We start from the raw sequence: 576,716 nt of genomic DNA, 5'->3' as shown, positions 1-576,716 counted from the left end.
AGCAGCAGCGAGTAACATCATGTAGCCGCCTCGAAAATGCTACCAACCTGCCCCATTTTTCCTGTGCCGCCCCTGCAACGGTCCGTCGCCACCCCCATCCGCCCTGTGATGCTATCGCATTGGGTGGGCTGTGCACACGCTGGACGGGACATGCGTGTGCGCACAGGCATGGACCAGGGCAAACTGCGGTAGTATTGAATTAATGGCAATACAAATTTTTACATTATTATTATTATTATTATATTTAAATAAATAAAATTAGTATTTTCTCTTTTTTATACCTTTAATAATGCTGTGTTGCTACTTCAATTCAGTCATTAATTTCAATTACTGACACAGTCACATATAGCCGAGAGCAACCCCTTCACACACACACACACACACACACACACACACACACACACACACACACACACACACACACACACACACACACACACACCCCCCCCCCCCCCCCCCCCACATACACACCTTCACACATGTCAGCAGCAGCCTCTCTTCCCAGCACCTGCATGATGTAAGGCGGGAACGATTGCACTAATTACTTTCCCCCCAGGATTTGGTCCTGGCTGTCACGCTACTGTGCTGTGTGCAGAGGCTTAGTGTGGAGCTTGGCACCCTGGAGCAAGCTGACATCACGGTGCCCCCCTATAAACACACAAACACATAGTTCCGGACAACGAAAAAAGCATTGAACACCACGGGGGAAAACAACACAATAGCCTCCACAGGGGGAAAAACACACACAATGTCCCCTACAGGGGAAAAAAATCACACACACATTGGAACCCACAGGGAAGAAAAACACACACATTGGCCTACACAAAAAATGAGACACCTATATTCGATGATTGCGCCAACAGGAAAAAAGAATAAAACACATTGTTTCCCCCAGCACCCTACAGAAGACTGACCTCACCTGCTGTGATGTCACAGATATCAGCAGAGCTAATCGCAGGAGACCAGCCTCCAGTCGCTCCAGAAGGATTAAGGCCTGTGGGTTGAAACTTGGTCCCACACCCTTCCCCGGGCCCTCAGTACCTCATAACTGTCCTCAACCTTTATCACCTTAGCATCTCATCATCTTCCTAAGCCCCTCATAACCATCCCCAGTCCCTCAACACCACCCTCATCCACAGCCCCATCACCATTCTCAGCCACAGCCACAACACCTTCCTCAGCCTCAGCCACAGTTCCCATCATCCTCAGCCCCTTGACCCATCACCATCCTCAGCTCCGTCACCATTATCAGCCTGCTCACCATCCTCTGTCCCTTGCCCCATCCTCTGTCCCTTGCCCCATCCTCATACTCAGGCCCCAGTCACATCACCATCCTCAGTTCCAGTTTAATTATGTTCTCATACACTAGTGCTAAGTTGCAAATATGCATATACTGCAACCTTATGTTCCTCTACATATAAATGTTCCTGTATCTCCTGTATACTAGCCTATACCTGCAGTGCAATACATATGAAGTTAGTAAGCTGGGTGTCTGGTGGGGTGCAGTATGATATATCGTCAGACGGGATGCCGGCTGTCAGTATACTGACAGCAGCATCCCACCTGCTGGTATACCGGCAGCAAGGCAGCAAGTCCCCTCATGAGCTCGCTGTGCTCGCCATACTTGGGCACGGTGGTGAGCTTGTTCCCCACAGGTTCTGTTCCCACTTGGTTGGTGGTGTAGAACTGTCATACTCATTGCCTGCATCTCCTATTGAGCCAAAGCCTCCTTCTACCGCCCGGGTGACTGGAGCTAAGCAGGTACAAGCCGCCAGTCAGAACCCTGCTGTGCATGTTGTTCTTTCTCACTGTTGCTGCTATCCCGGGCTACATCTGGGAAACACCAGAGCTGATTGGGCCGGTCAAGGCTACAAAGGACGTGCGGTGTGGGTAATGGTCCCTACAGTGCTGCCCGGCACCCTCTGAAGTTTCCAGCGCCTAGCGCTTGCGCTCCACTGGAACTGCCCTCCTACACCCCTAGCTGTGTATAGCATCACTCTTTTTCAGATTAGTTTTCAAACAGCGCCATGATTAGACCATGGTCCCTACAAGTAAATGGGCCAGGCTTGACTCTCTGAGGCCATGCTAGTTACTTACCTTGCCTCTCTGGTCCTCTTCTCTGGCCATACCCCGTCACATTAATTTATTGGGCCTAATTCAAGGTTGATTGCAAAACAAAATGTTCCTGTAATGGGCCAAGTGCATGTGCACTGCAGGTGGGGCAGTTGTAACATGTGCAGAGAGAGTTAGATTATTTTGTTTCTGTGCAGGGTAAATACTAGCTGCTTTATTTCTACACTGCCATTTAGATTTCAGTTTGAATACACCCCACCCAAATCTAAATCTCTCTGCACATGCTATATCTGCCCCAACTGCAGTGCACATGGTTTTGCCCATTAGAGGAAAATGTGGTTTTGCAATCAACCTTGAATTAGGCCCATTATTCCTAAGCATTACTTTCTTTTGGGGCCAGCTTCTTCATGCCCCAGTCAACACTGATATTATGCAACTGGTTCTGTGGATCAGGCACAATATAACAGAAGAATTATAAAGTGAAATCTGCAAAGTGTATGTGAGTAACTCAGCAGTGTATTTGAAGAAGGAAATATAAAAAAAAAATGGCTGGATGCTCAGTGCTTAACCTGAGCAAGGACAATTATCAGCTGTGGAAATTTATGATTAATGTGCTATTATCAAGCAATGACTTGTGGAAGTTTATTACTGAAGACAAACCATAGGTTAATAACTAAGAATCAAATAAGTAAGATAGACAGTCACAAACAACCATAGGCTTATTAGTTGCAGATGCTCAGCTAATTCCCATAAGACTTGAGACTACTGCCGAAGTCACGTGTGATGCATTACAGATGTTGGATGCTGCTTGAAAGATCCAATTTAAACAATAAGGTATTTGTACTGAGAGCTTGACAAAGGGAAGGACATGTAGGAATATATAAATGGAATACTAGACTTGTGTACTGTAACTAGTGGTAGCCATATATCTGTGCAATCTCACTTATACAGTGCAGTGTAGGCAAGTACTGAAGCAGAATTAACACCAGACTTATAAATGAGCACCAGCGTTAATGGAAATTCATACAGTACATGGCAACATGGAAAAAGACACTGGAATTCCCCATAAAGCCTCCAAAATAGTCACATAGTAAGGAAACGAGATCATGTTTCAGATGTTATAAAAAGGGACACCTGAAGTGAGATTGCTCCAAATAGAAAGCTGAGCACCTGAGAAAAATTCTGCTAAAATGCCAAATTTGCTATTTACCATTTCCTTATAGGCTGCAGTACATACTGCAAAAGTTTCTGGTAGAGGGATCCACTGTTTGTTAAATACTGAAATAGGACATTCGCTAAAGGGCTCTCATTGTTAAATGGCCCCCTTAATCTCTTATTGTCGCGATAAGATGTGATAAGAAATTATAATTATCAAGACAATTCCAATAGTAAATAAATATTATTAGGCTGACCATATTATCCCTTTAACCTGGTATGCTCATGAATTACACAGGTTCTGTGGCTGGCTGACTACAAGCCTACATTTCACCTGGTTTTAAGCAGCCACAGAACCTGTGTAATTCATGAGTGTCCCAGATATATAACAAAGACAAGTAGCAAGGTTTAGCGAAATCCACTAACATTTTTAAATCACAATGATACTGGATTTAAATAACTCAGCAAAGAGCATCAAAAGACAGTTCTGTACATATAAGAGAAAAATTAAATAGTTGAAAACAAGAAAAAAAATTAAGAGGATTAGATGCATGATATCAGACTCCAAATTATGTCAAAAAATTTGGGATGAAGCAGAAATGTCAGTTTCATACTGTTCTGGCAAGATAAATTATTCCCAAGAACAGTAAAAAAAAGCCATCCAACTGTACGAGGGGCCATTACAATGACATAATTACATAGAAACATTGTGTTGTCACCCTATTCACACAGAATCAGCCTACAGATGGAGCTGCCAGGGAGTGCACAGAGATGCTCCTATTCACTTTAAATGGGGCGCACGTCAGTTACAACGCAGGCGCATCCCATTTTTGCCCAGCAATCCGCCTTGCCAGGCGCACTCAGTCGCAGATGGAGCCACGATTAGCGTGGCTCAATCTGTAAATTTTCACTGGCCCCATTGTCAGCTACACTATACTGACTCTATTGCCATCCACATTGTTTCGACTCTTACTGAGTAATTTGCACAGATTATTTTACTTTATATGAAGCAGTATAGTGGTGCACGTTAGCAGTACTAGGTAATGCTCAGGAGTGGACAGGCTGCTGGGTTCATGGGCGGCTGTTTGTATTTACTGCTTGCTGAGTGCTGTTAAGTGTAGTTCTACACATAACTACAGTTCCTTTTTCTTGTGCACATAAAACTACAATACCCGCATACCTCCAACTAGATATGTGCACCGGAAATTTTTCGTGTTTTATGTTTTGGTTTTGGATTCGGTTCCGCGGCCATGTTTTGAATTCGGACGCATTTTGGCAAAACCTCCCTTAAAAATATTGGTCGGATTCGGGTGTGTTTTGGATTCGGGTGTTTTTTAAAAAAAAACCTCAAAAACAGCTGTATCAGGAGTAAGAAACACCATTATTAATGTCATGCTCTCATGTGTTTTTAGCACCAAATACAAAGAACAGAATGAGTAAACATTCTGAAGATAGTACTTGTTACCCATTACATGCCAGGTTGCATACTGACTATATACAATTAATGTTTTTAACTTCATTGGATTATTATAGGAGTGCTTTATGTTATATCTTTAGAATGGTGCTTGGTGTTTGTTATGAATATAATACTGTGTTTTTAATAGTACAAGAAGGGGGAAATATATATATATATTTAATACAAGGGAAATATAGATATATATATATATTTATTACAAACTATGTTCTGTGTGTGTCAGTATTCCTGACACAGGTATATTTTACAAGCAAGGGCAATGTCCATTGTCTGGTTATATGAGACAGACAAAAACAAGACAAGTGTTTGGAGTTGGACATATGTCAACATTGTAATGTTTGCATCTTCATATTAAGACAATGGTGTTTTCACCTTGTGTGTTAATCTATATAATCCATGTTACACATTGATATTTTTATGTTATTTCTAACACTCATAATTGAGGCAACAGTGCCCCCTACTGTTTCTTAGCATTTATGTATATGTCATCATATGAACTTTGGACACATGAAATACCCTTACTCAGGAGTTCTTCAGCCTATATAAGATAGAAATTTGCAATGTTAAAGTAGCCTAGATAGCCTGGATGAACCAGGATGATCTGAAAATAACTCAGCCTCTAGACGAAGAGGGCGAGGCTCCTGAGTATGATGATGTGATTGCTGTATCGAACTGGATCTACTGAATTCATCAATAACCTTAGCTAAGTATACAATAAATTCATATTTATATATTCAAGTTATTTTGTTGAAGTACTTTTCTGGGAATCCACCCATCTGGGTCTCCTCGAACTTAACCCACCTGTAACATTTGGCGAGCCAGCCAGGAGACCCCGTTCGGACCCCCAGAAAGTGCTATATATTTTGTGCAAGAAAAATGTTTAAAAGGTTATTCAGTAAGAAGCGGGCAAGTGTTCCATCATATCTAAATAGATCCGGACACTGTTATGATATTTTGGAGACTGACGCTAAATACATGCAACCAATCAGGACTGTAACTCCTTTAGAAGATTTACAGAATGTTGATTTAAGTATTTTTTGGGAAAATGAGTATCGAGCCGTGACTGCAATTCAGAAGCTCAATGCACAGGCTGTCTGTAAACTCGTTTCACAGGTACAGGAAGTGCTGATAGAGCGAGATGCACTAAGGGAACAAAATACTGTCCTGCGAACTTGTGTGTTGTCCCAGGAACAGTGTACCAGTGAATTGCAGACACAGTTTGAAACTTATGTTGTAAAAAGAGTGAACTGTAAGAAACAGCTGGGTAAAAAGCCCAAATATGATTCTGTGCAGATACGCACATTGATTACCTCACAAAAGTGGGAACAGTTAGATAGTGATTCTGAGGTAGAATATGAGGAAGATGTAACAGGGCAGCTGCACTCTGTCAGACATACTACTTGCACTTCCTCACAAGAGAATAGACAAATTGAAGATGGGACGCCTAATCATTTTGTTTGCACTAACTGTATACAAACCACAGTAGATAATAAGAATGTAGTTAAAACTGCAGATGTAACAAAGGATGTTGACATTCTCAGACAACAGTGTGAAGTTTTAGCCCTCTCACATAGTTTCAGCCCAGATAGTGATGAAATCAAGGGGGGCTGTTCAGAGTTAGGAGGGACTGATGTTGATACCCACAAGATTTCACAAACTGCATGTGTGAAAGGGAGGTTTGATTTACACAACACAGAGAGGGGAGAGCATTGCTGCTCCATGCAGAATATCACAGACACAGCCCAAACTGTGATAACAAATTGCCAGACAGAAATGACCATGCACATTGACACTACAGATAAGGGCAACAATGATTCTGAGCAGAAATGTGAATGTGGGGTGGTAGAAGATTCTTTTAAGAAAGTTACATGGGAAAACATACTGAATGATTTCAAGCTTCTTGCTGAAAAAAGTGAACAAGATGTGTTTCATGAGCAAACATGCAAAGTAAACTGGATACCTGATAATTGTATACCAGCTGATGACACACAGGCTGGGAGATACTCATTCAACAAGGGGGTTGGTAACACACTGATAAAGATTTACGATGTGCAACCCACTACAGACAAACTGTCTGATAACAGAGAGCAACAGAGAGTTAGAAACACACTGATTTGGGGATTTAGTTCAGATTTTGTGTTTGGTACTGAAATTCGAACCCCAATGTATTCAATGGTATTGAAACTGTTGCAAGATGCGCAGTTACCAACGACAACCGCAAATCTACTTGCTGGACTTGTCAAATTTAAACCAGTGTTGACAGAGATAACAGAACTGTCTAATTTGGATTTTTCCATAAGCACAGCTCCACAGTGGGAGGAACCATTGGAAGATGGAGGGAAATACTGTTTTATGTATAATTTTGTCACATTTACAGATGAAGACCAAGAGTGGACAGCTGATGCAGTGTTGCAGCAACCTTTACAGACTGTCAGACTTCAGACAGAAGCCGTTGCAGAGACAATAACTCCAGTACATCTTTGCTTTGAAAACTGGACAATTGTCAAGCCTATTTGGATGGTTGATGACATGGAATATATACGGACGGTTGCTGACATGGAACATGCTGACAAATACGCTTATGTCTTGAAGGGCGTGCAGACACAAGAACTGAGTGCAAAGCGTGGTGTGCAAGTTGTCACAGATACAGCACTGATGGTGCTAAGATGCTGGGTTCAAATACTGATGCTGTTGTCAAGCCATGGAAGAGTGGAAGCTTCATTCCAGCAAGCTCAAGTCAGAGGTATTGCCTGTATCCAGACCATGGTTGATATTACAGAGAACTGTCAAGTTTGCCAGCAGTTGAAAATGTGGAGTATTTTCCCTGACACTGAAAAAGGGCACATGAACTTTGAAATATAAACTGCACAAGTATGGCAATTTGAATATATAATTTCCTGCCAAGAAGAAGAATGCTGTATTTAACAGCTACAGAACATCGTCATCCAGGAGTGAAGTTGTCTCAAGCAGAGAGAAGCAAGATAAGAGACTATCCCGATGTTGACAAATACTTAAATACTTTTTTGTTGTTATTATGGGATGTCCAAGAAGATTTGAGCAGACAGACACCCATTTTACAGACACAAACAAGAGTATACACAAAAAAATTTGAGAGATCACGTCTGCGCTCGTCAGGAAAAACTACTAAGGGGGAAAAAGATGGGTATGCACAGTATCTGAAAAATGATTTATAAAATAATAAAGATAATGTGGGTTACGTGGTGTCGTTACAACATGTAGAACCGGTTCTTTCTATTTGTGTCTTATTACTAGTTCTCCGAGTTGATACTGGAATAAATGTTCTCGATCACGTCCACTGTGGAGTAAAATTCTCCTTAGGGCTATCCCAAACGATTGTTCTCCGAGTTTTCTCCTGTACTCGCGTCCAGGGTATCGGGATAATTCTTATCCTCAATGATTGGAGACACAAAGACAGGGAAAAAACCGCTGATAGTGTAGTAAACGTGTAGGAAATGATGGGAATGTCTTTGGATTAGATCTTAATGAGAAGGTAGCTGCTGAGTGCGTACCAGTACTCACGTGAAACCGTGATATCTCCCTCGCGTAAAGGTATCTTTAGTGTTCTGGTGGTTTTTCTTCTCCTTCTCCAGACAGGATCCCTTATGGTTCTTGTCCTCGGGAGTGAGAGAGAGGAACAGTTGATGGTGTAGTATGTTAATTTAGAGTGGAGTGTATAAGAGCTGAAAGGCAATTCACTCCTCTAGATTCACAAATTACAATGGGGAGTGCGTACCGTACTCACATCCATAACGGGGTTTGGAAAACATATAAAGGTATCTTTCGTTTGATATGTCGTCGTACACGGTCACACTCATGCAAATTAGGTGTGGAGGAGGGAAAGAGGTGAAGAATGGGCGTACCCAACTCACACTGCACAATGGAAGAACTTGTATGTAAAGGTATCTTTAAGATGGTCCCACAGATTCTAGGTGCTCCTTATTCTAAGGTCCGTTCCTCTCGTATGGTACATGAAGAGAAGCGAAGCATGGTGTCATAAAGTGACACATAAAATATTTATTATACAAAAAAATTCTTTAAAATAACATAAGAATAGGAGCACCTAGAATCTGTGGGACCATCTTAAAGATACCTTTACATACAAGTTCTTCCATTGTGCAGTGTGAGTTGGGTACGCCCATTCTTCACCTCTTTCCCTCCTCCACACCTAATTTGCATGAGTGTGACCGTGTACGACGACATATCAAACGAAAGATACCTTTATATGTTTTCCAAACCCCGTTATGGATGTGAGTACGGTACGCACTCCCCATTGTAATTTGTGAATCTAGAGGAGTGAATTGCCTTTCAGCTCTTATACACTCCACTCTAAATTAACATACTACACCATCAACTGTTCCTCTCTCTCACTCCCGAGGACAAGAACCATAAGGGATCCTGTCTGGAGAAGGAGAAGAAAAACCACCAGAACACTAAAGATACCTTTACGCGAGGGAGATATCACGGTTTCACGTGAGTACTGGTACGCACTCAGCAGCTACCTTCTCATTAAGATCTAATCCAAAGACATTCCCATCATTTCCTACACGTTTACTACACTATCAGCGGTTTTTTCCCTGTCTTTGTGTCTCCAATCATTGAGGATAAGAATTATCCCGATACCCTGGACGCGAGTACAGGAGAAAACTCGGAGAACAATCGTTTGGGATAGCCCTAAGGAGAATTTTACTCCACAGTGGACGTGATCGAGAACATTTATTCCAGTATCAACTCGGAGAACTAGTAATAAGACACAAATAGAAAGAACCGGTTCTACATGTTGTAACGACACCACGTAACCCACATTATCTTTATTATTTTATAAATCATTTTTCAGATACTGTGCATACCCATCTTTTTCCCCCTTAGTAGTTTTTCCTGACGAGCGCAGACGTGATCTCTCAAATTTTTTTGTGTGTATTCATGTCCTAGGGAGTTGAGTGACTCCCTGTAGATATCACCACTGCGGCTCTCGAGGGCGCGGCAATCCTTCAAATAACCTTCTCGACAAACAAGAGTATATTGGTTCTTTAATTATTCATACCATTCACAAAACTGACATCAGTATGATTGAAGGAATGGATGTGTTGTTTAGGAAACAGGAATGTTCATGCATATGCAAACTGGTGTTTAGAGCAGACTGTATGTATATATGCTTTATTAACCAGAGGGTGGTAAAAGCTTGAATTTTTGGGGAATATTTTCAGTTTTTTTTTTCACAAAAACACACAGTGATGATAAGATTGTTCTGTAGAAATGTTTAGAAATAAAAACAGGAAGAAGAGATATTAGTAGTAGGATAAAGAAATGTTTATTTTGTTTTAATGTAATGGTTTATCTCACACTGTCTATTGTTCTTAAGCCAACAGGCTGATTACTTCTACACTCGTTGAAAGAGGAGATGAGAGGACTTCACTTGAGAGGTGCCTGTGATGACTATGGCTAGAGAGAAGTTTCTTATACAAGAAAGAGACCATGAAGATAAGACATTTGCACAAGATGGATGACACAGCATTTCCATCTACATAATTATGGAAAATTTAACTTGAACCATATATTGCTTGGATTCATACATTCAGCAATATCCCAAGACTTTATTGAACTAGACTTTACAGACATTATTTACCCTTTGACAGCCCATATCAAGCGAGTACCAAAGTTAAAGGAGGAGTAAATAAATACTGACAATGATCCAGAATATGATATCCTGGTTTAATACAACAAATTGATTATCTGTATTAAAAATGTTGCTCATAGGAATCCTACATCTAAAAGGATGCTTTGCTTATGTTTTTTAAAATAATATTTGGTGATTTAAATGTGGTATATAGTCAATAGGTAAATGTTGTTCTTGTTTAGAAAATGTTAAGATGATAACTGATACAGGAGAAACTTGGAAGTGGAGTGTATCAGGAGTAAGAAACACCATTATTAATGTCATGCTCTCATGTGTTTTTAGCACCAAATACAAAGAACAGAATGAGTAAACATTCTGAAGATAGTACTTGTTACCCATTACATGCCAGGTTGCATACTGACTATATACAATTAATGTTTTTAACTTCATTGGATTATTATAGGAGTGCTTTATGTTATATCTTTAGAATGGTGGTTGGTGTTTGTTATGAATATAATACTGTGTTTTTAATAGTACAAGAAGGGGGAAATATATATATATATATTTAATACAAGGGAAATATAGATATATATATTTATTACAAACTATGTTCTGTGTGTGTCAGTATTCCTGACACAGGTATATTTTACAAGCAAGGGCAATGTCCATTGTCTGGTTATATGAGACAGACAAAAACAAGACAAGTGTTTGGAGTTGGACATATGTCAACATTGTAATGTTTGCATCTTCATATTAAGACAATGGTGTTTTCACCTTGTGTGTTAATCTATATAATCCATGTTACACATTGATATTTTTATGTTATTTCTAACACTCATAATTGAGGCAACAGTGCCCCCTACTGTTTCTTAGCATTTATGTATATGTCATCATATGAACTTTGGACACATGAAATACCCTTACTCAGGAGTTCTTCAGCCTATATAAGATAGAAATTTGCAATGTTAAAGTAGCCTAGATAGCCTGGATGAACCAGGATGATCTGAAAATAACTCAGCCTCTAGACGAAGAGGGCGAGGCTCCTGAGTATGATGATGTGATTGCTGTATCGAACTGGATCTACTGAATTCATCAATAACCTTAGCTAAGTATACAATAAATTCATATTTATATATTCAAGTTATTTTGTTGAAGTACTTTTCTGGGAATCCACCCATCTGGGTCTCCTCGAACTTAACCCACCTGTAACAACAGCTTAAATCATAGAATTTGGGTGTAATTTTGATCCTATAGTATTATTAACCTCAATAACCATAATTTCCACTCATTTCCAGTCTATTCTGAACTCTTCACACCTCACAATACTATTTTTAGTCCTAAAATTTGCACCAAGGTCGCTGGATGACTAAGCTAAGCGACCCAAGAGGGTGGCACAAACACCTGGCCCATCTAGGAGTGGCACTGCAGTGTCAGACAGGATGGCACTTAGAAAAATTGCCCCCAAACAGCACATGATGCAAAGAAAAGAGAAATAGAGGTGCACTGTGGTCGCTGGATGGCTAAGCTAAGCGACACAAATACCTCAATATCACAGGAATTATTAATTCTAATCAAAGGTATTATTGGTCCAAATCACTGGAAGAAAATGACAAAATCACAGGAATTATTCGTTCTAATCAATGGTATTATTGGTCCAAATCACTGGAAGAAAATGACAAAATCACAAGAATTATTCGTTCTAATCAATGGTATTATTGGTCCAAATCACTGGAAGATAATGACAAAATCACAGGAATTATTCGTACTAATCAATGGTATTATTGGTCCAAATCACTGAAGGAAAAATGACAAAATCACTGGAATAATTTGGCAAGAACACTGTAATTAATAATTAATTATAAATAACTGATATTAATTGGTAAATTCTCGCTATCGCCTGCCTTGTGAAGTGGAATCTAGATGGGATTTTGTACCGGGGACACAATAACTTCATCAATTGTCTAAATCCCAATGCACTAATGGCGGAAAACGGGCGTACGTCTAACAGCGCACTGATTATACTGATCAATCACTAATTATACTGAGCACTGATTTTACTGAGCACTGATGATACTACGGAGAACTGACACTGAGCAGCGAGAACAGCACTGAACTATTGTACTGTAGTATACTGGTCACCACAATGCTGCACTGTACTACTATATACTGCTCACAACTATGCAGCACAGATATGGATACTTGAAGTGACACGGAGCTGCAAGATACAGCAATGGCCTATTGTACTGTACATCTATATACTGTTGGTCACCAAAATGCTGCACTGTACTACTATATATATATATATATATGTACTGTTCACAATAATGCAGCACAGATATGGATACTTGAAGTGACACGGAGCTGCAAGATACAGCAATGGCCTACTGTACTGAACTACTATATATATTGGTGGTCACCAAAATGCTGCACTGTACTACTATATACTGCTCACAACAATGCAGCACAGATATGGATACTTGAAGTGACACAGAGCTGCAAGATACAGCAATGGCCTACTGCAATGTACAACTATATACTGGCGGTCACCAAAATGCTGCACTGTACAACTATATATATATATATATATATATATATATATAATATATAATATATATATATATATATATATGTCCAAATAGGCAGCACACTCGGTCAAGTATCACAATGGTCCGGTGCCTTCCATAGGGGTCCCGCATGCTGGGTACTCCAACCATATATTTGCAATCGGCGGCACTCTTAAATAATCAAACAAATGCAGGGATGTGCTTCATAGTTTCGAGGACTTTATTTCCTCGTCATCAGGATAAATAAACAGATAAAAACTTACGTTTAAATCCCCTCACCGTACCACGTGGATTCGGCTGGATCCGGAAGACCGAAGACGGCGCCCACGTATGACGTCATCATCCGCTCCCCGTCACCATAACAACCGACTGATAAACACTGTGACAGATAAAAACGGCGTCATGAGGGAACAAGTACACATATGGAATACTTATGTACATATAAAGAACAATTCTACTAAATAAGCAAAAAATGGATATTACTATTGTAATCAAATATCAATCTATATAAGATCCTACAAGGACCGCACATGTGTTGTTCGCTAGATTAACATATACCTGTCAGCAGACCCCGGATCAATAAGTCTAATCCTATAGCAACACTCATCAAGTTAATAGAAATATATTTTATTAATGCAGATAAATCCCATATACTACAATATATTATAAAAACCAAAGGTGATTAGATCACCTAGAAAGCCCTGCTCTCATAGAAAACAATGAAGCCCAAGGGTTTCATTAAGACCCCTAGTAGACATGGTATTTAATCTGTGGATCCATCTAGATTCACAGCGTAAAAGTGCAAGGGATCTGTCACCCCCTCTACGTCTGGGGGGCACATGATCAATAATCATATACCTAAGGGCTAATAAATTATGACCTGCTCTAACAAAATGTCATGCAATGGGTTGGTCACTGTGACCTTTCTCCAGAGCAGTTCTAATCGATAATCTGTGTGTGGCCATGCGTTCACGTAAGGTTCTATCTGTTTTGCCCACATAACTAAGGCCACATGGGCAAGTGATCATATAGACAATAAATTTCGTGGTACATGTCACCCGATGTCTAATGAGGAACTTCTTACCGCTATAGCAGCCATTCTTTCTGGACAGAAAATGAGGTTCAGAAGTTTCTATCTTGGAAATGTCAGTCTTGACTACGTGATGCCATGTTATACCAGGGGGAGAAACATTCATGACTGGGTAGTCAAGACTGACATTTCCAAGATAGAAACTTCTGAACCTCATTTTCTGTCCATAAAGAATGGCTGCTATAGGTGCTTAAATTGCACCACCTGCAGCTATATGGTGGCTGGCAACAGCTTTAGACACCCATATAGCGGTAAGAAGTTCCTCATTAGACATCGGGTGACATGTACCACGAAATTTATTGTCTATATGATCACTTGCCCATGTGGCCTTAGTTATGTGGGCAAAACAGATAGAACCTTACGTGAACGCATGGCCACACACAGATTATAGATTAGAACTGCTCTGAAGAAAGGTCACAGTGACCAACCCATTGCACGACATTTTGTGAGAGCAGGTCATAATTTATTAGCCCTTAGGTATATGATTATTGATCATGTGCCCCCCAGACGTAGAGGGGGTGACAGATCCCTTGCACTTTTACGCTGTGAATCTAGATGGATCCACAGATTAAATACCATGTCTCCTAGGGGTCTTAATGAAACCCTTAGGCTTCATTGTTTTCTATGAGAGCAGGGCTTTCTAGATGATCTAATCACCTTTGGTTTTTATAATATATTGTAGTATATGGGATTTATCTGCATTAAAAAAATATATTTATATTAACTTGATGAGTGTTGCTATAGGATTAGACTTATTGATCCGGGGTCTGCTGACAGGTATATGTTAATCTAGCGAACAACACATGTGCGGTCCTTGTAGGATCTTATATAGATTGATATTTGATTACAATAGTAATATCCATTTTTTGCTTATTTAGTAGAATTGTTCTTTATATGTACATAAGTATTCCATATGTGTACTTGTTCCCTCATGACGCCGTTTTTATCTGTCACAGTGTTTATCAGTCGGTTGTTATGGTGACGGGGAGCGGATGATGACGTCATACGTGGGCGCCGTCTTCGGTCTTCCGGATCCAGCCGAATCCACGTGGTGCGGTGAGGGGATTTAAACGTAAGTTTTTATCTTTTTATTTATCCTGATGACGAGGAAATAAAGTCCTCGAAACTATGAAGCACATCCCTGCATTTGTTTGATTATTTACAAGTGCCGCCGATTGCAAAAATATATATATATATACTGCTCACAACAATGCAGCACAGATATGGATACTTGAAGTGACACAGCGGAGCTGCAAGATACAGCAATGGCCTACTGTACTGTACAACTATATACTGTTGGTCACCAAAATGCTGCCCTGTACTACTATATATATATATATATATATAAAGACTCGGCGGCGCGGCACTCGGCTTCACAACAGGTAAAAGAACACGGACACCTTTCCTTTTGGTCAACGTTTCAATGTATTGGACACATTTTCGTCAGGACATAATACAAACACAAAACACATACCTTTTTATACACAAAACATCACCATGTGTGCTGCGGACGTGGGGACGGGACCGAACACCCGCCCACAAGTCGCTGATTGCTGACGTCATACGCACATGACAAGTCAGACGTGAGATTCCCGTTACCATGACAACTAAAAAGAAAGCATAGGGCACTTCAACATACCACAGTGACGGCAAACTTAAACCAAATGTTGTTAAATAACTGTATATATACAAGTATTGTTATATTACCATATACCATATACATAATGTCCAAATGGACAGCATATTAACTGATGGGATAATGCCACACTTAATATTTGAACCTGAAGGGGAATAATACGATCTTAAAGTGAACGCTACATAATACTTATCTTAAAGCTGCATAAGAAATATTTTCATTGAGGCCCCTAGGATTAATTACATCTAACCGATGAATCCACTCCGCCTCTCGTCTTAACAATTTTAAACCTCTATTGCCCCCTCTAATATCCTCAGGTATCGTGTCAATCATTCTGTATCGCAGAGTATTGAGTTGATGTTTATATTCAACAAAATGTCGGGCGACGGGTTGGTCGCTCTTACCTGAAAGCAGGGCTGCTCTAATGGTTGCTCTGTGTTGGCCCATCCGGACCTTAAATTTACAGGTTGTCTTGCCAATATAACAGAGGCTGCAAGGGCATATAATTTGGTAGACCACAAATGTAGAGTTACAATTAAAGTAGTGTCTAATTTTGTAAATCCTGCCTGAATGTGGATGAGAAAAAGTGTCACCCGCCAGCATAAATTGGCAGGTGACACAAGTGCATCGAAAACACCCTACTCGGGTATTATCCAAAAATTTTAAAGAAGATGAACTTCTTGGTAAATTGGAATTAGTTTTAACAAGAATATCTTTAAGGTTGCGTCCTCTTTTATAAAATGGCATAAGACTACGCTGGCCAATATTGAGTGCTTCATGACTCTGGACCAAAGGCCAGAGTTTTTTGGTCGTCTTATGAACCAGGGGTGAGAGGGTGTGGTATTTATTAACCCAGGGAAATCTACTAGTCATATTGTCATTGTTAATTTGAGATCTAGATAATAATAGAGTCCTATCTAAAGACATTACCACTTTTTTGGTTTCCTGTAATCTATCTTGGTTATAGCCTCTTGTCATAAATTTATTAATCAGTGTCAATTTCTCTTTCTGCCACAGTTCTGTCGCTATTGATACGATAGACACGTATCATCTGCGAATATGGGAGGCCATTAATGAGAGGGCGGGGATGACAACTCTGAGCTTGCAATAATGTATTCCTTTCTGTGGTTTTGATAAACAAATTGGTCTTTAATGTACCTTCTACAATGGTAACGTTCACGTCTAAAAAATTAATAGACTGTTGGCTTGACACATGTGTAAGTTTAATTGGACCCTCCTTGGTGTTGTGTGCAAGTAGAATATTATTCAGATGTTCTATTTCGTCCTGCCACAGGACAAACACATCGTCAATGAATCTGGTGTATAATAAAATGCTGGAGGATATAACTGTATCCGAAAAAAATAAAGCATGCTCAATGGAAAACATAAAAATATTGGCGTATGCCGGGGCCATAGAACTGCCCATGGCACACCCTTTAACCTGTAAATAAAAATCGTTATTATAAAGGAAAAAATTATTATATAATAATCATTCAAACAGGGATACAATCACCTCAATGACATTACTATCAAAAGTGCTTTTTCTAGTCAGAAAGGATCTAATTGCTGCTAGACCCATATCATGGGGGATTGAGGTATAGAGATTAACCACATCAATGCACACCAACCAACTACCAGGAGGGATGGATGGCAGGGATGGATGGCAGCTCTGCCAATTTACTCAAAAAGGTGGTAGTGTCAAGCAAAAAAGTGGGTTCCTGTTTAATTAGAGGTTGTAGAAGGGAATCCAAAAACGTGGCTACCGGCTGAAAAAGAGAACCTCGGGCAGAGACTATAGGTCTACCTGGAGGAGGGTAAAGGCCTTTATGTATTTTTGGTATCGTATAAAATACCGGGGCTAGTGGAAATGGTGGATATAATATCCCTTTTACCTCTTCCTTAATAAAACCCAGATCAACTGCATGCTGTAAGATGGTATATAATTTTTCACGACACTGCTTAGTAGGGTCCCCCTGTAACCTTTGATATATTTGTATATCAGTTAACTGCCTCATGATTTCCATATGGTAATCTGAGGCATCTTGGAGAACAATCGCCCCTCCCTTATCCGCTGGTCTTATTATTAGGGATTTATTACGGGCGAGGGTTTTCAAAGCTTGACGTTCCCTACTAGTAAGGTTGGGGTGACTACTAGGTGCAGATGTCACGTGTTGATGAACTTCAAAGTCCAAGGTACGTATAAAGGTCTTGATAGATGCATTGTTGGACATTGGGTCAAACGTAGATGGTGATTGGAACTGTTTCAATGGCTGAGGGATGACAGGTGAAGTAGTTCCAGGTTGTTCCTTGAAAAATTCACTCAGCCTGAGTTTCCTAGAAAGTTCATATTTTTCTATGTTCCACTCTAACTGAATAAAAGTTGAGGTAGGGACAAAAGAAAGACCTTTGCCAAGAAGACTGTATTCGCCATCCGACAAATCATATGAAGATAAATTAAAAATCAGCTCCTTTTGTAAAGGGGAGGTCGTCCTACTCTTCCTCTGCCTTTCGGTTTGGCGCCCCCGTCTCGTGTATCTGCGTTTGCGGTGGAAGGATTCTTCCTGGGTCTTAAACCGCCGCGAACACCTAAAGGGTCCGAATTCCTCTGGGTTTGTTCAGTATCGCTGGTTGAACTTCCCATCTCCTGAGATGAATCGGTATCAAACCTCGAGGTGTGAGATTTCGGGTATTGGCGTCTATTACGGTTAAAGAATGGTCGTCTATTGTCCCGTGTAGAGTTGCCGCTTAGCCAGCGGTATACTGCATGTCTCTCGTAGTCGTTCTCCACCTTTGTTAATTTATCTTTTTTATAGGCCAGAAGGTCTTTTTTATATATAGCCACCTGTTGCTGGAGTCGCTCCATCCAACCCACAGAGGTGTCTGCTGTTAGAGTCGGTAAATGAATGGTCTCAAATGAGGCTATTCTTTCTTTAATTAGGTTGAGTTCTTTAGTGGATTGCTCGCTCACTAGGATCATGAGATCAAACGAGCAATGATTCAGTATAGCCACCCAGCGTTTACAGAATGCAGGGTCCTGTCGACCTATGGTCGGGCAGTTGTGCACACGGAACCCCCGTGGAATTTTTTTGATTTTGTAATAATCACTAAGTGATAGACAATGAAGATGGTAATCTACTTCCTTCTTCTTTAGACGTAGAAGGTCTCGGTAGATAATGCCAGGTGTAATGGCTTCTGTCTCATCATTAATTCCTGTGGTGGATAAGATGTTATCAATTTCAGAATCAGTATAGGTGAACCTGTCACCAATCGGGTACTGAAACTGACCGCAGAGATCCTCAGTACTTGCTGCATTCTGAGTCATTGTGGGTGCACACTACCTCACACTAGTGGGCAAAATTCGTGTGCAGCCTATGGGAAATATTAATATGTAGCAGCGTCCACTTGCTAGCACCTCAGTGCTGTAAAGAAGTCACAGTAATAATTAAAGTGTCCAGTGCTTAATGGGTTAAAAACAAATCAACTGCTGGCAGCAGTGAGAAGTAAACGTCCTATGGTGACTTGGTGCTGTCTTGAAATTTGTTTTCAAGACAGCACCAAGTAACCATAGGACGTTTACTTCTCACTGCTGCCAGCAGTTGATTTGTTTTTAACCCATTAAGCACTGGACACTTTAATTATTACTGTGACTTCTTTACAGCACTGAGGTGCTAGCAAGTGGACGCTGCTACATATTAATATTTCACATAGGCTGCACACGAATTTTGCCCACTAGTGTGAGGTAGTGTGCACCCACAATGACTCAGAATGCAGCAAGTACTGAGGACCTCTGCGGTCAGTTTCAGTACCCGATTGGTGACAGGTTCACCTATACTGATTCTGAAATTGATAACATCTTATCCACCACAGGAATTAATGATGAGACAGAAGCCATTACACCTGGCATTATCTACCGAGACCTTCTACGTCTAAAGAAGAAGGAAGTAGATTACCATCTTCATTGTCTATCACTTAGTGATTATTACAAAATCAAAAAAATTCCACGGGGGTTCCGTGTGCACAACTGCCCGACCATAGGTCGACAGGACCCTGCATTCTGTAAATGCTGGGTGGCTATACTGAATCATTGCTCATTTGATCTCATGATCCTAGTGATCGAGCAATCCACTAAAGAATTCAACCTAATTAAAGAAAGAATAGCCTCATTTGAGACCATTCATTTACCGACTCTAACAGCAGACACCTCTGTGGGTTGGATGGAGCGACTCCAGCAACAGGTGGCTATATATAAAAAAGACCTTCTGGCCTTCAAAAAAGATAAATTAACAAAGGTGGAGAACGACTACGAGAGACATGCAGTATACCGCTGGCTAAGCGGCAACTCTACACGGGACAATAGACGACCATTCTTTAACCGTAATAGACGCCAATACCCGAAATCTCACACCTCGAGGTTTGATACCGATTCATCTCAGGAGATGGGAAGTTCAACCAGCGATACTGAACAAACCCAGAGGAATTCGGACCCTTTAGGTGTTCGCGGCGGTTTAAGACCCAGGAAGAATCCTTCCACCGCAAACGCAGATACACGAGACGGCGGCGCCAAACCGAAAGGCAGAGGAAGAGTAGGACGACCTCCCCTTTACAAAAGGAGCTGATTTTTAATTTATCTTCATATGATTTGTCGGATGGCGAATACAGTCTTCTTGGCAAAGGTCTTTCTTTTGTCCCTACCTCAACTTTTAATCAGTTAGAGTGGAACATAGAAAAATATGAACTTTCTAGGAAACTCAGGCTGAGTGAATTTTTCAAGGAACAACCTGGAACTACTTCACCTGTCATCCCTCAGCCATTGAAACAGTTCCAATCACCATCTACGTTTGACCCAATGTCCAACAATGCATCTATCAAGACCTTTATACGTACCTTGGACTTTGAAGTTCATCAACACGTGACATCTGCACCTAGTAGTCACCCCAACCTTACTAGTAGGGAACGTCAAGCTTTGAAAACCCTCGCCCGTAATAAATCCCTAATAATAAGACCAGCGGATAAGGGAGGGGCGATTGTTCTCCAAGATGCCTCAGATTACCATATGGAAATCATGAGGCAGTTAACTGATATACAAATATATCAAAGGTTACAGGGGGACCCTACTAAGCAGTGTCGTGAAAAATTATATACCATCTTACAGCATGCAGTTGATCTGGGTTTTATTAAGGAAGAGGTAAAAGGGATATTATATCCACCATTTCCACTAGCCCCGGTATTTTATACGATACCAAAAATACATAAAGGCCTTTCCCCTCCTCCAGGTAGACCTATAGTCTCTGCCCGAGGTTCTCTTTTTCAGCCGGTAGCCACGTTTTTGGATTCCCTTCTACAACCTCTAATTAAACAGGAACCCACTTTTTTGCTTGACACTACCACCTTTTTGAGTAAATTGGCAGAGCTGCCATCCATCCCTCCTGGTAGTTGGTTGGTGTGCATTGATGTGGTTAATCTCTATACCTCAATCCCCCATGATATGGGTCTAGCAGCAATTAGATCCTTTCTGACTAGAAAAAGCACTTTTGATAGTAATGTCATTGAGGTGATTGTATCCCTGTTTGAATGATTATTATATAATAATTTTTTCCTTGATAATAACGATTTTTATTTACAGGTTAAAGGGTGTGCCATGGGCAGTTCTATGGCCCCGGCATACGCCAATATTTTTATGTTTTCCATTGAGCATGCTTTATTTTTTTCGGATACAGTTATATCCTCCAGCATTTTATTATACACCAGATTCATTGACGATGTGTTTGTCCTGTGGCAGGACGAAATAGAACATCTGAATAATATTCTACTTGCACACAACACCAAGGAGGGTCCAATTAAACTTACACATGTGTCAAGCCAACAGTCTATTAAATTTTTAGACGTGAACGTTACCATTGTAGAAGGTACATTAAAGACCAATTTGTTTATCAAAACCACAGACAGGAATACATTATTGTAAGCTCAGAGTTGCCATCCCCGCCCTCTCATTAATGGCCTCCCATATTCGCAGATGATACGTGTCTATCGTATCAATAGCGACAGAACTGAGGCAGAAAGAGAAATTGACACTTATTAATAAATTTATGACAAGAGGCTATAACCAAGATAGATTACAGGAAACCAAAAAAGTGGTAATGTCTTTAGATAGGACTCTATTATTATCTAGATCTCAAATTAACAATGACAATATGACTAGTAGATTTCCCTGGGTTAATAAATACCACACCCTCTCACCCCTGGTTCATAAGACGACCAAAAAACTCTGGCCTTTGGTCCAGAGTCATGAAGCACTCAATATTGGCCAGCGTAGTCTTATGCCATGTTATAAAAGAGGACGCAACCTTAAAGATAATCTTGTTAAAACTAATTCCAATTTACCAAGAAGTTCATCTTCTTTAACTTTTTTGGATAATACCCGAGTAGGGTGTTTTCGATGCACTTGTGTCACCTGCCAATTTATGCTGGCGGGTGACACTTTTTCTCATCCACATTCAGGCAGGACTTACAAAATTAGACACTACTTTAATTGTAACTCTACATTTGTGGTCTACCAAATTATATGCCCTTGCGGCCTCTGTTATATTGGCAAGACAACCTGTAAATTTAAGGTCCGGATGGGCCAACACAGAGCAGCCATTAGAGCAGCCCTGCTTTCAGGTAAGAGCGACCAACCCGTCGCCCGACATTTTGTCGAATATAAACATCAACTCAATACTCTGCGATACAGAATGATTGACACGATACCTGAGGATATTAGAGGGGGCAATAGAGGTTTAAAATTGTTAAGACGAGAGGCGGAGTGGATTCATCGGTTAGATGTAATTAATCCTAGGGGCCTCAATGAAAATATTTCTTATGCATCTTTAAGATAAGTATTATGTAGCGTTCACTTTAAGATCGTATTATTCCCCTTCAGGTTCAAATATTAAGTGTGGCATTATCCCATCAGTTAATATGCTGTCCATTTGGACATTATGTATATGATATATTGTAATATAACAATACTTGTATATATACAGTTATTTAACAACATTTGGTTTAAGTTTGCCATCACTGTGGTATGTTGAAGTGCCCTATGCTTTCTTTTTAGTTGTCATGGTAACGGGAATCTCACGTCTGACTTGTCATGTGCGTATGACATCAGCAATCAGCGACTTGTGGGCGGGTGTTCGGTCCCGTCCCCACGTCCGCAGCACACATGGTGATGTTTTGTGTATAAAAAGGTATGTGTTTTGTGTTTGTATTATGTCCTGACGAAAATGTGTCCAATACATTGAAACGTTGACCAAAAGGAAAGGTGTCCGTGTTCTTTTACCTGTTGTGAAGCCGAGTGCCGCGCCGCCGAGTCTTTGTATCTTCCCCTCTTGCGAGGGCACCGGCGCAGCTGTATGTCTCTAACTACAGAGTGCCGGACCCCCGAGCTGATATATACATCTATATACTGTTGGTCACCAAAATGCTGCACTGTACTACTATATATATATATATATATATGTACTGTTCACAATAATGCAGCACAGATATGGATACTTGAAGTGACACAGAGCTGCAAGATACAGCAATGGCCTACTGTACTGTACAGCTATATACTGTTGGTCACCAAAATGCTGCACTGTACTACTATATTTATTTACTGCTCACAACAATGCAGCACAGATATGGATACTTAAAGTGACATGGAGCTGCAAGATACAGCAATGGTCTACTGTATTGTACAACTATATACTGGTGGTCATCAAAATACTGCACTGTACTACTATATATAGTATACTATATACTGGTCACACAGCAATGCAGCAGATATTGAGCACTGATCAGGATACTGTCTAGAATTGAGTCTGACACGGAGATGCAAGATACAACAATGGCCTACTGTACTGTACTACTAATATAATATACTGGTGGTCCCCACAATGCAGCACACTGAGCACAGATATTTGCAGCACACTGAGCACAGATATGGAGCTTTTCAGGCAGAGAATGTAGCCACGTCCTCTCCGTTCAATCTACAATGCACAAGTGAAAATGGCGGCGACGCGCAGCATTTTATATGGAATACGAATCACTCGAGAATCCGACAGCGGGATGATAACGTTTGGCCTCGTTCGGGTTAACCGAGCAAGGTGGGAAGATCCGAGGCTGCCTCGGACCTGTGTAAAATATGTAAAGTTCGGGGGGGTTCGGTTCTCTACGAACCGAACCCACTCATCTCTACTCCCAACATTTGAAACCCAGGAAGAGGGACACCTGCGCATGCCCATACGAAAATAGGGAGCAGCCCATGGGAAAGGGGGTGTGGCTTCATGTGAGGGCCTGCAATCATGAGCCCCACCCCTGTTTTTATCACTGAGGTGGCAAGCAGAGCAGCAGTGACAGGAACCTTCCAACTGCCAACCCCACCCACCGCGGACACTGCGGCCCCCGGGTGGGACAGCGGGACAGTCCAAAAAAATGGGACTGTCCTGTGAAAATCGGGACACTTGGGAGGTATGTACCCAGATTCCCAAGCCCCTACTACTCAGAGAAGAAAGAGGAAGTGCCGGAGAGAAATTAGTGCAGGGGTGGAGAGAGAAGTAGAGGGGGCTAATACTTTCCTACAGCCAGAACGCATCCCATACTAATGATATGGGCAGTGGGCCCTGGTTCGTTGCTCCAGCTGCACCACATGTAGTTCCACCGCTGATGTGATGGCTTCCCTGGACTAAGGTGCTGTGGAAAATCCAACACCAAACAGACCACCAATACATCTGCTGAACAAATGATTGAGGGTCTTATTCAGGTTGGTTAGCAAACCATTAAAAGCACACTAATGTGCAAAACCATGTTGCACTGCAAGTGAGGCAGAAATAACTTGAGCAGAAAGATATAGATTTGGGTGGGGTGTGTTCAAACGGAAATCTAAATTGCAGTGTAAAAATTCAGTAGCCCGTATTTACCCTGTACAGGAACAATATAACCCACTCAAATCTAAATCTCTCCGCACATGTTACATCTGCCCCACCTGCAGTGCAACATGCTTTTACCCGGTTGCTTGCTTTTTTGGCTTGCTAACAAACCTAAATAACTCTCAGAGTTCGGTGTAAGGCCAGATACTACCGATAAGAGCACAGTTAAGAATAATAAGAAAACATGTCGTCATTCTGAGAGCATCAACATTGTATACACTGTCAACATCTGTTGACATGAAATCACAACATTCTCAGAATGCCTACATTAATGGCTGTGGTACAGGAGGGTTAAAATCACGCACTAGTGGAGATTAGGGATAGGCTACAGGGGGTAGTTTAAGAATAGGCACTAGAGAGAGGATTAGGGTTAGGGGAAGGGATTATAGCTACGGACATGGCCAATAAACTCACTGGAATGCCGCTCCCTCAGATGATCTGGAAGACACCTAGGGACCCACTGCAGCCATCAGGAGTAGGTAATTCAAAGCTGGGCAACCAGGGCCAATACAGTATGTCAACATTCTATTATGTCCAAATTTGGGGACAATATGACTATATCTCATATCACACCCAGAGTAAGAGCAGAAGTGTTTAGAAAGGGGAAAAAGGGTAAACCAAATGTTACGCCTGAGGGTTGGGTTTGGCTTGGGCAGGCATTTGTGTGCAGAGCTGGCACAGAGGGAGTGTGAATGAAGCGAGGAGGCTTTAACCAGGTGTTGTGCATGGAACTTGGAACATAAGTTTAGAAGATTTGTTGGTGTTCAAGCATTGATTGTCTGTGGATCACTGCAGATTAGTATGAAGAAGAGATGATACCAAATTAGCAACTCGAATGGTGACTGGAATAGAACCGGAATGGTGACCAGAATGGAAGAAAAATGCTGGCCGGACTGGACCTGGAGTAGTAACCGTAAAGAACCGGAATGTTGGCTGCGCAGACTTCTGCATTAGCCAGGACAGACATCACAATGGTAAGAGACTAATTTTAAAACTCTGGAGTGTTACACCACATGTATGTCTCTCATACGAAACAAGTGCAACTAGTATACTTAAACCTATATGCTGGTAAGATATATCTTATTTTCAGAAAATGAGCAAATACTTGAAGAGAAAATGATGTCCATGCACAACAATAAGATCTGGAGAAAGACATCACAAGTTATTCAGAAAATGGGTTTGATAGACTGAACCTCAGTTGTTGTTAAGAGGGCTGTAATGTAATACATTTTGCATTTCTGGTGCCTTATAAGTCATAATAAATTGTGGCTAGCTTCTGGCTATTTTGGCTTCCAAATGAATTGTTTTTTTCAGGTGAATTACAGCCTCCTCTGTCAATCAAAGTGTGATTGCATCTGTCCAGGAAAAACAGCCTGTGGTTCTCCAGCTGAACTTTAACTCCCAGAATCCATGCTATTTGCCGGACCTGCTGGAAGTTGTTTGTCAACAATGGGTGGAGCGCCTCGGTTTGCCCCAGCCAGCTTTACACACAGTATGTACCATGTTGTAAATATGTCTGTTTTTGACCAATATACACAACTCATTTTTGTGTTAATTAATTAACTAGATCAGGGTCCCAAGTGATGTAGAGTATGTATGAAGTGGAAGGAAGGAATGATTAGTAAATTAATTTAATTTGTTTGATTTAAAAAAATGTAATTAATGATTGAGGCATTGGTGATGGTTTTTATTGCATAGACAACATTTTTTTCTTGGTTATAGTACTAATCTGACTTTTACTAATGCGACTTTGACTTCTTCTTTGATTTTACATTCCCTGACTTAAGCTGTCTATGCCCTTGGGCATCAGCCTTGTAGATAATGTTGACAAACTTGTATCATCATGAATGGTGGCAGCACCTGCATATCCTCTCAACTGTTTGTCCTCCATATCTATCAACAAACATGAACCAAGTGGGGTACAGCACACACCACAATTTGTTCAAAAAGTGTACCTCCTACAGTGTCACAATATGTGTATGAGTCAGAGATAATAATCTAATGCTATGGTTTACTTTCATCTACAGTGTCACACAATACGTGTATAGGTCAGAGATAATAATCTAATGCTATGGTTTACTTTCATCTACAGTGTCACAGAATACATGTATGAGCCAAATATAGTAATTGAACATTGTGGTTTAATTTCACCAACAGTGTCACACACTACTTGTATGAGTTTGAAATAAAATATTTTATTGTGGTACAACCTTCACCCACAGTGTCGCACAATATGTGTATTAGTATGAAAATAAAGTAAACATTTTGTAGTACACTGTGGTACTACAGCACAAACCAAAATATATATATATTTTTTTATATTTATATTTTAGGCTTTTTAGCTTTTATTATTTCAATCTTTCACTGGATCGGAGCCCCTGAATGGATGAACAGATCACCCCTTTCAGATACAGCAGACAGAGCACCCCTGGACTGAAACTGATAATAGGACACACCAGACCCTGTATGTTATACTGGGTTTATTTAATTAACACTGGGGCAGACCCCCCTGGATGTATGAAAAGAGCTCTCCTTTCAGATATAGCAAGCAGAGTACCCCTGGACTGATATTAAAAGGACACACCAGCCCCTGGATGTTACTGGGTTAATTTAAGTAACACTGGGGCAGAGCCCCCTGGATGCATGGACAGAGCACCACTGGACTGATACAGCAGACAGAGCACCCCTGGACTGATACAGCAGACAGAGCACCCCTGGACTGATACAGCAGACAGAGGATCCCTTTCAGATACAGCAGACAGAGCACCCCTTTAAAATACCCCAGCCCCATGCCAGTCAGACAACACAGTCCTAAAATGGACACGCCCATTCAGTACACTCTCAACAGCTTGAGTGAAAATGGCTCAGATCACTGGGGACCTTTATAGAATCCAAAACCTGCATGAATCCGACAGCGGGGTGATGACGTTTTGCCTTGATTTGAAATCTGAATAAGGCGGGAATCCCGAGCCGGTCTCGGATCCCAAGGTTCGGATGGGTCCGGTTCTCAGAGAACTGGACCCGCTCATCTCTAAAATGAAGCATGGCCCACATTTAAATTATTGAAAATAACTTAAATATTTTCACATTGCCTAAAATTGAGCCATTAAAGAAATAATATCCTTATGGAACCTGTGAGTGGAATCTAAAAGATCCCCAGTCTGGAAAGTGTCAGGTTTCTGGCAATTTCCATTGATTTGTGAATCAGCAATGTATCTGAATGGGAATAACAGTGAAATCATCAGTAACCTGACAGTTTAAAAAAAAAGTGCATGTCAAAAAATGGTGATTTGACTGAGACACAGAGCACACATCGGAGAAAGCTATGGTATTTGGACTGAGAAGCAGAACACACACAGGAGAAAGTTGTATTATTTGGATAGAGCAATTTTAATAAGTAACTATTCAGTTAAGGTATACACATTGAACACCCCTGAGTAAGTCAATAACTTGATGAAACGAATTGGGTGATTAATGCCATAGTAAAAGTGGGCACCCTTGGTGTATATATACGCTCACACATAAAGTTGAACAAAATCTGTCCCTCCTAAATCATTCTGCATTTGCTATGTAAGATTATTTTTATAAAAAAATATGAATTAAATAATGTTGAAAGATGTAGAAAGGAATTGATTCTGTCTTTTGGGTGATTTCTGGTGTGAGGGTCTCATTATAGAAATATAAAGAAAAAATCCTTTCAAATCCTCCATCTTCAGAAAACATCTCCAAGGAATACAGTATATCCAAACAAGGTATTGAACTGTTATTTCAAAGTGCATAAAGACATTGTGGTGGTGCATTGTAAAGACCCCCAAATCCTAATAAAACTATATTTTGTCCTTGGGCAGGCAAAATGACAAACCTTAGGATTGCAGCCTATATTGATAAAGTATAATTTTGTCTGGTGCTCCTTAGGACCACCACTAGTTCTGCATCTGACCCAACAACACTCAGGCAGTGGGGCCCACAGGGGGTTTACCCTGTGCCCCTGTGGGCCAGTTCAACCCTGCATAATGCCACACAGTAATGCACCATACACATATGCCCCACATTAGTAATGCCCATAATACACATAATTCCACACAGTAATGCACCTTACACATATGCCCCACATTAGTAATGCTAGTAGCTTTTTTTATAAAACTTACTTGTGCTTGCTGGCGTGCTTGCAGTCTGTGTGTGTGCCCATGCAGCTCCTTGGATCCATGACTACATTTTGTGAGATGGAGGTGGCAGGATGGGTGGGTGTGTGCTTGTGCTTGCACCCATTAAAGGGGCACCAATACAATGGATGTGAACTCACAGGGTATGCCATCCTTTGCAAGCATCATCCTTTATTTTTGCTTGTGGTTTGACACAGATAGCACCAATGTCCAGATACTGCCATACTTGCTGATTATACAAAAGAATTGTATCAAACATGTAGCAACTCTCCATTCTCTTCCCTGTTTAGTGTGTTTGCGAAGGGGATAAGGAGAGGAAGGGGCTATTTAGCGCCAATGATATATGTTCCCAGTGTGTGGAATATGTGCACTCCACCAGCATCTGGTCTACTTCCGGTGAGTGCGTTCCACTACCCGGAAGTGACACAGTGTGTGCTCCACCAATGTCTGGTCTATTTCTGGTGATTGCATTCCACTCCCCGGAAGTGACACAGTGGGGCAGAGCGGGTCTCTTACAGAGGAATTCTAAACAAAGGGGATCTATCTGAACAGCGCTCTCCTGCCCAAGGCCACCAACAGGAGAGGAAATCACCAAACAGTGCCATCAATAGAGCGGAATCCAATCTGAACCTAGAAAAATAAATAATACTTCCTATGAAATACATACTAAACCTTTACCCAGAATTAATAATGTGGATAATTTTAGATATAAATATATTCAGTTCTACATTCTAAATCTATAAACATTCCATCAGTAGAAAGTGATAATGCTGATATATATATTAGAGATGAGCGGGTTTAGTTCTCAGAGAACCGAACCCCCCTGAACTTCACGCTTCAAGCCCAGATCTGAGTCTGGCTCGGGACTTCCCACTAGACTTGGAAACCAGAACGAGGCAAAATATCATCATCCCGCTGTTGGATTCTCATGGGTTTTGGATTTCATATAAGGAGCCATGCATCACTGCTGCCATTTTCACTCTGGACTTGGAGAGTGAGAGAGACAGGCCTCTGTCTCTCTCTGCAGGTGGTGGCATTGGGTGGGGTCAGTGTGTGCTCTATAGGGGTGCTGTTCTTGTCACTGTGGTGTCCCTGTTCTGTTAGGGGTGTTGTCCTGGCTGTCACTGGTGTTTTATGTGCTGTTAGGGGTGCTGCAGTTGTACGTGGGTTTTGCTGTCCTGGTTGTCACCTGTTTGTACAGGGGACAAGGGCACTGTCCTCTTGCATTCTGTGAAAATACAGGGGTTCTACAGCTATAAAAATTCAGGGGTACAGTGAAAAAAAAATGTAAAAGACAGTCTTTTATGCTGTAAAAATTCTGCTGTGCGCCTGTGAAAATAAATGTACAGTGGTCCTGCATGCTGTAAAAATACAGGGGGGCTGCTGTTAAAATAAATGTACAATAGCCCTGTCTTGTATGGTGTAAAAATACAGGGGTGCTTATGTGAAAATAGATTTACACTGGTCCTGTATTCTCTAAAAATACAGGGGTGCTGCTGTTAAAATAAAAGTACACTGGTCCTTTATGCTGTAAAAATATATGTGTGCTGCTGTTAAAATAAATGAACACTGGTCCTGTATGCTTTAAAAATACAGTGGTGCTGCTGTGAAAATAAATGTACACTGGTCCTGTATGCTGTAAAAATACAGGGATGCTGCTGTTAAAATAAAAGTACACTGGTGCTGTATGCTGTAAAAATACAGGGGTGCTGCTGTTAAAATAAATGTACAATAGCCCTGTCTTGTATGGTGTAAAAATACAGGGGTGCTGCTGTGAAAATAGATTTACACTGGTCCTGTATTCTCTAAAAATACCAGGGTGCTGCAGTTAAAATAAAAGTACACTGGTCCTTTATGCTGTAAAAATATATGTGTGCTGCTGTTAAAATAAATGAACACTGGTCCTGTATGCTGTAAAAATACAGTGGTGCTGCTGTGAAAATAAATGTACACTGGTCCTGTATGCTGTAAAAATACAGGGGTGCTGCTGTTAAAATAAAAGTACACTGGTGCTGTATGCTGTAAAAATACAGGGGTGCTGCTGTGAAAATAAATGTACAATAGCCCTGTCTTGTATGGTGTAAAAATACATGGGTGCTGCTGTTAAAATAGATGTACACTGGTCCTGTATGCTCTACTAATACAGGGGTGCTGCTGTTAAAATAAAAGTACACTGGTCCTGTATGCTCTAAAAATACAGGGGTGCTGTTGTTAAAACAAAAGAACACTGGTCCTGTATGCTGTAAAAATACAGGGGTGCTGCTGTTAAAATAAAAGTACACTTGCTCTGTATGCTGTAAAATACATGGGTGCAGTGAAAATAAATGTACACAAGCCTTGCCTTGTATGCTGTAAAATTACATGGGTGTTGTGAAAATACAGAGGTGCTGGCACTGTGCGCAGTTGCAATGTCTAGGCCTGACTTTCACAACACTGTATGAGAAGAGGAGGCTCCTACCACCATTTGCATGCCCTCTGCAAGTGCTGAGAGGAGCACCGCTAGCCCAGTTGCTGTTATTGAGATTGAGGATGTCACTGTAGAAGTACACCAGGATGAGGAGGGTATGAGTGTAGCTGGCATTGAGGAGGAAGTTGACAATGAGGATTCTGATGGTGATGTGGGTTGTTTGAATAAGGTACCAGTGGAGACAGTTGTTGGCCATGGGATGAAAAAGCCCATTGTCATGCCTGGGCAAAATACCAAAAAAGCCACCTCTTCGGTGTTGAATTATTTCTCCACAAACACAGACAACAGGTGTCAAGCCATCTGTTGCATTTGTCAATCCATAATAAGTAGGGGTAAGGACATTAACCAGCTAGGAACATCCTCCCTTATACGTCACCTGCAGCACATTCATCATAAGTTCTTGTCAAGTTCAGAAACTTTGGGCAATATTGTAAGCAGTCCACTGACACGTAAATTATGTGGTTTGTTTGAATATTATATTTCTGTGAGGATGAGGATGTAAACACTATAGGGGGGAGGGAATCTGAGGATGAGAATGACATCTTGCCACTGTAGAGACAGTTTGTGCAAGGTGAGATTAATTGTTTCTTTTTCAGTGGGGGCCCAAACAAAGCAATAATTTCAGCAACAGTCATGTGGCAGACCCTGTCACTGAAATGATTGGTTTGTTACAGTGTGTATGTCCTGTTTATACAATATAAGGGTGGGTGGGGGGGGCCCAAGGACAATTCCATCTTGCACTTCTTTTCTTTGAATCATTCCATGGATGCTGCCCATTAAGAGGTGCTGCCCATCTACCCTATCAGTCCAGGGGTGCTGCCCTACTGCCGTTTAAGTCCAGGGGTGCTGTTGCCTTTCTACTATGCTGTGTTATTCTCCAGGGGTGCTGCTTATGCTGTATAAGTCCAGGGGTGCTGTCATATATTTCTAGGGGTGCTGCTGTACTTGATCCTAGGTTTAAATTAAAGCCTAGAGCAGATATGAAACAAGCTTTAACATCACAAACAGATTTTTGAAAACATAGCCACAAAGGTAGAAATGGAAATTGCAATTTTGACAAAGTGTTTTCCAGTGAGACCACATTTGTGGTCAATTCAGTGTGACTCAGAAGAGACGGAATCATAATCCAGCGCAAGCGCCGGAGAGGTAAAAGTGAGATTTTCTGCCGGAGCATTAGAGAGAGGTTCTTCTCAATTATTTCATGTTAGGGACTCACTAAATGAATGGCTGCAATTAGTCAATCCTAATTTTGATTTATTATTGATGTTCCACATTTTGGGATTATTTATTTATTTAAAAGATGCACATTTGTTGTACAGGGTTCTTATAGTGTCAGTTCCTATGGCTGAGAATAAATTGCACTAATTTTTAAAAGTTTGATCAACAAGCTATTATATATTTAGAGAGGTTTCCTGAAAGGGTTTACCCCACTAATACTATATTTTGAGTATTATGAGTTCTCAAGGAAAAGCTCATTGGACATAGAAAGAGAAAGCCTACTTCAATATAATACTCATCAGAGTAAGAAAGATAGATCTAATTCTATTGTTTTTCAGTACAATGATGCAGAAAGTAGGCATGAGCAATATGGATTCTCTGGAATCCGAACTGCTCCGAACACTGGGATCCAAGCACATCCGAGCTTCAGGCTCGGGAGTTCCTGCAAGACTCAAATCTTAGCTCAAGGCCAAATGACATGGTCCCGGCGTCGGATTCTTGAGGAACTTGGATTCTATAAAAGGCCGGGACTCTGCACAATTTCCCAGAGCTTGTGCGCTGGATTGTGCTGCGCTATCTCTGCTTTAAAAAAAAGCCATATAAAGCGGACGATTAATAAAAAAATACTAGGGTAACGTTAATTAAAAAAATACTATATAGAGGAACATTACTTAAAAAATAGTATAGGGGAATAATGTCACTAGACAAACAAATGTACTGTATAGGGGATACACTGCTGCAACTGTTGTGTCCAGAGTCTCACAAGGGTCTGTATTGGCAGTGTGAAGGCACTATTAAATTATTAATAGTGTGTGTAATTGTAAGGGGTACACTGCATGCTGCTGTATGCTGTGTTGACTCTGCTATATTATTATATTATAACTGTGCTATGTCCAGAGTCTCACAAGGGGCTGTGCTGAACAACCAGTGTGTATATGGGGCACAGTACTATTTGCAGCATTATACGCTGCTTTATATAATTGTGCTGTGTCCAGACTCACACAGCTGTTCTCTATAGTCACAGTGTATAGGGATGCGCTGCTATATGCAGTGCTATAATCTGCTGCAGATTGTACTGTTTGGTGCACTGTGTTCATGCGCATTTATAAGCCCTGTGATTCTATACAGAGATCTGCGAACTGCAAGTTAAAAATACAAAATATAAATAAATAAATAATGTATATTTCTATTGTTTATTTGTTTATATTGTTTTCACTGCAGCGCTTTATCCTACTGTGCTGTGTTCACATGTATCTTTAAGCCCTTTGATTCCACGCAGTGATCTTCAAACTGCAAGTTAAACAAAAAAAAATATATATAGTAAAGTTCTATGTTTGTACTATTTGGTGCGTTGTAGCCTAGTCACTTTCATCACATGCATCTGAACCCTGTGATTCCTGCTGTTTGAAAGGACCTGCAAGGTATAAAAACATAAAATATATTTTAAAGTTCTATAGTTTGTACTATTTGGTGCACTGTACCCTGGTGCGCTTTCTTCACGTGCATCTGAACCCTGTGATTCACACAGTTTGAAAGGAGCTGCAAGGTATGAAAAATAGAGAAAAAAATATATTGTAAATTTCTATTGTTTGTACTATTTGGTATGCGGTACCCTAGTGCATTTTCTTCATGTGCATCTAACCCTACGATCCACGCAGTTTGAAATGAGCTGCAAGTTGTAAAAAAAATAAAAGATATCATAAAGTTCTATTGTTTGTACTATTTGGTACGCTGTACCATAGTGCACTTTCTTCACCTGCATCTGAACCCTGTGGTTTATGCTGTTTGAAAGGAGCTGCAAATTATTTAAAAAAAATCTATTGTAAAGTTCTATTGTTTGTACTATTTGGTGCGCTGTACCCTAGTGTCCTTTCTTCATGTGCATCTAACCCTGTGATTCACGTAGTTTCCCTGTCTCTGGAGGGCTTGGTTTGTTAAACTGTGCATTTCCTTTTTAATATCCAACATAAGGGTGGGTTGGAAGGGCCCAAGGACAAATTCATCTTGCACCTTCGTTCATTTCTCCCACTGGTGTGTGGCAATGTTTCTAAAATCTACTGTAAACTGCTGTGTGTTTGTGCCGCTGCACTGTTGCTTAGTAAACCAGCCAGATCGCTGCAGACTTTGGCCTTAGTGGATGAAAACAACATTGTTAGCTGTAAGGTGGTTAAAATTGTCTGCAAATGACTTGAAATTAATGTTATTGAGGTTAATAATACTCTAGGGACAAAAAAAAGGCCCAAATTAAGTGATTTTTGCTTTTTATAGTTTTTTTTTGTATTCAAATCCAAGGCCAGTCACGGCGGTATGGCAAAACGAAATCCAAATCTAAAGCCTGCCGACAAATCAGAACCAAATCCAAATCCAGCAAAATTAGCATAGAACCCATCTCTAGCAGAAACGGAGATTTCTGGTACTGAGCACAGAATACAGTGTTTCTTCAAGGAGATACTTTTTGCACTTTAAAGGGTGTTTCCCTTGTGGTAGTTATAAGGTGTGTCCGTATATTGAGAATGGATCAAATAGATGATAATCATTTAAGAATACAATGTGTGGGTAAAAAACATTTTATTTATTGCAATTTGGCATGTGTTATATACAGTATATGATCACTTGCTCCTGTGGATTAAGATATACAGTATAGGGTAAACAAAATGGGATGTAGTTATGTGGCCGGCGGTCTCACAATGCCATCCCCTACATCACGACCACTTACAATCCCGATAGTCGGCATGGTGACTAGCAGGGACTATTCTTACTCGTGAGTGTCCACGACAACATGCCCACAGCGTGGCGAGTGCAGCGAGGGGCTTGTTGCACTCTCCCCTGCCGGTGTACTGCTGCCAGGATCCCGCCATCAGTATGGTGACCGCCAGTCTCCTGACCGCCGGACATGCATACCCAAGCCAACAAAATATGCTTTGAAAATTAGAGCACTAGAACATTTGTGTAACATAAAAAAACTGTGTAACCAATCATTAATCTCCAAAACACTTTAAACAATGCCATAAAGGTAATGCTGAGGGATTCAAAATAAACAAAATTGAAATTGTGTTACCCAATAAAAGGGGTGATGACAAAGAGAGGTCACTGTTCAAAAGAGAAACCTACTGGATTCTGACACTTAATACTCTGGTGTTTTAATTAGCACAGGTTTTTACATTTCAGATCACACATTAATAAGGGCTCTATTTGAAGGTAAGACCTAGATAAATGTATATAATGTGATAGTATTAGAGATGTTAGGGACCCATGTAATGAAGTCACCTGGTCTTGGTGGATGGGCCTACATATTTGCGCAAGTGTGTGCTAAGAACTTCACTTATACTCCATGTTAATTGTGAGTTTATCTAAATAATTTTTACTATCAGTGTTCTTAGTGCTAGTAGTGTGCGTCAACATGTTTCTTACTCGAACTTAATGCTCTGACTCAGATGGGTTTGAATGAGGGTTATGAGATTACCCAGTTTATTAAAAAATAGTTTTGATTAATGAATTACATTAGTTTAATTCCCCTTGTACAGTATGTAAAATAGAGATCTAGTATGTATAGTTTGCTAAGTGTTAGGACAACAATGTATATTATTGATAAATATTATCATTGATGAGGAATTGCTATTGCCCATTATGCAAATACTGGTATTTTTTATATTTAATAATTGTCATGTCATTGATTTTTATTCAATGAAAATTGTAATCGTTTTTCATTATTTATATACATTATTGCCAACTATAGCTGCTAATATTATTCAAATTTTGTTTCGTTATGTAACTGACTGGCAGTAAGCCTTGAAGTTTTCATCTGGCAATGAGCATTGGGGCGGTGTTTATTTACATGTTAATTTCCCATCTACTTTGTATCTGATTGGCTGCCGGCTGTGTTGTAGTTCTTTAATGCTTGTGGTGTTTGCTCTCAAAATTATCTCCTGTGTACAGCAGCTCCGTGCAGTAGTGGCATGGGTTGTGATTCCCGTGGGTGTTCCAGACTGTGGAAGGTGATTGTACAGTACTTGTTGTTTAGTCATGTGGTAATCAGCCCACAGTGTTTACACATTTGGTACAAGCATATCCACATCTGTGAGCATGTTTTTATTTGCCTGTCTATTAATTATTACTCTCCACTTCAAACAACTCCAGTCTGAGTATCCTAGACACATCACTTCAATCTGTGTTTGGAATGTTGCAAGATGTTTCCAATTCATCAGCAACTAATCATACCGTATTTATGCTTTCAGTTTACCACAAACATCTGAATTCTCAGCTGTCCCAGTGTTATTTTGCCTTTATGTATTTTTGAAAGTCCTGTCTGAATTACCATTGCTTTCTCTACTCTGACAACCTCTCAATTCTATCAGTCTACAATACTTAAAATCTCAATTTATGCAACCTTTTAATCATCACTTTAATTTAGCTTGAAACTAATTATTGTTGCCAAACATACACATTTACCAACACCGTACTTTTACCTGCACTCCTGCAATTCTACTGTTCTGTGTCTATCATACAGTCTCCGCTCCTATTTAATCAACCCTCCCTATCACTACTTGTCTACTTTATCCTTTATTTTCCCCCTCCTTCCACCTCTATGATTACCCCCTAGTCTCCTACATCTTCTACTCTCTCCACACCTCTGTTTCCCATCCACCCCTCTGCATCCCTTCCCCTCTTCTCATGTTAACCTACTTTCAGACACCTCTGCACTACCATGGGCCTGCCACCCTACCATCCAGCCCAGCTCCCTCCATCCTTTCCCTGTCATCTCTCGTCACCTCCATCCACATCACACTGTACTTCCGTCCTGCAGTTTCCACTCCTAGCTTAGGAGCCCACACTAACACTAATCACGCTTTTTGCCTGCCATCTATATTAAACTCACCTCAATGAAACAGCAACCCTGATAATCTCATTCACTCCTCTCCCACAAACCCACACCACCTTATCCTGTGCCTTTGGAATGCTAGATCTATTTGTAACAAACAGGTCCTCATCCATGACCTTTTCATCTCCAACTCCCTGCATGACACCACTTGCTGCTGCTCTCTCAGCTGCGGACGCCCCCCCAATCAAGGTGATGATGTTGTGGTCCTTTAACCCTCTAGCTAATCCTACCAACTCATACACCCAGAACCATCTGTTACATTCTCTACATTTGAAGTGCTAACATTGAGGCTATTGACACCACTTCCCTATCCTTCCTGTTTGACTCACTTCTCTCTCCTATTCTCTCTTTCTAATACCCTGAACAAGCCATTTCCCCGGGATCAGTACTAAATGCCGCCGGCCGGAATCCCGGCGGTCGAAATCCCGACGCCGGAATCCCGACCACACAATCCCGACAGGGGTGGTGAGCGGAACGCAGCCCCTTGCGGGCTCGCTTCGCTCGCCACGCTGTGGGCACGGTGCCTCGCTACGCTCAGCACACTATTATATTCTCCCTCTATGGGTGTCATGGACGCCCACGGAGGGAGAATATGTCGGGATTGTGGCGGTCGGGATTCCGGCCTCAGTATTTCGACCGCTGGGATTCCGGCCGGCGGCATCTTGACCGCATCCCATTTTCCCATATAATGAATTGCTTACTGCTGCCCTTGAATCTGTCACTCCACTGACCACTATTCACCCTCGCAGATAAACACCTCAACCCTAGCACACCAAGTGCACCAGATAACTGCAAAAATGATCACATACTGTGATACTGGAAGAACTCTTGCTCTGAGGCAGACTTCCTCCATTTCAAATGTATGTTCTCATCCTTCAGTGCTGCTATTTCCCTCGCCAGTCATACTTCAAGTACCTTATCACTTCCCAGTCTTTGAACCCCTGATGCCTTTTACCATTGTACCATTGTTTTTACCATTGTCAACTCCCACCCCTGCCCACTGACCCCTTACTCTCTGCTCTTGATTTTGCCACATCCAGAATTGACTCCATAAATCAGTATATCACACACCACCAGACCATCAGCAACCAGCCACCTCTTATCTCTAACTACCCATCCCCATCCCTCTTACCAACTCTGACATTTTTTTCCCATTTTTCTGGTGAGGAAGTCATGACGTTCATCTGTTCTTCCCCCTCCCACCTCCCCACCATCCCCTCCTGCCTCCTCTGCTACCTCTATCTGCCTGTTCCCATCTTGCCCATTTCCTCAATCTCTCCCTCTCATCAGGCACTGTCCCCTTTGCCTTCAAGCATGCGCTCTTATCCTCTATTCATAAAAACCTACCATTGAAACTAGAGATGCGCGGGTTGGTTCCCAGAGAACTGAAACCCCCCCCCCCCCCCGAACTTCACATTCCGAGCCGGAATCCAAGCCCGGCTCAAGGCTTCCCGCCAGACTCAGAAACCAGAATGAGGCAAAATGTCATAATCCAACTGTCAGATTCTCATGGGTTTTGGATTCCATATAAACAGCTGAGCATTGCTGCCATTTTCACTCCGGACCTGGAGAGTGAGGGATACAGACCTCTGTCTCTCTGTGGGTGGTGGCATTGGGTGGGGTCAGTGTGTGCTCTGTAGGGGTGCTGCTCCTGTCACTGTGGTGTACCTGTGCTGTTAGGGGTGCTGTCCTGGCTGTCACTAGTGTTTCATGTGCTGTTAGGAGTGCTGCAGCTGTACATGTGTGTTGTTGCTATCCTGGCTGTTACTGTGTTGTACAGGGGGCAGGGGCACTGTCTTCCCGTATGCTGTAAAAATTCAGGATTGCTGTTGTTAAAATGAAGGCACATTGGTCCTGTATGCTGTCAGAATACAGGGGTGCTGGCTCAATCTTGTATGCTGTAAAAAATCAGGGGTGCTTATGTTGTTAAAATAAAAGCACACTGGTCCTGTATGCTGTAAAAATTCAGAGGTGCAGTTGTTAAAATAAAAGCACACTGGTCTGTATGCTGTGAAAATACAGGGGTGCAGTTGTTAAAATAAAAGCACACTGGTCTGTATGCTGTGAAAATACAGGGGTGCAGTTGTTAAAATAAAAGCACACTGGTCCTGTATGCTGTAAAAATACAGGGGTGTTTGCCCAGTCTTGTATGTTGTAAAAATTCATGGGTGCTTCTGTTGTTAAAATAATAGCACACTGGTCCTGTATGCTGTAAAAATTCAGGGGTTCAGCGAGTGCCCACGTGTCCTATACAGATTTCTTTAATAAACTAATCCCCTGCTAACTCCTTGTAATGACCCTTTACATATTTGAAGATATTAATAATGTCTCCTTTTAGACGTCTCTTTTCACAAATATCACAAAATCCCCAAGGAGAGTCCAAGTGTGTCTGCGGTTACGATGTCTAGGCCTGACCTTCCCAAGACTGTATGGAAAGAGGAGGCTCCTACCACCATTTTCACGGTCCCTGCAAGTGATGGGAGGAGCACCACCAGTTCAGTTGCTGATATTGAGATTGGTGATGTCACTGTACACCAGGATGAGGAGGATATTGGTGTAGCTGGCACTGCGGAGGAAGTTGACAATGAGGATTCTGATGGTAATGTGGTTTATTTGAATAAGGCACCAGTGGAGACAGTTGTGGTCCATGGGATGAGAAAGGCCATTGTCTTGCCTGGGCAAAATACCAAAAAAGCCACCTCGTTGGTGTGGAATTATTTCACCACAAATCCGGATGACAGTTGTCAAGCCATGTGTTGCCTTTGTCAATCCATAATCAATAGGGATAAGGACGTTAACCACCTAGGAACATCCACCCTTATATGTCACCTGCAGCGCATTGATCAGAAGTCATTGTCAAGTTCGGAAACTCTGGGTAAGAGCGTAAGCAGTCCACTGACACCTACATCCCTTCTTCCTGTTGTACCCAAGCTCCTGCAAGCCATACCACCAACTCCCTCAACGCCAATTTCCTCCTCGGTGCAGGAAATGTCACTGGCATGACTGACGAGTCCTCTCCTAACCAGGACTCCTCAGGAGTATCCTTAAGTGGTATGCCTACTGCTGCTGATGCCACTGCTTTTGTTGTTGCTACTGGGAGTCGATCGTCATCCCAGAGGGGAAGTTGGAAGACCAGTTGTATGTACTACTTCAACTAAGCAATTGACTGTCCAACAGTTCTTTGCGAGGAAGATGAAGTATGACAGCAGTCACCCTGTTGCAAAGCGGATTACTGAGGCCATAACAAGTATGTTGGTGTTAGACGTGCATCCAGTATCCGCCATTAGTGCAGTGGGATTTAGACAGTTAGTTGATGGACGTACTGTGTCCCCGGTACCAAATCCCATCTAGATTCCACTTCACTAGGCAAGCGATTCCTGGACTGTACAGGGACATTAAGAAAAGTGTCCTCAGTGTCCTGAAAAATGCAGTTGTACCCAGTGTCCACTTAACTATGGACAAGTGGAGCAGGGAAAACTAAGGACTACACAACTGTGACAGCCCACTGGGTAGATGTATTGCGTCCCGCAGTAACAACAGCAGTGGTACCAGTAGCAGCATCTCACAAACGCCAACTTTTTCCTAGGCAGGCTACGCTGTGAATCACTGGTTTCTGTAAGAGGCACACCACTGTCAACTTCTTACGGAAACTGAGAGACATCATTGCACAATGGCTTACCCCACTTAGGGATTTGTGATATCTGACATCGCCACCAATATTGTGCATGCATTACATCTGGGCAAATTCCAGCACATCCCATGTTTTGCACATATAATTAATTTGGTGGTGCAGAATTTCTTGAAAAATGACAGGGGCATGCAGGAGATGTTGTAAGTGGCCCAAAAATTGCGGGTCACTTCCACCATTCAGCAACTGCGTGCCAAAGACTGGAGCGCCAGCCAACAATCCTGAACCTGCCCTGCCATCACCTGAAGCAAGAGGTGGTAACAAGGTGGAATTCAACACTCTATATGCTTCAGAGAATGGAGGAGCAGCAAAAGGACATTCAAGCCTAAACATACACCTATGATACAGGCAAAGGAGGGGAATGCACCTGACTCAAGCGCAGTGGAGAATTATTTCAATGTTGTGCAAGGTTCTCCAACCCTTCGAACTTGCCACAAGTTAGTTCAGACACTGCCAGCTTGAGTCAGGTCATTCCCCTCATCAGGCTTTTGCAGTAGGAGCTGGATAAACTGAAAGAAGAGCTAATACAGAGCAATTCCGCAAAGTACTTGGGACTTGTGGATGGAGCCCTTCATTCACTTTGCCAGGATTCAAGGGTGGTCAATCTGTCGAAATCAGAGCACTACATTTTGACTAACGTGTTCAATCCTAGGTTTAAAGCCTACATTGTATCTCTCTTTCCAGCAGACACAAGTCTACCGAGGTTCAAAGACCTGCTGGTGAGAAAATTGTCAACTCATGCAGAATGTGACCCATCAACAGCTCCTCCTTCATTTTCTCTTGCAACTGGGGCTGCAAGGAAAAGGATAAAATTTCCGAGCCCACCCGCTGGCGGTGATGCAGGGCATTCAGGAGTAAGTTTTTATATCTGGTCCAGACTGAAGGTGCTCCCAACAATTACTGACATGCCTACTGTCACTGCATATGATGCTGTCACCATTGAAAGAATGGTGGAAGATGATATGGGTGACAGCCTCCAAGTAGGCATGTCAGAACGTCCGAATGCATACTGGCAGGAAAAAGAGGCAATTTGGAGGCCCTTGCACAAACCAGCTTTATTTTACCTAAGTTGCCCCCCCCCCCCTCCGGTGTGTACTCTGAGATAGTGTTTAGTTCAGTCAGTAACTTTGTCAGCGATCGGCAAAGGAGATTACTTCCATAAAATGTGGAGAAGATGATGTTTATCAAAATAAATGATAAATTCCTCCAGGAAGACATTTACCAGCAATTGCCTTCAGAAAGTACACAGGGACCTGTGATAGTGGATTCTAGTGGGGACGAATTAATACTCTGTGAGGAGGAGGATTTACACACTGAAAGGGGTGAGGAATCGGAGGATGAGGATGAGGATGACATCTTGCCTTTGTAGAGCCACTTTGTGCAATTGCTTCTTTTTTGGTGGGGGATTAATTGCTTTTTTCTTGTGGGGCCCAAACAAATGAATAATTTCAGCCACAGTCGTGTGGCAGAACCAGTCACTGAAATGATTGGTTTGTTAAAGTGTGCATGTCCTGGTTATACAACATAAGGGTGGGTGTGAGGGCGTTTCCATCTTGCACCACTTTTTTTTCTTTGCATTATGTGCCTAGTTTTTAAAACTGCCATCCTTCCTGCCACTGCAGTGCCACTACTTGATGGGCCAGGTGTTTGTGCCGCCCAATTGTGTCGCTTAGCTTAGTCATCCAGCGACCTTTGTGCACCTCTTTTTTCTTTGCATTATGTGCTCTTTGGGGCCTATTTTTTAAACCTGCCATCCTGTCTGCCACTGCAGTGCCACTCCTAGATGGTCCAGGTGTTTGTGCCATCCAGCGACCTCGGTGCAACCTTTTGGCCTAAATATTGCGAGGTGTGAGGTGTTCAGAATAGAATGGAAATGAGTTGAAATGTTATTGAGGTTAATAGTACTGTAGGATCAAAATTTTCCCCAAATTCTGTGATTTTAGCTGTTTTTATGTTTTTTTTCAAAAATCATCCAGATCCAAAACCAAAACCCAAAAGGGTGGTTTTGGCAAAACCAATCCAGATCCAAAACACAAGCTGGGATCCAGATCCAAAATCAAAACACAAAACCCCCAAAAAGTGTCTGCCGCACATCTCTCCTTGAAACACACTCTCTCCAACTACCGGCATATCTTTCTCCTCCCTTTTGCCTCCAAACTCCTTGAGCATATTTTCTACAACCACCTTACTGCTTTTCTTTCCTCTGACTCTCTGCTTGACCCATTCCAGTCTGGCTTCCATCCACTCTACTTCACTGAAACTGCCCTCACAGAAGTCTGCACTGACCTCCATTCTGCTAAATCCAAGGACCACCACTCTCTGCTTTTTCTCCTTGACATACTGTATCTGATGCTTTTGACACTAGGATCTTCCTTTCCTTCTGCAAATCCTTCACTCCCTTGGTCTGTGTGATACTGACCCCTCCTGGCTAATTTCTGTTTCTTCTCTTGACTCCACAAACCTCCCTCTTCCGCTAACTGTAGGCAGGGCCAAACTTGTGGGGGCCCCTATCAATTACAAATATATATATATATATATATATATACAAATGAATGTGCGGCACTCCAGGCGACTTGAAGTAACGAGACTCAGGCAGTAAATTAAAGCAACGTTTCAATGTTTAACACATCGTCTTCTGGTTTAAGCCTGAAGACGATGTGTTAAACATTGAAACGTTGCTTTCATTTACTGCCTGAGTCTCGTTACTTCAAGTCGCCTGGAGTGCCGCACATTCATTTGTATCTATTGAACTTTATCTTGCGGGCACCCGGCGCGGGTGTACAGCTGATGGGAGAGCCGGTACTTTCTGTTTTTATATATATATATATATATATATATATATATATATATATAAAAGTCCATAAATGACTGGAGCAGTAGTTGCAGCCACCCCACAATTGGCATGGCCTATGAAAAGGGTTGTGGCCTTGCAGGGGTCTCCATTCTTCACTCCAGGGGCACGTGCAGCATCCCCGGAGATGCTGGCTACCCCCGGAGACTGGGCTGAGTGCAGTGCCGGCTCTTCATTTGTGATAGGAGCCGAGTGCTGCTAGTGAATATCACACTGCAGGACTCAGCTCCTGTCACTGCAGAAGAGCCGGCACTTTGTGTGTCACCCCTTCCAAGAGTGACACCTGGGTGCCGGCCACATCCCCCTCACTCAGCTTGTGATGCCACTGTTCATTCTTTATTTTGATTAAATATCATCTCTATGCTGATGATACTCAAATCTACAGATGGAGCCACGCTCATTGAGCATGGCTACATCACAGACGGGGGCACTCGGTATGCCTGGGTGCGCCTGGGCGCGCCTGCACCAAGGCACGCCGACGAGTGCACAGAGACGCTCCATTTTACTTTGAATGGGGTGCATGCGTGTCTACGATACACGCACGTCCAATTAGTGCCCAGAAGTCCGCCTCATCGGGCGCACTCTGTTGCAGATGGAGCCACGATTAGCGTGGCTCCATCTGTACCTTTCCTCCCCTGACCTCTCCATTGCTCTCCTCACTCATATCCAACTGTCTCTCTGCTATCTCTGGATGTCCCAGCGCTTTCTTAAATTTAACATGTCTAAGACTGAGCTGATCATATTCCCATTCTCCCACACAACCTTACCTCCTACAATTTCATTATCTATTGATGTCACTACTAACTAGTCTAGCCCCAACAATCCTTGTCTCCTCTTCACTCTCCTTTAAATGACATATTCAGTGCATCTCACAAACCTGCCATTTTCATTTCAATATTTCCAGGATCAGACCCTTTTTAAACCAGGATTCCACTAAACCCCTTATCCACTCACTTGTCACCTCTAGACTAGACTACTATAATCTTCTATCTGGTTAGAGCAAGTCCCGATGATTTTTCCCAGAAATAATAATTTTAGGAAATCAGACTTTATCTGGGGATGCAAGAAAAAAAAAGACATAGTGATTTCTTTAGAAATCACAGTGGCTCATTTTCTATCCTTCAATTGAATTGGATAAACCCAGCGGCTGCCGGAAAAAACTCCCGCCATGGGGTTGTAAAAAATGAGCACTGAATTCAATATACCCCTTAGTGTCAAGATGCTGATTTACATGCAAATCTAGGAACACACACCACCAATTTTCATGCACAATTCATTAGCTACATACAGTAGTAGCCATACAACTGAAAAGATTTGAAAGAGTAAATACTCATGAGAATGGCGCATTTTAAATATGTTTTCATTATTTGAAGAGGCTATAAAATAATTGAGACCTCTTGATACAAATGCTATTGTTGGGGTGTGTGGCCTGGCTATCATACTGAGAGGACGTGCTCTCTGGCTGCTCCTGAGGGCACCTTATTTTAAAACTCCTCACACCTGCCTGCTCCCGCCCTGGGAGCCTTGGAGTGCCTCTTGTAGCCCCTCTTACCCTGCTGTAGTCGCTGTGGGGGTCCCGCGGAGTCGGGGAGCACTTTTCAGCCCTCCTGCGGATTGCGGCCTTCCCCCCAGAGTGAAGCCGGGGCCTGGAGTTGGGATCATAACCGGGCCGTGTGTCCGGAACTGCACTGCCGGCTCTGCGGTGCCTTCTGTGTCCCCAGTATTCTTTTTGCGGGCATCCGGGTAGCTTCTTCAATCTCCCACCTGCCGCTCTACGACCGCGGCGCACGGGACACGAGCGTGGAGACGCGGCCCGCCGGGACGAGGATCGAGCGGCGGCCATCTTGCCTTCGACTGTGGAGCTCGTTGGGCGTCGGGACATCGGCCGGGTGAGCTGCTGCCCTCCCTCCGACATCACATCAGCTGGGCTCCGGTGCCGCGTTGAGCAGGATCACTGGGCTCCCGCGGTCACTCCTGCCGCGAGCCGGTCTCCTCCTTCTGCCCCCAGGTAACTGTCTCCGGAGCTCCCTGAGTGGGGGCGGCTCGCCACGGCCCTCGCTGCCCACTGCCTGGTGCGCAGATAGCGGCTCTCCCTGGGGATCCACGGCCGCGCTCGCCGGAGTGCTCGCTCCGGCTGCACCGGACAGTGGCCCTGCTCCTTCCCACCCCTGGGCTCGGCTGCCTATGATTAGCTCCCTACCATCGCTGGGTTACCGTGGTGCACAGAAGCAGATAAAGCGTATATATCCTTACTCAGCCCTGTTGCACTGCCACCGGTCGCTGGCTGGTACGTGGCCGTGTTGGCGTGCTCTCCCCCACCGCTTGGCTACCGAAATCGGCTTTTGTGCAGGATACTTACCTTACTCTACATCACTGGTTCAAACCACACCTGATTACTACTTACCTCGTCCTCTACGATGTGAGGAATACATGATGCCTGCTTTATGCTAAATCATTCTGCGGCCATATAGTGCTAAGGGGCTCATCTTGATACTACTTATAGGGTCTATAGGAGCTATCATTAACCCATTTCACACTTGTACCAACTGTTCCACTGAACCGATAGTTTCAGCTGCTACCCATCTACCTTTCTCATTCCACTATGTCACAGAGGAACCGCAAAGCACCTGCTCTTGCTAAACCTAGTATCCTCCGGGCTTGGGAGAAAGCTGGCGCTACTCCTCGTAACTCCCCCACCGTGGACCCCATGTCGGATACCAATGATGCTCCTTCTCCGAAGACTGGTCTCACAACCCAAGATGTAATTGCTATCGTCACTAAGACCATTCAGATGGAAATGAGGTCGGTCCTAGCTGAATTCAGAACTGAACTCGCTGATCTTGGCACCCGCACTGACTCCTTGGAACGTAAAGTGGATGAAGTTTGCCAATATCAGGTAGTGGTCAAACAGGAGCTATCAGAGATTCGCGCGGATATGGCCCAACAGGAAGACCACTTAGAGGACATGGACAACCGGAATCGCCGGAACAATATCCGGATCTGCAACATACCGGAGAGCGTCTCTATGGAGGGCCTCCCGAGTTTTCTGGAAGGCTTGCTGCTGACTATGATTCCTGAGGTCTCTAAAGATTTCCTCCTTCTCGATAGAGCGCATAGGGCACTGCGCCCACGTCTTCCCCCTACCCAACCCCCCCGAGATGTCATCCTACGGTTCCACTATAACAAAACAAAAGAGAAATTTATGATGGCGGCTCGGAAACATCAATCAGTTATTTACTACGGTACCCAACTGCAAATTTTCCAGGACTTGGCCCCCTCCACACTTCGAAAACTCAGAGACCTTACCGCTATCACCAAGGTCCTTCGAGACAACTCCATCAAGTATAAGTGGGGTTTCCCGTTCCAACTTCATGTTTCCAAAGATGGCTCTCACCATTCGATTAAAACGCCCGCCCAAGGCTACGACCTCCTCAGGTCCCTTGGCATCTTTGACTCTCTTCCTGATGAGATCCGGAATCATCTCACTATCACCTCCCCTAGTAGACCCGTGGCGCCTACCCCTGAATGGTCTACTAAATGAGCGGTTGAGATGCCTTCTCCAGATCAGCTACTATATTTGACATTGTACATTAGTTCTCCCCTTTATCATATTATTCTCATGGTACATTGTTTAGCGTATTTGACTTTTATGATTTAGTGGACTGTGTGTTATTTCAGACTACTGCATGATGCCCAATGGTGACCCCATTCTTATGATGGCTGCGTGCTCTGGGGTGGGTCGGCTATTGTGCCACTTCACACCAGGGGACGACATAGTCTTCTAAAAACAATTTGTCCGTTCCAAATGTTAGGTTCTTTACACATTGCCAATAGTTCCCATAGACTTCAATGTATACCTGCCTACTGTTGCCTTTTCTATAGAGGGGTTAGCTAAATTTGCATTTAAATGTCCTCTTGCTATGTTTATTATACCATGCTAGTTCCTCCCCCTCCCTATTACATTGTCTTACACATTTGATTTTGGTTGCTTGATGGTCTACATGTTGTCTGGACCTCCTGCACATCAGTCCTTGGTGGTCCCTTTTCTTTGTGTTGCTCTCGTGCCTTGACTTGTTAGGCTAATCTGCCGCTCAATCCTAAGGGACCACCCTGGCCTATAATTTAGACGTGTTTGTTTTGGTTGCTATTGTTTTCGCAAATCACCACTGATTCATCTAGGCATCGTTGTAGGACTATTTGATGTTTTTTAAATGCCTTGGTTGAATCCACATCTTAATGTACTGTTATTATATACATAGATATTGTCTGCAATGTCTTCTCTTCTCTCCCTGCTCCTCTTTACTCACTGACCCAATTTTCCCACACCCCTTGCCCTGGCTCGCAGAATGTATCTTCCCTTTTTCCGTATGTTCCTCTTTCTCCTTGTTATTTGTTATTATTGGCGCTACCCCCCACTCCGAAGGGGCTGCCCATCTGGCATCCGCCCCTTCACTCCTGGACCCAACCCGTTTTTAGGAAAGGGTCTATCCCTTAAATTCATACTTACGTTCCCCCTCACCCTTTTCTTTTGTCTTTTTCTTCCCTCTCTAATGTCCCCTGGTCGGCCATGTCAAGGGTTATTCATTCTACTGAGCTATGCTGTTTTTCATCCTCCATGACTCTAAAAGTTTTGTCCATTAATGTCAATGGCCTCAATTCCCCGACCAAGCGCTCCATGGCGTTTCAGTTTTTTGCCCGACAAAAAGCGGATATCATATTCTTGCAGGAGACCCATTTTAGGGCCCCTCACACCTCTTTAAGCTCCAAACGTTATCCTCATGCCTTTTATTCCACAATGCCAGCTAAGCGCAGAGGCACTGCCATTCTGGTCCATCGTGACCTTCCCTTGGTCGTCCGGGACACGGTTCTCGATAACCAAGGCAGATTTGTAATTCTTTCCGGCTCCCTTAATCAAACCCCATCACCTTGGCATCGGTCTACGCGCCAAACATGCAGCAGGGTTCCTTCTTTAAGACGTTCTCTGACCATCTTTCTAAATTTTCGAATCCCTGGGTTATTGTGGCCGGTGATTGTAATGCTACATTAAACCCCCATATTGACAGATCCGGTCCATGCTTGGGGCCTTCTCCCCATACAAAACTATCTAAACTCCTTCAGTCATGCATCACAGCACACAATTTATATGATAGCTGGAAAATACTTTACCCGTCCGCTAAGGGCTACACGCACTATTCCCCACAACATGATATATATACTCGTATCGATTACGTTTTTGTAGATAGGGATTCCACTCAAACCCTCTCGGGCACTCAAGTAGTCCCGATCACCTGGTCTGACCACTATGCGATATTAGTTGATTTCGCTACTCCTTATAAACCCTCGACTTCCCGTAAGTGGCGCCTTAATGAGTCATTGCTTCTTAAGTCTTCCAACGTGTCTCAAATTGATGCCGCGATTCATCACTATTTTGTTGAGAATGTCTCCCCCGACATCTCACCAGCAATACTATGGGAAGCACATAAGGTAACACTGTGAGGTCTCCTCATTAGCCTTACGTCTATCCAGAGGAAGGTTGAATCTAAACGGATCGCGGACTTAGAGGCTGACTTGGCTGCATTGACTCTTCGCCATCAACGCTTCCCTAAACGCAAACTATACCTAAAGATAGTTGCCTTGAAAGGGCAATTGTCACAAATCCTTACTAAAAAAACGATAAATCACTCTTGTGAAACCGTCAGAAATTTTACGAAAAGTCAAATAAGGCAGATACCCTGTTAGCCCGACGACTACGTGAGAAACGCACGCTTAATCGAATACTGGCTTTGAGATGCCCTGATGGATCCACGACATGTGACCCTAAACTGATGGCCTCCCACTTCCAAGATTATTATACTTCCCTCTATAACCTCCCCTCCGAGGTCTCTACCGCTCCACACCATGGCCCTCATTCCGAGTTGTTCGCTCGTTATTTTCCTTCGCATCGGTGCGATTTTCCGCTAACTGCGCATGCGCAATGTTTGCACTGCGGCTGCGTCAAGTAAATTTGCTAAGAAGTTTGGTATTTTACTCACGGCATTATGAGGTTTTTTCTTCGTTCTGGTGATCGGAGTGTGATTGACAGGAAGTGGGTGTTTCTGGGCGGAAACTGGCCGTTTTATGGGTGTGGGTGAAAAAACGCTGCCGTTTCTGGGAAAAACGCGGGAGTGGCTGGTGAAACGGGGGAGTGCCTGGGCAAACACTGGGTGTGTTTGTGACGTCAAACCAGGAACGAAACTGACTGAACTGATCGCAGTGGCAGAGTAAGTCTCGAGCTACTCGGAAACTGCTAAGAAATGTTTATTCGCAATTTTGCGAATCTTTCGTTCGCAATTATGCTAAGCTAAGATTCACTCCCAGAGGGCGGCGGCTTAGCGTGTGCACTGCTGCGAAAAGCGGCTAGCGAGCGAACAACTCGGAATGAGGGCCCATGTTTCAGCTATCCAACAGTATCTTTCCTCTTGTCATTTACCGACACTCTCCGCAGTAGATCTTAAGACACTAAACGCTCCTATCACTGACGAGGAAATCCTTACCACAGTTAAGCAACTTCACCGCTCTTCCGCCCCGGGTCCTGATGGGTACACTGCCATATATTATAAAAACTTTTCCCAAGCCCTTCTTCCTATGTTGCACTCACTCTTTAATTCATTGATGGAAGGGAGCTCCCTCGATGCAGCCACCACCAGAGCCAATATTATAGTTATCGCCAAACCTGATCGTGATCCACTAGAAATGAAAAACTATAGGCCCATTTCATTGTTGAACACAGATCTAAAGTTATTCGCTAAAATCCTTGCAAACTGGCTCGCCCCTTATCTCCCCACATTAATTCACCCGGACCAAGTGGGTTTCATCCCCAACCGTCAAGCTGCAGACAATACACGACGTCTTATTGATCTCATACACCTCTCCCATCGGGACTCCCTTCCGGCTCTGGTGGTGGCTCTTGATGCGGAAAAGGCCTTTCATACAGCAAGCCCTACAGGCTATAGGAATACATGGTCCATGTTATAATGCCATCACTTCGCTCTATTTTAACCCTTCGGCGTCTATCCTGGTTAACGGTCTTTCCTCCCCGCCCCTACCTATTAGAAATGGCACCCGGCAAGGATGTCCACTTTCCCCCCTACTTTTTGCCCTGGTAATGGATCCGTTGGCGGCAAAAATCCGGCTGAACTCCAACATCTCGGGTATCTCAGTTGGCAACCATGAATATAAAATTGCGCTATATGCAGATGATGTCATATTGACTCTGACCGACCCATACACTTCCCTACAACATTTCTTTGAGGAGATTCAAACATATAGCTCCCTTTCGAACTATAAACTCAATGCCAACAAAACTGAGGTTCTAGACCTACACATTACTCCACAGGATCTTAGTCTTTTACGTTCCACTCATTCCTTTAAATGGCAAAGCACTAAACTCAAATATTTAGGCATTTACCTAACCAAATCCTATTCATCATTATATGCTGCCAACTTTCCACGTTTAATATCTTCACTGAAATCCGATCTCACCGCGTGGAATAAATTGTTTATTTCTTGGTTTGGTCGCATCGCGGCAGTCAAGATGAACCTATTGCCGCGCTTATTATACTTATGGCAAACCCTTCCAATTCACATCCCCGTTAAGATATTGAAGAATCTTCAGCAAGACATATCTAACTTCATCTGGGCTGGGAAAAAACCCAGAGTCAAAATGCGGCTGCTCCAACAACACCGCTCAGAGGGCGGTCTTGGCGTACCAGACCTTATTCGCTACTACCGTGCTACGCATTTAGCCTCTTGTGTTCTTTGGCACTCACCCCCAGCACAGAGAACGTGGACTTTTTTTGAGGCGCATTCTCTTCATATGTTCTCACCCTCAACCCTGCTATGGTGTCCGGCCCGCTCCCGCCCGAACTCTACTCTTCTCTTACCAATGGTGCGCTTTTCTTTGTCGATATGGGATTTTTGTACTCGCTTCTATCAACTCCGTTCTCACAACCCTTACTTAACTCCTTTATGGAATAACACACAATTCCCTCCGGGCAATAATCACTCTGCATTTCACCATTGGACCACGCACAACATTCTTTTTCTGCAGGACATAGCCCCTCTCTCCTCATTTCCATCTTTTGCGGATCTACAATCCCGTTTTTCGCTCCCCCATTCAGTTTTTTATCAGTTTTTACAAATTAGACACTTCTATGGAACTCTCACTAAACCCACCCACCCTATCATAGCTACCCCCCTAGAGATATGGTGTCGCGGATCTCATTTGACGAAGGGACTACTCTCTCGCATTTACCGGGTGTTACTGTCACACAATGTCCCCCCCAAGGAGAGTCAAGAACTGGCCTGGGAGAAAGAGGTGGGAGAGACCTTAACCGTTGAGGACTGGGAGGATATTAGACAAGAAATTACCAAAAGTTCTATCTCTGTTCGAATTGCTGAAAATTCATATAAACTGTACTACCGCTGGTAACTGGTTCCTACTAGACTACAAACTATCTATCCCACGTGCTCGACTGAGTGCTGGAGATTATGTGGGCACCGGGGGACCCTGCTGCATGTTTGGTGGTCTTGTCCATCAATCCGCCAGTATTGGAGACAAATCCATAAATTGGTTTTAGATGTTACACACATAACCATCCCTGACTCGCCTCTTTATTCGCTACTCTCCCGTCCCATCCCTGACACCTCACGCCACCAACGCGCCTTAATTAAACACATTTTGAATACGGCTAAATGTCAAAGTTCGTCTAATTGGAAATCAACGATCGCTACCACTCTGACCGCTACTATTAATGCAGTTTGGTTCACATATAAGCTAGAGCAAATTACAGCTGCACTCCGAGACTCCCCAGTATCCTTTACTGAGACATGGACACCTTGGACCCTACACTTTAATGCTGAACCGCCATTGACAACTATTTAATATTTAATATCTAATCTGTACCTTATTTATGCCCCAGTTTATTATTATACATGGCTCTGACTGGCCGAACTCTCTCTCTTCCCCTCCCCCGTTCTTTATTATCCCCTCCCGCCCTTGCTCCCTTTTCTTTATCCTGTATCCCTCTCCATTTTGTTCTTTGTTTCTTTTTCTTCCTTTTTAATTCTAATTGATATTTGTAACGGCTCATGTAGCCTGTTAGAATGGAGGATTGTTTGATATCCGCCAATTGATACACCTGTTTAGCGCCCCCCCTCCCTATTATATTATTATATTATTTCATTATTCTCTTATATGCCTCTTACTGTTTATAATGGTTTATTTGTTTGTTTATATGCTTATAAAATCAATAAAACGTAAAAAAAAATTCTATTGTTATATGCCAGATAGTGACGCATTGTATCTCTTTTTTTTCCATTGCCCATCAGCAGCAGTAGAGACTCATTACTTCTCTCATTGGCTGTGTCTTGTATATGGGCAATACAGACAAAATCAGAAACAAACAGCTGTCTGTACACTGTTATTGGCTGTTGTTTCTAAGGATATACTGCAAGTAAGGATCTCTCTCATTCACCATCCAATACTTTACCAGCAAATGGAAAGAAGCAAAATGTAGAAAACAGATTGGTTTATCTATACTTTTCTCCATTTCTCTTACAAAACAATACTTCATTTCATGTTTTACTTATATAATAAATGCATTAGAAAAATTCTAAAATTGCAAGCTGTTAGGCAAAATTGTTGTTACCGAGGAAGTTAAAAATGAACCTAGTGCTTGTTAATATTTTGAGCATTTACATGTTTATACTTTAGTTTTTTATTTTGTGTTGCTATTTTGCAGTCTATAGGATTACAGGAATATACAATTTTCATTGCCTATTACACTTTTGCACTGTTTTTGCACATACAGTATGTATTTTGTAAGTCTTTTTAAGACCCACAACTTAATGAAAGTTAGGTTTTATCGATTATTTAATTTTATTGTGAAGAGTGTCCAACCTATAGAGTTCTTTTTGCTCCTCTTTATGATACCTATTACTTAACAAGATGGATTACTCCATACTAATTGCCAGACTTTTACTGGTAAACAGAAATCCCAGTGTAAGTGTGTGGAAAAATAATTGACATCAATATTACTGTAGAACTCTAGTAAACATCATTTGCATCCACAAGATGAGTCGTACTGTATACTACAGTATATTCATGTATATGAATGGTATATAGTGCAGCCTATTGATTCTTGTGTTTTATGATACAGTATGGATACAAAGATTGTGATATCTTTTGCATAATATATGTGCATATACAGATGTAGCCTGGTCGTGCTATGGAAATGGCACATTAAGGTGCACTAAGGCGTACTATGGCGCAAGAGGATACATAGCATGTAATTACACTGCTTCACCACTGAGTGCCGATTGCTCCCCTAATAAAAACAGTGCTGAATAACCGTGGATGGATATGGCACTGCAGAATACAGGTACAACTGTAGGAATTCCTGACAAGTGGCCCAGTGTGCAGTAGAGTACAGTAAATAAAGTTCCCTTTTAAATACATTAATATTGCAGGAACTACATTGTTGCATGAAATTCTACAAGCGCCGAGTGTCATTTTCCGCCAACCTTACAAATGAGTGCTATATAAAGTCATTCCGATCCTATCTATAAATGGCAACATTAAAAAAATATATGTTCCCAGTCAGCTGCCTGAGTGTCACAGGTACCCACAGCCAATGACAGTAAAAAGCATAGGGTACAGTTGCATACAGCGTCACTGCAGTAAATCAATGCAGAAGATCATCACCTTCTTCCGTGGCTGTCTTGGTCAAGGGGGATCGCCAATGGTTACCATGCGCTTACCTTAGGGTTCGATTCCCACATAGGACACAAGGTGTATACTTTTGACAAATAATGTACAATTCTCCTCTGTAATCAATTTTATGCAGGATACGTACAGTGGGGGTCATTCCGAGTTGTTCGCTTGTTGCATATTTTCGCTATGCTGCGATTTGCTGCTAAATGCGCATGCGCAAGGCACACAGCGCGCGTGAGCTAAGTTATTTAGCTAAAAACTTAGCAGTTTTGCTGGTGCTCGTACGACGCTTTTCAGTCGCACTGCTGATCGGTAAATGATTGACAGGAAAGGGGCATTTCTGGGAGGTAACTGAGCGTTTTCCGGGAGTGTGCTAAAAAACGCAGGCGTGTCAGGGAAAAACGCGGGAGTGTCTGGAGAAACAAGGGAGTGGCTGGCCCAACGCAGGGCATGTTTGTGACATCAAACCAGGAACTAAACGGAATGAGCTGATCGCAATCTGTGAGTAAGTCTGGAGCTACTCAGAAACTGCAAAGAATTATTTAGTAGAAATTCTGCTAATCTCGTTCGCTATTCTGCTAAAATAAGATACACTCCCAGAGGGCGGCGGCCTAGCATTTGCAATGCTGCTAAAAGCAGCTAGCGAGCGAACAACTCGGAATGAGGGCCAATATATTATGTTTTACATTTTAAGGCTCATGTCAACACATACTGCAACTTGTGTCAATACTTTAGTCCTATATGGTCATTTTCCATAAGATTTGTATACCTTCTATAACTTGTTTGTTATTAACCCTTTTGAATTTTGTCTTGGGGCATTAAATCAGCTCACAATCACTTTCTTCCCTTCCTAACCACTGTGGTCACAATAGAGCTAAAAGTTATTCTTTCCAAGTGGATTGCCCACTCCGCCCCACTCTGCCCATCTTCTACGACAGGTCAAATTGGCCCTTTTATAGACCTTGTATTTAGAAAGACAATCTACATTGCCTTCTACATTTTTATAAGAAATGGGGGGCATATATATTAGAGATGTGCGGCAGGCACTTTTAGTGTTTTGAGTTTTGGTTTTGTATCTGGATCCCCGCTCGTGTTTTGGATCTGGATTGGTTTGGCCAAAACCACTCTTTCGGGTTTTGGTTTTGGATTTGGATGATTTAAAAAAAAACAGCTAAAAACACAGAATTTGGGTTTAATTTTGATCCTACGGTATTGTTATCCTCAATAACATTCATTTCCACTCACTCCAAGTCTGTTCTGAACACCTCACACCTAACAATATTGTTTTAAGGCAAAAAAGTTGCACCAAGTTAGCTGGATGACTAAGCTAAGTGACCCAAGTGGGTGGCACAAACACTTGACCCATTTAGGAGTGGTACTGCAGTGTCAGACAGGATGGCAGTTTTAAAAACTAGGACCCAAAGAGCACATAATGCAAAGAAAAAAAAGAGGAGCACAGATGTCACTGTGTGACTAAGCTAAGCAACACAAGTGTGCGGCACAAACACCTGGCCCATCTAGGAGTGGCACTGCAGTGGCAGACAGGATGGCAGTTTTAAAAACTAGGCCCCAAACAGCACATACTTGACAATGTACTTCACTTTAATTGAATTTAATTGTCACTTGACAATGACTTCTGATGAATGCACTGCAGGTGACGTATAAGGGAGGCTGTTCCTAGGTCGTTAACTTCCTTACCCCTACTTATTACGAATTGACAAAAGCAACACACGGCTTGACACCTGTTGTCCAGATTTGTGGAGAAATAATTCTACACCGAAGAGGTAGCTTTTTTGGTATTTTGCCCAGGCATGACAATGGGCTTTCTCATTCCACAGACCACAACTGTCTCCACTGGTGCCTTATTCAAACAAACCACATCACCATCAGAATCCTCATCGTCAACTTCCTCCGCAGTGCCAGATACACTCATATCCTCCTCATCCTGGTGTATTTCTACAGTGACATCCTCAATCTCAATATCAGCAACTGGACTGGTGGTGTTCCTCCCATCACTTGCAGGGACCATACAAATTTTGGTAGGAGCCTCCTCTTTCCATACAGTTTTGGGAAGGTCAGGCCTAGACATCGCAACCACGGACACACTTGGACTCTCCTTGGGGATTTTGTGATATTTGTGAAAAGAGGCGTCTAAGAGGAGACAATATTAATATCTTCAAATATGTAAAGGGTCATTACAAGGAGTTAGCAGGGGATTCGTTTATTAAAAGAAATCTGTATAGGACACGTAGGCACTCGCTGAGGCTAGAAGAGAAAAAATTATGTACACAACGTAGGAAAGGGTTCTTCAGCAACTGGACTTGTGATAATCCTCCCAGCACTTGCAGGGCACTTGCAAATGGTGGTAGGAGCTTCCTCTTCCCATACAGTGTTGCGAAGGTCAGGCCCAGATATCGCAACTACAGACAGTGTCAGCACCCCTATACTGTATTTTCACAACATCCCCGTAATTTTACAGCAACCAAGGCAGAGCCAGTGTACATTTATTTTCACTGCACCGTAGAATTATTACAGCATAAAAGACAGGGCCAGTGTACATTGATTTTCACTGCACCCTAGAATTATTACAGCATACAAGACAGGGACAGTGTACATTGGTTTTTACTGCACCCTATCATTTTTGTAGCATACAAGATAGAGCTAATGTACATTGATTTTCACTGCACCCCAGAATTTTTATAGCATACAGGGCCAGTGTAATGTTATTTGAACAGCAGCACCCCTATATTTTACAGCACACAGCAGTGTACTTTTAATTTTTAACAACTGCACCCCTGAATTTTTACAACATACAGGGCCAGCAGCACCCCTATATTTGACAGCATACAGGAGCAGTGTGCTTTTTGTAAGAATTGCACCCCTGAATTTTTATAACAGACAAGGCCAGGGTAATGTTATCAAGACATCAGCAACCCTATATTTGAAAGCATGCAGGAGCAGTATGCTTTTAATTTTTAAGAACTGCACCCAAATTTTTATAGCAGACAGGGCAAGTGTAATGTTATTAAGACATCAACACCCCTATATTTAACAGCATACAGGAGCAGTGTGCTTTTAATTTGTAAGAATTGCACCCCTGCATTTTTATAGCAGACAGGGCCAGTATAATGTTATCAAGACATCAGCACCCCTATATTTGAAAACATACAGGAGCAGTGTGCTTTTCATTTTTAACAACTGCACCCAAACTTTTATAGCAGACAGGGCCAGTGTAATGTTTTTAAGACATCAGCACCCCTATATTTGACAGCATAGAGGAGCAGTGTGCTTTTAATTTTTAACAACTGCACCCAAATATTTGTAGCAGACAGGGCCAGTGTAATGTTATTAAGACATCAGCACCCCTATATTGTACAGTGCCCATGCCCCCTAGACAACACAGTGACAGCCAGGAAAGCAACACCCATGTACAGCTGCAGAACATGAAACACCAGTGACAGCCAGGACAGCCAGGACAGCACTCCTAACACAGCCCAGGTACACCACAGTGACTACAGCAGCACCCCCACAGAGCACACACTAACCCCATCCAACGCCACCACCCACAAAGAGAAAGAGGTCTGTCTCCCACAATCTCCAAGTCCAGAGTGAAAATGGTGGCAACGCGCTGCTGTTTATATGGGATCCAAATCCCGCAAGATTCCGACAGCGGGATGATGACATTTTGCCTCATTCTGGTTTCCGAGTCTGGCGGGATGTCCCGAGCTGGTTTCGGAGTGTGAAGTTCGGGAAGGGGGGGGGGGGGGGTTCGGTTCTCAGGTAACCGAACCCTCTCATCTCTAATATATATATTTATGTATATATATATATATATATATATATTTGCTGTGTCCGGCACTCAAAATATTAAAGTCTCTTACCCCGGTGTCCAAGTCCAAAGTGGAGCATCCACTACTATACCAAACGAAAGGGCCGTACTCAGAGGATTTAAGTGAAAATGCTTGTTTTCCAAAAGTCATCTTAATTACATCATCATCGACGTTTCGGTGTTCATCTCACCGTCTTCAGGATGTACATGCAATATAATCACCATACAAGTACATGTATGGTGATTATATTGCATGTACATCCTGAAGACGGTGAGATGAACACCGAAACGTCGATGATGATGATGTGTATATATATATATAGAGAGAGAGAGAGAGAGAGAGAAAGAGAGACTCTGCATCTTCATACTCAGGCAAATACTGTATATTATGATTTTTTTAATCCACAAACTGGTTTCTCTTTTGTCATCTATGGAACACCCCAAGGGGGTCAGATGAATTCATTGTTTGGTTTAGACTTACTATACTTACTATACTTACTATAGCAGTAGGCATTTAATCAATGCTAGGTTAGAGCATATACGTAATTTACTTGTATGGTATTTTTTAGATCTTGGAAGATAGTAGCATGCAAATTATTAAGCACTTTCCATCAGCATTAAGCATATAATTTATAGACATGAGGCATTGTAGATTATATCATGACTATAGATACATAGTATCCAGAATTATATCATTATGCTCATTTGCAGATATGTTTTATAGCGTGCTATTTGCTATTTAGCTCAGGGTCATTAGCATCGATTATCTCTATATAGGTTTTTTATGCACTTCACTGTTTTTTGTTTAGTTCATCACCATGGTGACGGTTTGCATGTTGCGGCCCCGCCCCCAAGTGATGCCGGTCCGTAGGCGCCAAAGGGAACCAATGACATCATCGGTCCACGACGGGTGCCGGAGCGCACAGCCTGCACGAGGTTGGGTAAGGTATATATGTTTGTTTTTTACTTGTTTCCTGCATATATATATATATATATATATATATATATATATATCCATGTAGTCGAAAAGCACTCACCAGACTTCAAAAAACACATCCTTTATTCAGAGTTGGGATAATACATTACATCACATTGATGTGATGTAACGTATTATCCCAAATCTGAATAAAGTATGTGCTTTTGCCTTTTAGAAGTCTGGTGAGTGCTTTCCGACTACATGGATATATTGGAATAATAACCGGCTGGTTGTTCTTCATTGAGATGCACCCCAGCAAGAATTTTATAGACGTGAGTGTGGATCACTTGGAATCTTTTATATATATATATATATATATATATATATATAAATATATATATAAATATATATGTGTTTGCAGGAAACAAAGTATCTATGGCTTAAGCACCCAACTGTGTAATCGTTTTTCTCACACTGTGCCTCTATTTGTCAGTCTGCTATGGCTGAAGTGAGAGTGTCTGGGGGCACAGATGCGGTCGACCTCGTCGATCTATCATTGCTGACTCAGGGGTCTATACTCACCTTCTCAGAGACAGAGGCTGAGGCGATATTACTTGATCAAGGTCTTGCTGATGATTCGGAGGTACAATCTGTTGAGTTGCTGTATAGAGACTGGCTCAAATTGAAACAAAAAGAGGTGGATTACCTCTATCACGGCATTACCCTTAGCGATTATTATAAATAAAAACGTATACCGCGGGGATTCAGAATTAGAAACGCGCCGACTATTGGTCGGTTCAACACCACATTTTGCAAACGCTGGATAGCGGTACTTAATAAATGTAGCTTTGATCTCCTCCTTCTGGTCATTGTAGAGTCAACACGCGAATTAACTGTTTCCAGGGAGAAGATCTCCGTGTTTGAGACTAAATATAAAGACATCATTACCAGTGACACTAGATGTAATTGGCTGGAGAAATTGGAGAATCAAATCTCTATGTACCGTAAAGATTTGATCCAGTTTAAACGTAAAAAATTAGTGAAAGTGAATTCTGACTACGAACAGAACCGTGTGTACACTTGGGCATGTGGCACTCGGAATGAACGCCAACAACATTACCGTCAATGCAACTATAAACAGATGTGGCAGTCGGACTCATCAGCGGAGAGAAATACTAACAGTGATTCTGACATTCCTTCTGATAGTGTCCCGTCTACTTCTCATTCCCCTTTATGGGTGCGCACCCGAGATGTTGCCAACGACAAAGGCGGTGTACGCGCCGGGGGGGGGCAGTGGAAAAGGTCGAGGCTGTGGCAGAGTGGGTCGTCCACCACTGTTCCGGAAGAAATAGTGTTTAACTTATCTTCTCATGCTCTGACACCTATTGAATTGCAGGTTCTGAGTAAGGGATTGTCATTTGTCCCCACAGTTAAATTCAAACCACTACAATGGGAAATTGAGAAATACAAGTTGAACAGACAATTGAAGTTACATGAACACTTTAATGGGGTCAAAGCGAGCCAGAGCCCCACTGTAACTGAAGTATTACCTGTTCAATTGTCTCGTTTACAGAATCGTAGCAAATTTGATCCAGTATCATATAATGCGGCTATTAAAACCTATGGACGCTTACTTGATCATAATGTATCTACTGATGTGATTTTCCATTTGAATATGAAATGTCATAATAATTTAAGCAGAGTTGAGTATGACGCACTGAGGGATTTGGCGTCATATACAGATATCACAATACGCCCTGCCGATAAGGGTGGGGGTATTGAGATACAGGATTTAGGTACTTACAAAGATGAATTGTATTGGCAATTAAGTGATACATCTGTGTATAGAGCATTAGAAGGTGATCCTACCACTAAGTATGCTAAAGCTTTACATGATAAACTACAGATGGCAGTAAATTCAGGAATTATCTCAAATACACTCATGAAGGCATTGATTGTGGAACACCCGGTAGTTCCTGTGTTATATTCCCTGCCTAAGATTCACAAACGACTAGATAATCCAACGGGTCTTCCCATTATTGCTGCCCGGAAGGGCTTATTCCAAAATGTGGCTACCTATTTAGATTAATTGTTGCAACCGTGTATTGTTAGTCGAAGTAGATACCTACTTGACACCACTTCGCTGATTAATCATTTACAAGCCTTGAATAATATTCCTGTGGGCAGTACTTTATGTAGCATAGACATTGCTAGTTTATACACGGTAATCCCCAATGAAGCTGGTTTACTGGCAGTCCGCAAGTTGATTCATGATAATTGTTTATATTCTGGCCCAGACATTGATTTTGTGTTGGATCTCTTACAAATGACCTTGACACATAATTATTTTGTGTTTGATGGCAGGTTTTACCTGCAGATTGCTGGCTGTGCGATGGGGTCCCCAGTGGCCCCGTCGTATGCCAATGCATACATGTTTACAGCAGAACAAGACATTTTCTTTAATGATACAGCTGTATCTGAGCCTATTTTTTTGTATTTGCGTTATATAGATGATGTGTTTATAATCTGGTCACACACAGAGGAGGAATTCTGCACCTTTATTAATACTCATAATATGTCTGAACACCCCATCAAGTTCACCTTCAATACCAGCAAGGGAAGTGTGAACTTTTTGGATGTGCAGATTCATTGCAATGATGGTGTATTGACCACTGATCTATATCACAAAAGTACTGATCGTAACACTTTACTTCACTTTGAGAGCTTTCATCCTAATTCTTCAAAACTTGGTCTGCCCTACTCACAGTTCTTGCGGGCGGTGCGGATTTGCAGTAATAAAAATTATGCTATCTCTCAAATTGATGTCATGATTGACAAATTTAGACAGAGGGGATATCCTTTGAAGGAATTGTTAGCGGCAAAAGTGAAAGCCCTGAAGATGGATCGACAATCCCTTTTGTCATCTAAAAAAACGAAAGCTGTTGCTAAACGCCTACCATGGGTTAATCATTTCAATACCGACAGTATATCGATTGCCCGTACTGCTAAATCTCTGTGGCCAATAGTACAGACCGACAAAGATTTAAATTTGACGGACACTACTATTATGCACACATATACGAGAGGCAGAAATTTAAGGGACTGGGTAGTCAAAACAGATGTAACGGGGTTACAATCTAGTCAAAGTGAACAAAATATGTTTCTATCTTTACGCAAAGGTTGCTTTAGATGTTTAAATTGTATCACATGTAGATCTCTCCTGACTGGCAGTACTTTTAATCAACTGTTCAGTGGTAGGAAATACAATATTAATTACAGAGTTACATGTACTACTAAATTCATTATTTACTTGATTAGTTGTCCTTGCGGACTTCACTATGTCGGCAAGTCCGACCATACTCTAAGGGAACGGATGGCTAACCACAAAATGGCCATCAGGAATGCCATTCAATATGGCACTAGTGACCAACCTGTGGCTCGCCACTTTATGCAGGCTAGGCACAGCACAGCCTGCTTGAAATATATGATTATCGATCACGAACCGGCTAGACTGAGAGGGGGGAATAGGTCCTTACGCTTGCAGCAAAAAGAACCCAAATGGATTTATGAGTTGCAAATCCTTGCACCTAAAGGGCTCAATGAATCGTTGGATCTGCATAGTTTCTTGTAGCCTATTCGATCGGTGTTCTGTGAGTACAGCATATATTATTATTATTATTATTATATTATATATAATGAGTTAATGGTAAAAACTGAGTGCTTAGTAGCACCTGTGGAGGTTGCTGTGCAGCTCAGATGGTACTGCACATGCTGTTTGATTGCATATATACCGCATCTGTGTCTGTCTTATGTGTTGGTTTTAACCGTGAGTTTTGATATGTTCTTTTAAATGTATGTTATTGAATCATTTTCACGAATCATTTGTGTATGGTATTTTGATACTGTTTCATTCTATTCAGTGTGATGCTTCTGGTAGGCGGGGAGGCTGGATGACGTCATTGATGGGCGTCAGAATGCCAGAACCACGCCGGAGCTCACTGCACATGTGGGGGGAATAAAAGGTATGTGTTTTTTCTGTTATTTGTAACCTGAGGATAAAGAATAAACTTCGAAACGTTGTTGCTGCAACCTGCTGTCTTGTATCTTTTATGACCAGTGTGCCGCCTACAGTGGACTGTTATATATATATATATATATATATATATATATATACATGGGGGTTTGTTTTTTTCTAAGTGGTAACACAGGAATTTACCAAGCACAAATCCCTGCAATGTTGGGGCTATTCGTAATGGTTGTCATGGCAGAGGGCAGAAATACGAATGAATAGACCATTGGTCAAATGCGCCTGTTTATTCATACAACACGGTAATTTACTATTCATTCATATTTTGTTGTTTGTCCGTGAATGTTCAATTGCTGACGTATTTTTTGTGACTCGTAAAAAAAAGCAGGAAAAAAATAGACCTGCTTTTTCCTGGCGTGTTTGGATAGTCATGCACGGATCAGTGAGAGCCGTGCATGAATATCTGTGGGAAAGGGTCTGCTTAGGTTAAGAATGTGTAAAAAAAAATTGCGTTGGGTCTTCCCTCCTTAGCATAACCAGCCTTGGGCTTCTTGAGCCAGCCCTGGTTGTAAAAAATACAGGGGGAAAAATGCGTAGGGTCCCCCCATATTTATACAAACTGCACCAGGCTCTGTGTCCAGTCCTGGTTAAAAAAAATATGTGGGACAAAAGATGTAGGGGTCCCCCGTATTTTTTAAACCAGCACCGGGCTCCACTTGCCAGGGAGATAATTCCACACCCGGGGGACACTTTTATATAGGTCTCTGCGGCCATGGCATTACGCCCCCCCAACTAGTCACCCCTGGTTGGGGTTCCCTGGAAGAGTGGGGACCCCTTAAATCAAGAGGTCCCCCCTCCAAGCACCCAAGGACCAGGGGTGAAGCCCGAGGCTGTCCCCTCTATCCGTGGGCAGTGGATGGGAGGCTGATTGCCTTTGTGTAAAAATAAGAATATTGTTTTTGTTGTAGAACTACAAGTCCCAACAAGCCTCCCCTGCAAGCTGGTACTTGGAGAACCACAAGTACCAGTATACATGAAAATAACGGGCACGCTGGTACCTGTTGTTCTACAACAACAAAAAACAACACAACACACACCGTGAAAGTAAAGATTTAATTTACATACATGGACACTTACACACTCACACATACCTAGTGTCCCACGAAGCCCCTCGGTCCCCTTTTCAAGTACTGTAGAATCCACGGGGTACCTGTCAAATAAAAATTATACTTACACCCAATCCAGTGTAGATCTGTCCTCTTCTTATCCAACGTAATCCAGGGACTTGAATAAAATAACAAACCAGAAACCCGATCCACACCACTAAAGTGGTTCAATGTTTACATATGGAACCCCTTTCCCCAAATGCCAGGACCCCCCGTGACTTCTGTCACTGAAGGTCCCGCCAGCCAATTAGGGAGCGCCACGTCATGGTGCTCTCCTGATTGGCTGTACGCTCCTAGCCTGTCAATCAGGAGGAGCGCACCTCCATTCTACCCCATGATGGGAACTTTGTGGTCTGCAGTATACCGCAAGGTTAATTGGGGTCCCATTCATTCTTATGGAAGTGACCATGAGTGATTAGTAATTTTGGGTTAAGCAATAAACAAAGTGTACAGTGCATGTCCAGTGGGCTCATTTGAATTTTTTTATTTTCTGAAACCTTGTGGATGCCTAAAGGGAACCAAGAGTTTGGTGAGTATGAAAGGGTTTCCACTAGTGATGTGCACCGGACATTTTTCGGGTTTTGTGTTTTGGATTCGGTTCCGCGGCCGTGTTTTGGATTCGGACGCGTTTTGGCAAAACCTACCTGAAAATTTTTTGTCGGATTCGGTTGTGTTTTGGATTCAGGTTTTTTTTACAAAAACCCCTCAAAAACAGCTTAAATCATAGAATGTGGGGGTCATTTTGATCCCGTTAGTAGTATTAACCTCAATAACCATAATTTCCACTCATTTTCAGTCTATTCTGAACACCTCACACCTCACAATATTATTTTTAGTCCTAAAATTTGCACCGAGGTCGCTGGATGACTAAGCTAAGCGACACAAGTGGTCGACACAAACACCTGGCCCATCTAGGAGTGGCACTGCAGTGTCAGGCAGGATGGCACTTCAAAAAAATAGTCCCCAAACAGCACATGATGCAAAGAAAAAAAGAGGTGCACCAAGGTCGCTGGATGGCTAAGCTAAGCGACCCAAGTGGCCGACACAAACACCTGGCTCATCTAGGAGTGGCACTGCAGTGTCAGGCAGGATGGCACTTCAAAAAAATAGTCCCCAAACAGCACATGATGCAAAGAAAAATGAAAGAAAAAAGAGGTGCAAGATGGAATTGTCCTTGGGCCCTCCCACCCACCCTTATGTTGTATAAACAGGACATGCACACTTTAACAAACCAATCATTTCAGCCACAGGGTCTGCCACACGACTGAGACTGAAATAACTGGTTGGTTTGGGCCCCCACCAAAAAAGTAGCAATCAATCTCTCCTTGCACAAACTGGCTCTACAGAGGCAAGATGTCCACCTCCTCCTCATCGTCCGATTCCTCACCCCTTTCACTGTGTACATCCCCCTCCTCACAGATTATTAATTCGTCCCCACTGGAATCCACCATCTCAGGTCCCTGTGTACTTTCTGGAGGCAATTGCTGGTGAATGTCTCCACGCAGGAATTGATTTTAATTCATTTTGATGAACATCATCTTCTCCACATTTTCTGGAAGTAACCTCGTGCGTCGATTGCTGACAAGGTGAGCGGCTGCACTAAACACTCTTTCGGAGTACACACTGGAGGGGGGGCAACTTAGGTAAAATAAAGCCAGTTACTGCAAGGGCCTCCAAATTGCCTCTTTTTCCTGCCAGTATACGTACGGACTGTCTGACGTGCCTACTTGGATGCGGTCACTCATATAATCCTCCACCATTCTTTCAATGGTGACAGAATCATATGCAGTGACAGTAGACGACATGTCAGTAATCGTTGGCAAGTCCTTCAGACCGGACCAGATGTCAGCACTCGCTCCAGACTGCCCTGCATCACCGCCAGCGGGTGGGCTCGGAATTCTTAGCCTTTTCCTCGCACCCGCAGTTGCGGGAGAATGTGAAGAAGGAGCTGTTGACGGGTCACGTTCCGCTTGACTTGACAATTTTCTCACCAACAGGTCTTTGAACCTCTGCAGACTTGTGTCTGCCGGAAAGAGAGATACAACATAGGTTTTAAATCTAGGATCGAGCACGGTGGCCAAAATGTAGTGCTCTGATTTCAACAGATTGCCCACCCGGGAATCCTGGTTAAGCGAATTAAGGGCTCCATCCACAAGTCCCACATGCCTAGCGGAATCGCTCTGTTTTAGCTCCTCCTTCAATGTCTCCAGCTTCTTCTGCAAAAGCCTGATGAGGGGAATGACCTGACTCAGGCTGGCAGTGTCTGAACTGACTTCACATGTGGCAAGTTCAAAGGGTTGCAGAACCTTGCACAACGTTGAAATCATTCTCCACTGCACTTGAGTCAGGTGCATTCCCCCTGCTTTGCCTATATCGTAGGCAGATGTATAGGCTTGAATGGCCTTTTGCTGCTCATCCATCCTCTGAAGCATATAGAGGGTTGAATTCCACCTCGTTAGCACCTCTTGCTTCAGATGATGGCAGGGCAGGTTCAGGACTGTTTGCTGGTGCTCCAGTCTTCGGCACGCGGTGGCTGAATGCCGAAAGTGGCCCGCAATTCTTCGTGCCACCGACAGCATCTCTTGCACGCCCCTGTCGTTTTTTAAATAATTCTGCAACACCAAATTCAATCTATGTGCAAAACATGGGACGTGCTGGAATTTGCCCAGATGTAATACACGCACAATATTGCTGGTATTGTCCGATGTCACAAATCCCCAGGAGAGTCCAATTGAGGTAAGCCATTCTGCGATGATGTTCCTCAGTTTCTGTAAGAGGTTGTCAGCTGTGTGCCTCTTCTGGAAAGCAGTGATACAAAGCGTAGCCTGCCTAGGAATGAGTTGGCGTTTGCGAGATGCTGCTACTGGTACCGCCGCTGCTGTTCTTGCTGCGGGAGGCAATACATCTACCCAGTGGGCTGTCACAGTCATATAGTCCTGAGTCTGCCCTGCTCCACTTGTCCACATGTCCGTGGTTAAGTGGACATTGGGTACAACTGCATTTTTTAGGACACTGGTGACTTTTTTTCTGACGTCTGTGTACATTTTCGGTATCGCCTGCCTAGAGAAATGGAACCTAGATTTTATTTGGTACCGGGAACACAGTACCTCAATCAATTCTGTAGTTGCCTGTGAATTAACGGTGGATACCGGACACACGTTTCTCACCGCCCAGGCTGCCAAGGCCTGAGTCATCCGCTTTGCAGCAGGATGACTGCTGTGATATTTCATCTTCCTCGCAAAGGACTGTTGGACAGTCAATTGCTTACTGGAAGTAGTACAAGTGGTCTTCCGACTTCCCCTCTGGGACGACGATCGACTCCCAGCAGCAACAACAGCAGCGCCAGCAGCAGTAGGCGTTACACTCAAGGATGCATCGGAGGAATCGCAGGCAGGAGAGGACTCGTCAGACCTGACAGTGTCATGGCCTGCAGGACTATTGGCTTTCCTGTGTAAGGAGGAAATTGATACTGAGGGAGTTGGTGGTGTGGTTTGCAGGAGCTTGGTTACAAGAGGAAGGGATTTAGTGGTCAGTGGACTGCTTCCGCTCTCATCCAAAGTTTTTGAACTTGTCACTGACTTCTGATGAATACGGTCCAGGTGACGTATAAGGGAGGATATTCCTAGGTGGTTAACATCCTTACCCCTACTTATTACAGCTGGACAAAGGCAACATACGGCTTGACACCAGTTGTCCGCATTTCTGTTGAAATAATTCCACACCGAAGAGGTGATTTTTTTTGTATTTTGACCAGGCATGTCAATGGCCATATTCGTTCCACGGACAACAGGTGTCTCCCCGGGTGCCTGACTTAAACAAACCACCTCACCATCAGAATCCTCCTTGTCAATTTCCTCCCCAGCGCCAGTAACACCCATATCCTCATCCTGGTGTGCTTCAACAGTGACATATTCAATTTGACTATCAGGAACTGGACTGCGGGTGCTCCTTCCAGCAATTGCAGGGGACGTGCAAATGGTGGAAGGCGCAACCTCTTCCCAGCCAGTGTTGGGAAGGTCAGGCATCGCAACCGACACAATTGGACTCTCCTTGGGGATTTGTGATTTAGAAGAACGCACAGTTCTTTGCTGTGCTTTTGCCATCTTAACTCTTTTAAGTTTTCTAGCAGGAGGATGACTGCTTCCATCATCAGGTGAAGCTGAACCACGAGCCTTGAACATAGGCCAGGGCCTCAGCTGTTCCTTGCCACTCCGTGTTGTAAATGGCACATTGGCAAGTTTACGCTTCTCCTCAGACGATTTTGATTTAGATTTTTGGGTCATTTGACTGAGCTTTATTTTTTTGGATTTTAAATGCTCTCTACTATGACATTGTGCATCGGCCTTGGCAGACGACGTTGATGGCATTTCATCATCTCGGCCATGACAAGTGGAAGCAGCTTCAGCACGAGGTGGAAGTGGATCTTGATATTTCCCTATTTTACCCTCCACATTTTTGTTCTCCATTTTTTAATGTGTGGAATTATATGCCCGTAATAGATCAACAAATAATACTGGTGGTCACTGGTCAGCAAAACTCTGCACTGTACTCCTCCTATATAATATACTGGTGGTCCCCAGTCCCCACAATAAAGCAGTGTGAGCACAGATATATGCAGCACACTGAGCACAGATATGGAGCGTTTTTCAGGCAGAGAACGTATAATACTGGTGGTCACTGGTCAGCAAAACTTTGCACTGTACTCCTCCTATATAATATACTGGTGATCCCCAGTCCCCACAATAAAGCAGTGTGAGCACAGATATATGCAGCACACTGAGCACAGATATGGAGCGTTTTTCAGGCAGAGAACGTATAATACTGGTGGTCACTGGTCAGCAAAACTCTGCACTGTACACCTCCTATATAATATACTGGTGGTCCCCAGTCCCCACAATAAAGCAGTGTGAGCACAGATATATGCAGCACACTGAGCACAGATATGGAGCGTTTTTAAGGCAGAGAACGTATAATACTGGTGGTCACTGGTCAGCAAAACTCTGCACTGTACTCCTCCTATATAATATACTGGTGGTCCCCAGTCCCCACAATAAAGCAGTGTGAGCACAGATAAATGCAGCACACTGAGCACAGATATGGAGCATTTTTCAGGCAGAGAACGTATAATACTGGTGGTCACTGGTCAGCAAAACTCTGCACTGTACTCCTCCTATGTAATATACTGGTGGTCCCCAGTCCCCACAATAAAGCAGTGTGAGCACAGATATATGCAGCACACTGAGCACAGATATGGAGCGTTTTTTAGTCAGAGAACGTATAATACTGGTGGTCACTGGTCAGCAAAACTCTGCACTGTACTCCTCCTATATAATATACTGGTGGTCCCCAGTCCCCACAATAAAGCACTGTGAGCATAGACATATGCAGCACACTGAGCACAGATATGGAGCATTTTTCAGGCAGAGAACGTATAATACTGGTGGTCACTGGTCAGCAAAACTCTGCACTGTACTCCTCCTATATAATATACTGGTGGTCCCCAGTCCCCACAATAAAGCAGTGTGAGCACAGATATATGCAGCACACTGAGCACAGATATGGAGCGTTTTTCAGGCAGAGAATGTATAATACTGGTGGTCACTTGTCAGCAAAACTCTGCACTGTACTCCTCCTATATAATATACTGGTGGTCCCCAGTCCCCACAATAAAGCAGTGTGAGCACAGATATATGCAGCACACTGAGCACAGATATGGAGCATTTTTCAGGCAGAGAACGTATAATACTGGTGGTCACTGGTCAGCAAAACTCTGCACTGTACTCCTCCTATATAATATACTGGTGGTCCCCAGTCCCCACAATAAAGCAGTGTGAGCACATATATATGCAGCAAACTGAGCACAGATATGGAGCGTTTTTTAGGCAGAGAACGTATAATACTGGTGGTCACTGGTCAGCAAAACTCTGCACTATACTCCTCCTATATAATATACTGGTGGTCCCCAGTCCCCACAATAAAGCAGTATGAGCACAGACATATGCAGCACACTAAGCACAGATATGGAGCATTTTTCAGGCAGAGAACGTATAATACTGGTGGTCACTGGTCAGCAAAACTCTGCACTGTACTCCTCCTATATAATATACTGGTGGTCCCCAGTCCCCACAATAAAGCAGTGTGAGCACAGATATATGCAGTACACTGAGCACAGATATGGAGCGTTTTTCAGGCAGAGAACGTATAATACTGGTGGTCACTGGTCAGCAAAACTCTGCACTGTACTCCTCCTATATAATGTACTGGTGGTCCCCAGTCCCCACAATAAAGCAGTGTGAGCACAGATATATGCAGCACACTGAGCACAGATATGGAGCATTTTTCAGGCAGAGAACGTATAATACTGTTGGTCACTGGTCAGCAAAACTCTGCACTGTACTCCTCCTATGTAATATACTGGTGGTCCCCAGTCCCCACAATAAAGCAGTGTGAGCACAGATATATGCAGCACACTGAGCACAGATATGGAGCGTTTTTTAGGCAGAGAACATATAATACTGGTGGTCACTGGTCAGCAAAACTCTGCACTGTACTCCTCCTATATAATATACTGGTGGTCCCCAGTCCCCACAATAAAGCAGTGTGAGCACAGACATATGCAGCACACTGAGCACAGATATGGAGCATTTTTCAGGCAGAGAACGTATAATACTGGTGGTCACTGGTCAGCAAAACTCTGCACTGTACTCCTCCTATATAATATACTGGTGGTCCCCAGTCCCCACAATAAAGCAGTGTGAGCACAGATATATGCAGCACACTGAGCACAGATATGGAGCGTTTTTCAGGCAGAGAATGTATAATACTGGTGGTCACTGGTCAGCAAAACTCTGCACTGTACTCCTCCTATATAATATACTGGTGGTCCCCAGTCCCCACAATAAAGCAGTGTGAGCACAGATATATGCAGCACACTGAGCACAGATATGGAGCATTTTTCAGGCAGAGAACATATAATACTGGTGGTCACTGGTCAGCAAAACTCTGCACTGTACTCCTCCTATATAATATACTGGTGGTCCCCAGTCCCCACAATAAAGCAGTGTGAGCACAGATATATGCAGCACACTGAGCACAGATATGGAGCGTTTTTCAGGCAGAGAACGTATAATACTGGTGGTCACTGGTCAGCAAAACTCTGCACTGTACTCCTCCTATATAATGTACTGGTGGTCCCCAGTCCCCACAATAAAGCAGTGTGAGCACAGATATATGCAGCACACTGAGCACAGATATGGAGCATTTTTCAGGCAGAGAACGTATAATACTGTTTGTCACTGGTCAGCAAAACTCTGCACTGTACTCCTCCTATGTAATATACTGGAGGTCCCCAGTCCCCACAATAAATGCAGTGTGAGCACAGATATATGCAGCACACTGAGCACAGATATGGAGCGTTTTTTAGGCAGAGAACGTATAATACTGGTGGTCACTGGTCAGCAAAACTCTGCACTGTACTCCTCCTATATAATATACTGGTGGTCCCCAGTCCCCACAATAAAGCAGTGTGAGCACAGACATATGCAGCACACTGAGCACAGATATGGAGCATTTTTCAGGCAGAGAACGTATAATACTGGTGGTCACTGGTCAGCAAAACTCTGCACTGTACTCCTCCTATATAATATACTGGTGGTCCCCAGTCCCCACAATAAAGCAGTGTGAGCACAGATATATGCAGCACACTGAGCACAGATATGGAGCGTTTTTCAGGCAGAGAATGTATAATACTGGTGGTCACTGGTCAGCAAAACTCTGCACTATACTCCTCCTATATAATATACTGGTGGTCCCCAGTCCCCACAATAAAGCAGTGTGAGCACAGATATATGCAGCACACTGAGCACAAATATGGAGCGTTTTTCAGGCAGAGAACGTATAATACTGGTGGTCACTGGTCAGCAAAACTCTGCACTGTACTCCTCCTATATAATATACTGGTGGTCCCCAGTCCCCACAATAAAGCAGTGTGAGCACAGATATATGCAGCACACTGAGCACAGATATGGAGCATTTTTCAGGCAGAGAACGTATAATACTGGTGGTCACTGGTCAGCAAAACTCTGCACTGTACTCCTCCTATATAATATACTGGTGGTCCCCAGTCCCCACAATAAAGCAGTGTGAGCACATATATATGCAGCAAACTGAGCACAGATATGGAGCGTTTTTTAGGCAGAGAACGTATAATACTGGTGGTCACTGGTCAGCAAAACTCTGCACTGTACTCCTCCTATATAATATACTGGTGGTCCCCAGTCCCCACAATAAAGCAGTGTGAGCACAGACATATGCAGCACACTGAGCACAGATATGGAGCATTTTTCAGGCAGAGAACGTATAATACTGGTGGTCACAGGTCAGCAAAACTCTGCACTGTACTCCTCCTATATAATATACTGGTGGTCCCCAGTCCCCACAATAAAGCAGTGTGAGCACAGATATATGCAGCACACTGAGCACAGATATGGAGCGTTTTTCAGGCAGAGAACGTATAATACTGGTGGTCACTGGTCAGCAAAACTCTGCACTGTACTCCTCCTATATAATATACTGGTGGTCCCCAGTCCCCACAATAAAGCAGTGTGAGCACAGACATATGCAGCACACTGAGCACAGATATGGAGCGTTTTTCAGGCAGAGACAGTATAATACTTGTGGTCACTGGTCAGCAAAACTCTGCACAGTACTCCTCCTATATAATATACTGGTGGTCCCCAGTCCCCACAATAAAGCAGTGTGAGCACAGATATATGCAGCACACTGAGCACAGATATGGAGCGTTTTTCAGGCAGAGAACGTATAATACTGGTGGTCACTGGTCAGCAAAACTCTGCACAGTACTCCTCCTATATAATATACTGGTGGTCCCCAGTCCCCACAATAAAGCAGTGTGAGCACAGATATATGCAGCACACTGAGCACAGATATGGAGCGTTTTTCAGGCAGAAAACGTATAATACTGGTGGTCACTGGTCAGCAAAACTCTGCACTGTACTCCTCCTATAATACTGCTGGTCCCCAGAATAAAGATATTTGCAGCCCCTTGAAACAAAGTGAGAGGACGCCAGCCACGTCCTCTCACTATCTTTTCCAATGCACGAGTGAAAAATGTCGGCAACGCGCGGCTCCTTATATAGAATCCGAATCTCGCGAGAATCCGACAGCGGGATGATGACGTTCAGGCGCGCTCGGGTTAACCGAGCAAGGCGGGAGGATCCGAGTCGCTCGGACCCGTGAAAAAAAAGGTGAAGTTCGGGCGGGATCTGATCCCGAGGATCCGAACCCGCTCATCACTAGTTTCCACATTTTGTTGGTTTATTTTTTTGTATTTTCTCTACAGGTGGACTACAGATGCCAGTGGACCCTTAATGTCGGGGCATGTTGCCATGTGTTGTTCCACTGGTGACTGCATGCCAGGGCAGTCTTGCTGGGACCTGTACATGACCTTTAAAGAACAATATTATCTATTCTTTAAACATGAACCCACACCCACCAGCACCTTCCAGAGGAGTTCCAGCCATGGGTTGAGTTAATGTTATGGCAGGTGGACCCCACGCTGTGTATCTTCCTGCTATAGCTATTTCTTCCCCCTATTTTCCTGTGGTGGAGGGGCACACATTTGTTTAGGTTTTTTTAGCACTAGTTCTTTTGCATTAAATAATTTATTACATTTTACAAAAATGCTACCAAACTAAATGATTAACAAGTAGTCAAGAGAAACATACACAGATAAAAAAAGAGGAGAAAACAAATGTCATCACATCCCATCAGAGAGAACATAAACTTAAAGAAAGGCAAACAACAGCATAAATGAAGATGAAAAATCAGATTGTGATAAAACACAAGACAGACACGACACAAGAGAGTGGAAAGGGGGGAGGGCAGCACAGCGAAGGGGTGAAGGCATGTAACTGACCACTCTAGCATCTTTAACACTTTTTATTTTAACCTAGGGTTTGTCGTTATTTATTCACTTCTATTTGCCATTGGTTTTGAAATGAAAGATCAAAACCGTTGGCATTTAGAGCTGTAAAACCTGCCTGACATCGATGTGACAATTGAAGCTGAAACTAAAAGGATGATAGTCAGTTTTTAGTGTCATAGTTCTAAACGATGGCTAGCATTGTCAGTAAGCACCCCTTTTGGTTTAGAACCAAATCCGACGGATAGTAGATTTACCCATAAAGGTATGCAACCTTCTTACAATGTACAGTAGCTTTATTGCTTGGAAACTTCAAATTCACCAATAACACTAGCAATGTTATGCAATGTTGTGCTAAACTGCCTGTTTTTGGAAATTTAAAAAAATACCTCAAATTTTCAATAAATCAGGAATTTTTTAAATCATCTGATGGTATTTAAAGCTTTATGTCCAGTCTGCCATAACATCTACTGACATAGAAAAATATCATATTACTATTACCTGAATGTGTATGGACAATAAATTAACATCTTTGTGACACTGAAGCTAATAGAAAAATTGCAACATATTGTGGTAGAGTGATTTGCTAAATGAGTTTAATACTGACCTTGTTGAAGTTCTATGTGCAGATACAGTATAACATCCATTAAACTATAATGGTAAATATCCAATTGATACAGTATAACCTGACATGCTGCATTAGGTTTTAAGAAGAAACTTAGGATTTTAAATAGAGATTTGTACACCATGCAGTGTTATTATTAATCCTGTTCATATAATGTACATTTCCTGCTTTTCATATTAATTTATCTACATCTTTGTAGATATCCTATATAAAGGGATTTATACAGCAGCAAAATGTAATCTGCACTAAGATGGTTGCTAAGCATTCCATAGTTACGTCTAGTATAAGGTGTTTCAAATTTAGTAAAGTGGTCTTCCTTTAATATAATAAAGAGACTGTAAATGTAATTCAGCCTGAGTAGTTTTATAATCTGCTTATTCCTGAATGCATTTACTGTTCTGTGGATATTATAGTTGAAAAAGACATTAATGTTAGTGTTTACTTTGCAAGTATTTTCTACATACTTTACTGTAAACAGTTTTTAAAAGTTTCATTGTTTCCCTTTGAATTAAAATATTCTTCTGCCAATATATGTACAGGTATTTATTTATTATATGTCCAGTTTAGCATAGTGGGGTGAGGTGTCAATCATAGGGTTAGCCTATACAATTAGCTATGGGAGAGGCTTTAGTGAATAATATAAATATCTGGCTTGGGGAAATTTTCCCTCTTTCTAGTTTTTGATCCCTACCTAACCACCGGACTGTTCTATGGTCTGTCATATATTTTGGTTTTTGTTATTCTGTGTTCTTCCAACAAAAGGCGGTGCAGCATTGCAGAAAGCCGTGCTCCTCGTGGCCTGTTAGGGTGCAAGAATGGTTCAGTGGCATTTTCCCTCTGAGAACGGTGAGTTTGTCACTACCTCAGGGGACAACCTGGGGCAGGATGCTGCAAGCATTGCATTTTGCTTGTGATGAATCCCACCACTCTCCGCATGCATATCAGTGTTTACTAACACTGTATGCATGAAGAAAATCACAAAGGACAGCTCTTACCGCTGTCCTTTGTGATGATAGAATATCCGGGTTTAGGACCCAGAGTACTATCTGCACATGTGTTGAGTGACACGTCAGCCGCTGGGGGTGCTGGGAAGATTAGGTTGGATCCCTCTCAGAAGGGGCAATGTGATAGAAGCCATCTAAAGATGGTGCATATGCAGAACGCTGCCAAACCTCCGGAACAGCATTTTCAAAGGTTTGGCTGCATCTCGGCCCTGGTCTCCATCAAATTGGGGAGGTGGTACTGCCTAGTACAGCCTATTGGGCCAAGGTAGCACTGCCTTTTTCAACCACAATAATAATAATAATAATAATAATAATAATAATAAATTCTCATCTGAACAATAATTTCATGCCTGCAACCTCTTTAATAACTTTTTTGTCTCTGTGTCGCTATTTCTATAGCAGTATTAAGGTTAAGTTGACAAAATCAAATAATAAAACCTTTGGGCGACTTATTTCGCCCTATATCAAATGCATCAGTCTCTTAGGACGCTGTAACCAGCAGAGATTGGTTATAACAGCCCCACTGTAAATCCTACCCCTGTCATGCTTCTCCTCTAATCCCAGGATCTCAAATGCACATAGAGCTCAGTCCAGGAGACTGCATTCACTGAACTTTGGGTCCTCCTCGGACAGCCTCTTTACTGGTGGATAAGCCTCAGCTGTAATAATAAATAACTCTGAAAAAGTACCACTGTTACTAGCAGTAATAAGAGATTCAACTTTACAAGGAAAATTAATTGGTGCTTATATAGGCACCTTAAGCTCTATGCTCAGCAGTATCCAATTCCTCCACAGAAAAAGTGCAAGCTGTGTAACTGAACTGTGTGCTACAGTAAACCTTTGCAGATCTCACACGCCTTCCCCTATCTCTTCCCATCTCATGTGTTCCCCCCAACACTATCCCCTCCATGTATGGGGGAGCTATGCTACTCATGCACACAGGTACACTTAAATAATTTGAACTGTATTGTTAATTACATTTGGGTTTACCTGATTATAGTGGTTGATCACAAGCTGTTTTAAACACCATCTGCATTGTTATTTTCTTGCTAGGTGATTCATCACGCCCTACGGGTGCTCTTCACACCGTCATAAGGTGCTACGCACCCTTAACCCTTGCACGCCCTTGTGGCGTGCAATATTTTTTATTACATGGAGTATTACTCCCAATCATAATTGTGTGAGTGGTTAAATATTGCATGGACAAAGGGTGTGTGATGGTTAAGGGGTCAAAGCCCCTTGCAACGGCGTGAACAGTACACACAGGGCCTTATGAATCACCTAGTAGGTGCTGTGGTTGGGGGAGTCGCTGGTGCTGGGGAAACACAGATGGGGTCCTGGGGTGCTGCGGATGGGGGAGGGGTGGTTGCGGGGGTGCTGCGCGTGGCAGCGGGGCTGGTGCGGTGGTGCTGCGGGTTGGGGAGGGGTGAGTGCGGGTCTGGAGCCACCGCGGGTGGGGAAAGAGTGCTTACGGTGGTGCTGTTGGTGGGGGAGGGGCAGGTGCGGGGGTGCTGCGTTGGGGGGTCCAGAGCCACCACGGGTGGTGTAGGCGGGGTTTGGGGGTGCCACGGATTGGGCCTGGAGGTACTGCGAGTGAGGAGAGGCAGGTAATGCTTCTCCTGCTTCTCCTCCTGGAAGCAGCTAAACTGCTGTCCTCCCTTTGGCAGTCACTCAGCAGCCAAGCAGGCAGTCACTATTGTTAGCGGCGGTGTCCCAATGTGCCGCATTACAGGGAAGAAGATGCACTCAATAAACTACAGCTGCCAGCAGCCCTTAGCGCCGGAATGCTTCGGCGCTAAGGGCTGCTGGGGGCTGTAGTTTATTTAGTGCGTCTACATCCCTGTAATGCGATGCGTTGGGACACTGGCGCTAACAATAGTGACTGTCTGGCAGAACTGACTGACTCGCTGAATCAATGTAAAAGGTGAGAGTGATGTGCAGTGTCAGTGACACTGCACACCCACTGCACTGCACAGCACTGTCACCTTTTACATTGATTCAGCGTCCAGACATTACCCTCTGTGATATCACCCACTCTATCCATTACATTAGCTATCTCGGGTCTTCTAGGTTGGAAGCCCAGGTACTGTGTTGCAGAGTCAGGGCCTCTGGGGATCTGGGTGCAGCTGTGGCGGGGAGGCAATTCTGTGACATCATGCGCAGAGGAGGCTGCGGGGCTCAGAGAGTATGCGGCGCAGGGAGGGCTATGAAAGCCTTCCGCTGTGCCGCTTTCATGCACATCTATGCCGGTGGCCGCAGCAGCTTTTGTTCCAACTAGGGAGTGGGGATAGTTGATGCCGGAGGGGACAGGTGGACTGGCAGCAGGACATAGGATGGTGCAGTAAAAGGATCCCCCCCCCTATCTACAGCGCAGAGACTTGCTGCAGATGCAGTGGCATACCCTCCAGCTGTACCTTTTTGGTAGGTACAGTACAGTACCTATTTTTTATGGTCTGTACAGATTTTTGGCTCTCCAAACTTCCATTGAAAGTATAGGAAAGGGGGTGTGACCATGCCACTTTACCCGTGGCCATGCCCTCTATGTGAATTTGTCCCGATTTTTATTTGTAAATTGTTGGAGGGTATGTTGCTGCAGATGCAGTAGGCCTATTTTGGGGTGTGGACCTGGAGCTGTAGCTCCATCAGCCCCATTGTTAATCCTGCTCTGGGAACACACAGCAGCCAGAGGGCAGAGCCTCCCATTGGATGTAACCTGTGTGGGAGGGCATTTCTGTCCAATCAGCTGTGGAATGGGTGTGATAGACCTGCTGCTAACCCAATGAGAGCTCCTAGCCACGCCCAGCATTATATACACAGGCACAGAGTCACAGATCTGGGCTATTACATAGGAGATGCTAAGAGGAACTGTTTCTGTTGCTGCAATTGCTAACAGCTATTCCTTTCTTATAGAATATATTTTATGGGATCTAAATACCTAGGAATTCCCAGGGTGCATTAAGCCATATATCTTTTTTGCCCTATGAGAATGGGTTGAAATTAGGTTATGGCTTTGGGGTCCATTCCACAGACTGTATGTCAAAGACATTAGATGTATAGTATTGCCAGGAAGAGGTCAGTTTCAGATCAATTTGGCTGATGTGTTGCAACAAGGCTGGCAGGCAAGCATAAGGGTAGCCTATGAGCCCAGTTCCTGAGAGCAACCATTTCTTGGAGTCACGTTGGAGGAATATCCTGCCAGCCTGGAAATAATAGTAATCACACCTGAGCTGCCCTGGGGCATCATAAGTTGGCCACACAATTAAGAGGCCCCTGCATCATTTCTTTACATCTGTTCAAAGAGGTACAGTTGTCTGTGTTACATACCATATGACATAGAGGTAGTATACTACAGCTACAGAAGGGTGGTATAGACTAATGTCTTATTTGTAAACATATACCTTCTTGTGCACCTTCTATGAGTTACTCATCTTATTTAATTTGCTCCTAAATAAACACTAAAGAGCATTGCAACTGGGTAAGCTTGGATATACAGAGCACATATTTAACACTACATTGTACAATCCATTTGTTTGTCTTGGCTGTTAGAGATAGTGACGTATTGAGTGTTACAATGATAACACAAAGCTCTGTTCGGAGACACAAAACATCACAGTAAGTATGTGAAAATGACAGAGCAGTATATAGCCACATAAAATGTTTGGGCCATGTACAAGACGGAAACACAGCATACAGTACTAGAGCATAATGCATGAAAGAGATTGATGGGTATCAGGGTATCCCGGGCACACCAGTGCACAGCAAATAATATGTTGGTATATGTAAGTATGGTAGTGATGTTGTTGTTGTTGTACATGACACTTGCATCTAGTTGTATTGCCAGATGCCTGATTCATACTACAGGTATGTTTATACACATAGGGGGGAAGTAGCTAGCAGTGTAGAGTGGAGCAATGTCCCAGTGGAGCAGTGAACTTATAATTTTATGCACTTGATAAATACCTCAGAAATACTGACAGGTTGCTATGGGCAACTTCTCCACTAGTCCACTTCTCTACTCTTTCACTCTCTTCTACTTACTGCTTGACACATGCCCCCCACCCCCTCCTTGTTTGAAGACAAATATTATATTTGCATGTGTGCAGGCACTCAATCTTGCTCATGGGAGAATGCAAGGTGCCTTCCTTAAAAAATCATATAGGCATAGTGCCCCCAACATGTTTTATGGATCAGGTGGCACTCCTTTGACCTTTAGTTTAGGTGCAGAATTGAATCTATACTGTAGCAAACAACATTTCAAGACCTTAAAAGGTCTTTTCATTCTGATGAAAAGATCTTTAAAGGTTCTTTAAAGACAGATCCTATAAATGACCTTTAAAGACAGGACACAGTTATTACTGATCATACACAAATGCGGTATGAAGTCATTTTATCACCAATCATTATGATGACATTCACAATCTCTACACCAGAAGGTAAACATTTATGATGTGAACATGAATAAAATGTCAACATAGTTAATGTTGACTCCTGCAAATGTCAACACTGACAGAATATCGACATTGTCATAATGTTGACATTTCCATTAGATTTAAGGTTATCATTAGGGTTACCATTATGGATAGGGTTGGTATCGAAATACCGGTGGTCGGGATCTCGATGGTCAGAATCCCAACAGCAGAATCCCAACGCTTAAAATGCTGACAGATCCCAGTGAGTATTTTACCATCCCCCCAGCAGTTTAACCTACCCGTAACTAACCTTAATACTCACCGTGGGCATCCGTCGGCATAGTGAGCATTGGATTCCGATGTTGCAATCCTGACCGCCAGGACACTGACTACATCACTATGGATAGCATTAGAGTTAGGGGGTGAATTTTACAAAAAATACATTGTTTACATTTCAAGCAGCATTTCAAGCAGCATTTCATTCAACAATGAATTGTTGACATTGTGAATGTCAGCATAAAATATCTCATGCATAATGTCCTACATGATGATAAGCAGCGATTGTTTGAGCTACATACTGGTTGTATTGAGGCACTAGTACAATTTATTTTGTAGCCACAATTTTGTAAACATTTCTGCACTTAAATTGCTAAGACAAGAATTTTTTTAGAAAAAGTTGGAAGGCTCATTCTAGGGACATTTGATACAGAAAATTAATTGTTTCAGCAGAAAGAAACCAATATAATTTAAAACCAATAGATGTAAAATTAATGCAACCCCGATGTCCCTTCTGTAATAAGATATGAAATACACTAATGAGTATTACATCGGTGGAGATCAGTGGCGTAATAAGGAAGTTGCGGCCTACACCCGGGTGTCACCCTCGGAGAGGTGACACCAAAATGCCAGCTCTTACACAGTGACAGGACCCAGGTGCTATATTGCTAGAAGAGGATCTCATAGATGAGAAGCCGACAGCAATGTAAAATGTCTCTGGGGGCAGCATGCTGTGCACGCCACCCGAGTAATTATTTTGGGATCTCCCACAAGGCCACGCCCCTCGTTGTGTGGCCATGACCCTTTTGCTGTGAACACGCCTCTGGCGCACTAGAGTTCAAGAGTGCACACCCGGTGATGCCTCTGGTGGAGATTATCTAAGATTAACTAATCAACATTCCAGCTGTACAAATATGATGTAAAAAGTACATTTTTACCTTTGGTGCCATGCATATATTGTAATACTGTACACAAAGCTGAAAAAGCTAGCAAAATGACCACAAAAACTAGACAAATGTTTATAGCAGTGCTCCTCGTGGCCTGTTAGGGCATAGTGGGAGGTGGCAGTTGGGAGACCTCTATCACCCGCTGCTCTGCTTAGCAAATAGACGCTGTGCGCATGAGTCTGTATCCCACCTCCTAACTTTAGAAGTTGGGAGGTACAGTATTTTTTAAACAATTGCACAAAACAAGGCATTTTTTTTTCTGTGCATCCCAAACAGCCTTCTATGTGCCTTATTCAGCTTCAGTTGATAAATTGCAAAATTGCAAATCGGGCAATTATCGGACGACTGCATGTGCTGCAACCACATCTTTTATGTGCAAAGGCCAAAATGCATTCGCAATGCGATCGCAGGACCAGCAAAGTACAATAGCATTTCAATTTTCAAGAAGTGACCAATAGTGGGAGGTAACATGGCATTTGTTGGGAATGGTTAGGAAAATGCAGGTGTGTCATGGACGTTTTCGGGGCATGCTTCTAATGTCAGCTGCAATTGCTGTGATTGAAAACATAGTTGATTGCTCGCTAGCTATTTTTTTGCAGTGTGCGAACAGATAGTCGCCGCTTATAGGGGAGTGTATTTTTGCTTTGCAAGTGTGCGAACACATGTGCAACCGAGCGGTACAAAAAAGTTTTGTGCAGTTTCTGAGTAGCTCAGAACTTACTCAGCCGCTGCGATCACTTCAGCCTGTTCTTGTTGGGAATTGACATCAGACACCACCCTGCAAACGCTTGGACATGCCTGCGTTTTTCCAAACACTCCCAGAAAATGGTCAGTTGCCACCCACAAATGCCCTCTTCCTGTCAATCTCCTTGCGATTCTTCATTAAATCCATCGCTCAGCAACGATCCACTTTGTACCCATACGATGAGCCTGCGCATTGCGTTGCATCCGCAGTAGTGACCTGATCGCAGCACAGTGAAAAATCCTAGAATGACCCCCCCATGGTGCCACTGCAACTGCAGCCATTTATATCCTTCGTAGGCATGGGTCAAATGGTATTGTTTGATGGTGGCCAATGGTTCTCGATTTCTGTGTATGCATCGCACTTATTTGAATTAGAGATGAGCGGATTCGGTTTTACTCGGTTTTACTCAGTTTTCAAAACGGCATCTTATTGGCTCACGGATGTCACGTGTTTTGGATAGCCAATAAGATTCGGTTTTGAGAACTGAGTAAAACCGAGTAAAACCGAATCCGCTCATCTCTAATTTGAATTAATATGCAAATTTGGAAAATGCTGCGGTGGGAGTCTTTTTCTGGGTGGCTCTTCAAATGCATTTCTTAGCAGAAGCAGGATTAATAAAATCTAAATTTCTGTCTCAATAGCAATCCAACCTAAATTAGGTCCTTAAAAAAACCAAGAAATCTCATTTTGTTATTTTTGCCTAAATTAGTTTTATTTTTTTTATACAATTTAAGAACTTTGCGTGTTTTGACATCCACTGTCTTGTCCAAGCATATGCAAATATTCTGTTCTTACTTATAGTGCTGCTTCACGATTGCAATTAAGAGCTATGTCTATCTGCATGAAAGTGCAATCAACAGTGATATGAAGCAGCATGTGGAGAGTTTACCTTATGGCCCATTAGAAAACTAATCCTAACATATACATATTATCATATCATCCAATAACACAGACGAGATTGAGGAAGAGCACATAGATTGGGGTTACTTTTACAAATATTTAACACAAAGGTGGAATTATCATATAACTACATTTCAGTTATTCATATTTGCTTTGTATGAACAACACACGCCTCAAAAAAATCTTTATGGGGGAGATAAAATAGACAAGTTGCCTGTAGCAATCAATCAGTTTATAACATTTTATAGACTGTGTTAGATTAATTATAGCTGGAAACTGAATGGTTGCTAAGGGCAACTTCATTGTATTTCTCTCGAAGGTTTGATACATCTTTCCTAAAGGGCCCTACAAACATGCCAATCCGTCGCCGAGCTGCCCGACGGCAGATACGGGTGACAGGCGACCCAGTGACGGGGTAGTGAAGTTTCTTCACTCCCCCCGTCACGCGGCTCCATTGAAGTGCAGGCAAATATATGACGAGATCGTCCATATTGGCCTGCATGTACAGCCGACGGGGGACCAGCGATGAACGAGCACGGGGCCGCGCATCGTTCATAGCTGGAGCCTCCACACTGAAAGATCTGAACGAGTTCTCGTTCATTTATGAACGAGATCGTTCATATCTTTCAAACAAATCGGCATGTGTGTAGGGCCTATAAGTATCAGACTCAAATACACCTATAAAGTTACAGGTTCTAGAGAGACATGCACTAATTAGCACTAAAAGGGCTCATTTAACCAAGTGATAAAACTCATTGTGAATGATAAAAACTTGTTGCGTATGATAAATGGTGCTCCAGCCAATCAGCTCCCAACTGTCATGAGTTCAGTTCTTAACTGTCATGTGTTTGAAAAATGACAGCTGAGAGCTGACTGGCTGGAGCACCATTTATCATACGCAATGAGTTTTATCTTTCACAATGAGTTTTATCACTTGTTAATAAATAGGCCCCTAAACAGTTGCTCTATTTTTTATTTTCTATCACATTTAAAATCATATCACAATGCAGTTTATATTTTAATCATATTTAAACAATTACACATGAATTATTACAACTATGTATTCAGCTAAATTCTCCTTAGACAGCTTCTAAGTGGCTTTTTACTTTCTATGTATGAAAAAATGATATCATACTGTCATACTACAGTATATATGTCACTCTAATGAAAGTTATTCTTTTCCTGGTATCTAGTCTTTTTCAGTCGTCTGTGCATTAGGTATGCAATGCCTCCCATGAGCGTACACAGTAAGGCCAAGAAGCCGACTGTTATTCCCAAGCCAACAGCAGAGCTGACAATTCCTTCAGAATCAATACTGGAAGTACCTGAAAGGTTTAAAAACAAAACAGTTTACTAATGTATGGTTCTACGGGACAAATAATTTGAAAGTGAAATAAAATCTAATAGTGATGTGCCATAACTAGGTGTAGCAGATGGTGCTTAGCATTGCGCTGTGGGTGCACCATCTCCATCCACCCCAATTGGCCGTGCTAGCTGCAGCGCTGGCCGTTACATTTTATAATAGTAGCATTGTGCCTGGCTCTTTCTCTACCGGAGAAAACACTGCTTATATATAATAGCCAGCAGCCTGGGCAGCACTCTCAGTTTCTCTGTGCTCCGTGCCCCCTCATCCACCATGCGTTAAGCAGCGCATTGTCCTTCCAGGATAAAGACCGGGATGGGGATGCGCCTCCTCCAGGCAGGAATCCATGCCCAGTGGATGCTGGGAGGACGGAGTTTGAACAGGGATATCCCTTTACACTGACAAAGCCGCCCAGCACTCCCAGGAAGAGAAAGCTCAGCCAGCTCTGGCACTGCCACCATTACATAGGTACCTGTGTGTGTGTGTCTTTCCCCCATGTGCTCTGCCTCCCACCTGCAGATGGACTTCCGTGTACTGGAGCCTAGTTACTGCTGCCTGCTCAGGTTAATTAAGCCACAGCATCTTTATCCCTTTCCCTCTCCACTCTCTACCTTGTGTATTGTGTATAAGGGTCTCTACCTGGTGTAATGTGTAAAGGGTTGTCAGGTCAGGCTGGAATGTGATATCTGACAAATGGGTTTTAGCTGAATTGGTAGAGGCCACTGATGGAAGAAAACGTGGAGGTTGGATATAGTTCCTTCTCATGGACTCCCAGGGTAGAAGGATAGGCACTCTATGACAACTGGATAAGGAATAACTGTTGCTGTGAAGTAAGAGTTAGAGTGTGGTTACTGTAGCAAGAAGATAATAACTGCACAGACTGGTACTAGAATACTGTTGCTTGGAGATATTAGCTGTGAAGACTGAAAGGTAGCAAATAGTGGCTTGGAGATAATATCTGTGAAGACAGAGTTGGAATAACTAAATTGAGGACTATAACTGTAAAGACAGGTTACATGATGACTGGGACTTGTAGACAATAACTGTGAAAACTGAGTACTTGATGACTGGAACTTGAAGACCATGGGAGTCATTCCGACCCGTTCGCACGCAGCGGTTCTTTGCTGCGGTGCAAACGGGTCAGAACTGTGGCTGTGTGGTGCCCACATTGTGCATGTGTGTCATTGGCCAGCGTCTGCAGTCACCAGGCAACGATGCCAGGACCAAAGAAAGCGATTGCAGGCCCGATCGCAAGAAGATTGACAGCGGGAAGAAGGATCGGGGTGTCTTCTCACCATTTCCCGGGCATGGTAAGGCGAACGCAAGCATGTCCAGGCATTTGGAGGGCAGATGTCTGACATCACAGAATGGACCTTTATCGCTGGATCCATCACACTGGGTAAGTAGGTGCAGGGCTGGTCTTGTTTTGCATGAAACTTTTTTAGCGTAGCAGCCCTTTGCTACGTGCGATCAACTCGGAATGACCATCAATAACTGTGGATACTAGGTACTTGACAAGTGGGACTTGGAGACAATAACTGTGAAGACTGGAGGCTGAGTTGCTGCAGGTCACAGACAAGGATTAAGAGAACTGGATACTTGGAAAATGAGACTGAAGAACTTGGACTTTGGAAAATAGATTCTTGAAAACATGACTGAAGGACTGAGACTTTATAACTGGATTCTTGGAAGATGTGACTGAAGAACTCAGGTTTTGTAACTGGATTCTTAGAAGACTTGATTGAAGAACTCAGACTTTGGAAACTGGACATTTGGCAACTGAGCAGAGATCCTGAGGAACCACCAACTGCTCCGGATTACCAGCAGATTCCACCTGGTGAGCTGGCAGCCGCAGGAAGCAGCGCTGGTGCCATCCACTGGATCAGAGCACTGAGAGAAGTGGAGTAACCTGCAGATGAGCAAGGCAGGAGACTTCCAGGGACTCAAAGCACTGAGCAACCAGAGCGCCCGCAGGAGCACAGGAGCACCTTCTATGAAGAGCAATATAAAGCACTGGCAGTGTTTGATTCAAATCCAACCCTTTTTAAAAGGTGTAGCATGCTGGGATTGGCAGATAATTTACAAGAAGCACTGCGCTAGTCTCTAGCCTGGTGGCTCCCATAACTGCAGACATACAAGAGAAGGCTACTTTTCTCTGCTGAGTCCCAGCTCACTGAGCTCCAATATCCACACCCACAGCTTCCGTCAGTCTCACTGCAGCCCCTCACACAGAGCAGCAATCGGTTGCTCACTGCTGCAGCCCTGCCATGACATGGACTGGGACACCCCAGAACCCAGTGCCGATGATAAGACCCTGGACCCTAACAAGGGGGCTCTACCTGGTGTAATGTGTATAAGTGGCACTACTGTGTGGCGTAATTTGAATAATGAAGGCACTGTGCGGCATAATGTGAATTGGTATTATTTTGTGACCATGCTCCTTCCCCATGAAGCACACAGGTCCTATTTTAAATATGGGGGGGCACCAATTCTCTTTCTGGCACAGGGCCCCAAAATGTCTAGTTACGGCTTTGTGTAAATGTATTCACAATAATTAAAAAATAATGGTTTTAATTCCATAATGGCACAGTTATTTTAGCAAAATAAAACAAAACTTTTGGAAGAAGGAAAACAAGACCAGTATTAGGAGTAAAGAGTTCAAATAGAATCTGGTTAAAGTAGGTAATTTACATGTGGGTGTGCATAGTTTTTCTATGTGTATTTATCTACTTGGACCATACAAAATAGACATTGTAGGGGAAATGTAATGGAGTCTGAGATCGGCTTGTGGGATGCCAGCTGATCTCAGCCTTTAAAAAATGTCCGAGATTGGGCAGCATCCCGCACCTCTGGTCACCATGAACTCCATTACATCCCACCGCCTGTGGTAAGGGGGTACACATGGAGCGATGTTCAGCTAATTTTTAAGCAATCTGACTAGATTGCTTAGAAAGTAGCTGAACATCGCTCCATGTGTAGGGGTGCTGGTGACAGCAATGCTCGATCCTGTGCGTCGCCATCGCCGGTGCTAGATTGGCCTGCATGCAGATCAGAGCATTGGCTTCAGGGGTTTCCTTAGGATACTGTGTGAATACGATTTTAACAAGATTCAAAGAAAAGAGCAGGAGGCTTGAGATATCGCACCGGTCAGAACTACATCTAAAAATCAGGATTTACCACGTGGTTTGGCAACTGCTGTTTGATAATGTGGATGGTTTATATACATACCAGTTCTATAGTCAGGATTGCGATTAGCTAATTTGGCTTAATGCTTGATTCAGGGCCGTCTGTTTGTATGGGCTCGATGGGCTCTTGCACAAGGGCCCCAGGAGTATAAGGGCTCTCGGCTGATAGCTGAGGGTCCCCTCTTTCCAGGGGTACCAGATTTTTGAAAACCGTCCCTAGGGAACCGGAGATATCCAACTTGACAGCAGTGGTCCCCATCCAAGCCTGTTAACTGCATTTCCAGCCAGATACCTTGGGTTCTGTCTGACATAGAGTTTTTCTGAGGGTATAAGCCAAAAGCTGGGACTCTTCCCTTTCGGTGGACACTGGCAGCTTGTCTCTACTATGCCCAGAACTAGAGACATAACCTTTCAGCAGCTGGTCCCTGCTCCAGCTCCACACGCCTAATATGCAGTTTTAGATTTTCGTTGGTGAATTGCTTTCACTCCTGAACTCTGATCCCCAAGTCCTCAGAACCTTCTGAAAGGTGGGACACTCTAGTTTTTTATCTCATTAAAGCTAAAAAATATATTTTCAGGAACTTGAGATATCTGCAGTCAAGCAAGCTGCTCTCCCACCGGAAAATTATAAGTATTAAGCCCACTCCACTATCCACTCCTCCCCTACCTATTAAACACCCCCTACCACCCTGGAAGTCATATACCAGGGCTTCTTCATTCAGCCCAATGCCCCCTTCTAAAATTTAACCCCATCTATGCCGTAAAGTAGTAATTAGCAGACATTACTGCTCCAGGTGCTACATGCTGGGCGGAAGATAAAACACCCCCTACCGCCCACGTGACATCAAAGCTGCCGCTGATAGCACTCCCCACCCCTACCACTGGAGGATGGGTAGGGGGCCCAGTGGATTGCTGTGCCCAGGGGCCTACACTGCTGTTAAAACGGCCCTGGCATGATTTAATGTACACCTTTAGTGAATCAGTTTTCTTTTTTTACAAGTCGCACATCAAATCACCAAATGCCAGGTGTTGTAGTGATATTTAGTAAATAAGTATACAGTATATAGATATTGTATTTGTGCTAATTAATGTAATGTAATAGTTTAATGAACTTTAGGGCACACAAAAAAAAATATGTGTATGTGTGTAGGGAGAGGAAGAAGTAAATGTTGCATTCTTTTGTCTAATAAAGAGTCGTAGGTAATGAGCCTTAGCATACATAGCACATATTATACACTTATAATAAAAATATTTTTACTTTAGATGAGATTACATTTGTTAACCATAAGGAAATACTTACTGGAGCTTGCAACAGCTGGTATACCTATGAAGAAAACAGTAAACATTTGATAGTGATTTTGATGCATTGCTGTTTGTTCTAGCATAAATCAACTATTACCAGGATTTTGCAGCCACTCGTCCTACTACTGTACTCAGAACATCAGTTGTAGAAAGAATCATATGATATGTCGCTATATAGTTAAATAAATATAGAATAACCTCATTATTATCTTGAATATCTATTTCAAAAGATTTAAAAGATACAGTTGTGTTGTTTTATAGAGTGCTTACTGGTAAATATTGCACATTTAAACAAAAACCATGGCACTTATACCTTCCCAATATCAAAGGCCAACACATTGTTCTTACACTTATGTTACAATATACTTTTATTTGATTTAAAGACATCTGCAAAAAAGGAAGTGATCGTTTAGTGAATAAAAATATTACGACACATACAGTAGGGGGCAATGCAGAGTTGAAAGTAAGATTGGAATATATTATTCAAAAGTGTTCTGACAAATAGCATACTTCCGCATTATGCTGAGATGTATGCTACTCGAGATGGACGTCTTGGCTTGGGAGTGACAGGTATTTGTCAGAGACTAGAAAAGCATCAGTCAAATGGGAAAATGTATGCTGTGATGAGGTTAGAGATGTGTGAAGTGCTTGATTTGTGAGAGGTTTGAATGTGAGTAACTTGAATACAATTATGGAGGTAATCAAATGCCAATATGATTTGTAGTAGCTCAGAAGATGTGAAATGACAAAAGAGGAAGATCAGTCTCATTGCAGAATTTAGGAGAGATGCAGAGTTGAAATATTGGTGAGAGGAATGTCAGAAAGCAGGAGGTTGAAGTAATCCATGTAGTAGATTATGAAAGAATGGGCAATGGTCAGCCTGGACAAATTATTGAGAACACCCTGGGTGACATTTATGTTTGAAGTCTGATTGTAAAGGGCGAAGTAAAAAATAAGTAGATAGAAAGTTGGTCTAGCAGTTGCATAATATAGGGCAGAACAGGGTATGTAGAAATAGAGGAAAAGAGCAGAATCAGCTTCAGAGGTGGGGCTGCAGCATAGTCCAAAATTCAAATAGGGGAGCAAAACCGACTGCCAGTGAGTCAGTTTGGAATGGCAGTTGGTGTGGCTCCCCTATTTTAATTTTGAACTGCGCTGCAGCTGGAAAGGAGTGCTTCATATAAGGCAAGGAAAAGGATTAGGTTTAGTTTGTTTAGGTTTCATTGTCTGTACATGTGTTTAGGTGCAGATTGGGATGGGAATACAGGAACAAAGGAGTGTTATCATGATGGGTGGGTAAAACTATCCACTGGGTAAGCTCACAAAAGGAAGTAGGTGTAAGGAGTTTAGAAGTGGCAGTGCCAGTAGGTTTGTACAGTAAATGGAGAGAGTAACTCAGTGTAAATGAAGTGAGAAAACCAGAAAGTGATGTTACTATCATCAGCAGCAAGGAAGTGGAATTGGATGAGAAAGAGGAGAATGGAGAGAGCGATATGAGCCAGACGGCAGTTACAGTTAACGTACAGTAAGCTGCGGAATGTGGAGGGTACAATAGTAATCATAATTACAAAATAATACTTACCAGTATCACTATTGGTAATGATCCCTGGGGAAGTAATAGTTGCTGGATCAGATATAACGGTAGATCCTGAAGCAGCTCTAACATTTCTTTTTCTTTTAGAGCAAACCTGTGTAGTGATTTATGTAACATTATGAAAACATTTGCCATGCATTTGAAAAAAAATAAAAAAGCACTCTCCTACACATAATCTTTATTATTTTCCAAGACACAATATTTACAACATATTTAAGTACTGAAACTGTGAATAAAACAAATGTATTGATTCTGTTGTGTATTTGACTTTTTTATTGTATTGTAACAAGTTTATTGAAGTTTCATTTTTCATCTAAAGTTTTCATATCATCAAAACAGTTTTAAGTATATTTCCCTACATTTTTTTAAGAACTTGCAGTTTAAAAATTGTATCCATGCTTTTTTGTTTTTTTGCCCTTTGTCTGTCCAAAATCTCCATGTATATCATTGTTTCTTAACAAGTCCTCCGTGAAGTCTTTGTGGATAATGTTTATAACAGAATCTCAAGCTTTCTTTTTCACTAATTTTATACGTTTTTGGATTTTGTAATGCATTTTACTGTCTAAAAAAAGATGCTTTATTATAATGTGATCTGAAAGTATTCACAGATGTATATGAATCTCCGTGGGAAGTATACAAGGCTGTTTCTATTCCTTTCAATTTTAAAGAGGATGGATCTATTTATTTTATTTATTACCAGTTATACATATAGCGCACACATATTCTGCTGCACTTTACAGAGAATATTTGGCCATTCATATCAGTTCCTGCCCCAGTGGAGCTTACAATCTATATTCTCTACCACATGTATACGCACACACATCTATGCTAGGTTAAATTTTTGTTGGGAGTCAATTAACCTACCAGTATATTTTTGGATTGTGGGAGGACACCAGAATACCCGGAGGAAACCCACGCAAGTACTAGGAGAATATACATGGTGGGAATCGAACCCATGACCTCAGTGCTGTGAGGCAGTAAGGCTAACCATTACACCATCCGTACTGCCCTACATCTACAGTAATCTCATCAGAAGTGACCAAATGTATGGATGACAGGGCTTGGTTTCCGGTCCAGATTAAACTACAATAACCAAGAGGACTTCAATGCATAATGGAATGTAGCTCCTTTTCTGGTTGATATAGGCTTGCAGCTAATAACATTTTCATCATCCCATAAGCACAACTCCCCCACTTTTTCCATTTGTCTCCTGTGAAGGATTGATTCCACCTACAACACCTATACTCTGTGAAACCTTTTTCAGTATGAAAAAATATCACCATGTTCCTCAGGTTATCTTAATTATCTAAGACATGATAATCAATTTAAATTCAAGCATTTCTGCATAAATAGCCACATGACCGCACAAAAGGTGTTCTGCATGGTTGCATTTTTGCAGCTTTAGTTTAACCAGATTAAATATTTTCATACTTACTGGTTTAAAAGTACTGCATGCAGTTGTCTCACAGAGTCGGGTGATGCAATGTAAGTAAAAGGTTGAGACTGGCAGGGTATATTGTTCTAAAAATCGGAAGGCTGAGAAGTAAAATCGTGCAGATTGACTGACTCCGTTTGTTTTTATGAAGGTAAACTGATCCTTTTGACATCTGTTAAAAAAGAAAAGAAAATTAAAGTAATTGTGGTAGTTTGCAGATTTATTTATCCATCTTATAAAGATATAATATATATATACACAGTTGCAAGAAAAAGTATGAGAACCCTTTGGAATTTCCTGGATTTGTGCATAAATTGGTCATAAAATGTGTTCTGATCTTCATCTAAGTCACAACAACAGACAAACACAGTCTGCTGAAACTAATACCACACAAACAATTATGTGTTCTCATGTTTTTATTGAACAGACCATGTAAACATTCACAGTGCAGGGTGGACAAAGTATGTGAACCCTTGGATTTAATAACTGATTGACCCTCCTTAGGCAGCAATAACCTCAACCAAACGTTTCCTATAGTTTCATATCAGACCTGCACAACGGTCAGGGGGAATTTTGGACCATTCCTCTTTACAAAACTGTTTCAGTTCAGCAATATTCTTGGGTTGTCTGGTGTGAATTGTTCTCTTGAGGTCATGCCACAGCATCTCAATCGGGTTGAGGTCAGGACTCTGACTGGGCCACTCCAGAAGGCATATTTTCTTCTGTTAAAGCCATTCTGTTGTTGATCTACTTCTGTGCTTTGGGTCGTTGTCCTGTTGCATCACCCATCTTCTGTTAAGCTTCAATTGGTGGACAGATAGCCTTAACTTCTCCTGCAAAATGTCTTGATAAACTTGGGAATTCATTTTTCCATCGATGATAGCAATCTGTCCAGGCAGCAAAGCATACCCAAACCATGATGCCCCCTCCACCATACTTCACAGTTGGGATGAGGTTTTGATGTTAGTGTGCTGTGCCTTTTTTTCTCCACACATAGTGTTGTGTGTTCCTTCCAAACAACTCAACTTTGGTTTCATCTGTCCACAGAATATTTTGCCAGTAGTGCTGTGGAACATTCAGGTGCTCTTTTGCAAACTTCAAACGTGCAGCAATGTTTTTTTTTGGACAGCAACGTCTTCTTCCGTGGTATCCTCCCATGAACTCCATTCTTCTTCAGTGTTTTACATATGGTAGATTTGTCAATAGAGATGTTAGCATGTGCCAGAGATTTCTGTCTTTAACTGACACTCTAGGATTCTTCTTCACCTCATTGAGCATTCTGCGCTGTGCTCTTGCAGTCATATTTACAGGACGCCCACTCCTAGGGAGAGTAGCAACAGTGCTGAACTTTCTCCATTTATAGACAAATTGAACATCAAGGCTTTTAGAGATACTTTTGTAACCCTTTCCAGCTTTATGCAAGTCAACTATTCTTAATCGTAGGTCTTCAGAGAGCACTTTTCTGCGAGGCATGGTTCCCATCAGACAATGCATCTTGAGAATTGCAAACTTAAAACTGGTGTGTGTTTTTTATAGGGCAGGGCAGCTTTAACCAACACCTTCAATCTCATCTCATTGATTGGACTCCTGACTCAAATTAGCTCTTGGAGAAGTCATTAGCCTAGGGGTTCACATACTTTGTCCACCTTGCACTGTGAATGTTTGCATGGTGTGTTTAATAAAAACATGAGAACATATAATTGTTTGTGTGGTATTAGTTTCAGCAGACTGTGTTTGTCTATTGTTGTGACTTAGATGAAGATCAGAACACATTTTATGACCAATTTATGCACAAATCCAGGAAATTCCAAAGGGTTCACATACTTTTTCCTTGCAACTGTATATTTATAAAATTAGCAATATAATATAATAATACTATATAGTTAATACTCCAAGTTTCAGCATGCAAGAACAGCTATTGACTGTAAGTTTATGCAGGCCGTTATAGTGCAATTAAAACTTGCACTATCTTTAAAAAAATCCTGATATTCATCAGTAAAATCGTACTAGGAGGGCCCATTGCTACTCAGCATTGGGTTAGTCATCTCTAGGAGTAGAGAATGCAGTGATAACTGAGCCCACTGCTAAATTAAAAAAATAATTTTAAATACTCCTATTTTGAGTTAGTTACATGTATAATTAATGTGACTAAACATCAAGATTTTATCTTACCCAACAAACAGGTCATAGTAGGTTGAATTAGTTGGGTATGGGGAAATGGAGGCATAGCATCGATCCAGCAGCACATTGAACCTAAAGAAAGAGATATTGGAAAGTTATAATTTAAACTTTCATAATATAACTCCTTTACCTTGTAACTATATTTACTGCTTGAGTGAACATAACATTTTTCTTGCATATACAGTATTTGTGATGCAAATTAATGATAGTGTAAACTTTAATTATTTCCCAATGAAGTTGAAAATTATGATCTTTCTAAAACGCTTTGATCATTTGCTCATATTTGATCATTGCTTTCTTAATTTTGGAAAAAAATAATGACGTACTTTAATCTTTTGAAGAAAAGGCTTTTTTAAGAAAAATTATGATTGATGATTTAAGATAAATCTGAAATGTGAATTTGCTGTGAAGAGTACAAACTGTACACGGCATCTTATTTCTTAATATAATAGGCATAGTTTGTTGGAAGAGAAGTATATTGTATGTGGTTAAAGACAGGTTTCTCGCTGCCGTTCATGAGGTCCTTATTAAGGTCTGTTGGTGTTTCCCATTAATTAGTGCAATGTTTTGCGCTTTAGTGAAATTATAGTGTAAGACTGTTGCATTTATTTCTCTTGATAAATGAACCTACGCTTTTACTCTAGAGGGAGAAATCGCTGAGAGAAACTATCAGTCCAGTGCTATATAATGCTTAGCTGATTCAAAGTTTAATCAAAAAATGTTATGCATCTATTGTAATAGAAATAAAAATGTATTATTAATCCCAGAGAATCTCTGTACCATGCCTACATTTCACATTCTTTCAGTTGACTGGAATGTGATGATATATGAGTTTTCCAAATTCTGTATTTCTCCTCAAATAAAACTTACCACCAAAGAAAGAGATATTGTATTTTTAGAAATGTATCATACCGCAGAAGATGTACCATAATAATGTAAAATATGTAATTCTTTCATTATTTACCTTTACTTTCATTATTTTAAATTTGCCACAAGGGCCTTTTAAAGCCATAGGCTAATCAGATAATTCTGTTGAAAAAATGATACTTGATTTTTAGTGTCTCCCAATCATTATGCCATGTACAGGATCCTCGGCTACTGTTTATGTACTTAGCAAATAGTAGTAAATAGTCAGAATTGTGTGGCAGATGTATTAACCTTGAGAAGGCATAAGGAAGTGATAAATCAGTGATATGTGCAAGGTGATAAAGGCAGCAGCCAATCAGATCCTAACTGTTAATTTACATATTGGAGCTGATTGGCTGGTACCTTTATCACCTTGCACATATCATTGGTTTATCACTTCATTATGCCTTCTCCAGGTTAATACATCTGCCCCTGTATTCCATGATGGGCAAACGTGCGTTGGAGGTTTAGGTGAATAGAACAAAGATTAACACAGTGATATCTAAGATGTCTCGCTAGTGTTGTTCATCTTGTTGCAAAAGACACTTGTTGCTAAACAAGCGTTGTCTTCATTTGGCATACAGTATCTGGAAGTTAGGCTGCTGTCACTTTGCCCTGAACTTGAAGAGTTTTGCTTAATATTAGTAAGATGTTTAATCCTTATTTTTTCAAAATAGCAGTCAGGTATAACTCTAGCTACTTATTAATGTTTATACGTATTGGACTTGCAGACTTTCAATGATATTAACAATGTTTAATGGAAAATGTTTAGGGACCATTTAACTTTACTTTTACACTTATGTTAATAATTTGTAAACATTTTGCCCAGTTCAGTATCTCTAGCCAGGTACACACTACAGCAACTGCCAATCATCGCAATGGTCAGGCCTTCGGTCTAGACCAGCGAGGGATTCGCTATACACTTATGAAAGATGGAACAACATGTAATGCTGTCCTTCATTTAAATTGCAGTCCCTATCAGTATCTTCAGTAGGTCCTGCAACAGGGTCAATTGGAAGATGTCACTAGTGGCTGTGGGAACGATGATTTGTCATTCCAAAATGGCAAATTGTCCCAACATCGCTTTAGTGTGTACCCAGCTTTATACAAACCTATGTTGCTCTAAGCTTTTTGTCCTTGGCTTATTGTCCCTAGGTTATTCTCTTCATCTTAGACAGGTGTATTACAGAATCCAGTGCTCACTCTGCTTCCTTAGCTACACTTGTACCTTCTTATTTGGAAACAGTCACCAATTCTGTCCCATTGGGAGTCAAAGAATAAGGGCAAGAGAAAATATATCAACATTTGCTTTCTTTCGCATTCACAGGACAGCAGTAGCAAACAAGTAAAGAAGATGGAGATGATGATCCCCATAACTCTTAGAAGTCTATTCTCACAGATGTATCAAGTGATGTATCAAGTAGTGAAAGTGTTGAGAAGTTTCCCAGTGGACAGTTGCCCCTAGCAACCAATCAGCTTTAAGATAGCAGGTATTGATGTACATTAAAATGATAGGTAAAAGCTGATTGGTTGCAATGGGCAACTTCTCCATTGGTCCACTTCTCTACTCTTTTCACTATACATCAATTCCATAGACACTAAGGGGTATATGCATAAAGGCTTGGATAATGATACATTGATACATAAAGTACCAACCAATCAGCTTCTATCTGTAATTTTTCAAACACAGCCTGTAGCATGGCAGTTAGAAGCTGATTGTTTGGTAAACTACCTGTATCCCACTCTCCGCAGTATTTCTCTCCAAGAGTTGATGCATACTGTATGCCCCTTACTGAGCATGCACATGGTGGACCTTCAGTCACAAAAGTTAAGTGTTTGTTACTGGCAGGCATTGTGGAGGGTAAGCTATGCAGGGGGCCATTGTGGCATCTGATAAGAGTTATCTCCTTGCCATGTGATAGAAACAGTCTCATATGTGACTTTTAAGACAAGGGTATGCATTTTGTAGATTGGAAGACAAGGAGATGAACTGAAAATTTGGTCCTACAGTATGTGGGTTAATAGTCTAAGATCTCCTGTTGTCTTAACCTTCAACTAACCAACCAATTTTTTCAATATACAGGTGGAGCCAGCATAATACAAACATAAGTGATATTTTAGGCTAACTTAAAAAAATTAACTCTTACATCAATTTCTAAGCTACAGTCCCAGATGAAATAAGCTTCTGTATATTTGTTTAAAGAGACAATTAATAAGGTTTAATCATACTAATTATATCTGTAACTAATGTTCCACTATACTGTATATACAATTATTTCTTTTTTAGATAAAATAGAATGTTACTGTATAGTTAAGAATGCTTTTACTAGCCATTTTTTTAAAGCAACATCTACAGAATTTTGAGGTTTAATGATTCTTTAAGGCAGTAATATACCTTTGCCTGACCATTGATTAAATGGTTTGGGGTTAGAGGCTGATACAGAATTTTGACAGTATACTCCTTTTCTGCCTTCCAATATTCTGCAAATCTTATTTTAATCTTTTTAATGTAATTTGAACACTATCAATTTACAACTAATGAACTATTTGCAATAAAACTAATCTTTTTTTTTTAATCCCTCCCCTGTTTTAGATGTAACCAACCAGGGTTGGTTACATCTAAAACAGTTTACATGTATTGCAGTATTTTTTCTACTTCATTCAAAAGGTTCTTAGTTCTGCAGATTACTGCAATTTCATTTCAGCTTAGAGTTGGTTATGAAGCAGAGGAGCAATGCCTGGGAGTAAGCACAGAACAGAATGTGGGACAATCTTGAACTCTATATTTGTCATGACAATTGGCTGCAGAGAAAAGTGTTAACATATTCAGAGCTTATATAATATATTTTTATTTTTTTCTTACTTTTCTGTCAGGTTGACTGCTTTCACTTCAACATAGACTGTGGTGTTTAATTTGATTCCAGTTGTTGGGATGAAGAGAGGTCTATAGTAGCCTTCATCCTGAAATAAATAGCAAACCTAAAGTGAGATGCTGTCTTACTAGAACATGGCTGCCAGTAAAACTCAGAAGGACTTTTACTACTAAACTACTAAAGTTGTTAATTTCCAAACTAACATTTTATTGCTATTATCTACATTGTAAGTAGGCATCAGAAGATATGCATCATGTCTGGGCTATGATTTGCTTTTTGCTCATTTCAGATAGAATAATTAATCTTTGTACACAAAAACAAATGCAATTGCGATTTTCTAGGCTATGGAACAGCTAATGTTAACAAGTGAAGCTGCCACTCAGCAATGAAAAGAGGGGCCACTGGAGTAATCGCAAGCTCATTCGCAATTGCATACACATTTACAGTCTACATGCAAAAACAAGAAACATCGAGGTTAAAGGTAGCTCTATAGCTATGCTGACTGGATACTACAGTAGCGACGCAGGTGCCATGTTTTTGCACATATGAACTTGCAGCTGATGGCAGATACATGCCCCAAAAACAGCCATGACATGCCTGCATTTGTGTAACCACTCCCCATAAACTCCCCAATAACACCTCCAAATGGTCACTTCCTGTCAATCACTTTTCTGTGAAAACCTCATGGCACATGCACATTGCAATCAAAGCACATGCTTTAATATAGATGTGGTCCAGGCTTTTATATCACCCATAAAGGCTTGTACTGTATATAGAAGGGTGGACACTCTGTGGCAAAATGGTCAATGAACACTGTCTGAGCAGTAAACAGATGATAAAAGAAAATCTGCTATGAAAATCATCCAGGAAGAACATGTCTATAACCAACACTGATTTTCTGATCATGACTTCTTTACTAAACTCATAATTCTTACTTTGTTAAATAATATCTGACATGCAAAAATTTATTTCTAACATATAGCATATTGTTCACATAATTTAAAAAACTAAAACACTGTTATACTGTAGGGAACAAGTAAACAATCATTCCGGAGAGAGGGACAGTGATTCAGAAACTGCTAACCCAGTGCTTCTATACAGGACACACATCCATAGTTATGTGTATTTGGAAGAAAATTGTATTCGACTTACTGTACTAAAATGGCTACATATTTGGGGCAATAAAATAAAATTAAAATAATTGAATAATATATATTATTTTATTCCTACTCTACTTCCACTGAGTGGTCCACTTGCTCTTCAGTAAAAACATTTTAAACTGAACAAGAAAGAAATGATAGAAATTAAGTTGGAAAGTCACTTACCGAATACAGCTGAAGAGAGAGTGTGCTGATGAAGCTACCGTTATTAGTGTTGATGGCTATGTTATTTCCAGCCCTGTAATCAGAAATTATTTCCATTCATTATACAAAATAATGAATTATATAGTAATCTATAAAATTGTATAAGGTCTGTCTCGTCTCCTACATGCACTCGCAGTGGGAGGCAGGGCTCGCACCCCAATGGATTCCACTGTGAAGGAGATGGGACAGTCATAGCACTGTAGAAGAGGATGAGAACCTGATCAGTCACCAGAAATAGGGAACTATAGGAGCGGGGGCAAGATGAATCAGAGAGGTGGTATGGGGCAGAGCATGGGAGTGGCGGATGTGCTATAGTAAAGTGGTGGGAAGTCGGGACAGGCAGCAGTCAGAGTAGGGGACGGAACAGCAGAAAAAAGGTATGGGGCTGAATAGAACAGGATACTGCGGTGAGCCGGCATTATGCTGAGTCCCTATATTGATTAAATAATTTTAAACAGAGCTCAGTAAAACTTGTGGGCCTCTTTATCAGAGAACATTTGTTGTATATGCCTAAAAATTGTATCCACAAATATTATGAATACCCAGAATGTATCTATGGGGAGACCGCAGCAGATATCGAAGATATCTGCTGTGATTCCCCAATTTCAATTGCAAAGGAAGCCCCCATAGGTTCCTATGAGAGCTGCTTCATTTGAATTTACCAAGCTCCAGAATTTTAGAGCTTGGATGCAGAAGCTAACTCCCTCTTCAAATAGCAATAGACATTGTAGCCTATGGGCTACACTCCACAAAAGTTACTGGGAGATGAATCCCTAAGATCCTTCTTCTGCACATTCTGCTTGCATATGCATGGTCAACGGACTGCTCAGGTGCAGTAGCATGTTCAAGCCTGGAAACTGAAAGTAAAGTGATCACCACACCATTACACAGTGGAGCCCCCTGGCAGCACAGTATCAGATCCCCCAGCAGTACATAATTTGTTATTGGTGTGAAAAGCAATGAGAAATTATATCATGTCGAAAACCCAATAAATAATAAATGGGCCCCTTTAAACCTTAATGTGGACCAATATACTTAAAAATATTAGAAAGTAATGCAAATTAATAAATAAAAGTAATCATTGTCTTTTACACTTACACATCCAGTCTAGTGTTGTTCAAGAGATATTCTAGAGGATAGGTACAGGAATATAAATACTTCAACTCTGGGTTCCGGGTGATGACACCAACACTTGGATCTTTTGATTTGATTATTCCACTGATGTTAGCATACTGGATTGTGGAGAAACTCTGGAAAATCCCATCTCCTCTTTCATCAAGGATCTTGTTGCAAAAGAAAGATGAAAACAGTAATAAACAGTCTGAGTGCTGTGTACATTATTTTTTCTTCCAATCTGATCACATGTGTGGTGTGGCCAATTGGATAGTTTCTGCAGATTAACCTATATTATTATTATTATTATTATTATTATTATTATTATTAATGATGTGTACAATGTTCTGCAGCACCAGACAGTGGAAGAAGAGGACTTAGCTAAAAGAGGAACATAGGGGGAAGCTGCACTGCACACCATAATTTGATATGATATCAAACATTAAGGCAGGTGCTGTTTATGAGGAAACTTAAATTTTAATTGGAGATACTACTGCTGCTGCTACTACTACTACTACTACTACTACTACTACTACTACTACTATTACACAAATAATAATAGGATTTTTGGCCACCTACCATTGAATAGTTTTCTCTGAAGCAGGCTGTGGTACATTAGAATATAGGATTGTAGCATGGGCTGGAGTTTGGCAATTAAACAACTGTCAATTTAGTTCTAAGCTACTCCACCCTGCAACACCATCATGCTATTACTGTTTTTAAAAGAGTCCGGTAAGGAGTAGTAGTAACCCAGTGAAATAATTAAACAAATCCATTGTCCAAAAAATTGGTCAAAAATCCAAATCTCACATGAGGGAGGGAGAACAGTGTTCCACAGCCTGCTTCAGAGAAAAGGATTCAGTGATAAGTGACTAAAAGTCTTATATGCACTTTCAGCAATGCTGGCGGGATACTGGACCATGGGGTGTTCAACAGCCACCCCCAGGGAAGAGAATGTTCAGACTACATGACTGAGAACTATACGCCCAAAGCGGGCATCACCGGAGGCAAAAACACAAAACCCGTAAAAATTAGTAAATACTATAAGTAGACAGAGGACCAGGTAGCTACACAATAGACCTGTTCCACCAGAGCCCCATATTGCACTGTTCAGGAGGTTGCCATCGCCCTAGTGGAATGTGCTGAAACTGATCCAGTGCCATCGTCCTGCACTAGTATAGACTGGAGAGATGCTAAATCATCCCGTCCCGGGAAGTTGTTGAAAGAGGAAACATGGGAAAAACAACATTTTGGTTTAAGAGGAAAGCCAAAACAACTTTCAGATGGAATGTAGGAACCATACAGAGAATCACTCTATCATCAGGGAAGATGAGAAAAGGAAGCTTGCAAGACTATGCCCTAAGACCAGCTTCAAGGTAATTAACTGAAAATCTGCTGAATCCACTCAAATGGAGCCCATTTGACAGCTGAGAAGACCAGATTAAGATCACACAGCGTTATCGGCGGATGAAACAGTGGATGGCTATGCACCACACTCTGTAAAAAGGGTAAGATCTCTAAAAGAAGGGCTAAACCCCTTTGAAAGTAAATTGATAGGGTCAAAATCTGTACTTTTAAAGAACAAAATTTTAAACCAATATCCAAACCTCCCTGCAGGAAGGCCGAAAAAAAGTGAGGCAAAAATTGGATTTATGAACCCACCTTTATGCACACCACAAAATGTATATTTTCCACACTGTGTGGTAATTGCATGACAAAATTGGTTTCCAGGCTCGTAGTGTAAATTACTGAGGAAGAGAAACCTTTAGCTTTTAAAAGTTTGGTTTCAAAAGCCAGGCTATTAAAAGCAACCAGAAGAAGGTCCTTATGTAGAAACGGATCTTGTTGTAGCAGGTATGGACAAAGTGAAAGACGCTACCTGGGACCTGCCGACATTTTGAGAATGTCAGTGTAACCCTACCTGTGTTACCATCCTGGAGCAAGAAAGATTACTGTCTGATCACTGAAAAGCCATTTCAGATGGCGACCAAAGGCCCTGGAGCCGAAAATGTAATGATACGACACCCCATCCAAGGAGACTCCAGTTCGTGGTCACAATGATCCAATCTGGAGTGATCAAGGATCAACCTTGTAGGAGATGATCACCAATGTACAGATTGATGAGTGTTTTCTGACAGAATAAGAAACTCAGATGAGAAGGATGCTGAGCATCCTGTCCAATTTTGGAGAATTTCCCACTGGAATTCCTGCAAATGGAACCTGGCATACTGAATAGTCTTGAAAGTGAAGACCATCGTGCCCAACAGCTTTATGCACAAGATTGCCAGTCAAGTTACTGAGAGTACAGATGTGATCAAGTTCTGTTGTGTCCGTGCTTTGGACTCCAGCAAGAAAATCCTCTGAAGAAAAGTGTCAAAGACCACCCTGAGAAACTGAAAGTGCTGAAAAGAAGTTAAGTGTGACTCTCGAAATTCAGGATTCACCTGAGACCTTGAAGCACCTGAACTGTGCAATCTAGATAGACCATCGTGCCCAACAGCTTTATGCACAAGAGTGCCAGTCAAGTTACTGAGAGTACAGATGTGATCAAGTTCTGTTGTGTCCGTGCTTTGGACTCCAGCAAGAAAATCCTCTGAAGAAAAGTGTCAAAGACCACCCTGAGAAACTGAAAGTGCTGAAAAGAAGTTAAGTGTGACTCTCGAAATTCAGGATTCACCTGAGACCTTGAAGCACCTGAACTGTGCAATCTAGATAGACCATCGTGCCCAACAGCTTTATGCACAAGATTGCCAGTCAAGTTACTGAGAGTACAGATGTGATCAAGTTCTGTTGGGTCCGTGCTTTGGACTCCAGCAAGAAAATCCTCTGAAGAAAAGTGTCAAAGACCACCCTGAGAAACTGAAAGTGCTGAAAAGAAGTTAAGTGGGACTCTCGAAATTCAGGATTCACCTGAGACCTTGAAGCACCTGAACTGTGCAATCTAGATTCTATTGTAACTGCTAAGCTGAATTTGCATAAGCAGATTGTCTAAATAAGGTATGACCATAATGCCTTCTTTGTGCAGAAAGCTCACCATCACCGACATGATCTTGGTGAAAGCTGGTGGAGGCATTGCTAATCCAGATGCTAGTGCTTGGAATTGTTACTGACAGGAACTGACTGCAAAGTGAAGGAGGGAATGATGACCTGCCCAAATCAGAACATGGAGATATGCAGCCCAGACATCAAATATTCATTGGCCTCCATGCTGTGGATCACAGATTGAAGATATTCCATCCAAAAAATTATCTACCCACAAACTGGTGTTTTATATCTTGAATGAGTTGTTCAGCTTCCAATTAAGAAACAGATTTGAGCAAAACCCCAGTTTCCATTCTAGCTGAGGTAATGAAGTGATAAAGCCATCCATATGCCAACGCATCCATCACACAAACACACACACACACACACACACACACACACACACACACACACACTGTGGCTGGTTTTGCCTTTATAAATGATTACCACTTTAAAAATGTAGGCAGATTTGCCTACAGGCTATTACATTTAGTCCATTGTTTGTGATGCCTTTATATACATATCTGCACTACAGTATTGCTATCTGACTGCTAATTGTGTATACACTTTAAGGGCCCCTATGTGACATGAATGCTAAGACGTGACCAAGATTACATGCATTCACAACATCTACAAAGTTTTCATCAAATTTCATAGTGTTCAAGATATTGGCATTTGGGTTAAAAGACTCTCCATTACTTTATAGAACATTTGAAGAGTGCTAGCAGAAAGCATATTACAGTATGATAGGTTTATGTGAATATACAGTTTTTGTGTATATATAATTTGTCCTAAACATTCTGTTATTTTATAAAGTTACTAGTGACTGTGAGACTGAATTCAAGTTATTGTGAACTCAATAGACGTGTAAAAATCATCTAATTTATTGCTACCATTGTAATGTCCAATTCCAGTTCTCACATGGGATCAGTTAAATTACATATTATATTCTTGTGTATGCTAGCTTGTAGGTTTTCACAATTGTACAGATACATCTTTGCTGCAGTTGCACCAAACAGACCCTCTCTGTGCCAGGTCCCATTTGACTAAAATGCAACAGGAAAATGTTCTGCTTATTTTGATATGTGACACTTGTATATATATATATATATCTGTACAACTTTGTATATATCTGTACAACTGAGTTTCTAAATCTATATTCAAAGTATTACGATGCAGCAGCAGCAGCTTTTTTCCATGCTAAAGGGTCTATTCATGAAGCAGTAAAAGGAGTGGAGAAACAGAGCAGTGGAGAAGTGGCCCATGGCAACCAATCAGCATCTTCCTTACAGTCTATGGAATGTACTTGATAAAGGCTTCCTTCAAAGCTGATTGGTTTCTATGGGCAACGTCTCCACTCATTTCACTGCTTTATGAATAGACCTCTAAGTTCTATTGTGCTTCATATACAGACTCAATCACAAGTGTCACATATCAAATAAATCAGCACAGTCTCCTGGTGGAATCTGATATGGGAATCTGATATGTTCTTAGTGACTGGGGACGTTACGTCATTGTATACGATCATCAGACATACAGATGGCATAGAGGCAGTAAAACAAACTTTGGCGACTGCCGGTATGCAGGAGAACTTGTGTGATTTTCTGTTAAAAGGAATATCCTTTATCTTACATCACAATTATTTTAATTTTGATGGCGATTTCTATAACCAGGAAGTTGGGACCGCCACGGGGACCAGGTTCGCCCCCAGTTATGCAAATATTTTCATGTCCCGATGGGAAGACACCACCGTCTGGACTGAGCATGACTGGACGGCGAACCTGGTCTCCTGGTGGCGTTACATCGATGATGTCCTCTTCCTATGGAAGGGGGACTTAGATGCTCTAAACTGGTTTTGCACATATCTCAACAGTAACCATTTAGGTATCATTTTGAATTTCGATTGGAGTAAATTGAGTGTCAACTTCCTTGATTTAAGTATATATCCGGTGGAGGATAGGGTGGAATCCACGGTATATATGAAACCCACAGATTCAAACACATATATAAGTACACAAAGTAACCATTTACCCCAGTGGTTAAAAAATGTTCCTGAAGGACAATTTACTCACATTAGACGTAATTGTACTGACAAAGAGGATTATGTCAAAAAAGCTGAGGTTATGAAGAAAAAATTCGTTCAGAAAGGTTATAAACCACTTCTTCTGCAGAAATCTTTGGACAAAATTGCAGAAGTTGATAGGGATAAGTTGTTATGCAATAGACAGGAGAGTGATGGTTTGGAAAAAACGACATAATTTGGCCTTTGTTACATAATTTACAGGACACCACAAACAAATAGAGAAGGTGTTTCATAAAAACTGGTATTTGTTGAAAAAGGATCCAGTATTAAGATCAATCCTACCCGATAAACCCAAGTTCATATACAAAAGAGCGCCAAACTTGAAAGATAAACTCACCACTAGTGCCTACATCGAGAGACCATTGGGAGGCATTGTGAGAAATCAGAGCTTTCACAGATGTGATGAATGTAGCATGTGCAAGAGTTGCCCTTCAAAAATACGCAAGCTTGTACAGTTTAATAGGAATGGTAAAGAATTCCAAATTCAACAGTTTATTACCTGTAATAGTAAATATGCAGTATATGCAATACAATGCTCTTGCGATAAACTATACATAGGCAAAACAAGTAGGACTCTAAAAATTAGGTGGAGTGAACATGCGAGAAATATCCGTAAAGGATTAGTTACACATCCCTTTTCACCTCACTTCAAAGAAACCCATGGATGCTCCACTGATCATATTTTGGCCTTTTGGGGCATTGAACTAACAAGGGATCAGTGGCGCAATAATAATAGGGATAATAGGTTAGCTAAAAATGAAATGCAGTGGATTTTCAATCTACAAACTATGGCACCAGATGGTTTGAACCATGAGTATGAATTAAGGTGGTTCTTGTAGGTATTGTCCTTCTAGCTAGCACCCTTTTTTATTTATATTTTTATTTATATATTTTTTTTCTTTTATGATATGTACATATTTTGTGTATGAGGACGGGTTGTTATGGAGACGAGGTGCCCAGCATTTATATATGGCAAAAACGCTACAGCCGCATATATATTGTTATATGAGTGGGACTACAGTGACATCAGGGCAGTAGCCTATTGTAGGCTGTCTGTCAGTGACACACAGCGCGTTCGGTATAATTGGCCGCACGCGCTGTTGTGTTGACGGGTTGCCATGGGGATGGACAGTGGGGAGCGGTTCCCATGACAACGCGGGGCGGATGTGACCGCACCTAAGGGCAGCCAGACGAGCTGGTATGATTTCCAGCAATTAAACACGCTATAGCCGCATGTATGATATTACATGAGTGGTACTCTAGTTACATTAGGGCACCAGTTTCCTTTTGACTGTCTGTCAGTGACACACAGCGCGTTCGGTGTAATTGGCCGCACGCGTTGTTGTGATGACGGGTTACCATGGGGATAGATAGCGGAAATGACGCGCGCCAGAAATGGACAGGTGTCCGGCCCGGGGAGCGGTTCCCATAGCAACGCGGGGCGGATGTGACCGCAACTAAGGGCAAACAGACTAGCTGGCATAATTTCCAATAGTCCGTGCTCTATGAAGGAAGTGGCAATTATCAACATAGGGAATGCTGGGTACACGTGGAAACGCATTGCCATGGCAACCGGTTTTCCAAAATAAAAATCTAATTGTTTCAATTTCCTGTTCTTGGACTTAAATATGGTTGTTCGTTTAGCACTCTTGTTCCTTGATAAAGACCCCAGAGGGTAGAAACATGTAGGAAGAGTGTTTTTTAGGCATATCCATTTTATGTTTTTTCCCTCTGTAATTGATGTCTTAACACCAGACAGGGAATTTGCTGTTTTCGGCCAACGGCTATACCTGTTAATAGCATCGTTATCAGTTGTGACTTACATATGGTCATTGCCTATATATGTTTTAAATAAAACTTTTTTATCAGTATATATCCCTTTATTTGAATGAGGAGGGATCCGGCATGGAACATCTAAAGAAACCGTTATGTGAGGAGTACTGCTTCTGGAGAAGTGAGTATGGTACGCATAATTTGACAAGAATTGTCATATCTGCACCATTACTAAAGATACCTTTACATGAGGATAGTCACCTTACTTTTTGTGAGTGGGGTACGCTTTGGTTCTCTAGCATTTCTATCTGTCATTGTGTGAAAACAGCTTGAGACGTACTACACCATGATTTTGTATTGTTTTTATTGCATATCTTCTTGAGTGACTACTGGAAACAGAGGCCTTTACGGTGGAAGCGCAAACAGAGGATTTTAAGAAAGGACTTTCTCAACTGTGGGACTGATTTGATCCTTATTTGGACATTAAGTATATTTTATATTTTGTCAATATTGGTGTAAGTGAGACAACACTGAGCGCCTTTACTTGTGAATTCTCTTTTTTGTATTGCATTTGTATAAGGGTGGAGTGGCCCTGTCATCCTCAAGTGGCTGCATAGGTGTGTTTGCGCCTTGGGCTACTGATCTTTTTGCCCATTTAGATTTATGATAATTGTTTTATATTAATTGTACTCCCGGGAGAATTGCTGTTAATTTTTAAAATAAATGTTTTTCATCTTTGATTGTTAAGCGCAACTTGGTTTTTGTACTACACTCTAAGGGTAGGGGAATGATGTAAGCGGGACTCTGCCTGCCATAACGTGTAAAAGGAGGACTCTATCTGCTGTAATGTGTAAAAGGAGGACTCTGCCTGCCGCGATGTGTGTAAGTGGCGCTACTGTGTGTCATAATATGAATTGGTATTATTTTGTGATGACGTTTCTTCCCCATGAAGCCACACCCCTATATTTTTGGCACGCCCCTACGGCACGCACTGGCCCTATTTTAAATATGATGGGGGGCGCCAATGCTGTTGCACACAGCTCTAAAATGGCTAGTTACGACACTGACATCAACCCCCAAGTCTCATAAGAGAGTCGAGATCTCACCCTCATAGGTATTTTCTGATTTTGCGCTCACGTTAAGAGAGAGTTTTTTACTGTTTCCCTTTGCATCAATTTTGTCAAGAATAAGTTAAAAAATGTTTGTCCTAATAAGCAAATGTTCTTGTTTGATGTAACCAGAACAGTGTTACCACTAATAATTCTACAATGTGCCTAAAAATAAAAGATCAGTGAGCATATATTAAATGAAATGATAGAGTACTCTATAAAACGCATTGAAGGTAAAATTGAGGATTACCTGGAATGAACTGCCACAAGTTGAACTGTCATTGATTGAAAAAACAAATGTCAGGAATGGGATTGTGTTTGATAAATCAACTGTTCCTTGGCAGCCAGGATTAGATAAAATATCATTCATGAAGAGCTCAGTTTCATTATAACCAGCATAGTACACTGGGCACAGGTAAATAGATAGTTGAATTTCCTCCGGCCCGCATGTCACTAATATGTCAGTATATTCTGAAAGAAATAATAAAGAAATGAGTTGATGGATGTTAGCTTTTAAATATATATAAAAAAACTAGTATATTTAAGGAAGGTTTGCATTCAGTTCACTTAATTAAACTATAGCAAAACATATTAGAATAAATCATAAAGCATAGCAAACATTTTATATAACTGAATATATTCATTTTCTATTATAATAATAGTGAAACAATTGATAAGCTCCTCGAGGTAATCATTATTGAGTTAAGCATATACTGTATGTCACTAGCTGTATCTTGCTTTTGTAATTGAAACATGTTTCTTCAAAGTAAGGAGTTAGAACTTGGCCAGACATTATGGTATTTATTTGTGTGCAATGGTGATATTCGGGCACATGGTCAATGTCTTTCAACTGTACAGGCATTGAAAGCATAGCCAGATTAAGGGGGGAATGCAGGGCATACTGTACCCTGGGCCCCCTTTGTCAGGGGCCCCCCTGCAAGAGCACACTGACATCACTAGCTTTCCTTCTTAAGCAGCAGCAGAACCAGCAGCCAGAATGCGAGCAGGACAGTATGCAATGAAGGCAGAGACATAGGAGTATCATGTTTCATGAGCTACCGACAGCGCTTTCTGACTAGAGGAGAGATAGAAGGGTGGAGAGAGCTGTAAGTGACACAGGAATCCCAGCTTCTCCTCCACAACTGGGTGTCTGAGTCCTGTGTAAACTGTTATGCAACTAAAACATTTGGGTCTAGAGATAGAGACACACACAGAGAGTCCTCCTGAGTCCTGTCCCAGTGTGTAAGTAGTACAGAGGCTGCTGCTATTCTTGCATGTGAAGATAAATTATTTTATTTTTCTATGTGTATTTTAAGGTTAAGTTGTCTTTGTTCCACTACAAGAAATGTTTATAAAATAGTTGTCTTTCAATTAGGTGGAGATATAAACAGTACCCAGGCATTATTAAACTATTAGTTAAAACTAATATACACCATTGGTTTAAATTTAATACAGTGTATACACAATCTATACCTCCCACCATGACCCATTACAGGATGGACAAAATGCTCTCTACCTGGACTTCCTTCTTAAATTATGATTGCAATCACCTGTGTTGAAGTACCTTTCTTATCAATTCAGTGGTTCAACACAGGTGATGCCAATCATATACGCTGCTCAAAAAAATAAAGGGAACACTAAAATAACACATCCTAGATCTGAATGAATGAAATATTCTTATTAAATACTTTGTTCTTTACATAGTTGAATGTGCTGACAACAAAACCACACAAAAATGATCAATGGAAATCAAATTTATTAACCCATGGAGGTCTGGATTTGGAGTCACACTCAAAATGAAAGTGGAAAAATACACTACAGGCTGATCCAACTTTGATGTAATGCCCTTAAAACAAGTCAAAATGAGGCTCAGTAGTGTGTGTGGACTCCACGTGCCTGTATGACCTCCCTACAACCCACACAAGTGGCTCAGGTAGTGCAGCTCATCCAGGATGGCACATCAATGCGAGCTGTGGCAAGAAGGTTTGCTGTGTCTGTCAGTGTAGTGTCCAGAGCATGGAGGCGCTACCAGGAGACAGGCCAGTACATCAGGAGATGTGGAGGAGGCCGTAGGAGGGCAACAACCCAGCAGCAGGACCGCTACCTCCGCCTTTGTGCAAGGAAGAACAGGAGGAGCACTGCCAGAGCCCTGCAAAATGACCTCCAGCAAGCCACAAATGTGCATGAGTCTACTCAAATGATCAGAAACAGACTCCATGTGGGTGGTATGAGGGCCCGACGTCCACAGGTGGGGGTTGTGCTTACAGCCCAACACCGTGCAGGACGTTTGGCATTTGCCAGAGAACACTAAGATTGGCAAATTCGCCACTGGCGCCCTGTGCTCTTCACAGATGAAAGCAGGTTCTCACTGAGCACATGTGACAGACGTGACAGAGTCTGGAGATGCCAAGGAGAACGTTCTGCTGCCTGCAACATCCTCCAGCATGACCGGTTTGGCAGTGGGTCAGTAATGGTGTGGGGTGGCATTTCTTTGGGGGGCCGCACAGCCCTCCATGTGCTCACCAGAGGTAGCCTGACTGTCATAAGTACCGAGATCCTCAGACCCCTTGTGAGACCATATGCTGGTGCGGTTGGCCCTGGGTTCCTCCTAATGCAAGACAATGCTAGACCTCATGTGGCTGGAGTGTGTCAGCAGTTCCTGCAAGATGAAGGCATTGATGCTATGGACTGGCCTGCTCGTTCCCCAGACCTGAATCCAATTGAGCACATCTGGGACATCATGTCTCGCTCCATCCACCAACGCCACGTTGCACCACAGACTGTCCAGGAGTTGGCGGATGCTTTTGTCCAGGTCTGGGAGGAGATCCCTCAGGAGACCATCCGCCACCTCATCAGGAGCATGCCCAAGCATTGTAGGGAGGTCCTACATGCACGTGGAGGCCATACACACTACTGAGCCTCATTTTGACTTGTTTTAAGGACATTACATCAAAGTTGGATCAGCCTGTAGTGTGTTTTTCCACTTTCATTTTGAGTGTGACTCCAAATCCAGACCTCCATGGATTAATAAATTTGATTTCCATTGATAATTTTTGTGTGATTTTGTTTTCAGCACATTCAACTATGTAAAGAACAAAGTATTTAATAAGAATATTTCATTCCTTCAGATCTAGGATGTGTTATTTTAGTGTTCCCTTTATTTTTTTGAGCAGTGTATTAAGTGGGAAGTCCAGGTAGAGAAAATTTTGTCCCTCCTGGAATGGGACATGTTAGGAGATATGCACAATTTAATATACATCCCCCACCTTCCATTGGGGCCGCCCTGTTTTACATGCCCCAGGCACCCATATGGCTTAATCCGGCCCTGATCGAAAGTCACATGGCACAAAGTCACAATAGCATATAAAATGCAAGGTCATTCCTGGGTAGTGACTGGGAGGGGCTATTCAAATGCACAGAGATGCACTGTCTGATGGGAGTGTAAAAGATGTTAAAGTGGTTGCAGCAGTGTGCAAGTCAGAATCAACCCGGGCATTTCACATCTTTGCCAGGGACTGTGGATGGAGAGATATTTTCAGTGTAAGGTTTGCTGGTGCACAAATGTGCAAATAGAAGACACCTGTCTGGACCTTGAAACATCCCTTTGTCTATAAAGGGTAACTCATCTGTTACTCAGTGCTAGATGATTAAGATCAAGTCATGAAGAATGCTAAGAAATTTGCTCATGGTCCCTGTGTTCTGACCTCAGGATCACCTTACAAACCATTATTCTGTCTGCTACTCTGTATTACCTGTGTACCTATCCAGCTTGTTCCTTGTACCTCTCTGTTCAGATTACCTGTATACTCATTTGGCTTCATGTATCTATGCTTTGGTTTTGCAGCAAATTTGTGACTTATTCTGATTAGCAATGTACAGAACCTTGATATGTTTACTGGACTGTTCATATTCGCCATTAGTTCCTACCTGCTCATTTGTGCACTAGACATACCCACCTACAAGATCTACTACACAGCCCGCTTACTGGTAAGAAACTAGAGATGTGCAGCGGGCATTTTTCGTGTTCTGTGTTTTGGTTTTGGATTCAGGTCCGTGGTCGTGTTTTTGATTCGGACACGTTTTGGCAAAACCACCCTTTCGGATTTTTGTCATATTGGGATGCGTTTTAGATTCGGGTGTTTTTTTTTTAAAAACTCAAAAACAGCTAAAATCATAGAATGTGGGGGTCATTTTGATCCTATAGTATTATTAACCTCAATAACCATAATTTCCACTCATTTCCAGTCTATTCTGAACACCTCACACATCACAATATTATTTTTGTCCTAAAATTTGCACAGAGGTCGCTGGATGACTAAACTAAGTGACCCAAGTGGGCGGCACAAACACCTGGCCCATCTAGGAGTGGCACTGCAGTGTCAGACAGGATGGCACTTAAAAAAATAGTCCCCAAACAGCACATGATGCAAAGATAAATAAAAAAGAGGTGCAAGATGGAATTGTCCTTGGACCCTCCCACCCACCCACCCATATGTTGTATTATCAGGACATGCACACTTTAACAAACCAATCATTTCAGCGACATGGTCTTCCACACGATTGTGGCTGAAATCACTGGTTGGTTTGGGCCCCCACCAAAAAAGAAGCAATCAATCTCTCCTTGCACAAACTGGCTTTACAGAGGCAAGATGTCCACCTCATCCTCATCCTCTGATTCCTCACCCCTTTCACTGTGTACATCCTCCTCCTCACGGAGTATTAATTTGTCCCCACTGGAATCCACCATCACAGGTCCCTGTGTACTGGAATGATGATGACCGATACACAGTCACAGGACACTACTACCACAGCACCCTACAGCAGCAAGATGCAGCACAAGAGAGACACTGTACTAGTATTACTGAGCAGCACAAAAGCACTCTGGAATTGTCACCCCCCCAGATACCACTGTGACTGGAATGATGATGACTGATGCAGTCACAGGACACTACTACCAGAGCACCTAACAGCAGCAAGATACTGACACTGTACTAGAGCACAAGTACTCAGAGCCCAAGAGAGACACTGTACTAGTATTACTGAGCAGCAATAAGCACTGATACTGAGAACTGATACTGAGATTTGACGCTGAGAGAACGTAGCCACGTCCTCTCTGTACCCTCTACAATGCACAAGTGAAAATGGCGGCGACGCGCGGCTCTTTATATGGAATCTGAATCTCGCGAGAATCCGACAGCGGGATGATGATGTTTTGTCTTGTTCAGGTTTTCCGAGTCAGGCAGGAACAACCGAGCCTGGCTTGGACCCGTGTTTGACACGTCAAGTTCGGTAGGGTTCGGTTCTCAGAGAACCGAACCCGCTCATCTCTATAAGAAACACATCATATGCTTACTGGGTTTTACATTGTAGGGTTCTACATTGTGCTGCAGTGTTCATTACAACTAAATTTGACAATATATCAGACATCGTGTATGCTTTTTTTATACAGCTAGAACAATTCTGCAAGATATCTACTGTAGCATTAATGAAAGTCAGTTCATAGATAACGTCTGTCTACAGTAGCTATTAAGAAATGTGCTTTATCTGCCAAACTGATCTTCAAAGACAGAAACTGATTGGTCAGTAAGAGTTTAATTGAGGGCCAGGACTAGAGTGACAGGAAGGAAAGAGGTCAGCCCCTCACTGCATAACCATTTGTTAATCTCTGCTGTGCTGTGTTGTCTGGGCGGGTACAGGCCAGGGACTGGAGGAGCTCTGTCTCACGAGATGACAACCCATTCTTGCTGCTACAGAAGTACAGAGCTCTTCCCAGCTTCGGCCTCTGACATGTCCCGATGGGCTGCCTATGCCTGCCAGGAAATTCAGTGAGTGTCATGAGCTACTGGGGGCAGGGCCACATGCTGCATTTGGCCTCACAGTCCGGCCAGCCTCCCGGGAAACTTTCTAGTAACTTTATAGACCAATCCGCCCCTGGTAGTAGTAGTATTAGTAGTATTAGTAGTAGTAGTAGTAGTGGTAGTAGTAGCAGTAGTAGTAGTAGTAGTAGTAGTAGTAGTAGTAGTAGTAGTAGTAGTAGTAGTAGTAGTAGTAATATTAGTAGTAGTATTTTGATACTGTAATATAGTAGAATGTATGTATATGCACAGTATTAGATTGGTGAACATGTGTATATTTTATGATTGTTTACATATACTGTAGAATGTTACTAACTACATTTATTCATCATAATTTGTAAGACTGTTTATGGTCAGTGAGCACTGCCAGCTTTGATAAATTAATAATATTATCTGGTGAGAATTCTAGCATCCAAGCCAAATAAATGGAAATTTAACCAAAAGCTACAAGAATGCTCTGCCTATTTTATATACTATAAGTTTCTAGAATGTTCTCTATTTTATAGATGTCACTATAATTACTCCCTGCACTGTATATCGATCACTAAAATACACCATATGTTGTGTATCTATCGCTAGAATGCTCCATGTCTTGTATAGCTGTAACTGTAATGCTCTCTGTTTTGTCAGATGGGGCTGATAAATACTGTTTTTGTTTATAGCTTATTGACGTAATTATTCAATTGACTATTTAAACCACACCCTCACTGGACAAACCACACACAGGATTTAGTGAAAACTTTGTTTCCTTGGTAGATGCAGATGCAAATGGTCCTGTTAAAAAGGCCAGGGCCATTTACTTGTGTTTACCCCTAGGGCTGGGTAGTCCGGATGGAAGACAGACAGTAAATAGACAGTCAATAGGTCGACACCAGATGATCGACAGTCAATAGGTTGACAGGGTAAGAAAGTCAACAGGGACAAAAGTTTGACAGTTAAATGGTCAACATGGACTTAGGTCAACAGGGACAAAAGGATGACAAGGTCAAAAGGGCGACACAAAAAAGTTCAACACATGGATTTTCATGATTTTTCATGATTTTCAAGGTTAGGATTAGGTTTAGGTGTTAGGGTTATAGTTAGGGTTAGGCACTTGGGGAAAGGCTAGGATTAGGCTGCAAGAAGGGGTGGTTAGGGTTAGGCACTAGGGGAGGGTTAGAGTTAGGCACTAGGGGGGAGGGTTAGGTTTAGGGTTTTGATTAGGGATCAAAAAACACAAAAAAAGTGTCAACCTTTTATGTCAACCTTTAGACCCTGTTGACTCTTTGAGCATGTCAGCCTAAATCCATGTTGACCATAGATTGTAAAGGAATGTCAACCTTTTGACCCTGTTGACCTATTGACTGTCAACCATATGGTGTTGATCTAGATACTGGTTATCTTTTAAATTGCACCCCTTGGGCTTCAGGTTGCCACCAAACCCCTGTGCTCACTTATGCATGGAATAGCTGACAAGGTTATATGACAATATACTTGCTCGCATATACCCAGTGGAGCTGGAGGGAAAGGAAGACACTATATATCAGCATTAGGCTGTGGCATTGTGGCACTTGCAGGGATTGCTGGAGGGGGGTAGTTTTCACACCAGTTTATACGATGCTAACACATCTCATCGCTGTGCTTCCTGCTTCACCTTGGTAAAGAAGTGAAGCAGAAAGAGCTACAGCAGCATGATAAGTGCCACTATAATACTGTACAGCTACCCGAGTCACACACAGCAGCTGTATACACTGCTATCACCAGTGTTCAGGGTACCCATTCTCTGTAATTTCATCACATTAGCAATGCAAATAAGATGCATACTTGTGAAAAAAAAACTATTGTGCGATGCATGGCGTGGCTTAGTTACAAAGTTTATGGAATGCCAAATTGGGCTAATTGATACAATTTTAGGATAGGTGTATGTGGATATATCTGTAATTGTCTATTATTGTATCCTCACTAATTGTCCCCTCTCCTCTCTGCTCCATCTGGCTGGTTCATCTGTCACCTCAGTTCCACTGGTTACTCAGTATCACATTGTAGTCTCACTCTGCCTCTCAGGTTCACTTTGCACCTTGGAGCCTCTGGTTACAGCACTCTGCATCTCTGCTAGATCTAGCATCCCTTACTCAAGATCCCTACCCCTTACCAAATATAGATGGGTGATAGATGCCTCTTTCCTGGCCAGGAACCTCACAGCTAACTGCCAACTATTCTAACTGTCACTGCCCACCAGAAAAGTCCTAAACATCCTGGCTCATGCCCCCTCTCCATGGCAACCTTCCCCACTCCTTAGTACAAAATGTAGTTGGGGTTACATCACTGAAGTCATTTTGTTTATTGGCTATTGAGAAATGTTGTTTCCCACATCTTACAATTAGCCTTAAAAAAAATGTAATCTCAGAATGCACATATTCTATAAATTATCGAAAATGACCTTTCGATAATCATCATCATCATATCTTTCTGCAGCATCATCATCACCATCATCATCACCATAATAATAAAAATAATAATAATACATAGAGTAACAAAAATAACAAGACCAGTGACAACAACAATATTTAACTTCATATTCCATAAGTAAGTTTAAACATTTAAGCAAAGCAATGAAAAATAATGAAACATTAATAAAGGTTACTTGAATTATGCTAATTGCATTAAAAGACTTTTTTATTAAAGAAAGAAGTTTCCCTAAAATCTACCTATTGTCAACATAAATAGGATTATTTCTGAGAAATAGTGCGTTAATAAATCAAGCAATATCACCAAATTAGTTATTGATAGACCCAAAAGCAGAGATATTTAATTAATTAAACCTTGTATTTAATTAACAATATATACTGTCTTAGAACTGAAAGCATAAAGGTTAGAATATTTTTGAATGACCAAAATATAATTTGCTCACCAGCTACAATCTCGCTCACTATGACATTTTCTGCATTATATTTTTCATTGTACATTCTCTTAAGAACGCCAATGACATTAACTTTACTTAAAAGTACCTCTAGAACTGTAGTGTTTCTTTTATCTCATAGCTTTCAAAGTACATAATTGCAACCTTCTGCTTCTGAATTGTCAGCTCATTAAATTAAAGTAATAGGGAAAGCTTTTTGCTTGATAGCAGATCTCAACCACAGTGCATATTTTTTTAATATATTGTGTTGCATAAAATAGGTAAATACAAACACCCTGTTATACAGTTAGTACTCATATTCCTATTCTAGTTGTATTTCACTCACTCCTACAATGCAGTTTGTATTATTTTACTAGAGAAAACTCCACATGTTTAATAGGTAAACATGGGCCCTCATTCCGAGTTGTTCGCTTGCAAGCTGCTTTTAGCAGCTTTGCACACACTAAGCCGCCGCCTACTGGGAGTGAATCTTAGCTTATCAAAATTGCGAACAAAATATTCTCAATATTGCGAAAAGACTTCTCTGTGCAGTTTCTGAGTAGCTCCAGACTTACTCTTCCAGTGCGATCAGTTCAGTGCTTGTTGTTCCTGGTTTGACGTCACAAACACACCCAGCGTTCGCCCAAACACTCCTCCATTTCTCCAGCCTCTCCCGCGTTTTTCCCAGAAACGGTAGCGTTTTTTCACACACTCCCATAAAACGGCCAGTTTCCGCCCAGAAACACCCACTTCCTGTCAATCACATTACGATCACCAGAACGAAGAAAAAACCTTGTAATGTCGTGAGTAAAATACCTAACTGCATAGCAAATTTACTTGGCGCAGTCGCACTGCGGACATTGCGCATGCGCATTAGCGACTAATCGCTCCATTGCGAAAAAAAATAACGAGCGAACAACTCGGAATGACCACCCTGGTTCTTTTTTTGATTGCAAACGTGTAGTACAAAAACAGAAAACAATGTTGTCTACTAATTCCATGCCTAATGTTTTATCGACTGTGGTGTTTTACTGACCAAATCAATTTGTATGTTGATTATTTATTTATTATGAGATATTTATATAGTGCACACATATTATGCAGCACTTTCTAGAGATTATTTAGTCATCCACATAAGTTTCCAGCCTGAAGTGCTTTAAGAGAGAAGGGGGCCCAATCAGAGACTGAACATTCAGCATTACAGTAGACTCTGGCATTGTGTCAGAGTCTACTATGCATGCACAGATCTCCAGGAAAATGGCACCCACACCAAGTTCCGTGGGACATTTCTAATGCACATGTGCAAATCACAGGATAATAGCCATGCTGGCCATTTTCCAAGTGATATTTGCCACTCTGCAGCCAGCGCCGTGATGACTATGAGTATATTTAAATGGGTGCAGGGTGTGTGGACTGTGGTATGTTGAAAACATAAAAACTACACACAGATAGGGGCCTTATTGGAATTGAACCTATGACTGAGTTATTTGGGGCAGTAGTACTAATTATTGTACCACTGCACCATTTTCCAAGTGATCTGCGCATGCGCAGTAGAGTCTGAAACCTCTAGTGCACAGACTCTCCAGCGTTGATGGCAGAGAGGAGGAGCTCCAAACAGAGGAGGCAGTACACGGGGCTCCGCTTCTCTTAAAGCACCCCAGGGTGCCTAGGCACAGTTTGGGAATCATTGGTACTGTATGAACTGTAGCAACTTGACACAAGTTCAAAGGAGATCCGGTCAAGATCCAGATGGTCGTGATCATGGCAGTCAAAGTACCAACGGAATCTTGACACTGCTTGGCATGCCATTGCCAACATCCCTACTGGGATCACAATCTCAGCGCTGGAAACATGACAGCCGAGATCCCGCATGAGTCATTGCCGGTCCTCCGAAGAGGTAATCAGTAGGGGGTGGGGGGGACATGAGGTTTAAGGTTAGGGTTAGGCTGTGGGGAGGGGGGGATAGGTTTAGGCACCCCCAGGAAGGGTTAGGGTTAGGCTGCTGGGGGGAAGTGTTAAGTTTAGACTGCTAAAAAAGAGGGTTAGGGAGCCATTGGGGGAAGGCAAGTCTACTTACCTTCTTCCTGTCTGCATTCTTACCACTGGCCTCCTGTCTGCCAGCATTTCAAATCCAACCCGTTCATAGCACCTGTGTTCTCATACTTAGTTTGATTGAAACTGGGCATACAAGTGTAAATGGGCTAACAACATTTTTAGGTGATGATTCCTTTTTTTGAATGTTTGCAGCCAGTTGTATTTTGAATGGCATTCATGTATTTTTGTAAATTTGTCAGACACATGTAAAACATGCCAGTGTTTTGGGAAATAAAGCTAAGTACACACTAGGCGATATATCATCCGTTTGTGCGAATGGCTGATATATTTTGAACCTGTCGGCGGGTGTGTACCCGATATGTCTATGAACGACATTTCACATTGGCTGTGTAGCACAGCTGATGACTGATATATCTAAAGATATATCGACACATCTGGCCGGTGTGTATTGGGGGTTCACTTGCAGCTCGTACACTTGCTGCGGGTACCGACGTCACAGCTGGAAGGACACATTCAAATGCCCACCAAGCTAGATTAGAAGACTGACACATTGAGCAGCCAATTGGTAAGTGTATAAACAGATGTAGCCATGTTCATCTACGGCCTACTGCATAGCACACCGGGCTGCGAATAGTCACAGCCGGCGATCGCTCCATTAAATCCTAATTATGGAAATTAATTCCTAATGAAATTAATTGAGCTATCCCCAGCTGTGAATTGGCCACGGCATGTTGGCATGATGGCGTGTCCACCACCATGTCTGTCTGATGTGTACCCAGTCTAAGAAAGTAACACATTTTAAAAGTATTATTATTTTTAGATCATTAATAATGTTATAATATATACTTTTGCTGAACCTAATACATGCCCTTACTACATTTCTAGAGCAATGCACCACTTAGTAATCATAATTTAATGATAGTTGGCATGCCACCATGCAATAATTTGCTATTAACAGTGATTGAAATGACTGTGTTAGTCTGTAGGAAGCCTTAAGAATGTCAGAAGGACTTCACTGCCCCTTCTTCATTGAAATACATAATGTCCATATTGCATTCTAAGTATATAATTATCAGGTAATTGAGACATAATTAATGTACTTAACATATCTGGAGAGTGACTTTCTGATTCCAGCATCAGTTTACCAACTGAGGTTTGGATCAGACAGAGATGCTACAATCTACCATGGTAAAGAGATGTACCATGATAGGTGCAACCAGTGCTACACCTGCAATAAGGCTCCAGATTGTGGGGTGCAGGCAGTGGTGTCATGTACACTTTTACTTCTGATGTCATGATGTTGTCACATGCCCTGGGGCAGGGGATGGCAGAAGCTGGCCCAGGGGTCATGAGTCATTTAGTACAGCACTGCTATGGTACACTTCAGATAGCCACACAAAGACCAAGCTATATGTTGAGGGCGAGCATAGAGCAGTGTTCTTTTTGGAAAAACATGTAGGTGGACAATTTAAGAGATAAGGTGGAATAACATATTCTGTTTAGGTAAGCAGTTCAGCAACATAATATTACAGTATGTAATATCAGCTGCTGTAATAAAAATATAATTATGGAAATAGAACAGCAGGGCTTTAAGGAAACATTACATACATACAAACAGTACAAAAAGACATCAAACTCAACCAAATTTAATTGTATAAATTTTGCTGAGTTTGTGCAGGTTATTATGAGAGCCTTGCCATGGATTCTAGCAAACAGATTTAAGGGTTGTTTAGTTACAATTCAATAATAAAGCAAAATGTTTATCTGGAAGGTAACTTGGGAGAAAAGGACACCCCAATCCCAAAATTGTTTGAATCCCTATTTTAAAGAACTAATTGATCATTGTGAAACGAGCTTCTTATTGACACTAAACATTAATATAATAATATCTGTGTGGTTTTTATATGATGTATGAGAAGGAAAGAGGGCTGTTTCCCTACAAAGCCGGTAAACAAATGAGCTGCACATGGTCATAATGTCCCAGTCAAACCTAATCCTGATTGATTAGCTCAGTGTAGACTACTCCTTCTCCTAGACATAGAGGGTAATTCAGACTGCATAGCTGCAGTGGCAGCAATCGCAATCTGAATCACTTAGTGGAGTGCGCTCGCACAGCGTCTGTACTGCGTGTGCGCACCACTGGAGCCTAGTGATATGCTAACAGCATCTCACTCTTGCCATCGCCTCTGCCTGGTTGACAGGCAGAGGCAGTCGTGGGGCGGGAGGGGGCGTGCTAATGGTGTTAGAATGCCGTTGGCGGGGCGCGGTCCGGACAACACAGGTGTATCTGGACTGCTGGGGGGGGGAGCGTAGAGGATGCGTGATGTCACACACAGCTGCTGCGACCCGGGACGCGGTGGGTAGCTCCCTGCCAGTGCGCAGGAGCTGCGCAGGCAGGGAGCTACTCGCCGGGTGCAAAAGCATCTCCACCGTGCGATGCTTTTGCACAAGTGCAGGGGGGACAGAGCCTGACATGTGCTATGATCTAGGGCCTGATCGTAGATGTGCTATGATCTACGATCAGATCTGAATTGGGCTCAGAGTGCCCTCAGTTCACATTATGCCACAGAGAAACCCCAATTTACTTATGTAACAGTGCCCGCATGCTGGTGACGCAGCTATGTGTGCCTATTTTTTGGTGCCCCTGGGTGCCCTGTTGTTGTGTTTGTGGTTGTGTGTGCTGTTGCTCCCATTGAGCTGGGCTGGAGTGTTGCCAGACACTACTGTATAATCCTTGATGTGTCTGCCATCTTTACACTTTGTGCACCTGCAAAGCTTAGGAAGACATCAGTCTCTGGGCCAGATTAAGAGGTGGATGCAACTGCATTCACAATAGTGGCTGCCACTGGAACACAGGGAGCAATAATATGCAAATATTAATGTCAGCCTTCTCCCTGTGCACCAGCATGTGCCAGAGAGTATAAGCACTTATACACCCATTTTTAGTGTCTGTGTACAGTGCAACTGTATTAGTGGTTCTAAACATTCTACCATCAGTGCACAATCACTTGTATCATCACCACTTGCAACAGTCATTGGGATGCTCCGTTTCCTACTCAGATTTGTCTAAACATATGGCTGTGGATTTTTGTTTGGGAAAGAAGCCAACTCATCAGTGATGAGCATGCAAAAGGGCTCAGCATATGCTTAATATCTTACAGCCCTCATATAAGTCATGTTTTTTTTCAGCATAGTTAGTTGATCGCATTTATATACAGTACTATTATTGTGACAGTCCACAATATCCAGTAGTACTCAATATGTCAGATATGTTAGCTATACATAAATTGATTATGCTAGTAAGTCTCTGTGCCATCAAACATGATTATTCATATTTAGCCCAATACAGTATATCACAGGTAAAGAAAATGATGCCGCTAATAAAAATGTATTAATTTTTAGTTGTTTTCACTGCAACTTCATATATCACAATTTTATTTACTTGATTCAGTCCATCCCATTAAGGTTCTACTCTTCATCTCATCTAATTAGCTGTGTTAAGACTGAATATTAGAAATCTAGAATTATGCATACTGTATCACAAATTCTATGCACACATTACCTAATTTACATACTGAAGTTCTGTCTTAATATGCAATTTACATACAACAATGAAAGTTTAATTTAAATTACCATACCTGGTGCTCTGAAAGTGTTATTGCAGTCACTTAAGTCAAGGCATTGATGTCCATGAATAAGATAAAAGACCACAATATAAACAAAGGTCTGCGGTAATCCTCTTTTTGATGGGAAGGCCTTGAAAGAAATCATGAATAATAATTGTAGTTTTGCATTATTATCTATACAAACGAGTTGTTTTAGTATTACTTAATAATATATTATCTGCTATAAATTCCCCCAAAATAACATTTCAGTAACAAATGAAGTCCAGATTGCTAAATAAAAAAGATTTTTCTGTACAAATCTTAAGCTGTCCTTCATCTCAACCACTGCCCATTGCATGAATGAACAGAAATCAATCTCACCTATTTACTCACCAATCTCTGTTTCATCTTTTTCTCATGTGTTAGGTCAGTGATGAAGAATGTATATCTGCCATCTCAATAATTTTGCTTTCAATCAAATGAAAAAACCTTACCTTAGAATCAGCCATTTTGAGCTTTGATGTTGTGGACACTGGGGGCTATTCATAGGTGGACACAGTCAACCAAAAATATCAAACATGCAATTTTTGGTCATCTGTGCATGCGCTGCTGCCACACTGCGCATGTGCTGACTTTCGCTATGCGATTGCATCCCGTACTAGCACTAGTACTTTAAGTTTAGGCTTGTAAGGTGAAAATCAGAGGACAACGTGCTTGAGGTGGGGGTATTCCACAGAGCATGCCTGTTCCCCAATCTGAGCAACAAGAGCAGTCCTATATATTTTTATGGTATAGACCAGGAATGCACTCTTACTAGCACCAGGACCATGGATAGTTGAGCAGTGGTGGTCATTCTGAGTAGATCGCTAGCTGCATTTGTTCACAGCACAGCATTCAGGCTAAAAAACAGCAGTTCAGAGCATGCGTATGTGGCGCAATACACACGCACGACGTATGGGCACAACGAACAATGCAGTTTTGCACAGGGTCTAGTGATGCATTTCAGTTGCACTGGTTGCCGCAGAGTGATTGACTTGAAGTGGGCGTTTCTGGGTGGCAACTGACCATTTTCAGGGAGCGTTCGGAAAAACGCAGGTGTGCCAGGGAAACCGCAGGTGTGGCTGGGCGAACGCTGGGTGGGTGTGTGACGTCAAATCCAGAACTGAATAGTCTGAAGTGATCGCAAGCGTTGAGTAGGTTTTGAGCTACTCTGAAACGACACAATTTTTTTTTGCTTGCGCTCTGCAATAAAAACGTTTGCACTTCTGCTAAGTTAAAATACACTCCCAGTGCAGCGGCATAGCATTTGCATGGCTGCTGACAACTGCTAGCGAGCGATCAACTCGGAATGACCCCCAGTGTGAGTTTTTTGTCAAGTTCGTTCTGAGTCAGTAATAAAGTAGTGAATAAAGGTGTGTAGGGGGGGGTTGGTTATTTAAAAAAGTACTCTTTCATGTTGTGTGATATTGTTGGACTATATTCTCTTTTTGTTTTTACAGGTGCAGTACAGGTCCTACATTAGGGGTATGGGGAATAGTCATAGTGATATCAGCACAGGGCTAGTACAGTACTTCGTAGGAGTATTTAATTTTTTTATGGGACTGATTCTTTATTCCTATTTGCCTAGGTCTGTTTAGAAATATGATAGGGGATCCTGATGCTGTGTGTTCCTCCAGCTATAGTGGTGGGATCCAGTCAGGATCCCAGCTGTCAGGATCCAGCAGCAACCCTGGCTCATAAAGCCTATTTCTGTTATAACAACCCAAGAACATAGAGACTCTAGATAGTGCACTATTATCTTAAAACCTATTACTTTATTTATAGCTAATTAAACTAAAATGTTATAACTTCAACAGTAGTTGAAATACTAATAGGTTAGCCAAATATGTAAAAATTGTTGATACAAAATGTGCATAATAATTTAATGTGTTTAAAATTCTATGTCCATTAGGTGTAATACTATATTCTCAATACAGTATGCAATTTGCCACTTCTAAATAACTCTGTTTGTCACTGTTATCTAGGGGTTTCAAATGTTTTTGGTCAGTACAAGCTTACATTGACCAAAATGGATTTACCAGACCACAGGATTTAGGTAAACTTAATTTCTCCTATTATGCCAGGACATGAAGGCACTTACTGTTCCTCGATTCCAGCATGCACTGGCAGCCACAGGCAGAGCCAGATAACCAACAAGGAACTACAGGCTACCATCAGATTTTGTAACTTCCATCACTAAAACTCAGAGCATGTTTGCGCATATAGGTGGGAGAGGGGGAACTCTTGGGTTGTGGATGGCTGAGGCGTGAGATCATGTGCATTGTGTACAATCAGAAACAGTTAATCTGAAGTAAGAGTCATGTAAGATTTATGCAGATCTCATTGCTGAGCCAGTAATCTGATAATGACACTGGCAGGTGAGGAGATTGACTGGGGCGGTACACCTGTCAAACCATAACGCAGGTGTCCTAAGGCGAGCTCAGGAAGGACAGAAACCTCCCATGGAGCAGAAGGCTCGCTTGATCTTGATTTTCAGGATGAATACAGACCGTGAAAGTGGGGCCTCATGATCCTTCTGACTTTTTGGGTTTTAAGCAGAAGGTGTCAGAAAAGTTACAGGGTCTTAGGAGCATGAGATGAGCTCTGATTAGATGAGCTCAGCACATTATGACTGGAAGAGTTCCTGATTTGAGTAGCTCAGCACATGCTTCTCTGTGCCTTGGAATGATATTGTTAGACTCCATTCTCTTTAAGTGGCCACTGTGTGTAAGTATTCACTCTGTCTCTCCTACCTCCACAGCCCCTCCACAGTCTCTTTCTGCCTAGCATCTTGTTGATTCTCCCTCTTGCTGTCCAGCTGGACCAGTCCAATTGGTAAGATGCTGGCTATTATCTAGCGATGAGAGGGTTCAGATCTTAGAGATTCAACCCCCCCAAACTTTATGATCCGATCCGGGATCCAAGTCCGGCCCGGGACTTACCGCCTTCCACGGATCCCAAATCGAGGCAAAATGTCATCATCCCGCTGTTGGATCTTGTGGGTTTTGGATTCCTTATAAGAAGCCACATGTCGCCATAATTTTCACTCTAGACATGGCGAGTGAGGGAGACAGACCTCTGTCTCTCTGTGGGTGGAGGCATCGGGTGAGGTCACCGTGTGTGTGTTGTTTAGGGAGGCTGTACAGGGGTGCTGTTGTCCTGTGCTGAACTGAGGTTATGATCTGGGGTGCTGTCCTGTGGTGTCCTGTGCTGTACATGGGTGCTGCACAGGGGTGCTGCAGTCCTGTGCTGTACAGAGGTGCTGTCCTGTGTGCTGTAAAAATAAAGGGGTGCTGTGGACCTGTCCTGTGTGCTGTAAAAATAAAGGGGCGCTGTTCTGTGTGCAGTTAACATAAAGGGGTGCTGGGGCACTGTCCTGTGTGATCTAAAAATAAAAGAGCACTGTTCTCTGTGCTGTAAAAATAAAGGGGCATGGAAAAACTGTCCTGTGTGCTGTAAAAATAAAAGGGCACTTTTCTGTGTGCTGTAAAAATAAAGGAGTGCTGGGGCACAGTCCTGTGTGCTGTACAAATAAAGGGACACTGTTGCCCTGTCCTGTGTGCTGCAAAAATAAAGGCGCACTGTTCTGTGTGATGTAAAAATAAAGGTGCACTGTGGCCCTGTCCTGTGTACTGTAAAAATAAAGGGGAGCTATTCTGTGTGCTGTAAAAATAAAGGGGCACTGAGGTACTGTCCTGTGTGCTGTAGAAATATAGGCCCTCATTCCGAGTTGTTCGCTCGCAAGCTGCTTTTAGCAGCATTGCACACGCTAAGCCGCCGCCTACTGGGAGTGAATCTTAGCTTAGCAGAATTGCGAACGAAAGATTCGCAATATTGCGAAAAGATTTCTCTGTGCAGTTTCTGAGTAGCTCGAGACTTACTCTTCCAGTGCGATCAGTTCAGTGCTTGTCGTTCCTGGTTTGACGTCACAAACACACCCAGCGTTCGCCCAGACACTCCCCCGTTTCTTCAGCCACTCCCGCGTTTTATTCCAGAAACGGCATCGTTTTTTCACACACTCCCAGAAAACGGCCAGTTTCCGCCCAGAAACACCCACTTCCTGTCAATCACACTACGATCACCAGAACGAAGAAAAAACCTCGTAATGCCGTGAGTAAAATACCAAACTTCTTAGCAAATTTACTTGGCGCAGTCGCAGTGCGAACATTGCACATGCGCAATAAGCGGAAAATCGCTGCGATGCGAAGAAAATTACCGAGCGAACAACTCGGAATGAGGGTCAAAGGGGCGCTGTGGCCCTGTCCTGTGTGCTATAAAAATAAACGGTTCCCGGGGAACTGTCCTGTGTGCTGAAAAAATAAAGGAGCACTGCTCTGTGTGCTGTAAAAATAAAGGGGCAATGTGTCCCTGTCCTATGTGCTGTAAAAATAAAGGGGCACTGTCCTGTGTGCTGTAAAAATAAAAAGGCACTGTTTTGTGTGCTGTAAAAATAAAGGGGTGCTGTAGCCCTGTCCTATGTGCTGTAAAAATAAAGGGGCACTGTTCTGTGTGCTGATAAAATAAAGGGGCACTGTGGCCTGTCCTGTGTACCCTAAACATAAAGGGGCGCTGGGGCACTGTCCTATGTGCTGTAAAAATAAAGGGGAACTGTGGCTTGTGTGCTATGAAAATAAATGGGCACTGGGGCACTGTCCTGTGTGCTGTAAAAATAAATGGTCACTGTTCTGTGTGCTGTAAAAGTAACGGGGTGCTGTGGCACTGTCCTGTGTGCTGTAAAAATAAGGGGTGCTGGGGCCGTGTCCCATGTACTGTAAAAATAAAAAAGGCACTGTGGCCATGCCCTGTGTACTGTAAAAATAAAGTGGTGCTTTTCTTTGTGTTGAAAAAATAAAGGGCACCTTCCTGTGTGCTGTAAAAACAAATGGGCCCTGGGGCACTCTCCTGTGTGATGTAAAAATAAAGGAGCACTGTTCTCTGTGCTGGAAAAATAAAGGGGCATTGGAAAACTGTCCTGTGTGCTGTAAAAATAAAGGGACACTGTTGCCCTGTCCTGTATGCTGCTAAAATAAAGGTACACTGTTCTGTGAGATGTAAAAATAAAGGGGCACTGTGGCCCTGTCCTGTGTACTGTAAAAATAAAGGGGAGCTATTCTATGTGCTGTAAAAAATAAAGGGGCTCTGGGGTACTGTCCTGTGTGCTGTAGAAATAAAGGGGCACTGTGGCCCTGTCCTGTGTGCTATAAAAATAAATGGTTCCCAGGGAACTGTCCTGTGTGCTGTAAAAATAAAGGAGCACTGTTCTTTGTGCTGTAAAAATAAAGGGGCATTGTGGCCCTGTCCTGTGTGCTGTAAAAATAAGGGGTGCTGGTGCCCTGTCCCGTGTGCTGTAAAAATAAAGGGGCACTGTGGCCCTGTCCCATGTACTGTAAAAATAAAAAGCCACTGTGGCCATGCCCTGTGTGCTGTAAAAATAAAGTGGTGCTGTTCTTTGTGCTGAAAAAATAAAGGGGCACTGGGGCACTGTCCTGTGTGCTGTAAAAACAAAGGGGCACTGGGGCACTGTCCTGTGTGATGTAAAAATAACGGGGTGCTGTGGCACTGTCCTGTGTGCTGTAAAAATAAGGGATGCTGGGGCCCTGTCCCGTGTGCTGTAAAAATAAAGGGGCACTGTGGCCCTGTCCCATGTACTGTAACAATAAAAAGGCACTGTAGCCATGCCCTGTGTGCTGTAAAAATAAAGTGGTGCTGTTCTTTGCGCTGAAAAAATAAAGGGGCACTGTGGCACTGTCCTGTGTGCTGTAAAAACAATGGGGCACTGGGGCACTGTCCTGTGTGATGTAAAAATAAAGGGGCGTTGTAGCCCTGTCCTGTGTGCTGTAAAAATAAAGGAGCACTGTTCTCTGTGCTGTAAAAATAAAGGGGCATGGAAAAACTGTCCTGTGTGCTGTAAAAATAAAAGGGCAATGTTCTGTGTGCTGTAAAAATAAAGGGGTGCTGGGGCACTGTCCTGTGTGCTGTACAAATAAAGTGACACTGTTGCCCTGTCCTGTGTGCTGCAAAAATAAAGGCGCACTGTTCTGTGTGATGTAAAAATAAAGGTGCACTGTGGCCCTGTCCTGTGTACTGTAAAAAATAAATGGGAGCTGTTCTGTGTGCTGTAAAAATAAAGGGGCACTGGGGTACTGTCCTGTGTGCTGTAGAAATAAAGGGGCGCTGTGGCCCTGTCCTGTGTGCTATAAAAATAAATGGTTCCCGGGGAACTGTCCTGTGTGCTGAAAAAATTAAGGGGCACTGTTCTGTGTGCTGTAAAAATAAAGGGGCATTGTAACCATGTCCTATGTGCTGTAAAAATAAAGGGGCACTGTGGCCCTGTCCCATGTACTGTAACAATAAAAAGGCACTGTAGCCATGCCCTGTGTGCTGTAAAAATAAAGTGGTGCTGTTCTTTGCACTGAAAAAATAAAGGGGCACTGTGGCACTGTCCTGTGTGCTGTAAAAACAATGGGGCACTGGGGCACTGTCCTGTGTGATGTAAAAATAAAGGGGCGCTGTAGCCCTGTCCTGTGTGCTGTAAAAATAAAGGAGCACTGTTCTCTGTGCTGTAAAAATAAAGGGGCATGGAAAAACTGTCCTGTGTGCTGTAAAAATAAAAGGGCACTGTTCTGTGTGCTGTAAAAATAAAGGGGTGCTGGGGCACTGTCCTGTGTGCTGTACAAATAAAGCGACACTGTTGCCCTGTCCTGTGTGCTGCAAAAATAAAGGCGCACTGTTCTGTGTGATGTAAAAATAAAGGTGCACTGTGGCCCTGTCCTGTGTACTGTAAAAATAAATGGGAGCTGTTCTGTGTGCTGTAAAAATAAAGGGGCACTGGGGTACTGTCCTGTGTGCTGTAGAAATAAAGGGGTGCTGTGGCACTGTCCTGTGTGCTATAAAAATAAATGGTTCCCGGGGAACTGTCCTGTGTGCTGAAAAAATAAAGGGGCACTGTTCTGTGTGCTGTAAAAATAAAGGGGCATTGTAACCATGTCCTATGTGCTGTAAAAATAAAGGGGCACTGTCCTGTGTGCTGTAAAAAAAAGGGGTGCTGTTCTTTGTGCTGTAAAAATAAAGGGGCACTGGGTCACTATCCTGTGTGATGTAAAAATAAAGGGGCGCTGTGGCCCTGTCCTGTGTGCTGTAAAAATAAAGGGGTGCTGTGGCCCTGTCCTATGTGCTGTAAAAATAAAGGGGCACTGTTCTGTGTGCTGAAAAAATAAGGGGGCACTGTGGCCTGCCCTGTGTACTCTAAATATAAAGGGGTGCTGGGGCACTGTCCTGTGTGCTCTAAAAATAAAGGGGAACTGTGGCTTGTGTGCTATAAAAATAAATGGGCACTGGGGCACTGTCCTGTGTGCTGTAAAAATAAAGGAGCACTGTTCTGTGTGCTGTAAAAATAATGGGGTGCTGTGGCACTGTCCTGTGTGCTGTAAAAATAAGGGGTGCTGGGGCACTGTCCCATGTGCTGTAAAAATAAAGGGGCACTGTGGCCCTGTCCCATGTACTGTAAAAATAAAAAGGCACTGTGTCCATGCCCTGTGTGCTGTAAAAATAAAGGGGCACTGTTCTGTGTGCTGAAAAAATAAGGGGGCACTGTGGCCTGTCCTGTGTACTCTAAACATAAAGGGGTGCTGGGGCACTGTCATGTGTGCTGTAAAAAAAAAAGGGGAACTGTGGCTTGTGTGCTATAAAAATAAATGGGCACTGGGGCACTGTCCTGTGTGCTGTAAAAATAAATGGTCACTGTTCTGTGTGCTGTAAAAATAATGGGGTGCTGTGGCACTGTCCTGTGTGCTGTAAAAATAAGGGGTGCTGGGGCCCTGTCCCATGTGCTGTAAAAATAAAGGGGCACTGTGGCCCTGTCCCATGTACTGTAAAAATAAAAAGGCACTGTATCCATGCCCTGTGTGCTGTAAAAATAAAGGGGTGCTGTTCTTTGTGCTGTAAAAATAAAGGGGCACTGTCCTGTGTGCTCTACAAATAAAGGGACACTGTTGCCCTGTCCTGTGTGCTGCAAAAATAAAGGTGCACTGTTCTGTGTGATGTAAAAATAAAGGGGCACTGTGGCCCTGTCCTGTGTACTGTAAAAATTAAGGGGAGCTATTCTGTGTGCTGCAAATATAAAGGGGCACTGGGGCACTGTCCTGTGTGCTGTAGATATAAAGGGGCGCTGTGGCCCTGTCCTGTGTGCTATAAAAACAAATGGTTCCCGTGGAAATGTCCTGTGTGCTGTAAAAATAAAGGAGCACTGTTCTGTGTGCTGCAAAAATAATGGAGTGCTGTTGCACTGTCCTGTGTGCTGTAAAAATAAGGGGTGCTGGAGCCCTGTCCCGTGTGCTGTGAAAATAAAGGGGCACTGTGGCCCTGTTCCATGTACTGTAAAAATAATAAGGCACTGTGGCCATGCCCTGTGTGCTGTAAAAATAAAGTGGTGCTGTTCTTTCTGCTGAAAAAATAAAGGGGCACTGGGGCACTGTCCTGTGTGCTGTAAAAATAAAGGGGCACTGAGGTACTGTCCTGTGTGCTGTAGAAATAAAGGGGTGCTGTGGCCCTGTCCTGTGTGCTATAAAAATAAATGGTTCCTGGAGAACTGTCCTGTGTGCTATAAAAATAAAGGAGCACTGTTCTGTGTGCTGTAAAAATAAAGGGGCATTGTGGCCCTGTCCTATGTGCTGTAAAATTAAAGGGGCACTGTCCTGTGTGATGTAAAAATAAAAAGGCACTGTTTTTTGTGCTGTAAAAATAACGGGTGCTGTGGCACTGTCCTGTGTGTTGTAAAAATAAGGGGCGCTGGGGCCCTGTCCCATGTGCTGTAAAAATAAAGGGGCACTGTGGCCCTGTCCCATGTACTGTAAAAATAAAAGGGCACTGTGGCCATGCCCTGTGTGCTGTAAAAATAAAGGGGCACTGGGGCACTGTCCTGTGTGATGTCAAAATAAAGGGGCGCTGTGGCCCTGTCCTGTGTGCTGTAAAAATAAAGGGGTGCTGTGGCCCTGTCCTGTGTGCTGTAAAAATAAAGGGGTGCTGTGGCCCTGTCCTTTGTGCTGTAAAAATAAAGGGGCACTGTTCTGTGTGCTGAAAAAATAAAGGGGCTCTTGGGCACTGTCCTGTGTGCTTTAAAAATAAAGGGACACTGTGGCCTGTCCTGTGTACTCTAAACATAAAGGGGTACTGGGGCACTGTTCTGTGTGCTGTAAAAATAAAGGCGAACTGTGGCTTGTGTGCTATAAAAATAAATGGGCACTGGGGCACTGTCCTGTATGCTGTAAAAATAAATGGTCACTGTTCTGTGTGCTGTAAAAATAATGGGGTGCTGTGGCACTGTCCTGTGTGCTGTAAAAATAAAGGGGCACTGGGGCCCTGTCCCATGTGCTGTAAAAATAAAGGGGCACTGTGGCCCTGTCCCATGTACTGTAAAAATAAAAAGGCACTGTGTCCATGCCCTTTGTGCTGTAAAAATAAAGGGGTGCTGTTCTTTGTGCTGTAAAAATAAAGGGGCACTGGGTCACTGTCCTATGTGCTGTACAAATAAAGGGACACTGTTGCCCTGTCCTGTATGCTGCTAAAATAAAGGTGCACTGTTCTGTGTGATGTAAAAATAAAGGGGCACTGTGGCCCTGTCCTGTGTACTGTAAAAATTAAGGGGAGCTATTCTGTGTGCTGCAAATATAACGGGGCACTGGGGCACTGTCCTGTGTGCTGTAGAAATAAAGGGGCGCTGTGGCCCTGTCCTGTGTGCTATAAAAACAAATGGTTCCCGGGGAAATGTCCTGTGTGCTGTAAAAATAAAGGAGCACTGTTCTGTGTGCTGCAAAAATTTTGGAGTGCTGTTGCACTGTCCTGTGTGCTGTAAAAATAAGGGGTGCTGGAGCCCTGTCCCGTGTGCTGTGAAAATAAAGGGGCACTGTGGCCCTGTTCCATGTACTGTAAAAATAATAAGGCACTGTGGCCATGCCCTGTGTGCTGTAAAAATAAAGTGGTGCTGTTCTTTGTGCTGAAAAAATAAAGGGGCACTGGGGCACTGTCCTGTGTGCTGTAAAAACAATGGGGCACTGGGCCACTGTCCTGTGTGCTGTAAAAATAAAGGGGCACTGAGGTACTGTCCTGTGTGCTGTAGAAATACAGGGGTGCTGTGGCCCTGTCCTGTGTGCTATAAAAATAAATGTTTCCCGGAGAACTGTCCTGTGTGCTATAAAAATAAAGGAGCAATGTTCTGTGTGCTGTAAAAATAAAGGGGCATTGTGGCCCTGTCCTATGTGCTGTAAAATTAAAGGGGCACTGTCCTGTGTGATGTAAAAATAAAAAGGCACTGTTTTTTGTGCTGTAAAAATAGCGGGTGCTGTGGCACTGTCCTGTGTGTTGTAAAAATAAGGGGCGCTGGGGCCCTGTCCCATGTGCTGTAAAAATAAAGGGGCACTGTTTTTTGTGCTGTAAAAATAACGGGTGCTGTGGCACTGTCCTGTGTGATGTAAAAATAAAGGGGCGCTGTGGCCCTGTCCTGTGTGCTGTAAAAATAAAGGGGTGCTGTGGCCCTGTCCTATGTGCTGTAAAAATAAAGGGGCACTGTTCTGTGTGCTGAAAAAATAAGAGGGCACTGTGGCCTGCCCTGTGTACTCTAAATATAAAGGGGTGCTGGGGCACTGTCCTGTGTGCTCTAAAAATAAAGGGGAACTGTGGCTTGTGTGCTATTAAAATAAATGGGCACTGGGGCACTGTCCTGTATGCTGGAAAAATAAATGGTCACTGTTTTTTGTGCTGTAAAAATAACGGGTGCTGTGGCACTGTCCTGTGTGTTGTAAAAATAAGGGGCGCTGGGGCCCTGTCCCATGTGCTGTAAAAATAAAGGGGCACTGTGGCCCTGTCCCATGTACTGTAAAAATAAAAGGGCACTGTGGCAATGCCCTGTGTGCTGTAAAAATAAAGGGGTGCTGTTCTCTGTGCTGTAAAAATAAAGGGGCACTGGGGCACTGTCCTGTGTGCTGTAAAAAATAAAGGGGCACTGGGGCACTGTCCTGTGTGATGTCAAAATAAAGGGGTGCTGTGGCCCTGTCCTGTGTGCTGTAAAAATAAAGGGGTGCTGTGGCCCTGTCCTTTGTGCTGTAAAAATAAAGGGGCACTGTTCTGTGTGCTGAAAAAATAAAGGGGCTCTGGGGCACTGTCCTGTGTGCTTTAAAAATAAAGGGGCACTGTGGCCTGTCCTGTGTACTCTAAACATAAAGGGGTGCTGGGGCACTGTTCTGTGTGCTGAAAAAATAAAGGGGCTCTGGGGCACTGTCCTGTGTGCTTTAAAAATAAAGGGACACTGTGGCCTGTCCTGTGTACTCTAAACATAAAGGGGTGCTGGGGCACTGTTCTGTGTGCTGTAAAAATAAAGGCGAACTGTGGCTTGTGTGCTATAAAAATAAATGGGCACTGGGGCACTGTCCTGTATGCTGTAAAAATAAATGGGCACTGTTCTGTGTGCTGTAAAAATAACGGGGTGCTGTGGCACTGTCCTGTGTGCTGTAAAAATAAAGATGCACTGTGGCCCTGTCCCATGTACTGTAAAAATAAAAGGGCACTGTGGCCATGCCCTGTGTGCTGTAAAAATAAAGGGGTGCTTTTCTTTGTGCTGTAAAAATAAAGGGGCACTGGGGCACTGTCCTGTGTGATGTAAAAATAAAGGGGTGCTGTGGCCCTGTCCTGTGTGCTGTAAAAATAAGAGGGGAACTGTTCTGTGTGCTGAAAAAATATAGGGGCACTGTGGCCTGTCCTGTGTACTCTAAACATAAAGGGGTGCTGGGGCACTGTTCTGTGTGCTGTAAAAATAAAGGTGAACTGTGGCTTGTGTGCTATTAAAATAAATGGGCACTGGGGCACTGTCCTGTATGCTGGAAAAATAAATGGTCACTGTTCTGTGTGCTGTAAAAATAACAGGGTGCTGTGGCACTGTCCTGTGTGCTGTAAAAATAAGGGGCGCTGGAGCCCTGTCCTGTGTGCTGTAAAAATAAAGGGGCACTGTGGCCCTGTCCCATGTACTGTAAAATAAAAGGGCACTGTGGCCATGCCCTGTGTGCTGTAAAAATAAAGGGGTGCTGGGGCACTGTCATGTGTGCTGTAAAAATAAAGGGGCACTGGGGCACTGTCCTGTGTGATGTCAAAATAAAGGGGCACTGTGGCCCTGTCCTGTGTGCTGTAAAAATAAAGGGCTGCTGTGGCCCTGTCCTATGTGCTGTAAAAATAAACGGGCACTGTTCTGTGTGCTGAAAAAATAAGGGGGCACTGTGGCCTGTCCTGTGTACTCTTAACATAAAGGGGCACTGGGGCACTGTACTGTGTGCTGTAAAAATAAAGTGGAACTGTGGCTTGTGTTCTATAAAAATAAATGGGCACTGGGGCACTGTCCTGTGTGCTGTAAAAATAAAGGGCTGCTGTGGCCCTGTCCTATGTGCTGTAAAAATAAACGGGCACTGTTCTGTGTGCTGAAAAAATAAGGGGGCACTGTGGCCTGTCCTGTGTACTCTTAACATAAAGGGGCGCTGGGGCACTGTCCTGTGTGCTGTAAAAATAAAGTGGAACTGTGGCTTGTGTGCTATAAAAATAAATGGGCACTGGGGCACTGTCCTGTGTGCTGTAAAAATAATGGGGTGCTGTGGCACTGTCCTGTGTGCTGTAAAAATAAGGGGTGCTAGGGCCCTGTCCCGTGTGCTGTAAAAATAAAGGGGCACTGTGGCTCTGTCCCATGTACTGTAAATAGAAAAAAAAACTCGGGTTAACTTACTAAGAATCGTATTTTCCCGTTTGAGGTCAAAGTTCAATCACGAATGACATCGAAAGTGTAAATATGCAACTTTTTGAATTGATTACGACTAATTTACTAAGCTGCCGTATGCTGCATTTTCGGGTTTTCCGATGTCGATGTCATTCGTTTTTTTTGGCAGTGTTTTACGTGAGTGACTTGTAAAACACTGCCGACTTTAATACAATGAATCTCGGCCGGATCTGAGAGAACCGTGCTGGGCTTCATTGTGCACCTTGTAAAAAAAAAAAATGTTTAAATGTAAAAAAAAAATTGCGTGGGGTCCCCCCTCCTAAGGCAAACCAGCCTCGGGCTCTTTGTTCCGATTCTGGTTGCAGAAATATGGGGAAAAAATGGACAGGGGTTCCCCCATATTTAAACAACCAGCATCGGGCTCTGCGCCTGGTCCTGGTTCCAAAAATACGGGGGACAAAAAGCGTAGGGGTCCCCCGTATTTTTTAAACCAGCACCGGGCTCCACTAGCTGGACAGATAATGCCACAGCCGGGGGTCACTTTTATACAGTGCCTTGCGGCCGTGGCATCAAATATCCAACTAGTCACCCATGGCCGGGGTACCCTGGGGGAGTGGGGACCCCTTCAATCAAGGGGTACCCCCCCAGCCACCCAGGGGCCAGGGGTGAAGCCCGAGGCTGTCCCCCCCATCCAATGGGCTGCGGATGGGGGGCTGATAGCCTTTGTTCAAAGTGAATGATATTGTTTTTAGTAGCAGTACTACAAGGCCCAGCAAGCCTCCCCCGCAAGCTGGTACTTGGAGAACCACAAGTACCAGCATGCGGCGGAAAAATGGGCCCGCTGGTACCTGTAGTACTACTACTAAAAAAATACCCCAATAAAGACAACACACACACACCTTGAAAGTATAACTTTAATATATCCATCCACACCTCCATATACACATACTTACCTTATGTTCCCACGCAGGTCGGTCCTCTTCTCCAGTAGAATCCATGGTGTACCTGTTGAAAAAATTATACTCACATAATCCAGTGTCTTAGGCTCCTCGGTAAATCCTTTTGTAATCCACGTACTTGTAAAAATAAAAAACGGATACCCGACCTCGCACTGAAAGGGGACCCATGTTTTCACATGGGTCCCCTTTCCCCGAATGCCTGGAACCCCCTCTGACTTAAGTCCAAGAAGGTTCCATCAGCCAATCAGGGAGCGCCACGTTTGGCACCCTCCTGATTGGCTGTGTGCTCCTGTACTGTATGACAGGCGGCACACGGCAGTGTTACAATGTAGCGCCTATGCGCTCCATTGTAACCAATGGTGGGAACTTTTTGCTCGGCGGTTGACCAAGAGTAACCTCACCGCTGAGCAAAAAGTTCCCACCATTGGTTACAATGGAGCGCATAGGCGCTACATTGTAACACTGCCGTGTGCCGCCTGTCAGACAGTACAGGAGCACACAGCCGATCAGGAGGGTGCCACAACGTGGCGCTCCCTGATTGGCTGAAGAAACCCACTTAGACATCAGTCAGAGGGGGTTTCTGGCATTCGGGGAAAGGGGTCCCATGTGAAAACATGGGTCCCCTTTCAGTTCGTGGTCGGGTGTCCCATTTTTTTATTTTTACAAGTACGTGGATTACAAATGGATTATCCGAGGAGCCCTCTACACTGGATTTGGTGAGTAGGATTTTTTCAACAGGTACACCATGGATTCTACTGGAAAAGAGGACCGACCCTCGTGTGAACATAAGGTAAGTATGTGTATATGGTGGTGTGTATGTATGTATTAAAGTTATACTTTCAAGGTGTGTGTGTGTTGTCTTTATTGGGGTATTTTTTTAGTAGTAGTACTACAGGTACCAGCGGGCCCGGTTTTCTGCCGCATGCTGGTACTTGTGGTTCTCCAAGTACCAGCTTGCAGGGGAGGCTTGCTGGGACTTGTAGTACTGCTACTAAAAACAATATTCATTACTTTCAACAAAGGCTATCAGCCCCCCATCCGCAGCCCATTGGATGGGGGGACAGCCTCGGGCTTCACCCCTGGCCCTTGGGTGGCTGGGGGGGGGACCCCTTGATTGAAGGGGTCCCCACTCCCCCAGGGTACCCCGGCCAGGGGTGACTAGTTGGATATTTGATGCCACGGCCGCAAGGCACTGTATAAAAGTGACCCCCGGCTGCGGCATTATCTGTCCAGCTAGTGGAGCCCGGTGCTGGTTTCAAAAATACGGGGGACCCCTATGCTTTTTGACCCCCATATTTTTGGAACCAGGACCAGGCGCAGAGCCCGGTGCTGGTTGCTTAAATATGGAGGAACCCCTGTCAATTTTTTTCCCATATTTTTCCAACCAGGGCCGGCTCAAAGAGCCCGAGGCTGGTTTGGTTAAGGAGGGGGACCCCACGCAATTTTTTTTTGAAAAATTATAACATTTCCCACCCCTTCCCACTGATAAACATGCATGGATCTCATGGATCTGTGCATGCCTATACAAACACGGGATAAAAAAGCAGGTCTGTTTTTTTTTAGCACTATTTCACAATTTGAATTTTAGCACGGCAGTGTTTTGCTATTGTCGGCAGTGTTTGTGTTTTGCACTTTTTAGTAAATGACCGATTTCTACCAAATTGCAGGCGTATTTGACCGATGGTGTATTGATTCGTGATTTTTTCCAAGGACTTCCAAAATATTACGAATGCCCTCATCACTGCCGTGATTTTTGCTTAGTAAATTACCGAGATTACACTTTGAAGAAAAAACGGCATCTCGGTCAAAATCGGGACCTTAGTAAATATACCCCACTGTGTCCATGCCCTGTGTGCTGTAAAAATAAAGGGGTGCTGTTCTTTGTGCTGTAAAAATAAAGGGGCACTGGGGTACTGTCCTGTGTGCTGTACAAATAAAGGGGAGCTATTCTGTGTGCTGTAAATATAAAGGGGCACTGGGGCAGTGTCCTGTGTGCTGTAAATATAAAGGGGCACTGGGGCAGTGTCCTGTGTGCTGTAGAAATAAAGGGACACTGTGGCCCTGTCCTGTGTGCTATAAAAATAAATGGTTCCCGGGGAACTGTCCTGTGTGCTGAAAAAATAAAGGAGCACTGTTCTGTGTGCTGTAAAAATAAAGGGGCATTTTGGCCCTGTACTATGTGCTGTAAAAATAAAGGGGCATTGTCCTGTGTGATGTAAAAATAAAAAGGCACTGTTTTTTTGCTGTAAAAATAACGAGTGCTGTGGCACTGTCCAGTGTGTTGTAAAAATAAGGGGCGCTGGGGCCCTGTCCCATGTGCTGTAAAAATAAAGGGGCACTGTGGCCCTGTCCCATGTACTGTAAAAATAAAAGGGCACTGTGGCCATGCCCTGTGTGCTGTAAAAATAAAGTGGTGCTGTTCTCTGTGCTGTAAAAATAAAGGGGCACTGGGGCACTGTCCTGTGTGCTGTAAAAATAAAGGGGCACTGGGGCACTGTCCTGTGTGATGTCAAAATAAAGGGGTGCTGTGGCCCTGTCCTGTGTGCTGTAAAAATAAAGGGGTGCTGTGGCCCTGTCCTCTGTGCTGTAAAAATAAAGGGGCACTGTTCTGTGTGCTGAAAAAATAAAGGGGCTCTGGGGCACTATCCTGTGTGCTTTAAAAATAAAGGGGCACTGTGGCCTGTCCTGTGTTCTCTAAACATAAAGGGGTGCTGGGGCACTGTTCTGTGTGCTGAAAAAATAAAGGGGCTCTGGGGCACTGTCCTGTGTGCTTTAAAAATAAAGGGACACTGTGGCCTGTCCTGTGTACTCTAAACATAAAGGGGTGCTGGGGCACTGTTCTGTGTGCTGTAAAATAAAGGCGAACTGTGGCTTGTGTGCTATAAAAATAAATGGGCACTGGGGTACTGTCCTGTATGCTGTAAAAATAAAAAGGCACTGTTCTGTGTGCTGTAAAAATAACGGGGTGCTGTGGCACTGTCCTGTGTGCTGTAAAAATAAAGGGGCACTGTGGCCCTGTCCCATGTACTGTAAAAATAAAAGGGCACTGTGGCCATGCCCTGTGTGCTGTAAAAATAAAGGGGTGCTTTTCTTTGTGCTGTAAAAAAAAGGGGCACTGTCCTGTGTGATGTAAAAATAAAGGGGTGCTGTGGCCCTGTCCTGTGTGCTGTAAAAATAAAGGGGTGCTGTGGCCCTGTCCTATGTGCTGTAAAAATAAAGGGGAACTGTTCTGTGTGCTGAAAAAATAAAGGGGCACTGTGGCCTGTCCTGTGCACTCTAAACATAAAGGGGTGCTGGGGCACTGTTCTGTGTGCTGTAAAAATAAAGGCGAACTGTGGCCTGTGTGCTATTAAAATAAATGGGCACTGGGGCACTGTCCTGTATGCTGTAAAAATAAATGGTCACTGTTCTGTGTGCTGTAAAAATAACGGGGTGCTGTGGCACTGTCCTGTGTGCTGTAAAAATAAGGGGCGCTGGAGCCCTGTCCTGTGTGTTGTAAAAATAAAGGGGCATTGTGGCCCTTTCCCATTTACTGTAAAAATAAAAGGGCACTGTGGCCATGCCCTGTGTGCTGTAAAAATAAAGGGGTGCTGTTTTTTGTGCTGTAAAAATAAAGGGGATCTGGGGCACTGTCCTGTGTGCTGTAAAAATAAAGGGGCACTGGGTCACTGTCCTGTGTGAGGTAAAAATAAAGGGGCGCTGTGGCCCTGTCCTGTGTGCTGTAAAAATAAAAGGCTGCTGTTGCCCTGTCCTATGTGCTGTAAAAATAAAGGGGCACTGTTCTGTGTGCTGAAAAAATAAGGGGGCACTGTGGCCTGTCCTGTGTACTCTAAACATAAAGGGGCGCTGGGGCACTGTCCTGTGTGCTGTAAAAATAAAGTGGAACTGTGGCTTGTGTGCTATAAAAATAAATGGGCACTGTGGCACTGTCCTGTGTGCTGTAAAAATAAGGGGTGCTAGAGCCCTGTCCCGTGTGCTGTAAAAATAAAGAGGCACTGTGGCTCTGTCCCATGTACTGTAAATATAAAAAGGCACTGTGTTCATGCCCTGTGTGCTGTAAAAATAAAGGGGTGCTGTTCTTTGTGCTGTAAAAATAAAGGGGCACTGGGGAACTGTCCTGTGTGCTGTACAAATAAAGGGGAGCTATTCTGTGTGCTGAAAATATAAAGGGGCACTGGGGCAGTGTCCTGTGTGCTGTAGAAATAAAGGGACACTGTGGCCCTGTCCTGTGTGCTATAAAAATAAATGGTTCCCGGGAACTGTCCTGTGTGCTGTAAAAATAAAAGAGCACTGTTCTGTGTGCTGTAAAAATAAAGGGGCATTGTGGCCCTGTCCTATGTGCTGTAAAAATAAAGGGGCACTGTCCTGTGTGATGTAAAAATAAAAAGGCACTGTTTTGTGTGCTGTAAATATAACGAGTGCTGTTACACTGTCCTGTGTGTTGTAAAAATAAGGGGCTCTGGGGCCCTGTCCCATGTGCTGTAAAAATAAAGGGGCACTGTGGCCCTGTCCCATGTACTGTAAAAATAAAAGGGCACTGTGGCCATGCCCTGTGTGCTGTAAAAATAAAGTGGTGCTGTTCTCTGTGCTGTAAAAATAAAGGGGCACTGGGGCACTGTCCTGTGTGCTGTAAAAATAAAGGGGCACTGGGTCACTGTCCTGTGTGATGTCAAAATAAAGGGGTGCTGTGGCCCTGTCCTGTGTGCTGTAAAAATAAAGGGGTGCTGTGGCCCTGTCCTCTGTGCTGTAAAAATAAAGGGGCACTGTTCTGTGTGCTTTAAAAATAAAGGGGCACTGTGGCCTGTCCTGTGTTCTCTAAACATAAAGGGGTTCTGGGGCACTGTTCTGTGTGCTGAAAAAATAAAGGGGCTCTGGGGCACTGTCCTGTGTGCTTTAAAAATAAAGGGACACTGTGGCCTGTCCTGTGTACTCTAAACATAAAGGGGTGCTGGGGCACTGTTCTGTGTGCTGTAATATAAAGGCGAACTGTGGCTTGTGTGCTATAAAAATAAATGGGCACTGGGGTACTGTCCTGTATGCTATAAAAATAAATGGGCACTGTTGTGTGTGCTGTAAAAATAACGGGGTGCTGTGGCACTGTCCTGTGTGCTGTGAAAATAAAGGGGCACTGTGGCCCTGTCCCATGTACTGTAAAAATAAAAGGGCACTGTGGCCATGCCCTGTGTGCTGTAAAAATAAAGGGGTGCTTTTCTTTGTGCTGTAAAAATAAAGGGGCACTGGAGCACTGTCCTGTGTGATGAAAAAATAAAGGGGTGCTGTGGCCCTGTCCTGTGTGCTGTAAAAATAAAGGGGTGCTGTGGCCCTATCCTATGTGCTGTAAAAATAAAGGGGAACTGTTCTGTGTGCTGAAAAAATAAAGGGGCACTGTGGCCTGTCCTGTGTACTCTAAACATAAAGGGGCGCTGGGGCACTGTCCTGTGTGCTGTAAAAATAAAGGGGAACTGTGGCTTGTGTGCTATAAAAGTAAATGGACACTGGGGCACTGTCCTGTGTGCTGTAAAAATAAATGGTCAATAGAAGTGTGCACACTTCTAGCCATTACAGCAGAGTACGTTACAAGCTGTTCGTGCTATTTAGTACTTAAATTCAAAATACTGTACAGAGACGCTAAGCACAGTGATTTCTCATCCTGGAACTTAGGGAGGAGCTTTTATCTCTCCCCATTATACTTGGAAAGATAACACTTGCCACTGTACGTTACAAGCTGTTCGTGCTATTCCATACTCAAATACAAAATACTGTACAGAGATGCTAAGCATGGTGATTTGTCATCCATAAACTTAGGGAGGAGCTTGTATCTCTCCCCATTATACTCAATACTATGGGATTTGGATGCTCACATATCCCCAACATCAATAGACCATGCTGTACCTGTAACATGTTTGTTTGCATCTGTAAATGCTGTACTATTTGCACCTGTACTGTATATACTGTTATACACTGTATGACATACTGTACCATATTGTAACATAATGAGATGCACCAGTAAAGTAGTTCTTACTCTGTAGTTCAGTATTGTATTTTAATGGAGACCACACGCATGCACAATGGTGATTTTAAAAAGCGACATCTGGTGGATGATCGCAGGTATTACTCTCAAAGGTAACGCCAAATGCTCTCTTCACCTCTCTATGACTAGGCAAGCCTCCTTGCGCTCAGGCACGCTGCGTATGCCTGATCACGACTAACGCCTCAGCCAGCAAAGATAATGGAGGCTCCATCTGTATAAGAGGCACAGCTTCTTCCTGTTCACAAACTGTGCACCTGATTCCTACTTCTACATGTGGGTTTGTGGCTCCTGAGCACTTAACCTCTACCTGTTTTCTTTATTGTTTCATTGTCTGTATTCTCAGGCCCATCTGTGTGTACAGTACATCTCCAGCTATCACTTTTTGGCTGTCTGCCCCTTTCTATTGGCCTGATTTTCTCGATTCTTTATGTGTACCTCTGTACCCCACCACTTTTTTGTGTCTGTGCATTTATCTCCTCTTTTTGTGTTTCTGTCCCAATTTTTCCAAAATTGTTCTTTATTTTATTAGATACACCATGGTTTCTCATGAAGCCCCTTCATCTCTGCATTGTTTGTTTCTGTAAATTTTTTCTTCCCTTTATGTTTCTGCCCCTCTTTGCATGTCTAAAAATGTCTATACCCAAATCATCTTCTATGTTTTGCCCCAGCACCCACTTTTTCCTTGTGTTCTTCACAAATCACTTTTCCTCTTGCTCTGCATTTTCTTCTCATACTTTTTACATTTCTGCTCTCTTCACCCCTTAACTTTTTCTGCCTTTTTTTTTGAAGTTCATGGAGATCTGGTGGCTGCCATACAAAAGCGACATGGAAGAACAGAGGCACATATGTATCTAACACCAAGTAACTGAATATGTGAGGTGAGTCTTTGGACATCAATTATTTTTGCAAAGGTACAGAACATGATCATATTAATATTTTGTGTATCCTATTCATTAATATCTTAATCCCAATAATAAATATAGTAATAGGTTTTAGTCAGGGATTCCTCAATGAGGAGGCATGTTACTAATCAAGATGTACACTGTACCTATGGCTGGTGCAGATTATAAATCTGAATGTCGCCTCCCATTTGAACAAATCTGTGTTTCTGTACAAAACCCACTGTCAGTGAGATGTCAGCAACATGGCTGCGATACTCCTATTTGACGCAACATGTCTCCATCCAGGAATGCCCCATACATTTCCAATACAATTCAATACAATTCTGCTAACGTGTGTTTCAATCTGCATTGCGACTCTGTACGCTAACAATCAGGATGCATACATGGTACGGTGTGCAGACAAAAAGTATCCATCCACTGTGTCAGACATCGCCACTGCTTCCAAGTTAGAATTGCTCTGTAAGAAAGCATTGCACTGAAAAGATGTTGATGATCTGTAGAGGTCTGATATGGATTTTTCCTGTCTGTAAAAATGCCCAACCTGTCCATAGGACAGCCAGATGCCATTCTGCAGATACTCAGTCTGTGGAAGGATATTTTATATGTCTATATACTTTTTCTTACCCATTTCAACTCTGCAAAGCAACCTTATAGGGTGAATAAAACAGCATAAGAGACATGCAAAGGACTTTAGTAAATAACACTATACATACTTTATATAAGGGGATGTAGTTGGCATCCTGACAAATTGGATGTCAGCAGCCAGAAGACAGGAGCCAGAATTCCAACAATCAGAATCCCAGATGTAAGTATGCTGGGGAGGGTTAGGGTTAGATTGTGGGGAGAAAGTTAGGGTTAGGCACTATGGGGAGGGTTAGGGTTAGGCTACGGGGGGAGGGTTAAAGTGGTACAAACGCATGGCAGTTATTTCTGTTTACATTTTTTGGGAAAATTAGTAATGTATTAGCAATAACCTATTAAACTAACTCATAAGTACTTTCAACAGAAAAATAATACAACACAGAAATTTACTAATAATCGTGTGTGTAATATCACTGAGCAAAACAAAAGCAGTAGCACTGTAGTTAATAAGCAGCAAAAAAAACAAAAAACTTAACCATGTGTAAAATAGCAACAGCACAGCAGATGTGAATGCCCCATAGGCTGGTGCACATGGCCCCAGCACATGCCTATTCTCATTGCCAAATCTGTATTTCCTTCCTTGGGGGCACTGGGCCACTAATGACTGGCATGCTGTGCCAATGTAAAACCCTAATCAATCAGCTTTTTGTTCAGCAGTTCCCCAAAATCTCCCCAACCGTATAAACAGTGCTTGTCTGATACAGTACAGGTTACAGTGTGGGTCAGATACAGTGCGGGTCGGATACAGTGCGGGATATATAGTGTGGGTTGGATACAGAGCAAGTCAGATACAGTGAGGGTTGTATACAGTATGGGATACAGTGAAAGTCATATAAGGTGTGGATCAGATACATTGTGGGATATAATGTGGGTTGGACACAGTGCAGGTAGGATACAGTGTGGGTGGATGCAGTGCAGGTCGGAAACAATATGGGATATAGTGTGGGTTAGATGTGGTGCAGGTCGGATACAGTGTGTGTTACAAACAGTGCAGGTCAGATATGGTGCGGGTCGGACACAGGGCAGGTCAGATACAGTGTGGGATATAGTTTGGGATGAATACTGTGCAGGCTGGATACAGTGTGAGTCAGATACAGTGTGGGTTGGATACAGGTCAAGTCGGATAATGTGTGGGATGTAAGCAATGCATGTTGGATACAGTGTAGGCTGGATACTTTGTGGTTCGGTTGGGTGAAGTGCAGGTCAGAAACAGTGTGGGTTGGATACACCAATAGTGCACTTACTGTGACTATTGTGTTGGCAATGCCAGCAGCGTCCTCAGTGCGGGGGGATGATGGCTGTGTCCTCAGTGCGGAGGTGCCAGCGGTGTTAACATATTGGTAGTATCCTCAGTGCAGGAGTGGCAGCAGTGTTGGCATAGTGGGGATACCGGTGGTGTCAGCAAAGCATGGGTGTCAGTAGTGCTGGCAGTGTTGGTGCATGGGTGTCATCGGTGTCCTCAGTTTTGGGGTGCTATTGGTGTCCTATTCACAAGGGTGCAAGTGGTGTCAGCAGTGCAGTGTTGCTGGTGGTACCTTCAATGCAGGAGAGCAGCAGTGAGGTTGATGTCCATCATTCAGGGCTACAAGTGGTGTCAGCAATGTGGGGGTGCCGGCGGTGTCCTCAGTGTGGGAGTGTTGGCAGTGCAGGGGTGCCGCAGTGTCAGCAGAGCAGGGGTGCTGGTGGTATTTAGTGCAGGGGTGTTGGTGGTGTCCTCAGTGTGGGGGTGCTGGCAGCATGGGGGGGTGCCGGCAGCATCGGCAGTGGGGATGGTGGTGATATCTCTGCAGGAGGACAGTCGACAGCCTCTGCACTTTCCTGTTTAAAAGTCCAATTGAATTCAATGGGTTACAGCTGATTAGGTGAGAGCTCTCTCATCCAATCAGAAGTAAGCCCATTGTATTCAATGGGACTTTGCAAATTGGCGCCCTAGGCAAAGCCTCGAGATACGACAGCGGGATCTCGTGTTTTTTTCTTGGGTAGGGATCCGGGGCAGGCAGAGAGATCCAAGATGTGTCTCAGATCTCCTCGGATCCCGGAAGTTTGTGTGGGCTCTCTCTGAGAACGGAGCCCGCTCATCTCAAATTAGAAATAACTTAAATTGAGGGAATGTAATAAGAATAAATTGGGATTTATTATGAGGTATATGCTTTTTATTTAAGGATTAAGGTGTTCTTTTGAAGCAACTAAGTGAAGTAATTAGGGGGTTAATGAATGTGAAGCTAATGAAACTATGTGGGATACTTTAATAATGGGCATATGAGAATTATAAACTGTAAAGTGGAATTTGTTGTGATGATGAGGTAATGATTTTTGAGAATTAGTAAAGTAATGATGATGGAATGGTATTGTGTGATGGTCTTAAAATCTCTATGATATGGTTGGTGACACTCAGTGTGGACTCCTCCAGCATATGCTGATCAGTGATGCCATCTGAGGGTGTGACATCAAAATTGTAGAGCAGCTCTGCCATTTGCCAAACCCTCAGTTGGTGTCACCTGGTGCGGTCTGCTCCCCCCATACCCCTCTAGTGATGTCACTGAAGCTCTCTGTATTATATTAATCACTATCTGAACTCATGCTTCTCTACGGAATTTAAAGAATAATGCCAATCTGTGTCAGGCTGCACCACTGGGCTTCCCCTGATTGATGCTGTAAAAATGCTGGTGCTGAGGAGAATAATCCGCCTCCATCTCTGCCCCGTCCTGCCTCTGATGCTGCCCTGCTCAGTGCTGTAAATGCTGGGACGATGGGCCAAGCACTGCCCACTTTATGTTAAATATGTTAGTCCTTGCTTAGCTTCGACACTAAAGTATGCCTCTGCCCCCACCCATGTGTGCCTCTGCCCCTACCCGTGTGTGCATCTGCCCTTACCCGTAGGTGCCTCTGCTCCTACCCATGTGTGCCTCTATCCTTACCTGTGGGTGCCTCTGCCCCTAACCATGTGTGCCTCTGCTCTTACCCATGGGTGCCTCTGCCCCTACCTGTGTGTGCCTCTATCCTTACCTGTGGGTGCCTCTGCCCATACCCTCTGCCCCTACCCAATGGTACCTCTGCCCCTACCCGTGTGTGCATCTGCCCTTACTCGTAGGTGCCTCTGCTCCTACCTGTGTGTGCCTTTGTCCCTACCCGTGGGTGCCTCTGCCCCTGCCCGTGTGTGCATCTGTCCTTACCCGTAGGTGCCTCTGCTCCTACCCGTGTGTGCCTCTGTACCTACCCGTGGGTGCCTGTGCCCCTACCCGTGTGTGCATCTGCCCTTACCGTTAGGTGCCTCTGCTCCTACCCGTGTGTGCCTCTGTCCCTACCCGTGGGTGCCTCTGCTCCCACCCGTGGGTGCATCTGCCCTTACTCGTAGGTGCCTCTGCTCCTGCTTGTGTGTGCCTCTGTCCCTACCCATGGGTGCCTCTGTACCTACCTGTGGGTGCACTGCCCCTACTATTGTGTGCCTCTGCCCCTACCCGTGGGTGACTCTACCCCTAGCCATGTGTGCCTCTGTGTAAATTGCTGCAGACATTCCAGAGTTATGCTGAAAACTATGGATTTTTACATGTCACACCCTTCCCACCCCTACCCCTAGGGGTGTCTTATGCCCCACAGTATTTTTGTCCAGATTGTAAGTCATATGTGAACCAAGTTTGATGTAAATTGCTCCAGGCATTCTAGAGTTATGCCAATAACTATGGAGTTTAACATATCACCCTGTTCCCACCCCCACCCCTAGGGATGCTAGGGGTTTCTTACCCTCACAGTATTTTTGTCCATATTGTAAGTCATATACATACTAAGTTTGGTGTAAATTGCTCCAAGCATTCCAGAGTTATACCTGAAAACTATAGATTTTTACATGTCACCCCATTCCCACCCCCACCCCTGGGGGCGCTAGGGGTGTCTGACCCCCACAGTATTTATTTACAGATTGTAAGGCATATGTGTACCAAGTTTGGTGTAAATTGCTCCAGGCATTCCAGCGTTATGCTGGAACATACAGGTATATACATACATACATACATACATACATACATACATACATACATACATACTTACATACAATTTTATATATATATGGATAGACTTGGGTGATTTCTGTATTGTATGGTGGTCACTAAGATTTTTTCTGAATTATATGGTAGTCTCTGTAATGCAATGTAGGGGCAATGCAGGTGATGTGCCATTGTGATGGTATTTGTAGGCCAACATCCTTAGGGGTGTGCAGGAAAATGTATGTACAGTATGAGTACACTGCCATTATGTGACTCTGAAAACATTGCCGTAGGAATGGGAGAGCACCACATGTGTATTAGCCAGGACTCTTAATAAGGCCTTGTTCCCAGTGGGCAGCAAAAAAAACACCTTATGACAATATTCATATTTATAAGAACATTTCTGCTGCTACATCTGCATTCTTTAATAATAGCTAGCATGCTACAGTATATTATTATGTTCTACCTGTGAGACTCCTGTGACATTATCTTATTGGCAACAACAAGAATACATGCACATTTAGTTACATTGGTAACTAAACAATACAGTGAGTCATTACAGCAAGTGTATGGTCAGTACTATATTAAATACCTTTGATGATTTGATTAAGCAATAGGAATATTTACAGTACGATTGTATTTGTAAATTGTTTATTTCCATACTAGTTGAGCTTGCATATTACTGTAGATTTAGTGGCCCTGTAACTGAATTGACAATCCTAATTATCTTCTGTGAGGTGTTTCTTCCAAGAACCAACAAGCCTTTCAGTAAAGGAATCCATCCTGCAATCCTCCCCTTCTGACATCACGGCATGCACTATTATAGTACATTATCCTTTCTTTTGTTCCAACACATATGTATTTTTTTTAACTTTGATATATTCTTAGCATTTTCTATTAATACTACCTGTTAAATTGCTGAATGCTTAACATCAAGCCATGTCTAATATTCTGACATAAGAGGGTGCCCTGCAAATGGAATATGCTGCAATTCATCACATATTACAGGAGACAAATTGGATCCTGCAAATGTGCAAATCTTAAAGTCTGTAATACCATCACATTAGGAACTAATCCTTCCAGAGACATGAAAGTAATGAAAATGTTATATCCAGGCATGTACCGCCGGGTGAATAAACAATTATATATAATGGTTTCTTCATGCGTTTACTGTCATGAGTCAAAACTCTGCAAAAATGATTATCCAGTACCCTTGTTTTCTTTTTTCCAAAATTATTTAGAAATGCTGCACTTTACAATTATTTGGGAGTTAAATGAAGTGTAATTGTTATTTTGTCATAAAAAGTCATATAAGATATTCAGTAACTGTTTTTCAAATAATAGAGGATAGCTTGAAATAAACAGAATTAGAACCATTACATTTAATTCATGAGTTTTTAGAACTGCAAGTGAAAAAAATGTATTTTTCTACAAAACTGTAAATCCTGTTATGTAACTCTCAGAAGTACAATACCCTAGCATATTCTGTTGTTAATGGCATTAAATGATTCATCATGGCATAGATACTTTGCAAAGACATCTGGCATTATATCCCACTGATTTTGCAATCACATTTTAAAGAATTGATCCCAAGATATGGTAATTATCATTTACTAAACCAGATAACAACATTTTCTTGTTAGCTTATTTTGTTTTATTCCAGTACCACAATTCTATGCCCCACTGTATTCACTTGACAAAAAAATATTCTTTGCTACTGATTAAAAGTAAGAAAATGCAAGTTATGATTACTAAGCTTTATTATATCTATCAACAGAACCATATAGCATAACTATGATGCACCACTACACAAAACATAGAACAGGTATGTATGCAAAAATAGAAAGGGGATATGTAATAGGGTCCGGGTTTGCTGGAGCTCCGGAATGCCAGCCGATCTCAGAGGCTTTTTGTTAAAGCGGCAATCATTTACAAGGCATGGTTTTCTTTTGTAAATTATTGCCACTTTAAAAATATACGTCCGAAAATGGCCGGCATCCCGCACCTTCGTCAAACCCTATTAAATTTGTTAATGTTTTCCTTTAAGGCGAAGTCTATAAGCTCCAATTGGATAATGCATCTTGTTCAAGAAATACAAGAAATTATTACTGTAGAGGTTTTTTTCAAGTTTTTATTTAAATGTGCAAACTACAGTACATAAAAAGACAATCATTAATAATGTACCATCCTAATAGCTATGTGAAAAAAATATGAAAAATGATTAATCATGAATTGAAAAAATCTGTAATATGCAATGTAGTCCTAAATTAAAATGTCTTATATGTTTGTACAAACTGGTATTAACTTACCATATCTGCAGAAAAACAGATAACTCTTCTCATCTTCAGTCTACAGTCAGTTTAAAGTTTCTGGTGCTGTATGCTATTATACTGTGCACATATATATGTACTGGGTGTTTTCATGTATGACTATGTAACTCATAAATGACAACCAATACCTATTGTACTAATCAGTGCCATTGATATCTGCAGGTTATTTATTTGGGAAACAGAGATGTAAGATCAAAGTGATTGTATAGTTTTACAATAAAAGTGACAAAGCATACAATTATATGAATTGCTGGAATAATTGGAAAGTGTACATGTGCTTCCTGACCCTGTAACCTGAGAGACAGGCAGCTTTTACACAGAGGGATTCCCTGCAGTAAGACATGAAATAGGCAGGATGTGAGCGATATCATTTGTTAGCGCACAGTAAGGCTTTTCAGAAACAAATTGAGAAAAATAAAGTGTGTACATCTGAGAAAGTTTATTCTGTACTTTTAAAGATTATGTTTTATGAAAAAGTTTATCTGCCTACCGTTAATTAATATTGCCTTCTACGCATAAATGGTAACTTAAAGTGAGAAAGACATATTCTCTATAAATGTTTTGCAATTATCCTTCACTATTAAATGCCACCCTATGGTGTTGCAATGCAAACAGTGTATAATAATTAAAAACATATTAAGTACTCCACAGTGTGCTTGGAAGTAGATAGAATAATCAAACTGCACCTCGTAGTAATCCAACACCCCCTGGTTTCATGGACTGCGATTGGTAAGAAAATGACCTGGTTAGTGATAATCTTCTCCTGATGGTGTAAGAGTGGCACAATGCTGAGAGCATGGATTAGTGGGACTTCACTATCATAACTGAATGAAAAATAACATAATATATATATATATAGTCTCAAATTCGCTAAGGGCTTGTTTACTTCGTTCTGAATTTAGTGCACTTTCATACGTTACTTAAGGCAGACAAAGACCATTAAAAATAAAGATAATGGATTGCTCTACTATACCACCTTTATTCTGTTAGAGATTTTATAAAGCATCAAGACCTATTTTTCATGTATTAAAATTATGATGGTAAATATTGTCAAATATTGTCAAAATAGTCAATTTTGGAGTGTTTCTGTGGGAATTTGTGTAAATTCATTCTGTAGAGCACTTATGAGGTCAGGCAATGATGCTAGACGAGTAGGCCTGGCTCACAATCTCCATTCCAGTTCATTCCAAAGGTGTTCAATGGGGTTGAGGTCAGGGCTGTGTGTGGACCAGTCAAGTTCTTCCACACCAAAATCATCAAACTATGTCTTTATAGTCCTTGCTTTGTGCACTGGTTCACAGTCATGTTGGAATAGAAAAGAGTCTTCACCAAACTGCTGCCACAATGTTGGAAGCATAGCATTGTCCAAAATGTCTTGGTATGCTGAAGCATTAAGATTGCACTTCTCTGGAGATAAGAGGCCTAGACCAAACCATTATCCCTCCACCACAAAACTTCACAGTTGGCATAATGCAGTCAGTCATGTAACGTTCTCCCGGCATCCGCCAAACCCAGACTTGCCCACCTGAATACCAAAGAGAGAAGCATGATTCGCCACTCCACAGAACTCAGTTTCCACTGATCCACAGTATAGTGTTGGTGTGCTTTACACCACTCCATCTGAGGCTTGGCATTGGACTTGGTGATGTGAGGTTTGCATGCAGCTGCTCAGCAATGGATACCCATTCCATTATGTTCCCACCACACAGTTTTTGTGCATACATTAATGCCAGTGAAAGTTTGGAACTATTCAGCTATGGAATCAGCAGAGCATTGGTGACTTCTACGTACCATGCGCCTTTGCAGTCGTTGACCACGCTCTGTGATTTTACGCGGTCTTCCGCTTCATTGCTGAGTTGTTGTTGTTCCTAAATGCTTCCAATTTCTAATAATATCACTTACAGTTGACCGTGGAATATCCAGCAGGGATGAAATTTCACAAACCATCTTATTGCAAAGGTGGCATCCTATTACAGTACCATGGTTGAAGTCACTTAGCTATTCAAAATGACCCCATTTGTATGATAAATGTTTGCAAATGGAGACTGCATTGCTAGGTGCTTGATTTTATACACCTGTTGCAATGGGTCTGAATAAAACACTTGAATTCAATAACTAACAGTTGTGACCAAATACTTTTGTCCATATAGTGTTTATTGCCCATTGTCTGTGCTGCACAGCCAACACATTATGTCTGTGAACCACGTCTTTCACAGATAAAATGGGATACACACCTGCCGATAGGCTCATGATATACAATCTGTGTCGGTCAGGATCCCGATGCGGGCTGGTTTTTGAATTCAAATTCCCGCCCAACGTTAACCCGCCACAGGAAGTGTATGGGTGGTCGGCAGATCACCCGTACACAATTCTGCAGATATAGTGACCATCAGCTGTGCTGCACAGCTGACATTATACAATAGGTGAGTTTGCCAGAGGTGCAGGATGCTGCTGATCTTGGACTTTTTTTTAAAGCAGCGATTATTATTGATTATTTACAAGGCATGGTTACATATGTCCCATTATGTATGTTTTCTTTTAGGGCAAAGTCTAGTTATAAACTCCAATTTGATAATGCATCTTATTCAAGATATGCAAGTAATTGTTACTGTAGAGTTTTTTTATTATTTTATTTAAATGTGCAAACTACAGTACATAAAAAGCTAATTGGTATGTAAAAAAAATCTATGAAAGATTATAAATCATTAATTGCAAAAATCTGTTATATGCAATGTAGTCCCAAATTATGTCTTTTATGTTTGTACAAACTGGTGTTAACTTACTATATATGCAGAAAACTACAGAACTCTTCTCATCTTCAGTCTCTACAGTGAGTTTAAAGTTTCTGGTGCCTTATGCTATTATACTGTGCACAAATATATGTACTCTGGGTGTTTTCATTTCTGACTGTGTAACTCATAAATGACAACCAATACTTATTGTTCTAATCAGTGCCATTGATATCTGCAGGTTATTTATTTGGGAAACAGAGATGTAAGATCAAAGTGATTGTATACTTTTACAATAAAAGTGACAAAGCATACAATTATATGAATTGCTGGAATAATTGGAAAGTGTACATGCGCTTCCTGACCCTGTAACCTGAGAGACAGTCAGCTTTTACACAGAGGGATTCCCTGCAGTAAGACATGAAATAGGCAGGATGTGAGAGATATTATTTGTTAGCGCACAGTAAGGCTTTTCAGAAACAAATTGAGAAAAATAAAGTGCGTACATCTGAGAAAGTTTATTCTTTACTTTTAAAGATTATGTTTCATGAAAAAGTTTATCTGCCTACCGTTAATTAATATTGCCTTTTATGCATCACTGCTAAATTAAATTGAAAGACATATTCTTAAAAGTTTTACGCAATTTACCCTTTATTATTAAATGCCACCCTATGGTGTTGCAGTGTAAACAGTGTATAATAATTAAAAAACATATTAAGTACTCCACAGTCTGCTTGGAAGTAGAAAGAATAATTAAACTGCATCTCGTAGTAATCCAACACCCCTGTGTTTGGTAAGAAAATTGCTTGGTTAGTGATAATCTCCTCCTGATGGTGTAAGAGTGGCACAACGCTGAGAGCATGGATAAGTGGGACTTCACTATCATAACTGAATGAAACATAAAATAATATATATATAGTCTCAAATTATATCAAAGAGCTTGTTTACTTCATTCTGAATTTAACGCACTTTCATACGTTACTTAAGCCAGACAAAGAATATTAATTAAAAATAAAGATAATGGATTGCTCTACTATAGTATACTACCTTAATTCTGTTAGAGATTTTATAAACAAGCAAGTTCTATTTTTCAGGCATTAACATGTATTACAATTATAATGCTAAGTATTGGCAATGCTTGAAAATGACACAATCTCTTTAAAGGTGGGGAAAACATCTGGTCAATACGTCAGCAGACCACCCATTGTGCCGTCCGAGTGACCAATCAAAGTAAGTGTATACACTCGGTGTGTTGGTCAGGATCCTCAACTGTGATGTCAGTCCCCTACAGCAAGTGTATGGGTGGTTGGTGGACTGCAAATAAACACAGCCAGATGGCCCCATATATCTATAGATATATTGGCCATTGGCTGTGCTGCACAGTTGACACAATGTGTTTGTGAACGAGGTTGTTCACAGACATATTGGGGTACACACCTGCTGATAGGCTCATGATATATTGTCTGTTTTGGTCATGAAATCAAATGCCCACCCATCTGTGATGTCAGCCCCCTACAGCAAGTGTATGGGTGGTCGGCGGACCTCCCGTACACACAGCCAGATGGCCCTATATATCTGCAGATATATTGGCTATCAGCTGTGCTACACAGCTGACAAAATATGTCTGTGAAGGATGTTGTTCACTGACATGTCAGGGGTACACACCAGCCAATGGGCTCATGATATTTCATCCATTTACTTGAACAGCTGATATATCGCCCAGTGTGTTCCCAGCATTAGATTCTATGTATTTGTTTATTTATACCCTTTTAAGACAGAAATGTCTGAAAATCCTTGCTTTTACCTGGCATTTCATTGCCGGGTAGTTTTGCCGGTTTTTACTGGGTTTTTGGCAAATTACCAGGTAGAACTTCTTCAGGAATTTGCCTTTCTGTGTGAAAGGGGTATCATTTATTTTATGTATTTATTTGAATATTTATTTATTCTATTTATTGCTAAAAATATCACTGCTTTCCTGCAATTAAAGATATCACAACTAACATACTGTACCTACAGATGGATCGGTTCATGATACCAGCGTCCAGCATCTCGGCAGTCAGAATGCCATCCCCGGAATCCCTACACTGCTCGGAATGCCGATGATGAAATCCCAGCATAGATCAAAATGCTGGTTCCTGGATCCTGAATGCCGGAATCACTATCGAACTCTGCCAGAACTCATCATTGGTAAGCCTTGATGGAGGAAGGTCAGGTTTAAACTGAGCAGGGAGAGTTAGCTTTAGGCTGTGGGGTGGAGGTTTAGAGTTAAGCTGTGTGGAGGGTGGTTAGAGTTAGACACCCCTGGGAAGGGTTAGAGTTAGACTGCAGGGGTTGGAGGGTTAGGTCTGGACTGCAAGAAAAGGGAGGTTAGGATTAGACACTACTGGGGAGGTTTAGGGTTAGGCTGTGGAGGGGGGAAGGTTAGGATTAGGCTGCAGGAAAGGAGGGTTAGAGGGGTAGAGTGGGTTATACATACTTACCCAACCTCTGTTGGGATTCACTGCTTCAGGATGCCGGTGTTGGTCACATGACCGCTAGCATCTCATCCACTAGGATATCATATGTATCCCCCTACAGAAATGGATAATGCAGTGGTTCTCAAATTGTGGTTCCATGAGGCACTTACAGGGGTGCCACATGTTGGTGGTCCAGTACCAATTAAATTATTTATGGTCAATGTGATAGTCAAAACCAGTGCTGGTAGCTGCTTATCATAAAATATGTGGACAAACAGATGTGCAACTCTGTTCACTATCACATAACTGAACCTAAGGGTGACAAGTAAGCACAATTTACTTCATGTAATTATTTTGCTGGATTTCTCCATAAGAAACATTTGGCCTAAGGGTGCCATGCAAATAATGCTGACACTATAGGGTGCCATGATTCAAGAAAGTTTGGAACCCACTGTTCTAATGGGTTTTGTGTTTGAACAGGAAATTTCACAAATGTGCATGGTTATGTCAAGTTATGCTTTTTGCATCTTCATTCCAAGCATTGCCATTTTACACTGCATTTATGAATTCACATGTGGCTAAATTAATAGTCTTTGGATGAAGCTACAGCATTATGACAGTGAATTCATTCTGCTGTGTGGTGTGGCTAAGCAGGATTAGGAAAACTAAGGCCACATTTCATAATGAAATTGTGAGAAATGTTTTGGACAAATTTGGAATTTGGTAAACATTATACAGATGGTGGTGATCTATTATTTTGGCTTTGTGATACACTTGGAGTAAGATTTTAAAACCTTGTGGTCGAATTCTGTCAGCAGCACATGTAACATTTTGTGCCCAAGGGCAGAATGAGGCATGGAACAGTTTTTACATTTTCACTCATCTTTACAAAAAACAATAAGTTTAGGAAGAGATATTTTATTGTTCTTGATTAAGCAAAACCTTAGTACATATTAACAAAACCCAGGATGATGGAAAAGGTGGTGGATAAGGGCGCATTCACTGAGCTTCACCTGCAGGTTAAACTTAATCTCTCAAAGAGGTTAACCCATAATTGTATCCTTCTAAACTTCAATTAAGGTTTATGGTATTGGAGGTATTGCTGACTGATGCAACCTTTTATCAATGCTTATCAAAAATAAATCCTTTTTGGGCACATTGCTTGCCTTGGTCCTGTAAATAAGCAATTATGGAGTTCTGCCAGAACCTACAACAAAATACACTATGAGGAAGGGCAGATGATTAAAGAGCAGACTCATATGAAAGCCAACTGAAGGTAAAGTGCTTCTTATCTTCCATACTACTTTTTTGTGTCTAACTAAAAATATAATGTACACTAAAGCTGTGAAAGGATGCTGTTAATTTAGCATAGAAAGGAGTTAAGAAATCAGAACATATTATATAAATCAAGAAATACATTACACAACCAAAATTAAATAGGTGAAGATTTACTTTAAAGTCTCTAAAAAAATATTACTAAGAAATGAAAATGGAAAAAACAAAAACAAGGTTTTAAAAACAATATTACATACAACATGTATTTAATATTGAGAGGAAAAACAGAGATTGATATTTGGTGATGTGCTTAAAATATTTAAGTAAGATCTCTGCATTCTATAATTTCTCTAAGATACAGTACAGCTAAAAGCTTAGACACATTCATATATAGCAGTAAGTAAAACCTTCACAGCTTATTTAAACAGAAACAGTACAATAAACACATGCATCTCTATTTTTTGTTCTCTGTTTTGATTAAACTGCATGCATAGGATTAACAATTGTTAGTGTATTTTTTATAGTAATTATTTCCTACCATGTCTTTGCTATTGTATTACCTATTTTATTAATGTTCTTCACACATGCACACATATACACACACACACATGCACGCACGCATACACTTATAAATATATATTTTTATTGATGTGATTATTGCAATAATACAGAGGTGACTACACTTGATACACATTTATTTAAATAGAAGATATATTCACTTAAAATAGGACTGGATTGAGCACTATGTAATAATGGCTCAAAGACATCTTGTTTAGCATTGCTACTGACCTCTGTAAGAGGCCACACAAGTCCTTTATGTACAGGTAAAGTACCACAACCGTCCTGATTGGAATGGCTGTGTTTTCAAAATCATCATTGTTAATGTTAATTTTTGTACTTTAAAAAGCTCATTTCCTGAAACCGATTAATGTAAGTGACCAAATGATCAAATGAAAACTGCAAATTAAAATTATACAGATATCTGATCATTAAAAGTTTAGAACTACTGTACATATCAAGGCATGTCTAGTATAACAAAGTATCATGTTACTCTTAATTGGAGCGTTGTCTAATATATTGGTTAGAATTACTGGGTTATTGCTTGTAAATAGATGAAACGCTTAGGAAGAATATCTTGAACATGGTAATTCACATCTAAAAAGAGCTACGTTTAGATTTCAATAATTGTATTCATCAATGTATCACAGTGCGCTTATCAAAATATAAATTCAAAAAATCTTTAGGATAACATGTTAGGGAAAAAATCCACACAGTGTAATTTTACTGTACATGATGAGGTTAAAATGATAATTAAATATGAGTGCAAAATGTTTCTTCAGTTGAAAGCTGGGTTATGTATACCGCATAAAACCAAACTGTTTTTCTTCTTTCTGTTCAGTAGGGCAAGGGAGATTATGAAGAAGCAGAAGCTGGTGACACCAAGAATAACTACTCCTGAGATAAGTGCGCTTGTTACCGAATTCATCTGAAACTGTGGACTATGTGGTTGAGCTGCAGAAAAAAATAAACAAGAAAAATAGGTACAGTAAATTCATTTAAGTTGTTAAATGGTTCATGCGTGAATGTGGATATATACACACACAATAAAAATGGGGGATTGAAACAGAATAAAAAATGAGAACATGGGAATTGTAGATTAATTGTATATGGAAGAAGGAATTTTAGCAGTGATTTTCATAGTAGCAGATTAATGAAGATTATAATGTAGCATATGTATAGGACTATGAAGTTTGTGAGATATATACAGTATGGCTTTATGGAGTTTGTAAGATTCATATGGATCTAGCGACTTTACATTGAGATACTGTATACATATTGGACAATAGACTAGTAGTTTGTGAGATACATATCGGACTATGAATGTACATACAGATGAAATAGAACACTGTGGATTTATATCTCTATATAATAATGGAGCTCCTTTCTGGTAGTGGTTTGCTATAAGTATAGGGACAGCAGCAGTGATATGAGAGAGAATGCATTATTTAATGCTATATTTATTTCTGATAGTCTTTACTAGATTGTGATATTAGGACATATCTACACTTTATATTAATGCTGATCTAATACTGATGGCATGGGTATTGGAATAAAATCTGATATACTATACATGCACATAAACATACTGTACATACATGAGGAAGATACTGTACTCTATATACACATTTATTAGACCCAAGAAGATTTCAGTGATTGAGTTACAGATGTTATTGAATATACAACATGCTGACATGTGTAAGTAACTTTAACTAAATATGTATATATATATATATATATATATATATATATACTGTATACACACATACACACACACACACACGTCCAAAACTGGGGGGTGGGGGGGGCTAGGATGGCACGTCACTCAGGCGCTGGAATTGAGGGGGTGCTGCCTCATCCCAGATTTTGAAAAAGCAAAGGCTGTCCCCCTCTCACTTCAGGACATTACACATTGGCAGCCAGTGCTTTCCACTGGGCTTCTGGCCTGTGTGTTCCACCTGGCTTCCAGCCTGTGTGGTCCACCTGGCTACAGGTCTGTGCTCTTGACCAGGATGCAGGTCCGTGCTCTTCAACTGACTTCAGCTCTGCACTGGATGTGTTGTCCCCACATTCCTTCCCTCTGATCTCTGCCTTCTGCTCCTGGCTGACTGCTGATTAGAAGACTTGCTGTGTCTGACACTAACATGTACTGATCCCTATATCGCCTAAGGCCCTGTGCCCACATTTATCGCCTCCCTCACCCATATGCCCGTTATCCTTTCCCCTCCCACCCCCCTGCCCCCTGTTATTCTTTCTTCTACGCTCCCCACCCATTTTTCCCCTGTTATCCCCACCCCTCCATGTCTGGAGCAGACTGTCGCACCAGACTCTCCTTACAGCCACACCAATGGTGACAGCAGCATATACAAACACATGGGTATAACTAGCCAGTGCTTCTGCCCCAATTCTTCTGCCACCCATCTGCCTGTCAGGACAGAGGCCCCACTGCTAGCCCGGGTGATGGAGAGCCACCAGATAAATGATAATAGCAGTGGAGCGTGGGCAGGCAACCGGCAGCCTGAGCTCATGGTGTGCTGACCAGATGTGGGGGGTCACCATCATCTTTTTTGTTGTTGATCTTTTTAGGTTTATATTATATGAGGTCCTATGTTCCTGTGGGGTTTAAATGTACTGAAGGTGTAGATGCCAAATGGGGCGGGAAGAATGGGTGGTGCCAAATGACTGCCTCAAGTGATAGAAATCCTAGTTTCGGCCCTTAATATATTAACTGTTGGGGGTAAATTTACTAATGGTCAATTTAGATCAATTTTATTTGTTCTGGAATCGAGAAAAATCAACCTAGATCTGCAGTATGTTGTATTTCTGGGGCTAAAACACACATGTAACAACATTTAAAATAAATAAAATCATCTTATTGTGCATGTGTGTTATAGCTGCTGAAACTCAGTATTGATTTAGATTGATTTTCATCTATTTGTTATGATATATGTACTCGGAGCCCGAGAGACAGGGTGGCAATAGATGGGTTCCAAATACAGAAACGTGATGCTGCAGTTCAAACTAAGATTTGCAGCAACCCCTAACAGAAAACCCTGACTCTGTTGTACTTCCCTAGTGGTCGATTAACGCCTGCCAGACTATGGTTTCTTGGGCCCACGGTAGCAGCTTTTGAACGGGCGGATTAGGTCTGCCCGAACTCCGATGCCCCCCGGTCTTAGTAGGTGAGAAGGCGTTAACAAAGACAGAGAGAGAACAAGGGGAAAACTAACTAAGACAGACAAAATGGTGAAATGGGAAACTACAGAAAATAATAAACTAATTTATGTGCAGCGTGGCCGCCATGGCAAAACCGTAACCAAGGTAATGCTGCCCAAATTCCAAATACGAATCCGTTGTAGTTCAACAAGGACAACAGTGGCGGAACCTCTGCAGAAAACACAATGGCAAGAAGATCAGAATTATACGGCTTCAGCCGTATGGTGCGGCAGAGCCGCTACTCCCGACACCGGAGAAGTTGCACAAAGAAGCAACAGGACCACAAGGCTGAAGATTCAGGGTCATTAGACTGGAAGGTTGGAACAGATTCCCAGGACCAGGCTCCGGAAACCGGGATACAGGATGCAGGAATGAACTGGCCGAAAACAGGAACACTCCAGAGGCAGGATACAAGCTCTGAGGCTGCAATGTGCTGGCTCCCATAAAAAGGCCCTGCTGGCAAATCACAGGAGAGCCAGCACGGCCAGCCCCCAGACTGCAGGGTGACCATCCGGCCTCTCCGGTTGCTAGGCAACCAACCGGGGACAGGGAGTCAGTTGTGGAAGTGATGCGCCAGCCCATTGCCTAGCAGTGGCCAGACGCCGGCGCGACCCGCCGCCGCTGACAGTACACCCCTTGAGGAGTGGTTAAGGAACCCCTAAATCCAGGTTTATGAGGAAATTCCTGGAAAAACATCATCTTTAGTTTCGTGGCATGCAAATCCCTGTACCGGACACAAGATCTCTCCTCTGGGCCGTACCCCTTCCAACGACCAGAAAATACAGCAGACCACAGGAAAATTTAGAATCCAAAACTTTTTCCACCAGGAATTCTTGTTGGCCCTGAACATCTGCAGGAGATCTACCCTGAATAATTCTCTAAGGAAATTTCCTGGAAAGGACACACGGCTTGAGCAGAGAACAATGAAAGGTGTTGGAAATTTTAAGTGATTTCGGCAATTGCAGCCGAAAAGCAAACAGATTGACCTTTTTGATAATAGAAAATGGCCTGATGAATCTAGGTCCCAGTTTAGCCGAAGGTTGTCGGAGTTTGATGTTACGGGTTGACATCCACACCTTGTCTCCCACCTTAAAGGTGTATGGATGTCAGAACCTATCCGAAAAAAATTCTCCTGGAAGGCAGCTTTCTTAAGAGCAAGGTGTACCTTCTTCCAAATAGCTCTGAGGTGGGAAGTTAAGGCCAAGGAAGAAGATGGACAATTAGGAGTAAAGGAAATGGCTATGGGATGAAAGCAAAGGACCGAAAAGAACGGAGACACCTTAGTGGATGAATGGCAGGCGTTGTTGTAAGCAAACTTGGCCAGGGAAAGATAATCCGACCAATCGTTCTGAAACTTGGCAGTATAAAGATGCAGATACTGCTTCAGCAATTGGTTAACACGCTCCATCTGCTCCTTGGATTGTGGATGGTATCCCGAGGTTAAACCGAGTCTCATGTTTAACGAGGCACAAAAGAGCTTACAGAAATGGGCAATAAACTGCGGTTCCTGGTCCAAAACAATATCAATGGGTAATCCATGGAGCCTGAAAATATGGCGAAGGAATAAGACTGCCAACCTGAGCGGACGGTAATCGGGGTTAAGCAATGAAATGGGCCATCTTGCTAAATCGATCCACCACCACCCAGATCACCTGAAAACCAGAAGAGAGTGGAAGATCCACCACGAAATCCATGGAAATGTGTGACCATGGCCTGACTGGAATGGCTAAAGACATGAGCTGCCCCACTAGCATAATCTTGACAAAAGAGAACAAACTCCCTAACATCCTTGGAAAGATTAGGCCACCACACCGAACGAGAGAGCAACTCCAATGTTTTAGTAACACCAGGATGGCCAGCAACTTTTTTATCATGAAACTCAGCAAGTACACTGCCTCGCCAGAACTCTGGAATGAAGAGATGGCCAATGGTAGTGTTACTGGGAGCCTGCTGCTGAACCTGAACAAATTGTGTCTGTAAATCCTGTGGAGTGGCAGGAGAATGGTTATTGTGAACAGGAAGGAAACAGTGTGACAGGGCATCTGCCTTGGTGTTCTTAGAACCGGGCCTGTAGGTGATAATGAAATTGAACTGAGTAAAGAACAATGTCCAGCAAGCCTGCTGGAAATTAAGCCGCTTACCTGACTCATAGAAACATAGAAACATAGAATTTGACGGCAGATAAGAACCACTTGGCCCATCTAGTCTGCCCCTTTTTTATTTTATCCTTTAGGCAATCTCAACCCTTTTTTAACCTTGATTCTTTGTAAGGATATTCATATGCCTGTCCCAAGCATGTTTAAATTGCCCTACAGTCTTAACCTCTACCACCTCTGATGGGAGGCTATTCCACTTATCCACTACCCTTTCTGTGAAGTAATTTTTCCTTAAATTTCCCCTGAACCTCCCCCCCTCCAGTCTCAATGTATGCCCTCGAGTTCTAATACTTCTTTTCCTTTGAAGAATGTTTCCCTCCTGAACTTTGTTAAGACCCTTTATATATTTGAAAGTTTCTATCATGTCTCCCCTTTCCCTTCTCTACTCCAAACTATACATGTTAAGATCTTTTAGCCTTTCCGGGTAAGTTTTGTGATGTAGGCCATGCACCATTTTAGTTGCCCTTCTTTGTACACTCTCTAATGTATTTATATCCTTCTGGAGATAGGGTCTCCAGAACTGGACACAGTATTCCAGATGGGGCCTTACCAATGACCTATACAGTGGCATTATCACTTCTTTTTTCCTGCTACTGATTCCTCTCCCAATGCAACCAAGCATCTGACTTGCCTTTCTCATTGCTTTGTTGCATTGCTTTCCTGCCTTCAAGTCACTTGAAATAGTGACTCCTAAATCTCTTTCCTCCTCAGTAGTTTCCATTATAGTACCCTTGATACTATACTTAGCCTTTGGGTTTTTGAGACCCAAGTGCATGATTTTGCATTTTTTAGCATTAAACTGTAGTTGCCACGTTCTTGACCATTTCTCAAGCCTACCTAGGTCATCAATGTACTGTAAATTCTTGTGGGCCATAAACACAGTGCCGGTATGCTTTGCTCCATGAAGACAGTGCCTCCATTCCTCAAAAGCCCACTTGACTGCCAACAATTCTCTGTTACCAACATCATAGTTGGTTTCTGCAGAAGATAATTTTTTGGGCATGAAAGCACGCGGATGAAGCATCAACGACTTGGCGTGAGGTGTCTAAAGACAGGAGCAGAGACAGAGGCCTGTTTTAAAGCCTGGAAGGTACGTATGGCCTGAGGCGACCACTTAGAAGGCTCAGCCCCTTTTTAGTCAAAGCTACAATAGGGGCAACTAACTCGGAGAAAGCATGAAACCGTCTATAATAATTAGCAAAACCCAAAAACCTCTGAATAGCCTTCAAGTTGGTGGGTTGAGCCCAATTCAAGACTACCTGGAGTTTTTAGGTTCCATAAAAAACCCTTCCGGAGAAATAATATATCCTTAAAAGGACACCTCTGTAATGTGAAAATCACATTTCTCCAACTTGGCATACAAGTGAATCTCCCGCAATTTTTGAAGCACTTGCCACACATGGAAACAATGCTGTTCCGGAGACTCAAAATAAATTAGGATGTTATCCAAATAAACTACCACGAATTTCCCCAGGAAGTCGTGGAGAACATCGTTTATAAGATCCTGAAACATCACAGGAGTGTTGGACAGACCAAACGGCATCACCAGATATTCATAATGTCCGGACTGTGTACTAAAAGCCGTCTTCCACTCATCCCCAGATCTTAGTCGGATGAGGTTATATGCTACTCTAAGGTCAATTTTAGAAAAAATGACCGTGGTGCGGAGTTGATAGAAACAACACAGAAATGAGAAGTAAGGGGTAAGTGTTCTTGACAGAAATCTTATTCAGGGCCCGATAGTCAATGCACGGCCTAAGAGATCCGTTTTTTTTTTTCAACAAAAAAGAACCCCGCACTCAAACGGGATTTAGAGGGCCTAATAAATTTCTTCTTTAGGCTCTCCTGAAAATAGTAGTCCATGGCCTTAGTTTCAGGGCCAGACAGTGCATAAAGTCTCCCTTTAGGCAAAGTAGCACCAGGAATGAGGTCAATGGCGCAGTCATAAGAATGATGGGGTGGAAGGACATCCACATTTCCCTTGGAAAAGACATCTGTATAGTCCTGATAAACTGCTGGAATAGGTTCTGAAATGACGACAGCGACCCGTACAGGATGAGTAATACACCTCTTAGTGCAGTTGGAACCCCAGACTGCCAATCAATGGTTGGATTATGGATGGCAAGCCAGGGGTGACCCAAGACTAAAGGCACAGCCGGACAATGGGTGTGGAAGAATTCAATTTCTTCAGAATGCAATGTACCCACAGTCAACTGCAATGGTGGAGTCTGATGAGTAATTACCCCGTTTGAGAGAGGGCCACCATCTAAACCGCGCATGGTAATAGGTCTACAAAGCTGGAGCTGCGGAATTCCTAGAGTTTGAGCCCAATTAAGATCCATAAAGTTCCCAGCAGCTCCGCTATCAATAAATGCTGAAACAAAAGAACTCTGACTTCCTGAAGATATTTCGTCAGGAACTAACAAGGAATCATGTGAGGAGACTAATTAAAAACCAAAGTGAACCCCCTCAACTTTCACTTGGTCAGGGCATTTCCCTGCTTATTTGGACAGCTGCACGCAACATGTCCCTTGCCGCTACAGTATAAGCAGAGCCCTAAATTCAACCTTCTGGTTCTCTCTCCAGAGCACAGTCGTGACAGACCCACTTGCATGGGTTCTTCAGCGTCCACAGGGGGAGCATACACACATGAACTAGGACTAAAACTAGCCCCTCTTTCAGTCTTCCGCTCTCGGAGCAAGATCCATGAGCTTATCCAAAGTCTCTGGGGGTTGGGTACTGAATGAGACTATCCTTGATCACTTCTGACAAGCCGATGCGAAACTGACTGCACAGAGCAGGATCATTCCAGCCACAGTCGTTCGACCAATGGTGAAACTCAGTACAATATGCCTCAGCGGAATTTTTACCCTGTTTTAATGCACGTAAATGGCTCTGTGCAGATGCTTCCCTAGCCGGATCATCATACAACAGGCCTAACAATTTAAAAAAGGCATCCACCGTGAGTAATGCTGCGTCATCAGGTTTTAGCCCAAAGGCCCAAGTTTGTGGGTCCCCCTGAAGTAAAGACATAACTATGCCCACCCGCTGGGATTCTGAACCTGAGGACCGGGGCCTTAAGCGAAAGTAAAGTTTACAGCTCTCCCGAAAATAAAAAAAATCTTTTTGGTTACCCAAAAAGCGGTCGGGAAGATTCATCTTGGGTTCTGGGGCTACACTCAGGGAAGTTTGCAAAAGATCCTCCTGATACCTCACCCGAAGGGTAAGATCCTGCACCATCTGAGTTAGATTCTGGATCTGACTAGCTGATACTTGGATGGGATTCTGACCTTGCATCGAAGGATTCATGAGGACAGAATTTCAAGGCCACCCTGATTTGTTTTGTGGCCGGTGATAATGTTATGATCTATGTACTCAGAGCCCGAGAGACAGGGTGGCAATAGATGAGCTCCAAATACAGAAACGTGATGCTGCAGTTCAAACTAAGATTTTCAGCAATCCCTAATGGAAAACCCTGACTCCGTTGTCCTTCCCTAGTGGTCGATTAACGCCTGCGAGACTATGATTTCTTGGGCCCACAGCAGCCGTGTTTGAACGGGCGGATTAGGTCTGCCCGAACTTTGATGCCCCCGGTCTTAGTAGGTGACAAGGCATTAACAGAGACAGAGAGATAACAAGGGGAAAACTAAGACAGACAAAAAGGCGAAAAGGGTAAACTACAGAAAATAATAAACTAATTTATGTGTGGCGTGGCCGCCAAGACAAAACCGTAACCAAGGTAATGCTGCCCAAATGCCAAATACGATGCCGTCATAGTATGGCAAGGACAACCATGGCGGAACCTCCACAGAAAACACAATGGCAAGAAGATTAGAATTATATGGCTTCAGCCTTACGGTGCGGTAGAGCCGCTACTCACAACACCGGAGAAGTTGCACAAAGAAGCAACAGGACCACAAGGCTGAAGATTCAGGGTCACTAGACTGGAAGGCTGGAACAGGCTCCGGAAACCAGGTTACAGGATTCAGGAATGAACTGGCTGAAAACAGGAACACTCCAGAGGCAGGATACAAGCTCCACAGGAAGCTATCACCGGCGAGGCTGCAATGTGCTTGCTCCCATAAAAAGGCCCTGATGGCAAATCACAGGAGAGCCAGCACGACCAGCCCCCAGACCCTAATTGCCCAGCTGCTATGAGGCGCGCTGAGCGCGGTGTCTCGGCTGCTTAGTAACAGCCGGGACTGCAGTGCAGGGAGGCCGCCCGGTGTCTCCGGTTGCTAGGCAACTGGCCGCGGACAGGGAGTCAGCGGTGGAAGTGACCCACTTTTCCCCCGTTCCCTAGCAATGGCCAAGCGCCGGCACGACCAGCCGCCACTGACACTATTAAAGATCAGTGTTATATACAGATACAGTAGGGTCTGACTCTGAGGTGGGAGTTAAGCAAAAAAAAAAGAGCAACTTCTGTAACTGTGCATCTGGTTAATAGCTGCTGAAACTCAATATTGATTTTGATTGATTTTCATCTATTAAAAATCAGTGCGTTCTATTACATAAATGCCAAAAAAGGTGCTTGGCATTACCTAGTCACACGGCACTCACGTGTTATGTGTAACGCGACTTGTAACTCACGGAGCAAAAATGTAAGAGGACTGTACTAATGATAATTACTGTGGATGGTAAAACAGCAGATGGTGCACAAAAATAGGTGGACAGATACTTGCATTAGCATCAGTGGCGGTTCTTGCCACGGGCAAGCAGGACTTTTGCCCGGGGCGCCGCCTTCCAGAGGGCGCTAGCGCCATCCGGAGGGCGCCGCACCGTGGCAAGATCCGCCACTGCTGCCCGCTGTGTCCCCCGTCCGCTGCCCGCTGTCGTCCCCGTCGTCTCCTGTGAAGGGAACTAGACGCTATGCGTCTAGTTTCCCTTCGTGGAGAGTAACTGCTGAGCGGTGCGCGATGACGTCATCGCGCACCGCACAGCAAAGGTCCTCTCCACGAAGGGAACTAGACGCATAGCGTCTAGTTTCTCTTCGTGGAGAGGACCTTTTGCTGTGCGTTGCGCGATGACGTCATCGCGCACCGCTCAGCATTCAAGCGGCGCTTTCAATGTACAGGGGGCGTGACTCACCACGCCCCCTGTATTAGGCCACGCCCCTTCTCTGCCCGGGGCGCTCTGCGCCCTTTAACCGGCCCTGATTAGCATAAGGTAGTACATTTGCTGCTGCTGCAGTTGTCGGCACTTGCTGGTTTTCTGCGTCCAACTCAGAATCAGAGTCAATATTATAAACTTGCTTACACTCATTTTACTTTAGCTCTGCCGACATTTTTAAGTCTTTTAATAATGTCAACAAATGTAATGTTTTACAGTAGGGGTGGGCAATTATTTCAGCTGGGGGGCCGCTTAACACTTCCAGCGAATATTCGAGGGCCATATACAAAATATCTTGTATATGCAATATCTATCACAAAAATGCTGTATTATTTTTATGTTCTCCGATGTTTGTATGGCTTTCCTCCCACACCACAAAAATATATTGGGAGGTGTTGCGGAATTCATACTGTAAGCACCAAAAGGGCAGGGACTAATATGAATGACAAATATTTGTAGGAGTAAGTCCTGGGCTGCGCAGAGACAGCGTACACATACGTACGCGCAGCTCTGCGTACACATACGATCGCACACTTGCACAGGTGAATTTACAGTCCCCATGGGGGCGGCGACTACCCGAACACAGGACAGCAAAATTAGCAGCACAGTGATCAAGTCTGCATCAGCCCCTTAGTCAGCAGTTGCAGCAAAATGCAAATGCAGCCAACTCATAATAAGATCCGTTATAGGGCCCAAGTCAAACACGATCACTGCTGTGCATTTTCGCACAGCAGGCGATCGGGTTTGAACTGTGCATACACTGCAATGTGCAGGAACATCAGTCCGCAGCGCCGGGATGGTGCAAATAAAGTGATCGCACAGGCGATCGCAAGGCGATTGACAGGAAGAGGACGTTTGTGGGTGGCAATTGACCATTTTAGAGGAGTGTCCGGAAAAACGCAGGAGGCACCAGGCATTTGGAGGGAGGGTTTCTGACATCAGCTCCGGCCCCGATCATCGCAGTGGAAGAGTAAGTCCTGGGCTGTGCAGAAACTGCACAAACTTCTGTTTGTGTAGCTCTCTTGCACATGCGATCGCACCCCTGCACAGCGATTTCCCCCTCCCACTGTAGGCGGCGACTACCTGATCGGAGCAGTGCAAAAATCGCCTGCTAGTGATCAGGTCTGAATTAGGCCCATAGTTATGTATATAACTATAAAAACATAGTATATATAAGTATAAAAACACAAACCACAATATACATTACGTAGCATACATACTTTTTTACAGGCAAAATACAAATGTCTAAAAAACACAGTAATCCAGTAATAAAAAAATAAATTCAAAAAACACAGTGCTGAAAACAAACAGCACCCTGTGTAATGCTGTTATTCACAGCTCATGTCTCTCACTGGGCACAATTACTAGCTCCCTCCTCCGGACCCATATAGCAGCCTTTACCCCTCTCCCCCCCTCTCCCCTGGACCCATATAGCAGTCTATCCTCCCCTCTCTCCTGAACCTATATAGCAGTCCCTCCCACCCTCCACACTCCCCATAATCTATATAGCAGTCACTACCCCCCTTTTCCCCCTCCCCTAAACCTATATAGCAGTCCCTACCCCCCCTTCCCCTAAACCCATATGGCAGTTTTTAACTCCCCTCCCTCCCCTCCCCTTAAATCTATATGGAAGCTGAAGCACTGATCCGTTTCATGGGCTGGCTGGACAGGGGGTTCACCTGTTTTTCACAGTGGCAGATGATCCCCACTGCCCGATGATCCACACTGCTGCTGTGGTCTCTGCCCGCTCCTGCTCCCGCTCGCTGTCCGCTGCTCCTGCTCACTGGCCGCCGCTCCTACTCACTGCCCACCCCTGTGCCACCCAGCGCATGACAACAGAGGAAATCCCGGTCAGCTGACCCTGTGATGTGACCGGGATTTCCTCAGCGGCGCCGCATCTGGGAGCAGTGTAGCGCAATGACAAGCGGCTCAGCCTGTCGGGCTGCTTGTCATTGCACTCTGATGGGGCACAGTGGGCCAGGCAGGATAAGTCCGCGGGCCGCATCCAGCCTGCGGGCTGCATGTTGCCCACCCCTATTTTACAGTGTATCATGATTAGTGATGAGCGGGTTCGGTTCCTCGGATTCCGAACCCCCCCGAACTTCACCCATTTTACACGGTTCCGAGGTAGACTCGGATCCTCCCGCCTTGCTCGGTTAACCCGAGCGCGCACGAACGTCACCATCCTGCTGTCGGATTCTCGCGAGATTCGTATTCTATATAAGGAGCCACGTGTCGGCGCCATTTTCAATTGTGCATTGGAGATGATAGGGAGAGGATGTGTTCAGTGTGCTGCAAATATCTGTGCTCAGTGTGCTGAAAATATCTACGTTCTCCGCCTGAAAAACGCTCCATATCTGTGCTGCATTGTAGTATATAGTAGGAGGACAGTGCAGAATTTTGCTGACCAGTGACCACCAGTATTATATAGCAGTATGGTACAGTAGTCCACTGCTCTACCTACCTCTGTGTCGTCAAGTATACTATCCATCCATACCTGTGGTGCATTTTAGTTGTGTGCAGTATATATAGTAGGAGGACAGTGCAGAATTTTGCTGACCACCAGTGTATAATATATAGCAGTACGGTACAGTAGGCCACTGCTCTACCTACATCTGTGTCGTCAAGTATACTATCCACCCATACCTGTGGTGCATTTTAGTTGTGCGCAGTATATATAGTAGGAGGACAGTGCAGAATTTTGCTGACCACCAGTATATAATATATAGCAGTACGGTACAGTAGGCCACTGCTCTACCTACCTCTGTGTCGTCAAGTATACTATCCACCCATACCTGTGGTGCATTTCAGTTGTGCGCAGTATATATAGTAGTAGGCCATTGCTATTGATATATTACTGGCACATAATTCCACACATTAAAAAATGGAGAACAAAAATGTGGAGGGTAAAATAGGGAATGATCAAGATCCACTTCCACCTCGTGCTGAAGCTGCTGCCACTAGTCATGGCCGAGACGATGAAATGCCATCAACGTCGTCTGCCAAGGCCGATGCCCAATGTCATAGTAGAGAGCATGTAAAATACAAAAAACAAAAGTTCCGTAAAATGACCCAAAAATCAAAATTAAAAGCGTCTGATGAGAAGCGTAAACTTGCCAATGTGCCATTTACGACAAGGAGTGGCAAGGAATGGCTGAGGCCCTGGCCTATGTTCATGGCCAGTGGTTCAGATTCACATGAGGATGGAAGCACTCATCCTCTCGCTAGAAAAATGAAAAGACTTAAGCTGGCAAAAGCACAGCAAAGAACTGTGCGTTCTTCTAAATCACATATCCCCAAGGAGAGTCCATTTGTGTCGGTTGCGATGCCTGACCTTCCCAACACTGGACGGGAAGAGGTGGCGCCTTCCACCATTTGCACGCCTCCTGCAAGATCTGGAAGGAGCACCCACAGTCCAGTTCCTGATAGTCAAATTGAAGATGTCACTGTTGAAGTACACCAGGATGAGGATATGGGTGTTGCTAGCGCTGAGGAAGATATTGACAAAGAGGATTCTGATGGTGAGGTGGTTTGTTTAAGTCAGGGACCTGGGGAGACACGCGTTGTCCGTGGGATGAATATGGCCGTCAATGCCTGGTCAAATTACAAAAAAAATCACCTCGTCGGTGTGGAATTATTTTAACAGAAATGTGGACAACATTTGTCAAGCCGTGTGTTGCCTTTGTCAAGCTGTAATAAGTAGGGGTAAGGACGTTAACCACCTAGGAACATCCTCCCTTATACGTCACCTGGAGCGCATTCATCAGAAGTCATTGACAAGTTCAAAAGCTTTGGGTGACAGCAGAAGCAGTCCACTGACAACTAAATCCCTTCCTCTTGTAACCAAGCTCCTGCAAACCACACCACCAACTTCCTCAGTGTCAATTTCCTCCTTAGACAGGAAAGCCAATAGTCCTGCAGGCCATGTTACTGGCAAGTCTGATGAGTCCTCTCCTGTCTGGGATTCCTCCGATGCATCCTTGAGTGTAAAACCTACTGCTGCTGGCACTGCTGTTGTTGCTGCTGGGAGTCAATCGTCATCCCAGAGGGGAAATCGGAAGACCACTTGTACTACTTCCAGTAAGCAATTGACTGTCCAACAGTCCTTTGCGAGGAAGATGAAATATCACAGCAGTCATCCTGCTGCAAAGCGGATAACTCAGGCCTTGGCAGCCTGGGTGATGTTAAACGTGTTTCCGGTATCCACTGTTAATTCACAGGGAACTAGAGAATTGATTGAGGTACTGTGTCCCCGGTACAAAATACCATCTAGGTTCCATTTCTCTAGGCAGGCGATACCAAGAATGTACACAGACGTCAGAAAAAGACTCACCAGTGTCCTAAAAAATGCAGTTGTACCCAATGTCCACTTAGCCACGGACATGTGGACAAATGGAGCAGGGCAGACTCAGGACTATATGAATGTGACAGCCCACTGGGTAGATGTATTGCCTCCCGCAGCAAGAACAGCAGCGGCGGCACCAGTAGCAGCATATCGCAAAGGCCAACTCGTTCCTAGGCAGGCTACGCTTTGTATCACCGCTTTCCATAAGAGGCACACAGCTGACAACCTCTTACGGAAACTGAGAAACATCATCGCAGAATGGCTTAACCCAATTGGACTCTCCTGGGGATTTGTGACATCGGACAATGCCACCAATATTGTGCGTGCATTACATGTGGGCAAATTCCAGCACGTCCCATATTTTGCACATACATTGAATTTGGTGGTGCAGAATTATTTAAAAAACGACAGGGTCGTGCAAGAGATGCTGTCGGTGGCCCGAAGAATTGCGGGCCACTTTTGGCATTCAGCCACCGCATGCCGAAGACTGGAGCACCAGCAAACACTCCTGAACCTGCCCCGCCATCATCTGAAGCAAGAGGTGGTAACGAGGTGGAATTCAACTCTCTATATGCTTCAGAGGATGGAGGAGCAGCAAAAGGCCATTCAAGCCTATACAGCTACCTACGATATAGGCAAAGGAGGGGGAATGCACCTGACTCAAGCGCAGTGGAGTATGATTTCAACGTTGTGCAAGGTTCTGCAACCCTTTGAACTTGCCACACGGGAAGTCAGTTCAGACACTGCCAGCCTGAATCAGGTCATTCCCCTCATCAGGCTTTTGCAGAAGAAGCTGGAGAGATTGAAGGAGGAGCTAAAACAGAGCGATTTCGCTAGGCATGTGGGACTTGTGGATGGAGCCCTTAATTCGCTTAACCAGGATTCACGGGTGGTCAATCTGTTGAAATCATAGCACTACATTTTGGCCACCGTGCTCGATCCTAGATTTAAAACCTATGTTGTATCTCTCTTTCCGGCAGACACAAGTCTGCAGAGGTTCAAAGACCTGCTGGTGAGAAAATTGTCAAGTCAAGTGGTACGTGACCCGTCAACAGCTCCTCCTTCACATTCTCCCGCAACTGGGGCTGCGAGGAAAAGGCTAAGAATTCCGAGCCCACCCGCTGGCGGTGATGCAGGGCAGTTTGGAGCGAGTGCTGACATCTGGTCGGACTGAAGGACCTGCCAGCGATTACTGACATGTCGTCGACTGTCACTGCATATGATTCTGTCACCATTGAAAGAATGGTGGAGGATTATATGAGTGACCGCATCCAAGTTGGCACGTCATACAGTCCGTATATACACTGGCAGGAAAAAGAGGCAATTTGGAGGCCCTTGTAGAAACTGGCTTTATTTTACCTAAGTTGTCCCCCCCTCCAGTGTGTACTCCGAAAGAGGGTTTAGTGCAGGGGCTCACCTTGTCAGCAATTGGCGTACGAGGTAACTTCCAGAAAATGTGGAGAAGATGATGTTCATCAAAACGAATTATAATGAATTCCTCCGTGGAGACATTCACCAGCAACTGCCTTCAGAAAGTACACAGGGACCTGAGATGGTGGATTCCAGTGGGGACAAATTAATAATCTGTTAGGAGGGGGATGTACACAGTGAAATGGGTGAGGAATCGGACGATGAGTAGGAGGTGGACATCTTGCCTCTGTAGAGCCAGTTTGTGCAAGGAGAGATTGATTGCTTCTTTTTTGGTGGGGGCCCAAACCAACCAGTCATTTCAGTCACAGTCGTGTGGCAGACCCTGTCGCTGAAATGATGGGTTTGTTAAAGTGCATGTCCTGTTTATATAACATAAGGGTGGGTGGGAGGGCCCAAGGACAATTCCATCTTGCACCTCTTTTTTCTTTAATTTATCTTTGCATCATGTGCTGTTTGGGGACTATTTTTTGAAGTGCCATCCTGTCTGACACTGCAGTGACACTCCTAGATGGGCCAGGTGTTTTTGTCAGCCACTTGTGTCGCTTGGCTTAGCCATTCAGCGACCTTGGTGCACCTCTTTTTTTCTTTGCATCATGTGCTGTTTGGGGACTATTTTTTGAAGTGCCATCCTGTCTGACACTGCAGTGCCACTCCTAGATGGGCCAGGTGTTTGTGTCGGCCACTTGGGTTGCTTAGCTTAGCCATCCAGCGACCTTGGTGCACCTCTTTTTTTCTTTGCATCATGTGCTGTTTGGGGACTATTTTTTAAATCTGTCATCCTGTCTGACACTGCAGTGCCACTCCTAGATGGGCCAGGTGTTTGTGTCGGCCACTTGGGTCGCTTAGCTTAGTCACCCAGCTACCTCATTGCACCTCTTTTTTCTTTGCATCATGTGCTGTTTGGGGACTATTTTTTGAATCTGCCATCCTGTCTGACACTGCAGTGCCACTCCTAGATGGGCCAGCTGTTTGTGTCGGCCACTTGGGTCGCTTAGCTTAGTCACACAGCTACCTCATTGTACCTCTTTTTTTCTTTGCATCATGTGCTGTTTGGGGACTATTTTTTTAAATCTGCCATCCTGTCTGACACTGCAGTGCCACTCCTAGATGGGCCAGGTGTTTGTGTCGGCCACTTGGGTCGCTTAGCTTAGTCACACAGCTACCTCATTGCACCTCTTTTTTTCTTTGCATCATGCGCTGTTTGGGGACTATTTTTTAAATCTGCCATCCTGTCTGACACTGCAGTGCCACTCCTAGATGGGCCAGGTGTTTGTGTCGGCCACTTGGGTCGCTTAGCTTAGTCACACAGCTACCTCATTGCACCTCTTTTTTTCTTGCATCATGTGCTGTTTAGGGACTATTTTTTAAATCTGCCATCCTGTCTGACACTGCAGTGCCACTCCTAGATGGGCCGGGTGTTTGTGTCGGCCACTTGGGTCGCTTAGCTTAGTCATCCAGCGACCTCGGTGCAAATTTTAGGACTAAAAATAATATTGTGAGGTGTGAGGTGTTCAGAATAGACTGGAAATGAGTGGAAATTATGGTTATTGAGGTTAATAATACTATGGTATCAAAATGACCCCCAGATTCTATGATTTAAGCTGTTTTTGAGGGTTTTTTGTAAAAAAAACCCGAATCCAAAACACACCCGAATCTGACAAAAAAATTTCAGGGAGGTTTTGCCAAAACGCGTCCGAATCCAAAACACGGCCGCGGAACCGAATCCAAAACCAAAACACAAAACCTGAAAAATTTCCGGTGCACATCACTAATCATGATTGCTAATAGCTATATTTCAGATAAAACAGAATCCAGTCAATTTTTATAAAAAATTATAGATTTTTGTAATCGATTTTTAACTGGACCAAAATCCAAATCCAAACCAATACACTTGAGGGTGGTTTTGCAAAACCAAAATAAGAGGATGATATTACAACCAAAACCAAAATACAGGGGTCCTTGCACAACTCTAGATTTTTAGATTTTTATCAATAATTATCGATTTTAAACCAAACCAAAAACATAATCCGAACCAAAACACTTGAGGTTTGTTTAGCCAAAACCAAAACACAATGATAAATTACGTAGAACCAAGACAAAAAAACAAAACATGGGGCTCCATGCACATCTCTGAATAATACAAAACGTATGCTTAGACAGTGCTGCATGAAACATAGCATTGTGATACAAAGGGTTACATTTACTAAAGATTCTAAAATTGAAAAGTGGTGATGTTGCCCAAAGAAACCAATCAAATTCTGTCTATCATTTTCTAGGATGTGATAGAGAAATGATAGACCCTGATTTGTTGCTTTGGGCAGCATCACCACTTTTAAATTTTAGAACCTTTAGTAAATTTACCCCATACTGAGTAGTGATTTATCATTCAGTGTTAGGAATAGAGATGAGCGTGTTCTGTTCTCAGAGAACCGAACATCCCCTGAACTTCATGATTCGAGCTAGGATCCGAGCCCGGCTCAGGACTTCCTGCCAGACTCAGATCCTAGAACGATGCAAAATGTCATCATCCCGCTGTCAGATTCTCACAGGTTTTGAATATTATATGGAATCCAAAACCCACGAGAATCCGACAGCCCTGCGTTGCCGCCATTTTCACTCTGAACTTCGAGAGTGAGGGAGACAGACCTCTGTCTCTCTGTGGGTGTTGGCATCTGGTGGGGTTATTGTGTGCTCTCTAGGGGTGCTGTCCTGTCACTGTGGTGTCCCTGTGCTGTTAGGGGTGCTGTCCTGGCTTTCACTGGTGTCATGTGCTGTTAGGGGTGCTGCAGCTGTACATGGTTGTTGCTGTACTGGCTGTCACTGTGCACTGTCCTCCTGTATGCTGTGAAAATACAGGGGAGCTGGCACTGTCTTGTATGCTGTAAAAATTCAGGGATGCTGTGAAAATAAATGTACTCTGACCCTGTCTTGTATGCTGTAAAAAATCAGGGGTGCTGTGAAAATAAATGTACTCTGGCCCTGTCTTGTATGCTGTAAAAATTCAGGGGTGCTGTGAAAATAAATGTACACTGGCCCTGTCTTGTATGCTGTGAAATTTCAGGGGTGCAGTGAAAATAAATGTACACTGGCCCTGTCTTGTAAGCTGTAAAAATTCAGGGGTGCAGTGAAAATAAATGTACACTGGCCCTATCTTGTATGCTGTCAAATTTCAGGGGTGCAGTGAAAATAGATGTACAATGGCCCTGTCTTGTATGCTGTAAAAATTCAGGGGTGCTGTTAAAATAAATGTAGACTGGCCTTGTCCTGTATGCTGGAATAATACAGGGGTGCTGTTGTTAAAATAAAAGTACACTGGTCCAAATACAGGGTGCTGCTGTTAAAATAAAAGTACACTGGCCCAAATACAGGGGTGCTGTTGTTAAAATAAAAGTACACTGGCCCAATTACAGGGGTGCTGTTATTAAAATACAAGTACACTGGCCCAAATACAGGGTGCTGCTGTTAAAATAAAAGTACACTGGCCCAAATACAGGGGTGCTGTTGTTTAAATAAAAGTACACTGACCCTGTCCTGTATGCTGTAAAAATTCAGGGGTGCTGTTGTTAAAAAAATTACACTGGCCCTGTCCTGTATATTATAAAATTACAGAGGTCTTTATCAAATACAGAGGTGCTGACCCTGTCCTGTATGCTGTCAAAATACAGGGATACTGCCATTAAAATAGAAGTACACTGGCCCATATACAGGGGTGTTGATGTCAAAATAAAATTACGCTGGCCCTGTCTTGTATACTGTAAAATTACAGGGGTGTTGATCAAATGCAAGGATGCTGGCCCTGTCCTGCATGCTGTAAAAATACAGGGGTGCTGTTGTTAAAATAAAAGCACACTGGCCCTGTCCTGTATGCTATAAAATACATGGTTGCTGTTGTTAAAATAAAAGTACACTGGCCCAAATACAGGGGTGCTGTTGTTAAAATAAAATTACACTGGCCCTGTCTTGTATACTGTAAAATTACAGGAGTGCTGTTCAAACACAGGGGTGCTGGCCCTGTCCTGTATGCTGTCAAAATACAGGGGTGCTGTTGTTAAAATAAAAGTACACTGGCCCTTTCTTGTATGCTGTAACAATACATGGGTGCTGTGAAAATAAAAGGGCACTGTTCTGTGTGCTGTAATAATAAAGGGGTGCTGTCCTGTGAAATGGAGAACCAAAATTTGGAGGAAAAACTAGTGAAAGATCAGGAACCAGTTCCAGTTCCTAGTACTAGTGCTGAAGCTGCTGCCACCAGTCATGACATTGACAATGCAAATACATCAACATCGTCTGCGAAGGCCAATGCCCAATGTCAAAGAGGGCATGTAAAATCCAAGAAACAAAAATTATTAAACAGACAAATAAAGAAATTATCTGATGAGAAACTTAATATTGGCAATATGCCATTCATGACACAAAGTGGCAAGGAATGGCTAAGGCCTTGGCCTATGTTCATGACTAGTGGTTCAGCTTCACATGACGATGGAAGCCCTCATAACTTAGGCCTTGACACTTATGTTGGTGTTAGATGTGCAGAAGTCCTCCTCCCTCTCGAAAAAAAAAAAATGAAGCTTGTTAAAGCACAGAACCAAAAAACGGGGCGTTCAGAGATATCACAAATCCCCAAGGAGAGTCCAAGTGTGTCCGCGGTTGCGATGTCTAGGCCTGACCTTCCCAAGATTGTATGGGAAGAGGAGGCGGCTTCCACCATTTGCATGCCCCCTGCAAGTGCTGGGAGGTGCAAAGAACAAGGGGCATGTACCTTGATGGAGGCAGGAACACAGTGCCCTCTTCTCTATCTGTGACAGGGGGCCCTGCCCTTTGTGCTTTCCTCAGTTTGTCAGTCAGGCAGACTCTGACAGTGCCAGTTACACCGGTTAATAATGAACAGCTGTCTGTTAACTAGAGGCAGTATGTGGCTGTGATCATCAATGCTGCTCGGTGGAAGGACTCCTTTATCAGTCTGGCACATACAAGGTCAGCCCTGCCTACATAAGGCAAGGGGCAGGTCCTTCAGGCAGTGGGGCTCACCATACTCTCTGCACTGGGCCATTCATCCGACATTGCACAAAATGGTCATCGGGGGGCCAGGGGATAACTCATTGCTAGTCTGTGAAGCAGTAGGCCCCTTTGTCCTCAAGGCCCAGGAGCAATGGACCTGCTGCACCAATGGTAGTTCTGCCTCTGCCCTCAACATCAATTTCCTCCTCAGTCAGAAACATAAGTAGTCCTGCAGGCCATGTCACTGGCATGACTGACGTGTCCTCTCCTATCTGGGATTCCTCTGGAGGATCCTTGAGTGGTACTCCTACTGCTGCTTCTGCTGCTGTTGTTGCTGATGGGAGTCAATCGTAATCCCAGAGAGGAGGTCGAAAGACCACTTGTACTACTTCAACTAAGCAATTGACTGTCCAACAGTCCTGAGGCCATAACAACTACAGTATGCTTATGTTAGACGTGCATCCGGTATCCACAATTAGTGCAGTGGGATTTAGACAGTTGATGGACATACTTGTTATGAGCCACGGCTGTGGCTCATTCCTGTTTTGCATTTTGGTTATGTATTTTATGTTTATAGTTGTCTTGCAGGCCAGGATTTCCCGTTGCTCTGGTTTAAGAAGACTCTTGTTTGCTGCCGGTGGTGAGTCTGTGTAATTGCAGCTTGTTCCCATGTGTTCAGCCTCACCTGTCTGTTAATTGCACCTCTCAGTTGTGCAGCAGGGCAGCTGCACGACATAATTAATTAGGACTCTCTGTTATATTCTGGCTCAGTGCAGTACACAGATGCTGGTGATAATTCCAGAGTTCTTGAGTTCTGAGCTTGTCCCTGCCAGTTCCTGAGCTCCTGTCTAGCAGTGTCTGTCTAGCTGCTTCCAGTGTGGGTTCCAGTGTCGGTTCCAGTGTCTGATCCCGTGTCCTGCTGTGAAGCGTTCCTGTCCAGAAGTCCTGTGGCTTTGTCTGTGCCTGGTCGAGTATCTGGCTTCTTGGTGTCCACCGGTCTGTCGTTTGGGATTCTGCCTGTCCTCAGGTTCTGAGAGTCTGTGTCGGCTACATTGGGGGTTCCTGTCCATTTGCCAGTATTTGTACCAGTTCCGTGAGTAGCGGCTTTGCCGCGTCCGTCGGCCTAGGCCGCAGTATTCTTTGGTTATATTTGTTACTGGTGTTTTGCAGAGGGTTCTGCTTATGCTGTCACCGCCGGTACACAACAGTATTGTGTCGGCGTGTGGACAGCATTTCCTTTGTTGTTCTTTTCCTTTGGCGGCGTATTTAGTTTTAGGGTTGTTAGTAGCCCCTAGCCTTCTGTTTGCTTTAGTTAGAGGTCCCCTTGTTATTATCCTGTCTCGGTTCACGCCTTGTTTCACTCTAAGACCTTGGGGCATCGGAGTTGGGCAAACCTAATCCGCCCTTCAAACGCGGCTGCCGTGGGCCCAAGAAACCATAGTCACTCAGGCGTCAACTGACCACACGGGTGAAACAATGGAGGTAGGCTGCTAGGGGCTATTTCCATACCACACCTTATTTCAGCATCACGTTCTGGTGCTCTGGACTCACTACGCAACATCTCCCTTGTTCTGAGCACCAGGAACGTAACATTATCACCAGCCATACAACAAAAAAGAAACAAAGCTAAATAGTAGTTTTTTCTTTTTTGGTCCAGTGTCTTGTCTAGAATTCAGTGTTTAGAATCCAGTCCTGTCTAGAATTCAGTGTGCAGAATCCAGTCCGGTGTTTAGAATCCAGTCCTGTCTAGAATTCAGTGTGCATAATCCAGTCCGGTGTTTAGAATCCAGTCCTGTCTAGAATTCAGTGTGCAGAATCCAGTCCGGTGTTTAGAATCCAGTCCTGTCTAGAATTCAGTGTGCAGAATCCAGTCCGGTGTTTAGTTTCCAGTCCTGTCTAGTCCTGTCAGTGTGCAGAATCCAGTCCGGTTTGCAGAATCCAGTCCGGTGTGCAGAATCCAGTCTTGTCTTGTCTAGTTTAAAAAAAAAATCCAGTCCAGTCTTGTCTTTTCTAGTCTAGTTTAGTCTTGTCTTGTCTAGTTTAAAATCCTCCTATGCCAACTATGCAAGCCCTGCAGGCGTCTCTCTCAGCCCTGAACTCTGCTTTCAGTGCTTTGAAACCTGAGCGACTGGAAGTTTTGCAGCAATCCTTAAAGCAACTGCAAAACCTTCTGACTAAAATTTTGCTTATCTTGCCAGAAGTCATTGAGAGTTCATCTACCTCTAAAGAGACTCTTGCTCACAATATGGTGACAAGAGAATCCTCAGGTTCAGTTGGAGAGAAAAACTTTAAAAGTTTTCTGCGTCCCAGGCTCTCAGAAGAGGAGCGTCTGCGTCGCAGAAACTTAAATTTATGCCTATATTGTGGGGGTTTAGGCCACTATCTGCAGACCTGTGAGTTGCGCAAGCCAAAGTGTGGCGACAAGTCCTGCCCTCAGGCCAAGTTGAGTCAGGATACAAGACCTACTCCTGTCTCTACTGTGGCAGAGGTACTTGTCACACAACCCACACTAAAAAGCACTCTGTCCTATAATTGGGGTCCTTGGGCTAGGGAGCCCCATTATAGATTCAGGAACCAAAGGAGAATGTTTTTCTCCTCTCTTGATTTTCCTGTTGAAGCAGAGTTGCAAACCCCTGGAGCGGTGCCCGATGCCCGGGGTCCTGGAGTGGTGCCCGATGCCCAGGGTCCTGGAGTGGTGCCCGATGCCCAGGGTCCTGGAGTGGTGCCCGATGCCCGGGGTCCTGGAGTGGTGCCCGATGCCCGGGGTCCTGGAGTGGTGCCCGATGCCCGGGGTCCTGGAGTGGTGCCCGATGCCCGGGGTCCTGGAGTGGTGCCCGATGCCCAGGGTCCTGGAGCGGTGCCCGATGCCCAGGGTCCTGGAGCGGTGCCCGATGCCCAGGGTCCTGGAGCGGTGCCCAATGCCCAGGGTCCTGGAGCGGTGCCCGATGCCCAGAGTCCTGGAGCGGTACCCGATGCCCAGAGTCCTGGAGCGGTACCTGATGCCCAGAGTCCTGGAGCGGTACCTGATGCCCTAGGTCATAGAGGGACATCGAATATTATAGCTCAGGTGTCAATACCAGAAGGGGTCTCAGAAGCTGTTACCCCAGGTAGGGACTTGAAAAGCGCAACTACAGAGAAGGTGTCTAAAGCCAAAGTTCTAGAAGGGAACTCGAGAAGCAAAACCCCGGAAGGGATCTTTGAAGTAATATCCCCAAGTGGGGTCTCGAGAGACACAGCCCCAGAGAAGGGTCTAGAAGTCGCTTCCCCAGGAAAGGACTCAAGAGGCATAGCATTAGTGGAGGCTCTGAAAGTTATAGCTTCAGCAAAGGTCCCGGGAGAAGTTTCGATAATTATCGACTCAGAGAGGGAGGCTGATGGCCCGGTCCCAGAGAGGGAGGCTGACGGCCCGGTCCCAGAGAGGGAGGCTGACGGCCCAGTCCCAGAGAGGGAGGCTGACGGCCCGGTCCCAGAGAGGGAGGCTGACGGCCCGGTCCCAGAGAGGGAGGCTGACGGCCCGGTCCCAGTAAAAGAATCCGAGGTGCTGCCCCCAGCGGGGTTCCCGAAGGCCACTGCCCCAGAGGGGGTTCTGAGGGCCACTGCCCCGGGTGGGGTTCAGAAAGTCACTACCCCGGGTGGGGTTCCGAGGGCCACTGCCCCGGGTGGGGTTCAGAAAGTCACTGCCCCGGGTGGGGTTCAGAAAGTCACTACCCCGGGTGGGGTTCCGAGGGCCACTGCACCAGGTGGGGTTCCGAGGGTCACTGCCCCAGGTGGGGTTCAGAAAGTCACTGCCCCAGGTGGGGTTCAGAAAGTCTCAGCCTCGAGTAAGGTCAGTAGTGACCAGGTCCTAGCAAAGCACTCTAGTCAGTCAGATGGGAAGGAAGCAGATCCTGACTCTGTTGATATCTCAACATCTATAATCTTTGATGGGGACTTAGTCCAATTTCTGGCGCTTTACAAACACTATTACATCATTATGTTGTCTAGACCATTTCTGGGCATCACTTCAGAGAACCTTGTGCTCTATCTGATATATTCCATTAGAGGGGAGCCTTTTGAGTGGGCATCCAATTAAATGAAAACTGAAGATCCCATTCTTCAGGATCCCCCAGCATTCAGTGATGCAGTTATTAAAAGATATGGTTCCAAAGAAATTGGTTCAGGTTCCTCTAGGTCACCCGTCTTATCTGCTAAGAATTCACCGTATACTGTAAACTCGGCACAAGAGTCTCAGCCCGTTGTTTTGACTGCAGGATGTACTTTTCTGTCTTCTTCTAGTAGTAGTACTTTGCCTGAAAGTTCAGCTCCCAAGGTTAAGAAACCAATCTCTGATTTGAACCCAGCCTTGCTGGGAGGTACCATCAGTTCAGACAATGTTTGGGGAATTACCTTGGTCAGACCTCCAAAACTTTGTAAAAATAATAATAAGAAAAATAAATAATAATTGACTCTTGCCTTGATATATATATATATATATAAAAAAAATATTTTTTTTTCCTTGTCTTGTGTCCAGTGGCCACCGTCAAGGGGGGGGGGCACTGTTACAAGATGTTGCCACAGCTTGTTTCTGTTTTCTTGCATGTTAGACCAGTGTGTCGGGTTTTTTTTTTGTATCCCTTGTTTTGGATAGTCTGAATTTTGGGGTCCGTTGACCCCTACTCAAGGGGGGGAGGGGACTGTTATGAGCCACGGCTGTGGCTCATTCCTGTTTTGCATTTTGGTTATGTATTTTATGTTTATAGTTGTCTTGCAGGCCAGGATTTCCCGTTGCTCTGGTTTAAGAAGACTCTTGTTTGCTGCCGGTGGTGAGTCTGTGTAATTGCAGCTTGTTCCCATGTGTTCAGCCTCACCTGTCTGTTAATTGCACCTCTCAGTTGTGCAGCAGGGCAACTGCACAACATAATTAATTAGGACTCTCTGTTATATTCTGGCTCAGTGCAATACACAGACGCTGGTGATAGTTCCAGAGTTCTTGAGTTCTGAGCTAGTCCCTGCCAGTTCCTGAGCTCCTGTCTAGCAGTGTCTGTCTAGCTGCTTCCAGTGTCGGTTCCAGTGTCGGTTCCAGTGTCGGTTCCAGTGTCTGATCCCGTGTCCTGCCGTGAAGCGTTCCTGTCCAGAAGTCCTGTGGCTTTGTCTGTGCCTGGTCGAGTATCTGGCTTCTTGGTGTCCACCGGTCTGTCGTTTGGGATTCTGCCTGTCTTCCGGTTCTGAGAGTCTGTGTCGGCTACATTGGGGGTTCCTGTCCATTTGCCAGTATTTGTACCGGTTCCATGAGTAGCGGCTTTGCCGCGTCCGTCGGCCTAGGCCGCAGTATTCTTTGGTTATATTTGTTACTGGTGTTTTGCAGAGGGTTCTGCTTATGCTGTCACCGCCGGTACACAACAGTATTGTGTCGGCGTGTGGACAGCATTTCCTTTGTTGTTCTTTTCCTTTGGCGGCGTGCCACACATATATTCAGTTTTAGGGTTGTTAGTAGCCCCTAGCCTTCTGTTTACTTTAGTTAGAGGTCCCCTTGTTATTATCCTGTCTCGGTTCATGACTTGTCTCACTCTAAGACTTGGGGGCATCGGAGTTGGGCAGACCTAATCCGCCCTTCAAACGCGGCTGCCGTGGGCCCATGAAACCATAGTCACTCAGGTGTGAACTGACCACACGGGTGAAACAATGGAGGTAGGCTGTTAGGGGCTATTTCCATGCCACACCTTATTTCAGCGTCACGTTCTGGTGCTCTGTACTCACTACGCAACATCTCCCTTGTTCTGAGCACCAGGAACGTAACATTACTGTGTCCCTGGTACTAAACTGTAGAGGGACATTAAGAAAGTGTCCTCAGTGTCCTCAAAAATGTGGTTGTACCCACTGTTCACTTAACCACAGACATGTGGACAAGTGGAGTAGGGCAAACTAAGGACTACATGACTATGAAAGCCCACTGTGTAGATGTATTGCCTTCCACAGTAACAACAGCAGCAGCACCAGTAGCAGCATCTCACAAAGGCCAACTCGTTCCTAGGCAGGCTAAGCTGTGTATCACCAGTTTCCGTAAGAGGCAAACTGCTGACAACCTCTTATGGAAACTGAGGGTCATCATCCCACAATGGCTTACCCCATTTAGACTCTCCTGGGGATTTGTGATATCTGACAATGCCACCAATTTTGTGCGTGCATTACATGTGGGCAAATTCCAGCACATCCCATGCTATGCGCATACCATTAATTTGGTGGTGCTGATGTTTTTTGAAAAATGACAGGGGCATGCAGGAGATGCTGTCAGTGGCTCGAAATATTGCGGGGCACTTTTGACATTCAGCGACTGCGTGTCGAAGACTGAAGAACCAGCAAACACTCCGAACCTGCCCTGCCATCACATGAAGCAAGAGGTGGTAATGAGGTGGAATTCAACACTCTATGGGGGTAATTCAGACCTGATCGTAGCAGCAAATTTGTTAGCCGTTGGGCAAAACCATGTGCACTGCAGGTGTGGCAGATAAAACACTTGCAGAGAGAGTTAGATTTCTGTGGGCTATTTTGTTTCTGTGCAGGGTAAATACTGTCTGCTTTACTTTTACACTGCAATTTAGATTTCAGTTTAAAAACAGCCCACCAAAATCTAACTCTCTCTACACATGTTATATCTGTCCCCCCTGCAGTGCACATGGTTTTGCCCAACTGCTAACAAATTTGCTGCTATGATCAAGTCTGAATTACCCCCTATATGCTTCAGAGGATGGAGGAGCAGCAAAAGGCCATTCAAGCCTATTGTCACGTCTAGCAAAGTTTGGGGATCCGGCAGCTGAGACTTGCCCAAGGAGGTAGCAGGCTGGGGAAGAACAAAATGAGGGGGTTGGATATAGTTCCTTTGCATGGGATACGGAGCAATGAAGGATTTAGGCAGAGTTTGAGAGTCAATGGAAAGTATTTATTATGTACAGAGCAGAGGTAGAAAACAGGTTGATGAACGGTGACTTGAGAACGTGGTCGTAGACAAAGAACTGTGGAACTGTGAGTGAGAGTAAAACGAGGCTGAAGACAAGAACCGTGGACTGTGACTTATAAGATGAAACTGCGGTAGAGGAGAACTGTGGACGGTAGTTTGGGTCGTGACTGGAGACTGAGAACTGTAGACTGTGGCTTGAAAGATGAAGCTGGAGATAACGAGCTGAGGACTGTGAATGGTGGTTCGAGGACTTGGCTGGAAGCAAGAATCTGCGGACTGTGGCTTGGAGGCAAGAGACCCGGGGTCGTCCGTGCCCAAAGGGTCTTACTGAACCGGGTTTTCCAAGAGCATCTCCACGGGCAGCAGCAGGCGAGGAATGGGAAAACTGCAGCAGCAACTGAGAACTGGCAAAGCAGGGTTAGAAATACCAGAATACAGCAGGAATCCTGGGAGCACAGGCTAAAGCACCTACAACAGGGTTGTAACTTGAAGCACTGGCGTCCCTGTCCTAAACCAGCCCCCTTTTATAGGAAGAAGTCTCCCTGGATTGGCTGGTAAACTAGGAACAGGAATTATGTCAGAAACTTGGTCTCCAACATTTCTGACAACATGCTGCTCACTGCCCCTGGTCTCCTAGGCAACGGTTTAGCAAGAGCGAGCCACTGCAGCGGCGTCCCGCCGCCACGAGCGGACCCCCTCAACGCCATTACCACTGCCTGTACCCTTGAACCCAGCACCGCAGCCCTCCACCGCCGCTGCCCAGCCGCCCGTGAAGCCCGCCCCACGGCCCCAGCATTCCGGTAAGACCCCGGACGCTGACACCTATACAGTATATCCACCTATGATATAGATAAAGGAGGGGGAATGCACCTCACTCAAGCGCAGTGGGGAATTATTTCTGTGTTGTGCAAGGTTCTCCAACCCTTCGAACTTGCCACACATAAAGTCAGTTCAGACACTGCCAGCTTGAGTCAGGTCATTCCTCTTATCAGGCTTTTATAGAAGCAGCTGGAGAAATTGAAATAGGAGCGGAGATGGACTGATTTCGCTAAGTATGTGGGATTTGTGGATAGAGCCCTTCATTCACTTTGCCAGGATTCAAGGGTGGTTAATCTGTTGAAATCAGAGCACTACATTTTGGCCACCGTGCTCAATCCTAGGTTTAAAGACCTGCTGGTAAGAAAATTGTCAACTCAAGCGGAACGTGACCGGTCAAAAGCTCCTCCTTCATTTTCTCCCACAACTAGGGCTGTGAGGAAAAGAATAAAATTTCCTAGCCCACCCACTGGTAGTGATGCAGGGCAGTCAGGAGCAAGTGTTGTCATCTGGTCCAGACTGAAGAAGCTGCCAACTATTACTGACATGTCTACTGTCACTGCATATGATGCTGTCGCCATTGAAAGAGTGGTGGAGGAATATATCGGTGGCAGTCAGTCCGTATGTATACTGGCAGGAAAAAGAGGCAATTTGGAGGCCCTTGCACAAACAGGCTTTATTTTACCTAAGTTGCGCCCCTCTCCAGTGTGTACCCCAAAAGAGTGTTTAGTGCAGCCGGTATCATTGTCAGCGATCGGCATAGGAGGTTACTTCCACAAAATGTGGAGAAGATGATGTTCATCAAAATTAATTATAAATGCCTCCAGGAAGACCTTTACCAGCAATTGCCTCCAGAAAGTACATAGGGACCTGTGATGGTGGATTCCAGTGGGGACAAATTAATACTCTGTAAGGATGAGGATGTAAACACTAAAAGGGGTGAGGAATTGGAGGATGAGGACGACATCTTGCCTCTGTAGAGTCAGTTTATGCAAGGAGAGATTAATTGCTTCTTTTTTGGTGGGGGTTCAAACGAACCAATAATTTCAGCCACAGTCGCTGAAATGAATGGTTTGTTAAAGTGTGCATGTCCTGTTTATACAACATAAGGGTGGATGGGAGACATACCCAAGGACAATTCCATCTTGCACCTATTTTTTCTTTGCTCTTTGGGGCCTAGTTTTTAAAACTGCCATCCTGTCTGCCACGTCCGTGCCACTCCTAGATGGGCCAAGTGTTTGTGCCGCCCACTTGTGTCACTTAGCTTAGTCATCTAGCTACCGCTTTTGGCTTAAAAACAATATTTTGAGGTGTTCAGAATAGACTGGAAATTAATGTTATTGAGGTTAATAATACTGTAGGATCAAAAATACCCCAAAATTCTGTGATTTTAGCTTTTTTATGTTTTTTTTTAAATATCTAGATCCAAAACCAAAGCCCAAAAGGGTGGTTTTGGCAAAACCAATCCAGATCCAAAACACAAACGGAGATCCTGATCCAGATCCAAAACCAAAACACAAAAAGTGTCCACCACACATCTCTAGTTAGGAATGCAATTATTAATGGTTAAATGGAGCAGACTGTAGGAAGTAAGGAAATTATTCTGATGTTCAGCCTCTCTTATTTTACAGACACCAAAGTTCATTCACTTATTCAGCCTATGCGAGAGTGCTTCAGCTAATCTATTTACCAGTACATACCTTTGGAGTGATGTAATAAGCCAGAAGTCCCACCGCATTTATCGTATTTGTTAATGATTGTTAATAATGCCCTATTCCTGGAACTACTGTAGTCTTGAAAATGCTGAAAACACTGTATAGTCAACTGTCTAGGAATTTTTTTTAGTAAAAAAAATTATTATAATGAAATCAAATGAAATAAAATCAACTTACCAAGCTGAGAGTTGTTTGTTGGTGTTTCATCTACAAGAGAATATAAAAAAATAGATTAAGTTAGCGTATTTCAATGAATATTTATGACAACTAACTGTGCTAGATTTAGGGGCCTAATAATCAATTAAGTGATAACGGTTCTGAAACCTGACATTCCTGTTTGTGGTGAGATAGGAAAGAGTTTCTGGGCTACTTATCAAAGATTTATTTTGCTGGACAGCAGCCCTAATATAAGGCTGTCCCAGCAAAGATATTGGCAGTGAAGTGAAATGACAGCTATCACTATTACTTCTTGATTTAAGAAAAAACGATTGCTAAACAGACCACTATATGTTTCATCTGAAAATGCACCTGTCACTGTAAACTCAAAAGAATGGATTGTTTTCAGATACAATAATTTATAACAAAACTATTCATGTGCAGTAACTGTACCAACCAACCGGCACCTTATATCATGGTCGCTATTAGGGATGAGCAGGTTCGGTTCTCTGAGAACCAAACCCTACCGGACTTCATGCTCAGAGCCCAATTCCGAGTCAGGCTCAGGTTTTCCCGCCTGACTCGGAAACCCGAACGAGGTAAAACACAATCATCCCGCTGTCGGATTCTTGCGGGATTTGGATTCCATATAAGGAGCCGTGCGTCGCGGCCATTTTCACTCCAGTATCGGAGAGTGTAGTGAGAGGACATGTCTCTGTCCTCAGTGTCTGTGTGGGGGCAGGAAAGTGGAGTGGTGAGTGCTGTCTTGTGCTGCTCAGTCCAGTCCAATGTAGTCAGTGTCTTATGCTGCATCAGTCCAGCCAGTCATAGTGTTGGTGTCCTCTGCTGCTATATGTCCCCAGTGCTGCTGGCTGTTGTATAAGTCACTTGCATATTTGCTGTGTTGTCTTGCATCAGACCAAGGGTAGTGTCTTGCGCAGCATAAGTCCAGTGACCAGTCACAGTGGTGGTGTCCTCTACTGCCATATATCCAGTGTAGCTGTATTAGTCCCTTTCAGTGGTGCTGTGCTGATCTGCATTAGACCAGGGGAAGTGTCTTGTGCAGCATCAGTCCAGTGACCAGTCACAGTGGTGGTGTCCTCTGCTGCCATATATCCAGTGTTACTGGCATATAATTCCCATGATACTGTCATATAATTCCAGTGATATTGCCGTATAATTTCTGTGATACTGGCGTGTAATTCCTGTGATATTGCCATATAATTCCTGTGATATTGCCATACAATTCTCTGAATACTGGTGTATAATTCCTATGATATTGCCATATAATTACCGTGATACTGGCGTATAATTCCTGTGACATTGCCGTATAATTCCTGTGATGTTGCCATATAATTCTCGGAATACTGGCGTATAATTCCCATGATACTGGCATATAATTCCTGTGATATTTCCATAAAATTCCTGTGATACTGCCTTATAATTCCATATAAATCCATATAATTCTGTATAAATCCAGTCCAATGGTGCTGCCATATAAATTCAGTGGTGCTGTCCTGTGCTGTATATTATTTACTCCAAATAAAGGGGTTATTAATATTTAATCCAAATCATTTTTACAGGGTTTGCCCTGTGAGGTGTAGGGGTACGCTCTCTTGTGCCGCATATTGTGTTATATAACTCCAGAAAAATAATGGAGAACAAACATTTGGAGGATAAAATAGGGAAATATCAAGAACCACTTCCTCCTAGTGCTGAAGCTGCTGCCACTAGCCATGACATAGATGATGAAATGCCATCAACATCATCTGCCAAGGCCGATGCCCATTGTGATAGTAGAGGACATGTAAAATCCAAAAAGCCAAAGTTCAGTAAAAAGACCCAAAATAAGAAATTTAAATGGTCTGAGGAGAAACGTAAACTTGCCAATATGCCATCTACAACACGGAGTGGCAAGGAACGGCTGAGGCCCTGGCCTATGTTCATGACTAGTGGTTCAGCTTCACATGACGATGGAAGCCCTCATAACTTAGGCCTTGAAACTTATGTTGGTGTTAGATGTGCATCCGGTATCCACCATTAGTGCAGTGGGATTTAGACAATTAATGGAGGTATTGTGTTCCCGGTACTAAATCCCATCTATATTCCACTTCCCTAGGCAGGCGATACCGAGATTTTGTCATTTAATTCCAGTGATTTGGACATATAATTATTAATTCCAGTGATTTTGCCAATCAATTCCAGTGATTTGTCCGTATAATTACAGTGATTTTGCCAAATACTTCCAGTGATTTGGACATATAATTATTAATTACAGTGATTTTGCCAATTAATTTCAGTGATTTGGACATATACTTATTAATTACAGTGATTTTGCCAATTAATTCCAGTGATTTGGATGTACAATTATTAATTAGTGATTTTGTCAATTAATTCCAGTGATTTGGATGTATAATTACAGTGATTTTGCCTATTAATTACAGTGATTTGGACGTATAATTACAGTGATTTGAATGTATAATTCCAGTTGGAATTGTTTGTGTCACTTAGCTTAGTCATACAGCTACCTCATTGCACCTCTTCGACATCTTTGAATGAGGTGCTGTTTGGGGCCTAGTTTGTGAAAAGTGCCATCCCGTCTGACATTGCCGTATGAGTCCAGGGGTACTGCTGTATTAGTCCTGGGGTACTGCCGTATAAATCCACCAATTGCAGAATTTTTTAAAAAATGACAGAGGTGTGCTGGAGATGCTGTCAGTGGACCGAATAATTGCGGCCCACTCTCGACATTCAGCCACTGTGTGACACTACTAGATGGGCCAGGTGGTTGTGTCGTTTAGCTTAGTCATACAGCCACCTCGGTGCACCTTTTTTTCTTCTTTGCATTATGTGCTGTTTGGGGCCTTTTATTGAGATCTGCCCTCCTGTCTGCCACTGCAGTGCCACTCCTAGATGGGCCAATTGTTTGTGTCACCTGGCTCAGTCATACAGCTACCTCATTGCACCTCTTCAACATCTTTGCATGATGTGCTGTTTGGGGCCTAGTTTTTGAAAAGTGCCATCCTGTCTGACACTGCAGTGCCACTCCTAGATGGACCAGGTGTTTGTGCCGCACACTTGTGTCGCTTGGCTTAGTCATACAGCAGCCTCGGTGCACCTCTTTTTCTTCTTTGCATCATGTGCTGTATGGAGACTAGTTTTTGAATAGTGCCATCTTGTCTGCAACTGCAGTGCCACTCCTAGATGGGCCATGTGTTTGTGCCGCACACTTGTGTCGCTTAGCTTGGTCATACAGCCACCTCGGTGCAACTTTTAGGCTTAAAACAATATTGTGAGGTGTGAGGTGTTCAGAATAGACTGGAAATGAGTGGAAATTAATGTTATTGAGGTTAATAATACCGTAGGAGCAAAATTACCCGCCAATACTGTGATTTTAGCTGTTTTTATGTTTTTTTCAAAAATCATCCAGATCCAAAACCAAAACACGAAAGGGTCGTTTTGGCTAAACCAAGCCAAAACCAAAACACGAAAGTGGAATTAGAACCAAAACCAAAGCACGAAACACGAAAAATGCCAGCCGCACATCTTTAGTTGCTATAGTATTTGGCACATTTGAAATGTGCCCTTCTACATTGTAAATAAAACTCATTGTCATCTTAATGTTTTAAAGACATTTCTGTAAATGTAATAAGTGTTAATTTGAGAATCATAGGCCTACTTTAATGTTGAAGGCACGTATAATAAATACGATCGTATTATTCAACAAATGTTACATATATTATGATTAGTCTCAGAAATTTCACGCACATTTCGGTCTTGGGATTCTGCAGCAGGAAAGATTACTGAAGTCAGGGTCACTATCTCAGCTGTTATTTTGAAGCTACCAAATTCGAGTACACTCTCTATTTATGCAATTATGGCATAAGTGCCTGATCCCTGGGGGTCATTCCGAGTTGTTCGCTCGTTGACGATTTTCGCAACGGAGTGATTAAGGCAAAAATGCGCATGCGCATGGTACGCAGTGCGCATGCGCTAAGTATTTTAGCACAAAACTTAGTAGATTTACCCACGTCCGAACGAAGAATTTTCATCGTTGAAGTGATCGGAGTGTGATTGACAGGACGTGGGTGTTTCTGGGCGGAAACTGACCGTTTTCTGGGAGTGTGCGGAAAAACGCAGGCGTGCCAGGATAAAACGTGGGAGTGTCTGGAGAAACGGGGGAGTGGCTGGCCGAATGCAGGGCGTGTTTGTGACGTCAAACCAGGAACGAAACGTGCTGAGCTGATCGCAGTGTAGGAGTAAGTCTCGAGCTACTCAGAAACTGCTAAGAATTTTCTATTCGCAATTCTGCTAATCTTTCGTTCGCTATTCTGCTAAGCTAAGATACACTCCCAGAGGACGGCGGCCTTGCGTGTGCAATGCTGCTAAAATCTGCTAGCGTGCGAACAACTCGGAATGACCCGCCTATCTCTAAGATTCTTCTAGTTTGCAATGGACAATTGTCACCAGGGTCAATCTTCTGAGTTGTAAAACAAAAACAAAACAAGGATATTGCAGAAAGATTACTGATTTTTATGTTGTACCTTAAAATCTCCTTCACATACTTTATACTTAAAGCTGGCCATACAAATCATGTTTAGCAAGGAACATACACATAGGGGTCATTCCGAGTCGATCGCTAGCTGCCGTTGTTTGCAGCGCAGCAATCAGGCTAAAAATCTGCATTTCTGCACATGCGTATGCACTGCAATTTGCACAATCGACGTACAGGAACAAAGGCTTTTGTGGTTTTGCACAGGTTCTAGCGACGTTTTGATTCGCACTGGCGGCCGCAAGAAGATTGACAGGAAAGGGGCGTTTCTGGGTGTCAACTGACCGTTTTCAGGGAGTGCTTAGAAAAATGCAGGTGTACCAGGGAAAACGCAGGCATGGCTGGGTGAATGCTGGGCAGGTGTGTGACGTCAAAAGCCAACCCTTCAACGTTAGAATCAATGCACACAAAGAATAAGTTCAGGGTTGGTCTTGTTTTGCACAAAATGTTTTTGCAGGTGCTCTGCTGCACAAGCGTTTGCACTTCTGCAAAGCAAAAATACACTCCCCGGTGGGCGGCAACAATGCGTTTGCATGGCTGCTAAAAACTGCTAGCGAGCGATCAACTCAGAATGACCCCCATTATGCCTAGTAGTGCCCACACACATTATGTATAGCTGTGCCCATACACATTATACCCAAAAGTTCCCACTGTAGTACCGATCTCTCAACTTTTGCTGTTGAGGAAAAAGGACAACATGCGCTCCACAACTAACCATTGGAGCTGTGTCAAGTGCGTACAGTATGAGAGATGGACTGCTCCCAGACAGCCGGGAGGTAAGTACTGTATATTATGCCAGGAAGTGCCCAGGGCCATCTTAACATATGGTCACACTGGTAAACTTCCCACAGCCCCATGATTCTGGAAGTCTTGGAGCTGGGGTGGGCTGTGCTTGGGGGGCATCGGACTCCTGGTGTGGTGCCTCAGCAGCTTCTTGGAAGGCAGGTAGAGAAGGCTGCCCAGTCACTGTTATTGTGAATTGCACACAGTATTCTCTAAAGTACCTTCCTCCTAGACAACAGCCAGACAGTGAATGACTGTCATCATGCTAATTGTTGAATAAAATGAAAAATTACAGTTATTTAAATTACCTGTATCTTTACCCCTACAATAAACAGTATACTCCTGGGGTGTTCATTTGCCTTAATGTACTATAACATATTTTATGTATGCTGTGTGTTTATGTCTATGGGTACAAGAAGACTTTAACAGAATTTATCAGAAGCTAAACAAAATGAATAGCAGTGCATCCCTTGGGCCTATGGATTTATTCAGCTTATTTCTTCAGGGCATAACAAATTGTCCATGAGATTCTTCTTGCTGAAATGAATGCACCAATTAACGATTAATGTGGCTATGCACTTTCTCGATTCACGCACAATCAAATTGGGGAAAAAAAAAAAAAAAAAAAGGTCTTTAATTTTGGCTGTTAATAGCTCCATTAATTATGGGGAAAAATGGGTAAATCAGCTTATACCCTAAAAACTACAAATAAATAATGGCTAACAGTATAAATGTGTATTACTGAGAAAAAGCAAAACAGTTTAGGCTGTTAAAATGTTTCAAAAGGCAAAGTTTTCCATTTTTTAACTACAGTAAGAAAAAAAACAGTGTTAAATCATATTGAAAATGAATGGGGCTAAATTTCTGTGCTAATTACGCACCAATAACTGTGCACCCAGCCACGTTAACTCAAAAATAGGGTTAATGTGGCTGATTGGATTGGCCCCTTCTTACAGTATTTGAAACATTATTTACAGTACACTTATGGAAACTGACTATTTATGGGATAAGGGGGTCACAGTTAAGTTGCATGGACTTTCATAAAAAAGGTAGATGAAAGTACATTTACAGAGGAAAAGGTCCTAACAGAACACCTAAAACTGAAATAAATCAATGGGGCCACATGGGATACAGCCAAGCATACTAAAAGAGCTTAAAGATGTACTGGTAGCACCATTAACGGAATAATTCAACTAGTCACTAGCTACAGGTGGATAAAGGAATGGAAAAGAGTGAATGTAGTACCATTGCACAAAAGTGGAAGTAATGAAGAAGCAAATAACTACAGACTAGTATGCCTTACATCAGTAGTAGCGAAAGTAATGGAAACACTATTAAAAAAACAGTTGCGGAATATCTTAAACCAAACAATTTACAAGATCCTAAACAGCATGTATTTACTGAGAGATCATGCCAAACAAATCTTATTGATTTTATGACTCTATGACTAAAATAATAGATCAAGGAGGGGCCATAGATGCAGCAAATCTAGACTTTAGTAAGGCATTAGACACAGTTCCACATCGCAAACTGCTAAATAAACACAAAAGGTGTGGGACTGGATTAAAAAACAGTTAAATGGATAAGACCTGATTTCAGAATAGGAAAAAGACAGATGTAGTAAATGGAGTGAATTATATGGCGTTAAATGGACAATAACATGGATGCAGAATAGTAAACCGACATTTGTAGTAAATGGAGTGCATTATATGGAGGAAAATATTAACATTGGATTACCCCAAGGATCTGTATTGGACCAGTGCTCTTTAATATCTTTAATGGTGACATTGCAAACAGTATTGAAGGGAAAGTATGCCTTTTTGCAGATGACACAAATATATGCAACAGGTTAGACACAACAAATGACTGATGATCTAGGTAGACTTGAGGAATGGTCGAAATTGTGGTAATTATAGTTTAATGCTAAAAAATGCAAAATCGTGCACTTGGGTTTCAAAAACCCACAGGCTAAATGTAGTGTCAATGGTACTATAATGGAAACTACTACTACTAAGGAGGAAAGTGATTTAGGAGTCATTATTTCAGTTGACTTAAATGCAGGGAAGCAATACAACAAAGCAATGAGAAAGGCAAGTCAGATGCTTCGTTGCATAGGGAGAGGAATCAGAAGTGGAACAAGAGAAGTAATAATGCCACTATATAGGTCATTGGTACAGCCTCATCTAGAATACTGTGTTCAACTCTGGAGGCCACATCTCCAGAAGGTTATAATACATTAGAGAGTGTACAAAGAAGGGCAACTAAACTAGTGCATGGCCTACATTACAAAACTTACCCAGAGAGACTAAAAGATCTCAATATGTATAGTTTGGAGCAGAGAAGAAAAAGGGGGGACATGATAGAGACTTTCAAACATACTGTACCAAGCGTTTTAACAAGATACAGGAGGAAAAAATTCTTCAAAGGAAGAGAAGTATTACAACAAGAGGACATGCACTGAAACTGGTGTGAGGCAGGTTCAGGGGAAATGTAAAATAACTTCACAGAAAGGATAGAGGATAAGTCCTATAGCCTCCTGTTATAGGTGGTAGAGACTAAGGAGGTCATTCAGAGGTGATCGCTCGCTAGCAGTTTTTAGCAGACATGCAAACGCTATGCCGCCTCCCACTGGGGGTGTATTTTAGCTTAGCAAAAGTGCGAACGAAAGGATCACAGAGCGGCTACAAAATAAATTTGTGCAGTTTCAGAGTAGCTTCAAACTTACTCAGCGCTTGCGATCAATTCAGACTGTTCAGTTCCATATTTGACGTCACAAACATGCCCTGCATTCTCCCAGCCACGCCTGCGTTTTTCCTGGCACGCCTGCATTTTTCTGAACACTCCCTGAAAACGGTCAGTTGACACCCAGAAACGCCCACTTCATGTCAATCACTCTGCGGCGGACATTGCGCATGAAAAGCCTCGCTAGATCTTGTGTAAAACTACATCTGCTCTTGTAAAAGTACGTCACGCGTGTGCATTGCACCGCATACGCATGCGCAGAAGTGCCACTTTTTCACTTAATTGCTGCGCTGCGAACATTTTTATCTAGCGATCAACTCGGAATGACCCCCTAAGTCAGTAGAGCAATTTAAACATACTTGGAATAGGCATATGAATATCTTTACAAAGAACTATGGATCAAATAGGGTTGGGGTTATCTAAAGGACAATTAAAAGGGACAGACTAGATGGGCCAAATTCAATGTTTCTATGTTACTACCAGAAATGTATGCTGTGTGTCATAATTTCTCAGAATGTACTTTATGTGTGATCACCTCCTTTCCCTAAATCTCTTGCTCTTTACAGGTGTAGCCACTCTCGTCTTAGTTGCGATGCATGCGCACATGCATACACAGGGCCTAATTCTGCATGGGTTGTAGATGTGCAAAAAATCACACACCTACAACCCATTACTCTAACATGCGGGGGGAGGGGGCGCCCAGCAAAGGGCAAGTCCGCCCCGCATGCCAGGTCCTGTCCCCCCCTGCAAACATGCAAGCGCATCGCAGGACAACGATACTCTGGCATGTTTAGGGTTGCCTCCTGCCTATGCAGCCTAGCTGTGAAGGCAGTCGGCGGGCAGCCATCTTTTGTGGATGCATGTGACATAATGCAGCTGCCAAGGCATGCCCCACAAACATTCCAGACACACCTCCATTGTCCGGAACATACCTCCTAAACGATGCATCGATGCCCACATGCGCAGAAGTAAGGAAATCAGCAAAACTTCTGCGGATGATGCTGAATCAGCCCCACATTACAGCAAAGATGAGAGTGGCCATATCTGTACCACCATTATACCATCTTATATTTCTGTTCCTTCTCTGTGTAGCCACCTCCTCTAATTTTGGGAACTTTGCTTGTTTCTAATTTAATTTACGAAAAATCTTATTTTCATTGAATGTACTTCTTGTTTCACTTACATCCTGCATCATATGTTCCCATAGCCTTAAGATGCAAACTTAGTTTCATTAGCAATGTCTCTTTTCCTGGTGATGTTGTGCTAAAAAGAGCTCTACAATACAAAATCCCTCCAAATGTGAAGTGAGGAGTGCTATTCGATTTTTGAATGCGCAGAAAGTTAGACCTGTCAAAATGTATTGTCAATTAAAGCAGGTGTATGGAGAAAGTGGTGTGAAATGAACAATAATGAACAAACAAACATGGATGACCAAGATCAACCAGGACGCCCAGCACATGGGTGGGACGTTTCTGATCATCCATCCTATAGTCCAGACCTTACTGTAAGCGATTTTCACCTTTTCACTAAGGAGTTCCTACTGGTAAAACATTTTGGAAGTGATGAGTTGAAGTTTGCAGTCAACAAATGGTTCAATGGATTGGAGGCAGCCAAGTACAACAATATGATTTTAATGCTCATGGACAGATATGATATACATATGTCTAAATGAAGGAGGTGATTATGTGGAGAAATAGAAAAAGGTGCTCTGTGTTTTAAAAAAAAGAAGTTTTCTTTTTTTTAATAGCCAAATGGTTGTTAATTTCTGGGTTACACTCATATCTTATTGTTTAGTTCGTACTGCAGCCTACAGTATCGTACTTTATAAATACTTAATAATAGTTTTACATGTGCTGAAGTAATTGCATGCAAGTAACCTCCATTATTTGAATGTACTGCAGCAGAAATTACAGAAAGGTCACTGTTCTGTTGCTTTAGGGAGCAATGCTTTGTACCAATCGCCTGCCCTTTTCACAAATGGAACATTGTAATAATGATTAATCTGCTTTCAAAAGATCTGCAAAGAAACTAAACAAAAGCACTTCTGAAAGGAAAAATGGACATATATGGCGCTGACAATTGTCTATCCTTTTTTTTTTACTTTTGCTGTATACTTTCTTAAGTATTTAAAAAAAAGTATAATCAAGTGTATTTTAATGATTTTCAGATGAATAGACAAACTTAAAATAGCAACACAAGAACTACATTAAGAACATTAAAAAGACAAATAACATATGCATTTCCAATGACAGAGCATAAAACAGAGCTATTTGTATAATTGTATACAGTAAATTACAGAGTATTGAGTCACCTCGAGATAAGTGAAATGACAGACCCTTTAAAAAATAAAGTCAGTGTCAAAAACATGAACAAGGGGGCGTGGCTTGGGGACGGATAGAGAAAGACATACTTTGGGGAAGCTCCTGCTAAAAGCTTTTATTTTTGGCCAACGGAGCCACTTTTAGATAGCCCAGCAGCGCTCTCCCCCCTCTACATTCCTCTACCCTCAGCGTGTGGTCGGTTCGCGGAGCCGGCGAGCAGTCTCTCTGCTCGTGCAAGTTGCGGCCTACTACCTACAGGAAGCCGGGACCTCGGGTGATGGTGGAGCCCAGGCGGAAGTTCACCACGACGCGACGCTGAGACCTTCCTGCGCCCGCCGGACGGAGACCAGGGACCTGCCTAACCCACGGAGCGGCTGATCGGGGACCCGGGAGCCGGAGCTGATAAGCGGCTTGTGCTCTGTGACCACTGCCGAAGCCGAAATACAGTGTGTGTCTCGGGCCGCGGCGCCCGTGGACGCGCGCTCCCCCGCGGTGAGAGACACATCAGGATCACTGCACAACAGACCCTGTGCCTGACGGACCGGCTTGCCCCCGGAGCACCCTCACTGCACGGAGCGGCGGCTGGGGGGGCTGGAGGCTGCACGGCACCTGGTGCAGCTGAACACAAGGCACATTGCTGGACGACCCCTGACATCTCCCCTGCAGAAAAGGCTCGTTTTGTGGGCAGTGGAGCACTGTGGAGCTGAATTTGGCCAAGGAGGGGGTTCCCCTGAGATATTGCTGCAGACCTTACGGATGAGACTTCCCTCACCCCCCCTGCCCCTTCTGCCTATATGACCTACCTCCCGACCCCCACCTGACATCATCTGTGACTCACAAGCTGATTACACAGAACAGGGAGAAATTGAGAACGCACAATACCTGAATTTACACTGCCGCAGTGCCCGCTGCATTTCAAATTACGCAGAGTTCTATTCGCCAAGCACTTTCTGTCTCTATATTCACACCCATTTCAACTGTCGGTGCTCGGGTGGCGGCGGGTCCAGACCGGAAATCCCCTCTCATTGCAGCTCTGTAATCCGCCATCCCGTTCTCTCTGTGTCCCTTATTATGGACAAATTCATGTCTAAAACACTACGTAATCCACGGGGCGCCCAGACGGGTAAAGGCAAAAATCGTGAAAGCTCCGTTAACAGTGCTCCTGTCTCCCCAACCTATAGCCAGGGCTGTAGCCCTAGGGGAAATCCACAACCCACACCAACTATGGAACCATCTAAATCCTTCTCCACAAATGAGATCACAAATATACTCTCATCTCTACTGGATCAAAAGCTGGCGCCCTTGAAGGACTCTTTAGACTCGGCACTCACGCAACTTACGGCGCATGACCAGCGTATATCCGAGGCTGAACAGAGAATTTCTGATCTAGAAGACGACATATCTACAGCCAGGACATCCCGGGCGGAGCATGACAAGCTACTGGTGTCCCTGCAAGACAAACTAGAAGATTTGGAAAATCGGAATAGAAGAAATAATATACGTCTTGTGGGTCTACCAGAATCTGTGAAAACATCCGACCTTATGAAACTGGTCTCCCAATGGTTGCCAAGAGAACTGGGTTGCGTCTCGAACACAAATTCCGTTTTGGTCAAACGTGTCCATCGGATTGGTCCTGATCGTCAGCCCAGTAGAGATAGACCCAGACCGGTCATCATGAGAATTCTTAATTACGCCGATAAAGTTCGTATGATGGAAGCCTATCGGAAATGTCCTGATCTTCGGTACCAAGAATCCAAGATATTACTGTTTCAGGACTTTTCCTATCTAGTTGCTGCAAAACGACGCGAGTTTTCACCTATTTGCAAACGTCTCTTTGACCTTGGTCATCGCTTTGCATTGCTATATCCGGCTAAGCTGAGAATCACCCATGCTGGTAAATCCTACCTCTTTGAAACTCCACAGGAGGCAAGGAACTTTGTGAACTCGTTGGACACGACACTACTTTCTGGTGTGGATGACGCTGATTGACTCTTCTCTTCTATTCTTTTCCAGTTGGTTAATTATGACCTATGACTTGTCCGTTCGGGACACAGATGAATAATACCTTGCGGTGTAGTATATTGATTTCCCTCTATTGCAGCACTGTGATGAAAGTTTATAGTTGCAGCTGGAACTTAATATCAGTTGCTTTGCACTACCTTTGTATTTGTTGTAATCTTGTGCCCTCCCCTCTATGTCTCCTTTCTTATCTGCTACCTTCTCTTCTCTTTTACTTCTGGCTACTTTCTCTCCCCCTCTCCCACTTATGTCATCTTTTGTTATACTATTCTAGATTATGGTGCCTTCGGATTCTCTGTTTGAGGATATCCTCCTCCTATGTGTTAATGCTTTCCTTTTGGATGCTAACAATATTACAAAGGGCACTCACATGGGTTCTTAAAATGTTGAAATTGTTTTGCAACTTGGTTTATAACTTGATTGTTACACACACACATTCTTGCGGACTGTGATAGGAATGTACTTATTTCTTTGTCTTAGTTGTTTTACATCTTTGATCCGCTACGACCCGCTCGCTGGGACGGGTTGGGATCTACCATTACGACATACTGTACTCAGATATTGGCCTAGGGTTGGAATCGGCTAAATGCCACTAACACGTGACTCTGTCTCTTCCACGATAACACAATCACGATTTAGATTGGTTTCTTGGAATGTTGAGGGACTCAATACCCCTATTAAGCGGAAAAAGGTCCTTGCCTACTTAAAACGGCTAAAACCAGATATAGTGTTATTACAGGAGACTCATTGGAAGATTACGGACCCCAATGTACTAAGGGATACGTGGGTGGGAGACTATAAGACAGCCTCTTTCACCTCTAAACGCAGAGGCGTCCTGACCATTTTCAATAAATCACTTCCTGTTACTATTTTGGATAATTTAACTGATCTAGAGGGTAGATATCTCTTTTTGAAAATAAAAATTTTAAATACACTATATACGGTGGCCAATATCTATGCCCCCAATGGCCCTAACGCATCCTTCTTCTCTGATATATACACAAAACTTCAGGGTTGGGCGGAGGGTGAAATTATTATGGGTGGAGACTTTAATTGTGTGCAGTCAATTAATCTAGACAGGACAACAATGCCTGGTACGTCTACGGTAGTCAGCCCACCTTCACTAACACTACTTACCTCATCCTTACGACTCTCTGACCCATGGAGACTAAACAACCCTGACGCTCGTGAATACACCTTCTACTCTCATCCGCATCACTCCTCCTCTAGATTAGATTTCTGGCTGGTTACCGACTCCCTTTTACACTACATTGTGGACACTAAAATAGAACCCATCTCACTCTCAGATCACGCACCAATTTGGATCTCGGTTGTCCTAGACACCCCTTTGCCTAGATCCTATAACTGGCGTTTCCCTGCTTATTTGGAGCATTCCCCGGATTTCAAACAATTTCTTACCCAAGCCTTCCTTAATTATGTAAATGATAATGAAGTTCATGTGAATGACATCAATTTGTTTTGGTCGGCTTCTAAACCAGTGGTCCGAGGACAGATCTTGGAATATGTTTCCAGAGACGTAGGCATTTGAACACCCAGTTGCACGATCTGAGCAAAACTTTGACGGCAGCATATGACGCTATGGTATTATCTGATTCCCCAGACAATAGATGGACTTATACTGACGCTAAACACCTTTATGATGCATTGTGCACTGAACGAGCTAGCTTTTCCTATGATGTCCAGAGAAACAAATTTTTCGTGGTGGTAACAAGGAAGGCAAATTGCTGGCTAACTTAGTGAGATCGTCAACGACCCCTTCTCGCATAACTTACTTACACACAGACTCAGCCACCCCGACTACAGACACACAGGCCATTTCCAACATCTTCTTACAATATTATAAAGATTTGTATACAGCACCTCTAGACAATCCCACTGAGGGTATGGTATTTTTGGAAAAGGCGGGCTTGCCCACGTTGACGGAGGGGGAACGGACGTCTTTGACGGACCCAGTAACAGAATTAGAATTATTACATTTGATCAAATCACTCCACAATGGGAAAACGCCAGGCCCAGATGGGTTTGGGGCGGAATACTATAAAATGCTTGCTCCTCAACTACTGCCTTATTTGTTGACATTGTTTAATTCATTATTACAAGGTTCACCTCCCCCTACGGGCTTCACCGCAGCCAGAATAGTGGTTTTTCCAAAGCCAGGTAAGGACCCTGCGTATGTTCAGTCTTACAGACCTATATCCCTTCTAAACCAAGATCTGAAAATATTTACCAAATTAATGGCCGCTCGCCTCCAATTAATATTGCAACGTATTTTGCATCCTGCCCAAACTGGGTTTGTAAGGACTAGATCATCAGTCCATAATGTCCGTACCCTGATCACGGCAATACATAGTGTAGAAGACATTGCCTCATCCAAGGCGCTAGTGGTCAGCTGTGACGCTGACAAAGCGTTTGACCGGGTAGCATGGGCACACTTATTTAGAATCCTCCATTTACAGCAATTTGGAGAGGAGTTTATTAAAGTCTTTCGTATGCTTTACACTGATCCACAGGCATACATCACTATTAATGGACTGAACACAAGCACTTTCTCTTTACATAGAGGCACATGCCAGGGATGCCCCCTCTCTCCCCTACTTTTTAATTTGGCCCTTGACCCACTAATATGCACCTGCATACAGGAAGTCACTTGGGAAGGGATAAAAATTGGCTCACAATCAGTGAAGGTGTCTGCTTTTGCTGACGATCTCTTACTATATTTTGATGACCCAGTAAAGGCGTTTCCCTCCTTGTTGACCATGCTCGATGATTTCCACATAATCTCGGGCTTTCTAATCAACTTAGATAAAACTGAGGCATTGACTTTGGGTCCTAGGGCTACACGAAATTGGGGGTCCGAATTTCCTTTCAAATGGGCCACAGGCTATATCACCTACTTAGGCTTACGTTTCTCACCCAAAACAGCTGATTTTTATGCGCTAAATTTATCACGCTCTATTTCTAAAATGATGGATGACTTTGCGCGTTGGCAAAGCCTACCTATTTCATATTTAGGTAGATGCCATTTATACAAAATGATTTCCTTCCCCCGCCTATTATACCCGATTCAGATGTTCCCACTTCTCCTGACTAAACGTGATATTCAAACAATTAACAAATCCCTTACTTCTTTTATATGGGAAAATAAGCACCCACGCATAGCTCTTTTTAAATTAAAACAACCGACTAAGTTAGGAGGAGTAAACTTAACATGCCCAGAAGACTACTCTTTGGCCGCTAATTATAGATATGCCATTGACTGGATTGGGGACTCTACTAACTATGTTAACACGTTATTAGAACAATCTATGATACCTTGCGGTAATTTGCCCTCCATACTACATATTTCTAATTCCCCAACATTGACATCTCTGCGCACAAACCCACTACTACTCTCTCCATGCAAAGCATGGACTTAACTACGAAAACGCTTGGGGCTTACCCTGACCTGCTCTTTATTCCAACCACTCTTACATAATCCAGATTTTCAAGGCGGGGAGACAGATGCAATCTTCAGGGATTGGAACTCTCACGGTTTACGCCTGGTGTATCAATTATTGAATGTCACCTGTACTGAAATACTCACCCTGTCTCAATTGAAACTCAAATTTCCAAACCTCCATATACCCCTCTTCGCATACTTCCAAGTCCGCAGTTTTCCATCGCGACTGATTACACGCCTAAAACCGGCAGATTACACTTTTCCCTTAGACGCTCAAATGCGCCTGACTCCTCACTCCCTGTATTCCACGTCTTTTATCTATTCATACACCAGATGCAAGATAGATCTGACACGCCAAACTACTGGTTTAGCTAGATGGGCGGATACTCTGCCGGGAATTGATCTGCAAACTGTAATACACTGGCACCTATTACTTAACAAGCACTTAGTGTCTTCATCCTATGCAGAAATGCATTTAAAAATTTTACATAGGGCATACTACACTCCTCGTATTAGATATCTCACGGGAATCTCTGACAACTCCCAATGTTTCAAATGCTCTTCACCGGATGCCGATATTATCCACTGCCTCTGGTCATGCCCTGTAATACAAATATTCTGGACAGAGGTCTGTAATTACATTACAGTGACTTTGAATATTCCTTTCACTGCCACTTTATCCTGGGCTTTCTGGAATAGATATGATTCTGATTGCTTCTCATTAACTCCAGGCAATAAATTATTATTAGCGCGAATTGCATCAGCTACGAAGAAGACCATACTCTCTCAGTGGATACATAAAACTCCTATACCCATGTCCCTGTTGCTCCCCAGATTGACATATCTTTACCAAATGGATTGGATTGAATGTTCTCTTAGAGCAGAATCCAACTCCTCTAAATTCTTTGCAATATGGTTGCCCTACATTGTAACCCTATCATTATCTGTCCGTGATAGTATACGCAAAGTGGTTAGACATACTACTTGGTATAATACCGAAATACTCACGAGAGGCTCACCCCCCTTTTAGCATTAACCTTAAACTTCCATATACTCATGACTTCCCTCTTTGGCTTATAGCTGCTCCAAAGAAGGGATCGATCCCCATCCACCGACTTGAGACCCTCCTCTTACTATGCTGACCTATGTGCTACGTGATGAACAAATGTCAAAAATTTCAAAATGTACATTCCTATATATCTTGATACTAACACTGTCCTTATGTTTTTGTTTTTTGTTTTTTCTAATTTTGTAAGTTTTACAACTATTGTGTTGATATGTGTGTTCTAACTTTCTTGCTTAATAAAAACATATTAAAAAAAAAAAACATGAACAAGGATGAGAAAGGTCTTCTGTATGCCAAAAAACTGAGAGAATAGCTCTAAGAAACAATGGAAGTAAAATAAGAGGATGTAGTTGGAATCCCTGTGGTCGGAATCCTAACGGTAAAAATACAGATGCCAGAATCCCGACTGCCAGAATGGCGTCAGCGCCACCACCGCTATTCCCATTCCTGGGTGTCCACGACACCCATGTAGTGGGAATAGAACCTGCGGCGAGCCACTGAGCCTGCAGTGTGGCGAGCGTAGCGAGCCCGCAATGTGCTTCATTCTGCTTGCCCCCCTGCCGGCATTATGGCATCCATATTTTGACCATCGAGATTCCGAACACCAGGATCACATGCCCAACCCAAAATAAGAAATATAGAAGCATAAATGGAGGCAGGTCGGGATCGGCCAGAGGCAAGAAGTTGACAGGACATTTATGCTTGGTATATATAAAGTACTCATGGGAAAGTCTGATATTAACCAGTATTACCCAGTACCACCCAGCCGCATGGGAGGGGAGATTGCTACCCGTCCATGTGCAGGCTATACAGACATGGGCAAAGTAAAGAGATTACTAACATATACTCTGACATTTCCACAAATTTCCTCAGAAGACAGTGCTAGTTATGGGCAGGAAGTTGACTTTGCGTCCTTCATGACATTACCTACTCATAAATATGTGTGGCCGTTAATAAGAGTATTAGGGTAGGAAATACTGTAACATCTCTGAATAAAGTGTGAGAGCCTCATTCCTATGTCACATAACTCCAGCCTCATCATATATGTTATTATATGTATTTTGGATTACTCAATAATTTAAGCATGACTCTTTAGTTAAGTCAACCTAGCAGCACCAATTCTTGTAAACTGAAATAGTAGCAAATGTTCATTCCTAATGTCTGTTATGTTTGCAAGAATGTTATACTGAATACCAGTATTTTTATGTTGTCAATTCCATAATCTGGTTAGATTCAGTGAAATGTAGAATTACACAGACTAATACCTGTACTTCTATTCAGCTCAGTCTGGTGAGCCTATGTTTTACATGATAGATTATTGCTTTTCCTTATTTAATTAATGTTCAACACTTGTAAACGCTGACAGGTGAAACAGTTGTGCTTATAAAATCTACATAAAAATACACGCATTGTTTCTCATTCCCTGTACATGTGCAAAACTCAATTTTTATGCTAATCAGGGTTTTGGCAATAAATCCGAAGCAGTTACATGTTTCCTATTTCCCTAGTCCAAATGGGCTTATAGTATTTGTGGAATCATTTAGCCTCAGAAAAGCTGCTTTAATTGCTAAGGATTGAGCATTTCCCTGCCAGTTCTATATGCACACCAATTGCTGGCATTGTGTTACTTTAGCTTTTACAGAACTGAATTAGCCTAAAAAACAAATACCACATAAATAGCTGGACAGACAGTGGGCACACCTACTGTAGAACTAGCAATAACATACACGGGCAGTATACTTTAATTAGGAGTACCTTTTGTGTTATCATTGTAGGTTTGATAGAAAATGAATTCCACTTCAGAACAAATAAATGTCAGGAATTTATCTTCTGGAGAAATGATAAGAGCACTTAATTTCATAAGTACTGCTTTGCTGTATTATTGATTAGTGGCTTTTAGTTGTATTGATTAAAAGATACTGATGGGTCTGAGGGATGCTATCCAAGTACTCCTGCCTAAGTGCAGCAAGGTGTTCTGTTCTGTCTTTCCTACAGTATTACTGTGTATGCTTTCAAACAAACATACAGTACTTTAAATGAACAGTTAAGATTGGAATTGAAGTTGATAATACGTATTTTTAGGAAACATAAGCTAGCAATGTAATGCTTTCTATCAAAGGGACTCTATAAAATAAACTATTGCTTTCTATTGAAAAAATAATGTTACAGATTACTAAAGTACTAAGAATGCCTTTTTTACAGGAAATGGTTTTTGCAACAGGAATTGGTAGAAGACATTAATGGGGGGAGGTAACCAGAGAATAAAGACATTTATTTCTGTTTTGTTTGATTTTTAAATAGTCAGGTAGGGGTTTCCTGAATTAACCCCTAGTGGAACCTACAATGGTCTGAAGAGGGAAACTGACTTAGGTCTAGCCACTGATCCTGATGCTGAGATGAATGTAAATCAGAATGTAAATACAGCAGCTGCTTCTACTTTATGTGCAAGGAAAAAAACGTGTCTCTTCCGTATGCAGCTATTATTACTATTACTAATATTTATTTACAAGGAAGCACAAAGGTACTGTACCAAACAGGGTAGACAAAGTAAAGTAATATGTAAATAATAACATATAGGTAGTGCTGCAAGTATGGTGGTACAGGCCGGTACTGCGTACAGTTAAGAAATTGGCAGCCAGTATGCAGTACTGCCAGCCCGACCATCTTTGCAGCAGTTGTGTCCGATGGGAGGAGAGCGCAGCGTGCACCTCTTCTACCCATAAGTCCGGTCTCCAGCGGCAGTGTGTATCTCAAATCAGGCACCAGTTCATTAGCCAATCAGAGTTTGGGGACCAGCAGCGGATCCTGATTGGCTGATGGACCATGAGCTTTAATTGGCTCAAGAACTGGTGCCTGATTTGAGATACCCGCTGCTACCAGAGACCGGACTTTGGGCAGGAGAGTCATGCGCCCCTCACACACACCAAGCAGCAGATCCCGTCGGGAGGCAGCAATGGTGAGCAGCCTTACTGGGTGCTTATATGTATCTGCCACTATGGGGGCAGTATGTGTATAAGGCACTGTGGGGGCATATGTGTATCTGGAACTGTGGGGGCATATGTGAATCTGGCACTATTGGGGGCATATGTGTTTCTGGCTTTACTGAGGGCATATGTGTATCTGGCACTATTGGGGGAATATGTGTGTCTGGCACTGCACTACTGGGGGCATATATGTATCTGGCACTGCACTATTGGAGGGGCATATGTATATCTGGCACTGCACTACCAGGGGAATATGTGTATCTGGCACTGTTGGGGGCATATGTGTATCTGGCACTGCACTACTGAGAGCATATATGTATCTGGCATTGCACTATTGGGTGGGCATATGTGTATCTGGCACTGCACTACGGGGGGCATATGTGTATCTGGCACTGCATGGGCACATGTGTATCTGACCCCACATATGTGTATAATACCCCCATTTTCATTGGCTAGTCTGAAAACTGAACTATAAAAACTGAGAAAAAAACTGACCACAGGACTTTGTCAATATTTGGTATTGAATGTACAATTTTAAAAGAATCTGATCAGTTTATAGTGCCAGGATTGGGGTATGGTATGGTAAGGAGTAAGGGCGCAGTATGTGAATAGAAAAAAATGTTTGCAAGTAGAGCCACAGTCAAGTGTTCTTTATGGGTTAACATTACATGCCAAGGTGGTACCAGACCCTGTTCATTGCCAGCTCTCTTCTCCCAACTGTCAGCTCCTTTCAGTGCTGTGTATTTGATATCATGACACCATGTCTGCCCTAGTGATGTGGATGGGACAGGGGCTGCAAATTGCATGATCAATGTTTCTTTCACCATGATATAATGCAACAAGGTCAAGAATATGAATATGAAGATGAAAATGATATCAACATGTTCACTGCTCTTACCCCTAGGAGGTCTCAAAAGTCAGCATGTATGATGGAAACTGACAAACAGAATCACAATGACACCAAGGCAGAGAATGAAATTCTCTTCACCCTCACCATACTATTCTTGCTGATCTGCAACTGCTCATGATAGTAACAAATCAATATTTGTCTTCAAGGATGCAGCCTACAGGAATCTGCATTTATGCAACTTCCTGCTTCTTAAGACACAAATTGCAGGAATTAATGAAGCACAGCTGAACACAAGTGAAGTACAGTATGTTTATACAGAGGGAGCATCAGAGTGACAAAGAGAAAAAAAAACAGATTATTACCACTTCTTGTAATAATGGGTCCAGCAGATACAACAGCATTTCCAGAAAGACTTTGAGGGGCAAATGTAGTCCGTGTATGTACATCTCTTCTTTCTCTGTTGTGGCACATCTGTAGTGATATATAAAATAAATTGTTTACATTATCTTTCCAGACACATACTGTAGTTTATAGGGCAGTTTCTACCTTCACTACTAAAAAGTCTAATAGTTGTTTTGTTTTGCTGGGTCATTCCAACTTTGATTTTGCAAGTGTAAAATGTGTATATTTAATATGGGCAATATTAGATATAATGCCCTATACAATACACTATAAGGATATTAGACGTTAACTAAATTATAATATGGTGGAACAGTGGTTAGCAATGTTGAATCAACTCATTTGGGTTATGGGTTCAATTCCAACCATAGGCTACATGTGTGGAGTTTGTATGTTTTCCCAGCATTTGCATGGGTTTCCTCCAGGTATTCAGGTCGTTTCCCACAAACACACTCGTGAGTTACTTGGCTTCTGAAAAAATAACTGTGTTATGTATGTTATGGTAGGGAATATAGGCTGTAATTTCACTGGGGCAAGGACTGATGTGAGTGACTAAATATTTTCTGTAATGTGCTATGTTATGTGTTCATCAATATGTAACTGCTATTAAATATTAAATTAATAAAGATAATCTGATTAGGCCACTGTTTAAACATAATGTTGCTAATACAGAGTTGGAAGTAAAATGGAAGTAAAATGGGACTTGGCTTCTACAAAGAAATTTTCATGCCTAAAAAGTTTTTTCCTCACATAAAACAGAAATTAGTTGCATACACCTTTATATAGATAACACACTTGTGAATATTTGCTAATATGCCTTCTGTAACCAGTAGGCGTTAATGCCCCACATTCATTAGCTGTGCATGCTTCCTGTTTATTCTTGTTTTTTAGAATAAAACATCCTGTTTGTAGACTTTGTTAAAAAATGTACTGTTTACACATTTAACGTGTGCAGAATGATGTTATTGAGGCTAAGAATGTTTAATATGTAGAACAGTAGTTAACTATAACAGGATATATTGCAGATAAATAAGATGTTTTATAGAGATGTACTTACGTGACCGGCGGTCAGGAGACCGCCGGTCACAACACCTCTCTCTACATCCTGCCCCCTGAGAATCACAACGGTCGGCATGCCGACCAAGAAGGACTATTCCCACTCATGGGTGCCCAAGACACCCATACAGTGGGAATAGAACCTGTGGCAACAGCAGGTCACCACTGTGCCTACAGTGAGCCCGCAAAGGGCTTGTTGCGCTCGCCGCAGCCTCCACCCCCCCCTACCAGCATTCCGCTGCCATGATCCCGACGGAGGTATGCTGACCAGTTGTCTCCTGACCACCGGTCATGCATACCCAACCCGTTTGATGCATTATAACCACAACTAGGAGTAAGAACCAACATGTACAATCTTTAAGTCCTGGGTAAGCCACTACAGTACATACTACACTTCCCATATTCTCAAGGAGATAAAAGGTGAATTCATGGCAGTCTACTCTGCTAGGAAATTCCTGCTGATGTTCCCAGTCTAATTTGTTTTGATCTGGGTGCCTGACTTAGGCAAGGGGGCTCCCTTGGACTCTGCTGGATCCATTGCTAAATCCAGAGCAATAGAAAGAAACAGAGAAAAAACATTATTAAGATAAGAAAAGTGAACAAACTGTAATAAAAAGAGTTGAATCGGGAGAAAAGTGGGAGATAGAAAAAATATGGGTAGATAGGGAAGAATAGGAGGAAATGAGAGGAACAGGGGAGGAAAATGGGAGATAGGAGGAATAGGATTAAGCATAGGAAGATATGGGTAGAATAGGAGCTAGAATATGGGAAATGTTGGAAATAGGGTAAAGACTCAGGTAGTCAGTAGTAGTAGGGGAAAGAATGTGGGAGACAGGAGGAATAGAGAGAAAAAAGGTGGGGGTGTGCTAGGAACAGATAAAGAATAGGGGGAGAAGAGAGGAGTTGGGGGAGAGAGATGGAAAAGTAGGGGGCAAGAGATAAAAAAAAAAACCTGCACAATAGTTGTTTACACACACCACATGATGGGTTAAACATACTAGTATAATATACTGACAGAAAAAAAGGTAGCCAGTACTGATGATGATCATTATCAACATCAGTGTACATTTGCACTGACAGGTGATACAAATGCTGACAGGTGCACAGTACCTGCTTCTCATTATGCTCCTGCCTCAGCTCACAATTACTTGAATGCACATTTACTGTACACCATCTTCTTTGCATTCCCCTTCCCTTTCACATTCTGCCTCTCCTTGTGTTAAAAAGGTGGCGGTCCCAAATCTATATATGAATAGGTGGTGGAGGAAGCAGTTTTGCATGAGAAAGGAGTCATTTGTTTGAACATTATAAGATGCTCAGGTGGCTAACAGCACATATAAAAAAAAAACAGGATCAGTAAGTAGTCAGATTCCTGTTGAGGAAGAAGCAGTTTTACATGTGAAAGGAGTTATCTGTTTGAACATTGGGGGTCATTCCGAGTTGTTCGCTCGCAAGCTGCTTTTAGCAGCTTTGCACACGCTAAGCCGCCGCCTACTGGGAGTGAATCTTAGCTTATCAAAATTGCGAACGAAAGATTAGCAGAATTGCGAATAGACACTTCTTAGCAGTTTCTGAGTAGCTCCAGACTTACTCGGCATCTGCGATCAGTTCAGTCAGTTTCGTTCCTGGTTTGACGTCACAAACACACCCAGCGTTCGCCCAGACACTCCTCCGTTTCTCCAGCCACTCCCGCGTTTTTCCCTGAAACGGTAGCGTTTTTTCACACACACCCATAAAACGGCCAGTTTCCGCCCAGAAACACCCACTTCCTGTCAATCACATTACGATCACCAGAACGAAGAAAAAACCTTGTAATGCCATGAGTAAAATACCTAACTGCATAGCAAATTTACTTGGCGCAGTCGCACTGCGGACATTGCGCATGCGCATTAGCGACTAATCGCAACGTTGCAAAAAAAAAATAACGAGCGAACAACTGGGAATGACCCCCATTGTGCAGGCACCTCATGTTAACACACCCCTGAACAAGTCGGTTATACAACAAAATGTGTTTGGTGATATGAGTAACTGATTCATGCATACAACCGAAAGTTATTAAGGAAATGTATATCCTAAAAGTTATGTGGTGGAGTCATCAGTGTGCTAAAGCATTTTAAGTAAGAACATACTAAATAAGCTTGCTTTAAGAATTGCATTACAGAATTAATACATTATTAAATGAGTGGCCAGGGCCTTGTTTCTTGAGTGCATTCGTGGAACCACAGGATTAAGAATCCCTCTAAGCTCACAAATAGGCATTGTACAGCAAGGACCGAAGCTGTGAAAAGACAATGTCTACAGTGGATAAGATATTCAGGTAAGCAACAAATTCAAGTTTAAAATATCCATGCATATATATTATTTGATCATTCTAAACATTTTATTGAATTTACCCTTTTGGTGTTTGTTTGCAGGGTCATAACTAGGATTGTACAGCCGCACAGAGTGCAGGATGCTTTGTGGGCAGAACTACAGTAACTGCTGTTGCAATCTCTATTTGCCACCTGGCTCCTTGATTGTGAGTAAGTTTTTTTTATTAGCACTGACCACCTGCCTCCCTTGCTCCATCCCAGCCTCCTCTTCTCCTATGAGTTACTACTGTATCTTAGTCTTTTGATATGCCACTTTACATCATAGCCCATTTTTTGTATTTTTTAAATACATTTCTTTTATAATACTTACTGTATGCTAATCACCATTCGTTGATTCCAATATATCAACTACGCAGGCAGATGGTGCAAAAATGATATCATTTAGATTCATAATGTATTAGATGAATAATAATTAGCAAATATGTAAATTGTTTTGCCTCTAATCCAATAAGTCACAAACTTTTTTGACTCACGGTGCCATGGAGTATAAGAATTTTTTTCACGGCACCCCTAGGGCAAAAGTTTCTTATTGAGAAATTCAGAAAAATATATTAAATTAAGTAAATGGTGTTTCTATATCATCCTTAGGGTCAGTAATGTGGTGAGGGAGAGGATTAACTTCTATTTGGCCACCTATTTTATGATTGGAAGCCACAAGCTCTGGTTTTGTCTTTTTTACTGACTGTGAATAGTTTAAATTGGTCCTGGTTCACCAACCCAGGGCACCCGTGCAAGCACTCCATGGCACCCCAGGGTGCCTAGGCAGTAGGCACACATTTTGAGAACCACTGCTCTAATCCATTATTATTGTAAATTATGTAATGTTTGCACTATTTTCCTGCGTAGTTGAGATATAGCCAAACATTATATAATTTACAGAGATATAGATACAATTCCAAAAAAGCAGAATAGGGCATACATCTATTTGTGCACTAGTCCCCTAATAAATGCACTACATGTTCTCATTTGTACTGGATTGCAAATAACTTATAACGTTGAACATCTATTTTCACATTAAATAAATAAATAAATATATAAATATGTTATGTTATTAGGACAATCTTCTAAAACTTACAGGTGTTAGGTAAGGGCAGTCATCTGATCTGCACAACTTTGTTACACAGTGTAAGAACACAGTGGACATCTTCTGGTTCTTATGCTTCACGAATCGGAACACTTCAAAAGAAAATCTCCCCATCTGACTTTTGCCATTTTCAAAAATAGTTGTCTGCGGGTCTTTGTCACAGCTTTAAATTGAAGATTAAAGACACATTCATACATTTTTATATGTAGCACTCATTTGTCAAAACATAACATGTAAATAAACATATAATATTCTAAGGAAAGTAAAATAACTAAGACAATATGTATCAATATGTATTTCCACGAATATTCTCTCTAGTTATGCTTATAAACTAATTGCAGTAAAGGATTTTCAAAGAGTGGTCCTTAAATTGTCCATAAATGGTAACTTTGATTACATTTATATACAATTGTTCCATGTCAACTCTTTAACAGTTGCTCTTCAAGATCAAAATTGAATACATTCAGATTTGATTAGGCGTAATGACAAAACCGATAAATTAATATCCCCACACTGTCCTCACATTAACACAAATTGGGTCCTTTTAAACCCTACTGTGCAGGCATGCCCTGTGCAACCATATGCTTGTGCTTTAACTATTAATGCAGTTTAGACTCTCAGGTGTATATTTACTAAAATTCGATTTTGGTGTCAGTCAGTTTTCAGTCAATTTGTGTAACAGGTATTTACTAAAGTCAAAATTGACTGAAATAGAACTTTATACATAAACAGAACTACAATAGAACCAGGGGCGTTTTAACAGAGGAGGGGGCCCCTGTGCAGACTCCAGATAGGCCCTCTCCTCTGCATGGTGCAGTCGTCTCCGGCATCGAACCAGAGTCTACTGCGCATGCGCAGGTCTCTGGAATCATGGTGCCCGCCATGTTCTGAAGACCAAAATCACTACTGCGCATGTGCAGTGGCCATTTTGGCTGTCATTTTCACTGACGCTGGACTCCAGAGAGTTAAGTATTAAAATATGGGTGCAATGTGTGCACCCACTATAGAAACGCCAATGAATCGAACGTTCAATACTTTAACATAGAGCTCAATTCCTAATGCATATTTACTAATTGTTGATTTGAAAATTGATTCAAAATTGATTCAAAATCGACCACAAATAATCATTTTCAATAGAACCATCAGAAACAGTTCTATGTGATTTTAAATCATGCGGAATTGTCTGAAACCTCAATATGTTGGAAAAAACATGGTAGAGAAGAATGTGGGGAACTCTGGCTGCATAAATCATAGTATTTAAAGGCATAGAAAATTGGGTATATGCAGATTATCACGGGAATGGAGGTGTTTGTGGGTAATACAGTACATGTGACAGTACAAATGGCCAATAAGGATGCTTTTGTATAATTTTGTAGTTCTGAGTCGATTTTTTATTGATTTTTTTTAATAATTTTTATTGATTTTGGGGAATAGAATACATCTAGAACAAATAGAAATCATATAACCCAATGATTTTAAAATGGAACTCAAAATCAGCTATTAATAAATGAGCTATTTGGAATAGAAACCTTTGGGGATGTTGGTTCTATTCTGGTCAATTTTAAATAGATCCAAAATCGCCTTTTTGTAACTATACCCATGAGTTTATTGGTAAATAGCTCTGTAAACAAGTATTTTGGCAGTTGTATCAAATAACCATCTTGCAGTGTATGTGAACAGCTTTTGGGTCAAAAGTATAAAGGAAACAAATGAAGATCTAATAAAGTAGCTAGTTTCTTTTCTTTTGTGTATTATATAAATAAATAAGGAAAGTGATACTTCAGATTTGCTTTTTAAAATTTACAACAAGCAACAACCCATGTTAATTGGCTGTTCCTTAGGCAGTGGCATCCCAGGGTGGGTGCGGGGGGTGCGGCCTGCACTCGGGTGTCATCCGCTTCGGGGTGACACCAAAGTGCCAGCTCCTGCTCAGTGAAAGGAGCCAGGTGCTGCATTGTAACATTACGAGCAGCAACCCAGCTCCTGTCGCCATGTAGGAGCTGGCACTGCAGACACGCCAGTCTCTGGGGGCAGGTCACAGCTCCCGGACCCCCGGAGTGACGAAAATGCGGGTTGGGGTGCTTAGCTACACCCCCTCCTGTGGAGCCACGCCCCTCCCGTGGGTCACCCCGCGTAGCCATGCCCCCTGCCGCACCAGGTACAAAAGAGATCAGTGACACCTCTGTCTTTAGGATTACTAGAGTATTTTAGGATTACAGCAATTCTTTCCTAGTTTCTCCAGTATCTAACGGAGACAAAAAGTTTGAAGTACAGTACGTAATCCAGAATTTGTTTTTAAAATAATATTTGTCACATTGCTAAAACTAGAAGTTAAGATTTATATCACTAACTAAGGGTTAGAATTATTATTTGCGGGAATTAATACACACAGGAATTATAACATACAAACATCTTTTTTAAAATTTTATGTAGAGAAATTAGAATGTTCAACACAACTGTTATCATTACAAACATATACCTGAGGAAGAGATCATATCTGATGTCATCATTTGGGTTCCCAGAAGGGGTGGTGTAGCAGTAATCCATTAAAACATTCCACCTATTTTAAAAAGAAGCAGGCAAGTTAACAATAGCCAATGAGCAATTATCATTTATCTACCAACTTTGGTCTCTTCTATGTACTGTTGACGCATTGCCTATCAACATTTTAACAATGTTGACAAAACTATCAACATTGCAGTGTTGACATTATGGGAGATATTTAATTGTTTGAAAAGTCAGTTGGCTGTTTGTTTTTTCCTATCTAATAGACAGGAAAAACAGACACCCAACCAACTTTTCAAACATTTGAATTCCCCCCTATGAATGATAACGTTGTCATTGTTGACCTTTTGACTACATCCCATACTGTATACACACATATATCTGTTACACAAAACTTTCCAGACTGTGCACTCAAATTAAATATTATAAGTTATCTTATACTGAACATGACTATGATTTATTTTCTAGAGGACATTGATGTTATTAATCTGGTCCATTAGCATGCAAGTACTAGCAGTATTTACTATATGTATTTATCAAGGGGCCCAGACCATGCACTCTCTAATGGTTAGATAAACTTCTGTGGCAACTGGCCACACCCTCTCTGGTGACTGGCCACACCCCTAAACATGGGCCCCTACCACTGTATTCTCCAAGTGGTCCCTTAATGCCCCAATCCAACACTTTGCACGTTAGAGCCTTTGGATGACTTACTGTAAGTGACATTTTTGTCACGCAATTTTCCGAGAAGTACACTTAGAGATTATTTATCTTTAGCACTTTATTAATTATCTATAGTGTATTAATTAAAATTAAGACTTCAGACGTATTTTGTATGGTGTAAAAAAAAAAGCAAATGTGTTGTCTGTTTACTGTTTTTTAATTATGATAAGCATTAGAGATGAGCGGGTTCGGTTTCTCTGAATCCGAACCCGCCAGAACTTCATGTTTTTTTTCACGGGTCCGAGCGACTCGGATCTTCCCGCCTTGCTCGGTTAACCCGAGCGCGCCCGAACGTCATCATGACGCTGTCGGATTCTCGCGAGACTCGGATTCTATATAAGGAGCCGCGCGTCGCCGCCATTTTCACACGTGCATTGAGATTGATAGGGAGAGGACGTGGCTGGCGTCCTCTCCATTAGAATAGATTAGAAGAGAGAGAGAGAGAGAGAGATTGTGCAGACAGAGTTTACCACAGTGACCAGTGCAGTTGTTGTTAAGTTAACTTTTATTTAATATATCCGTTCTCTGCTATATCCGTTCTCTGCCTGAAAAAAACGATACACAGCAGTCACTAGAGATGAGCGGGTTCGGTTTCTCTGAAACCGAACCCGCACGAACTTCATGTTTTTTTTACGGGTCCGAGCAGACTCGGATCCTCCCGCCTTGCTCGGTTAACCCGAGCGCGCCCGAACGTCATCATGACGCTGTCGGATTCTCGCGAGACTCGGATTCTATATAAGGAGCCGCGCGTCGCCGCCATTTTCACACGTGCATTGAGATTGATAGGGAGAGGACGTGGCTGGCGTCCTCTCCATTAGAAATTAGATTAGAAGAGAGAGAGAGATTGTGCAGAGTCAGACAGAGTTTACCACAGTGACCAGTGCAGTTGTTGTTAGTTAACTTTTATTTATTTTAATATAATATATCCGTTCTCTGCTATATCCGTTCTCTGCCTGAAAAAAAACGATACACAGCAGCAGCCAGTCACACAGTGTGACTCAGTCTGTGTGCACTCAGCTCAGCCCAGTGTGCTGCACATCAATGTATAAAAGGCAAAGCTTATAATAATTGTGGGGGAGACTGGGGAGCACTGCAGGTTGTTATAGCAGGAGCCCCCAGGAGTACATAATATTATATTAATTTAAAATTAAACAGTGCACACTTTTGCTGCAGGAGTGCCACTGCCAGTGTGACTAGTGGTGACCAGTGCCTGACCACCAGTATAGTAGTATATTGTTGTATGTATTGTATACTATCTCTTTATCAACCAGTCTATATTAGCAGCAGACACAGTACAGTGCGGTAGTTCACGGCTGTGGCTACCTCTGTGTCGGCAGTCGGAACTCGGCAGGCAGTCCGTCCATCCATAATTGTATTACAATATATACCACCTAACCGTGGTATTTTTTTTTCTTTCTTTATACCGTCGTCATAGTGTCATACTAGTTGTTACGAGTATACTACTATCTCTTTATCAACCAGTGTACAGTGCGGTAGTTCACGGCTGTGGCTACCTCTGTGTCGGCAGTCGGCAGGCAGTCCGTCCATCCATAATTGTATTATTATTATAATATATACCACCTAACCGTGGTTTTTTTTTCATTCTTTATACCGTCATAGTGTCATACTAGTTGTTACGAGTATACTACTATCTCTTTATCAACCAGTGTACAGTGCGGTAGTTCACGGCTGTGGCTACCTCTGTGTCGGCAGTCGGCAGGCAGTCCGTCCATCCATAATTGTATTATTATTATAATATATACCACCTAACCGTGGTATTTTTTTTTCATTCTTTATACCGTCGTCATAGTGTCATACTAGTTGTTACGAGTATACTACTATCTCTTTATCAACCAGTGTACAGTGCGGTAGTTCACGGCTGTGGCTACCTCTGTGTCGGCAGTCGGCAGGCAGTCCGTCCATCCATAATTGTATTATTATAATATATACCACCTAACCGTGGTTTTTTTTTCATTCTTTATACCGTCATAGTGTCATACTAGTTGTTACGAGTATACTACTATCTCTTTATCAACCAGTGTACAGTGCGGTAGTTCACGGCTGTGGCTACCTCTGTGTCGGCAGTCGGCAGGCAGTCCGTCCATCCATAATTGTATTATAATATATACCACCTAACCGTGGTTTTTTTTTCAACCTTTATACCGTCATAGTGTCATACTAGTTGTTACGAGTATACTACTATCTCTTTATCAACCAGTGTACAGTGTGGTAGTTCACAGCTGTGGCTACCTCTGTGTCGGCAGTCGGCAGGCAGTCCGTCCATCCATAATTGTATTATAATATATACCACCTAACCGTGGTTTTTTTTTCATTCTTTATACCGTCATAGTCAGTCATACTAGTTGTTACGAGTATACTACTATCTCTTTATCAACCAGTGTACAGTGCGGTAGTTCACGGCTGTGGCTACCTCTGTGTCGGCACTCGGCAGGCAGTCCGTCCATCCATAATTGTATTACAATATATACCACCTAACCGTGGTTTTTTTATACCACCTAACCGTGGCAGTCCGTCCATAATTGTATACTAGTATCCAATCCATCCATCTCCATTGTTTACCTGAGGTGCCTTTTAGTTCTGCCTATAAAATATGGAGAACAAAAAAGTTGAGGTTCCAAAATTAGGGAAAGATCAAGATCCACTTCCACCTCGTGCTGAAGCTGCTGCCACTAGTCATGGCCGAGACGATGAAATGCCAGCAACGTCGTCTGCCAAGGCCGATGCCCAATGTCATAGTACAGAGCATGTCAAATCCAAAACACCAAATATCAGAAAAAAAAGGACTCCAAAACCTAAAATAAAATTGTCGGAGGAGAAGCGTAAACTTGCCAATATGCCATTTACCACACGGAGTGGCAAGGAACGGCTGAGGCCCTGGCCTATGTTCATGGCTAGTGGTTCAGGTTTTTTGGAAGGGCCATCCTGCGTGACACTGCAGTGCCACTCCTAGATGGGCCCGGTGTTTGTGTCGGCCACTAGGGTCGCTAATCTTACTCACACAGCTACCTCATTGCGCCTCTTTTTTTCTTTGCGTCATGTGCTGTTTGGGGAGGGTTTTTTGGAAGGGACATCCTGCGTGACACTGCAGTGCCACTCCTAGATGGGCCCGGTGTTTGTGTCGGCCACTAGGGTCGCTTATCTTACTCACACAGCGACCTCGGTGCAAATTTTAGGACTAAAAATAATATTGTGAGGTGTGAGGTATTCAGAATAGACTGAAAATGAGTGTAAATTATGGTTTTTGAGGTTAATAATACTTTGGGATCAAAATGACCCCCAAATTCTATGATTTAAGCTGTTTTTTAGTGTTTTTGGAAAAAAACACCCGAATCCAAAACACACCCGAATCCGACAAAAATAATTCGGTGAGGTTTTGCCAAAACGCGTTCGAACCCAAAACACGGCCGCGGAACCGAACCCAAAACCAAAACACAAAACCCGAAAAATTTCAGGCGCTCATCTCTAATAAGCATATGGAAGACACTTTTTAACCAATATCAATTTTATGGATTTTATTTATCATACAGTATATCCCAAATTTATTGTAAAGTGAAATGTATACAAAAAAAATTATAGGTATATAGTAAAGTGTATGGAAAATAAATATACTGTAAATTATAAAAATAGTCGGGTCCTAGTTGCAGTAGCATATTATCCTTCTAAGATTTTTCAGTATTTGTGCTGCTATTGTGTTTGTAGGATTGATACTGTTTTATTCTATTTGTAACACTTGTAAAAAGTTCCTTTGTAGTTTCCATTAACACTTATCTCACACTATGTAGAACCTCGAGTATCGCTCTCGGTTGATATTCTTTTACAGTACATGTGATTCAAACACTTTTCTCATACGTCCTAGAGGATGCTGGGGATGCTTCAAGAACCATGGGGTATGGACGGGATCCGAAGGAGACATGAGCACACTATAAGACTTTGAATGGATGTGAACTAGCTCCTCCCTCTATGCCCCTCCTCCAGACTCCAGTTAGATTCTGTGCCCAGTGAGACTGGATGCACACTGAGGAGCTCTCCAGAGTTTCTCAGAAAAATACTTTTTTAGGTTTGTTATTTTCAGGGAGACCTGCTGGCAACAGGCTCCCTGCATCGTGAGACTGAGGGGAGAGAAGCAGACCTACTTCTTCTAAGTTCAAGGGCTCTGCTTCTTAGGCTACTGGACACCATTAGCTCCAGAGGGTTCGATCACTTGGTACGCCTAGCTGCTTGTTCCCGGAGCCGCGCCGTCACCCCCCTCACAGAGCCAGAAGACAGAAGCCGGGTGAGTATGAAGAAGATCAGAAGACTTCAGTGATGGCAGAAAACGCATTTGAGGTACCGCGCAGCGGCCGCGCTGCGTTCCATGCTCCCACACAGATCACGGCACTGCAGGGTGAAGGGCGCCGGGGGGGCACCCTGGGCAGCATGCGGGACCTCAAACACCACTGGCATAGGACATAACAGTGCCCAGGCACTAGTTAAGGGACCCCCGCCAGTATAAAGATTTTTGAGCGGGACTGAAGCGTGCCATGTAGTGGGCGGGGCTTAGCCCGCACAGCTCTGACCAGCGCCATTTTTCTCTTCACAGAAGGCTGCAGAGATGCTGGCCCTGACCTCCACACTGCTGTGCAAGTAACAGGGTGCAAAACGGGGGGGGGGGCACTAGCGATTTGGTGATTTATTATTATATGTGAAAGCGCTAGCAGGTCTGGGCAGTCTTGTAACTGGCTTCAGTACCGGTTTAGGCGCTGGGTGTGAGCTGGCAGAACTCTCTCTGTGTCTCTCTGGCAGGCTTTAGTGTGGGTCTGTCTCCTATGGCCCCAGTGTGGTTGTGGCTGTCGGTACGTGTGTGTGTCGACATGTCTGAGGCTGAATGCTCTTCCCAGGAGGAGGCTGGAGTGGGGACAGACAATTCTGTGAGAGTGGCAGTGTCAGCACCGCCGACGGAGGATTGGGTGAATATGTTGAGTGTTTTAAATGCAAATGTGACTAAGTTGGATAAGAGATTTGATAAATCTGAGTCTAAAAACCAGACATGGAGGAAATCCATGGAAGATGCTTTGTCACAGGCCCAGACCCCTTCGGGGTCACAGAAACGTGCATTAACCCAGATAGCAGATACAGATAGCGACACGGACTCTGATTCCAGTGTCGACTATAGTGATGACAGATTACATCCGAAACTGGTTAAGAGTATTCAGTACATGATTATGGCGATAAAGGAAGTATTACATATCGCTGAGGACCCTGCTGCTCCTGATACTAGTGTCTGTATTTATAAAGGAAAGAAACCTGAGGTAACGTTTCCTCCCTCTCACGAGCTAAACGCACTTTTTGAAAAAGCTTGGGAAAATCCTGACAAAAGGATTCATTTTCCCAAGAGAATTCCAGTGGCATATCCGTTCCCTGCTGGGGATAGGGAAAGGTGGGAGTCAATCCCCACGGTAGACAAAGCTTTATCGTGTCTTTCCAAAAAAAGTAGCGCTTCCGTCACCGGACACGGCAGCCCTAAAAGATCCCGCAGATCGTAAGCAGGAAAATACACTAAAATCCATTTATGTCACTACGGGGGCGCTACTCAAGCCGGCCGTTGCTGCGGCATGGGTGAGTAGCGCTGTTGAAAGGTAGGCAGATAACTTATCATCTGAGGTAGATACCCTAGACAGGGATAGTGTGCTTTTGACTCTGGGTCACATCAGGGACACTGCAGCATATTTAAAAGAAGCTGTAAGGGATATTGGCCTTCTGGTATCAAGGGCCAATGCCATGGCAGTCTCAGCGAGAAGAGCGTTGTGGATTTATCAATGGAATGCTGACGCTGACTCTACGAAGGCGATGGAGTCTCTACCGTTTAACTTTAGGGTCTTGTTTGGCAACGGCCTCACTGACCTGGTGTCTACAGCTACCACGGGTAAGTCGTCATTTTTACCTTATGTTCCGGCACAACAGAAGAAAACGCCCCACTATCAGATGCAGTCCTTTCAGCCCAATAAATTCAAAAAAGGATGAGGGTCCTCCTTCCTTGCTGTGAGAGGAAGAGGAAGGTGGAAAAGGTCACAGGCTGTGGCAAGTTCCCAAGAGCAGAAGTCCTCTCCGGCTTCTACCAAGTCCACCGCATGACGCTGGGGCTCCTTTGTGGGAGTCCGCACCGGTGGGGGCACGTCTCAAACTCTTCAGTCAGGTCTGTGTGCACTCGGACCTGGATCCTTGGATATTGGAAAATAATAACCCAAGGGTACAAGTTAGAGGTTTCAAGACGTGCCCCCTCACCGATTTTTCAAATCGGCCTTGCCAGCTTCTCTTTCAGAAAGGGAGATAGTAAGCGCTGCGATACTAAAGTTGTGTCAAAATCAAGTGATTGTCACTGTACCCCGTCTCAACAGGGGGAAGGATTTTATTCGAGCCTGTTTGTGGTCCCGAAGCCGGATGGCTCAGTCAGACTGATTCTAAACCTAAAATCCCTCAATTTCTTTCTCAAAAAATTCAAGTTCAAGATGGAATCTCTACGTGCTGTGATCTCCAGTATGGAGGAGGGAGATTTTATGGTGTCAGTCGACATAAAAGATGCCTACTTACATGTCCCCATATATCCTCCACATCAGCCTTACCTGAGATTTGCTGTGCAGGACTGTCATTACCAATTTCAGACATTGCCGTTTGGTCTGTCCACGGCTCCGTGGATTTTCACCAAAGTAATGGCGGAAATGATGGTTCTCCTTCGCAAGCAGGGAATCACAATTATCCCGTACTTGGACGATCTCCTCATAAAGGCGAGGTCCAAGGAACAATTGTTGAAGAATGTTGCTCTTTCACTGACGATTCTGCAACAACACGGTTGGCTCCTAAATTTGCCAAAATCACAGTTGGATCCAACGACACGGCTGTCGTACCTGGGCATGATTCTGGATACAGAATTGTAGAGTTTTTCTTCCAGTGAAAAAGCTCTGGAAATACAGAACATGGTAAAACAGATTCTAAAACCGGCAAAGGTGTCAGTTCTTCACTTCACTCGGTTGCTGGGGAAGATGGTGGTAGCCGACTAGGCCATTCCGTATGGCAGGTTCCATGCCAGGGTGTTTCAGTGGAACCTGTTGGACCAGTGGTCCGGGTCTCACCTGGACATGCACTGGAAAATAATTCTATCTCCCAGGACCAGGATTTCCCTTCTGTGGTGGCTGCACAGTTCTCACCTTCTGGAGGGATGCTGGTTCGGGATTCAGGATTGGATCCTGGTGACCACGAACGCAAGCCTCCGAGGCTGGGGAGCAGTCACACAGGAAAGAATCTTTCAGGGAAAGTGGTCGAGCCAGGAAGCTTGTCTACACATAAACATTCTGGAATTAAGAGCCATCCACAACTGCATACTGCAAGCAGAACATCTTCGAGGTCTGCCGGTCTTGATTCAGTCAGACAACATGACAGCAGTGGCGTACATAAACTGCCAAGGTGGAACAAAGAGCAGAGCGGCAATGGCCGAGGCCACGAAAAATCTTCGCTGGGCGGAAAAACATGCCAGCGCTCTGTCGGCGGCCTTCATTCCAGGAGTGGACAACTGGGAAGCAGACTTCCTCAGCAGACACGATCTCCATCCAGGAGAGTGGGGTCTTCATCAAGAGGTCTTTGCAGAAGTGACGAGTCATTGTGGAGTTCCTCAAGTGGACATGATGGCGTCCCACCTCAACAAGAAACGTCTGAGATATTTTCCAGGTCAAGGGACCCTCAAGCGATAGCGGTGGATGCCCTAGTGACACCGTGGGTGTTTAAGTCAGTCTATGTGTTCCCTCCACTTCCACTCATTCCAAAGGTGATAAAAATTATAAGAAGAACAAGGGTTCAGGCGATCCTCATTGTTCCGGATTGGCCAAAAAGGGCATGGTATCCAGATCTTCAGGAGTTGCTCGTAGAAGATCCCTGGCCTCTTCCTCTTTGGGAGGACCTGTTACAACAGGGGCCGTGCTTGTATCAGGACTTACCGTGGCTGCGTTTGACGGCGTGGCAGTTGAACGCCAAATCCTAGCCCGAAAGGGTATTCCCAGTGAAGTCATTCCTACACTTCTTCAGGCTAGAAAAGAAGTAACGGCAAAGCATTACCACCGTATTTGGAGAAAATATGTGTCTTGGTGTGAATCTAAGAAGGCTCCTATGGAAGAATTTCACCTGGGGCGTTTGCTCCATTTCCTACAAGCAGGTGTGGATGCGGGCCTAAAGTTAGGCTCTATTAAAGTACAGATTTCGGCCTTGTCGATCTTTTTTCAAAGAGAATTGGCCTCCCTTCCAGAAGTTCAGACCTTCGTAAAAGGCGTGCTGCACATCCAACCTCCCTTTGTGCCCCCAGTGGCACCATGGGACCTTAATGTGGTGTCACAATTCTTGCAATCACATTGGTTTGAACCTTTGCGCAAGGTTGAATTAAAATTCCTTACTTGGAAAGTGGTCATGTTGTTGGCCTTGGTGTCTGCAAGGCAAGTGTCTGAGTTGGCGGCTTTGTCTCACAAAAGCCCCTATTTGAATTTCCATGCTGATAGAGCGGAGTTGAGAACTCGTCAGCAATTTCTGCCAAAAGTGGTTTCATCATTTCATGTTTACCAGCCAAATGTGGTGCCAGTGGCTACTGACGCCTTGGCGGAGTCAAAGTCTCTCAATGTGGTCAGAGATTTGAAGATCTATGTCACCAGAACGGCACAGATTAGGAAAACAGAGGCTCTGTTTGTCCTGTGGGCTCCCAACAAGATTGGGGCTCCTGCTTCTAAGCAGACTATTGCGCGCTGAATTTGTAATACAATTCAGCAGGCTCATTCTACTGCAGGATTGCCATTACCGAAATCGGTGAAAGCCCATTCTATAAGAAAGGTGGGCTCATCCTGGACGGCTGCTTGGGGAGTCTCAGTGTTACAACTTTGCCGAGCTGCTACTTGGTCAGGTTCAAACACCTTTGCGAAGTTTTACAAGTTTGATACCCTGGCTGAGGAGGACCTCTTGTTTGGTCAATCGGTGCTGCAGAGTCATCTGCACTCTCCCGCCCGTTCTAGAGCTTTGGTAGAAACCCCATGGTTCTTGAAGCATCCCCAGCATCCTCTAGGATGTATGAGAAAATAGGATTTTAATACCTACCAGTAAATCCTTTTCTCTTAGTCCGTAGAGGATGCTGGGCCCCCATCCCAGTGTGGGCTGTATTCGCAGTTTGGTTATAGTTACACTCATGTTGCATTGAGTTCAGTCAATCTGTGACTGTTGTTGGTCATGCCGTTGCATGCGTTGTTGTTGAATGCCATGTTGTATGGCTAGTTAGTGGTGTGAGCTGGTATGTATCTCACCTTAGTTTAAAATTAAATAAATCCTTTTCCTCAAAATGTCAGTCTCCCTGGGCACAGTTCCTATAACTGGAGTCTGGAGGAGGGGCATAGAGGGAGGAGCTAGTTCACATCCATTCAAAGTCTTATAGTGTGCTCATGTCTCCTTCGGATCCCGTCCATACCCCATGGTTCTTGAAGCATCCCCAGCATCCTCTACGGACTAAGAGAAAAGGATTTACGGGGAGGTATTAAAATCCTATTTTCACTATGTAATGTCAAAATGTAGGTTGTAGTTAGGCAGATTTTATTATGTTTTTAAGACAAACATTTTTGTAGATCTTTCATCCATGGGTAGGGATGTTTGTATCATTTCTCTGTATTAAGTATAGTAAGAAATCCTCACACAGCCAATACACCATTATCACCTCTTAAATAATACGCTTGATATATATATATATATATATATATATATATATGCAAAATTGTCAGAGAAGCGCTCAAATTCACTTGAAAGTTCTTATAAATTCTTTTTGCACTTTTCTTTCAGAACGATATTTAGATGGAGATTGAGCTGGTACCTCTGAAACAGACCCTCGCACCAAATCACCCAACATTGATACCACTCATTAGTTCAAATTCTTCCAAGAAATTTATTAAAAAGTTTTTGTTAAAAACTGGATAAGACTCTTACATTAATCTTGACATTAGTGGGTTAGTTGGTAACACTTGTAACATGCTGTCTACCCCAGCTGAGGAGGAGCTCCTAAGGCAGCCTGTCCACCCACTTAGCCTAAGATTGGCACCCAACACGTTTCATCTATAAGACTTCCTCAGGGGTGTCTTTGAACAAGAAATTAAATCATACTTTGTTCATGTAATATGCAATCATAAAAATAACACTAAAACGTAGCAATACAAAGAAAGAGTGGTGGCATAATGGTTAATGGGTAAAACTGAATAGCACCAAATATCATACTCAGAAATTGATTACGGATGATGATATTTCAAATTCTAACTTCAACACAAAGAGATGACTTTTTAGATCATATGGATAGTTCTACTGTGAAGATTTAAAAGCTTTTGACCATACAAAAATATATATCCACAATGAGCATTGGTCAATTGTATCATATTTTCTTAATAATTATGCTCTTATAATAATTTTTTAAAGTAATATTTTTTAGTAAAAAAAAATGTATAATTTTTTTTAGTAAAAAAAATAATATATATATATATATATATATATAAATATATATATACACTGCTCAAAAAAAATAAAGGGAACACTTAAACAACACATCCTAGATCTGAATGAATGAAATATTCTTATTAAATACTTTGTTCTTTACATAGTTGATTGTGCTGACAACAAAATCACACAAAAACTATCAATGGAAATCAAGTTTATTAACCCATGGATGTCTGGATTTGGAGTCACACTCAAAATTAAAGTAGAAAAACACACTACAGGCTGATCCAACTTTGATGTAATGTCCTTAAAACAAATCAAAATGAGGCTCAGTAGTGTATGTGGCCTCCACGTGCCTGTATGACCTCCTTACAATGCCTGGGCATGCTCCTGATGAGGTGGCAGATGGTCTCCTGAGGGATCTCCTCCCAGACCTGGACTAAAGCATCCGCCAACTCCTGGACAGTCTGTGGATGGAGCGAGACATGATGTCCCAGATGTGCTCAATTGGATTCAGTTCTGGGGAACGGGCGGGCCAGTGCATAGCATCAATGCCTTCATCTTGCAGGAACTGCTGACACACTCCAGCCACATGAGATCTAGCATTGTCTTGCATTAGGAGGAACCCAGGGCCAACTGCACCAGCATATTGTCTCACAAGGGGTCTGAGGATCTCATCTCGGTACCTAATGGCAGTCAGGCTACCTCTGGCGAGCACATGGAGGGCTGTGCGGCCCCCAAAGAAATGCCACCCCACACCATTACTGACCCACTGCCAAACTGGTCATGCTAGAGGATGTTGCAGGCAGCAGAACATTCTCCTTGGCGTCTCCAGACTCTGTCACGTCTGTCACATGCTCAGTGAGAACCTGCTTTCATCTGTGAAGAGCACAGGGCGCCAGTGGCGAATTTGCCAATCTTGGTGTTCTCTGGCAAATGTCAAACGTCCTGCATGGTGTTGGGCTGTAAACACAACCCCCACCTGTGGACGTCGGGCCCTCATACCACCCTCATGGAGTCTGTTTCTGATCGTTTGAGTAGACACATGCACATTTTTGGCTTGCTGGAGGTCATTTTGTAGGGCTCTGGCAGTGCTCCTCCTGTTCCTCCTTGCACAAAGGCGGAGGTAGCGTTCCTGCTGCTGTGTTGTTGCCCTCCTACGGCCTCCTCCACGTCTCCTGATGTACTGGCCTGTCTCCTGGTAGCGCCTCCATGCTCTGGACACTACGCTGACAGACACAGCAAACCTTCTTGCCACAGCTCGCATTGATGTGCCATCCTGGATGAACTGCACTACCTGAGCCACTTGTGTGGGTTGTAGACTCCATCTGTTGCTACCACTAGAGTGAAAGCACCACCAGCTTTCAAAAGTGACCAAAACATCAGTCAGAGAGCATAGGTCAATAATAATACATAAACACACAGCGCTTATAAAACCACCAAAAAATCTATTAACATTAACTGTTTTAATTGATCATTTCTAATCTTTCAGCCTTTGTTGACTCTTTTTTACACACTCACGTCGTGGGCCTTCAGTCTCACATCAGAGATACCACCCACTTTTTGAATCTTGTGGGAGGGATCAAGTGGCAACAAGACTATGTCTTTTTGACCTGTGATGTTGAATCCCTCTATACGAACATCCCACATCGTGAGGGTATAGAGGCATGTCGCTACTACCTAACTACTGATGTGGGACTGATGCCCGAGCGACGTGAGTTTGTATAAAAGTCAATAGAGTATATTTTAGCACATAACTATTTTTTATTTAATTCACAGTTTTTTCTTCAAGTACACGGTACCGCCATGGGCACCAAGTTTGCCCCTAGTTTTGTGAACTTATATATGGGCCTCTTCGAAGAAGAATACATCTGGGTGGGCCCCATATAGGGCAAACTTGGTGCTATATGGTCGGTACATAGATGATCTTTTTATGATTTGGGATGGGGCCTCTACTATTTCTTCCTTTATTTCTTATATAAATTCTAACACTTTTGGGCTTAAGTTCACGTATTCTTGTCACTCTACTCACATTAATTATCTGGATATTGCTCTCTCTGCCAGGGAAGGTAGTATAGTAACTGGTACCTTTAGGAAGGAGGTTGATTGCAACAGCTATTTGAACTATAATAGCTACCACCACCAAAAGTGGAAGGATAATATACCAGCTGGACAATACCTAAGGATGAAGAGGAATTGTACTGAGCTTAGTGAGTTTTATAAACATGCTACTACACTCACTGAGGCCTTTTTAGATCAAGGGTACCCCTTGGCATTATTGGAGAAATCACTTGAAAAAGTAGTGGAAAAAGATAGAAGTTCTGTCTTATCTAGGAATAAGAGGGATGGGGTACAAATCAATAATTCTAACGATGATAATATAATACTTCCATTTATAACTAAATATAATACATGTTCTAATGAAATTAAACATATATTGAATAAAAACTTCAAAATCCTTAAATTAGATACAACTTTAAAACCATCTTTGCGGGAGGCAGTAAAAGTAGTTTTTCGTAAGGCTAAAAATATCAAGAACTTTATCTCTCCGAGTTTTTTTCAGGGACAGAAGAATGATATATCTATATCTACAACTAAAAACTGGTTAACACCTTTGAGAGGTTGCTATAAATGTGGTAGAAAGAATTGTCTTACTTGCAATTTCATAATAAATAGAAGCATGAGTTTTAAATCTATGAATTTGGGTCTTACATTTGATATAGAGACTGTTATTAATTGCCAACAGACCTATGTTATATACTTAATAAGCTGTAGATGTGGGAAACAGTATGTGGGAAGGACCACCAGGAGCTTGAATACGAGGTTCCTTGAGCATAGAAGGAACATATTGAAGAAGAACTTAAAGCATAGCCTGTCAAGGCATGTAGTTTATCATCATGCTGGGAAAGTTGAAGTGCTTACTGTTCAGGGGATTGATACAGTAGCACCTACCCCAAGAGGTGGGGACAGATTCAATCGCCTGTGCACAAGAGAGGCTGTTTGGATATTTTCATTGGGTACCCTCACTCCTGGTGGTCTCAATGAGAATATTGAACTGAACAACATAGGGGGTTGTTAGATTTTTAGTTTATTGTGACATCTCCAACTCCACTCTCTCCCCCAGAAAACTGAACTTTTCCCATAAAAAACTGAATTTCCCCCCCCCCCTCCTTCCTTTTTCCCTTCTCCCTTCCCCTATTTCCTCCTTCTTCCTCTTTTTTCTTTTTCCCTTTTCCCCCTCCCCCCCTTCGTTCCCTTTCTTCCCTGCTTTACAATATACGTTATACCATCGAGAGTGTTAAACTCTTTCTTCGTCCTCTAGAAAAGTACCTATAGTTATTTCTTCAATAAGTGCAGATAAAATAAGTTCAGATTAAATTTAACCCTGACGGGTATGAGATATTTATATTGATTGTATCTATGGTGTTTTTTAAAAATTATAATTTAACCATAACTAGTGGGCTGCTATGCCACTAAAATGGATTTGATAAGATATAAGATTAATGGATAAATATCTCTGTGTATAGATAACACATTTAAGATGTTCCTAGAAGATATTTTTGTTATTATTCCTATTACTGTTAATTTTGGGAACGAGAGTGTATATGTATATATATTTTATATAAAATGTTTTATTGATATAACTATTGAACTATTGTATTATATAATAAATGATATGTCAAAGGGTGGTTCTTGGACAGATTTGAACCCACTACCCCTGGTGTTGCGTGCAGCGGAAAAACCCTCTGAGCTATCGAGGCTGCACTAGACCTGTGGAGGGATTCGTTAATATGTAGTATAGAGTATTGCATATTGAGTAGTTTTAGTCTCCTGGTCAGTTCTAAAAATTTTATTATTTCTTATTAAATATATGTTTCTTTTAGAAACTGTTGTAGATATATACCACCAAAAAACTATTAAAAACTATGATTAAAAACTATGATTATTAACTGTTAATAATTGTCAAGAAATGATGCAATGGATAAATGCTTGCTTTTAGTAGTGAGAATTGTATGTGTTGGGTGGACACACTAATAAGCCACACATGCCTAGTAAAAACATCTGAGTGTAATTAAGGTAATTAGCATAATGATTGGCTAATCCTGCTACAAAAAATGATCCAACACTGCAGCTACGTTATTCCTTTGACGAAACCGCTTGCCCTATCTGTGGAGAAACGCGTAAGGAGGGCACTTTTGGCTGATCCCGTTGCCCTTAGTTTCTGCATTTCATCTTGTGACCTGTGGCGGGCCGGCAAGCCGTTTGACCGGGGATACAGCTGAAGCGGGACCTGGCTAAGGAGGCCCGCTCCCCGTGTAATAGGAGTCGCGGTGTCCGTGAGTATCCAGCAATTCATACTACGGCTGGGAAGGAGCTATAAAAGGGGTCGTAGCATACCGCTGTGTTCATCTCCTTACACAGCGCTCTCCCCCGTTCTGGACATTTATCTGAAGTGGTACCACAGAGACTGTGTAAATTTACACTAAAGGGATCAGTGTGTCCATACAATATACAGTTGATACAAATTGGTCACAAGCAGACCTATGGATTGTTACTTAGGGAAACCTTAATGGACGGTTATTTGGATATAAGGGCATGGGATTGAAGCAATTGCACATTTTATGAATTTTATTTTTGTGCTCTATGTGGAGTGTATTTAAATAAATTGATTATAATTTTATTGAATTGTATATCTTTGTTTTAGCGCTCCTTTATAAGTTCTATTATATTTCTAGAAAACATAGGTGTTGAGAAGTCGTCTGTGGTCACCACCAGCAGAACAACTCCCTTATTGGGGGTGTCTTGCTAATTGCCTATAATTTCCACCTGTTGTCTATTCCATTTGCACAACAGCATGTAAAATTGATTGTCAATCAGTGTTGCTTCCTAAGTGGACAGTTTGATTTCACAGAAGTGTGATTGACTTGGAGTTACATTATGTTGTTTAAGTGTTCCCTTTATTTTTTTGAGCAGTGTAAATATATATATATATATATATATATTTTTAGAATACGGGCGGCACTCAGAGATTTTAAAACTCCAGATGAACTTGGTGGACAAGCCCCTTAGGGCTGCTTTATTGTTATGTTTTGGGGCCAAAATCCCCTTCCTCAGACAACCTAATTAAACCACAAAAAGTGCTATTTACAAGGATTAATAAACAGTGTCTTACCCTCCTCCGGTGTGTCCCCAGGCACACGTGGACGCCACACCGTAGTAGCGCTTCTGGCCGCGGGTCCCCCGGCACGTCGGAGATGACATCACCAGTCCGGCCCCGGTCGCCATGGCAACAAACCTCACCATGCCAACACGTCTCCAGGCCATCCTGAAGCGGTGCTTCCGGTCGCGGGTCCCCCGGCGCTAGGAATGACGCCACCCATCCGGCTCCCGTCACCATAGAGACACACTGTAAACCACAACAGTGTGAACTCACTATCAATATCACATGCAAATATACAGTGTAACAGTGCATTCTGCTTCAGATTAATCAACATAAGTGAAAAGACACATAAATATACATTGACAAACATATTTAAAAATTACAAAATCCATTTCATAAGTGCCAAAAATCTGTGCAAAAGGGATCAACCAACATATTAATTGATCTAAACAACTGTGATATTAAAGTGCGTATATGTAGATATTTTAAATATTTTTAATAGCACTAATAGTACCTTTCTGCTCAAATATTGGGGAATTTCTCAAGGATTTGTTGCCCTCTAGTGTTAAACAAGCAAAAAATATTTTAGAAAATTACCTATAAATATCTATACAGCATGATGACCTCATATACCTTCTGCTGGACTATAAAAAATGCGCTAGGCCAAGGGTTTCGTTAAGACCCTTTGGGGACAAACAGTCAAGGCGGAAAATCCACCTGGACTCTAATTGTAATAATTTTTTGCCCCTATCACCCCCCCCCCCGTCGTGATGGGGGTATATGATCTATCGCCTTGTAGCTAAGGCTTGACAGATTGTGTTTATATTGCACAAAGTGTCGTGCCACCGGTTGTTCACTTGTTCCTGACGCTATTGCGTTCCTGATGGCCGATCTGTGCTGGGTGAGCCTCACCTTCAACTGACACTCAGTCTTTCCGACATAATAAAGGCCACAAGGGCAAACTATCACATAGATCACGAATCTGCTCGTACATGTGAGTGGCCACTTAATTTTAAATCTTTTCCCAGTATGTGGATGGGGTATCGTATCTCCTGTTAATAAAAATGAACAGGTCGTACACCCCAGGCATTTGTAGCAACCGTTCTTACGGCTGAGAAAATTTTGGGAAATTGCAAGAGACAAAAAAACGGTAACATCTGTCCTAACTAAAAGATCCTTTAAATTTCTTCCGCGTGAAAAACTTGGTCTTAATCTAGTCTTATTAAAACATTTCAACTCTGGATCCGTACTGACCATCTGCCATAATTTTTTTGCCTGTTGCGAGGTACGTGGGCTTTGTGTATTATATTCATTCACCCAAGTAACTACCTCCGTCTCTGTTGTTTTTTTTGTTATTACGCCTGGGATCTGCTGGTTGTCTTGACCCGAGGCACCTGGCTGTTTAATTTTCCCTCCACAGTACATTGATTTTATATGGAGTTTTGCACTTGCACTTTGGCTCCATTATCACTTTGATTCCCGCAGTGGAACAGCACATAAGCACTTTATGAATTGGGCACTGTAAGCACTAATAGCACTTTCCAATTTCTGAGGAAAAGTAAAGGACACTGGACTGAATATGGCCACTTCTGCCTGTGAGGAAGATTTTACTGCATTTTTAATAGAGTGTGACAATTATGAAACTTTGAGTTTTTCTGATGTGGATGCTGCTAACATTTTGCACAAGGACACGGCTCTGACGGAAGAATTTATTGAGTCTAATGCAGAGATTTACAAAGAATTATTTAAGTTAAGGAAACACGAAATTTACTTTTTATACCATAGCCGCACTTTATCCAATTATTTTAGAGCGAAGCAGATACCTTGGGGTTTCAGGGTTCATAACATTCCCACAATAGGTCGATACAATACAAATTTTTGCAAACGTTGGGTCTCCATTCTTAACAAGTGTTCCATGGACTTAATGCTGCTAATGATCGAGGAATCAACGAAGGAGTGGAATGTCACCAAAGAAAAAATTGATGTGTATGAACGTGAGAACTTGGAGACTCTTACGCTGGATCAAGCGGGAAACTGGATGAGTAAACTTAAGGAACAGTTGGAGACCTCCAAAAACGACTTGTTACGGTAAAAAAAAGAAAAATACCAGAAGGTGCAGGTAGATTATGCACAACATCGTGTGTATTATTGGTTACATCAGACTCCTAACACCTTCAGGGGAAGACAAAACACACAGGCCTATAAGAAACCCCAGAGAGTGAGATTCTCTAGCACATCGGCTAGTGAATCTGAGGATACCCCCCGAGTTTCATCCCATAGCACGGCAGAAATGACCCCTTTAGGGGTTCGCACCCGGGCGGACGCGGTCGCTCAGGGAAGAGGCCAATGCGGCGGGGGGGGGGGGGGACAGTCGCAAAGACAAGCAAAAGGGAAGACAGCGCAAGCACAAGTAGAGTCCATCTTTCATTTATCTAAACACGTGCTTACCTCTTCGGAGAAAAGTCTTTTAAACAAAGGCTTGTCTTTTATTCCAACGAACAAAGCGGATAAATGTAAATGGAAAGTGGAATCATTTAAGTTCAACAGAACATTTAAACTACGAGAGCACTTTTCCAAACAGGCTATGAGGAACACGTCCACTCCACTACCTGAGAGAATCCAGCGCCTGGGCCCTCGTTCAAGCTTTGAACCTCAATCTTTCAATCCCACATTGAAGACATTCCATCGTCTGCTGGAGGATAGTTTGGGCCCCCCGGAACAGCTGATTAATTATAATTTATCCCGTGAGGAGAGGGATGCTTTGAAGAACTTACAAAAGCGGACTGACATCATTATTCGCGCAGCTGACAAGGGGGGGTCCATCGTCATCCAGGATACAACCACTTATGTACAGGAATGTGAACGCCTGCTGAGTGATACTACCACATATTTAAAACTGGATGGGGATCCGACTGTGAGGTTTAAACAGGAGTTGGACCTTATCCTGTCACAAGCAGTTGATCAGGGGGTATTGTCCCAGGCATTGGCTGATAAGTTGTCTACTGCCTTTCCAGTCACCCCGATATTTTACACACTTCCCAAGGTCCACAAGGATGCACAGAGGCCCCCGGGTAGACTTATCATTTCTGCCCGTGGGTCTCTGTGCGAACCAATGTCGATCTTCTTAGACACTTTTCTACAACCATGTGTCCAAAATACCTTTACGCACCTTAAGGATTCTAGCACTTTATTGAAAAAATGTGCACAAATACAGGAGGTACTGGAAGGTGTGACGCTGGTGACCCTTGATGTCACCAGCCTATACACGTGTATTCCGCACAAGGCTGGAGTTGAGGCGGTACGTAAATTGATTTTTGGAAATGCACTTTATAAAGGACCCGACATAGATTTGTTTTTAATACTTCTTCAGTTTACCTTAGAACACAATTACTTTATGTTTAATGGGGTGTTTTATTTACAGGTCACGGGTTGTGCAATGGGGTCCTCGGTGGCCCCGTCTTTCGCGAATTGCTATATGTGGGAGACAGAGAAAAGTATTTTCTTTGAGGAACAAAAGACGGCTAATGCCTTATTCATTTATTATCGATATATAGATGACCTTTTGATTTTTTGGCAGGACGATATGTCCATTCTAACATCCATTGTAGAAAAACTAAACACTTCGACTAATCCAATTAAGTTTACCATGACCAGTAGTGTTCAGGCCATATGTTTTCTAGATATCTATATTCAAATTAAGAATATTCAGATTGTGACATCCTTATACACAAAACCTACTGACCGGAACACTGTTTTACATGCTCATAGTTTTCACCCCAAATCCACTACTCGGGGGCTCCCGTACTCGCAATTTTTGCGGGTATGTAGAGCCAATAGTGACCAGGTGATGGCATCGGTCCAGTTGGATGCCATGGTACAAAAATTCCGAGAAAGGGGTTATGCGGCTAAGGATTTGAGAAAAGCCAGAGAGAGGGCGGTTTGGGTGGCTTAACGACAACCAGCAGATCCCAGGCGTAAAAACAAAAAAACAACAGAGACGGAGGTAGTTACTTGGGTGAATGAATAAAATACACAAAGCCCACGTACCTCGCAACAGGCAAAAAAATTATGGCAGATGGTCAGCACGGATCCAGAGTTGAAATGTTTTAATAAGACTAGATTAAGACCAATTTTTTCACGCGGAAGAAATTTAAATGATCTTTTAGTTAGGACAGATGTTACCGTTTTTTTGACTCCTGCAATTTCCCAAAATTTTCTCAGCCATAAGAACGGTTGCTACAAATGCTTGGGGTGTACGACCTGTTCCTTTTTTATTAACAGGAGATACGGTACCCCATCCACATACCGGGAAAAGATTTAAAATTAAGTGGCCTCTCACATGTACGAGCAGATTCGTGATCTATGTGATAGTTTGCCCTTGTGGCCTTTATTATGTCGGAAAGACTGAGTGTCAGTTGAAGGTGAGGCTCACCCAGCACAGATCGGCCATCAGGAACGCAATAGCGTCAGGAACAAGTGAACAACCGGTGGCACGACACTTTGTGCAATATAAACACAATCTGTCAAGCCTTGGGTACAAGGCGATAGATCATATACCCCCATCACGACGGGGGGGTGATAGGGGCAAAAAATTATTACAATTAGAGTCCAGGTGGATTTTCCGCCTTGACTGTTTGTCCCCAAAGGGTCTTAACGAAACCCTTGGCCTTGCACATTTTTTATAGTCCAGCAGAAGGTATATGAGGTCATCATGCTGTATAGATATTTATAGGTAAGTTTCTAAAATATTTTTTGCTTGTTTTACACTAGAGGGCAACAAATCCTTGAGAAATTCCCCAATATTTGAGCAGAAAGGTACTATTAGTGCTATTTAAAATATTTAAAATATCTACATATGCGCACTTCAATATTACAGTTGTTTAGAACAATTAATATGTTGGTTGATCCCTTTTGCACAGATTTTTGGCACTTATGAAATGGATTTTGTAATTTTTAATGTAATTTTTAAATATGTTTGTCAATGTATATTTATGTGTCTTTTCACTTATGTTGATTAATCTGAAGCAGAATGCACTGTTACACTGTATATTTGCATGTGATATTGATAGTGAGTTCACACTGTTGTGGTTTACAGTGTGTCTCTATGGTGACGGGAGCCGGACGGGTGGCGTCATTCCTAGCGCCGGGGGACCCGCGACCGGAAGCGCCACTGCAGGACGGCTTGGAGACGCGTTGGCATGGTGAGGTTTGTTGCCATGGCGACCGGGGCCGGACTGGTGACGTCATCTCCGACGCGCCGGGGGACCTGCGGCCGGAAGCGCTACTACGGTGTGGCATCCACGTGGGCCTGGGGACACACCGGAGGAGGGTAAGACACTGTTTAATATTCCTTATATATAGCACTGTTTGTGGTTTAATTAGGTTGTCTGTGGAATGGGATTTTGGCCCCGAAACGTCACAATAAAGCAGCCCTAAGGGGCTTGTCCACCAAGTTCATCTGGAGTTTTAAAGTCTCTGAGTGCCGCCCGTATTCTGGAAATGTATGCAGCAGACTCTGGTCTAAGGGGAAGGCACCTGAGCAGGTGAAACATAAGACCAGAGTGCCAGGGTCTGATGATGGATGGTATATATATATATATATATATATATATATACATACACTGCTCAAAAAAATAAAGGGAACACCAAAATAACACAACCTAGATATGAATGAATGAAATATTCTTATTAAATACCTTGTTCTTTAAATAGTTGAATGTGCTGACTAGTGATGAGCGGGTTCGGTTTCTCGGAAACCGAACCCCCCCGAACTTCACCCATTTTACACGGGTCCGAGGCAGGTTCGAACCTTCCCGCCTTGCTCGGCTAACCCGAGCGCGCCCGAACGTCATCATCCCGCTGTCGGATTCTCGCGAGATTCGGATTCTATATAAGTAGCCGCGCGTCGCCGCCATTTTCACTCGTGCATTGGAGATGATAGGGAGAGGACGTGGCTGGCGTCCTCTCCGTTTATTGTTGAACTTGATTGCTTTATTGCTTAATTGTGGGGAGGACTGGGGAGCAGCTGTTAGGAGGAGTACAGTGCAGAGTTTTGCTGATAAGTGACCACCAGTTTTATCCGTTCTCTGCCTGAAAAAAACGCTCCATACCATATCTGTGCTCAGTGTGCTGCATAATATATTTGTGCTCACACTGCTTAATTGTGGGGACTGGGGAGCAGCTGTATTATATAGCAGGCGTACAGTGCAGAGTTTTTCTGACAGTGACCACCAGTATACGTTGTCTGCCTGAAAAACACTCCATATCTGTGCTCAGTGTGCTGCTTTATTGTGGGGACTGGGGACCACCAGTATAATTAATATTATATAGGAGGAGTACAGTGCAGAGTTTTGCTGACACAGTGACCACAAGTATACTATATATAGCAGTACGGTAGGCCACTGCTGTACCAACCTCTGTGTCGTAATTCATTAAGTATACTATCCATCTACATTCTATACCTGTGGTGCATTTTAGTTTTGCAGTTTGCTGACACAGTGACCACCAGTATACTAATTCTATACCTGTGGTGCATTTTAGTTTTGCAGTTTGCTGACACAGTGACCACCAGTATACTATATATAGCAGTACGGTAGGCCACTGCTGTACCTACCTCTGTGTCGTCATTCATTAAGTATACTAGCCATCTACATTCTATACCTGTGGTGCATTTTAGTTTTGCAGTTTGCTGACACAGTGACCACCAGTATACTATATATAGCAGTACGGTACGGAAGGCCACTGCTGTACCTACCTCTGTGTCGTCATTAAGTATACTATCCATCTACATTCTATACCTGTGGTGCGCCTCTTATTTTCTTTGCATCATGTTTTATATTTGGTGACTTACCCCTGCCATCTGTCCTGGATCCTGTGTCTTTTCACTCACGGAGTTAAACAGCTTGTCAGCACTATGAGTTTTCCTGAGTTCTCTGCCTGAGAGGTAATAGTTAATTAGCTCCACCTGTGGTGATCTCCTGTGTGAGGCTGAATTCAGTAATCTGAACTTTAGGTCTAAAAGCAAGCATCCTGTGTTTTGCAGAAGTTCAGGCTTCAGTGTTCTCTCGGCCTGCTAGGCCTCATTCTACATCACAGCCTTGGCTAGAGTAGTCACATGACAGTGACTGTTCACCTGACCCAGAGTTGTTCAATCCTCTGCCAGCCTTAGACTCTCTGCATCACCTAATCCTGCTCACCAATCACCAAGGACCAGGAAGTATAAATCAGGAGGCTGAGTTAGAAACTGGGCCAGTTCCTCGTGTCACACACAGCTTTGTGTGAGTCTTCAAGCTGAGCTCTCTAAAGGTAATCTTTGTACCTAAGTTCCTGTGGAAACTCTGTTCCCTTGTTACCGTTTGGTTTACTTTTGTGTTGCCATTGATTTCACCATTTCCATGAGTCTCAATTTAAAGGCACAGTACTGAATTCCGTATTCTCCACTGAAAACCACAGCTGTCGTGTTTCAGTTTTACTGCTGTTGTAGTTGTGATCTCCAGAGCTCCCGTATCCCTGTGGCTTCCGTGCTTCCAGCATCTCCGTGCCTCAGTACCTCCGTGCCTCAGTACCTCAGTACCTCCGTGCTTCCAGCATCTCCGTGACTCAGTACCTCCGTGCCTCAGTACCTCAGTACCTCCGTGCTTCCAGCATCTCCGTGACTCAGTGCTTCCGTGCTTCCAGCACCTCCGTGCCTCAGTACCTCAGTACCTCCGTGCTTCCAGCATCTCCGTGACTCAGTGCTTCCATGCTTCCAGCATCTCCGTGACTCAGTACCTCCGTGCCTCAGTACCTCAGTACCTCCGTGCTTCCAGCATCTCCGTGACTCAGTACCTCCGTGCTTCCAGCATCTCCGTGACTCAGTACCTCCGTGCTTCCAGCATCTCCGTGACTCAGTACCTCCGTGCCTCAGTACCTCAGTACCTCCGTGCTTCCAGCATCTCCGTGACTCAGCACCTTGTGCTTCCAGTACCTCTGTGCTTTCGGCATCCCGTGCCTCAGCACCTCCGTGCTTCCAGCATTTCCGTGACTCAGTACCTCTGTGCTTTCAGCACCCCGTGCCTCAGCACCTCCGTTCCCCCCAGCATCTTTGTGCCTCCAGCACCTCGTGCCTCCAGCACCTCCGTGTCTCTACGTACCTCAGTGTCTCTACGCACCCCAGTGTCTCTTCGCACCCCAGTGTCTCTACGCACCCCAGTACCTCCTAGCACCTTAGTTTCTCCAAGCATCTCAGTGTCTCCAAGCACCGAGTGCACTTTAGCGCAGTTGTACCTGGTATCTTCACTGATTCATCAGCGCCTTTCCAGTTCTGTCTTTCAGGAGACCTTCAGCGTGCCTCCTGTCTGCCGACCTAATCCTGCATGAGGAGAACCTAGATTCGGCCATCTCTCCTGCGGTTCCTCTTCCCAGTCACCGGAGGAAACACCGAGTCCACAGCACTCCCAAACCAGGTCAGTGGTAGTATTCATATAATCCTCCAGTCGCCCGCACAGACTTCACTAACACCGGGTTCACAAAACCTCAGTCATGACAGTAGGAACTGGCCACATGGACCCGGCCGAAAGTGTTTGTCTGACGCAGGACCTCCTAAGCAATATTGCAGGACGCTTGGAAGGTCTGGAGTCGACTCAGCATCAATTAGCACAGTGTCTGCAGCGGAATTCTTTCTCCAGAGATTCTCTGACCTTCTGCACTAAGACTCCTGACCAACTGCAGTTTTTCTACCAGATGTTATTACAGTTACAAGAACTTTTGTCTAGTATTCTTTCTGTGATGCCTGATCTCTTCAGGAATACTACCAACGTTGTTGATCCTGTTTTGTCCCATCCAGTAAATAGAGTCTCTTCCTCTGTGCAAGGAAAAGTTGTTCATCAGAGCTATCCACGGCCCAAACTCTCTGAAGCTGAACGTCAGCGGCGTAGGGAGCTACACCTCTGTCTTTACTGTGGAAATTCCAGTCATTTTGTTAAAGACTGCATTCTTCGTAAGTCAGGGAAGGGTGACAAATCTCAGTATCACAGTGCTCATGTCTACAAGTCATCCACAGTAGCCGATCCTGCTACTTCTGACAGGGGTATCAAGATGGCTACTCTGAAAGAGACTCAAATTTATGACTGGGGTCCGGTGATTAAAGGACCTTATCCCAAGTTGGGTGTCCAGAGAAGAATATTAAAGCCATTTAGAGTCACAGAGGAGTCCGTGTCTTCAGCCCAAGGAGGGGCGTCCGTGTCTTCAGCCCAAGGAGGGGCGTCCGTGTCTTCAGCCCAAGGAGGGGCGTCCGTGTCTTCAGCCCAAGGAGGGGCGTCCGTGTCTTCAGCCCAAGGAGGGGCATCCGTGTCTTTAGCCCCAGAGAGGGGTTCAGAGTGTCCAGCCCCAGGAGGGGCATCTTCAGAGTGTCCTGCCCCAGGAGGGGCGTCTTCAGAGTGTCCAGCCCCAGGAGGGGCGTCTTCAGAGTGTCCAGCCCCAGGAGGGGCGTCTTCAGAGTGTCCAGCCCCAGGAGGGGCGTCTTCAGAGTGTCCAGCCCCAGGAGGGGCGTCTTCAGAGTGTCTAGCCCCAGGAGGGGCGTCTTCAGAGTGTCCAGCCCCAGGAGGGGCGTCCGTATTTCCAGCCCCTGTGAGGGGTTCAAAGGGTCCAGCCCCCGAGAGTCTACAGAGTGCTGCCCAGCCAGAGAGTCTACAGAGTGCTGCCCAGCCCCGTGAAGTGGGGGCTCTTGCCTCAGCCCAGCCCCATGAAGTGGGGGCTCTTGCCTCAGCCCAGCCCCATGAAGAGGGGGCTCCTGCCGGTCCAGCAATACTCCCGGCCCTGCCTGGTCAGTCCGTTTCGGTTCCAGCTGGTCCATCGATACTCCAGGACCAGCCTGGTCAGAGTCCTTTGGCTCCAGCCAATTCAAGTATCCTCGGATCTAATCCAGTCCTACTCGTCCAGCCAGAGATTTCTCAGGTTTCAGTCTGTTCAAACTTGTCTGGACTCAAACCGATTCCAAGCATTGGTCCGAGTAAAGAACTTTTGTCAGTTGATCCCAGTAAAGGACTTCCACCATCTAGTTCTAAAATTAGACTTCAGTCTGTCTCTGATTCTGTTTCCTCGTCTTCCAGCTTTGAGTCCACAACTTCTGCAGGGAAATCTAATACATCTTCTCATCAATGTCAGAATAAATCTGCTGTAGCCACCAAAGTCAAGAAAATTCCCAAGGCTACTCACTTAAAGTCTGAATGTGCTACAGAGCCGGATACCGATCTGAGTACAGTTTTCTCAGCTTTGTCCCTAAGCTTGTCTGAGCAACCTAATGTTCCATCTGCCGATTCGGATAAAGGACATCAGACTAATATTGCTGAGAAGGATACTGATGTTGCTTTCTCAATCCAGTCATCAGAGTCATTTGCCTCAGTCGCAGACGCGAGTGTCGCAGCTTCAGGGGAAAAAACTAGCATCACCATCCAGAATGAGATTTCAAGTGACTTTTCAGTCTCATTTGAGGATTCCAGTGAGGCAACTTCAGAAAGGATATTTTCTCATCAATGTCGGGATAATTCTGCTGTAGCATCTAAAGTAAAAAAAAAATACCAAGGCTATTGACCTAATGTCTGAAAGTGTACCTCAGTCTAATGTTTCAATGACATCTGTTTCCTTGAGTCCAATTTCATCCTCCACTCAGTCTTCTGAACATTCAGCCAATGCTCCGTTTTTGACTCCTTGCTTTCTGAGCAAGATAATGCCTTGATGAACCAATACCTTAAGAATTTCAGTGATGCCAAGAATTGGGGAACTGTACAAAGACAACAGCCTGTTGATTTAAGAGTTGGTTATGTTTCCATTGATTTCACTCCAAGTTCCTTGTGTTATTCTGAACTTGTTAATGCAGCTTACAAAACGGATGTAGTTACTCCCAAAGAAGACTGGTATCTTTTAATAGACTTGGACTCAGACTCTGAATTTGATTCAGTTCATGATTCTACTCCTTTCCTGGGAGGTCCCATTCGTTCCTGTTATACTTTAACGCATGAAGAGGATCCAGAATTACCAAAAAACTCTACAGGTCTCGGTATGAAAAGTCCTCACTATAGAACAAGAATTAATTTAAGCCTCAGTGGAGTGCAAGCTTCAAAAGCACAATCCTCTCATACTACTAATCTAGGAAAGAAACCTTCTACAGTTTATTCCTCAGTCCTTTCAGATGAAGGAAATTCCAGTTTTGTCAATGATGGATGGTCTACCTGTTCTGAAGATGAAGATCAGGAAGACTTCTAAAGAATCCAGCTTAAGTTTTGTTTCTGGATCCTCTGGTTTCCACTTTTTAGAAGCTTTGTGTACAAGTTATTCATCAAGTTCCTCTAAGATTCAAGATGGGTGTCCGGAGTCCACCCTTGAAGAGGGGAATACTGTCACAATCCTGACTGTAGGTTTTATATTTGGTGACTTACCCCTGCCATCTGTCCTGGATCCTGTGTCTTTTCACTCACGGAGTTAAACAGCTTGTCAGCACTATGAGTTTTCCTGAGTTCTCTGCCTGAGAGGTAATAGTTAATTAGCTCCACCTGTGGTGATCTCCTGTGTGAGGCTGAATTCAGTAATCTGAACTTTAGGTCTAAAAGCAAGCATCCTGTGTTTTGCAGAAGTTCAGGCTTCAGTGTTCTATCGGCCTGCTAGGCCTCATTCTACATCACAGCCTTGGCTAGAGTAGTCACATGACAGTGACTGTTCACCTGACCCAGAGTTGTTCAATCCTCTGCAAGCCTGAGACTCTCTGCATCACCTAATCCTGCTCACCAATCACCAAGGACCAGGAAGTATAAATCAGGAGGCTGAGTTAGAAACTGGGCCAGTTCCTCGTGTCACACACAGCTTTGTGTGAGTCTTCAAGCTGAGCTCTCTAAAGGTAATCTTTGTACCTAAGTTCCTGTGGAAACTCTGTTCCCTTGTTACCGTTTGGTTTACTTTTGTGTTGCCATTGATTTCACCATTTCCATGAGTCTCAATTTAAAGGCACAGTACTGAATTCCGTATTCTCCACTGAAAACCACAGCTGTCGTGTTTCAGTTTTACTGCTGTTGTAGTTGTGATCTCCAGAGCTCCCGTATCCCTGTGGCTTCCGTGCTTCCAGCATCTCCGTGCCTCAGTACCTCCGTGCCTCAGTACCTCAGTACCTCCGTGCTTCCAGCATCTCCGTGACTCAGTACCTCCGTGCCTCAGTACCTCAGTACCTCCGTGCTTCCAGCATCTCCGTGACTCAGTGCTTCCGTGCTTCCAGCACCTCCGTGCCTCAGTACCTCAGTACCTCCGTGCTTCCAGCATCTCCGTGACTCAGTGCTTCCGTGCTTCCAGCATCTCCGTGACTCAGTACCTCCGTGCCTCAGTACCTCAGTACCTCCGTGCTTCCAGCATCTCCGTGACTCAGTACCTCTGTGCTTCCAGCATCTCCATGACTCAGTACCTCCGTGCTTCCAGCATCTCCGTGACTCAGTACCTCCGTGCTTCCAGCATCTCCGTGACTCAGTACCTCCGTGCCTCAGTACCTCAGTACCTCCGTGCTTCCAGCATCTCCATGACTCAGCACCTCGTGCTTCCAGTACCTCTGTGCTTTCGGCATCCCGTGCCTCAGCACCTCCGTGCTTCCAGCATTTTCGTGACTCAGTACCTCCGTGCTTTCAGCACCCCGTGCCTCAGCACCTCCGTTCCCCCCAGCATCTTCGTGCCTCCAGCACCTCGTGCCTCCAGCACCTCCGTGTCTCTACGCACCCCAGTGTCTCTACGCACCCCAGTGTCTCTACGCACCCCAGTGTCTCTTCGCACCCCAGTGTCTCTACGCACCCCAGTACCTCCTAGCACCTTAGTTTCTCCAAGCATCTCAGTGTCTCCAAGCACCCAGTGCACTTTAGCGCAGTTGTACCTGGTATCTTCACTGATTCATCAGCGCCTTTCCAGTTCTGTCTTTCAGGAGACCTTCAGCGTGCCTCCTGTCTGCCGACCTAATCCTGCATGAGGAGAACCTAGATTCGGCCATCTCTCCTGCGGTTCCTCTTCCCAGTCACCGGAGGAAACCCCGAGTCCACAGCACTCCCAAACCAGGTCAGTGGTAGTATTCATATAATCCTCCAGTCACCCGCACAGACTTCACTAACACCGGGTTCACAAAACCTCAGTCATGACAATGTGCTGTTTGGGGACAATTTTTTTGAAGTGCCATCCTGTCTTGACACTGCAGTGCCACTCCTAGATGGGCCAGGTGTTTGTGTCGGCAACTTGTGTCGCTTAGCTTAGTCACACAGCGACCTTGGTGCGCCTCTTTTTTTCTTTGCATCATGTGCTGTTTGGGGACAATTTTTTTGAAGTGCCATCCTGTCTTGACACTGCAGTGCCACTCCTAGATGGGCCTGGTGTTTGTGTCGGCCACTTGTGTCGCTTAGCTTAGTCACACGGCGACCTTGGTGCGCCTCTTTTTCTCTTTGCATCATGTGCTGTTTGGGGACAATTTTTTTGAAGTGCCATCCTGTCTTGACACTGCAGTGCCACTCCTAGATGGGCCAGGTGTTTGTGTCGGCCACTTGTGTCGCTTAGCTTAGCCATCCAGCGACCTTGGTGCAAATTGTAGGACTAAAAATAATATTGTGAGGTGTGAGGTGTTCAGAATAGACTGGAAATGAGTGGAAATTATGGTAATTGAGGTTAATAATACTATGGGATCAAAATGACCCCCAAATTCTATGATTTAAGCTGTTTTTTAGGGTTTTTTGAAAAAAACACCCGAATCCAAAACACACCCGAATCCGACAAAAAAAATTCGGTGAGGTTTTGCCAAAACGCGTCCGAATCCAAAACACGGCCACGGAACCGAATCCAAAACCAAAACACAAAACCCGAAAAATGTCCGGTGCACATCACTAGTGCTGACAACAAACTCACACAAAAATTATTTATTTATTTATTTATTAACAGTTTCTTATATAGCGCAGCAAATTCCGTTGCGCTTTACAATTTGAAATAACAATAACAAACTGGGTGATAACAGTCATAGAGGTAGGAAGGCCCTGCTCGCAAGCTTACAATCTATAGGGAAATAGGCATATGTACACAAGGAAAGGTGCTATCTATTGCATAGAATGAGAAGGCATGTGAGGATATGTGTGGACTGTCCAGAGTGGATGCAATTTGATAGGAAGGTTTATGAAAGTTATGTGGGTGGTTCTAGAATTTGATACGCTTGCCTAAAGAGGTGAGTTTTCAGGGAACGCTTGAAGGTTTGGAGACTAGAGGAGAGTCTTATTGTGCGTGGTAGCGCATTCCACAGAGTGGGTGCAGCCCGATGAAAGTCCTGCAGTCGTGAGTGGGAGCGAGTAATGAGTGTGGATGAGAGACGCAGGTCTTGTGAAGAGCAAAGAGGTCGGGTTGGGAGATATTTTGAGATTAGCGAAGTGATGTACGTTGGTGTAGTTTGGTTAATGACCTTGTGTGTGAGTAAAAGTATTTTATATTGAATGCGGTAGAGTACAGGTAACCAATGGAGGGACTGACAGAGTGGATCTGCAGACGATGAACGTCTAGCGTGGAAGATAAGCCTCGCCGCTGCATTCAGAATGGATTGTAGTGGTGAGAGTCTCGTTTTGGGAAGACCAGTAAGGAGACTATTGCAATAATCAACAAAAATTATTAACAAATTAATCAACAAAAATTATCAATGGAAATCAAATTTATTAACCCATGGAGGTCTGGATTTGGAGTCACACTCAAAATTAAAGTGGAAAAACACACTACTGGCTGATCCAACTATGATGTAATGTCCTTAAAACAAGTCAAAATGAGGCTCAGTAGTGTATGTGGCCTCCACGTGCCTGTATGACCTCCCTACAACGCTTGGGCATGCTCCTGATGAGGTGGCGGATGGTCTCCTGAGGGATCTCCTCCCAGACCTGGACTAAAGCATCCGCCAACTCCTGGACAGTCTGTGGTGCAACGTGGCGTTGGTAGATGGAGCGAAACATGATGTCCCAGATGTGCTCAATTGGATTCAGGTCTGGGGAATGGGCGGGCCAGTCTATAGCATCAATGCCTTCATCTTGCAGGAACTGCTGACACACTCCAGCCACATGAGGTCTAGCATTGTCTTGCATTAGGAGGAACCCAGGGCCAACTGCACCAGCATATGGTCTCACAAGGGGTCTTAGGATCTCATCTCGCTACCTAATGGCAGTCAGGCTACCTCTGGCGAGCACATGGAGGGCAATGCAGCCCCCCAATGAAATGCCACCCCACACCATTACTGACCCACTGCCAAACCGGTCATGCTGGAGGATGTTGCAGGCAGCAGAAAGTTCTCCTTGGCGTCTCCAGACTCTGTCACGTCTATCACATGTGCTCAGTGAGAACCTGCTTTCATCTTTGAAGAGCACAGGGCGCCAGTGGCGAATTTGCCAATCTTTGTGTTCTCTGGCAAATGCCAAACGTCCTGCACGGTGTTGGGCTGTAAGCACAACCCCCACCTGTGGACGTCTGGCCCTCATATCACCCTCATGGAGTCTGTTTCTGATCATTTGAGTAGACAGATGCACATTTGTGGCTTGCTGGAGGTCATTTTGCATGGCTCTGGCAGTGCTCCTCCTGTTCCTCCTTGCACAAAGGTGGAGGTAGCGGTCCTGCTGCTGGGTTGTTGCCCTCCTACGGCCTCCTCCATGTATCCTGATGTACTGGCCTGTCTCCTGGTAGCGTCTCCATGCTCTGGATACTACGCTGACAGACACAGCAAACCTTGCCACAGCTCGTATTGATGTGCCATCCTGGATGAGCTGCACTACCTGAGCCAGTTGTGTGGGTTGTAGACTCCGTCTCATGCTACCACTAGAGTGAAAGCACCGCCAGCTTTAAAAGTGACCAAAACATCAGCCAGAAAGCATAGGCACTGAGAAGTGGTCTGTGATCACCACCTGCAGAACAACTCCTTTATTGGGGGAGTCTTGCTAATTGCCTATAATTTCGACCTGTTGTCTATTCCATTTGCACAACAGCATGTGAAATTGATTGTCAATCAGTGTTGCTTTCTAAGTGGACAGTTTGATTTCACAGAAGTGTGATTGACTTAGAGTTACATTGTGTTGTTTAAGTGTTCCCTTTATTTTTTTGAGCAGTGTATATATATATATATATATATATAAACAAAAGGATTTTTGCATTGCTCAGGTTGTTGTCTGTTACCCAACTATTTATGTGTAGATAAGATAAAGATAAATACTTTATTTGCCATTGATCAAACAATAAAAATATAGTTCAGAACAACATCATTTCTTCCAAAGCAACCACGTATGCATATCAGTGAGAAACAGAATAAGTATTAGAATTCCCCAATCAGGTTCATTCTTACTATAACCAATGGAGAAAAGCTGTTTCTGAACCGTGAGGTTCTGGATTTAATGCAGCGGAAACACCTTTATGAAGGTAAAAGAGCAAACAGACTGTGGTATGGAAGTTCACAATCCTTTAAGATTCTATTTTTGTACTATATATATACCTCCTCTACTGCGGGCAATTCTGTGCCAATAATATTCTCTGCTGTCCTGACCACCCATTCCAACAGCTTACTATCCGCTATTGTACAATTACCGTACCAAACATAGATACAATAAGTTAATATACATTAAATTACACAACAATAAAAATTCACTAAATGTTTCTTAGAAAGGTTAGCCACCTTCAATTTCCTCAAAAAATACACGAGCTGTTGCTCTTAACCATAGGTATAAAATTAGAACTCCAGGTCAAATCATCAGTAATAATAGTGCCAAATAATTTAAAACATTTTACCCTTTTGACCTCCAAATTAGCAATAGATAATGGCATCAGGTTAGATCTATTTGTTTTTCTAAAATCATTAATAATTTCTTTGGTCTTTTTTTGATTTAGTAATAGGCTTTAGTAATTCTCCCCAACCGACCAACCTATCCACCTCTTCTCGGTACAAAGTCTCATCTCCATCCAATATAAGCCCCGCAACTGTCGTATCATTGTCAAACTTTACAATTAAATTTGATTGAGAAAAAGAGGCACAACCTTACGTGAAAAGGGAAAATAAAAAGGGACTCAAAACACAACCAGTACTAATCTTAGTTATAGTTGATTTTAAGTTTCCCAGTCTCACTTGTTGTGGCCTATTTACTAAAAAATCTAGGACCAATTGCACAAGATGGCAACAAACCCAAGCTTGTACAATTTCCTAATCAAACAAATAGGGGGGATGATATTGAATGCTGAACTATAGTCAATGAAAAGTATTCTAACATACACGTTAGGCCTCTCTAGGTGACAAAGAGGAGTGAACAAAAGAAATTAATGCATCTTCCGTTGACCTATTTTGTCTATATGCAAATTTATATCTGTCAAAATCAAGGGGAATATAACTTTTCATACATGTTAAAACTGGTATCCAGTCAGATTGTTGACATAGACAAATGGACGAAACATGAAAATGGTCGACAAATGAGTTTTTCACATTTTTTTTCTTTTTTGGACCTTTTTAGACTTTACGATCCACGTGGACTACGATTGGGAATGGCAACCTGTGCCGAGTGCAGCGGTAGCAGAGCGAGGCACCTTGCCTGAAGCATGGTGAGCGAATCGAGACATGCAAGGGTACGCGGTGCACTAATTGGGGTTCCCCGTCACTTTACGCAGAAAACAACACCAAAAAAGTTTAAAAAACTCATGTCGACCTATTCATGCAGTGGCGGATCCAGGGGGGCACTCGGGCCCGTGCCCTCCCCCCCCCCCTGTCATTTGTGGCAGTTTTTTTATTTTTCTAATTGGAGAGCAGCAGCCGCATCACTCTCCCTCCGTCCCGTCCCCTAACCCTATGTGTCTCCGGCGCCGCACAGGGAGATGACGCCCGCTGAGATTGTGTTACCAGTGGGCGCCCGTCTCTCCTCACTGAAAGCCGGAGGCAGGAGCTCAGTACTGAGCTCTGGCTTCCGGCACTGTCACTGTGCGGCGTGCGCTATGGGAGAAACGTCAGTCATGACGTCTCTCTCATAGTGCTGAGGAGCGGACGCCAAGAGAGGAGGACTGCAGCGGTCTGGAAGCGGGAACAGGGCTCGGTGAGTATGATGGTTTTTTTTTCTTCCTTAGTGCAGTGGGGGCATCTACTGGAGGCAAACTATGGGGGGACATTACTACTGGGGAGCATTACTACTGGGGGCAAACTACTGGGGGCATTATTATTGGGGGGCATCTACTGGGGGCATTACTACTGAGGGTCATCTATTGGGGGCATTACTACTGGGGCAGCTACTGGGGGACATCTACTGGGGGCAAACTACTGGGGGACATTATTACTGGTGGCATCTACTGGGGGTATTACTACTGTGGGCATTATTACTGGGGGGTCATCTATTGGGGGCAAACTCCTGGGGGCATTACTACTTGGGGCAGCTACTGGGGGACATTTTTACTGGGGGCACCTACTGGGGGCAAACTACTGGGGGTCATTATTACTGGTGGCATCTACTGGGGGTATTACTACTGGGGGCATTATTACTGGGGCACATCTACTGGGGGCATTACTACTGAGGGGGTCATCTATTGGGGGCAAACTCCTGGGGGGCATTACTACTGGGGACAAACTACTGGAGGACATTATTACTGGGGGGCATCTACTGGGGGCAAACTACTGGGGACATTATTACTGGGGGCCAACTACAAGGGGGCAAACTACTGGGGGTAAGCTACAAGGGGGCAAACTACAAAGGGGCTAACTACTGGGGGCAAACTTCAGGAGGGCATTACTACTGGCGGCATAACTACAGGGGCATTACTACTTGGGGGCTAAACTACAGGGGGCCAAACTACTGGGGGCATAACTACAGGGACCAAACTACTGGGGGCGTTACTACTGGGGGCTAAACTACAAGGGGGGCATAACTACAGGGGCTAAACTACTGGAGGCATAACTACAGGGGCTAAACTACAATGGGGCAAACTACAGGGCGGCATTACTACTGGAGGCTAAACTAAAAGCAGGCAAACTACTGGGGGCATTACCACTGGGAAGCTAAACTAAAGGGGGTAAACTACTGTGGTCATAACTGCAGGGGCATTACCACTGGGGGCATAACCACTAGGGCGCTAAATGACTGGGGGCATAATTACAGGCAACATTACTACTGGGGGCGATACGGGCATTGCATAAGGGGCACCACTACTATGGGGTCTATATAAGGGGCACTACCAGTACAGTGGACATTGCATAATGAGCACTACAACTGTGGGCATTGTATAAGAAGCACTACTGTGGTGGGCATTATGTGTATTACGGGGTGCAACTACTGTGGGCATTATTACTATTGTGTGACCACGCCCCATTCTTTTGGAAACCACACCCCTTTTTTGCAGCGCGCACAATACCTTTATTAATTGGGCGCCGTGGGGAGGGGGTGAGTTCCACCACCTCTCTAGGACCACTTTAAGCACTGCCGCCCGCCCACTATGCAAGTACTCCAGCCACAGCCAGAGCAGTGAGGGGCCGGGCATCCCACATATCCAGGCTGGTAGCCTCTCACTGTGCTGCTGCGGCTGGAGTATTTGCATAGTGGACGGCATCCTGCTGGTACTAGTCCAACCTACCACGGGGAGCCTCACATTGAAGACCGGAGCTGCTGCGGAGTGCGGCGGATATGATGGCTGAGAAACAGCTTCTGACCTCAGCTGCTGAGCCTGGACACTGGTGCCAGGAAGCAGGCTTAGGTAAGTAGGAGGGGGGCTGGCCAGCTTTGCTGCTGAGAGGCAGCCCCTGTGACCAATTCACTACTCACTTCCCTGGCTGCAGCCCACATATGAGAGTTCTCTTAAACCCCACACTCACACAATGACACACACAGCCCCCTGCCCCTCAAACACTGCACCCTGCCTCTCACACCCTGTCTCTCACACGCTGCCTCCTGCCCCCTGCCCCTCACACACTGCCTCCTGCCCCATGCACCTCACATGCTGCCCCTCACACCTTGCCCCCTGCCCCTCACACACTGCCCCCTGCACCGTGCCTCTCACACACTTCCCCCTATACCCTGCCCCCACACGCTGCCCCCTGCCCCTCACACGCTGCCTCCGGCCCCTCACACACTGCCCCCTGTACCCAGCACCTCACACGCTGCCCCCTGCTCCTCAAACGCTGCCCCCTGCACACTGCACCTCACATGCACCGAAGCTGCACGCAAATGTACTTGCCCCTTCCATGGTGCCCACCCTATCATTTTCTTTTGGATCTGCCCGTTTTCATGTGTCGACCTTTCATGTGTCAACCATTCGTCCAATGTCGACCATGTCAATGTTGACCAATAGTGGTCGACCTAATGAGTGTCAACCTTAACATTGTCGACCATTCATACCGGAACCGTTAAAAATAACCTCTCAAAACACTTCATAATTAAAGGGGCCTATAGTCATTTAAATCAGTGACTCCGGAAGTTTTTAGGATGAGGATAACTAACTTGTTTCCTAAAACATTCAGGGACTATGCATTGCAAAAGGGACAAATTAAAAACATAGGTGAACATATGACAGATTCTATCAGCACACTCTTTCAGTACTTTCCCAGGACCAGGCGCTTTTTGAACATTGACACCTAGCAGACAATAATTAATCATATATTTTCCCATTTATATTGTTATGTATATATAGCAAAGGCGAATGAGACAGCGGCAGTCCAGGGCTTCAAATGGTGCAAAAATCAATAATGTGTATTAAAAATTCACATATCAAAAACTAATGTTTCGGGGCCCATCATACCTTTGTGAAGGTGTGAAATCATGCAAGAGAGTAACCACTCACCTCATAAAGCCAGTAACCACCACTCGTGAGGAGGAGTATCGCCCGCGCCGTTAGCCCCGCCGGGCGCCGGTGACCTTCCGGTGTCTCGCATCCATGGCGTCACGCCTAGCACCGGTGACCTCCTGGCATCCCGTGGACATAACTTCACGCTTGGTTCATGACACCGTAGCCATGGATATCGGTGCCACTTCCCATTGCGCTTGCGTGCGGACTCTGCAAGAATAATAGTGTTTTGTATAGTAGACACAGTTCCATATAAAAAAAGATAGCAGATATGGTTTATGTATTTATACTAACAATGTATCATTTGTGTATCATGTATCAATGTCTCATAATAAAGTGCGGTGCAGCATTGTGACTATGATAGAATAAATCTATGTATAGAGAGAACTTATTATGGTGTATATATAGTAAAATTTAGATAAAACTACATGGATCAATGATGAGCCATTGTTAGTGGTCACACCTATTTATGGTAGGGGTGCCCATATATGGACACATAAGAACTTGAACCCACGGGACGCAAATGGCATAATGTGCCTAAATACACATCTGGTTGAAATACTTCCAAACCTCCCTAATCTATCACATAATGGTGTTACATATAATGTATAAAATAACATCTATCCTAAATTAATATTAGTGTTAGTGTTACTATATAGTCTAAAAGGTTTAACCTATATATAAGACAGTATGAAGAACACCCAGTAGTGATATGGAGGGCAGGGAAAGCAAGAGGGACAGATGCACAGAAGGAGTTTTCAAAAAAAGAAGGCTTCATAGGTCAATAAGGTCCATAGCGTTGTTCCATGTTCTCTGGACTACTTGTTGCCCAGGGTATTCCAAAGGATCTGTTTATTAAGGCCATTCGGCTGGATGATATCTAATTTGAAAATCCAACGTGCTTCCATCCTTAGTAGTTTGCCATTTCTGTCACCACCCCTCAAATTGATGGGTACATGATCAATCACCATATGTTTTAAGGACATCAAGTCGTGATGTTTGTCTGCAAAATGTTGAGCCACAGGCTGATCTGATTTCCCACTTTTGATCACGGCATTTATTGCAGACCTGTGGAGGGCCATTCTCTGTCTTAAAGTCCTGGAGGTCTTTCCCACATATCCCAGGCCTCAGGGGCAAGTGATGAGATAGATGATGTGGGACGTGGTACAGGACAGGACATGGCATATACTATATGTCTGGTCCTTCTTTAGATGTTTGAATGATAACCCAGTTATCATATGTCTACATGTCATACATCCCAAGCATTTATAGCAACCGGGTGCTTTAGTGAGAAAATTAGAATGAGGGCCAGGATCAAAACCTTTGATTTCCGCACGTACAATGTTGTCCTTTATATTTTTCCCTCTTGTGAAGCAACTCATGGGTCTTTTGGTTTTAAAACATTTCAGTTTACTGTCAGTTGACACTATAGGCCAAAGAGCTTTAGTGGCCCTTTGTATTATTGGACTAGAGGTACAGAACTGGCTCTTCCATTGGATGATATCCTTATTATCTCTAGTTACTTTTGCCAACAGGGTTTCTCTCTCCAATGAGAGTACTGCTTGTTTTTGTGTGTTTAACATGGATTGATCATAATCGCGTTTAGCAAACTTGTCTACTACTTTACTCAATTCCATGTCCAACGTGTCATGATCACTATGGATTCTTGCCATCCTCATCAGCTGTGATCTTGGCAACCCCCTGATGAGGGGTTTAGGGTGGTATCTGTCCACTCTCATTAACATGTTTTTGTCTGTCGGTTTAGTATATAGCGTCGTACTGATTTTATTGTCCACAATGTTAATTTTCAAATCTAAATAAGTCATAGTAATGGTGTCACACTGGTATGCGAATTTAATGTAGTGGGCTTTCAGGTTGATGTCATCCATCAGCTTCATAAATGTATCTGTTCCTCCAGTCCATAACATGAACACGTCATCAATGAAACAGCAGTATAAAAAAATATGCTGTGCTATATCTCCATCTTCAAAAAATAATTTATTTTCTTCCTTGAACATGAACACATTAGCGTAAGATGGTGCTACGCTACTACCCATAGCACACCTGCTCCATTGAAGGAAAAATTTCCCATCAAACAAAATGTAGTTTCTGTTCAGCGTTAGATCCAAAAGATGCATAAAAAATTCCAAATCTATTGTCAGCATGTTCTCATCTTGCAAGAAGTCCCTCATGGCCCTTAAACCCTCTGCATGGGGAATGCTGCACATATCCATAACGCACATCAATGTATTCGGTTGTACAGTACCTATACTCTTCAGCCTCAACAAGAAATACAGTATGTTGTGTCTTTAATGAAGGTGGGTTGTCTCAACACTAGCGGTTGCAAAATGCAGTCCAGGAATTGTGATATAGGCTGATAGAGTGAAGATCTCACCAATATTATTGGTCTACCTGGAGGCCTGATGCTATCCTTACGGATCTTAGGAGTTGAAAACAAAACTGGTACCACAGGAAACTTCCGTATTAGTGCATTATGCATCTTAGTAGAGGTTGTCCCCTCACTTTTAGCTTCTTCCAAGAGCCTGTCCCATTCTTGTTTGTAATTTTGTGTTGGGTCATAATCAAGAGGTAAGTATGTCTCGGTGTTGGCCAGTTGTCTGTAGATATCGTTGCGGTAATCGTGCAGGTCTTGGATTACCAAGCCTCCTCCTTTTTCTGCTTGGTGGAAGATTACATCTCTGAAATTACTTAGATCTTTTTATGCCTCTCTTTCGCTCTTAGACATATTATTCCTTTAATATGTAGGGGTGTTCATATACCGGGTAACAGAATCATCCAGGAGGTGAGAAAAGGTTTTCAACGAATGGTTGAATGATTGGGGGTCAAATGTGGAAGTTGACCGTGAGGCCAGGAATTTGTCGAACACCGAAGTGGAGGATTGTGTATCAGTGTGATGCTAAAAGTGTTCCTGTAATTTCAACTTGGAGTACCACAAGTACCAGCATGCAGGGGGGAAACGGGCCCGCTGGTACCTGTAGTTCTACTGCAAAAAATACCCAAATAAAAACAGGACACACGCACCATGATAATAAAACTTTATTACATACATGCCGACACACACATACTTACCTATGTTGACACGAGGTTCGGTCCACTTCTCCAAGTAGAATCAATGGAGTACCTGAAAATAAAATTATACTCACCAAAATCCAGTGTAGATCTGTCCTCTTCTTTTTTGTTATCCACGTACTTGGCAAAATAACAAACCGCATACCAGATCCACGCACTGAAAGGGGTCCCATGTTTACACATGGGACCCCTTTCCCCGTATACTGAGACCCCCCGTGACTCCTGTCACAGAGGGTCCCATCAGCCAATCAGAGAGCGCCACGTCGTGGCACTCTCCTGATTGCCTATGCGCGTCTGAGCTGTCAGACAGCGCATCACACAGGTAACCTCACCACGGGTAACCTCACCACTGAACGCAAAGTTCCCACCATTGAAGATAATGGAGAGGCTGTGCGATGCGCTGTCTGACAGCTCAGACGCGCATAGCCAATCAGGAGACTGCCACGACGTGGCGCTCCCTGATTGGCTGAAGGGACCCTCTGTGACAGGAGTCACGGTGGGTCTCAGCATTCGGGGAAAGGGGTCCCATGTGTAAACATGGGACCCCTTTCAGTGCGTGGATCGGGTATGCGGTTTGTATTTTTGCCAAGTACGTGGATTACAAAAAAAGAACAGGACACACTGGATTTAGGTGAGTATAATTTTATTTTCAGGTACCCCGGATTCTACTTGGAGAAATGGAAAGAGGTCGGCGTGTGAACATAGGTAAGTATGTGTGTGTCGGCATGTATGTAATAAAGTTTTACTGTCACGGTGTGCGTGTCCTGTTTTCATTTGAGTATTTTTTTTTGCAGAAGAACTACAGGTACCAGCAGGCCCATTTTACCCCCACATGCTGGTACTTGTGGTACTCCAAGTACCAGCTTGCGGGGAGGCTTGCTGGGACTTTTAGTTCTTCTGCAAAAAACAATATTCTTTTATTTTACATAAGGCTATCAGCCCTCCATCCGCAGCCCTTGAATGGGGTGGATAGCCTTGAGCTTCACCTCTGGCCCTTGGGTGGCTGGAGGGGGGGGACCTCTTGATTTAACGGGTCCCCACTCCTCCAGGGTACCCCGACCAGGGGTGACTAGTTGGGGATTTAATGCCACGGCCGCAGGGACCGGTATAAAAGTGTCCCCCGGCTGTGGCATTATCTCTCCAGCTAGTGGAGTCCAGTGCTGGTGTTAAAAATACGGGGGACCCCTACGTCTTTTGTCCCCCATATTTTTTGCACCAGGACCGGACGCAGAGCCCGGTGCTGGTTCTAAAAATACGGAGGATCCCCTGTCAATTTTTTCCCCGTATTTTTACAACCAGGACCGGCTCAAAGAGCCCAAGGCTGGTTATGCTTAGGAGGGGGGACCCCACGCAATTTTTTTTAGGGTTTTTTAACCATTTTTGTGCCGTCCGAAAAGTCGAATCCAGAACGCACTTATCCATCAATTGGTCCGTTTTTCGACAGCGGGACTGTCGAATCCGTTTTTTATTGAATATGTCGAATTCGGGTCCCGGCGGGAGGGTATGTGACTGTCGAATTGTGTTGAATTTAAAAACGGTCGAATTCCAGCCGGCGTTCGGCCGCAATTGCATATACCCCATAGTATACGCCATGTCCTATCCTGTACCACGTCCCACATCATCTATCTCATCACTTGCCCCTGAGGCCTGGGATATGTGGGAAAGACATCCAGGACTTTAAGATAGAGAATGGCCCTCCTCAGGTCTGCAATAAACACCGCGATCATAAGTGGGAAATCAGATCAGCCTGTGGCCCAACATTTTGCAGACAAACAAACATTATGACTTGATGTCCTTAAAACATATGGTGAGTGATCATGTACCCAACAATTTGAGGGGTGGTGACAGAAATGGCAAACTACTAAGGATGGAAGCACATTGGATTTTCAAATTAGAAACCATCCAGCCGAATGGCCTTAATGAACAGATCCTATGGAATACCCTGGACAACAAGTAGTCCAGAGAACACGGAATGATCCTATGGATCTTTATTGACCTATGAAGTCTTCTTTTTTTGAAAACTTCTTCTGTGCACCTGTCTTTCTTACTTTCCCTGCCCTCCATATCACTATTAGGTGTTCTTCATACTGTCTTATATAGAGGTTAAAACTTTCAGACTATATATTAAAACTAACACTAATATTAATTTAGGATAGATGTTATTTTATACATTATATGTAACACCATTATGTGATAGATTAGGGAGGTTTGGAAGTATCTCGACCAGATGTGTATTTAAGCACATTATGCAGTTTGAGTCCTGTGGGTTCAAGTTCTTATGTGTCCATATATGGGAACCCCTACCATAAATAGGTGTGACCACTAACAGTGGCTCATCATTGATCCATGTAGTTTTTATCTAAATTTTACTATATAAACACCATAATAAGTTCTCTCTATACATAGATTTATTCTATCATAGTCACAATGCTGCACCGCACTTTATTATGAGACATTGATACATGATACACAAATGATACATTGTTAGTATAAATACATAAACAATATCTGCTATCTTTTTTGAGATGGGGCTGTGTCTACTATACAAAACACTATTATTCTTGCAGAGTCCGCACGCAAGCGCAATGAAAAGTGGCACCGATATCCATGGCTATGTTGTCATGAACCAAGCATGAAGTTATGTCCGCAGGATGCCAGGAGGTCACCAGCGCTAGGCGTGATGCCATGGACGCGAGACGCCAGAAAGGTCACCGGCGCCCGGCGGGGCTGACGGTGCAGGCGATACTACTCCTCGCGAGTAGTGGTTACTGGCTTTATAAGGTGAGTGATTACTTTCTTGCATGATTTCACACCTTGACAAAGGGGTGATGTGCCCTGAAACGTTGGTTTTTGATATGTGAATTTTTAATACACATTATTGATTTCTGCACCATTTGAAGCCCTGGAGTGCTGCTATCTCATTCGCCTTTGCTGTCTTTACTACTTTGCCAGGCACCTAATGAGAAAGGACCAGGTGTGCCGGGCATCACACCTTGTTTTATATATATATATATATATATATATATATATATATTACTTTTTTAAAGATTACATCATTTTGTGGCCAGGTTTGTTCTTTAATGCAGCTTTTCCCACTTAATCTCTATAGGCTTCAATCAAATATTATTATGTCTATATATTTTATTGCATGGAACACCTTCTGTAGTCATAAACATGTGAAAAAATATCTGCAGCTTTGTTATATACATTTAAGGCAATTTGTTACATTGTTATTGATATTAGTCATTTAGTCAAGGTGGCATTCTAGTTCCTCATGCTATATCCCAAGCAAATACTGATGAGTGTTTACTCTGGCATTTCTTTGTATTTCACTGAAAACACATAGGGGCATATGTACTATGGGGGTGATGCAGACCTGATCGCTGCTGTGCGTTTTGGCACAGTGGGCGATCAGGTCATAACTGCACATGTGTATGCACCACAATACGCATGCGCGATGGACAACAACAACGGGCATCACCGTTCAGTGTCAGGATGGTGCGATAATTCCAATCGCACAGGCGTTCGCAAGATGATTGACAGAAAGAGCCCGTTTGTGGGTGGTAACTGACCATTTACTGGGAGTGCCCGGAAAAACACAGGCATGCCCAATCATTTTCTGGTAGGTTGTCTAACATCAGCTCCGCCCCCGATCAGCCTCTTCTCATTGCACTGTAGGAGTAAGTCCTGGGCTGCGCAGAAACTGCACACAGTTCAGTTTCGGCGTACACATGGGATCGCACACTTGCACTGTGAATATACACACCCCCTGGGGGCGACGACTATCTGAACGCAGGACAGCAAAATTAGTAGCCCAGAAATCAGGTCTGAATCACCCCCTAAGCCTTGTAGAGAGATAAAGTGGAGAGAGAATCTACCAACAGAGCAACTCCTAGAGTAACTGTCATTTTTTAAATGCAGCCTGTAATATGGCAGTTAGGAGCTGATTGGCAGGTACTTTATCTCTCTCCACTTTATTTCTCTTCAGGGCTTAGTACATATGCCTCGTTATCTTTATAATGTCTGCAGCTTGAACTGAATAATTATTTTGTATTGCTCATATCAAACATACTAATGCTAGGTTTGGGACACACAGTGCAAGAAGATTCAGTACGCCTGGTGTATCAAACATGGAAACACTACAGGAAAAGGAAGTGCTATACACTTTGCTGGAGAGTATATCTGGAAAACCATTAGCAATAGACTATAATATATATATTTTTTTAATAAAAACTCTTTAGTAAATATAACACATGTAGTGACTGATGCTAAGTCAAAAGCAAATTGCCCAGAGATGCTCCTGCACTGCATGCATAGAAATGAAGGTACAGTTTACTGAATATTCACCCATATGTGCACAGGTGCACTTGCCCCATCAGTATGCTTGGCTTGCTACAGTACTTATCATTATCAACAATGTGGATTTGCACCAACCTGCAGTATGTTTGGTGCAAATGATACATCTGAAAACAGGCATATTTACACTTCTGTCCTACTCTGCATAGCCTTTAGTTTCGTCAATATGCTCTTACATAATAAGATCCGCAGGCAGGTAATGCTAAGAATTTGTATGCTTAGGGAGGTGGTCAGGGAAGAACTGGCTCACCGGGGTACAGGGGATACCCCCAGTTGGCCCCACTACCCGGGGTCCCACTCCCTCCTCTAGGGATCACGTTCCAGACTATGCACTCAATTATGCATTATGTATATGTTATCTTTTACTGCACAGGAATATGGTGTATTTTCTACAGTGCATTGCTGTTATTAATCTGGTACATTACCATGCATACACTAGCAGTATTTACTATATATATTTATCAAGGGGACCAGACCATGCAGTAATGGTTAGCCATGCCTCTAAGCATAGCCCCCTACCACTGCATTTTCCCTGTGGGCCCATCATGCCCCAGTCTGACACTGGAGGTGGATCATTTGCCTTATACAGCATTTGCCTAACCCCAATATATATTTATAACATATCTGGCCTTTGATTAAATAATATTTGATTTGTAAAACATTTTCTGTCTCTGCTGAGAATAGCCCTTTAGAGTCTTGCCCTTGCAAGAACTCTTTGACAGCAATGTATTGTGCATCCCTTTATTCCACATTTACTAGTATAAAAGTCTGCTAAAGTATAGTAAAAGTCCCTACTAATAGGAGAAAAAGTTTTTTGAGTAATGCCTGTGCAAGGTCAGGAGACACAATGACAACAAATGCAACATTCAGCTTCAAAATACCGTCCGTCAAGGTTGGTTGCTCTCACTGCTGCATATATTTTTGTTTTCAATGGTAATCCAGTGCTTGGAATTAACAGCTGCTGACTGTAGGTTGAATCCTGTAATAATATGGAGTATTTATGAGAATTACTGTTGCACAATGGCAAAGTTGGTTCTATCAAATAAATTCACAATACTAAAAGCAAGAGTTGTGCAGAAACATGGTTTTAAAGGTTATGATCCAAAGTTTCTTCCCAGGTGTGTGGTTAGCTAATGTATGTAAAAAAGAGTTATTTTATTTTATATCCAGTACACTACTAAAAGTCACCATTATTTTTTCAGCACATTTTTGGATTTGTATGCTACAGTGGCTTAAAGCACATGAAACATTATTTAAGAAAACTCTAGTAATCACTAAAAAAAAAAACAAATATGCATTTCAACCTCAGAAACTAATGTCATTTTTAAAGGGCTTTACCATCTAATTTATTTTAATTTTTATTTTGGTATCCCATATACTAATATAAGACACAAGCCAATAATACATAACTACTTTGTAGAACAAACTGCTAGCATAACAGGCACTTCTCCCAATATGGGATCAAAACTATCATGATGTTATGCTGTCATATTCCAGACATACCTATAGCACCTGTCACTGATTCTTATTTATTATAGTATAATTCATATAGTAATGGTTTCAGTGCTTTAGACATCATACTTAGTATAGGTGGCAAACATGATAAATGTGGATCCTGAGAAATCAGAAAAGTAAATTCTGTAATACTGTGGTGGAACTTGAAATGTTTGATATTATAACTGAAGCAGTTATTGTTCCGTCTTCACTCTTCAGCCATTTAAAAATATATATATTTTTATCGAAATCAAGAAACATTACAAGCTATTGCAGTACTCTTCAACATGTTAAAATACAGGATGCCAGTATACATAGAGAAAAAATCTTTCCATTTCCAACAGGATTAATTCAAATATTTTCCTTTCCACTAAGCTGCTGCAAGATTTTCATAAATATTTGTATCTGTGTTACTAGTAGCTCATATATTAAAAGGAATAAATAAAAACTGTTACGTAAAGTATGAAAATATGTTTATATGGCACTACAGTTGCATAGAAGATTATATAAAGCTGTAAGGCATATGCTTAACAGCTGTGTAGTAGAGAGACAGAGAGAGGCCCCATCATTACACCACACGGGTGGTATTCAGGTGACCGGCAGTCGGGAGACCGATGGTCACATGACCTCCACCAACATTCCGTCTCCTCACTATCCCGACCGTTGGCATGCCGATCAACAGGGACTATTTCCACTCATGGGTGTCCACGACACCCATAGAGTGGGAATAGAACCGGTGATGACCGCAGGTCACCACCGAGCCCGCAGCATGGCGAGCACAGCGAGCCCACAAGGGGCTTGCTGCACTCACCCCTCCCCGCCGGTATCCCAGCGTCAGTATGCTGCCGGTATCCCGGCATCGGTATGCTGACCGGCGGTGTCCTGACCGGCGGTCAGCCATACCACACAGCTCTCCCTGGCAGCTGCCTGCTAGACACAGCCATAGCCTCACTTCTCCCCCACAGCCAACACTGTATGATGCACAAGACTATTCCTGTCAGTGCATGGAGCTGGCAAACCCCCACTCACAGGCTCACCTCACTCAATTCCCATCTCGCAGCACCCCTGCTCATGCTCCCCCCCACTTATGTCCCCCCAATCATAGCACATCACACTCAATACACCCCCACATGCACCCCCACCCAAGGCAGAGGGAGGACAGAGATGAATGAGAGAAATCGGAGGAGAAGTACAGAAATGAAAGAGAGATAAGGGATGGGGGCAGGGATGAAATATAGTCAGAAATGAGGAAAGGAGTAACAGAGATAAGAGAGACAGATTGGGGGTGGAGGCAGAGATCGGAAGGTGGGGGAAGACACCTATTAGAGTTTAGAGCTGGTACACTCCCTGCACAGCCCCCCACACACACCGCAACACACTGACATCTCCAACCACAAATTGTCACTGCCCAATGGGGATAGTGGGGATATAAGATCAAAGAGAGAGGGATATGGGTGGGAGGGCAGCTGACAAAGATGACAGGGAGAGATGGGTGTGGGGACTATAGATGAAAGAGACACAGGGGAAATGGCCACACTAGCTAGAGACCCCGCAAATGACAGGGCAAAAATACTAGTACTAAATAACAGATAGTTTACTTTTCTTTTTCTTTTTTTTTAAAGACTTTAGCTAAAGAAAGCACTGCAATGTAACAATGCTTCAGTCATTTCCTCCGCCATCATTTTGAATTTAAATGTCGATAATTTTTTTTTATTTTGTACTGGAACATTACAGGTAATGATTAGAACATACAAAAGATAAAACAAGCAAACATTATTTTGTACTTACATTATAGAGGAGTAAATTCAATGTGCTGATGAATGTACCATTACCGTCTCGTACAGAAATAGCGGCTGAAGATCTATATTGGTAAATTAACAATGACATTTTGTTAAAATTACACTCTATTAGAAATGGTACATCCATGAATATAGTTGTCAATCTGTTCTATTTACAGGATTAAAAAAAAACATCTGTAACAACACAGAGGCCAACATAAGTATTGTACATTAATACAATTTAAATACAGTAACTTAACACTGGTCTTTATTTTTAGTGCTCACAATTTGTATATTGAAGCAAGGTCACAGCTTTCATCTCAGTTAGTAAGGTGCTAAAAATGTATCAAAATGATTGGCTGGAGAACAGGTGAGTAAGTTATACAGTGTTAGCTCTTGTATGGACTGAACCAATTTTCATGAGAACATGCCAATTCACTAGGAACAATAGCCTTACGGGTGGTCTGGCTCTCGTCCCATTGTGTAGGTCAGTGCTTCCCAAACTCATTGTACAAGGCACACTAATGGTTCAGCTTTTAGGGATAGCTATACTTGAGCAGAGGTGACATAACTACTACAGGTAAATAAAAAACAAAGAGAACGACTGCACTCATATTTTTAATCCATATACAAGTCAATATATCCTTATTTTGTTATTATTGTTTATATAAATCAAGTGGACAGGGGCTACTAAATTAAAACTAATATAGTATCAAAGAAGAGGGAAATATGTTGTCCAGGATAGTGCACTCTAACTTAAAACCTTTATTATTTGTTAATTAATAAATAAAGAAATAAATAATGATTAATATTTAACAATAAAAGTAAAGTTTTAAGTTAGAGTGCAATATCGTATGACAAGCATGGATATTCTCAATGCTTGGACTGATAGTGTGCCTTGAGGACTGAGGATGGGAAACACTGGTGTAGGTGATGGGTGTTCTTTAATGGAGAATAAGTAGTTCTAGGTCATACTGTATGTAACATAGATAGTAGTTTGCTTTTACACTAGAATTGGAGGAAAGGGAAAGAATTGAGCCAGTCACATGTGATTTATTGCATCAATAGAGGCAAATCTAGTAAAATTATAAATTATGTTCATTCCTTACATTTTCAAATCGTGGACTAACTACAAAAATATACATGGGAAGAAGAAAACAGTTCATACACTTCTGTCTAAATCTTGGAGATTAAGGAAATCTGCCTGAGTATTTTACAAGGTAGTACATATGCAATATTAGATCATCCTGAATTTAAATTTTGCAGAGAACAGCCTAGTATAAAGGTCCTATAAGAAAACAGATGATAAATATAGATTTAGGTTTTGTGATAAGCAAGAACAATCTGAGGGCCTAATTCAGACCTGATTGCAGCAGCAAATTTGATAGCTAATGGGCAAAACCATGTGCACTGCAGGTGGAGCAGATATAACATGTGCAGCGAGAGTTAGATTTGTGTGGGTTATACTGTTTCTATGCAGGGTAAATACTGGTTGCTTTATTTTTACACTGCAATTTAGATTTCAGTTTGAACACACCCCACCCAAATCTAACTCTCTCTGCACATGTTATTTCTGCTCCCCCCTCCCCCTGCAGTGCACATGGTTTTGCCCATCAGCTAACAAATTTACTGCTGCGATCAGATCTGAATTAGGCCCTATAGCATTGCAGAAACAAATAATCAAATTTGTTCTTACAGTGACTGTAGATCATTTGTTCAAAAAGCTCATGAACATATATAAGGAGTCATTATATTACACCATTATTACATCAGGCCTGTAAAATGAATTCTATAAATATAAATAAAGTTAATATGATGCTGATTGTAAAATCAAAAATAAATAACAAATGCAACACTAATAGTCTTATTACTGCTTGGGTAACAGTACTGAACATTAGCATTAAAGATGAACCTTTTATACAACATGGAATCAGTCGAATTGTATATATCTGTAACTAATTTTTCCCATTATCTGTTTTGGCCATTTACGCATTGTAAAGTTGAAAAAGTCTTTCAGAATTGGAAGCTAATGAGAGTTAGTAATAAGAGTTGTTGCAGCTTGATGGGAGAGCTCTCAATAGCAATATGATTCAACTCCAAACACAAGTAGTAATTACTGCAATCTCCTGTTATCATTAGGTTGGACATTGGGATTGTACACATTCTGTAGGCTCATTAGCAAAACTAATGCATTGTTATGTAAATGGAGAATTTAAAAAAATGACTTCATATAATGTTTTATATTGTTATTATAATCATTGGATTCAGCACTTTCCAATTAACTACATTTGCGAAGTCAACAAAGTGTAAGACTCTCACATTTCACTAACTGAAATTTGAAACTGAAAGGTAAAAGTAGAATGAAAACAAAATGAATTGTCTTATGCTGCCTGCATTCATTTCCTTCTATAGCTAACCATAATCTCTGAAAGCAATTCTCTTTGTTACTTTAATGTCTTTTTTGAAAATGGTTGATGTTACAATATATTTTTAAAGTTTTTCTTCATGCACCTTATACGTTATGTCTACTGATACGTACCTTTACATACTGTATGTTGAAATATATAAGTAATTTATACTTACGATGCAAGCTGAGTGTTGTTTACCAAATACTCCAATGGATAACTGCAGCTAAACATATATAGCAGTCCCGGAAGATAGCTAATAATTGTTGGAGGGTCTGGTGTATCTATATATCCAGAAACATTTCCTATTTGTACCATTGATGCATTCCCATAAACATTGATTCCTGGTACAGTTGACACCTGTTGAATAGTTACCACAAGACAAAAGAAAATGTTTTATTAAGAATTGTACAAATTCCTTGTAAATGCAGCATTAACACGTTTAAATTATATAATCACTCCTTTTTTAGTATAGCTATATGTTAATCATAGGCATGTTTAAAATGCTTGTCATTTTATCTTAATAAGTCTATGGCATATATCTAAGACAGAAATGCAACAATTGCTCCCATATACTTTATGCTGCCTTTAGCTTGAAACTGTCAAAGTTTCCTAGCAGCAAATACATAAGTAGCAGTCTCTTTTGTCCATATGTAGACATGAATATTTGCGTGGACGTGAAGTTTGTGTGTATGGAGAGGGGGAGTTCTAGTCATCAATTAGTTAATTGAAAGTCTATAAATTAATTATTTTTCCATCTTCACGAGCCACGCTGCCTTCTAGAGTTGCATTAGTTCCTAACCCACTGTGGAAAATTATTATAGTGAGCCCTAGGGCAGAGTAAATGTTGGTCAGATGATAAAAGTAAACAAACTTTTTCTTTCAGTTTTTTCCACCCTTTTATTTACATATATTAAAATTACATTTTAATTGTGACATGTAAATATCTATGGGATCATTGGCTTCCTTTATAACCATATTACAAATTCCTGTATTAATCTATTGAAATCATAAAATATATAGGCATCTTAGGTCTAAACATATTAATTAAATGTCTACACAGTACTTTGCAGGAAAACCATGAAAAGCAAAATGCCAGCTGCCATGTACCAAGAGTAGAGCTTATGATGTACAAAGAGCTAAGATTTTGTACAAATAATTAACACTATGGGGCAGATGTACTAAGCCTTGGCAAGTGATAAAGTGGAGAGAGATAAAGTACCAGCCAATTAGCTACTAACTGCCATGTTACAGGTTGTTTGAAAAAAGACAGGAGTTGATTGGCTGGTAGCTTATCTCTCTCTACTTTATCACTTTATCATTTATATGTTCTTAAAATGAAATGTCTCCATTATCCTTAAAAAATGCTAAATAAACTTCCATTTCAAATGAAATCTCAGTAGACTACATACATCTTGGTAACTTGCAACCCTTTTAATTTCTTAACTTCACTCTCATATCTAGAATGCCTGATTCAGATGTGGTTTGAGAGCGCATTCCTTGAAAGCAGCAACAAAGCACTCATATGGTAATGCAGCAGGAGGTGTATGATAGATATAGATGCCTGCTATGTGCATTAGTGATCGGTGCTGCGTCCTAGGATGCAGCATTGAATTATCTGCAACACCATTGGCTGGCTGCATGGCCCAAGGGATTACGCAAGCTGGTCGCTGCAGTTCCTACAAAAAGGACAGGAAATCTCCATCATCCTGGTCTCTGCACTCCCCAAATGGTGGCATCATGCTTTCGTTTTGGGAAATGGAAGCCATTACCACCCCCAAATGTCAACAGACTGTCAATCTCTTGAGGTCTGCAACCATAGTGTGTCCAATGATGCAGGATCTGTACTACACATGCACCGTATGAGTATGAGTATGACGCATGCGCAAAGTATTGAACATCAGTACTTTCCACAATACCTTTGGGACCTGAATCAGGCCAATGTACAGAAACTCACTTCAGCTTTCACAACTGCCTTCATGTCCCTTTAAAATCTGACTTCTGCCCATAAACCTCCCCTGAAAGTAATGTTACTAAATGGACAAACGACTTGGTTATTCGTCATCCTACTGCACCCTGTTTTTTTAGTTCCCCCTTGTGCAGAGACTCCTCAATTACATATTGTTACTGGTGGCTCTTCTGCAAGTAGTGATTGTATCTGTAAGTACCTCTGCTTAGCATCCTATGTGTTGCTCTGCTCTTCCTCACAGCTATGTCTACACTGTGCTAACAAAGAGGAGCATGTAATGGTCCACCAGGACAACCCACATTGCAAAAGAGAGGACTTGTAAAATAGCTTATATGTTTAATTTTTTTTCCAAACCTTTCCTATAACACCCCTAGATTGCTGCCATGCATTCTAATAAGTGTGCTATTACATTCTTTCTCACTTTTCACAATGAAGTAAAAGCAAAAAAAAAAAAAGATGTGCCAAGCAAAGAAGTGTTACTTAAAATACATATGCTTGTCACATACACTTTTTCTTATTGTAATTCCGGCTGCACAAGACTGAAGCTGCTGACATGATTTCTTTTTGTTTACTTATTCAGAAACCCAGGGGCCCAGGATTAAAATTTGGCAGGGTGCCCATAATTCATAAGGGTGGCCCTGTGACAGATCACTTTATTTTATTTTATGCAATAGTATCAGTCAAAGAAGGGGCAGGGTGCCCAAGTTAACAAATTGTAATCAATATTTACTTACCCTTTCCCTTCTTTTCAGTCCTCAGCCTCTTTTTATAAAAAAAAGAGCCACGAAAAATAAAAAGAAATCCTAAAAAATAAAACAAATATTTTTAAATCCACATGCTTTTTTTTTCTTGATCACAACACATAACTTCTTTATCCCACATCATCTTTTGTCTTTCCTTTATGTCCCAATGTCACAAAAATAATGAATATAATAAAAGATTGCAAAGGCTTTCCTAAATAAGAGATATTAGAAGTAATTAATAGTGTGATCTTTTATTAACAGGGTAAGCTGCTCTTAAATTGAGACCAAACTTCCTGGTGATATAGATTAGAGCTTTGATATTTCTTATAATTCCTTTTTCCTTATAAGGCAGGAAAGTGCTCTTAATGAGTGCTGAAATAATAATGATGATGATGAAGCATATAACTAATGGCCTAACTGCTTTACTGTAATAAGAATATCACAGTATAATGAACAGCTTTTGCAGCCAATTAAAGACATATCCAAGCAAATTATAAATCGGTTGTAAAAATGAACATGAAGATTTGCTGTTCACTAAAATGAATTAAATCTGTGGTTTTACTTTTACAGTCCTAATTCTATAAATGCAATGGAATAATATGAAACTAAAACATTCCGGAGGTCATTATTAATCATTTGCCATTTCTTTAAAACTGGCTGCTATAAAGGTATTTTTTTTTATCAAGAGAAAGAAAAGAAGATGTTGGGATCAAGAACAATCATATGGACTTACAAATATTTGTATTTTTCATCTTTCAGTACAGATTTTATTTTATTTTATTTTTATAGCTCAATATTTAAAAAATAAAAACAGAGAAAATATAACGACTGAAGGAATGCAAAAAGCAAGGAAAGAGCATGCAAACTAAAAAGGAACATTACCAAATTGTTTCCTGAATATTAAATGCCATGGTCCCACTTAACTTAGGGTGGATGTATTAACCCTTTGAGAGTGATAAAGTGTAGAGAGATAAAGTGCCAACCAATCAACTGTTATTTTTCAGGCTCTGTTTTAAAAATGGAAGTTAGAAGCGGATTGGTTGGTACTTTATATATCTCCACTTTAGGGTTTGTTACATCTCCCCGTAAACATCAGTAACGGTAATAACAGGAATAATTGCATATACGCAAAATACATTTAAAAGATAAGTTCGCCATTGAAAATTAATATAGTTTTAATTTAGGATTAGAGCCCAAAAAGGTGTGTGTGTTCCTTAATGCATTAAAGCAGTGATACAGAACCTGATACACACTGGATTATGCTTTGCCAGCCCTATAATCTTTAAAGGGCCACACATTACTCTTAATCTCAATAGCAAGTTAATTTAATATATTTAAGCAAGGAAAGAGACATCAAACTTTTATAACATATTAAAAGGCCTTACAAGCGATAACAAACAAAAATCACAATAAAGTAGGAAGATTGGATGGCCACATTGCATTAGCCACTTGCCTGGTGTGGTTGTATCAGATGCGACCATGCCAGGCTGGGCCTTCCTGGACATGGTCACATCTGGCCATGTCAGACAAAGCCCAGCCTGCATTTCCCTTAGAGTAAAGTATACTGAATGAACTTGAGAAACAGAATCCATCAACTTGTATGATAAGATTATATTTGAAACAGTCTTTTCAGTTGTAGTCGGAATTGCCATCTAGTCGGAAAGACGTCAGTTTCCGACTTTTTTAGGTCAAATCATGATTCGACTTATTAAATGGTCCTGCTATTTTTCAGACATTTGACGGAAAACACGTGGATCGGCGGATTAGCCAAAACGGGCAAAACCTGTCGGATTTGCCCGCAAATTGAATACTGCATTGTTGAATCCTCTTCGTCGGAGAGGACCAGACATGCATTGAATAGACCCATAAGTGTTTCTGGGAGGAATTTGTCAATATATATTTTGGTGATACTGATCTAGAAATAAGGGACACCTCATACAAGCAAACTGTCACTATTTTAAAAATAGATCTAGAAATAAAAAGTATTGCCTATAACCAAATTGTTGCTACTTGGAGTAGTTTTGCTTACCACTAAGCTATTTCCACAAGATTCCAAGGTGCCGAGGTTGATGGTAAAAATGACCACTGCAGGAAAAGTGTTGTTATTTATGAATCCTCTGCAATGTGCATCTCCATGTCTCCCATTAAGTGATAAATCTGTTTCTGAATAACCAGAAAAAAGAACTGTGCAAAAGTTTATCTTCATTGTAATTGTCTGCACTCCACAATAGACACTTATATCTCTTTCCGCTGAAAATGACAAATACAAAAATAAATATCATGTACAATAATGAAAATACAGAAAACCAATAATATCTTCTACTTGTTGCAGAAATGTAAATTGAATTTTCTTTATGATGACACAGATATAATGAACACTGCCACCACTACTGTGAACAAACCTGCCCAGATTTACTAAATAAATTGTATTTTATATATATCGTCATGTGTATCCTGATGACGGGTTGAAATAAACCCGAAACGTCGATATTATAAGGATTGTGTCTGTACCAATTATTGTACGTCCAGTGAGTGCCATCCATTGGTATATATATATATATATATATATATATATGTAAAGAAAGTGTAAGACCTTTATCGCGCTACAGATAAAAAGCTACACCATAGGGGAAGTACCCCCTGTTAGACGGGGTACAAAAAATTAAGAATAGGAATAGTAAAGTTTCCCCAGGGAGCTGGTGATTCCCTTTGGTATATCTAAAGTTCTCACTTATAATGAAAATTCATAAAAGATAGATTTATTTATTTAATAAAATAACATGAAGTAAAATATGCTGTATCACAATATGTCTACAGTGACCATCAACAAAGTTTTGTACAAATATTAGTGTGATAACAGTACATTTCAGTCACATATCAACATGATGATTGATCTTCCTTGAAGACAAGACGCAAACCGCTGTCTTAACCCAACGCGTTTCGTCCTACGGACTTCATCGGGGGTTGTACTTATTATCTAAACAATGTAGAAAGTATTTCATAAATACATCGTTTTGTTTATCAACAGTGTACTTATGTTCTTTGTAATTACAATATATACATACCAAAGGATCACAGTATGGATAAGCAACTTAGCGTATCTTCAATGATGAATAAAAACACTTAAAAGCGATAACGTACTAGATCCCACCACATGGGATATCTGTAAATTCAAATGATAGCAAGGTAAAGATATATGAGGAGGGGTGGAGGATGACAAAACTAAATGATAAACATATGGGGTTTCGTTTAATGGAACAAATCTGACATTTTAGGTTTGTGTTGGCATTACAATCCAAGTTTGATAAATTAATTATAGGAATTTATTATATTCATCATTTATAAGCTAGATGGCACTATTCGAGAAATTTTATCATATTCATCATTTATAACCTAAAATAGGGGACGTATCATATTTGAATGATACAATTATACATACCAATTCAGCAGATAATTAGATGTAATTCATTCTACTGAGCCAAATTATGTTTGGTGATTTCTGAGAGCAATTGTGTTTAAACCTATAATGGAAAACACATTTCTAATATTATATGGGTATGATATACATTGAAATTGCTAGCCCATAATTTTTCATACATACCAATTGCGTTGAAAAATAGCACATAAAGCAGCTTTTCACTTAATCACATCCAAGCGTGGATTTTATACAAGGCAGACAACTGTAATTAAACCTATGATGGAGCAGAATGTATAGAAAAAGGGAATGAGGATATGGATACATAAATGTGATCCACTCCAGTTCTAGTCAGAATTAATGTTTTATGAAGGTGTTAATCATTATCACTATATACTGAAGGGTTCCACCCGTATTGTATGGTAAATAATCGTTTAACACTCAAAGTAGATAATCTAATTAAAGGAAGTGATGTCACTGGTAGTGGGGTTTAAAAACTTAGTCATTCAGTCCTAATGTGTGTAGCAGCTAGGAGCATTACTGAATGCAGAGAGGTAAGCATGTTGATCTCATGGTCTTCTATAATTTTTATTGGTGTGTAACTAGAAATTATGGTAATAATTAGAATATATGAAGTCCAATATTAGCCCTAAAAAGAGTGTGGTTCTGATAATAAGGATTTATAGAAATAAATATATATAGCTTCTAATTGTTAATATGATAATATACATCTGGCAAATAGTCCTGTTTGGTAAACGAAGGCATCCAATTTCAATATATCATTTAATATTTGGATAAAAAGGGTTCATATATGTTTTTCTTTGCCATTCTTTATATTAGATACGAATCAATACGGGTGGAACCCTTCAGTATATAGTGATAATGAGTAACACCTTCATAAAACATTAATTCTGACTAGAACTGGAGTGGATCACATTTATGTATCCATATCCTCATTCCCTTTTTCTATACATTCTGCTCCATCATAGGTTTAATTACAGTTTTCTGCCTTGTATAAAATCCACGCTTGGATGTGATTAAGTGAAAAGCTGCTTTATGTGCTATTTTTCAACGCAATTGGTATGTATGAAAAATTATGGGCTAGCAATTTCAATGTATATCATACCCATATAATATTAGAAATGTGTTTTCCATTATAGGTTTAAACACAATTGCTCTCAGAAATCACCAAACATAATTTGGCTCAGTAGAATGAATTACATCTAATTATCTGCTGAATTGGTATGTATAATTGTATCATTCAAATATGATACGTCCCCTATTTTAGGTTATAAATGATGAATATGATAAAGTTTCTCGAATAGCGCCATCTAGCTTATAAATGATGAATATAATAAATTCCTATAATTAATTTATCAAACTTGGATTGTAATGTCAACACAAACCTAAAATGTCAGATTTGTTCCATTAAACGAAACCCCATATGTTTATCATTTAGTTTTGTCATCCTCCACCCCTCCTCATATATCCTTACCTTGCTATCATTTGAATTTACAGATATCCCATGTGGTGGGATCTAATACGTTATCGCTTTTAAGTGTTTTTATTCATCATTGAAGATACGCTAAGTTGCTTATCCATACTGTGATCCTTTGGTATGTATATATTGTAATTACAAAGAACATAAGTACACTGTTGATAAACAAAACGATGTATTTATGAAATACTTTCTACATTGTTTAGATAATAAGTACAACCCCTGATGAAGTCCGTAGGATGAAACGCGTTGGGTTAAGACAGCGGTTTGCGTCTTGTCTTCAAGGAAGATCAATCATCATGTTGATATGTGACTGAAATGTACTGTTATCAACACTAATATTTGTACAAAACTTTGTTGATGGTCACTGTAGACATATTGTGATACAGCATATTTTACTGCATGTTATTTTATTAAATAAATAAATCTATCTTTTATGAATTTTCATTATAAGTGAGAACTTTAGATATACCAAAGGGAATCACCAGCTCCCTGGGGAAACTTTACTATTCCTATATATATATATATATATATATATCAGCAGAATAGCAGCACTCAGAGTCAGTTTTATGTTGCTTTATTGTCCCATCTACTCCAATGTTTTGAGATGGGCTGAAATTTTGCAGTAGATGGTGCAATAAAGCATCTTATGGTGCAACCAACGCTGTTAAACTACTGAAGAGTATCAGATGTCTCAGTATATGTATATATACAGTGCTGTGCAAAAGTTTTAGGCAGGTGTAGAAAAAATGCGGCAAAGTAAGAATGCTTTGCAAAATATGTGTTAATAGTTTATTTGTATCAGTTAACAAAATGTAAAGTGAATGAACAGAAGAGAGATCTAAATCAAATCAATATTTGGTGTAACCACCCTTTATTTTCAAAATAGCATCAATTCTTCTCTTGCACACAGGTACACTTGCACACAGATTTTTCAGGAATTTGACAGGGAAGTTGTTCTAAATATCTTGGAGAACTAACCACAGATCTTCTGTGAATGTAGGCTTGCTCAAATTCTTCTTTCTTTTCATGTATTCCCAGACAAACTCGATGATGTTGAGATCAGGGCTCTCTGGGGGCCATGTTATCACTTCTGGGACTCCTTGTTCTTCTATATGTTTAAGGTAGCTCTTAAATGACATTGTCTGTATGTTTGGGGTCATTGTTCTGCTACAGAATACATTTTGAGCCCCCGTGATGGTATTGCATGATGGATAAGTACCCCCCTGCATTTATCAGCATTGAAGCACAAAGAAACAGGCAACATTGAGGACTGTAGATGCAGTGATTGGTCAAGGTAGTTTAGGTCATCACAAGACAAGTCTGGACAGAAGTGGTCATCTTGGAAGAATTACAGCCAAAAGCCATACATTTGACATGGAAACAAGGCCAAGTAACTCAACTATGCATGAAAATAGAGGAACTGGAGTGCATAAAAATAACAGCAGGTGCTCTGGACTGATGAGTCGAAAATTTTTACATTTGGATGTAACTAAAGGCAGTTTTTTGATGAAGGGCTAGAAAGTGATACACTAATGAGTGTCTGCAGCAACAGTTAAGCATGGTGGAGGTTCCTTGCAAGTTTGGGGCTGCATTTCAGCAAATGGAGTTGGGAATTTGGTCAGGATAACTGGTGTCCTCAATGCTGAGAAATACATGCAGGTAATTATTCATCAAGCAATACCATCAGGGAGGCGTCTAGCTCCAAATTTATTCTGCAGTAGGACAATGACCCCAAACATACAGCCAATGTCATTTAAGAACTTTCTTTAGCATAAAGAAGAACAATGAGTCATTGAAGTGAGGATATGACTCCCACAGAGCCCTGATCTCAACATCATTGAGTCTGTCTGAGATTACATGAAGAGATAGAAGGATTTGAGCAAGCCTACATCAACAGAAGATCTGTGGTTAGTTCTCCAAGATGTTTGGAACAACCTCCCTGTCAAGTTCCTTCAAAAACTGTGTGCAAGTGAAGTACTGATGCTGTTTTGAAGGCAAAGGGTTGTCACATCAAATATTGATTTGATTTAGATCTCTCTTCTGTCCATTCACTTTGCATTTTGTTAGTTGCTAAAAATTAAATATTAACATTTATATTTTTGAATACATTCTTACCTTGTAGCATTTTTTCCACAGCTGTACTTTTTTTAATAAAAGCAAATAATCCAGAAGTCTGCTGGCTGCTGTGGCCATAGATACCTGGCTTGGGTGCCCTCCAAAGGAATAGCACTTCCCAAATGCTACAGACGGAAGAAGGTGTCACTCCAAGACTAGGGTTGGGAAAGGTTCTTAGTCCCCAAAACCTTGATATATTAAACACAGATTGCGTCACCATTCATGCAGTCTTATAGTGCCACCTCCTTCCCTCTGTTATATAGTTTGACATCCAAGTGAACAACAATGAGGAGGTATTATATATATGCACTGTATACAATACCAGGATTTAATGGAATATTTGTTGTTAATCCTCAATTGAGGTGACGTCTTGAACGAAGCTTTGTGATTTAATATCTCTATTGAGATTTTACCTACATCTACCATATACCCGTATGGGGTTCATTAAGACACACACCCCTGATGAAGTCTCCCAGGAGACAAAACGCATTGGGTTTTTGTCTGTGATGTCCACTGTGACCCCAAAGGGGAAGAACAATCATTGTACCCTCAAAATTTTAAGAGGAACATTTTTGATAAATTATGTTGGACTTTTATTGTGTATTTGTATTATCATATGAAGACCAAAGAGAAGGCTACTAATATTGTGACCCTTATTGGAGCGCCATACCGCTATTGTTTCCATATATATATATATATATATATATATCTGTATATATAGCCTGTATAGTTATATATATTGTAACAGGGTCAGAGGAACAGGTATCATCTCCTGGGGTAAATGGCAGGATGCAGCAGCTGAGAGTTCACATACTGTAAGTCAGTTTGTTTGGTGCAACTGGCCTCAACCAGTTTTATTGTGCATAAAAGTAGAAATAAGCATCAAAGTAAATACCTTTGCTAACTATACACAAGATAATCCTAACTCACTAAAGAAAACAGTAAAATAAGTTTTTACCAGGCAGAGCTCACTGGATTTAAAAAGCAGGTTTCTCTCACAGAGACTCCATAGCAGCAGTGTGAGAAAGCAAGAATCGGGATGACAGCAGTTTTAACACACCCATACAGCTGAAAGCCCTAATCAGCCTTATGTGAGGCTAAAAGCTCAGAGACCTGAACAGGGCCTAAATGGATGGAGAACTCACCCTCTCTTCTCACATCCAACCACAGGACCCTAATTTACACAAAGGCATTTTATTTATAAGGTGACACAAGTGGCTCATAGCACTATACATACACAGGCAGTGCTGTGCCCCTAAAGCAACAGTAATTAGTAACTGATACCGGTGCCTCACTGGCTGTTTCAAAGTCCAGACATATAATACATTGTGTTCAGCAGAACTTGGTGTAAAATAAATCCTTTTAGCCAAAGTGTGTGTGTGTGTATATATATATATATATATATATATACTCATACAAAGCTCGATCCGGCACTCCAATAGTATAAAAGCTGTAGCTGCTGTGGTGCCTTCTTAGGGGGGACAGCACAACCCACACATAGACCAACACATCAGAAGCGAAACAGTATGGTTAGGGTGTGTTCCAGAACAGGCGCTCAGCAGCTATGGTATAGCAGACCTCATGAGGTGTCACCATATCTCCAAAACAACAAATACCTTTTTATTCCCTTACATGTTACTATACTCTGGAGAAATTCCATCAGAACATGCGCTTTGAGGACTCCATTACAGGAACCTTCATTAAGGGACGTTATGGTGATTTTTATTTGTCTACAATTTTGTGTTAAAGCGCTGTGGTTATGAACATAGATCTCTAATTTTGTGGTAACATCAGAAGCGGCACACACATACTCTGAAAAAGATCAAAACAGCAACTTCTTTAATCGACGTTTCGGGGTATTTCCATCATCATCCTGATGAAGGGGGTAATACCCCGAAACGTCGATCAAAGAAGTTGCTGTTTTGCACTTTTTCGGAGTCTGTGAGTGCCTCTTCTGGTGTGTTGGTTTATATATATATATATATATATATATATAAAGTGTATATACATATATGCATATATATATATATATATATATATATAGTACCAGTCAAAAGTTTGGACACACTTTCTCATTCAATTGAATAAGAAGGTGTGTCCAAACTTTTGACTGGTATTGCGTGTGTATATATATATATATTAGAGATGAGCGCCGGAAATTTTTCGGGTTTTGTGTTTTGGTTTTGGGTTCGGTTCCGCGGCCGTGTTTTGGGTTCGACCGCGTTTTGGCAAAACCTCACCGAATTTTTTTTGTCGGATTCGGGTGTGTTTTGGATTCGGGTGTTTTTTTCAAAAAACCCTAAAAAACAGCTTAAATCATAGAATTTGGGGGTAATTTTGATCCCAAAGTATTATTAACCTCAAAAAACATAATTTACACTCATTTTCAGCCTATTCTGAACACATCACACCTCACAATATTATTTTTAGTCCTAAAATTTGCACCGAGGTCGCTGTGTGAGTAAGATAAGCGACCCTAGTGGCCGACACAAACACCGGGCCCATCTAGGAGTGGCACTGCAGTGTCACGCAGGATGGCCCTTCCAAAAAACCCTCCCCAAACAGCACATGACGCAAAGAAAAAAAGAGGCGCAATGAGGTAGCTGTGTGAGTAAGATTAGCGACCCTAGTGGCCGACACAAACACCGGGCACATCTAGGAGTGGCACTGCAGTGTCACGCAGGATGTCCCTTCCAAAAAACCCTCCCCAAACAGCACATGACGCAAAGAAAAAAAGAGGCGCAATGAGGTAGCTGACTGTGTGAGTAAGATTAGCGACCCTAGTGGCCGACACAAACACCGGGCCCATCTAGGAGTGGCACTGCAGTGTCACGCAGGATGTCCCTTCCAAAAAACCCTCCCCAAACAGCACATGACGCAAAGAAAAAAAGAGGCGCAATGAGGTAGCTGACTGTGTGAGTAAGATTAGCGACCCTAGTGGCCGACACAAACACCGGGCCCATCTAGGAGTGGCACTGCAGTGTCACGCAGGATGTCCCTTCCAAAAAACCCTCCCCAATCAGCACATGATGCAAAGAAAAAGAAAAGAAAAAAGAGGTGCAAGATGGAATTATCCTTGGGCCCTCCCACCCACCCTTATGTTGTATAAACAAAACAGGACATGCACACTTTAACCAACCCATCATTTCAGTGACAGGGTCTGCCACACGACTGTGACTGATATGACGGGTTGGTTTGGACCCCCCCCAAAAAAGAAGCAATTAATCTCTCCTTGCACAAACTGGCTCTACAGAGGCAAGATGTCCACCTCATCTTCACCCTCCGATATATCACCGTGTACATCCCCCTCCTCACAGATTATCAATTCGTCCCCACTGGAATCCACCATCTCAGCTCCCTGTGTACCTTGTGGAGGCAATTGCTGCTGGTCAATGTCTCCGCGGAGGAATTGATTATAATTCATTTTAATGAACATCATCTTCTCCACATTTTCTGGATGTAACCTCGTACGCCGATTGCTGACAAGGTGAGCGGCGGCACTAAACACTCTTTCGGAGTACACACTTGTGGGAGGGCAACTTAGGTAGAATAAAGCCAGTTTGTGCAAGGGCCTCCAAATTGCCTCTTTTTCCTGCCAGTATAAGTACGGACTGTGTGACGTGCCTACTTGGATGCGGTCACTCATATAATCCTCCACCATTCTATCAATGTTGAGAGAATCATATGCAGTGACAGTAGACGACATGTCCGTAATCGTTGTCAGGTCCTTCAGTCCGGACCAGATGTCAGCATCAGCAGTCGCTCCAGACTGCCCTGCATCACCGCCAGCGGGTGGGCTCGGAATTCTGAGCCTTTTCCTCGCACCCCCAGTTGCGGGAGAATGTGAAGGAGGAGATGTTGACAGGTCGCGTTCCGCTTGACTTGACAATTTTGTCACCAGCAGGTCTTTCAACCCCAGCAGACCTGTGTCTGCCGGAAAGAGAGATCCAAGGTAGGCTTTAAATCTAGGATCGAGCACGGTGGCCAAAATGTAGTGCTCTGATTTCAACAGATTGACCACCCGTGAATCCTTGTTAAGCGAATTAAGGGCTGCATCCACAAGTCCCACATGCCTAGCGGAATCGCTCCGTGTTAGCTCCTTCTTCAATGCCTCCAGCTTCTTCTGCAAAAGCCTGATGAGGGGAATGACCTGACTCAGGCTGGCAGTGTCTGAACTGACTTCACGTGTGGCAAGTTCAAAGGGCATCAGAACCTTGCACAACGTTGAAATCATTCTCCACTGCACTTGAGACAGGTGCATTCCATCTCCTATATCGTGCTCAATTGTATAGGCTTGAATGGCCTTTTGCTGCTCCTCCAACCTCTGAAGCATATAGAGGGTTGAATTCCACCTCGTTACCACTTCTTGCTTCAGATGATGGCAGGGCAGGTTCAGTAGTTTTTGGTGGTGCTCCAGTCTTCTGTACGTGGTGCCTGTACGCCGAAAGTGTCCCGCAATTTTTCTGGCCACCGACAGCATCTCTTGCACGCCCCTGTCGTTTTTTAAAAAATTCTGCACCACCAAATTCAAGGTATGTGCAAAACATGGGACGTGCTGGAATTTGCCCATATTTAATGCACACACAATATTGCTGGCGTTGTCCGATGCCACAAATCCACAGGAGAGTCCAATTGGGGTAAGCCATTCCGCGATGATCTTCCTCAGTTGCCGTAAGAGGTTTTCAGCTGTGTGCGTATTCTGGAAAGCGGTGATACAAAGCGTAGCCTGCCTAGGAAAGAGTTGGCGTTTGCGAGATGCTGCTACTGGTGCCGCCGCTGCTGTTCTTGCGGCGGGAGTCCATACATCTACCCAGTGGGCTGTCACAGTCATATAGTCCTGACCCTGCCCTGCTCCACTTGTCCACATGTCCGTGGTTAAGTGGACATTGGGTACAACTGCATTTTTTAGGACACTGGTGAGTCTTTTTCTGACGTCCGTGTACATTCTCGGTATCGCCTGCCTAGAGAAGTGGAACCTAGATGGTATTTGGTAACGGGGGCACACTGCCTCAATAAATTGTCTAGTTCCCTGTGAACTAACGGCGGATACCGGACGCACGTCTAACACCAACATAGTTGTCAAGGACTCAGTTATCCGCTTTGCAGTAGGATGACTGCTGTGATATTTCATCTTCCTCGCAAAGGACTGTTGAACAGTCAATTGCTTACTGGAAGTAGTACAAGTGGGCTTACGACTTCCCCTCTGGGATGACCATCGACTCCCAGCGGCAACAACAGCAGCGCCAGCAGCAGTAGGCGTTACACGCAAGGATGCATCGGAGGAATCCCAGGCAGGAAAGGACTCGTCAGACTTGCCAGTGACATGGCCTGCAGGACTATTGGCATTCCTGGGGAAGGAGGAAATTGACACTGAGGGAGTTGGTGGGGTGGTTTGCGTGAGCTTGGTTACAAGAGGAAGGGATTTACTGGTCAGTGGACTGCTTCCGCTGTCACCCAAAGTTTTTGAACTTGTCACTGACTTATTATGAATGCGCTGCAGGTGACGTATAAGGGAGGATGTTCCGAGGTGGTTAACGTCCTTACCCCTACTTATTACAGCTTGACAAAGGGAACACACGGCTTGACACCTGTTGTCCGCATTTCTGGTGAAATACCTCCACACCGAAGAGCTGATTTTTTTGGTATTTTCACCTGGCATGTCAACGGCCATATTCCTCCCACGGACAACAGGTGTCTCCCCGGGTGCCTGACTTAAACAAACCACCTCACCATCAGAATCCTCCTGGTCAATTTCCTCCCCAGCGCCAGCAACACCCATATCCTCCTCATCCTGGTGTACTTCAACACTGACATCTTCAATCTGACTATCAGGAACTGGACTGCGGGTGCTCCTTCCAGCACTTGCAGGGGGCATGCAAATAGTGGAAGGCGCATGCTCTTCACGTCCAGTGTTGGGAAGGTCAGGCATCGCAAACGACACAATTGGACTCTCCTTGTGGATTTGGGATTTCAAAGAACGCACAGTTCTTTGCGGTGCTTTTGCCAGCTTGAGTCTTTTCAGTTTTCTAGCGAGAGGCTGAGTGCTTCCATCCTCATGTGAAGCTGAACCACTAGCCATGAACATAGGCCAGGGCCTCAGCCGTTCCTTGCCACTCCGTGTGGTAAATGGCATATTGGCAAGTTTACGCTTCTCCTCCGACAATTTTATTTTAGGTTTTGGAGTCCTTTTTTTTCTGATATTTGGTGTTTTGGATTTGACATGCTCTGTACTATGACATTGGGCATCGGCCTTGGCAGACGACGTTGCTGGCATTTCATCGTCTCGGCCATGACTAGTGGCAGCAGCTTCAGCACGAGGTGGAAGTGGATCTTGATCTTTCCCTAATTTTGGAACCTCAACTTTTTTGTTCTCCATATTTTATAGGCAGAACTAAAAGGCACCTCAGGTAAACAATGGAGATGGATGGATTGGATACTAGTATACAATTATGGACGGACTGCCACGGTTAGGTGGTATAAAAAAACCACGGTTAGGTGGTATATATTATAATAATAATACAATTATGGATGGACGGACTGCCTGCCGACTGCCGACACAGAGGTAGCCACAGCCGTGAACTACCGCACTGTACACTGGTTGATAAAGAGATAGTAGTATACTCGTAACAACTAGTATGACACTATGACGACGGTATAAAGAATGGAAAAAAAACCACGGTTAGGTGGTATATATTATAATAATAATACAATTATGGATGGACGGACTGCCTGCCGACTGCCGACACAGAGGTAGCCACAGCCGTGAACTACCGCACTGTACACTGGTTGATAAAGAGATAGTAGTATACTCGTAACAACTAGTATGACACTATGACGACGGTATAAAGAATGAAAAAAAAACCACGGTTAGGTGGTATATATTATAATAATAATACAATTATGGATGGACGGACTGCCTGCCGACTGCCGACACAGAGGTAGCCACAGCCGTGAACTACCGCACTGTACACTGGTTGATAAAGAGATAGTAGTATACTCGTAACAACTAGTATGACACTATGACGACGGTATAAAGAATGAAAAAAAAACCACGGTTAGGTGGTATATATTATAATAATAATACAATTATGGATGGACGGACTGCCTGCCGACTGCCGACACAGAGGTAGCCACAGCCGTGAACTACCGCACTGTACACTGGTTGATAAAGAGATAGTAGTATACTCGTAACAATTAGGATGACACTATGACGGTATAAAGAATGAAAAAAAAAACCACGGTTAGGTGGTAGGTATATAATAATAAATAATACAATTCTGGTCGGACGGACTGCCTGCCGTGTGCCGACACAGAGGTAGCCACAGCCGTGAACTACCGCACTGTACACTGGTTGATAAAGAGATAGTAGTATACTCGTAACAATTAGGATGACACTATGACGGTATAAAGAATGAAAAAAAAAAACACGGTTAGGTGGTAGGTATATAATAATAAATAATACAATTCTGGTCGGACGGACTGCCTGCCGTGTGCCGACACAGAGGTAGCCACAGCCGTGAACTACCGCACTGTACACTGGTTGATAAAGAGATAGTAGTATACTCGTAACAATTAGGATGACACTATGACGGTATAAAGAATGAAAAAAAAACCACGGTTAGGTGGTAGGTATATAATAATAAATAATACAATTCTGGTCGGACGGACTGCCTGCCGTGTGCCGACACAGAGGTAGCCACAGCCGTGAACTACCGCACTGTACACTGGTTGATAAAGAGATAGTAGTATACTCGTAACAATTAGGATGACACTATGACGGTATAAAGAATGAAAAAAAAAACCACGGTTAGGTGGTAGGTATATAATAATAAATAATACAATTCTGGTCGGACGGACTGCCTGCCGTGTGCCGACACAGAGGTAGCCACAGCCGTGAACTACCGCACTGTACACTGGTTGATAAAGAGATAGTAGTATACTCGTAACAATTAGGATGACACTATGACGGTATAAAGAATGAAAAAAAAAACCACGGTTAGGTGGTAGGTATATAATAATAAATAATACAATTCTGGTCGGACGGACTGCCTGCCGTGTGCCAACACAGAGGTAGCCACAGCCGTGAACTACCGCACTGTACACTGGTTGATAAAGAGATAGTAGTATACTCGTAACAATTAGGATGACACTATGACGGTATAAAGAATGAAAAAAAAAACCACGGTTAGGTGGTAGGTATATAATAATAAATAATACAATTCTGGTCGGACGGACTGCCTGCCGTGTGCCGACACAGAGGTAGCCACAGCCGTGAACTACCGCACTGTACACTGGTTGATAAAGAGATAGTAGTATACTCGTAACAATTAGGATGACACTATGACGGTATAAAGAATGAAAAAAAAACCACGGTTAGGTGGTAGGTATATAATAATAAATAATACAATTCTGGTCGGACGGACTGCCTGCCGTGTGCCGACACAGAGGTAGCCACAGCCGTGAACTACCGCACTGTACACTGGTTGATAAAGAGATAGTAGTATACTCGTAACAATTAGGATGACACTATGACGGTATAAAGAATGAAAAAAAAACCACGGTTAGGTGGTAGGTATATAATAATAAATAATACAATTCTGGTCGGACGGACTGCCTGCCGTGTGCCGACACAGAGGTAGCCACAGCCGTGAACTACCGCACTGTACACTGGTTGATAAAGAGATAGTAGTATACTCGTAACAATTAGGATGACACTATGACGGTATAAAGAATGAAAAAAAAAACCACGGTTAGGTGGTAGGTATATAATAATAAATAATACAATTCTGGTCGGACGGACTGCCTGCCGTGTGCCGACACAGAGGTAGCCACAGCCGTGAACTACCGCACTGTACACTGGTTGATAAAGAGATAGTAGTATACTCGTAACAATTAGGATGACACTATGACGGTATAAAGAATGAAAAAAAAAACCACGGTTAGGTGGTAGGTATATAATAATAAATAATACAATTCTGGTCGGACGGACTGCCTGCCGTGTGCCGACACAGAGGTAGCCACAGCCGTGAACTACCGCACTGTACTGTGTCTGCTGCTAATATAGACTGGTTGATATTTAAAGAGATATTAGTAGTATACAACAATACTATACTGGTGGTCAGGCACTGGTCACCACTCCTGCAGCAAAAGTGTGCACTGTTAATTAATATAATTGTACTCCTGGCTCCTGCTAACAACCTGCAGTGCTCCCCAGTCTCCCCCACAATTAATTATAAGCTTTTAATTTATACATTGATGACTGTGCAGCACACTGGGCTGAGCTGAGTGCACACAGACTGAGTCACACTGTGTGACTGACTGTGCTGTGTATCGTTTTTTTTTTCAGGCAGAGAACGGATATAGCAGAGAGAAGTGAACGGATATATTATATTAAATAAAAGTTAACTAGCAACTGCACTGGTCACTGACTGTGGTAAACTAACTCTGTCTGCGACTCTGCACAATCTCTCTCTCTCTATCTAATCTATCTCTATTCTAATGGAGAGGACGCCAGACACGTCCTCTCCCTATCAATCTCAATGCACGAGTGAAAATGGCGGCGACGCGCGGCTCCTTATATAGAATCCGAGTCTCGCGATAGAATCCGAGCCTCGCGAGAATCCGACAGCGTCATGATGACGTTCGGGCGCGCTCGGGTTAACCGAGCAAGGCGGGAAGATCCGAGTCGCTCGGACCCGTGAAAAAAAACATGAAGTTCGGGCGGGTTCGGATTCCGAGGAACCGAACCCGCTCATCTCTAATATATATATATATATATATATAAAACCATACACTCTGACACCCCTGACATAGGGCCAGGCCCTATACCAGACATACACCCGCCTAGGATCTAGGTCCATCAGCTTTGTATGCAAGTGCTTTATATGAACATCTGGCCATGTACACTGTGAAGATCCAGAGAGTGTTGCATCCAGTCTAGAACTAGCAATTCCAGCCTCAACATGAGAACATTACATCATTTGAACATACCCACTGAGATGAAACATTGCATTGAGAGGCTGCTATTCAGAAAGGAGTCAATATAGGTATCAGCCTCAGCAGCAAAAACACAGCAGACACAATCCCTCAGCAAAGGCCCTGCTACTCTGACATACTACTTTCTTACTGCATCTCACTACACCCTTAACAGCGCTCATGCTGGTCAGCCTACAGACTCTTCCCAACCAGCACTTCTACTATCCCCAACCACCCCTCTGGCTCCTCCTCCATAGGACATATGGCTTCCATTATGGCTCACCGGAAGGATCACTGGTACTGTGTTCCTCAAAACCTTTACTTAGGTACAGTACTTAAAGTGGTCATGGAGAGGTGGTAGAAGCGTTAACCCCTGCTGCCTATTCCCCCCTCCCATTACACAGAGCCAGGTCCAGTGCTAGGGTTTTTGCACCCCCTTACAAACAATAAATTTGTGCCCTACGTCCCATACCATATAAAGGGATGAGGGTCTCACAAGGAAAGGACGTGGTCACACAATAGAACTCTCAATTCAAATTATGTCACAGATCAGCACAATCTCATTCAATGACACTGCACATAGAGCCCCTAATTCATATTAAACCACAATGTCCCTTATTCACATGACATCGCTAAGTAGTGCCCCTTATTCACATTGTGTTACACAGTGGTACCTCTTATACACATTACGATACACAGTAGTGCCCCTTATACACAAAAGCCCACAGTAGTAGTGTCCCTTACACATAATGCCCAAAGTAGTTGTGCCCCTTAAACATAATGCTCACAGTAGTAGTGTCCCTTTCACATAATGCCAACAATAGTAGTGCCTCTTCCATATAATGCCCGCAGTAGTGCTGTTTATACACATAATGCCCACAGAAGTGCCGCTTATACATGTAGTGCTCACAACAGTACCGCTTATACACATAATGTTTAAAGTACTATTGCCCCTTATACATATAATGGCCAAAGTAGTGCCCCTTATACACATCTTTGCCTCTGTCACTCCAGTAGCTCACCACCTGTGTCCCTCTGGCAGCTTCATGTCCTGTGTCCCTCCAGCAGCTCCCCCGCCTCTCTGTATCCTTCCAGTCCCCTCTCATTTTGTCTTCAGCATGCCATGGGTCTTCTTCAATTCAGCAGCAGTGGCAGCATGACATCACATGGATAAGTATGCGGACAAACTCAAATGTCAAGATCAGCTATTTGCATACAAGGCACTGTTTTTTATGCTCTATTCCTGGCAAATGGGCCAAAGATTCACTCACATACTATATTATACAGAAACTGTGCACACAGTGATACTGTATCTTGAACTCAGTTTCTCTCAGAAATAACATGGGAGAGAAAATAAGAACTAGTAATGAACACATATAGCCATCATGGATATATTTGCTACTCCAAGATAAGGTGGACACCTTAATTATTTATGCTTCGACACCACCGCAAAACAATTCAGGAATACTTGACAAACAGCCCAATCTATTAAATCTTACAGCAGCTATTGCTATACATTGTTATTGTACAGTATACAAGATCGCTCTGGGAATTGAAATCACATGTTTGAATAAGCTACTACTATATAAGTCATGTTTATTCCACTTAGTGCTGCCCATATTTTGGCTTAAAATTCTGACCTGGAAATATGCGCCTAAAGATCAGACTCTATATAAAGTGCTATATATATATATATATATATATATATATATATATATATATATATATATATATACCAAACAAATACTCTCCCTCTGCGCTAACTGGTATACTTAGTAAGGACTGTCACCTTAAATAAAACCAGGGGAAATTTAATGAAGGCAGCCTGATTCAACTAAGTCCCCTGTTAGACGGAACTAGAAATAGAAATATACAACAATAGGAGAATCGGCACCAGGGGGTCATAGCAACATCGAATTTTTTAACCCTTGAATGGTTAACGATGTTTAAAACAAAGTAATAACATGTTCCAACATATAAAATTTATTAAAAGACATAATAACTTCAAAATCAATATTGATACAGAGGAGATGTGTTATTCCACACTTTAAGCAGTATGACTCCTAGCGTTGAATACAATTGTAGGTGATTGACAACAGTCTTCTCCTTCTCCTTATAGTTGGTTCGGAGATAACATCACAATACAGATAAACCAACGCGTTTCCTCTTATACAAAAGACTTCATCAGGGGTACATCTCGAATGACTGGAATGTACAGTTGTTTATATGAACAGTAAAATACGATAAGACTCGTTCATACGTGCTTGGTGGGAAATCCCATATATCACCGGGGCTTTCTGGTATACAACCAGTTTGGCCTTATAGTGAGAAAACTTGTAAAAGAAAAATTCGGATACCCGAATGCCATGGGCAACATTCCATCTTAAATAGAACTTAAATAGAACTCCCATCTTAGTAAATTTACCCCCATATCTCAGCATATGTGTGTCAATGTCTGTTTGTGTCAATTACATCAGCGTCTGCGCATAAACATCTGTGTGTCAGCATCTGATTGCAGCAAAAAGATGTCTGATTCAAAATCAGGCTCTATGTGGAGGTAGTATGCAGCCACCCTCCACAAACCCCGCCACCTCCACAAACCCCACCCCCCGTTAGGGCTGCTTGATGAAATTTCCCAGGCTGGTGTTCCATCCCAATCTGCCCCTGACTTCTTGAGTGCATTCATAGCCGCTCAGAATGGTCACAGAAGCTGCGACGCTGGCTATGTTTTATGCATATGATATTGCAGTCACATGCCAAGACATGCCCCGAAAATTGTCACGACACCTGAATTTTTGCAGATACTCCCCTTTACCTCCCCCAAATAGCTTCTGCCTGTCAATCACTCTGTGACTGATTCCTCACTGTGAGTTGCATCGCAAAGGTACCTTGGTGCGTGTACACTACGGCCGCGATGCATGCACAGTCTACTGATAATCGCTCAGTTGCGACACCATCAAAGTTTCAACCGCATCTGAATCAGCTCCCATATTTTGTTTTTGTTACATATCATCGAAGCATACATATTAAAGTAAAATATCCTTATGAAATTAAACTGTACATTGAGAAAATCTGAAGAACATATTTCCTTGTTTTGTGGCCTGCTTGCTATACCCATCTGCTATTACTATGTGGCAAGCCTCCCAATGAACAATCTAGTATTCCTTTTTCTAATTCAGCCTATAAGTGGAGAAGACTGCATAGGAGGGGATTTCCCAATTGAGCTGTCACCTAAAGAGCAATTTATAATGATTGATTTAGAATTTTCTCAATGTCACTAATCAGGTGGTTCCATTACTTTTAATGTAGTTTTAATAATTTGCATAATCTTGAATAATTTTTTTCAAAGTTATTTTTTAATGTTTTTTTTAAATGGTATGAAATTAAATAAAAGAAAGGGGATGAAGACAGAGCATATAAAGACCATAACCATAGCATAGCATTTACCCAAAACCTGCATTAGTATGAACAAATTACTATTGAGAAGAACATTTCAGAATCAATATAACAGACATTACAAACAGATTTGCGGTTTTGTATCATTGCAGGTTCACGCTGTAGCTACCGATGTGATTGGAAAGAGATAGCATTTTTTTATATTTTCCCTGATGCATTAACTGTACCTCATTATTTTTTCTTTCTGTTAATGTATGTGGGATTTATTAGTGATTGTTAAAAAAAGATATAACAGCAAAATAAAAATATCCATTGTTTTTAGATGTTTTTTAGAGATTTTCTCATTCATAAAATTAAATGTTCATCACAGCGCATTATGAAATAAATGTAGGGTAGCAGATGTTACAACAGTTAAAGTCTAATTTCATATTGTATTATTAATATTCGGAAGTTGATCATCCACATAGTCAGTTTTCGTCTCTGCATTACATTTTCTGTTGCATTGCATTCAGTACACTAAGGAAACAATCAGAAGATATTCATATATCAATAGATAACAGATGCTTCCCATGCAACCGTTACTTCTAAACTACCTTTCTCCTGATAAAGAAAATTGAGTTGCCCTGGTGATGAGATTTCCAGTTTAGTATTTTCTTTCCTGTGGATCATATTGAAATGTGCTTATCAGCAGCTGTTGGATCTTTTTTAAACACAAATGCTCCTTTTTTTGTTGGATTCTACTTCAAATTTGAGGTATGACTAAAACACATTTTTTACTCTTTATGTGTTTATTTATATTCATGCAGAACATTTCTGTTTTAATGTTTAAGATATATAAATAACAATAACTATATGTGTGTGTGTGTGTGTGTGTGTGTGTGTGTGTGTGTGTGTGTGTGTGTGTGTGTGTGTGTGTGTGTTTTCATCACTTCCTTTTTTTTCTTCAAAGTTTTCCAACTTTTGTTTGTGTTTTCCATAATGAATTATCTCACTTCTTTCAATTTTCTGTTTGGTGTTAGTGTAACACTCCTGGGGTTGGCAGGGTATGTCTAAGTGTTTAAGAGAGGTATCACAGGTGTTGGGTGGCTATGTGACAGACCTTTTTCCTGAAATGTTGTTCCATGTAACTTGTCTCATAGTACCATGCTCAGAGAGGTAGGATAGGTTGATATAAATCAGAAGTGAGTTAACAATTCCAACAGGAAGACTTTTTATTGATCTGCAATGAACTCTGGATTTGGGGTAATTGGTTGATTAGAGGAAGTTGCCTTGGTTGTAAATCACAAAAAAGAAGACTTTGACATACAAGGTATAAACAATTCACTACAGTTCATACCACAAAAGATCATCAAATATGCAAAAGACAGTCAAATTGAATCACCGAATAAGAAGAATTAAAATCAGGTTGAAGCACCACTGGAATAACAAAAAAATCAATGGAATCATGAAATAACATCAGACACTGTACATTCCATTCTATAATGTGATGATAGGAAGAATAATATCAAAATGTGTATGTTCAATAATCCTAAATACTAACTTTCTAGCTTTCCCTAGCCAAGGTAACAAATATCTTTGCCGGCAATATCGTTGGAGCTCTGGTTAAAGTCTGCTGTGGCACAGCATGTCAATGGGGGAATGGGCACACAGTTACTGAGTGGATCCTGGGATGGAAAATGTCAACGTTACTTAGTTATTTATTTCAAAGAGGATATAACTAGTGAATGAATAGCAGGGTCTCCTGACAACAGCACTTACTGTATGTCACAATAAGGGGCTTTTGTGTAGAACAAACTCAGTCTCTTTCAGTTGCAGGCCTTAATAAACATTCACATAATTAGCTCAGTTAACTTAGGGGGTAATTCAGAGTTGATCGTAGATGTGCAAAATTTAGCACATCTATGATCATTTACTCTGAAAGCGGAGGGACGCCCAGCATGGGGCTAGTCCGCCCCGTATGTCAGGCCCTATTCCCCCCGCACAAGTACAAAAGCATTGCAAAGCAGCGATTCTTTTGTATTTGACAAGTAGATCCCTACCTGTGCAGCTCCTGTACGCTGGCAGGGAGCTACTTGTCGCATCCCGGGTCGCAGCAGCTGTGTGTGATGTCACGCAGCCACTGCGGCCCGCCCCCTGCACAGCCCAGGCATGCCTGCATTGCCCGGACTGCGCCACCAAAACGGCGGCCAAACACCACCGGCACACCACTTTCCACCCAGTGAGCGCCTCTGCCTGTCAGGCATGCGCAGTTCAAACCTGATCGCCCACTGTGTGAAAATGCACATCAGTGATCAGGTCGGAATTAGCCCCTCAGTCCTTTAACACAAATATTTCTCCTATCCTTGCATTAAACTCAGCACTTGAGCACAAATGTTTCTCTTGAACTTGTAATTGAACTTGCAATAAATTCAGTCCTTGTTTAGCTCTATCTCTATGGGTTTTTACTGGCACAATATGGTGCTACTGGCTGCGCCATATTAAAACATTGTTTGGTCTGTAACACAGGTGGCGGAGGCTGAAAGCACAATTGCCTGTGGCTGGCTGTCAGTTTCAAACAGTACTCACTCATACCCAAGGAATAAAGGTTCAAACTTGCAGCTCCTGCTGTAATGGCTCCGCATTCTCTCCCAAGATGGTGGTGGCATCCACACCTCTCACTAGGCCTGGCGGTGTCCAGTCCTCTGGCTTCAGCATCTCAATACCTGCTCTCTGGCAATACTCCCTGGCAACACTCCGCTGCTCTTCCTTAGAAGTGCTGCTCTCACCTCCCAGCGTCCTGTGGCTGTCTCCAACATACATCTCCCACTCTGCTCCGTGTTCGTCTGTTTGCCAGCACACACCATGTTCTCCACTTTCTTTCTTCCTGCTGCTTCTCCTCGCAGCAGCCTCTGTCCAATCAACTCTCTCTCTCCTGAGGCCACCTGACCAGACCCAGGGCTGCAGTTAACTCCTCCTGTCCCATCATTTCTCCTGCAGCTGCGGAGCTGCAGCAAACATTCTTAAAGTGGCACACACACCAAGTTCAGGGGTGCCACATTAGTAGTTAAAATGGGTTGTTACAGTTATTAGACAATATTGCTCAGGAGTTACAGCTTTTAGAGTAACTGAAGCTACTGTACTGTATGTTAAAATTGCTTTCATCCTATATGCATTATCCTGATTCTGAGAAGGACACAAAGCAGCCGCAAATGTGGAAGTTTGCAGCTTACTACCTTAGGCTAATAGAAGTATCAATCCATCTACAGTATTTGATTATCCATGCAACTTCCTGTGTATGCGTTCATTACTATCTGCACCTGTACTTACTCCATGTTGGATGCAAAATATCTATCTGGAACAGACAACCCATGTCTATCCACTTGCCTCAGTTAATCACAGAATTCATGATACATGCTCATGGAACTCTCATAACATTCCCAGAAGGTCCATCTGTCTTTGTGTACACATGGTAACTGAACAGTCATGAGTCCATATGTATTGAGCTCCTTGCCATTGTGGATCCATTATGCAATGCATTCTTAGACCACATTTCAGTTTACAATGCTAATAACTTTTTCCATACTTTTGTCAGATTCCTAATCATGTGCTCTGTCAGTAGAATGAATCGATTCAGAAGACTGGAAATTGGTTCTCATACCATTTAGAAGATAAATAAATAAAATAATTTAGAGGTAATAGCATGAAAGCTGATTAGGGTAGAGAGAAAATGAATGATGAAACTTTTACTTCAGTAAAGGGCTGTGTCAAGTTTTCAAATTAACAAAGACATGACCACTAATTAAAGGAAATAATCAATTTTGTTTTTTCAGATAACATGTATCTGTTCTGTTCTTTTGAACTAAGAGAATTGCTGTATGGTAACAAAAAGTCCTTTCTAAGAGCAGCAGGGTAGGAAACTATTGAGTCAAGGGAAACCTGGCATGTGGCTCCCTACAAGAGAAAAATAGTTAGCATTTAACAATGCAAATGCATGTTCTATGGAAGTGGTCATTCAGTCAAGGACAGTAGTAGGGATGCTGGAATAGTGGCTGGTGGCAATGTTATATAACACTGATGATTCCTAGATGTGCATTTCAGAATTGAGTAAATGACTGGGGTGGTATCCTCTCAGAGTTAGGATTTTGTCTTGGGCTTTCTCTTCCTTCATTAACCCTTTGAGGTTAGAGGACAGAAAATTTCATACCAAAAGGAGGAAGGAGTTCACAGTAAGGGCAATAAGGATCTGGAATTCTTTACCAGAGAAGGTTGTAATGGTGGACTCAGTCATTACATTTAAGAATGGATTGTATAAATTTCTAACTGAAATAAAAAAAACCAAGGATATAGCATTTAAAAAGATTGTATTAAATAACTACGGGTATATCTGGTTTTACAGAATAGTACCGGATTTAAATAAAGGTTGAACTCGATGGACTTCTTGTTTTTTTCAGCCTTATTAACTATTTTACTATGTTAGGAATCTGTGATCTGCCCTGAATTTGCTACGAATGGATTGGAGCAGGATGTCATTGAAATTTCACTTGACGTGAAAATCTTCTCTGTAGCAGGTACTGTCCCTTCTCAGCCATCTAAATTTTCCATGCCACATTATTCCCATGGGATACATACATTTTTGTGGGAAGCTCAAGAAGGCATCGGTATAGAGTAACAACCCCCATAATTTAATTAGATTGCCTGAATAAATTAAGGATGATCTTTAACTGGGGATATCTTTCTTAATACATTTTAATTTTGAAAGTATTTGAGCCCTTTCCTGTTTTCTAGCAAAGTGTTACAGTTGTTGGCTCAGCAGATCTTGGCACTTAGCAATTGAATTATGAGCCCCTAAGATACACAATAGTGACATAATGTTTTGGTACAACAACTTATAAGTTGTCCAGGCAATAATTTACTATCAGTCTCATGCTTTGCAGCTTTTAAGGCATCTGGTGCTTCAGTTACTTGCGGCAAACATTGGTTTCAGGGCCGTTCATGTGCATTAATGGCAAAGCAGATGAGTTGTCAAATTTTAACTGTGCAAAGTTTACTATGTTTGCATCAAAAATTAATCCTGTGAGTTAATTTTGTCCTTCTCCTGTCTGGTGGATTCTCAGCTATGTAAAAAAGGTTTTGATCAGAAGGATTTGGTCCCATCTACACTAAGAGTCAACACTGTTGCTTGGTATGACAGGGAAGAATTCTTTGAGAGGCAAAATAAGGAAGAGTTTGCAGAAATGCATATTATGTATGAAGCTGAGGGAGCATTTGAAAGACAGTATGTTTTCTGCTTTGTCTGGGATTTACTACTTTGTGAAACTGCTCTGTCAAGTGGACTCCACAAAATATATTTTACTCATAAAGCATTTAAAGGTTGAGTTCAGGGAAAGACCAATGATGGCAACAAAAGGAGACTCATTGATCTGAAGTAATTTGACATTCTGATCTTGTTGGTGGGACAAGTAGCAAAGGATGATTTTGAGGTCATTTTGTTTCATATTAAGTTTTTTTTGGTGCCCTTACAATTAGTGAACTGGTTGCTGTGGTGAAATAGTCAGCATTTGTTTCTTGTTTTCATAATGACCTAGTCTAGCATGGTCAGTTATTATCTCTTAATCACATGTCTAATTTGGACCAGCTTTGCAAGAATAGGTGGATTACCCTGTTGGCTCATGCAAATATGTACAATTATGTTGTCTACTGTCTTCCTAGGTTTAAGACCACAAGAGAACGCTCAATGTTTGTTGTATGCAGATGCGACACAGCTTACCAAATATTAATTTAGTGTAGTGTTTAGAAGGTGCCTGGGTGTACAGAATTTTAGCACTTTGGTTCATTTAACATTGAGGCTTTGAGTTGTGCAACAATATTGTGATATTCATTTCCATACAGTATAGTACATCCAGAAGAAAATTGCTGGCTTAAAAATCTTACATTTGTAGTGAGCAGTGTATTGAATTTCTCATGCTCCTTGCTTTGGCTAACCCAGGACATGTGGTGCTAGTTATGAGGGCATGAAGGGCTTTATCTAATATTTTTCCTTTTATATGGGAGCCTGGTAGCCTGGTGGCCTCCCAGAGGTTTTAATTGTTTTCATCTTCATATGAGTTACCTGTCCCCCTTTCCTTGCTTTATTTAAGCAGCAGTTGTGTCCTGATGCCACATTTTACAGATAGTGTACTGAGTCCCAGCTAGTTTGGTCATACATATACTGGGCAGAGTGTCACTCCTTATTTAAAAAGGGGAAAACCTTCCTGGGGAGCACACTGCATGCTGGTTCAGAGTATGGGGCATGACTTATGGGTTTACTGAACTAAGCATTGACCATTGGGGGAGCCCAGATTAGTTGTTGGTGCATTTGTGAGGTAATGGTTTGTGCAAGCCAAAAGGAATTAGGGATGACTTGGCCAAGGTCAGGGCTAAATGCCCAAAAAGTAACAATAGATGGTTTGAAATGGTGCCTTGGAGGGATTTGAGGGTACTTAGATAGTGTACAGTAGTTATGAACAGCATGTATTAAAAAGTTAATGCAGCTTAGTCCAAGTTTCTAGGAAATGCCGGATGATCCAGCACTCCCACTTATGTTTTAAAAATGTGCATTTGAATAGAAGAGATGTAGTATATCTTAAGGATGTGGTTAGCATTGTCTATGTGGCATATTTTTCCTTCCTGAGATTAGAATTTAAGTAAGTCATGTGGATGGCAGGCTATGAATAATTTTGAATCTGGCAGTTGGTGGGAAAATGTTGCTCTTCAACAGCCACAGATGGTGCAAACATTATTGGCACTTGGAGCTCTTCCCCTTTGAAAAAGAGTGAGTTTGTCACTATCCATGCAGGAGTACCTGGATACTTTCCTTGCGGTATGGTCCAGTACTGTGCCAGGTTGCATTGGAGGAGAGAGCAGAACCCTTTTTGGTTTGATTAACTGGAGCAGATTGGCTGCAATACTGTACTTTCTCAGCTACTTCTATGTTCTTTTGATTTCCAAGAAGTTATAAATTAGTTGAGCCCTGACATTTCTTTCTCTTTTAGAATTTGAATTGTCACCCTTTTTTTTTTTTTGTTTAGCTACACTTTTGGTGTTTTTCTAACATTTTTGCCATCATCAAAGGAGGTGCATCTTGTCAGGATAGAATTGCTCTTCAGCAGCCAGTGATGGTAAAGTAGCTGGTTATGGAGCACTTCCCCTTTGAAGAGAGGAAAGTTTACAGTATGTTAACATGGGAGGATCTGTATATCTTCATTGTGGCAGGGTACTCCACTGTGAAAGGAAAATATAACTCAGATTGCAGTGGAGTCACTGGGTTTTGTTTTGAAATTGGCTGGAGCTGATTGGTTGCAGTTCTTCCTTGGTCACCCCCCTGTTTTCAGATTTTGTTAGAAAAGTTTTGACTTCTTGTATACAAATGACATAGTGATAAAGTTATGAGGTTATTAGTTGATGTTTTTGTTACCTAGATGAAGCAATCAACTGGTTGGCGATATGAAAATAACACAAGAGTTCCAGTTGCAAGTTATTCCCAAATATTGAATAAAAAAGTAAATTTCCCCATCCCCTGCACAAAGAATCTTGTGAAAGTGAAATTAAATGTATTGTAGTTTACAGTATGGACTATAGACTGGCTTTTTATGCAGTACACAATTCACAATGCACTAAATGATATTTTTAATATTAATTATGTAAATAATAAAAATACATAATTGTTTTAATGAGCTCATTTAGAGGTACTAGAGATACTGTATTAAATTCCTGGTCCATAAAAACAGTACAACACAATTACGGTTCCCTCTATTCTGGGCAATCAGGATATTAGACTGAGGATGTGTTATGAAACATTCAATATGCTGGATTTTACTGAACAGATCAGATTGTCTTCATACTGTAGTGCTCATAAGAGAAAGTAGACCTGTCAGCAGATGAAACATGGGTTAGTTTATTTTTAGGTTATGAAAACATTATAGTATGCTCTATGTGATAAACATCTTATCTAGGCAGCAATATATACTGTACCAATATATACTGTACACTTCCCTCTCTGTCATCTTTGTCTATGTATAAAGTTGTGGAGTCTTATGGTGTTTACACACTTTGTCTGACATTGTACCATAATCATATCATAAATTTTAGGACTCCCATAAAACATGATTGTGGCTGAATACACACACTTATAATATCTTATCAACAAGTCATAAATCTTACGATCTGTGAAATGATTGTACTGTATAGGTGCATACCTCCCAACTGTCCCGATTTTCATGGGACAGTCCCATTTTTTAGGGACTGTCCCGCTGTCCCACCCGCGGGCCACAGTGTCCTGCAGTGGGGGGGGGGGCAGTTGGGAGGCTCCTGTCATCGCTGCCCTGCTTAGCAGAGCAGCGGTGAATAGACGCTGTGCGCATGCACACAGCGTCTATTCACTGGAGTCAGAGGGAGAGAGGGCATGCCAGCAGCTCACAGAGCGCTGGGCATGCCCCCTCAGTGACGAAAATGGGGCGTGGCTTGCGATTGCAGGCCCTCTGCGAAGCCACGCCCCTTTTTCTTAGCTAACGCCCCTTTTTGGGAACGCGCGCGGCTTCACCGCGCGTGTGTCTCTCCTTGTAGAAATAAAAAGTTGGGAGGTATGTAGGTGTGTTCCCAGATTAATGAGGAGAAGAAAAGTTTGCAATGAAAAGGTATAGCCTAGTATAGGCAAAAAGGTATAGCCTGTGTGTCAAACTATAGTCATGCAAGTTGCCTTGACAGCGTCTAATACATTAGCCCTCCCACTTTTTTAGTGATTGGTAGTGGTAAGGGAGGATATTGTTCCCCAGGTAAGATTTTTAGTTTATGTGGAAGTTTTCTTAGGTAAAAAGGTTATTAACTAATTATTTTGCAACACTCTTTACTAAAAATATTATTTTGCAACACTGCTCACTAGAGCTAAACATTTTTCCTAAAGATGGCCAAACACTAGGCTACCTTTAATCCAGTCATCCTACTGTGCAACTTCTCTGTCAAACTAAAAAATACTCCACACTAGAGATGTGCTGTGGGCACTTTTCTTGTTTTGTGTTTTGGTTCTGGTTCCATGCTCATGTTTTAAATCTGGATTGGTTTTGCCAAAACCACCCTTTCGTGTTTTGGTTTTGGATGATTTTGAAAAAAACATAAAAACAGTTAAAATCAAATAATTTGGGGGTAATTTTGAGTCTACGGTATTATTAACCTCAATAACATTCATTTCCACTAATTTCCAGTCTATTCTGAACACTGAACACCTCACTATATTGTTTTTAGGCCAACAGGAGATGGCTGTATTACTAAGCTAAGCGACACAAGTGTGTAGCACAAACACCTGGCTCATCTAGGAGTGGCTGTGCAATGGCAGACAGGATGGCAGATGTAAAAAAATAGGCCCCACACAGCACATGATGCAAAGAAGAAAAAGAGGTGCAATTAGGTAGCTGGATGGCTAAGCTAAGTGACACAAGTGTGCGGCACAAACACCTGGCCCATCTCGGAGTAGCACTGCAATGGCAGACAGGAAGGCACTTAAAAAAACTAGGCCCCAAACAGCACATCATGCAAAGAAGAAAAAGAGATGCAATGAGGTAGCTACATGACTAAGCTAAGCGACATAAGTGTTCAGCACAAACAATATGGGACGTGCTGGAATTTGCCCAGATGTGATACACGCACAATATTGGTGGCACAGGATAGCGTACCCCTAAACCACACACACGGCAAAGCCTGTAAAATTAATTTGGATAATAATAACCCTTTTATTTGGAGCTATTATAATAATATGAAGCACAGACGAGCGTACACCTACACCACACAGGGCAAACCCTGTAAAAATTATTTGGATAATAATATAATTAATGTATATAACACTTTTATTTGGAGTAAATAATATTAAGCATAGGACACCACCACTGGACTTATGGCAGCACAAGACACCACCAGTGGACTGATGCAGCACAAGATAGCACCACTGGACTGGATTATACGGCAGTACCCCTGGAATTGTACGGCAGTATCAGACAGGATGGCACTTTAAAAAACTAGTCCTCAAACAGCACATGATGCAAAGAAGAAAAAGAGGTGCAAGATGGAATTGTCCTTGGGCCCTCCCACCCACCCTTATGTTATATAAACAGGACATGCACACTTTAACAAACCAATAATTTCAGCAACAGAGTCTGCCACATGACTGTGGCTGAAATGACTGCTTTGTTTGAGCCCCCAACAAAAAAGAAGAAATCAATCTCTCCTTGCACAAACTGGCTCTACAGAGGCAAGATGTTGACCTCATCCTAATCCTCCAATTACTCACCCCTTTCAGTGTGTACATCCTTCTCCTCACAGAGTATTAATTTGTCCCCACTGGAATCCACCATCACAGGTCCTTGTGTACTTTCTGGAGGCGATTGCTGGTAAAGGTCTTCCAGGAGAAATGTATCATTCATTTTGATAAACATCATCTTCTCCACATTTTGTGGAAGTAACCTCCTACGCCAATTGCTGACAAGGTTACTGTCTGCACTAAACACTCTTTCGGAGTACACACTGGAGGGGGGCAACTTTGGTAAAATAAAGCCAGTTTGTGCAAGGGCATCCAAATTGCCTCTTTTTACTGAAAGTATACATACGGACTGTCTGACATGCCTACTTGGATGCTGTCACTCATATAATCCTCTACCATCAATGGTGACAGAATCATATGCAGTGACAGTAGACATGTCAGTAATCGTTGGCAGGTTCTTCAGTCCGGACCAGATGTCAGCACTTGCTCCGGACAGCCCTGCATCACTGCCAGCGGGTGGGCTAGGAAATATTATCCTTTTCCTTGCAGCCCCAGTTGCGTAAGAAAATGAAGGAGGAGCTGTTGAAAGGTCACATTCCGCTTGAGTTGACAATTTTCTCACCAGAAGTTCCTTTTACCTCTGCAGACTTGTGTTTGCCGGAAAGAGAGATACAACGTAGGCTTTAAACCTACGATCGAGCAAGGTGGCCTAAATTTAGTGCTCTGATTTCAACAGATTGACCACCCTTGAATCCTGGCAAAGTGAATGAAGGGCTCCATCCACAAGTCCAACATACTTTGCGGAATCGCTCCGTATTAGCTCCTCCTTCAATTTCTCCAGCTGCTTCTGCAAAAGCCTGTTGAGGGGAATGACCTGACTCAAGCTGGCAGTGTCTGAACTGACTTCACGTGTGGCAAGTTCGAAGGGTCGGAGAACTTTGCACAAAACGGAAATCATTTTCCAGTGCACTTGAGTCAGGTGCATTCCCCCTCCTTTGCCTATATTGTAGGTAGATGTATAGGATTGAATGGCCATTTGCTGCTCCTCCATACTCTGAAGCATATAGTGTGTTGAATTCCACCTCGTTACCACCTTTTGCTTCAGGTGATGGCAGGGCAGGTTCAGGAGTGTTTGCTGGTGCTCCTGTCTTCGGCACATGGTGGCTGAATGTTGAAAGTGGCTCGCAAGTTTTTTGGGCCACCGACAGTATCTCCTGCACGCCCCTGTCATTTTTCAAAAAATTCTGTACCACCATATTAATTGTATGTGCAAAACATAGGACATGCTGGAATTTGCCAAGATGTAATGCACGCACAATATTGGTGGCGTTGTCTGATATCACAAATCCCCAGGAGAGTCTGATTGGGGGTAAGCCATTGTGCGATGATGTCCCTCTGTTTCCGTAAAAGGTTGTCAGTGGTGTGCCTCTTACAGAAAGTGGTGATACATAGCGTAGCCTGCCTATGAACGAGTTGGCATTTTTGAGATGCTGCTACTGGAGCCACTGCTGTTGTTGCTGTGGGAGGCATTATATCTACCCAGTGGGCTGTCACAGTCATATAGTCCTTAGCCTGCCCTATTACACTTGTCCACATGTCCGTGGTTAAGAGGACAGTGGGTAAAAATGCATTTTTTATGACACGGGGACACTTTTTCTGACGTCTCTGTACATTCTCGTTATCACCTGCCTAGTGAAGTGGATCCTAGATGGTATTTGGTACTGGGGGGACACTACCTCCATCAATTCTCTAAGACCCACTGAACTAATGGTGGATACCGGATGCACGTCTAACACCAACATCGCTTTCAAGGCCTTAGTTATCCACTTTGCAACAGGATGACTGCTGTCATATCTCATCTTAATCACAAAGGACTGTTGGACAGTCAATTGCAACTTCCCCTCTGGGATGATGATCCTCTCCCAGCAGCAACAACAGCAGCGGCAGCAACAGCAGCAGTAGGAGTACCACTCAAGGATCCTCCGGAGGAATCCCGGTTAGGAGAGGACTCCTCAGTCTTGATAGTGACATGGCCTGCAGGACTACTGACATTCCTGACTGAGGAGGAAGTTGACATTGAGGGAGTTGGTGGTGTGGCTTGCAGGAGCTTGGGTACAAGAGGAAGAAGGGATTTAGGTGTCAGTGGACTGCTTACGCTCTTACCCAAAGTTTCACAACGTGACACTGACTTAAGATGAATACGCTGCAGGTGACATATAAGGGAGGATGTTCCTAGGTGGTTACCGTCCTTATCCCTACTTATTACAGATTGACCGAGGCAACACATGGCTTGACACCTGTCATCCGGATTTGTGGAGAAATAATTCCACACCGAAGAGGTGGCTTTTTTGGTATTCTGCCCAGGCATCACAATGGTCTTATTCATCCCACAGACAACAGGTGTATCCCCCGGTGCCTGATTTAAACAAACTACATCACCATCAGAATCCTCATCGTCAACTTCCTCCTCAGCGCCAGCAACACCCATATCCTCATCCTGGTGTACTTCAACAGTGACATCTTCAATTTGAATATCAGAAACTGGACTGTGGGTGCTACTTCCAGCAATTGCAGAGGGAGTGCAACTGGTGGGAGAAGCCATGTCTTCCCGTCCAGTGTTGGGGAGGTCAGACATTGCAACCGCCAACACACTTGGACTCACCTTGTGGATTTGTGATACCATCTTAGAATGCACAGTTCTTTGCTGTGCTTTTTCCATCTTAACTCTTATAGTTACTCTAGTGGGAGGATGAGGGCTTCCATCATCATGTGAAGCTGAACCACTAGTCATGAACATAGGCCAGGGCCTTAGCTGTTCCTTGCCACTCCGTGTTGTAAATGGCATATTGGCAAGTTTACGTTTCTCCTCAGACCATTTAAATTTCTTTTTTTGGGGTCTTTTTACTGAACTTTGGCTTTTTGGATTTTACATGCCCTCTACTATCACATTGGGCCTTGATTTATATAACAATATGCGATAAAGGAGAGCATACCTTTACACCACACAGGGCAAACCCTGTGAAAATAATTTGGATTAAATATTAATAACCCCTTTATTTGGAGTAAATAATTTACAGCACAGGACAGCACCACTAAACTTATATGGCAGCACCACTGGAAAGGACTTAAACGCCAGTACCAGTGAAATTATATGGCAGTATCCCTGGAATTATATGGCAGTATCACTGGAATTATACAGCAGTACCACTGGACATATACGGCAGTATCACTGGACTGCATTTATATGCCAGAACCACTGTATTTATATGGCAGTACCAGTGGACATATACAGCAGTATTACTGGACATATACTGCAGTATCTCTGGATTGAGATTTATACGCCAGTACCACTGGACATATACGGCAGTACCACTGGACATATATGGCAGTATCACTGTAATTATATGGCAGTACTACTGGACATATACGGCAGTATCACTGGACTGGATTTATACTCCAGTACCACTGGATTTATATGCCAGGACCACTGGAATTATACGGCAGTATCACTGAAATGGATTTATATGACAGTACCACTGAAATTATACAGCAGTACCACTAGACATATATGGCAGAATCACTGGATTTATACGCCAGTACCACTGGATTTATTTGGCATGACCACTGGACATATATGGCAGTATCACTGGAATTATATGGCAGTACCACTAGACATATACAGTCAGTATCACTGCACTGGATTTTAACGCCAGTACCACTAGAATTATACGGCAGTATCACTATAATTATACGGCAGTACCACTGGAATTATACGGCAGTATTACTGGACATATACGGCAGTATCACTGGACTGGATTTATATGACAGTACCACTGGATTTATACGGCAGTACCATTGGACTTATTTGGCAGTACCACTGGACTGGATTTATATTGCAGTATCACTGGACTGGATTTATATGCCAGTACCACAGGAATTATACAGCAGTACCACTGGACATATATGGCAGTATCACTGGATTTATACGGCAGTACCACTGGACATATAAACAGTATCACTGGTTTGGATTTATACGCCAGTTCCACTGGATTTATATGGCATGACCACTGGACATATACGGCAGTATCACTGGAATTATATAGCAGTACCACTGGACATATACGGCAGTATCACTGCACTGGATTTATACTAGAGATGAGCGCCTGAAATTTTTCGGGTTTTGTGTTTTGGTTTTGGGTTCGGTTCCGCGGCCGTGTTTTGGGTTCGAACGCGTTTTGGCAAAACCTCACCGAATTATTTTTGTCGGATTCGGGTGTGTTTTGGATTCGGGTGTTTTTTTCCAAAAACACTAAAAAACAGCTTAAATCATAGAATTTGGGGGTCATTTTGATCCCAAAGTATTATTAACCTCAAAAACCATAATTTACACTCATTTTCAGTCTATTCTGAATACCTCACACCTCACAATATTATTTTTAGTCCTAAAATTTGCACCGAGGTCGCTGTGTGAGTAAGATAAGCGACCCTAGTGGCCGACACAAACACCGGGCCCATCTAGGAGTGGCACTGCAGTGTCACGCAGGATGTCCCTTCCAAAAAACCCTCCCCAAACAGCACATGACGCAAAGAAAAAAAGAGGCGCAATGAGGTAGCTGTGTGAGTAAGATTAGCGACCCTAGTGGCCGACACAAACACCGGGCCCATCTAGGAGTGGCACTGCAGTGTCACGCAGGATGGCCCTTCCAAAAAACCCTCCCCAAACAGCACATGACGCAAAGAAAAAAAGAGGCGCAATGAGGTAGCTGACTGTGTGAGTAAGATTAGCGACCCTAGTGGCCGACACAAACACCGGGCCCATCTAGGAGTGGCACTGCAGTGTCACGCAGGATGTCCCTTCCAAAAAACCCTCCCCAAACAGCACATGACGCAAAGAAAAAAAGAGGCGCAATGAGGTAGCTGTGTGAGTAAGATTAGCGACCCTAGTGGCCGACACAAACACCGGGCCCATCTAGGAGTGGCACTGCAGTGTCACGCAGGATGTCCCTTCCAAAAAACCCTCCCCAATCAGCACATGATGCAAAGAAAAAGAAAAGAAAAAAGAGGTGCAAGATGGAATTATCCTTGGGCCCTCCCACCCACCCTTATGTTGTATAAACAAAACAGGACATGCACACTTTAACCAACCCATCATTTCAGTGACAGGGTCTGCCACACGACTGTGACTGATATGACGGGTTGGTTTGGACCCCCCCAAAAAAGAAGCAATTAATCTCTCCTTGCACAAACTGGCTCTACAGAGGCAAGATGTCCACCTCATCTTCACCCTCCGATATATCACCGTGTACATCCCCCTCCTCACAGATTATCAATTCGTCCCCACTGGAATCCACCATCTCAGCTCCCTGTGTACTTTGTGGAGGCAATTGCTGCTGGTCAATGTCTCCGCGGAGGAATTGATTATAATTCATTTTAATGAACATCATCTTCTCCACATTTTCTGGATGTAACCTCGTACGCCGATTGCTGACAAGGTGAGCGGCGGCACTAAACACTCTTTCGGAGTACACACTTGTGGGAGGGCAACTTAGGTAGAATAAAGCCAGTTTGTGCAAGGGCCTCCAAATTGCCTCTTTTTCCTGCCAGTATAAGTACGGACTGTGTGACGTGCCTACTTGGATGCGGTCACTCATATAATCCTCCACCATTCTATCAATGTTGAGAGAATCATATGCAGTGACAGTAGACGACATGTCCGTAATCGTTGTCAGGTCCTTCAGTCCGGACCAGATGTCAGCATCAGCAGTCGCTCCAGACTGCCCTGCATCACCGCCAGCGGGTGGGCTCGGAATTCTGAGCCTTTTCCTCGCACCCCCAGTTGCGGGAGAATGTGAAGGAGGAGATGTTGACAGGTCGCGTTCCGCTTGACTTGACAATTTTGTCACCAGCAGGTCTTTCAACCCCAGCAGACCTGTGTCTGCCGGAAAGAGAGATCCAAGGTAGGCTTTAAATCTAGGATCGAGCATGGTGGCCAAAATGTAGTGCTCTGATTTCAACAGATTGACCACCCGTGAATCCTTGTTAAGCGAATTAAGGGCTGCATCCACAAGTCCCACATGCCTAGCGGAATCGCTCCGTGTTAGCTCCTTCTTCAATGCCTCCAGCTTCTTCTGCAAAAGCCTGATGAGGGGAATGACCTGACTCAGGCTGGCAGTGTCTGAACTGACTTCACGTGTGGCAAGTTCAAAGGGCATCAGAACCTTGCACAACGTTGAAATCATTCTCCACTGCACTTGAGACAGGTGCATTCCATCTCCTATATCGTGCTCAATTGTATAGGCTTGAATGGCCTTTTGCTGCTCCTCCAACCTCTGAAGCATATAGAGGGTTGAATTCCACCTCGTTACCACTTCTTGCTTCAGATGATGGCAGGGCAGGTTCAGTAGTTTTTGGTGGTGCTCCAGTCTTCTGTACGTGGTGCCTGTACGCCAAAAGTGTCCCGCAATTTTTCTGGCCACCGACAGCATCTCTTGCACGCCCCTGTCGTTTTTTAAAAAATTCTGCACCACCAAATTCAAGGTATGTGCAAAACATGGGACGTGCTGGAATTTGCCCATATTTAATGCACACACAATATTGCTGGCGTTGTCCGATGCCACAAATCCACAGGAGAGTCCAATTGGGGTAAGCCATTCCGCGATGATCTTCCTCAGTTGCCGTAAGAGGTTTTCAGCTGTGTGCGTATTCTGGAAAGCGGTGATACAAAGCGTAGCCTGCCTAGGAAAGAGTTGGCGTTTGCGAGATGCTGCTACTGGTGCCGCCGCTGCTGTTCTTGCGGCGGGAGTCCATACATCTACCCAGTGGGCTGTCACAGTCATATAGTCCTGACCCTGCCCTGCTCCACTTGTCCACATGTCCGTGGTTAAGTGGACATTGGGTACAACTGCATTTTTTAGGACACTGGTGAGTCTTTTTCTGACGTCCGTGTACATTCTCGGTATCGCCTGCCTAGAGAAGTGGAACCTAGATGGTATTTGGTAACGGGGGCACACTGCCTCAATAAATTGTCTAGTTCCCTGTGAACTAACGGCGGATACCGGACGCACGTCTAACACCAACATAGTTGTCAAGGACTCAGTTATCCGCTTTGCAGTAGGATGACTGCTGTGATATTTCATCTTCCTCGCAAAGGACTGTTGAACAGTCAATTGCTTACTGGAAGTAGTACAAGTGGGCTTACGACTTCCCCTCTGGGATGACCATCGACTCCCAGCGGCAACAACAGCAGCGCCAGCAGCAGTAGGCGTTACACGCAAGGATGCATCGGAGGAATCCCAGGCAGGAGAGGACTCGTCAGACTTGCCAGTGACATGGCCTGCAGGACTATTGGCATTCCTGGGGAAGGAGGAAATTGACACTGAGGGAGTTGGTGGGGTGGTTTGCGTGAGCTTGGTTACAAGAGGAAGGGATTTACTGGTCAGTGGACTGCTTCCGCTGTCACCCAAAGTTTTTGAACTTGTCACTGACTTATTATGAATGCGCTGCAGGTGACGTATAAGGGAGGATGTTCCGAGGTGGTTAACGTCCTTACCCCTACTTATTACAGCTTGACAAAGGGAACACACGGCTTGACACCTGTTGTCCGCATTTCTGGTGAAATACCTCCACACCGAAGAGCTGATTTTTTTGGTATTTTCACCTGGCATGTCAACGGCCATATTCCTCCCACTGACAACAGGTGTCTCCCCGGGTGCCTGACTTAAACAAACCACCTCACCATCAGAATCCTTCTGGTCAATTTCCTCCCCAGCGCCAGCAACACCCATATCCTCCTCATCCTGGTGTACTTCAACACTGACATCTTCAATCTGACTATCAGGAACTGGACTGCGGGTGCTCCTTCCAGCACTTGCAGGGGGCATGCAAATAGTGGAAGGCGCATGCTCTTCACGTCCAGTGTTGGGAAGGTCAGGCATCGCAAACGACACAATTGGACTCTCCTTGTGGATTTGGGATTTCAAAGAACGCACAGTTCTTTGCGGTGCTTTTGCCAGCTTGAGTCTTTTCAGTTTTCTAGCGAGAGGCTGAGTGCTTCCATCCTCATGTGAAGCTGAACCACTAGCCATGAACATAGGCCAGGGCCTCAGCCGTTCCTTGCCACTCCGTGTGGTAAATGGCATATTGGCAAGTTTACGCTTCTCCTCCGACAATTTTATTTTAGGTTTTGGAGTCCTTTTTTTTCTGATATTTGGTGTTTTGGATTTGACATGCTCTGTACTATGACATTGGGCATCGGCCTTGGCAGACGACGTTGCTGGCATTTCATCGTCTCGGCCATGACTAGTGGCAGCAGCTTCAGCACGAGGTGGAAGTGGATCTTGATCTTTCCCTAATTTTGGAACCTCAACTTTTTTGTTCTCCATATTTTATAGGCAGAACTAAAAGGCACCTCAGGTAAACAATGGAGATGGATGGATTGGATACTAGTATACAATTATGGACGGACTGCCACGGTTAGGTGGTATAAAAAAACCACGGTTAGGTGGTATATATTGTAATACAATTATGGATGGACGGACTGCCTGCCGAGTGCCGACACAGAGGTAGCCACAGCCGTGAACTACCGCACTGTACACTGGTTGATAAAGAGATAGTAGTATACTCGTAACAACTAGTATGACACTATGACGGTATAAAGAATGAAAAAAAAACCACGGTTAGGTGGTATATATTATAATAATACAATTATGGATGGACGGACTGCCTGCCGAGTTCCGACACAGAGGTAGCCACAGCCGTGAACTACCGCACTGTACACTGGTTGATAAAGAGATAGTAGTATACTCGTAACAACTAGTATGACTGACTATGACGGTATAAAGAATGAAAAAAAAACCACGGTTAGGTGGTATATATTGTAATACAATTATGGATGGACGGACTGCCTGCCGAGTTCCGACACAGAGGTAGCCACAGCCGTGAACTACCGCACTGTACACTGGTTGATAAAGAGATAGTAGTATACTCGTAACAACTAGTATGACTGACTATGACGGTATAAAGAATGAAAAAAAAACCACGGTTAGGTGGTATATATTATAATACAATTATGGATGGACGGACTGCCTGCCGACTGCCGACACAGAGGTAGCCACAGCCGTGAACTACCGCACTGTACACTGGTTGATAAAGAGATAGTAGTATACTCGTAACAACTAGTATGACACTATGACGGTATAAAGAATGAAAAAAAAACCACGGTTAGGTGGTATATATTATAATACAATTATGGATGGACGGACTGCCTGCCGACTGCCGACACAGAGGTAGCCACAGCCGTGAACTACCGCACTGTACACTGGTTGATAAAGAGATAGTAGTATACTCGTAACAACTAGTATGACACTATGACGGTATAAAGAATGAAAAAAAAACCACGGTTAGGTGGTATATATTATAATACAATTATGGATGGACGGACTGCCTGCCGAGTGCCGACACAGAGGTAGCCACAGCCGTGAACTACCGCACTGTACACTGGTTGATAAAGAGATAGTAGTATACTCGTAACAACTAGTATGACTGACTATGACGGTATAAAGAATGAAAAAAAAACCACGGTTAGGTGGTATATATTATAATACAATTATGGATGGACGGACTGCCTGCCGACTGCCGACACAGAGGTAGCCACAGCCGTGAACTACCGCACTGTACACTGGTTGATAAAGAGATAGTAGTATACTCGTAACAACTAGTATGACACTATGACGGTATAAAGAATGAAAAAAAAACCACGGTTAGGTGGTATATATTATAATACAATTATGGATGGACGGACTGCCTGCCGACTGCCGACACAGAGGTAGCCACAGCCGTGAACTACCGCACTGTACACTGGTTGATAAAGAGATAGTAGTATACTCGTAACAACTAGTATGACACTATGACGGTATAAAGAATGAAAAAAAAACCACGGTTAGGTGGTATATATTATAATAATACAATTATGGATGGACGGACTGCCTGCCGACTGCCGACACAGAGGTAGCCACAGCCGTGAACTACCGCACTGTACACTGGTTGATAAAGAGATAGTAGTATACTCGTAACAACTAGTATGACTATGACGACGGTATAAAGAAAGAAAAAAAAATACCACGGTTAGGTGGTATATAATTATACAATTATGGATGGACGGACTGCCTGCCGAGTGCCGACTGCCGACACAGAGGTAGCCACAGCCGTGAACTACCGCACTGTACTGTGTCTGCTGCTAATATAGACTGGTTGATAAAGAGATAGTATACAACAATATACTACTATACTGGTGGTCAGGCACTGGTCACCACTAGTCACACTGGCAGTGGCACTCCTGCAGCAAAAGTGTGCACTGTTTAATTTTAAATTAATATAATATTATGTACTCCTGGCTCCTGCTATAACAACCTGCAGTGCTCCCCAGTCTCCCCCACAATTATTATAAGCTTTTATACATTGATGTGCAGCACACTGGGCTGAGCTGAGTGCACACAGACTGAGTCACACTGTGTGACTGCTGTGTATCGTTTTTTTCAGGCAGAGAACGGATATAGCAGAGAACGGATATATTAAATAAAAGTTAACTTAACAACAACTGCACTGGTCACTGTGGTAAACTCTGTCTGCACAATCTCTCTCTCTCTCTCTCTCTCTTCTAATCTATTCTAATGGAGAGGACGCCAGCCACGTCCTCTCCCTATCAATCTCAATGCACGTGTGAAAATGGCGGCGACGCGCGGCTCCTTATATAGAATCCGAGTCTCGCGAGAATCCGACAGCGTCATGATGACGTTCGGGCGCGCTCGGGTTAACCGAGCAAGGCGGGAAGATCCGAGTCGCTCGGACCCGTGAAAAAAAAAGTGAAGTTCGTGCGGGTTCGGATTCAAAGAAACCGAACCCGCTCATCTCTAATTTATACGCCAGTACCACTGGAATTATGCGCCAGTACCACTGGAATTATATGGTAGTATCACTGGAATTGTATGGCAGTACCACTGGAATTATACGGTAGTACAACTGGACATATACAGCAGTATCACTGGACATATATGGCAGTATCACTGGACTGGATTTTTATGCCAGTACCACTGGAATTTATGACAGTACCACTGGACGTATACGGCAGTATCACTGGATTTATACAGCAGTACCGCTGGACATATACGGCAGTATCACTGGACATATACGGCAGTATCACTGGACATATACGGCAGTACCACTGGACAAATACAGCAGCACAGGGACACCACCACTGGACTGATGCAGGATAACACAGCACCACTGCAATGTACTGGACTTATACAGCAGCACTGGACATATGGCTGCAGAGGACACCACCACTGTGACTGGACTGATGCACCACAATGCACCACCACTGAACTGATGCAGCACAACACAGCACCACTGGACTGGACTTATACAGCAGCACTGGATATATGGCAGCAGAGGACAACATTACTGTGACTGGACTGATACAGCACAACACAGTACCACTGGACTGGACTGATGCAGCACAACACAGCACCACTGGACTGGAGTTATACAGCAGCACTGGACATATGGCAGCAGAGGACACCACCACTTTGACTGGACTGATGCAGCACAAGACATTACCACTGAACTGATGGAATCCAAACCCGTGAGAATCCAACAGCGGAATGATGATGTTTTGCCTCGTTCTGGTTTCCGAGTCAGGCGGGAAAACCGAAGCCTGACTCGGATCCGGGCTCGGGTAGTGAAATTCAGGGGGGTTTGGTTCTCAGGGAACCAAAACCGCTCATCTCTACACCACACTCACTGAACCACACCTGCCAACCAGACAGTTTTTTCATCATACATGTTAACTTCTCTCCAACTGAAGTAGGTGGACACAAGTGACATGCGATGAGGTGAGGCAGGCGAGACAGATCCTTTCCTGTCATTTTCCACTTTACGCAAGAGTTTTGCCTATATAAAATATATGAAAAATACAAAAAATAGAGTATAATATAAATATCTTCTTTGTATTATTCTAATAATTTTTATAGTCACAACTCTGGAGTAAAAAGTCTATGACATGGGAGGCAGTGTCTCCCATGCCTATCTTTTCTATAAATCTCTGATTAAAACAAAAAAAAATACACTGCTACACATTTGTATAATGCCCACATTCACCATAAGGCTCATATATTGTATGTAAATCTGACTCTGGTACTAGCCAGTGTCTCCTGAGTAATTTACCTCACCACATGTCCCTAGTGGACACTGTCCGCCTACAGCTATTGTTAAAACTGAGAAACAAATTGTTAATTAATAAAATGATTAATAAATTAAAATAAATAATTTCATATAAGCTACAGTTTTTCTCATATATGAGCAGCCAGCTTCCAGAGAAGAGGCACCAAGCTAACTGATGTGAAACTGCTCTATCCACATAGAGCAACTTCAAATTGGTCATCCCTGGGAACTGGCTGAAATGTGGAGAGGAGACAACAATAGTGACTGGAGCAGCAGTGTTGGTGCCCGGGAACATAGCAGGTAAGTTGAGTTCTTAAACCTGAGAAGAAATATGTCACACATGGGTACACCAGCTTCTGCCTGCACTAGGAGCAGAAGTACAGTAGATGGATAGAGTCCCTAACCCAAAACTAAACCTAACCCTAAACCTAACTGTAACCCTAAAAATGAGCAAAAATCTATACAGTATGTCATATACAGTACTGCACTTGCACACATAGGCGTGCGCAGCCAAATTTATTAGGGGGTGCATGCCGGACGGCCTTGTCTAGCACAGCCCTTTGGGCATGTCTATCACCATCCAGGGACATGTCAAGTACTATTTTACATTCTCTCAGTAAAATCACATGGCTTAATGTAATTTCTCCCTAGTTACTAATACTACAAGTAGATATAATACAGCCAGGAGAAATAAAATTAAACATAATGGTGCAACCACCAGCCGGTAATGACTATGGCATAACCCTGAGTCCTAGCTGCCGCTGCACCCTACCACTGCTTACACTTCCCCAGCCTATCCCTGACCCAGTGGTGGAACTAGAGAGTGGTGGGCCTAGGTGCATATGCATTCCCCTCCCTCCCACACATACAGTCCTACCCCTTGCACACCCAACACCTACACCTTAATTTTGAGTGGGCCTCTCTGGAAAGTACGGGAGATTTAGGGGGCCGAACATTTGAGTTTTAATAAAACACAAAGTTTAGAGTTTAAACTTGTGACATCAGGAACTTCCGGTTCTGGGATTGCATGGGCTAGCAGGCAGGCACCGGAGCTCCTCTGACCACTCCCCACGAACAGCACCTTTTAACGGCTGTCTCCAGCCTCCAACACCACCAGCACCTCACCGCAGTCAGCGCATCTCTTGATGGACCGCTTCATCACCCCCGCCTTCCAGCCTGGACAGCCCTCACCCCGCCAGGAGAAGCGCCGCTCAGACGGGAACATGGCGCAGGAGCGTGGCGTGGATGAAGCAGCCCCTGCATCTAAAAAGACAGCTGCTGAGCTAGCCAACTCTCCCCATAAGGTATGACGCTCCCCTGACTCCCCCGTTACCTATGAGGATGTAGTAGAAGCAATATGGTCCACTATGGCACTACTCCTCTCCCAAGCAGTCACTGATATCTCTGCTCAATTGAAAGCTCTCACACACAGAGTGACACATGCTGAGAATCAATTGCGTGCTACTTTACATGAGGTTGGTGATATTCACCACAGTGTTAAGGAACTTACATCTGATAACTTATCCTTTTCTTACTTTAATAATCCTCAACTGCCCAAATCCCGCAGTTTTTTGGCCACCTTGGAATTTATCTCTACGTCGTTTACTAGTGTAGTTATGCTTAGTTACCCTGTACTTGTCCTATATTGTCTACAACTGTAAGTCACTGTTTTCCTGTTTGGATTATGTTCATATGTACTCTGTAATTGAGCGCTGTGGAACCCTTGTTGCGCCATATAAATAAAGGATAATAATAATAATAACTATCAAATATGGAACTAACTGGACGATATCAAAAATCATTCAAGGCAAAATCACATCCTCCTGGTTGGTTTACCTGAATCAATTAAAGGGCCAGCGATTGCTCATTTTGTCAGAAAGACACTGCCTGATCTTTTGGGAATCACTCAGGAATGTCGAGATCTGGTGATTGAACGGGCACACCGGATGGGAACTGCCCCGACTCCATCTAAACCGAGACCGCGAGTCACACTGTTCAGATGTCTAAATTACTTGCACAAAATTGCATTTTGGTCAGCATCCCGCTGTGTTAAAGATTTGCAAGGGTAAGGCAACAAATTGTACATTTCCAGGACTACTCCGTGGAATTGACCAGGGCCAGCAGAGCATTTTCCCCTATATGCTCTAAACTTGTTAATGAGGGTCGCAAATTTAGCTTGCTCTACCAAGCCCATCTACGGATTTATGACTGTTCCTCCCACAAGGACTTTCTCTCCCCTAGAGACGCTGAGAGCTACCTCCGCGATCTCCATCAAGACGTCGCGGCTGACATCAGTGACCCCATGTCAGTGCCCCCCTGATCTTCTTGGATGACTCCCTTCACTTTCTATGGATGAGTGATACCTCTTCATTTCTACCTTGCTCACACTTACTCTTATACAGTTATTTTGTTATATTTCATGTTCTGTATACCGTTTGAATTCCTTAGCGGACACTATGACTCTTTTGGTTCTTATTTTATGGTACTTATATATATGGTCTTCATAGACCTAACAGATTTTTTGGTTCAGGTTAATACTTTATTTTAAAATGGCTACCTCTCCCGCAGGTGTTGTTTTTGTAATGTTTCACCATTGACTAGCTGGAGGTTGTAATTACTGTACATTACTGATTCTTTAGTTCGCTGGGTCACGTGGACTCCCTCCCCTCCCATGCTCCTGCTGATTATTTCTAATATCCACCTTTCTATTGAGATGTTGTTAACATTACCCCGGATGTGGCACCAAAAATGCAAGCGGGTCCGGGACATTTTTGGGGAGGCTGTGTGACGTCACACCCAGAAATGCAATGAGTAAGATGGACACGTTGTGCCTACCTGCACAACTAGGCTGTGCAGGCAGGGGTATTTCCTTATTTTGCTGGGTCTGTGATGCGATTGCAATTGAATTGTGATCGCATCGCTAGCTGCCATAAGCATGCTTAGTGTCGCCCTATACTGGGCGACACCCAGCATAAAAAACTGCGATTAAAGCTGAATAAGGTCCTCATTTCAATATACATTGCATCCGGAAAGTATTCACAGCGCTTCACTTTTTCCATATTTTGTTATGTTACAGCCTTATTCCAAAATGGAATAAATTTATTTTTTCCCTCAAAATTCTACACACAATACCCCATAATGACAACGTGAAAAAGTTTTTGGGAGATTTTTGCTAATTTATTAAAAATAAAAAACTCAGAAATCAAATGTACATAAGTATTCACAGCCTTTGCTCAATACTTTGTTGATGCAACTTCAGCAGCAATTACAGCCTCAAGTCTTTTTGAATATGATGCCACAAGCTTGGCACACCTATCTTTGGGCAGTTTCGCCCATTCCTCTTTGCAGCACCTCTCATGCTCCATCAGGTTAGATGGGAAGCGTCGGTGCACAGCCAGTTTCAGATCTCTCCAGAGATGTTCAATCGGATTCAAGTCTGGGCTCTAGCTGGGCCACTCAAGCACATTCACAGAGTTGTCATAAAGCCACACCTTTGATATCTTGGCTGTGTGCTTAGGGTTGCTGTCCTGCTGAAAGATGAACCGTCACCCCAGTCTGAGGTCAAGAGCGTTCTGGAGCAGGTTTTCATCCAGGTTGTTTCTGTACACTGCTGTATTCATCTTTCCCTGACTAGTCTCCCATTTCCTGCCACTGAAAAACATCCCACAGCATGATGCTGCCACCACCATGCCTGGTTTCTTCCAAACATGATGCCTGGCATTCACGCCAAAGAGTTCAATATTTGTCTAATCAGACCAGAGAATTTTGTTTCTCATGGTCTGAGAGTCCTTCAGGTGCATTTTGGTAAACTCCAGTTGGGCTGCCATGTGCTTTTTACTAAGGAGTGGCTTCCATATGGCCACTCTGCCAAACAGGCCTGATTGGTGGATTGCTGCAGAGATGGTTGTCCTTTTGGAATATTCTCCTCTCTACACAGAAGAATGCTGTAGCTCTGACAGAGTGGCTATTGGGTTCTTGGTCACCTCCCTGACTAGGGCCCTTCTCTCACGATCGCTCAGTTTAGACGGCTGGCCAGCTCTAGGAAGAGTCCTGGTGGTTCCGAACTTCTTCTATTTATGGATAATGGAGGCCACTGTGCTCATTGGGACCTTCAAAGATGCAGATATTTTTCTGTACCCTTCCCCATATTTTTGCCTCAAGACAATCCTGTGTCGGAGGTCTACAGACAATTCCTTTGACTTTGTGCTTTGTTTGTGCTAAGACATGCACTGTCAAGTGTGGGACCTTATATAGGTAGGTGTTTGCCTTTCAAAATCATAGCCAATCAACTGAATTTAGCACAGGTGGACTCCAATTAAGTGGTATGAACATCTCAAGGAAGATCAGTAGAAACAGGATGCACCCTAGCTCAATTTTGAGCTTCATGGCAATGACTGTAAATGACTTGGGCATTCTGCCATATTTCTTAGTTTTTTATTTTTAATAAATTTGCTAAAATCTAAAAACAAAAAAAAATTTCACATCATTATGAGATATTGTGTGTAGAATTTGTAAGGAAAAAATTAATTTATTCCATTTTGGAATAAGGCTGTATCATAACAAAATGTGGAAAAAGTGAAGCAGTGTGAATACTTTCTGGATGCACTGTATTATCATTAAAGATGTGCAGCGGGCACTTTTCATGTTTTGTGTTTTGGTTTTGGTTCTAATTCTCGCTCATGTTTTGGTTTTGGATTGGTTATCCAAAACCACCTTTTCGTGTTTTGGTTTTGGATCTGGATAATTAAAAAAAACAGCTAAAATAACAGATTTGGGGGGTAATTTTGCTCCTACGGTATTATTAACCTCAATAACATTAATTTCCACTAATTTCCAGTCTATTCTGAACACCTCACACCTCACAATTTTGTTTTTAGGTGAAAAGGTTGCACCGAGGTGGCTGTATGACTAAGCTAAGTGACACAAGTGTGCAACACAACACCTGGCCATCTAGGAGTGGCACTGCAGTGGCAGACAGCATGGCAGATTTAAAAAATAGGCCCCAAACAGCACATCAAGCAAAGAAGAAAAAGAGGTGCAATGAGGTAGCTGTATGACTAAGCTAAGCAACAAAAGTGTGCAGCACAAACACCTGTCCCATCTAGGAGTAGTACTGCAGTTGCAGACAGGATGGTACTTAAAAAAACTAGGCCTCAAAGAGCACATCATGCAAAGAAGTAAAAGAGGTGCGATGAGGTAACTGTATGACTAAGCTAAGCGACACAAGTGTACGCACAAACACCTGGCCAAACTAGGAGTGGCACTGCAGTGGCAGACAGGGTGGCACTTAAAAAATCTAGGCTCCAAACAGCACATGATGCAAAGAAGAAAAAGAGGTGCAAGATGGAATTGTCCTTGGACCCTCCCTCCCACCGTTATGTTGTATAAACAGGACATGCACACTTTAACAAACCAATCATTTCAGCTACAGGGTCTGCAACACGGCTGTGGCTGAAATGACTGCTTTGTTTGGGCCCCCACCAAAAAAGAAGCAATAATTCTCTCCTTGCACAAACTGGCTCTACAGAGGCAAGATGTTGACCTCATCCTCATCCTCCGATTACTCACCCCTTTAAGTGTGTACATCCTCCTCCTCACAGAGTATTAATTTGTCCCTACTGGAATCCATCATCACAGGTCCCTGTGTACTTTCTGGAGGCAATTGCTGGTCAAGGTCTTCCAGGAGGAATTTATAATTCATTTTGATAAACATCATCTTCTCCACATTTTGTGGAAGTAACCTCCTACGCCGATCGCTAACAAGGTTACCGGCTGCACTAAACACTTTTTTGAATTACACACTGGAGGAGGGGGGGGCAACTTAGGTAAAATAAAGCCAGATTGTGCCAAGGGCATCCAAATTGCCTCTTTTTTCTGCCAGTATACTTACGGACTGTCTGACATGCCTACTTGAATGCTATCACTCATATAATCCTCCACCATTCTTTCAATGGTGACAGAATCATATGCAGTGACAGTAAACATGTCAGTAATCATTGGCAGGTCCTTCAGTCTGTACCAGATGTTAGCACTTGCTTTGGACTGCCCTGCATCATCGCCAGCAGGTGTGCTAGGAAATCTTATTCTTTTCCTCGCAGCCCCAATTGAGAAAATGAAGGAGGAGCTGTTGATGGGTCACGTTCCACTTGAGTTGACAATTTTCTCACCAGCAGGTCTTTGAACCTCTGCAAACTTGTGTCTGCTGGAAAGAGAGATTCAACATAGGCTTTAAACCTAGGATTGAGCACAGTGGCCAAAATGTAGTCCTCTAATTTCAACAGATTGACCACCATTTAATCCTGGCAGAGCGAATGAAGGGCTCCATCCACAAGTCCCACGTACTTTGTGGAATCACTCCATCTTAGCTCCTCCTTCAATTTCTCCAGCGGCTTCTGCAAAAGCCTGATGAGGGGAATGACCTGACTCAAGCTGGCAGTGTCTGAACTGACTTCACGTGTGGCAAGTTCAAAGGGTTGGAGAATCTTGCACAATACTGAAATCATTCTCCACTGCACTTGAGTCAGGTGCATTCCCCCTCCTTTGCCTATATCATAGGTGGATGTATAGGATTGAATGGCCATTTGCTGCTCCTCCATCCTCTAAAGTATATACTGTAGAGTGTTGAATTCCACCTCATTCTCTCCTCTTGCTTCAGGTGATGGCAGGGCAGGTTCAGGAGTGTTTGATGGCGCTCCTGTCTTCGGCACATGGTGGCTGAATGTTGAAAGTGGCTCGCAATTTTTTCGGGCGACTGACATCCTCTCCTGCATGCCCCTGTCATTTTTTAAAAAATTCTGCACCACCAAATTAATTGTATGTGAAAAATATGGGATGTGCTGTTATTTGTCCAGAAGTAATGCATGCACAATATTGGTGGCATTGTCCGATATCACAAATCCCCAGAAGAGTCTAATTGGGGTAAGCCATTGTGCAATGATGTCCCTCAGTTTCCGAAAGAGGTTGTCAGTGGTGTGCCTCTTACGGAAAGTAGTGATACATAGCGTAGCCTGCCCAGGAACGAGTTGGCGTTTGTGAGATGCTGATACTGGTGCCGCTGCTGTTGATGCTTTGGGAGGCCATATATCTACCCAGTGGGCTGTCACAGTCATATAGTACTTAGTTTGCCCTGTTCCACTTGTCCACATGTCCGTGTTTAAGTGGACAGTGGGTATAACTGCATTTTTTAGGACACTGAGGACACTTTTTCTGATGTTTCTGTACATTCTCAGTATTGCCTGCCTAGTGAAGTGGAACCTAGATGGGATTTGATACCGGGGACACAGTACCTCAAACAATTCTCTAAGTCCCACTGAACTAATGGCCAGGGCCGGTGCTAGGGTGTTCGGCACCCCCCTGCAAACTATAAAATTGCGCCCTCCCATATTCCGTTGGCGTGCGCCGGGAAAAGGGGTGTGGTCTCACAACTAAGGGGCATGGCCACACAATAGTACCCCCATTTAAAATTACGCCACAATGTAGCACAATCTTATTAATCTTATACGTAATGCCCCACCCGTAGTAGTAGCGTCCTTATATGTAATGCACCCCAGTAGTAGTAGCACCCTTATACATAATGCACTCACAGTAGTAGTAGCATCCTTATACATAATGCCCCCCAGTAGTAGTAGCATCCTTATACGTAGTGCCCCCCCAGTAGTAGTAGCATCCTTATACATAATGCACACAGAGTAGTAGTAGCATCCTTATACGTAGTGCACCCCCAGTAGTAGATGCGTCCTTATATACGTAATGCCCCCCCCAGTAGTAGAAGCGTCCTTATACGTAGTGCACCCCCAGTAGTAGAAGCGTCCTTGTACGTAATTCCCCCCTAGTAGTAGTAGCGTCCTTATACGTAATGCCCCACCACAGTACTAGTAGCGTCCTTATACGTAATGGCCCCCCCAGTAGTAGCATCTTTACATGTAATGCCCCCCCCCTGTAGTAGTAGCGTCCTTATGCATAATGCCCCCCCAGTAGTAGCATCCTTATACGTAATGCCCCTCTAGTAGTGGTAGCATTGTTATACGTAATGCCCCCCGAGTAATAGTAGCGTCCTTATATATAATGCCCCCAAGTAGTAGTAGCGTTCTTATACATAATGCCCCCCCCCAGCAGTAGTAGCGTCCTTATACGTAATTCCCCATAATAGTAGTATCGTCCATATACGTAATGCCCCACAGTAGTAGTAGCGTCCTTTTACATAATGCACCCCCAGTAGAAGCCTCCTTATATGTAATTCCCCCGTAGTACTAGTAGCGTCCTTATAAGTAATGCCCCCCCAGCAGTAGTAGCGTTGTTACGCGTAAAGCCCCCCCTGTAGTAGTAGCATCCTTATACGTAGTGCACCCACAGTAGTAGTAACATCCTTATACGTAATTCCCCCCTAGTAGTAGTATCGTCCTTATAAATAATGGCCACCCCAGTAGTAGCGTAGTTTCACGTAATGCCCCCCTGTAGTAGTAGCGTCCTTATACGTAATGCCCCCCCAGTAGTAGTAGCGTCCTTGCATGTAATGGCCTCCCCCAGTAGTAGCGTCATTATACGTAATGCCCCCCCCCAGTACTTGCGTCCATAAAGTGCGCGTACGCAGACACACCTCACACACACAATTCACACATATATACACACACATACACACCCACCCACCATATGCACACATACACACACACACACACACACACACACACACACACACCACTTACCTAAGCCAGTCTCCCTCTGTACTGCAATGCAGCCTGGTCAGTGTAGCTCCGCCCCTTCTGTCCCGGTTAGCCCCGCCCCCTTTCGGCCCGTTAAGCTCCGCCCCCGTCTGTCCCGTACTCAGCTGCTGTCACACAGGGAGGGGAGGCAGGAGGATTTTGATTCTGCAGGCGCTGCTGCCAGTGACTGTCATACAGCGACAGACACAGCAGCAGCAGGGGGGACAGGAGTCACAGGACGGCGCAGCAGTGAAGGGATTCAGAGCAGGGAAAGCGCCTCTCTGTCCCAGCGCCTCCCTGCACTGCATCCCTTCGCTGAGCGGGTAGCGCCGGGCCTGCTAATGGCAGATACCCATACCGGATGCACGTCTAACAGCAATGTAGCTGCCAAGGCCTCAGTTATCCACTTTGCAAAAGGATGACTGCTGTCATATTTCATCTTCATCACAAAGGACTGTTGGACAGTCAATTGCTTGGTTGAAGTAGTACAAGTGGTCTCCGACTTCCCCTCTGGGATGACGATAGACTCCCAGCAGCAACAACAGCAGTGGCAGTAACAGCAGGGGTACCACTCAAGAATCCTCTGGAGGAATCCCATTTAGGAGAGGATTCCTCAGTCTTGCCAGTGACATGGCCTGCAGGACTACTGACGTCCCTGACTGAGGAGGAAGTTTACGTTGAGGGAGTTGGTGGTGTGGCTTGCAGGAGCTTGGGTACAAGAGGAAGAAGGGATTTAGGTGTAAGTGGACTGCTTATGCTCTTACCCAAAGTTTCACAACTTGACACTGACTTCTGATGAATGCGCAGCAGGTGACGTATAAGGGACGATGTTCCTAGGTGGTTAACATCCTTACCCCTACTTATTACAGATTGACAGAGGCAATTCCTGTCATCTGGATTTGTGGAGAAATAATTCCACACTGAAGAGGTGGCTTTTTTGGTATGCTGCCTAGGCATCACAATGGGCTTCTTCATCCCACAGACATCCGGTGTCTCCCCTGGTGCCTGATTTAAACAAACCACATCACCATCAGAAACCTCATTGTCAACTTCCTCCTCAGCGCCAGCAACACCCATATCCTCATCCTGGTGTACTTCAACAGTGACATCTTCAATTTGAATAACAGAAACTGGACTGTGGGTGCTCCTTCCAGCACTTGCATACGGCGTACAAATGGTGGAAGGAGCCACCTCTTCCCGTCCAGTGTTGGGAAGGTCAGGCATCACAACCGCCAACATACTTGGACACTCCTTGGGGATTTATGATACCATCTTAGAATGAACAATTATTTTCTGTGCATTTTTCATCTTAACTCTTATCATTTTCTAGTGGGAGGATGAGGGCTTCCATCGTCATGTGAAGCTGACCACCAGTTATGGACATAGGCCAGGGCCTTTGCCGTTCCTTGCCACTCCATGTCGTAAATGGCATATTTGCAAGTTTGAGTTTTTCCACAGACCATTTAATTTTATGTTTTGTGGTCTTTTTACTGAACTTTGGCTTTTTGGATTTTACATGCCCTCTACTATCACATTGGGCATCGGCCTTGGCAGACGATGTTGATGGCATTTCATCATCTATGTCATGACTAGTGGCAGCAGCTTTGGCATTAGGAGGAAGTGGTTCTTGATCTTTCCCTTTTTTATGCTCCAAATTTTTGTTCTCCGTTATTTTTCTGGAGTTATATAACAATAGTGGTCATTCCGAGTTGTTCGCTTGCTAGCAGTTTTTAGCAGCCGTGCAAATGCTATGCTGCCTCCCACTGGGAGTGTATTTTAGCTTAGCAGAAGTGCGAATGAAAGGATCGCAGAGCGGCTACAAAATAATTTTGTGCAGTTTCAGAGTAGCTTCAGACCTACTCAGCGCTTGCGATGACTTCAGACTATTCAGTTCCTGTTTTGACGTCAAGAACACGCCCTGCATTCACCCAGCCACGCTTGCGTTTTTCCTGGCACGCCTTCGTTTTTCCGAACACTCCCTGAAAATGGTCAGTTGACACCCATAAATGCCCTCTTCCTGTCAATCACTCTGCGGCCAGCAGTGCGACTGAAAAGCTTCACTAGACCATGTGTGAAACTACATCGTTCATTGTAATAGTATGACGTGCGTGCACATTGCGCACATACGCATGTGCAGAAATGCTGATTTTTTTTGCCTGATCGCTGCGCAGTGAACGAAAGCAGCTAGCAATCAACTCGGAATGACCCCCAATATGCGGTACAGGAGTTTGTACCTCTACACCATACAAACCCTGTGAAAAATAATTAGATTAAATATTAATAACCCCTTTATTTGGAGTAAATAATATACAGCACAGGACAGCACCACTGAATTTATTTGGCAGCACCACTGGACTGGATTTATATGGAATTATATGGATTTATATGGAATTATACTGTAGGGTTACCGGAATGATATGGCAGGATCACTGGAATTATATGTCAAAATCACTGGAATTATACAGCACAATCACTGGATTTATACAGCATTACCGCTGTGCATATTTGGCAGTATCAATGGACATATATGGCAGGATCACTGGACTTATATTGCAGGATCACTGGATTTATATGGCAGTACTGCTGGACATATACGGCAGTATCAATTAGACATATACAGCAGGATCACAGAATTTATACAGCAGTATCACTGGATTTATACTCCAATACCACTGGAATTATACAGCAGTATCACTGGTTTTATATGCCAGTACCACTGGAATTATATGGTAGAATCACTGGATTTATATGGCAGTACCGCTGGACATATATACGGCAGTATCAATGGACATATACGGCAGGATCCCTGGACTTGTACGACAGGATCACTGGACTTATATGGCAGGATCCTGGATTTATATGCCAGAACTACTGGAATTATAAAATAGGATCAATGGAATTATACGGCAGGAATACTGGATTTATATGCCAGTACCACTGGAATTATACAACTGGATAAATGGATGTATACGGCAGTACTGCTTGACATATACAGCAGTAATGTTGGACATATACGGCAGTATCAATGGACATATACGGCAGTATCACTGTACATAAACGGCAGTATCACTGGACTGGACTTATACGCCAGTACCACTGTAATTATACAGCAGGATCACTGGATTTATACGCCAGTACCACTGGAATTATATGACAGGATCACTGGGAATTATACGGCAGGATCACTGGACTTATACGGCAGGATCACTGGATTTATACGGCAGTACCTTTGGACATTTAAAGGAGTATCAATAGACATATACGGCAGGATCACAGAATTTATACGGCAGTATCACAGGACTTTTACGCCAGTACCACTGGAATTATGCGGCAGAATCACTGGATTTATACTGCAGTACCGCTGGACATATACGGCAGTATCAATGGACATATACGGCAGGATCACTGGATTTATACGGCAGGATCACAGGAATTATATGGCAGTATCACTGGACTTATATGGCAGGATCACTGGATTTATACGCCAGAACCACTGGAATTATAAGGCAGGATCAATGGAATTATACGGCAGGATCACTGGACTCATACGCCATTACCACTGGAATTATAAAACAGGATCACTGGATGTATAAACAGTATCAATGGATATATATGGCAGTATAACTGGACATATAAAGCAATATCACTGGATTGGATTTATACGCCTGTACCACTATAATTATTCGGCAAAATCACTGGATTTATACGCCAGTACCACTGGAATTATATGACAGGATCACTGGAATTATACAGTAGGATCACTGTACTTACACATGGATTTATACGATAGTACCGCTGGACATGTACGGCAGTATCAATGGACATATATGGCAGGATCACTGGACTTATACAGCAGGATCACTGGATTTATATGGCAGTACCGCTCAACATATACTGCAGTATCAATGGACATATACGACAGGATCACTGGATTTATACGGAAGGATCACTGTACTTATACGCCAGTATAACCTGGAATTATACGGCAGGATCACTGGACATAGACAGCAGGATCACTGGATTTATATGCTAGTACCACTGTAATTAGACAGCAGGATCACTGGACTTATACGGCAGGATCACTGCAATTATTCGGCAGGATCACTGGAATTATATGGCAGGATCACTGTTATTATACGGCAGGATCACTTGAGTTATATGCCAGTATCACTGGAATTATACGGCAGGATCACTGGATTTATAAGGCAGTACCACTGGACATATACGGCAGTACCGCTGGCTGGACATATATGGCAGCATCAATGGACATATACGGCAGTATCATTGGACATATACGGCAGTATTACTGGACTGGACTTATACGCCAGTACCACTGTAATTATACGGAAGGATCAATGGATTTATATGCCAGTAATACTGGAATTATATGGCGGGATCACTGAAATTATACGGCAGGATCACTGGGTATATACGGCAGTACTGCTGGACATATACGGCAGTGTCAATGGACATATACAGCAGGATCACTGGACTTATACGGCAGGATCACTGGATTTATATGGCAGTACCGCTTGACATATATGGCAGTATCAATGGACATATAAGGCAGGATCACTGGATTTATACGGGAGGATCACTGGATTTATATGCCAGAACCACTGGAATTATATGTCAGGATCACTGGAATTATACGGCAGGATCATTGGAGTTATACGGCAGGACCACTGGAATTATACAGCAGGATCACTGTAATTATACGGCAGGATTACTGTTTTTATACGGCAGTACCGCTAGACATATACGGCAGTACTGCTGGACATATACGGCAGTATCACTGGACATATACGGCAGTATCACTGGACTTCTATGCCAGTACCACTGTAATTATATGGCAGGATCACTGGATTTATATGCCAGTACCACTGGAATTATGCAGCAGGATCACTGGAATTATATGGCAGGATCATTGGAATTATATGGCAGGATCACTGGATTTATACGGCAGTACCGCTGGACATATACGGCAGTATCAATGGACATATACAGCAGGAACACTGGACTTAATCAGCAGGATCACTGGACTAATAGACCAGTACCACTGAAATTATACGACAGGATTACTGGATTTATATGGCAGGATCACTGCAATTATATTCCAGGATCACTGGATTTATAAGCCAGTACCACTGGAATTATACGGCAGGATCACTGGATTTATACAGCAGTACCGCTTGACATATATACGGGAGTACCGCTGGATATATATGGCAGTATCAATGGACATATATGGCAGTATCACTAGACATATACGGCAGTATCACTGGACTGGACTTATACGCCAGTACCACTGTAATAGGATCACTGGAATTATACGGCAGGATCACTGGAATTATATGGCAAGATCACTGGATTTATACGGCAGTACCGCTGGACATATACGGCAGTATCAATGGACATATACAGCAAGAACACTGGACTTAATCAGCGGGATCACTGGACTTATACACCAGTACCACTGGAATTATACGACAGGATTACTGGATTTATATGGCAGGATCACTGCAATTATACGGCAGGATCACTGCATTTATATGCCAGTACCACTGGAATTATACGGCAGGATCACTAGATTTATACAGCAGTACCGCTTGACATATACAGGAGTACCGCTGGATATATATGGCAGCGTCAATGGACATATATGGCAGTATCACTAGACATATACGGCAGTATCACTGGACTGGATTTATACGCCAGTACCACTGTAATAGGATCACTGGAATTATACAGCAGGATCACTGGATTTATGCGGCAGTACCGCTGGACATATATGGCAGTATGAATGGACATATAAGGCAGGATCCTGGATTTATACAGCAGGATCACTGGAATTATATGGCAGGATCACTGTAACTATACATCAGGATCACTGTAATTATACGGCAGGATCACTGGATTTATACGGCAATACCGCTGGACATACAGTATACGGCAATGTTAATGGACATATACGACTGGATCACTGAACATATACGGCAGTACCACTGGACATATACGGCAACACAGGGACACCACCACTGGACTGATGCAGGACAACACAGCACTACTGCAATGGACTGGACTTATACAGCAGCACTGGAAAAATGGCACCAGATGACACCACCACTGTGACTGTACTGATGCAGCACAACACACCACCACTGGACTGATGCAGCACAACACAGCACCACTGGACTGAACTTATACATCATCACTGGACATATGGCAGCAGAGGACACCACCACTGTGACTTGACTGATGCAGCACAAGACACCACCAATGGACTGATGCAGCACAACACAGCACCACTGTACTGGACTTATACAGCAGCACTGGACATATGGCAGCAGAGGACACAGCCACTGTGACTGGACAGATGCAGCACAAGACACAGACACTGAGGACACTGAGGACGGAGACACGTCCACTCCTCTCTCTACACTCTCCAATGCCAGAGTGAAAAATGTGGTGACACGCGGCTCCTTATATGGAATCCAAACCCTGCGAGAATCCGACAGCGGGATGATGACATTTTGCCTCGTTCTGGTTTCCGAGTCAGGTGGGAAAACCCGAGCCTGACTCAGATCTGGTCTCGGGTGGTGATGTTCGATAGGGTTTGGTTGTCTGAGAACCAAACCCGCTCATCTCTAATTATCATTATCTTCCCATAACTGTCTGTCTTATTTATTAAATTATTTAACCCTGCTAAACCTGTTAATTTGTATAGATTAGATACTTGCTACAACTCTTTAATATACAATGGATTTTTTTTTGTCTAAAGCAATATACAGTATATAAAATATTGAAAAATAACTATGTACATTCTTTATTTTAATAAATATAGTAGGACCTAGGCCGAGTTGGTGGCAAAATTACTGCAAATTTAAAAAAAGCAATAATTAAAGCAACATTTGCATATTCCTGTACATATGTAGAGCTATAAACATCTGAAGATGCTTATAACAGGTGAAAACTAAATGATACTGTATGCATATGAATATAATTGATGGTCTGAATCATAATTACCTACTTTTTGAGTCTCCTTTCTGGGAGATGCCCGAAGAGGAAACGCTGTGTGCCAATTCGTGGGTCAGGGCCTGGATATCTGGATGCTCTTTTGGGGGTGTAGGGGACTACCCCAACTTTAAGGAGTGTAAGCAAGTATGGTCTGAATAGTTGCATAATTACAGTATTTGCTGGCGTATAAGACTACTTTTTTGCCCTGAAAAACATGCCTCCAAGTGGGGGGGTCGTCTTATACGCCGGGTGCACTTCAGTTGGGATAGACATAGCTGCCATAGTGGCCTTCCGATACTCGCCCGGTGCCCATAGTGGCCTCCCGATGCCCGCCCACCTCATTCTACTCACCATCCAGTATCGTGCGATATCCAGTGCGGCCGCGGCGGGTCACTAGTGCCAATTACAGGGAGATGCAGGGACTGGCCGGAGGCGCTGCAGTCGCGTTGTGGCCGTACAATGGTGACAATGACAGGTACTGTAATGGCACTAATACTAATGGCACTCATGTGAAACCGGTAACACTAAATGCACACAGGGGTATACTTTTATACATTTTACAACTTTCTCCTCGCCCCCTCCCCCCTTCTTATGCATACCTTGATAAATACTCCCTATCCAAATCTCTTATCAGGTCATAATATACAGTATGTCACAAATCTGATGTTCTTTTACGTTTTATTTGGTGTGTGGAAGGGGGTAGTCTTATACGGCGAGTATATAACAAACTCTATATTTTGAGTGGAAATGTTGGGGGTCGTCTTATACGCCCAGTCGTCTTATACGCCGGCAAATACGGTACATAGTCAGTGAGGTTGAAAAGAGGCAAAATTCCCATCGGGTTCAACCAGTATTCTGCGTTAATCTGTTCATATTATAATGTGCATGCTGAAGTAATGGTTTGATACAAATTTACAGCAATGATTCCTACCACTCCCAGATAATTTTAATGTCAATATGCTAAATGCTAAAGCCCTGGATACGTTTTCCTGTTAGAAATTTGTCCAATCCGTTTTTAAATGCATATAGAGTCTGGCCAAACTAGGAGTGGCACTGCAGTGGCAGACAGGGTGGCACTTAAAAAATCTAGGCTCCAAACAGCACATGATGCAAAGAAGAAAAAGAGGTGCAAGATGCAATTGTCCTTGGACCCGCCCTCCCACCGTTATGTTGTATAAACAGGACATGCACACTTTAACAAACCAATCATTTCAGCTGCAGGGTCTGCAACACGATTGTGGCTGAAATGACTGCTTTGTTTGGGCCCCCACCAAAAAAGAAGCAATAATTCTCTCCTTGCACAAACTGGCTCTACAGAGGCAAGATGTTGACCTTATCCTCATCCTCCGATTACTCACCCCTTTAAGTGTGTACATCCTCCTCCTCACAGAGTATTAATTTGTCCCTACTGGAATCCATCATCACAGGTCCCTGTGTACTTTCTGGAGGCAATTGCTGGTCAAGGTCTTCCAGGAGGAATTTATAATTCATTTTGATAAACATCATCTTCTCCACATTTTGTGGAAGTAACCTCCTACGCCGATCGCTAACAAGGTTACCGGCTGCACTAAACACTTTTTTGAATTACACACTGGAGGAGGGGGGGGGCAACTTAGGTAAAATAAAGCCAGATTGTGCCAAGGGCATCCAAATTGCCTCTTTTTTCTGCCAGTATACTTACGGACTGTCTGACATGCCTACTTGAATGCTATCACTCATATAATCCTTCACCATTCTTTCAATGGTGACAGAATCATATGCAGTGACAGTAAACATGTCAGTAATCATTGGCAGGTCCTTCAGTCTGGACCAGATGTTAGCACTTGCTCTGGACTGCCCTGCATCATCGCCAGCAGGTGTGCTAGGAAATCTTATTCTTTTCCTCGCAGCCCCAATTGAGAAAATGAAGGAGGAGCTGTTGATGGGTCACGTTCCACTTGAGTTGACAATTTTCTCACCAGCAGGTCTTTGAACCTCTGCAAACTTGTGTCTGCTGGAAAGAGAGATTCAACATAGGCTTTAAACCTAGGATTGAGCACAGTGGCCAAAATGTAGTCCTCTAATTTCAACAGATTGACTACCATTTAATCCTGGCAGAGCGAATGAAGGGCTCCATCCACAAGTCCCACGTACTTTGTGGAATCACTCCATCTTAGCTCATCCTTCAATTTCTCCAGCGGCTTCTGCAAAAGCCTGATGAGGGGAATGACCTGACTCAAGCTGGCAGTGTCTGAACTGACTTCACGTGTGGCAAGTTCAAAGGGTTGGAGAATCTTGCACAATACTGAAATCATTCTCCACTGCGCTTGAGTCAGGTGCATTCCCCCTCCTTTGCCTATATCGTAGGTGGATGTATAGGATTGAATGGCCATTTGCTGCTCTTCCATCCTCTAAAGTATATACTGTAGAGTGTTGAATTCCACCTCATTCTCTCCTCTTGCTACAGGTGATGGCAGGGCAGGTTCAGGAGTGTTTGATGGCGCTCCTGTCTTCGGCACATGGTGGCTGAATGTTGAAAGTGGCTCGCAATTTTTTCGGGCGACTGACAGCCTCTCCTGCATGCCCCTGTCATTTTTCAAAAAATTCTGCACCACCAAATTAATTGTATGTGAAAAATATGGGATGTGCTGTAATTTGTCCAGAAGTAATGCATGCACAATATTGGTGGCATTGTCCGATATCACAAATCCCCAGAAGAGTCTAATTGGGGTAAGCCATTGTGCAATGATGTCCCTCAGTTTCCGAAAGAGGTTGTCAGTGGTGTGCCTCTTACGGAAAGTAGTGATACATAGCGTAGCCTGCCCAGGAACGAGTTGGCGTTTGTGAGATGCTGTTGATGCTGTTGTGGTGCCGCTGCTGTTGATGCTTTGGGAGGCCATATATCTACCCAGTGGGCTGTCACAGTCATATAGTACTTAGTTTGCCCTGTTCCACTTGTCCACATGTCCGTGTTTAAGTGGACAGTGGGTATAACTGCATTTTTTAGGACACTGAGGACACTTTTTCTGATGTTTCTGTACATTCTCGGTATTGCCTGCCTAGTGAAGTGGAACCTAGATGGGATTTGATACCGGGGACACAGTACCTCAAACAATTCTCTAAGTCCCACTGAACTAATGGCAGATACCCATACCGGATGCACGTCTAACAGCAATGTAGCTGCCAAGGCCTCAGTTATCCACTTTGCAAAAGGATGACTGCTGTCGTATTTCATCTTCATCACAAAGGACTGTTGGACAGTCAATTGCTTGGTTGAAGTAGTACAAGTGGTCTCCGACGTCCCCTCTGGGATGACGATCGACTCCCAGCAGCAACAACAGCAGTGGCAGTAACAGCAGGGGTACCACTCAAGAATCCTCTGGAGGAATCCCATTTAGGAGAGGATTCCTCAGTCTTGCCAGTGACATGGCCTGCAGGACTACTGACGTCCCTGACTGAGGAGGAAGTTTACGTTGAGGGAGTTGGTGGTGTGGCTTGCAGGAGCTTGGGTACAAGAGGAAGAAGGGATTTAGGTGTAAGTGGACTGCTTATGCTCTTACCCAAAGTTTCACAACTTGACACTGACTTCTGATGAATGCGCAGCAGGTGACGTATAAGGGAGGATGTTCCTAGGTGGTTAACATCCTTACCCCTACTTATTACAGATTGACAGAGTCAACTCCTGTCATCTGGATTTGTGGAGAAATAATTCCACACTGAAGAGGTGGCTTTTTTGGTATGCTGCCTAGGCATCACAATGGGCTTCTTCATCCCACAGACATCAGGTGTCTCCCCTGGTGCCTGATTTAAACAAACCACATCACCATCAGAAACCTCATTGTCAACTTCCTCCTCAGCGCCAGCAACACCCATATCCTCATCCTGGTGTACTTCAACAGTGACATCTTCAATTTGAATAACAGAAACTGGACTGTGGGTGCTCCTTCCAGCACTTGCAGACGGCGTACAAATGGTGGAAGGAGCCACCTCTTCCCGTCCAGTGTTGGGAAGGTCAGGCATCACAACCGCCAACATACTTGGACACTCCTTGGGGATTTATGATACCATCTTAGAATGAACAATTATTTTCTGTGCATTTTTCATCTTAACTCTTATCATTTTCTAGTGGGAGGATGAGGGCTTCCATCGTCATGTGAAGCTGACCACCAGTTATGGACATAGGCCAGGGCCTTTGCCGTTCCTTGCCACTCCATGTCGTAAATGGCATATTTGCAAGTTTGAGTTTTTCCTCAGACCATTTAATTTTATGTTTTGTGGTCTTTTTACTGAACTTTGGCTTTTTGGATTTTACATGCCCTCTACTATCACATTGGGCATCGGCCTTGGCAGACGATGTTGATGGCATTTCATCGTCTATGTCATGACTAGTGGCAGCAGCTTCGGCATTAGGAGGAAGTGGTTCTTGATCTTTCCCTTTTTTATGCTCCAAATTTTTGTTCTCCATTATTTTTCTGGAGTTATATAACAATGGTGGTCATTCCGAGTTGTTCGCTTGCTAGCAGTTTTTAGCAGCCGTGCAAATGCTATGCTGCCTCCCACTGGGAGTGTATTTTAGCTTAGCAGAAGTGCGAATGAAAGGATCGCAGCGCGGCTACAAAATAATTTTGTGCAGTTTCAGAGTAGCTTCAGACCTACTCAGCGCTTGCGATGACTTCAGACTATTCAGTTCCTGTTTTGACGTCAAGAACACGCCCTGCATTCACCCAGCCACGCTTGCGTTTTTCCTGGCACGCCTTCGTTTTTCCGAACACTCCCTGAAAATGGTCAGTTGACACCCAGAAACGCCCTCTTCCTGTCAATCACTCTGCGGCCAGCAGTGCGACTGAAAAGCTTCACTAGACCATGTGTGAAACTACATCATTCATTGTAATAGTATGACGTGCGTGCACATTGCGCACATACGCATGTGCAGAAATGCTGATTTTTTTTGCCTGATCGCTGCGCAGTGAACGAAAGCAGCTAGCAATCAACTTGGAATGACCCCCAATATGCGGTACAGGAGTTTGTACCTCTACACCATACAAACCCTGTGAAAAATAATTAGATTAAATATTAATAACCCCTTTATTTGGAGTAAATAATATACAGCACAGGACAGCACCACTGAATTTATTTGGCAGCACCACTGGACTGGATTTATATGGAATTATATGGATTTATATGGAATTATACTGTAGGGTTACCGGAATGATATGGCAGGATCACTGGAATTATATGTCAAAATCACTGGAATTATACAGCACAATCACTGGATTTATACAGCATTACCGCTGTGCATATTTGGCAGTATCAATGGACATATATGGCAGGATCACTGGACTTATATTGCAGGATCACTGGATTTATACGGCAGTACTACTGGACATATACGGCAGTATCAATTAGACATATATAGCAGGATCACAGAATTTATACAGCAGTATCACTGGATTTATACTCCAATACCACTGGAATTATACAGCAGTATCACTGGTTTTATATGCCAGTACCACTGGAATTATATGGTAGAATCACTGGATTTATATGGCAGTACCGCTGGACATATACGGCAGTATCAATGGACATATACGGCAGGATCCCTGGACTTATACGACAGGATCACTGGACTTATATGGCAGGATCCTGGATTTATATGCCAGAACTACTGGAATTATAAAATAGGATCAATGGAATTATACGGCAGGAATACTGGATTTATATGCCAGTACCACTGGAATTATACAACAGGATCAATGGATGTATACGGCAGTACTGCTAGACATATACAGCAGTAATGTTGGACATATATGGCAGTATCAATGGACATATATGGCAGTATCACTGTACATAAACGGCAGTATCACTGGACTGGACTTATACGCCAGAACCACTGTAATTATACAGCAGGATCACTGGATTTATACGCCAGTACCACTGGAATTATATGACAGGATCACTGGGAATTATACGGCAGGATCACTGGACTTATACGGCAGGATCACTGGATTTATACGGCAGTACCATTGGACATTTAAAGGAGTATCAATAGACATATACGGCAGGATCACAGAATTTATACGGCAGTATCACAGGACTTTTACGCCAGTACCACTGGAATTATGCGGCAGAATCACTGGATTTATACTGCAGTACCGCTGGACATATACGGCAGTATCAATGGACATATACGGCAGGATCACTGGACTTATACGGCAGGATCACAGGAATTATATGGCAGTATCACTGGACTTATATGGCAGGATCACTGGATTTATACGCCAGAACCACTGGAATTATAAGGCAGGATCAATGGAATTATACGGCAGGATCACTGGACTCATACGCCATTACCACTGGAATTATAAAACAGGATCACTGGATGTATAAACAGTATCAATGGATATATATGGCAGTATAACTGGACATATAAAGCAATATCACTGGATTGGATTTATACGCTAGTACCACTGTAATTATTCGGCAAAATCACTGGATTTATACGCCAGTACCACTGGAATTATATGACAGGATCACTGGGAATTATACGGCAGGATCACTGGACTTATACGGCAGGATCACTGGATTTATACGGCAGTACCATTGGACATTTAAAGGAGTATCAATAGACATATACGGCAGGATCACAGAATTTATACGGCAGTATCACAGGACTTTTACGCCAGTACCACTGGAATTATGCGGCAGAATCACTGGATTTATACTGCAGTACCGCTGGACATATACGGCAGTATCAATGGACATATACGGCAGGATCACTGGACTTATACGGCAGGATCACAGGAATTATATGGCAGTATCACTGGACTTATATGGCAGGATCACTGGATTTATACGCCAGAACCACTGGAATTATAAGGCAGGATCAATGGAATTATACGGCAGGATCACTGGACTCATACGCCATTACCACTGGAATTATAAAACAGGATCACTGGATGTATAAACAGTATCAATGGATATATATGGCAGTATAACTGGACATATAAAGTAGAGATGAGCGGGTTCGGTTTCTCTGAATCCGAACCCGCACGAACTTCATGTTTTTTTCACGGGTCCGAGCAGACTCGGATCCTCCCGCCTTGCTCGGTTAACCCGAGCGCGCCCGAACGTCATCATGACGCTGTCGGATTCTCGCGAGACTCGGATTCTATATAAGGAGCCGCGCGTCGCCGCCATTTTCACACGTGCATTGAGATTGATAGGGAGAGGACGTGGCTGGCGTCCTCTCCATTTAGATTAGGGTTGAGAGAGAGAGAGAGAGAGAGATTGACCTGAGGCTGTGATACTGTAGAAGAGAGTGCAGAGTTTAGTGACTGACGACCACAGTGACCACCAGACAGTGCAGTTGTTTGTTTTATTTAATATATCCGTTCTCTGCCTGAAAAAAACGATACACACAGTGACTCAGTCACATACCATATCTGTGTGCACTGCTCAGCCCAGTGTGCTGCATCAATGTATATATATATCTGACTGTGCTCAGCTCACACAGCTTATAATTGTGGGGGAGACTGGGGAGCACTGCAGTGCCAGTTATAGGTTATAGCAGGAGCCAGGAGTACATAATATTATATTAAAATTAAACAGTGCACACTTTTGCTGCAGGAGTGCCACTGCCAGTGTGACTAGTGACCAGTGACCTGACCACCAGTATATATAATATTAGTAGTATACTATCTCTTTATCAACCAGTCTATATATTAGCAGCAGACACAGTACAGTGCGGTAGTTCACGGCTGTGGCTACCTCTGTGTCGGCACTCGGCAGCCCGTCCATAATTGTATATACCACCTAACCGTGGTTTTTTTTTCTTTCTTTATAGTCATACTAGTTACGAGTATACTATCTCTTTATCAACCAGTCTATATTAGCAGCAGACACAGTACAGTGCGGTAGTTCACGGCTGTGGCTACCTCTGTGTCGGCACTCGGCAGCCCGTCCATAATTGTATATACCACCTAACCGTGGTTTTTTTTTCTTTCTTTATACATACATACTAGTTACGAGTATACTATCTCTTTATCAACCAGTCTATATTAGCAGCAGACACAGTACAGTGCGGTAGTTCACGGCTGTGGCTACCTCTGTGTCGGCACTCGGCAGCCCGCCCATAATTGTATATACCACCTAACCGTGGTTTTTTTTTCTTTCTTTATACATACATACTAGTTACGAGTATACTATCTCTTTATCAACCAGTCTATATTAGCAGCAGACACAGTACAGTGCGGTAGTTCACGGCTGTGGCTACCTCTGTGTCGGCACTCGGCAGCCCGTCCATAATTGTATATACCACCTAACCGTGGTTTTTCTTTCTTTCTTTATACATACATACTAGTTACGAGTATACTATCTCTTTATCAACCAGTCTATATATTAGCAGCAGACACAGTACAGTGCGGTAGTTCACGGCTGTGGCTACCTCTGTGTCGGCACTCGGCAGCCCGTCCATAATTGTATATACCACCTAACCGTGGTTTTTTTTTCTTTCTTTATACATACATACTAGTTACGAGTATACTATCTCTTTATCAACCAGTCTATATATTAGCAGCAGACACAGTACAGTGCGGTAGTTCACGGCTGTGGCTACCTCTGTGTCGGCACTCGGCAGCCCGTCCATAATTGTATATACCACCTAACCGTGGTTTTTTTTTCTTTCTTTATACATACATACTAGTTACGAGTATACTATCTCTTTATCAACCAGTCTATATTAGCAGCAGACACAGTACAGTGCGGTAGTTCACGGCTGTGGCTACCTCTGTGTCGGCACTCGGCAGCCCGTCCATAATTGTATATACCACCTAACCGTGGTTTTTTTTTCTTTCTTTATACATACATACTAGTTACGAGTATACTATCTCTTTATCAACCAGTCTATATATTAGCAGCAGACACAGTACAGTGCGGTAGTTCACGGCTGTGGCTACCTCTGTGTCGGCACTCGGCAGCCCGTCCATAATTGTATATACCACCTAACCGTGGTTTTTTTTTCTTTCTTTATAGTCATACTAGTTACGAGTATACTATCTCTTTATCAACCAGTCTATATTAGCAGCAGACACAGTACAGTGCGGTAGTTCACGGCTGTGGCTACCTCTGTGTCGGCACTCGGCAGCCCGTCCATAATTGTATATACCACCTAACCGTGGTTTTTTTTTCTTTCTTTATACATACATACTAGTTACGAGTATACTATCTCTTTATCAACCAGTCTATATTAGCAGCAGACACAGTACAGTGCGGTAGTTCACGGCTGTGGCTACCTCTGTGTCGGCACTCGGCAGCCCGTCCATAATTGTATATACCACCTAACCGTGGTTTTTCTTTCTTTCTTTATACATACATACTAGTTACGAGTATACTATCTCTTTATCAACCAGTCTATATATTAGCAGCAGACACAGTACAGTGCGGTAGTTCACGGCTGTGGCTACCTCTGTGTCGGCACTCGGCAGCCCGTCCATAATTGTATATACCACCTAACCGTGGTTTTTTTTCTTTCTTTATACATACATACTAGTTACGAGTATACTATCTCTTTATCAACCAGTCTATATATTAGCAGCAGACACAGTACAGTGCGGTAGTTCACGGCTGTGGCTACCTCTGTGTCGGCACTCGGCAGCCCGTCCATAATTGTATATACCACCTAACCGTGGTTTTTTTTTCTTTCTTTATACATACATACTAGTTACGAGTATACTATCTCTTTATCAACCAGTCTATATATTAGCAGCAGACACAGTACAGTGCGGTAGTTCACGGCTGTGGCTACCTCTGTGTCGGCACTCGGCAGCCCGTCCATAATTGTATATACCACCTAACCGTGGTTTTTCTTTCTTTCTTTCTTTATACATACATACTAGTTACGAGTATACTATCTCTTTATCAACCAGTCTATATTAGCAGCAGACACAGTACAGTACGGTAGTTCACGGCTGTGGCTACCTCTGTGTCTGCACTCGGCAGGCAGTCCATAATTGTATACTAGTATCCATCTCCATTGTTTACCTGGGGTGCCTTTTAGTTGTGCCTATTAAAATATGGAGAACAAAAATGTTGAGGTTCCAAAATTAGGGAAAGATCAAGATCCACTTCCACCTCGTGCTGAAGCTGCTGCCACTAGTCATGGCCGAGACGATGAAATGCCAGCAACGTCGTCTGCCAAGGCCGATGCCCAATGTCATAGTACAGAGCATGTCAAATCCAAAACACCAAATATCAGAAAAAAAAGGACTCCAAAACCTAAAATAAAATTGTCGGAGGAGAAGCGTAAACTTGCCAATATGCCATTTACGACACGGAGTGGCAAGGAACGGCTGAGGCCCTGGCCTATGTTCATGGCTAGTGGTTCAGCTTCACATGAGGATGGAAGCACTCAGCCTCTCGCTAGAAAAATGAAAAGACTCAAGCTGGCAAAAGCAGCACAGCAAAGAACTGTGCATTCTTCGAAATCCCAAATCCACAAGGAGAGTCCAATTGTGTCGGTTGCGATGCCTGACCTTCCCAACACTGGACGTGAAGAGCATGCGCCTTCCACCATTTGCACGCCCCCTGCAAGTGCTGGAAGGAGCACCCGCAGTCCAGTTCCTGATAGTCAGATTGAAGATGTCAGTGTTGAAGTACACCAGGATGAGGAGGATATGGGTGTTGCTGGCGCTGGGGAGGAAATTGACCAGGAGGATTCTGATGGTGAGGTGGTTTGTTTAAGTCAGGCACCCGGGGAGACACCTGTTGTCCGTGGGAGGAATATGGCCGTTGACATGCCAGGTGAAAATACCAAAAAAATCAGCTCTTCGGTGTGGAGGTATTTCACCAGAAATGCGGACAACAGGTGTCAAGCCGTGTGTTCCCTTTGTCAAGCTGTAATAAGTAGGGGTAAGGACGTTAACCACCTCGGAACATCCTCCCTTATACGTCACCTGCAGCGCATTCATAATAAGTCAGTGACAAGTTCAAAAACTTTGGGTGACAGCGGAAGCAGTCCACTGACCAGTAAATCCCTTCCTCTTGTAACCAAGCTCACGCAAACCACCCCACCAACTCCCTCAGTGTCAATTTCCTCCTTCCCCAGGAATGCCAATAGTCCTGCAGGCCATGTCACTGGCAATTCTGACGAGTCCTCTCCTGCCTGGGATTCCTCCGATGCATCCTTGCGTGTAACGCCTACTGCTGCTGGCGCTGCTGTTGTTGCCGCTGGGAGTCGATGGTCATCCCAGAGGGGAAGTCGTAAGCCCACTTGTACTACTTCCAGTAAGCAATTGACTGTTCAACAGTCCTTTGCGAGGAAGATGAAATATCACAGCAGTCATCCTACTGCAAAGCGGGTAACTGAGGCCTTGACAACTATGTTGGTGTTAGACGTGCGTCCGGTATCCGCCGTTAGTTCACAGGGAACTAGACAATTTATTGAGGCAGTGTGCCCCCGTTACCAAATACCATCTAGGTTCCACTTCTCTAGGCAGGCGATACCGAGAATGTACACGGACGTCAGAAAAAGACTCACCAGTGTCCTAAAAAATGCAGTTGTACCCAATGTCCACTTAACCACGGACATGTGGACAAGTGGAGCAGGGCAGGGTCAGGACTATATGACTGTGACAGCCCACTGGGTAGATGTATGGACTCCCGCCGCAAGAACAGCAGCGGCGGCACCAGTAGCAGCATCTCGCAAACGCCAACTCTTTCCTAGGCAGGCTACGCTTTGTATCACCGCTTTCCAGAATACGCACACAGCTGAAAACCTCTTACGGCAACTGAGGAAGATCATCGCGGAATGGCTTACCCCAATTGGACTCTCCTGTGGATTTGTGGCATCGGACAACGCCAGCAATATTGTGTGTGCATTAAATATGGGCAAATTCCAGCACGTCCCATGTTTTGCACATACCTTGAATTTGGTGGTGCAGAATTTTTTTAAAAACGACAGGGGCGTGCAAGAGATGCTGTCGGTGGCCAGAAGAATTGCGGGACACTTTCGGCGTACAGGCACCACGTACAGAAGACTGGAGCACCACCAAAAACTACTGAACCTGCCCTGCCATCATCTGAAGCAAGAAGTGGTAACGAGGTGGAATTCAACCCTCTATATGCTTCAGAGGTTGGAGGAGCAGCAAAAGGCCATTCAAGCCTATACAATTGAGCACGATATAGTAGGTGGAATGCACCTGTCTCAAGCGCAGTGGAGAATGATTTCAACGTTGTGCAAGGTTCTGATGCCCTTTGAACTTGCCACACGTGAAGTCAGTTCAGACACTGCAAGCCTGAGTCAGGTCATTCCCCTCATCAGGCTTTTGCAGAAGAAGCTGGAGACATTGAAGGAGGAGCTAACACGGAGCGATTCCGCTAGGCATGTGGGACTTGTGGATGGAGCCCTTAATTCGCTTAACAAGGATTCACGGGTGGTCAATCTGTTGAAATCAGAGCACTACATTTTGGCCACCGTGCTCGATCCTAGATTTAAAGCCTACCTTGGATCTCTCTTTCCGGCAGACACAAGTCTGCTGGGGTTGAAAGACCTGCTGGTGACAAAATTGTCAAGTCAAGCGGAACGCGACCTGTCAACATCTCCTCCTTCACATTCTCCCGCAACTGGGGGTGCGAGGAAAAGGCTCAGAATTCCGAGCCCACCCGCTGGCGGTGATGCAGGGCAGTCTGGAGCGACTGCTGATGCTGACATCTGGTCCGGACTGAAGGACCTGACAACCATTACGGACATGTCGTCTACTGTCACTGCATATGATTCTCTCAACATTGATAGAATGGTGGAGGATTATATGAGTGACCGCATCCAAGTAGGCACGTCACACAGTCCGTACTTATACTGGCAGGAAAAAGAGGCAATTTGGAGGCCCTTGCACAAACTGGCTTTATTCTACCTAAGTTGCCCTCCCACAAGTGTGTACTCCGAAAGAGTGTTTAGTGCCGCCGCTCACCTTGTCAGCAATCGGCGTACGAGGTTACATCCAGAAAATGTGGAGAAGATGATGTTCATTAAAATGAATTATAATCAATTCCTCCGCGGAGACATTGACCAGCAGCAATTGCCTCCACAAAGTACACAGGGAGCTGAGATGGTGGATTCCAGTGGGGACGAATTGATAATCTGTGAGGAGGGGGATGTACACGGTGATATATCGGAGGGTGATGATGAGGTGGACATCTTGCCTCTGTAGAGCCAGTTTGTGCAAGGAGAGATTAATTGCTTCTTTTTTGGGGGGGTCCAAACCAACCCGTCATATCAGTCACAGTCGTGTGGCAGACCCTGTCACTGAAATGATGGGTTGGTTAAAGTGTGCATGTCCTGTTTTGTTTATACAACATAAGGGTGGGTGGGAGGGCCCAAGGACAATTCCATCTTGCACCTCTTTTTTCTTTTCTTTTTCTTTGCATCATGTGCTGATTGGGGAGGGTTTTTTGGAAGGGACATCCTGCGTGACACTGCAGTGCCACTCCTAAATGGGCCCGGTGTTTGTGTCGGCCACTAGGGTCGCTAATCTTACTCACACAGTCAGCTACCTCATTGCGCCTCTTTTTTTCTTTGCGTCATGTGCTGTTTGGGGAGGGTTTTTTGGAAGGGACATCCTGCGTGACACTGCAGTGCCACTCCTAGATGGGCCCGGTGTTTGTGTCGGCCACTAGGGTCGCTAATCTTACTCACACAGCTACCTCATTGCGCCTCTTTTTTTCTTTGCGTCATGTGCTGTTTGGGGAGGGTTTTTTGGAAGGGCCATCCTGCGTGACACTGCAGTGCCACTCCTAGATGGGCCCGGTGTTTGTGTCGGCCACTAGGGTCGCTAATCTTACTCACACAGCTACCTCATTGCGCCTCTTTTTTTCTTTGCGTCATGTGCTGTTTGGGGTGGGTTTTTTGGAAGGGACATCCTGCGTGACACTGCAGTGCCACTCCTAGATGGGCCCGGTGTTTGTGTCGGCCACTAGGGTCGCTTATCTTACTCACACAGCGACCTCGGTGCAAATTTTAGGACTAAAAATAATATTGTGAGGTGTGAGGTATTCAGAATAGACTGAAAATGAGTGTAAATTATGGTTTTTGAGGTTAATAATACTTTGGGATCAAAATGACCCCCAAATTCTATGATTTAAGCTGTTTTTTAGTGTTTTTTGAAAAAAACACCCGAATCCAAAACACACCCGAATCCGACAAAAAAAATTCGGTGAGGTTTTGCCAAAACGCGTTCGAACCCAAAACACGGCCGCGGAACCGAACCCAAAACCAAAACACAAAACCCGAAAAATTTCAGGCGCTCATCTCTAATATAAAGCAATATCACTGGATTGGATTTATACGCTAGTACCACTGTAATTATTCGGCAAAATCACTGGATTTATACGCCAGTACCACTGGAATTATATGACAGGATCACTGGAATTATACAGTAGGATCACTGTACTTACACAGCAGAATCACTGGATTTATACGACAGTACCGCTGGACATGTACGGCAGTATCAATGGACATATATGGCAGGATCACTGGACTTATACAGCAGAATCACTGGATTTATATGGCAGTACCGCTCAACATATACTGCAGTATCAATGGACATATACGATAGGATCACTGGATTTATACGGAAGGATCACTGTACTTATACGCCAGTATAACCTGGAATTATATGGCAGGATCACTGGACATAGACAGCAGGATCACTGGATTTATATGCTAGTACCACTGTAATTATACAGCAGGATCACTGGACTTATACGGCAGGATCACTGCAAATATTCGGCAGGATCACTGGAATTATATGGCAGGATCACTGTTATTATACGGCAGGATCACTTGAGTTATATGCCAGTATCACTGGAATTATACGGCAGGATCACTGGATTTATAAGGCAGTACCGCTGGACATATACAGCAGTACCGCTGGCTGGACATATATGGCAGTATCAATGGACAAATACCGCAGTATCATTGGACATATACGGCAGTATTACTGGACTGGACTTATACGCCAGTACCACTGTAATTATATGGAAGGATCAATGGATTTATATGCCAGTAATACTGGAATTATATGGCGGGATCACTGAAATTATATGGCAGGATCACTGGATATATACGGCAGTACTGCTGGACATATACGGCAGTGTCAATGGACATATAAGGCAGGATCACTGGATTTATACGGGAGGATCACTGGATTTATATGCCAGAACCACTGGAATTATATGTCAGGATCACTGGAATTATACGGCAGGATCATTGGAGTTATACGGCAGGACCACTGGAATTATACAGCAGGATCACTGTAATTATACGGCAGGATTACTGTTTTTATACGGCAGTACCGCTAGACATATACGGCAGTACTGCTGGACATATACGGCAGTATCACTGAACATATACGGCAGTATCACTGGACTTCTATGCCAGTACCACTGTAATTATATGGCAGGATCACTGGATTTATATGCCAGTACCACTGGAATTATGCAGCAGGATCACTGGAATTATATGGCAGGATCATTGGAATTATATGGCAGGATCACTGGATTTATACGGCAGTACCGCTGGACATATACGGCAGTATCAATGGACATATACAGCAGGAACACTGGACTTAATCAGCAGGATCACTGGACTAATAGACCAGTACCACTGAAATTATACGACAGGATTACTGGATTTATATGGCAGGATCACTGCAATTATATTCCAGGATCACTGGATTTATAAGCCAGTACCACTGGAATTATACGGCAGGATCACTGGATTTATACAGCAGTACCGCTTGACATATATACGGGAGTACCGCTGGATATATATGGCAGTATCAATGGACATATATGGCAGTATCACTAGACATATACGGCAGTATCACTGGACTGGACTTATACGCCAGTACCACTGTAATAGGATCACTGGAATTATACGGCAGGATCACTGGAATTATATGGCAAGATCACTGGATTTATACGGCAGTACCGCTGGACATATACGGCAGTATCAATGGACATATACAGCAAGAACACTGGACTTAATCAGCAGGATCACTGGATTTATACACCAGTACCACTGGAATTATACGACAGGATTACTGGATTTATATGGCAGGATCACTGCAATTATACGGCAGGATCACTGGATTTATATGCCAGTACCACTGGAATTATACGGCAGGATCACTAGATTTATACAGCAGTACCGCTTGACATATACAGGAGTACCGCTGGATATATATGGCAGTATCAACGGACATATATGGCAGTATCACTAGACATATACGGCAGTATCACTGGACTGGACTTATACGCCAGTACCACTGTAATAGGATCACTGGAATTATACAGCAGGATCACTGGATTTATGCGGCAGTACCGCTGGACATATATGGCAGTCATAGGCGTGCACAGGACATTTTATTAGGGGGTGCACGATTAGAAGAGCGTGTTTAGCACAGCCTATTGGGCATGTCTAACACCACCTAATGGGCGTGTCTAGCACCACCTATCAGGCGTATAATATAGAGAATATCTATCTATCTATCTATCTATCTATCTATCTATCTATCTATCTATCTATCTATAAAATCTGTTTAATATATGTTAAATTTGTATATTTTATTACCATAGATTATACCCTAATCTCTCAAAATATATATTGATATTGAATTTGAACTTGTCCTCCTCCCAAGAGGAACGCTGTATTCTGTGGCGTTGGCACATGATGAGGAGAGAGCGTGGGTGGGAGCATGAGCGTGCATGCACGCGGCATGACATCATCACGACATGTCCCACAGGTTAGAGGAACTGGGAGTAGGATTACGTCAGTGATGCTGCACCATACAAATGAATGACAACCAGACTGAGCGGAGGGGGTGGCGGGCGCAATGGGCGGGAGGACAGAAATGAGCACACTCGGCGATCGCCGATATTGCAGTAGCAGGTGTGAGGGGGTGACAGACATTAGGGGGTGCCTGTGCGCACCAGGCACCCCCCATGCGCACGCCTATGATGGCAGTATGAATGGACATATAAGGCAGGATCCTGGATTTATACAGCAGGATCACTGGAATTATATGGCAGGATCACTGTAACTATACATCAGGATCACTGTAATTATACGTCAGGATCACTGGAATTATACGGCAATACCGCTGGACATACAGTATACGGCAATGTTAATGGACATATACGACTGGATCACTGAACATATACGGCAGTACCACTGGACATATACGGCAGCACAGGGACACCACCACTGGACTGATGCAGGACAACACAGCACTACTGCAATGGACTGGACTTATACAGCAGCACTGGAAAAATGGCAGCAGAGGACACCACCACTGTGACTGTACTGATGCAGCACAACACACCACCACTGGACTGATGCAGCACAACACAGCACCACTGGACTGAACTTATACATCATCACTGGACATATGGCAGCAGAGGACACCACCACTGTGACTTGACTGATGCAGCACAAGACACCACCAATGGACTGATGCAGCACAACACAGCACCACTGTACTGGACTTATACAGCAGCACTGGACATATGGCAGCAGAGGACACAGCCACTGTGACTGGACAGATGCAGCACAAGACACAGACACTGAGGACACTGAGGACGGAGACACGTCCACTCCTCTCTCTACACTCTCCAATGCCAGAGTGAAAAATGTGGTGACACGCGGCCCCTTATATGGAATCCAAACCCTGCGAGAATCCGACAGCGGGATGATGACATTTTGCCTCGTTCTGGTTTCCGAATCAGGTGGGAAAACCCGAGCCTGACTCAGATCTGGTCTCGGGTGGTGATGTTCGATAGGGTTTGGTTGTCTGAGAACCAAACCCGCTCATCTCTAATTATCATTATCTTCCCTAAACTGTCTGTCTTATTTATTAAATTATTTAACTCTGCTAAACCTGTTAATTTGTATAGATTAGATACTTGCTACAACTCTTTAATATACAATGGATTTTTTTTTGTCTAAAGCAATATACAGTATATAAAATATTGAAAAATAACTATGTACATTCTTTATTTTAATAAATATAGTGGGACCTAGGCCGAGTTGGTGGCAAAATTACTGCAAATTTAAAAAAAGCAATAATTAAAGCAACATTTGCATATTCCTGTACATATGTAGAGCTATAAACATCTGAAGATGCTTATAACAGGTGAAAACTAAATGATACTGTATGCATATGAATATAATTGATGGTCTGAATCATAATTACCTACTTTTTGAGTCTCCTTTCTGGGAGATGCCCGAAGAGGAAACGCTGTGTGCCACTTCGTGGGTCAGGGCCTGGATATCTGGATGCTCTTTTGGGGGTGTAGGGGACTACCCCAACTTTAAGGAGTGTAAGCAAGTATGGTCTGAATAGTTGCATAATTACATAGTCAGTGAGGTTGAAAAGAGGCAAAATTCCCATCAGGTTCAACCAGTATTCTGCGTTAATCTGTTCATATTATAATGTGCATGCTGAAGTAATGGTTTAATACAAATTTACAGCAATGATTCCTACCACTCCCAGATAATTTTAATGTCAATATGCTAAATGCTAAAGCCCTGGATACGTTTTCCTGTTAGAAATTTGTCCAATCCGTTTTTAAATGCATATAGAGTCTGCCATTATTACCTTCTCCGGCAATGAGTTCTAAATCTTTATTCCCCTTATTGTGAAGAACCCTTTCCTATGTTGTGTTCGGAATTTTCTCTCTTCTAGCCTCAGTGAGTGCCCACTCATCCTATACAGAGTTCTTTTAATAAACAAATCCGCTAACTCCTTGTAATGACCCTTTACATATTTGAAGATATTAATAATGTCTCTTCTTAGTCTCCTCTTTTCTAGTGTATACATATTTAATCTAGTAAGCCTCTCCTCATATTCCAGCGACTCTAACCCTTTAATCAATTTAGTAGTTCGTCTTTGAACTCTTTCTAGTTCCCCGATATCTTTTTTGTAATATGGGGCTCAGAACTGAACACAATATTCCAGGTGTGGGCGTACCAATGATTTGTAAAACGGCAAGATTACATCCTCATCCTTTGTCACAATGCCCCATTTAATGCACGCAACTTGCTTCTTTGCTGCAGTTTGGCATTGTGTACTGTTACTAAGCCTATTATCTATGAGCATCCCCAAATCTTTTTCCACCATAGTTACCCCTAGATTTTTCTCAATCTAGAGTGTAGGATGCAAGTGTGTTTTTTGTCCCAAAATGCATAACTTTTCATTTTTCTATGTTGAACCACATTTTCCATTTAGACGCCCAGATTTCCAGTTTATCTAAGTCATTCTGTAGCGACTCCACATTGGTTTCTGAATTAATTACCTTAAACAGTTTAGTGTCATCTGCAAAGATTGACACTGTGCTTTCCAGGCCTATTACTAGATCATTGATAAATATAATGAACAGCAGTGGGCCAATAACGGACCCTTGTGGTATTCCGCTGACTACTGGTGCCCAGCTGGAGAACATTCCATTGACCACTACTCATTGTACCCTGTTATCTAGCCAATTACTTATTCAAGTACAAATAGTATTTCCTAGGCCAAGTTCCCTTAATTTGTGTACCAGTCTCCTATGTGGCACTGTATCGAAGGCTTTTGCAAAATCTAAGTAAACCACATCCACTGCTTTTCCATGGTCAAGGTTCTTGCTCACTTCCTCGTAGAAGCTAATTAAGTTGGTTTGACATGATCTGTTCCTTACAAACCCATGCTGACTTTTGGTAATAAACTTAGTTGCCTGTAGGTGCTCCTCTATGCTATCCTTCAAAATGCCTTCTAATATTTTACCCACTGTACAGGTTAAACTAACTGGTCTATAGTTTCCAGTATTATTTTTAGTTCCCTTCTTAAATAAAGGCACTACCTCAGCTATGCACCAATCCTTTGGTACCATACCTGATTTAACTTAACTATTGAAAATCAGGTATAGGGGTTTTGCTAGCTGTGTCCTAAACTCCATAATAACCCTTGGATGAAAACCGTCTGGGCCTGGTGATTTATTTATCTTTATTTTACGTAGTCTCTCCACGACTACTTCCTCACTTAAACAGGTATCTAGCCAAGAGTCATTACCTTCACTGTCGTTAAGCACTACTGTCACCTGCGCATCGTCCCTAGTGAATACTGAGGAAAAAAATTTGTTAAATATTTCCGCGTTTAATTTGTCATCATTTGTCAAAGCTCCCAATTCATCTTCTAATGGGCCTATGTTCTCCTTCTTCAAACTTTTACTGTTTATATACTTATAAAACTTTTTAGGATTGGTTTTACTCTCTATAGTGATTTGCTTTTCATTTGCAATTTTAGCTGCTCTTATTACTTTTTTGCTTCTTTTATTGCATTCCTTGTAAAACCAGAATGACTCCTCCCCTCCATTAGATTTTAATGTTTTAAAAGCACACCTCTTATTAGCCATTGCTTCTTTGACCTCCATATTAAGCCACATCGGTTTGTATTTAATACTACTGCGTTGGAATGAATTTGTGAATATTGCTTTCAAGCAATCCTTTTAAAGCATCCCACATTTCCAGAGTGTCCTTGCCATGAAACAACTCTTGAGGTTACAAAGGAAAAGAGAGACTCTTTGTTGGGGCACGCTTGAAAGACTAAAACTTAACTTTTAATATAAATCTCATTAAAATGTGGTACACCAGATCAACACACGTATATATATATTTTTTTATAACACTTTTGAGAAAAGGCCATAAACTTGTAATGGTCCCTTCTCCCTTGTGTTGATTTTAAATTATTAAAAGAAAAGATTCTCAATCATGAAATAATTAAGAGTAATCAACCTACAATTAATGTAGTTAATAAAAATGACAGTGACACCTGGGGTGAAAATATTGGAAATTGAATTTAACATAAAGTGCATAGGCATTGCATATGTTGTAAATACGCTGCGATAGTGATCCTTACATATTTACCTATGGAGAAGATATATCCTGGTAAGGGTTAATCTGCTGCTTAAAAGTTTATATGACAATAAGGTACAATGAATGAGAGAACAATTACTTATTGTAGACAAGTAGAGAGTCAGAGAAGCTAAATAAATATCAGAAGGAAAATGTAGGTGTGAAAGTGGTAATGGTCAAAGGTTGCTCCAACACCTCTGCTTGTCACAAACATAGAGATATTGATTACTACACCTGATATTCCCTAGCAGTCTCCCAAATAGGTACTAATCAGGCTATTCACTGCTTAGCTTCCAAGATCAGGCGAGGTTGGGCGTACCCAGTGAAATATGGTAGTAATGACACCTAAATTGTGAATACAGTGGTATATGGTTATTGGCATATACCAAAGGTAGTACCTCTATTTTTCATCTTTGTGCGCAGTCCTTCTGTTGCTTCTGCATTGTCGAATGGATGTATGACTGGCATCAATAAATGAGAGAGTACTGGAAAAGAGATGTAGAGTCTAGGAAACATATAGGTTCAGGGCCCGTCTTCTATTATCCACCGTCAGCCACATATAACATGTGGCAGACATAGGAGAGAGAAATGGGTTTCCTGTGCCTGATGAAAAATAAGTATGAAATTACATAGGTATCTTAAGCCCTGACGACAGTAAGAAAATAGGAAACTTAAAAGTTTACTGCTGAAGACATAAAGGGGATTTTTGAAATATTATGAAAAAAAAATTATATAAAGTAGAAGTGATATTAAATAATTGAAATTGATAAGTAGCAGATTAGGCAAATCTTAGATAATTAAATGATATAAATTTCATATTATACGATACCAGGAGATGAGTGGGCTGAGCCGTGCACTGCTCAGCTCCACTGGACACAGACGGCCGTTTCACCGGATGGTGGCTTGTTCACAGTGAACAAGCCACCATCCGGTGAAACGGCCGTCTGTGTCCAGTGGAGCTGAGCAGTGCACGGCTCAGCCCACTCATCTCCTGGTATCGTATAATATGAAATTTATATCATTTAATTATCTAAGATTTGCCTAATCTGCTACTTATCAATTTCAATTATCACTTCTACTTTATATAAATTTTTTTTTCATAATATTTCAAAAATCCCCTTTATGTCTTCAGCAGTAAACTTTTAAGTTTCCTATTTTCTTACTGTCGTCAGGGCTTAAGATACCTATGTAATTTCATACTTATTTTTCATCAGGCACAGGAAACCCATTTCTCTCTCCTATGTCTGCCACATGTTATATGTGGCTGACGGTGGATAATAGAAGACGGGCCCTGAACCTATACGTTTCCTAGACTCTATATCTCTTTTCCAGTACTCTCTCATTTATTGATGCCAGTCATACATCCATTCGACAATGCAGAAGCAACAGAAGGACTGCGCACAATGATGAAAAATAGAGGTACTACCTTTGGTATATGCCAATAACCATATACCACTGTATTCACAATTTAGGTGTCATTACTACCATATTTCACTGGGTACGCCCAACCTCGCCTGATCTTGGAAGCTAAGCAGTGAATAGCCTGATTAGTACCTATTTGGGAGACTGCTAGGGAATATCAGGTGTAGTAATCAATATCTCTATGTTTGTGACAAGCAGAGGTGTTGGAGCAACCTTTGACCATTACCACTTTCACACCTACATTTTCCTTCTGATATTTATTTAGCTTCTCTGACTCTCTACTTGTCTACAATAAGTAATTGTTCTCTCATTCATTGTACCTTATTGTCATATAAACTTTTAAGCAGCAGATTAACCCTTACCAGGATATATCTTCTCCATAGGTAAATATGTAAGGATCACTATCGCAGCGTATTTACAACATATGCAATGCCTATGCACTTTATGTTAAATTCAATTTCCAATATTTTCACCCCAGGTGTCACTGTCATTTTTATTAACTACATTAATTGTAGGTTGATTACTCTTAATTATTTCATGATTGAGAATCTTTTCTTTTAATAATTTAAAATCAACACAAGGGAGAAGGGACCATTACAAGTTTATGGCCTTTTCTCAAAAGTGTTATAAAAAAAAATATATATACGTGTGTTGATCTGGTGTACCACATTTTAATGAGATTTATATTAAAAGTTAAGTTTTAGTCTTTCAAGCGTGCCCCAACAAAGAGTCTCTCTTTTCCTTTGTAACCTCGATATATATCATTGACTCTGGGTGCACCACCAACAACCTCCTTGATTACCGATACAGTCGTGTCCTATGCATTTGTACTGTTGGTTTACAAGGGACAAATTTTTCAAGAGCCCATTATAAAGAAATTTTCACAGTCCTGTGCGGCACTAATTAACCTTTTTTCATGAAACAACTCTTCCCAGTCGATACCGTTTAGTGCTCGTCTCAGCATATTGAAGTTAGCTTTTCTAAAGTTGAATGTTTTGGTTGTTCCCTTATAGCTATGCTTCTTGAAACTGATGTCAAAAGTGATCATATAGTGATCGCTGTTTCCTAAGGTCTCCCCAACTTTAGTGTTTGATATAATGTCCACATTATTGGTAATAACTAGGTCCAGAAAAGTTTTACCTCTAGTTGGGTCCTCGACTAATTGAGTCAAGAATTGATCCTTCAATGAATTTAAAAACCAGCTGCTCCTAGTTTTTAAATACGAATCGATCCTCCAATTTATATCAGGATAGTTAAAGTCTCCTAACATTAGGATGTCCCCCATTCCTACTGCTTTTTCTATTTGCTGTAAGAATTGTTCCTCTTCGTGTACGCTGATATCCGGTTGCTTGTAACACGTGCCAATGACTAGTTTCTTTGCTTCAGTGCCCTCACTTGTGATCTGAAACCATAGCGACTCCACGTTATCTCCAATCCCCGTGTAGATAGTATCTATTATGCATGGTTTAAGAGATATTTTAATGAAGAGACATATCCCTCCTCCCCTTTTGGTAGCCCTTTCCCTCCTAAAAACAGAATAACACTCCAAAAACACAACCCAGTCATGAGAGTCATCCCACTATGTTTCCGTAATACTTATAATATCATATTGGAATTTTGCTACAAGACATTCCAATTCTCCCATTTTACCCGATAGGCTTCTTGCATTCGCAAGCATACATTTTAGCTTAGTGTTTCCCTTGACGGTTTGTTTTAATGGTATCTTATCTGTATTTACAAGTGTCTTTCTAGAATTACTCTTACCCATTGTTAATCTCCTCCCTCCATTTCCACCCCCATCATATTTAATACCTCCTTCCTCACTACTAGCATTATTTGACGTAAAAAGTCTTTCTATGTCCCGCCCACTGACGTTAGTAACCTCCCTTATGCTATGGACATCCTTTTCTATATTCTGTATTTTTGTGGAAAATTATCCGTAGGTAATAAATTTGGAATATCTCGGACAATACCTGTGTCAGTAATTCCGGTGTCAATACCCCTGTAGATAACCTTGCCTGCTGATCATTCGCTCCCATCTTCTCCTCCCCCAAGTTGTTCCTTACCCAGATCTTTACTGTTCTCCCTGTTTGTCCCGTAGATTCTAGCTAAACCCTCCCCCCAGGCTCCTAGTTTAAAAGCTCTTCCAACCTTCTAATAGGCACTCTCCTATTATCTTCCAATCACTGTCCAGGAATTCCTCTAAATACTGTATTTCTGATGCTGTGCATCTAAATTATTGTGCGACTCTGTACAAACAAAGTCATGACACATGTGCAGTGGGTATGCAGTTAAGTTGCCGGCAGTTGGGATCCTGGCAGTGACAATTCCGCCAGCCAGAATCCTGGGTAACGGGCTAATCCCACGCAATTTGTATGTATTTTCTTTCTGTGCATATGCAGTATGAAAATATGCAAAATACACCACACTAACAGACATTGGGGGTCATTCCGACCTGATCGCATGCTGCACTTCTTTGCAGCATTGTGATCGGGTCAGAACTGCACATGCGCAGTGCTCGCATTGCGCATGCATGCTGTTGCGGCCAATGACGCCGGGAGGAAAGCGGTCGCAGCGGCGACCACAAGAAGATTGACAGGAGGAAGGCATGTCGGGGTGTCAACTGACTGTTTTCCGGGAGTGGTCCAGCAAACGTAGGCGTGTCCAGGCATTTTGAGGATGGATATCTGACATCAAATCTGGGACCTGCATCGCTGGATCCGTCGCAAATGGTAAGTAGGTCTAGGGCTGGTCTTGTTTTACGTGAAACTTTTTTAGCATAGCAGGGCTGCACAAGCATTCACATGCCCTGCTATGCTAAAATACACTCCCCCATAGTCGGCGTCAGGTTGATTGCAAAAGCAGCAAAAAGTTGCTATGTGCGATCAACTCGGAATGACCCCCATTGTGCTCTCCCTGCATCAGCCACAGTACTTAGCCAATTCCAATCTTATTGTGTTTGTGCTTATTTATTTATTTTTTCTGATACAGTCTATGCATTTTCAATATAATAACAATATTAACAATAAAAAAGAAGCTTTATAATAATCAATCTCACTTGAAGTAATACATTATGTAAGAAAAGATAAAATCATAATGAAACTTCATAAAGACAGTAAAATTTTAATTACTTGTAACTCTGAGGTGGTCTTCAGGTGGCTGGCTGTCGGGATACCGGCGCACAGTATACTGGCGCCGGAATCCCGACAGCCGGCATACTGGCACTTTTTCTCCCTCTTGTGGTCCACAACTCCCCTGGAGGGAGAATAAATAGTGTGGCACGCATAGAGCGCCACCGTGCCCACAGCATGGCGAGCGCAAGGAGCCCGCAAGGGGCTCACTTGTGCTTGCCACGCTGTTGGTATGCCGGCGGTCAGGCTTCCAGCGCCGGTATGCTGGTCGCCGGGAGCCAGGCCGCCGGCATACCCTACTACACCCATAGCTCTGTGTGCAAACTGTATTCTATTCTAAACCAGCTCTCACAAGCGCCAATTCAGTGTTACATGCAAGATGTGGATATTCATCTTAATGCAAAGTTATATGCATCTATGCACTGTGTCGGACTGGGGCATTAAGGGACCACTGGGGGAATGCAGTTGCAGGGATCCATGTTTAGGGATATGCCAGTCTCCAGAGGGGGTGTGGACAGCCACCACAGAGGTTTGGCTAACCATTAGAGCAGGGGTGGGGAACCTCCGGCCCACAGGTCGTATAAGGCACGCAAAGCCCGTTTGTTCCGGCCCATCCGCTCAGTCTGGTGGTGGTGTGTCTCAGCTGTCAGGGCAGGGAGGAGAGCGCAGCTACACATCTGGCAGCAGCGGCGGGTAAGATCACAAACCTGCTGCCAGTTTGTGAGCCAATCAGAGCTCGTGGATCAGCAGCCAATCAGGAGCCACCGCTGCCGGTCCACGAGCTCTGATTGTCTCACAAACCGGTGGTTGGTTTGAGGTCAAACATGCCGCTGCCCGACATAGCCGTGCTCTCCTCCCTGTCCTGACCCCCTGACAGCTGAGACATGCTGCAAGACGGAATAGCAGCGGTAAGTAGCATAGTGGGGTAGGGGGGCTCTGTGGGAGAATTTGTGTATCTGGCACTGTGAGGACATTTGTGTATTTGGCACTGTGGAGGTATTTGTATACCTGAGACTGTGGGGGAATTTGTATACCTGGCACTGTCAGGGCATTTGTGAATCTGGCACTGTGGGGGCATTTATGGATCTGGCACTGTGGGGGCATTTGTGGATCTGGCACTGTGGGGGAATTTGTGTATCTTGCACTGTGTGGGCATTTGTAGATCTGGCACTGAGGGGGCATTTGTATACCTGGCACTGTGGGGGTATTTGTATACCTGGCACTGTGGGGGCATTTGTGGATCTGGCACTGTGGGGGAATTTGTGGATCTGGCACTGTGGGGGCATTTGTGTATCTGGCACTGTGAGGCATTTGTGTATCTAGCACTGAGGGGGCATTTGTGGATCTGGCACTGTGGGGTCATATGTGGATCTGGCACTGTGGGGGAATTTGTGGATCTGGCACTGTGGGGGCATTTGTGGATCTGGCACTGTGGGGGAATTTGTGGATCTGGCACTGTGGGGGCATTTGTGGATCTGGCACTGTGGGGGCAACTGTGCATCTGGCACTGTGGGGGCAATTGTGTATCTGGCACTGTGGTGGTATTTGTGAATCACTATTGGGGGCATATGTGTATCATGTCCCATTTTAATTGGCCACACCCATTTTTTGGCGCGCATGCCTTTGGCGTGCGCACTCCGTACCTCTAAGGGGCAGAACTACTGGGGGGCAGGGTAATTTTTAAGTTGATAATTTTTGTATGGCCCTTCAAGGATTTTATAAATATCCAAATGGCCCTTGGTTGAAAAAAGGTTCCCCACCCCTGCATTAGAGAGTGCATGGTCTGGGCCCCATTATAAATATGCAGTACATATAGGGACTAATTCAGTAAGGATCGTAAAAAGTACAAATTAGCAAAAACTGCGACCAATCGCAAAATTGCGAAAACACGCCAAAATGGAAAATCTGCAACACTAATTTAATGTTACATAAAAAAGGTGGACTTATCAAATTTGCGATTTGATTTAATAATCTGCATTTTTTGCACAAAAACTTACACTTAGTTGCATTTTTTGCTTAATGGTTTCTAATGTCACAATTTAACATCAGCCACACATAACATTGAGCCAACCATGCCTACTGACAGGATGCGTCAAACAACAAGACAAGCTTTTTCCGCTAGTGAATCCACAAACGCAGGCGGAAAAAGGAAAAAAAATAGTTTTTTTTATGTTGAAAGTTTACATACATGACATATTAATGTTTCTTTGTTATTATTAACATTCCTTATGTTATTGTTTAATGTGAAAATATAAAAAAAAGTGGTGCATAAAAAAAATGTCCACGAAATCACAATTATTGTGGTGATGTTACTGAACATATATTTCTTTGTCAAGGGAAAAACAAAAACAAAAACCTTACACATGTATGTGGGTATGATTTTTGAAGATAATAATTGTTTGTTGCTTTAAATCATAAAAAAAACTCAGCTTTTAAACTAAAAGCCATTAACCAAACAAACAAAAAAAAACTTGCTTGTAAATGTTATTGTACATGTTTGTAGGAAAAGAAGTGTGTTCTTGACAAACCTCCATTTTTATTAACTTAAAGAATTATTAGGTTACTACCATACTTGCCTACCTGACCCTCTCCATGAGAGAGAAAATGCTCTGTTCCTGGACTTTCCTGGTAATGTATGATTGCCATCACCTGTGGTGAAACACCTTTCTTATCAATTAACTAGCTCACCACAGGTGATGGCAATCATACATTACCGGGAAAGTCCAGGAACAGAGCATTTTCTCCCTCATGGAGTGGGTCAGGTAGGCAAGTATGGTTACTACTAACATATATTTTAGAGTAATACATGCGTTAAATAGTTTAAAGCTCCCTTACATGTTGTGAAGTTTCAATGCAGCTGAATAAATTGAATTGTGGTCAGCAGTGTGAGCTGCTTCAGCTGGGTGTAATGAAGCAATGATTGCAGTATACATTGAACATTCTACAACTGAGGTCAGCGTGTGCAGATTTTAAGGTTGACCTGTAGTCACTCAGAAACTGCATACCATAAATGTGCGTTCAGTTGTAAAAAATGTGTATGCTCCGCCTATCTAAAATCTGTATACGCCCACAACACGCCCCTGCTCGTAGTTTTTAAGATTCCAACCCATTAGTATGCCCCCTACACGCCTAGTTTTCGTAGTGCATATGCAGTTTTTCTATGTCTCAGAAGTTGTATTTTTTGTCTCAGACTTTACGGATTTTCGCAATGTTTGCAGTTTTGCGTTCCTTGTTGAATTAGCTCCATAGTACATACAGCTAGGGCTTGCAAAATAATGTACTAGATTAATAACAGCAATGCACTGCAGAAAATACACTATAGTCCCATGCAGTATAAGGTAACATATGTATAATGTATAATTCAAGTGCACAGTCTGGAACCTGATCCCTAAATGAGGGAACCAACTTAGCCAACTCAAATATTATAAATAATTGATTTTTATATAGTTTCTTGTTCCTTTGATGAAAATGTATATGCATTAGTTTTTTTTAACTAGAGAGATGCTGTACAAATACTGAGAATATAGTATTAATAGGAGAGACCTAACGCAGAGTTCAGTGTTCCTATCTACACATCAGTTTTATAAAGCATCTTACCTGGAAATCTGCTATGATGGTTGGCATCACAATTGTATCCATTAAACTGTGCACCCACTGGCAACTGGTAAGCTGACAACAACAGTAACAACCATATCGGTTCCATGGCCAAGCCTATAAAAATATAATCAAGACAAAAATGAACAGACTTACACATTATTTAATGCTTAATTACCTTCACTCCTGCCTCTCTACTCCTTTCTGTTTTCATTTCTATAAACATAATTACTTTCTAAAACAATCTTTAGTGCAATAGCCAGAAAACTATTGGAAATACAATGTTATTTAAAAAAAATATAAAAATGTATTTTCTATGCATAACTTTTATTAATGTGACTACATTAACAAGTTAAGCAGTGAGAATATCCACTAGCTATTAACAAATATCTATACTTGCACAATGCAGTACATTCATATTACAACTGTGCCTTTATAAGCAGCAGGGATGTAGCTATGCCAGATGGAGCCCCATTGCATACCTCCATACCGTGGAACAGGCCTGCCTCTCGCCGCTGCCACAGCATGTGCCCCCCGTGGATTACTCCAAAGAACCCCTTCCCCACAGCACTCACCATTGGGGCTGCACTGCCGCCTCATCCGCTCTCCCGGCCAGCGCGGCTCCACCTCATCGCTTGGAGGAGGCATGGCCGCGGTCCAGGGATGTCCCTGCAGACTCAGCCATGCCTCCTCCCAGCATAAGTTAGTACTCAGGAGAGGCGGAGCTGGCGGCCGGGTGAGCAGGTGTGGCTGCAGTGCAGCAGCACACCTAAAGGTGAAAGATGTAAGCGGCAGGGCTCACTCAGCAAATAGGTGCAGGGAACGCTCGGGCCCCAGGAGACAACTTGGGTCCCATAGCAGTCGCATCCCCTGCACCTATAGTACCTACACCCATGATAACTAGAGATGTGCGGCGGGCACTTTTCGTGTTTTGTGTTTTGGTTTTGGTTCTGGTTCCATGCTTTTTGCAACACTGGTCACTAGAGCTAAACATTTTTCCTAAAGATGGCCATACACTAGGCTACCTTTCATCCAGTCATCCTACTGTGCAACTTGTCTGTCAAACTAAAAAATACTCCACACTAGAGATGTGCGATGGGCACTTTTCGTGTTTTGTGTTTTGGTTTTGGTTCTGGTTCCATGCTTTTTGCAACACTGGTCACTAGAGCTAAACATTTTTCCTAAAGATGGCCATACACTAGGCTACCTTTCATCCAGTCATCCTACTGTGCAACTTGTCTGTCAAACTAAAAAATACTCCACACTAGAGATTTGCGATGGGCACTTTTCGTGTTTTGTGTTGTGGTTTTGGTTCCATGCTCGTGTTTTTGGATCTGGATTAGTTTTACCAAAACCACCCTTTCGTGTTTTGGTTTTGGTTTTGGATCTGGATGATTTTGAAAAAAAACATAAAAACAGCTAAAATCACACAATTTGTGGGTAATTTTGATCCTACGGTATTATTAACCTCAATAACATAAATTTCCACTCATTTCCAGTCTATTCTGAAAAAAAATCACACATCACAATATTGTTTTTAGGCCAAAAGGTTGCACCGAGGTGGCTGGATGACTAATCTAAGCAACAGAAGTGTGCGGCACAAACACCTGGCCCGTCTAGGAGTGGCACTGCAGTGGCAGACAGGATGGCAGATTTAAAAAACAGGTCTCAAACAGCATATGATGCAAAGAAAAAAAAGAAGTGCAAGATGACATTAATGGCATTTCATCATCCATGTCATGAAAAATGGCAGCAGCTTCAGCACTAGGAGGAAGTGGTTCTTGTTCTTTCCATATTTTATCCTCCAAATTTTTGTTCTCCATTATTTTTCGAGAGTTATATAACAGTATGAAGTACAGGAGATCGTACCTCTACACCACATAGGGCAAACCCTGTCAAAATTATTTGGATTAAATATTAATAACACTTTTACTTGGAGTAAATAATATACAGCACAGGACAGCACCACTGAATTTATATGGCAGCACCACGGGACTGGACTTATACGGAAGTACCACTGGAATTATATGGAAGTATCACTGGAATTATACAACAGTACCACTGGAATTATATGGCAGTATCACTGGAATTATACGGTAGTACCACTAGATTTATACGGCAGTACCACTGGAATTATACGGCAGTACCACTGGACATATACGGGCTGTATTACTGGACTGTATAAAAATGCCAGTACCACTGGATTTATATGCCAGTGCCACTGGAATTATACGGCAGTATCACTGGAATTATATGGTAGTACCACTGGACATATACAGCAGTATCTCTGGACTGGATTTTTATGCCAGTGCCACTGGACATATACGGTAGTATCACTAGACTGGATTTATACACCATAACACTGGATTTATACGGCAGTACCAGTAGACATATACGGCAGTATCACTGGACATATATGGCAATATCACTGGACATATACGGCAGTATCACTAGATTTATATGGCAGTACCTCTGGATATATATACGGCAGTATCACTGGACATATACGGCAGTATCACTAGACTGGATTTATACGCCAGTATCACTGGATATATATGGCAGTACCACTGGACATATATGGCAGTATAACTAGAATTATATGGCAGTACCACTGGACATATATGTCAGTATCACCGGACTGGATTTATACACCAGTATCACTAGATTTATATGCCAGTACCACTGGAATTATACGGCAGTATTAGTGGAATTATATGGCTGTAACACTGGACATATACGGCAGTATCACTGGACTGGATTTATATGCCAGTAACACTGGATTTATTCAGCAGTACCAGTAAACATATACAGCAGTATCAGTTGACATGTACGGCAGTATCACTGGACACATACGGCAATATCACTGGACTGGATTTATATGCCAGTACCACTGGACAAATACGGCATGACCACTGGACATATACGGCAGTATCACTGGAAATATATGTCAGTACCACTTGACATATATGGCAGCATCACTGGACTGGATTTATTTGCCTTTTTCACTTGAATTATACGTCAGTATCACTAGAATTACATGGCAGTACTACTGGAATTATACGGCAGTAACACTGGACATATATACGGCAGTATTACTGGGCTGGATTTATATGACACTACCGCTGGAATTATATGACAGTACCAAAGGAATTATACCGCAGTATCACTGGAATTATAAGGCAGTACCACTGGAATTATACAGCAGTATCACTGGACATATACGGCAGTATCACTGGAATTATACAGCAGTACCACTGGACTTATACGGCAGTATCACTGAACTGGATTTATAAGGCAGTACCACTGAATTTATACACGAGTACCAATGGAATTATACAGCAGTGTGACTGGAATTATACGGCAGTATAACTGGACTTATACGGCAGTACCACCTGACTGGATTTATATGGCAGTATCACTGGACTTATATGGCAGTGCCACTGGACTTATAAGGCAATATCACTGGAATTATATGGCAGTATCACTTGACTAGATGTATACTCCAGTCCCACTGGATTTATTTGCCAGTACCACTGGACTGGATTTATACAGAAGTATCACTCTTTATACACCAGTACTACTGGAATTATGTGACATTATCACTGAAATTATAAGCAGTATAACTGGAATTATACAGCAGTACCACTGGATTTATACGGCAGTACCACTGAACTGGATTTATATGGCAGTATCAGTGGATTTATGCGCCAGTACCACTGGAATTTTACAGCAGTATCACTGGAATTAAATGGCAGAATCACTAGAATTAAATGGCAGAATCACTGGAATTATATGGCAGTACCACTGGAGTTATACGGCAGTAACACTGGACTGGATTTATTCGCCAGTACCACTGGACTTATACGCCAGTACCACTGGAATTATAAGGCAGTAATACTAAAATTATATGGCAGTACCACTGTACATATACGCCAGTTTCACTGGATTGGATTTATACGCCAATCCCACTGGATTTATACGGCAGTACCACTGGACATATACGCCAGTATCACTCAATTTATACAGCAGTACCACTGGACATATACGGCAATATCACCAGACTGGCTTTTTATGCGAGTACCACTGGATTTATACGGCAGTACCACTGGACATATACGGCGGTATCACTGTATTCATATGGCAGTACCATTGGACATATACGGCAGTATCACTGGACTGGATTTATATGCCAATACCAGTGGATTTACAGTATATGGCAGTACCACAAGACATATATGACAGTATCAATGGACTGTATTTATATTCCTATACCAGTGGACATATATGGCAGTATCACTGGATTTATACGGCTTTCCCACTGGACATATATGGCAGTATCACTGGACTGGATTAATACACCATTACCACTGAACATATACAGCAGTAACACTGGACATGTACGGCAGTATCACTGAAATTATATGGCAGTACCACTGGACATATACAGCAGTATTACTGGACTGGATTTATATGCCAGTACCACTGGATTTATATGCCAGTACCAATGGAATTATACGGCAGTATCACTGGAATTATATGGCTGTACCACTGGACATATACGGCAGTATCACTGGACTGGATTTTTATGCCAGCACCACTGGACATATACAGCAGTATCACTGGACTGAATTTATACGCTATTTCCACTGGATTTATACAGCAGTACCAGTGGACATATAATGCAGTATCACTGGACATATACGGCAGTATTACTGGACATATACGGCAGTATCACTGGATTTATATTGCAAAACAACAAGACATATATGGCAATATCACTGGACATATACGACAGTATCACTAGAGATGAGCGGGTTCGGTTTCTCTGAATCCGAACCCGCCCGAACTTCATGTTTTTTTTCACGGGTCCGAGCGACTCGGATCTTCCCGCCTTGCTCGGTTAACCCGAGCGCGCCCGAACGTCATCATGACGCTGTCGGATTCTCGCGAGGCTCGGATTCTATCGCGAGACTCGGATTCTATATAAGGAGCCGCGCGTCGCCGCCATTTTCACACGTGCATTGAGATTGATAGGGAGAGGACGTGGCTGGCGTCCTCTCCATTTAGATTAGGGTTGAGAGAGAGAGAGAGAGAGATTGACCTGAGGCTGTGATACTGTAGAAGAGAGTGCAGAGTTTAGTGACTGACGACCACAGTGACCACCAGACAGTGCAGTTGTTTGTTTTATTTAATATATCCGTTCTCTGCCTGAAAAAAACGATACACACAGTGACTCAGTCACATACCATATCTGTGTGCACTGCTCAGCCCAGTGTGCTGCATCAATGTATATATATATCTGACTGTGCTCAGCTCACACAGCTTATAATTGTGGGGGAGACTGGGGAGCACTGCAGTGCCAGTTATAGGTTATAGCAGGAGCCAGGAGTACATAATATTATATTAAAATTAAACAGTGCACACTTTTGCTGCAGGAGTGCCACTGCCAGTGTGACTAGTGACCAGTGACCTGACCACCAGTATATATAATATTAGTAGTATACTATCTCTTTATCAACCAGTCTATATTAGCAGCAGACACAGTACAGTGCGGTAGTTCACGGCTGTGGCTACCTCTGTGTCGGCACTCGGCAGCCCGTCCATAATTGTATATACCACCTAACCGTGGTTTTTTTTTCTTTCTTTATAGTCATACTAGTTACGAGTATACTATCTCTTTATCAACCAGTCTATATTAGCAGCAGACACAGTACAGTGCGGTAGTTCACGGCTGTGGCTACCTCTGTGTCGGCACTCGGCAGCCCGTCCATAATTGTATATACCACCTAACCGTGGTTTTTTTTTCTTTCTTTATACATACATACTAGTTACGAGTATACTATCTCTTTATCAACCAGTCTATATTAGCAGCAGACACAGTACAGTGCGGTAGTTCACGGCTGTGGCTACCTCTGTGTCGGCACTCGGCAGCCCGTCCATAATTGTATATACCACCTAACCGTGGTTTTTTTTTCTTTCTTTATACATACATACTAGTTACGAGTATACTATCTCTTTATCAACCAGTCTATATTAGCAGCAGACACAGTACAGTGCGGTAGTTCACGGCTGTGGCTACCTCTGTGTCGGCACTCGGCAGCCCGTCCATAATTGTATATACCACCTAACCGTGGTTTTTCTTTCTTTCTTTATACATACATACTAGTTACGAGTATACTATCTCTTTATCAACCAGTCTATATTAGCAGCAGACACAGTACAGTGCGGTAGTTCACGGCTGTGGCTACCTCTGTGTCGGCACTCGGCAGCCCGTCCATAATTGTATATACCACCTAACCGTGGTTTTTCTTTCTTTCTTTATACATACATACTAGTTACGAGTATACTATCTCTTTATCAACCAGTCTATATTAGCAGCAGACACAGTACAGTACGGTAGTTCACGGCTGTGGCTACCTCTGTGTCTGCACTCGGCAGGCAGTCCATAATTGTATACTAGTATCCATCTCCATTGTTTACCTGAGGTGCCTTTTAGTTGTGCCTATTAAAATATGGAGAACAAAAATGTTGAGGTTCCAAAATTAGGGAAAGATCAAGATCCACTTCCACCTCGTGCTGAAGCTGCTGCCACTAGTCATGGCCGAGACGATGAAATGCCAGCAACGTCGTCTGCCAAGGCCGATGCCCAATGTCATAGTACAGAGCATGTCAAATCCAAAACACCAAATATCAGAAAAAAAAGGACTCCAAAACCTAAAATAAAATTGTCGGAGGAGAAGCGTAAACTTGCCAATATGCCATTTACGACACGGAGTGGCAAGGAACGGCTGAGGCCCTGGCCTATGTTCATGGCTAGTGGTTCAGCTTCACATGAGGATGGAAGCACTCAGCCTCTCGCTAGAAAAATGAAAAGACTCAAGCTGGCAAAAGCAGCACAGCAAAGAACTGTGCATTCTTCGAAATCCCAAATCCACAAGGAGAGTCCAATTGTGTCGGTTGCGATGCCTGACCTTCCCAACACTGGACGTGAAGAGCATGCGCCTTCCACCATTTGCACGCCCCCTGCAAGTGCTGGAAGGAGCACCCGCAGTCCAGTTCCTGATAGTCAGATTGAAGATGTCAGTGTTGAAGTACACCAGGATGAGGAGGATATGGGTGTTGCTGGCGCTGGGGAGGAAATTGACCAGGAGGATTCTGATGGTGAGGTGGTTTGTTTAAGTCAGGCACCCGGGGAGACACCTGTTGTCCGGGGGAGGAATATGGCCGTTGACATGCCAGGTGAAAATACCAAAAAAATCAGCTCTTCGGTGTGGAGGTATTTCACCAGAAATGCGGACAACAGGTGTCAAGCCATGTGTTCCCTTTGTCAAGCTGTAATAAGTAGGGGTAAGGACGTTAACCACCTCGGAACATCCTCCCTTATACGTCACCTGCAGCGCATTCATAATAAGTCAGTGACAAGTTCAAAAACTTTGGGTGACAGCGGAAGCAGTCCACTGACCAGTAAATCCCTTCCTCTTGTAACCAAGCTCACGCAAACCACCCCACCAACTCCCTCAGTGTCAATTTCCTCCTTCCCCAGGAATGCCAATAGTCCTGCAGGCCATGTCACTGGCAATTCTGACGAGTCCTCTCCTGCCTGGGATTCCTCCGATGCATCCTTGCGTGTAACGCCTACTGCTGCTGGCGCTGCTGTTGTTGCCGCTGGGAGTCGATGGTCATCCCAGAGGGGAAGTCGTAAGCCCACTTGTACTACTTCCAGTAAGCAATTGACTGTTCAACAGTCCTTTGCGAGGAAGATGAAATATCACAGCAGTCATCATACTGCAAAGCGGATAACTGAGGCCTTGACAACTATGTTGGTGTTAGACGTGCGTCCGGTATCCGCCATTAGTTCACAGGGAACTAGACAATTTATTGAGGCAGTGTGCCCCCGTTACCAAATACCATCTAGGTTCCACTTCTCTAGGCAGGCGATACCGAGAATGTACACGGACGTCAGAAAAAGACTCACCAGTGTCCTAAAAAATGCAGTTGTACCCAATGTCCACTTAACCACGGACATGTGGACAAGTGGAGCAGGGCAGGGTCAGGACTATATGACTGTGACAGCCCACTGGGTAGATGTATGGACTCCCGCCGCAAGAACAGCAGCGGCGGCACCAGTAGCAGCATCTCGCAAACGCCAACTCTTTCCTAGGCAGGCTACGCTTTGTATCACCGCTTTCCAGAATACGCACACAGCTGAAAACCTCTTACGGCAACTGAGGAAGATCATCGCGGAATGGCTTACCCCAATTGGACTCTCCTGTGGATTTGTGGCATCGGACAACGCCAGCAATATTGTGTGTGCATTAAATATGGGCAAATTCCAGCACGTCCCATGTTTTGCACATACCTTGAATTTGGTGGTGCAGAATTTTTTAAAAAACGACAGGGGCGTGCAAGAGATGCTGTCGGTGGCCAGAAGAATTGCGGGACACTTTCGGCGTACAGGCACCACGTACAGAAGACTGGAGCACCACCAAAAACTACTGAACCTGCCCTGCCATCATCTGAAGCAAGAAGTGGTAACGAGGTGGAATTCAACCCTCTATATGCTTCAGAGGTTGGAGGAGCAGCAAAAGGCCATTCAAGCCTATACAATTGAGCACGATATAGTAGGTGGAATGCACCTGTCTCAAGCGCAGTGGAGAATGATTTCAACGTTGTGCAAGGTTCTGATGCCCTTTGAACTTGCCACACGTGAAGTCAGTTCAGACACTGCCAGCCTGAGTCAGGTCATTCCCCTCATCAGGCTTTTGCAGAAGAAGCTGGAGACATTGAAGGAGGAGCTAACACGGAGCGATTCCGCTAGGCATGTGGGACTTGTGGATGGAGCCCTTAATTCGCTTAACAAGGATTCACGGGTGGTCAATCTGTTGAAATCAGAGCACTACATTTTGGCCACCGTGCTCGATCCTAGATTTAAAGCCTACCTTGGATCTCTCTTTCCGGCAGACACAAGTCTGCTGGGGTTGAAAGACCTGCTGGTGACAAAATTGTCAAGTCAAGCGGAACGCGACCTGTCAACATCTCCTCCTTCACATTCTCCCGCAACTGGGGGTGCGAGGAAAAGGCTCAGAATTCCGAGCCCACCCGCTGGCGGTGATGCAGGGCAGTCTGGAGCGACTGCTGATGCTGACATCTGGTCCGGACTGAAGGACCTGACAACGATTACGGACATGTCGTCTACTGTCACTGCATATGATTCTCTCAACATTGATAGAATGGTGGAGGATTATATGAGTGACCGCATCCAAGTAGGCACGTCACACAGTCCGTACTTATACTGGCAGGAAAAAGAGGCAATTTGGAGGCCCTTGCACAAACTGGCTTTATTCTACCTAAGTTGCCCTCCCACAAGTGTGTACTCCGAAAGAGTGTTTAGTGCCGCCGCTCACCTTGTCAGCAATCGGCGTACGAGGTTACATCCAGAAAATGTGGAGAAGATGATGTTCATTAAAATGAATTATAATCAATTCCTCCGCGGAGACATTGACCAGCAGCAATTGCCTCCACAAAGTACACAGGGAGCTGAGATGGTGGATTCCAGTGGGGACGAATTGATAATCTGTGAGGAGGGGGATGTACACGGTGATATATCGGAGGGTGATGATGAGGTGGACATCTTGCCTCTGTAGAGCCAGTTTGTGCAAGGAGAGATTAATTGCTTCTTTTTTGGGGGGGTCCAAACCAACCCGTCATATCAGTCACAGTCGTGTGGCAGACCCTGTCACTGAAATGATGGGTTGGTTAAAGTGTGCATGTCCTGTTTTGTTTATACAACATAAGGGTGGGTGGGAGGGCCCAAGGACAATTCCATCTTGCACCTCTTTTTTCTTTTCTTTTTCTTTGCATCATGTGCTGATTGGGGAGGGTTTTTTGGAAGGGACATCCTGCGTGACACTGCAGTGCCACTCCTAAATGGGCCCGGTGTTTGTGTCGGCCACTAGGGTCGCTAATCTTACTCACACAGTCAGCTACCTCATTGCGCCTCTTTTTTTCTTTGCGTCATGTGCTGTTTGGGGAGGGTTTTTTGGAAGGGCCATCCTGCGTGACACTGCAGTGCCACTCCTAGATGGGCCCGGTGTTTGTGTCGGCCACTAGTGTCGCTAATCTTACTCACACAGTCAGCTACCTCATTGCGCCTCTTTTTTTCTTTGCGTCATGTGCTGTTTGGGGAGGGTTTTTTGGAAGGGACATCCTGCGTGACACTGCAGTGCCACTCCTAGATGGGCCCGGTGTTTGTGTCGGCCACTAGGGTCGCTTATCTTACTCACACAGCGACCTCGGTGCAAATTTTAGGACTAAAAATAATATTGTGAGGTGTGAGGTATTCAGAATAGACTGAAAATGAGTGTAAATTATGGTTTTTGAGGTTAATAATACTTTGGGATCAAAATGACCCCCAAATTCTATGATTTAAGCTGTTTTTTAGTGTTTTTTGAAAAAAACACCCGAATCCAAAACACACCCGAATCCGACAAAAAAAATTCGGTGAGGTTTTGCCAAAACGCGTTCGAACCCAAAACACGGCCGCGGAACCGAACCCAAAACCAAAACACAAAACCCAAAAAATTTCAGGCGCTCATCTCTAAGTATCACTGGACTAAATTTATACGCCAGTACCAGTGGATATATATGGCAGTACCACTGGACATATATGGCAGTATCACTGGAATTATATGGCAGTACCAATAAACACATACAGCAGTATCACTGGACATGATTTATATGCCAGTACCACTGGATTTATACGCCAGTACCACTGGAATTATACGGCAGTATTACTGGAAATATACTAAAAAAAAATGTTTTTTACTTCAGGTTGCGCAAATCAAATGATAAATAGCAGTCTCCTTCACTCCAGATAGAGAAAACACCAGTCTCTTTTGTACAAATCGAAAAACAATGCAAACGAGTGAAGGAATAGGCGCTAATGATGGTAAATGTTTGTAATAAGGTATTCCCTTATTATTTGAAAGTATTACTGAAACTGCTTAACATCACAATTTTATTGAATTAAAGTGCATAGGCAAACACTTAATTATACATTCAAAAACATTTAAAAACATAAAAAAATTCCACAAAGCAGTCCATAAAGTGCAAGTGCATTAGTTAGATGTATGTTGTATCTCACCATTTAATGTGGATGTGGTGGGCTTAGCTTATTTAATAAAGCAAAGAGCAGGTCCCGGGCTTGGAAGCACGGCACCACCACATATAGCAAAAAGCTACAAATGGCAAGTCCTCCCTGCACTGGTCAACTCCTGGATCACAGCAAAAGGAAGTCCGTGCGATGCGTTTCTGCCCATAGACCTTTCTCAAGAACGTATGTGCTGTGTTATTCGTGGGGTTTTTAAACCACTGCTCCGGAAATGCGTTGCTGCCCCCTTTCGTATTTCACTTGCGCCGGAAATGACATAGAGCCTCTTTCCTCCTCTCCTACCGGATACAGAAGTGATGTTTGCGGTTCACAGCCTGCTTCCGGTTGCGTTCCACGTGGCGGAAGTAACATATGTATGTCTCCGTTGATGGTCATAAAACATTTACTCCATTTTTTTTAAAGGCAAAGACCTCATAAACTCATGATAAACTTCTAGACGCCATTAAAACTTCTTTGGTGATAAGATCTGACCCTCAAACGATATATGTGGACAATACTTTGTCTTCACTTTATTAAACACTTTTTTAGTTTTTCTTCTTGGAAACAGTACTTGTACCCACTCCATGTCTATCTATTGCCATACTTTGTATTCCCGCAAAGTCTTACCCTATATTGGAGTGGGAAACGTTCCTGTTTCCTTGTATAAATAGTTATCCATATTATAGAATTTTTTGCATGCAAGAAAAAGAAATAAAAGAAATGTACAGTCATATACCAATATTCCTATACCAATATTGGTATATGATCCTAAATTTCACTTTTGCTGTAATCCAGGAGTTGACCAGTGCAGTGAGGACTTGCCGTTTGGAGCTTTTTGCTATCTGTGGTGGTGCCGTGCTTCCAAGCCCGGGACCTGCTCTTTGCTTTATTAAATAAGCTTAGCCCACCGCATCCTTATTAAATGGTGAGATGCAACATACATCTAACTACTGCACTTGCACTTTATGGACTGCTTTGTGGAATTTCTTATGTTTTTAAGTGTTTTTGAATGTATAATTAAGTGTTTGCCTATACACTTTAATTCAATAAAATTGTGATGTTAAGCAGGTTCAGTAATACTTTCAATTAATAAGGGAATACCTTATTACAAACAATTACCATCATTAGCGCCTAATCCTTCACCCGTTTGCATTGTTTTTCGATTTACTGGAAATATACGGCAGTATCACTGGACACATACGGCAGTATCACTGGACTGGATTTATATGCCAATACCACTGGATTGAATTTATACAGAAGTATCACTCTTTATACACCAGTACTACTGGAATTATGTGACATTATCACTGAAATTATAAGCAGTATCACTGGAATTATACAGCAGTGTGACTGGATTTATACGGCAGTACCACTGGACTGGATTTATATGGCAGTATCAGTGGATTTATACGCCAGTACCACTGGAATTTTACAGCAGTATCATTGGAATTAAATGGCAGAATCACTAGAATTAAACGTCAGAATCACTGGAATTATACGGCAGTACCACTGGAGTTATACGGCAGTAACACTGGACTGGATTTATTCGCCAGTACCACTGGACTTATACGCCAGTACCACTGGAATTATAATACAGTATCACTAAAAATATACGGCAGTACCACTGTACATATACGGCTGTTTCACTGGATTGGATTAATACGCCAAATTCCACTGGATTTATACGGCAGTACCACTGGACATATACGTCAGTTTCACTCGATTTATACAGCAGTACCACTGGACATATACGGCAATATCACCAGACTGGAGTTTTATACCAGTACCAAAGCATTTATACGGCAGTACCACTGGACATATACGGCAGTATCACTAGATTCATATGGCAGTACCACTGGACATATACGGCAGTATCACTGGACTGGATTTATATGCCAGTACCACTGGATTTACAGTATATGGCAGTACCACAAGTCATATATGACAGTATCAATGGACTGGATTTATATGCCTATACCACTGGATTTATACGGCAGTACCAGTGGACATATATGGCAGTATCACTGGATTTATACGGCTTTCCCACTGGACATATATGGCAGTATTACTGGACATATATGGCAGTATCACTGGACTGGATTAATACACCATTACCACTGGACATATACGGCAGTAACACTAGACATTTACGGCAGTATCACTGAAATTATATGGCAGTACCACTGGACATATACAGCAGTATTACCTGACTGGATTTATATGCCAGTACCACTGGATTTATATGCCTGTACCAATGGAATTATACGGCAGTATCACTGGAATTATATTGCTGTACCACTGGACATATATGGCAGTATCACTGGACTGGTTTTTCATGCCAGTACCACTGGACTTATATGGCAGTATCACTGGACTGGATTTATACGCTATTTCCACTGGATTTATACGGCAGTACCAGTGGACATATAATGCAGTATCACTAAACATATATGGCAGTATCACTGGACTAAATTTATACGCCAGTACCACTGGATATTTATGGCAGTACCACTGGACATATATGGCAGTATCACTGGAATTATATGGCAGTACCAATGGACATATACAGCAGTATCACTGGACATGATTTATACGCCAGTACCACTGGACTTATATGCCAGTACCACTGAAATTATATGGCAGTATTACTGGAAATATACTAAAAAAAAAATGTTTTTTACTTCAGGTTGCGCAAATCAAATGATAAATAGCAGTCTCCTTCACTCCAGATAGAGAAAATAACAGTCTCTTGTGTATAAATCGAAAAACAATGCAAACGAGTGAAGGTATAGGCGCTAATGATGGTAAATTTTTGTAATAAGGTATTTCCTTATTATTTGAAAGTATTACTGAAACTGCTTAACATCACAATTTTATTGAATTAAAGTGCATAGGCAAACACTTAATTATACATTCAAAAACATTTAATAACATAAAAAAATTCGACAAAGCAGTCCATAAACTGCAAGTGCATTAATTAGATGTATGTTGTATCTCACCATTTAATGAGGATGTGGTGGGCTAAGCTTATTTAATAAAGCAAAGAGCAGGTCCCTGGCTTGGAAGCATGGCACCACCGCAGATCGCAAAAAGCCCCAAACGGCAAGTCCTCCCTGCACTGGTCAACTCCTGGATCACAGCAAAAGTAAGTCCGTGCGATGCGTTTCTGTCCATAGACCTTTCTCAAGAATGTATGTGCTGTGTTATTCGTGGGGTTTTTAAACCACTACTCCGGAAATGCGTTGCTACCCCCTTTTGTATTTCACTTCCACCAGAAATGACATAGAGCCTCTTTCCTCCTCTCCTACCGGATACAGAAGTGATGTTTGTGGTTCACAGCCTGCTTCCGCTTGCGTTCCATGTGGCGGAAGTGACATATGTATGTCTCCGTTGATGGTCATAAAACATTTACGCCATCTTTTTTAAAGGCAAAGACCTCATAACCTCATGATAAACTTCTAGACGCCATTAAAACTTCTTTGGCGATGAGATCTGATCCTCAAATGATATATGTGGACAATACTTTGTCTTCACTTTATACAATGCTTTTTTCGTTTTTCTTCTCGGAAACAGTACTTGTACCCACTCCATGTCTATCTATTGCCATACTTTGTATTCCCGCAAAGTCTTACCCTATATTGGAGTGGGAAACGTTCCTGTTTCCTTGTATAAATAGTTATCCACAGGATAAAATTTTTTGCATGCAAGAAAAAGAAATAAAATAAATTTACAATCATATACCAATATTCCTATACCAATATTGGTATATGATCCTAAATTTCACTTTTGCTGTGATCCAGGAGTTGACCAGTGCAGGGAGGACTTGCCGTTTGTAGCTTTTTGCTATCTGTGGTGGTGCCGTGCTTCCAAGCCCGGGACCAGCTCTTTGCTTTATTAATTAAGCTTAGCCCACCGCATTCTCATTAAATGGTGAGATGCAACATACATCTAACTAATGCACTTGCACTTTATGGACTGCTTTGTGGAATTTCTTTATGTTTTTAAATGTTTTTGAATGTATAATTAAGTGTTTGCCTATGCACTTTAATTCAATAAAATTGTGATGTTAAGCAGTTTCAGTAATACTTTCAATTAATAAGGGAATACCTTATTACAAACAATTGCCATCATTAGCGCCTATTCCATCACCCGTTTGCATTGTTTTTCGATTTACTGGAAATATATGGCAGTATCACTGGACATATACGGCAGTATCACTGGATTGGATTATGCCAGTACCACTGGACGTATACGGCATGACCACTGGACATATACTGCAGTATCACTGAAATTATATGGCAGTAAAACTTGACATATATGGCAAAATCACTTGACTGGATTTATTTGCCCGTACCACTGGAATTATATGGCAGTATCACTGGAATTATACGGCAGTACCACTGGACATATATACGGCAGTATCACTCGACTGAATTTATATGAGAGTACCGCTGGAATTATATTCCAGTACCACTGGAATTATAATGCAGTATCACTGGAATTATACCGCAGTACCATGGGACTTCTATGGCAGTACCACTGGAATTATACAGCAGTATCAATGAACTTATACAGCAGTACCACTGGACTGGATTTATAATGCAGTACCACTGGAATTATAGGGCAGTATCACTGGAATTATACAGCAGTATTACCGGAATTAAACGGCAGTATAACTGGAATTATATGGCAGTACCACAGGATTTATACAGCAGTACCACTGGACTGGATTTATATGGCAGTATCACTGGATTTATATGCCAGTACAACTGGAATTATATGGCAGTATCACTGGAATGGTATGGCAATACCACTGGACATATACAGCAGTATCACTTGACTGGATGTATACTCCAGTCCCACTTTATTTATATGCCAGTACCACTATACATATACGGCAGTGTTACTGGAATTATATGGCAGTACGACTGGACATATATGGCAGTGTTACTGCACTGGATTTATACAGAAGTTTCACTGGAATTATACGGCAGTACCACTGGCATTATATGGCAGTACCGCTGGACATATATACGGCAGTATCACTGGACTGGATTTATATGACAGTACTGCTGGAATTATATGCCAGTAACACTGGCATTATACCACAATATCACTGGAATTATACGGTATTACCACTGTACTTATACAGCAGTACCACTGCAATTATATGGCAGTATCACTGTACATATACAGCAGTATCACTGGAATTATACGGCAGTACCACTGGATTTATAAGGAAAAACCACTGCACTGGATTTATGCGTCAGTATCACTGGACTTATAACCCAGTACCACTGGAATTATACAGCAGTATCGCTGGAATTATACGGCAGTATAACTGTAATTATACGCCAGAACCAATGGACTTATACGACAGTACCACTGGACTTATACGCCAGTACCACTGGAATTATACAGCAGTATCACTGGAATTAAACAGCAGTATCACTGGAATTATACAGCAGTACCACTGGACTTATATGGCAGTACCACTTTACTGGATTTATACGGCAGTTGCACTGGATTTATACACCAGTACCACTGGAAATATAAGGCAGTATCACTGGAATTATATGGCAGTACCCCTGGACATATACGGCAGTATCACTTGACTGGATGTATACGCCAGTACCACTGGATTTATATGGCAGTACCACTGGACATATATGGCAGTATCACTAGATTTATATGGCAGTACCACTGGACATATATAGCAGTATCACTTGAATGGATTTATATGCAAGTACCGCTGGATTTATATGGCAGTAGCAGTGTACATATACGGCAGCATTACTGGACATATACGGCAGTATCACTGGACATATACAGCAATTTTGCTATATTTATACTGCAGTACCACTGGACATATATGGCAGTATCACTGGACTGGATTTATATGCCAGTACCACTGGATTTATATGGCAGTACCACTGGAAATATACGGCAGTATCAATGAATTTATACGGCAGTACCACTGGACATATATGGCAAAATAAATGGACTGGATATATACGCCATTACCACTGGATTTATACAGCAGTACCAGTGGATATATATGGCAGTATCACCGGACATATACGGCAGTATCACTGGACATATACAGCAGTATCGCTGGATTTATATAACAGTACCACTGGACATATATCCAAGTATCACTGGACATATACGACAGTATCACTGAATGGGATTTATATGTTAGTACCACTGGACATATATGGCAGTATCACTGGAATTATACAGCAGTACCACTTGACATATACAGCAGTATCATTGGACTGGATTTATTCACCAGTACCTCTGTATTTATACAACAGTACCAGTGAACATATACAGCTGTATCACAGGACTGGATTTATATGCCAGTACTACTGGACATATACGGCATGACCACTGGACATATACGGCAGTATCACTGGAATTATATGGCAGTACCACTGGACATATATGGCAGCATCACTGGACTGGATTTATAAAACCGTACTGCTGGAATTATTCGCCAGTACCACTGGAAATATACAGCAGTATCACTGGAATTATACGGCAGTACCACTGGAATTATACGACAGTACGACTGGACATATATATATGTTAGTATCACTGGACTGGATTTATACGACTGTACCATTGGAATAATACGGCAGTACCACTGGAATTTTACAGCAGTATTACTGGAATTATACGGCAGTTCCACTGGATTTATATGGCAGTACCACTGTATTTATTTGTCAGTACCACTGGATTTATATGGCAGTATCACTGGACTGGATTTATACGGCAGTACCTCTGGAATTTTACGGCAGTATCACTGGATATTTATGCCTGTACAACTGGACATATACGGCATGACCACTGGACATATACAGCAGTGTCACTGGAATTATATGGCATTGCCACTGGACATATATGGCAGCATCACTGGACTGGATTTATATGCATGTACCGCTGGAATTATACACCAGTACCACTGGAATTATATGGCAGTATCACTGGAATTATACGGCAGAACCACTGTAATTATACGGCAGTACCACTGGACATATATAAATCAGTATCACTGGACTGGATTTATACGACAGTACCGCTGGAATTGTAAGCCAGTACCACTTGAATTATTTGGCAGTATCACTGGAATTATACTTCAGTACTACTGGATTTATAAGGCATACCACTGGTATTATACGGCAATATCACTGGATTTAAACGGCATTACCACTGGAATTATGCATTAGTATCACTGGACATATACGGCAGTTTCACTGGACTGGATTTATACGCCAGTACCACTGGAATTATATGGCAGTACCACTGATCATATACAGCAGTATCACTAGATTTATACGGCAGTACCGCTGGACATATACGGCAGTATAACTGGACATATATATGGCAGTACCACTGGACATCTACATCAGCACAGGGAGACCATCACTGTACTGATGCAGGACAACACAACACCACTGCAATGGACTGGACTTATACAGCAGCACTGGACATATGGCAGCAGAGGACACCACCACTGTGACTGGACTGATGCAGCACAATACACCACCACAGAACTGATGCAGCACAACACAGCACCACTGGACTGGACTTATACAGCAGCACTGGACATATGGCAGTAGAGGACATTACCACTATGACTGGACTGATAAACCACAAGACACCACCACTGGACTGGACTTATACAGCAGCACTGGACATATGGCAGTAGAGGACATTACCACTATGACTGGACTGATAAACCACAAGACACCACCACTGGACTGGACTTATACAGCAGCACTGGACATATGGCAGCAGAGGACACCACCACTGTGACTGGACTGATGCAGCACAAGACACTACCACTGAACTGATGCAGGACACTGAGGATGGAGACATGTCCTCTCTCTACACTCTCCAATGTTGGAGTGAAAATGGCGGTGGCGTGCAGCTCTTTATATAGAATCCAATCCCTGCGAGAATCTGACAGCGGATGATGACGTTTTGCCTCGTTCTGGTTTCCGAGTCAGGCAGGAAAACCTGAGCCTGACTCGGAACCGGGCTCGGGTAGTGAAATTCGGGGGTGTTCGGTTCTCAGGGAACTGAGCCCTCTTATCTCTAATGATAACCAGTGTGCATGACCATGGTTCATACACAATGACATCACCAGTAAGCCCCTCTTCTGGCACATTTTACTTCCAATGTTATGTCATTGTGCTGTGTGTTTCACAATAATGTTACAAGTATCTCTTAACAGTAAATGGGATTGTGTCTTCAAATTTGTCAAATCTTTTCTTTGTTTATTGAAGCTTGTGCGCCTTCCCAAAAATACAAAATTGCACAGTATCACTGCTTCAAAAGTGCCAGTGTCAAAATCTTCCTTACAAGTTTTGCTTTTAACTTGTAAACTAAGGGGGTCATTCAGACCTGATCGCACGCTAGTTTTTTTGGCTGCGCTGTGATCAGGTCCGAACTGCGTATGCACCGCAATGCGCACACGCGTTGCATGGGTAAAAAGCGGATCATTGCTGTGCGATGGGTTGTATGAAGAATCCATTCGAACAGCCGAATGCAAGGAGACTGACAGGAAGAAGGCATTTGTAGATGGCAATTGACCGTTTTCTGGGACTGTTTGGAAAAACGCAGGCGTGTCCAAGCGTTTTCAGGGTGGGTGTCTCTTTTAATTCCGGGACCGGGCAGGTTGAAGTGATTGCAAGGGCTGAGTAAGTTCTGAGCAACTCAGAAACTGCACAAATATTTTTGCACTGCCCGGCTGCACATGCGATCGTACGCTTGCAAAGCAAAAATACACTCCCCTATTGGCGGCGACTATCTGCTCACAGCAGTGCAAAAAAACCCTAGCGAGCATTCAGGTCTGAATTAGGCCCTAAATAACAACGTAAAAAAAAATATGTGATTGAAAAATCATTATTTATAAATAAAAAAGAATTGTGGAATTATTTCAATATTTTGTGATAACATACACATGTTGGTTAAGTGCAGTACATAGCCCTGCAATCAGAATTTAATGGGAAGCAATTACCAACCTGGAACAGTAACAATAGACTGTTCTAATTAGAGATGAGTTAAAGTCCTGATAGTGGTGCGCTGATACATTCTGAAATGAGAAGTTCCTGTGATGCTAAAACAAAATAGCAATAAAATGCTTCCATGTCACTATTATACACTGAATTGGCAAAGCTTTGCTCTCAGCTCTCACAAACTAACTAATCAGCCAATATCATGATACTTGTATAAACTTACAATCTGCAGAATAATTTCCCTTATCTCTAGTTGCAATACACAAAAGGCCCGTATTCACGGGCCGATGTGGGAGAGATGTGTGCCGAGCAAACAGCGCGATGTGTGCTGAGCATGCGGGGGTAGACGGGGGGGCCAATCTAGCACCAGCGATAGCGATGCGCGGGGCTGCGCATCGCTATCGCTGTAGGGGGTGCACACGGAGCGATCATGATTAAAATCTAAGCAATCTAGTCAGATTGCTTAGAATATCGCTCCGTGAGTACCCCCCTTAAGTTTCCAAACATTTTTCTTTTATCTTGATTCACACTTAGGTGTAAAATAAAGAGAGTAGATTTGCTATCTCGTTTTTCTCCAGAATAGAGTAGAGATGTGTCACAGCCCAATTCTCGGGTTTTGGGTTCTTGTTTTGGTTTTGTATCTCCTTTATGTTTTGGATCTGTGTTTGTTTTTCCAAAATGTCCCTTGCGAGTTTTTGATCTGCATTAGTTTTAGAGCTGTACTTTAAAGAAAAAATCATAAAAACAGCTAAAATCACAGAATGTGGGCCTGTTTTTGATGCTACAGTATTATTAACCTCAATAACATGAATTTCCGCTCAACTTCCAACATGGCATGTATAGGAAACTGAATGGCACTGCAGTGGCAGACAGGGTGGCAGTTTAATAAACTATACAAATGCTTGCTGTCACAGTCAGCAATGCTCCAAATGGCACATAATGCAAAGAAAAGAGGTGCAAGATGGAATTGTCCTTGGGCCCTCCCACCCACCTTTATGTTGTATATATTAAACCGGACATGCACAGTTTAACAAACCAATCATTTCAGCAACAGGGACTGTCACTTGTGGCTCAAATGATTGGTTTGTTTGGGTCCCCACAAAACTATTTTTTAGAAAGACTACCTCCAACAAGTAATGACTCTGAGGATGTTGATGATGAGGTGTTAATTACATTATAATCTTGTACAATAAATTTCATGTCTTAGCCGCAAATGATGTAACATGGAGGAGGTGCCTTGATGGCTAACATTCCTATGTCTACTAACTTTGGCCTCAAAAATGGAGCGGATGCTTTCACAAACATTGTCAGGATTGGGGTAAAAATAATCCCACACACAAGAGGTGGCTTTTTTGGTCTTATGACCAGGCATCGCAATGGTTTTCTTTTTATCACAGTCAACAACTGCAGCCACCGGTGGCTGACTTACACAAACAACATCATCAACATCCTCCTCACTGTTAGATAGTAGTAGTACACACATATTCTCCTCATCCTGTTCCATTTCCACACATGAATCCTCAATTTCTATTATGTCCTCCTCATCCTCGCCATCTTTACTTTCACTGCTCCCCACATGTGCAGATGTCTCAGACATAATGGAAGGAGGTGAAAGAGGTTTCTCTATGAGGACAGTGTGAGAAATGTCAGACTCACACATAACTCATGTGGACACGTCTAACCGTTCCTCAAGCATGTCTGATGGTTCTGATTCTGAAGGTGCAGTTTGTCTAATTGCCTCTGCAGTTAATTTTCCTTTTGATTTTTTTTTTCTTTACCACTATAAAATTAATTAACTTTACATGCCCTGACTTAATCCGTCTATGCCTCTGGGCATCTGCATTAGTAGATGACGCTGACGGAATTGTATCATCATAACTGGTGGCAGCCCCTGCACCACTAGTAGTATGTGCTTCCTGCTTTCTCAGTTGTTCATCCTCCATATCTATCCACAAACATGAATGAAGTAGGGTACAGCACACACCACAATTTCTACACAAAATGTACCACCTTCAATGTCACACAATACAAGTATGAATCAGAAATAGTAATCAAACACTGCCGTTTAATTTCACCAACAGTGTCGCACAATACGTGTATGAGTATGAAATAGTGGTTGACCTTCATCAACAGTGTTGCGCAAAACATATATAAGTAGGAAATAAAATATATTACTGTGGTACCACCTTCACCCACAGCGTCACACAATACATGTATGAGTATGAAATAAAATATACTACATTGCAGTTGACCTTAACCAATAGTGTTGCACAATACGTGTATGAGTAGGAAATAAGATATATTACTGTGGTGCCACCTTCACCCACAGTGTCACACAATACATGTTTGAGTATGAAATAAAATATACTACATTGCAGTTGACCTTAACCAATAGTGTTGCACAATACGTGTATGAGTAGGAAATAAGATATATTACTGTGGTGCCACCTTCACCCACAGTGTCACACAATACATGTGTGCATCAGACATAGTGATCAAACACTGCGGTTGACTTTCACAAACAGTGTCGCGCAATATGTATATGAGTAGGAAATAAAACATATTACTGTGGTACCACATTCACCCACAGAGTCACACAATACATGTGTGCATCAGAAACAGTAATCGAACACTGCGCTTGACTTTTACCAACAGTGTCATACAATACATGTATGAGTAGGAAATAATATACTGCGGTCTGACCAGCAATGTCACAGTACTTATTAAAATAAAATAAAAATTGTATAGTACACTGGGATACATCATAAACAAAAAAACTTTTTTTAATAATTATATTTTTAGGCTTTTTGTTTTTAGCTTTTATTATTTTAATTTTACACTGGGGCGGAGCCCCTGGATGGACGCACAGAGCACCCTTTTCAGATACAGCAGACAGAGCACCCCTTTTAGATACAGCAGACAAAGCACTCCTTTTTCAGATACAGCAGAGCACCCCTTTCAAATACAGCAGACAGAGCACCCCGTCCGGACTGAAATAGCGAGCATACCTTTAAGATACAGCAGACAGAGCACCTGCCCCATGCCAGACAACACAGTACTGAGATGGACATGTCCATCTAATACACTCTCCACAGCTGGAGTGAATATGGCACTGATCACCAGGGACCTTTATAGAATCCAAAACCCACGAGAATCCAACAGCAGGAAGATGACGTTTGGCCTCGATTTGGGATCCAAGTAAGGTGGGAAGTCCTGAGCTGGACTTAGATCTGAACTCAGATTACAAAGTTCGGGTGAGTCCGGTTCTCAGAGATCAGGACCCACTCATCTCTAGAACAGACATGGTTTGTATAACATAAATTATTAGGACATTTGTACATATACAATATTTCAACTAAGCAAACATTAACTTTATTTCAAGTTAGCAAACACCTTCTGTAAAAGGCAGCTCCTGGCAGGGACGTAACTAGAATTTTGTGGGCCCCATAGTAACATATGAAGAGACCCTGTCCCAAGGCATCTTGACAGACATCTCTCCACAGCAGTTATTAATTTTATTCCCCACAATGGTACCGCAGTGCATTTTCTGAACCATATAAGTGCCCTACTATAGTTAATATTATGTACCATAGGAGTGCCATAATTTATTTTATGAACCATCGTAGATCCCTAGTTTAAATGATGTCACATTATAGGACTGCCAGTACACATTATACCATACACTACCGTCAATTCACATTATGTCATACATTGTCCCCAGTTCACATTATGCCACATTATAGTGAACCCTGTTCATATTGTGCCACATTAGAGTGCTCTCGATGACAAACTATGCCATGTTACAGTGCCCCAGGTCATATTATGCCACACTATAGTGCCCAGAGGAGTAGCTAGGCGCTATGGTGCCCGGAGCAAGTATATGTTTTGGCGCCCCTCTACTGAATTGGGGGCCTAGTCAACATGTGGTGGCATGTTACATTTGAAAAGAAACAATATTTAAAAATCCTAAATTGGTCACAGGGACAGTTCTAGACCTTGTGGAGCTCAGGGTGAAAGTTTCCTTTGGTTGCCCCTCATGCTTAAAATAGGGTCAGTGCATGCCGAAGGCTTGCAACAACAATATGGAATGGCAGCACGGATGGTTTAATGGTTAGCATTACTACCTCCCAGCACTAAGATCATGGGTTCGATTCCCACCATGGCTCTAAGTTTGTGGAGTTTGTATATCCTCCCCATGCTTGCGTGGGTTTCCTCTGGGTGCTCCGGTTTCCTCCCACAACACAAAAATATACTGGTAGTTTAATTGGCTCCCAACAAAAATTAACCATGTTGTGTGTGTGTGATAATAAATATACTGTAGGGCCTAATTCAGACCTGATTGCTCGCTAGGGTTTTTTTTTTTTGCAGTCCAGCGTTCGCATAGTCGCCACCCACCGGGAAGTGTATTTTAGCTGTGCAAGTGTACGATCGCATGTGCAACCGAGCGGTACAAGAAAACTTTGTGCAGTTTCTTCATTGCCCAGGACTTACTTAGTCGCTGCGCACACTTCAGCCTGTCCGGGCCCGGAATTGACGTCAGACACCTGCCCTGCAAATGCTTGGTCATGCCTGCGGTTTTCCAACCACTCCCAGGAAATGGTCAATTGACACCCACAAATGTCTTCTTCTTGTCAATCACCTTGCGATCAGCTGTGCAAATGGATTGTTTGTAAAACCCATCGCACAGCAACGATCCGCTTTGTACCTGTGCGAGGTACCTGCGCATTGTGGTGCATACTCATGCACAGTTCTGACCTGATTGCAGCGCTGCAAAAAATGCTAGCAAGCAATCAGGTCTGAATTGCCCCCATAGAGTGTAAGCTCCCATGGGGCAGGGACTGATGTGAATGGAAAAATATTCTCCGTAAAGCGCTGCGGAATATGTGTGTGCTATATAAATAACTGGTAATAATAAATAAGTGGCGGCCTCATTGGGAAGGTGCGTGGCCACAGAATAGTACCAATTCACATTACACCACACACAGTAGTGTCTATTATTCACATTATATCACACAGTATTACCACTTATACACGTTATGCCGCACAGTAGCGCCCCTTATACACGTTACACTATGGTTGAGTCCCTTATACACATTACACCATGGTAGAGCTGCTATGTAAGTAGCTGTATTTAACTATATACTTGTTCAATTCAAATAAATTAAAAAGGGAAGGGGATGGTGGGCAACAGTGCGCCCTCTAACTATTTTGGCATCCGGAGCTCGAGTTCCACTGGAGCCACCCTCGCTACACCCCTGCAGTTAGTGCCTTTATTTCATATTGTTCCACATTAAAGTGCTTAGTTCTTATTATGTAACATTATAGTGCCTTAAACATTACAATGAACCCAGATTATTATTATTATTATTATTATTATCCTTTATTTATATGGCGCCACAAGGGTTCCGCAGCGCCCAATTACAGAATACATAAACAAATAATCAAACAGGAAAACAGCAACTTACAGTTGATGACAGTATAGGACAAGTACAGGGTAAATAAACATAGTTACATCAACAGTTGACACTGGAATAAGTATCAGGTGGCAAAAGACTGCTGGATGTGGTGCAGTTGAAGATTATTAAAGTAAGAAAGGATAAGCACATGAGGGAAGAGGGCCCTGCTCGTGAGAGCTTACATTCTAAAGGGGAGGGGTAGACAGACAGGGGTGACACAGATTGGGGTACATAGAGAGCGTAGAACAGAGGGTTAGGATGAGATTTGGCTGGGTTTGGTGAAGAAGTGGGTCTTGAGAGATCGTTTGAAGTTTTGTAGAGAGGTGGAGAGTCTGAGGGGGAGAGGTAGGGAATTCCAAAGAAGTGGTGCAGCATGTGAAAAATCTTGGAGGTAGGAGTGGGAGGAAGTAATCCGTAGGCAGGAGAGTCGGCGTGCATTAGCAGAGCGAAGAGGACGGGTGGGAGTGTAAAGGGAGATAAGGTCAGAGATGTAGATGGGAGAGGAGTAGGTGAGGGCTTTGTAAGTGAGTATGAGAAGCTTGAAATGGATTCTGAAAGGGTAGGGGAGCCAGTGAAGGTCTAGTAAGAGAGGAGAGGTGGACGTAGTGCGTTTGGTGAGGAAGATGAGCCGGGCAGCAGCATTGAGGATAGATTGGAGTGGAGAGAGGTATTTGTCAGGAATGCCAGTCAGGAGCAGATTACAGTAGTCCAGTCTGGAGATGACCAGTGAGTGGATAAGAGTCTTAGTAGCATCCTGGGTCAGAAAGGGTCTGATCCTGGAAATATTTTTTAGATGAATATGGCAGGTTAGTGAGAGGTGCTGAATGTGTGGTTTGAAGGAGAGGGAGGAGTCAAGGATTACTCCAAGACAGCGCACTTGGGGGCTAGAGGAGATAGTAGTGCCATCAATAGATAATGAGATTGTAGGAGGTGAGGTTCTGTGGGAGGGAGGAAAGATGATCAGCTCTGTCTTAGACATATTAAGTTTAAGAAAGCGCTGGGACATCCAGGAAGAGGTAGCAGAGAGACAGTTGGAGATACGAGTGAGGAGAGCAGGGGAGAGGTCTGGAGAGGAAATATAGATTTGGGTGTCATCAGCATAGAGATAATATTGGAAACCAAAAGAAATAATGAGCTTACCTAGTGAGGACGTATAGAGAGAGAAGAGGACCAAGGACAGAACCTTGGGGTACCCCTACAGTTAGTGGAAGTGAGGGGGAGGTGGAGTCATGAGAGGAGACAGAGAAAGAACGGTCAGAAAGGTAGGAGGACAGCCAAGAGAGGGCAGTGTCACGCAGACCAATGGAGTGAAGAATTTGCAGTAGGAGAGGATGGTCCACAGTGTCAAAAGCAGCGGAGAGATCAAGTAGAATAAGTATAGAGTAGTGTCCCTATGTATTATCACACATTACAGTGCCCTCCAGTTCATATTGTGCCAATTGCCATGATCTCCAGTTCATGTTGTGCCACATTACAGTGCCCCTTTACTATTATTACATCGATTACACACTCCCCTCACTGAAAAGATAATGTCACACAATTCAGACTTGGCAATGGGTCAGACCCATTTGCTTAGCAGGAAAATCTGGGAAATTGATATCAAACTTTATATGCTGGATCCAGGCCCACTAAGCCTCTGGGCCCCAGAGCATTGGCACCCTTGCACCCACTCTAATTACACCTATGGCTTCTGGTAATCTTATCTCTGCATCACTGATGAAAGTCCTGGCCTTTGTCAAACCATTTGAAAATAAAAATATCAAGTTGATCAACAATTAATATAATACTGTACCGAACTGCTGTAAAGGCAACAATTTTATCATTCAAAAAAGTAAAATATACATAGTATTAATAAACACAAAACTACTTAAGATATCACCTTAAATAAATGTAATGCTTATTTTCATGATTGAAATAAAAGGGTTATTTTGCTAGCCTGGATTGTGAAGTAATGTACAAAAATGCTGCCCTATGGTGTTAGTATAATTTTGTGATGGTACACATGCACCATTTTGTGTCTGTATGTGCTTATTTATTTAGGTTTACAGATGGCTTTGCATGTCAAGATGCTAGGATATAAAATGTTGTCCCTCTAAGCGTATGAGCTGGTTGGATTTGTATTTTTTAAATGATGCCTAGGTACAGCAAAATGTGGATTCCAAGATAAGTTATTTACATAGCCTTGAAAGGGTACTTTAGTGGTTGCAGAACTTCCTTTCCCCAGCAACACCTACAGTTTCTGATTCATCCTATCATCTAAACAACAACAACAAAAAGAATAATAAAAGTGCAATTTGTCTCTTGATTTATTAAAATATAAATAAGTGTTTGAGCATGCAGGTTATTTGGAGAAAAAGAGGATGATCCAAAACTGTTAATTAAGCAGACAGGACCTGACACTACATTTTTCAAGCATGAGCATTTCCATCTTGTTCCATGACCTTGAAAATGCTTGTGAAGAATTATTGCACTGGAGCACCTCCCAAATGTATTTGTGCATAATTAAAAGTGCAGCGTGTCAAAATATTCTGCATAAGTAAATCACCTTATTGTGCATTTGAATAACTTTATTGAGAAATGTAAGCAACTTAAAAAAATATATATTTTAATGAGGATAAACTGGCTTGTAAAGATTATTTACTGTACATTTACTCTACAGTATTGCGCTTTTCAGTATTGCTATTTTAGTTTTAGTTTTAGTCACAGCATTAAGGGGCATTTATATTCAATACAAAACCAGACATGCTTTGTATTTAATGCAATTGCCTCTTTAAATTCAGTAGCTTAACCATGTTTGCTTTGAAAAGTGCCATATAGCAAATTTAACCTCATAGGGGTATATTCAATTGAAGTGGATCCATTCCGACATTCATTTGTCGGAATGGATCCGACCTGGGCTATTCAATGCATTCTCAATTCGTCTTTAAAAAAAGATGAATTGAGATGCGGGAGCTTAGAGGGGGAGAGCCGCGGGCAGTCGTTTCCCCCCCCACCACCACCACCACCACCATCTCTCTGCCTCTCCCCATCCCTCCTCTCCCCATCCCCGCATCACAGCAGCCACTCACGGCGGCGTCCACCCGGGGTTTTGGCCCCGTTTTCGACGCAAGCACGTGGATCGGCAGCTATTCCGCCGATCCACATGTGTTTTGACAAGTCAACTTGTCGAATAATTTGGGTTAGATTGAATATGTCGGAACCCCTTCCCACCTAAAAAAAGTTGAAAACTGCCGTCTTTTCGATAAACAGCAGCTTTTGACTTCAATTGAATATACCCCATAAAATAGGGGTTTTTTTTTAACCTGATTTATCATTTGTTGCTGTTTTACCTGTGGAACTATAACATTTATATTATTGTATAGGAGACTGCAAGCTCTTATTGGCAGGGTCCTACTTTGTAGTTTTTTCTTCCTACCACTATCCCTGTTGCTAGTGCAGCTTGTTTGCCTGTCTCACTCTGTGGGATCAGGCGTATTGGGTGGTATTCAATTCTTTTCACCCCCTTCAAAACCCGCTCTGTTTCTGCTAACAGGTGTGGTATAATCATTTCAGCTTGCTACACACGAGGTAGCGAGGGCGCCCAACTTTTTACGTAGCTAAATCAGATTGCTATGGGCGCAATATGCGCGATAACAGGATCACTTTAGAAAGGAGATTGGGCGTGATATATCATTTGAATACCGTCCATTGACTACTGGTTTTCATCCTATTACCCCCTCCACCCTTGCTGACCAATCCTTGTCATAATTCATGTGGAGTATTCCCTGTATGAACACACTCACATGAACATAGACTATGGTAAAGGTGAAATAGTAAGGTTTATCGTCATACAAGGTAGTGCAGTGTTTAAGCAGGTAGCTAAGAAACAGGTAACAATATCCAGGTAGGCACTTAATGAAAATAGATAGCTACTGGAGTTTACTGTCTGGAACCAGTAGTGCTGCAGAGTAATCTGGCTGGAATGCAATAATAAACAAAGTCCCAAATAGCTGGTATAATAAATAATAAACCAAGTCCAGGATGACTGATTAATTGAACACTGAAATGCAGGTGGAATACATTACAAACAAGTCCCAGATGACTGAATAACTGAAGACTGAGATGCAGAGCAATCTCCCAGATGGCTGAATAACTGAACACTGAGATGCAGAGCAATGTCCTGGATAACTTAATTGATGAGGATACAAAAGTAATCAGGAACCATAAACTGAACTAGTTCTGGATAGCTGGTGTAGGCGCAGAGGAAGCAAGTACAATTGGGAATATGACATGGAGTGCAGACAACAAGGTAAAACTGACCCAATGACCTGGCACTACTTACTGCACAGAGCACACATAAATAGCTAGTCCCCAGGTGTAGCCCACAACTGCCTAATACTGCAGGTAGTGATGGGTAGTTCATGAATGATTAGTTCAAAATAGTGATGAGCGGGTTCGGTTCCTCGGAAACCGAACCCCCCCGAACTTCACCCATTTTACACGGGTCCAAGGCATACTCGGATTCTCCCGTATGGCTCGGTTAACCCGAGCGCGCCCGAACGTCATCATCCCGCTGTCGGATTCTCGCGAGATTCGGATTCTATATAAGCAGCCGCGCGTTGCCGCCATTTTCACTCGTGCATTGGAAATGTTAGGGAGAGGACGTGGCTGGCGTCCTCTCCGTTTATTCATTGTTGAGTTGATGCAAATATTTGTGCTTGCTTATATCATTGTGGGGACTGGGAAGCAGCTTTATATTAATATAGGAGGAGCACAGTGCAGAGTTTTGCTGATCAGTGACCACCAGTTTTATCCGTTCTCTGTCTGAAAAAAATGCTCCTTATCTGTGCTCAGTGTGCTGCATATATCTGTGCTCACACTGCTTAATTGTGGGGACTGGGGAGCAGCTGTATTATATATGAGGAGTACAGTGCAGAGTTTTGCTGACAGTGACCACCAGTATACGTTGTCTGCCTGAAAAACACTCCATATCTGTGCTCAGTGTGCTGCATATATCTGTGCTCACACTGCTTTATTGTGGGGACTGGGGACCACCTGTATAATATTATATAGGAGGAGTACAGTGCAGAGTTTTGCAGACCAGTGACCACCAGTATACGTTGTCTGCCTGAAAAACACTCCATATCTGTGCTGCATTGTGTAGTATATAGTAGGAGTACAGTGCATAATTTTGCTGACCACCAGTATATAATATATAGGAGTACGGTACAGAAGGCCACTGCTGTACCTACCTCTGTGTCGTCAAGTATACTATCCATCCATACCTGTGGTGCATTAAAGTTTTGCACAGTTTCCTGACCACCAGTATATAATATATAGCATTATGGTACAGTAGGCCACTGCTGTACCTACCTCTGTGTCGCCAAGTATACTATCCATCCATACCTGTGGTGCATTTCAGTTTTGCACAGTTTGCTGACCACCAGTATATAATATATAGCATTACGGTACAGTAGGCCACTGCTGTACCTACCTCTGTGTCGTCAAGTATACTATCCATCTAGATTCTATACCTGAAGTGCATTTCAGTTGTGCAGTTTGCTGACACAGTGACCACCAGTATATATAGCAGTACGGTACGGAAGGCCACTGCTGTACCTACCTCTGTGTCGTCAAGTATACTATCCATCTAGATTCTATACCTGTGGTGCATTTTAGTTTTGCAGTTTGCTGACACAGTGACCACCAGTATATATAGCAGTATGGTACGGAAGGCCACTGCTGTACCTACCTCTGTGTCATCAAGTATACTATCCATCTACATTCTATACCTGTGGTGCATTTTAGTTTTGCAGTTTGCTGACAGTGACCACCAGTTTATATAGCAGTACGGTACGGAAGGCCACTGCTGTACCTACCTCTGTGTCCTCAAGTATACTATCCATCTAGATTCTATACCTGTGGTGCATTTCAGTTGTGCAGTTTGCTGACACAGTGACCACCAGTATATATAGCAGTACGGTACAGAAGGCCACTGCTGTACCTACCTCTGTGTCGTCAAGTATACTATCCATCTAGATTCTATACCTGTGGTGCATTTTAGTTTTGCAGTTTGCTGACACAGTGACCACCAGTATATATAGCAGTACAGTACGGAAGGCCACTGCTGTACCTACCTCTGTGTCATCAAGTATACTATCCATCTACATTCTATACCTGTGGTGCATTTTAGTTTTGCAGTTTGCTGACAGTGACCACCAGTACATATAGCAGTACGGTATGGAAGGCCACTGCTGTACCTACCTCTGTGTCGTCAAGTATACTATCCATCTAGATTCTATACCTGTGGTGCATTTTAGTTTTGCAGTTTGCTGACAGTGACCACCAGTATATATAGCAGTACGGTACGAAGGCCACTGCTGTACCTACCTCTGTGTCGTCAAGTATACTATCCATCTAGATTCTATACCTGTGGTGCATTTTAGTTTTGCAGTTTGCTGACACAGTGACCACCAGTATATATAGCAGTATGGTACGGAAGGCCACTGCTGTACCTACCTCTGTGTCGTCAAGTATACAATCCATCTAGATTCTATACCTGTGGTGCATATCAGTTGTGCGCAGTATATATAGTAGTAGGCCAGTTGCTATTGATACTGGCATATAATTCCACACATTAAAAAATGGAGAACAAAAATGTGGAGGGTAAAATAGGGAAAGATCAAGATCCACTTCCACCTCGTGCTGAAGCCTGACACTGCAGTGCCACTCCTAGATGGGCCAGGTGTTTGTGTAGGCCACTTGGGTCGCTTAGCTTAGTTACACAGCTACCTCATTGCGCCTCTTTTTTTCTTTGCATCATGTGCTGTTTGGGGACAATTTTTTTGAAGTGCCATCCTGTCTGACACTGCAGTGCCACTCCAAGATGGGCCAGGTGTTTGTGTCGGCCACTTGGGTTGCTTAGCTTAGTCACATAGCTACCTCATTGCGCCTCTTTTTTTCTTTGCATCATGTGCTGTTTGGGGACTATTTTTTTGAAGTGGCATCCTGCCTGACACTGCTGTGCCACTCCTAGATGGGCCAGGTGTTTGTGTCGGCCACTTGGGTCGCTTAGCTTAGTCACACAGCTACCTCATTGTGCCTCTTTTTTTCTTTGCATCATGTGCTGTTTGGGGACTATTTTTTTGAAGTGCCATCCTGCCTGACACTGCAGTGACACTCCTAGATGGGCCAGGTGTTTGTGTCGGCCACTTGGGTTGCTTAGCTTAGTCACACAGCGACCTTGGTGCGCCTCTTTTTTTCTTTGGATCATGTGCTGTTTGGGGACAATTTTTTTGAAGTGCCATCCTGCCTGACACTGCAGTGCCACTCCTAGATGGGCCAGGTGTTTGTGTCGGCCACTTGTGTCGCTTAGCTTAGCCATCCAGCGACCTCGGTACAAATTTTAGGACTAAAAATAATATTGTGAGGTGTGAGGTGTTCAGAATAGATTGGAAATGAGTGGAAATTATGGTTATTGAGGTTAATAACACTATGGGGTCAAAATGACCCCCAAATTCTATGATTTAAGCTGTTTTTTAGGGTTTTTTGAAAAAAACACCCGATTCCAAAACACACCCGAATCCGACAAAAAAAATGTCGGTGAGGTTTTGCATAAACGCGTCCGAATCCAAAACACGGCCGCGGAACCGAATCCATAACCAAAACACAAAACCCGAAAAATGTCCGGTGCACATCACTAGTTCAAAATTAACTAATCTTCAAAGTGAACTAGTTCGTTAAGTTCACAGCTCTGTCAAAGATTAGTTCATCAGGAAGGAGGAGTTAGACACAGACAGAAGAGAGCCAGCAGCTGCATTAGGCTACTCACTGTCTCACTCACTGGATTTTCACTTCCTGAATCTGATGCTGTAAAATGAAAGTTAAAAGTACAACACAGCCCAGCAATATAGATCTAATAAAAAAATAGCATATGCACTGCCTAGCCAAAGTCTATGTGTGTCTGTTAGTGAGCATGTGTTGTCATGCTGCTCACCTTTCTGTAATACAATCACTGTCCTATTAGTCCAGATGTCCAAACACTTGCTGCTGCTTATGGTACTACTGGCTCCTGAGCATACTGCTGTGCTAAATCTTCTGCTGGGTGTTGTGTAGGTGCTGCTGCAGCAGTACTGTTGTTATTCAGCTCTCACTCAGCAATACTTATGAGCCAATACATTTCTGCTGCCACAGGTGGCACTGCTGTGCTCAGACATGGAGTGGATTCACTCTGTGGAGCTGATCATGAGCTACATTGTCCTGACAACTCACGAGTCATTCTTCTTGCAAGTAGCTCAGCTGTTCAGTGATTCATACAGATTACTGATCAGTTCACTGACTCAATGACTCATATAGCCATAACGAGTCAGTACAAGTACCTCTAAGCTACCATGTGTGGCACTGCTGTGCTCAGGCATATACATTGATTGTATGGAGCTGATACTGAGCTGCATTGTCCTGACTACTCATGAGTCATTCTCCTTGAAAGTAGTTCAGTAGATCACTGATTCATACAGATCACTGGTCAGATCTCTGACTCAATGACTCAAACAATAAAGTAGAGCAGTTGCCCCTAGCAACCAATCAGCTACTGTCACTTTATATACTGTTGAAGATAAATGGCAGAAAGTGATTGGTTACTTTGCAACATCTCCACTTTATCTCTCTGTAAGGTCTGTTACATTGGGGCAAAGGGACATTTTTCTTTCTTTTAATTACTGCATTTTAAAAGCAGAAAAAGTGACTTATTACATCACTCTGAATTTGGGTCTTTCACTTGCATATCATGAAGTAAAAATTAGTGCCAACAATGGGATTAATATTGCAGAGATAAATATGTCACTATAAAGTGGCTGTATAACCTATTGCTTTTCTTAAATATAAAAAATATTGACATATTAAACATATCTGATCATTTGAACAAGACTATAACTCCTACAATGAGCTAGTATTAGAAATACCTACTCTTTGTATAATAGTCTAGACTAGTTCTAAATCCATTCACTCCTTTCAGTCTCAGAGTCAGTGAGTGAAATGATGAACTAAATGAACTACATGAACTAATCTTCTGAACTAATCTTTTCAGTGAACTAGATCATAATGAACTAATCATCAAAGTGAACTAGATTTCCCATCACTAACTGCATGTACTCAGAGCTGCAAGATCACAGACTAGCCTGAGTGGAGTATCCTAAACAGACCTCAGGCAGAGCTGCACCTAGAGGCAGGGAGGAGGAAATGCACAGATTGCAACAATCCTCTTTTTACCCCTAACATAATATTGGTGGTCATTCCGAGTTGATCGCTCGCAGCCGATTTTCGCAGTGCAGCGATTAAGTAAAAAAATGGCAAAAATGCGCATGGTACGCAGCGTGCATGCGCTAAGTACTTTCACACAAAACTTTGTAGATTTACACTAGCTCGAGCAACGTTTTTTCATCGCTCGAGTGGTCGTAGTGTGATTGACAGGAAGTGGGTGTTTCTGGGCGGAAACTGGCAGTTTTCAGGGAGTGTGCTAAAAAACGCAGGTGTGCCAGGTAAAAACGCAGGAGTGGCTGGAGAAACAGGGGAGTGGCTGGACGAACGCAGGGCGTGTTTGTGACGTCAACCCAGGAACTAAATGGACTGAGGTGATCGCAGTCTAGGAGTAGGTCTGGAGCTACTCAGAAATTGCAGCAAATTATTTAGTAGCAGTTCTGCTAATCTTTTGTTCGCTATTCTGCTAAGCTAACATACACTCCCAGAGGGTAGCGGCCTAGCGTTTGCAATGCTTCTAAAAGCAGCTAGCGAGCGAACAACTCGGAATGACCACCATTGTCTTTTACTGTATCATTGTATTACACATCTATGTACACTGCTGCTAACACCTTGGGATGCCCTAAATAATAGATTACAATAATTGTATTAATCATTATAATCATAATACTCTCCTGCGCTCTCGGGACTTGTATTCACCAACCCGACATTATGACAAAGACTAGAGGCCATTTTTTAGTAATAAAAGACTGCAAATACTGTATACATGCTAGTGGCACATGCTAGAGATATTAACCTGACCAACTTTACAAACAGTAACACTGACATTTAATGTGAATTAATATAGTCTCAAATTATTAACTTGTGCAAATAGTAATATAAATAAAGTCTTATAAATCAAATAATTTATTTTGGACATGGTTGGACAAATAGGGACATGGTTTGGCCTGGAACAGGTGCAGGCCTTATTTAGTCCTGGTGTTACTTCACACAATGTAGGTAAGAAAAGTCTATGATCACACTTGCATAATGCCTTAAATGTTGAGGAGGGTTACAAATTTTTTATTTTCCCTTACTACAGGAAAGTAAATCATCCTCAAGAATTTTGCACACTTCTCCAGTAATGCGTAAAATCTGGACCATGGCATGTCATTATGTCCTGGTCCTCTCCTGCCAGATGCTGCAAATGGCTTATATGTTGCAATCTGCGGTGTTATGCTTGCAGCACTTGACACTTCCACAGGTAGGAAAGTATGTTTATGGCATATAGCCAAATTCCAGTTCATAATCAAATGCAACCTTTGTAAATGTATTTATTTGTAAACAATGTTATGAGTTGTAAACCATCTCCGCCTCACAAGTTGCTACCTAAGTGCATTGCTGAAGCAGGGGGCTTAGAATGACTAATATTTTAGTTTATTTCAAAAACAGGTGAGTCAACCCCACGCACTCAAGGCAGCTCCAACGGATAACACCCCAAGTGTGTCACCATACACACTCAATGGTACAAATATAAACAATGCAGATAAATGAAATCCTGTTGTAGCATTCAAAAATAATTCTCCAGATATTACCAATGTGGTACGTAGTCCATCATTCTTGAAGAGATAAGACCTTACAAACCTTGTCCTCAACGATGTTCATAAAAATTAAAAATTCAAAGAGGAAAAGGGGTTACCATGTATTCCCCTACAGCAAATATAACAGTCTATCAATTGAGAATGGACGTGGATGTATACATTTTATAGGTTCACCCTGGTGGAAGTATCAAATTCCTTGGTCACATGTAGTCTTATTTTCATGATATCACCAAATTTTCCTTCCGCATTTAGGATAGTATGTAGGTTATTTGAAACACATGAGCAAGGAATTTGATACTTTATAGGTGAACCTATAAAGCGTATACAGCCACGTCCCGATAGACTTTCAGAGAGGTTTTCCATTCTCAATATTTTAGGTTCATTTTGTTAATTGAGGACAAGGGTACTATTACCATTATGCCACAGCACTTTAAATAAGAACAAAACTTGGTTTGTTTCCTCTATTTCCTCTAAGTTATTTTACAACCACATGGGATAGCAAATTTGTTTTTACTTGTGAGTTCTGTGTACGTTGGCCTCATCCATGTTACCTTGTATATATCTGATATTTTACTGGTAATACATCAATGAAAACCCTATTGGGGAATCTCATTGTCCTGTGGACATTTCACATAACAATGCATAAGTTCCTCTGGTTTCAGTATAACTTAATAAGTGTAATGTGTAGGTTATTCTTAGAAAGGTGCTCCTTTCCCTTCCCTTCCCTTTCTCATTTCCTTTTTATTCTTTTCACCAATTTAAGTTTAAAATTATAAAAATGGCTCATTGATAATGTGTTTTTTTATGTCATTTGTTTTTATTTTTGTATTATTCTTAAATTATCACTTTGTATTACTCATTAAATACATAAGGAGGTGCAAGTAATCATTGAAAAGAAAAAGTTTGAAATAGCATCTTCTTAAACAACTTTTTGCCTGAAAAGTAGACTGTGGGCCCAATGTTGCAAATCATTTAACAAAGTGAATCAGGAGAATTGCTAATGTGTGCTTTTCTCTCAGCATCAGTAGTTTCATATTGGAGGTGTCCACAAATAGGTCAATTTTTATATCTTTAATTAATTTTATGTGGTTAATTAAAAATCACGATCTGAAACCTTTTAACTGATGGTTTATTATTTGGGTCACACTCCATTCTTTTTGCGGCCTATCTGCCAATATTTAACCAATTAGAATATCTGTTGACAAATTCAGGAGTACAGCAGCTAGGTAACAGAAATGCATCTGTAATGAAAAGTGCTATACCTTATTAACAGGACATATTACTATGGAGAAGTTTATACATATATATATATATATATATATATATATACTGTATATATATATATATATATATATATGCAAAAGGTAATACTCACACTGACCACAATGCTATGTAACATTACACACCAGGGGCCTGATTCAGATCTGTTTGTTAATAAGGCACATGACATAAAGTAGATATTCAGGACTTTGCGCATGCACCGGGCCTGTACTGCACATGTGCAGTATGGGACTGCGACATTGGTGACACTGACGCATCAGACTGTTGGTGACTGACACAATGTCGGACTGGGATATGAAGGGCCCACCGGGGGAATGCAGTGATAGGGGCCCATACTTAGGGGTGTGACCAGCCTACAAAGGGGGTGTGGCCAGCCTCCACAGAGGCTTGAAATGCACAATAGTCTTGTGCAGTGTAATGCAACATATCTACCATGTATAATACAAGTGGACAGTCTGGAACCTGATCCCTAGAGGAAGGAGTAGGCCCTCAGGTAGTGGGGCCTACCGGTGGTTTCCCCTGTACCCCTGTGGGCCAGTCTGACCCTGGACTGACAGTCTGATGCCACTTGACGGGTGGAGAGGGGGCAGTGACGAAGTCCGTTTCTCCAAATGGAGATGTGTTGCTGCAGTAGCGAGGAAGGGACGCGGGCAGGAACTCCATCAGAGAATGGAGATTTACTGGCCTCTTGGTAGGTCTTGCCAAAGCTGGTTTGTATGACCCCAAGTGTTACACAGGGCTGATGGTGTTGGAGATGATCTGATACTGCATCATAGGACGAAGCTTGAATCAGTAATGCATGCAGGAGGTGTGACACCTCCTGCTGCATTACCATATTGGTGCTATCACTGCTGCTTCAATGTAAGCAAAAGCAGTAGCCACCTCAACCACATATAAATCAGGCCCCAGGTCAGTAGAACATAATAGTCAGCACCAAACAAACAATACTGTAGCTATTGAGAGACTGAAATGAGGGAAATACCATAACAGTCAAAATCATTCATCTATAAATAATTCTGGAATTAAATATGACTACGTTTGGCTATTTTTTCATAGTAGCACAAAACTTTTACTTTTATTGTCAGCAGTATTTAAGATGAAATATCGTTAGATCTCGTAGTTTGGCATCCTACATGCCAGTTCTCAGAAGCAACGCTCAAAATGGGCAAATGATGTTAAAACAATATTAATGATTCTGCAATGAAAAAAAATGTTTTATATCGCATTGAGAGAATTGAATAGTGATTATCTTTCAGTAGACCTTGAAAGATTATTCAACATTGACTGCTGGAGGTTTTTCAAATGAAAATTATTTTTGGACTAAGAAAGAAGCGACTAAATTAAATTAGAAATGAAAAGGAGAAATTAAATTAGTCTTCATCTTTGCAAATATATATAGATCTCCTGGTGCACAGGATAAGACTTCAGATTCCACGCATGTGATACAGTCCGATGCTTTTACCTTGTCTGAGTAAATGAAGTCTTCACTTACATTTTCATCACAAAAGTAAACAAAATTGCTTTATTCTATTGATTTTCCCTGCATGTGTGATTTCAAATCAATATCATCCTATTAGAATGGTGTTCCAGGACTTGGTTTCATTAGTGAAACTGTCTCTGTGGGACATGCAACACAAGATTCTCAGACACCCTAGAGAGGCTGCTACACATACAGTAAGAGATGTATTGATCTTAATTGTCATCAGATTCTGCAAAATACCAGAACCCAGCTAACTCGTGAATAGCCAAGCATTGCACTGCCCTGGATACATGGTATTGTGATTTACTCATTGGACAGTTGCATAAGCTTGTGACAAATTGCAATATTAAAGGTCCAAAAGATATTTTGTGTAAAAACTATCTTTGACATGTATATTATGCAATATGTGTCTGCATTGTACCATAGTTAAAATACAGGGCTGTACTTTGGATAGCTAAATGCCAAGTTTCATTAGAAGCAGTTAACATGTTTTAACCTTATTCACAATTTTGTCATGTGTTATTTAAACTTAAAAAATATTTGCAAAACCCTAAATGCCCTGGTGAATTTCATAGATCTGACATTTGATAGTATAGTTTAAAAAAGAAAATGGGGCCTTCATTTACAAATCATAGGAAGATAATTAAATATAAACACTAATACATATCAAGTTTAATAAATGTCACAAATTCTAGATGTCTGGCAAATAAACAGGAGAGCTTGAGTTGTTGGCATATGAGAGACCTTATGATTTGATTAGTGTTGCTGAAACATCTGTGTACGCTCGTTAGAAGGGACAGATAGTTTAGAAATGGTGGTGGGGGAGAACGTATCTATTTTAGAATCAATCTGAAAGTATTAATGATGATTTTTTTGATGGAACATATGAGGGTGCTGAAACACAGTAAAGATTCAAACAGAATGAAGAATTATTTTTCTCTTACCCAGAATTACCCCACCATTTTAGCACCTGAGTGACATCACAATCTGATTGAACAGTTTGCCAATAAATGTGCATTGTATTTCAGAGAGGCATGGATGGGTCAGCATTAGGAGGGATTTCAGACTCCGGAGTGCCATTGGAGAAGCTAGGGGTGTCTCCAGGTAAGCTGGCTCTCAGATGCTGTAGGAGCCATTATCATGTGACCTTACACTGGGCTATTAGACTCAGACATATTTGTCATTATTTATGGGGTGGGTTTGGGGTGCGATTTTCCCTGCAGTGGTATGTCTGGGCTGCTTCAGGTTGGCAAACCCGAACATTTTATTAACAATTATGTATTTCCCTATCACATTGTATATATTTTGTATTATTTTAATCACATCAAACTTACATAGCACTTATGTGCTTCTTATTAACCCTTACTAATTTTCACCTGTGTGCTGCCCTGGGGTAGCCGGCCTGTGCCGACATGATGAGGTCCCGAACCCTGGACCCACACCTAGTATTAGGGACCCCCAGTGACAGAGACACCTTGCCGTTCGGCCTGGGGGCTTAACCGTATATCTGCAGATATACGCAATGAAGATCTCTGTATTATATGATTATTAAATAGTGTTATTTCTCACTCAGTGTGCATTAGGGATAGCAAAATGTTTTTCTCTTACCCAGAATTACCCCTCCCTTTTAGCACCTGACTGACATCACAATCTGATTGAGCAGCTTGCCAATAAATTTGCCTAGATTTAAGAATTGACAAGATATCTGACGGAATATGTTGTAAGGTATCTTGTATAAATTATGAGAATGAGGATCAGCTCCAGCCATAAAAACAAAAGTTCTTCAAAACCAGGGCTTAGTTGTGATTGTAGGAGATTGAAATTGATCAGAGTATTAGGATTTCTAGATAAAAAAGCAAATTTCAAACCAGCGCTCCAATTCAATGTTACCACAACAGCTGCTGAAGTGGTCACCCCCACTTCCAAAAAGTCCACAGTCTCAGTTCACAATTTGCAGATGCGCACACCCTCTGGAATAAATTGGGACACGATCTCACAACAGTTCCTCAGTTCTAGATTATGAAGTACCAGTCTCTCCAGAACAAATTATAGCAATATTCTCTTCAATCGGATATCACTTCCCCATATCAGTGTTCCCCAAATAAAACAGAGGTAATGGGATATATAGTGAAGTACAGTTTATTACAAAATATGTGCAAACATCAGCTCAATAAAATCCAAATCCACCAGTTACTAGGTCAAATGTGCATACCAAATTTTGTGGTTTGTCATGAAGTGCCCACCCAAATGCGTTTATGTGATGTTACTCAGGTACCTCCTGGGATATCTGCACCTTTTCATCACTGTCCAGGCAACTTCTATTTATTCTCCACTTCTTAGTCCTTTTTGTACAGAGACTTTGTAAGTTTGACCCTTGTTGACATTTTATGTTGGTATGTAATTAATAGAAATTATTGACAAAATATACTTTTTCCAGTATTTACCTATATTCACATATATTTTAACCCTGGATCCTGTGTCAGATCTCTACTTTTGCCAGCATCTGGTAATTTGGCAGATTCAGCCCAGTGGTGTCACTATGGGAGTGTGAGGGGTGCAGGCTTCTCCTCTGTGACAGGAGCCGGGTGCTGCCCTATAACAATACGTGTAGCACTAGGCTCATGTCACAGTGTAGGAGGTAACATTGCAGATAGACAGTCTCTGGGGAAAGCCTTTCAGCGATGAAAATAGGAGTTGGGCCGAGAGGCCACACTCCTTCCTGTGAGGCCACTCCCCTTTTCTGCAAGGCCATGCCCCCTTTTTGTCAGCGCACCTTGGGGTTTTTCCATTGCACTGGGTGTCACAACCCATAGTAACTGATTCAGCCTATACTATGGCTAATATGTTACAGAGTAGCTACTGTTAAATTCAGGTTCACTGGCCTGGACCTACAATATCAGAAACAGATCTTCCCTTCAGCACACAGGGCATCTCCACACTGAGATTGTGCAATCACTATGTTGTGCTGTTGCAATATTATGTAAGCGTTAGTGTACAGGAAACAACATTTCCGGTCAAGTTTGAGATGTACCTAGATATTTGCCAGAGAAACAATGATCAGGCCCTAGAAACTTCCACTTTTGTTTTGTCTTTCCTCACTGTATTTGTAAATCGGCTTTATATTGAATTAATAGTCTATAGAAATGAAGGTCATTTCACTTTTTTCTTGTTGTTTGAATCTGAAGTGCAATGAAAAAATATAGGGAACAGTTATGTGTGATATGCTTTGGGCCAAACTCCACTAAAAACTCTCCAGGTACGGATTACTTTTTAAAGGTAATTTCCAAGAATGTTGAAAGGAGATTTATAATTTCACCTTTCACCATCACTTCTGTGTAATTGACTGCTGAAATCACCATGTAAGTTATGCTCCCTTCAACATAAGGACTTCTCAGGCAGAGGCATTAAGCCTTGGTGATAAAAAGGAAACTCTGCCCAAAGAAAGCAATCAGTTCTAATGGTCATTTGCCTAGCTAAGTCTTTGACATCTGATTTGTTACTTTGGGCAACTAATCCATGTTATCTCTCTCCAAGGCTTGATGCATCTTCCCACTCTGTAAGTAAAATTATATTTAATAGTAATTTTTAGGCATCCCTTTCCCACTATATAGTGATCAGTGTGTAGCACGTGTTTGATGTGAGCAACGTGTGTATAGGTACTAATGTGTGACTGGTGTATACAGTAGTTATCATTGTGTGTGATCTGTGCAAAGTGATCAGTGTGATATCAGTATGAGTTATGTATAGTGTGCACTGTGTACATGGTGTGCAATATCAGTGTAATCTGTGTATAGTGGTCAGTGTCAGTGGTTTATTGATAATAAGTGCAAGGTGTGCAGTGCACACGGGGCCGGGGGGAGCTAAACCATATGCCTTGCACACATGTTTAGAAACTCACCTCTCCAGAGTCCCACATCAGTGGCCCTGCACATATTATTTGGAAAATGATGTGGTTGACAGTGATTTGCATATGGCATGTTCTTGGTTTCTTATGCATGCGTGGGGGGTGGGGGAGGGCAAAGAGACTGCACATGGGTCTGCTCCTCTCTATATTTGCCCCTGATCAGCGTGCATCAAGTAGGTACAGGGTAGGTCAATTAATACCCCATTCAGACTAGCAAAAATGTCCCGGGTTGTTGCACGTGAACCCCAGATTTTGCTTAGTCTGAAAGGTTCCTAAAGTAATATCCCAGGTCGAGCGTGCCGGCATTTCATCCCAGGTTGCGAGCTGGGTTGAAGCCAGAATTGACCCAGGATTCATGCAGTGTGAATGGGTAAGCCAGGTCAAGGCAACCTGGTACCCATTCTCTGCATAGGAGGAGGTTGCTTGGAGATGATCATTTCCAAGAGTCACCTCCTATAGCATAGGCGGTGACGTCACCAACCTGGCAATATGCTGGGTCAGCCACAAGTCTGAAAGAGGTTTCAGGCCGGGTCACACCCAGGATGCACCCGTTTACAAATTTCCAGGTGTGATCCGGCTCTGTATGTCTGAAAGGGGCATTAGTGGCATACAGTAGATGGATCAGAGGATCTTACTTATAGGATCCAATATAGAGGAAGTCAAAAATGTCTATGATATATGTAATAGAGTTTCTATGCCTCATCTTCCAAGCTGTGCTTTGAAAACCTGAACTACTATATTCACTATAAGTGCTGCAACAAACTGATTTATTGATGCTGTTACCTGGAAGTGTTTGCGTGATATGGGCATGTCTGCTTATACCTTAGCCCCCATGATGTCTAGTTCTGCATCCCACTTTGTATTTACCTCTCTCTCCATGTTTTCCAACTTTGTGCATCTCTGCCTCCTGTTTTTGTGTCTTTTCCCTTTCACCTGATAGAGTGTCAGTGACTTAAGGCCCCCATCCACTAGTCAGATTTGGGCAGTTTTCTTCAGATTTCGATGCATCTGACCGTCATATCTGAAGAAAAGTGTCACATTGGATGGCTCTTCAGATCCAATGCTCACTCCCGTGTCAGATATGTCTGAACTACAGATCTCTGAGGCTGCCCCAACTATTTATCTGAATCTGAAGAAAACAGGTGCACATCGGATTGTTTTTTTTACTTCAGATGTATCTGATCAGATTCATCTGAAGCGTCACTTGACTGGCATCTCCCTGACCACTCCCACCCAAGAGGGGGAACAGCGGCAGCAGCAGCATCAGATCAATCACATGTAGCATGTGTGCATCAGATATATCTGATGCGATCTGGCACATGATATATTGCATCAGATATATCTGAAGTGAATGTAATGAAAATTAAAGCCAGGGTCTGATCCGATTCCCAGGACGCTCCCGGGAGAGTTCAAGAGAAATCTGATGCTATCTGCAGTTCAGACAAGTCTGAGTAGTGGATGGCCACCTTTAGAGCGTGCTGCCTGGCTGACCACTGAAACCAGCACAGTAGACACGAACTTTCAGCTTCAGAATTCACCAAAGGTTTGGCTGTTTTTTGTATACAAATAAAGTCTCAATGAAGCATTATCAGTAGTGATGAGCGGATCCAGTTCTCCAAGCAATTTGAGCTGGAATCTGAGTCTGGCTTGGGTTTTCCTGCTTGGCTCAGATCTCAAAACGAGGACAAAAAATGTATATGTGGAGTTGTGTAGGTGAAGACGTGTTTGTGCTGTGTCCGTGCTGTGTCTTCCAGGGGTGCTCTGTCCTTCCATACGAGGGCTGTTGTGTCCTCCAGGGGTGGTCTCTCCATCCATAAGGGGCTGTTGTGTCCTCCAGGGGTGCTGTTGTTCCAAGGGCTCTCTGTCATTCCATCCAGGGATGCTCTGTCTGTCCATCCAGGGGTGTTCTTTCCATCCAAGGATGGTCTGTTTGTCCATCCATCCATCCATAGGTGCTCTGTCTGTCCATCCAGGGGTGTTTTGTCTGTCCAAGGGTGCTCTGTCCATCGATCTAGGGATGCTGTCTGTCCATCCAGGGGTTCTCTGTATGCTTAAGGGTGCTCTGTCCATCCATCCATCCATCCATCCATCAAGGAGTGCTCTGTCTGTCCATGGGTGCTCTGTCCATTAATCCAGGAGCACTCTTTCTCTCCAAGGGTGCGCTGTCCGTCCATCCGGGGGTACTCTGTTCATCCATCAAGGGGTTCTGCCACAGTGTAGAATTAAAATAATAAAAGCTAAAAATATAATTATCACTTATTTTGTGCTGTACCCCACTGTACAATATATTTTTTTCATAACTAATTTGACACTGCCAGTCAGAACACAGTGTAATATTCTTACTCATACAAGTAAACAGAAGTTTAATATTAGTATTTCTTTCTCATGCAAGTATTGTGTGACACTGTAGATGAAAGTGAACTGCAGAGTAATATATATTCTAACTCATACATGTATTGTGTAACACTGTAGGTGGAAGTGAACTGCAGTTTAATATATATTCTTACTCATCCACCTATTGTGTGACACTGCAGTTTAAAGTTAAATGCCATATAATATTATTATTTCTGATTCATACACATATTGGGTGACACTATAGATGAAAGTGAACCACAGTGTAATAATATTATTTCTGACTCATATACGTATTGTGTGACACTGTAGGTGAAAGTGAACTGCTGTGTAATATTATTATTTCTGACTCATACATGTATTGTGTGAAACTGTAGGTGGAAGTTAACCGCAAAATGAATGACAAATTCAAAGAGGAAGACCTTTACCTGAAATTATATAAAAAAATACAGAGGCACCTGTGATTGTGGAAGCCAGCAGGGACAAATTAATATTGTGTGAGGACGATGATGTTCACACTGATGGGGAAGAGGAATCAGATGATGGTGACGATGATGACATCTTGCCAGTTTGTGTACATAGAGATCATTGCCAGCAATGTCCACTTCCCATTGGCAGCTTGTTTTGTGGGGGCCCAAACAAACCAACCATTTCAGCTACAAGTGTGGCAGTCCCCTTCATTGAAATGATTGGTTTGTTAAACTGTGCATGTCCTGATTAATATATAAACATAACTGTGGGTGGAAGGGCCCAAGGATAATTCCATACTGCACCTCTTTTTTCTTTGCATTATCGCTGTCTGGAGAACTACTGACTGTTTTTTTTGTGTGTAGAAGGCAAACATTTTTATAGTTTATTAAACTGCCACCCTGTCTACCATTGCAGTGCCACTCTGTTTCCTATATGTGTCATATTGGAAGTTGAACTGCCACATATTTGTGCCGGCCACTGCTATCACTTAGCTAAGTCATCCAGGTACATCAGTGCAGCCTTTTGGCCTAAACTGGATGAAAACATTATTTTAAGCTGTGAGGTGGTCAAAACTGAATGGAAATTACTGTCATTGAGGCTAATAATACTGTAGGAGCAAAAATATGCCTAAATTATGTGATTTTAGCAGGTTTAGGATTTTGTTAAAGAAAAATTACAGATCCAAAACATGAAAGAGATACAGATCCAAAGCCAAAACATGGGGGTCAGCGCCAGCGGTGTAGTGAGAGTGGCTCCAGTGGAGCGCGTGCTCCGGTAGCCGGAGAAATTAGAGGGTGCACCGCTGCCTGGCCACCCTCCCTCCACCATCTATACTGCGGGCCACTGTAAAGACAGCAGCAGAACAGGACGAGAAGAATCAGAGGGGGTGCACACTAACTCAGAGGCTAGGTAAGCCAGAGTCGACAGTAGGAGACACTGACAGCCAGCTCTGCTGCCCTCTTTATATGCCTATTTGCCTGTAGCTGTACAGTATGATTACTTCTGTCCTGCTACACCACTCTCTGCCCCGGCTTCTGCAGCACCTCTCTCTGCCCCAGCACCTCTCTCTACCCCAGCTATGCAGCACCACTTTCTGCCATGGCTGCTGCAGCACCTCTCTCTGCCCCAGCTGCTGCAGCACCTCTCTCTGCCCCATTTGTTGCAGCACCTCTCTCTGCACTGGCTGTTGCAGCACCCCTCTCTGCCCTGGCTGCTACAACACCTCTCTCTACATTGATCCTTCAGCACCTCTCCATGCACCAGCTGCTGCTACAGTACCTCTCTCTGCATTAGAAGCTGCAGAGTAACATGTATAAGTGGCTTTACTGTGGTGTAACTTGTATAAGTGGCTCAACTGTGGTGTACCTTGTATAAGCGGCTCTACTGTAGTGTAATGTATATAAGCAGCTCTACTGTGGTCTAACATGTATAAGCGGTTCTACTGTGGCATAACTTGTCTAAGCAGCTCTACTGTGGTTTAACGTATATAAGCAGCTCTACTTTGGTGTAACGTATATGAGCAGCTCTTCTGTGTTGTTTACCGTGTATAAGCGGCTCTACTGTGTGACGTAATGTGTATAAGGGGCTCTACTGTGTGGCGTAATGTGTATAAGGGGCTCTGCTGTATGTGTAAAGTGTATAAGTGGTACTATTGGTACTTTTCTGTGGCCATGAAACCACACCCCTATATTTTTGTTGCGCCCCTTCCATGTGCACTGTCCCTGTTTTAACTATTGGGGGCACCCAAAGGAAACTACTGTTCTGAGCTCCACAAGGTCTAGAACACTGATCTTTTACTAGTAGCTCGCCGTAGTATTTTCAGTAGCTCACAGAGCGCACAGACTTGGAAAGTCATTGGCACTCTTCCTCCCTTCATTTTTAATATGGTGCTGGCTGTCAGCCAATTAGAGCTTGTGGACCGGCAGTGGCGGCACCTGATTGGCTGCCGGACCACAAGTTTTGATTGGCTTACTTACCAGCATGATATTTTAAATGCCCGCTGCCGCTGGAGACTGTCACCCTCACCATAGCCGCTTTCCGCACTTCACAGGAGAGGCACGCACTGTGCTCTCCTCCCCTTCCGTCCCTCATACAGGAGGAGCAGCACCGGTGGCAGTAGAAGTAGACAGCAAGAGTTAGCACTGTGTGTTGCACTGTATCGGACACTGCAGGGGGGCATGATTTGTGTATCTGGCACTGCTGGGAGGCATTATTTGAATATCTAGCACTGCTGAGGGGCATTATTTGTGTATCTGGCACTGCTGAGGGGCATTATTTGTGTATCTGGCACAACGCGGGGAGCATTACTTGTAGTTGTGAGGCCACACCCACTTTTGTGAGGCCACACCCACTTTCTCAGGAACGCGTGATGAGACTCTGACCTTAGTTTTAGACCATAGGGATCCCCCTATCTTAAAACCTTATACCTGGGCACTCCTGCTCTGCTCAGCAGCAAACTGGTACTGCACTGGAATAATACCATTGCTTGCACATTGTTAATTTAGAATATTAATCTGTTTTTAGTTGAATTCCAGATTTATAGTTAATTAAAGTGTTTACATCCTGCCATTTCTGAAAAGAAAGATGATGCTTTGGAACAAAAAGCACTCATATAGCAAGGTCTCTGCCAAGTGCACAAGCAGTAATTTGTCAGGACAGCAGTGTAAACAGCAGACTTTCTGAGAGATCAACCTCATGTATTCTACAGACATGCTTCATCCACTGCTGCAGACAAACAATGGTTTCTAAATCCCTTCACAATTCCATACCACAGCATAGCATTATTCACTGTACATTGTTTATTCTAAAACATAAAAATATAGAGTAAAAGCACAGAATTAAAAATAATAATAATTTTAGTTCAAACCATTCTTATTTTTAAGATAACTTAGGCCTCACTTAATTTATAAAACAATAGCAGTGGTGTGAAATGCATAGAATAAGATACATTTAATTAAGTTGACTACTCTTAGCATTAATAACATGTTTTACATAATATGGCATAGAAATAGGCAACTTTAATATATTTATTATTTAATTTTCATTAAACCATATTTTTATTATGTTAGAAATTCAGTGGCTTCTCCTACCTCTAGAGCCCAGATGGTCTACTGGTGTGAAATGTGTGTATAAGCGGGATCACTATCCTGCACATGATCATAAATCAACAAGCAGGCTTTTAGGGATTACATTGGATGCAGCCTTTAGAAGCCAGATAGCGCTGCCATTGTAGTAGGGGTGTTGCTTCACATTGCTAAGCACTCTCTTCTAATTACAGTCCGGAATGGCAGACGCAGGGCGAGAAAACACCTCCATCTGGTACTGCCTGTCCAACTGTGATCAGCAGGGAGCACTTCCAGTTGACCTTAAAACTGCAAATCTGTGTGTGTGTGTGTGTGTGTGTGTGTGTGTGTGTGTGTGTGTGTGTGTGTGTGTGTGTGTGTGTGTGTGTATATATATATATATATTATTAGATATGAGTGGGTCCGGGGTAGGGCTGATGTATCTGTCCAGGGGTGCTCTGTCTGTCGTTAAGTGGTGTATCTGACAAGGGTGATCTGTTCATAATTCATATACATCCAGGGGCTCTGCCCCAGTGTTAAAACCCAGTATACTGTGTGAACATCCAGCAGCTGGTGTGTCCTATCAGTATCAGTCAGAGGTGTGCTCTGTCTGTCATCTGGTGTATCTGACAAGGGATGATCTGTCCATTAACATCCGGGGGCTCTGCCCCAGTGTTAAAACCCAGTATATTATATGTACATCCAGGGGCTGGTGTGTCCTATCAGTATCAGTCCAGAGGTGCTCTGTCTGTCATCTGCTGTATCTAACAAGGGGTTCTCTGTCCACCTAGGGGTGATCTGTCCATCCACCTAGGGGCTCTGCCCTGGTGTAAAATTAAAATAATAAAAGCTAAAAAGCCTAAAATCTAATTATTAAAAAATATATTTTTGTTTGTGTTGCTGTACCCAAGTGTACTATACAATTTTTATTTTATTTTCATACTCATACATGTATTATGCAACACTGAGGGTGAAGATGGTGCAACAGTAATATATTTTTATACTCATACACGTATTGCGCGACACTGTGGGTGAAGTTGGTACAACAGTAATATATTTTCATACACGTATTGTGTGACACTGTGGGTGAAGGTGGTACCACTGTAATATATTATATTTTGTACTTATACACATATTGTGTGACACTGTTGGTGAAGTTAAACCGCTGTGTTTGATTACTATTTCTGACTCATACTTGTATTCTGTGACACTAGGTGAAAGTAAACCGAAGCGTTAGATTATTATCTCTGACTCATACACCTTTTGTGACACTGTAGGTGGTACACTTTTTGTACAAACTGTGGTGTGTGCTGTACCCCACTTGGTTCATGTGTGTTGATAGATATGGAGGACAAACATTTGAGAGTAGATGCAGGTGCTGCCACCAGTCATGATGATAGAAGTCCATCAACGTCATCTACTAAGGCCAAGGGCAGTGTCGGACTGAGGCATGAAGGGCCCACCAGGGGAATGCTGTTGTAGGGGTCCGTGCTTAAGGGTGTGAGCAGGCTGCACTGGGGCATGGCCAGCCACCACAGAGGTTTGGTTAACCATTACAAAGTACATGTTCTGTACCGCTTGGTAAATATATAATAAACGATATTCTTGTGAAGTATAATGTAACATAAGTCTAATGCATAATTAAAGTGCACTAGGATAGAGTCTGTAACCTGATCCCTAGAGGAGGAGGAGGGCCCACAGGCAGTGGGGCACACCGTTGGTTTCCCCTGTTCCCCTGTGGGCCAGTCCAACCCTGCCCAAGGGCATAGACAGCTTAAGTCAGGGCATGTAAAATTGAAGAAAAATTAAAAGTCAGATTAGTAAAAGTCAGATTAGTGCAATAACCAATAAAAATTGTTGTCTGAGAAATAAAGATCATTAGATTTATAAGATACCTACTCATCACATAGTGTAGAGTGAGTGGCATTTTAGGTGAGGAGCAGTTTTGGTAACATGATTCCTAATAATACAGCAGAAATTAAACTAAATGCTGTTAATTCCGCCGGACAAGAAGTCACATGCTTTCCACAGCTGTGGAACGCATACCTGGAACAGGAAGTGATGATCTGCTGCACTACTCAACAGCACAGCTCTCTTGAAGATACATAAGACTTAACTAATGATGTTACAGGGAATTATGTCCCATCAGGAATAAAAATGAAAGTTTCAAATATGAGGATCACATAATACCGATGCAGTGGGTGTGTTAATGACTTAAGTGCACTAGGTATAAATATCTCCCCTTGCGTCCAAGCTCTGTATTTGTCTTCTCCTATACTCATGATTATATCTTGACAAAGATCTAAGCATGATCGAAATTTCAGCCTACTGTTTGTGACCTGACTATGTACTGAAATATAACCTACTAGCTTTTATGGATTTGGTGAATTGTTTGTATTTTTATAAATGGACTTATATCCTTGGAGTGGAGCACAGCCCAGCTGCATTTACTGTAAGCGAAAGCGCGTGGATATTTTGTACATATATATATATATATATATATATATATATATAGTGTACAGATGTAGCCATGCTGATCTTACTTATATACAGTATACATACACATATATACATATATATATATATATATCTCAAAATGAAAGTATAAGGTTTTAGTAGTTTTTTTTATAAAAACATTTAAGCCCTGAAAAGCCCCCATACTGCAAGTCCTATATTGACATCATGCTTTAAATAGCAGCTGAATACAGTTTCAAATGCTACATGTGATATGAACCCCCCTGCAAGGTGCAAATCCAGGGGGCATGTTATCAGTGTGATTGCTACTTACACTCCAAAAGGCAGAGACTGCTTCTGCTGCTTGGTGGCAGCAGTCTCTCTGGCCTCATTGCAGCCCAGCACACAGCAGCTGGGCTGGGGAGAAAGGATGATACTGTGCCAAGTAAGAGAGGGGCCATGCCTCTGATACACCCCTCCAACAAGCCAGGCCTAGGAAAATAGTGCCCACTCCTCCCCTACTCTTGGCGGCCCTACATGTACACTTCACCTATGATAGAAATACCATTGCACAGAATAAGTTACAGTATGACAAAAAGCATGACACAATTTAACATACTGATTTTTGTGTTCCCAATTTAAGAATAAAATACTTGTCTAGATAAGTCATATTGAGCTCACCCCGACACTCTAGTTTCCCCCAGATATGACCAATTTGGAGTAAGGAGGAACTAGACAAATTACTGAATCATCTAACAGTAGAATGGACAAACAAAGCTATTATCAGGGTCACAAGCACAGATGCAGAAAGAAGTATTAGGCTAACAGGTCTGGTTCTAGACTTTGCGGTGCCCAGGGTGAAAGTTTCAAATTCAAAATAGGGACAGTACACAAAAATATAGGGGCATGGCTTCATGGAGAAGAGGCATGGCCACAGAATAGTACCAATTCACATTGCACCAGACAGTGGTGCCTGTCAGTTACACTACACAGTAGAGCTCCTTATACACCTTATGCCATGCTAATGACCCTTACACACATTACACCACAGCAGAGGAGAGCCCCTTACATAAATGACACAAAGTAGAGCCCTTTATACACAGTAAGCCAGGTAGAGCCACTTTTAAACACGGTACGCTGTGTAGAGCCCCTTTTATACACGTTATGCCAGGTAGAGACTCTTATACACATTACACTAGGTAGAGCCCCTTTTATAATACTGTAGTGTAGTGGTGGAAGCAATATTTAGGGTGTCACTGGGCGTTAAAAGTGTCTGGTTTTACAAATAGTCCTAATAAAAATTCACATTAAAAAATGTTTTAGACGGCAATTACCTGACATAGAGATCAGCACTGCGAGATGGTCCCACGCCCATGCTCCATCGTTAGGTCTCCCAGTGTTTGATCGGCGGTATGAGGGGAAGTCAATATGTGGAAGAGAAGGGGGTGGCACATTAATGAGGAGACGTGCAGTGAATAAAGCAAATCTGGCTGGGGAGAAAGAGAGCACAGGTAGGTGAGGTGGGATAGAGCAGAGAGGGCTTGACTGAAATGCAGTCCCCCCGCTGCATGATAATTGCGCTGGACAGAGAAGCCAAATGCCGGCCAAGATGGGTGGGTAGATATATATAGGCAGAGGCTAAACATAAATTTGGCACCAGTATGCCTTCTACTAGAAAAAGCATGCAGAAGACTCAATCAGGGTAAACCCCACAATGCCAGACCACCTAAGCCAAAGCAGAGCTCCAGTTTGTTAAATATTAGTCATTTTTAGCTGGGATTATAGGGGATCGCATGCTTCCTTATCAGCTCAGGACCTTTCCACATATCTGTATAGGCCCATGGCTTTTGTGCTAGGGGCCATATAACAGTTCAGATATAACTCTATGGGGTTTATTTTACGAGGCACTTCTGATCATGTTTGTGCCCAATATGTAAGAGGGCAAAGCTTTTATTAGCAAAAAACAGCTAGTAAAAGATATACCCTTTTAAATTTGAGGCATAAACATGATCAGAAGTAGAGATGTGCGGCGGACACTTTTCAAGTTTTGTGTTTTTATTTTGGGTCTGGATGACTTTTGAAAAAAACATAAAAACAGCTAAAATCACAGAATTTGAGGGTAATTTCGATCCTATGGTATTATTAACCTCAATAACATTTATTTCCACTCATTTCCAGTCTATACTGAACACCTAATAATATTGTTATTAGTCCAAAATGTTGCACCGAGTTAGCTGAATGACTAAGCTAAGTGACACAAGTGAGCAGCACAAACACCTGGCCCATCTAGGAGAGGCACTGCAGTGGCAGACAGGATGGCAGTTTTAAAAATAGGCCCCAAAGAGCACATAATGCAAAGAAAAAAAGAGGTGCAGCGAGGTCGCTGGATGACTAAGCTAAAAGACAAAAGTGGGCGGCACAAACACCTGGCCCATCTAGGAGTGGCACTGCAGTGGTAGACAGGATGACAGTTTTAAAAAATTGGCCACAAAGAGCACATAATGCAAGCAAAAAAAAGAGGTGCACTCCCACCCACCCATATGTTGTTTAAACAGGACATGCACAGTTTAATAAACCCATCATTTCAGCGACAGGTGGTCCCCTGGAAAAAGCTTGCCAAGTTCTCAGAATCATAGCTAGCTACAAACATACCACCTCCATATTTGATGACTTTTCACATTATGAGAAGAGGTAAGAGGAAGAGTACAGTTTCAAGAAGGTGATTAAAAATTTGAGAGGCACATGCAATCAGGAACAACACACAGGATTTCACCTCCACTCCTATATCAGTGTGGAACAGAAAGGACTTCAACCAAGCAAATATTTAATTATTAATTACCACATTACTGGACAAACTCAAAAACTAGAGGCCAACGCCTCCAAAATTGTATCCCTTCTCCATTTTCAGGGATTAAGATAATCTCAGATTTAATGCTGGGATGCAAATAAACTGGTGTATACCATAGGATCAAGTTTGGATATTTTCCCATCCATGGAGTCTGGAGACTTATTTTGCATTTTTATTTACATGTTTTGTGGCAGAGGCCTTGTTTTTGTTTTTCACAGCTCCCAGTTACACACATGTGAGCATACCTGTCTGTCCCAGTTACACGCATGTGAGCATACCTGTGTGTTTTGTTTATTTTATTCATATTTTATTTTTAAATAAAGCAGCCCCTTAGATGTTTTAGCAGCCCCTCCTGGGCCCCCACAGCAGACCTGGATGGGGAATGTTGAGTTCGAGTGGGTTCAGTAAAGTACTAAGCATCACTGTGCAGTAAATGTTTTTGTTATTGAGTCCCTGCCCTAGTGGATCTTACCGCTCTACAACCCAAACTCATTTCATACTATAAGTAGGACTGTAGGAGGAAGCAATGCTAACCTCCGTGCCCACAGCATGCCTCAGCCTGGCAAGCCAGACATCTTCCTGGCTGTAAACCACCATGAGACTCCATACTGGGCTTTATTCAGTAATGGTTTGTGCCTCACAGGAACTCCTGGGCCATCTAGTGCTGCAGTGCAATGGAAAGCTGATGCAATGCAAGATCACTGAAACTGTTCTTCTAACACTGCGAGGTCTTGCGATAACCCTATGCATCCCTTAAGAAAAGAAGATCCATTTACAACAAATGCGCATCTTCTAGATAAATAATCCCAAAATGTGGAACATCAATAATAAATCAAAATAAAGTTGACTAATTGGAGCCATTCATTTGAGTGAGTCCCTAACATGAAATTATTGAGAAGAACCTCTCTCTAATGCTCGAACAGAAAACATCACGTTTACCTTTCCGGCAGTTGCGATGGATTATGATTCAGTATCTTCTGTGTCACACTGACTTTGGCCACAAATGTGGTTTCTCCCCACTTTATTTAAAAACACTTGGCATTTTAAGTTCCACCTTTGCCGCTAGTTTTTTATAAATCTGTTAGTGATGTTGACGCTTATTTCATATCTGCTCTAGGCTTTAATTTACACCTATAATCAAGTACAGCAGTACCCCTGGACTTACACAGCATAGACAGCACCCCTGGAGAAATACACAGCACAGTAGACAGGCAACAGCACCCCCGGACTTAAATAGCAGTAGGGCAGCACCCCTGGACTGATAGGGCAAAGGGGCAGTACCCAATAAAGGGCAGCACCTCTGGAATGATGTGGAAGACAAAGAAAAGACATGCACGATGGAATTGTCTTTGGGCCCACCCACCCTTATGTTATATAAACAGGACATGCTCACTTTAACAAACCAATCATTTCAGCGACAATGTCTGCCAAATGACTGTTGCTGAAAAGATTGGTTTGTTTGTGCCCCCACAAAAAAAGAAGCAATTAATCTCTCCCTGCACACACTGGCTCTTCAGTGGCAAGATATCATCCTAATCCTCACAGAGAAATAATATTCAAACAAACAAAACCACATAATTTAGCTGTCAGTGGACTGCTTACACTATTACCCAAAGTTTCTGAACTTGAAAATGACTTATGATGAATGCTCAGCAGTTGACATTATAAGGGAGGATGTTCCAAGGTGGATAACATCCTTACCCCTACTTATTATGGACAAAGGCAACAGATGGCTTGATTTATGGATAAATAATTCCATACCGAAGAGGTGGCTTTTTTGGTATTTTGCCCAGGCATGACAATAGGCTATTTCATTCCATGGCCAACAACTGTCTCCACTGGTGCCTTATTCAAACAAACCACATCACCATCAGAATCCTCATCGTCAACTTCCTCCACAGCACCAGCTACACCCACAGCCTCCTCATTTTGGTGTACTTCTACAGTAACATCCTCAATCTCAATATCAGTAACAGGGGGCGTGCAAATGGTGGTAGGAGCCTCCTCTTCCCATACAGTTTTGTGAAGGTCAGGCCTAGACATCGCAACCACAGACAGTGCCAAACCCCTGTACTTTCACAACACCCCTGTAATTTTACAGCATACAAGACAGGGCCAGTGTACATTGTTTTTCACTACACCCTATAATAATTACCTCATACAAGACAGGGCCAGTGTACATTGATTTTCACTGCACCCTAGAATTATTACAGCATACAAGACAGGGCGAGTGTACATGGATTTTCACTACACCCTAGAATTATTACACCATACAAGACAGGGCCAGTGTACATTGATTTTCACTGCACCATAGAAATATTACAGCATACAAGACAGGGCCAGTGTACATTGATTTTCACTGCACCCCTGAATTTTTATAGCATACATGGCCAGTGTAATGTTATTTTAACAGCAACACCCCTACCTGTTAAAGCATACAGCAGTGTGCTTTTAATTTTTAACAACTGCACCCCTGAATTTTTATAGCATACAGGACCAGTGTAATGTTATTTGAACAGCAACACCCCTATATTTTACAGCATACAGCAGTGTGCTTTTAATTTTTAAAAACTGCACCCCTGAATTTTTACAACATAAAGGGCCAGCAGCACCCCTGTATTTTACAGCATACAGCAGTGTGCTTTTATTTTTAACAACTGCACCTCTGAATTTTTACAATATTTAGGGCCAGCAGCACCCCATATTTTACAGCATACAACAGTGTGCTTTTCATTTTTAACAACTGCACCCCTGAATTTTTATACCATACAGGACCAGTGTAATGTTATTTGAACAGCAACACTTTTATATTTTACAGTATCCAGCAGTGTGCTTTTAATTTTTAACAACTGCACCTCTGAATTTTTATAGCATACAAAGGCCAGTGTAATGTTATTTGAACAGCAACACCCCTATATTTTACAGCATACAGCAGTGTGCTTTTAATTTTTACTGCACCCCTGACTTTTTACAACATACAGGGCCAGCAACACCCCTATATTTTATAGCATACAGTAGAAGTGTGCTTTTAATTTATAATAACTGTGCCACTGAATTTTTACAACAAACAGGGCCAGTGTAATGTTATTTGAACAGCAACACCCCTTTATTTTACAGCATACAGCAGTGTGCTTTTCATTTTTAACTGCACCCCTGAATTTTTACAACATACATGGCCAGCAGCACCCCAATATTTTACAGCATACAGCATTGTGCTTTTATTTTTACCTACTGCACCCCTGAATTTTTATAACATACAATGGATAGTGTAATGTTATTTGAACAGCAACACCCATATATTTTACAGCATACAGCAGTGTGCTTTTAATTTTTAACAACTGCACCCCTGAATTTTCACAACATACAGGGCCAGTGTAATGTTATTTGAATGGCAACACCCCTTTATTTTACAGCATACAGCAGTGTACTTTTTATTTTTAACTGCACTCCTGAATTTTTACAACATACATGGCCAGCAGCACCCCAATATTTTATAGCATACAGCAGTGTGCTTTTATTTTTACCTACTGCACCCCTGAATTTTTATAGCATACAATGGCTAGTGTAATGTTTTTTGAACAGCAACACCCATATATTTTACAGCATACAGCAGTGTGCTTTTAATTTTTAACAACTGCACCCTGAATTTTTACAACATACAGGGCCAGCAGCACCCCAATATTTTACAGCATACAGGAGCAGTGTGTTTTAAATTTTAAACAACTACACCCCTGAATTTTTACAACATACAGAACCAGCAGCACCCTTATATTATCCAGCATACAGGAGGACAGTGTCCCTGCACCCTGCTGCAGCACATGAAACACCAGTGACAGCCAGGACTGCAAGGACAGCACCCCTAACACAGCACAGGTACACCACAGTGACTGCAGCAGCACCCCTATAGAGCACACACTAACCCCACCCGACACCACCACCCACAGAGAGAGACAGAGGTCTGTCCCCCTCTCAAATGGCGGTGAAGCACAGTTGTTTATAAGGGATCCAAAACCTGTGAGAATCCAACAGTGGGATGATGATGTTTTGCGTCATTCTGGTTTCCGAGTCTAGTGGGAAGTCCCAAGCCGGACTCGGATCTGGGCTCGGGACGGAATGTTCAGGGGAGTTTGGTTCTCAGGGAACCAAACTCGCTCATCTCTAATCAGAAGTGCTGCATTTTACAGCCTGATGCTTCATAAATAAACCCCTATTTCTCAATGTATTCAATCCTTAGAATCTTGGTATTTTCATTTTTTTCCCATCTCTTATACAGTATAACGGATCTGCAAGTAATCAGCCTTACAGCAATCACTTTCTTTGTAGCAAATTGCTATGTATTTTCCTTTATTAAGTTATACAAAGACAAACCATTAGTATCAATGTTCATATATTTAGGTTTTAATTAATAATTAAAGGCAATTTTCTAAAAATTATTTTCAATTAGAATTATTTATTCATTTGTGTCAGGTTTTACAGATGTTGTAAGCAGTGCTTAAAGTGGGCCGGAATGGGGCGGAACTGCGTTCCGTCACTTCAAATTGAAGGCGGAACCAGTACCGCCTCCGTCCGACCACTAGGGTCTGATCAGTGCACTTGGAAGCTTGCAGCACCCGCCAGCCAATCCTGGCTCATGGGCGGTCCGGCTGCCAATAAAAAGAAAGCAAGGCTTTTTTTTTTTCAACTGGGTGAGCCTGTGAGCCAATCATGGCTCGCGCACCGCCAGCCAATGAGAAGCTGCCTAGTGGCATCTTCTCATTGGCTGGCGGTCCGCCAGCCGTGATTGGTGCACAATCGGCGCCATAATCAGATTCAAAGAGCGGCCTCTTCTTTTGATCAGCAGCAGGTCCGCAGGAATGGCTGACGGCTGCTGACAACGTCAAACCTCACTAGAGCTGGGACCCACTGACGCACCCTGCTACTCCTCCGTCCCACTGACAGAGGTGTGCTCCCTCCTCTCTCCCGCATCTAGCAGTGTGCAGTCCCCGGATAGCCGCCTCCCTCCAGTGCAGTGCCTCCGGCTGTCCCAATCCCTATGATGCCGGTGGACAGCACATTTCACAGTTCAAGCTTGAGGCTTCTCTCAGAAACAAGCACATAAATAAACAATAATCATTGCACTGTGATGCAGGAGGACTGCCAGGCAGACCCATCGCAGTGCACCGATTATTGTTTATTTATTTGTGAGAGAAGCCTCAAGCTTGAACTGTGATCTGTGCTGCCGCGGTACAGCTCCGTGCAGCCCTTTCATTTTCCAAGCAGTGCAGGGGACCAGGAAGCTCCCAGTAGCCTTTGCAGACACTCACTGCACTACTCATCGGCAGGAACTCCGTCTTCCTCGGCTCCAGTCCACAGCTGCCAGTGCCTCCCATTATTACACAGGTCAGATGTGTGTGAGCTGCTGCTGTCCCTGGGGAAGGAGGGAGAGGGGGAGTGTGTGTGTGCTATCTGCAGTCCCAGCATATGTGTGTGTGTGTAATTTGCAGTCCCATTGTGTATATGTGTGTGTGTGGGGGGGGTGAGCATGTGTGTAATGTATTCTGCAGTTTAAGTGTCTGTGTGTGTGGGGGGGGGGACAGTCTGCGGTCCCAGTGTGTGTTTGTAATTTGCAGTCATGGTGTGGTGGGGCAGACTGCAGTCCCAGTGTGCGTGTGTATGTACAGTCTGCAGTCCCAGTGTGTGTGCGGGGGCATTTTATTTATATATCACACACACACGCCCCCCATCCTACCAAATCCTGTGTTTGCCCCTGCAGTGGACGATGAGGGTGCTGCTACAGGAGCTCGGAGTTGTTGCACTGCTGTTCGGGATCTTTCTGTGAGTACCGGGGGTGAGACCCCCTCGCTGTGTATATATAGTGATACTGCTCTGTGTGTATCCAGCTGGGGTCCCCTACCCCCATCTTGGCTGTGCATTGGGTTACATGCTTCCCAGGTTGCAGGTGTAGTTTTAGGCTGGCTCAGTTTTTTCATTAACGTTAAAGTAACAGTAATGTAATTAGGTGTAATGGAGCTGATTTTTAATTGGGGGTACTATTGTGTGGCCACGCCCCTTCTTAGTGAGGCCACACCCCCTTCTGCAGCGCGCACCTACGGCGCGCAGGTGATAGTGGGGATGAGTTCCTCCACCTCTCCAGGACCACTTTAAGCCCTGGTTGTAAGAATGTCTAGTAACAGGAAATAAATCTTGCAGACATGTTGCTATAAACTGCTTATAAACTGTGTATGAACAGAAATATTTTTTATATTTTTAGGTTTAATTATTGGTGTATGCAACACAAACATACCTTATGTATCATGTACATTTAAAAATGTTTACATTTTTTGACCCTATATTTTATGTTCAGTAAATATATACAGTAGGTATAGCATTGCTTACAGTATCTCAAATTACAGTATTTAGAGAGTAATGTTCCCTCTAATGCATGTGGCAGTGCGCACACCATTTTTTAGGATCTATACTTTGGATAATTTCAAGTTAGCATACATGTTATGTAGAGGCATATTATTTTGATGGTGCCTGTGTTGCAAGTGAGTTGTTTGCAATTTGGAGAGCTCTGTGCAAACTAAGACTGCAATTAAATATATTTTGTGCATATTTATTGAGTAAAACATGTTAAACAGTGAAGAAAAGAGAAACATACTGTATGCTGGCTATTTATACCCTTGATGTGAAATAGAAATTGCATATGAATCTATATCTTTGTAGACATATAGTTAAAAGGTATGCTTGAGGAACAGTATGTGACATTGTTAAATTATTGCTGTGTAGTACTTCTGTATTGAAAGTATACTTTATTATACCTACTTTAAATCCTAAAGTTATTTATGTGGAGTCCTTCTCCTTCTTTATTAAAGTATGATTTATTATAACCACTGTAAATCCTAGTTATTACTGTGTAGTCCTTCTATAAGTGTGATTTTGCATACCTACTGTGAGTCCTATTCATCCTTCATGTTATGTTACATATGGCTTGAAGCTTTACATGTGCTGTTTACATTAAAGATCATTCTACAATTTTCCCTTTTTGTTGATGATTGAATAGAAGCCCTGCTCTGGAATAGATCATGAACACAACCAGCACAAAAGAAAATACAACTGATCTTCAAAGTGAGACAGTTAACACTGTATTTCAAAGGGAATAAATAAATAAAGAAAGAATAGAAAATGGTTAGTGGCTCAAATCTTTAGCAGCAGCTAAACTGAATAATGACATTTATCAGCTCTGGAAATGTAATGTTGAGATGCTGCTAGCCATAGAGTATGTGGGAGGTTTATACTGCAAACAAACTTTAGATTAATAAACAAGAATAGGATAAGGAAGACAGACAGGTGTAAACAACCAAAAATGTATCAGTCAAAAATAACAAGCTAACTCACAAAAGATGTGAGACTATAGCAAAAACCATGTGGGATGCATTACGTAAGGGGCATGAAAAATGCATTTTTAAAAGTAAGTTTTTTCTACTGAGGAAACTATATTAAATTATACTTGACACATGAAATGGCATGCAGGAGTATGTATATGGAATGTTAGAGACAGTAGTGCAATTTTAATCAATGGGTCAGGACATACAGTACTGCAAAATGTTAACATGTGGAAGTCATACTTCTGTGCTGTCTCCCTTACACATGTATTGCAACATGGGAAGTGAAATATCCTTAAATATGAAGATATTAAGTCATATAGTTAAGAAATATGAACATTTAAGGTGCAAGAAACAGGGACACATGAAGAACTAATGCTCAATAAGGAAAATATTGCAACCGAATTAATTAGAAAAAATAGTCCTATCCATAAGTTAAAACAAGACTCAGGACAAACAAGTCACATGACACATGACAAGTAAAAGGCACCTATTCATATAGCATGACTTGTTTCATAGGGAGAAATTCTGAAATAAGTGTCACTGCTGAATGAATTGGACAGGGTCCACTTATGTTTGCCTCTGTAATATGAACACTCCAGCAGTATCAATAAAGGATATTCTATGTGCTCCTAGCATGGAAGAGGGACTCTAGTTTTTAAGGTGAGTAGTAGGCACCAGACTCACCATCATATTCAAAGATGGCTAGTTTATTGTCTAAAATGAAAGGTAGATGATAAGGCAAAGTGAATTAAAAAACCTATATTATCTCTGCACACACACACACACACACACATGGAAATTATACAAGATTTGCAAAGAGTGACCTGACAAAGGGTCTCATACCATTAGGTTGCTGCTGTTACATAAAAGAAAAAGCCAAAAAGCAACAATTCCTAAAATAAGTAAAAGCAGAACAAGACCACAATTCTATAAACAATGACATGTGTGTGTTCCTCTGATATTACCCACATCAGGAGGAAAACGATACATACTGTAGGAGCTGATAACACTTGGATAAATGTTGTGCCAAAAACATGTGCATTTTGATTAATAGCATATGCACCAGATTTATACCAGGAGGGAACAGTAGTATATGTGCTGACACCAAGAGAAAATAATATATGAAGCTGAAACTAGGAGATATAGCTTGACAGTGGTAGTAGTTAATGCTAATGTTTCAGTGAATTATAATGTATATTCTAAGGTTTCTTTCCTCTGTTTCAGTTTTAGCTTTGAGTGTGGATTTAGTTATGTCTCTATTACAGCTTAAGATTTTTTGTGGTTTGTGGGCCATGTTTATTGGGTAGAGAAGTATCCTGAAGAAGGCAACTTTGTTATTAGAGAGCCATAGAGTTAGATGGATAGGTGTAGGGGGTCGCAGCTGGTTGTCCTTTATGTTTGATATACTATACTTTTCTGTTCAGAATAACAATGCGGTCAGCCAGACTGGCTAGTTTTTCAGTAAAGGGCATAGACTTGATCCTAAAAATCAAGGCGGATAGTTCTGTTTGAGGACTAGTTGGCCGGGTGTGCAACTGGTATGGTCAGAAATAGTGCTACACTTAGTATGGTGAGGATCAAGGGATCATGATGCTCTGGACAAAGCCAGGAAAATATGAACGTAGCTGTGCCCTATTTTTTTCAGAGTTTCAGAGGTTCAGTAGTAAGGCACCTTATGAATCCTATCTTAGCTATATTTTAGCAGAGGTGTCACTACCTGAACACCCGGTGTGTCACTGAAGAAGGGGGTGGGTCTTCACTGGAAGGGGCGGGGCTTCACTTGAGGGGTGGGTCTTTGCGGCCCACCACCCATTTTTTGCTTCTTCTCTGCTCACTTGGAAAGAGGTCTGAGAAATATAAGGGAATTGAAAAAAAAGGCAGGATACAATTAAATTGACCAGCTGTCATCTAAATTATTTCATAAGCAAATATATTCTTTCTTAATAAACTAGTGAAATATTCTGTAAACCTATATAGAAATAGTATAATGAATACAAGAAAGAAAAACACAGCTTTACAATAATGTGCTTCTCTGTGGTTTATTGTCTTTCCATCACATCTGTGAGTAAAAACAATGTGGATGGGAAGGGATAAACAAATGTGTTTTTACACAGTCAATTTACTATGTAACTGTTTAATTGCAACAATTACAGCTGGGTCTTTATGATGTAATTTGTGGAATTATTGATCAAAGCAATCTGATAGGTACTCTAAGCTGTCATTTTTGTATTTCTAAGTAAACTACAACTATAATAACACTATGTGATAGGGTCTTACCTTCCAACATAACTGATTACATGAGTACACAATGTTCTGCTCTTTTTACCAAAAATAAAGCACAGCTGACAATATTTGTTTCAGACACTGAAATCATATGAAATAAACTGAACACACAAAATAAAAATGCAAATGTGCACAACAAAAACTAATACAGTATATACACTTTGGGGCTAATACCAAGTTTATTAAGCTAAAAAATAGATGCTTATAAAAATAGCATGTTTACCCATTTGCAGATTGGGTCACAATCACAAGAATTTTTTTTTTTTTTTTTACTTTACAGTAGGTTAGAAATCAAATGAGAACTCACTTATAATTGAGCAGTATAGTTTTATTTATTGTGTAGGAATGAAAGTAGCAAAAAAAAATAATAATTCTAAGTTAAGCATATAAAACTATATAATGGGGAGATGTATCAAACCTTGAAAACAGATAAAGTGGAGAGAAATTATGTAGAGATTTATGAAAGCTTGGAGAAATAATGTGGAGAGAGATAAAGTACCATCCTATCAGCTCCTAACTGCCATGTTAAGGGGGTTCAGTATGTAATACCACTGGCTGGGATGCCGAATGTCATTATCCTGACATCAGCATCCCGAGCGTTGGAATGCCGGCAGGGTGGGGAGTGCAACAAAGCCCCTTGCGGGCTCGGTGGCGAGCTATGCTTGCCACAGGTCCTATTCTCCCTCTATGGGTGTCGTGGACACCCATAGAGGGGGAATCACCTACCTTGCTGGTATAGTGGCAGTGGTATGATGCTTCCATCGGGATTCCAGCATCTGTATTGTGACTGCCTGGATCCCGATGATCGGTATGCTAGCTGCATACCATTACAGGCTGTGTTTGAAAAATTACAGTGAATAGTTGATTGGTTGCTACTTTTGCTCTCTCCACTTAATCTCTTTCTAATCTTTGATAAATCCCCCATAAGTACCAACCAATCAGCCCATGTCATCTTTCAAACACAGCTTGTGAAATGACAGGATCTGATAACTTTGTATTCTCCCTTCACGTTTATCTCTTTCAAAGATTTCATACAGCTCCACCAATATAAGAATAAACAATGAAGAAATCACCTATCAGTTTCAAAAGTGTAACCGAGGTCTGTCATTTTAAAATGGTTATTTAGTTCTCATCATCATTATCATCTTCATCCTCAGTATAGTGTATTTCACTAGCTCTCGCCAGATGCGAGTGATTTGTGTGTTTGTGCCTCAATTGTGAGTATACCTCATTTGCAATTGTAGAAATTACTGCGCTCCGAATGTGTTAAATACTGTATGACTTTATTTCCCTGCTCTATACCATCTCTTTAAGTGTCTATATGACAATTAAGGCATTAAAACAGTACTTAGTAAGGTATCCAATTGAGCACAAGGTTTACAGTAGCCCGCAAAAAAATTATTTTTATTACCATTTGTATGCACACTCCTGATACCAATTAAACAAATGAACACAGGGTTTTCAGTTTTAAAAACACTGCAGTGCGAGAAAAGAAAAAATGTCAGCTACTGACCGATATGGTGGGCCCCGGTGGTCTTGGCGGCTCTCAGTGATCTTCCCTCCATCAGGCCACTGGAGAAGCAGCTGCTGGGAGGCAAGGTGGCTGCTGCGAGGTAAATGGGCTGCTGGGAGGTGGATGCTGGGAGATGTAGTTCTCCCTGCTGCTGCCTCTGGACATACATAAGGGGGGGGGGGGGGTCACACACGCTCACACACACTCACCACACATGCTGCTGCAGAAGACCAGATCCCATAACTGGAGAAAGAAGACATCAACACCATTTTGAAAGTTGAGTAAATTACAAACTAATTAAGCTACTGTGATTGGAATTTTACATTTGCTTAATTAGTCATTATTGGGGTGCTGCAGGGATGCCAAAACAAGTCCTATCGATTTTTCATTGACATAAAGATTTTAGGAAAAATCAGACTTGCTCTCTAGGTGCAAGAAAAAAGATGAGGTGATTTCTATAGAAATCAATACATCTTATTTTCTCTCCTTCAGTTTAATAAGTAACTCTCCGTTGGTGTGGGAAAAACCCTGTATCACAGATATTTTAAGAAATGATTGTACAATGCCCCTTAGTGCCCCAAAACATGCAATTTGATGTATTCTTTCTTTTCTACTGAGCCACCAACAGGCAAGTATTATATACATTTTCTGTTTTCTTTCTTAAAAAGTATACAAAATTTATCAGGAGATTAAATGGTCATCCTTCAGAAAAGTTTAAAGAAACTTTGTATTTTTTAATTGAATTCACTACTAAATTGTATGAGCCATCTCACAAGGGAATGGCATGCATCTGAATTATAATGATGTAAGAGTCTACAACGGTGTGTGTAAATTGGCACTATTTAATTAAACCGATTTGCTCTTGCTAAATATTTGAAGCAATGAAGTTCACTAGTGGGATACTTGAAATCCATTGCTCTATGTTTAATCTATTAAACTAATTGCAATTTTTTTTGTTTGTTTTTTAAATTGAATGCCATTAAATTGTGCAGAATAAATAAACTAAAAAGGTAACTTTACAGTTCTGTAAACAATCTAAGATTTGGTGTAGAAACAAATTTGTTGTAGATGTCTTTTGAGGTCAAACTAATGAGTAAAGAGTGTGCTTGAGTCTTCAGCTACAGAGTCACATTAAATCATAGTTAAGCTGTTTGTATGTATAGTATCCACTGGAAGGTTAATTAAAATACAGTATACAGTAGTGCTATTAAAGTGCGAATATATGGATTTAATTTGGTAAAAATAGTTATTATATTGTTTAATTCTTTGCTTTTTTTAATAATTTTATTATTTATATAACAAATATGTTTAAATTGGAAATCACTTTTTGGATATATTTTTGACAATCCCCTGTGTGTTTTCATGCTCTCTCCAAACCATTTAATGTTAAAATAAATACAACTTTTTTCCTTAACTTGCTACAAATTAGTAAAGTGTGACTCGTGCTTCACGCATGTATAGAAATATACTCACAGATCTCTGAAGGTTCACTTTTAGCTTTATGGTTATTATTCACCCAGTTATTCTGGGGAGCAGAAATGCAGAATCCATAAAAACCATTCAACCAGCTGTCCACTCTATTTTACAATTTAAAATAAGCTAAGGTGTTCCCTCGTGCAGCAATTATGTTGGGTTGCTAGATTGTTCAAGACTTAATTATCCAAAAATGAAAAAAAAAATGTATACAATACAATCAATGATCATAATCAGCATCTGTTTGGATTGTATCAGTCAAAGTTGAAGCTACCATAGGTGCTGGTGGTCTGGCTGCTACGGCATCTATTGCCTAAACCTCTCTCCTGGGTCTGCCTTCCCTGCACCATGCACTCACCTTACACCACAGAGAAATGTTCCCTGGACCCTGCTTGCTGGTAGGAACAGTCACATCACATCTCCCAACATTCTTTGCTCACCAGTGGCAGTGTGAAGGTTGTTGCTATATCCCCAGCCACAGACAGATAGAGGCAGGAGACAAATGAGTGATGGTTTATGGAGAGAACAGAAACCAAGGTGATCCCAGTCATCTATGTTGCATGACAGCTCTGTGTGGCTGGCGGGTGGCAGAGGGACCTCAGGAGAGATGCAGTTAGGGCCTGGTGTCTCTCCAGCTGACAGACATACTGTGCACAGGGAAATGTCACAATTGTAAGTGTCTGTGGTGCACCCAAAAGTGAGGGGGTGTTGTGGGTGCTAAATGTCTCCAGTACGGGGGGAAGGGATAAGTCTTCTAGGCAAAAGGGGAAGAGGTGCTAGGTGTGCCCAATAAGTCAGGGAGTGGTAAGTGGTAAGTGGAGGGAGGGGTGCTAAGTGTGCTCAGTAATGGATGCAATATAAACACCAAACTGGCACATCTACAGAGATGAAACTGCCAGAGGCAATGGAGATGCTTGCTTCTGGACTTCAACCTCTGAAGAGGCTTGTGACCGCTGCTCCTCCAATGGAGCTCTGTGGCTCACCTGCTGCAGAGTTAATCAGCTCTATCCCAGAAGCCCTGCTAAAGCCTTCAATAGGGTAAAGGATGGCAATCCCTTGGTACCGCTCAACCTGTGTTGCAGCAAGCAACAATGCACCTGCCACTGCTACCGGACTGTGAGATGGGACCCACTGGCGAACACTGATTCTGCATGCTGCAGAAGGCTGAATCTCATTGGTCTGACCATGACCCACTGGTCGTTGTCAAACAGCGTAGCTGGGGCCCTGCCAATTCACTCTAGGCTCTGGTCCCTGTAGTCTTACTGAAAGCGCTATCTATATAATGTTGTATGTTTATATATATATATATATATATATATATATATATATACATATATATATAAATATCCATGTCTTCCGGCACTTCCGACTCGAAACAAACCTTGCTCAGGTGCCATCCTTGGGAATGATGGCCACAAATATGCAGGAATCGAATGTAGTAGGCGGCACTCAGAGACTTATGCATAGCCAGGTAAAAGTGCTTAAAAGCCCCGTGGGGCGTGCTTTAATGTAACGTTTCGGGGATGTTGCCCCTTCCTCAGACAAAGCGTGACTAAACAGTGAACAAACTTAAATACAAGTACCGGACTTACCCCTCCCCGTCATTCTCAGCGTGTCCCCGGTCTCCACGGCCGCCTTACCGCAGTGTGCACTTCCGGTCGCGGCTGGACCTGTCGCGCCGGAAGCCGCGTCACTCGTCCGGCGCCGGGAACCATGGCAACAGGCTGTATACAAACGGAGAACAGAGTATAAGCGTCCTCACAGTGAAACAAAACACACATGCATAAGAGAGAGCCCATAAGGACCCCCATGGCTAAATACTATAATAAGTGTAGTGAATCAGCAACATGTAATCAGACCAACTTCTAATCATTCTTGTCATGATAAACAATCGAATCAAAATTCTGATAAACGATTAACACGTTTCATATCTTAAATATACATAGGTAAAAAACACATTAATATTGCAATGACTCCTGGCCGCAAATCTTCAACTTGCGGCAACTCTAAATTACCCAAACATCTATATATAAACTGGAACTTAAACATTCTCTGTAATTGGTAATGAAATCCTGCCCTCTAGTGACCAACAGCCACAATGGCATACCAATCCCACTATGTTAGTAACATCTCTCTACTACCCCTAATCAATTTATGAATATTTATTTTCTGGTTGGTAAACAATCGACCATAACCATCTATAGGTCAAAAATCTAGGTCAAAAACCAATTATTCATGGCCACCAAGATTCTTGGCTGCCATAACAGAGACTCTCTATATGACCAGAAAGCATTGTTTTAGAAATAATCGGTGAAGCTTATACTAGCTGGACAATTGAACATAATGAATCCAGCTTGCCTACCCACCTTACATGAAAAAACAAACATATCCAGTTCAGGATGTTTATAGAAAATGACTCAAGTTCAACGATTCATTGAGCCCCCTAGGGGCCACACAATCCAGGCGGAAAATCCATCTGGATTCAAGTTGTAGTAATAACTTTCCCCTATCACCACCCCTTCTGGGGGCTGGTACATGGTCAATGGCTTTATATTTTAAACTGGCCAGATTGTGTTTATGGGTCAGGAAATGGCGGGCCACCGGTTGCTCGCTGTCACCTGTCATAAGTGCTGCTCGAATGGCTGATCTATGTTGGGTAAGACGTACCTTGAGTTGGCATTCCGTCTTCCCAACATAGGGGGTCATTCTGAGTTGTTCGCTCGTTATTTTTTTCTCGCAACGGAGCGATTAGTCGCTAATGCGCATGCGCAATGTCCGCAGTGCGACTGCGCCAAGTAAATTTGCTATGCAGTTAGGTATTTTACTCACGGCATTACAAGGTTTTTTCTTCGTTCTGGTGATCGTAATGTGATTGACAGGAAGTGGGTGTTTCTGGGCGGAAACTGGCCGTTTTATGGGTGTGTGTGAAAAAACGCTACCGTTTCTGGGAAAAACGCGGGAGTGGCTGGAGAAACGGAGGAGTGTCTGGGCGAACGCTGGGTGTGTTTGTGACGTCAAACCAGGAACGACAAGCACTGAACTGATCGCACTGGCAGAGTAAGTCTCGAGCTACTCAGAAACTGCACAGAGAAGTCTTTTCGCAATATTGCGAATCTTTCGTTCGCAATTTTACTATGCTAAGATTCACTCCCAGTAGGCGGCAGCTTAGCGTGTGCAAAGCTGCTAAAAGCAGCTTGCGAGCGAACAACTCGAAATGACCCCCATAGTACAGTCCGCATGGACAAACGATGACGTATATAACATATTTGCTAATACACGTCAAGGGCCATTTAATTCTAAATCTCTTACCAGTGTGCGGATGAGGGATGGAATTGCCTGTAACCAAATAGGAACAGGTGGTACACCCCAGGCATCGAAAACAGCCATTCTTCCTGCTGAGGAAGTGCCTGGGAGCCTCGCTATCACTAAAACCCGTCGCATCTGTTTTTACTAGTAAATCTTTAAGATTCTTCCCACGTGCATAGCTGGGTCTAAGGTGACTCTTGTGAAAACAACCTAAATCTGTATCAGTGGCCACTATTTGCCACAATTCTTTGGCCTCCTGGTGGTATAATGACTCTGTGTGTTAAACTCGTTAACCCAGGTAACTGTATTATCAGTGCACTTGGGGTCAATTTTAGGATTGACTTGGAAATTGGCTAGTGCTTTTTTACGTGCTTTGAGCAATTCTCTCCTAGAATAACCTCTTTCCTCAAATTTTTTTATCATAGCATCAAGTTGAGTCTTCCTCACCGATGGGTTGCTGTTATTTCTGCAAATCCGTAGCAGTTGGGAATACGGTAATCCGCGGACAGTAGACCTTGGATGAAAACTGTCAGCGTGGAGTACCGTATTTCGGTCTGTGAGCTTAGTGTAGAGGGATGTTTGAATCCGCCCATCCGCCCATAAGGAAGAGGGTCTTTTATCTCAGGTTGTTTGTGATAAGTTGACCACGGCTTATCCGATTATGCCAATTTTTTATACACTGCCCAAGGTGCACAAGGACGCGCAGTGTCCCCCCGGCAGACCTATTATCTCTTCCCGGGGGTCCCTGTGTGAACCAGTGGCAGTGTATCTTGACACGTTTTTGCAACCCTGTGTGCAAAACACTTTTACATACCTCAGGGATTCAGGTGCACATCTTGAAAAATTGAGTTTGATGCAGACAGTTTCAAGTGACACCACTTTGGTAACGCTGGACGTGTCCAGTTAGTTTACATCTATCCCACACACAGCAGGGATAGAAGCCGTGAGACGAATAATCACCAATAACAATATGCATCATGGTCCAGATATTGATGTATTTTTGGCATTATTAACATTTACACTGGAGAACAATTTTTTCATGTTTAACGGTAGTTACTACCTACAGCTTACGGGGTGTGCGATGGGTTCTCCCGTCGCACCCTCGTTCGCCAACAGTTTCATGTGGGAAGTAGAGAGGAATCTTTTCTTTGAAGATTCTGCCATTTCCAATTCCCTGGGTCTGTATTATAGATATATAGACGACCTGCTCATCTTTTGGCAACAAGACATCTGTAAACTGGTGGCAATGATAGATCAACAGAATCAGTCAGATAGTCCTATCAAATTCACGATCTCTTATGACCAACACAAAATTTGTTTTCTTGACATTTTGATTGAAATTAGAGATGGGCGGATTCAAACATCCCTCTACACTAAGCCTATGGACTGAAATACGGTACTCCACACTGACAGTTTTCATCCAAAGACTACTGTCCGCGGATTACCGTATTCCCAACTGCTACGGGTTTGCAGAAATAACAGCAACCCATCGGTGAGGGAGACTCAACTTGATGCTATGATAAAAAAAATTGAGGAAAGAGGTTATTCTAGGAGAGAATTGCTCAAAGCACGTAAAAAAGCACTAGCCAATTTCCAAGTCAAACCTAAAATTGACCCCAAGTGCACTGATAATACAGTTACCTGGGTTAACGAGTTTAACACACAGAGTCCATATACCACCAGGAAGGCCAAAGAATTGTGGCAAATAGTGGCCATTGATACAGATTTAGGTTGTTTTCACAAGAGTCACCTTAGACCCAGCTATGCACGTGGGAAGAATCTTAAAGATTTACTAGTAAAATCAGATGTGACGGGTTTTAGTGATAGCGAGGCTCCCAGGCACTTCCTCAGCAGGAAGAATGGCTGTTTTCGATGCCTGGAGTGTACCACTTGTTCCTATTTGGTTACAGGCAATTCCATCCCTCATCCCCACACTGGTAAGAGATTTAGAATTAAATGGCCCTTGACGTGTATTAGCAAATATGTTATATACGTCATCATTTGTCCATGCGGACTGTACTATGTTGGGAAGACGGAATGCCAACTCAAGGTACGTCTTACCCAACATAGATCAGCCATTCGAGCAGCACTTATGACAGGTGACAGCGAGCAACCGGTGGCCCGCCATTTCCTGACCCATAAACACAATCTGGCCAGTTTAAAATATAAAGCCATTGACCATGTACCAGCCCCCAGAAGGGGTGGTGATAGGGGAAAGTTATTACTACAACTTGAATCCAGATGGATTTTCCGCCTGGATTGTGTGGCCCCTAGGGGGCTCAATGAATCGTTGAACTTGAGTCATTTTCTATAAACATCCTGAACTGGATATGTTTGTTTTTTCATGTAAGGTGGGTAGGCAAGCTGGATTCAATATGTTCAATTGTCCAGCTAGTATAAGCTTCACCGATTATTTCTAAAACAATGCTTTCTGGTCATATAGAGAGTCTCTGTTATGGCAGCCAAGAATCTTGGTGGCCATGAATAATTGGTTTTTGACCTAGATTTTTGACCTATAGATGGTTATGGTCGATTGTTTACCAACCAGAAAATAAATATTTATAAATTGATTAGGGGTAGTAGAGAGATGTTACTAACATAGTGGGATTGGTATGCCATTGTGGCTGTTGGTCACTAGAGGGCAGGATTTCATTACCAATTACAGAGAATGTTTAAGTTCCAGTTTATATATAGATGTTTGGGTAATTTAGAGTTGCCGCAAGTTGAAGATTTGCGGCCAGGAGTCATTGCAATATTAATGTGTTTTTCACCTATGTATATTTAAGATATGAAACGTATTAATCGTTTATAAGAATTTTGATACGATTGTTTATCATGACAAGAATGATTAGAAGTTGGTCTGATTACATGTTGCTGATTCACTACACTTATTATAGTATTTAGCCATGGGGGTCCTTATGGGCTCTCTCTTATGCATGTGTGTTTTGTTTCACTGTGAGGACGCTTATACTCTGTTCTCCATTTGTATACAGCCTGTTGCCATGGTTCTTGGCGTCGGACGAGTGACGCGGCTTCCGGCGCGACGGGTCCAGCCGCGACCGGAAGTGCACGCTGCGGTAAGGCAGCCGTGGAGACCGGGGACACGCTGAGAACGACGGGGAGGGGTAAGTCCAGTACTTGTATTTAAGTTTGTTCACTGTTTAGTCACGCTTTGTCTGAGGAAGGGGCAACATCCCCGAAACGTTACATTAAAGCACGCCCCACGGGGCTTTTATGCACTTTTACCTGGCTATGCATAAGTCTCTGAGTGCCGCCTACTACATTCGATTCCTATATATATACATATATATATTATACACACACACACACACACACACACACACACACACACTGGAAATTTAATAACGTCTGAGTTTCAGCTGAGAGTGATGATATTTTTAATGCAGCAATCATTTACAAGGCAAAACAACCTGGTTTTGCATTGTAAACATTCGCTGCCTTAAAAATACTGGTAATCTTACTCGGACCCTATTACATTTCCCCTCATATTTGTGTTCCTTTTTTTTTTTTTTAGGCAGTGGCACCCCAAACTCCAGCTTGTGACTGGGATGAACTTACGCCCCTGCACATCTGTCAGTATAAAATTGAACATACAGTAAATCTGTCAGTCTGGCCATTGGGTTAAGCTTATGTTCAACCAAAAAAATTTCTAGTTTGACTTTTTTAGAACATCATACAGTAGATCTAGACTTGAGTAAAAAAGCATTTGGACTGTGACATAGATAGGGGTTTATATGTATACCATCTGATAACATTAATTGTGCCCAGGAATATTAGGTCAGTGCATTTATATTGACTACTGTGTCTGGCTAAATCTGATAGATCTGGCTATTTGGTGCTCTGGAAAAATAGTTACAGTAGATCTCGCACAGATAATGCATTTGAAAGATGACACATGGTGAGGTTACTTGTCCAACCACGTCATCCCTGTTCTGATCATCATCATCATCATCATCATGTTTTTTTGAGATCAAGTGTCATTTATAGCCTATACAAAGAATTTGATGTCAAGTTGAGCTATATTTATTAATTTGCTGATCCAATTTGCAGCATGATTAGGCACCTTCCTAGATTAAGCACTAATTTGCAGATGACACATTAAACAAATTTCATGATGTTACTTCTAGTCTAGTCATGGGGATACTTGCTCATGTACTGTATGCAATTGAAAGAGAAACTAAAAGCAACATAAAAAAAAATAATTATTCAATATCCATTAAATTTTGGTCCATTTACTTCAATTTTCCATAGTAGGTGAATAGGGTTTACATATACTTACTCAACAAATGGTAAAACATATCTGCTGCTACATTCACAACTGAATGTAACCTACATTCTTAATGAATTATATACCATTGAGTTATGACTTGTGATCAGGGCTGAATTATGGTCCAAATAGGCCTAGGGCTAATACTGAGAAGGGGAGGATCTGTGACCAGTGTTCTGTGGGTGTGGCCAGAGCCACATGGATGTGGGTGTGTACTATCAGCTCCACTGCCCCTTTAAATACATAAGTGAGGCAGCAGGTCATCATCATGCTGCCTTGGTGGTCCTACTTTTATGATGAGGCCTGAAGCTGTAACTTTATCTGCCACATTGTTAAGATGGCCCTGCTTGTGATGAACCTTTGCAGTAGCAGATTAGCATCTACATGTACAACATTTTAAAGATCTTGGGGGAAATGTATCAAACCAGTGTTAAAGTTGCCAATAGCTTTTACCTATCATTTTACAAAATATATTTGATGAATGTTAGCTTTCTAGTGATTGGTTGCTATGAGCAAATACTCTACTTGTCCACTTCTCCACATTTCCCCCCTCATGAGTAAACAGAACTGGTCTGACATACAGATAGAGTAAGTGTATGGAATAAGGATAGCAGTCAGAGATGGCAAATCATCTTTATTCTTACAACATAACCATCTTCTGATAAAAACAAGACAGTTAAATGAATATAAGGAGATGGAATTACATGGTAGTGCCATAATCACATCACAGACAGCTTGTTTCATATAGCTATTGAAATACCATATGAGTTTAATTGCTGAGAGCATTAATGGCCTAGATCAGTGGTTCCCAACATCGGTCCTCAAGTGCCCCCAACAGTTCATGTTTTCCATGTCTCCTCACAGGATTGCAAGTGAAATAATTTGCACCACCTGTGGGTCTTTTAAAATGTGTCAGTGAGTAATGAATACACCTGTGCAACTGCTATGTGACCTTGGAAAAAATGAACTGTTGGGGGTACTTGAGGACCGAAGTTTGGAACCACTGGTCTAGATTTATCAAGCCTTGGAGAGTGATACATTGCATGATGATAAAGTACCAGCCAATCAGCTCCTAACTGCCATGTTAAAGGCTTTGTTTGAAAAATGACAGTTATGAGCTGATTGGTCGGTACTTTAACTCCGTCCACTTTATCACTGGGCCAAGAATGTTCCTCTACCTCTTTTTTTTAAATATTTGCAGCCACTTGACTGCAGCATCTGCTATCTCAACTTTGTGAACATGGGAATAAGTGTCCTGGCTCTGTGTACGGCAGCGAGGATGATTCCAAAGAAAAAGACCACACAGACTCAAAGCACAGTATGAATGACAACTTTCCAACTTGCACTGTCTCTCCTCATTCCACTCATGCCACATCACTGGTAGTTGCACAGAAAATACTGTTCCCAATGTTCGTGTCAATATTGTGGCTGATAATGTTTCTTCACTACAGTAGCCACATACAGTACAATTTACCCATGACCAACTACGAATATTAATCTGCTAATTTATGTTCAAATTTTTCTGAATATCTCTTATAATTAGTGATGTGCACTGGACATTTTTCGGGTTTTGTGTTTTGGTTTTGGATTCGGTTCCGCGGCTGTATTTTGGATTCGGACGCGTTTTGGCAAAACCTCCCTGAAAATATTTTGTCGGATTCGGGTGTGTTTTGGATTCGGGTGTTTTTTTACAAAAACCCCTCATAAACAGCTTAAATCATAGAATTTGGGTGTCATTTTGATCCCATAGTATTATTAACCTCAATAACCATAATTTCCACTCATTTAGAGTCTATTCTGAACACCTCACACCTCACAATATTATGATTAGTCCTAAAATTTGCACCGAGGTGGCTGGATGACTAAGCTAAGCGACCCAAGTGGCCGGCACATACACCTGGCCCATCTAGGAGTGGCACTGCAGTGTCAGACAGGATGGCACTTAAAAAAATTGTCCCCAAACAGCACATGATGCAAAGAAAAAAAGAGGTGCACTAAGGTCGCTGGATGGCTAAGCTAAGCGACCCAAGTGGCCAAAACAAACACCTGGCCCATCTAGGAGTGGCACTGCAGTGTCAGACAGGATGGCACTTAAAAAAATTGTCCCCAAAGAGCACATGATGCAAAGAAAAAAAGAGGTGCACCAAGGTCGCTGGATGGCTAAGCTAAGCGACCCAAGTGGCCGACACAAACAACTGGCCCATGTAGGAGTGACACTGCAGTATCAAACAGGATGGCACTTCAAAAAATAGTCCCTAAATAGCACATGATGCAAAGAAAAGTGAGAGAAAAAAGAGGTGCAAGATGGAATTGTCCTTGGGACCTCCCACCCACCCTTATGTTGTATAAACAGAACATGTACACTTTAACAAACCCATCATTTCAGCGACAGGGTCTGCCACACGACTGTGACTGAAATGACTGGTTGGTTTGGGCCCCCACCAAAAAAGAAGCAATCAATCTCTCCTTGCACAAACTGTTCTACAGAGGCAAGATGTCCACCTCCTCCTCATCCTCTGATTCCTCACCCCTTTCACTGTGTACATCCCCCTCCTCACAGATTATTAATTCGTCCCCACTGGAATCCACCATCTCAGGTCCCTGTGTACTTTCTGGAGGCAATTGAATTGATTATAATTCATTTTGATGAACATCATCTTCTCCACATTTTCTGGAAGTAACCTCATACACCGATTGCTGACAAGGTGAGCGGCTGCACTAAACACTCTTTCGGAGTACACACTGGAGGGGGGGCAACTTAGGTAGAATAAAGCCAGTTTGTGCAAGGGCCTCCAAATTGCCTCTTTTTCCTGCCAGTATACGTACGGACTGTCTGACGTGCCTACTTGGATGCGGTCACTCATATAATCCTCCACCATTCTTTCAATGGTGACAGAATCATATGCAGTGACAGTAGACGACATGTCAGTAATCATTGGCAGGTCCTTTAGTCCGGACCAGATGTCAGCACTCGCTCCAGACTGCCCTGCATCACCGACAGCGGGTGGGCTCGGAATTCTTATCCTTTTCCTCGCAGCCCCAGTTGCGGGAGAATGTGAAGGAGGAGCTGTTGACGGGTCACGTTCCGCTTGACTTGACAATTTTCTCACCAGCAGGTCTTTGAACCTCTGCAGACTTGTGTTTGCCGGAAAGAGAGATCCAACGTAGGTTTTAAATCTAGGATCGAGCACGGTGGCCAAAATGTATTGCTCTGATTTCAACAGATTGACCACCCGTGAATCCTGGTTAAGCGAATTAAGGGCTCCATCCACAAGTCTCACATGCCTAGCGGAATCGCTCTGTTTTAGCTCCTCCTTCAATCTCTCCAGCTTCTTCTGCAAAAGCCTGATGAGGGGAATGACCTGACTCAGGCTGGCAGTGTCTGAACTGACTTCACGTGTGGCAAGCTCAAAGGGTTGCAGAACCTTGCACAACATTGAAATCATTCTCCACTGCGCTTGAGTCAGGTGCATTCCCCCTCCTTTGCCTATATCATAGGTAGCTGTATAGGCTTGAATGGCCTTTTGCTGCTCCTCCATCCTCTGAAGCATATAGAGGGTTGAATTCCACCTCGATACTACCTCTTGCTTCAGATGATGGCGGGGCAGGTTCAGGAGTGTTTGCTGGTGCTCCAGTCTTCGGCACGTGGTGGCTGAATGCCGAAAGTGGCCCGCAATTCTTCGGGCCACCGACAGCATCTCTTGCATGCCCCTGTCGTTTTTTTAATAATTCTGCACCACCAAATTCAATGTATGTGCAAAACATGGGACGTGCTGGAATTTGCCCACATGTAATGCACGCACAATATTGGTGGCGTTGTCCGATGTCACAAATCCCCAGGAGAGTCCAATTGGGATAAGACATTCTGCGATGATGTTCCTCAGTTTCCGTAAGAGGTTGTCAGCTGTGTGCCTCTTATGGAAAACGGTGATACAAAGCGTAGCCTGCCTATGAAAGAGTTGGCGTTTGCTAAATGCTGCTACTGGTGCCGCCGCTGCTGTTCTTGCTGCGGGAGGCAATACATCTACCCAGTGGGCTGTCACAGTCATATAGTCCTGAGTCTGCCCTGCTCCACTTGTTCACATGTCCGTGGTTAAGTGGATATTGGGTACAACTGCATTTTTTAGGACACTGGTGACTCTTTTTCTGAGGTCTGTGTACATTCTCGGTATCGCCTGCCTAGAGAAATGGAACCTAGATGGTATTTGGTACCGGGGACACAGTACCTCAAGCAAATCTCTAGTTTCCTGTGAATTAACGGTGGATACCGGAAACACGTTTAACACCGCCCAGGCTGCCAAGGCCTGCGTTATCTGCTTTGCAGCAGGATGACTGCTGTGATATTTCATATTCCTCGCAAAGGACTGTTGGACAGTCAATTGCTTACTGGAAGTAGTACAATATGGTCTTCCGACTTCCCCTCTGGGATGACGATCGACTCCCAGCAGCAACAGCAGCGCCAGCAGCAGTAGGCATTACACTCAAGGATGCATCGGAGGAATCCCAGGCAGGAGAGGACTCGTCAGACTTGCCAGTGACATGGCCTGCAGGACTATTGGCTTTCCTGTGTAAGGAGGAAATTGACACTGAGGGAGTTGGTGGTGTGGTTTGCAGGAGCTTGGTTACAAGAGGAAGGGATTTAGTTGTCAGTGGACTGCTTCCGCTGTCACCCAAAGTTTTTTAACTTGTCAATGACTTCTGATGAATTCGCTCCAGGTGGCGTATAAGGGAGGATGTTCCTAGGTGGTTAACGTCCTTACCCCTACTTATTACAGACAAAGGCAACACACGGCTTGACACCAGTTGTCCGCATTTCTGTTGAAATAATTCCACACCAAAGAGGTGATTTTTTTTATAATTTGACCAGGCATGTCAATGGCCATATTCGTCCCACGGACAACAGGTGTCTCCCTGGGTGCCTGACTTAAACAAACCACCTCACCATCAGAATCCTCCTTGTCAATTTCCTCCTCAGCACCAGCAACACCCATATCCTCATCCTGGTGTACTTCAACAGTGACATCTTCAATTTGACTATCAGGAACTGGACTGCGGGTGCTCCTTCCAGCACTTGCAGGGGGCGTGCAAATGGTGGAAGGCGCCACCTCTTCCCGTCCAGTGTTGGGAAGGTCAGGCATCACAACCGACACAATTGGACTCTCCTTGGGGATTTGTGATTTAGAAGAACGCACAGTTCTTTGCTGTGCTTTTGCCAGCTTAAGTCTATTCATTTTTCTAGTGGGAGGATGAGTGCTTCCATCCTCATGTGAAGCTGACCCACTAGCCATGAGGAACATAGGAGAGGGCCTCAGCCGTTCCTTGCCACTCCATGTCGTAAATGGCATATTGGCAAGTTTACGCTTCTCCTCAGATACTTTTAATTTCGATTTTTGGGTCATTTTACTGAACTTTTGTTTTTGGATTTTACATGCTCTCTACTATGACATTGGGCATCGGCCTTGGCAGACGACGTTGATGGCATTTCATCGTCTCGGCCATGACTAGTGGCAGCAGCTTCAGCACAAGGAGGAAGTGGATCTTGATCTTTCCCTATTTTACCCTCCACATTTTTGTTCTCCATTTTTTAATGTGTGGAATTATATGCCAGTAATATATCAATAGCAATTGCCTACTGTACCGTACTGCTATATATTATATACTGGTGGTCAGCAAAATTATGCACTGTCCTCCTACTACTGCGCACAACAACTAAAATGCACCACAGGTATGGATGGATAGTAAACTTGACGACACAGAGGTAGGTAGAGCAGTGGACTACTGTACCGTACTGCTATATATTATATACTGGTGGTCAGAAAAATTATGCACTGTCCTCCTACTACTGCGCACAACAACTAAAATGCACCACAGGTATGGATGGATAGTATACTTGACGACACAGAGGTAGGTAGAGCAGTTGCCTACTGTACCGTACTGCTATATATTATATACTGGTGGTCAGCAAAATTATGCACTGTCCTCCAACTACTGCGCACAACAACTAAAATGCACCACAGGTATGGATGGATAGTATACTTGGCCACACAGAGGTAGGTAGAGCAGTGGACTACTGTACCGTACTGCTATAAATTATATACTGGTGGTCAGCAAAATTATGCACTGTCCTCCTACTACTGCGCACAACAACTAAAATGCACCACAGGTATGGATGGATAGTATACTTGATGACATAGAGGTAGGTAGAGCAGTGGCCTACTGTACCGTACTGCTATATATTATATACTGGTGGTCAGCAAAATTATGCACTGTCCTCCTACTACTGCACACAACAAATAAATGAACCACAGGTATGGGTGGATAGTATACTTGACGACAGAGGTAGGTAGAGCAGTGGCCTACTGTACCATACTGTATATATTATATACTGGTGGTCAGCAAAATTATGCACTGTTCTCCTACTACTGCGCACAACAACTAAAATGCACCACAGGTATGGATGGATAGTATACTTGACGACAAAGAGGTAGGTAGAGCAGTGGACTACTGTACCGTACTGCTATATATTATATACTGGTGGTCAGCAAAATTATGCACTGTCCTCCTACTACTGCGCACAACAACTAAAATGCACCACAGGTATGGATGGATAGTATACTTGACGACACAGAGGTAGGTAGAGCAGTGGCCTACTGTACCATACTGCTATATATTATATACTGGTGGTAAGCAAATGTATGCACTGTCCTCCTACTACTGCGCACAACAACTAAAATGCACCACAGGTATGGATGGATAGTATACTTGACGACACAGAGGTAGGTAGAGCAGTGGCCTACTGTACCGTACTGCTATATATTATATACTGGTGGACAGCAAAATTATGCACTGTCCTCCTACTACTGCGCACAACAACTAAAATGCACCACAGGTATGGATGGATAGTATACTGGACGACACAGAGGTAGGTAGAGCAGTGGCCTACTGTACCATACTGCTATATATTATATACTGGTGGTAAGCAAATGTATGCACTGTCCTCCTACTACTGCGCACAACAACTAAAATGCACCACAGGTATGGATGGATAGTATACTTGACGACACAGAGGTAGGTAGAGCAGTGGCCTACTGTACCATACTGTATATATTATATACTGGTGGTCAGCAAAATTATGCACGGTTCTCCTACTACTGCGCACAACAACTAAAATGCACCACAGGTATGGATGGATAGTATACTTGACGACAAAGAGGTAGGTAGAGCAGTGGACTACTGTACCGTACTGCTATATATTATATACTGGTGGTCAGCAAAATTATGCACTGTCCTCCTACTACTGCGCACAACAACTAAAATGCACCACAGGTATGGATGGATAGTATACTTGACGACACAGAGGTAGGTAGAGCAGTGGCCTACTGTACCATACTGCTATATATTATATACTGGTGGTAAGCAAATGTATGCACTGTCCTCCTACTACTGCGCACAACAACTAAAATGCACCACAGGTATGGATGGATAGTATACTTGACGACACAGAGGTAGGTAGAGCAGTGGACTACTGTACCGTACTGCTATATATTATATACTGGTGGTCAGCAAAATTATGCACTGTCCTTCTACTACTGCGCACAACAACTAAAATGCACCACAGGTATGGATGGATAGTATACTTGACGACACAGAGGTAGGTAGAGCAGTGGCCTACTGTACCGTACTGCTACATATGATATACTGGTGGTCAGCAAAATTATGCACTGTCCTCCTACTATATATACTGCGCAAAACTTAAATGCACCACAGGTATGGATGGATAGTGTACTTGACGACACAGAGGTAGGTAGACCAGTGGACTACTGTACCATACTGATATATATTATATACTGGTGGTCAGCAAAATTATGCACTGTCCTCCTACTACTGCACACAACAACTAAAATGCACCACAGGTATGGATGGATAGTATACTTGACGACAGAGGTAGGTAGAGCAGTGGCCTACTGTACCATACTGCTATATATTATATACTGGTGGTCAGCAAAATTATGCACTGTCCTCCTACTACTGCGCACAACAACTAAAATGCACCACAGGTATGGATGGATAGTATACTTGACGACACAGAGGTAGGTAGAGCAGTGGACTACTGTATCGTACTGCTATATATTATATACTGGTGGTCAGCAAAATTATGCACTGTCCTCCTACTACTGCGCACAACAACTAAAATGCACCACAGGTATGGATGGATAGTATACTTGATGACAGAGGTAGGTAGAGCAGTGGCCTACTGTACCATACTGCTATATATTATATACTGGTGGTCAGCAAAATTATGCACTGTCCTCCTACTACTGCGCACAACAACTAAAATGCACCACAGGTATGGATGGATAGTATACTTGACGACACAGAGGTAGGTAGAGCAGTGGCCTACTGTACCATACTGCTATATATTATATACTGGTGGTAAGCAAATGTATGCACTTTCCTCCTACTACTGCGCACAACAACTAAAATGCACCACAGGTATGGATGGATAGTATACTTGACGACACAGAGGTAGGTAGAGCAGTGGACTACTGTACCGTACTGCTATATATTATATACTGGTGGTCAGCAAAATTATGCACTGTCCTTCTACTACTGCGCACAACAACTAAAATGCACCACAGGTATGGATGGATAGTATACTTGACGACACAGAGGTAGGTAGAGCAGTGGCCTACTGTACCGTACTGCTACATATGATATACTGGTGGTCAGCAAAATTATGCACTGTCCTCCTACTATATATACTGCGCAAAACTTAAATGCACCACAGGTATGGATGGATAGTATACTTGACGACACAGAGGTAGGTAGACCAGTGGACTACTGTACCATACTGATATATATTATATACTGGTGGTCAGCAAAATTATGCACTGTCCTCCTACTACTGCACACAACAACTAAAATGCACCACAGGTATGGATGGATAGTATACTTGACGACAGAGGTAGGTAGAGCAGTGGCCTACTGTACCATACTGCTATATATTATATACTGGTGGTCAGCAAAATTATGCACTGTCCTCCTACTACTGCGCACAACAACTAAAATGCACCACAGGTATGGATGGATAGTATACTTGACGACACAGAGGTAGGTAGAGCAGTGGACTACTGTATCGTACTGCTATATATTATATACTGGTGGTCAGCAAAATTATGCACTGTCCTCCTACTACTGCGCACAACAACTAAAATGCACCACAGGTATGGATGGATAGTATACTTGATGACAGAGGTAGGTAGAGCAGTGGCCTACTGTACCATACTGCTATATATTATATACTGGTGGTCAGCAAAATTATGCACTGTCCTCCTACTACTGCGCACAACAACTAAAATGCACCACAGGTATGGATGGATAGTATACTTGACGACACAGAGGTAGGTAGAGCTGTGGACTACTGTACCGTACTGCTATATATTATATACTGGTGGTCAGCAAAATTATGCACTGTCCTCCTACTACTGCGCACAACAACTAAAATGCACCACAGGTATGGATGGATAGTATACTTGACGACACAGAGGTAGGTAGAGCAGTGGCCTACTGTACCATACTGCTATATATTATATACTGGTGGTAAGCAAATTTATGCACTGTCCTCCTACTACTGCGCACAACAACTAAAATGCACCACAGGTATGGATGGATAGTATACTTGACGACACAGAGGTAGGTAGAGCAGTGGACTACTGTACCGTACTGCTATATATTATATACTGGTGGTCAGCAAAATTATGCACTGTCCTCCTACTACTGCGCACAACAACTAAAATGCACCATAGGTATGGATGGATAGTATACTTGGCGACACAGAGGTAGGTAGAGCAGTGGCCTACTGTACCGTACTGCTATATATTATATACTGGTGGTCAGCAAAATTATGCACTGTCCTCCTTCTACTGCGCACAACAACTAAAATGCACCACAGGTATGGATGGATAGTATACTTGACAACAGAGGTAGGTAGATCAGTGGCCTACTGTACCATACTGCTATATATTATATACTGGTGGTCAGCAAAATTATGCACTGTCCTCCTACTACTGCGCACAACAACTAAAATGCACCACAGGTATGGATGGATAGTATACTTGACGACACAGAGGTAGGTAGAGCAGTGGACTACTGTACCGTACTGCTATATATTATATACTGGTGGACAGCAAAATTATGCACTGTCCTCCTACTACTGCACACAACAACTAAAATGCACCACAGGTATGGATGGATAGTGTACTTGACGACACAGAGGTAGGTAGAGCAGTGGACTACTGTACCGTACTGCTATATATTATATACTGGTGGTCAGCAAAATTATGCACTGTCCTTCTACTACTGCGCACAACAACTAAAATGCACCATAGGTATGGATGGATAGTATACTTGACGACACACAGGTAGGTAGAGCAGTGGCCTACTGTACCGTACTGCTACATATGATATACTGGTGGTCAGCAAAATTATGCACTGTCCTCCTACTATATATACTGCGCAAAACTTAAATGCACCACAGGTATGGATGGATAGTATACTTGACGACACAGAGGTAGGTAGACCAGTGGACTACTGTACCGTACTGATATAATACTGGTGGTCACTGGTCAGCAAAATTTTGCACTGTCCTCCTACTATATACTACAATGCAGCACATATATGGAGCGTTTTTCAGGCAGAGAACGTATAATACTGGTGGTCACTGGTCAGAAAAACTCTGCACTGTCCTCCCACTGTATAATACTGGTGGTCCCCAGTCCCCACAATAAAGCACACTGAGCACAGATATTTGCAGCACACTGAGCACAGATATGGAGCATTTTTCAGGAAGAGAACGTAGATATTTTCAGCACACTGAGCACAGATATTTGCAGCACACTGAGCACAGATATTTGTAGCACACTGAACACAACTGAGAGAACGCTGCACACGTCCTCTCCCTATCATCTCCAATGCACGAGTGAAAATGGCGGTGGCGCGCGGCTCCTTATATAGAACACGAATCTCGCGAGAATCCGACAGCGGGATGATGACGTTCGGGCGCGCTCGGTTTAACCGAGCAAGGCGGGAAGATTCGAGTCTGCCTCAGAACCGTGTAAATGGGTGAAGTTCGGGGGGGGGGGGGGGGTTTCGGATTCCGAGAAACCGAACCCGCTCATCTCTACTTATAATGTAAGAAAATTTAAGCAGGACATCTTTACCTACTGTTTCATGTGATTGCATGTTTTTAAGTAAAAAAAAAAATACCATAAGAACGCATTTCTTTCTATAATATATAGTTAGCGTACACAATGTACAGTTAGTGTGTCCTAGACTGAAATCTACATTCTAAGTTTACTTTAAATTAGTTAGATTTTCTGTGATATGATCTGGCTGACAATGTGACTAATAGACTAGACCAGAGATTCCCAAACCTGGGACTCAACAGGTTATAGGGATATCCCTGCTTTTGCACAGATGGTATAATCAAACTGACTGAAGTACTAATTAAGTCACCTGTGCCTAAGCATGGATAGCCTTAAAACCTGGAATGTTGGGATGCCTTGAGATTGTAAACCACTGAACTAGATACATTGGGGTTGATGCAAAGTTGGGTACAAATGGACATAATTTACTTAATGAAATGCAGGTCAAAATAGCGCATATTGGGGGTTATTATTTATTAAGATGTGGAAGCAAACCAAAAAAGCAAGCAACTGGGCAAAACCATGTTGCACTGGCAGGTGGGTTAGGTGAAACATGTGCAGAGAGATTTAGATTTGGGTGGAGTGTGTCCAAACTGAAATCTAAATTGCACTGTAAAATAAGGCTGTCTAACATTTGTGGGCTACATGCAGAAGCAGACTGTATTTACCCTGCACAGAAAAAATATAAATGTATTTGCTCACCTTGCATTACAAAATGGTTTGTTCCAGATACAAACTTACATGCTTTTTCTGCCTTGCTTCCAAATCTGAATCAGACCCATTATAGAGGAGATAAAGTAACAGCTAATGGGCTCCTAACTGCCATGTTACAGGTTGTGAATGACTGGAGCTGATTGGTTGGTACTTTATCTCTCTCCACATTATCACTCTCAAGGCTTAGTACATCTCCCCCAAATTGAGCCGTGCACATACCAAATCGTGTACAGCTTGGCATCATAAGCATGTGCATCAAGTTTTGGCAGACATACACTTGCCTTATCTACCTTATCCATTGATAAATCTTCAAAAACATTTCTGATACAACTGAAAGTGTAGAGAAATAGTTGTGTAGAAAGTGTAGAAATAGTTGTTTTCCTTTTTTTTGCTACAACATGTACATTTAAAATCCCAAGCAATGAAGAAAGCACATATCAGCATCATTTGTACATTCACCTTCAGCCAATGACAAGTGTTTCATTAGCACTGACAGTCATCATCAGTGCATCTACCCCTGGCTGCCAGATAATAATATGACTTTCTCAGATTTAAAGACTCTAGTTGCCGATCTGCCAATGTTCACAATTACAATTGTACAATTGTACGTGATCTAAATAAGAAAAACCCTTCTTTCCCCTACGAAGCATACAGGAGCTTGGCCCCGGTAACGAACTCCATCTTCAGATGACATTAGCCATAACACACTTTAAAGGGAGAGGGATCCATAGGATCCCTCCTCGGCAATGGCCACCAGCACATGTGTGGTCAGCAAAATGCATATGTGCTGTAGCGCGTTGAGGTTCCAAAGATGTGAAGTAATCGCATTAGTGATAACATTAGCTCTAAGGAATCTCAGGGACGGGTCTGGCAGAGTCCCAGATTCTACTCAGGGCATCAGTCATAAAAATACTTTTGGTTAGTACTGTATAAAATGCTATAACCACCCACTGTCACCTTAAGTCTGTTACCTGAAGAAATGGAGGAAAATACATTAAATCAGATAGAACTGTTATTCAATTCGCTTAAAGGAACTCACTGGATTTACACACAGTGATTTAATATTAATATAGAAAATGTTAGCTTGAAATGTTGTTTAACAGCACAGAAATCTCTTTTTAAAATCACAGAATATATTTTTTCTTGATATGTCCCTTTAATACTTACACCCAAGATAACTCTGATTTCCTATATTTTTTTGAACTCACAATCTTACATTTTTTTAAGCTTTCTTATTTTTAAAATGTGTCATTGAAATTAATTTTTCAGCTGAGACATCAAGGTTGTATATTGATGGTTGGTGAAGCATTGAAAGTAAAAAGAAAAGTTATGCTTTACAAGAGAAAAAATGTATTACCAATATCAGGAGAAGGTTGCTGAGGCAACTCACAGTATTATTGTTCTGGGAGCTAAGAGCCCAAAAATGAAAAAATGAGAGAAGAAGTACAATCAGAGCTACAGTATATTACATACAGACATATACACTAGAAGGATATGTCACAGAAGGAAAATTTAAACATATTAAATATTATAGCGAAAGCAAAGTCATAATTATATGATGCGCTACCTTTTACCAAAAAGTGAGTTTCTTTTACAATTTTAGCAATATATGCTGATGTCAACATAAATGGAAAGTAAATTTCCCTAATTACTATACTATGACTTTGCTCCAATTCATAGCCATACAGGTATACTTATTATAGACAATAGATACAATTAATATTAGTTCAGAATGTTTTAGAGCACCCCCCATTTTGCCAGTTTTAACTTAAATTTAAGCAATTCAAATCCAGAGAATAATCTGAAATTATAGAAATGTAAGCAATAAAATGACAGAGGCTGAAACAAGTTTAGGTTAGCAAAGCTAAAAATATGATGATGATAATAATAATAATAATAATAATAATAATAATATATTTCATAGTACTAAAAAAAGGTATTTTTCAGGGAACAAGAACTGAGTTAAGAACTATAACTGTTCTGCAGTTGTTTATTTGTTATTTGCATTAATTCCAAAGTGCATTGAGAAATTAAGCTACATACAATTCAATACAAAATTATTGGTGTTTGACCAGTAGTGTATATACTGCTGTTCAGTGTTTAGTGGTGTGCTTCTGTACATCACTACAGTTTTCAGCTGCGCACATTGCTGTCTATTATTGTAAAACAATGTTCACAAATTTTCCTGTTCATCTCTCTGGTGGGAGGTTAAATACCAAAGATGTGGGTCACTGACCATCGCACAAATTAAATTGAGTCTGAATAAATTGATGGCCAATACCAAAGTTTGACGTACGGTAGTCACCCATATAAATGGCAAATGATGATATAAGTCACTTTATTAAAGTGTTCCAGCAAACAAGAAATATTGTTATAGAACAGAGGTTCTCAAACACGGTCCCCGAGGCAGCCCAATGATCCAGGTTTTTAGTATATTCATGCTTGACCACAGGTGACTTAATTAGCACCTCAGTCAATTTGATTTAACCATCTGTGCTGAGCCTTGGATATACTTAAAACCAATGACGCGTGGTGAGTCGAGACAGGTGGGACAGAGACTTCCCGGTCATACTCCAGTATATGCCGGAATGTTGACTATATAAAGTATATGAAAAATGCAAAGAATATATACATTATTATTATTATTATTATTATATGTTATCATCTTTGTATTATTTTAATAATTTTTATAGTTAAAACAATGGTGTAAAAAGTCTATGGCAGGTGAGGCAGTGCCCCTCTGCCTACCTCTTCCACACATCTCTGATAAAAACTCACCAAATTTCCAGCAGTATATACTGCCACAACTGTGTATAATGCCCACATGAACCCTTGGGCACATAAACTACTGTATGTGTACTAGTCAGTGCCTCCCTAGCAATTTACCTCACTGAACATCCCTGCTTAAAACATGGACCATTGGGGTGCCTTGAGGACCATGTTTGAGAACCTCTATTATAGAGTAATCTGACTCTCACAATGCCATGTAAGTCACTCACATAAAATTAAACTTGTGTAAAATCAATATGCAGGTCCTTTCTGTTTATTTCTATATTATATCACAGCAGCAGGGTTTCCTCTATGTCTCTGTTTATGTGTATTTATACTGTGCATATCTATGCATCTTTCTCTGTAGTAAAACAAGAACCAACTTTATTGGTTTGACAGTGTGAACGACATTTGTTTATTTGCTATTCTTGGAGGATAATTTGCTTATTGGCAGGATACACCACCACCACTTCAATGCTTTTAATGGAATAAAGGTGCTATTAAATAACTGTTCTTTTAAATTGCAGGCTTTAGAAAAGCAGCGGCTTGCAGCTTAACAAATAAACTCCTAGGTGTACTCCAGCAGGCAAGAGTTAGCTGTCTGTATATTTTGGGGATAAAACTGTGATACAAATACATATTAGTCCATCAGACCAAAAATTCAAGAGGCCAGAATCATGACCACTGTACCAAGCATATCTTGTTACATTTAGTGAGTAACATTTTGCATGCACTGTATGAAATATAAAGTGTTGTATACTAGTTTGACTTTCATAATATTGACATGAGAACATTGACGTGGTTGAGTTTGTCGACTTAATTAGGACGAAGATGTCACATTTTGCAAATAGACATTTCAACGATCTCAACATCATAACTGTTGAAATTGTGGTGTCCACATTATGATAGCTGATATTGTAAATGTCAAACTTATGCCTGCATCCCAAATGTAATACATTGGGGGCATGTGTGTAGGAAATGATGGCCACAAAAAAGCATCCTTGTATCCGTATGTAGAGCTGAGCACAAACTAATATGTGAACCACTGAGTATCCTATGCCAGATATATCAGTGTGAGTTTAAATTACAGTGTACTTGCAGGAAGCACCGGATATGAAAGTGCTACAGTCTATTAACCTCCAATATGGAAGTGGCATTACTCTACACTGTATGTACACAACATAACAAGGAAATAAAAACAAACTTTAAAACTTTTTTAGCAGAAACAAGGTATGCAGTTACATACACAAAAGAGAATAGTGCCTGATTAATAAAATCAAAGTTGCATTTGCTATATATCACAAGAATTATATAAAACACCTCCACATCCATTAGTTATCCCTTGAAAAATGAAATGATGGGAAATACCTTTCTTGCAGCTGTCCTTATGAAATGACAAGTAAAGCTTGTAGATGGCTGTTAATTTCATTAATTGATCTATTATACTCGCAATGCTTATGAATGTAATAGTTTCTGGGGAGGCCAGTCTACAAGCAGCCAGCTAGAAGTGGCTAGCTAGTGCTTATAGCCATCATCATCATTAGCTATATATTTGTACCAGCCCTCCGCCACATGCAACAAATACATCTCCTGACAGGCATACAATACTGTGTCCATGTCCATGTCTAACTGAGCCGCAATTATGTTAAAATATTCTTACTGTTCTCTGCCTTTTCCCTCCAAATACTGCCTGTCCAGGTGTAAGGAATTGTAAGTTGAAGATACGCCAAAAAACTTTTTACGGATATACAGTAGGCCAAACTTTTTTGTTTACATATGCAGTGCTAAAATGCCTGTATAAAGTGCCTGTATATGTGAAAAAAAGATGTAAGTCCAGCACTAAAAGAGCCCCTTTTGTGTTCATGGTAGAGCGACTTATAAATTACATGAAGAAGTGACGATTACAGTTGACGGATCAAATGCAAGTTGTCCATTTTGCAGTAAATAATTATTCCCATTTGACACTGGCTAATCTGGTAAATGTACATTGTATGGTACATATATTTACACATCCACAGAGAAATGCATAAATAATGCACTTTGCAAGTATAACAAGCACTGTTTGTAGAGTAGTCACAAATCGCTGATTTTCCCATACAAGGGTACTGGAAATGTTATATTTAAAATAACAACCAATCCATTCCTCACATCTGCAAACAAGAATAGTGATGGTATTTATTTCTAAATACATGCAAAATGGGCAGTGTTATTTCCTCAACCTGTGGTATAAGAACATATCATTTTAGCGTTGTGGCATTGACATAGGTCCAGGTGACTAACACTTTCTAATATAATTAGTTTGTCATTTTTTTCTACAGTGAGTTAAACTGAACCTGTTTTTGTCTCAATATAATGTACTACTAGAGAGAATGGATTATGTACAACATTGCACTTTAACATTCACTGTGTAATGAAGACATCCAATACTGTATAAGTCTATCAATAGTTCATAACAGTTTATTCATAAATACCATACACTACTAAGAATAGCGACATCAATATGAGATAACACCAACTAGCTCTTCATTACATTTTATACAAAATAATCGTGCATAGGAGACCACAAATAGGTTGAACCCGATGGACAATTGTCTTTTTTCAACCTTAGATACTATGTTACTATGTTACTATTCCTACCTGATCTGGGAACTAGGCAGTAACTGATTAAAAGTATTAAAGGGGAAGTGATGCAAATTTTTCCAGCCACAGGATAGATCCTTGATTGGCTCTGTCTGGTCATAAGCAAGGAGGAAAAAGTTTTGTTTAAAAAAAAAAGAAAAGAAAAAAAAGCTACACAGATGTTTTATATTTCCAGAACATAGAAAAATATCCATCCAAAACAAAATATTTCAATGTTTCAGTGATGAATGATCATATTTATGGTCAGTACAATAAATTGTTTTTGAATGTCATACAAGGCTTATTTCTCCTAAAGTTATTTTGTCTCCAAACCACTGGTAAATTAAAATATATATTTCGGAACTATAAAAACAAAAATCTTCTAACGTACATTTCAACTTGTTTGTCTTTAAGATCAGGTAAATACAGTACATTATACATTAGTGCGAGACACGGCTTATCAGGGATTTTGTTTCACCTGGCTTATGCAGTCGAAGCAAAATCCCCGAAAACTGAGCTGTTTCTACCGAAAACACACAGGTTTCACTGAACCTGTGTGTTTTTGGTTGAAAAGGATTTTTTTTTCAGGTGACCTAATTGGATATGCGAAAAAAAACAAAGAAACATTGTGAAAATCGATGCTTCTTTACTGGTAATTTAATACCTCCCTTACAGTTGGGAGAGAAGGGTCCTACAGTACTGTATTTTAACTCTAAATTGCTGTGTAAAAATAAAGCAAAAACAGGTAATATTTACCCTTCATGCAGTAAGACTCAAGAGATCCCTTGCATTGCACACTGGTTTGTCCAGCTACAAAGTTGTTCCTCTTTGTTTTCGCTCTGCATCTCCACAGTGTCCTCAATTTAGTTTGCAAATGTAGCAAACTAACAATAAGGAATAACAACTCACTTTCTAAATGTCATATTCAAATAATAGTATCTTAAAATGTCATTTTTGAAGAAAGACAGCACTAAAGGGAACAGTTTGAAACAAAAATTTGCTTTTGCATTCCCTTAAAATGCTTGTTTTCTTGTTTAAATACTTTTTTTAAAACCATGAATAAAAGATTACTGACTCAAAAAATGGAAATAAGCTATTAGCCTTATATTGTTGTCTCACAAATTGTATTGCATTTGTGTAGCACTATCTTTGCTACAGGAAGGCATTGTATGTTGCTACCACAGAAATATATATATATATATATATATATATATAGATATATATATATAGATATATATCCATTGATCTATATCTTAAACTGATGATAACTGCAGTATCCATAATAGCAAGCAGGTGACACATGGTCAGCTTACAGCAATTTACACATCTATAGTATATGTAGAATACTTAAGGGAAGCTTAATGCTAGACCTAGCTGCAGAATCTAAACACTTTCTCTCGTAAGAAGGCTATTAATGTCAATTTATAGTGTTTATTACCTAGGCACATCAATTTTACTGAGTGCACTACAAGAAAAGAAGTACATTCTGATTTTTCTAACATATTAATTGTATTGGCAGAAGGTTCTATTTATAAGAATCTTATAAAAGATCATCTGCAGACTATTTATAATCATTTTAATCCTACTAATATAGACTTATTTTTGTACTTTCTATAGACCAATGTTGACCAATAACGTGACATTATCTTTACCATTTAAAAGATTTCTAAAAGTAATTCAAAACCTTTCTGAACAAACAAGTAAACAGTGGGGGAAAATAAGAAAGTCCTACTTGGAACAGAAATAGAAAAATAGCAAAAAAACTCAAAAATCTAACAGAGTTTTTCTAATCAATACTTATTATATACTGTACTCATGTTAATATTTGCCGGTATCTCAGAATATGCCATATTAATTTTCTGCAAATAATTTCTTTTATGAGCCTGTTCCTGTCCACCCTGAATTTCATTAAACTTTTCTTACAATTATTATTTTGTGTATTGTGAAGACAAACACAGTGCTTCCCTCTGAGTATGACAAGGAATAAAGAAGAAATATGTATTTCTTATATAATAACTAGTAAGCCCTTGTGATCCATTCTGATTGCACTTTATCTTCATCATTAGGAATAGCAGCTCACTGGACTCCCAATCGGTCTAGATAACATGCAATTTGGAGTGCTGGGCAATGAGAGCAAGATATGTTTTGAAGTTATAGTAGTAGAACAGGTGGCTTTTCTAGTGCAATGTCAATGTCATTGTCTCAGAACAGTCTGAAACTAAATTTACTGTATAAGAGAGCCATGATTAATGTATGCTTGAAATATTTGTGAAAATGCCCACATTATGTCAGGAGACCTTAAACCCTGTCTGTTAAAGTACATTTCGCATTATGAATAATTCTATTTTGCATTCAAGTCTCCATTTACTGGGCTGCAGTATGGACATCTTAATCATTATAATGACATTTTTTTCCCCAGAAAACGTATATTGAAACAGAGAGTTTGATCTAGTGCAAAGTGCTCCTGAATGTAAATTTTACATCTTGATTGTTTGAAATATTGATCTGCCAGTGATTTTTAGAACATGGTACTTCACCTGCCATCATTTAAAGAAAAGTAATTTTTGCCATTCTTCTCTTTTATGTGCTGTCCTGGACACTGTGTTAATAGGATTGTGGCCATGCTGCTGAACACATTGCATATGAAATTTTCTTCTGAAGTCTAACACTTGCAAAGCATCCTGGGAATCCATTTGGATAAAAGGTGCTATATAAATGCAAATGCATTATTTATTGTTATCATCTAGCTGGAGTAATTTGAAAGGTATCTTCATAACAAGGATACAATTCATCTTAAACAATTGCTCTAGTAAGTTTACATTGATGTACTAACTTGAGGTACGAGTCTACTGCCAAATACTTTCCTATTACCACAATACAATTGTATTTAAATGGTAAACAAAACAACATTAATGTATTTTCCTTTCAGCGTTGTACTCAAATAGTTTCATAGAAAGGAACTTGCAGATATGCCAACTTCTAATTTATTCATCCCAGTCTGTCAATTTTCTTTTGTTAAAAAGGTAATTACAAGAACCGACAGACTGGACCACAGACTGAATGACCTCCTCCTAGCTCATTTCAAGGGATATGTGGCCTATCCATATGCTAATTAAAAAGAACATTTAATTAAAGGGAATTGTTCTAATTTACTAAGTGTAATGTGGTTTTTCTCTGCCTAAAACTAATAAAAATGTAATTAATCCCTTCTAGTCACCTAATGGAATCAGTGCCTGTCCCCACATCATTAAACTTTCCTTTACAGGTAATTAAAATCAGACAGAAACAAAAAAGGTGTTGAATGGATCAGCGTTACCAGGATGCCAGTGTAGGTGAGCAACTATTAAATGCAATGACACGAATTATAAACATTATTGGTCTCTTTAATGAATTGTCTAGCTTTCTCTTCTGCAGCCGTCAACACTGTATAAATTACAAATTAACACGTACAGATGGAGTCTGTGGCCACATGTTAACAAGGGAAACTTAAGGCTTAGCCTCAGTGTGTGCCAATTCTATAGCAATTCACTGCATAGCTGCATCATAGTTTTGGCAACTTTGAAAATAAGTCATATGTGTATAGCGTATTAGAAAGATAAATTTTATGTTTGATCTCAGACTTCCTGATTTTATTAAGAAATAAGTACTGTACCTATGCTGTTTTTCCCAATGATTGTACTGTAGATGTAAAGAAGAATTTATATAAATAAAAATAGCAAACCTGCCAGTCTGATACATTTTTATTATACTAATACGATACCTAAATACATGCTATTTATGGCAAAGTATACTGAGCTGGTTCCAAGTATCTATCTATCTATCTATCTATCTATCTATCTATCTATCTATCTATCTATCTATTCATATCAAAATCTTCAAAGGCAGCAGTCACAGGACATTTAGATGGAAAATAATGTCAGATCTGTGGTCTATTAGATTCTATAAGGTATATATATATATATATATATATATATACAGGCTCAGAGGCGCGGCGCCAGCGGCGCGGAACTCGGCTCTTCTATATAAATGAATGATGCGGACCACAGTCTGCTAATCAATGTTTCAATATAATTAAATATTTTCGTCAATATCCTGATGAAAATATTTAATTATATTGAAACGTTGATTAGCAGACTGTGGTCCGCATCATTCATTTATATAGAAGAGCCGAGTGCTGCGCCTCCGAGCCTGTATCTACATTGTAAGCGAAGGCACCGGCACAAGTTACCATTATTAACTATGGAGTGCCAGACCCCCGAGATGACTATATATATATATATATATATATATATATATATACATACACAGTGTATATATATATATATATATTTATATTTCAACCTGGCAGACCAGACCAGACCATTTTTCCATATGGATGTCTCAGACAATAGGGTCTATAGATATTTGAAGTTCTGTTGAAGTCATTTTAAAATTGTTCTCAAGTATTATATTTGATCAGCATTTCAATATAAACTATCACTGCAAATAATTGCAACTCATTATCTGTTGCCCCCACCCCAATCCTTGGGCTAAAAAAGCTAAAACTTTTGCATCAATTATTTAATAGCATCTGGGCTAATTCAATTAGACTTCATAAGATGTCTGGAGAGGAGTACTGTTAAATATATACTGGCAGATACAACATAAAAATCCAGGATGTATTACATAAATAATGTTCCAGAAGAAACAATAAACAATCACTGTACAATATAATGAACTAGAACGGTGTTTTTGGCCTGACAATGATTAGAAGAAAAAATGTTCCTGCATAGTTATCTAAATAAGAAACTGGGAACTCACCCAAATACCCCTTTGTAGTCCAGTCAGCTGTCCTCCATGTGTCCCGTACTTCTGCATGTAATCAAGTGCTCTCAAGACCTAGTCTACATAAGATTTTTTTCAGGTAATATTCCAACCCTCAAAACAGGCAAAAGAGACCTTCATTTATTACGAAAAACCTCTTATTGAAATAGACACGGATTTAGATGGGAACATTGAACAGATCTCACATTCCATTAATAGAAAAATGTCTATAGTAAGCTGAAATTTGAGTGGTGTTTCTCATGTATTTTTATGGAGAGTTGTGGGAGCTTTTTTAGCTTTGAAAGTATTTGAAGAGGCTCATGGTGTAAAAGATCAGTCTACTGAAATTATTCTGTCAACAGCTTTTTGAGGGCAGACTTGGTTTTGTATAACAGCCAAACTAGTGAGATAAGTAGTGCTTGCTAACCTGAAAAGTTTTCAATGTTCTATTGTCTATTGTGAGAAATGTCTAGCCTTTTCACTGCTGGGCTAGACATGTACAGAAAAAAAAACGAAAGGAGCTACAATGAGAGTGGAGATGAAACATTGATTTGGATTGTCATCATAAAGATTTGTGTCATCAGAATGATAATTATCACCAGGAATAAAAACAGCTGATGAGCACAGTTGTAAAGATCAAATGGTAATGGGAACTACTTCATCGCATCCACTCTTGTGTCTGAATGTCTTGGTTTATTTTCTACTTCTCTTTGAACATTATAATATTCAATGGTACAGGCAACCTCTGAAAGGACTGGCGCCACATAGAGTAGTAATTTCGCAAACATGATTAATTCAATGTCAGCTGTAATTAATGTTTATGAAACAAACAGTATTTGCTCTAGCTAGTATTACGCTAATATTATTATGTTCAGTTTAATTACATTTAACATACTGTCCTATGTTTATCAGCCTGTTCTCAAAAATATTGAAAAGAGGACATTAAATTCATTATGCAATGTTACAGCCTCTTTATATACCGATTAAAAAGTACAGTATGACAGTTATTGACATTTATAAAACAACATGTGACATTTTCAGCATTTTTACACTTTAGAGCATAGACACTTGGGGATAGTTAACAAAGCTTGGCGTACAGGCTGTGTCTGAAAAATGATAGGAGCTGATTGGTTGGCATTTTATCTATCTTCAAGCTTTGATAAATATCTCTTATTTTAATTGAGAGACAAAAAAACTAATATTGGCCCATTATCCTGAATTCAACCACTGAAGACTCACTAGTCTGTAGAAATAAAAATATCTGCAGAATCAAACACAACTATTACATTATTTAATTTCAATAAATTTGGGAAAGTTATTTCTGTTGTTTGTTATTTTGCTATACTGTATATTTACATCTAAAGATTGATTTCATAAGCAAAATGTGTGTGAACAGTTATTGTTCATTAATGAAAGAAAATTTTTTCTTTCTTGTACAATATGCAGGGCAACTGAAATGCTGCTCAGTTTCTAAGTAAACATACAAAGCCATATCACATTGTTCTTTGCAGAAATCTGACCATTTGTCATTACATGCTGTAGCCACCACAAGAAAAAACATTAGTTAGCACATATTCTATTATTGCAAATCTATTTTTTCTCCTAAATTTCTTGCAGTTAGAGCAGTGTTGTAGGTTCTGCTTGCATCATAACAGCAAGTGGAAACCAAAGCTCTTATGTGTCACAATCATTCCTTTTAATGCTTTATTACATTGGAATATTAATGCATATGAATGGCTCTTACCATCAGGGCTGGCAACAGAAGTCTTGGGTCCCGGTACACGCATATTTTTGGGGACTCCTATACCTCCAAGGTAGGTACAGGGCCCATTGGGTTATCCTCCATCTCTCTCTAGCCTCACTCCTTACCTGTATCACTACAGCCTCATACTCACCTATGGCTCTCCAGAACCACCCTTCCCATCCTCCTGTGTCTCTCAACCCTCCCCATTACAATGTGTCTCTCAACCCTCCCCATTACAATGTGTCTCTCAGCCTCCCCATTTGTCTTGTGGCCCAGCCTTCCTTTGCCTCCATGTAGCACAGGGTGATCTGTGCCTACTGCCCAGATCACTTTATTTGTAAATAGGCCCAGACCCTTTTGGCCTATTTGTGGATCAGTTGGAGTGATCTGGGCCTAGTGTCCAGATCACTCTTGTTATAGGGCTCAGGCTTTCAGCCTGCTTAACTGACCTAGGCCTAATTCCCAAAGTTACTTAATGATGGGGCTCAGGCATTAAGCTTGACCACCCAGGGGCACTTGTATGTGACCTTGGCCTAGTGCCCAGATCACTTGATGCACATGGGGGGTTGCATTTAAATCAATAGGGCTTAGTGCCCGCCTTTTGCGCCACAGGCCTACAACCTGACTGTGCCCATGGGCCTAGTGCCTGACCCCTGATGGTCTGGGGGGGGAGGTGACAGGTGGGCCTCACAGAGGGCCTACCTGTACCGTTTACTGCAGTGGGGAACTTTGTTAGCTCATTCCTCCACTGCGGCACTCTGCTTTTCTGCCTCCAGTCGGCTCCATGTATATTCTTTCCTGATCCTGCCATCTTCTGGCCTCTTCCACAGCCACCAGAGCTCTTCTTTGTGTATCTTCTTTCCCCGTCGTCAAACTCCTGGCTCTTCCACCCAGCGGTGTCTGACAATTCACGCCGTGGGTAGGCCGAGCTGAGGTTCTGGGGCCCCTCGCAATCTTGGGGCCCATCACAAGTGTCCCCTTTGCACCAACCCCTGATGCTGGACCTATTTACTATACGAAATGTGCCTCAAGGGATCAAAGGACATGCCATTAACAATAATGGAACATAAAAGGAAAATGTCATACCAGTTAACAAGCAAAAAGCAAACCATTTAGCATGTCAAAAAATGGTCTGCAGGTAGTTTTTAGACAAAAAAATGTCCATTATTTGAAGTTCATTAGGATGTTGCTAAACAACCAGTTTTACCATTTATGTTCAAACTCACAGCACCTCATTCAATAAGGATCCACCTTACACACATGTCCAACCAGCTTCTTTCACAATAGGTTCAAAACTGTACTCCCCTTGCAATCAACATCATTTGGAGCACTAACTTATTGTATATGCAATCTTTAATAATATGTTGCAAAAGAGCAAACATAGGGGGTAATTCAGAGGAAATCCAGATCTGATCACTGCTGTGCGTTTTCTCACAGTGGGAGAACAGATCCAAACTGCGCATGCAAAGTGGATCGCTGGTCAGCGACGGGTTTGTGTAAAGGATCCGTTCACAAGGAGATTTACAGGAAGAGGGCATTTGTGGGTGGCAACTGAGCATTTTCAGGGAGTTTCTGGAAAAATGCAGACGGGACCAAGCGTTTGAAGGGAGGATGTCTGACATCAAATCCGATCCTGAACAGGCTGATGTGATTGCAGTGGCAAAGTAAGTCCTGGGCTGCACTGAGACTGCACAAAATCAGTTTGTGCAGCTCTGCTACACATGCGTTCGCACACTTGCACAGCGAAAATACACTCCCCCTGTAGGCGGCGACTATCTGATTGCAGGGGTTCAAAATCACTGCCTAGTGATCAGGTCTGAATTACCCCTACAACCCTTCCACACGGACGACACCTTCAGTTTCATGCAGGTTTCACCACCCAAATTTAAAAAATGCATTAGTACAGTATACAGGTATTTACAGAAGTCATGTCCAATAAATGTAATTAATCATAAATACATTTCTGAGTACATAGGATTTCCTACTTAATCATTGCTATAATTGTTCTTATTATAATATCATTGGTATTAGTATTATATGTTTTATTGTAAGCACGAATGTCAAAGTAAATGCCAATAAGCCGTAGATATTTTTTTAATTGAACCGAAAAAAAAGTTCATGAGTTTAATGGCCATTAATGAGCAATCTGTGTGGAGTTAATATTAGTTGTTACTTATAATATACCAGAATTTTGAAACCTCTATGCCCACAAGGCGCTGAGAGCTGTTTATCAATATGAATAGTTCAAAAAACAAATTCAAGTATAGACAATCAAATTAGATTATACAATACATTCCTTTGTCGTTGTTCAAGTTTGTGGAGAGCATCCAATAAAAGTTGATGGATCAATTTCTAGATATATGAGTCCAGATAGTGCTCAAAGAAAAGAGTGTCTTTGCGCACCGCACAGCAGTGACAGCACAGCATCAGGGGGCACCACCAGTAGCGGATCTTGCTACGGTGGTGGCGCTCTCCGGAAGGCAGCACCCCGGGCAAAAATTATGTGTGCCCATAGCAAGATCCGCTACTGACCACATGGTACTACCTGTTATACACATAATGTCACACAGTAGAGCCCCTTATACACATGGTATCGCCTGTCCTCATTTACATAATATTATGGGGGAAATGCAGCACATATAAAACAGGGACAGACTAGTGTAAAAAAAAAAAAAAAGACTCCTGATGTCCTGGTAAAGATGGACTTGCCATATGCCCAGGCCCAAAACTCACATAAGGTGAAAGTGCAAGGGCCATTTACAGTATTCAAATGACCAGTGCTGTTGTTATAAATGGGGGGGGGCATTATGGAGGATCTGCAATCAACAGCTTAAACATACAGTAGTAGTAGTAGTTTATCAACACTATTGACATTTGTTTTTCAATGTATTAAATTATTACACACAAAAACATAGTTTTAAATATATATATATATATATATATGAAAATCCTGCACTCACATCAGGAATAGAACGACATTGGGGTGCCCCTAGTGGTAAACCGCCTAGTATGGTGGAGCCACATATATACAAAGTTCGCCTTCAGATATGCTTTATTTCAGTCAAAATCAGGCTTATTGTAGTTGACATTTCAATCCAGTTTTCTGGATCTTTATCAAGACAAGCTTCCGCAATGATAATTTTGAACATATTGCAATGGTACATCCGTAATAAAAAAATATAAAATCAGCCACTAGCTCTCAGGTTACTCTAGGGCAGTTCAAAGTGATTCTACGAAACATATCCAAATGAAATAACCAATGGCTGCCAACTTATCCATATTGGCACATAGTTGAAACATCAGATAGATACCACATCTGGCACTTGACCAAACTGATTTTGACTGATATAAAGCATGTTTGAAGGCGAAACTGTTGAAGAAATTGTTATTGGAGAGTGCACCTCCATTCTACTGGACATTGTATTGTCAAATTCGAAAAATATTGTAATGCATACCCCATGTACTAACCCCACACACATGCCCGCTGCGCGTGCACTTATTCCGCCGTGAGGGCGCATATCTGCAATTTGCGTAAAGTAGCTCCCCACGGCCATGCGCCTTAGTGCATTATGCGCATTTACGGTAGAGTTTGTGAACACATAGAGGGTTATTAGAACATTACATATTTAACCCAAATAGTGTACATTTTAGATATAGCTCCCTTGTACCACATCAGCAAGTATCAACAGTTTAAATGATTCCAGAACAAAGGGATTCACTTTTGCAGGATAAGAGGGGACAGACTAAGGCTATAAGCTGATGTTTGGTATATATATATGAATATGTGGATATATGTATATCTTGAAGATTGAAATAGATAATCATATCATATGTGGGATCATATTGTTCAGAGTCACGTAAGCATTAATCTGGTGGGAATAAGAACATTATTAAATCTTACTTCATTAAGTTATTAATAATACCAGATTTATGATTAATGTGATGGGTTTAACTGATCATGGGGCGGGAACTCAGATGTAAACAACAGAAACCACATCTCAAGTCCTAGCCATCGCCCACTTCTTGAACTGACCAATGGTCCCCGGTGCACAGGACATGTCCCACCCCCTAACCAATGGAAGAAGAGCACACAGTGTCTATTGTATTATGTCTTGATCTACTGAATAAAGAGCGAGCTGCAGGCCAGGTCACTATCACAGACTCTTAATGCTTTCAACCTGATTAGCGGAGGACCGGATCCGGGAAGCACTTGCAAATATTCACACGTATGTACATTGACTGTAGCCATTATTCTGTTTAGATTTATCTTGTTAGCCTGTAGTGTATAATTTGTACTGTTTTACCTTTTTTTAAATAATCCATGGTGGCCTTAGAACCCTTTGGTTACAACTACAGAACGGTGTTGTGTCCTCACTTTCCTGCAAGGGTTTAAAGCGGATTTAACTGTATAAGGTTTATAAGTACTGATAAGGTGTACGCACTGCGGGTACTTTATACCGTCAGCGCTACTTAAGGTTTAAGGTGTAACATCATTGCAGTGCTTTGCTGCATAAGGTTTAAGGTGTAACATCATTGCAGTGCTTTGCTGCATAAGGTTTAAGGTGTAACAGTATTGCAGAGCTTTGCTGCATAAGGTTTAAAGTGTAATCATATCATTGCATTGTATAACTGTATAAGGTTTTAAGGTGTATTAATTGGGTGCGAACGCACTGCGTGTACTTTGTACCTGCAGTGCAGCGTTTGTACGCTAAGTGCGTACACGGTACGGGACTCTGTGCGCAAATAGCATACGAAGTACGTAGCGTGAGCTAGCGACCGCAGCAGCTCCATGGTAAAGGTGTGTTTAAAGGTATAGCTTTGTGTTGAAAGGTAATATTAACATTATCAATTGGGAGCTCGTCTGGTTCTTCCTCATACCTGCAGCCTAGCAGGTTTACGCAGACTTTATCTATCAGCAAAGGGCAGAAAGGTAACTCTTGGTCGGTGGATACACTAGTGCTGATTAGATAAGCATCTGCCCTGAATGGTTTGTAGGGATGCTGGAGGGATCCGTAAGGTAAGAACGCAAAGCTAGTTTTAAAGTCTGTAAATTTCTGTCTGGCGCCAAATGCGCACACAACACACGCATACACCTGTATTTTGTACTTTGCATATCTGCTCGCATTATTGCCATAAGCATTGATTACTAGATTCATTTTGACCTGTACTGAGATAATTTGTTGCTATTTAGTTAAAATATAGAGTTAATAGTTAAGAAAGTAAGTGTAAGACGCACACGCAGCCTGGCCTAGTTGTAAAGGTTTATACAGTAGAAACTGTGTGGTGTGTTAAGTTAGCGATTATAGTTAAATATTGCTTACATTTATAGAAGTGTGGGATTTGTAGTACTGCGGACGTACGGCCTTTTGTATACGTGTCTCGGACAAAGTACGGGACTGCGTACGCAACGTAAAGGCATACACACGTGGCGTGTTCACGCAACGTGTGTAAAAGGTACGGCCGCTAAGTACAAATCACACAATAGCATTGTTTTAGTTTAGGCGCGAGACGGTAGCCACGCGATAATAGCACAAATTGATCAGTTTGCAATATTTAGTTTAAAATCTTTTTTACTGTATTACCTCTGGAATTAAGGCTATTTTATCTGAATGAAAGTTAATTTTCTGTACAGAAAAACCAAAGTGTATATGAGTGAACGAGCGTGAGTGTGCAAACAATAAAGGTTTTGTGGACCCAGGGAATTCGGGATCCCGTAGTAGACCACACCAGGTGAGTGGACACTTGGTGGCGTGAGAGTGGCTTGCTCACGTTAACATTGATTAGAGTACAAAGGAGCAAGTAGTAGATAACAGCAGACCAAGAGGTCAGCGAAGTCAGAAAACCGCTGACAAAGTCAAGCGAAGCTCTGAATATCGCAGACGAAAGGTCAGCAAGGTTTTTGTGTAGGGAGCGCAGCCCAGGTGGTTGGCGTAGAACCCATATAGGCCCGTTTTGACACGCTCCGGCTGAGGTTTCGCAGCCTGAAAAACGATTACATTGGTCGTACGGCGGATAAGTAACAGTTACCTATACGCTGTGCGATTGGACCGCGTGTTCATGGGTGCAATACTTAGCGCAACGTGATACCATTTTTACGAGCTTTGCGTAAAATCACGGGATCATAAGCGCTGAGTGTAGCATACGCAAGCGTGATTTGTGTAACATTTTTTTTATTTTAAGGGAGTTTCGCTGGTCACTCAGGAAATCTCCAACGACCAATATTTACTGGGAAGGGTAAGTCACTCCCATATACTTCCAGTAAATAGAGGTTACACAGGGGCCTTAGGTTGGGTACGTACCGGCGCTGACGACAGTGTTTAGGTGTATTGGCCAACGTGGGCGTGAGTGGGTGAGAGCACTCGTTGCACTTTCACCGTCGCCTTATTACTGAGTATTTTGTTTTTTTTGTAGGAATTAGCTGAGAAGGCAATACCTGCAAAAGATGGGGGCCAGTTGCTCAAGTAAGGGACGATCAACCAGGGTTCAGGTTGATATTCCGCGGCCCAAGGGGGCGGCGAGGTACATAATGTGTGAGACATATGGATCAAAAACAGAAGTTTTATGCAATGAATGGGAACGTATGACTGCGGAAGATAGGGAACCATTCCCTAAGGTAGGCAGTTTTGAACCAGAGGTGTTGCAGAATTTAAGGGATAGGATATGTCTGATAAAATTCCAAAAGCAAAGGGTCAGACACACAAACTGTTTAAATTTATGGGAGCAAGAGAGTGATATGCAAGCCGGTTCCAAACCTAGCGGGAATGAGAACACAAACACACCATTATCGACACAGGTCGAAGGGGAACAGAAGGCTACAGTCAATGATACATCCGTAAATGACAGAAATATGAAAGAGCAATGTATTAACCCTAACTTTTGCAAAATGTATCCGGTTTTGAAGTCTCTCCAAGGTTTTAGGTCACAGGGAGATGAAGGATTAAGCCAAATCGCAGCTCTCCTCCAAGCAGTCATGTTGCAGGAAATTCAGGTGGGACCTGTCCAACCAGGTATAGCATTAACAGTATTCCCCAATGAAAGAACTGGTGAGGTCACAGCTACAGGTAAGTATGAGATAGTTCATTGCATGGAAACAACAACACCACACAGTAAATAGATTAGGAACGAAATGGTAGGATTACACCCTGTCTTGGAAATGGTAACTCCCAATGGGGGAACCGATAGTCAGGAAGTAGTCCTCACCAAGAATAATGCAATGTATTGCCCGTGGCCCAGAGATGAGCTGCGATCAATCATTTCAGAATTCCCCAACCCTCGGAGGCATTTAGCCAAATGTCAGAAATTATCAGAGATCTGGGAAATGTGTATGAACCAACAAACCAACATTGGCGGACATTTTTGAAAGCATGCCTACCCCCTAATATTGACACCTAAAAATTTACCACTGATTGTAGATTAGAGTCAGATATTCCTGTGACTGACAGAAACAATCAGGAAAATATAAAACGAATTAATAGGCAACTAGAGTTGTGTTTTCCCCCTGAGTGGAGAAGAATTTTCTCCATAAAACAGAGAAAAAATGAAATAACATCTGAATATTTCCACGAGCACTAGAGGAAATGGATAGATACATGGGGGTATTAGATACAGAGAATGATGAAAATTACAGACAGGTAGCGGTGTCTGTGCTAATGGACGGACTCGATCAGACAGTAAGGGACAAAGTACAAATATCTTTGCCAAATTGGAAAGGGGTCACAGTAGCTTGCCTTAGAGAGTGCGCAATTGAACACCATAAAAATATTGCTACGCGTAGAATACTACAAGAGGAGAGGCTGAGGATTGAAAGTATGCAGGCTCTTAGACCAAAGTCCCATCAGCCCAAACCCCAAAACCCTAGTAGTAATAAAAGACCGATAATATGTTACATGTGTGAAAATAAAGGACATTTTGCTAGAAACTGTAGGAGGAGTAGAGCACATAGCCAATATAGACCCCCTAGACAGAGTAAACAAGCCACGTTATTAAACACATAGACGGGATCAAGGGACATATAGTAAGGAATCACGAGAAGTATAGAAAAACACAGATTCGGTTAATGGGAAGAACAGAATAAATGCAACTTTACCCATTTGACAGAATTTACGGAGATTAGGAGGAGGCTTCTAAACTTCTGCTTCTCTCTCTCTAGCAGAAGTGACCTCTAAGTAATTTAACAGGAGTTGTGTTAGAGATGGTATACATATAGAGTGCTCCCACCCAGGAAGCACAAAATATGTTAAAATACCCACGAGGACTAATATTGCATTTCACTGTATTAGAAGCATGTCCATCACAGGTAGAGGAAATTTTCACAAAGATACCGGGTTCCCTATAAACTTAGAATGGACAAGACACTGGATTGATGGCTGGGATAGTCCCAGTAGAGATAAAACACACATAGATTTTTTTTTAAGGGAACAGCCTAATTAGGGAATCATTCCCCGTAGTGCCCAATCCAGATGTCAAACTTTGTAAAATCTTCTTTGTTACTAAAATCTGTGATCTGTCTTCAAAGTTTCCTCTTCATCTCTGACGTTCACCGACAGAATTACAGCTCAAACGTCACATGTCTACTCGGTCTTTTCAGAGGTCTGCCCAAACCCAGTATATCTCACCAGCATCGCTGTGCCTGGCCATGCACAAAGGGTGGAGAGTGGAAATACTGGTGAAGGGAGACTGTGCAGAGATACCGATAGACATGTTGGTGTGACAGCCTGATGGTGAACGCAAAACTGACAAATTTTCTTTTTATTATTCTCTCTCTCTCTTTCATTTTCCACGGATGGTTTACTTCACACAACAGTTAAACACATTGTAATGCAGGATTTATGTTCCCTACAGAAAGGTCGCTGACCCAGAGAAAGCCTGTGACAAAGAGCAGACTGTAGAGAACATCGTATCACTGGAGTGTCTGTTCCGGGAAGATTGAGGCGGCACCTGAGCACGGAGAATAACAAGACCAGAGGCGGTTGTCGCACCAGCTTTCTTTTTCCTTTTTATTATTTTCTCCATCTCCCATTACCCTCCTTTCCTCCCTCTCCTTGTTTCCTTTCTCTCCCCCTTAACAAGATGGACTTACCCCAAGAGACTGCGTTCCGGGTTTTCCTGTTGACCCTGTTGTTGACCAGAGCAGTCTGTTTCGGTGAGAGTACCAGAGAGGTCGAGAAAGGATCTGGAATGGGTTCTGATGACAAGGACGGATTTGTAGAATTCCAAGAGCAACACATCCATCGAGCAAAGGCGAGTATCAGAAAACGATCTGGTAGTCAGGAAACTAGGAGACACTGTGAAGGGTTATTGGCTGAGGAAAATTGTATCTGTAGAAATTGTGAAAACATAGTTGAGGACGGGTGCATCCAGAGATGTCAGTCCAGCCTTAATATTAACATGGACCGTCATCCATTGAGTGACTATCTCTCATTAGTGGGTAAGGTTTTAAACCAAACAGAATGCTGGGTGTGCTCACAAGTACCTCAAGGTCAGGACTAGTACTGTATCCTTTAACAATAGATGAGGTACTTGAATTACGGGGTGGGTGACCGGTGGACAAGAAATGTAATATTTCTAAGCCCCCTAGTCTGAAACTCCACCAATATCATGTGGATAGGTCCTTAGTATGTTTCAACATTTCCAATTCCCGAAAGCCGGGAAATTGGGAAGTGACATGGAATAACCAAACCATGGCATTTTCACACAGAGCTGACAGAATGCCCGTAGACCCTGAACTTATACGCCAAATAGCCGACGGTGGAAGGTATTTTCGGTACAGGTATACTCAAAGAAGTAAGACCATGCGGGTTGGAGAAGTATCACCAGGGTACTGTGCGCATGTCATACAGCCTGATACGTGTACTGAACAGATGAGAGAGATAGGGATAGGATTTATCACTTGGAAAGTTTGCAATATGGTAATGTCATATTCTGTCCCATATGTTCTCCCCGATGATGCCTAATTCATATGTGGGAGGAAGGCTTATAAGTGGCTTGCCCCAAACTCAGAGGGATTGTGTTACATTGGAAGAGTGTTGCCAGAAGTAATGACCATAACCCATGATAAGATGAAAGACGTTCACCGCAGTGCTCAAGCTCCTTATACTCATTCTCACTATGAACACATCGTTAAGAGACACCTCATAGATAGGACAGAGCACGCAGCCTCTGATTTAATCCACGAATCCACCGGGATTCAATTCCTACTCGCGTTAGACATCACCTGTACCGCCAGAGGAATTATAAATTATAGGTACATCCATGCGCTAGCGAACCTGATAGATAATATCACCGAGATGTATGATGACACCTTCAGGTATACAGGGAGAGAGTTGCAAGCTTACAAAACGGAACTGATCCAGCACAGGATGGTCCTCAATTATATCACAGCGGTGACAGGCGGGTACTGCATCACTTTGGCAACTCAGTATGGTGTAAAGTGCTGCACGTATATTACAAACATCACTGATGACCCAACCGAGGTCATAGATCAAAAGATAGATGATATCTTACAGTTGAAGTGGGAGTTCCGAAGGAGACACAACCTTACCCTTACTGCTGTGAGTAATGAACTGACCGGCTGGGTCTCATGGTTGAACCCACGCAATTGGTTCTCAGGTTTAGGAGAATGGGCTCAAAATGTTATCGTGAGTGTAGGAAAGTTTCTCCTTTGTATCCTGGGAGTTGTCATAATGATTGGCTTGATATTTAGGTGTGTTCGAGTTTTAACGCGGCGCAAGCACGGTACCAAAGTGATGAGTTTAAGGAGCGGGGGCATTGTTACAACAACTGATTTAATTTATGACCCATCAATAGAGACAATGTTGTGATAAGACGTGATTCCATGGTCCGTTTCTTTCACCCGTTTTTCCTCTGTTTTCCCTCAGCAAAAATACACCCATCCGGACAAGACTTCGATCAACACCCAAGAACGATTGCACAAATGTTATGTGATTGTATTTGTGATACGTGTCTTATCTTCATCTCTACAACCTTCAGGTAGTGACACACATAGTCGACAGGTGATACATATATACATATATTAGCACTCACATGTGTCCCCCCTTCATGTATCATCAACTAAATGTGCACCCCATGTGTTGGAACAAAAAGCCGAAAAGAGCTCGGTAGTGTTTGTTGGCCCACTTACAGACCCTTAATACAGGATAAGAAGGATTTAATGTATACTTCGCAATACCTCGAAGCTTATTTAAAACATATACGGCACAATCATACATGCCCCTCAGACACGGATTCATACATACATGATTTTTACTATCCCACTAGGTCATACATTTCCCACCTACACCTCTCCTCCTACCATCCAATTATCTGTAGATAATTTGTATTGTATGTTTTTATCCAATCATCTGTAGATATTGTATTGTATATTTTTCTGTTTACTGTTTAGATAGTGGCAGTTATTGTTGACTGCCAAAGGGCGGACTGTCAAAGTCGAAAAATATTGTAATGCATACCCCATGTACTAACCCCGCACACATGCCCGCTGCGCGTGCACTTATTCCGCCGTGAGGGCGCATATCTGCAATTTGCGTAAAGTAGCTCCCCACGGCCATGCGCCTTAGCGCGTGGTATGCGCATTTACGGTAGAGTTTGTGAACGCATAGAGGGTTATTAGAACATTACATATTTAACCCAAATAGTGTACATTTTAGATATAGCTCCCTTGTACCACATCAGCAAGTATCAACAGTTTAAATGATTCCAGAACAAAGGGATTCACCTTTGCAGGATAAGAGGGGACAGACTAAGGCTATAAGGTGATGTTTGGTATCCAGCTGTAGGGTATTTTAAGGGAAACATTCTGGTGTTGGTTTGAGGAAGATCGCATGTTCCTGCCTATAGTTATGTGCAGAAGTAGAATATAGATATAAATTGTATTTACCGTATAATATGTATGTGGAGGGAAAGAGAATGAAACTCAGTCACACATAAATTAAATCTCCCAGAGACTAGAATACAATGGCCTTATTTACACTAAGCTTATGAAGAGTGCAAACACCTTTGTTTACTAAGATGGTGTTATGCACACCAGTGCCTGCAGGAAAGTACTGGTGTCAGGACTGTTATGCACTCCAGTGCCTGCAGGAATGTACTGGTGTTTGAACTGTTATGCAAAACAAATGGACTTACAGACAGACTGAGGAATATGACATAACGTACACAGAAGGTGATAGGTTAACAAAATACACACAAAGTGAACAGAGAAGCCCAGAGGCTAAGGAACTGGGTATCTCCCTTGTATTAGAACTGCTCAGATGGGAAAAGCAAGATGTTGTGTTTTAATACGTAGAGAACCCGAAATGCTGTTGCTAAGGGCAACAGCAAAACCCTAAAGGGTTACCAACGGGTGTGGCAGTAAACTCCTTGGTCAGAGATGGAATGATAGACACAAGGAGAGTCTCCACAATCCTAATTCTCACTTGCAGTGCACAGGTTCAGCTTACTGCCACTAAACTGACCCCTGACACCTAGCACAGTGAGACAGGATTAGACAGGCAAGTCTTAGAATACAGCTGCAAACTTGCTAAGTTCACAGAGTAGTAACAGAACCCCAGCAAGCTAAACGACTGACTCCAGTCTTACTGCTAGGTCTGGATTGGCAGAGTGTAATACCAAATCCCCAGGCCTATTTGCAGTAAGCAACAAACAAATACAAAGCTACACAGTACTGGCTAACTTTCAGAAACTGACTAACCAACAAAGATTCAGCAGCATCTGCTTACCCTGAGAAGAGGCCTTATAAAGCAGGTGCTGTCCACGCCCCACTCAGACCTCACAGACTGTGAGCACAAAAACCAGCACCGGATCCCCTGCCATGCACAGAGCCTATAACCACTGCACAGCAAAAGACCCGAACCGGAGTATCAGCTGCGCTCAGGTCACTCCGCTAGCACTTGTCTCCCGGTTGCCATGACGACGTGGCAGCACAGGGCAGGAGACCCTAACAGTACCCCCCCTCTGACGAGGGGTCAAAGAACCCCTACCACCGGGTTTATCGGGGAACTGCGAGAAGAAAGAGCGTATCAGTCTGGGGGCATGAAGATCACAACTGCGCACCCACGACCGCTCCTCCGGGCCATACCCCTTCCAGTGCACCAAAAATGACAGCCGACCCCGAACCACCTTGGAGTCAAGAATCCTTTCAACAACAAACTCCCTCTGGCCACGTATCAGAAGAGGGGAAGGTCTTCCACTGGAAGAAGGATTACTAATCGCCCGTTTTAAAAGGGAACAATGAAAGGTTTTATTGATACCCAAAGAACGGGGCAGATCTAACTGAAATGCCACCGGATTGATAACCCTGGTGATCTTATAAGGGCCGATGAACCGGGGGCCTAACTTATGAGATGGCTGTCTCAACTTCAAATTCTTGGTAGACAACCAGACGAAGTCTCCTAATTTGAAGCTGCAGGGTCTTTTCCGCTTATCAAAAACCCTTTTGGTCACTAATGACACAGACACAAGGGCTTTCTTCACTTTCCGCCAAATACCTCTAAGGACCGAAACCACAGAGGAACCACCAGGCGTGGAGTCCAGGGGGTCAAAAGAATTGGCCTTAGGATGATGCCCATACACACAAAGGACTGGAGAGATCCCTGTAGCAGAGTGAGCCGCGTTGTTATAGGCAAACTCAGCCATGGACAGATGAGCAACCCAGTCAGTCTGACACTTGGAGACATAACACCTGAGGAACTGCTCCAAGGACTGGTTCACCCTTTCAGTCTGCCCATTAGACTGCGGATGGTAGCCCGACGACAAGCTGACAGAAATCTGGAGATCGGAACAAAATGCCCTCCAGAATTTGGCCACAAACTGGGATCCGCGGTCAGAGACCACATCAAGTGGCAACCCGTGGAGACGCACAACATGCAGCATAAATAATTCAGACAGGCGTCTGGCCGATGGCAGCCCAACCAGTGGAACGAAGTGCGCCATCTTCGAAAACCTGTCAACGACAACCCAGATGGCTGTCATCCCCGAGGATTTGGGCAAGTCCACCACAAAATCCATTGAAATGTGGGTCCATGGCTTAGATGGGATAGAGAGTGGATGTAATGGGCCAACCGGAACCCCTCTAGGAGTCTTATTTCGGGCACAGATGTCACATGCCCGAACCCACTGATCCACATCCTTAGCCACCGAGGGCCACCACACCGCCCTAGATAGCAACTCCCGAGTTCTGGCAATACCCGGGTGACCTGCAGACTTCTTTGCATGGAATTCCAGGAACACTCGCTGTCTTAACCTAGGAGGCACAAACAAAAGACCTACCGGAAGGTCTGGAGGAGCCTGCTCCTGTGCTCTAAGGACTAATGATAAGAGGTCCTGGGTAATGCCCACTTTAATACATGATGGGGACACAATGGGCAATGGCTCCTCGGTGGTCTCCTGGATTGGAGCAAAACTCCGCGAGAGCGCATCAGCCTTGATGTTTTTTGACCCAGGGCGATATGTTATCAAAAAATTAAAGCGAGCAAAAAACAAAGCCCATCGTGCCTGCCTGGCATTGAGACGCTTCGCTGACTCTAAATATGCCAAATTCTTATGGTCGGTGAGAATTGAGACCACAAACTTAGCCCCCTCAAGCCAGTGTCTCCACTCCTCGAGTGCATCCTTAATAGCCAACAATTCCCGGTTACCCACGTCATAATTCATCTCGGCAGGCGAAAATTTACGGGAAAAGTAAGCACAGGGATGAAGGCGATTATCAGACACTCCCATCTGAGAAAGCACTGCCCCAATACCCATCTCAGAGGCATCCACCTCCACCACAAAAGGACGCTCTGGATCTGGGTGTCGCAGCACCTTGGCCGAAACAAATGCCCTTTTGAGACGGGCAAAAGCCGCTTTAGCCTCACAAGACCAGTGAGCAACATCCGCCCCTTTCTTAGTGAGTGCCACCAAGGGGCGCCACTATAGACGAAAACCCAGCGATAAATCGTCTATAAAAATTCGCAAAGCCCAGGAAACGCTGAAGCGCCTTCAAACTAGTGGGCTGCACCCAATCCAGGACTGCCTGTACCTTGGAACCCTCCATTTGGAAACCTTCTGGGGAGATAATATATCCTAGAAATGCGATTTGCTGAACTTCAAATTCGCACTTCTCCAGCTTCGCCCCAAGCCGGTGGTCTCTGAGTTTCTGGAGGACTAAGCGTACATGCTTCCGATGTTCCTCCAGGGAATGGGAGAAGATTAGGATGTCATCTAAGTATACAACTAAGAATCTATCCAAATATTCCCTGAGCACATCATTCATGAAATCCTGGAAGACTGCCGGGGCATTACAGAGCCCAAAAGGCATCACCAAATATTCATAATGCCCTGAGTGGGTATTAAAGGCAGTCTTCCATTCATCCCCCTCTCTTATTCGGATTAGATTGTACGCACCGCGAAGGTCAATCTTAGAAAAAATGGTGGCAGTACGAAGCTGGTCAAACAAGACCGAAATGAGAGGCAGTGGGTATGAGTTTTTAATCGTGATACGGTTCAATTCCCTGAAGTCGATGCAGGGTCGCAACGAACCGTCCTTTTTACCCACGAAGAAGAACCCCGACCCAACTGGAGACTGTGAAGGTCTGATAAATCCCTTAGCCAAGTTCTCCTGAATGTACTCTGCCATAGCCTGAGTCTCAGGACGTGACAGGGAGTACAACCTGCTCTTGGGAAGCTTAGCATTTGGCAACAAATCAATGGCACAGTCATAGGGGCGATGGGGAGGTAGTACCTCTGCAACTTTTTTTTGGAGAACACGTCCGCAAAATCTGCATAACACCCTGGCAATCCTGGCAAACTTAGCTGCGAGAGCCTGACTGGAAGGCTCAAGCAACTCCTGAAACAATCAGTACCCCAACTAAGAATCTCCCCAGAGACCCAGTCAAATTGAGGATTGTGGGCCCTTAACCAGGGTAACCCCAACACCAATGGGGCAAAAGTACAGACAGTCACATAAAAGGACAATTTTTCAGAGTGTGTGGCTCCAATAAACAAAGAAATCTGGCTAGTGCAAGAGGTAATTTTACCTTGGGATAATGGTTCCCCGTTTAACCCACAAATCTCAATTTCCGATGCCAAGGGTACTAAGGGAACAGAGTGTTTCAGGGCGAATTGGCGGTCCATAAAAACCCCGTCGGCCCCACTGTCCACAAAGGCCTCAGTCTTGACAGTTTGACCGAGGATCTTCAAGGTCACCGGAATGATAAAAGTCTTCTTGGGAAATTCTGACTTCTGGCCTGACAGGATATTTCCCATCACCCTCAGGCCCTGAAGTTTTCCGGCTTTTCTGGGCATGATACTACCACATGACCTTTATTCCCACAGTACAAACACAACCCCTGCTGTCTCCTCCGCGTCTTCTCACGCGAGGAGAGGCGGGTAGCCCCAATCTGCATAGGCTCCTCTGAAAATTCCTCAGAGTCTGAGGTTCCCTTGGGAAGGAAGGAAATCTCAGTCTCCCTTTCAAGCCTACGCTCTCTCAGCCGTCTATCCACCCGGATGGATAACTGCATGAGCTGATCCAAGCTATCAGGCAAGGGATATTGTACCAGTTGGTCCTTTATCTGGTTAAAAAGACCTCTTCGGTACTGGTGTCTCAGGGCTGGGTCATTCCACTGGGTATCATGGGCCAACCTCCGAAACTCCATACAGTAAACCTCAACTGGCCTTCGCCCTTGCTTAAGGATCGAAATCTGAGCCTCGGCTGAGGCCGTCTTGTCAGGGTCATCATACAACATGCCCAGTGCCGTAAAAAAAGCATCAACACTTTTAAGCGACGGACAGTCAGGCTGCAACCCATATGCCCAGACCTGTGGGTCTCCTTGTAGCAAGGAAATCACTATGCCCACCCGCTGAATCTCCGACCCAGAAGACTGAGGCCTAAGCCGGAAGTATAGCTTGCAGCTCTCCTTGAAACAAAAGAACTGCGAGCGATCTCCAGAAAAACGATCCGGGAGATTTACTTTCGGCTCCTTAACCCCTGCAGGTGCTGCTGCTGCAGGAGCTCCGCCAGCAGCCTGGGAGGTGTGCATTTTAATGGACAAATCATTAAATTGTCGAGTCAGGACCTGCACCTGATCGACCACCTGTTGCAACGTATTTTGAGGGGTGTGCTCCATATTCCCACAAAATTTCAACAGGAGTATTAGGCTGCTGAATATGTTATGCACACCAGTGCCTGCAGGAAAGTACTGGTGTCAGGACTGTTATGCACTCCAGTGCCTGCAGGAATGTACTGGTGTTTGAACTGTTATGCAAAACAAATGGACTTACAGACAGACTGAGGAATATGACATAACGTACACAGAAGGTGATAGGTTAACAAAATACACACAAAGTGAACAGAGAAGCCCAGAGGCTAAGGAACTGGGTATCTCCCTTGTATTAGAACTGCTCAGATGGGAAAAGCAAGATGTTGTGTTTTAATACGTAGAGAACCCGAAATGCTGTTGCTAAGGGCAACAGCAAAACCCTAAAGGGTTACCAACGGGTGTGGCAGTAAACTCCTTGGTCAGAGATGGAATGATAGACACAAGGAGAGTCTCCACAATCCTAATTCTCACTTGCAGTGCACAGGTTCAGCTTACTGCCACTAAACTGACCCCTGACACCTAGCACAGTGAGACAGGATTAGACAGGCAAGTCTTAGAATACAGCTGCAAACTTGCTAAGTTCACAGAGTAGTAACAGAACCCCAGCAAGCTAAACGACTGACTCCAGTCTTACTGCTAGGTCTGGATTGGCAGAGTGTAATACCAAATCCCCAGGCCTATTTGCAGTAAGCAACAAACAAATACAAAGCTACACAGTACTGGCTAACTTTCAGAAACTGACTAACCAACAAAGATTCAGCAGCATCTGCTTACCCTGAGAAGAGGCCTTATAAAGCAGGTGCTGTCCACGCCCCACTCAGACCTCACAGACTGTGAGCACAAAAACCAGCACCGGATCCCCTGCCATGCACAGAGCCTATAACCACTGCACAGCAAAAGACCCGAACCGGAGTATCAGCTGCGCTCAGGTCACTCCGCTAGCACTTGTCTCCCGGTTGCCATGACGACGTGGCAGCACAGGGCAGGAGACCCTAACAGATGGCCAGGTTTCTATTTGAAACAATGAGTGCTGAGTTGTCATTGTCTCACCTGAAAGGAAGGGACAAACAGGGTGACAATGCCCAGGAGCCGAGGCTGTTTGGAAGATCAGAAACAATAGCTAACCACAACACAAAACCAGACAGATAGGAATTTAAGATATTAACATTCCTAGTCTAAAACCCATGGAGATAAAGGTGTTCATTTATATATATGTAATATATATTATATATATATATAAATGAATAAATATATAATTCCTAACAAATTGTAATAGCAGGAGTATGTGTGTACGTATGTATATATATATATATATATGAATATGTGGATATATGTATATCTTGAAGATTGAAATAGATAATCATATCATATGTGGGATCATATTGTTCAGAGTCACGTAAGCATTAATCTGGTGGGAATAAGAACATTATTAAATCTTACCTCATTAAGTTATTAATAATACCAGATGTATGATTAATGTGATGGGTTTAACTGATCATGGGGCGGGAACTCAGATGTAAACAACAGAAACCACATCTAAAGTCCTAGCCATCGCCCACTTCTTGAACTGACCAATGGTCCCCGGTGCACAGGACATGTCCCACCCCCTAACCAATGGAAGAAGAGCACACAGTGTCTATTGTATTATGTCTTGATCTACTGAATAAAGAGCGAGCTGCAGGCCAGGTCACTATCACAGACTCTTAACGCTTTCAACCTGATTAGCGGAGGACCGGATCCGGGAAGCGCTTGCGAATATTCACACTTATGTACATTGACTGTAGCCATTATTCTGTTTAGATTTATCTTGTTAGCCTGTAGTGTATAATTTGTACTGTTTTACCTTTTTTTGAAATAATTCACGGTGGCCTTAGAACCCTTTGGTTACAACTACAGAACGGTGTTGTGTCCTCACTTTCCTGCAAGGGTTTAAAGCGTATTTAACTGTATAAGGTTTATAAGTATTGATAAGGTGTACGCACTGCGGGTACTTTATACCGTCAGCGCTACTTAAGGTTTAAGGTGTAACATCATTGCAGTGCTTTGCTGCATAAGGTTTAAGGTGTAACATCATTGCAGTGCTTTGCTGCATAAGGTTTAAGGTGTAACAGCATTGCAGAGCTTTGCTGCATAAGATTTAAAGTGTAATCATATCATTGCATTGTATAACTGTATAAGGTTTTAAGGTGTATTAATTGGGTGCGAACGCACTGCGTGTACTTTGTACCCGCAGTGCGGCGTTTGTACGCTAAGTGCGTACACGGTACGGGACTCTGTGTGCAAATAGCGTACGAAGTACGTAGCGTGAGCTAGCGACTGCAGCAGCTCCATGCTAAAGGTGTGTTTAAAAATATAGCTTTGTGTTGAAAGGTAATATTGACATTATCAGTATATATATATATATACTTTAAAAAATCTAAAAACCTCAAAGACCTACTTGCACCTAGTATGCTGAAGGAAAAACTCACCCGGAATACCCCTATGCCAAAATGTACGGGGTCTTATAAATGTGGGAAGTGCAATATATGTAAGTTTTTACATCGGAATGGGAAAACTTTTAGCGACACAGAGGATAAGAATGAATACACTATAAAGGACTTTATGAACTGCAATACATCATCCGTGATTTACCTCTTGGAGTGTCCATGCAAAATGAAGTATGTAGGAAAAACGAAGAGACCCCTCAAAATACGGATTCAAGAGCACATAAGGAATATCAAGAACAAGGTTGTTAGCCACGCAGTTTCCCGACACTTCGCATGTGAACATAACTCCAACCCAGAGGACCTTACGTTTAAGGCAATTGAACATGTTTGCTTGGGCGAGAGAGGAGGAGACCTAGGGAACAAACTTTCGAGACGAGAAATGTATTGGATTTTCCAGTTGCAGACTCTACACCCAGTCGGCCTCAATGAGGGATACGAAATTGCACCATTTCTATGAGGTGCAGTATCATAGAAATATTCCATGAGCTCATGTATCCCTTCTCTCCTCCCTATACCGTGTTCACTTCACAATTTGAAATATCCACTGCACATTAAATATTAATGCAAATGAAATAACGCGGTATTATGATGTCTATTTTTTTCGCGTACAGTCAAACCACACTGGTACGCCCAATCTCGTCCGATCTTGGAAGCTAAGCAGTGTTTGGGCCTGATCAGTACCAGGGAAGGGGACTACCTGGGAAGATTGGGTACTGTAATGTTTTAACAAATGACACCAGCCTAATACCAACTTATAATGTTTGTAATACCAACACCATTTAAAAATAACGCCTCAAAGTCACGGAATTTTGCGCTCATCACCATTGAAATCCGAATATATATACTTTGCACTGTCACTATTAATAAATAATTAATAGATAAATGTACTAATATAATATACTATCTCTAAGCACACTTATATATCTTACCATTATCACAATTTTCAACTAACCTTTCACCCTGAGGTCTGATACACACCTCACAATTAGCATTGCACAAGCACTTTACTATTTATTATATTTATATATATATATTTTATTATTATTTTTTTATTCTTCATCTATTTTTCATTTATTTTATTTATTTAATTTATGTATTGTGAAAATGTTATATATTTATCTCATAGTTCCTGCTGATGATCTATTATCCTTATACAAATTAATTGTCTTGATCGTTTTGAATGTTTAGCTAATATCTGCTACAAAGATACTACCATATATTCTCTTTTTATTTATGCTATCGTTGCCATGGATATGGGTATGGCTGAAAACGATCTAGATCTAAAAAAGAACTACCAAAAGATGGCCGCCGCACTATAGAAATCCAATGGAAGAAACCTCAGCAAAGATGGCCGCCGCCGCAGAGGTTTATAGAGACATAACCGTCCTGCACACTTTGACACCTGCCGAGGAGAGCCGTGGACACCAACACAAAGAACTCCCTGAAAGCTGTGAGACGCCGCCGGCGCATGCGCAATCACGGACCGGAAGTGGGGCGGAAGTGACGAAGGTCCGGCATCCGTCACCGGAAGTGTGGCGGAAATGCCCCTAACACATCGAAATTAACGTTTTTATGGACTGTAGCATTGTAAAAATACGTTCTTTGTTCCCAAAAATCACTAACTCTGCTCTGAAGTACTAGCCTATTCAATCCATTTGTACTAAAAAGTGTTTTAAAAGCCTGCATTATGTAATTGCATCATGTGACCATCAGTGATGTCACAACCCCTTTACCAGGTACTCTGGCTATAAATAGACAGGGAAGCTCATTATGTCCCTACCCTTTGAAGAAGTCTGTTTGAGACGAAACGCGTTGGGTTTCCTGCACCAATCCCCTGCTGTTTCTTGAAGTTAAGTTGATCTCCTTATCCTTGTAAACTTTACTGGATTTATACTTTTATGTTTTTATGTTTTTTATGTAAAAATTATTTAACTCTCATATATATTAAAATTCTTTTAAATTAAAAATAAATTTTATACATATATATTTTTTGGCCTTTTTACCATTTCTAGCTACACTGGGCGCCGAACCCTATCCCTCCAATTTCCATAAATTCAGCAGTGCGGTACCGGCACTGCATCCTTAGGGCCCGGCAGACACCTTTTACTAAGGTTATGTGTGTTTTTTATGGTAATTTTTAGGTAATTTTAATCCTATATTTAGGTTAATTCTCTTTACTGAGATCATAGTTCGCAAGTGGCGCTGTACCTCCCCCCTTTTTTTCTCTACGTCTTTTTCTGGTATATTGGTATAGCAGCCTGGTGAACGAAATATCCAGTATCAAACTAAAATGTTTGGAAATAATGATCGCACAACAAAAAGAAATGATCTATGCCAAAGAATTTTTAATGAGAGTAAAACAGCTAATGATCCCACACCTACACGGGACTTAGATGACCTGTTTTGGGGTATTGAAAAACTCCTCGTTAAAGAAGTAAAAACCTGGTGGGACATAAAGGGACTTGAACACTATGTGACAGTCAACAGGGTACCCAGAGGTTTAAGACTTTTAAAACAACCGACCTTTGGGAATACGGATATACAGTTTACAGAGGAGTGGGACTCCATTTTACATAAATGCTCTATTGACTTAATGAGATTGCTCATCAGGAAGAAAAAGAACATCCTGGTGGAACTAGAGACCGAGATTAAAACAAAAGAAACCGAAATGCTCAGCTTTAAGGATAAGGAGGACTATGTAATCAACGAAAAAGTCCTTAACAAGAAACTGGAACATGTGGAGGGGGAAGTTATTAAAGGAAAAGAAAAGAAGTTTATACGGGACAAAAATGATTATGATAAAGGCCTAACAAAAAATTGGAGCAGATTTAAGGGACCAGATCACCAGCACAATGGAACAGGAAGATATAAATGGAGAACGGTCCCCAATAGGGGAAGAATATCCAGTAATATGAGTAAGGACTCTCCAACCAGTACATATATAAGAACGACCAACAGATTTACAGCTCTACAAAGAAGAGACTCTACAGGTGACCAGGATTTTTTATCAGTAAGAACGGGAGCACGAACAAAAGACACGGTAAGAAATATGGTGACAGAGGACAGCAAACAAGCATCACCCATGAAGAAAAGGTTTTTAGAAGAAGAGGCAAACGGGGCGGTAGGAGGAAGAGAACAGAAGAGAAGGAATCTACAATAATCGAACCAAAAAGCAAAGGCATCTTTAACCTATCCAAACATACACTAACAAAGCCAGAGGTAACACTACTAAGCCGAGGATTATCGTTCGCACCTACAAGTGGGTATAATAAATTTGAGACCTTTATAGACTTGAATAAATTTGTAAGGAAACTTACTCTTAAAAGACACTTCATAAGGAAAGAAGATGCGATCATAAGCAACTATGTAGACCGCTCAAGATCCGGTTTAAAACCAACATCCAAGTATTACCCTTTGGAATCAAAGGGTAACAATATCAGCATGTTTTATGAACTGGTAAAGAAGGACTTATGTGACACAGAATTAAAACCGGTAAAAGAAAAAAACATGAAAAATCATGAATGTGAAGCATTGAAAAAACTACAGAAAAGTAACAACCTGGTTATAAAACAGGCTGACAAAGGGGGTGGATTAGTTATTATGGACCACGATGCATATACAAAGGAGGCATTAAGGTTATTGGGAGAAACAAAATCATACACAATGCTCCAAAGCGACCCGAAGGAAGTTTTTGTGGAAGAATTGAGGACGTTACTCGTACAAGGACTAAGAAATGACGTGGTAACCAAAGAAGAATACCAATACCTTATGCAGTCTAATCCAATTACCCCCATCTTTTACTTTCTGCCAAAAATACATAAGTCCTTGACCAACCCTCCGGGCCGTCCAATAGTGGCAGGTATAGGCTCATTAACTGCAAATTTATCGGAGTATGTTGATATCTTCCTGAAAAACTATGTGAAAGATCTCCCATCCTTCTTGAAAGATACAACATCAGTACTCAACCTATTGAAGACGGTAGAATGGAAGGATACTTACATCTGGGCAACAGTGGACGTACAATCCCTGTATACATGCATCGAACACTCAAAAGGCATAGCTGCGTGCAGGGAATTTTTAGATAGTGATCCATCTTTGACCAACACTCACAGAAATTTTATATGTGATATTATGTATTTCATCCTGAGCCATAATTATTTTAGATTCTTAAACCAGTTTTATCTACAATGCTGCGGTACAGCGATGGGGACGATTTTTGCCCCGAGTTTTGCGAATCTTTTTATGGGATGTTGGGAGAGAACACAGGTCTACACCCTAAGGGCTTTTAAGGAAAATGTGGTTTTTTATAAACGTTACATCGACGACATTTTAATCATCTGGGACGGCACACCTGAAGCTTTTAATGAATTTTTAAGGACATTGGGAGACAATGATTGGAACCTTGCCTTCACTTCAACAACAAATGATAGATCCATTGAGTACTTGGATCTAATCTTAACTGGAGAAAGGGGAAGAGTGACCACCAAGAATTTCATTAAGAATGTAGATATGAACAGTTACCTGCACTACCAAAGCAGTCACCTGGAAAGGTGGAAGAATAACATTCCGGCCTCCCAGTTTTCAAGAATTAAACGCAACTGCACAAGTAGTAAGGACTGTGAAGACCAACTAAAGATCTACAGGAAGAGGTTTGAAGAGAAAAAATACCCGAAGCCCCTGTTAGATGAAGCATTGGAAAAAACGAGAGCTTTGGATAGGGAACAGCTATTAACATACAAAACCAAGGATGAAACAAAGGAAAGAACTGCCTTCATCACTACGTATAGTCAACATGAAAAAGCGATTAGAAACTCCCTTGAATCTCATTGGGGGATCCTGCTAATGGATCCAGTGCTCAAGGAAATCTTACCGCCCAAACCAGAACTGATTTTTAAAAAATCTAAAAACCTCAAAGACCTACTTGCACCTAGTATGCTGAAGGAAAAACTCACCCGGAATACCCCTATGCCAAAATGTACGGGGTCTTATAAATGTGGGAAGTGCAATATATGTAAGTTTTTACATCGGAATAGGAAAACTTTTAGCGACACAGAGGATAAGAATGAATACACTATAAAGGACTTTATGAACTGCAATACATCATCCGTGATTTACCTCTTGGAGTGTCCATGCAAAATGAAGTATGTAGGAAAAACGAAGAGACCCCTCAAAATACGGATTCAAGAGCACATAAGGAATATCAAGAACAAGGTTGTTAGCCACGCAGTTTCCCGACACTTCGCATGTGAACATAACTCCAACCCAGAGGACCTTACGTTTAAGGCAATTGAACATGTTTGCTTGGGCGAGAGAGGAGGAGACCTAGGGAACAAACTTTCGAGACGAGAAATGTATTGGATTTTCCAGTTGCAGACTCTACACCCAGTCGGCCTCAATGAGGGATACGAAATTGCACCATTTCTATGAGGTGCAGTATCATAGAAATATTCCATGAGCTCATGTATCCCTTCTCTCCTCCCTATACCGTGTTCACTTCACAATTTGAAATATCCACTGCACATTAAATATTAATGCAAATGAAATAACGCGGTATTATGATGTCTATTTTTTTCGCGTACAGTCAAACCACACTGGTACGCCCAATCTCGTCCGATCTTGGAAGCTAAGCAGTGTTTGGGCCTGATCAGTACCAGGGAAGGGGACTACCTGGGAAGATTGGGTACTGTAATGTTTTAACAAATGACACCAGCCTAATACCAACTTATAATGTTTGTAATACCAACACCATTTAAAAATAACGCCTCAAAGTCACGGAATTTTGCGCTCATCACCATTGAAATCCGAATATATATACTTTGCACTGTCACTATTAATAAATAATTAATAGATAAATGTACTAATATAATATACTATCTCTAAGCACACTTATATATCTTACCATTATCACAATTTTCAACTAACCTTTCACCCTGAGGTCTGATACACACCTCACAATTAGCATTGCACAAGCACTTTACTATTTATTATATTTATATATATATATTTTATTATTATTTTTTTATTCTTCATCTATTTTTCATTTATTTTATTTATTTAATTTATGTATTGTGAAAATGTTATATATTTATCTCATAGTTCCTGCTGATGATCTATTATCCTTATACAAATTAATTGTCTTGATCGTTTTGAATGTTTAGCTAATATCTGCTACAAAGATACTACCATATATTCTCTTTTTATTTATGCTATCGTTGCCATGGATATGGGTATGGCTGAAAACGATCTAGATCTAAAAAAGAACTACCAAAAGATGGCCGCCGCACTATAGAAATCCAATGGAAGAAACCTCAGCAAAGATGGCCGCCGCAGAGGTTTATAGAGACATAACCGTCCTGCACACTTTGACACCTGCCGAGGAGAGCCGTGGACACCAACACAAAGAACTCCCTGAAAGCTGTGAGACGCCGCCGGCGCATGCGCAATCACGGACCGGAAGTGGGGCGGAAGTGACGAAGGTCCGGCATCCGTCACCGGAAGTGTGGCGGAAATGCCCCTAACACATCGAAATTAACGTTTTTATGGACTGTAGCATTGTAAAAATACGTTCTTTGTTCCCAAAAATCACTAACTCTGCTCTGAAGTACTAGCCTATTCAATCCATTTGTACTAAAAAGTGTTTTAAAAGCCTGCATTATGTAATTGCATCATGTGACCATCAGTGATGTCACAACCCCTTTACCAGGTACTCTGGCTATAAATAGACAGGGAAGCTCATTATGTCCCTACCCTTTGAAGAAGTCTGTTTGAGACGAAACGCGTTGGGTTTCCTGCACCAATCCCCTGCTGTTTCTTGAAGTTAAGTTGATCTCCTTATCCTTGTAAACTTTACTGGATTTATACTTTTATGTTTTTATGTTTTTTATGTAAAAATTATTTAACTCTCATATATATTAAAATTCTTTTAAATTAAAAATAAATTTTATACATATATATTTTTTGGCCTTTTTACCATTTCTAGCTACACTGGGCGCCGAACCCTATCCCTCCAATTTCCATAAATTCAGCAGTGCGGTACCGGCACTGCATCCTTAGGGCCCGGCAGACACCTTTTACTAAGGTTATGTGTGTTTTTTATGGTAATTTTTAGGTAATTTTAATCCTATATTTAGGTTAATTCTCTTTACTGAGATCATAGTTCGCAAGTGGCGCTGTACCTCCCCCCTTTTTTTCTATATATATATATATATATATATATATATATATATAATGTTGAAATTCTCAGTCTCTGCGCAAATAGTCCGAATGCTACCAGAGTTAATTCCTCACCTGCTTTTTTAACTCCTCCACGTGCAGCTACATCCAGCTCCAAGCCAATGGAGCAGAAAGGTATTGTTGCTAGGAAATTAGGAGAGCGCACTTGTAAGTTAAAAGTATTATCTTTATGATAAAAATGCAATAGTAACGTACATTTCAGTTTTGGATAACAAACACGGCATAGGTTTAAAAACCGTCACGGCTCTGCTCTGCTCAGTCTCGCTGATTCCACTGCACTGGCTCCGGTTCCAGCAGCTGACGTCACAACGCCCACGGTGTGTAGCCACGCCCTATAGCTACACACCGTGGGCGTTGTGACGTCAGCTGCTGGAACCGGAGCCAGTGCAGTGGAATCAGCGAGACTGAGCAGAGCAGAGCCGTGATGGTTTTTAAACCTATGCCGTGTTTGTTATCCAAAACTGAAATGTACGTTACTACAGGTTGAGTATCCCTTATCCAAAATGCTTGGGACCAGACGTATTTTGGATATCGGATTTTTCCGTATTTTTGAATAATTGCATACCATAATGAGATATCATGGTGATGGGACCTAAATCTAAGCACAGAATCTATTTATGTTACATATACACCTTATGCACACAGCCTGAAGGTAATTTTAGCCAATATTTTTTTATAACTTTGTGCATTAAACAAAGTGTGTCTACATTCACACAATTAATTTATGTTTCATATACACCTTATACACACAGCCTGAAGGTCATTTAATACAATATTTTTAATAACTGTGTTTTAAACAAAGTTTGTGTACATTGAGTCATCAAAAAACAAAGGTTACACTATCTCACTCTCATTCAAAAAAGTCCGTATTTCAGAATATTCCGTATTTCGGAATATTTGGATATGGGATACTCAACCTGTATTGCATTTTTATCATAAAGATATTATTTTAACTTACAAGTGCGCTCTCCTAATTTCCTAGCATATATATATATATATATATATATATATATATATGTCAATACCCTGAAATGTTGACATTAGCAACTGTGTCATCCATTTATTCAGTCTCCGTGAGTGCCAGCTGTGTTTTGCTCTTTATTATATTGTGGAAGGCAGGGAACCGGAGCATTCCTTATTATGATATACGAGGAATGCCAGACATAAAAGTGTCATATATACATATACAGGTAATAAAACCAAGCAATATTGTGAAAAAGTATGCCAATACAGACCATGCCTAGCCATGATGCCGCCTTTTACAGTACCTCTGTGCTCAATACAGCACAGTGCTCTGTGTGGTGACATGTTTGTGCATGCAGCCAGACACTTCCCATGAAGGCAAGGCATTTTCATGCGGATGATATTCGCGCTCATCGATTGGCTGTCACTCAAACGGAGCACCTCTGAGCCAAACTTCCTTAAAATGCAAACTTTCTGCAGAGAGAAGCCACCGGGTGTCTGCCGCTGGGATTTATATTAATAGTATACCACACAACGGGCGCTCGGCGAATTTTGCCTACAAGGCATTTGCGCTGTGAGCACAGCACCATTGGTCCACACCTAGTTATGGCCTTGGTGATTTGTGATGGTTACAGGCACCAGCCAGCCTGCAGACTGTCTGTCAAATCTGGACACAGTGGTCCAGGAAGTCTGCATCTGACAATGTAGACCCTGGACCTATCACGCCTTCAAAACAGGAGCGACATGCATCTGTTTTGAAGAACGCTTCCAGGTGTTGTTCTACCCTGCAAAAGCTGCAGCATGTCAGTTATGCTGCCACTGACATGAAGCTGCTAGCAACATCGCAAGACCAGATCTGCAGACCATATGCGCAGACCCCCGAACATTGCATTTGTACACAAACCATTGGGTTTGCATACAAATATGAACCACATTGACCCTAAAGGGCAAACTTGATAGCTAGCTAGAAATGTGAGGTTGTTTCATTGTTATTGTATAATGTTTATTGCAAGATGAGAACACATTTACCATTCCAAACTAGTGCGGATATTCTCAAGTAATTATTTCTAATGTTCCAGCTGTGTGCAATTATATTGTAAATAGTTTTGGATATTTGTAATTTTTCTACTGATTGCAACTAATTATTTGAATTATTACTAAAACAGACTGCCAATTAATTGTTTTCAACTACTGACCATTTTTGTGATGACTAATTAATTTAGGGATAAAGATGACCATTTTATGTTACAGATTTTGTGTGTTGATGTAACAGTTCCCCTATATACTGTATAATAATAGTATCATACTATCAAGTATTTGTAAACTTAATCTTTAAGGTCAGACATTCATATGTGCAGAGCTAATTATGATGATTTTATTGTAACATAAAGACAGTGATTTGGACCTGGGATATTGCTGGAGCAAGCTGGGTCTGCCCGGGTCCTTTCTCTGTGTGACAGAGTCTACCCAGGTCCAATGCCCCGAGTCCTCAGTCGTGGTTGCTAGCAGGGTTATTCTTGGAACTGACCCGGATAGCCTGAAGTTTGAATGGTGCAATCAGCATTATTTGACCTGAGTCATGCTTATCAGGGGACACTGGGTGATGATCTCATCAGGCTCACTGGAAAGACAAGGAGGTCAGCAATCTTCTCCTCTATGGTGAAGAGATCTGTAGACAGACTACTGGCGCTGTCAAGGATGCCACAGTATACTACAACATAGACAAAATTCGTACTGCCAGGTAGATCAAGTGCATGTAGCAGCAAAAGACATTTAGAAAGCACTACAGCAAAAGTGCACAACCACAAGCGGCAATATGGGCAATATGGAGTGGCTGTACTATGGGCCTAATTCAGACCTGATCGGTGCTGTGCATTTTTGCACAGCAGCAGATCAGGTCTGAAGTGCGCATGCGACGGCGCCGCAGTGCACCGGCGCAAGCCAGACAGACGATGGCTGTCTCAGCCCTGCGATCGCCTCTGCCTGATTGACAGGCAGAGGCGGGCGCTGGGCGGGAGGGAGTGGGACGAAGGCGTTTGGTAAGCCATTTAGGGGGTGCAGTCCGGTCAATGCAGGCATGCCCGCACCATTGGGGGATGGGCCGCGGTGGCTGCGTGATGTCACATGCAGCCGCAGCAACCCTCACAGCAATGAGTAGCTCCTGCCAGTGCTCAGGAGCTGCGCTGGCAGGGAGCTACTCATAAAGTACAAAAGCATTGCCGCTGTGCGATGCTTTTGTACTTGTGCTGGGGAGTCATGCCTGACATGCGGTGCAAACTAGTCCTGTGCTGGGCGTCCCCCCGCATGTCTGTGAATGTAGCACATCTACGATCAGGTCTGAATTAGGCCCTATGAGCAGTGCAATGTGGTGTTTGGTAACTCTACTCTAGGCAATCCCACTGCACTATCCACCTGAAAAGCAGTGTCACATCTGAAAGCAGCCACAGATTCTGCATGATGAGTTGCTAGAATCTAAATGAGTGAAGACACCATCAATAATACCATTGACAAAGTTGTGGAGGCAAAATTGCTGAAACACAGCCTATAGAAAAGATGGAGAACCAGGCATTGCATTCAAACCATAGGCAGTTTCTGTAATGGGTGCAGTTTGTGCTGTGCCCATGGGCCCCTGTATCCAGGGGGCCCACACCGCACACCCTGCTCCCATATATGATACTTACCCCTCCGGAGTCCAACGTCATTTCCAAGTTATTTGCGCATGCGCACTGGAGATGTCCCGGCAACAACATTTTCCTAAAGACATGCGCATGCGCAGTAGATCCTGGCATTATGCCAGAGTGTTCTTGCTGCCGGAGAGGAGGGGCCCTGCAATGGAGGCTGCATGCAGGTCCCCTCCTCGCTCTAAACTACCCTGATTCAAACAGTAAGTTTAACTTTTTGTAACTTTTTTTTACTTTATCACACACAACCTTTTTGATCCGAACATAGCAAGCAGTCCAAATAGCACTCCACAAAATCAGAACTACACAATTTACAGACAGCTGTAGACAACGTATTTCTTTAAGTACAAATGTTTGCCCTTGTTTTAGGCAGTTGGAACAGGCATGTGCATTTTCTTTTAAAAAGTTTCCCTATACTTTAGGGACTTCCACATCTGGTTACATGGCAGTAATAACTTTCCCAAATGTTTCTACTTAAATGTTTGTTTTTGTGAATTAATGTATATGCATACATTTTAGGCTGCAGAAGGCCCATTAATTTTATATACCATACCAATACAACAGTAGTTTGTAAATTCAAAATGTACTTTTGTTCACGGTGGAAACGGATTCTTTGGCTACACGGAATTAAAGAAGCGGACAAGACATTACATATATTTAAATATGCTTTATAGAATAAGCAGTAACATGGAGTTTTACTTAACAAAATAGATGATGATAAATCAGATAGATATGTTTAAAAACAGCAATCACATAAGCACATACAATCCAGGAGCCTTTCTTTTATCACTTAGAAGCTGTATAGGTCATTCATTCTGGCACCCCTGCAGTCGGTGTTTTCATCCAGAATAGACTGCGTTATGCTTCCTGGTTCTATCTTATATAGCATAAGCTACACAGATATGAGTGCCCAAAAAAAGGTTATAAACATAAGCGAAACCTTGATTGGTCTTTTTTATATATGGTATAGCATCAGGGGCTGGCTGGCAACATTTAGCCTGGGGGGCAAGTCCAGCGCACTGGCCCATAAGTAATGGCACCATCTTAAATGGAGGGTTTTTTTGTTTAAAAAATATTTATTAATTTAAAAAAAATTAAGCCTGGTGTAAATTTTCCCAAAGATACCTTATTATAAATTTGTCAGTGCGGACGCGGCTTCAGCAGAGCTGTGTAGTGCAGGGGTGACCAATCAGTCAGTGGCAAAGAGCCAGAAAAGATCTGTAGTCAAGGGTAAGAGCCATATCATGCGCACGCCTAAGGCGCGTGAGCAAAAATGGGGGCGTGGCATAGTTGTCACAAAGCCACACCCCATTTTTATGCGCACACCTTTCGGTTTGACGTTTGTAGGAGTATGACCTTGTGTCATAATTACATTTTTAGTCATGTTGTACAGTGCCACATACAAATAAAGCCCCTGTACAATGCCACATACATATAAAAACACAAAAAAATAGGTGCCTCCACAGTGCCAAATACATATATGCCCCCACAATGCCAGATACATATATGTCCCCACAGTGCCAGATACATATATGTCCCCACAGTGCCAGATACATATATTCCTCCACAGTGCCAGATACATATATTCCTCCACAGTGCCCGATACATACAGTATATGCCCCCACAGTGCCAGATACATATATGTCCCCATAGTATCAGATATGCCCCCCACTGCCAGATAAACATCTCCCCAGTGCCAGATATGCCCCCACTGCGAGATACACATCTCCTCATTGCCAGATATGCCCCAGTGGAAGATACACATGCCCCCCAGTGCCAGATATGCCCCCAGTGCCAGATACACATGTCCACCAGTGCCAGATATGCCCACAGTGCCAGATACACATGTCCCCCCAGTGCCAGATACGCCCCCAGTGCCAAATATGCCCACAGTGCTAGATTTGCCCCCACTGCTAGCTACAGGTCTCTCCAGTGCCAGATATGCCCCAGTGCCAAATATGCCCCCATTGCCAGATACACATCTCCCCAGTGACAGATACACATGTCCCCCCAGTGCCAGATATGCCCCCAATGCCAGATATGCTCCCACTGTCAGCCACACGTCTCCCCAGTGCCAGATATGCCCCCACTACCAGCTACATGTCTCCCCAGTGCCAGATATGCCCCCAGTGCCAGATACACATCCCCCTAGTGCCAGATATGCCCCCAGTGCCAGAAACACATGTCCCCCCAGTGCCAGATATGCTCCCAGTACCAGATATGCCCCAGTGTATAATACAAATGTCCCCACACTGCGCCCCCCCCCCCAGTTGCTGCTCACCACCAGCTGCTGCTCTGCTCAGTCTGCTGCTTGTGAGAGGAGGAGACTGCAGCGTGTGCCTCTCCTGCCCCTCAGTCTCCACTCTCCGACGGCATTGATTATCTCTAATTAGGCACCGGTCCGAGAGCCAATCAGAGTTCACGGACCAGCAACTAACACTCCTGATTGGCTGCCGGTCCACAAGCTCTGATTGGCTCATGGGCCGGCGCCAGGAGCCACATGTGGCTCGAGAGCCACTGGTTGGCCACCACTGGTGTAGTGGAAGGTGGCAGCCGGCCCGTGACCCTTGGCAGTAGCATGGCCCAGGGGGAACATGGCATCCTGCCCCCCGGGCCAGCCCACCTCTGAATAGCATAGCCAGATGCAGTAGAAGTTAAATCGTCACCCCAGGATGTGGTGACATGTCTTAATTGCTCTGGTATTTTCCATATGTTGTTAGACAGAGATGACAGCACTGACAGAAATGGATGACAGCAGCCATCTTGATATTTTGTTTCTCCTATTACAACTCTATTATTTATATTGGTACATATAAAGTTAATATGTACTCAAAAAACTTTCAAACAAATGTTTGCATTTCAATAAAAAACAAAATTGATTGCAAAGTATCTTTTGTGTCCTCTAATCAGATGTTAGGTTGCCTTTAATTGTGGTTTGTACAGTATGAGCTCAGCACTGTTGTTATTTCAGTCATCCTTATAGGCTACTGATGATACTGGAGTACAGGACAGTTCAGTGTCCAGAACATTACACTCAGGTAGAAACTGTTCTTTTTGTATTTCACAAATGAAAATGAAATAATTAGCAACTACATCAGGCATCAGCATAATGGCAATGTCATTACTCTTTAACAAACAGCGCCAATGTCCTTTCGGTCGAACAAAGGCATTTTCAGCCAACATCAGAACTGAGGGTATGGGTGAAGTGTACTTGTTCCACTGAAAGCTGAAGATGCTGGGTGTAATTTTATCCACATTTGACTCAATCTGTAAAAAATGCTCCTGTGTAAAAATTTTGTTGTGTTGGTTACAATGGTTCGATCATCAGTAGACCGATATATCAGTTACCAATGTTCTACATAGTAACAAACATATTTTCTGAGGTTGAAAAAAGACAATTTGTCCATCTACTTTAATCTGTTAGTGATCTCCTACACTGTAATATGTTTAAGACTAATTTTAACTGTGGTTAATGTTTAACAGTTATGTCAATTCCTTTCCGTCTCAGTGTGTGAAATCTGCTCTCCTCTACCCTAAGCTGGTGTCCCCGTGTCCTTTGTGATGATCTTACCAAAAACAAACCCCCTGCTAGCTCTGTGTATTGACCCCTTTTATATTTGTAAATGTTAATCATGTCCCCTCTTAATCTCCTTTTTTCCAGTATAAACATGTCTAGCCTAGCAAGCCTTTCCTTGTATTCAAGCTTCTCCATCCTCTTAATCAATTTGGTTGCCCATCTCTGGACCTTTTCTAGGTTCTAGGATATCCTTTTTGTAGTATGGTGCCCATAGTTGTGCACAATATTCGAGATGTGGCCTCACTAGTAATTTATATAATGGGAGTATAACACTCTCATCGCCTGCATCAACTCCCCGCTTTATGCATGCTAATACCTTGTTTGCCTTTTTTGCTGCATTCCTACTTTGGATACTACTGCTAAGTTTGTCATCTATGTGAACGCCTAAATCTTTTTCCAGTACAGATTCCCCTAGTTTTTCCCCATTTAGTATGTAGGAAGTAATTTTGTTCTTGCTACCAAAGTGCATTATCTTACATTTGTTTATATTGAACCTCATTCTCCATTTTGCTGCCCGTCTTACTCAGTTTGGTATCATCTGCAAAAACTGACACTGTGCTCTCTAGACCTACTTCTAGATATTTATGAAAATGTTGAACAATAGTGGTCCAAGTACAGACCCTTGTGGCACACTACTTAGTACTTCAGTCTAATTCAAAAACGTTCCACTTACCACTACTCACTTCTCCTATTTGTCCAAACAATTTCTAACCCAAGTGCATATTGTGCTCCCTAGTCCAAGTTCTCTTAATTTGTAGATAAGTCTCATGTGAGGTACTGTATCGATAGCTTTAGCAAAATCTAAAAAAATTACATCCACCTCTTTACCTTGATCTAGGTTTGCACTAACTGTTTCATAAAAGCCTACTAAGTTAGTTTAACATGATCTATCTTTCACAAATCCATGTTGGTTTCTATTAATAACATTATTGGTTTCAAGGAACTCCTGTATTTTATCCCTTAAAATATCTGCCAGTAATTTCCTCACTATAGATGCAAGACTTACTGATCTATAATTACCCCATTCAGATTTACTTCCCTTTTTAAATATCGACACTACTTTTACTATACGCAAGTCTTTGGGGACCATGCCTGATGTAAGTGAGTCATGAAAATCAAATATAGGGGTCTTGCTAATTCATAGTGTAGCTCAATGAGAACCCTTGGGTGAATTCCGTCGGACCAAGTGACTTATTGATCTTAATTTTTTTTAATCGGTCACAGACTATTTCCTCACTTAAGCATTAAGCAGTGGGATATTATCATTGCTGAGGGTATGCGTCAATCCCGCCATCTGGTCCTCTCTTGTGAATACAGATGAGAAAAACTCATTTAATTTTTCCGCTATGTCATTGTCGTCTTTGATTAGGATGCCCAGATTGCCTTTTAAAGGGCCTATACTCTCTTTCTTTAATCTTTTGCTGTTCATGTATTTAAAAAAAACTTTTTGGGGTTTGATTTACTTTCCTTTGTTATTAGCTTTTCGGTTTCTATTTTAGATGCTCTGATTTATTTTTTGCATATTTTATTACAATCCTTATAGTACTGGAATGACTCCACCTTCCCTTGCAATTTATATTTTTTGAGTGCTCGCCTCTTTTTGGCCATTAGTTCCTTAATCTTTTTGTTAAGCCACATTGGTTTGAAATTATTACTCCTTCGTTTGCTGCCCATGGGAATGAATTTACAAGTATAATGAGCGAGCAATGTTTTTAAGAAATTCTATTTCTCTGTAGTATTCTTGCCTTGAAACAAAATTTCCCAGTCAATGTCCCTTAAAGCTTCCCTCATCATGTCAAAGTTGACTTTGCTAAAGTTTAGAGTCTTAGTTGAGCCTAGATAGGGCTGTTTGTGAAAACTGATATTGAATGTGCCCATATTGTGGTCGCTGTTTCCCATGGGCTCCCCTATGATAATATTTGATTTCAAATTCCCATTGTTTGTTAATACCATGATCAATATTTTTAAAAGTGTAAAAACACAGTTTTTATATATAAAATAGTGTGGGATAAGGTTTATGTAGATTGTTCTTAACCTAAGTCAATCATAAAAAATGACAATAATTGAGTGGTTTTTGGAAAAAAAAAGTATTAACTAGTTAAGTGGTTAAAAATGCAGTTGGTGATAAATATTCCCGCAAATAAGTCAAAGGAATCTGTTAGCATAACATTCTCAACATACAGTACAGAGGAAAGTGATTACCTTTTTACATTAAAAATATAAACATATTTAGTCTTTTTCTAAATGACCATTTTGGTATAAACATATACAACCAGTAAAAAATTTCAGAACACTCTCATTTTCCCAGTTTTTATTCAAATGTAAACAGTTCAAGTCTAATGAATAACCTGAAGTGATAAAAAAAACAAGCAGTAAACTGATAGAGGTTACAAAAAGTTTAGGTTAGCAAAAACTCATGTGTACCCACCCTAAGTAATAAAAAAGGGCTTTTACAGGGAACATGTAATTGGTTAAGAACGTTCAGCTGTTCTGCAGCAATAGAAATAAATTAAGCTTTGAAAATTGATGCAAAACATTTTTACAGACCTATCTTTAAAAAAACCAATTGGAACAGACAGCTATTACCCCTCTGTAGCCTTATTTGTACTGCTGGATATAATGTATTGTTATTATAATTGTGATGAAAGACAATTAATAAAGACAAACCATTATAACCTTTAAAAATGTAAGTCTTCCCTTTAGAAAAATTGCAAAGAAAGCCAAAGTGTCAGTGCGTACAGGTCCTACACCATCATAAGGCACTTAGGGGCAGATGTATTAACCCGGAGAAGGCATAAGGAAGTAATAAACCAGTGATATGTGCAAGGTGATAAAGGAACCAGCCAATCAGCTCCAACATGTAAATTAACAGTTAGCATCTGATTGGCTGGTGCCTTTATCACCTTGCACATACCACTGGTTTATCACTTCCTTATGCCTTCTCCAGGTTAATACATCTGCCCCTCAGAAACAGGAGGAGACTGACAGGAAGATGTTGGGCAGGGAATACGTACAAAATGTCAGCGATCAGGATGGTCACATGACCGACCACAGCATCCCAACACCAAAGATTCCGACATCAGAGGGGGTAAGTATTTCTAACTCCCCCCTACCCTAACTCCCCCACCGCCCAGTCCCCTACCCTACCCTGGCTGCTATGGCTAACCACCCAGGGGTGTCAGCTATGGCTAACCCATTGGGAAATTGGCAAGGGCTTACAACCCACCATAGTGCCTAACCCTAACCCACCTAGTGCCTAACCCTATTTCTAAACCCCGATACCTTTGTTGGCTGTGGGTGATCCAGCGCCAGTATCCTGAGTGGTGTTGGGATTTTGTGCATCATAAGCTCGGGTTAGTCAGACCCCTATGTAAAGTATAAAACTATTTAAAACCAGTGACATATCACTTGAATGGAGATAATGTTATGTTTAATATATATTAAAAATATCTATATAATGTTGAAAACAAAATAAAGGATAAATTAAAAGATCAGAATTCTTATGTCAATTAATGTGAGCATATGCCTCACTGACAAAAAATAGGATTTGAATTACCTGCCGGTAAATCCTTTTCTCGTCGTCCGTATGCTGGGGTCCATTTTAGTACCATGGGGTATAGACGGTTACGCAGGAGCATTCGGCACTTTAAGACTTTTCAACAGTGTGAACTGGCTCCTCTCTCTATGCCTTTCCTCCAGACCTCAGTATAGGAACTTTGCCCGAGGATATGGACATTCTCGAGACAGGAATTACTATTAAACTTGTGGCGAGATTCACACCAGCTCACACCATCCATAAACAACATTGCCAGTATTTACTAAGAATCCGAGTTTGTCCGATTTGTGTTTTTTTTTCTAAGTCCCAATCCGGGAATTCACTAAGCACAAATTTCGGCAGTGTTTGGACTATTCGTAATGGTTTGAATGACAACGTTCACAAATACGAATGAATAGACCATCGGTCAAACGCGGCTGTTATTACATAGAATACAGGAATTCACTATTCATTCGTATTTGGGTGTTAGTCTCTGAGTGCTCAAATGCGGTCGTATTTTTTTGTGATTCGTAAAAAAAAAGCGGCAAAAAAATAGACCTGCTTTTTTCAGGCGTGTTTACATGTGTTGCAAATAAAAAATCACTCACACCTTAATTAGGATGCCTATAAAAGGATGTTAGGCCCATTTCAATACACCTACACTCAGAAATGGCATCAGGACTGTGGGCCAGTGATCTTTTGTGTGCTGTGGGATTCCTCAGACTCAGACATCAGCCTGTAAGTAACCAGGGCCAAGAAACTGAACATGGTCAGCAGGTTGTACAGGTTCCGCAAAGGCTGCGCAGGCCTCGTTTTTTTAGGGGGCGTTTAAACTTGAACGCATTGTCCGATGATAAGGTCATACAGATGTTCAGTCTAAATCGTAACAACATTTTCCATCTGTATGACCTTGTCAAACTGGGCCTAGACCCTGAGACAGCACGCTATCGCTCTGTCTCAGGCCTGCACAAACTCCTGGCTGTGTTGCACTTTCTGGCTACTGGCAGCTTTCAGGCTGTGTCTGGGGATGTCATAGGAATCTCACAGCCCTCATTTTCCAGAATCTTAACATAATGTATACCTAACTACCTCTTCTGTTTTGTGTTTGTTTTAATTTCTTGGTGGCCAGTTCTGTCCTAAAATCTCATGTTTATTGTTCTTTAAAATATACACACAGGTGTTGGCTGTTTTGCAGCCCCACATCGAGGCCTCAATCTGCTTCCATACCCAGGAGTCTCAGTGGCATGCCGTCAGGGTAGATTTCTATGAGCTGGCTGGCATGCCCAATGTGCTTGGAGCCATAGATTGCACACACATTCAGCTGAGACCACCTAGGGGCAGGCAGCACATATATACAAACCACCATTTTGAACACTCCACAAATGTGCAGGTGGTTTGTGATGCAAATCTCAAAATAATGAGTGTTGTTGCTGGTTACCCTGGGGGCTGCCATGACTCCTTCATCCTCAGTCAGTCATCCCTCTTTGATAAGTTTGAGGACGGACAAATTCCAGATGGATGGCTGCTGGGTATGTAATTTGATATGTGTAGGCCTGCGTATACTTTGTCCAAATACAGGTGCAGATGTATTAACCTGTAGTAGGCATAAGGAAGTGAGAAACCTGTGATATGTGCAAGGTGTTAAAGTCACCAGCCAATCAGCTCCAATATGTAAATGAACATTTAGGAACAGATTGTCTGCTGCCTTTATTACCTTGCACATATCACTGGTTTTTCACTTCCTTATGCCTTTTACAGGTTAATACATCTGCCCCACAGTGTGTTACTTATGAGTTGCTGTATCTTAACATGAATCACGTTACTATATCTGTCTTTTAGGTGATGGAGGATATGGCTGTTTCTCTTGGCTTCTAACTCCATTGTCCCGACCTGATACCCCTGCTGAACACAATTACAATCATGCACATAAGTCCACGCGGAATGTGATAGAAAGATGTTTTGGTGTGCTGAAATCTAGGTTTCGGTGTCTGGATAAGTCTGGTGGCCTTTTGTTGTATAGTCCCTCCAAGGTGACTCAAATTGTGTTCTGCTGCTGCTTTCTTCATAACATGTGTTTGCAACAACATCTGCCACATGTTGAGGAGGAGGAGGAGGAAGAAAGCAGCCAGCAAGCAGAGGAATTAGAGACATCTGGTGATACTTGGAGTACAGATGTAGGGAGGCAGGTTAGGCAAGAGATCATCAATCGCTATTTCTAAGGTAAGTTTGGTTTGCTTATTTCATTTGTTGTGTAATCATAAATAGATGTTTTGTTTTTTTTTCACCAAAACCATTACTCAGAATGTGTGTCTCCTTGACACATACAAACATACCCTCGCTTTATGACAAACAAATGTCGCATGTGTATTGTGTGTATTTTTAAACTCCAAACAACAGATTATGAGTGGAATGCATTAAGTCTGGATAAGTGATCGTAAACTTGCAGTGCTAATTTCTTACAAGCCCACATAATCCATTTAGTATTTCACTTTATCATTGTGTGTAACGTCCTAATGCACAGGTTCACAAACTTGGCCCTCAGGACCACACACAGTGCATGTTTTTCACGTAACCCAGTAGAAGCACAGGTGTATGAATTACTCACAGACATATGTTAAAAGGTTCACAGGTGGAGCTAATTATGTCACTTGTGATTCTGTGAGGAGACCTGCAAAACATGCACTGTGTGGGTTCCTGAGGGCCGAGTTTGAGAACCTGTGTTCCCAAAAAACACTCCTCAACATATAATATGTTAGCCTTGAGGAATACATGTGTCCCTATGTGTGATGCACCATCATATTTAAGACACACAAACTTACTGTAATCAGGAATAATTTATTTCCTAATGTTTGATGCTGTAAACTTGATGATGTGTAAGTAAATACACAGTTTGCCACACATATACATTATTATACACATTCTTTGATTTTTGTAGTAAAAGTACATATTTGTTTGTTTCAGCATCATGTGTAAAAACATTCTTACTAATTTTTAGCACACACAAACATGTCCCAACAATACTGACATTCATTTTGTCAATGTTTTTAAAACAAAACAAAGCCAACATATTACAAGCTTTTTACGCAACTCAATTGTGTTTTTCTTGTAATGTTGTATAGAGAAGAAAGCTAAAATATGTATCAATAACATTGTAATTTGGATTGTCTGCAGGAAATGAGAATGATTGGAATCTAGAAAGAGGAATGATTAGAAAAAAATCAAGTGGTCAGTTTACTTCCTGCTAAAGACATACTGCCTGGCTGGCAATTATTGTGTCTGCAGGAAAAGAGAATGATTGGAATCTAGAAAGAGTAATGATTAGAAAAAAATCAAGTGGTCAGTTTATTTCCTGCCAACATGTATGTGTGGCTCCATCAACATTTCCCTCCTCCAATACCCAAAAAAATGGTAAAGAATAAATGTGCATACAAATTTTATGTTTTTGTTTGTACCACTTATAATTAATGATGTAGAAAAAGTGTCAAGGAGCTAAGTGTTATATATTTTTCGCAAAAAATACACTTGCTAACTATTTTGATTTACTTATCACAAATGTCTAACTTGTACTTTTTTCACGTTTTTTTGGGTGGCTGCTTGTCCTGCCCTTTGCCTTTAGCACTGTCATGTTGTCGTGCTCTGGTGGAGCATCTTGGTGGTGATGAGACTGGCGTGATATTTGGAGTAGTTGTACCAGAACTGCTGCTTGTTTGCTGTTGGTGCATGCATCTGAGTGTTTCATTCAGGTTAGTGAGGGTGGCATTGAGTTCACGTGTAGCAGCATTTTGATTGTCTACTATTCGGAAAAAACTTTCATTAATCTTTTGATTGTTTTGAAAAATGCTCATATAACTTTACTGTTGTCTGTGCTGTTCTTCCATTATGCGCTGTAAGTTGCCCATGACCTGTGTAATGTCTGTACGCATGAGTTCCATGGTATTGCCTATTCTGGTTGTTTGTTCATTTTGTCTACTCAGATTTCTTGATATTCTTCTGAGGTGAGATGGTAGGCTTGCAAACATTTGTGTCTGCTTACGCAGGCAATCTTCATTAGTGGCCTGCTGTCTAGCCCAAATAGACCAAAACACCTGATCAGGGCCTTGTGTTCCTGGTGTTGTTGGGCTGTGTTGTGGTGGTGGTGTGCTTTGCTGTGGTGGTGTACTCACAGGTGCTGGGGGCTCATTCCTTGCATTAATGGCTGCATTTCTAAGATGTTTGTCTCCTCCATGTCACTGTGTTGCTGTTGTTGTGGAGGGATGCTGTTCCCAGGACTCAAAGCTGAAATGTTAAACAAATCTCCGTTAGCTATCCATATGTTTGAGAAATGTAAACAAATCACTACACATAGAACACATGTCATTCACTGTTGCTTTCAACTATTCTGCCTAGCAACATCATCACTCATAGCTTAAATACATACATATGCCTGTTTGTGGCAAATGTGTCTGGTTACTTTTGTGAAAGCAAACACTTTAGTTTTATTGTAGCTCACACATACTCCACCATAAAAACACATTGGAATACATAATGTGTTACCTTATAGCTTTGTTCAAACAAACATAGTAATGTTTTTATATGTATTTTGCAAAGTTACCTCAAACACACATGTAAAATTTGGAAAAAAAACCTTACTTTTTGCAATAAAACCAACATGCTTTTTTGTTGCAGCATCTTACACACAATGTCATACTGTATGGCTCAAGTGGACATACATATCTAAACTGGATGTGGACAAGGCCATTTAGCTTGGATTCCATTTCAGCTTTTACTTACTGCGGTAAGTATTTTAGTTTTTGATGTGTTTTGACTTAATGCGGTTAGGAAATATTTTGATTACGTTCTGAAATTTTACACATTTTTTTCAGTTTGATACTCACAATCAAGATGAGGGGAGTGTGGATGACGTCTTGGAGGTGTGTCCAAAATTTGGAGTGGGGGTACAGAACATACGGACGATAATCTTCGTGGCGGGGTAGCCTGCTGTGTTTGGGCTGGGACATACGACCTTGCTTTCTTTTCGGCCACAGGTTTTTTGTGGTGATGTCTTACAGAAGTGCCACTTCTGCTGCTCCATACTTCTTTTGATGGACCTTTTAATGAAAATGCAATTTTGTTATGGCCATTCCTTTACAAGCATACCCTATACTACAATGGACACTTTACCTGCTTCCGCAGCGTCATCATCATCAGATGGGATAGGAGTTACTGGCCGACGAGTAGTACTGCTTTTTTCTAACACTGTATAAAATTAATTAAAAAAAATTGTTCATGCTATTGTGTATACATCCACCCATTATGCTTATAAACATTTATTCTTTTAGAAATGCTTGGTTTTTATTTATAAAAAACATAAGGACCAGAAATACAAAAAAAATCTAAAAACATTGACCAAAACACATATGCACTATGGCAACATCAACACAGGAAAACATGTACAGGACACTGACATAGGCCACAAGTTAAAGAAAAAAAAAAAGAAAAAAAAACACACACAACTTCATTTTGTATTGAAAGGATAAATATTACAGATGCAATATATAAATTGCTCTGTGATGTGGCACTCCAAAGACACATTACCACTATATGAGCCAAAACAAAATGCAGCAATTTTTATAAAAATTACACTGCAGTGTGGTGTCACGGTACAAATACAAGCAAAAAAAAACAAAAAAATATTGTTATTTTAATTAAATAATTAACATTATCTAATAATGACATTACACATGTAAGTGGTTTCCAAACCACTTTCCAGTACTCCAGCCTCTAACATGACAACCACTGTTTTTAAAACATTCACATGGATCACTTAAATATAAAACATAATCACAATTTTAATTTAAAAAACGGCCAAAAGGAAAACATTATTGCAGGACAATTCAGAGACACACCAAGTCCAAACTACACATGCAAAATATCTTTGATAAAAACACGACATACAATAAAGTAAGATGTTACATTGGCTTTTGTATAAAACATTAACCAAAACAATGTATTTGCTGACACACACTTGAAGATGGGAGTAATATGCAACGTCACATGACACACATTTAAAAAAAAAAAATAGCATACAATGTAAATGCAAATACACATGCTCACCATTCTTCCTGGACCTATCTGAATCCCGGACATGGGTTGCAGAGACAACTTCTGGAGGGATTACACTCCGCATGGGCTCTCATACTCCAGATAACTTGCAATATATGGCTGCCCACCACCGGTTTTCCGAGCCGACTTGGCCTCCTTGGCCATTTTGAACTTGACACGTCGCTTTATGTCATAGTACCATTTGCGGAACGTGTCCTCCATCCGCTTGACCACCCCCTCACTATTGACAGCAGCAACAACTTTCGCCCACAACACCGTCTTCCTCCGTGTTGGCACCTTGGCGGACTCAGGGCCAAATAGCTGCCTCTGATACTTCATCAGCTCACGCACCAATGCCACATTTTCAGCAAAACTAAAGTTTACATTCCGCCCAGTCTTAGTAGTGGTGCATGGCTGCGGAGCACTCTAACTGTCACTATCACTTGAGGCTGCTGCAGCAACCTCACCCACCTCCTCCACCTCACTAACCTCACTAACACTCACCTCCTCCACCTGACCAACCTCCTCCCCCTCACTCACACCCTCCACCTCACCCACCTCTGAGTCACACATAATTGTGTGTAAACAGTTAACACAGGGAAAAAAAAAGACAAACACACACTCCTCCACTACCACTACACAACTCACACACCCACACACACACACACACACACACACACACACACACAAACACTGACAAGGGACTATAAAGAAAAATAACTTGGACTAAAACTTGGACTTGAGACAAAACCACAAAATACAAGACAACAAGAATGACAAGACGACTTTCAAACACAATACCACACTCAGAAATCGCTACCAACACTCCTCACAAAACCACAAATTCACCTGCCTCCACAGCACAACCTCCCTCCTCCTCACCACTAACTAAACCCACGAGGTGCGGACGGTTTTGGGCGTATTTATATGGTTGCGCACAGACACTCCTACCATCTGAAACACAACCAATCACGAACGGGGATGAAAATCTAAACTGAAAGTGAAAATGCGGGCGCGGGAAAAAAAAAACCCTGCCGCGTTTAACTTAGGAAAAAAAACAGCAAATACAGCAAAAACACGTACGCAAACGACAATGACGGCTGTAAATGTGCCAAAAAAAAAACGACTGGCATCGACATCGGAAAACACGACAACCATAAAGTCGACTGCTTCGTAACTTTGCGTATATGGATTAAAAAAGTTGCATGAAAATGCACCCGATACAAAACGAGTTTAAACACTACACAAACCGACTCAAACACGAATATTAGTAAATATTGCCCCATGTCGGCTAACATGGCCTTAAACATAAGTCATGCCAACCAGCATGCATAACGCAACAGCTGTTAACAACTGAACACATGAAAAAATGTGCAGAAAGATAAACGTAATCAGCAGGAAAAATTAGCACTGGGCGGGCGCCCAGCATCCTCTGTGGACTACAAGAAAAGGATTTACCGGCAGGTAATTAAAATCCTATTTTCTCTTATGTCCTAGAGGACACTGGGGACCATTTTAGTACCATGGGGATATACCAAAGCTCCCAGTATGGGCGGGAAAGTGCTAATGTTCCTGCAGAACTGACTGACCAAATTGAAGGTCGTCAGCAGCCAAGGTGTCAAACTTCTAAAACTTATCAAATGTGTTTGCACCCAACCAAGTAGCAGCTCGGCAGATTTGCAAAGCTGAGACCCCCGGGCAGCCACCCAGGACGAACCCACTTTCCTTGTAGAGTGGGCTTTTACCGAAGTCGGTAACGGCAATCCTGCCATGGAATGAGCGTGCTGAATGGTACCCCTGATCCAGTGCGCAATAGTCTGCTTAGAAGCAGGCCCCCCAATCTTGTTGGGGTCATAGAGGACAAACAGAAATTCTGTTTTCCTTATCCGAGCCGTTCTTGCAACATAAGTCCTCAGCGCTCTGACGACATCCAAGGACTTTGAGATGGCTGAGGTGTCAGAAGCTACTGGCACCACCACTGGTTGGTTGGTTGGTTGATATGAAAAGAAGATACAACCTTCGGAAGAAAGTGCTTACGTGTTCTCAGTTCAGCCCTATCTTCATGAAATATCAAATAAGGACTCTATGACAGAGCACCTAATTTAGATACTCGTCTGCCTGAAGCCAAGGCCAACAGCATGACCACTTTTCAAGTGAGAACTTTAACTCCACCTCTTGCAGAGGCTCAAAACGGTCCGATTTAAGGAATTGCAACACCACATTAAGATTTTATGGCGCCGCAGGAGGCACAAAGACAGGTTGGATGCGCAGAACCCCTTTCACGAACGTCTGGACCGCAGGAAGAGTAGCCAATTGTTTCTGAAAGAAAACTAACAAGGCTGAAATCTGAACCTTGATAGATTCTAATCTCAATCCAGCATCCACACCTGCCTGTAGAAATAGGAGAAGTCATCCTAATTGAAACTCCACCACAGGAGACTTCTTGGATACACACCAAGATACATATTTTCTCCAAATACGATGGTAATGTTTGGACGTTACCCCTTTCCTGGACAGAATAAGTGTGGGAATGACTTCATTGGGAATACCCTTACGGGCTAGGATCTGACACTCAACAGCCATGCCATCAAACGCAACCGCGGTAAGTCCTGATAAACTAACAAACTGTGCTGAGAGACATGTTGCTGCGCAGTGTCCTGCGCTGAGCTGGTACTTTTATGCCACCATGATGACCGGAGGGCCCCTCTCTGCAGGTCTCCGGTTAATACTCACCAGCCTTCTGACTTCTGGCACTGTTAGGGGGTGGCGGCAGTGCTGTGGGAGTGAGCAGCAGCCAGGCAAGGGCGGTGTTCATTACCCTTCAGGAGCTAATGGTGTCCTGTCAGCGGAAGCAGAGACATTAAAATAACTGAGAAGTTGGTTCTTACTTCCCCCCCTAAGTCCCACGAAGCAGGGAAACTGTTGCCAGCAGCTTCCCTGTAAAATAAAAAACCTAACAAAGTATTTTTCAGCAAAACTCAGTAGAGCTTCACTGATGTGCAGCCAGTCTCCCAGGCACATTTTCTAAACTGAGGTCTGGAGGAGGGGCATAGAGGGAGGAGCCAGTTCACACTGTTGAAAAGTCTTAAAGTGCCGAATGCTCCTGCGGAACCGTCTATACCCCATGGTACTAAAATGGACCCCAGCATCCTCTAGGACGTAAGAGAAATGTCTATATACTGTAAATGGATAGTGTGTTTTGAGTCCTCACATGAGCCTGTTCCTATGTACAGATGCAGCCATGTTCATCATGGCTGGGAAGCAGCTGCATATGCACTCCTGGCGCGGCTAGGCGCACCCGTGCCGGGCCGCGCAGGGCTGCAACTATTGCCGCTCCAATGTAAAGTGAATGGCCGCGGGTGCGTGTGCATGCTGGGCATGCGCCAGGATCTTGGCAAAGCCACGATGAACCTGGCTATATCTGTATACTTCTGGTACCAATAGGAACAGATGTTGGTGAATTTGGTCAAAAAGATTTATCTAAAGGTTAATTCAGTATGCTTTTAGTGGAACATATGTAGTCACTGCTAGATGAATTGTCTCCTGGGCATAAATCTGTGTATGCTACAGTAGGTATGGGATCTTCAAATAATTGCGATGTAGATAAATGGTGCAGTCAACACAAGAGCAGGCAGCTGATGTAGTGCACAGCAAACTAATTTCCCTCTGCCATTTCTGGAAGCTTGTTCTGGACTCAAAACCCAATATCCATATATATGAACATTGTCATGGGTGAGGTACAGTATATGCTCAGTGACGTAACTATAGAGAGTGCAGGGGATGCAGCTGCTATGGGGCCTGGTGGCTTGTGGAGCCCCAAAGGCAATGCCACTGCACCCTCTAATAAAAAATGTGGAAACATTTTTTATTTGTAGTCACTGCTGCCGCGCTGGGTTTGGGGCCCAGCAGTGTACTTACAGGGAAGGAGGAGGGAGGCCTTGTTCTGCAGCATCTGGAAGCATGGCTGTGCCTGCAGAAGTGGTGCCAGTGGTGCACAATCACTGCGCATCCTTCAGCTTCTACAGGTGCAGCCACGCTTCAGGATACCGTGGAACAAGCGGATTTGCCTCTTTCCTCCCTCCTAACTTCCCGTAAGTACACTGCCGGGCTCCAAAGTAGGTGCGGCAGCAGTAATTACAAATAAAAACATGAAGAAAATAATAATAATAATAAATAAAAAATTATAGAGGGTGCAGTGGCATTGCCTTCGGGACCCCACAAGCCACCAAGCCCAATAATAGCTTCATCCCCTGCACCCTATATAGTTAGAGGGGCCTACCATGTCTATCCATCTATGCCCCCTCTCATCCGTCCATCTATGCACTTCCCATGTGTCTGTCTATGCCCACTCCTATCTGTCCATCTATTCCCCCTCCTGTCCAACCATCTATGCCCCCTCTCGTCCGTCCATCTATGCCCCTTCCTGTCCATCCACCTGTCCGTTTATGCCCCTACATGGTGCTCTGTCTGTCATTTTAATTGACATATGAATTCTTGGCTTTTTATATATCCTTTATTTTGTTTTTAACATTTTATACATATATATATATATATATATATATACAGTATTAAACATAACATTATCTCCATTCAAGTGATATGTGAGTGACTGGCTTTAAATTGTATAATACTTTACAGCGAAGCACACCTTCATACGAGGGACATGCGGCGAGGTTAATGGCTGAGGAGACACTGGCTAGTACAAGAGCCAGATTTACACACAATATATAAGCCTGAGGGTTTATGTGGGCATTATTCACAGGTGCAGCATTATATATTGCTGGAAATTTGGTGAGTTTTGATCAGAGATGTGTGGATAGATAGACAGGTGAGGCACTTCTCCACCTGCCATAGACTTTTTACTCCAGAGTTTTGACTATAAAAATTATTAGATTAATACAAAGTAGATAGTTATAATATATTCTTTGCATTTTTCATATACTTTGTATGGTCAAAACTCTGGCATATACTGCAGTATGACAGGAAAGGCACAGCCTCACCTGGCTCACCTCACTGCACATCACTGCTTCATACTGTTTTCTCTATTGCATTGCTGCCTTTAAGTAAAAGACAGAAGACTTGAAATCATGGAATGGCAATCGCAGTCTCCAGGGGGTAAATTTACTAAGATGGGAGTTCTATTTAAGATGGAATGTTGCCCAAAGCAACCAATCAGAGTCCAGGTATTATCTTTTAGAAGGTGCTAGATAAATGAGAAGTAGAATCTGATTGGTTGCTATGGGCAACATCCCATCTTAAATAGAACTCCCATTTTAGTAAATTTACCCCCAGATGTAAGCCCCACAAATCAGGTGTGGGATTAGATAGACAGAAGGGTGAAAGCAAAGCAACTTACAAGTGCCACACATTTTTCGGACCTTTTGCAACTGTGTTTCGAAGAACTTCTTGAACACTTTAGCATTTTGAACATTTTATTTTCATTATAAGAAGAACATTTTAAACTCTTTGACTGGTAGTATATATTATTTTTGTGTTTAGAATATATTATTATTTGTACAGCAAAAGGTAATCATGTTGTTATTTTATTATGTCTTGCAGCTGGTATACTGTGCTTAAAATGTGATATGCATTGGATCCAGTACTGTATCATGACTTAGTAGTTTTTGGTTTAAAGGGAGACGTAGATATTCACACCAGCACAATCTCTTTTGGTTTGTAAACACTAAAGGTGCATACACACTGGGTGTTTTTGCCCAGCATGTATGCACAACGATGAGGCATACACACTGACTGATTTTCACCCCAGCCCAGCGATGTTCACAGGGGTGAACCACTTTCCACAGTAGGAGACTGTGGAAAGTGGTTCACTCGGCCTATGGCCCTCATTCCGAGTTGTTCGCTCGCTAGCTGGTTTTAGCAGCATTGCACACGCTAGGCCGCCGCCCTCTGGGAGTGTATCTTAGCTTAGCAGAATAGCGAACAAAAGATTAGCAGAACTGCTACTAAATAATTCTTTGCAGTTTCTGAGTAGCTTCAGACCTACTCACAGATTGCGATCAGCTCCGTCCATTTAGTTCCTGGTTTGTCGTCACAAACACGCCCTGCGTTCGGCCAGCCACTCCCCCGTTTCTCCAGACACTCCCGCGTTTTTCCCTGACATGCCTGCGTTTTTTAGAACACTCCCAGAAAACGCTCAGTTACCACCCAGAAACGCCCCTTTCCTGTCAATCATTCACCGATCAGCAGTGCGACTGAAATGCGCCGCTGGATCCACAGCAAAACTGCTAAGTTTTTAGTTCAATAACTAAGCACATGCGCCCTGCGTGCCTTGCGCATGCGCAATTAGCAACAAATCGCAGCATAGCGAAAATCGGCAACGAGCGAACAACTCGGAATGATCCCATATGGACGATGGTGGCCACCGCTCATCGCCAGGCCATACACACTGGCCGAGTTTGAGCTCAAAGTAGCTCAAAATGGCAAAAATGAGCTACTTTGAGCTTAAAATCACCCAGTGTGTACGGGCCTTAACAAATTTGGTGTACAGTACATGCATTGGTTTAGACCAAGCATTGAAAATGAATGTCATTATTTCCTATGATTACAATATCTAAATATGAAAGTATAGTTGATTTTGTTATAAATTGTTATTAAAAACCTTTAAAATTGATATAAAAAAACAAAAATATATTCTTTAAAAAGAGTTTATTTTTATCAGTATAATAGTGTTTATTCGATGACATGAGAAGCAGTTCCAAAATGTTTCTCCATTATTGTGTACGAATGCTAATGATATTTATGCTGAATATTTTACAGTGTAGTATTACAATCAATCTCCTTAATAAAGCAATTATTTAGAGGCATATGTAATACAAAATCTTCAGATGGCATTAGCCTATGGACTAAAACTTTTGCAAAAGTTTCCAGGAGAGGGATCTGTAGGTTGTGAATATGCAGCTGTATCCTGAACACATTGCAGGGCTCCTATAATCCATACATGGGAACAATTTTATTGTAAATGCCAGTGATCCTTAATTTCTTATTGCAGTGATAAGAAATTATAATTATTGGGACCAGTAAATATGCCCCTTTTTGTTTTAATAGCGTATAAGACTTTTTTCAACCAGTAACATTGACATTTTGGTTAATTAATACACACATCCTGTAGTAGCAGACTACCAGAAAAGGAAAGAGCAGCAGATAACAATAGAGAGGGGTTGAGACAACTAAGTTCCATTTTTTTGTAAGACTTTACAAAAGTATGTAAGCTATTTGCTGGTTGAAAGATTCCAATTTAGAACCGTGTATCTTATGGCCCTGAGAATAAAAATAAAAAAAACGCCATGGTAATATCCCACTTGTGTTTTGTGAAGGTTAGTGTTATGGTGCAGAAAGATTGTAACATTTGTGTAATCTGCAATTCACTAGCCATTGTAGACAGGCTGAGTGAAACAGTAATTATTCGGATGAAAACATTAATTGCTGTCAAATGTACAGTAAGCGAACAGTAGAGGAAGACAATGTGCCTATTGTTCTGTAGCTGCAATTACTAAGAATTTTGTAACTTTATTCTGTTCACCAAATGCTGTCTAATAATATTATAAATTATGAACAGGTAATATTTAGTTTTAAAATATAGTTGAAAAGCAAACAAAATATTATATACTTTATGCTTAGCTACTCAGTGGACTAAAAACTAGACACAATAAAAAGAAGAAGTGGCAGAAACATCATTTTATTGCTAGAATAAAGTCACGGGGTCAATTAATGTAACAAACTATTTAGGAAACACAGTAACACATAAAGAAAAAAAACAATTATCACCCTGTGTGCATGAGATCTTCATTAAATTCCCGTCATATGTTTTTGCTTTTTTAGAGCAGAAGGAATAGGAATAATAAAGAGTGAGCAAAAGTGACAGTCTAATGGGGTGAATGCCTTTTAGCTCATGGTTTGCAAGTTAACTTGGTTATATACTCCATTTCTAGAACAGATATGTTTAGTTACACTGTATTTATTAAAACTGGAACTTACAGTATATATTTCAGTTATGGACCTAACAGCTACACTTAAATGCTAATCATGGAATCAGTAACTAATGGTCATTCATTGCAGGACTTCTAGAATGGCCAGGAGGTCACCATGACATCTTGCCAGTATAAATGAAAAGTCATAAATATCAGTCTAAAATTATTAGCTACAGATTTAAATGTGTAGTTTTATCTCTGCAACTGTACTTTCAAGGTTGTAGACACGTTAACCTTCAACATAAGGAAATATATTTAGCAGATGGACATAAAATACATAGATTTTATTCTAATTAAAACACATTTACTGATATACAGAAAAATCTTTGTATTTTGAGTTTTTAGACATGCAAAATCTATTACACCTTAATGACCAGCAAGCTGTTGATCCAAAAGATAATTGTTTCATGTAGCCAAAAACAATTTGTTTTCCTCTGTTTTGGAAAAGTTAAAATGGTTTATAAAATGAAAAGAGACGATGTTATTAAATAATGATTTTAAATGCACTGAGAAGACTGACTTAAAATTACAAAAACAAAATCTGACAGTAGAAAATAATGTATTTGGTCTAAGTCACGCATTCTAGTATATAGTTTTCTTGTTTTGGAATTCTGTCTTTTTTTGTATCCAAAATAGCCTAATCAAGGGCGTAAATACAATGTACATGGCTTCAGCTGCTCTGGGGAACTCAACTAATTGGGGCCCAACTTCCCTGTTAAAGCACCAATAGGCCCTACCCAGTTTTTGTTATGGAGTCCACAAATGTTTAGTTACACCGGTGATCCTAAATATTTTTAACTGTATGGGGTATATTTACTAAAGTGCAGGTTTTAAGACGTGCAGATATTGCCCACAGCAGCCAATCAGATTCTACTTAACATGTATCTAGCACCTTCTAGAATATAATAGCTAGAATCTGATTGGTTGCATGGGCAACATATCGGTTCTGAATCTATTACAGCCTCCACTCCTACTTCCACTTTCCCTCAACCTATTTTCCTACTAAACACTATGCCAGGGCTTTCTTATACTCCCCACATCACTCAGTGTCTAACTAATCACGTGTCTTTATCCTTCCCCCCTAGTCTCCTACACCTACTCCTCTCTCCCCTCCTCTGTCTCCCCTCCATCTCTCTGTATTCTTTCCCTTCCTTTCCTGTTATCCCATTTTCACTCACATCTACCCCATGGTCCTGCTACCCCACAAATCAGCCCTGCTCCATCCCTCCCTTCCCTGTCACCTCCCCACACCCCCATCCACATCACACTGAACTCCCTCCCAGCCCACCTCCTGCAGTTTACCCTCCTAGTTCAGGCACCTGCACCATCACTACTCTCTCATCATCCCTGCCCTCAAAGTTAATCTCTCCTCATCGCTAAAGCAACCCAGATAATCTCATTCACATCTCTCCCACAAACTCATACCCCCTATCCTGTGCCCTCTGGAATGCCAGATCTGTTTGTAACAAACTGGTCCCCACTCATGACCTTTTCATTTCCAACTCCCTACACCTACTAGCCATTACTGAAACTTGGATTATGCCCTCTGACACTACCTCTCCTGCTGCTCTCTCTGCGGGGGGCCTCGCATTCACACACACACCCTGACCTGGGAGTCGCCATGGGGGTGGTGTTGGGGTCCTTTTACCTTCTAGTTACTCCTACCAACTCATACCACCAGAACCATCCCTTACATTCTCTACATTTGAGGTCCATACTATACACCTCTTCCAACCAGTCCATCTTAGAGAAGCTGTCATTTACCGCCACCCCCTGGCACTGCTTCCAAATTCATCGACAACTTTGCTTCCTGGTTTCCTCACTTCCTCTCCTCTGACATTCCCTCCATTATCCTAGGCGATTTCAACATCCCTATTGACATCCCCACACAATCCCTTGCCTCTAAACTCCTTAACCTCACCTCTTCACTTGGTCTCTCCCAGTGGACCTCCTCAACCTCCCATGTGAATGGGAGCTCACTGGATCTGGTCTTCACTCACCGCTGTGATATTTCTGATTTTTCCAATTCCTCATTTCCCCTCTCTGACCACCACCTGCTTTCCTTTAACCTATCTCTCTCAACTTCCCCATCTCTACCTCCCAAGGCTACCATCACTAAGCATAACATTGAGGCTATTGACACCACATTCCTTTCCTCCCTGTTTGACTCACTTCTCTCTCCTATTCTCTCTCTCTCATGCCCTGAACAAGCCACTTCCATATACAATGCATCCCTCACTTCTGCTCTTGACTCTGTTGCTCCACCAACCACTATTCACCCTCGCAAATTAACACCTCAACCCTGGCACACCAAATGCACCAGATATCTGCAAAAATGCTCACGTACTGCTGAGCATCACTGGAGGAAATCACGCTCTAAGGCAGACTTCCTCCATTTCAAACTTATGCTCTCATCCTTCAGTGCTGCCCTTTCTCTTGCTAAACAGTCATACTTCAAGAACCTCATCTCCTCCCAGTCTTCCAACCCCCGGCGCCTCTTTGCCACTCTCAACTCACTCCTCTGCCCACCTCCACCTGTCTCCCTTCCTTACTCTCTGCTCTTGACTTTGCCACTTACTTCACATCTAAAATTGACTCCATACGTAAGGACATCATATCACACCAGACCATCAATATCCAGCTTTCTCCCATCCCTTACCACCCCTCCTCATCCCTCCCACCAACTCTGACATCTTTCTCCCATGCATCTGGAGAGGAAGTCATGGCCCTCATTCATTCCTGTCCCCTCACCACCTCCCCACTTGACCCTATCCCCTCCCGCCTCCTCCGCTACTTCTCTCCTTCAGCTTGTTCCCATCTTTCCCACCTTCTCAATCTCTCCCTCTCATCAGGCACTGTCCCCTCTGCATTCAAGCATGCACTCATTTCTCCTATTCTTAAAAAACCTACCCTTGATCCAAACACTCTCTCCAACTACCGACCCATCTCTCTCCTCCCTTTTGCCTCCAAACTCCTTGAGCGTATTGTCTACAACCGCCTTATTTCCTTTCTTTCCTCACACTCACTACTTGACCCATTCCAGTCTGGCTTCCGTCCTCTCCACTCCACTGAAACTGCCCTTACAAAAGTATGCAATGACCTCCATGCTACTAAATCTAAGGGACACTACTCTATACTTATTCTACTTGATCTCTCTGCTGCTTTTGACACTGTGGACTATCCTCTCCTACTGCAAATCCTTCACTCCATTGGTCTGCGTGACACTGCCCTATCTTGGCTGTCTTCCTACCTCTCTGACCGTTCACTCTCTGTCTCCTCTCATGACTCCACCTCCCTCTCACTTCCACTAACCGTAGGTGTACCCCAAGGTTCTGTCCTTGGTCCTCTACTCTATCTATACATCCTCACTAGGTAAGCTCATTAGTTCTTTTGGTTTCCAATATCATCTCTATGCTGATGACATCCAAATCTATCTTTCCTCTCCAGACCTCTCCCCTGCTCTCCTCACTCGTATCTCCAACTGTCTCTCTATTTTGTTTGCTTTTCTACTATATTTTAAAACTTAACATGTCTAAGACCGAGCTGATCCTCTTCCCTCCCGCATAACCTCACCTCCTACAATCTCATTATCTATTGATGGCACTACTATCTCCTCTAGCCCCCAAGTGCGCTGTCTTGGAGTAATCCTTGACTCCTCCCTCTCCTTCAAAACACACATTCAGCACCTCTTAGAAACCTGCCGTTTTCATCTAAAAAATATTTCCAGGATCAGACCCTTTCTGACCCAGGATGCTACTAAGACTCTTATCCACTCACTGGTCATCTCCAGACTGGACTACTGTAATCTCCTCCTGACTGGCATTCCTGACAAACACTTCTCTCCACTCCAATCTATCCTCAATGCTGCTGCCCGGCTCATTTTCCTCACCAAACACACTACGTCTACCTCTCCTCTCCTACTAGACCTTCACTGGCTCCCCTTCCCTTTCAGAATCCATTTCAAGCTTCTCACACTCGCTTACAAAGCCCTCACCCACTCCTCCCATCTACATTTCTGATCTTATCTCCATTTACACTCCCACCCATCCTCTTCGCTCTACTAATGCACGACTCTCCTGCCTACGGATTACTTCCTCCCACTCCTACTTCCAAGATTTTTCACGTGCTGCACCACTTCGCTGGAATGCCCAACCTCTCCCCCTCAGACTCTCCACCTCTCTACAAAACTTCAAACTGCTCTCTAGACCCACTTCTTCACCAAACCCAGCCAAATCTCATCCTAACCCTCTGTTCCACATTCTCTATGTACCCCATCTGTGTCACCCCTGTCTGTCTACCCCTTCCCTTTAGATTGTAAGCTCTCACGTGCAGGGCCCTCTTCCCTCATGTGCTTATCCTTTGTCTTACTTTAATAATCTTCAACTGTACCACATCCAGCAGTCTTCTGCCACCTGATACTTATTCCAGTGTCATCTGCTGATATAACTATGTTTATTTACCCTGTACTTGTCCTATACTGTCATCAACTGTAAGTTGCTATTTTCCTGTTTGATTATTTATGTACTCTGTAATTGGGCGCTGCGGAACCCTTGTGGCACCATATAAATAAAGGATAATAATAATAATAATAATCTACTTCCGAAAACCCACAGTTCCGTAAATATAACCCTATGACTCTGCAAAATGAGACTGAGATGCCTTATTTGCCTGTCATACTCTTTCGGTGGGGAGTAATGGTGTCCCAGATTGCTGGAGGTGCGGGATGCTGGCTGAACTTGGACATTTTTTTAAAGGGGCAATCACTTACAAGGTAAAAACCATACCTTGTTATTCAGAGATCATCTGACATCCTGGACCTCCATCGAACTCGGACGGCATTACATCACATCTTTTAATCCTGATTGGTATCCAAGTGCACATCTTTTGCCACAGTTGTGCCTGTGACTTTATGCTACTATTCTTAAGAGCTATACCTGCAGGTCCAATGCAGTCGACTTTTAATAATAATGCACAAAGGTGATACAGAAGTCCCTATTATATAAATATTTTTATTGTAATTGGTTCTGTACCTTGTATTTCCAAAATCATAAGTGTGTTAAAGTTTAATAAGTTTTATTGTACTTAATGATTCATGCTTGCATGTGATTTAAGTTATTCTCAATTCAATAATCTTTAAAACACTAACCCAAAGTGTTCCAGTTCAATAAAAAAAGTAGAATCAATGGGCCTAATTCAGACCTGATCACTTTGCTGCTAATTTTATTGTACTGCGATCAAATAGAATCAGAATCAGAATCAGCTTTATTGGCCAGGTGTACTCACGTACACTAGGAATTCTATGTGGTACAATGCATCGCCAAGCAGCAACATGAAGGGGGAATACATAGCATACGAAGGGGGAAGAACATAGCATACATTACACACATTACACGTATGAGTTGATACTGCACATTGCAACTGTACAATAGACTCAACATATTAGACATATTATACACGTAGGACTAAACACAAAGGCTGCTTGGCAGAGCAGCACCGAGGCAGCCATCCGCGGCGCCAACTAGAACTCAAACAATGCACATAATACAGAAGATTTAAGTATTACATCAAAAGATAAACCACACAGAAAATAAAGTCAGAAAGCATAATGCAGGGTTGGTGTAAGCATTTTGGGTAATAACCTCCAGGGGTTGTGTATTCCACCCTCACAAGGTACCAGGTGCGGCAGCCATCTTAGGCGCTCTGCGTAGGATTACCCAGGGTGGAATAGTCCACCCCTAGAAGAGAACACAAAATGGGGAGATTGCAGAGTCCTTAGGTTCAGAGTAGGGTTCCAATAAAACCATCAGGTCCATGTATTTTTCATCCCATCCACAAGTTTACCAGATAAGGCAGCCATGTTGGGCGCACTACGAAGGTTACACAGTGGGAGATGAGCCATACAAGGGCCAAATGCATTCACGGGAAAACTGACACGAGTGTAGGAGTATGCTATACCCTGCATGGAAAGATCCAAATGAAGCACACCCTGCCCATGGAGGAACCATCCGAGGCAGCCATGTGAGGCGCACTGTGTAGGTTACTGCTGGCAGGGTGTGCAAACAATGGAGGTACACATTACAGGAATAGCACACAGTGGGGGGAAAGTACCCTGTAAGAAGAAAGAAGAGAAAGACACATTTGCAGGAAAACATTAATTTGTGAAAATTATAAATGTCCTGGTCTCATGAGAGCAGTGCGGGTGGGTGTGAGAGTGTGGGGAGCAGTGCGGGTGGGTGTAAGAATGTGGAGTGCACACTAATGTCCAATGGAACTGACCCAGCAAAATCTGGTCCTGATGCGCACGCCCCTCAGTTCCCTGCTCAGCTTGAGGGGTAGCATTGGGGGCAGTCATGATGTTCTTGGACAGAGAAGTAGTAGGCATTGGTCCTGGTGTTCTCAAGGCAGAGGTGAGGAGAGGCCACGTGATGGTCCTGAGTTGCAGTGTTTGGGGAAATTGTTTTATTCGAGATTTTAGCGTAGTCCAAATCCAGTTCAAACTCCGGTTCTAACTCCATTCTTAAATCACATTCTTAACAAATGCATTCTTCACAATTGCAAGCAGGCCAAGTCCTGACTGCAGGCCTTGATAATATTGCTCTTAAATGCTCCAACTATATCAGCTGGAAAAGGGGGAGGTATGCAATCAGAAGTTCAGCTAATTAACAGAGGTTATTTTGCATTGAAGAAGGATCACAGACATTTGCAGACAAACTTCCTTGGGGTGTGAAAAGTGTAGCCAGAGAGAGATGAGAGACTCAGATATACAAGCATGAAGATGGTGTTTTTACCTGTGAAAAGATGTAGTCGCTGCCCAAGGGGAGTGTAAATTTGCCCCATGCAAGTGTGCGATGGCATGTGTACGCCATGAGTAAAATCAGTAAGTGGATAGTTGCAAATCCATTCGCAACTCACTCACCATCGAATGGTTTTTCCAGTGTGTGCAATCTGTGCTTAACCCAGGGCTTTCTCCTACAGTGTGAAAAGAACAGGCTGATTGGATCCGGAGCTTACGTCACACCTGCGTTTTCTCTGATACTCCCAGAAAACATCCCGTTACCACCCACAAATGGCCTCTTCCTGTCAATCAGCTTGCGAATGGCTGTGCGATTGAAATTTTTGCTCGATGTGCGTGCGAATTATGGTGCATATGCATACGCAGTCAATCAATAATTGCCCACTGTGCCAAAATGCACAGTAGCGATCAGGTTTGAATCGAGCTCAGTGTCTGTGCGTAGCCTAACCTAAATTGCAGTGTGTTTTGAGTTTCTGTTGAAACTTAGGGTTCTATTTACTAAGCCTTGGATGGAGATAAAGTGGATGGAGATAAGGAACCAGCCAATCAGATCCTAACTTCCATGTCACAGGCTGTGTTTGAAAAATGACAGTTAGGAGCTGATTGGCTGGTACTTTATCTCCATCCACTTTATCTCCGCCCAAGGCTTAGTTTTTTATGACACAGTGGGTGTCAAAGCTTCACTAAGGGGGTCATACCAAGTTGATTGCACGCTGCAATTTTTTTGCAGCCCGTGCGATCAGATAGGGGCCACCTATGGTGGAGTGTATTTTAGCTTAGCAAGTGTGCAAACGCATGTGCAGGGAAGCTGTGCCAAAAAGTTTTGTGCAGTTTCTGAGTAGCTCTGAACTTACTCAGCCACTGTGACCACTTCAGCCTGTCAGGTCCCGGAACTGACGTCAGACACCCACCCTGCAAACGCCTGGACACGCCTGCATTTTTGGCGACACTGCCAGAAAACGGTCAGTTGCCACTAGAGATGAGCGGGTTCGGTTTCTCTGAATCCGAACCCGCACGAACTTCATGTTTTTTTTCACGGGTCCGAGCGACTCGGATCTTCCCGCCTTGCTCGGTTAACCCGAGCGCGCCCGAACGTCATCATGACGCTGTCGGATTCTCGCGAGACTCGGATTCTATATAAGGAGCCGCACGTCGCCGCCATTTTCACACGTGCATTGAGATTGATAGGGAGAGGACGTGGCTGGCGTCCTCTCCATTTAGATTAGAAGAGAGAGAGAGAGAGATTGACCTGATTTACTGGAGCTTAGGAGTACTGTAGAACTGTAGAGAGTGCAGAGTTTACTAGTGACTGACCACAGTGACCACCAGACAGTGCAGTTTTATTTAATATATCCGTTCTCTGCCTGAAAAAAACGATACACAGTGACTCAGTCACATACCATATCTGTGTGCACTGCTCAGCCCAGTGTGCTGCATCATCTATGTATATATCTGACTGTGCTCAGCTCACACATCTTATAATTGTGATATATATATATTTTTTATATCATTATTTATCATCCAGTCGCAGCAGACACAGTACGGTAGTTCACGGCTGTAGCTACCTCTGTGTCGGCACTCGGCAGTCCGTCCATAATTGTATACCACCTACCCGTGGTTTTTTTTTCTTTCTTCTTTATACATACATACTACTACTACTACATCTCTTTATCAACCAGTCTATATTAGCAGCAGACACAGTACAGTACGGTAGTCCACGGCTGTAGCTACCTCTGTGTCGGCACTCGGCAGTCCGTCCATAATTGTATACCACCTACCCGTGGTTTTTTTTCTTTCTTCTTTATACATACATACTACTACTACTACATCTCTTTATCAACCAGTCTATATTAGCAGCAGACACAGTACAGTACGGTAGTCCACGGCTGTAGCTACCTCTGTGTCGGCACTCGGCAGTCCGTCCATAATTGTATACCACCTACCCGTGGTTTTTTTTTTCTTTCTTCTTTATACATACATACTACTACTACATCTCTTTATCAACCAGTCTATATTAGCAGCAGACACAGTACAGTACGGTAGTCCACGGCTGTAGCTACCTCTGTGTCGGCACTGGGCAGTCCGTCCATAATTGTATACCACCTACCCGTGGTTTTTTTTTCTTTCTTCTTTATACATACATACTACTACTACTACATCTCTTTATCAACCAGTCTATATTAGCAGCAGACACAGTACAGTACGGTAGTCCACGGCTGTAGCTACCTCTGTGTCGGCACTGGGCAGTCCGTCCATAATTGTATACCACCTACCCGTGGTTTTTTTTTCTTTCTTCTTTATACATACATACTACTACTACATCTCTTTATCAACCAGTCTATATTAGCAGCAGACACAGTACAGTACGGTAGTCCACGGCTGTAGCTACCTCTGTGTCGGCACTGGGCAGTCCGTCCATAATTGTATACCACCTACCCGTGGTTTTTTTTTCTTTCTTCTTTATACATACATACTACTACTACATCTCTTTATCAACCAGTCTATATTAGCAGCAGACACAGTACAGTACGGTAGTCCACGGCTGTAGCTACCTCTGTGTCGGCACTCGGCAGTCCGTCCATAATTGTATACCACCTACCCGTAGTTTTTTTTTCTTTCTTCTTTATACATACATACATACTACTACTACATCTCTTTATCAACCAGTCTATATTAGCAGCAGACACAGTACAGTACGGTAGTCCACGGCTGTAGCTACCTCTGTGTCGGCACTCGGCAGTCCATCCATAATTGTATACTAGTATCCATCCATCTCCATTGTTTACCTGAGGTGCCTTTTAGTTGTGCCTATTAAAATATGGAGAACAAAAATGTTGAGGTTCCAAAATTAGGGAAAGATCAAGATCCACTTCCACCTCGTGCTGAAGCTGCTGCCACTAGTCATGGCCGAGACGATGAAATGCCAGCAACGTCGTCTGCCAAGGCCGATGCCCAATGTCATAGTACAGAGCATGTCAAATCCAAAACACCAAATATCAGTAAAAAAAGGACTCCAAAACCTAAAATAAAATTGTCGGAGGAGAAGCGTAAACTTGCCAATATGCCATTTACCACACGGAGTGGCAAGGAACGGCTGAGGCCCTGGCCTATGTTCATGGCTAGTGGTTCAGCTTCACATGAGGATGGAGGCACTCAGCCTCTCGCTAGAAAAATGAAAAGACTCAAGCTGGCAAAAGCAGTAGCACCGCAAAGAACTGTGCGTTCTTCGAAATCCCAAATCCACAAGGAGAGTCCAATTGTGTCGGTTGCGATGCCTGACCTTCCCAACACTGGACGTGAAGAGCATGCGCCTTCCACCATTTGCACGCCCCCTGCAAGTGCTGGAAGGAGCACCCGCAGTCCAGTTCCTGATAGTCAGATTGAAGATGTCAGTGTTGAAGTACACCAGGATGAGGAGGATATGGGTGTTGCTGGCGCTGGGGAGGAAATTGACCAGGAGGATTCTGATGGTGAGGTGGTTTGTTTAAGTCAGGCACCCGGGGAGACACCTGTTGCCCGTGGGAGGAATAGGGCCGTTGACATGCCTGGTGAAAATACCAAAAAAATCAGCTCTTCGGTGTGGAAGTATTTCACCAGAAATGCGGACAACAGGTGTCAAGCCGTGTGTTCCCTTTGTCAAGCTGTAATAAGTAGGGGTAAGGACGTTAACCACCTCGGAACATCCTCCCTTATACGTCACCTGCAGCGCATTCATAATAAGTCAGTGACAAGTTCAAAAACTTGGGCCGACAGCGGAAGCAGTCCACTGACCAGTAAATCCCTTCCTCTTGTAACCAAGCTCACGCAAACCACCCCACCAACTCCCTCAGTGTCAATTTCCTCCTTCCCCAGGAATGCCAATAGTCCTGCAGGCCATGTCACTGGCAATTCTGATGAGTCCTCTCCTGCCTGGGATTCCTCCGATGCATCCTTGCGTGTAACGCCTACTGCTGCTGGCGCTGCTGTTGTTGCTGCTGGGAGTCGATGGTCATCCCAGAGGGGAAGTCGTAAGCCCACTTGTACTACTTCCAGTAAGCAATTGACTGTCCAACAGTCCTTTGCGAGGAAGATGAAATATCACAGCAGTCATCCTGTTGCAAAGCGGATAACTGAGTCCTTGACAACTATGTTGGTGTTAGACGTGCGTCCGGTATCCGCCGTTAGTTCACAGGGAACTAGACAATTTATTGAGGCAGTGTGCCCCCGTTACCAAATACCATCTAGGTTCCACTTCTGTAGGCAGGCGATACCGAGAATGTACACGGACGTCAGAAAAAGACTCACCAGTGTCCTAAAAAATGCAGTTGTACCCAATGTCCACTTAACCACGAACATGTGGACAAGTGGAGCAGGGCAGGGTCAGGACTATATGACTGTGACAGCCCACTGGGTAGATGTATGGACTCCCGCCGCAAGAACAGCAGCGGCGGCACCAGTTGCAGCATCTCGCAAATGCCAACTCTTTCCTAGGCAGGCTACGCTTTGTATCACCGCTTTCCAGAATACGCACACAGCTAAAAACCTCTTACGGCAACTGAGGAAGATCATCGCAGAATGGCTTACCCCAATTGGACTCTCCTGTGGATTTGTGGCATCGGACAACGCCAGCAATATTGTGTGTGCATTAAATATGGGCAAATTCCAGCACGTCCCATGTTTTGCACATACCTTGAATTTGGTGGTGCAGAATTTTTTTAAAAACGACAGGGGCGTGCAAGAGATGCTGTCGGTGGCCAGAAGAATTGCGGGACACTTTCGGCGTACAGGCACCACGTACAGAAGACTGGAGCACCACCAAAAACTACTGAACCTGCCCTGCCATCATCTGAAGCAAGAAGTGGTAACGAGGTGGAATTCAACCCTCTATATGCTTCAGAGGTTGGAGGAGCAGCAAAAGGCCATTCAAGCCTATACAATTGAGCACGATATAGGAGGTGGAATGCACCTGTCTCAAGTGCAGTGGAGAATGATTTCAACGTTGTGCAAGGTTCTGATGCCCTTTGAACTTGCCACACGTGAAGTCAGTTCAGACACTGCCAGCCTGAGTCAGGTCATTCCCCTCATCAGGCTTTTGCAGAAGAAGCTGGAGGCATTGAAGAAGGAGCTAAAAGGGAGCGATTCCGCTAGGCATGTGGGACTTGTGGATGCAGCCCTTAATTCGCTTAACAAGGATTCACGGGTGGTCAATCTGTTGAAATCAGAGCACTACATTTTGGCCACCGTGCTCGATCCTAGATTTAAAACCTACCTTGGATCTCTCTTTCCGGCAGACACAAGTCTGCTGGGGTGCAAAGACCTGCTGGTGACAAAATTGTCAAGTCAAGCGGAACGCGACCTGTCAACATCTCCTCCTTCACATTCTCCCGCAACTGGGGGTGCGAGGAAAAGGCTCAGAATTCCGAGCCCACCCGCTGGCGGTGATGCAGGGCAGTCTGGAGCGACTGCTGATGCTGACATCTGGTCCGGACTGAAGGACCTGACAACGATTACGGACATGTCGTCTACTGTCACTGCATATGATTCTCTCAACATTGAAAGAATGGTGGAGGATTATATGAGTGACCGCATCCAAGTAGGCACGTCACACAGTCCGTACTTATACTGGCAGGAAAAAGAGGCAATTTGGAGGCCCTTGCACAAACTGGCTTTATTCTACCTAAGTTGCCCTCCCACAAGTGTGTACTCCGAAAGAGTGTTTAGTGCCGCCGCTCACCTTGTCAGCAATCGGCGTACGAGGTTACATCCAGAAAATGTGGAGAAGATGATGTTCATTAAAATGAATTATAATCAATTCCTCCGCGGAGACATTGACCAGCAGCAATTGCCTCCACAAAGTACACAGGGAGCTGAGATGGTGGATTCCAGTGGGGACGAATTGATAATCTGTGAGGAGGGGGATGTACACGGTGATATATCGGAGGATGATGATGAGGTGGACATCTTGCCTCTGTAGAGCCAGTTTGTGCAAGGAGAGATTAATTGCTTCTTTTTTGGTGGGGGTCCAAACCAACCCGTCATATCAGTCACAGTCGTGTGGCAGACCCTGTCACTGAAATGATGGGTTGGTTAAAGTGTGCATGTCCTGTTTATACAACATAAGGGTGGGTGGGAGGGCCCAAGGACAATTCCATCTTGCACCTCTTTTTTCTTTTATTTTTCTTTACGTCATGTGCTGTTTGGGGAGGGTTTTTTGGAAGGGACATCCTGCGTGAAACTGCAGTGCCACTCCTAGATGGGCCCGGTGTTTGTGTCGGCCACTAGGGTCGCTAATCTTACTCACACAGCTACCTCATTGCGCCTCTTTTTTTCTTTGCGTCATGTGCTGTTTGGGGAGGGTTTTTTGGAAGGGACATCCTGCGTGACACTGCAGTGCCACTCCTAGATGGGCCAGGTGTTTGTGTCGGGCACTTGGGTCGCTGAGCTTAGTCACACAGCTACCTCATTGCACCTCTTTTTTTCTTTGCGTCATGTGCTGTTTGGGGAGTGTTTTTTGGAAGGGCCATCCTGCGTGACACTGCAGTGACACTCCTAGATGGGCCAGGTGTTTGTGTCGGCCACTAGGGTCGCTTAGCTTAGTCATCCAGCGACCTCGGTGCAAATTTTAGGACTAAAAATAATATTGTGAGGTGTGAGGTATTCAGAATAGACTGAAAATGAGTGGAAATTATGGTTTTTGAGGTTAATAATAATATGGGATCAAAATGACCCCCAAATTCTATGATTTAAGCTGTTTTTTAGGGTTTTTTGAAAAAAACACCCGAATCCAAAACACACCCGAATCCGACAAAAAAAATTCGGTGAGGTTTTGCCAAAACGCGGTCGAACCCAAAACACGGCAGCGGAACCGAACCCAAAACCAAAACACAAAACCCGAAAAATTTCAGGCACTCATCTCTAGTTGCCACCCAGGAACGCCTTCCTGCTGTCAGTCACCTTGCGTTTGGTGGTGTGATCCCGATCTTAATTAGTTTCATCACTGCCCGGTGTCTCCCGTCGCCGGGCAGCGATGCGCCTGCACATTGCGGCCACAGCACATGAGCAGTTCAGACCCAATCGCATGGCTGCGAAGAACTGCAGTGTGTGATCGGGTTGGAATGACCCCCTAAGTTTCTTTGAGTCTTCAAGATGCCTGGTGGAAATAACATGGGTGATTTCCTAGCAGTGTAATGTACAATGATGCTGTAGTTAAATAGAAAGTGTATTATGTGGTGAGGTATTTCATTGAAACTACCTCCATCTCCATCTGCACCCTTGTGTGTGAGGTCTGTTTACATGAGAATAGTCCCATTGAGAAAACAGCATCGATATCCTTGATTTATGGCCGTGGATTAATCAATGCCCTGAAATCACAGATTTGGATGCTTCCCAGTTTACCACGTTTTAGAACTGGTACCATCAGTTTGGCTTACTTGCTCTATTCTACAGGAGAAAGCACCCCAGAGTTTACTAACCTATGCTACTCTTCCTCTACCATGGCCTGGATGGTACTGTACATGTGTAACCTCCTTTTAGTGGGGTTAAAAAAACTCCTTAGTGTGTTTCTTTTTTATACTGTTTTTGATACTTTTATAAACTACACACCACAGCAAAGACGTTTCTAGAGATGAGGGTACCCGTGTGCAGACTCCATGTGTGGGCCCCCTCCTCTCCTGTAGCCATCACCGCTGCTGCCAGTGCTCTCAGCGCCAAGAATCTCGCACAGTGCCTGAGTCTACAGCATATGCGCAGGACTCTGAAAAAATGTTCGCTGTGCAATTTTTAAAATGTCCTACGCATGCGCTGTTGACTGTGCCAGAGTCTCTAGCGCTCAGTGCGCTAGCAGCGGCGTGACGGCTACAGGAGAGGAGGGGATCCACACACAGTCACCGATGGATGCTGGAAAGGTGAGTATAGAAGAAATGGGTGCAATGTGTGTGGTGTGGGCCCCCTCTGCACCCAGGGGCCCGTGTGCACTGCACACACTGCACCCATTATAGATACGCCAGTGCACCAGTCTGCTTTCACAGGTGATCTCCCCACTAACTGGGGGCATTTTGACCATGTCATGCATCTTCCATAGAGCAGTATCAGTGAGGCCACCATGCCTGGGTACCCTAACCAGGGACCATCACTGTCCCTAGAGCACCTTGCTGCTTGCCCACATAGCATGCCTAAGGGAAAAAGAAGGCATCTGGTACCTGAAAGAATCCTACCTGGGACTCCATCATTGCTACACCAGTAGGTGACCCTTCTCTACTGCACTGTCATACTATCCAATATGACTCATTCCAGGATGGACAAAATGCTCTACTCCTAGACTTTCCTCTTAATTTATGATTGCCGTCACCTGTGTTGCAGGACTACACACCCTAAGCATGGGCCATCACTGTCCCTTGAGCACCTTGCTGCTTGCCCACATAGCATGTCTAAGTGAAAAAAAGGCATCTCATCAGGCAGCATCCAAGGTACCTGAAAGAATCCTACCTGGGAATCCATCATTGCTACACCAGTAGGTGACCCTTCTCTAGTGCACTGTCATACTATCCAATATGACCCATTCCAGGAGGGACAAAATGGTCTACTCCTAGACTTTCCTCTTAATTTATGATTGCCGTCACCTGTGTTGCACTAGTTAATTGATTAAAAAAAAAAGGCGTTTCATCACAGATGACGGCAAAGACCCTTTGAAGTTTTATCAATCAAAAATCTGATCAAGTGCAAAAAAACACAGTAAACACATTGGACAAAGGGGGTCATTCCGAGTTGATCGTAGCCCTGCAAAATTTTCCATAAACATGCGGGGGGATGCCCAGCACAGGGCTATCCTGCCCCGCATGTCAGTTCCGGCTCCCCCAGCAGAAGTGCAAAAGCATCACACAGCGGCGATGCTTTTGCACTTTAGGAGGAGCTCCAGGCCAGCGCAGCTGCTGCGGCCCACCCCCCGCACAGTCCGGCTACGCCTGCGTTGGCCGGACCGCGCCCACAAAATGGCGGCCAAATACCGCCGTTTAGTCTTCCTCCGCCCAGCGACCGCCTCTGCCTGACAATCAGGCAGAGGTGATCGTACTGCAGCTACGGCCATCGGCCGTCTGGCATGCACCGGCGCATGCGCAGTTCTGACCCGATCGCACCGCTGCGATAAACTGCAGCGTGCGATCGGGTCAGAATGACCCCCAAAGTCTCTCTGCTGTGCAAAAACATGGGGAGGCTCCGTGGCCTAGTGGTTAAGTTTCTTGTACACAAAGATGTTAGGGTCACTGGTTCGAATTCCGGTTTTGACCTGTGTTTATAGTGTTGGTCATTTAATGCCTGGCTGGTTATTGATATAATCCCACTAGGCTCAGTGAGCACCTTGAGAATGCTTCCACATGGTTGTATCCTCCTCTGGATTTTGCACTGTGTTTGTAATTATTATTATTGCTTTTTATTAAAGTGCAACATCAGCACTAAAGGACAGCCTACTGCAGGACTACATACCACAATCTGCTTTCACAGGTGATCGCCCCAGTAACTGGGGGCCTTTTACCCATGTCACATCCATCTTTCATAGAGCAGTAAGAGTGAGGCTACCATGCCTGGGTACCCTAAGCTGGGCCCATCACTTTCCCTAGAGCACCTTGCTGCTTGACCCTAAGGGAAGAAGAAGACATCTCATCAGGCAGCATCCAAGGTACCTGAAAGAATCCTACCTGGGACTCCATTATTGATGTACCAGTAGGTGACCCTTCTCTTGTGCACTGTCATACTATCCAAGATGACCCATTCCTGGAGGGACAAAATGCTCTACTCCTATGCTTTCCTCTTAATTTATGATTGCCATCACCTGTGTTGCACTAGTTAATTGATAAAAAAAAGGCATTTCACCACAGATGACGGCAAAGACTCTTTGAAGTTTTATCAATCAAAAAACTGTTCTAGTTCAAAAAAAACACAGACTACACATTAATAAAAGTATCTCTGCTGTGTAGAAACATGGGCAGGCTCTGTGGCCTAGTCATTAAGTTCCCTGCACACAGAGATGTTAGGGTCACTGGTTCGAATCCCAATTCGACCTGTGTTTATAGTATTGGTCAATTTTCACCTGGCTGGTTACTGATATAATTCTGCTAGGCTCAGAGAGTACCTTGAGAATGCTTCCACGTGGTTTTAACCTCAGTTGGATGTTGCACTGTGTTTGATATTATTATTATTGTTGTTTTTATTAAAGTGCAATATCAACACTAAAGGACAGCCTTCTGCAGGACAGCACACCACAATCTGCTTGCACAGGTGATATCCCCATTAACTGGGGGCATTTTGCCCTTATCATGCATCTTCCATAGAGCAGTAACAGTGAGGCCACTTAATTTATGATTGCCGTCACCAGTGTTGCACTAGTTAATTGATAAAAATTAATTAAAAAAAGGCATTTCACCACAGATGACGGCAAAGACTCTTTGAAGTTTTGAGTGTCCTGTATGCTAAATGCTTGGGACCAGAAGAATTTTGGATGTTTCCATATTTTGGAATATTAATAATAATAATATTAATATCTTTATTGACATTAACAAACACCAAGGGATGGCAATGAAAAAAATCAAACAAAACCATATCACATAACATAGATGTGCAGCAAGTTACATTTCAAGACCTAAAATTTAAACATTTTGACAATTTAACATACGTACTGTGCTCGGAAAGAAGCTGTTGTGCAGCCTCTTTGTGCATGAATAAACAGCCCTAAAGCGTCTAATTGATGGCAGTCTTGGAAAGATTGGGTAGTTAGGATGACTAGAATCCTGCAAAATGGCCATAGATTTCTTAGGGATCCTCTTTTCATATATCTCATAAACCCCGGGGAACCTGACACCGATTACTCTACCCGCTGTCCTAACCACCCGATCCAGGGCCTTTCGTTCTGCAACAGTACAGTTTCTGAACCATATGGCAATCCCGTAGGTCAGTACACTCTCCACATCACTACGATAAAAATTTAACAAAGTCCCTTTACTCACACTAGCAGATTTTAATTCCCTCAAGAAAAAAGGACGTTGCTGCGCCTTCTTTATCAAAAAATTTGAATTTAATGACCAAGACAGAGAATTTTAAATAAAAATCCCTAAAAATGTAAAAGACTCCACCTGCTCAATACCTTTTCCATCCAGAAGAACAGAAGACTTTGGGGCACTGTTTACTTTCATAAAATCAATTATTATCTCCTTAGTTTTAGATGTGTTTAAAATTAAACTATTCACCCTGCTCCACTCTAATAAACTAATGACCTCTTTTCTGTATGCAGTCTCATTCTGGTTGCTTATTATACTCACAATAGTGGTATCATCAGCAAACGTAACAATTTTTAACGAATCTGATGTAGACTCAGTCGTGCGTAAATAATGAAAATAGTAGTGGACTCAGGACACCTTCCTGTGGAACACCTACATTCAACACTACTTCCCCTGAGGTTAAACCCCCCAATTTTACAACCTGAGGCCTATCAGATAGAAAGTGGAGCATCCACTTACAAGTAAAACTGTTTAGGCCCAACCAGGATAACTTAAAAACGAAAGAATTGGGCAAAATGGTATTGAAGGCGGAACTAAGATCAACAAATAAAATTCTTATATAAGTGTTCTTTCCTTCCAAATGAGTGTGTATATGATGTAACATAGTCAGTGCACTATCATCTGTAAATCGATTTGCCCTGTAGGCAAATTGAAAAGGGTCAAAGCCCACTGAAAAGTGAGCCTTGGTGTGACCCAGTACCATTATATTAGCATATCATAATGAGATTTCTTGGGCATGGGACCCAAGTCTAAACATGAAAATCATTTATATTTTATATACATCTTATACCCACATAAGAGCTGAAGATCTTTTTATACAATAATGTAATAATTTTGTTCATTACACAAAGTTTGTGTACATAGAACCATCAGAAGGCAAATGTGTCACTGACTGTGCTCAAAAAAAATCTATATTTTGGAATATTCTGTATTTCAGAATTTAGATATGGGAGACACTAGCCCGTAATTGCAGCTATCTCGATAACACAAAATAACTGCTTGTGTGTAATACACGGCTCTATCTCACCAAATTTGATGCAGCTTCCCCTCCGAAATGTAGGCACTGCTTAGTGAAGCAGGGGTCACACTCTCAGTGCCCCGCACCCCCTTATGTATAATGGCGGCCTCTCTTGGCTTCTGCTCCAACTGCAGTCTCAGCATCAGGGAGCTGCTCCTCAGCCTGCTGGCAATAACTGCTTTTCATCTCTCCTACTGTCATTATTTTAAATCAACTTTATTAAAATGTCACTGGCCTCTACTTCCTTTTACAAAATGATTCTAATTCCAGTGGGATCTCACCTCTTAGGAAATCGTCGTCATCATCAGAGTCACTTGTAAAGTAAAAGCCTGCAACAGTGAGGTATGATCTTTAATACCGCACAGTTGTGGGATATTTTGCTATTTATCCCTTGAATTAATTTTAGTAAAATATAAAAAATATATATTTTTGGAAAAAGAGATGCTGTGCAAAAATGTCAAATTATGCCATTGAAGAGTGACAGTGGCACAAACTTTTTGACAGCAAAGGCATTAATGCCACAAAGTGACACCCCCAATCTACAGTAGAGGTCTTGCAAGGGAATACAAATTCTAGTATTCTTATTCAGTATAACAAGTTGTGTCATCTCTGCAATGTGAATGATCTCTGGACATCTCATATGAAAAATGGCAGATTTAAAAAGGAAAGTGCAAATCACCTCTTTTTGACAGTAAGTTTAGGATTTCCAAGAGTATAATAATAGACCATTAAAGCATTACATGCTTTCTAATTTTTTTACATTTTCTATTAAATTGCACCTTTACTTAAGATGTGTTTCTTGTTGAAATGATTGTTTTTTGCCTTTTCAGAGCCATAATTGTATCTAAATACTGTAGTTGATTATTCGTACTCTACAATAATTGCTTACCTGGAAATGTCTTTAGTAAATATCACCATTAATGTAGCTGGACACATGGACAAAGCATACAACTTTAAATATAAGACATTGCAACATCTATTATAATAAGTTTTCCTGATAATCACATACAAGACTATTTCAATATTATTTTAAAGTGCTATATTTACTGTTCATCACAAGATGTATCTGTCAGTTGAATGCATTGTAGATTGAACTTGACTCTTACTTTAGATTTACTTCTTTCATAGAATAAATATAAATGCATTGTACAGTACATTTAAATGACACAATATAAATGCTGCAAGCAATTATATGCACTTAAAGAACATCAGTTGTGATTTGCACAGTGTTCAAAAAGGTCACAAAGTAAAAAAGAAACTTTATTGACCTTTATGTTCAAAAAGTTTTACTTTACTTTAATAAAATATTGCAGCCTGTTGAGTTAAAGATTGCTTTACCATGTAAGATGAATTGGAGTGAACCAGGCTATATGAACAAAAAATGAATGACTATACACAGTACTATTGTATGTACCTTGTAAAGCAAATAAAAGTGGATGATGACGCATAGGCTGGCTGGTAGGAATTTGTCATATCTAAAGTGCAGTTTGCAGCAGCTGACTCTAGGTGAACATTTTAATAGACAGATAAACAGTAAGCAAAGTGCACATTTTCTGGCTACAAAAGAGAAAATTAATGGTGCAGCTTTTGTTAGTGGCCCCGATAAACACTACAGTGCAGGGGAGGATTGGCAATTGACATCCCCCAGCTGTATATTAGTTAGGCTGGTGGACTCCGTGATGTCATAGGGCCACCTTTACTTTGATTTCTGGGGTTTTTTTTGTTTTGTTTTCTGTGGTAGTGAAGTTAGGACTGTGGGACAGTCCAGGCTGGTAATAAGGAATTAGCCAAGATGATCTGGCCCAGATATTGCTATGTTTCTTTGTTCCTGGCCCTGCCTCTGGTGGGACCAGCCATTTTTATATTCAATGTGCTATGTGGGTCAAGCTAATTTATAGTACTCTTCTGTCTCCCTCCTTCCTTTCCATGTGATATCTCCCCAATTATCTATTGTGACAGATTTGCTGTCATATCCCTCCAAACACTTTGCGATAGCCTCCACTTGTCACTGAGTGTGACAGTGTCTCTCTTTCATGCCTCCCAACTGTCCCCATTTCAGTCAGTCCCAAATCATAAACATCAAAGGGAACTCTCCTCCTGTCTCACCCACCACCCTTTGAATGTGATAACCACCCCGTTGTCTCCCCCTTCCCGCCATCTGTGATAGCTGTCCACTCCCTTACCCTATGTTTCTCTCCTCGACCTGTTACAGACTTTAGCCACCACATGTACTTGTAACTACCTCTCATTATTTTCCTTCACTCCCCCCACCTTGGACATTCTTTCTTTTGCATCCCTCCTTGGGAATTGCTCACATTCTGTCTCTCCCCTATCTCCCCTGTCTCTCTCCTCCTCTCAGCATTTGGCAGACTCCTGTATTATAAACATGTTCTGCTGAACTGAGGGTGTACCAGTATTTTAATATTTATTTATTATATGTGCAAATGTATGTAAGTTAATATTATTTATAAACAAAAAAGGCAAATGTATGACAAGCTAGTGGGCACCAATCAGACTTTAAATATTCTGGGCAGCTGCAGGAATAGTCTGCATGAATCCTTGGCTATGAAAAGAGAAGAGAGTCATTTAAATGTTTTTTTTACCAGACTGTACCTGTGGATGGAGATAGCAGTGTTTCGCCAGCTCTCCCATCAGTCCAGAAAAGTACAGTGTTGAAGTCAGAAATGCTGTTGGGACTCAGCTGAGGTAGAGCTGGTGATTATGAGAGAGATGATGCAGGTTCCCTAACTGAGTAAGAAGTGTGTTACAGTACCACTTCTGGAAACAGCATCGGGAGGACCAGCAGCTGTGTCAAGACTGTGGAGTTGGCATGGGGAAGACCGATGCATACATCATGCAGTGAAGTTGCTTCCAAGTCCAGCAAAATCGAGAAAGCTGTCGGTGGAGCAGGCATTAAGAACTACCCTGTGGATCAGGACCAGCGATGGTAAGCTGAACATTGTACACAGCAGGAGTCCCAAAGCAACAAAAATACACCTACGCTACCTCCAATCACCTGCATGCCTCCCTAAAGTCAGTCTAAGACCTACAATCCAAAGTAGCTGTGGTGAGAGCAGTCAACCTGAAATATTAGGAAGAAATTAAAGCTACCAACTGTTAATTCTCATGATAGCTAATTATGCCCAAAGATAGACTGGGTCATTTTTTAGTATTGACTTTTAACACAATATAGATTGAAAAAGTGATTAATAACAACATATTGCTAAGAGTTGGCTCTATGTCCTGACTTTGCAACTGTGTAACTTATAACTATATTGCAACAGTCATACATGACAACTGCTACAGTTATTCAACTAAATCATTCCTCAGCATGTACATCATATTCATTTGCAGTAGTAATCTCCCTGCTCCAAATAATCCAATTATATAAAACTAACAACAATTGGAACCATCAGCCAGCACTATGTAGTATCCACTGGTAGGAAGTGAGATTTGTGTACCACTGAGGTTAATCTAGATTACTACGGTGATTAATAACACACTGAGAGACTTATAATTGTAGAATGGAAATGTTTTACACTGCTGTATAAAAATTGTACTAAGTACATTAGTTTAGTAGGTTGTGTCATTTATTACTGTAATACAGTAGTATGTTAAACCCTGTTACAAGCAAAACTATCTTGACCCTATAGTTATTAGAAAGTTTAATGTAACTTCCTAACAACTCTTCGTTTTGTAAGACAATTTATTTGATTTGTACATTTTAAGCATACAGTAATTTCATATTTTAATTACATGTTTCATTACATGTTGCAAGGAAAACTGGTAAATCCTTTTCTCTTAGTCCGTAGAGGATGCTGGGGTCCACTTCAGTACCATGGGGTATAGACGGTTCCGCAGGAGCCATGGGCACTTTAAGACTTTTTCAGAGTGTGAACTGGCTCCTCCCTCTATGCCCCTCCTCCAGACATCAGTATAGGAACTGTGCCCAGGGAGACGGACATTTTGAGAAAAGGATTTACTTTTAAGTTAATGGTGAGATTCATACCAGCTCACACTTCAACCATGCCACACACATGGCATTCCACAAAACACATGCCAATGGGCATGAACATTACAGCAACAGTGCTGAAAATGTTCTTAACAAAATAACAACTGCAGGTAAAAATACGCACCGGGCTGGATGCCCAGCATCCTCTACGGACTAGGGAAAAAAAATGTTACCGGTAGGTATTAAAATCCTTTTTTCTCATATGTCCTAGAGAATGCTGGGGTCCACTTCAGTACCATGGCACCAGTATGGGCGGGAGAGTGCGGATGACCCTGCAGCACCGATTGACCAAACTTGAGGTCCTCATCGGTCAAGGTGTCAAACTTGTAAAACTTAGCAAACGTGTTTGCCCCTGACCAAGTAGCTGCTCGGCAAAGTAGTAATGCTGAGACGCCCCGGGCAGCCACCCAGGATGAGCCCACCTTTCTAGTAGAATGGGCATTCAACGAATTCGGTATCGCCAAATCCTGCCGTGGAATGAGCATGCTGAATCGTACCTCTGATCCAGCGTGCAATAGTCTGCTTAGAAGCAGGACACCCAATCTTGTTGGGAGCATACAGGACAAACAGAGCCTCTGTTTTCCATATCCGAGTTGTTCTTGCGACATAGATTCTCAAAGCCCTGACCACATCCAGAGACTTTGAAGCAGCGAAGGTGTCAGTAGCCACTGGCACCACAATAGGTTGGTTTATATGGAAAGAAGAAACCACCTTTGGAAGAAATTATTGACAAGTTCTTAACTCAGCCCTATCTTCATGGAAAACCAAGTAAGGGCTCTTGTGAGACAAGGACCCCAACTCAGACACCCGCCTTGCGGATGCCAAGGCCAACAGCATGACCACTTTCCAAGTGAGAAACTTCAACTCTATCTCCTGTAGAGGTTCAAAACCAATCCGATTGAAGGAACTGCAACACCACGTTAAGATCCCATGGTGCCAAAGGAGGCACAAATGGAGGTTGGATGTGCAGAACCCCTTTCACGAATGTCTGAACTTCTGGAAGGGAGGCCAATTGTTTCTGAAAGAAAATGGACAAGGCCAAAATCTGGACCTTGACTGAACCCAATCGAAGGCCCGTATTCACACCCGCCTGGAGAAAGTGGAGAATATGTCCTAACTGAAACTCTTCCGTTGGAGCCTTCTTGGTTTCACACCAAGACACATATTTTCTCCAAATACTTTGGTAATGTTTAGACATTACTCCCTTCCTGGCCTGAATAAGAGTGGGAATGACTTCTTTGGGAATACCCTTTTGAACTAGGATCCGGCGCTCAACAGCCATGCCGTCAAACGTAGCCGTGGTAAGTTTTGATACACGCATGGCTCCTGCTGCAGCAGGTCCTTGTGAAGAGGAAGAGGCCAAGGATCTTCTATGAGTAACTCCTGAAGATCTGGATACCAAGCCCTCCTTGGTGTTAGGCGCGGCGGTCTTCGGCCATGCCCTGACTGAGCAGCGGTCACGGCCGCCGCGCCTCTCTCCTTCCCTGTCCCCCGCACGGCGCCTAGCAACGACAGGATGCCGTGCGCACGATAGCCGCCGGGTCCCTGGCAACGCAGGACGCCGTGCATGCAGGGCCGCCGGGTGCATAGCAACGGGGACGCCACAGGTGGACCGCGTTCCCCGTTGCTAAGAATAGTTAATTAGGTTGCTCGTGCAGCAGGGCAGCTGCACGGCAACTAGTAATTAGGGTCTGGGGGCTGGTCCTGCTGGCCCTCCTGTTATTGGCCAGCAGGGCCTTTTTATGTGAGCCAGCACACGGCAGCCCCGCCGGTGAAAGCTTCTTGTATGCTGTTCCTGCCTTGCAGAACTCTGTCCCTGTCAGCCGTGTTTGGTGGATCTTGCTCCTTGCCCTTTGGTACTTTGGAGGTCCGAAGCCGGTCCTGGGAATCCTTCTAGTCCTTGCGAACCTGTTTGTCATCAGGGGTTCTCGCCCGGTTTCGTGAGTAGCAGCTTCTGACGCGTGTTGCGGCCTATGCCGCTTAGTGTTTACTTTACTGTGAATTGGTGCATTTGCGGAGGTTTCCGCTTTCACTGTCCTCCCCGGAACTCGGCGGTGCCGTGTAGGGGAGTGGACAGTGGTTTCTTTGTAGTTCTTTTCCTTTGGCGGCGTGCCGCACATACGTTTAGTTTTTAGGTAGTTTATAGCCCCTAGCGTGGTTGTTTCAGTTAGAGGTCTTCTTGTTATTACCCTGTCTCAGTTCACGCCTTGTCTCTCTTTAAGACCTGAGGGGGCATCGGAGTTGGGCAGACCTAATCCGCCCTTCAAACGCAGCTGCCATGGGCCCAAGAAACCATAGTCGTTCAGGCGTGAATTGATAACACGGGTAAGACAACGGAGGTAGGGTGCTAGGGGCTATTTCCTTCCCATTTCCCAATCCCAGCATTCCGTCTTGGTGCTCAGGACTTACTACATAAGATCTCCCCTGTCCTGAGCATCAGGATCGTAACATTATCACCGGCCCACATAAAAAAAGGGGGTTTAATTTTTTCCGTTGTATTGGTGGGCCTAGAAATTCGGCCTCATGAATCCGGCAGGTTTAGGGCCAAATCCCAGTCAGCTTTTGGTTAACCAAATACAGGAATTAACTCAGATGGTTCAGGACCTTACTCTTCGGGTGAGATCGCAGGAAGATCTTTTGCGAGCCTCCCCGAGTATGGTTCCAGAACCAAAGATGCATTTACCTGACCGTTTTTCGGGTAACCGAAATGATTTTTTTAATTTTAAGGAAGCTTGCAAGCTTTATTTTCGTTTAAGGCCCCGTTCCTCTGGTACTGTGTCTCAGCGGGTCGGGATTGTGATGTCTCTACTTCAGGGTGATCCACAGACCTGGGCGTTTGGGCTAAGAGCGGATGATGCTGCTTTGTTATCAGTAGACGCCTTTTTTAAATCCTTAGGCCTCTTATATGACGACCCAGATAGAGAAGCATCAGCTGAGAGTCACCTGCGTGCCCTTAAGCAAGGCAAAAATACAGCAGAGTTGTATTGTACCGAATTTCGCCGTTGGTCGAACGACTGTGGCTGGAATGACCCGGCCCTGCGCAGTCAGTTTCGCTTCGGTCTGTCGGAAGTGATTAAAGACAGTCTCCTTCAGTACCCCGCTCCTGAGACTCTAGACAAACTCATGGAGCTCGCTATTAAAATTGATCGTCGTCTCCGAGAGCGGAGGGCTGAAAGAGGAACAACGTTTAGGCCTAATCCATGTGTATATACTTTTCCTGAGGACGTCGAGGAGCCCATGCAAATGGGTCTCTCTCGGCTGTCCCAAGAGAAAATAACCAGAAGGTTAAGTTTTGGTCTTTGTTTGTATTGTGGTGGTAAGGGACATATCGCACGTAACTGCCCGAACAAGCCGGGAAACGCTCTGACCAAGTGAATTGTGAGGGGGTTCACTTGGGTCTGCAGTTAATCTCTAATAATTCTCTATTAGTTCCGGTAAAGATTTCCTTTGGCAGCCTCAGTTCGTTGGTGTCGGCCTTCGTCGACAGTGGAGCTGAAGGAAATTTTATGGATTTAGCTTGGGCTAAGGCTTTAGGCGTTCCACTGATACCCTTAGATAGACGTATCACCATGCACGGCTTGGATGGGGGTCCGCTTTCCAATGGGGTTATTACTCACCGCACACCTCCATTATTGCTGATAGTGGGGGCCCTACATTCAGAAGAAATAGAATTTTACCTTACACATTGTCTGGCAGTTCCAGTAGTTTTGGGTCACCCCTGGCTTGCCTTTCATAATCCCACCATAGATTGGCGGTCTGGGGAGATTTACCAATGGGGTCCTTTTTGTGTTAAGGAGTGTATTTCCCATCCTGTCCGGGTTGCGGCAGTTACCCCAGAACTTATTCCTCTGGAATATCAGGATTTTGCTGATGTGTTCTCCAAGGGTAATGCGGACGTTCTGCCTCCCCATCGGTCCTATGACTGTGCTATAGATTTAGTTCCCGGGGCCACTTTACCTAAGGGGAGATTATATGCCCTCTCCGGGCCAGAAACCACGGCTATGGATAATTATATCCAGGAAAGCCTGAAAAAAGGCTTCATTAGGCCTTCGAAATCTCCTTTGAGTGCAGGATTATTTTTTGTTGAGAAAAAAGATGGGTCGCTCAGACCATGTATTGATTTTCGGGCTCTGAATAAAATTTCTGTTAAAAACACCTACCCTTTGCCTTTGATTTCAGTACTTTTTGATCAGTTACGCTCTGCCGTTATCTTCTCAAAAATCGATCTTAGAGGAGCTTACAATCTCATCCGAATAAGATCTGGGGATGAGTGGAAGACGGCTTTCAGCACACAGTCGGGTCATTATGAATACCTGGTGATGCCCTTTGGGCTGTCAAATGCTCCTGCGGTATTTCAAGACCTCATCAATGATGTTCTTCGTGACTTTCTTGGAAAGTTCGTTGTCGTTTATTTAGACGACATTTTGATTTATTCTGAGTCTATGGAACAACATATTACCCATGTGCGTCTGGTTCTTCAAAAACTACGGGAGAATCATTTATACGCAAAACTAGAGAAATGGGATTTTCACATCACGGAAGTGTCCTTCTTGGGGTATATTATTTCTCCCCAGGGATTTTTCATGGAACCGAAAAAACTCCAGGCCATCCTTAATTGGGCGCAACCCACAAATTTAAAAGCAATTCAGCGCTTTTTAGGGTTTGCAAACTATTATAGGCGGTTCATTCATACCTTTTCTGATTTGGTCGCTCCTATAGTAGCATTGACTAAAAAAAGGAGCGGACCCTTCCAATTGGTCGCCTGCAGCCGAGTCTGCCCTTCGGGCCTTAAAGCAGGCCTTTGTCTCGGCTCCTGTTCTCAGGCACCCTAACCCGGAGCTCCCCTTTATAGTCGAGGTAGATGCCTCAGAGGTTGGAGTGGGGGCTATCCTATCTCAGGAAGATCCGGAGTCTCAGGAATTACACCCTTGTGCCTTCATGTCCAGGAAATTCTCCTCAGCAGAATCCAACTATGATGTTGGTAATCGAGAATTGCTGGCAGTTAAATGGGCTTTCGAGGAGTGGAGGCATTGGCTGGAGGGAGCTAGGCATACTATTACAGTGTTTACTGACCATAAGAACCTGCAGTATATTGAGTCAGCAAAACGGCTTAATGCTCGGCAGGCACGTTGGGCATTGTTTTTTACTCGTTTCAGGTTTATTATCACCTTCAGGCCCGGTTCCAAAAATACTAAAGCTGATGCCCTGTCACGTTGTTTTCTTCTGGTTCACAATAACCATCCTGTTACTACCCCCGTAGTTCCATCATCTGTCATCCGGGCAGGCCTCACACAGGATTTATTTACTCAGTTAGTCCAGCTTCAACAGCAGGCTCCTAAACCGACTCCTGCTGATCGTCTCTTTGTCCCTGAATTTCTGAGAGGCACTGTTTTAGCTGAGTTTCATGACAACAAAGTCTCTGGTCATCCAGGTATCACTAAGACTTTGGAGTTAGTCTCTCGCTCGGTGTGGTGGCCTAGTCTTTCTAAAGATATAAGGGAATTTGTCCATTCCTGTCAGGTTTGTGCACGGCATAAGGTTCCTCGTTCATTGCCGATCGGCAACTCGTACCTTTAGTCGTTCCTCTCAGGCCATGGTCACATATATCCATGGATTTCGTGGTGGGCCTTCCTCTTTCAGCCGGATTTCGAGTCATTTGGGTGGTAGTAGATCGTTTTAGTAAGATGGCTCATTTCATTGCTCTTCCCCGATTACCCTCTGCTCAAGGGTTGGCAGTCTTGTTTCTCCATCATGTGTTCAGGCTCCATGGGTTGCCCAGGGATATTGTCTCTGATCGGGGTCCGCAATTCATTGCTCGTTTCTGGAAACGTTTTTGTGCCTCATTAAATATGAAACTCTCTTTAACATCTGGGTACCATCCAAAATCTAACGGACAAACCGAACGAGTTAACCAGTCATTAAAACAGTATTTACGGTTGTATTCGGCCAAACTCCAGAATGATTGGTCTGAATTTCTTCCGTTAGCCGAATTTGCTTATAATAACTCTTGTCATTCTTCCACCAAGGAGTCCCCATTCTTTTCAGTCTTTGGCTTTCATCCTAGAGCCAACTTTTTTTTTTCCTCATTCTCCAGTCTCCTCATTGACCTTAACCTCCCATCTCAGAACAATTTGGAGAAAGGTGCACCTTGCCTTGAGAAAAGCTGCCTTCCGAGAAAAGACATTTTCTGATAGGCTCCGACGTCCTTGCACTTTTAAGGTGGGAGATAAGGTATGGTTGTCAACTCGCAACATCAAGCTCCGACAACCTTCGGCTAGATTGGGACCCAAATTTATTGGACCATTCCTTATCATTAAGAAGGTCAACCCAGTTGCTTTTTGGCTACGCTTGCCGAGATCTCTCAAAATTGTCTAAACTTTTCACTGTTCTCTTTTGAAACAGTATTTTTCTTCCAGGAGATTTCCTCAGGGGACTTCCCAGGGTAGATCTCCGGTGGATGTTCAGGGGCAACAAGAGTTCTTGGTGGAGAAGGTTTTAGATTCTAAGCTTTCTCGGGGTCGGCTCTATTTTTTGGTCCACTGGAAAGGTTATGGCCCTGAAGAAAGATCTTGGGTGTTGGATAAAGATTTACATGCTCCCAAGCTGAAGAGGATTTTCTTTCAGGAGTTTCCTCAGAAACCTGGCTCTAGGGGTTCTTTAACCCCTCCTCAAGGGGGGGGTACTGTTAGGCGTGGCGGTCTTCGGCCATGCCCTGACTGAGCAGCGGTCACGGCCGCCGTGCCTCTCTCCTTCCCTGTCCCCTGCACGGCGCCTAGCAACGACAGGACGCCGTGCGCACGATAGCCGCCGGGTCCCTGGCAACGCAGGACGCCGTGCGTGCAGGGCCGCCGGGTGCATAGCAACGGGGACGCCACAGGTGGACCGCGTTCCCCGTTGCTAAGAATAGTTAATTAGGTTGCTCGTGCAGCAGGGCAGCTGCACGGCAACTAGTAATTAGGGTCTGGGGGCTGGTCCTGCTGGCCCTCCTGTTATTGGCCAGCAGGGCCTTTTTATGTGAGCCAGCACACTGCAGCCCCGCCGGTGATAGCTTCTTGTATGCTGTTCCTGCCTTGCAGAACTCTGTTCCTGTCAGCTGTGTTTGGTGGATCTTGCTCCCTGCCCTTTGGTACTTTGGAGGTCCGAAGCCGGTCCTGGGAATCCTTCTAGTCCTTGCGAACCTGTTTGTCATCTGGGGTTCTCGCCCGGTTTCGTGAGTAGCGGCTTCTGCCGCGTGTTGCGGCCTATGCCGCTTAGTGTTTACTTTACTGTGAATTGGTGCATTTGCGGAGGTTTCCGCTTTCACTGTCCTCCCCGGAACTCGGCAGTGCCGTGTAGGGGAGTGGACAGTGGTTTCTTTGTAGTTCTTTTCCTTTGGCGGCGTGCCGCACATACGTTTAGTTTTTAGGTAGTTTATAGCCCCTAGCGTGGTTGTTTCAGTTAGAGGTCCCCTTGTTATTACCCTGTCTCAATTCACGCCTTGTCTCTCTTTAAGACCTGAGGGGGCATCGGAGTTGGGCAGACCTAATCCACCCTTCAAACGCGGCTGCCATGGGCCCAAGAAACCATAGTCGTTCAGGCGTGAATTGATAACACGGGTAAGACAACGGAGGTAGGGTGCTAGGGGCTATTTCCTTCCCATTTCCCAATCCCAGAATTCCATCTTGGTGCTCAGGACTCACTATATAAGATCTCCCCTGTCCTGAGCATCAGGATCGTAACACCTTGCCAGTCTGGGACAATGAGGATCGCTCGAACGCCTGTTCTTCTTATGAGCTTGAGAACTTTCGGAATGAGTGGAAGTGGAGGGAAGACATATACCGACCGAAACACCCACTGGGTCACTAGTGCATCCACTGCTATTGCTTGAGGGTCTCTCAACCTGGAACAATATCTCTGAAGCTTCTTGTTGAGACGAGATGCCATCATGTCTACTTGAGGAACTCCCAAAAGACCTGTTACCTCTGCGAAGACTTCTAGGTGGAGGCCCCATTCTCCTGGATGGAGATTGTGTCTGCTGAGGAACTCTGCTTTCCAGTTGTCCACTCCCGGAATGAAAATTGCCGACAGAGCTCTTGCATGTCTTTCTGCCCAGAGGAGGATCTTTGACACCTCTGCCATTGCCGCTCTGCTTTTCGTTACACCCTGATGGTTTATGTACGCGACTGCTGTTACATTGTCCGACTGGATTTGTATGGGTTGATCTTGAAGAGGATGCACCGCTTGTAGAAGGCCGTTGTAAATGGCTCTCAATTACAGAACGTGTATGTGGAGACAAGTTTCTTGACTTGACCACCTTCCTTGGAAGCTTTCCCCTTGCGTGACTGCTCCCCAGCCTCGGAGACTTGCATCCGTGGTCACCAGGATCCAGTCTTGAATCCCGAACCTGCGTCCCTCTAGGAGGGGAGAAGTGTGTAGCCACCACAGGAGCGAAATTCTGGCTTTGGATGACAGGATTATCCTCTGATGCATGTGTAGATGGGATCCTGACCACTTGTCCAATAGGTCCCATTGGAATACTCTGGCATGGAATCGGCCAAACTGTATGGCCTCGTAGGCTGCTACCATCTTTCCCAACAACCGAATGCATTGATGAATCGACACTCTTGTTGGTTTCAGAATTTGTTTGACCATTCTCTAGATTTCCAGAGCCTTTTCTACTGGAAGAAATACCCTCTGTACTTCTTTGTCCAGTATCATCCCCAGAAAGGACAATCTTGTCGTCGGTTCCAATTGTGACTTTGGAAAATGTATGATCCAACCGTGATGTTGAAGTACTGTCAGGGAGAGTGCAATGTTCTGCACCAACCTTTCCCTGGACCTCGCCTTTATCAGGAGATCGTAAGGAATTATTTTGACTCCTTGTTGTCAAAGGTGGACCATCATCTCCGCCATCACCTTGGTGAACACCCTCGGTGCCGTGGAAAGTCCGAACGGTAATGTCTGAAATTGGTAATGACAATCCTGCACTGCGAATCTCAGATAAGCTTGATGCGGAGGATAAATGGGAACATGTAAATAGGCATCTTTTATGTCCACTGACACCATGAATTCCCCATCCTCCAGACTGGAAATCACTGCCCTCAGAGATTCCATCTTGAACTTGAACCTTTGCAGGTAGAGATTCAGATTTTTCAGGTTTAGAATCGGTCTGACCGAGCCGTCCGGCTTCGGAACTACAAATAGGCTTGAATAAAATCCTTTGCCTTGTTGTAACAAGGGAACCAGGACAATGACTTGATCCTGACACAATTTTTGTATTGCTGCTGTTACCACCTCCCTGTCCGGGATAGAAGCTGGTAAGGACGATTTTAAAAATCGGCATGGGGGAATGTCTTGAAACTCCAGTTTGTACCCTTGGGACACTATTTGTATGACCCACGGGTCCAGGCCAGATTGAACCCAGAAGTGACTGAGGAGTTTCAGACATGCCCCCACCTGAGCGGACTCCCGCAATGGAGCCCTAGCATCATGCTGAAGATTTGCCAGGAACAGAGGTTGATTTCTGCTCCTGTGATCCTGGAGACACTGTGGACTTTTTTCCTTTTCCCCTTCCTCTACCCGCAAAGAAAGGGGAACCTTTACCCTTTTTGTATTTATTGGGCCGAAAGGACTGCATCTGAGAGTGATGTGTCTTTTTCGCCGGTGCAGGAGCATAAGGCAAGAATGTCAACTTACCTGCGGTAGCTGCAGAAACTAAAGCATCCAGCCCATCTCCAAACAAGGCCTCACCTTTGTACGGGAGAGCCTCCATATTCCTTTTGGAATCTGCGTCAGCATTCCATTGGCGAATCCACAACGCCCTCTATGCTGAGATTGCCATGGTAGTGGCTCTTGATCCCAAGAGACCAATATCTTTCATGACTTTTAGCATATGCGCAGCAGCATCTTTGATATGACCTAATGTTAGGAGTATCTCATCTCTATATACTGTGTCAATTTCTGATGACAAGTTTTCTGCCCACTTTTCAATAGCACTACTCACCCACGCACAGGCAATGGTAGGCCTGAGTAGTGTCCCATTTGCCACATAAATAGATTTCAATGTAGTCTCTAACTTGCGGTCTGCCGGCTCCAGGGCCGTAACTAGGTGTGTGCGAGAGGGGCCTCGCACACAGCACAGATCCCTGGGGAGCGCACAGTCACGGCCCTGTTTAACACTGTACGGAGCATCAGAGCTCCGTACAGCCCCATTGCCCAGCCGCAGCCCACAGTGCCGGCGCTACCCGCTCAGCAAAGCAGGGAGGTGCCGCACATCAAAGGCGCTCTCTCCGCTCTGCTACGGCTGGCTTTCTAGTATTGCTGCCAGCTGCCGCACCCTGTCACACTGACAAGCAGCGGCGGCGCTGGCAGCATAAACAGAAGGCTCTGTAGTCTGATCTCCGGTTTCAGGGCCCTCCCACCTCCCCACTGCACCTGTCAATCCGGATGACAGACAGGCAGCAGCGTCGCGTCCACCCCCCCTTCCCTCCCCCTGTCACTAAAGAGTCTGCAGTCTTCAGCAGGTGCCTGCTCCCTCCCCCCCTCCCATCAGTGGACATTCCGCGGGGCCTGGGCACCTTTATTTTTCCTTTGCAGCCACATGCACATGAGACTGCAGAAGTCGGGCAGACAACGATGCTCTGCTGTGCCTGCTTCCTCGTTGGGCAGGAACAGGAAGTCACGTGTGCACATGTGACTGCACTGGAGGATCCTTCACACATGAGAAGAGGAGCAGCGCAGCCAGCCCAGCAGATCTAGCAGGCAGCCATACCTACTGGAGGAGCAGACAGTCAGGTAAATGCTGCTGCTGACACACATGGGGAAGCTGATATATTATTGTGTGCTAAGGGTGGGAGGGAGGAAGGGGATGGTATATAAATGTGTGCTGGGGAAGGGGGGGGGGACTGGTATATAAATGTGTGCTGGGGAAGGGGGGGGGATGGTTTATAAATGTATGCTGGGGAAGGGGGGGGACTGGTATGTAAATGTGTGCTGGGGAAGGGGAGGGGACTGGTATATAAACGTGTGCTGGGGAAGGAGGGGGAATGGTATATTAATGTGTGCTGGGGAAGGGGGGGAATGGTATATAAATGTGTGCTGGGGAAGGGGGGGAATGGTATATAAATGTGTGCTGGGGAATGGGGGGGCATGGTATATAAATGTGTGCTGGGAAAGAGGGGGAATGGTATATAAATGTGTGCTGGGGAGTGGCATATTAATGTATGCTGGGGGGGAAGTGGCATATTAATGTGTTTCTTTTGTCAATTACCGCATTTTCCCACTGCTTTTCACCCAGTGCTTCTTCCCGGCCGTCACCTCTCTCCTGTCACCCACTAACTCGCATCTCTCTTTCCCCATCACCTCTCTCTCCATACAGTGGAGCTGAGGCGGCTTGCAGGTGGGGCATGTTGGCGGGTCCTCCCCGCTCCCATACTCCGTAAACAGGGGTATGCTGTCTGCCGTAATGTGTAAAAAGGGGGACGTTGTCTGCCGTAATGTATAAAAAGGGGGACGCTGTCTGCCTTAATGTGTAAAAAGGGGGACGCTGTATGCCGTAATGTGTAAAGGGGCTCTAGCTGGTGTAGTGGCGCTACTGTGCGGTGTAATTTGAATAATGGAGACTACTGTGCACCGTAGTATGAATTGGTATTATTTTGTGGCTACACCCTTTCCCCGTGAAGCCACGCCCCTAAAAAAAATTTGCACACGCCTAAGGCGTGCACTGCCCATGTTTTGCATAAGGTGGGGGGGCACCAATGCCGTTTCTTGCACACAGCGCTAAAATGCCTAGTTACGGCACTGGCCAGCTCTTTTAGTGAAGCCGTCCCAGGCGCAGGGAGAATCACCTTTTTTGTTAACCATGACAGGGCAGTGTCTAAAACAGGGGGTGACTCCCACTTTTTCCTGTCCTCTGCAGGGAAAGGGTATGCTACCTGAATTCTTTTAGGAATCTGAAATTTCTTTTCAGGGTTTGCCCAGACTCCCTCAAAGAGACTGTTCAGCTCATGAGATGGAGGAAAAGTTACATTAATTTTCTTTTCTTTATAAAAGTAAGTCTTCTGCTGTGGTAAAGGAGGGGGTTCCGTAACTTCTAAGACCTCCTTTACAGCCACAATCGTGTATTGAATGTTTTTCGCTAATTTTGGATCTATTCCCCTGGAATCACTAGTGTCGACATAGGAATCAGAGTCCGTGTCGGTATCAGTTTGTACTATTTGTGCAAATGACCTTTTATGTGACCCAGAGGGGTCCCCTATGGATGAAAAAGCAGAACTATTAAAAATCACATCTTCCACAGATTTTCTCCAGGTTTCTGCATGAGACTCAGACTTATCCAATCTCTTACTGATATGATTCACACTATCACGTAATTTTTTCACCCATTCTGGCTCATGGTGTGCCGGCAGCGCCACCACATTACAACTCTGTGTCCCTAAAATGGCTCCCTCAGGGGAAGAGCTCCCTGCCTCAGACATGTCACACATGTGCACACACACACCACAGACACTTCAGGGCTTATAGGGGACAGACCCACAGTAAAATATGTCAGAAGGACACAGAAAGGGACTTGCCAGCTCACAACTCAGTGTCAACTACTAAAATCCCTGTGTCATGTAAAATGTCCACAGAGACCTTTAGCACTTTTACAATGCCAAATAGTATAATTGAGCACCAATTTACACTCTGCCCCCCCCCCCCCTTATTTGCACCCTGATACTTGATTCAGAAGTGGAGGAGGACCTGTGTTTCTTCCCCTGCAGCTTGCCTGGAGAAAATGGCGCTGAGCATTGTGCTGGCTGACTGAGGAGGAAGCCCTGCCTCCTGTAATGGCGCGTTTCCCCTCAGAATTTATCTCAATTTTTTTATACTGGCGGGGGTGTAGGACTGTGCCACGGCATCATATGCTACCTTTTGTCAGTTTAAGAGTAGGTTTCATGCTGCCCAGGGCACCCTTCCCCCGCGCCCTGCACCCTGCTGTGCACTGTGTTATGGAGAGCATGTTCGCGCAGCGATCCCGCCCGCTGTGTGGTACCTTGAGCCGTCACAATGACCAGAGTTCCCTCTTGCAGATCTCTGGTAATATTACTCACCAGTCTTCTGACTTCTGGCTCTGTTAGGGGGCAGTAGTCTCCCTGAAAATAAAAAACCTAACATAAAGTCTTTTAGTGAAACTCAGTAGAGCTCCACTAGAGTGCGACCAGTCTGCCTGGGCGCATTTTCTAAACTGAGGTCTGGAGGAGGGGCATAGAGGGAGGAGCCAGTTCACACTTTGAAAAAGTCTTAAAGTGCCCATGGCTCCTGCGGAACCATCTATACCCCATGGTACTGAAGTGGACCCCAGCATCCTCTAGGACGTATGAGAAATACATTTCTGAATTGAAGCCTTCCAGAAAAATAAAGATACAATTTGTGTATTTACATATTTGTGTTTCCTTTGTGTGAGTAATATTAAGTATATACTGTAACTTTTCCAACTTGAAATAATGTTAAGAGCCTTACCAAAGTTGAAATACTGCATATTGCATTTAGTTAGATGACAAGCAGGGACACAAGCACACACAACAGAGTTAGCATAGAAGAAAAATACTGTTATGCTTACACAGTTCTGTAGGTTTATAGGCAGTGCCTTGTGCCACTCATGCAATTACCCACTGCCCAGCAGTCTATTAGCCTCCTGTATTGCTAGGCTTCTCCTATAGCAGCCGCCTTTCCATGGTGAATCAGGTCCACTCTGTACTCAGATGCCCCCAGCTTTTATGTATGGACAAGAAGACTATCAGAGGCTGGGCAGAGATAAATGCAGTACGGTGAGATGTTCACCAGACACAACCTTACTACAATGCAAAGGCACAGTCTGGGGGGTATATAAGGAGTGCACATTCGTGCAACAATGCACAGATAAAATTAACCCCAGGTGATCTTGCAAATGCAACAATGCACAGGATGGAATAAATATAACACAAATGATTTGTAAATGCAACAATGCATAGGATGGAATGAATGTAACGCAAATGATTTGCAAATGCAAGAATGCAGAGGATGGAGACAATAAAGAAATATAGACAAGGCCAGTGCTTTTGAGGAAATATAAGGCTAGCTGGATCTGACCAGGAAAGCAGTCAGACAGGGTCTCAGAATCACGGGTGTTCGCAGGCTCACAGGTTCTCAATAGAGCATGAACTATCACCAGTGATTTGGGAGTGAACTGGGAGAGAATATGAATTAGGTATGCCCAATCACAGACCTGATTAATAAACTAAGTGCAGCTGTCCTGCTGCATGTACTCACAGAAACTAAGCAACAGGGAATGCCATCTGCTTCTGCCATCCCCATTGCCTAGCAGTGCGGTGGCTCCCAGCGTCTGTTGCTAGGTGCCAGGCAGGGACCAGGAGACCTTGCACCCGGCGTCCATCCATTACTAGGCACCGGGCGGCGACCAGGAGACCTTGCGCCCGGCATTCACCTGTTGCTAGGTGCCGGGCGAGGGTCAGTGGGAGGCACAGCGTCCCGGCTCCTAGGCAACGGCCGGGACGTGTGCCTCCCGGCGCGAACAAACACCTGTCTATATAAAAGAGAAAGAGAATAAAGGGACTTGCTGCTGTCATGGGTAGAAACTACAGAAACAAGATCAGAGAAGAAAGAGAAAAGATAAGAAAAATAATATCACAATCCTCTTCATCTTCCACCTTCCAGTTAATCTACCCTATGAGTATCCTCAATACCACTAAGAGATAGTTAATGACATGCCACACAGACATCAAGTGAGCCAGAGAAAATAGCCTGTGTTCTATAGCATACAGATCAAGTAGGAGTAGAAGTAGCTGTAGGTGTGTTCTGCATGTAATGTTGATGGTGTTGGAAGGCGGGGCAAGGGCTAATAATTTAATGTTGGAGTGAGGATAGGCAGTGTTAATTTAATGGGAGATTTGGCTGTGTATTTATTGATGGGTGCTATTTTGGCTTGTTTTGGGGATGTGAGTAATGGTGGGTCTACAGGTTGTTAATTTAGTGGTTTGGACAATATTATTTGAACATGCAATTAAGTTGCTGGAGTAGTACTGTACAGCTATTTTTAATGTGTCTACTATTCATTAAATGTCTGGATGGTAGTGCTCAAATTGACCTTTTTAGTAAATCTGAATTAACTTTGGTAAGGTTGTTACACAGCAATTTATTAAGCATAGTTGTTATTAATTTAATGGCTGATTGTGAGTTGTGCGCAAAGTGGCTGTAGTTGGGGGCAGCCACAAAAGCCTGATTTTCTCATTTATGCTAATGCAAAAATTGTAGGGCTAATACGGGTGCTTGTGCTTCCACAACAGAAATCCATGCCACCAATTAATTTTATGCCAGCTGCTGCAACCATCAACATTAGTATCTGCACCTGCTCCAGCTGCATGCTAGGTGCATGAGATCTGTCAGAAGCAGGTTTCTTATCCCCATATGCACAACTAAGAATTGCATGAAGCTTTGGATACATGCGAATGACACTCCCATAACACTCGCACAAGTCAGGCTGGCTACATGTGATCGATTCATCTGACTCAGAATAAGGACTTTAATGTGGGAATTTGTTGTGGGGGCAGTTTATAAAAAGTGTGTTTTACTAATTTAATGTTAGGAGAAGGAGGCTTAGAATTCTTACTTATTTGTAATTATCTATTTTCAAATTAGGGCAGAAATATTTCATAGTCCAGTTAAGCAGCAACTGAGCAGCAGGTTCTCAAAGCTGAAAGAACAAGTAAGAGAGTGAATCACTGTATTTGTATTGTCCCAATTCAGGTGAGGCTTTCAGTTTTGCAGGGAAAGCTGAGGAATATACTGGTCTCATAGTAACACTGTGGTAATATAAAGAAAGAAACTGTAATGCAGTACTGTATGTCTTTCTTTTTATTATTGCACACTGTCCAGTGAGTAACCTGAAATAGTATATGTTACAATAAAGAGGGCGAATTTATTCCCCTATATATTTTATAAGACTGCACAGATCAGTTCAGTCAAATAGTTGGTTGTTGTAAACTCTTACTCACATTTGGGGTAATTCAGACTTGATCACACGCTAGGTTTTTTCACTGCGCTGCGATCAGGGCTGAACTGTGCATGCGTATGCACTGCAATGCGCACACACATAACATGGGTATATAGCAGATCGTTGCTGTGCAATTGGTTTTACGAAGATTCCATTCGCACAGCCGAACGCAAGGAGATTGACAGGAAGAAGGCCTTTATGGGTGTCATCTGACCTATTCTGGGAGTGTTTGGAAAGACACAGGCGTGTCTGACATCAATTACGGGACCGGACAGGCTGAAGTGATCGCAAGGGCTGAGTAAGTTCTGAGCAGAAACTGCAAAAAAAAATTTTGTACCGCCCGGCTGCACATGTGATCGCACACTTGCAAAGCAAAAATACACTCTCCTATAGGCGGTGACTATGTGCTCGCAGCAGTGAAAAAAAACCCTGGCTAGCGATCAGGTCTGAATTAGGCCCATTGAGTGCAGATGTAACAAAAAACATACTACAAGTTTGGGTTTAGCCAAGGGTGCCCCTTTTTACCTTTTTAAAAAAAACATTTGTTCTATTTATTCAGGATGGATTGGCTGGAGGCACCTTTAGTCAAAGGATCCAGAGTTGCTAGGTTCTTTGAAGTTTGGGAGAGCTACTGTACATATCTATGCTTCCTACACAAATTCGATTTTTGCTTTCTCAGTGCTTCTCATTCATCTCATGGCACTTAATGTGACTAGTAAATAATGACACACACACACCCAGGGCAGGACTGGCCCACAGGGGAACAGAGGAAACCACCGGTGGGCCCACTGCCTGTGGGCCCACCCCTTCCTTAGGAATCAGGTTCCAGATTGTACACTTCAATTATATATTATACATATGTTACTTTATACTGCACAGGACTATAGTGTAATTCCTACAGTGCATTGCTGTTATTAATCTGGTACATTATCATGCATGCACTAGCAGTAATTACTATATATTATACACTCATCAATGGTTAGCTAAGCCTCTAAACATGGGCCCCTACCACTGCATTCCCCCAGTGGGCCCCTCATGCCCCAGTCCAACACTGCACCCCCCCCACCCCCCCCCCCCACCAGCTTATTTTAGAGGGATATCCTTCTACAGTAGAACGCACAGGAATTTTTAGTTACTAAGTTTTTATTTTCTATTATGTCATCTTGTGTTTTCATGTTTATTTTCTGACAGGTTATTTTATGTATAATCTGACTCATTATAGTCATTATCAGTTTTTTCTGTACTCTTATTACTATCATTGTACAGTTTTTTTGTACAGACGCGGCAGAGGCTGGTTTAAAAAGGACAAACTACGGAAAGTCCAAACCGACTACGAACAGCATTGCGTCTACACCTGGTTGTCAAGCAACACGGGGTCCCTTGCTCAAAGAAACCCTATGGCCCCTCGTAGACACAGGATACAAAGGATACATTACAGCACGTCCACCAGAGAGACCGATGATATGACCACATCTGATACCATGTCCTCTACCCAGGGATCCCCTTTAGGGGTAAAAACCCAGGCAATTGCGTCCAGCAGAAGAAAAATCAACCAGACGGGGTGGCCAGTCGAGGCGGCAGGTGGAGGGGCAGACCCACCCAGGTCAACTCGGACCTAATTTTTCATCTTTCTTTTGTAACATTAACCCCAGCCGAGGCGGCCGTCCTTTCTGGCGTATGTTCCCACTAACACGCCTGGCAAATTTAAATGGATGGTTGAGACATTTAAATTAAACAGAACACTCAAACTGAGAGAATACTTTGAGAAGAAACTGGATTTTGCCACTGGTCCACGTCTTCAGCCACAGATTCGGAAATTGGGTGCCACCTCCAGGTTTGACCCGGTGTCACAAAATGCATAAATCAAAACATTCACCCGCATGATGGAGAATCTCCAAAATGAACCACCTCCCCAGGTCCATACAAATCTCACTAGAGAGGAGCAGATTGCCCTCAAATCCTTGAGAGACAGACAGGATATGAGTATCAGGGGAGTGCACAAAGGGGGTGGTATCGTGGTTTTAGATACGGACGACTACATAAAAGAATGTGATTGTTTATTAGCTGATAAAGACACATACAGCCTACTTGGGGGTGATCCCTCTAACGAATATAAGGCTGAACTCGATGGCATTTTAACAGAAGCTGTGTCTAGAGGGTTGATTTTTTGGAGATTTATAACAAACTGACCTGCATGCATCCTGTTATTCCAATATTTTACGCTATCTCCAAAACACATAAGGATGCACAGCGTCCCCCTGGCAGGCTGACAATTTCAGCCTGGGGTTCGCTATGCGAACCTATATCCATCTATTTGGATGCTTATATACAGCCCTGCGTGCAGGCCACGTTTTCACATTTAAAAGACTCCAACATGTTGTTGAGAAAACTGCTGACATCTGGGCCTGTAGTAGAGGGTACTATACTTACAACATTAGATGTAGCAAGTCTATACACTTGCATCCCCCATCAGGCCGGTCTGTCAGCAGTTAAGCGATTGATTACGCACAATATGCTGTATACTGGGCCTGACATTGATTTGTTTATAGCATTGCTTGAATTTACTTTGACCCACAATTATTTTCTATTTAATGGCAAGTTTTTTAAACAGAATACCGGGTGTGCGATGGGGTCCGCTGTGGCCCCATCGCTAGCGAACACTTATATGAGGGAAGTGGAATGCTAATTATTTTTTGAAAATTTGTCTATCTCAGAGAACATCTTGTTATATTTCCAGAATATAGACGACCTACTTCTGTTTTGGACCAATGATGTAACATTGTTGTCTACTGTAATTGAAGAACATAATAAGTCTGCAAGCCCTGTTAAACTTACACTTACCACACATCCATCTGTAATCTGTTTTCTAGATATTAAAATTAAATTAAGTGAGGGAAACATCCAAACCTCACTATACAGCAAGCCCACTGACCGCAATACGTTGTTGCGTTATGATAGCTTTCACCCCAGAACTTTGGTGAGAGGCCTCCCATATTCACAGTTCCTCCGGGTCCACAGGATCACCAGCGAGCCCGAGGAACTGGAACTTCAACTGAATGACATGTCAGAGAAATTTGCTCAAAGGGGTTATCCGCCGAATATTCTTAAACAGCAACGGGATAAGGTTATGTCCACTAATAGCATTGAATTACTCATGAGTGAAAACATCAAACAGACCAACGAGAAAGTTACGTGGGTAAATGAATTTAACACCTCTAGTGACAGAGCAGGTAAACGAATCAAACAAATGTGGCCCATCATTTCCTTGGATCCCAATCTAGCCTCCTTTAAACACAGTAGCATTATGCCCTGTTTTACTGGTAGTGCCAATATTAGAGATCTAGTAGTAAAAAATAATGTGTCTGGTTTTAGAACCCCGCCCTCAGCTTTTTAAGCTGGAAGGCGGGTTGTTTCAAATGCCTGGGCTGCACGTGATTTTATAATGCACGCCCATACAGGCAGAAAAATTCCCATCAGATGGCCTCTCATCTGTAGCTCTTCTTTTGTAATATATGTTCTCGTTTGCCCATGCAGTTTGTACTACGTTGGCAAAACACAATGTAATATCAAGGAAAGGATGGCCCAACATAGGTCCGCCATCAGGGCTGCCCTTCAGACTGGCAAAAGCGAGCAACCAGTGGCTCCCCATTTCGCACAGATGAGGCATAGTTTGACTTCTGTGTGTTATAAAATTGTGCTCCACATCCCAGTCCACCCACGTGGTGTCAACCGGGCCATTCAATTATTACAGTTAGAGGCCCGATGGATTAATAAACTAGACACCATTCATCCACGAGGTTTAAATGAACATCTGAGTCTGAATTGTTTTTTATAATTCATGAAAAACTGCCTAGTTGCATTAGCCATTTAGCTGTGTTTAAGATGTGTTTAATTAGTTTTAGCTGTTGGCTCAAGGTGCCAGGAATAGGACGTGAAAGTAAAGAATAGAAGGGCGAGTTAGGGACAACTATATTAGTGATATCCAAAATTAGTTTATGAATCTGACGCCAGTAGCGGTGGACGAACGCACAGGACCACCAAACATGCAGCATGGTTCCCCGTTGCACACAGAGTCTCCAGCACCTATCAGAGTAAGAAGGGTAGATAGTTTGTAATCTAGATGGCACTAAATACCACCGGTAATACATTTTATAAGAGTTTTACTTGATACGAATGGACAAGGAACTCTTAGCAATTTCCTGTCTGATGTCAGCCCATTCTTCGATGGTTAAAGTTTCTCCTACATCTCGTTCCCAAGCTAATTCGTGAGCCTCTTTCGCGGGGGCATTATGCGAAAGTAAGATTTGATAAATAGCTGATAACAATCCCTTTGTGGAGTGATGACCACAGCACAATGATTCGAAGGCAGTTTTGACTATAGGGTGAGCAATTTTACAAAGGGTAGTATAAAAATGACGGATTTGCAAAAATTGATAGAAAACCGAGTGGGGAAGTGAGAAGCACGATTGTAAGTCCGCAAATGAGGGAAAGGAATGGAGAGGGGCTACATCCATTAAGAAAAGGACATTGTGTGAGATCCAATATTTGAATGCAAGGTGGTCAGTGCCTGGAGGAAACTCTACATTGTTCCATAAGGGGGTCAATGAAGGATTATAAGAACGAAGCCGGTAGAAGCGAGTGCAGTGATCCCAGATTGATAACGAGAATCGCATCGCTGGTAATAAAAGAAACAAAGTCGGGCGGAGGCGTGTGCTTCTAGAAGCATCCACAGTCTCTGCTCGGGAGGCGAGTGCCAAAGAACACAGGAGGCCAAGGTTGTAGCATGGTAGTACTTAATCAGATCTGGCATGCCTAGGCCCTCCGATGCACGATGTTGTTGGAGTAGTCGTATCTTAACTCTGGGCTTCTTTCCCGCCCAAACAAAACTAGATATGTCTCGCTGAAGATTTTTTTATATTTTAGTTGGTATGTGTATTGGGAGGGTCTGCCAAAGATACAGTAATCGCAGCAGTATGTTCATTTTGACAGCAGCGATGCGCCCGAACCAAGAAATATAGAGTTTGTTCCAAATGACTAGGTCAGTGTGTATAGATGAAAATAACCGTGTGAAATTGGCTGTGTACAACGTCGAGTAAGATTTAGTTAAGTAGATGCCTAGATACTTAAGCTTAGTGTGTTGCCATTTAAACAAATAAGAACTTGTAGGAGGCGCAGATCTTGGGGAGACACATGTATATCTAAAATCTCTGTTTTGTCAGTGTTGAGATTGTAATTAGACAGGTGACTATAAGTATGAATCTCCTCAAATAAGTGTTGCAGGGATATGCTAGGGTCAGTTAAAGTTAAGATAACATGGCCAGCGTATAGCGCTAATTTGTATACGTGGTTTCCTACTACAATGCCCGAGATGTTGGTGTTCAGTCTGATTTTGGCAGCGAATGGCTCCATCACCAGAGCAAACAGTAGCGGAGAGAGTGGGCAGCCCTGTCGGGTGCCATTTCTGATAGAAAGAGATGGGGAGGAAAGACCATTAATGAGAACTGAGGCAGAAGGATTTTGATAAAGTGAGGTAATGGCATTATAAAAAGCACCATGTAAACCTATATGCTTCAGGGTTTGTTGGCTAAAGAGCCATGCTACTCTATCAAAGGCTTTTTATGCATCTAGAGCCACCACCAGGGTCAGAAGGAATTCCTGCTGGGAAAGGTGAATAAGATTAATTTGTCGGCGAGTATTATCTGCCGCCTGCCGGTTAGGGACAAAACCGACTTGGTCCGGATGTACTAAAGTCAGTAGAAATGGGGCCAATCTATTCACGAGGATTTTGGCGAACAACTTGAGGTCTGTATTTAAAAGTCAGATGGGCCTATAATTCTTCATTTCCAGTGGATCACGATCAGGCTTGGGTATGACTATGATGTTGGCCCTGGTGGTGGCTGCATCAAGTGAGCCTTGTTCCAACAATGAGTTAAATAATAAGTGAAGCATGGGAAGAAGGGACTGTGAACATTTTTTATAATAGATAGCAGTATAGCCATCAGGGCCCGGGCCAGACAATCGGTGTAGCTGATTGATTGTGGCGAGAATTTCCTCATTGGATATAGGGGCGTTAAGTGTCTCTATGTCTAATGCAGTGAGTTTCGGTAAGTGACAAGAGGATAGGTAATGTTGGATGGTGAAGGTATGAAGTGGGTCGGTAGAGGTAGGTGAAGATAGATTGTAGAGGGACTCATAATAGTCATGAAATTGTGAGGCCATAACCTTAGGGTCACAAGTTATGGATCCATCAGAGCATTTCAGGGCAAGTATACGATTCTGTGTACATTTTGCCCGAAGACGACGAGCCAACAAAGTGTCGGCTCTTTCCGATATTTCATAAAATTTCTGGCGGATCCATAAGAGTGAGTTGATCATTTTTTTGGGTGAGGATTTGCGACAGTTGTCCTTTAAGTGAGAGAATCATAGAATACAGACGTTTTCTAGGGAAGCATTGGTGGAGAAGGGTTAAAGAGGTTAATTCTGTTTCCAAATCAAGTATACGCCTCGCTTCAATCTTTCTATGAGTCGAGGCAAGACTAATGAGAAGGCCGCGAAACGTGGCTTTATGAGCTTCCCACAACACTGCAGGGGAAATATCAGGAGAAACATTGTCAGTGAGGTAAGTGCGAATCATGTCGTTAATTTTGTCTATATTGGAGGGTTTAAGGAGAAGTGACTCATTTAAACGCCATGCACGTGAGGTCGAGGGCTTATGAGGGGTAGCAATATCCAGTATGATTGCATAGTGGTCTGACCAAGTTGTAGGAGTTATTTGCACTCCTAGGAGGGTTTGGGTGGAGTCGCGATCTACAAAAATATAATCAATGCAGGTATAAAGATTGTGTTGAGGTGAATAGTGCGTGTAACCTCTAGCGGACGGATCTAGAGTTCTCCAGCTATCATACAGGTTATGAGAAGAGATACATGTCTGTAAAAGTTTAGACAGCTTTGCTTGAGCGGATGTCCCCGTGCTAGGGTGAGATCTATCAAAAAGAGGGTCAAGGGTAATGTTACAATCGCCAGCTACTATGATTTTAGAATTCGAGAATTTAGAGAGCTGGTCAGAGAATATCCCAAAGAAGGATCCCTGCTGCATGTTTGGGGCATACACGGACGCCAAGGTGATAGGGATTTGATTGAGGGTACCTGAGAGAATTACAAATCTACCGTTATCATCAAGGATTGAGTCTTGAATAATTATGGGGAGATCACGGTGGATCATAATAGCAGTGCCTCTACGCTTGGCTGACATCGTAGAATAAAAGGTGTGAGGATAATTTTTACAGTTTAAAGAGGGATGAGGAACCTTAAAATGAGTTTCTTGTAGAAAGATTATATCCGGTTGTGCCGAGTAAAAAAATTACACGCCATGTATCTTTTAGTTGGGGAATTAAGACCACTGACATTAATGGATAACAGTTTCAAGGTCATGGAGGGTAATAGCCATCAGAGTACACTGCAGTGAACAACCATCGACAAGGCCAACTAAGGAAAACTAGAAAAAATAGAGAGAGACAGAGTAGTAATAAGTGTGAGAATGAACTCAAAGGATAGACCCATTCTTAAAAGCGGGTGGGGTCTAAAAGAGAAAGGGGCAATGCCAATAAGGCAGTCCCTTCCTTGTGGGGGGTAGCGACAATTAAAGAAAACAATAAGTAAGAACCAGAACATGGAAAACAAGAACAAAGACATCCTGCGGTCTAGTGCAGGGGTGTCGATATAACAGGTCAAAACATGAGAAAAGAAAATTGAAATTGTGACATGACTAGACAAGTGTGTAATATAACAAGTACGTTGACAGCAACTATACTATAAAAGTAAGAACAAACAGGCATATATGAAAACAGCAAGAAACGGAATAACAGTAACTGCGACATCGTGCCCATAGCCCGAGGCGGTCCCGCCATATTAAGCAAAATACTAGCCTTACCAATTCAAGGCACTATAATCATTGTACGGATGGGACCAGGAAGGGCCATCGCACATGAGTCCCAGAAAATGAACATTCCACAGTGCAACTAGATCAGTACGTTCAGAACATAAAAAAAACATACAGTAACAAAATATAGCATAGTTACGAGTCTCTGGTCATAAGAAAGCCATGTCATTTGATAGACCAATCAGGAGTAGGTGCCATAGGTCTCTTTGGAGATGCGGAAGTTAGTTGATTCCTAAGCTCATCAGGTATATGCCAAGAGTCTTGAGAAGGTCGTAGCCTTGAGCAGGGGTTTTAACTGAGTGATGGGATCCATCTTTGGTAACTATAAGCTGAAATGGAAACCCCCACTTACACTTGATGGAATGATTACGAAGGACTCTGGTAACAGCAGTAAGGTCCCGACGCTTTCTAAGTGTAGAAGGCGTTAACTCTTGGTATATTTGAAGTTGGGTGCCTGAATAATCGACGGATTGGTGCTTTCGTGCTGCAAACATGAGTTTTTCCTTTGATTTGTAATAGTGGAACCGCAGGATGACATCACGAGGTGGTTGAGTCGGGGGAGGCCGAGGGCGTAGCGCCCTATGCGTCCTGTCTAGAAGGAGTAGGTCTTTCGGAGTTCCGGGGATCAGATCTAGGAATAGGCCATCTAGAAAACCCGGAAGGGTCTCCATGGTAACACTCTCCGGAATGTTGCGGATCCTGACATTATTTCTGCGGTTCCGAATGTCCAAGTCCTCCAAGTGATCTCCATGGAGATCGACATCTGCACGGAGGTCCGATAGCTTCTGCTCAATTACGGTCTGGTATTGGCAAACCTCATCCACCTTATGATACAGGGAATCAGTACGTGTGCCCATGTCGGCAAGTTCATTTCTAAATTCTGTGAGCGCCGATCTCATTTCAGTTTGAATAGTTTTAGTGACAATAGAGATGATGTCTTGGGTTGTGAGGTGAGTTTTCAGCGACGGAGCGGCCTCTGCATCTGACATTCGATCCGTAGTTGAAGAATTACGAGAAGTAGAACCTGCTTTCTCCCACGCTCAAAGAATGCTGGGCTTATTAATAGCAGAGGATTTGCGATTCCTTTGCGACATAGTAGAACGGGAAAGGCAAGGTGACAGGTACCAAGTATATCAGCACCGCTTAGGAAATCACAAATAAATCCAGAAACGTATTCAGAGACCTCGGTGAGGAGGGTAGCTGACCCCTTAATGCTAGTTGACTGCAGGTACAATACAGGCATCAGGTGTGCCATGGAGCGCCCATTAGAGATTGGGCAACAATAAATTGGATTCCACGGTGGAGTGGAGTGAATTGCCGAGCCGTCCCAGGATCAGGGTAGCTTACGATATTGAAGTGGTCTCAGAAACCAGCAGGTAGAGGCAGTTACATGAACACAAGCACGGACCAGCCAGTGACCTGTATCAATGCTGGGGGCTCTGAGCAACAATAATCAGTGGCCCTCCTGGGTGTTTGCTTCTCAAAGCCCTCTAGAGAGAGGGGGTATAGAAATTTATGCCCAAGATTCCTGGGTGTTCCACCCCAACGTGCCGCCTGTGAAGTGAGTGGCCCAGGCCTAGCGGCAGCGTAGTGGTGAGTAGGTGTAAAGAACCCCCCTGGGTGCCTTTCTTGTCACGTTATGAGTTAGTCAAAAGGACGGGGAGTGGTGCAGGGGTGTCCACTTGCATCCAGGGAGGGGGACCACAAGAAGAACACTGCCCGCAGTTAGGGACCGCAGCACTTTGTTCACTGGGAGCAGGGGTGTCACAGGAGCAGTGGAGCAGGCTCCGTAGTGAGTGAGAAGGGGAGATCAGCAGGGAGTTAGCGGGCCGTGGAGGGGAGCGGTGATGCAGCTCAGTTTCAGTCAGCCCCGGCACAGGCAGCCAGTCCAAGCGCCGCATCCCAGAGAATCCTCCACGGGCGTCACGCTAGCCAGAGCCCGCGACCACAGAGGGGAGACCGACCAGCGGCTGCAGGGAGCAGGGGCAAGACACCCAGCCCCGATTGCCGGTGTCCCAGCTCCCGGGTGGTGTCCACCGCTAGAGGTATTTTTAAAGATGGCGGCCACTCACCTGCAGGTCCCGGGCGAGCAGGGCTCCAGATGCCAGCCTCCAAGCTTTGGGTGACTCCGGCGGCAGATAGAAGGAGGCAGAAGGTCACTCCAAGGGGCAGCGGTATGTGCTAGGTGCTCGACAGAGGTGCCGCGGCATATCCGTCCCATCTCCGGAAGTCCAGCTCGGGCCACTCACAAACTTTAGTCCCCGGCTCCAGACTCCACAGTGAAAAATAAGTGGGTTAGGTATGGTAGGGGCAAATATGCAGCAGGAGGGGAGGGTGATGGAGACTGTATTGGGTAATAAGGAGCTGTATATTCGGGAGCTCCAGAGCTGCACGTCTGCCCTCAGCAGCAGCTAGAGCATGCCCCCCACATGATTTATTCTTGTTTGCACTTTATGCACTTTTATCACACACAGAAATTTCTGTTGTGTGTCTTAGTTGTTAATTTTCTGCACATCGGTTTTTAGTCATTGTTACACTGACAGGGTCCACATGTTTGTGATACATTGTCTATGTGACTATTTTGTAAGCTGCAGTGCACATAAGGCGATGCTGATTGTGCACTGTCGCCATATAACCTGGTCCCCCTGTGTTTACAGCCGAGTCAGAGGTGGGATGACGCAACTTCATGTTTCCGGGTGTCACACGTGACCAGAAGTGCGGGCTCCGTGGACCGGTACGACGCAGATGCGGCGGAGGCTGGTGGGGTCCAGGCGGGTAAGGTATTTAAGTGTGTCACTGTTTTTATTCACTTGTGTGTAGTGTCCTGAGGAAGGGGGTCCATCCCCCGAAACATTGACAATAAATGCACTTGGCTTTTTCACTTCACCTTGTGCAAGTCTCTGAGTGCTACCTGCACCCTCTGTTCTGTATTGGGGCCACATCACCCCTAGGAGGGCACCAGAGCAGGTACCCCTACGGGAAGAGCAGAGTTCCGGACAGCTGGATGGACTATATATATATATGACCATCGGGTTTGGTCAAGAAATCGATACTCAAGCATTGGCACATAGTCCAGACTGACCCGTCCTTAAATAGATTCTGCGCCAATACACCCCTCTTCAGCTATAAGAGGAGTAGGAATCTGAAGGAACGTATCTCACATTCAGATGTCAGTCCTGGAACGGTGTCTAATAGCAACTGGCTCAGCTTGCAAAAGGGAGCCTTTAAATGTGGCAGTTGTGCTAACTGCACTTTTATGCTGACGGGGAACGAATTTATACACCCATCAATGGGTGATAAATATGTGTTGAGACACAGGATGACATGTGAAACCCGATATGTGACCTACATCATTGTATGTCCATGTAAAAAGATCTATGTGGGCAAAACGATTCGCATGCTAAAAGAACGAATTTCCATGCATCGGTCTTCAATTAAAAAAGCTCTTCAATCAGTGGAAACTAACACACCACCGGTAGCCAGACATTTTGCGAGTTGTGGACACAAATTAAAGGACTTTAAGTGTATGCCGCTGGACCATATACCACCGCTCAGGAGAGGCGGTGATCGTAACAAGTTGTTACTGAAACAAGAGAGTCGGTGGATTTACCAATTGAATGCAATGGCCCCAGCGGGGTTAAATGAGGAATTAATTTTGTCTTGTTTTTTGTAAACAATGTGGGTCTGTATCAGGCCTGCTGTTCAAGGTAGCTGAATTCCTTGAGCGGATACCTTCTCCACATAAGATATAATGTATACCTATTTACCGATATGGTCGGGAGTGTTGTCTATATGGGATAACATGATGGTCAAATAGTGGGGACAGTAAATCCCATTTCATGAGATACAATGTATGACTGATGATATATAGTGATGGGATTATAGATTACCAATATTCAGCCAAACACTTGATATGAACAGGGTATTCAATAATTCTGGCCATATGGTGTATATAGTTATTTTTGAGGGAAACATATTGTTCAATATTTAGATTTTCATGGATGCAGATACTACTATGTTTCCGTTATTCTTCTTTTTTAAATCCCCGCTGAAGGTGTCGCCAGGCGCTGGGGCTCTGTTGCCTAGATACGAGGAGGCGGGGGACTGACGTCACTAAAGGCGGATCCCTTGTAAAGGCGGACCAATGAGCTTGCCTCCGTTCGTCAAAAGGGCGGGGAACACTGGACTTGCGTCACGAAGGGGTGGCACGGCAAGACAGTGTTCTCTGTTACCGAGGCGACGGAGCTAAACAGTGGGAGTGGCCCGGCAACAGGGGACTGAGCCGGATGACATCAGCACTGAGCGCCGGGGTGTCCGGGCGGCGGGGCGGACGCGCCTTTCGGCTCCAGCTGGCGGGGATAATGAAGAATACGGAAACAGGTGAGCACGGGTTTTTAATTATTTAGGGGTTATAAAGTGACAAGGGTAGCAGACTTGCGGTAACACTCCCCTGACGACGGCGACAGCCGAAACAGCTGTTGGGAGATCAGGCTGGGTAGGATTTGGATCCCCAGCACTAACAGGATATGTGAGATACTTTGAATATATCTGAATGATGTTTACAAAACTGCTGAATTTGCACAGACAAACCCGCTTGTGATGGTACATTATTGCTGAATTTGCACAATAAATGGCACAAACTGTTTGACTATTTTGGAGTGCTGGTCTCATCCACAACATAGCCCCAGCTGGAGCCTCATGATGTGGTGATATTTGTATATATATATATATATATATATATATATATATATATATATATATTAATGTCAATTACCAATGGATTAACAAAATTGAGATGGACTCTACCTGTGGGCTTAAACTGCAGGGGGGTGGGGACGATTAGAGTTAGGCACTAGAGGGTGGATTAGATATTAAGATTTGAATTAGGGGAAGAATACATACCAGAATGCTGGAGCATCACAAATCCATGCTGGAAGTGACTGTCACACAACCATGGGAACCGGAAATAATACAACAGAGGTGCCATTGCTGCAGAAACCAGGTCATTACAACCATGTCGACATTCTTATGCTGATCTGATGCATGGCAACATGAGAACTGTTGACTAATCATACAATACCTTTGTTATTCTGTATATACTGTGCGATCTGGGACACAGGAAGTACTGGATTTCCATTCACAAAATAAACAGCCATCTATGAAGCACTGCCACTGGTTTTAAGACTGGAAGATGCTCTTATGAGCTAATGGGGGGTGGAGGGGGGAATCAAATTAGATGCAGTGAAACAGTCGTTAATGGCACTTTTTTTTTTTTGATGGTTCACCAATGTGTTTTTTACATGCTATTCAATTAGATCACCTTTAAAAAAAAAGGCTTTTTTTATGACAATAAACAGATTCAGTGAAACCTGTGTGTTTTTATGAGGAACAGCCACATTTTTGCATGAAAACGGGCTGCTTTCAGGGATTTGGTATTGCCTGCCTGAGGCAGGTGAAACAAAATCCCAGATAAGCCTTGGCAAGAGACTATTTATGTCTTAACAAAAGGGGAAAAAACAACCAATATCTTCCACAATTGTTATTTATTTTGTAAATGGTTTGGGGAACTCAAAAGTTATGAAAATAGTGATCATAAATCTATGCTATTTAATGATAGTGTACTGTACATAAATCTATACTATTTAACAATAGTGTACTGTACACAAATCTATGCTATTTAATGATAGTGTACTGTACATAAATCTATGCTATTTAATTATATTGTACTGTACAAAAATATATGCTATTTAATGATAGTATATTGTACATAAATCTATGATATTTAATGATATTGTACTGTACATAAATATAAGCTATTTAATGATAGTGTACTGTACATAAATCTATGCTATTTAATGATATTGTGCTGTGCAAAAATCTCTGCTATTTAGTGATAGTGTACTGTACATAAATCTATGCTATTTAATGATAGTGTACTGTACATAAATCTATGCTATTTAATGATAGTGTACTGTACATAAATCTATGCTATTTAATGATAGTGTAATGTACATAAATCTATGCTATTTAATGATATTGTACTGTACATAAATATAAGCTATTTAATGATAGTGTACTGTACATAAATCTCTGCTATTTAATGATATTGTGCTGTGCAAAAATCTCTGCTATTTAATGATAGTGTACTGTACAACAATCTATGCTATTTAATGATAGTGTACTGTACATAAATCTATGCTATTTAATGATAGTGTACTGTACAGCAATCTATGCTATTTAATGATAGTGTACTGTACATAAATCTATGCTATTTAATGATAGTGTACTGTACATAAATCTATGCTATTTAATGATATTGTGCTGTGCAAAAATCTCTGCTATTTAATGATAGTGTACTGTACATAAATCTATGCTATTTAATGATAGTGTACTGTACATAAATCTATGCTATTTAATGATATTGTGCTGTGCAAAAATCTCTGCTATTTAATGATAGTGTACTGTACATAAATCTATGCTATTTAATGATAGTGTACAGTACATAAATCTATGCTATTTAATGATAGTGTAATGTACATAAATCTATGCTATTTAATGATATTGTACTGTACAATAATCTATGCTCTTTAATGATAGTGTACTGTACATAAATCTAGGCTATTTAATGATAGTGTACTGTACATAAATCTAGGCTATTTAATGATCTGCGCATGCCCCACTGTACATGTGCAGTTCCCCAAAAGCTGCAGCATGATGACTGACATGCTTCTGACATTTGGGGGTGGCGACAGGGTGAAAACAGGCTGTGTTCCAGAAAATGGTGGCCTCTTTTTCTGGGTGTACAAAAGCCAGTGGCCTCATCAGTGGATGCAGCTTCATTGGCCCCGGCAACGTGATTTTGCCAGAATTTCTGAGTATCTTGAGGCTTACTCAGATGTGCAATGTTCACAGAAGCAGGAGCAGATCACATCACTTTCAGTGGGTATATTTTTCATTAAGACCTCCTGAGGCTTTTGCACAAATTTTGCACCTCCACTGCGTACAAAGACGCAGTGACGTTAGCTTCCACCTCTGAATAAGCCCCCATTAGCATTTCTTTAATAGGTGCAATGTCTGCAGTGCACATGGGCCCTGGGACCAGGGGGACCCACACTGCACCCATGTTCTATTACTTACCTTTCCGTAGTCCTGCATTTGATCTGCAGCCGCGGTACAAAATCATTGGGCGTTGCACATGCGCAATAGGAGCTTAGTTTCCCTGGAACATGGAGGGCACCATGTTTCTGGAGACCTGTGCATGCACAGTATACTCAATGCTAGAGTCTACTGTCCTGTAATGAGGAGGGGCCCACTCGGAGTCTGCACATGTGCCCCTTTCTCTATTAAAGCACCCCTGTATATTCCTTATGTGTCACTTGAATTTGACTATTTAAGGATCATTCTGCCCTGCACTGAGGTAGACCAACATTACAATCAATGGTTAAGCCAAGCAATTTTTTCATTCATCTCTTATTATGAATTATGTTATATATGGCATCCTATACATTTAGTATGACTGCTTGGTGGATTAACCACTGTAGCTTAGCATTGCAGTAACACGATATTGAGAATGGTTTAATTTGTATTTATTTATTGAGTTTAGAATAATAATAGGGAATTAGTAAGAATTATTCTTGCAGGACTTAAACTGCGGGCTACAGAGCAGTCTCTTATACGAGAAATGGTCGCAAGAGGTGTAAGATAGATTTGTGCAATATTACTGTTCTTTTCCTGCTACAGGCTCTGAATGGAAAGCAAGGAAAATATTGTGCTTTAGTGAAAGCTGGAATAAAGGTGGTGAGGTGGTACTTACAGAAATTGTTATATGATACAAGTGGTGTATAGGGCTATTTAAGTAAACCCCGACCCTCTAGTAAGTATTGTATTATTTAAATTATAAATTTTATTACTTCATATAGATCCTGACAGTTTTTTATTTTATTTTGTTTTAGTATCTGCATCATGCATTCTATTGTATACCATTCGTGTACCGATCTCATATTGTCCTCGACTATGCCTCTACATGAACCCTTTGCCTTATTTGCTTCCCTGTGTGCCAGACATGGCTGACATTGACAGGGCTGGTTCTAGCCTAATGTTTTGGTAAGCGGATATATATTTTTGCGCCCCTTACTGGAATATAAAGGGACGTGGTTTCATGGGGAAGAGGTGTGGCAAGATAATAGTACCAATAGTACCAATTCACATTATACCACACAGTAGTGTCTGTTGGTCACATTAAATGACACACGACAGCCCCTTATACCAATTACAATAAAGTAGTACCCCTTGTACATGTTACACCAGAGTTGTACCCCAAAACCCCTTATATAAATTACAGTAGTACCCCTTATACACATTACACCCCAGTAGTGCCCCTTATACATGTTGCACCACAGTAGAGCCCCTTATACACATAATGCCATGGTATGACCACTTATACACATTACAATATATTGTAATAAGAATGCTTAATTGCTGATTTATAAATAATATGTTTGACAGGGAGAGGGCAACAGAGAGAGGCAGAGGTCTCTGTACGAGGGAGTAAAGGGGGTAAATTGAATTGAAAGGGCTCACTGGGACATGAAAAGGAAGTATTACTGGGGGAGGCAGGTAGAAAAGCAAGAAACAAGGGCTTTTAAAATAAGAGCATGGTGGCCAAAATGTAGTGCTCTGATTTCAACAGATTGACCACCCGTGAATCTTAGTTAAGCGAATTAAGGGCTCCATCCACAAGTCCCACATGCCTAGTGGAATCGCTCCGTTTTTGCTCCTCCTTCAATCTCTCCAGCTTCTTCTGCAAAAGCCTGATGAGGGGAATGACCTGACTCAGGCTGGCAGTGTCTGAACTGAATTCACGTGTGGCAAGTTCAAAGGGTTGCAGAACCTTGCACAATGTTGAAATCATTCTCCACTGCGCTTGAGTCAGGTGCATTCCCCCTCCATTGCCTATATCGTAGGTAGATATATAGGCTTGAATGGTCTTTTGCTGCTCCTCCATCCTCTGAAGCATATAGAGGGTTTAATACCACCTCATTACCACCTCTGGCTTCAGCTGATGGCCGGGCAGGTTCAGGAGTGTTTGCTGGTGCTACAGTCTTCGGCACGCGGTTGCTAAATGCCGACAGTGGCCCGCAATTCTTTGGGCCACCGACAGCATCTCTTGCATGCCACTGTCGTTTTAAAAAAAATTCTGCACCACCAAATTCAATGTATGTGCAAAACATGGGACGTGCTGGAATTTGCCCACATGTAATGCACGCACAATATTGGTGGCGTTGTCCGATGTCACAAATCCCCAGGAGAGTCCAATTGGGGTAAGCCATTCTGCGATGATGTTCCTCAGTTTCCGTAAGAGGTTGTCAGCTGTGTGCCTCTTATGGAAAGCGGTGATACAAAGCGTAGCCTGCCTAGGAACGAGTTGGCGTTTGCGAGATGCTGCTACTGGTGCTGCCGCTGCTGTTTTTGCTGCGGGAGGCAATACATCTACCAAGTGGGCTGTCACAGTCATATAGTCCTGAGTCTGCCCTGCTCCACTTGTCCACATGTCCGTGGTTAAGTGGACAGTGGGTACAACTGCATTTTTTAGGACACTGGTGACTCTTTTTCTGACGTCTGTGTACAGTCTCGGTATCGCCGGCCTAGAGAAATGGAACCTAGATGGTATTTGGTACCGGGGACACAGTACCTCAAGCAATTCTCTAATTCCCTGTGAATTAACGGTGTATACCGGACACACGTTTAACACCACCGCAGCTGCCAAGACCTGAGTTATCCGCTTTGCAGCAGAATGACTGCTGTGATATTTCATATTCCTCGCAAAGGACTGTTGGACAGTCAATTGCTTACTGGAAGTAGTACAAGTGGTCTTCCGACTTCCCCTCTGGGATGGCGATCAACTCCCAGCAGCAACAACAGCAGCGCCAGCAGCAGTAGGCGTTACACTCAAGGATGCATCGGAGGAATCCCAGGCAGGAGAGGACTCGTCAGACTTGCCAGTGACATGGCCTGCAGGACTAATGGCTTTCGTGTCTAAGGAGGAAATTGACACTGAGGGAGTCGGTGGTGTGGTTTGCAGGAGCTTGGTTACAAGAGGAAGGGATTTAGTTGTCAGTGGACTGCTTCCGCTGTCACCCAAAGTTTTTGAACTTGTCAATGACTTCTGATGAATGCGCTCCAGGTGACGTATAAGGGAGGATGTTCCTAGGTGGTTAACGTCCTTACCCCTACTTATTACAGCTTGAAAAAGGCAACACACGGCTTGACACCTGTTGTCCGCATTTCTGTTAAAATAATTCCACACCGAAGAGGTGATTTTTTTTTGTAATTTGACCAGGCATGTCAATGGCCATATTCGTCCCACGGACAACAGGTGTCTCCCCGGGTGCCTGACTTAAACAAACCCCCTCACCATCAGAATCCTCCTTGTCAATTTCCTCCTCAGCGCCAGCAACAACCATATCCTCATCCTGGTGTACTTCAACAGTGACATCTTCAATTTGACTTTCAGGAACTGGACTGCGGGTGCTCCTTCCAGCACTTGCAGGGGGCATGCAAATGGTGGAAGGCGCCACCTCTCCCCATCCAGTGTTGGGAAGGTCAGGCATCGCAACCGACACAATTGGACTCTCCTTGTGGATTTGTGGTTTAGAAGAACGCACAGTTCTTTGCTGTGCTTTTGCCAGCTTAAGTCTTTTATTTTTTTCTAGCGGAAGGATGAGTGCTTCCATCCTCATGTGAAGCTGAACCACTAGCTATGAACATAGGCCAGGGCCTCAGCCATTCCTTGCCACTCTGAGTCGTAAATGGCATATTGGCAAGTTTACGCTTCTCCTCAGACGCTTTTAATTTAGATTTTTGGGTCATTTTACTGAACATTTGTTTTTTTGATTTTACATGCTCTCTACTATGACATTGGGCATCGGCCTTGGCAGACGACGTTGATCGCATTTCATCGTCTCGGCCATGACTAATGACAGCAGCTTCAGCACGAGGTGGAAGTGGATCTTGAACTTTCCCTATTTTACCCTCCACATTTTTGTTCTCCATCTTTTAATGTGTGGAATTATATGCCAGTAATATATCAATAGCAATGGATTACTGTACCGTACTGCTATATATATATATATATATATATATATATATATATATATATACTGGTGGTCAGCAAAATTCTGCACTGTCCTTCTACTATATACTGCGCACAACTACAATGCAGCACAGATATGGCTAGTATACTTGACGACACAGAGGTAGAGCAATGGACTACTGTACCGTACTGCTATATATATACTGGTGGTCAGCAAAATTCTGCACTGTCCTCCTACTATATACTGCGCATAACTACAATGCAGCACAGATATGGATAGTATACTTGACGACACAGAGGTAGAGCAATGGACTACTGTACCGTACTGCTATAAATATACTGGTGGTCAGCAAAATTCTGCACTGTCCTCCTACTATATACTGTGCACAACTACAATGCAGCACAGATATGGATAGTATACTTGACGACACAGAGGTAGAGCAATGGACTACTGTACCGTACTGCTATATATATACTGGTGGTCAGCAAAATTCTGCACTGTCCTCCTACTATATACTGCGCATAACTACAATGCAGCACAGATATGGATAGTATACTTGACGACACAGAGGTAGAGCAATGGACTACTGTACTGTACTGCTATATATATACTGGTGGGCAGCAGAATTCTGCACTGTCCTCCTACTATATACTGCACACAACTACAATGCAGCACAGATATGGATAGTATACTTGATGACACAGAGGTAGAGCAATGGACTACTTTACCGTACTGCTATATATATACTGGTGGTCAGCAAAATTCTGCACTGTCCTCCTACTATATACTGTGCACAACTACAATGCAGCACAGATATGGATAGTATACTTGACGACACAGAGGTAGAGCAATGGATTACTGTACCGTACTGCTATATATATACTGGTGGTCAGCAAAATTCTGCACTGTCCTCCTACTATATACTGCGCACATCTACAATGCAGCACAGATATGGATAGTATACTTGACGACACAGAGGTAGAGAAATGGACTACTGTACCGTACTGCTATATATATACTGGTGGTCATAAAAATTCTGCACTGTCCTCCTACTATATACTGCGCACAACTACAATGCAGCACAGATATGGATAGTATACTTGACGACACAGAGGTAGAGCAATGGACTACTGTACCGTACTGCTATATATATTCTGGTGGTCAGCAAAATTCTGCACTGTCCTCCTACTATATACTGCGCACAACTACAATGCAGCACAGATATGGATAGTATACTTGACGACACAGAGGTAGAGCAATGGACTACTGTACCGTACTGCTATATATATACTGGTGGTCAGCAAAATTCTACACTGTCCTCCTACTATATACTGCGCACAACTACAATGCAGCACAGATATGGATAGTATACTTGACGACACAGAGGTAGAGCAATGGACTACTGTACCGTACTGCTATATATATATATATATATATATATATACTGGTGGTCAGCAAAATTCTGCACTGTCCTCCTACTATATACTGCGCACAACTACAATGCAGAACAGATATGGATAGTATACTTGACGACACAGAGGTAGAGCAATGGACTACTGTACCGTACTGCTATATATATACTGGTGGCCAGCAAAATTCTGCACTGTCCTCCTACTATATACTGCACAAAACTACAATGCAGCACAGATATGGTTCGTTTTCAGGCAGAGAACGTATATATTTGCAGCACACTGAGCACAGATATTTGCAGCACACTGAGCACAGATATTTGCAGCACACTGAACACAGAAACTGAGAGAACGCAGCCACGTCCTCTTGCTATCATCTCCAATACACGAGTGAAAATGGCGGCGACGCGCGGCTCTTTATATGCAATATGAATCTCGCGAGAATACGACAGCAGGATGATGATGTTCGGGCGCGTTCGTGTTAACCGAGCAAGGCGGGAAGATCCAAGGCTGCCTCGGAACCGTGTAAAGTAGGTGAAGTTCGGGGGGGGTTCGGATCTCGAGGAACTGAACCCGCTCATCTCTAATTAAAACTAAATTTATACAATTATGTCTGCTCGCAACATGAGCTGAGGGTGAGAGCTGCGGACTCCCGCCAAAATTATAGGACAGATCACATTGAGAAGACCAGGAAAAGGATGGGTAAGTGGGATAGGTCTGTCATTTACTAGAGTAAATAGTGGAAGAGAGAGAGAGCGAGCTCTATTGAATCTTCTTTCTGCCCCCCACAAAAAAAAGTTTAGTACTGTACTTTCACAATCCTGAATAGAGAGAGACACTGTTATAATTAAAATGGGTTAAGGGTAGAGATGTGCGGCGGGCACTTTTCGTGTTTTGTGTTTGGTTTTGGTTCTAATTCTTTGCTCGTGTTTTGCTTTTGGCTTGGTTTTGGCAAAACCACCCTTCCGTGTTTTGGTTTTGGATCTGGATGATTTTTTTTTATAAAAACAGCTAAAATCACAGAATTTGAGGGTAATTTTGATCCTACGGTATTATTAACCTCAATATCATTCTTTTCCACTCATTTCGAGTCTATTCTGAACACTTCACACATCACAATATTGTTTTTAGGCCAAAGGTTGCACCGAGGTGGCTGTATGACTAAGCTAAGCGACACAAGTGTGCGGCACAAAAACCTGGCCCATCTAGGAGTGGCACTGCAGTTGCAGACAGGATGGCACTTAAAACTGCTAGGCCCCAAACAGCACATCATGCAAAGAAGTAAAAGAGGTGCAATGAGGTAGCTGTATGACAAAGCTAAGCGACACAAGTGTGCGGCACAAACAACATGGAACGTGCTGAAATTTGCACAGATGTAATACACGCACAATATTGGTGGCACAGGATAGCGTACCCCTAAACCAAACACACACATAGGAAAGCCTGTAAAATTAATTTGGATAATAACCCTTTTATTTGAAGATACTGTAATAATATGCAGCACAGTTGAGCGTACCCCTACACCACACAGGGCAAACCCTGTAAAAATTATTTGGATTAAATATGAATAACCCCTTTATTTGGAATAAATAATATGCAGCACAGGACAGCACCACTGAATTTATATGCCAGCACCACGGGACTGGACTTATATGTAATTATATGGACCAGTACCACTGTAATTATACGGCAGGATCACTGGACTTATACGGCAGTACCACTGGAATTATACTCAGAATCACTGTAATTATACGGCAGGATCACTGGATTTATACGGCAGTGCCACTGGACATATACGGCTGTACCACTGGACATATACGGCAATATCAATGGACATATACGGCAGTATCACTGGACATATATGGAAGGATCAATGGACATATACGGAAAAATCACTGGACTTATATGGCAGGATCACTGGAATTATACGGCAGGATCACTGGATTTATACGGCTGTACCACTGGACATATACGGCTGTACTGCTGGACATATATACGGCAGTACTGCTGGACATATACGTCAGTACCACTGGACATATACGGCAGCACAGGAACACCACCACTGGATGGATGCAGGACAACACAGTACCACTGCAATGGACTGGACTTATATAGCAGCACTGGACATATGGCAGCAGAGGACACCACTGTGACTGGTCACTGGACTGACTGATGCACAGGGCACCACCACTGGTCTGATGCAGGACAACAGAGCAACACTGTAAGGGACTTATTATACAGCAGCATTGGACATATGGCAGCAGAGAACACCACTGTAACTGGTCACTGGACTGAATGATGCACAGGACACTACCACTGGTCTGATGCAGGACAACACAGCAACACTGTAAGGGACTTATTATACAGCAGCACTGGACATATGGCAGCAGAGGACACAACCACTGTGACTGGACAGATGCAGCACAAGAAACGGACACTGAGGACACTGGGAGAACGGAGACACGTCCTCTCTCTACACTCTCCAATGCGAGAGTGAAAACGGTGGCGACACGCGGCTCCTTATATGGAATCCAAACTCCGCGAGAATCCAACAGCATGATGATGACGTTTTGCCTCATTCTGTTTCCGAGTCAGGCGGGAAAACCCGAGCCTGAGTCGGATCTGGGCTCAGAGCATGAAGTCCGGTAGGGTTTGGTTCTCTGAGAACCGAACCCACTCATCTCTAGTTAAGGGTCACCGTACCTTAGTTGCAACTTGTCTGCCCTTTCTTCAATGCAGGGCTGCTGTGGTTCAGTCGACAAAATCTTCTCAGCCAGCTTGCTACAGTATGCATGGGCTTTTACAAACTTTTTATTTTTAGTGAAAAAAGCCTCTAAACAGGACAATATGGAACTGCCTGGAGGACATATGTCTCCCACCCCAGGCTCCCCCTGGTGGTGTCAGCAGTCATATAGATCCAGGAGAAGGGAAATCCCAAGCAGTGGTACAGAGGGAGGAGGGAGGTTGAGAAGGGAGGAGGGGAAGGTCTGGGAGAAACTTATGCAGCTCATTGGTGGTTGGTCCTGCGGGTGGGACCAGTCACCAGCCACGGAAACCCAGCCCGGAAGAGAGTGAGGCCAAAACCAGAAGTGTTTGAGGAAAGTAAAATGGTAGGTATTCACTCCGCTACAGTGCTAGGAGGGTTATTAGCATGCATACGCCTCCAGGTGGTTGCACATATTAGAGAGGAATCTGTGTTCAGGGAAGGCAGCCACGGCAGAGTAAGGCGTGAGTAACAGGTACTCACTGTCTGCAGAAGCGCCTTTCTCTGTCTGGCGCTCTACATGCTCGTATACCCCACATATGCGTCAGACCAGCCCTGGCCATTGACCATCCTTTATTGCACTATCCTCTAGTGCCTGACTTTCTCCCCACCACTGGACTCCAATTCAATCTCTGCACCATTACAGTGGGCTTTGGGGGAATGAGAGGAGATAAGAGACCAAGCATTAATTTGTAGTAAAGGCAGCCAAACATTGAGAGATAATTTCTCCAATGACATTAAGCAGTGCAAGTAGTTTATAAGTCTAGAGTGCCAAGTTTGGGCTGTGGACCTTTGGAGGTTGTCAGTAACTGCTGCAGAAATAGAATCAAAAGTGGATGTAAGGATAGAGTTATAGAGGGAAGCAGCCTTGTTAGAGCAGACAAGGGTGGAGAATGGGGAATAAGATAGCCACGGGAGGAGAAAAAATAATGAGGGTCAGTGGAGTCAAGGCTATGTCAGGTGATGGTAGTCTTGTGAGAGGTGATGTTGGAATGAGGGTCAAGAGAAATAGGGTGATGCGGTGGGAATCAGAGAAGTGGTCATTTGTAAAAGAAAATCGCTCAATTGCCAACACTCAGGTAGGACTCAATGTTGCAGAAAATCATAATAACCACCAGTAAAGACTGTAGAAACTTGTCAAACACAGGTACATTTTCCTGTAACTTGCTCATTAAGCTACACATTGGACAGTGAGTAGAAAATACAAGTATATAACATTAATAAAGAGGTCTTTAGCAACAACTGTTATGCCCATTTCCAACATCAGTGATAGAAATGTTAGTTTGTATAATATAGATCAGTGGTTCTCAAACTTTGTCTGCAAAGACAATGATTTGCAACGTTTACACGCACACCCTATACAGTCTGTGCAAAACTTTATGTGGTCCAACAGGCTGGCAGGTTGAACCCATTTAACAGGGAGCATCTGTTGTTCTTGACCCTTATAAGTTATATTTTGAATGCAAGAGTGTGACTTGAGAACTGTATTACTGTTTTTGATGTTTGGCTTGGATCTGAGTCATGATTATTGCCGGCTGCCATACATTTTTTTGCATGACGCGACATGTAATTTTGTGTGTTATTGCTTAATTTGTTGCTGCTGTATTAACGGTATCCGGACTCCAGGTCGACAACAAAAAGGTCGACACACCTTAGGTCGGCGCCAATTGGTCGACACACCTTAGGTCGACATGGACAAAAGGTCGACATGGACAAAAGGTCGACAGGAACAAGGTCAACATGGAAAAAGGTCGACATGAGTTTTTCACGATTTTTTTCTTTTTTTGAACCTTTTCATACTTAACGATCCACGTGGACTACGATTGGAATGGTAATCTGTGCCGAGCGAAGCGGTAGCGGAGCGAAGTCACCATGCCCAAAGCATGGCGAGCCATGCGAGGGGACGCGGTGCACTAATTGGGGTTCCCGGTCACTCTACGAAGAAAACAACACCAAAAAAACATAAAAAACTCATGTCGACCTTTTTCCATGTCGACCTTGTTCCTGTCGACCTTCTGTCCATGTTGACCTTTTGTCCATGTCGACCTAAGGTGTATCGATCAATTGGCGTCGACCTAAGGTGTGTCGACCTTTTTGTTGTCGACCCTGAGTCCCAGACCCGTATTAACGCCCCCCAAACCATAGAAACTCGCATTTTACCATTTCTATCAGTTAATTGCACTAGTTTGATCAGAGCTGCTGGATGCTGTTACTCATTTGCCCTTCCCAGTTTCTTTCCATTTATCAGTAGGCAGAAGAATACAGTGAGAAAAAACTGGACAGTGAGATAAGTGAAGAGCATTCCCCATTTACTTTAAATATGTCAGCATGGAGCAGTTTCGGAATCATGGACACTTGCAATTTCTTACTGGAATATTAATTTAATGACATACTATGTTGTTCTGTTGAAGGCTTATATTTAGACATGGCATAGAGCAGGAGTGAGGAACCTGCGGCCCCCCAGCTGTTGTTGAACTACACATCCCAGCATGCCCTGCAACAGTTTGGCCAAATAGCAAAACTGTAGCAGGGCATGCTGGTTTGTGTAGTTCAGAAACAGCTGGAGGGCCAAAGGTTCCCCACCCCTGGCATAGAGGATAGTAAAAACGACAATGCTGCTAGATGTACAGTATGTTTGGCAAGTAGCCAAGACATCTTAATCTGCCACTGTGATTATTCAGTGTGTGCTACTATAATGTGTTACTGAAACTGGAGAATCAAGACATGCCACATTATTGCTATTTTATTATTATTATTATTATTATTATTATTATTATTACAGTAAGCACATTTACTTACTAGCCTGTCCTTTTGCTATTGACAATAGCACACACTAGCATTGTCACTGCAGCAGAGAGGTGTTTATTCTTTATGAAAGAAGTTGATGGTTTAACTACTTCTATTGATCTGTCCTTGTCAACACCAGACCTTGTGGTTGGGACCAGGAACCTATCACAGCTGCATTCTGTACACAAGACATCAATTTAGTGGCTGAAAAGCTAGAAAAATATATTCAGTCCTAATTGAAACAATCCTAATTACTCTTTGTTAATTTTCAGAATATAATCATTTTCAAATGGCATGAAGACTGCTGATTCTACAGCTATGCAAGTCTACTTGACATATCACAAATCTGCACTGGAAGATAAAGATAAGATAAGCTTTCTCCATACAGAGATCTAGGGGGTCATTCCGAGTTGATCGCTCGCTGGCTAGTTTTAGCAGCCATGCAAACGTTATGCTGCCGCCCACTGGGGAGTGTATTTTCACTTAGCAGAAGTGCGAACACATGTGCAGCCGAGCTCTGCTGTTTGTGCAGTTTCTGAGTATCTCTGAACCTAGTCAGCGCTTGTGATCACTTCAGCCTATTTGTGTCCTGATTTGATGTCATACACCCGCCCAGCAAACGCCTAGCCATGCCTGCGTTTTTTCAGACACGCCTTCATTTTTGCAAACACTCCCAGAAAACGGTCAGTTGGCTCCCAGAAATGCCCCCTTCCTGTCAATCTTCTTGAGGCCGTCAGTGCGACTGAAAACTTCGCTAGAACCTGTGCAAAACAACAAATGCCTTTGTACCCATACGTCACGCGTGCGCATTGCGGTGCATACGCATGCGCAGAAATACCGATTTTTAGCCTGATCGCTGCACTGCGAAAAACGGCAGCTAGTGATCAACTCGGAATGACCCCCCTATTACTTCAAATTACATTCCACGTGGACTACAATTGGGAATGGTAGCATTGTGAGTCAAGCAATACACTAATTGGGAGTCCATGGCTAAAAGTAAAAAATTGACACCACAAAACCGAAAAAAGCCATGTCGACCTTTTCATGTGCTGACCATTTTCATGTCAACATTGTGCAACAGTGTCATGTCGACCTTGTGCAAGTCGAACTTTTGGGGTCGATCTAGACACTGTCTACCGTTTTACTGTCAACCTAATGAACCATGGGGTCATTCCGAGTTAATCGCTAGCTGTTTTCAGGGAGTATTCGGAAAAACGCAGGTGTGCCAGGAAAAACGCAGGCGTGGTTGGGCGAACGCCGGCCATGTTCGTGACGTCAAAACAGGAACTGAATAGTCTGAAGTCAACGCAAGTGCTGAGTACGTCTGAAGCTAGTTTAAAACTGCACAACATTATTTTGTAGCCGCTGTGCGATCCTTTCATTCGCACTTCTGCTAAGCTAAAATACAATCCCCGTGGGAGGCGGCATAGCGTTTGCACAGCTGCTAAAAACAGATAACGAGCGATCAACTCGGAATAACCCCCCCATACCCATTGTGATCTGGGACTTATGAAAAACGGTAAGCAATGCAGCCTTCAGATTCAAGCAAAAAAATCACAAAATGCATTAATACTTTTAACTAGGGTTAGAAAATCCTTCCATGCATAATACCATGTTTTACTAAACACTGATTTAAAAAAAAGGTACATTGAAGTAAATCCTATTATTTTTAAATATTTTCCATAATAAATCTCATTCCAAGAGGATAACTTTCAGGTAGGGCATGCCAGGTTGGCAGCACAGCTAAGGGATACTACTTTACTGTCATCTTTTAGAGGGTTTAAAATAAATTGATTTTCAACAAGAGGAAAGTATGTTAAACCGAAAAGATAAAGGATTATAAAACAAGGAAATAAAATATTTTTCAACTGGCAAATTAGTTTAGACGGGGCAATAAGGCTTTTGGCTGTTCTTCTTACACTAGATTTAACTTTTAGAAAATATATCTGTATTTTTTAAATATCATATGAAAGATGATATTGAAAATTCTCACTGTTTTAGAGATAAATGTACTAATGGTCAAATTTGATATTTTGGTTGTTTTTCTATTGGATTTGCAAACTGGCAATTTATAAATGGCTAAATAATAAAAATACTGACTTTGGAACACTTTATAACATCGGACAAACTATCAATTATTTTACACAGACAAGTATAAAAGCTGCAGATTTACTAAGCTTCAGTTTTGCAAACCAACCAAAAACCGGCCAACCCAACAAAACAATAGACCTTCCTGTGGCACGGGATCTTGGGTGAACTGCTCTGTGCAGGCTCTGTTAACTTAGAATATTTATAAATGGTTTAGAAAATAGAAAACAAATGTGTGGGCCTACCCCCCAAAAAAATCCATATCCAGAACCTTCCTCTAATCTTGCATTTAAAAATAGGAGCTAAAAACTGCATGGGATTCCCCCATTTTGCAATAACCTATACTACTCTGAACCAGTCAGGGGGCTGATGCCAAAGCAGGGGTACACACAGCATGGAGTACTCCTGCCTCAAGGGCAACCAGCCCCAACTTGGTCCGCCGAGGGCCAGAATCCCTAAGGAAGTGGGGATCAATGGTGGCTGACCACACAGTGTAGGGGGGTGGGCTGTTTAGAACATATAAACATACATGTAATGCATACTTGCCTACCTGACCCTCTCCATGGCCAATATTTACAAAAAAATCGAGTTTGTCCGATTTGTGGGTTTTTTTTCTAAGTCCCAACATGGGAATTCACTAAGCACCAATCTCGGCAGTGTTTGGACTATTCGTAATGGTTTGATTTTCAAAGTTCAAAAATACGAATGAATAGACCATCGGTCAAACGCGGCTGTTATTTCATACAACACGGGTATTCACTATTCATTCGTATTTGGGTGTTAGTCTCTGAGTGCTCAATTGCGGTCGTATTTTTTTGCGATTCGTTAAAAGAAGCAGCAAAAAAATAGACCTGCTTTTTTCAGCCGTGTTTACATGTGTTGAAACTCAAAAATCAATCACACCTGAATTAGGATGCCTATAAAAGGATGTTAGGACCAATTCAATCCACCTCCACTCAGAAATGGCATCAGGACTGTGGACCAGTGATATTTCGTGTGCTGTGGGATTCCTCAGACTCAGACATCAGCCTGTAAGTAACCAGGGCCAACAAACTGAACATGGTCAGCAGGTTGTACAGGTTCCGCGGAGACTGCGCAGGCCTCGTTTTTTTAGGGGGCGTTTAAACTTGAATGCATTGTCGGATGATACGGTCATACAGATGTTTCGTCTAAATCGTAATAACATTTTCCGTCTGTATGACCTTGTCAAAGTGGGCCTAGACCCTGAGACAGCACGCTCTCGCTCTGTCTCAGGCCTGCACAGACTCCTGGCTGTGTTGCACTTTATGGCTACTGGCAGCTTTCAGGCTGTGTCTGGGGATGTCATAGGAATCTCACAGCCCTCATTTTTGAGAATATTAACACAGGTGATGTATACCTAACTACCTCTTTTTTTTTTTTTTTTTCTCGGTGGCCAGTTCTGTCCTAAAATATCATGTTTATTGTTCTTTCAAATATACACACAGGTGTTGGCTGTTTTGCAGACCACACATCGATGCCTCAATCTGCTTCCCAACCCAGGAGTCTTAGTGGCATGTCATCAGGGTAGATTTCTATGAGCTGGATGGCATGCCCAATGTGCTTGGAGCCATAGATTGCACACACATTCAGCTGAGACCACCTAGGGGCAGGCAGCACATCTTTACTAATCGACATCTAGAGCACTCCAGAAATGTGCAGGTGGTTTGTGATGCAAATCTCAAAATAAGGAGTGTTGTTGCTGGTTACCCTGGGGGCTGCCATGACTCCTTCATCCTCAGTCAGTCATCCCTCTTTGATAAGTTTGAGGACGGACAAATGCCAGATGGATGGCTGCTGGGTATGTAATTGATATGTGTAGGGCTGCGTATACTTTGTCTAAATACAGGGGCATATGTATTAACCTGTAGAAGGCATAAGGAAGTGTGAAACCAGTGATATGTGCAAGGTGATAAAGGCACCAGCCAATCAGCTCATATATGTAAATGAACATTTAGGATCAGATTGTCCGCTGCCTTTATTACCTTGCACATATCACTGGTTTAACACTTCCTTATGCCTTCTACAGGTTAATACATCTGCCCCACAGTGTGTTACTTATGTGTTGCTGTATCTTAACATGAATCACGTTACTATATCTGTTTTTTAGGTGATGGAGGATATGGCTGTTTCTCTTGGCTTCTAACTCCATTGTCCCGACCTGATACCCCTGCTGAACACAATTACAATCATGCACATAAGTCCACGCGGAATGTGATAGAAAGATGTTTTGGTGTGCTGAAATCTAGGTTTCGGTGTCTGGATAAG

The 576,716-nt window shown here is 42.7% G+C and overlaps 2 protein-coding genes and 4 pseudogenes across 2 annotated transcripts; 3 read left to right on the top strand and 3 right to left on the bottom strand.

The window, feature by feature from the left end:
- Positions 1–84,369: 84,369 nt before the first annotated feature.
- On the bottom strand, positions 84,370–119,510 carry LOC134993003 (zona pellucida-like domain-containing protein 1). The gene is made up of 11 exons (XM_063950828.1): positions 119,494–119,510; positions 116,670–116,719; positions 108,934–109,154; positions 100,683–100,867; positions 99,546–99,618; positions 98,211–98,308; positions 94,433–94,513; positions 92,261–92,432; positions 90,814–90,919; positions 89,230–89,253; positions 84,370–84,706 (listed from the first exon to the last, which is right to left on the bottom strand). The coding sequence occupies exons 1-11, from the start codon at positions 119,508–119,510 to the stop codon at positions 84,543–84,545; spliced, it is 1,191 nt and encodes a 396-aa protein (XP_063806898.1). The 3' UTR covers positions 84,370–84,542.
- A 37,938-nt stretch (positions 119,511–157,448) lies between these two features.
- Positions 157,449–454,207, bottom strand: ZPLD1 (zona pellucida like domain containing 1). The gene is made up of 11 exons (XM_063957147.1): positions 454,105–454,207; positions 357,475–357,588; positions 271,836–272,056; positions 267,273–267,454; positions 264,700–264,772; positions 262,299–262,396; positions 216,769–216,849; positions 214,281–214,452; positions 209,741–209,849; positions 188,623–188,652; positions 157,449–158,679 (listed from the first exon to the last, which is right to left on the bottom strand). The coding sequence occupies exons 2-11, from the start codon at positions 357,578–357,580 to the stop codon at positions 158,504–158,506; spliced, it is 1,248 nt and encodes a 415-aa protein (XP_063813217.1). The 5' UTR covers positions 357,581–357,588; positions 454,105–454,207; the 3' UTR covers positions 157,449–158,503.
- Positions 349,547–349,665, bottom strand: LOC135052425 (5S ribosomal RNA; annotated as a pseudogene).
- Positions 350,801–350,919, top strand: LOC135052424 (5S ribosomal RNA; annotated as a pseudogene).
- A 21,832-nt stretch (positions 454,208–476,039) lies between the features above and the next one.
- LOC135052284 (5S ribosomal RNA) lies at positions 476,040–476,158 on the top strand (annotated as a pseudogene).
- A 4,851-nt stretch (positions 476,159–481,009) lies between these two features.
- On the top strand, positions 481,010–481,128 carry LOC135052283 (5S ribosomal RNA; annotated as a pseudogene).
- Positions 481,129–576,716: the final 95,588 nt, after the last annotated feature.

Source organism: Pseudophryne corroboree, chromosome 2 (genome assembly GCF_028390025.1).
Source record: "Pseudophryne corroboree isolate aPseCor3 chromosome 2, aPseCor3.hap2, whole genome shotgun sequence".
Taxonomy (NCBI): domain Eukaryota; kingdom Metazoa; phylum Chordata; class Amphibia; order Anura; family Myobatrachidae; genus Pseudophryne; species Pseudophryne corroboree.
The sequence above is the reverse complement of the archived record's forward strand: the minus strand, read 5'-3'. Positions and strand labels throughout refer to the sequence as shown.

Excerpts from the sequence above, each read along its gene's own strand:
- LOC134993003 (XM_063950828.1), bottom strand. Across the intron at positions 109,155-116,669 it reads CTATCACCCATCTATATTTG|AATATACTGACATATTAGTG; the intron begins GTAAGGGGTAGG and ends TATTTCTTTCAG. Across the intron at positions 94,514-98,210 it reads GCAGTCAACCTGACAGAAAA|GTTCAATGTGCTGCTGGATC; the intron begins GTAAGAAAAAAA and ends CTCTTTCTTTAG.
- ZPLD1 (XM_063957147.1), bottom strand. The coding sequence starts at position 357,580 with ATGGAACCGATATGGTTGTTACTGTTGTTGTCAGCTTACCAGTTGCCA. Across the intron at positions 188,653-209,740 it reads ACCCATTATTACAAGAAGTG|ATGAAACACCAACAAACAAC; the intron begins GTAATAATCTGT and ends ATTCTCTTGTAG. Across the intron at positions 158,680-188,622 it reads AACAAACAACTCTCAGCTTG|CTCAACCACATAGTCCACAG; the intron begins GTAAGTTGATTT and ends TTTTTTCTGCAG.